General features: G+C 42.9%; 4 protein-coding genes, 3 non-coding genes and 2 pseudogenes across 10 annotated transcripts; 7 read left to right on the plus strand and 2 right to left on the minus strand.

The window, feature by feature from the left end:
* Positions 1–70,610: 70,610 nt before the first annotated feature.
* Positions 70,611–90,640, minus strand: LIPG (lipase G, endothelial type). Of its 2 annotated transcripts, none has more exons than XM_032882541.1 (10): positions 90,255–90,640; positions 87,509–87,690; positions 85,670–85,849; positions 83,997–84,108; positions 78,881–79,102; positions 77,228–77,470; positions 76,365–76,485; positions 75,491–75,709; positions 73,425–73,529; positions 70,611–71,375 (listed from the first exon to the last, which is right to left on the minus strand). In XM_032882541.1, the coding sequence occupies exons 1-10, from the start codon at positions 90,349–90,351 to the stop codon at positions 71,354–71,356; spliced, it is 1,503 nt and encodes a 500-aa protein (XP_032738432.1). In that variant the 5' UTR covers positions 90,352–90,640; the 3' UTR covers positions 70,611–71,353. The 2 variants fall into 2 exon arrangements, with proteins under 2 accessions (XP_032738432.1, XP_032738431.1); XM_032882540.1 differs by having other exon boundaries at positions 70,611–71,387.
* Positions 90,641–120,997: 30,357 nt separating this feature from the next.
* On the plus strand, positions 120,998–121,063 carry LOC116882269. The gene has a single exon (XR_004385605.1). It is a non-coding gene; the product is annotated as a small nucleolar RNA SNORD58 (small nucleolar RNA).
* Positions 121,064–121,135: 72 nt separating this feature from the next.
* Positions 121,136–124,721, plus strand: RPL17 (ribosomal protein L17). Its single transcript, XM_032882542.1, has 6 exons — positions 121,136–121,194; positions 121,280–121,320; positions 122,279–122,413; positions 122,659–122,757; positions 123,673–123,864; positions 124,636–124,721. Exons 1-6 carry the CDS (start codon positions 121,155–121,157, stop codon positions 124,681–124,683), a joined length of 555 nt encoding a protein of 184 aa, XP_032738433.1. The 5' UTR covers positions 121,136–121,154; the 3' UTR covers positions 124,684–124,721.
* Positions 121,407–121,471, plus strand: LOC116882268. The gene has a single exon (XR_004385604.1). It is a non-coding gene; the product is annotated as a small nucleolar RNA SNORD58 (small nucleolar RNA).
* LOC116882267 lies at positions 122,513–122,578 on the plus strand. Its single transcript, XR_004385603.1, has one exon. It is a non-coding gene; the product is annotated as a small nucleolar RNA SNORD58 (small nucleolar RNA).
* An 830-nt stretch (positions 124,722–125,551) lies between the features above and the next one.
* On the plus strand, positions 125,552–131,138 carry CUNH18orf32 (chromosome unknown C18orf32 homolog). Of its 2 annotated transcripts, none has more exons than XM_032882543.1 (3): positions 125,552–125,683; positions 128,950–129,140; positions 130,439–131,138. In XM_032882543.1, the coding sequence occupies exons 2-3, from the start codon at positions 128,976–128,978 to the stop codon at positions 130,502–130,504; spliced, it is 231 nt and encodes a 76-aa protein (XP_032738434.1). In that variant the 5' UTR covers positions 125,552–125,683; positions 128,950–128,975; the 3' UTR covers positions 130,505–131,138. The 2 variants fall into 2 exon arrangements, with proteins under 2 accessions (XP_032738434.1, XP_032738435.1); XM_032882544.1 differs by having other exon boundaries at positions 125,561–125,683; positions 128,953–129,140.
* Positions 131,139–138,704: 7,566 nt separating this feature from the next.
* On the minus strand, positions 138,705–139,269 carry LOC116882259 (annotated as a pseudogene).
* A 9,211-nt stretch (positions 139,270–148,480) lies between these two features.
* Positions 148,481–486,822, plus strand: DYM (dymeclin). 2 transcript variants are annotated; one of them, XM_032882545.1, is made up of 18 exons: positions 148,481–148,751; positions 179,054–179,245; positions 205,243–205,295; positions 215,463–215,556; positions 216,542–216,675; positions 228,679–228,751; positions 248,185–248,310; positions 249,691–249,833; positions 283,070–283,252; positions 286,254–286,432; positions 288,184–288,309; positions 299,559–299,672; positions 300,971–301,065; positions 343,118–343,282; positions 379,604–379,706; positions 421,174–421,356; positions 433,387–433,500; positions 486,456–486,822. In XM_032882545.1, the coding sequence occupies exons 2-18, from the start codon at positions 179,106–179,108 to the stop codon at positions 486,603–486,605; spliced, it is 2,175 nt and encodes a 724-aa protein (XP_032738436.1). In that variant the 5' UTR covers positions 148,481–148,751; positions 179,054–179,105; the 3' UTR covers positions 486,606–486,822. The 2 variants fall into 2 exon arrangements, with proteins under 2 accessions (XP_032738436.1, XP_032738437.1); XM_032882546.1 differs by lacking the exon at positions 343,118–343,282 and having other exon boundaries at positions 148,482–148,751.
* LOC116882174 lies at positions 416,668–418,310 on the plus strand (annotated as a pseudogene).
* Positions 486,823–513,379: the final 26,557 nt, after the last annotated feature.

Genomic DNA, 513,379 nt, shown 5'->3' on the forward strand with positions numbered 1-513,379 from the left:
TGCACATACAAATCCCTGACCCATATTTCTCACAGACTGAATAAATAGTACGTGTCACACCTACATTTTGAATGTATGTTGATATTGCTATGATCAAAAGGCAAGGTCACTTAAAAAAAATAAGTGACTTTTTGGTGACAATAACTAATATGTACATAGCATTTCCCCTTTGTCAGCCTCTGTCTTAAGATACATGGATCTTTACATGGATCAACTCATTTTACTCCCCAATGCCCTAGGAGAAAAGTACAATTAAATTACTGTTCTGATCCCCGTTTTACTTAACGGGAAACTGAGACTCAGAGAGGCTAGGTGGCTTGCCTAGGGCTACACAGCTGGTAGGTGGCAGAGACAGGATTTGACCACAGTATGTAGGCTCGGAGCCTTGCACTGTACCAGCTGTTTGCAGATCTGCATTTGCTCACCCCACAGATGCTACAAACACGACGATCTCATCATCACATGTACGGGGAAAAGCCTGCAAACATAGAGTTCCAAAACCTTAGATCTACGGAAAATGCCCTCTTTTTCTTAATCAACTTTTTATCTTGAAACTGCATTAGATTTATGGAAGAGCTGTAAGCTAGTACAGAGTTCCCACACACTGCTTGCCCCGTGTTGGTTACCCTAATATAATCACCTTCCCCTGAGACATTTGTCAAAACTAAGAAACCAATATGGTGCATCGCGATTAACTAAACTCCACATTTTTGTTTGGGAGCCACTGGTTTTTCCATTAAATGTGCTTTCTTCTGTGTTCCAGGGCCAATCCAGGGTCCCATACTGTGTGAGCTCTTAGGTCTCATTCGGGTCCTCTGGTCTCTGATAATTTCTCAGTCTCTCCTTGTTTGTCATGACCTTGATAGTGCTGAGGAGTTCCAGTCGGGTATTTGGCAGAATACATTCAGTTTGGGATTGTCTGATGCTTTCTCACAATTGGACTGGGGTTACAGGCTTTTTGAAAAGAATACCATAGAAACGAAGTGTCTTTCCCATCACATCCTATCCTATCGGGTGTGATGGTTCATTTTATGTGTCAAGCTGACTGGGCGCAGGGATGCCTGGAAAGCTGGTAAACACATGATTTCTGGGTATGTCTGTGAGGGTGTTTCTGAAAGAGGTTAGCATCTGAAACAGCAGACTAAGTAAAGCAGATGGCACTGTCCCATGTGGGTGTGCCTCATCCAATCCGTTGAGGGCCCACATAGAACAACAAAGCAGAGGAAGGGCACATTGGCTTTTTACTTGAGTTGGGACATCCATCTTCCCCTGCCTCAGACATTGGCACTCCTGGTTCTCAGTCCTTTGGTCTCAGACTGGAACCCACACCACCAGACCCTGATTCTCAGGCCTTTGGACTCAAGACAAATTACACCACTGCTTTCCCCAGCTTACATATGGCAGATCATGGAATTTCTCGGCCTCCATAATTTTGTGAGTCAATAATAAATCTCCTTACTATATTTCATATGGTTCTGTTTCTCTATTTATTTGGAAAGCCTGACTCATACAAAGGGGGGACCCATGACATCAACTTCACCAGGGATGTCACAACCTTGGTCACTTGATCAAGGTGGTGTTTACCAGATTTCCCCTGAGTGAACCTACTATTTTCTCCCTTCTGCGCTCTGTTTTTGGAAGCAAGTCCCTAAGTCTGGTCCACAGGTTGGGTGGGGACAGGAATAGGTTAAGTTCCTCCCTGTCCCACCCCTGTCCCCAAAGTGAGAGTATTGACGTCCATTGTGTGGAATGCTTCTGTAAAGATCTGTCTCTTCTCCTGCATGTATTCAATATCTGACCATTGGGGCACCTGGGTGTCAAGCACTTTTTGTAGCTGTTGACTGTGTCAACAGTGTACCTCTTATAATTCTATCAGCTCCTTAAAGAAACAGAACATATTCTCTTTTCTTTCTTTTTGTCCCTTCCAAATAGCAGGTGTCCAACAATTTAATTCACCAAATGGAACAGAATCAGATCAACTTCAAACAGAACAAATCCAGATAGGCCTGGATCAATTCTTTAAAACATGCGGTATCGCAAGAACAAAAGAGCCATTTTCTTTCACAGCCAATTTAGAATGTTCCTATAACCAAGCACACCAACCTGAAGGCCCTTATCCTCCTCTGGGCCAAATGCTGTGTCTGTTAGGATTCATGATCCAAAGTATCTAATCCTTTTCTATCCTTTCGCAGACTTTGTTAGCCAATTCATCTGACCAACGTTCATAATCAAGGAATTAGCTGACCAGTTGCAAAATGCACTTATATGTATAAGGCGTGCGTGAGTTCTTGGCCCTGGCAGGTTGTGTGTAAGAAGCAGAATTGTTTCCCTGTGCTCCAGATGAACGCACAGCCTTTGGAATGTAACAGTCGGGGACTATAAATTCTCCTCTGAGGCGGAAAACAATGAGAGGTGAGCACGGGGGGTAGGCAGTACACCTTCTGATTCCACACAGTATGTTGCTACAACAATCCCCTGGTCCTCAGGACACCTGTGACTGCAAATATAACCAGAATTGCCCATCAATGCAGGGGTTAGGCCTGCTCCCTACACCAGCCTTGGAGGAGAACTTCCTCGTGGCCTGACCAAGCCTATTTGGAGTGCTTTGGAGGAAGGGTTGGTGGGAAACGGAGCTGTTCCTCTCATTTCCTGGCAACCTTCAGGCTGAGGGACTCAGCTCAAAGCTGAGTCTCTGTGTTCACTGAAATGACCATCTGGAGAAACCATCAGCTGGATGCTCTCCTCCCAGCTACATGACTAGCTCTTGAAGTGATGGGACGCTTGTTACTTCACTGTCTCTCACACACAACTTTTGGCCTTCTTGGGAAACTTTGTGAGTAGCCAAGAACCTGCTCACTATGAAATCGCCTGCCTGGCTCCCCAGGACTCTCAGGCGGCCCTGGGGGAGGTCATCCCAAGCCAGCTACAGGAGCTATAAGGTCATGAGAACCTCCTTCATACGGTGTTGCCTTCTATTGACAACATTTCACCCTCAAGTCTGTGAGCAGAATTGCTAAGAATGTTCCCCTATGTCTGCTCCAAAGAAGGGCTCCTTTTCCCATGCTTGGGAACTGGGCATTGGGCAGTTAAAGCACCAGGGTTTCTATTCATGAATTCATAACACTGACTACACTGTTCACAGTTTAGGCTGGACATAAGCATAAAATTATTGCATAATGGTTGCCAAGTGTTACACTGGCAGAGAAAATCTGTTCCAAATATCTCGATGCCAAATGGCCAAGTTACCTCACTAGGACTGTACCTTTTAAGTTCTGGAAAGAGATGGAAACTTTACAGACATATCACTAAGCAGATTCAAGTTTCTCTTCTCATCTCAAGTCAAGAGGAAAGAACAAGAACTTGGACATGCCAGAAGTAGGAGACTAAACTCTGACCCAGGAAATGTACTCCCACCTCCCACCCCGTGAAAGCATGAACATGAGGTGTTCTGGAAGTTATCAGAGATTACGCTCCTATCTCCAAGCCTTACACTACCAGTTAAGGACCAATAGTTTTAGCCTTACATTTTCAGTTTGTGATGATTAATTTTATGTGCCACCTTGGCTGGGTCATAATACCCAGTTAGTCAAACACTATTCTAGATTTTTCTGTGAATGTGGTTTTTGAATGAGATGAACTTCTAAGTTGGTAGACTTTGTGTACACAGATTACCCTCCATAAGATGATTGGACTTCATCCTATCAATTGAAAGACTTAATAAAACGCGGTCTGATCCCTCCTGAGCAAGAATGAATTCTACCAGCAGAATTGGACTCAGACTCAAACCCTTCACTGGGGTTCCAGCCTGCTGGCCTACCCTGCAGATTTTGGACTCCCCAGGTTCTGCAACTGCATGAGCCAGTTCCTTAAAATAAATCTCCCTCTGTAGAAGATAGATACAGACACAGAGATAGAGACATCCCATTGGTTCTGTTTCTCTGGAAAATCCTAATTCATAGTTAGTTCTTGTTTTCATGGGGGCTCCCAGAGTCTTGTTGTGGTAGATTTGCCAAAATGTCAAATAAGCTAATCCCCCAAAGCCTCTGATTCACCATTTTAATCCAAAAGCTCTGCTCTCATCCCATACAAGTTCTCGCTCACCCCAAATCCTGCTCTCCCATGTACTTTTCAGTTAGTCTTCATGACTCTGCTGGTTACATAAAGTAGGATCTCCTTCATTCTTGGGTGTCAGGTCAAGTCTGGGCTAGTTGTGGACAATACCAGAGGGGAAAGATATCTACTGTACAAATCTCCCCTTAGATCTTCAAGTCCTTGGATTCCCAGACAGTCCGTGTTCTCATCCCACCCAAGGAGGTAGATGGTATCATTCTGATTCCAGATTAGAGGGATACGGCTAATTCATTCAAGGCTATGGCATTAATCTCTGGGTTGGCATGAGAACATAAACCTTGCTTTCTGGTCATAGGCATCAAATGATGCCGCCCCAGCTTCCCTAAGTCTGAGGTCAGAAAATACTCTTTTTATTATAACACTCTTCTGCTTATCCAATTTCTTTACTTCTGAAGAGGGTACAATCGCATTAGCTATATCTGCTCAGTATAGTCTCAAGTGCTGTAGTCTTCAGCCCCGCTGAAAATAATAATTATTCTTTTTTTAAATAACAACTCATTTTTATTGGGTGCTTACTTCATGGCAGACATTGTACTAGAAACTTTGCGTGTATCACCTCATTTTGTCTTCACAAGAACCTTATTATTGGCCCTGTAAATCATTTTGTTCACAAAGAGAGGGGCTAGCCTGATCCTAGGGACTTCCCTGGACATGGAGGTCGTTTGGGCAGAAGAATAAGGGAAGCATAACTTGGGATCCCAGTCTGAACCAAGGAAGCCCCAAGTGTTGACTAATGGACTTTGCCTGAAGACATCATGGTGCCAGGTCCTACAGCCCAGAGTCATCCAGGAGCCAGAAGAGAAGGCAAGAGGGTAAAGTGAGCAGGAGATCGAACCTTCAGGGAGAACCCTTGGCAAAACTCAGAGGCTCATTGTCGGTGGGGTTGGGGGGGCATGTCCCTGACTCTCCCTGCTGTGTCTTTTCTCCAGTGTACTCCTCTCCCTAACCCTGCCACCAAAGCCCTCACTCTTGCGGCAGCCTCTGTGTTCAACCCAGCTTTCAGGGAACTCTCGTTGATGAGTGCACACACTCTCTTATCTTGTTAAATGAAATATGTTCGGCATAAGTTAGCATATCTGTGATGAACCCACACTCTCGTGCTGGCCTGGGACACAGGGACACAGGATTCCCCTGAGGGTTGATGACATGAAGGTGATAGGGCTCTTCCCTAGACTAACCAGCCCCGATCACTCTGCCTTTTTGGTTGTTAGGCCTGTTTTCCTAGACCTGCTGTCCCTGCACCCCCTGTGGGGCTGTCGACCTCCTCTCCTTACCACACAACCTCCCTGCTCTGCACCACCACCTGGTTTGCGGCAGGCGGGAGACCCAGCTACCAACTTGCGAGAACCATGGAAGCAATGTACCGAGGGGATCCAGGCTGCGGTGAGGGGCGTTCTGTGTTCCTGTAACCGTATGCACGTGCATGTGGGCTCTGGAATGCCTGTCTGTAAGCTGGATGCAAGCTTTCGTTTCCTCTCCCATCAGCGGTGGCAGTAATGACTAGGTCACAGACAGGGATTAAGGAAATTATGTCTGTACAGGCCTTGTCATATGTAAATACGTATTTATATATATGTAAAATATGTATAGCACCTCTCACATAAGACACATTCCGTAGCTTTAATATGCTTATTTTGACTGCCCTGTAATGATTGGTTTTTTCCCTTCGTCTCTTCTGTGTCACTGAGCCTTTTGGATAAGTTAACACCATGTACCATCCAATCTGTGTATTATTCTAGCCGCACCTTGAACGCCACCATGGAAAAACTCTCTTTTCATGTCTAGGGTCTCTTTTGATTCTAACAACCGTTCTGAGCATGCTCTGTCACATTGCCCTAATTTCCCAGGCAGGGGGAAAGGGAGCCTGACAAACACCCCATAGCTCCCTCCCTTCTCCTGTGTAAGGTGCCATAGACCTATTATGTGAACCCAGAAAACTCCAGAAGCGCCAGCCTCGGAAATCCCTTGGGCATCCTATAAGTCCTGGTTGAGGGTGGTGATGCTGTTGGAAGCTGAAGTGGCCTGAGTCTTCACACTGTAAAGAATGTTGCTCACTGGGACTATTGGACATCAAACCTTATTAAATGTTCCTGTAAGGGAGTTGCCTTTAAACACCTTTTAATGATAGGGTTCCTGGGTGGCTCTTGGTTGAGCATCTGACTCTTGATCAGATGATCTCAGGATCATGAGTTCAAGCCCCATTGTTGGGCTCCATACTGGACATGGAGCCAACCAACCAACCAACCAACTAAATAAATAAATAAAAACCTTTTAGTAACTACTTTCCTACCAGTGAAGATTAAACTGTGAAGTGAACAATCACACCTCTATTCACCCATTCTGCAAATCCAGATTGCCTCATGCCTACATGACCCAACCGTGTTGTGGATATAAGAGCCCTGGATTGTTAAAGCAACAATGGGTGCAGAGAATCACAGGGCCAGCTGCCTCGGACAGACACCCAAGCCTGCTTCCCAGTCTATATCTGCCTTTTTTCGGTCTCAATGCCTTGTAAATACTTCAGGTTTGGACTCACGCTGGAGGGACCAGTCCTTCTAAGCCATCTCTTAATGCAAAAGTGGGCAGAAAAGGGAGAGCAAGAGCCTTGACAATGGCAGGTGCTTTCCATCCACTCCCTCCCTGTGGGAACAGGAAGCTGGAACATCCCAGCAGCGTGCCTTTGGGGATCCAGCGCCTTAGAAGGTGACCTACACCAGCAGTACCGTATTTGAATGAAGTTGCTCTTCTCATCCTACTCACCATTCATTCATTTAAACTAGGACACAGCCAGAAACATTTTCTTTCTTTCTTTTTTAAGCCAGAAACCTTTTGAGTGCCTGGCCCTTCTTTCCCTTTCCTCCACTACTGATCCCCTCCAAACGGAGGTTCCGATTCTACGGAAAAGGAAAACAGGTTTCCTTGGGTAAGAGCCAAATTCTTAATGGAATACTCAAGAGTATTCAATCTGATGCCACGGCAAGAAGGGGTCCAGGGCTGAGCCTGGCTGAGAACAAAGGACATAATACGTTCATTCCTCACCCCAGCAGCAACATAAATATTCGTCCTCCAGGAGGGCGGTCTCAGACAAGAAGCTGCTGGCATTCCAGGCTTCACCCAGGATGACAAGGACAGGACCACCAGCAAGGAAAGGGCACGAACAAAGCCAGCATAAGACCAAGGACACCCTCCTCCTATGTCTTTTCAGTCCTATTCCTCCTCCTTCCCTCCCACCCACCATTGCCATGAGCATCCAGCTCAGAGGGCCCAGAGGGAGAGCTGGCATGGGGCGGCTAGCTCTTTGGAGAGTACACTCAGACTTTCCAGGAAAAGCCCCTGAAGTCACTGACATGGGAGAGTAAGGAGAAGCTTTGTGGAGGAGAAAGGGGGGTTGGAGGCAAAGGGTTATCAGAAAGCCTCGGAGGGAAAAACCATTGAGCTTCCCACGGGGACCAGAGGAACGTGGTGCTCATCTAAAAATCACCTCCTTTTCTCCTGCCTTGCCCCAGAGCGTAGACTAGCACAACTTCGGAGCTAGAAGGGGCTCAAGACTGGTGGTTTTGGCTTCTTTGGGGTCACAGACTGCCTTGGCAGTAAAAACCGGGGATCTCTCCTGAGAAAAATGCACTCATGAGCTTACTCGTGTGCCTCACACAAGCAGGCATGCGTGCGCACGTGCACACACACACACACACACACACCCCAACACACACGAGTTCATATACGATATTCAGGAGGTTCACAGACTCCTCAAAAGTCATCGTCGGGACCCCTAGCCCGGGCACTCTGCTCCTAGTCCAGTGTTCTCGACCCAGGGCAGCTGGGCCCCTGCATCTAGTGATTGGGCCGTGCGCAGGGCCACCACCCACAGGAAAGAATTATCTGGCCCAAAATACCAATGGTGCCAATGCTGAGAACCCCACTGGACCAGAAGTTCAACACGTCCTCTCCTCACAGGAGTGTGAAATCATCTGCCTAAGATCACACAAGTAGTTAGAACAAGGCCAGGAGGACTGTGTCAGATGATCGTGAGAGAGCCCATTTCCTGAGCACTTATTAAGTACCAGACACTCTTTTAAGTACTTCACATGAATGAATTCACTTACTTCTATGAGATGGGTATCATTAGGCCCATGTCACAGGGAAGGGAGTGGAGGCGGAGAGAGGCTAAGTGGCCCACCCAAGGTCACGTGACTGATGAGTAGTGATGTTAGGGTCTGAAGCAGAGGGTCTGGCTCTGGGGGCTGTCCAGGCCATGACACCTCGAGGCACACTGCCCAGACCCTACTAACCACCCACATCTCAACAAGTCATCAAGAAACACAACTTGCGGTGTGCAATACACCTCTACATCCTCCTAAAGTTCTTTCTTACCCAGACCTTGGCTTTGGTTTCTTACTGTTTCAGGCTTTACTAAGCCTCCCCTGTAAAGACTCTTTAAAGACTAGTCCTAACCAGATCTCAAGTTATTCACAGTTTGCAAGATTCATCATCATCACCCGCTACTCATCCCATCTTTAAAACAACTCTGCCCGGTGCACAGGGCACTTGGCAGGCGAGGAAACAGGAGAGCGAGGTTGCAGGGCAAGAGATCAAAGCTGGAACTGGCAGCCTCTGAGGGCCACACACCGTAGAGCTGTCTTCCTCCTCGGACGGAGGCCACCGGCTCGGTCAGCTCAGACCACGAGTGAGCTGGGAAGCCAGTGGCCTCTGCCTCCAGTCCGCATATGAGCAGACGGACATCGGCAGCCTCTGTGACGTGGGAATCCTTATCCACATGCCTGTTCTGCATGTGGGGGAGGGGGAGAGAGAACACAGGAGGGGAAAGAGGGAGACAGAGAGAGAGAGAGAGGGAGGGAGGGAGGGAGGGAGAGTTGAGCAGGGGAGAGAGGTGGCTGGAGCAGGTCTATGGGGGCTGGTACTATGGAAGTGAGTGGAGGGTGGGGGCGGGGACTTTAAAGACAGGAATATTGGGCTTTAATGTAATCACTGTCTGAAACTGCAATAAAACTCTCCTCATATAAAAATCCCTGAATTGGGGCACCTGGGTGGCTCAGTGGGTTAAAGCCTCTGCCTTCGGCTCAGGTCTGATCTCAGGGTCCTGGGACTGAGCCTCGCATTGGACTCTCTGCTCAGCAGGGAGCCTGCTTCCTCCTCTCTCTCTCTGCCTGCTTCTCTGCCTACTTGTGATCTCTCTCTCTCTCTGTCAAATAAATAAATAAAAATTTAAAAAAAAAATCCCTGAATTGCCAGTTACATTTTCTAGGACAAGACACTCAGAGTCCCTGGGCGGTAGAGTAGGTGGTGAGGGTCAAAGACAAGAGACAGGAAAAAGGGAAGATTTGGAGCCAGAGTGACTCAACGACACATAAGCCCAGAGATTCACAGACATTGTGGGAGGGCATCTGCCATCCCAGGATATGGGGTGAAGGAAGATCTTGTCAATGGGCAGGGAGAACGCTGCTCAGCAAGCACATGGTGTACCCACCCAGCCTCAGCTCCCTTGGCCCCAGCCCCTACCCAGCCCTGGCCACCCCTAGGCCCTACAGGTCATGTGTGATCATGTGTGATCAGGGATGGGAACAGCGGGGCGGGAGAGAGGTGGCATCTGTGGGGCCAGGAATGGGGAGGATAAAGGGGGAGGGGACATGTGTAGGAGGAACAGGAAGGGGAGGACCCCTCTTCCTGGGCACTCTGGACACTGGATCATTCCTGGAAAAGAGTGCAGGTCAGGCAGGAGACCCGCCCCCGGATTGTCTTCCACAAAGAAGAAGAAAGTGATCAGCAAACATGGAAAGAAAAGAAGACCTTTCCCAGATCACTCTTCTCAAAAACTTGCAGTCATTCCCTAGGACCTGAGGTACCAAAGGCCTTTGAAATCAACAGAAGCTTTGACCTAGTACTTCTGTTTCTGGAAATTTATTCTTTTATTTATTTTTATTTTTTATTTTTTTATTAACATATAATGTATTATTAGCCCCAGGGGTACAGGTCTGTGAATTGCCAGATTTATACACTTCACAGCACTCACCATAGCACATACCTTCCCCAATGTCCATAACGAAACCATCCTCTCCCGACCCCCCTTGCCCCGGCAGCCCTCTGTTTGTTTTGTGTGATTAAGAGTCTCATGATTTGGGACGCCTGGGTGGCTCAGTTGGTTGGACGACTGCCTTCGGCTCAGGTCATGATCCCGGGGTCCCGGGATCGAGTCCCACATCGGGCTCCCAGCTCCATGGGGAGTCTGCTTCTCCCTCTGACCTTCTCCTCGCTCATGCTCTCTCTCACTGTCTCTCTCTCAAATAAATAAATAAAATCTTAAAAAAAAAAAGAGTCTCATGATTTGTCTCCCTCCCAATCCCATCTTGTTTCATTTACTCCTTTCCTACCCCCTAACCACCCCCATGCTGCCTCTCAACTTCCTCATATCAGGGAGATCATGTGATAATTGTCTCTGATTGACTTATTTCACTAAGCATAATACCCTCTCGTTCCATCCACGTGGTCGCAGATGGCAAGATTTCATTTCTTTGATGGCTGCATAGTATTCCATTGTATATACATACCACATCTTCTTTATCCATTCATCTGTTGATGGACATCTAGGTTCTTTCCATAGTTTGGCTATTGTAGACATTGCTGCTATAAACCTTCGGGTGCATGTGCCCCTTCGGATCATTACATTTGTATCTTTAGGGTAAATACCCAGTAGTGCAATTGTTGGGTTGTAGGGTAGCTCTATTTTCAACTTTTTGAGGAACTTCCATGCTGTTTTCCAGAGTGGCTGCACCAGCTTGCATTCCCACCAACAGTGTAAGAGGGTTTCCCTTTCTCTGCATCCTGGCCAGCATCTGTCATTTCCTGACTTGTTAATTTTAGCCATTCTGACTGGTGTGAGGTGGTATCTCATTGTGGCATTTTTTTTTTCTCATTGTGGTTTTGATTTGTATCTGGAAATTTATCCTTGAGATAATCAGAGGTGCACATAGATGTGCATATATAAGAATGCCATTGGGCATCATTTATAGTTTGAAAAATTTACAAAAATCAGATACCACTAACAGGACATTGTTTAAATAAATTATAGACAGAATCCTACGCAGCCTTTAAAAATCACGTTTTAAATGATCGTTTGCTTCATAGGAAATGCTCACAATGTATTATTTTTTTAAAAAATAACACATCCATGTCTTTTTTTTAAGTTTTTTTTTTTTAATTCCAGTTAGTTAACATACCATGTTACATTAATTTCAGGTGTATGGTATAGTGACTCACCATTCCCATATATCCCCCAGTGCTTGTCACAAGTGCTCTCCTTAGGGGCGCCGGGGTGGCTCAGTCATTTGGCGTCTGCCTTTGGCTCAGGTCATGATCCCACTGTTCTGGGATCAAGCCCAGCATCGGTCTCCCTGCTCAGCGGGAAGCCTGTTTCTCCCTCTCCCAATCCCCCTACTTGTGTTCCCTCTCTCACTGCGTCTCTCTCTGTCAAATAAATAAATAAAATATTTTTTTAAATGAAACAAAACAAAACAAGTGCTCTCCTTAGTCCCCATCACCTTTTCCCCCATCCCCCAATCCCCCTCCCCGCTAATAACCATCAGTCCATTCTCTGTAGTTAACACACTGTTCTTGGTTTACTTCTCTCTCTCTCCTTTTTATTTGTTTTGTTTCTTAAATTCCACATAGGAGAAAAACCATATGGTATTTGTCTTTCTCTGACTGACTTATTTCACTCAGCGTTATACTCTCTGGCTCCATCCACGCTGTCGCACGTGGCGAGATTTCATTCTTTTTTTATGGCTGAACGATATCCCACTGTACATCGTGCATATCCCACATCTTCCTTTCCATTCACCTATCGATGGACACTTGGACGGTCACCTTCGTTTGGCTATTGTAAATAATGCTGCTATAAACAAAGCGTGTATCCCTTTGAATTAGTGTTTTTGTACTTTTCAGGTAAATACCCAGTAGGACAATTACTGGATGGTAGGGTGGCTCTATTTTTAGCTTTGAGGAAATGCCACACTGTTTGCATGACTTCGCATTCCCACCAACAGCGGGAGACAGTTCCTTTCTCTCCACATCCTCGCCAACTCCTATTGTTTCTTGTGTATGTTGATTACATTCTATTTTTTAAATTTTTTTGTTTTTCTTTTTTAATTATTAATTACATTTTAAAAATAAGTCATAAACCACCATACACATATGACTGCATCTAAAAATTACTGGAGGGAAAAACACCAAATGGTTAATGATTGCTTTTTCTGGGTAATGCGCTGATGTGTGATTTTTTTGTCTTTATTCGTTCCCATAGCATTCGATATTTTTGCAATTAATATTTATTACTTTAAAATAAAAAATAACGGTGTATTTCTTTGTTGATGATCTGTTTTAAAAGAGTTCTCTGGGGAGGAGGTGCCTGAGTATCTCAGTCATTTAGGCTTCTGACTCTTGATTTTGGCTCAGGTCATGATCTCAGGCACTGAAATAAATAAATAAATCTTTAAAAAAAAAAAATAAAAGAATTCTCTAGCAAAAACTTCAGCTCCTCACCTGGCATTCAAGGCCTTTTCCTAAAGGGCCAAAGACCCCACCTTCCTGCCTCCCGCCCCTGTTGGGGCCCTTCTCCACCATCTCCCCCAGCCTCCCTCACGTTCCTCTCCACCTGTTCAGATCCCAGCACTCAAAGTCCCACCTCAATCCTCCTCAAAGTCCCACCCAGTCCTCCCCTATGCCTGGTGAGCTGGAAATAAGCATCTGAGGAGTTGTATGGCCTTTGAAGGCACTGCTTCTAATTAAGCCACAAAGAAAACCTCATTTTCCCAAGAAGCACCCCCCCCCAGGCATGAGCTTAACGCAGGCTTCTCACACGCTGCACTCCACTTTCCCTACTGGTATACCGTGGAGAAAGGGGAGCTGATGCCCACCAGTGCATGAGTGTTCGTGTCCATATATGTGCCCAGTGGACTACTGTGGTGTTCAAAATTCCCTTCAGTCCTGAACAGTGTCCAAAATGTCAGTATCTGGAGGGGCTTTTGGGTGGCTCAGTCGTTATGCATCTGCCTTCAGCTCAGGTCATGATCCCCGGGTCCCGGGATCGAGCCCCAAGTAGGGCTCCCTGCTCAGCGGAAAGCCTGCTTCTCCCTCTCCCACTTCCCCTGCTTGTGTTCCCTTTCTCTCTGTGTGTCTCTGTCAAGTAAATAAATAAAATCTTAAAAAAAAAAAAAATGTCAGTATCTGGAAACCACTCTTGACCCAGAGGGCAAATAAGAAAGAGACAACCAGTTCGTCTATCTGTTCATTTACCCATCCTTACATTTAATCATTTTTTTGTTGTGGTGGTTTAGCTATTCATCCTGCTATTGATTTAAGAAACAAATACTTGACAATCTCCTGTGTTGCAAGGGCGTGCCCAGATGCTGACACCATAAGGATTACAAGTGTCTCCCTTCGTGAGACACAGGTCCAGGGCAGTAAAAGGCAAGACCAGCTCAGCCCCGTGCCCACCGCATGCATGCACACATGCTGCACATACACATGCAGACACACGTGCACACAATCACACACATGCACACACACGTTTCTAGACCATATCACGGAGTTTAGACCACAGCAAACTAGCAGCAGGGCGGTGAACCATTTTTACTTTCAACACTTCTGGAAACAAATATGTGGGAGTTTTCCCCTTATCATCCGATTCTCTCCAGCTCCTGAGACAGCAGCCGGGTGGCCTACAATTCAATTCCAGTTCTTGCACAGACTACCGGAGTTAGCACAGACCCCGCAGGTTAAGGAACGCGGTCCTACAAGACTGCCCCCACCAGAGATACACCACAAATCCCACGTTGTCACCTATGCCTCTGACGGAGCAGCTGTGAATCAGGAGTCCTTATGACCCCCTCCTCGGTTTCCGTAATTTGCTAGAACAGAACACAGAACTCAGGAAATCACTTTACTTACATTGACTGGTTTCCTATAAAGGTTATTACAGCCAAATGGAAGAGATGAGTAGGGCGAGGAATGGGAGCTTCCAGCACCCCCTTTCTGGGCACATTACCCCCAGCACCATGGTGTGTTACCATGTTACCAAACCAGAAGCCCTTCAGATCCCACTGTTTATGGGTTTGGGGTTTTTTTAAGATTTTATTTTTTTAAGTAATCTCTACACCTAATGCGGGGCTCCAACTTGCAAGCCCAGGATCGAGAGTGACACACTCCACTGACTGAACCAGTCAGGCACCCCGTTTGTGGGTTTTTATGGAAGTTTCATTACGTAGCCATGATTGAGTTAATCATTGACCATTAGTTATTCATTCAATCTCCTGGCCCTCTTTCCTCCCTAGAGGTTGCAAGGTGGCACGGCGCTTAAAGTTTCAACCCTCTAATCATGCCTGGGTCTTTCTGGTGACCAGCCCTGATCCTGAAGCTACCTAGGGGCCCACCAAGAGTGGCCTGATTAGAACAAAAGACAATCCTATTACCCAGGAAATTCCAAGGGATTTAGGAGCTGGGTGCCAGGAGCCAGGGGAAAAGACCAAATATTTGCTTTTCATATCATAGGGGCCTTTTATATTTCAATTCCAAACAAAAGAAAAGACAGAGAGATGCTTTAATAGTACCAAACACTTCCTGGGCTAAGGGTTTGTCTCCCAGTCATGGGAAAATCCTGTGGGGAAGAGAGTAAAGACACAGAGATGAAAGCAAGTTCTGGTTGGCCTGGATGCAGCCTCCAGGTTGTGGCGACAGGAAGATACAAGGCCGGGAGGTGGGTAGGAGCCAGGTCAAAAAGGGAGTCTGACACCGTGCAGAGCAGTTCCAACCTCAACCTGAGAGCAATGGCGTCTGATAAATTCTCTACGCACTCAGATGTATGACGTAGAAGGCTGCTGCCTGCTGAGGGAGGAAAGAGAAGGGTGGACAGAGCAAATGTAGAAGCAATACCGTGGGTGGTGGTCAGGGCACCACTAAGGGAGCCGGTGGTCTAGCAAGAACTAGGCCTGAGGAAATGGTAGGAGCCTTCGAAGGACACTCGCACGTCTTCGTTTCTAATAACTATGCTCCAGTAAAAGGAACCAGAGCTCTTTGGAGACATTATGCCTGGGGCAAGAAATAAACAAGAGGAGCCTAGAGCATCTTGCAGTGCCAAAAAATAAGGAAATGTTAAAAAGAAAAATAAATAAAACACAAAAACAAACAAAACAAACCCCTCGCATGTGCATAGGAATATGTCCAAGGAATACAGAAGTCAACGGAAAGAGCTCTCTATGGCCAGAGCTGAAGCAGTTTGAGCAATAAAATCAACTATCATTGGATTATAACCCAAAGTATAAAATATATATCTATGAATCCATGCTGATAAAAAAATTGAATAAGTAAATGAGGAAGAAGAGACAAATCTTGACAGAATTCCAAATAAATTATGCAGACTATCCATCCTCAGGGAGGGGAGCATAACTCCCCCACCCTGAAGTATGAGCAACACACAGTGAGCTCTTTCCGATGGGGGCAGAATGGGAAAGGGGAAAACCTGGGCCCTTTACAGTGGAGAAACCAGACAAACCCACCTCGGCCAGGTGATCAAGGTCAAGATCAATAGTGCTAAACCATGTTGATCGTGTGTACTCTGATGTGAAGTGAGGAAGTATATTTAAAGAGGTAAGATTTCCTTCTTTCAACAAATATTTAATGCATTAGAGGTTATTCATTAATTTGAAGAATATCAAGTACTTTCCATGCACCACACACTGGTGTCCATTCTGGGAGTTCATTCTACTGTCAAGAGACCAACACTAGACCTAACAAAACATTTTGGGTATCATAAGTGCTGTGAAAAGAAGCAAAACAGGATAAGAATGTCAAGGGGAGGGGGTGTAATTTTATAAGGGGTGGTCTGTAAAGACCTCTTTAATAAGGACTATTATGGACAAAGATCTTAAGGGAACACGGAAGTTAGCCCTGGAGTTACTGAAAGAAGAGCACAACAGCTAGAGACACTGGCGTCATGGCAGCCTCCAAGATGCCGCCAGTGATCTCGGCCTCCTGGGCGCCCACCCCTATGCAGCTCTGCGGGACCAGCAGAACAGAGCAGAAGTGATAGTGTGTGACTGTCCGAGGCTGCCACAGGAGGCTCAGTAGCTTCTACCTTGCTCTCTTGGCTATGCCACTCTGAAGGGATCCAACCTTTGTGTCCTCAAGACATCTTACAAACCTGTGGAGAGGTCCACGTGATAAGGAACTGAGAGACCTCTCACCAACAGCCAGCACTAACTGGCCGGCCATGTGGGTGAGGCCCCTGGGAAGTAGATTCCCCCCAACCCACTCAACTTCAGATGACTTGTCCTTGCCAACATCTGACGGTAGCCTCATGAAATAGCATAAGCCAGAACCACCCAGATAAGCTGCTCCTGGTTTCCATCTCAGAATCCCAAGAGATAATGGATGATTGTTACTATTCAAAGCCACTAAGTGTTGGGTGATCTGTTATATTGCTTTACATAATTGAAACCACCAGCAAGTACAAAGATGCTGGGCAGTAATGTGCTTGTTGTGTTCAAAGATCAGTGGGGTGGCCACAGGAAGCAGTATGGCTACCACAGAATGAACAGGGAGGAGAAAGGTGGAGATGAAGGTAGAGAGTAGCCAGGAGCCACGTTAAGGAACTTTGCGATGGAGATTTACTCCATTGGCAAACTCCAGAGGGATTTGAACAGAGGAATATGATCTTGCTTTAATTTAATGAAGTGGCCACTTTTGAGAAAAGACAGCAGCAGGGTAGTGGTGGAATCAGGAAGAACAATGACGAGGCCACTAAGTGGTCCAAGCAGGCTCAGGGTGGTCTGCTGAAGAAGTAGGCAATTCCAGGATTTATTTCTAAGGCAGAGCCAAGGTTTGCTGAGGTGGGATATGAGACAGGCAAGAATGGACTCCATGGTTTGGGCCAGAACAAATATACAAATGAAGTTGCCATTTATTGATGGAGAATGTTAACTGGGAAAGAAAATCAGAAGTTCAGCTTATGACTTTGCCAATTAGATGACAGGGGGAAACTGTGACAACAGCAAGGCAGAAGTCAAGGACAGCTTCTAGATTCCTGGAGGAGAAAGGTGCGCCCGAGGCCTGGGTAGATGTGGCCAGTCCCATATGTGTCCTTGATTGTTTGGAACAACCCCAGGGAGGACAATACTGTTGGAGACACTGATGCTACTTGTAACCACAGACTTCTTGCACTGGAGATACCATCCTTACTGTCCGGTCTTTTTGTTTTGATGCCTCAATGGCCTTGGCATAAGCCTAAAAGTTCCTGGAAGTGAAAGAACTGGAGAGTCAATGCCTCATCCAAAGTGACAGCCATTGTTGAGAACTGAGGGATATCCCATCTTTCATTTGTCAGAACAAACCAGCTTTGTCGAAGATTAGTTGACCATAGAGTTGAGGGTCTATTTCTGCGCTCTTTATTCTGTTCCATTGATCTATGTGTATGTTTTTGTGCCAGTACCATACTGTCTTGATGATGACAGCTTTGTAATAGAGCTTGAAGTCTGGAATTGTGATGTTGGAAAAGAATAAATGAAACAAAATGGGATTGGGAGGGAGACAAACCATAAGAGACTCTTAATCTCACAAAACAAACTGAGGGTTGCCGGGGGGAGGGGGGTAGGGAGAGGGTGGTGTGGTTATGGACATTGGGGAGGATATGTGCTATGGTGAGTGCTGTGAAATGTGTAAACCTGGCGATTCACAGACCTGTACCCCTGGGGCTAATAATACATTTTATGTATGTTTAATAATACAATATATATTTTTTTATAAAAATAAAAATATTTTTTAAAAAATTTTAAAAATTTAAAAACAAACAAACCAGAAATCCAGGTTCTTTTTTTTTAATTACTCTTTTTTTTTAAAGATTTTATTCATTAATTTCAGAGACAGAGATCACAAGTAGGCAGAGAGACAGGCAGAGAGAGAGGGGAGGAAGCAGTCTCCCCGCTGAGCAGAGAGCCTGATGCAGGGCTCGATCCCAGAACTCTGGGACCATGACCCGAGCCCTAGGCAGAGGCTTTAACCCACTGAGCCACCCAGGCAGCCCAGAAATCCAGGTTCTTATGTGAAATCTCCCAGTCTTTAAATGTTGCCCTGGAATTCAAGTATTTAGAAAGTTACGCAGACCATGGAACACAACAGTGCGCTTTGCATGGCCTGAAAAAACTCCACTGTTTAATTGTGGACTTAGATCACAGGCTGTGGCTTTCTGACTCCCCTTTCTTGCCTATAAAATGGGGCTTTGCATGTCTCCTTTGCTTATCTCCCATGCCTGCTTGGAGTCAGAGGAATGAGATCATGTGAGTGAGAAAGTTTAGAAACTAGAGGACCTACTGAAGCAGAGTGGCATTGCTGCTCTTGGTTGCACTGGTGTTTTTCCAGACATCAAGCCTGTGATGCAACATCCCTTATTAATCTTCACTGACATCACCAACAGCACAGGCCCCTATCCCAGTACGTAATTCAGTTATTTGCATTAATTCACTCTTTATGTAATTAGAATCACTTATTCATTTCCCACAGCACTTAACCATGCCTGACTCATAACAAATGCTCTGCAAATCTTTGCTTTAGGTGATGTTAATAATTCATGCACTCATTAATTCCACTAGAATTTTTTTCCTTTGGTATTAATTATGTGTCCATTGGTGCCCTAAGCACTATAGAAATCATCCACCTCGACAGCAGCCAGGTGGGCATTGAAGGCATCCACGTGTGAAGAACACACACTCAGGGCTCAGTGGAGGTCAGGAAGGCCTTCAGAGAAGAGGGAAGATGAGGAGTGGGCTTCAGACTGATAGGGTTTGGATTGGAGGAGAGAAAGGAGAGCAGCCCAGGTGACCCACCATCTGGGTTTGCCTGAGACGGAAGGGCTGCTCAAGATGGGGGGCTTTAAATGCTGAAGCCAGGACTGTCCAGAGCAAACCAGGTGGCTGGTCATGTCATGAGTAGGAGGACGTAATGATCGTGAACATGGACTCCAGGTCCAGACAACCTGTTGTCATTCTCTCCTACTTTCTTGGCTGTGGGATCTTAGACAAGTTACTTAACCAGCCTGAGCCTTGGTTTTCTTATTCATATGTGCCCACCTTGTGAAGTGGTTTTCAGGACTGGGTGATGAAATACAGCAAACTCAGTCAATGGTTCTGTCATTCTCCGCTTCATCGCAAGTAAAGGGGGTGAACGGTGCTTCTCTGAGTCCCCAGCACATTTTGTTATCCTTCTGGGGCCAGAGAAGTCCAAGACCAAGCAGTTGCTATGATGCTAATAGCCATATGGCCTTCTTCTCTTGGGGAGGGCACCTCTGGTGTGTCTTCTGAGGCTGAACACCACAGTAAGGAGGTCTTGGAACAGTGTGAACCAACTCATGAGCTGAGATGAGGAGCCATACGCAGTGTCAGACGGCCACCTGGGTGTTAGCAAAATCTACGCATAACAAGATGTTTTAGCTTCATAAATGGGCAGCCTGTAGCAGTAGCAGAGTGCTACCTTCTGTTCTATAAATTCCAAATAGGTTAGGCAGCATCTTTAAGACATCAGACAATATTTTGGGGCATCTGGGTGACTCAGTCGATTAAGCATCTGACTCTTGGTTTCAGCTTAGGTCTTGATCTAAGCCCTGTGTCTGGCTCTGTGCTCAGCACAGAGTCTGCTTGTCCTTCTCCTTCCCCTATTCTTCTCTTCCCACCAAACTTGTTCTCTCCCTCCCTCCCTTCCACTGGCTTTTGTGCACCTGTGAGCACACACACACTCTCTCTCTCTCAAATAAATAAATAAAATATTTAAAAAAAAAAAAGACATCAGGCAATATTTTGACTCTCCCTAAATTCAACAACAGCCCACCAAGAACAACCAGAAGGCCCTACAAACGACAGTTGTTGTCTCCATAAACTCTCTTCTTGAGATATTTTGGTTCTCTGTTTCTCACAGCTTCTCTGGCACCAAACCTGGTTTGGGTACCGATTCTACCATGTGCTGTCCTGTCCTTAACTACTGTCAAGTCTTTTAAATGACTTTTTCTTTTTATAAAAACAATACATCTTTGGGGCACCTGGGTGGCTCAATGGGTTAAGCCTCTGCCTTCAGCCCAGGTCATGATCTCAGGGTCCTGGGATCGAGCCCCACATTGGGCTCAGTGAGGAGCTGCTTCCCCCTCTCTGCCTGCCTCTCTGCCTACTTGTGATCTCTGTCTCCATCAAATAAACAAATAAAATCCTTAAAAAAAAATAATACATCTTCACTGAAAATAGAATATCAAATATACAAAAATAAAGGAAAAATCACCTTTGAAACTCTACCGACTTGGGACACCTCAGTGGCTCAGTTAAGTGCCTTTCTTTTGCTCAGGTCATGATCTCAGGGTCCTGGGATCAAGTCATGCATCAGGCTTCTTGCTCAGCAGGGAACCCGCTTTCTCCCTCTCCCTACAGCTACCCCAGCTTGTGCAGTCTCTCTCTCTCTCTGACAAATAAGTAAATAAATATCTTAAAAATAAATAAATAAAATTCTACCAACTGGGAATATACTCTGATGAATTTATGTCTATCCTTCCAGGTGCAGACAGATGATAGATAGATGGATAGATAGATAGATGATAGATAGACGGGTGATAGAGTGGTGGACAGATGGATGGATGAATGGATGGACAAATGGACAGATAGATGAACAAATGGACAGATTGAAAAACACTAGAGTGTCCATTCCTCCCTTCTTTCTTATTAAGAATACTTTGATTTTGTACCCAAATAAAAATCCTACCTTTCCCAGTTTCCCTTATAACAAGGGATGGCCAGGAGATGTGGTTGGTCTCTGGAGCCCTAGGCCCTTATCTGCTGGGAATTTCTCAGAAAGTTTTCCTTTCCTGACATAAATGCTTCCCCTTCTTCTTTTTTCTTCCTCTTGCCTGGAATATTTAAACAGTTGATAATTTTTGGAAATGCTACACTGACACAAACATCCTTCAAGCTGAAACTTTATGCATATCCATGATGCTTTCAATAGGGTAAATTCCCAGAGATGAAATTACTGTTGCCAGATTCCCTTGGGAATTGATGTAGCAGCTTCAACTTCCACCAGTAGCATGTGAGTCCTTCCCTCATCCTCGCTTATGCCCTTGTTATCTTGGCCAGGTCGATAGGAAGAAATTGTGCCATAGGAACACACATTTCTGGTTGTGCAGCAGACTTGAAAACTTAGAAAACTTCTAAGGGTTCTGCACCCAATTCCAACATAGGAGGTGGTTCTCCATACCCCGAAGCAATGCTCTGACACCAGCTGGGTGTCTACGATTCAACTCAATTCTAACTCTGTCTACCCAGCATCAGATCCCACAGGTCAAGGATTCAGTCCTACAAAACCACCCTCCACCTCAGAAGCCAATTGCAAGACCAGGTTGTTACCCATGCTCCTTGACTGGCAGGCCATAAATCAGAGGTTTTCATGACCTCCTCCTTGAGTTCAACTGATTTGCTAGAATGGCTCAGAGAACTCAGGAAACCCATTACTCACTAGATGACCGGCTTATTACAAACAATAGAAGAGATTATGTGTCAGCAGCCGGATGAAGAGATACCTGGGGCAAGGTAGCAGACAAAGGAACTTTTGTCCCCCTGGTGTTTGGGGGCTGGCATGGTGGCATGGGGCAGCATTCTGGCTCACCAACCTGAAAGCTCTCCAACCCCCTCCTTTTAAAGATTTTATTTATTTGAGAGAGAGAGAGAGGGAGAGGAAGAGAGAATCTCTAGCAGACTCCACGCTGAGCACAGAGCCCTAAGTGGGGCTTGATTGATTCCCCAACTGTGAGATCTAGACCTGAGCCCAAACCAAGAGTGAGATGTATAACTGACTGAGTCCCCAGGGTGCCCCTCCAACCCCCTCCTTTTAGATTTCATGGAGGTTTCATTACTAGGATTGTTGATTAAATCATTGGCCATTGGTGATTGACTCAACCTCCTGCACCTCCTCCCCTCTGTAGGAATCAGGGGATGGGACTGAAAGTTCCACCCCTCTATTCATGGATGGTTTCCCTGGCAACCAGCACCCCACCTTTAGGATCTTTCTAAAAGTCCTCTCATGAACATTAACCCAGCTGTGGTGGGAAAGAATTTTTTTAAGATTTGTTTATTTATTTGAGAGAGAGAGGATGGGGGGAGAGAGAGAACATAGGCACATGAACTGGGGGATGGGCAGAGAGAGAGGGAAAGAAGCAGGCTCCTCACTGAGCACGGAGTCTGACACAGGGCTTCAGATCTAGACCCTGAGATCACAATCTGAGCCAAAACCAAGAGTCAGACTTAACTGACTGCCTACCCAGGCGCCCCCAGGAAAGGCCTTTTTATGAATAATAAGACAAGCCATGTCACTTTCATGGCTATAAAGTGACTTCAGGAACTGAGGACAAAGAGGGAATATTTGATAAAAGAAGCTCCCATTGCTCTTGTTGTTCAGGAAATTCCAAGGGTTTGGGGAGCTGTGAGCCAGGAACCATGGATAAAGACCAAATGTATATTTATTATAAATGGCATCAGGCCTTCCTGTTGTAAAAACACCTAGAAATGCTAGATAAAAGATAATGAATATCTTTCAATTGTATTAACTGAGCTTTTACTAAAGAAAGGAAAATCCTGCAACCAAAAAGAAAAAGGAGAAAACAGAAACCAAGGGAAGAAGCAGGCCAATACTGCGGCTGCTCTGTTTTGAGTGGAGGTGGGATGGGAGGGTGGCCAGTCTTGGTAGCCAAAGAGCTTCAGGTTAAAGGCTACAGCAGGGACAGACACTGGGTCTGAGGCAAGCCTGTACCAGAGTTGTAATTCCTACACAGAGCCAAGAATTTTTAAGGCTTATATCCTTGATAAAAAGGTGATAGGAAAGGGGTTCTCTGGGTGGCTCAGTCAGTTAAGCATCTGACTCTTGATCTCAGCTCAGGTTTTGATCTCAGAGTTGTGAGTTCAAGCCCCACCTTGAACCCCATGCTGGGTATGGAACCTACTTAAAAAAAAAAAAGAAGAAGAAGAAGAAGAAGAAGAAGAAGAAGAAGAAGAAGAAGAAAAAGAGTGACAGGAAAAGAATTTGCTTTCTTGCAAAGAGAGATAATATGGTAGCTTATCTATCTTGTCCAGGGCTCTGGATAGGAAGCATGTCCCCTGATAATTTATATGAGGGCTCTGTCTTTATCTAGACTCAGCATTTAAGTTTATATTATCTGTATGATCCAGTAAGCCCTACCTTACCTCTGGTAAGAGATTAAAATCTCAGGCTGAAAGCACCATGAGATTCAAATGCAACCCTACTGTCCAGACACTACACAAAAATCTCACAGATGCAACCTTGCAAAACATGCATTTACAATCCAAAATTTAAAATACATGAGGAAATACGGTACCACGAGTGAGAGTCAACAGAAATCATTAGCACAGACTTAAACTCTGTCAGCCACTCCAGATACCAGAATTATTCTCATACATACCATAGGGTTGTTTTAATTTCCAAGATACATTTTATTAAGGTAAAATGCCTCCTTCTGCTGATGACCAATTTTTATTCAATACTTTGTAATCAATGTCTTAGTGAAAGATATACATTGATCACATTTATAGATGTTATGTAACTTGAGGAGATCACTTGCATATGCCAGCATCACATGTTCAAGATTTTGTAAGGATAGAAAAATTGAGCTTTTTTTTTTTTAAGTAAACTTTATGCCCAATGTGGGGCTTGAACTCACGAGCCTGAGATCAGAAGTTATGTGCTCTGTGGACTGAGCCAGCAGGTGCCCCGAGATGAGTTAATTTAACATGAAGACGTAGAACAAGGACAAAATAAATTTCTGCTATATTAAAGATAATCAGCTGCAAATAGATGAATACAAATGAATAGATACACTTGGCTTGAGGTAATGCAGATGAAAAAAGACTAAGGAAAGAGTGGAAAGGTATGGCAGGCAAGGGGAAAGCTCTCACTTGACAGCCACATTTTTTTTGCAGTATAATTCACATAGCATAAAATTCACCCTTCTAAAGTGTACAATTCAGCGATTTTTAGGATATTTGCCAGGTTGTGCAACCAGCCCCACCACCAAATTCCAGATGATTTTCATCAGCCTTAAAAGAAAATGCGTATCCACTAACAGTCACTCCATACTCCCGCCACCCCCCAGCCTCTGCAACCTGCCAATCTACTTTCTGTCTCTTTTGACCTTTTCTGGACATTATAGAGAAATGGAATTGTGTAATATGTGGCCTTTTCTGTCTGGCTTTTTACATTTAGCAGTACTTCATTCCTTTTTTTACAGTTAAATTTTATCCCATTGAAGCACAACAGTGTTTAATTTCGGTAAGGTCCAATTTCTCTATTTTTTCTCGTATCACTTGTGTTTCTGGTGTCACACTGAAGAAACCATTGCCTCCTCCAAAGTCACAAAGATTTACTCCTATGTTTTATTCTAAGAGTTTTATAGTTTTAGCTCATAATTTAGACCGCTGGTCCAATTTAATTCTTGTATATGGTGTGAGGTAGGATCCAATGTCATTCTGTCACACCTGCTATTCAGTTGTCCCAGCACCATTTGTTGACAAGACTGTCCTTTTCCCTCTTAATTGTCTTGGCACTTAATAGTTGCATTCAGTGAAGAGCCAAAAGAAAGCCCAAAGCCAAGAGAAATTTAGGATTTATTCATTACCTGGGGTGCCCATGCCCCTTCTCTGGGACCAGCATGTCTGTTGGTGACCTGCCATTAGGGTCAGCTCTGTCAATTCCCCAGATTTGATGTGTTTGAGTTGTGCCTAGGTGTGAAAGACAGTTATGACTTTGCCTTCACTAAGACTGAACAGAAACTTCAGGGTTTTGCTCAGCACCAGTAGTAGATATCATTTCTCTGAATCACTGGTCATTTGTTCACCATAAACAATTAAAATGCTAGGAAATTCCATTATTTCAACATACAGCTGATTGTTCCCTGAAAGCAGCTGTTTCCAGCTCCATGAGTCTGGAGTGACCCAAAGAGAGCCTGGGTCCAGGACACACTGGGGAGGACACAGCGGGGAACCAAACTTCCCCACCTCTGGACAACATCCGGCTGGCTCAGGCAAAGCCATACAGAATGCTGGGGAACTTGGCTTGGTTGTTCCGGGTTTCTGAGTCTTTTCCTTGGTTGGAGCTACAGAGTTGCACACAGGCTATTCTTTCTGGATTGGCTTGGGTAGCGCTCCTCACTTAGTCCTCCCTAGCATTTTGTTTGTGTTTTTACCATGATGTTGCTCACAGTGTATTATAATAAGATTAATAACTGATAGATAATGAGAATTTATTACATGGCAGGCATTGTTCTAGGAACATTATTCATTCCGTGACTAAGTATTGTGATTATGTTCATTTTATAGATGGTGAAACAGCATACTTAAATAACTCTGGAAAGATCACACAGCTCATAAAGATCCAGACCCCCGGAATCTGGCCCTAAATCCTTGATGTTTTCTGCACTCAGGTTGTGTGCTCTTAGAGGACGCCATCTGCCTCTACTACTTTCTCCACACCCGCCATATATGAGAGTTGAGGGCTGTTTAAGCATCATGGACATTACCAGAATGAGAGGAGGTCAGAGCTAGAAGTAGACTCAGAAATCACGTGGTCCAGCTCTATCCTGTGACACATAAGACAAGTGAGACCCAGAGAGGGGAAATGTCAAATTTGGGACCAGAATCTAAGTTCTTATCTCATAGTAAAGTGCTTTTTCCCTTCACTCATGAACCATTTAAGGCAAGAATGTCTATAACATAAGGAATGTTTACAACGCACAGGGCCTGTCATGGGTCTTTGGAGGACACAAGGATGTGCCTTTTGCCCATTTACAATCCACGTCCTGTGGTACCTTGGCACAGGAGGCCAGCAGGGCCCCTGCCTCACTGCTAGATTGTACCTCACATGGAAGGATACCAAAAGCAATGCACAAGGTCCAGCAAAGGCCTCTCGTGTTGCCCCTGGGGGTGGGAGGCCAGCTGAAAAACACCACTTTGGGAGTCCTTCGAAGTTGGGATATTTCAAAGTTGTATGGGAACGATGGGACAGAATATTTGAAATCAGGTTTTTCAATGAGATCTTGCCTGTACAATCTCGATAAGTTGCTAGACCAATAGCTTGATTTCGTGAAGCTTCTAATAAAGGGAAGGTAACAATATAATGCTGCAAATCCCTTACCACACTGCAAATTTCTCCAAAAACTCCCAGCTCTGGTGGACATTTCATCACCCGTATCTTTGGAGCATGCCTGCAGCCAGCAGCAGCCTCTGCTGTTTTGGGGTACTTTGGTTAGAGATTAGAAACCTCCAGAAGGACAATTCGCCTGCCCTAGGCTGCAGAACCAGGAAGCTGCTCTTATCATGCCACATTCAATACACAGTTTGCTAAACACCATTTGCTAGACCCCATTCAACCTACCGTTTGCTATCTTGAATCAAAACCAGGACACTCGTGTAAACTTTGAAACTTTGACAATGGCATTAAAGGCTTTAAGTATCCACACTGTGCATCAGTCCTACTCATTTGGAGGCCGTTGTGTGCCCCCACGGGATACCTGGCAGTGTCCACAGACATTTTTAGGGATCATCACTCACAACGTGCTACTGGCATCTAGCGGGTAGAGCCAGGGGTGCTGGAAACACCCTACAGTGTACAGAGACCCCCCTCCTCCACAACCAAGAATGTCTCCAACCCGTAATATCAACAGTGTTGAGGCTCTACATTCTGGACAATGTTGGAGGGACGAGGGTAAGAGAGGACACAGGGGGAGTTATTCCAGATTAATCCGAGAAAGGGCAATGTCCAGACTGCTGCCTTGGGTCAAGACCAGGGGGACAATTGGACAATGAGAAGCCCCAGCTTTTGTTTGCTTGAGTGTTTGCATAGAGGGGACTGTTTATTGTTTATATTCTTTAAAAAGTCCCATGGAAGGGACTCTCTGCCTGTCATGCTTAGGGAGGCCTATCAGCCCAGAACAAGCACAGTCTTCAGGAAGGAAGTGAACCTTGGCCACTTTCTCCCCAGCCCCACCTGAGCTCATGAGTCACCCAAGTGAAAGTGTCAGGGCTTTCTCAGCGCCCCTGGGCTCCCAGTGAGGCCGTACACTGAGGGATCCTCTCTCCCCAGGGACAAAGCTGCGTCTCTCAGACTCCACCAGATCCCCGCCCAGCATCTGCCCTCAAGCCCCCTCCGTGGAAGAGGAGTGGCCAGACATCATAAATCCTGGCAGTGATAATCTCCTGCGGAAAACAAACCCTTCTTACACCTCCTGCTTTGTTTCTGACCCAATTCCCAAACCTTTGACCTAATCCCTGAAGCTCTCTGCTCAGCAAGGAGCCTGCTTCCCTTCCTCTCTCTCTGCCTGCCTCTCTGCCTACTTGTGATCTCTGTCTGTCAAATAAATAAATAAAATCTTTAAAAAAGGAAAGAAACAAACAAACAAACAAATGTTAACACTCGGAGCACCTGACTGGCTCAGTCAGTGGAGCATCAGCTTTCGGTTTAGGGTCCTGGGATCAAGCTCTACATTGGGCTTCCTGCTCAGCGGGGGGGAGTCTGGTTCTCCCTCTGCCGCTTCCCCTGCCCATTCTCTCTCTCTCTCTCTCTCTCTCTCTCTCCCCCGAATAAATAAAATCTTAGAAAAAAAAAAAACCAACCAAAGTTCTATGCTGATAAAATTTATAATTAAGAATATGGTTCTTAGACTCTAGAGTCATGGCAGAACTCTGGGATTCCTATCTCCGCACACCTGCCGTTATGCCCAGCTCAGCTGGTCATTCACGCAGCTCTGGGCCAACATCTGTATCAGCCATGTCAAGAACTATAAGACCTATGAACAGCAGCCCTGCCCTCAAGAAGCTATGGGCTAGGGGCACTTGGGTGGCTCAGTCGATTGGCCGTCGGCCTTCGGCTCAGGTCATGATCCCAAGGTCCTGGAATGGAACCTCTCTTTGGGCTCCCTGCTCAACGGGGAGCCTGCTTCTCCCTTTCCCACTGCCTCTACCCCCTGCTCGCTCTCTCTCTCTGTGCCAAATAAATAAAATCTTTAAAAAAATAAAACTATGGTCTATGCACAGATGAGATGATATAATGACGGTGAAAGTGTTTCAGGATCTTCAGTGACCTTATCTGAGGGACTGGCATAGGGAAGGTGCCCTCTCCTGCCACACCCTGTGAGTTTAATGCCCCTGTCCCCACTCCCAACATCTTCCATGACACTTGTCCTCTCCCTTTGGCCCCAGCTGAGCCCATAGAGGACCCTCCCTGAGGGTTCCCCAAACAGGCTCATGCTTTTATCCCTCAATTGGACGCCAAAAATTCAACGTGCATTTCTCCTCCTAGTAGTTGCCGGTGTGAAGGGCTATCTGGTCACCTGCCCTTATGCCTAGGTTACCACTGACCCTTTTGACCTCGAATGGTGAGAGGTCAGAGGCTGAGCCTCATTTGGTGTGCATTTCTGTGCAGCCAAACACCAGACACAAGTTAAATCACCAGATCAAACCACCCTCTTTTCTTCCTTCCTCTTCTCTTGGCACTCCTCCTCCCCATTCAAAGCCACAGTTCTCTCACCTCCCAGCTTCTCTCTGGCCTTGGAGACCTTGTGAGGGGTTGAGCTGGCCACAGAAGGAGCCCCCAGGCATACAGGCACCCCAAACACCAGTCCAGTTGGGCAAGGGAAGGGCAGAAGAGAGGAAGCAAACTGTCAGTTCAACACTCTGGAGGGAGAGGGGACAGGGTCGGGGCTGGAGGATTCCTGGAAGACATTTCTGGATTCTGCCTCTGTCCCTAGCAGCCTCATTCACTGGCTCATTTCTTCCAGCTCTCTCTCAAGCCCAGGATTGGCAGCATTTCCCCCTTTCTCAGCTCCCACCAGGCCCAGCTTCCAGCCAGCGGGTATCCCCCAAAGATGGCTGCTCTCTCAGGAGCAGAATGGCTGGCAGCAGGGAGAGGGGCTGGGATCCCTGGATGGCTTCCCTTCGCACCCCTCAGCTGGGTAGGGGAGCCACGGGAGGTGTGCTGTGGACCCCATTCACCATATGACACAGCCAGGACCTGAGAGGAAAAGATGTTGGGGACACTATTTGGGTGTGGAGGGAGAGCCATCTCTTCTGTTCAGAATAAAATTCAAAGGGAGAAAAAAAGAAAACCCACATGAGATCATTTCTGCACCTCTGACCAAAACCTGGGGAGCCCGTTCAAGGCACTGAAAATAATGTCACTAAATTTCTCAGCTGCCTGCTTTTGGCCCAGGAAGCCAGGCCCCAGCCTAGACATGGCAGCTTGACAACTCCATAGGCTTCCTGTCAGGGCCTGCAGGTGAGGGGAACGCCAGCCCAGCACCAGCTCCTCCAGCCCCATCATCCACCACTCCCACCTCAAGGCCCACGCCCCCTTTCTGGGTTCTGCTGCCTCAGAGTTGACTCCTCTGGCTGGTCTCCCATCAGTATGGTCTCAGGCCAGTCAGAGCAGAAGCACAGGGGGATCCTGTCTCCTCAGCGTCTTTCCAGAAAGTTCCCAACACCAACATTCCCCTGCCTCCCCCTCTCTTTTGCAGCCTTCCCCTCTTCAGCTCCACCCTTCCCTAAAATGACATGCATCCCTATAAAACATGTGCTGTTGATGGCAGCCCCAGCACGGACAGGACCCAAGGGGGAAATGGAAGCAGAGAGCGTGTGCCCGATCCCGCCACCGCCCCATGGCATGAGTGGGATTGCTGCACCTGCAGTGACACAGGACAACATATCAAAACATGACACAGCCCAGGCCCTTTCAAGACGACCGGAGCTGCAGCCAACCATGACAGGCCCTTCCCACGTCCCTTGCAGCTGGGTGCACCAGCCACACGTTCCACGCTTGAGTTTTATCAAAAAGACCCCTGTTCAAATCAAAAGCGACGACCAGACTTGAAAATTCCCTGAGCAGACCAAACCAGTTTAGTCACATGTGCAAAGCTTAATTTAGCTCTTTTTTGCAAGCCAAGAGAAGCTGACTTTATCTGGACCACTTCTTGCTTATGTCTCTGAAAACCGTGTAAGTAAAACTTACGTTGTTCTCTAGAATTGATGTGAGGTAACTACCAACCAGTTCCCCCTTCATTTAGGAAAAAAAAAAAACTTTTTAAAATATTTTATTTATTTAGTGAGAGAGAGTGAGAGAGAAAGAATGAGCGTGTGGGGAGGGGTGGAGCAGAGGGAGACGGAGAAGCAGACGCCCCACTGGGCAGGGAGCCTGATGCGGGGCTCGATCCAGGAACCCCAGAATCGTGACCTGAGCTGAAGGCAGTTTAACCGACTGAGCTGCCCAGGTGCCCCTTAAGAAAATTCTAATTTGGGGGGCACCTGGGTGGCTCCGTGGGTTAAAGCCTCTGCCTTCAGCTCAGGTCATGATCTCAGGGTCCTGGGATCGAGTCCCGCATCGGGCTCTCTGCTCAGCAGGGAGCCTGCTTCCTCCTCTCTCTCTGCCTGTTTCTCTGCCTACTTGTGATCTCTGTCTGTCAAATAAATAAATAAAAAGAAAAGAAAATTCTAATTTTGTAACCCATCATCGTGAAGAATAATCACTTCCGCACCACGTAAGCTGCCTTTTCGCAATTTACCTCCGAGCCTCGTTCCCTCTTTTGGTTTGAGTGCTCCTGGTTTGCAGACTTTCTGGTGAGAGCATAATAAACTTTTACCAATTACTGTTTCAGTGACTCTGGTTTTACTTTAGGTTTTTTGGGTTTTTTTGTTTTTTGGGTTTTTTTTTTTCTTTGAACTCTTGACACCCTGGAGGGAGCCTTTTCGGACTCTGCTTTCCACCCAGGAGGAGAGCCAAAACAGAGACAGTTGTCCCTATGCCTGTCATGTCCACCCAAGGCGCAAGAGAAAGCAGAGGGTCTAAGGCAAGAAGCCCTCAAGGCCCACAGGTGCTCCTCTAAGGCATCGTGAGCCTTGATGACTTACTTGTCTGAATCTTCCTTCTCCCTGCCCGAAGCGAGGAGACTGATGAAAACCCTCAGGCCCACTGTGGGTGCCTGCCTGGCTCCATCAGAAGAACATGTGACTCCTGATTTGGGGGTTAGGGGTTCGAGCCGCATATTAGGTGGAGAGATTACTTAAAAATAAAATCTTTGAAAAAGATTTTTATAAAGTGAAAATAGGGAAGTACTCTCTGAGGTCTTAGTTACAACCATGGCAATGATTATCCAGCTCCTTGGTTAATCGACATGGTTTTATCAGTCACCTACTGCATGCCAAGGACATTCCACACGTTGCCTCACATTATCTTCACAAGAACCCTAAAAGGAAGGTATCTTTCCCATTTTATGGACGAAGAAATGGAGGCCGGACTGTGGGTTAATCATTTGCTCCCAGGTGCATTGCGAGGCAACAAATCACTTTCAGGTGTGGGGCTTCCAAAGCCCATGCCCTTTGCACTATAGGACTCTGCCCCAGCTCTTTAGGGCAGGAGACATGCACGAGAGACACAATGCACGTGCATGGAGCCATGAGGACAGGGGTAATGGTACCAGGTGTAGACTCATGGGGAAGGAGCTCTGCCTCCAGGAGAACAGTGGAGCCGAGGTGCAGGGAAGCTCTGGGCAGGAGGTGAGAGGTGCCCAGACCTCACATGGCAGATGGGAGAGGTAGGGAGCAGACAGCAGAAACCAAGACCCAGTGGCCATCGAGGCCTGGAGCCCACTGGGGCCAAGGTGAGGGCTGGGCACAACTGCATCTGATGGGGAAGAGGTGGGCTTGGTAGGTGGGGTGGTTCACAGAGGCCCAAGGGACTAGTCTCTGAGGATGCTCTGTTCTTCTAGAAACTGATCTCCCCAGTCCCCACCCAGGGCACAGTTACACTTCAGCCAAGTTTGCCTTTATCTTCTGCAGCTTCTCCATCTTTGCCTTTTCTCCCCATGGGGATTCCTCTCCTATCTAAGCTCCCCAGGCTTCCAGGCTCCCCATTCTTCCCTCCGTTTTCAAACCTCCCTGAGCCGCAGAATCTGCACAGGGATTTTTAATAACACGGATGTGGACCCTCCCCTAGAAATGCAATTTCAGCTGGCCCAGAGATGTTGAGGACACAAAGCTGCCTACAGGGATATCCTGGACTATGGTTAAGATTTTCTGATCTTCAAACTCAATTATTCCCTTGTGGCAGTCACGAGCATCACAGTGACAGGGGCCAAGCACTTTCCCACACGTTTCCTATGTCTGGACGTGCAGGTTGGAGCTCTGTACAAGTCAACATCACGATGACCTCCACTGCTTCCCCCGGATGTCATAAGCACGTTCCTCAGTGAAGTCTGACTTTTGGACTTCGAACAGTGAAAACTACAGCTTTGAGAGCCAGGCTGTGGAGAGCCCAAAATAAATTTAGAAACTCCTATTGATGAAAAGGTTTGTAAATAGAATGAACTTTATGTCCCTCAGGTCAGCCCCCAGAGGCCCTTAAGCCTTGGTTTCCGTGTCTTGAATTGGGAAAAATAAAAATGAAAATAAAGACTTACAAGCCTTTTGGAAGGATAACTAGAAATAATACCCACAAAGAATCCTGGTTGACAAAAGAGTGAGTGTTCAGTCATTCCACAAATGCTTACTCAGCACCTGCTGCAGCCAGGTGTTGTCTGGGCATGGGCGGGGGGAGGGGGCATGGATCATGGCTGTGTGTCCAAGATGTCCCTGCCACCACAGGGCTTCCAGTCCAGTGGGGGCTGCAGGCAAGTAAGGAGGCAACTGGTACGCAGAGTGCCACGTGCTCTGAAGACTCAGAGGAGACGCACCTCACCCAGCTGGGAACACACGTAAAGAGGCTTCCAGGAGTCAGGCTGAAGGGGAAGGGAGGCAGGGCGGGGGGAGACCCTGAAAGAAGGTCAAGTATAGAGAAATGCAATTACTCCTTACAGCTGAAACAGAGTGTGTTGATTTCGTAGAGCTCCCGGAAATGACTACCATGGACTTCGTAGAGTAAAGCAACAGAAATGTATTCCCCCACTGTTCTACAGCTAGAAATCCAAAATCAAGGTGTCACCAGGGCCATATTCCCTCTGCGGGCTAAAGGGGAGACTACGCATCCTTGCTTCTTCCTGCTTCCGGTGGCTCCATCAGACCAATCCCTCCCTGCCTCTGTCTTCCCGTGGACAACTTCTTCATGGGCGCCTTTGTGTTTTCCCCTCCAGGAAAAATTGTCCCTGGATTGAGGACCCACCTGATCCAGAATGAACACATCTCAATCTTTAATGACATCTGAAAGGCCCCTATCTCCAAATAGTCACATTCTGAAGTTCAAGGTAGACATGGATGTGGGGGCTCACTCTTCAGCCCACTGCAGAGGACAAGGGCAGAAGTGGAGGGAGACAAGTTCTCAGCCCCGGGCTCAGGACACACACAGACTCTGGACTTCATCCAGGGGTGTAGATGAGAGGTGGACAAAAAGTTACAGGATGGAGTTGAAGCTTTAGAAAGACATGCTGAGTGCAAGTCAGAGAGCAGACTGGGTAGGCGCAAAATGAGATGCAGGAGACCCCATTAGGATGCGATTGCCGTGATATAGTGAGAAATCTCTCTTGACATTCGATAGCTATTTGGGAGACAGAACTGACAAGGTTTGGTGGTGATTTGGAAGTGGGAGGAAGGAAAGGAGTTACCTTTTATTACCATGACTCGGGCAATGGAGGGAGGCCTCACGAGAGGAGGGCATGTGAGGGGAAGCAGGGACGGCAGGTCCAGTGGGGATGTGGGCAAGACTCTGGACTCAGTGCAGTAGACTTTGGCTCAGGGGAGCTCTTAGGGCTGCAGATCGAGCCCATGGACAGATCTGGGGCGATAAGGAGAGAGCCTTGCACAGCATGAGGGGAGACGACGGCTCAGAACAAGACCAGAGGAGCAGAAACATTCAGGGCGTGGGCCGACAAAGAGCTTCCAGCAAAGACTGAGGAAGCCCAGGAGAGTGGATGATGGGGAAGCCGCCCACATTTGACAATGTCCAGCCCTTTCCCTGTCCCCTGTCCTCACCTCCCACCCAGTTCCCTTTCCACTTCGCCATAGCAGTGAAAGCACTTGACCTTTCTCAGGGTGATGGGAGGACAGCCTCGTAGGGCAGAGTGTTCAGCCCCTTATTTATTTACTCAAGCATGTTCTGTGCTTTTGTTACCTGATCACAGCCTGCAATGGACAAACGTGGGTTCCTCTCCATCCCCTTGCTCCTTTAAGCCCCAGCCCCAGGCCCCTGGGTTATCGAGAGCCTTCCATGGTGTCATTCCTGGCACAGAGCCCACACCCTCCAGTACAGCAGCTGTTAGCCCGGGTAGCTATGGGCCAGAGGAGGTCTGAATAGAGCCAGGCCGAGAGGAGGCGTGCCGTAAGTGTAAAATACGCATGACCTCAAAAGACTCGGTATGAAAAAATATAATATCCCAGGAATAATTTTACACTGTATACACACTAAAAGTATATTTTAAATGGACAAAGTTAATTTAAATATATTACTAAAATTAGTGTCACCTGTTTCTTTGCGCTTTTCCTCTTAACATGGCCACTAGAAAACCTAAGAGCACACATTCGGCTTGCGTTGCATATGTCTTGGAGCGTGCTGCCCTAGAGAACTTACCTGATGTCAAAACTTACTTGAAACATAGAACATTTTTCCATTTTCTAGAGTCCTGCTTGCACAGTCATGCGAGGGGAGAAGCCCTTTGTTACATCCATATTTCATGTTTTCATTTTATTTTTTATAGCTCGTAATAGCAGTCATTCTTTCCTTCTCCCCCAAGATTTTTAGATGAGAAAGCAAGAGGCTGAGTTTTACTTGAGTCTGTTCAATTCTCAAGCCTGTAATTTTCCCAGTACACAATGCTGTCAAGTCTAATGGTCGATAACAGTCTTTTAGGGGGCCTCCTGGGATGGTAGTAAGCCCCTGATGTACATAAAGCATCTGATATTATCTACATCATCCCACTGGTTCCAAAAGAAAACCTTAAGTCCTCCAATATAAAATGCTTATTTTTGTATTTTATTTATACAAGGCAGAAAGTTAAAAGGTACAAAGGAATATGAAGAAAAGTTAACCTCCCCTCCACCCCTGACTTTCTCCCTCCTCGCACCCTCCACACCCACCCCTGCCGACAACATGTTCTATATATCCTCCCAGTGGTGCTAAGGCACAGATACAATCAGGCATGTGCGTGGACCTACAGCCATTTCTTTCTTAAACTCAAACAGTAGGAGATTATACCCACATTCCACATTTGTACTTAGCAACTTATCTTGGATACCCTTTCATATCAGTACATAAAGGTCTACCTTTAACTGATGTATTTGATTGATTGATTAAAGATTGTATTTTTAAAGAAATCTGTACACCCAATGTGGGGCTCGAACTCAACCCTGAGATCAAAAGCCACACGCTCCACCAAGTGAGCCAGCCAAGCGCCCCAGATTTGTCATATTTAAATGAAGAGAATTTTATAAACTATAAAATATATTCAAATAAGGAAAGTAAGTTCAGAGAAGGTGTCATTTGTGACAGTGACAAAGCAACAGGGACAGAATGAAGAGAGGACCCAGGCCACCTGACCCCTGACCAGAGCCCGCTGCTTCTCCTTGATGTGCCCCGTGTCTGCATCTATAATATAGTGGGAATGATTCCTGGCCTACCTACTGTGAACCTGACATGGAGACTAAACAGGCTATTGAGATCTGGAAAGTGCAATTCAGACAAGAAATATAGTCATTATTATTATCGCAACTTTTTGATCTGAGTCACCCGTAGGTAGAATTTTGAGCAACACAGGGGATAGTAGATGTGTTTGAACAAGGGAACTTCCCCTTGAATCACACCACGAATTATTTGCTGGGCCCATAGTATTATTGACCTCCCCAACCCAGTGTTGCTCTAGCCCAGGACAGATCCTAGCTGCCTTTCTCAAAATGTCTAGAATGTTCTGAAGGACTCAGGTGTGACTGCCCATCTCCCTGTGGAGAGTAGGTAGCTACCAGTCTTGGCCCCTGAGAACAGGCCTCCCCAGGAAGGAGATTCTACTCACAGGGCCAAGACATAAACACAGACAGACAGAGACCCTGGAAATCTGGAGCCAAGTGAGTGGAAAACTGTCCTTTGCCCAGAAGTGGCTGGTTGTTTATGTATGGGTAGTCACAGCCTGACGTTTTCCAGGCCCAGGCCCAGCACAGGTTGCTGAGTGGCCCCCACAGCTGATGCAGGCAGCAATGTGAGCGGGATAAACCACAGCAAAACTAGGCTAGCCAAGGGGTCTGGTTTATACCATTACATGAGCAACCGACCAGTGAGAGGAACACAGCCTTATTTCTCTTGGTGGTCATGCCCACAACCTTGGTGTCTGGGACCTGGTTCTTGCTTCTTGGGGTATCCCCTGGCTCAGGGTCTTGAGGAAAAATAAAAGGGAGAAACAAATCTCCAGAGAAGAAAAAGCAAACCCAGACTTACCCAAGCTAAATCCAGACCCCTGGCCGCCTAGCCTGGCTATAGTCCACATGTCCTCCTAGCTTCTCCAAGATGGCCCATGGTGCCCAGATGCACAGGGAGCTGTTTCTGTGGTGTGAGCATGAAGATTAAGCTTCCAGGAGCTCCCTAGGGCCTGGCAGAAGCTCCCACGAACCACGGAGCCTCCAGAAAGTGTGGCTTTCTCTACCTTGGCCCCACAGCTTAGCAAAGATCCATTTACCTCCACTCAGGGAGGGAGAAGACGAAGTCACCCATCCTGTTTATAGAGAAGGTGTGAGGAAAACAAGAAGACATCTCCTGACCATCTAAGGAAGGTTCTCACCAGTTTGCCAACATCCGAGAAACTCTGCTCTGCTCTCTACAGACCACTCACTTTTCCTAAAGTCAGTCTTCCCTAAGAAAGAGGGATTGGGGGTGCCTGGGTGGCTCAGTGGGTTAAAGCCTCTGCCTTTGGCTCAGGTCATGATCCCAGGGTCCTGGGATCGAGCCCCACATCAGGCTCTCTGCTCAGCAGGGAACCTGCTTCCTCCTCTCTCTCTGCCTGCCTCTCTGCCTACTTGTGATCTCTATCTGTCAAATAAATAAATAAAATCTTTAAAAAACTTTTTTTAATAAAAATAATTAAAATAAAGAGGGATTAAAAAACTGAATATTCGGGGCGCCTGGGTGGCTCAGTGGGTTAAGCCTCTGCCTTCAGCTCAGGTCATGATCCCAGCGTACTGGGATCGAGCCCCACATCAGGCTCTCTGCTCAGCGGGGAGCCTGCTTCCTCCTCTCTCTCTCTCTCTCTGCCTACTTGTGATCTCTATCTGTCAAATAAATAAAATCTTAAAAAATAAATAAATAAAATTCCATTATGTCAAAAATACCACACACACACACACACACAAAAACAAAAAACTGAATATTCAAACAGACACATTTGCAGACCGTCCTTCACTTAACAATGTAATTAAAGATAGGACTTCATCAAAAAGACAACTCGGCTTGGACATATAAAATACAGTTTTACTTATATAGCATCAATGAAGTCGCAATTTTTTTTTATAAACCTAACAAACGTACACAAGCTTGGATATAATTCTGTATCTGTGACTTTTTTAATTATCAGTATAAAAACTTGTTTTAGGCAGGGCTGGCATCGTTCTTTCGATGCTTCAGATGAGGAAAGCTAGACTCTGAGGCGTTCTAAGCAAAAACAGACATTCCCCCTGCTCCATGCTGCCCGACCGTGGCTGAGAGTCAAATTTCTCAAATTGCCAAAAACTCATTGTTACTTTTCCACCTGCACTGTGTACAGAAAGCAGAGGAGAGGTTACCAGGGGCAGGGGTAAAAGGGAGTTGAGGAATGAAGGGTTATTGTTCAGAGCATGTACAGTTTCTGTTTGGGATAATGACCAAAGTTCCAGAAACAGTAGGGATGGTTGCACGACATTGGAAATGTCCTTGATGCTCCTAGATTGTACACTTAAAAATGGCTAAAAGGGTAAGTTTTATGTTATGTATAAATATGTGGTATATGTTTTACCATAATAAAAAGATTAAATTTCAAAAACATACCAGAAAACCAACCCATGACCCAAAGGTGATCTGATAGATATGGACGAGCAGAACCACAGAGATGGCACCTGTTGGGTGGGGGCAATGTCACTGTGAGCCACATGGACCAGTGACCCACAGCTGCGGTGGCCTGGGGTCCTTACCCAGCCCAGTAGGGGATCACATAGTGACCAAAGAAAGATTTGGATTGAATTTCCTCACAGCCCAGTAGGCCAGGGAGATGAAATCAGCATTAAGCTATGTATTAGTAATGGTTCTCCAGAGAAGCAGAATGGGTAGGATATATATGCATATATACATTACAGAGAGAGAGAGAGAGTGATCAAAGATTTATTGTAGGAATTGGCTCACATAATTATGGAGGTCAGGAAGTCCCAGGATCTGCCATCAATAAGCTGGAAATCCAGCAAAGTTGATGGTGTAATGTAGTTCAAAGCCACAGGCCTGAGAATTAGGAGAAGATGATCTAAGTCCTAGTCTGAGCCCAAAGGACTAAGAAGGCCTGAGAAGTACAAAGGTTTGAATATAATTCTCTATTATATTTTTAAATTATCAGTGTAAAAACTTGATTTAGGCAAGACTGGTATCATTCTTTTTGCCTTTTAGATGAGGAAAATAAGACTCTGAGAGGTTCTAAGCAAAAAGAGACATTCCCCGGCTCTGGTGTCTTAAGGTGCGAGAAGATGGATATCTCAGCTCAGGCAGAGTGAGTTCCCTCCCCGCCTCTTTTGGTTCTATTCAAACCCTTATTAGATGGAGTGACACCCACCCAACATGGATGAACGTCTTTTTCCTGGTCTACCAATTCAGATGCTACCCTCTCCTGAAGGCACCGTCACAGACACACCTAGAAATAATGTCCTACCAGCTCTCTGGGCCTCCTTTAACCCCATGAAGTTGACCCATATAAGTAACCAAAACAAGCCATTTTTTAGAATTGGAGAACTATGCTACTGCTTGCACATTGGAGTTAGTGAATTGGGTCTTCCCAGTTATAAAAGATCTAGAGGTGGGTATTGTCGATGAGGCGGGGTTCAAGCTCACTTTGAAAACAATGGGAAGGGCTTGGGGGAACAAAGAGAGGAACTAGAGAACAGAATGAGCAAACACATGACAGCCCCGGCAAGCAGCGAGTGGGTGACAGGGATGGTGAAGAAATGGCTTTAGCTGGAACATATGTCCCCTCTCAGGGAGCAGAAAGGAACCCACTTTTCATGTCTCTCTTCCTCATTATCAAAACACATCTGTCAGGGCGCCTGGGTGGCTCAGTGGGTTAAGCCTCTGCCTTTGGCTCAGGTCATGATCTCAGGGTCCTGGGATCGAGCCCCACATCGGGCTCTCTGCTCAGCAGGGAGCCTGCTTCCTCCTCTCTCTCTGCCTGCCTCTCTGCCTACTTGTGATCTCCATCTGTCAAATAAATAAATTAAATCTTTAAAAAATATAAAATAAAACACATCTGTCACTGAACATGTCCATGTACAAGCTTCTGGGCTATGTGCTGCAGAGTGTAGAGAGAGAAGGGAAATGCAAGATCTGTGCCTTCTTGAGCTCATAAATTAGATAATGTATGTGCATGGAAATATACACCCAGGGCAGAGTGCCAAATTAGTGACCTGGGTCATCAAGGTGTACTTGTTTATTCAACCCAGTCCCATTCAGCTTCTTCATATCATGCTGTGCTCTGGGGATATGGAGACAAATAATGCAAAGTGCCATCCCTGAGAAATACAGAGACATCACTTCCAGTTGAGGGAGACTTCCCAGAATTGGACCTAGATGGGCCGGTAGGCTTTGATGAGTATCTAAGCAGGAAGCAGGTTATTATTCCACACCTGTGGTGCAACTGGCACATAGACAGTGGCCTGTGGAACCTCCCAGGGGAGCTGGAGGTAAGGTGGGCAGAGTGGGTCGTTCTGAGAATATCTGAAGCGAGAGCAAAGAGGCAGGTAGTTGGAAGGTCAGAAGAACAGGACAGTTTGGAAGCTGACAGGATGGCACCCCAAGACCTCTGGGCTCTAGGCTGTAGGTATCGGGAACTACTGATGATCTTTGTTCTGTGGTGGGGCCCTAAATGTGACCCACAAAAACTCCTGCTTTCCAAGTGAGGGACAAAGGGGCCCAAGGGGGGGGGCTGGGTGTTTTCACGTGAGAAATGTATCCCGGTAAAGATGATGTGTGGTCCGCTCATCTGGTGCCCACCTCTGAGTAACTGCTCTCCCAGAGTTCCTTCCAGCCGTGGACAGTCACCAGAGCCTCAGGGAACCCTTCAACCCTGCCCAGCATGGCCCGGAGCCCTGGAGGGGCCCACATGTCCTTGAATAGCTCATCCCCAGCATTCCTTGTTTCTTCCAGTCAGACTGGAAGAGACAACCAAGGGCTCTTGTCACATCAACTCCGTTCCCCATTGCGAGCTGAAAAGGGATGAGGAATCCCTGAGGCCCACAGCAAACCCTAAGTGTTCTCTCTGAGGCCCAGGAGTGCTCAGACAGAGCAGGGCCAGCCAGCCTGGTTGACCACAGGTTGATGTAGCTGTAGGATATACAGAATATATCTCCAGGCGGCTGAGGCAGATTCGTGTGTGTACAAGTGGGGCTCCTGGGTACAGGGTGTGGGTAACCCACATCTAATGTCCCAGCCCAACAAACAGCCAAGGGATTGTGACAGGCTTTGCCTCTGAGAGTGCTGACAAGCAAATCTCCTTGTGAGGTCATTGTCCCCATGAGACTTGATGTCACGAACACATTGTACCATATGCTCCCTCTTCTCACAGACAGTTCTGGCATCAAACACCAAAACAGTAGATTTTAAGCTGTGTGGTTAACTGTCTACCAATTCCTAGGTTCCCAGTAAACATATGTTTATTTCATGGTAAAGGGGCTCAAAAAAGTCCAACCCAAGGAAGGGTAGCCCATGGAAGTGAGGAGAAATTTGTCCATCTCTTTCCCTCGGGGTGGTGATAATGGTGGTCGAGGTGATAGGACTGACGGGGGATAAGAGAGGGTGTAGATTTGCTACATCAGAATCTCTGGGGCACTTGTAATCAACCATGAGTATTTCCAAAAATGCCCCAGATGAAACCGAAGACTGGCAAACACCTGTCCCAAGGAGGGAGGCATGAAGAGGAGCCTTTCTTCCAACTGAACCACGTGCCAGGAATCAGCCACCCACCACTTCTGTAGAATCCCCCTGCTAGACCTTCTTGGTCACCTGGATCCTTGCCTCATCCCATCAGCCAACATTCCACAGCTTCCCCCATCCCACACCGTAGCGGGGGTCTTTAATATCCCCACTGCCCTGGATCGCCACCATTCCCTTAGGAATTCCTTCCGGCCCCAGTTAAGAAAAACAGACCATCACCACCTTCTAGATCCCACCATCTCCCACTCTGCACATTCTGGGATCCTGCCCACTACTGGATGAAGTACAAAGAGTCTGGGATTTTTGCCCCCCTTCCCCCACAAGCAAGCAGGTGTCCAGATACAGACGAAATAGGAGCATCCTCGGTGCGCGACTCCTGGATGCTGGGATGAGCAGTCGGGCCAGACTGCAGCCCTTGCCAGGGTGCCAGGCACTTGGAGTCTTTAAATGCAAATTTCCCCTGCGGCAGCGCTGGCCTCCTCCTCCAGGGGTGGCAGCCACCCCGGGAGGAAAGACAAGATTTAAATTGGTAATAAAGCACTGTACCAAATTGGACTTTGACTTTGTTCAGAATTCCACTGGCCCATGTTCCCTGACCTGCCACCCCCCTTTCTGTCCAATTGTTCCCTGGAGGGGCTGCCTGCAATCTGAAGCAGTTAAGCAGGCTGTCACCAGCTGCTGCTTCTCTGGCTGCCTTCCACCTGGCGAGCTTGGAAAGCCTTGGAAATCAAACAGCACTGCCTTTCCAGCTTCTCTTGCTACCTCTGCGCCTGGAACGAGGCAAGAGTGGTCTGGCTGAGGCCTCTGGCCCCGGCTGGGCCTGCTTGCAGGCCATGGGAAGAAGCGAGCGCTGCCCCAGCAGGCTACTCTTAGACATTCTTGGTTACCAAAGTGATTCCCAGACAAGGCCTGGAATGGCCAGCGTGGGCCCCTTTGCCTGCTATGTCCATGGAAGCAGCATGGAACCAATGTTCATTTTCTCCCGCTCCCTCCACTGCCCCAGCACACCTCCTGTGTGGTGCAAAACACCAAGTTCCTTCCGCCTTGTACCCTCCACTTGCAAGGTCTCCCATACTCTCTACTCCATGCCTATATTCTGCTTCTGCTTCTGCAGCTTGGGAAAACACTCCCCACCCAGAGCCTACACTCCCCTGCAGCCCTACCACCCCTCTTCTCTGACCCCCTCAATTCATGATTCATATTTAGTCACACGCTGATTTGCCTTGTTGTCTGTTTTAAGCCTCACAGCCCCAATAGGACAGTAAGTTCCCAGAGAACCTGTGTTACCTAGAATTGTCCTGGGTGTTTCTGCTGGGAATGAATAAATGAAAAGACATAAGAATGAGGAAATGGATTGCTTTGGCCAGAGCCATGTTTCCTTCCTACAGCCAGAATTCTTCCCAACAAGAGAGCTCTTCTTTCCATTGACAAAGCTATTGGTGGAAACTGTTCCCAGTGCCTTCCAGAGCAGAGGGAAACCAGGTGTGTTTGAGCAGGAGGAGTCAGTTACCTAGAACAGCTGGACTTCCATCAGCATGCAGGGCACTAGTGAGAACTAGAAGCATATTCCCTGCCTTCCTTGATCTAATTAGGGGGAGAAAATGTGCTCACATGAAGCTTTGGTTTCACAAAGTGGTTGTGCCCATATATGTAAGGCTTAAAGTACAAGAGGGACTCAGGCTAGACTGTCCTCATCAGAGAGCACGTAAAGGATATAGAAAATAGTGCTGTTGAGTGGAGGCAGGAGGGAGACTAGGTCCAAGGGAGGCAGGGAAGAGCAGCCCCTACTCCCCCTTCTCTAAGCAGACCCCATCTGTCCGTGTCTGCTTCCCTACCCCGGTTAGCAAGAGCCAAAGGAGTGGGCCAGGATGAAGGACATGATTGGGGGTGGGGTGGAAGATGGGTGGTGAACTCAGGGTGTTGATCTGAAAGGCAACATCTTGGGACTGGCCCCATCAGGATGCATGTTCACTGTTGATCTGACAGGGAAACAGAGAGAGTCTCAAAAATTCAGCAGGACAGAAGACCAGATAGACAAGAAAAAGAATCTAGAGAGACAAGTGAAGTATGAGTCATCACATCTTTTGAACAGTCATCCCAGGGGCTGGGGTTGAGGGTCACTGACAGCTCTGCCCATGGGACTTCCACCTACCATCTCAGAAGGTAGTCTGGAGCCAAAGGCCAAGTCATGGAGCAGTCTATGGGAGCCCCATACACTCTGAGACTCCCCTGTAGGCCATGGTGCTCCTCTGTCCACTGCTGTGGTAAGGGCATTGAAATCCTTCTTGGAAAAAGTGGCCATGTTCTTGCCTGCCATGTAAGGTCTGTATAAACCTCTTGAAAGGAAGGGATTGAATTAGCTGAGAGCCCATATGGGCCCCTAGTGACATCAAAATGGCTAGTCCACAAGACAGGTGTCCAGGTCAAAGAAAATGCTACTATTAGGGTGTATTTCCTCCTCTGCTCCCCACTACCCCCAGGACTACGGGAGGAAGTGGGGATAATAAAGGAAAAGTCTAAATACCCAGGTGTGTGTGCAGGGGAACTTCCTCTCCCGCTCTAGCTGGAGACATAGAAATCCACAAAGCAAGAAATTGTGGAGTCCAAGATGGCAGAGGGTAGGAGACCTTAGTCCCGTCTGGTCCCAGGAATTCAGTTAGACAGCTGTCATAGCATCCTGAACACCCCGTAAACTCAACCCAAGATCAAAGAAAAGAATAGCTGCAACTCTACAAGCAGGAAAGTGGCCACTTCCTGAAAGGTGAGAGGTGCAAAGAAGTGAATCCGAGGTGACATGTGGAAGATAGACCATGGGGAGAGGGAGCCTCAGGAAGCTGGCACCAGAAAGTGATACAGCAGCGGAGGGCAAAATCAGAACTTTTAGAAGTCTTCTCCGGTGATGGACATCCAAGCCTGAAAGGTGCTCAGGTGGCAAAGGGGGAGGAATCCTAGGTAGGTCTCAGGATCCCTGGGGTCACAGGAAGACCGGGGATGCCTGACTGTGGCAGAGCTCCCAGGCATCGGAGCAGGAAAGCCGGATGCTATCAGCAAGCTCAGGAGTGGGCTGTCAGCTCGGGGTTGCCATAAACTATGATCCGTGGCATAGTCGGGCCACTGCTGTCCAAGCTGGGACCCAGCAAGTGGCAGATCCAGGGAGACTCTCCCCTTTTTCCCCCTGGGAGGAGCTGCATGGGTGTGGTCCTCAGGACTCTGCAGGGTTGGGAGACTCAAAACAGGAATGCATGCCAGAAATAGAACCACTCAGTCACAGGCCGGGTGAGCACGGAGCACAGCCACAGACCAGGGAGACGGGAAGGACTGACTGCTTTTCTCTGAGGGTGCACTGAGGACTAGGGACCCCAGTGATTGGGAGGCTGCCATTTTCATTCTCATCCTCCAAAGCTGTAAGGAAAGCCTTCAGGGAACAAAAGTCACTTAGAGCAATCCAGCAGATTACTGCCTGGCCCCTGGCAAGTTCATTTCCACACCCTCCCCAGGGCAAATAAACTTGAGATTCAATGCAATCTCCCCCAGAAGATCACATTGAAACTCTTCAGGGTGTAGGGATATACCTACAGGGAAATACCTCAATATCATAAAAGCCATCTATGAAAAGCCCACAATGAATATCATTCTCAGTGGGGAAAAACTGAGAGCTTTTCCCCTAACATCAGGAATGGTACGGGGTTGGGGGTGGGGGGTGATGTCCACTATCAGCACTGCTATTCCACATAGTACTAAAAGTTCTAGCCTCAGCAATCAGATAACAAAAATAATAATAATAATAATAATAATAATAATAATAAAAGGCCTCCGAATTGCCAAAGAAGAAGTCAAACTTTCACTCTTTGCAGATGACAGGATACCCTATGTGGAAAACCTAAAAGACTCCACCCTAAAATTTCTAGAATTTATACAACAATTCAGCAAAACGGCTGGATATAACATCAATGCACAGAAATCAGTTGCATTTCTATACACTAACAATGAGACAGAAGAAAGAGAAATTAAAGCGTCAATCCCATTTACAATTGCATCCAAAACCATAAGATACCTAGGAATAAACCTAATCAAAGTGGCAAAGGATCTGTACTCAGAAAACTATAGAACACTCCTGTAAGAAATTGAGGAAGATACAAAGAAATGGAAAAATGTTCCATGTTTATGGTTTGGAAGAACAAATATTGTTTAAACATCTATGCTACCTAGAGCAATCTACACATTTAATGCAATCCCTATCAAAATGCCATTAACCTTTTCACAGAGCTGGAACAAATAATCCTAAAATTTGTATGGAACCAGAAAAGACCCCAAATAGCCAACAGAATGTTGAAAAAGAAAACCAAAACTGGGCATCACAATTCTGGACTTCAAGCTCTATTACAAAGCTGTAATCATCAAGACTGTATGGTACTGGCACAAAAACAGACACATAGATCAGCGGGAAAGAATAGAGAACCCAGAAACAGATCCCCAACTCTAGAATCAACTAATCTTCAAGAAAGCAAGAAAGAATATCCAATGGAAAAAAGACGGTCCCTTCAACAAATAGTGTTGGGAAAATTGGACACCCATATGCAGAAGAATGAAACTGGACCATTTCTTTACACCATACACAAAAATAGACTCAAAATGGTTGAAAAACCTAAATGGGAGACAGGAATCCATCCAAATCCTAGAGGAGAAAACAGGCAACAAGTTCTGTGACCTTGGCCACAACAACTTCTTGCTAGACAAGTCTCCAAAGGCAAGGGAAACCAAGGCAAACCTGAACTAGTTGGACTTCATCAAGATAAAAAGCTTTTGCACAGCAAAGGAAACAGTCAACAAAACCAAAAGACAGCTGACAGAATGGGAGAAGATATTTGCAAATGTCATATCAGGTAAAGGGTTAGTATCCAAAATCTACAAAGAACTTACCAAACTCAATACCCAAAGAAGAAAGAATCCAATCAAGAAATGGGCAGAAGACATGAACAAAAATTTCTTTAAAGAAATCCAAATGGCCAACAGACACAATAAAAAATATTCAACATCACTTGGCATCAGGGAAATATAAATCAAAACCACAGTGAGATACCACCTTACACCAGTCGGAATAGCTGAAATTAACAAGCAGGAAAGGACAGATATTGGCGAGGATGTGGGGAAAGGGGAACCCTCCTACGCTATTGGTGGGAATGCAAGCTGGTACAACCACTGTGAAAAACAGTACGTAGGTTCATCAAAAAGTTGAAAATAGAGCTACCCTACCACCCAGCAATCCCACTACTGGGTATTTACCCTAAAGATACAAACGTAGTGATCCAAAGGGGCATGTGCACCCGATTGTTTATAGCAGCAATGTCCACAATAGCCAAACTATGGAAAGAAAGAACCTAGATGTCCATCAACAGATGAATGCATAAAGAAGAAGTTATGTACAATGGAGTATTTTTCATCCATAAAAAAAAAAAAAGAAATCTTGTCTTGCCATTTGCGACAATGTGGATGGCACTAGAGGGTATTATGATAAGCAAAATATGTCAATCAGAGAAAGACAATGACATATGGTCTCACTGGTAAGTGGAATTTAAGAAACAAAACAGAGGATCATAGGGGAAGAGAGGAAGAAATAAAGAAGATGAAATCACAGAGGGAGACAAACCATAAGAGACTTAATCATAGGAAACAAACTGAGGGTTGCTGGGTGGGGAGTGGGTGCGGAATGGAGTAGCAGGAGGCATGAGGTAACTGGGTGATGGACACTAAGGACGGCATCTGAGATAATGAGCACTGGGTATTATATAAGACTGATGAATCACTGACCTCTACCTCTGAAACTAATAATATATTATATGTTAATTAATTGACTTTAAATTTTAAAAAATAAAAAACAAATAAAAAATTAAAAGACAGAGCAAGCAATGAACTAATCACTACTTAACTATTAAGTAATTAATAGTTAATTATTAAGACTTAGATTATTCACTACTTTTTGATTTTTTATAAATAATTATTTGTTGTTAATCATTAATTAATTCCTCAAAACTGGGGAGGAAGGGGTTATGTGAGAATGTCCTTCATTGTGAGAAGGGGGGACAGAACATCTGAAAATCACACACTCTCCAGAGCACACGTACCCACACAGCATAGTGCTGAGGCCAAGAAGGAGTGGAGAAAGAACCACAGTCAGGGAACAGGAAAGGGGCTGATTTGGAAGTCTGGGCTCCATCTCCAATCACTCTACATGGGATTAAGACTGGGTTCCTATACCTGGTTCTGCGGCAGAAACACCTGGCAAGATCTGCAAACTCACAGGTTCCTGGCCCCAGTGTGGGCCTGCCAAGTCAGAACCACGTGGAGTGGGGAAATGTGCGTGTGTGTGTTTGTTCAACAAGCTCTCCTAGGATTCTAACGCCACATGCCTCAAAGCTGAGTTTGGAATTGTGTCACTGGTGTGCCGTTCCACGCAAATGATCAATGTTCTGGTCCAAGGCCACGGGCAGCCCTCCAAGGATGGACGCTGAGCCCAGAACCTAGAATGGGCAGGCCAGGTCTACTCCCAGGGTGGCGGTGCACAACCCAAGCACGTGGCTAGCAGGCAGCGCTGTAGCAAGTGATTACCATGGATGGGCTGATGTCCATTATTCCTTGGCACGTTTTCTCTAGCATTTTGTGGTTTACTTCACAAAACCAACCATAGTTGAACAACTAGGAACTGTACCAGCCCACATAAATTGGGGGGAGAGGTTCCAGTAAATACAGCACAGTATCATAAGTGTATTTTCTCTTTCTTAAGATTTTCTTAACATCTTCTTTCCTCTGGCTTACTTTATTGTGAGAATACAGTAGATAATACATTGAATATATGTTAATCAACTGTTTATGTTTTCGGTAAGGCTTCTGATCAACAGTGAACTATTAGTATAAGTTTTGGGGGATTCAAAAGTTATACATTAATTTTTGATTGAGCTACGGGGTCAGTGCCCCTAAGCTCTATGTTGGTAAGGGCCAACCACACTGCAAATATTTGATGACGGAAACTTGAATGTTATTGTCCTTCCTATTTAACATATTCGCCAACCAACATTACCTGTTAGAGGTAACATGGAAACTTAACACCCACTGGTTCATTTAAGACAAGTCTGGGGTCATTAAACCATTATCTTATTTACTTTGGAGCTTCTATTTGCCCAGTCTCTTCAACTTTCCAGTGCAAAGTGATTTGCAAAGTCAGGCTGAGACCATGACCCCTGAGCAAAACATCTGGGCAGATGAGACAGTGTCTCCGTCTCTTTTGGTTTTGTTCTTCCTACCTAAGGTAAATAGAAGGTCACAGAAGAAAGAGCATCCCTTCCGTGGTGATGGTGCCAAGTCCTTGTAATCTATCAAGGATGTCTTACTCATTCATGGTTCTCCTGGATATGAGTCACCCATAGCAGGACTGTTAAAAGAAGGGAAAAAAAAATCCTGAAATGAGTGACTTACATTCCGGCCAGCGTGGCCAGACAATAGAAGCACTCACTCTCACCCACATTATTAGGACAATACCTGAGGGAGATTGGTGGAAAAGGTTGTGAAACTGGGGAATATGGAAACAAAGCCTAAGGCTGTCCCAAGAGGTGTAGTCAGAAAAGATGCTTAATGCTGGAGCTCCACACCCGTGTGGAGAGATGGAACTAGAAAAATACCTGCCCCCCAAAGCAAAGAAGATTACTTGTCTCAACCCTTGTCATTGGGTCAAAGGAAAACAATCTCCCCTAAGGAAGAATAGGGAGGGGAAGGGAGAGAAGAAGGAAATAAGAAAACTGACATCTTTTGAGTGACCTTTATGTGGCATCTGTTATAGGATTGGCACTCACAATTTATTATCATATTTAGTCCCACAGATTATCACTTTTTAGTGGAGGAGGACACAAAGGTCAAGTGTATGGTGTGAGTTTACAGATCCTATGGTCAATGGCATTGATGCTTTGCTCCAAGGTCAGTTGCCCCTGACAACCACTGCCCAGGGTTGGGTGCCCCACATGCACTCCCAGAACAACATCTTGTCATTCATTTGGACATGATTTGCATTCAGTCGGAGGATCTGGGCCTATCAGCCTCCAGGGCCAGGAACAAACACCCAGGCCAATGGGAAGGGGCTTCAGAGACAAGCAAGAGAACCCCTCTGTGAGGGTTAATTTCATGTGCTAACGTGGCTGGGCCACAGGACCCAGTTATTCAGCCAAACATGGTATGAGATGTTTCTGTGAAAGTATTTTTTAGATGAGTTTAACATTTCAATCAGTAGACAGCTGAGGGAGTAAAGCAGATTTTCTTCCTAATGTGGGTGGGCCTCATCCAATCAGTTGAAGGCCTTAATAGAAAAAAAAGACCTCTCCCAGGAAGAAGGAATTGTGCCAGCAGATTGCCTTTGGACTTGAACTGCAGCTCCTCCCTGGGCTTCCAGACTACAGACCTACCCTGCTGATGGGCTTCCTAGTCTCCACAATCCCATACACAATTTCCCTAAAATAATCTAAATACGTACATATCCTATTGACTGATATGCAGCCCAAGAGACAAGGACACCCACTCTAAACTCTAGACCCATCCCAGCAGGGAGACCTTTTGTCCCTAAATTAAGGCTGACTGTCCCAGTAACAACATCAACGTGCACCAAGGCGGTAGTTTCTATGTTACCGCTGTTAGGGACACAAAGATGTGTATGGGGCAGAGTCTCTGTGCTCCAGAGGCTTGCTAACTCATCCCAAAGTTCGAGAATGTCAGTGCTAAAGGGACTCCAGTGAAGCTTATCTAGTTCAACCCTTCTGTTAGGAAAACTGAGACTCAGAGAAAGAAGGGGACCCGACCCAGGCGGCACAGCCTGCCAATGGAAAAATCGGGATTAGATCCCAAGGGGAGCATTCCAGACAAGAAGAGTCCTTGTGAGAGTGATGATATGTGCATATAACACATCCACGGAAGGTGGTGAGAAGTAAGTAGCTGAAGGAGGGGACCAGAGGCTGTAGACGAGCCAGAAATGGGGGGAGAAGACTATGGGGAGCATCAGGTACTGGGGACTTTCCAAATGGGTCCACCGGATGTGAAGGAGCTTCCAAACACCTTTGGTCGGGAGAGTAACATGATGACAGAACTCCTACAAGGCCCTGCTGCTATAGGAACACTGTGAAAGAGAAAGAGGGAAGGAGCCTCCTTGAAACCTAACCTTAGGGCAGACGTCTGTCCCTCGAGACAGAAGTGAGGAGGCCCGCTCCACATGGGCTAGGAGATGGTGGAGCGGGTAGGAGGAAGATGAATGTCAAGGCAAAAGTAGGACAGAGAATGAGCTCAGAAAGTAAAGACGGCGAGCCAGCCTTCCAAAGAGCTATGCTGGCTGTTCAAAACTAGAAACAGCAGGGAGATGTTGTTTTTTTTGTTCAAAGCCCGTGTGGAAGTTTGGGAAGCCTTTCCACCAAAAGCAAAGTGGTCCTACCTCACCAAAGAAGTGTGCAGGTGCCATGTTCACCCTCGGCTTCCCGTCTCCCCACCAGGAGTGGGCAGCGCTGGCTGGTATCAACTTCGGAGCTTCATCTCTGCCCCTCCTTCTCATCATGGGCCCTCCATCCCTTCCAGTCCTTCAGGATCTGCTGCCTGAAGCTTGTCTCTGGGGCGTGGTGGGCATCTTCCCTCCCAGGACGCGGGCTCCTTCACCAGTGCTCTGCAAGCCCTCCCTGGTGGCCCCATCTGCACGTCTAGCCTTTCCTCCGGGCGGGAGAGAGGGGACATTTGATGGGATCGGTAGTTTGTGAAAAGCACATGTGCTGGGAGTCAGTTGCCCAAGAGGAGACGGATAATGGACACAAGATCCGTTGTGACCTAAAGAAGGTACATAGGGTACAACAAACAGAGGTGGCTTTGGTGACCAGGAAGGGGAAGGGGCTGCTTCTAATGGCTTCTATTTTTCTTTTTTCTTTTTAAGGAGGAGGATCCTCATGTTTAGAGTACAGGCGAGTCCAAATCAGAGGAGGCAGGCTTGGAGTCCCTTGAGGTAACCGCCAGCCAGGGCAGCTAGTCAGCCGCAGCATGCTCCTGATACAGACCGCACCATAGCTGCTTGTATGAGTCAAAAGAGACTCGCCGGACTGACATAATGATGCTCTCAGGCTGACAGCCCATAATGATAAAAAATGTGGGGCTCTGTACAGACATGTGACCATGGGTGTAGCCCCGCAGCCTTGGGCTGGTGCAGCTCCCCATCACCCATAAGACTTCTGAGACTCTCCTGACAATACCTTAGTCCAACTGGACCGCTGTAACGAAATACCTGAGACTGGGTATCTTATAACAGAAATATATAAACAACAGAAATTTATTTCTCACAATTCTGGAGGCTGGAAATCCTCCAAGATCAGGGTACCAGCATGGTCGAGTCAGGGACCTCTTCTGGGTTGTAGACTTTTCGTTGTATCATCATGGAGGGGAGGGGCTAGGGAGCTCTGTGGGATCTCTTGCATAAGAGTGCGATTCCATTCCTGAGGGCCCCACCCTCATGACCTCATCTCCTCCCAAAGGTCCCGCCTCCTGACACCACCGCATTGGAGATGAAGCCCCAGCATAGTAATCTGGGGTGGGGGAAACACAGACATTCAGACCATAGTGATACACTGAACATTCATGGCACTGTGTCAGTACCTGAGTAACAGTGCTTGTCATAGTCCACCGCGGGTCCTAACTACATGTGGCTCTGTCTACTATCCTTTCTTGCAAGTTTCTGAAGAGCGAGAATTCTATGTTGTTGATTCTTACAACCCTGTTCAAAATGGCTCTCTGTGGGAAACCGATCATTTTTTAAATATAAATTCCACAGTCTTCATGCCATCAGTTGGGTTCTGCCACCGCTCAGAGATAGCACCTGAGAAATCCACCACCCCCTCCCTGGGCACTGGTTTGCTTCCCATAAGAGAGTTGTACAAAATGATGCCCAGGGTCTTCTTAGCCACCCCTGTTCCATTCCCAACAAGAAATCCAGATCTTCAACCCTTCTCAACTCAGCTGCCTCTCAACCACAAGAGAATTCCTAGGAGTGTGTAACATTCCAAGTCCACGGGCTTCATTGTCCTGTGAGTGATTCCTGGTCTTCCCTCGTGTATTAATCCAACACGGGGGAGTGCTTCAGAGAGGTGGGCTGGATTCCAATCATGTCATCACTGGGGGAGCAATAAAATGTCTGACTGGCTTTGAAGGTTATCCCTGTCCTGGAAATGAAGATCAGACCCTCATCCTTTCCAGCAAGACCCTTCTGGGGGAGCTCAGAGGGCAGCCCTGAGGAAGCTTGGTTTGCTCATGGCAGGAACAAGGATAACGTTTCCAGAGTTGAAGCCCCCACTGGCTCTCATGTGGGGCAGAATGGGCAAGAGATACAATATAGCAGAGTGTGGGCCAGTTGGAGGGTCCTGAATGGAGCCAAGAGAACCTTCCACCACACGCACCCCAGACCCCCTGCAGGCCTGCGGGGTCTGATCTAGCAGATATCTGTAGGTGCCCGAGCCAGCTGGCTCGTAATCAGAAGAACCACCCCTTTCCTCAGCACAGCATGTGGCAGCTTCTAAGGTTCCTTCATCTTTTTATTTCCTCAGTTCCTCAAAACTGGCCTGTGAAGGGCAAGGACAAGTATTCTTATCCCCATTTTATAGATGAAAAAACCAAGGCCCAGGTAGTAAAACATCCGTGGATCTTCAGTGGCAGAACCACTCAGGTCTTCTGACTCCAACTTCACAGCTTTTCCTGTGAAAGCTCACTGCTCCCCCTTTCTAGAGGGTCATATTTCCACTGACAGTTCAAAACAGACTCCAAAGATGCTAGAACATCCTCACCTTCTCAAGCCTACTTGATGACACTGCATCAGAAAGGTCTCCTCTACTTCAAGATATAAAAACCACTTCTTAGAACAAACTCTGACCAAGTCATAAAACACACTCCCACGGCATGACTGGAACCAGAAGGGCATCAAGGCTGCCCTGGGGTGTCTGGACTCTGTGGGGTGGCAGACGGGGGTGGCCCGGGTGTACATCCCACTAAAAAAGAGGGACCTGGATCACCTTGAGAGGTTGATTATGGCACAGGGTAGGAGAGGCTGTCCAGGTCAGAGCAGATCCAATGAGCAGGTCCTAGAAAGAATGATCCTGGGGATTCCTGAGACCACCCCATGGACCTTTGGGTTGCTTTCAGGGTGGGTCTGACCTGGTTGGGTCCAGACTTCTGTTTCCCATCAGATACCATGTGTATTGCTCCACATGAACTTGCAATCACCAATAACTTGCTTTGACCATTAGGGTATCTCATGGCTGTGGTCATACTTACTCCTCAAGTGGATGAAGAGGGCTGTGAGGGCAGGGAGGTAGGAGCTGCACTCCCAAAGCCATAACCTCCCATCTCCCAGCCTGCCACCCTTCTTTCCTCTCACAGGCTTAACATCCTTCCACACTCTTCCTATCGAAACCCAATCTCAGGAACGGATCTCAAAATGAAGCAGAATCAGAGGCATCGGGCACTGGAATGACTCAGTGACTTTCCAGGTGAGGACGCTGAGGTGACAGCATCGCCCTCGGTGCCCCGTGCCCCTGCAAGTCACACTCAGTGAGAGCAGGACAACTGCAGACACCAGTGAGAAGTGGAAGATTGCTTGCGGTCAGAGTTTTTTCACACAGCACCGACTTAAGAAATCAACACTATGACTCTGCCTCCTCTCAAGACTTTTTGTGGCCCAGTAGGGACAAGACTTAGCACATCCTTGGCATGACAAGTTCATGAACAAGTGTTCATGAACACCAGTTCCAGGAACAAATGAGTGAGCCACTCTGGTTCTGCGTAGCTGCTGGGGACAAGCCTGAGCTTGCACTGGCCTCTGCATATGATCAGAGCAACCTCAGAGCCTTCCGTTCATCAGTCATTTTTCTCCATCATTCTAGAATCACTAGATGCGGGGGGCCTGGGTGGTTGTGTTGGCTGAGCATCTGCCTTCAGCTCAGGTCATGATCTTGGGGTCCTGGGATGGAGTCCCCCATCGGGCGTCCTGCTCCGTGGGGAGTCTGCTTCTCCCTCTCCCTCTGCCCCTCCTCCTGCTTGTGCTCCCTCTCATTCTCTCTCTCTCTCTCAAATAAATAAATAAGATCTTTAAAAAAATTTTTTTTTTAAATCACTGGATGCCTTGCAGCTCCAACCCCCAGACATGTGCAGGTCTCTCCCCAGGTGTGCAGTGTCTGGAAACAGGAGCCTTCATCCAACATCTTGTTCCCATAGCTGGTTCAAGACACGTGTATTGAGCACCTGTTTTGTGCCAAGCACTGCATAGGTGCTGAGAAACACACAGCATACAAGCATAGCTCCTGTATGTCGTCTTCTTTTTTTTTTTTAAGATTTTATTTAGTTATTTGTCAGAAAGAGAGAGAGAGATCACACAAGCAGGCAGAGTGGCAGGCAGAGGCAGAGAGAGAAGCAGGCTCCCCACCAAGCAGGGAGCCTGATGCGGGGCTCGATCCCAGGACCTTGGAATCATGACCTAAGCCAAAGGCAGTGGCCCAACCAATTGAGCCACCCAGGCGTCCCTCCTTTGTGTCTTCTGATGGAAAGACACATAAGTAACCAAAAGCTCCAGTTCCCCATAGGGTGAGGGGATGCCGAGAGCTGGGTAGGGAGGCAGAGATCTACCTGAAGATAATTTCAGTAAAATGTGGAAAGTGAAAGGAGAGTGATATGTATAAAATCTGTCTTAAAAGGGAAAATTTCCCTGGAATGCCTGGGTGGCTCCCTGGATTAAGCCTCTGACTTCAGCTCATGTCATAATCTCGGGGTCCTCAGATCAAGTCCCACTGGGCTCCACACTCAGCTGGGAGTCTGTTTGAGATTCTCTCCCTCTCCTCCTGCCCCTCCCCCTGCTCGTGGTTGCTCTCTCCCTCTCCTCTCCCAAATAAATAAATAATCTTAAAGAGAGAGAGAGAGAAATCTTCCCTGCACCTGTTCCCCCTTGTGCTTCATTTTTTAAAAAATCTCCCACCCTTTGTAATAAATTCTTGGCAAACATTCTGCACACTCATTTCCCACTCCATGAAATTGCTCTAAAATCACTGGTAACCTCATGACTGATAAGCCAGAGTCTCGCCCTCATTTCATAAGCCCCCGTGATATCTGGCCTCTTGGGCAACTCCTCCTCCCCACCTAGGTCCTGAGTCCACTCACCTAACTGGCTGGCCTCAGGCTCCTTGGGGATTCTGTTCTTGAGTCTTTCCTTTTGCACCTGGCTCATTCTCCCCCAAGGTGCCATTTTACCCACATCCAGTTTCAGCTTCTACCTCGCTGGTGACTTAGAACTACCAAGTGCCTCTATGTCCCCGATGCTGTGCTAAGCACCCTACCATATACCCTTATTCAGTCCTCCCACAATCTTGCAAAGTAGGACTTCGATTCCTTTTTGACAAAAACGGAAAGCAACACACAGACGGCTTGTAGACCACGTCCTCCTCAAGTTCATGCAACTAGTAAGAGGCAAAGCCAGAATTCAGATTCAGCCAGGCTCGTCACCATCTTCTCTGAGCCCCAGGTTACACTACCTCTGACATCAGGATCTCTCCATCTGATCCTTCTCCTTCCCTCCAGGCCCCTTCCCATGAGGCCGGTCGGCCCTCAGCCACCTCAGATGTTCTGTGTCCAGAACGGAACTTGTCCTTGTTCCTGTAGGCCCTGTCCTGATTCCTATGGTACCACCACGTGCCCAGGCTCCTGCCCGACGCTGGGCTGTGTCACCCCAGATGGCCCCCTCTCTCACTGCCTGCTTCCTCTCCCCACTTGCCCTGCCCTGGTCCCATTCCTCAGCACTCTGATGCCTTCCTGGTCTCCCCATTTCTAGTTCACCTTCGAGTCCATCCTCTACACTGTGGCTCTCCCTTCTGAAACACAGCTCTGACCACGTTACCCTCCTATTAAAATCCCTCACTAGTTGCCCTGAGCACTTGAGTATACCTCCACACAATTTAGCTTGGAAGACAAAATCTTTTAGGACCCAGCCACTCACCTCTCCATATTGTCTTCTGTCCCTCTCACAGTGGGCCCACGAGCCAGCCACCTCAGTTGTCTATGGTCCAAGGAAAACCCAAAACTCTTTTTTTCTCAAGATTTTATTTATTTATTTATTTATTTATTTATTTATTTGAGAGAGAGAGCATGGGGGGGAGGGTCAAAGGGAAAAGCAGACTCCCCACTGAGTGGGAACCCCCCCCCCACACACACACCAATGCAAGGCTTGATCCTGGGACTCCAGGATCATGACCTGAGCCGAAGGCAGTCACTTAACCAACTCAGCCACCCAGGTGCCCCCTAAAACTTTTTCTCATCATGAGACCTCATAGATGCTTTTTCCTGTAACACCTGTGTGATAAACCCCTACTCATCCTTAATGATGTTCAAATGGCACCTCTTCCAGGAAGCCTTCCCCCAAGCCTCCCCCACTCTTTCCCAGGCACATTTCCACACCCTTTCCTCAATGTCCCCAGAGCATCTGATGCATTCTTCCATTGACGACTGAAATGTAACTGTTCACTCTGCTCTATACCCCTGGGCACCCCTCAGTCCAGATGGTGCTTTACTGATCTTTGCACAGTGTTAGCCAATGGGTTTCTTTAATAGCCATTGATTGGTTGATTGGTTAGTTAATTAAGTATAAAACAAGGTCCCCTGTGAAGGAACTACAGTCCAAATGGAGAGGAAAGCCGATCGTGGGTGAGGTGATGGAAAGCATTCATGCCAAAAGCAAGCCTGTTTTCCCAACCACAAAAGGCTGTAGAAATTTGGAGAAGGAAGATTTTAGAGAGCTCGAGGGGCGGGAGTAGCAGCAGGTTTCCTGGATGAGAAGGTTAATCAATGCGCAAGCCTGGGCTGTAGTTTTATCTACACCTGGCTTATTTTCCAGCAGCAGCAACATCTGAGCAAGAATGGGTGCCAAGAGGCACCCAGGGTCCCTTCCACATAATTAGCATGTCTCCGGGGGAGGCCCGAATCCCACAGTCTGGAATGTAGACAGAGAGTTTCTGTTCCAGTTATGCTAATTGCTGCCTCTCTCCCACAGAGGATGGGGCTGTGAGAGATTCCAGGAGGCAGCCAAGCAGATGGGGAATTCCTCAGCTCACATCTCTGGGCCAGCACCCAGGGAGGGGGCCCTGCTGGCCTTCCCCAGGGAAAGCATGAGGGAAAGCCCTTTTCAGATGCCCCCTGCACTAGCACTGAGGAAGTGTGATTAGAAGACTGGGCAGCTTCCTGTTCAGGAACCCCAGAGCTTAAAATTCCATATAGAATCAGTGCTTTCTCCTGGAAGCCACTTTTTAAATGCAAATGACCTGGGAGAAGTAAAGCATTTAATTCCCTAACACCTCACTGCAAATGGGTAGGTACGGTATAGATTTCCCAAGGGGTCCCCTGGCCTGTGAAGGCAGGTGCCCTGAGCTGTTGCAGGAATGCAGAGAAGAGGCCCTGGGTCACAAATGCAGCCCCACCCCCTACTGCCCAGAAGCCCTGTTCAGAACCAGCCCTTCTTTCTGCACCTTCCTGAGCTCAAGACCTCGCAGATCCTCAGAAGCACCCACCATCCCTCCCCGACATTCCCAAGTGATACAGATGCCTGCACCCCACTTTGAGAACCAGGGCCCTATAGCCTTGAAACTCAAATGGTCTACAGACTGGTTTCTCTGGCATCATCAGCTGGTTAGAATTGCTGAACCAATGCAAAAGCTGTATTTAATAAGGTCCTAGGTGACTTGTATGCACATGAAATTTTGAGAAGCTTCCTCCAAAGCATTGTTTCTCAAAGTGTGGTCCAGGCCACCTGCGTAGGCCTCACCAGGGAGCTTATTAATAACAAAGACTCCCAGGCCTCCAGAACCAGAATCTCTGCGGGCTGCATTTAACAACTCTCTTGGTGATGCTCTTAACCCTAGTCTAGGAACTTGAGCTTCACAAATAACACAGTCTCCACTTTGGCCGCCCATTAGAATTTCCTGTGGAATCTGTCCACGCCCGTCCCCAGAACAATCAAATCAGAGTCCTTTGCTGGGGCGGGGGAGAGACCCAGGCACTGGCATTTTTTAAAGTTCCCCAGGTCATTCCAAGGTGCATTTGAAGTTGAGACTGTCTGGTCAACAGCATCTTCTTGGTGGCAAATGTTGGAGCACATACCCCCGGTTGCCTGACACAAGAGGGTCTCAAACCTGGCTGCTCAGAATCTCCTGGGAAGCTTTCAGTTTTTTATTTTTTAAGATGAAATTCACAAAACTTAAAATCCATCATTCTGGGGGGCACGTGGCTGGCTCAGTTGGTAGAGCGGGCACCTTTTGTCATGAGTTCGAGCCCCCCCCTTGGGCATAGAACCTACTTTAAAAAAATCCATCATTCTAACCGTTTTACAGGGGACAGTTCAGTGGCTTTTAGTATAGTCACAAGGTCCCACAACTATCACCACTATCTAATTTTAAATTTCTCACCAGGAAAAGAAAGCCCATATCTCTCAAGTCCTCCCTCTCCTGTGGCTAGACCAGGTTCCATTGTACAGTTGTACCACATTTTATGTATCTAGCCATCAGCTGAAGAACATCTGGGTTGTTTCCACTTTTCAGCAACTATGCATAATGCTACTACGAACATTCATGTCCACATTTTTGTGGAAATACATGCGTTCTGTTCTCTTGGGTCTGTACCCAGGAGTGAAATTGCTGTGTCGTATGGCAACTCCATTTCTAGCTGACTGAGCAGTTGACAAACTGTTTTTCCAAAGGAGCTGCCCCATTTCACATTCCCACCAGCAGCGTCTGAGGGTTCTCCTTTCCCCACATCTTCACCAACACCTCTTTTGTTCTTTATTTCTTATTACAGCTATCCTACTAGGATAATGAATCGTTGAAGGAATCGTTCATTGTGGATTTGATTCACCTTTCCCTAATGACTAATGATTTTGCTCTTCTCTTCATATATTCCCTGGCCGTTTGTATATCTTCTTTGGAAAAATATCCGTCCCAATCTTTTGCCCATTGTTTAATCGGGTATTTGTCTTTTTATTGTGGGCTCGTAAGGGCCTGGAACGCTTTTAAAGTCATCCGTATCCAGGTCCCCCAAACACTTCAATGAAATCAAGAACGTGGAGTGCACCTGGGCTTCAGTGCTTTTTAAATGCTCCTAATCCGCAGCAGGGGTGTGAAGCGCTGGATTGCGCCAAGTGGCCAGGCGGAAACGGAAGTGCCACGCCAGAGTTCCACATCTCCTCCGACCACCTCCAGGGCTGTGTCTGCTCCCCATCCAACACCAAGCGCCTCCTCTGTGCCCAGCACAGCGCTAAGGTGGGCAGAAACACTAACCAAGATGAGCTGAATAAAACGCGGTTTCTTCTGTAAAAGAGCAGTGAAGGGCAGCGGAGAAGCCAGTTCCTAAGTGATAGTTACAATACAATGTTGCACGTGCTGTAATAGGGGGATATAGAGTGTAGCAAGGGGGCTCCAAGGAGGAGCAACTCCGCTCCTTCCTGAGTGGTTGGTATTGCTGAATGTAGGTTGGGAGTCACGCAGGCCCTCTGCTCAAAGATGAGTCCCCCATGAGCGGTGTTAACATCCCACAGGGGCTTGTTAGAGATGCAGAATCTCTGGCCCCATGCCAGGGCTACTGAGTTAGAGTCAACCTTAACAAGATCCCCAGGTGGTTCCTAGGTACATTGGAGACACACTGATCTAACTGCGTCAGTTAAGTATCCAGAAAGTCCACCCACCTAAAATATTCTAAAACAAAACAAAAAGATTCTACTGCAATCAGGTGTGGGGTCATTAAATTGTTCCTTAAGATAACTGACTTGCTCCTTTAAAATGCAGTATGTTAAATAACTTAGTCAAGTATATCTCAGCATGAATTTGTTTATCAGAATGATTTAGCCCAAGCCACTGTCTTTCTATGGCCCTCTGCCAGCCGAGTTGCTAAGGCACAGGAGTTGAGACCAGATTGGGACCACACTGGTTCTTGGGCTCAAGCACAGTTGAACCAAAAGACAAAAATGACAGGGAAAATGAAAGATGGCCGCACAATGTCTTTCAAAACCGTCCTTGCTGACACTTCGATTTACAAGGCGAATGGCTTGTCCCAGCATAACACCATCAATTCATCATAACATAATCAACTGATGTAGCAGTAGATCGCATCTGAACTTGATCTTGCAACAAGTGACATTCCAGTCCCCACTGGCTTCGGGCTTTCCAGAAGTCAAACAATCCACGTTCCAGTCCCATAATGGGTTGCATCTAATTCCCAGGTGTCCTCATACATTAAAGTTCCCAATTCCTCAGGGATGACTCAGTGCAGTGCTTTGTGAGCTTCGCTGCTAGAAAAATCTTCACATTTAATTTAAATGCCACCTGCTACAACAGGAGATTACATTTTTTAGGGCCATCTGGTTTCCTTATTCATTCCAGGTTTCCATGCTGAGTACCAGATGAGAGCCTCCCACTCTCAACCCCCCAGTCTACCAGCACCAAGGCCTCAAATGAGACCCCAGAGATGGCGCTCTCTGGGGGATGAGAGATGTGCAAATAATCCCCCGTAGTGTTGGTTCCATTAAAGACTTAATACAAAGTCACGTTGGGCACCCTCAAAAGCCCTTCCTGGCTCCACACCCTAAGACTTAGGCCAAACCATTTTCCATTTCCCTTCACTAACTGGGCATTAAAAAAGAATCAACAACTTCAGTATCAGTTCATTCATTTACTGAATATGCCCACTGGCTCCTGCCCCTGGTGTCCAGTGTAGGTTTCCTTTGTCACCCTTTGTGCTGATACTCAGTTCTGGTCCCAGGACTATACCAAGAGGTGCAAACACAGCTGAGGCCTCCCATCTCCAGCACACCAAACCCTACTAGTGGTCTCGCCTTATTTATTTTCAACCATTTTATTGAGATATAATTAACATGCTATACAATTTACCCATTCGCAGTGTACAAGTCAATGGTTTTTAGTATTTTCCCAGAGTTCTACAACCCTCTCCACAGCCAATCTTAGGACATTTCTATCACCTCTGGAAGAAACCTGTACCAATTAGCAGCCACCCCCTATACCCCCTGCTCCCAGTCCCTCAGCCCAAGGACACCACTAATCACCAATCTCCATAGCCCCCCCCCCTTCTGGATATTTCCATGTAGTTTCTTTTCCACATAGATGAAAGCATACAATATGTGGTCTTTGGGGACTGGCTTCTTTATCTGAGCATAACGTTTTCAAAGTTCATCCACACTGCAGTACATATCAGATCTTTATTCCTTTTTTGTGGCTGAATGATATTTCATTGGATGGACAGACCACATTTTTTTCAATCATTCTTCAGCTGATGGACATTGGAATCATTTCCGCTTTTTGGCTATTATGAATAACATCAGTATGAACATTCATGTACCCAAAAAATACCTTTTGCCTTCTGAAAAGAACAGGAAAAAACAAACCAAGAATCCTGTTGGTCACCAAAATACGTTGGGTGAAAAACCTAGTACAGGAAGGGAGGCAGCAGGATACATCCCCTTAGACCATTTCCTAGTGTAAGAAACCTCAAGTTAGGGGCACCTGAGCTGCAAGGTCTTGGCTAAGTCATTTGCTTTCTCTGGGCTTTTTCTCCCTGATTTAATTAAGTGCTTCCTACCTTTATAAGGGAATCAGAAGACAATTCAATAAATCATTATCAGAGTATCTACTTGTTATGCATGAGAGACATATTCCAGAACAGAGTAAGGGAAAACTGACGTCATGGTGAATAACACAGTATCATTCAGATGTTACATCCATAGCCAAATGTTCCAAACCTTCCTGCCTGTTCCTGGGGTGGTGGGACCCACTATGTCAGCATCTCCCCCTGGCTCTCAGAATGCTCCAGGATAGTGTTAGCCAATATACAATCACGGAATTTGGGCAAACCCACCAGAAATCACCAAGAAGTTATTCACACAGCTACAGGGTGGGATGACCCAAGGCCTGGAACATCCTCCAGAGTCTTCCATTCATGGAATAACCCACGTATCAGTTTGAGTTAATCTTGCAAGTTACCAGGTGATAGCCCTTCCTGGTTTTGCACAGATTAGGACGGGCTCCTCAGCACCCTTAGGCTGGCTCAAGCCCTCAACCCCTATGACGTTCCTCTTTTGTATTTCTTTCTACTTCTTTTTTTTTTAAAGATTATTATTTATTTACTCCTTTGCCAGAGAGAGAATACAAGCAAGAGGGAGCAGCAGGGGCAGAGGGAGAATCAGACTCCCTGCTGAGCAAGGAGCCTGATGTGGAACTCGATCCCAGGACCCTGGAGTTTTGACCTGAGCCTGAGGCAGACACTTAACTGACTGAGCCACCCAGGTGCCCCTCTTTTCTTCTGATAATGATCCCCCGTAGTGTTGGTTCCATTAAAGACTTAATACAAAGTCACACTGGGCACCCTCAAAAGCCCTTCCTGGCTCCACACCCTAAGACTTAGGCCAAACCATTTTCCATTTCCCTTCACTAACTGGGCATTAAAAAAGAATCAATAATGATCAGGATTCTCGGGAGCATGTTGCATGGCAGGTACAGGCTTTCCCTGATTCTTCTTCCTTATCAGCCAGTTCTAATCATCTTTACCCATTTCTGTACCTCTCTTTTATCCCTACTTCCCATACATAATTACTTGTAACAAGCTTTCAGCTTCTCTTTTCCTAAATTTTGAAACTGGATTGGGCACCATAAAGATTTGCCACACTGTGGACTGAATTCTTGGTAGACTACAATCTCTTTGATGGAAATATGTCTAAATTACATAGAATTATAGCTTTTAGAAGCATTCAGCTTGATTCATTTTCAACCAAAACACCATAGACTTCAATCTCGGCAAAGTATGTCAACAATCACAGACAGTAAATAACATGGAGAGAATGGGTTGTTGGTTATTTATCACAATTTGCAAATCCTGGGTCAGGCTTCCTGGGAGATGGTCTTTCTATCATTGTGGCGGTCTCTGGATCGATGTGGATTGATGGAGGATGTCCACTCATTGAAGCAGGGGATGTAGCCTGACAGGAAGCCCCCTAAGCAGGTAACAATCACCCAAAACAATTACCAGGTCCCCTCACCTCCTGTTCTCCCAGCAGAGAGGAAGATACCTGGAGCCCTGCGGCAAAACGGTGTGGTACGGCCCAGGGGAGGAGGGATGGGAGGATGCCATCTGACCGCTGGGGCCAGCATTTCCAGCCAGGCTGCCAAACCTGGGCAGAGCACAGAAGGAAGTTGGACCAAACAGAGCCAGCAGATAGAATATGAGACCTCTTCAGAGAGTCCACAGATGTGGTCTGTGGTCTGGCCACATGGGGCATACTGGCAGCTGTGTCTAAAGAGCCAGCCTTTGGCGTATGCCCTCCCTGGCCACTTCTCCAGGGCTGAGCTGCTTACCCTTGCCAGGGAGGTTCTGATGGGCTTCATAGGGTGGGGAAAAAGATACCATCCGGTGCTAAGCTCAGGTGGGCACAGATTCCCTCGTCTGCTTTCAGAGGTGGGAGGCGGTATTAACGATGATACTCTGTCTGCCCAATGGGGTATTCTGAATGCTGCACGCTCCCCCACAACCCATCAGCCTCCCCACCCCTTTCGGTCTTAATCTTTCCACCAACTATATGTTGAAGAAATATTTTAAATACGGGTCTGCAGATATGCACTACAATTCATTGTCCCACCTCACCCTGTGCACAATGTAACCCAGTGATTAAAAACAACAGATTTGGAGTCAGAGAGACCTGGGCTGGAGTCCCAACCACTACTTACTGCTCTGACATTTGACAAGGCAGTCTCCCCAAACCTCGGCATCCGTGTTTGAAATAAAGGATGGGAGCATTCATGTCACAGCAGTGCAGTGAGGGTTACATGGAATGGAACTGAAAAGGGCCCGGTTCCACACTAGGTGCTCTATTACTTCCAGAACCTTCCGGGACTGCCTTACTGAGTGAGAGCTGGAGCCCTCCTCCTGTTCCTGTAGCTGCTCCTCCCCCTGGGAAGCATCCCCTCCCACCACGCCAGGTGGTTCCACTGGTAAAACATCTCCAGGGCATTCTTCTGGAATGTGCATGATTCCAGTATTCCACAACAGCCAGTTGGGCAAGTTTAGAAATCCTGGTGACTTCGCATCTCCCACTCACCTGGAGCACTGGAGGGACTGTTTCTTCTTTGTCCATCTTCTTATGAGAAAGTCTTAGGAGGGGTGTTCCCTAAGAGAAAGCAGGTGGCCCCACCTCGGAATAGATCAACATCCAGATTTATACAGAGGAACAAACAGACTCACACTACTGAAAGGTAAATTCTTTCAGTGCTTTTAAGGGAAGGAAATAACACAGGCCTGAACGTCTGTGGACCCAAGTTTAGCTCCACTACCTATCCCGAAGATGGCTGTAAGGGTCCAATGAAGGGAACATAGGTGAAAGGACTTTATAAATACAATTAACTTATTAGTTATTATCATGTAATTAAATTTACAAAAACATCTGTCTGGTGTATAAGGGAAACTCACTTATGTAAGCTAGCTGAGGTTGTTTTTTAAAGGCCCTGTTCTAACTCTTTAAAATTGTGGGGTGAGGGGCACCTGGGTGGCTCAGTCGTTAAGCGCGTCTGCCTTCAGCTCAGGTCATGATCCCAGGGTCCTGGGATGGAGCCTTGCATTGGGCTCCCTGCTCAGCAGGAAGCTTGCTTCTCCCTCCTCCCACTCCTCCTCTCCCTCCTCCTCCTGTGTTCCCTCTTTTGCTGTATCTCTTTGCCAAATAAATAAATAAATAAATAAAATCTTTTTAAAAATAAAATAAAATAAAAATGTGGGGTGATTCCAAGAGGCACATATTATGGGGACAGAAGAGGACAAGACTTACATCAAGGTGAGTGTGACTAACATCTGTAGCAAAGAAAACTTAGGAAATCCTTCCATTAGGATCCTGGTTGCCCACCTGTCACTTCTGATCCAATTTTCATTAGCATCCATAGGTGAATAAAAATATGTTTGAGTATCACCCTATATAATTTTATAATAGTTTTCGGTACTATTTCCTCTGACTTCCCATCTCACACTCCCACCCTGTCAAACGGGTGCTGAGAAAAGTTACAAAATGTGTCTTCTCCACCTTCCACAAACACTCTCTGTGCACCCCAGCTCTGTGATAACTTGTTCCCAGGGGGGCGAACTTCTTTCTCCCTTCAGCTTCACTTGGCCTTGATGGAAAGTCTCCCTCTTTCCCTCTCTCTCCCATTGCATCATCCTGGTCCTTGCCAGGTGCTTTCTCCTCCTCCGGACATCAAGACAGTTTCAAGGGGTGCTGTGTGAAAGGGAAAGCTCACCTGGGTGAGGTAAGTGACTTTGACCAGAGGCAGTCGTAACAGGCCAGTGATAATATGCTTCCTGTTTTCTCACGTCTCTTCCCTGAGCCTCAAGGGCTGACCAGAGTTTCTCTGTCTACACCTCTTTAAGCACTTGAATTAATTGCAGGCTGATTAGGAAATAATCTGTCCTCAGTTGGATTCCCAGGAGACAGACCTCTGTGTGAGGTGGAGATTTGTGTGCAAGACTTTTGCTGGGGAGTGCTCTGGAGGGTGAGGGCAGCGAGAGCACAGGGGAGCACTGGGTACAAGAAAGTTCTGGCCAGATCCCACCAGGAGCTCTGCAGCTCATAATGCCCTTCAGAGCTGTTATGGCTTGAGGTGTGGACAGGGGGCCTTATCACCAGTCCATGGCTATGTACTGCCCCTGGGGAGGGGCTGTGCCCTTGAGCTCCAAGTGGTTGGCTGAGGGCAATCCCCGGAGAGAGGCTCACCTGGGAGCCCTCAACCGCCGACACTCCCAGCAACTGGGGAAAAGAGAGCCTCAATTCTGAGCGGGCATCTCGGTGGCCCTCCACACCCATTACGACAACTGAAGTGGTATCCTGACATTGTTTAACGTTTAATCGTAAGTGACTGCAAATTGCTTGGCATGGTTCTATCCGAAAATATTTTTATAGATTCAGAAAGAGTAAGCCAAGCGCCATGAAGAAATAATTTTGTCACTAGACAGCCACACTGTAAAATACTGACTTTAATGTAAAAAGTGTTCCAATTCAAAGAAGGAGCTGATGAAGGTGGGTTGAAGAGAGAGAATCCCAAGCAGACTCCCCGCTGGGCAGAGCCCGAGCCCAATGCAAGACGGGGCTTGATCCCATGATCCTGAGATCACAACCTGAGCTGAAGCCAACAGTCTGACGCTTAACCAAATGCACCACCCAGGCGCCCCCAAATGGGGGAAAGATCGGAGCAGATACCTCACCGAAGAAGATACTGGAACGCAGGAGGAGCGGGAGGGAGAAGAGGGGGCGGGAAGAAGAGAAGAGGTGAGGAGATGAGGGAGGAAGGGGAGTGAGGGGGGTGAAGAGAGAGAGAGAAGCCAGGGAACTGCTGACAGGAAGCTTGCCTTGGAGGGAGAGACAGGAGCAGCCCCATCACCAGGGAAATGAACGGCAGGGTTTAGGAAGCCGCACTTCAGAGTGCCTCTTTTTGAGGTGCCAAAAAGAAGCCTGTATAGAGCTTAGGGTGCCCTAGTCAGAAAGAAGAAAGCTGTACTTATCTTAAAAAGGACACAGGACAGACAGTAGGATGGATATCTCTGACACACACAAGACAGTTGAGGTCATGCTGGAATGCTCTCTCCCTCAACAAAGAGCTGAGGCTTTGACTGCAATCCCTCTGAAGTTGTCTTGAGATACCTACCAGGGCAGCACCTAAGATAGCCTTACTTTCCAAGTGTATTCCCGGCTTCCGCATGCCAGTGAAATCACCCCAGCCTCTGTCCCTGGGCTCCACACTTGCAAGGTTCATATGCGACATCTGACCGTGACCACCAACTTCCTGTGAAAATGTAAGCGGATAGAGTGTGCATTCCTTTGGGCTGTGGTAACTAGCGTGGGGCAGGATACTGTTCCTTTCTGCCCCAGCTGACCTCAGGACCTGAGCCCTTGCCTGCTTAGACCTGTCCTAGCTTCTGGACTCTTCCAGCAGCCCCTTCCTGTTGCAACACACACATGTACTTACGTGGTATAAAGAAAGTCAAGGTTAAATGATGTTACTAACCACAGATGTTTAGGAGAACAAATGACTTGAACCCTAGTTTGCCTTTGTTTTACTCTCTCATTCTTTTCACCTACTTAGAAATCTTTTTTTTTTTTTTTTTTTTTTTTTTTAGGAGAGACCATCCCCAATTTGTAGATTACCCCACAGTTACAAAAGACAGCTTTGACACTTCTCTCCACTTCGCCATGGCAACTATGGCCTCCATGGAAACCAAGGGGAGAAGAGGGAGGGAAAAAACAAACACTGGTGCTCCCAGGATCTACAGGATGGGGAGTGAAGGCATGGGATCCACTGTGAAAACTAGCAGTATTTTAGGGGACTTCACTAGAGGAAAGATTCCCCAGCAGGACCAGCCTATTGGGAAGGTGACCACTCTGACCCAGTATTTTCCTACACTCACGGGAAACCTTTGCTCTCCTGCCACAAGGCAAATCAAAGATTAACTTGGATTAATAAGCATCTTATTCTGACAATGGGAATAACTCTGGACTGACTAAAGACCTACTAGGCATTGCTCCATGAGCATGACTAAGTTGAAAGCTTCCAACCATCCCCTTATGGAAGTCAGCCACACCGAACAAATAAGAGTTTGGGTTGAGGGAGTAGAAACTCAAGTAAATTTGGGAAATGGAACGTTTGAGTAGGATGAGTGGGGAAATGCTTGGAGCAAGGTGAGAATGGGCAATAGGAAAGGAGGCACCAGGGGGAAAAAGTGAGCAGGAAAGGATCGTGGACCTGATGACCAGCCATGGAGGGGCAGCTCAGGAAAGCATCATGGTCCACGCACTGTATGGAAATTTCTGCAGCAATGTTTAAAATGATCACTAACCTCCACTGCAATAAGAAAAATGCTCTGATTTTATGTGACAATAGCAAGAGGCATAAGAAAGAGATGTCAGAATTTGACAAATACGAACTTCATCCAGTTCAGTATTTTTGCTGGAGATGGACTTCTCCTTCTCCTCCTTCTCATGGTCTGGAAGAGGACCTAATGGGGGACACTTTGGACTGTAGGGATGAGGGGAACATCCTATGGGTAGTGCAGCAAAAACTTAGAGCCTGGACCCCTCTCAGCGTTACGGAGCAGAGTAATACCAACCGAGACTTGAGCCCAATAGAGACTTCAGCTTCTACCTGGCCTGAGTCACTGTTAACCCGGCCTCATGCAACTAAACCTATGTCCTCCCCAACGTTCCCCAATGTCCAGCCACCTGCCCTATTTCCTAATATAACACTTCAAGGCACTTCTGCAATTTGAATAACTTTCCATTTTGGGATGCCTGTGTGGCTCAGTCGGTTAGGCATCTGCCTTCAGCTTAGGTCATGATCCCAGAGTCCTGGGATCAGGTCCCATATTGTGTTCTCTGCTCAGCAGGGAGCCTGCTTCTCCCTCTCTTTCTGCCCCTCTCCCTGCTTGTGTGCGCTCTCTAATCTTTAAAGATTTTTATTTATTTACTTCACAGACAAAGATCACAAGTAGGCAGAGAGGCAGGCAGAGAGAGAGGAGGAAGCAGGCTCCCTGGTCAGCAGAGAGTACAATGCGGGGCTTGATCCCAGGACCCTGAGATCATGACCTGAGCTGAAGGCAGAGGATTTAAGCCACTGAGCCACCCAGGCACCCCTCTCTCTAATCTTTAAAAAAATAAATAAATAAATTTCCATCTTGTTCTTCAGTGAAAGGAGTTATTGTCCACTTCCTACCTATAATTAGTATCAAACAGAGAGTAGAGCTTATTTGAAAGTAACTTTTTGTCAAACCCCAGGCTTGGGCAGCCATAATTCTTTCAAATATTAAGAACTGAGATGCCAGACCACAAAGCATTGTATAGATTTTTATTATTTTACTATTAAAAATTTTCAATCTCAAAATTGGTTAATTTTAAAATAAAAACTAACCATATATTTGTTTTTATACATTATATACACTTGAGAAATAAATAGTGTTGTAAGTGTTTAAAAAAAGAAAAAACAGCATCATTATATACAAATAAGGCTTCAAGCCAAATGTATAAATACATGACCCACCGAGGAATTGATTCCTAAGGCTTTCATTACTAAAAAAAGAAGACAGGAGTAATTGGGACACACAGTCAATAACACGGGCTCCACTTTGGCTAGAAACCATTCACAGAAGCAACAGAGGAAGCACACAATTTAAGAAAACAACCTTGAATTCAGACTTGACTGGTTACGTCTTCAGAAGTTTGGCATTGACCAATGATACAACTTTGGCACAACACGGATGATAGATGGCACAACTACGTCCTTTAAAAACTTCAATCTCAATACAAAGAAAATCACTCTTCTCCCCCAACCTGACATCACATCTCCCTCCAAATAAATCTCATCCATAAAAAGCCCAGCCTCTGGGCTTTCAGTTGCTTTCCTAGTTATATATTAATAAAAGGGTTTATGATTTTATGGAGGGCTCTAAAAAACAATTCCTTGCTCGTCACATCTGGGGCACACTGGTGGGAAAAGGCTACGGACCTCTTGACCAAGTGGCAGAAATGAGCACTCTACAGACTTGCCTCCCAGAAGTCTGGGTCGTCCCTGACTCCACCGCCAACTTGGAATATAGTTCCGGGCATGTGGCCAAACCCCGCGAAGCCCCAGTGTTGTCAAGCAGAGACATGAGCTGCCCTGCACCTCCCGTTGTGAGTCTCTAGTTAGGGGATGCACATGCAAATCTTTGGAAAAGTATAAAACACTTTCCCAGATATCACATATATTCATTCATATTAAGAGCAGGACTTGAAGGCTTTTCTGAGCTCAACACATAGAAGGCACGGTTAGTAGAGGAAGGCAGTCCAAGGAGGAGGAAGCGCTCTATTAAATCTCAGTGCCGGCTTTGCTCCACAGGGGCTGGTTTCTGCAGGAACGGACCTGTAGAACAGATCCATAATGCCTTCTATCTTCCTAAGCGGAAGAGATTCTGTTCTGAAGCCGTCACATTTGGGAACTGGCCACCCTTCTGTCCCCAGCACGTACGGCACTCTGCTTGCTCCCATGCAAGTGACCAAAACATGTCACTTTTCCCGAACTGGCTGAGATCCCTCTACGCCTGGGATCCCCAACTCTCACACCCTGTAGCCCCCAGCACCACCCCCCTGCAGTGTCCCTCGTGCCCCTCATCACACGTATACCCCTGGATCACCTACCAGTGGAAGGGAGTCTAAAAATCCCAACCCGCTCAGATTCTAAGTCTGGGGAGGTTTATGAATGTGTCTCCTGCCATGTGCTAATGAGGGTTAAGTGCTTAACAAACATTTGTCCAATCAAAAAATAATCAACAGAAAACCGAGAAAGCCAATGATGTGTGCTTTAGAGAATGAGCCGGAAAGCAGGACGGAATGGCTGAAACGTAACCAGGAGTGATCAGGGCAGCCCACGGAACCCCAACAGTGAGGGCCTCGCCACCACCCCAGATCGTCACCCCCTCTCTCTGGATGAACGAAGTCACAGGTCTGCCATCCCACGAGTCAGCTCCCAGCACAACGACCGCTCCCCACCTCTCAGGTCAGGTCTGGCAGCTGACAGCCTTCCACGTGCTTCCACAAGTGTTCTGTATCAGGGAAAGCACGGACTCATCTAGTCCCTTAGAAACCAGCCCGGTGTGCACAAGAGACCCCGGGCCTTTGACCCTTTGCACATAGGTTTGGAGTTAGAGCTATTCTAGAGCAGCAGGAAACAGCAGAAACAGCAGTGCGTGGTCCCCTCTGGTGAGAAGTCCCAACCGTCATAGGAGGTAAGGTCGTGGGCCCAGCAAAGAGACTCCTCCGGGTGCTCGAGGGTCCAGGCCAAGAGGGGTCCTTCCATCAGGGGCATCCTCAGCCGTAACTTTCCTCCGTGTCCCTGGAAGGTAGGGGTGGGCGGGCCTGGCTGGCCCCTCAGAGAAGATCCGTAGCGAGGCTGTAGGGGACCCTGTAAGAGAGGCGCTCAGTCACTCGCTTGGCAAACACACCAGCCTGCACTGAGTGTGTGCTCTGTTTACCTCAACACCAGGGTTTCTTACACACCTGTCACACTCTTTTACTTGCTTCCTATTCAGAACAAGAGAAAAGGGTCCTGAATGCCTCCTCCTCCCCCTCTCCCAATGAGCCACGGATTCACTTAGAGAAACACAACACTGGGGCAGTCTCTGGCTTCCTAGCTCCTTACACCTCAGCGCTGGCTTGCACAGGCTCAGCACAATACTCATCCGTGCCACACACACACACGCAGGGAGAACTATCCATGAGTCCTCTTTGCCTTGACTTTGAAACACAAGAGAGACTGTAGGATGGCAGGAATGGGACAAGACAGAATCCAGGGATCTTTACTCTAATCTCAGCTATGCAATCATGCAATGGAACCTCCCAGAACCTCAGTCTCTTTATCAGTGAATGGGTGACGAGTATCCGTATTGGGGGAGAGAACACTGAAGGCCTAACCTACGTCTAGGGATGTCAGGACCTCCTGGTGCTAACGTATTACTCAGGCTTCTATTATTGCTTTCTGTTCCTTTGAGGGTAGAGGAATGGATGCCTTGTTGTCTCAAGGAGGCAGTAGGAGGTGAGTTACACCATTCTCAAGTGTCGTAAAGTTCTGGAGCGGAAAAGAAGAATAAAATGTCTTATCATAAGATATGTTATCACAAGAATAACGATAGGAACAGGGATCCTCCCTGGGCGTGTCCAATCCACAGGACTGTTCTGAGAATTGATGAAATCAGTATTGGGGGAAGCGCTTGGAAATGTATACATTTGAACACAAACATAAAGAACTAAAATTACTATTAGAGCCGACTATCCTACGGGCCTGCACTAGATTGAGCCGCTTCATTAGCCGGGCAATTTTCGGAAAGCTGCGCGTCCCATGATCACCAAGCTTGTGGTCAGGTTGGTGACCCTGAACAGGAGACAGAGCAGTGGGGATGCAGACTGGCCCCCCGGGGCTGGCAGACGATTCATCACAGGGGACCCCAGCCTGGGTGCAGCTGCTTGGTAACTGATACCCAGGTCAAGGCGAGCAGGCAAAACCTCCACGCTCAAGAAAGGCCACAACCTTTAGAGTCAAGCAACGTGCTTCAAATGTTCACTCAGCCATCACCAGCTGGGGGATCTAGAAAGAATGACCCAACTTCCCTGAGCCTCGGGGGGTCCACAACAGCATACAGGGTTAACCCCACCAGCATCATGGGGTTGATGACCAAAGTAAGTGAGATAGCACAGGGAAGGCGCTGGGCCCAAGTGGACACATGCCGCGGGATCGGTGTACGGTGACAGCATTATTACCCAGTGCCTCGATTGAGGTAAGCGGTGGGGGCCAGCGGGGGGACCATCTCCAACCTCCCCAGCAGGTGTTTAGGCTCAGAGGCTCTGGAACGAACTTCCCCTTTGGAAGCACCTGCTGCCTCACACCATGAGACCAGCCTTCCTCGATTCTGAAATAATGGGACTCCAGCATGGGGCACCGGGGCACAAGATGGGCCTTCTGTCTGATTCAGTGCCACACACACGAGCATGCCTACTTCTCAAAGACAGGGAGAGCTGCCAGCTAGTATCTGCTTACACCACCCGGGGCTCCAGAAAACCTCAACATGGGGACTGTATCTGGCACTTCTCCTTTCCTTCCCACCTCACTCCCCACTCCAAACTGGTGCCCGGAAGGAAGCCAGGAGCCCTGGAAACTTCCCACGGCCCTGGTCGCCATGGAGAAATTCATTCTAAGATAGCCTGATGCCAACAAGGCCATGGGCTATGAAAGTCTTCCCAGGGAGGCAGAACAAGAGGCAGAAAGACACAACCACACTCTGACATCCTCTACTCCACGGATTGGTCCTTCTCCTTCCAACACATCAGCTTCACAAAAGAAGGGATCAGTTGTACCAGTTTTGTTCGCTGCTGTGTCCCATGTGCCCAGAACCAGGTCCAGCACACGCAGGGGCACCAACACACACTGCACAGCAGTCCCAGTTACCTGGTTTCATTTTTCATTCTCCAGCCATCTCGACACTTGTGGAACCAGAGCTCTCGACCGGGGGAGATGCTGGTGTTCTCAAAGTCTTGCACACAAAAAGTTAATCTAGGAAAAAAAAAAAAAAAGTTAATCTAGGAGGAAAGGGAAACCACCAATGTAGGCAAAACTCACTGGGCCTTAGCCAGATGGTGCTTTCTGGATCCAAAGTGGACCAAGCAAGGAGGAAAGGGTGTTTTCATCCTGCCACTGCCTGACCCAGACCTCCGGACCTCCCCATTGCTGCTGCAAGAGTCCTAAACACGTCTCCTAGGACACCTGTCATGATTGGGTTCATGCGACTTTTCATCAAGCCCCTTCCACTTTCTTCTGTCCATCCACCCAAAAGTGGCCTACCTTTCAAGGCATAGCCTCTCTGAAGCCTCCCTGACAGCCCAAGCTCTTGACCTTAATAGAAAAGCATATTGTTACATAAGTGTTGTTTTTGCTATGGTCAATACCTTGTATGGCATGGAGTTAATTAGGAACGTTTTGTCTTCTTTTAACACATTATACACCGCCCTGAATTGCTCATGGATATCCATACCTCTGGTGGAACTCAGGATACCTCCAACGGGTGCTCAGAAATACCCACTAACAAGTGTAACTGAATTCAGCAGTGAGTCAAAATCAAAGATTCAGAAACTGCTCAACCAAGATCATGGGAAAAATCAGTACTCAAATAACTGTTTGACTGTAACTTAGAGCCAAACCATATGGACCTCGACGGTGTGTCGTTAGCATGACCCTATGACCAAAAGACGTATATGGGGCACCTGACCCTGATGTATGGGACGTGATGACTGAAAGGACAAAAGCCACATTCAGAACAGGTTTAAGAACCTTTACCAGGAAGCCCAAACAGCCCATAAACACACAAGAAGGGGACCTACCTCATGGAGATCAGGAAATTAAAAAACATTAACACAACATTAAGAGACCAATTCACCCCCAACAGAATAGCAAGGGGCCCACCAAATGGAGGTGAGGAGGAGGGAAAGGGGAACTCTTACTCTCAGACTGTCGTCTGAACACTTCGGAAGGAAATTTAATAACATCTCATCACACTGGAGAACATATTTACTGTAACCCAGAGACAGGGGAAGGGCGTGAAAGGCTCTGGCTCCCCCAGTTTCCAGGTTTCTAGGCCAGAATCACTCAGACAAGGGACCCTGGCCTCCGCCCACCCTCGGTCAAACTGTGCCCCCGGCGATGCATAGAAATGGGACACGGGAAGAACTGTAATGGAGACCACAAAACAGACTAGGTAAAGAGATGGTGGAGGCTGCTTCCTATCATCCCAAGGCTGGCAATGACCTCCCAGCCGTCCACACAGAGCTGTGGCCAAGGAAACCCTCTTCTCTTTACCAAGGTCTCGAAGGCTTCCCTGACTTCCGCTTAGAAGTCTGCTCAGAGTCAAGGCACAGTTTCAGAGGCCTGAAACATTCAGGTCTGGAGCGCTCATGCCAGGCTGAAGTTGAAAACCATGGGGGAAATGCCAGCTGGCATAGCACCGAGGATGCTCTGTTACTTAACGTCAGGGCCCCACCCATAACCTTGACTCACAGCCTCCAAAGGAAGGGTACAATGCTCTGAAAATTGGGTGCTGGGGAAACGAGGGCCTCAGGCAGACCTCATCCCTGGGGACTCCCCAGGCTTGCTGCTGGAGTCTTCTCTGGACAGGGGCAAGCAAAGATAGGGGCACGCACCCAATAACACACCAATGAGCAAGGCAATGTTCCTAAGGGATCCTATCCAGGAGAAGCCCTCCTTCCTCTGGGCCAACACAGCGTCCGGCAAACACAACTGAGACTGGACCCCAGCCCCCTCAGCTGAGGGTCTGGAATCAGGACACAAGCCACACAATGGTTGACAGAGGTCTCAATGCAGAATTCCCTTTTCCTTACAAAGGTGTCTACAGTGTTGGCTACATGCTCGGGGCAGGGCAAGGTTGGAAGTGCGTGCTCAGCAAAGGAGAGGACACGGTGGAGGCAGACGCCCTCTGCTAGTTGTTGACACGGGGCCCTTACCTCCGCTGAGTCTCCCCAGACTTGACCCGGATGCGCCGGATATTCAGCTCCCGCTCGGAGCTGCGGGAGTGAGACAGGTAGCTGCGGAGCTCCTTCCACAGGTTGTACCAGGACTGAGCTGTCCCCTCCCAGGTGAGTTTGATCTTCAAGAGGTCTCCCAGGTCCTCCTCGGTGTAGACCAGGAAGGTGTTGGTGGCATTCAGCCCGATCTGCTCCACTCTACAAGGAAACACCGGGGCATGCGTCACCAACCTGCTGTTGGAAAACTGTCCCACTGTGTGGGCGGATACGGTGGCCGCACCTGCCCCCCGGGGACCACAGAGAAATGGGCCCACAGACACTGGTCTTCTGCTAAACTCCCCAGCCCTTCCTGCCTGTCCCTCTCATTTGACACTTGGGGGCCTGTCCCACCCCATTTGTGTGCGAGAGCAAGTGCACACACATCTGATCCCCCAACTAGACCCTGAGCCCTAGGAAGCAAGTACTTTGATGACATCACTTGGTAATCCCAACCTTGCGTGCATTCGACAAAATACACACCGATTGCTATGTGCCCTTCCCACAGACAACTAGAAACGGTGCAGGAATGGCGTTTATGTTCCAAATTTCCTACAGCCTCAGGTGTCAGGCGTTGCCTGAAATGAAACAGCAGTTTCTGTCCAGCCGACCCAGCAGCTTCTCATGCTGCTGATTCATCCGAAGGCCTCCCTCCTAGAAAGGGCCTGAGTCAAGGGCTTGGTGGAGAATGTGGACCACAGATGCTCTGGAGCCACCCAGCCCCTCCCCTGCACACGTTCACACATTCCCACGCTCACCCATTCTTAGAGTAACTTGTTCCTGGACCTGAGCCCATCAAAGGGAGCTCGTGACTTACATTTCCAAAGGCAGAAGCTGGGAGTCTGTGCTTGTGCCATAAAGGGTGACATAAAAGTTGGGTTCGATTTCTCCCATTGTCTTGTAGCTGAAGATGTGGATTTTCATCTGATAATGGTAAACTGCAGAGATAGCAGAACAAAGGCATTCCTGAGTTTTGCTGGCCATCTCTGCACATTCTGACTCAAACTGAGTCACCCAGCACACCGAGTTTTGAGGGGTTGACGTCCCTTTGGTCCAGCCCAGCCTCCAGCCCCCCTCTGCTCTTGTTCCATGCAATGGCATAAGGGATCACTGTAGTATCAAATGAGCCCCAAACTCGGAGTTCAGGGAATGTGGAGAAGGAGGGGGAGTTCCAGCCTAGGAACTCTCAGAGCCGGAGCCATGTGACCTTGAATGAAGCACCAACGTATTAAATCTTTGAACCCCAGCTTCCTCATGTGTAAAATAACACCCACAAACCCCTCTGGTCTTAGAGCATGTTACAGAAATGCAAGCCATGACCGATGCCCTGTTGGTCCCATCTCAGATGTGTCATGACACTCAAATGAGGAAAGTATGACATCGCTTTGCAAAAGGCCAATGCAAAGAAATGAAAAAAATCCTATCTTCACACAAATTTGAGAGATCGACACTGCGATCAGGGAGGGACGCTGCACATCATGAAAGGGGTCCCCACCACTTATTTTTAATGATGAACTTCCCCAGGGCACACACAGCGTCATCTGGTTGGCAATGACCTGAATTTTCACTGTGCCAGCCCCATCTCCCGGGGCTGGGATGTGTCCTGTCTACAGCACGCTACTGAGAAGAAACGGAAAAATGAAGGGCCTCCCTCAGGGTGCCGTGGGGATGGAGGGTTACCTCTGAAGGGCATGCCTGCCCGGGTTTTGAGATACATTTTGCTGTTCCTCTTGCTTCTCGTCTTCTTCGCATTGTAGCCGATGCTGTTACACCGGTTCTTCCGGCAACTGAGACAGATCCCCTTTTTGAAGCGGTTTGAGTCCGTGCACTGGAACGCAAAACTCGGCTTGTCCTGATTCACCAGGGAGTCGACAAAGAGGTGTACGGCCCTCTCGTGCTCGCATTTCACCACCTCCGTGATTGCTGGTGGAGCAAGACACAGGGGACACACAGCATGAGCCTCTCGCCAAATAGAGATGGTGGCCCCGAGGCCCACAGAGGTCAAGTACTTCGCTCAGAGTCACACGATCAGTGTGAGTAGGATTTGGATTTTCTGGCCCATGGCACATCATTATCTCTTCTAACCAGAAGCTAAAGCCGATGGTTCCATAAATCCTAGGACCTTAAGAAAAATTTGACAAAGCCATCCCACCCCTTCCTCAGTAACACCGCTGGCCTTAAGGAATGCCGCCATCTGATGGGGGTCCTGGCATTGACCTCCAAGCCTCGCGGGGGCTGCTTGAATAGTATCATAGTGGGAGAGGGTTACAGTCTTACGACAGAAGGAGACGTAGCAATACTGCCAGGACCTGAGGCAGTGAGCAAGCGGGAACCCGGAAGAGACGGCCACGCATCAGTTTCAGCAGCAAATTCAGTTCAACTCAAGACTGCTGAGAACAGGCTCAGGCATTTAGAAGGTAAATCACAAGTGAATGGAGACATCATCTTGGTTCTCCTTCTTTAAAATGTCACAAAAAATTAAATTGTAGTGCATCCATTCTGTACAAGATTATATACTCTTTAAAAAAGAATAAGGAAGAGGGGCACCTGGGTGGTTCAGTCAGTTAAGTGTCTGCCTTTGGCTCAGGGTCCTGGGATCGAGCCCCACACTAGGTTCCCTGCTCAGTGAGGACCCTGCTTTTCCCTCTCCCTTTGCCACCTCCCTGCTTATGCTCTCTCGTGCGCTCTCTCTCAAATAAGTAAATAAAACCTTTTAAAAAAAAAAAAAGAAGTCAAGTAAATCTATGTGCTCTGATGCTGAAGAATATTCACTGTGTGTATATATATATATATATATATATATATATATACACACACACACATATATATATATGTATATATATTATGATCGAGAAAGGAAAGTTACAGAACAATGTGAGTTCAAAAATATAATTTCTTTCTCTCACGTGCACACGCACACACACACACACACGTTTTCAAAGAAAAGATCGGAAGGATACATACAAAATTGTTCCTATTGGCTACCTCTGAAGAATAAAAGAGGGAGTGGGAGAAAGCGGTTAGTTTTTGCACTATGCAGTTCTGCATTGCTTGATTTTTTTTTCCCCAACAAATACATATTCCTTTCCTTATGAAAAGAATTTAGCCACTAATAACTGGGACCTCAAAGCATGAGAAGACCAAGCAGAGCCCCATAGATGGCTGTTAACAAGCCTATAGAAGGACCAACTGTACAAGGGGTTTGTAGCCCCATGGGGGTGTAGGGGGTATTATGAAATGAACTGTTGGGAGCACTACCAGCTTGGGCTGATTTGGGAGGAGATGTGATAACCAAGTCAAACCTCTCCATGAAGCAGAAAATAAGGAACTCACTTCCATATGCGATTGACCCCAAGACGTCATTGAGCCCACAGCCCGGCTGGAAGTCACCCCCGTTGGGGTAGATGTCAATGTGGCCCACAGGCATCTGAATCCCGATGCTCAAGCCGAAGGAACGTGTGTAGGTGTGGAGGACGTCCACGAAGTCCGCATCATCAGGGGACAGCCTCTTGTGGATGTCCACCCCTTCAAACAAGGGCCCGGCGGGATCCAAACCTACAGCAGAAGGGGGAGCCAATACCAACCATATCAGATGTACCAAATCCATGAGTCCTGAGTTACAGGTAAATTCACGTGAGCACAAGGAAGGCCTTCTCGGAGCCAAGCCCCATAAACCTGGAACCGTGTGATGCCCGCACTTAGGGAACCTGCGCTTTCTTCTGAACCCCTCGCCTGTCCTCCCACCTCAGCAGACTCAGAAAACCGGCTGCCAGGTTCACAATGACCTGCAGCTCCTAGGAGCCCCAGCCTGTCACAAATGGAGCAGTTCTAGAAAGAACTCAGGCTGGCCAAACTAAGCCATTCGTCCCATTTTTTCTGCCACTGAAAACCTTCCAAAGCCTTAATTAAGCAGGCCTTTTACAGAATGACCAAGCTCCCTGCATGTTCTGGAGGGAAGACTCAGTTTATCCAAATAGAGCTATTTGCATGTGGACTGACTCTTCCCCTTCCTTTAATGATGAATCAGGCCCAAGGGTGGAATGGCGAAATCAGGGGTGGGGACCACATCAGACACACTGAGATCCATATCTCAGGCCCCCAGAATTCCTGTATTCTGCAGCAAGAAGGTGAAATCTTTTTGCCTGCAAACTTTCCACACTGAACAGGCAAACAGCAATGTAGCAAGAACTGGTTCTCACATTTGAAACAGCACAAATATCACTGGGAGCTTGTTGAAAATTCAAATTCTACTATGTAGCTATAAAAAAAAAAGTCTGGAAGGAGGGGCATCTGGGTGGTTCAGTTGGTTAAGGGTCTGGTCATGATCCTAGAGTCCTGGGATCCAGTCCCACATGGGGCTCCCTGCTCAGCAGGGAGCCTGCTTCTCCCTCTCACCCTTCCTGCTGCTCCCCCTACCCTGCTCTCGCTCCCTAACATATAAATAAAATATTAAAAAAAAAAACAAAACCCTCTAGAAAGACCACACAAGCCACTGGCAGCCAGTGTATATGTGCCACAGGTGGGGAGGGTGGGGAAGGAAAGCGAGCAGGTAGTAGCAATAAGAAAAGAGACTTATTCTGGAACCACATGAATGGAAACCGTTCAGAAAGAAGAGTTTGCAAAGCATGCGATGCAGATTCCCCAACCCCCTCGAGATTCTGATCATCAAGCCTGGTGTGGAGCCCCGAAATCTGTATTTATGCCCCCAGGTGATTCTAAAACGAGGTAGTCTATGAACTAGATTGGGAAAAACTCCCACCATCAGTAACATCGATAACATTGAAACTGAACATCTTAATCCATACAGTTAATGAGAGATATGAAGAGAATAAGGCCTTGTCAGTGTAAATAGCAGCCACTATTACCAAGCTCAAGTAATTATGGGAGCCAAATTCATGCCAGCCTGGACGGCTCTCTGCCGTACAGACACAGGGAGAGAGCCTGGAGAAAGCTGAGAATACTGAGTACGGTTTAGTCTAGAACAGTGGTTCTCAGCTGGGAGTGATTTTGCTCCCGGAAGGACATTTGGCAATGTCTGGACACATATTTGGTTGTCGTAGTTGTGAGGGAGGGAGAGAAGCCACTGGCAGCTGGAGGGTGGAGGTCAGGAAGGCCGATAAACACGCATCATTGTTCGGGTCAGCTCCCACGACAAAGCATTCGCTGACCCCGAATGGGAACGGTGCTGAGGCCAAGGCACCGCGGACTGGAAACACCACATCAGAGGGGAGTTAAGACTAAGAGCAGAGTCGTCAAAGGAAGACATGGGTGACAGAGCCCATCAGATCCCAGCACAGGAGAACCAGGGAGCACACTGTGAGGCTTGAATCACTACGGTGATTTCAGACTAAACAACAAGCAGAGCTATTGTCTGGAAAGGACAGTAAACTTATGAAACTCGTCACTCAGGAGAACTGTAGAGACTGAAAGTTAGCAAGTTCCGGAAGAAGGTTAGAGAAATGCCCATATGACCAAGGCAGAAAGGAAGCCCCGGACGGCCTGGTGGTTCAGCCGCAGCCCAGGGCCCCAAAGGAAGATGGCACGAAAGCAGTGACCCCCAGCACAGCCCACGAGGACGTGGTTCAGAGGCTTCCGAGGGACAGTACCAACACAAGCAGCCTCCCCCTGCCTCTTGCTATGTTTTCTGGGAGAAAGAAAAAGAGAGAGAGAGAGAGAAGACCATTCTGCTTTGCAACCAATACAAGAGAGGGGCTCTTTGCTTGATAAGAACAAAAGTCTCCACCAGACGGTCAGTGCCATGGAAACCAAGCTGGGCTGGAGGAATGCGGGCGGCTGACAGGGCTTCTGGAGAAGATGGCCTGGGGGGGGCTGCTGTTTGGGGGGGCAGGCTGAGCCTTCGCCTACCCAGACTCACCCAGCCTGACACAGAGCCAGGGCTCACAGACGCTGGGGAAAAGTCGCACAATTTACCTTTATAAACTAGGAATAGAGGGAGAGCTTGTTCCCACCAAAAAAAGAGCAGGTGGAGAACCGCCCCTCCTTCCACTCAGAGCCCTACCAAAGTGCTCTGTCCCGCTAATGGAACGCGCACATACGTGCGCATACGCCCCCGGGAAAACCTCGGCGCTCTGGCCTGGCAGGGCTGGGCCGGCTGCATTTCAATCGCTGTTTTATCTCCACCCACAAAGAAGAGGTGGGATGGCCTAGCTGCTAGGTATGGGTTCTGCAAGCTGACAGCCTGGGCTTGAATTCCTGGCTCTGCTACTTAGGATGTAAGACATTGTACCCATGATTTAAGCACGGAGTCCTAGTTTCCCATCTGTAAAATTAAGCCGAATGGCCCCTTTTGCCCCACTGCAATGTGTCTTAGAGATAGCATGAAGTCCTCCTCACATCTTAGGTACTTGACATTAGGAAGCATCTGGCCCAGTGTCTGTGCAGAGAGGACATTGAATTCATAGTTCTTGAATGAACAAATGAATCTGCTTGCTTACTTGTAACTAACTAGACACAGGTTCAATTAGAAATCTATGACCTCTTCCCTACTAACACCCAGACTTCTCTCAAAAGGTAAAACTCGGGCAAACCCCAGTCCACAACTCTAATTCAAGCAAGACTAGGGTTCAGGTGTCCCCCTGTTGGCCTCCGTACAGCAGCATCATGGGTCTCAGGACCCCACACAAGCTGCAGTCTGGTCCTTCTACTAGTTGGGACCACCCCATTCCCAGGCCCATGGGAAGTCCACCAATGGAGAGGGAGGGCACTCCCCCCTCTGACCTCTGGCCTCCCCCATCGGACATGCACAACAGCACGCATCAGGTGAGCCACATACCCTCTGCGGGGTTGCTTGGCAACGGCCAGAGGGTACTTCTTCCCACTGTGCTCACCCAGCGCCTGCCCACAGGGAAGGCTGGAGAAAAGGGGTGTACCCGGACAGGGAGCCGACCCTCAGAGCACTGATTAGCATTCGGCCAGCAGAGCCTGCATCTCAGCAGCCGCCACCCAAACAGGCAGGGGTAAAGAGCTGGAAAACTCTTCCCTAGCCCCATCTCATTTCAGATTCAGAAAGAGGGAACGGGAGGATCTGCGGCTTGTCCTTGCAGCCAATGACCCTCCTGGGCGGCAGGGGGGGATGGGGACGTGAACAAGGCTGGTCTCGCTCTGAAGCATCGTGCCTCTCACTGGGGGCCAGGGGAGCTGCTCGGACAATGGACCCCAGAGGGGCTTACAGCTGAACAGCTCTGCACCAGCAATGGGTTAATGAGCAGTCACGTGGCCACACAATCACTATCCACCTGGACCCTGGGCCCCACAGGCTTGGTAGACAAAAATGAGGTTCTCAAGCTACGCTAAATCAAATAACTAGATCCAAAGGAGTACGCATGCGCTTGTGTGTGTGTGTGTGTGTGTGTGTGTGTGTGTGTGTATTAGACTGAAACCCAGGGATGATTGGAGGCAGGCCAATAGAATTTCACAAATACATATGTTTTTAAATCTACCCCACCAGCATGGTGCTAAAACCTGAAAGTGTGCCTTTACTAAATCGTTTGTTAGCTAAGGACTCCCTTCTTCTTCTTTTAAAATAAAAACACTGCTTGGAAAGAAATTGATCACATCTCTCCTTCTCAGTGACCAACCAGTTGGGCCCTTGGTATCTTGGAGGTGAGAGAGAAGCTGGGAGTGAAGATGAGTCTGAGAATTCTGGAAGGAAGATAAAAGTTTAGGGCAACAAATTTGCTATTAAGCCTGGGGGAAGCACAAAAATGGGAAAGAAAATCTTTCACACTTTTCCACTCATTAGATGATTTAATCCAAACACACATAAGAAGCTCAAGATGGAAAACACAATTTTTTTCACTGACGACCTGGGTACCAATATCAGAACGGCCTCTTTAACGAAAAAGTTGAAGCATCCATTCTGAACAGAAAATTACCACTAATAAACGCTCCAGCAAAACATTGGGGAAAGGCTGTCGGTGGTGAAACAGAAATAAGGCAGAATTCAGACTAGAATCCGACACTCGTTCATTTCCCTAGAGACCCTGGGCATCACTTGTAGACAACGGAGTGAGACTCCGGGGTTCACCCCTGTTCTGCATGTAAGCTATTAGCTGTTTGCCCCTTGCCTGTCAGACTAGACCAGTGGTTTTCAAACTGTGTTTTCTGGTGCTCTGGGACCCTGAGAGTTCTCTGGGGAAGGCAAAGGCCCCATAGCAAAGCAAACACTACCCACCATCTATCCAGCTTCCACCAGAACATCCCTTCTATCTGTTTCATATATCAGGGTCCCACACAAGTTCAACTTGAAAGAAGGACTCTGTGTCTAAAAAGAACACTGGAAAGCTCCAGATTAGATATCCTCCGGCTCCCTTCCAAAGCTAACTGTCCATGGCTCCCTTGTGCAAGAGCACTCCAGTGCAGAAAGCCAGCTTGGCAGGGGAGCCGAGGGAGCTGGGGGTGAGCCCATAGTGCAGGAAGCAGAACCTACCTGTGATTCTGCCCACCGTGCCTTTCACGAAGTTGCCAGCATACCCAGCCACGTGAGCGCCGAGGCTGTAGCCAATCAAGTGGACATTGCCAAGAGAAAAATCATCCTTCTCCTGTGGGAAGTCACAAAAGTGACCGTGAGTGATGTGTGTGGTCCTGAGCCCACAGGGTCACCAACAGTTCAACAATTCTATGGCGACAAGGAAGAGCCAGGGGAACCGGGGACAGACACTGGCCAGGGCATGGCCCGCATTGCTGGCAGTGAGACAGGGATGGGATGTCGCCAGAGAAGGGGAGGGCAAAAGCACTTTATGGCACTTTAAATGCTGAGTGCTGAGGGCAGGGTGGAGGTTATGACTAGAAGCCACATCCCTGACCCTTGGGCTACATTTCCATTCTCTCGGGCACTATGAGGGGCACCCGACTCACTGGAGACTAAGCGCCAGCCATGGCCTGCAGCAGCCTGCTCTCTCCCCGCCTCTTAGGCCCCAGGAGCTGCTGGTCTGCTCACCACAAGCCCACCCGGGATACCCAGAGAGAGGGCACTTCCCTGGCAGGGTGAGGACGTCGGCCCTGGACCCCACAGCTCAGAAACCCAGCTCTATAAAACCCCCAGGCAGAGAACTTGGGTACTGCTCACCGGCCCTAACCAGGATGATGCCAGGACTCATCAGACTCCATGGGCAAAAGGAAGGTCAGACTAGAATTGCCAGACCATGGGGTCACTTTGCCAGTACACCCCTGCCTCCGGGTAAGTCCACCAATCTCAGGCAAATCATTAACCTCTACAGAGTAAATGTAAGACCTTGAGATCTGTTTTCCACACTTAGTATTTTAAGCGTGGCATTAGACTGCATTTGTTGGAACCAACCCTCTCCTTCCCCTGAGAACAGCCACCCTTCAGAGAAAAAGAGCAGACTTCAGGAATTTTTCAAGATTTCAGGCTGGTCCTGGCTCCTGACTATTCCCAACCTGAGGGCATGAGCCAGTAATGCCCCATCAGTCAAATTTTCTTCCAGCAAATAAAGCAACAGGCAAGATCCAGAAATATGTCGATAACTGAAAGGCTTTCCACAGTTCCAGCTTTCAAGCGTTTCAAGCAATACTTAATTCAGTAAAAATTTGAATCCCAAAGACACTCTTAGGCTCCTGGAGTTCACGGTAACACAGTCTGAGCTGTATTTTCTTAAGAAGGTTCAGGTTTGGGGCACCTGGGTGGCTCAGTCGGTTAAGCGTCTAACTTCGGCTCAGGTCATGATCTTAGAGTCCTGGGATCAAGCCCTGCATCAGGCTCCCTGCTAGGGGTGGGGGGAGCCTCCTTCTCCCTCTCCCACTCCCCCTGCTTGTGTTCCCTCTCTCGCTGTCTCTCTCTTAAAAAAAAGGGCAGGGGGCACCTGGGTGGCTCAGTGGGTTGAGCCTCTGCCTTCGGCTCTGGTCATGGTCTCAGGGTCCTGGGATGGAGCCCCGCATCGGGCTCTCTGCTCGGCGGGGAGCCTGCTTCCCCCTCTCTCTAACTGCCTCTCTGCCTACTTGTGATCTCTCTCTCACAAGTCAAATAAATAAATAAAATAAATAAAATCTTTAATAAATAATAAATAAATAAAATCTTTAACCAAAAAAAAAAAAGAGAGAGAGAAGGTTCAGGTTCAAGATCTTGTTCTTCAGAGTAATTACCTGCAGCCAATCAAGCATCCTTGCAACACTGTGTCCCACCACCCTGGTGTTATTGACTGCATCTGTGTAAAGCTGGTGGGCCAGGGGAAGCCAGTCAACCACGACGACATTGGCTTCTTTCTCTCTAGTCTGCAGGGCTGACACCAGCTTGTATAGCCAGCTTTCAAACATGCCACTCATCTGCAAAGAAAACAAGACATTTTTAAAAAATTCTTCCTATGGGCTTCTTGAGTCCTGATGAATACAGAATTCAGTTCCATGACCCTCTCCCCATCCAGTTCCAGAACTTTCACAATGGCTGCTCAGACAATAAACGTTTGCACATGAGCACGGCTGGCCACAGACAGGATCACTACATGTTTGTCTTCCATTGCTCTTTCTATCTTGCTTTTCCCATCAAATCTTCATAGCCGTTGTCTTAGGCTGCCCCCCACTGTCCAGTAGGGCCACTATGAGGTAAGTGTTGGTGGCCATTCTGGCCTGGGGTTAGCCTGAGTCGCTGTCACAGACAAGCAAGTGGCCCCAAAGGCAGCTGGGAAGGGTTGCCCTGGAGAATTAGCTTCTCTCTCTCGGAGACTCAAGGAGATGCTGCGTCCTAGGCAAATGCAGAGTTAACAGATGACCCCTTCCCACAGCCCATCTCTGCCACCCCTCTCGATTCCAGAGTAGGGAAGATATCTCCCTGGAATCCCAAATTAGAACTCAGAACACATTTTCCCACAGAAACAAAGCTATAAATAGGGCCTAGGTCCAGTTGTAAACCTATCCACATGTACAGAATTCGATAAATAGATTTTCTGTGCCTGGCCTGGGAACCCAAACGCCATTTACCATCTTGCTTCTATGGGAAACTGCTGTTCCAAGCTCCAAACAGATTACAAAAGAACTTTCTGGAATGTAACCCATTTGTAAGTTGTTGGCAGTTTGTATTTGCATTTTGACAGGGGCCTTAAAAAGGTTCAATTGTATGATTCTACTTGCAGGCTGTGGGCTGAGGATGGATAGCCAGGCCCTCGCCATCCCTCCAGGCACATTAGGTAGATGCGGAATTACCCACCCCCCAACCCCACTCCCAGGCCTGACCCCAGCAGTTGGTGATAGACCTAAAGACCCAGAATGCATGTAACGGATATGAATTTCTCATCATTAAAAAGAAGAATGTCCCCTCCCAATTAGCCCAGGCAGAAACCTGCTCACTTAACGGTGTCATTTTCCTGCAGACCATCATTATATGATTGAATAAACCCCCTCGCTGGTCAAAAGCTTCTAAAGCTGAGCGTTAAAGCCCTTTTTTGTTGAAGTTTGTCATGGGCCTTTCAATGTGAATTGCCCAGCTAGGGCACATAAAGAGCCCCAATGCCTTTAACCAGAGCCATCTCTATGCAAACAGGAGGGCACCATGCCAACGGCGGCCAGCGAGCCAGGCCAGCTGGCTCTTCATAGACTCTCGGAGCCAGTCAACTTGCTGCTGTTCAGCTCAGCTCTTAGGGAGGGACGCCCCCCCCCGCCCCCCGCAAGGCAGTGGTTGACCAATGTAATTAAGTGTAATTAGAGGGCCCCTTAAGAGCCAGTGGAGCTGGGCTGCTGCCTTCAGGAGAGCCACTTTCTGAAAGCCCTCTGTGTGCCGGCATTAAATACCACCCTGCTGGAGTCCATATTGCCCCCTCAGCGAAGGGCCCATTACATTCTTCACAGCTGTCTGCAACACAAGCAGCCCACAAGAAAAGGGGGAGAGAGAAAGAGAGCAGAATCGGGAAGCACCAGTCTTCTTTTTAATTGACCAAAACAAAGAAGACCAAATCTGGTGTCAAGCTGCAGAGCTCCCTCCCCCGGGCTCACCGTCCATCCATGAATGATGAAGAAGGTTTTGGCGGTCATGTTGAAGCCACAGTCTTCCAAGGGCTGGTTGTGGCCGAGCAACAGGTAGCATCCTTCATGGTCTGAGTCCCCAGACGTGCGGAGGTTGAATCTTACAGGAGGTTTGGCAGAAACCCCTATATGGCTGGATTTGTGGCCCTCATCTGGGGGAAAAAGAACAGCGTGTCAGTGCATCTAGCGGGCTTGGACAGCGAGAGATCTGGGGTCTAGTTCTAGTTCAATCTTGAACACATTTCTTAATCCTCTGGGTTACAGTTTTTACTCCTGCCGAATGTTTTCTCCTTAATTCCCAGGAGAGTTGCGAGGACAGGATAAAGGGACAGCTCCACCATATTGAAGAATTTTAGTTAGTCACTAGTCCTAATTACAGTGAATTACTGTAACTCTGAAATAAACAGATGTCTCTTGCTTTCCTTTCCTCTTCCCTATCAAATGAGTTCTCCTTCCCTCAAGTGACGAATTACCAAAAAATGTTCTTATTTTAAAGGACTCGGGATATTGGAATTAGAGGTAAGAAGCCATCTACTATCATACAATGGGCTTCCCCTAGCATTGCCAGCTGGATTCCAACGCTTACTCCAAAGACCTCCTACACCCTCAGGACTCCTTGATGCGCCAGACACGAGCCAGACGTTCTTCTAGTTTGTTAAATAAATGACTGAAGCCATGGGGGAAATCCATAAGAGCAGCAAAACTGCTCCTTTCTGTGCCGCTGCTCACACACAGCGCCCAGGTCCCAAAACACAGCGGATGCCCGTGAGGTCTCTATGGCCTCTTAACTCAAAGCGCTTTATCGCCATGCTGTTGCGGGACAGTCATAAAAGAACCTCACCCTGCATCATCCAGACATCCAGGAAACTATCCCTTGATAACAGGCTAGGAAATGAGCAAATCAAACTCTCCTGTCACCTAGAGATCAAAGGAAAAAATACCAAATGACCCCTCCAGGAGTTTTCACTTATCCCAGAGCTAAGAAGCAAATGGAATCATGGAAGGAGAGACCAAAATGGTAGAGAAGGTGGCGGTGGGAAGGAAAAGAATACACCAGATGTAAAAGGATAGGGTTCCAGAAAATGCGACTAAATATACATGAGCAGACCTCAGGTTAACTGTCATTAAAGTCATGAACAAAAGCCCCAAGCAGCAGAAATTTGAACCATGGGCAAAAATAGTCAGCCTCCCCAATTCCCACCCAGGTAGCCATTCACAGAGACCAGATGGGGAAACTGTAGGAGAAAACGACAAAAGTCTTTTGGCATTCCTGGGGCAGATTTGTGGATAAACCCACATATTGACATAAAATGTTCCCCTGAGTATCTGGTCTTCTCAGACCCCAGAGTTCTCCAGCTTCATTCCTACAACTTTCAGCCTGGGTCAGCTCAGCCTCCGGGACTTCACAATTATTCTTGATCCATATGCCTTCACGGCTCATTCTCTTACTTCCTTCAGTTCCTTGCCTCAACCTCACAGTGAGGGAAGCCTGACTACCAATTAAACATGCACCACCTTCCCCACCAGCACCCTGTTCCCCCTCTGCTTTACTTTTCTCCTCCTGAGCATCGTGTATGTATTTTAATGAGTTTACCGTCTGTCTTCCCACTACTGAAATGTAAGCTCCAAGAGGCAGAGATCATCTGTTTTGTTCATTTTTGTATTCTCCCCATCCCCCGCCCCCAGTGAGTGCCTGGCACTAGGCAGGCACACGATAAATACTTTCTCAACTCAAAAGAATGGCCTGCAGATACTCAGAATCACAGAACACAGAAGTTGGAAGGAACGTCAGCGTTTTACAGGAGAGGAGCTAGAGCTGTGACCTACCCGAGGTCACAGTTCCTAGTTAGTACTAGAACCTGCGGAGTGAGGCAGAGCTTTCCCATTCATTCAAATTAACCTGCCCCTGTGTGCATAAACTGACATGGGCCAACAGCATGCCCATGATGGCTCAATGTAGCAGAATAGTAAGCAGAGGAGATAATGGGGTAGAGTTGAGGGGATGTCCCCTCTCCCCTACTTAACTAATTGACTTGGCACCCCCACACCTGACTGGTGACCTCATTCCACCAGGGCAGTCTCCCTCTGATGAAAGAGACTGCCCTATAGAACTCAGAAAGAAGAAAGGCCAGCATCTGGGATGAAGGTGAAGAGAGGTAGGTCGGAAGAGGAACAGTGGTGATTGGAAGGGTCTAAGGGAGGAGGAGGCCAACCCCCTGGGGGGAGAGGCCCAGCAGCTTTCGGTCACAGTCACAGTCACGTTACTCAACCAAATGCTCCCGGCAACCGTGGGTCAAACCACAGCCAGCTACCCTGCTCCCTTAACTTTCCAAACACCCACACCCATATTAGAAGGAGGGCACCAGGCGATTTAGCTCTAACAACCTTCTCACCTCGCAGAGGACAAGGTTGAAGAGCGGCCCGCGGCCGACTCTGCCGGTTGGAGGGCACGGATCCAGGGCACCTTATCATGGGAGGGGGTGGGGCGAAAGGGTGAGCGCGGGCCTCTCCGACGCTGGGCGGGGGACCTCCCCGGCAGAAGCGCCAAGGAGCAAGCGAACTGCAAAGCTGATTAGGAGAGACTGGGCAGTGGGAAAGGCAAGAGGACTTCCCGGGCACCAGGAGGGGCTGGAAAGGGGTCGGCCGGGCAGAGAGGGGACGTGGCACAGAGAAGTTGGGGTGGGGGGGGGTGGTAAGAAGAGTAAGTGCACGTTACCTTGCAGCCGTCCCTCCGGACCAGGGGGTGTGGAGCTTCCCGCGGCAAAGCAACAATAGACGCTCCAGAGGCAGAGCAGGGGAACGGAGCTCCGCATCCTTCCCCGCCACACCCCCTTCCCCAAACAGGACTGAAGCAGACAACACCTCTCGGGGTTTCTAGCAGTCGGCGCGGGTAAGACCCCACGGGGGCAGCCCTCTCTAGGCCAGAGAGCGGTGGCCTTGGCCCGCTGAAGGTAGGTGAAGGTGGGAGTGAGAATTTGGCTACTCTGAGCCGCGGGGAGTGGCGGGGAGAGTGAAGGGGCTTGAACTGGATCTGCCCCCACCGGTGCCGCCCGCCCGGGAAGCCAGGACTTGCTGCTGTCACTCCTCGAACTCCCGGCGAGGTACTTTTTAAAAAGTATGGGAGTCATCTGACCCATCGCCAGATGGTGATTTGCATAATTTATTCCCGTCCCCGGACTCTGATTGGTCACACCTTCGCTGACGCCGGAACCCAGGCTTCCCAAAGTTTGAATGAAAGCGCCGCACACCCACCGCGTGGACCGTCCGCACGCGCGGCCTCGCTTCCAGCCCCGCCCGCTTGGCTGGCAGCCGAGCTCCCGCCACCCCACTTCCTCCCAGGGCGGGCTCTCGGACCCCAGATTCTCCGCTCGCCGCCGCCGCCGCAGCGGGGACACTGCCCCGAAACGCTGCCCCCGCAGGGAATGCGATCCCCGGAGAAGGCGGGTTATCCTTTCCCAAGTGCAAAGCCACCCCTGCGCCCGAAATGAGCTTTCCGCGCAGCCAAGAGCAGGAAGGAGAGTCACCAGTCACCCCTTGGGTCCTCTCTTCTCGAGCTCCCCCCACCCCCATCGAGGCTCGCGCGCGACAGGTGCGTGCAGAGTGATCCGACTGTAATCGGGCAGAGCTGAGAGGCTGTGGGCTGTGGCCTGGGCTTTTCGGGATCGCACAGACCCTTTCCGTGCCACGGCTCCGCCACGAGCAGTAAAACTTCGGGAAAGGCGCCCAGCGTCCCTCCGGTCGTTTCGTGGTCCGCAGTACTCGGGTGGTAGCAGCTCCCGCAGCTTAGGGATGTTGGGGAAATTAAGAAAGATAATGTACACCGCTTAGCGCGGGACCTGCCTAGTGGTAGGATCTCTCGAGCCTTGGGGGTGGAGTGCCAGAGGGATACCAGGCGACACTCCCCGAAGCAACAGTGAGCCAGACTTGGAGGTCTCAGACGCGTGACCAGCGCCAAGTCTCGGCGGACGCGCGCAACTACCTGTTGAGTGGAATTAAACAGCAGCCTTTTCCTTTCCTTGGTCACTTTTTCCCTCCTGTCCTTCCCTTTGTTGATCCGCGTCCCTCCTCCTCCCTCTGGTGCTGGCTCCGGTTCCCTGGCTCCCCGGAGAGGCCCCGGGACTGAGAACGTAGAGCGCTGGAGACCTTGGCGGTGAGTTTGTGGATAACGCCCGAGAGCCAGAGCTGAACCTGGGGCGGCCGCCGGGCGGCGGCAGGGACAACTGGGGGGCGGCTGCGCCCCGACAGCCCTCGGGGACGCAGAGCCGGTAGGAAGGGCAGAAGGCTCCACGACAGGGCTGGGCTCCGCCGTCCCTTCAAGGTCCAGGCAGCCAGAGCTGGCTCTTCAAGGCTGCACCTTTGACCTCGAGTAACCCCACCGTCGCAGGGAACCGGTCCCACTCTTGCCTGGAGAGGAAGTGCCGGGGCAGCCTCGTGCCCCTTTCTTCCCGGTGTCGGGACCCCAGCCGGGGAGATCAGTGTGGGAAACCGGTCCGTAGGAGCGGGTCCTGTTCCGGCCTATCCTTGTTACTTTTGTCACTTGGCTGCCAACGGAGCACACTTTGTCCCTCCTGTATGCTGTAATAAATTAACAAGAGGCAGGCTGGCTTTATTTTGTAGTATAAAACCGGGTGCACTTTATGGGATGGTAAATGGCACCCCAGATACGTTCCTTCGGATCTGCTCCAGCTCTCCTCCTTTGGTAAACAATACAGACAATCACAGGTACTATCTGCGATTTGCAGGTAGGAAAACTTAATTCATGGGGACAGGCTGTGGGTTTGAAGGATGTTTTCACAACCAGGTTTCTCTCCTCTACTCTTAATTTGGCCAGCTGCCTTCTAAATATGAGCTCTAGGGAACCATGTCCCCCATCTTATGCCTCAGCCGCAAAAATCCCCATTTCTGTCCTGAGTGGCTCAAAGCCACAGTCCTGGAAACTTAACTGGATGGTGTGGAGGGATGTGTCTTGGGGGTCTTTGCCACATGTGAGCTCCCCCAGGAGAACTAGGTATTCCTGCAAAGTTGGTTATCCTACCTGGGCGTGGGGGGGCGTGCAGGGACCAGATTCTACAAAGTCAATATCCTTTTTTTTTTTTTTTTAAGATTTTAACCTATCCACTTGACAGACAGAGATCATAAGTAGGCAGATAGGCAGAGAGAGAGGAGGAAGCAGGCTCCCCACCGAGCAGAGAGCCCGATGCAGGGCTCAATCCCAGGACCCTGCGATCATTACCTGAGCCAAAGGCAGAGGCTTTAACCCACTGAGCCACCCAGGCGCCCCAATATCCATTTTTTTTTAATTGCCAAGACTGTGAAATCATTTAAGTTTTATTGCTGCCTGGTTAGAGTGCCCTCCTGTGTCTCTATATTAAAATATAATGTAAGAACTGGCAAAGGACCTAATGAAATTACAATCATGGCATAAGAGTAATGCGTAACAACTGTTTGTTATACTTCATGCTTTCCAGAAGAACCATGAGGAGATCTAGGGGGCCTCCTGTGTGGAGGAAATTCCCCTGTCTGGGGAGTTGCAGCGGAAAATTCTGTTTGAGGGGCATCAGGGTGGCTCAGTCTGTTGAGCATCTGCCTTCGGCTCAGGTCATGATCCCACGGTCCTGGAACCGGGTCCCGCATCGGGCTCCCTGTTCAGCAGGGAGTCCCCTTCTCCCTCTGCCCATCACCCCACTTGTGCTCTCTCTTGCTCCGCTTGCTCTCGCGCTCTCTCTCTCAAATAAATAAATAAAATCTTTTCTAAAAAAAGAAAATTCTGTTTATGTTGCAGTCAAAATTTCAAGGTCTCAGGCTACTCTAGTAAAGGACTCTCTCTGATCATTCGTTTTGCCTGCCAACAGGTGAAGGCACCTTTCTAGTTAAAGAAACGAATTCCCCTCTTGTGGGACCTTTCCATCCTCCCTTGCAGGTAGAGTTTAAATTTAGCCAATTGCTCACTTTTTCGAGTCTACCAGCCAAAGTCTGAACTGGAAGCTAGTGAGGCCAGAGGCATGTGGCCACTCCTCTCTGCCAAGGGGGGCAGCAGCAGGTGCAGCCAGCTCTGGTTCTCAGGGGCAGCAGTGGGATCACCTGCGGACCGGGCTGCAGTGGGATTTGGCCACTGCCACATGCCTGAATGCTCTGCCAAGCCTGGTTCCTGTGCCCTGCAGAGATTCGGGGTTACTAGCCAATATCATGTTAATGAGTCCCTCTTCGGCATAAATGAGCCCAAAACCATACTCCTTGCAACTAGGAAGATGACTGCATCACCAGATGTTAACTGAGCAGCTACTACAGTAAATCAGAGGGCTGAGCACCCCAGAGAATGTTCAGGAGGTCATCCCTGCTCTCATGCACACAAGGTAGAAAGTTAGAAGTGGCAAAAGATTGCTGGGTAGGAGCTACCAGATATCCAGGGCTGTCCAACAGAAATATAAGCCCCATGTGTTGATCAGCTCAGGTTGCAGTAGCAGAATACCATGGAGCCGGTGGCTCAAACAACAGAAATTTATTTTCTCACAGTTCTGGAGGCTAGAAGGCTGAGCTCAGGATGCCAGCGTGGTTGGCTTCTGATGAGAACCCTCTTTTTGGCTTGTGGCTAGCTGTCTTCTCACTGTGTCAGTACACAGCTAGAAGAAAGACAGAAACAGTGAGCAAGCTCTCTGGTCTCTTCTTAGAAGGGCACTAATCCCATCTTCAGGGTCCCAGCCTCCTGCCCTCATCTAAGCCTAATTATCTTTCAAAGGCCCCATCTCTAAATACCATCCTCCTGGAGGTTAGGGCTTCAACATATGAATTTGGGTGGGTGGGGGACACAATTCAGTCCATAAGGCCATACATGTGATTTTACATTTTCTAGTAGCAACACAAAAAAATGAAAAGAAACATGTGAAATTACTTTGCTAAGTTGATTTGAGCACAGAAACGTCATCCCACAAAGAATTTAGTGAAGGTTCAGAATTCTCCAAAAACATCATTTGGAAAGCAGCCAGGTCCATCTCAGCCCTCCTCCTAGCCCATCACGGTCACTCCCTCCCTAGAATACTCATGTGGTTCGTCCCTCCTCCTCAGTCTCTTTGCTGACTGACTTCTCATTGTTGGAGCACCTTAGGGTTCCATCTATGGAGCTCTTATTTTCATTTATTTAAAATCACTCACTTAATAACCTCACCTATTTTCACTCCTTCAAAGCCATCTATATGTGATTCTTAAATATGTACAGATATATGCAGATGTATAGATAGACAGATAGATAGATATAGGAGATATAGGTAGATAGATAATAGAGATAGATAGATAGATAGATAGATATTGATAAATAGATTGATTGATCTTCAGTCTGAAACTCCTCTCTGAACTCCAGATTTTTTCATCACTTAGATGTCTTCAAGACATCTCAAACACACCATGTTCAAAACTGAATCCCTGATCTTTTTCCCCAAATCTACTCCTACTTTGTCTTCTTCCCAATTTCAATAAATGACAAACTGATTCTTTCAGTCACTCAGGCCAAAAACTGGAGTTGGCTTTGACTTCTTCCTTTTCTTCTTGTCTCCCATCCAACATTAAACAGATCCTGGTGGCTTCACCTTCGATATTCATCCAGAATCCGACCACCATGTAACACCTCCATTGTTCCCACCATCGTTTGTCACCTGAAATAACCCACCTGAAATACCCATAGTGGCTCTCCAAGTCATTACCAATAAAGATGACTCCAAATAGTAACAATCCAGGCTCTGCAAGACCTCCCCTCTACCTCTCTGATATTAATTCATCCCACTTTATTTTTTTTTTGAATTTCACCCATTCATTTGAGAGAGAGAGAGAGCGCGCGCACGCACAAGCAGGGGGAGAATCAGAGGGACGGGGAGAGGCAGAGGGAGAGGGAGAAGCAGGCTCCCCACTGAGCTGGGAGCTTGATATGGGGCTTGATTCCAGGACACGGAGATCACGACCTGAGCCAAAGGCAAATGCTTAACCATCTGAGCCACCGAGGTGCCCCATAATTCACCGCACTCTCCACCTGGCTCAACCCCCAGCTCATTCTGGCCTTCTTACTGTTCTCTGAACACACCATCCATGTTCCACCCTCCGGGGCTTTTGCCTTGGCTGTTCCCTCTACTGACTCCCCAGATATTTACAAGGCTCACTCCCTCACTGCCTTCAGATCTGTGCTCGAATGTCTTCATGAGGCTTGCCTGGCCTCCCCATTGAAAGTTGCAACCCCCCCCCCAACACTCCCTATGTCCCTGCCCTGCCTTATTTTTCTCCCTAACACTTAACCACCATCTGGCATGTGATATATCTTAACTCCTTATTTGTTTACAGCCTGCCTTCCCCTGCTAGGATGAAAGGGATTTGGGGGTATTTTGATCATTGCTGTATCTCCAGAACCAGGATTTAGTAAATACTTGTTGAAGAAGCACATGAATAAAATCTGAAACTAAATTTTTTCAGAGCCAGATAAAGAATAAAAGCTTCAAAATTCTTTCTACAAAATCATAATAACACTGATACCAAAATCTGACAAAGATTGAAATGCAAAAAAAAAAAAAGAAAAAAGAAAAGAAGAAGAAAGAAAGGAAAGAGAAGAAAATAGAAAAAACTATAAGCTATCTCCTTTCAAATGTTTTAAGTAAAATATTAAGGTAAGACACTTTAAGCAGGATATAAATACAGAAGATAAAAGAAAAACATTGTAAATTTGACTACACAAAAATTTTTAAAAAGCACTTTAAAAAAAGTCAAAAGGCAATTTCAGACTGAGTTGCATCATATTTCTTATGTATAAGAACCCATTTCAGGGCGCCTGGGTGGCTCAGCCTTTAAGTGGCTGCCTTCGTCTCAGGTCATGATCTCAGGGTCCTGGGATCAAGGCCCACATTGGGCTCCCTGCTCAGCAGGAAGCCTGTTTCTTTCTCTCCTGCTCCCCCTGCTTGTGTACCCTCACTCTCTGTGTCTCTCTCTGTCAAATAAATAAATAAAATCTTTAAAAAAAAAAAAAGACCCCATTTCTCAATTTTCAAAGACGTTTTTAAAAAGTCCAATATGTCCCCTTGCTGTAAATTAGCAAAAGGACTCCCTCCCTTGAGATATTTTACCTCCACTTTTCAGAAAAATGATCACATGATGCTAAATTTGTTAGGACAAGACGTTTTATTGCCATCTGCCAAAAAAACGACATAATAAATATTGAAATCTCTGATTTCTGCGATGTAACATCCCCTAGGCTGGACAGTGTACGACCCACACAACCACTGACACTGTCTATATTCTAGACTTGGGTAACTGTAAATAGTATTTTTCACTTCCATGAACACCCATCAGGATTAAAACATTGTTTTGGATGCCAGTAAATTCTTTTTCTTTTTTTTCTTTCTTTTTTTTTCAGGATGAAAGTATTCTTACCCCCTCCCCAAATTCCAGTAATCAGTAATACCCTGTAATCATTGGAACAATCACAAACATTCTCAGGCTTTTCCAAAACGCCCCCAGGAAACAGCAGCCCCCTTTGAGAACCAGTGGTGTAGATTGGTTGGAAGGGAGGAAGACTTTAACTCTTTTCTTTTTATTTTATTTTATGCTTTATGCTTTTCAATACAGCTTGAATTTTTCACTATATGCATGCATAAGAAAGGAATAAGTAAAATATGAACATATAAATTAACTAAATTAGTACACCGAAGAGGAGCTAAATATTAGGGATTGAGGAACAATTCCAAGGAAGACACATTGTAATGATCCCAGTACACAACAGTAATCAAGGTCTGAAGACTACAGCAGTCTCAGCAGTAACTAGCTCAAAGAGCGTGGTCCAGAAAGCTAAGAACTCGACTCTGCCGCTGGGAAAATCAACAACCGCCCTCACAGTGTCTTGTCTAAGTAGACAGATGGCGTTGAGTGCAATAGCGTTCAAGGTCTTTCAGGTGGCAGAGCACCTAGAGGTCATGAAGCTTTTTCTAGAGTGTTAATTGTTGAAATATTTCATCCTATCACATAAACTATGCTCTTACATAAACCACTTACTTAGCTCCTATGTGTGGCTTTAAAAATGTCAGTTTCGTGAAATTTACACACCAGGAAGCACAATGTGAAAACAAAATTACAAATACAGATGGAAAACCAGCTGTCTCAGCATCACTGGCCAGTGCTGAGTTTTCCACGACTACTCCCTTAATTGTTTGTGTTCTTGTATCTGTTGGAGGCGCCCAGGTAGTAGAAAGCAGAAAAACTTCAATTATGGCTTTGCTGTAAGCCAAAAACCAGTTCAAAATAAAAGATTTTTTTACATGGTAAAATCCAAATAAGGTCTGCAGTTAGGCTGTGAGTACTGTGCCCATGTTGAGCCCCTTGTTTTGACCGTTGTATAGGGATTACGTAGGATGTCAACATTAGGGCACCTGAGGCTCATTCGGTTAAGCGTCTTCCTTCAGCTCAGGTCATGATCCCAGGGTCCTGGGATGGAGCCCCAGGTCAGGCTCCCTGCTCAGCGGGGAGTCTGCTTCTCCTTCTCCTTCTGCTGCTCTGCCTGCTTGTGCTCGCTCTCTGTCAAATAAAAAAATGTTTTTAAATCTTTAAAAAAATTTTTTTAATTTATTTAAAAAAATAGGAATACATTGGGCTGATGTAAAATTACAAAAAATTGTGGGCCTCAGACCAATAGCATCAGCCTCACCTGTGAGCCAGTTAGACATGCAAAGCCTATGAAATAAGTCAAGCCAAGAAAGAAAATTATCTTATGGTTTCACTTATATGTGGAGCATAGGGGATAGCATGCAGGACATTAGGAGAAGGAAGGGAAAACCGAAGTAGGGAAATCGGAGGGGGAGATGGACCATGAGAGACTATGGACTCCGGGAAACAAACCGAAGATTTCAGGGGGGAGGGGCTGGGGGGGGATGGGTGAGCCTTGTGACAGGTATTAAGGAGGGCACAGACTGCATGGAGCCCTGCCTCAAAAACGAATGATGTACTGTATGGTGACTAACATAACATAATTTTAAAAATAATAATTTTTTTAAAAAGAAAAAAGAAATGCAAAACCTGGTCTGACTAAATCAAAAATTCTGGAGGTGGGGCCTGGCAATCTGTGTTTGAATTCTGATGCACCTGAGAACCACTGCCTCATACATTAGACTGCGCGGTCCAGCTGCACTAGGGCTCCTGGGTATGGATTCCTGGCCATGGGTGTCTTGACAACAAAGCCCACCGCTACAGATAACAGAAGCTCTCTAGCAGATGATCTTGTTTCCTACATCGTAAGAACCTAATTAATATAGCCTTACCCACCAGGCAAGTGAACTCCACTTAGTTGAAGCCTCAACACAAGGGCCACCTCCTCCGAGAAGCCTTCCCGGCAGATCTCAGATCTCTCGCTGGCTAAGCTAGGTGTCCCTCCTCTGTGCTGCTGAGACTGCCCCTGAACCTCTAGCCTAACACTGACCACCTTGTCCTATAATCAGGGATTTATTAGTTCATGTCGCACTAGAGTGAGACTCTGTCTTCACTCTATCTCCAGCCCTGGAAACTCAATTAATATTAGTTATTAATAGCTATTATGATTAAGCACTCGATAAATAAATATAATATATATATACTGATTATTATTTTCTGTGAATCACAGCAGTTTCCTTAAACAGTGCCTAATGCCTCTCTTGTGTCATTTCTCAGCAGGACAAGCAAGCCTGCTGAGCCAAGTGATAATTGTTACTAATGCGCTGTGACAGCTCCTGAGCTGAATTAACCCTTTGTTTCTGTGCAAGGAATTCCAAGTAGTTAGTGATAATCATGGACAGGAACCAGGAATGGCAGAAAGTGGCCAGAAGGCATGCCCAGCCAGCTCTGTGTTTGAGGGGCAGGTGAAAGGTTCCTTCTCTCAAGGATTCTGCCCAACAGGAAGGCAGACCCATAGCAGACCCTGAGAACACAAAGGTAAGTTCTACAAGGATGACACAATAACAGGATAATAAAGGGAGGGAACAAGAAAATACTTAGTATGTATACATGACATATAATTAAGTTAGCCAAAGCCAGGAGCCAGTAAGTAAGAGAGAATCGCAGAGCTGCTCCTACCCGCGTTTCTGTAACAAGTCACAAGGCTATCATTGATATTTCTGACTTTCTTCTTGCACGACTCCATTCCCTATTCCATTTGCCCTGGCAACGTGTCCCAAAGCTTCAATTCCTGAAAGATCGGCAACCCCAGTGAGCTTGCCTTTTTTAGTGGCTATACTTTAACACTAACTTCTATTATTGGATGTGGAAGTGACAAGAGGCACCCAGAGAATGCCCAGGGTCCAGGCACAGTCCTCTTTTCCCCCATGGTGTGGTGCCAACCAGAGTTCCCCAGGTCACTGGGATCTATCACTTCAGCCATGGGGTGCTCTCACCTTCCAATTCCATGGAACCATGACGGTGTCCCCCAGTGGAAGCTGTCCTCTCTTGGGCACTAAGACCTCCAAGCCAATGGAACCCAGAGTTGCAGGAACAGCAGGCAAAGATTCTGTGCATGGGTTAAGTGTAATCATTAAAGGAGCCACTCAGTGTCTCTCCCTTGATTCCTAGACCCGTATGCTCCGCCCATGGGAAAACCAGCACCGTATTCTGGTCACCGATTCAAAGCATATACCACATCCTGTAAGCCAAAACCTCAGCATTTCAGCTTGTGAATCCAACTGGCACTGCGTCCACATCTTCTATTCCACAACTCGGTCCAAATGGGGCACATGGTAAGAACAGTGATCTCCACAGGCTGAAGCCCACTGCTACTTTTTTCTCCCCTGAAATGAAATGAAAAGAGCTCCCCGGTCACAAGCAATGTGTGGCATACATTACAATGTGTAAGGCATTGTATAATTCCACAGATGGTGTTGGTGCCATGTGTCACCACTGGAGAAGGCAAATCCATATTCAGAATACTACCTATTCCAGTGAGAGCAAGGCACTGCTTCTTTCCTAATGAAAAAGACCCGATATAATCAACCTGCCCCTGGGTTGCCTCCTAACCCCCCACCCCCAGCTCCTGGGGAAGAGTGCTCCATGGGGGGCTTAGCAATGGTGCCTACTGTTGGATGGGCTATACCGAAATCGAGAACGTACCCATGCTTGTTTTGGTAAAAAGAAGACCTTCTCAGAAGTCCGAGCACCAGCTAAGCAGGGCTTGCCCTCCCATTATGAGGTCCCAAAAAGAGCTAGGAGGCCCCTCCTCCAGTACTCTAATTCTGATGCCCCCAATCTCCTCTTCCTGTTCCCCGCTCCCCTACCATGGGTGGTAGCTGCTTCTTGTGGTTATGTCTGTGTTGCTAGTTTTTTTTCTTCCAGCCAATGGGAAGTGAACGGTGGGTGAAAGGAAGAAGCCCAGATACTTATTCCCCTCCTTCTCTGTCTCTGGAAGCTTCTCCAGGGAGGTTATCTGCCTCTTGGTTCCAGCTGCTGTGGTTTCAGTCTCCCTGGGGAGATCCCAGCCTCTGGCTCTGACAACACCACCTTCTCCCTGTGACCCTCTGACAAAGGGATGGCAGGCGTTTGCTTCCTCCCCTTGCTGTTCCCTGGGGGCCTCATCAGCCTGTCGGGGGCCTCAGCACCCCCGTCACCTGCGTCGCCCATAACCAGTATTCTGCCCCTTCTGGGTCACATACTTCTAGTTGTTTCTCCCATCCTGGTTAGCCCCTGACGTTACAGATATATTGGACTGGTTTGGTTTTTGAAGGCAGTTTCACAAATCCATTATACGCCTCACCTTTGCTTGCTTGCCCGGAAAAGTCATATTTCATACTTCAGGGTTCAGCTTAGAATTTCTTTCCTTTCTTTTATTTTCTTTTATATATATATATATATTTTTTTTTTTAATTTCTTTCCTTTCTAAAGGTTTTCACATCTCCCACTCCCGCCTTGTCTCACTTCGGCTGCATCTCTGAATTCCCAGCTCGGCCTCTGGACTCTCCCAGCACTTGGATTTGTCCACTTGTCCCATATAATCGTGCCTGTGTCTGTTTTGGCTCAGACAGCGGTTTCTTGATGGCGGAAACTAAATTTCATGTACCTACTTATATATTAAAATATGATAGGTGTGCAATAAAAGTTTATGGAACCAATGAAGGCGTAAGGGAGACTTCCTCTACTTAGAACAAGTGGGGCGTATCGGTGTCTCAGTCAGTTAAGCAACTGCCTTTATCTCTGGTCATGATCTCGGTGTCCTGGGATCAAGTCTCATATCAGGCTCCCTGCTCAGAGGGGAGTCTGCTTCTCCCTCTCCCTTCTCCCTTCTCCCTCTCCCTTCTCCCTTCTCCCTCTCCCTGCTCATGCTCTCTCTCTAATGAAAAAATAAAATCATTAAAAAAAAAAGAAAGAAAAACAAGAACAAGGGGTGGTGACAGCATTGAGAGAGGGGCTAGTGTTTAATGGAGACCGAGTTGCAGTTTGGAAGATGAGAAAGTTCTGGAGATGGAAGGTGGTGATGGTGGCACAGATGATGTGAGTGCACATGATGTCCCCAACCTGTCCTCCTAAAAATAGTTAAAATGGTAAATTTTATGTCATGTATATTTTATCACCATAAAGAAAACAAAACTAACAACAATGGAAATACCCTTTATTCTCAATTATAAAATGAAGTTGCATACCCTGTGAACGAACCATCGATTCTACTTTGAGATCTGTACCTCGGGAATGTTCTCACATTTGCACACGGGGAAGGAAGGAAGGAATTTCCCAGCAGCCTTATCTCCAATACCAGGAGCAATGGCGGCAGAGAGACAACCTAAACGTCCAGTCAGGCAAATGGATAAATGAGTTGTATCACCACAAACTACGGCACGCTACATAATATTGAAAATGAAATCCATGAGACCTCATGGATCAACACAGTCCATCTCAAAACCACAGCGTTGAGTGTAAAACGGAGGCTGCGAATTCTACCTACAGGGCAGCACTATTGAGTAAATCTCAAAGAGAGGGAAGAGTATAATGTCGGGTCCACAGCCTCATTCGTGTAAGGAGTAAACATAAAAACATGCAGTTCCAGTTTAGGGGTTAACCTGAAGGGACGGAGCAAGGTGGAATGAGAGTACTGGGCTTTAACGTTGTATTTCCTGCAAAAAGAGAGATTTCTGAAGGAAATAAGACAGCATATTACATATTTGTTGAATCAGTCAGTGGGATATAGGGAGACCAATTAGATGTTTCTGTACTGTTCTTTGTTCTTGAAACACTTCATAATTTAAACTCTTAAAAATTAAAATTGAGGGATAAACTGACCCACACTTAGACCAAATTCTTAGTACGTACCAGTTTGCAAACCCAGGCATTTGCCCACTTGCTGAAGCACGAGTCAGTGTGACAGAATTTGAATAGGAGGAAATTACTGCAGTGGGATGATTTGGGCAAAAAACCTCACACAATATCACACATAAAGTGCATATGCACGTGTGAGTGTGCACGCAGGCACACACACACACACACACACACACACACCAGCTGTGGACTGCTAAATAAAAAATCCAAAGTGCCCACAGTAGGATTACAATAGAATAGAAATAGAATATTCTCTCTTTTGTATCAAGAAAAGAATCAATTAGGTCATTGCTTGAAAGTAAAGCCTCCACGAATGACAGCCTTTGCGAGTAAGGCTGTTTCCCAGGGGCTGTAACAATGCAGGCAGAGGAGTAGTGAAGAATGCTGATTTCCCGTTGTCTGGCCTCAGCCCGCCTCCCAGGACAGCCAGGCTGAGGGATTGCAAAACTGATGAAGGAGGGTGAGACAGGAGGGCCAGGCGCCCGCAGCCACCTGCCCAAGAGTTCCAGCGACCCACAGAGGAAACTGCCAAGGCCTGAAGGGCACTGCATCCTTAAAAGCTTCTGGTCCAACTGCTCACCCACTGCAGAAATCTCTTCTACGGCATCCCCGTCAAATCTCTGCCCAAACACTTTCTGATGCATCAGATTGTATTATTGGACCATTTTGGTTATTGGAAGATTCTTAAATTTTTTAAGAGAAATAATCAGAACTAAAGCAGGAGGCATACACTAGTACAAGTAAACGTGTGTAGGGTGTGCACATGAGCCTGTCTGTTTGGGACATCACACATCAAAATATAAAATATTATTACTCTGAGGATTGGGATTATCAGTGATTTCTTCTTTTTGTCTGTCCCTATGTCCTAAAATGAACAAGTTTTATTCTGGTGAAGTGGGAAGAGGTAATGGATATATTTTAAACTCAGTGGGGAGATAAAGGTCTTTCTCACAAACATGAAATAGGCCCTTTCCTGACTTGTTTCCATTGGTCCCAGTTTTGTCGGATCTACACTCAAGTGGACAGTGGGCGCCAAGTCAGAACTTTCAGTGTGACTGGCTCACGCTGGACATACACCACATGCCCCTGTGAGAAGAATGAAGCTTTTTTGGTAGCCACAGAAAATGTAAGCACGTCCACACTTCACCTCAGTGAGCTGGGAAAACCCAGGTTCCTCTCAGCCCTCACATGCCAACCAGCATCTTCCAGAAATGCAATGATTTTTTTTTTTAAGATTGTATTTATTTCTTTGGCTGGGGGTGGTAGGGAGAGAAAGGACAAGCAGGGAATGGGGGAGGAGCAGAGGCAGAAGGAGGAACAGGCTCCCAGTTAAGCTCCCAGCCCAAGGGGGCTCCATCCCAGGACCCCTGAGCCTGAGGCAGACACTTAGCTGACTGAGCCACACAGGCACCCCGGAAATGCAATGATTTCAAAGCCAACCCAGCTAAAGACAGCGTAGCAGTGGATTGTTTTGGGCTGAGCCCTCCTGGAGAAGAAAATTAGAATGCCTGGCATTTGTATAACTTAGAGAAAAAGTTTCACAGTCATCCCCTTAATTGACCCTTCCCACAGAACACCCTCTTCCCACCATCCCAACCCAAACACACAGGGTGTCCAAAATCTTTTGAGTGTCTGCATAAGCTCGTTTTGCTGGGAAGAAGGGCCCATGCTTTCATCAGATTCTCAAAATTTGGGCTCCCTGAGATGACGGGTGCAGCCCAGAGCTGGTTTTTCTGTGTCCTCGTCTGCTACAAGCAGGGCTGGGCTGTGTGATTCTTGCCACCTCTCTGGGCTCCTGCTGCCCCTCCCTTAGCACACCATCCAGGCCCTTGGGTGCCAGAACTTACTTCGGGAGCCTGGAGGTAGCCCGACCTTCACTGTCTGTCACGGCTTCCTGTGGGACCTGCCTGGGAGCAATGAGGATGTCTGCCAGTCTGGTGACAGGATTTGCCGCCAACATAGCCCTCTGCCAGGCAGGAGGACTGGGCGGCCTGTCTGGCTACAATTATTCTCCCAGGTCACTCTGACTGAAGCCAAGTGTCGGAGAAATTTGAATCTGAATGCTCCTGCCGCTCAAATAAGCTTAGAAAAATATACAGGGGCTCCTCAACAAAGAGCCAGGCTGGCTGCGTCTGAAGAGCCATGTTTGGGGTGAGATAAAGACCCCCAGGCAGACACCATCCAGCTGAGCAGAGGAAACCGGAGGGAGATTAATTTCTTACTGGAGCTTACTGGAGAGAGGGATGGAGCCTGTGGGAGACGCACAAGCTTCACACAGAAAGGTTGAGTGGAGACAAGGTGTGACGGGGAGAGTCAGGGACTCTGCCAGAAATACTTCATTTTTCTCACCTGAATGATGCATCAGGGAAGTCTTAGTAGGGAAAGGGCTGCTTCAAGGACAGGTACGTAAGGACATTTGTTGTGATACAAACTTTTCTTTTCAAGAATTTATTTATTTATTTATTGGAGAGAGAGAGCACAAGCAGGGGGAGTGGCAGGTAGAGGGAGAAGCAGGCTCCCCACCGAGCAGGGAGCCCCATGCGGGGCTCCATCCCAGGACCCTGAGATCACGACCTGAGCCAAAGGCAGATTCTGAACCGACTGAGCCACCCAGACGTCCCACAATACAGTTTTCAATAGCCACAGATTGGAGATAACCTGTCCCACAGCGCTAGGAGAGTACATGAGTGCACTGCAGAATACTACGTCGCCAATGAAAGGATTCAGTCAACCACCACAGGCTGATACAGAAAGACTACAGCTCTTCTTGTTAAGTGAAAAAAGCAAGGGATAGCCTTTGCTGTGTGTCACCTATGTTGCTCTCTCTGGGAATGGGCTTATACATCCATATATCTCTGAGAGAATTCCCGAGAAATAGGAGTAGAAGGCAGGCTCGCTTTCCACCATATACCTTTCTAGACTTTTGAATTGTTTACCACATGCCTACATTCCTGTTTGAAAATACAAATAAACTGGGGAGCCTGGGTGGCTCAGTCAGTTAAGCATCTGACTCTTGATTTCAGTTCAGGGCTTGGTCTCAGGGTCATGAATTCAAGCACTGGGCTCCATGCTGGGCGTGGAGTCTACATAAGATTTTAAAAATTTTTTAGATTTAAAAAAGAAAAGAAAATAGGGACTCCTGAGTGGCTCAGTTGGTCAAGCATCTGCCTTTAGCTCAGGTCATGATCCAAGGGTCCTGAGACCGAGCCCTGCATTGGGCTCCCTGCTCAGTGGGGAGTCTATTTCTCCCTCTTCCTCTGCCCCTCCCTCTTCCTCTGCCCCTTCCTCTGCTTCTGCATCCTCTCTCACTCTAAAAAATAAATTAAAATCTTTAAAAAAAGAAAGAAAATATAAATAAATAAATAGCCATGACAAAGGAAAGGGGTGAGGAGAAGCTACTCCACCACTCCCTTCCTTCTGAGTCAGCTCTGCCTTCCCTTCCCAGGTAGGATGGTTAGTTTTAACATGTCAACTTAGCTGGCCCAAGGTACCCAGGTACCTTGGTCAAACATTATTCCAGATGTTTCTATGTAGGTATTTCTTACATGAGATTAACATTTAGATCAGTAGACTGAGCAAAACCCTCTGTAATTAGGGTGGGCCTCATCTCCTCAGGAGAAGGCTCTGAGAGAAAAAAGGCTGAGACCCCTTGAGGAAGAGCCAATTGTGCCAGCAAATGATCTTTGGACTGAACTGCAGTTCTTCCCTGGCTCTCCAGCCTGCCGTCCTATGCTGCAGATTTTGACTTGCCAAGCCTCCATCATTGTGGGAACCGATTCCTTAAAATAAATAGATCTCTCTCACACACACTATGTATCTAGTCAAGAAATAATCAAGAGTCAAGAAATAATCCTGCTTTAAGTTCTATCAGCTACCATATATATGTGCTCTTGGTTCTGTTTACCTGGAGAACTCTGACTTGAGGGCTTGAGGGAATCTCTGAGGCCAGGCTTGTGCAAAGGCAGATAAGGAGACATTTGCCGCCTGGCAGGGAGAGGGCAGGGGATGACCACCAACATCCCGCTGAGGGGGCAGAGCTGAAAGAAATGCCCATCCTCTGTCAGCATGTGGGTCAAGCCCTCCTGGGGTCCTCCCACAGACACTGGGGATACTCCCTGAGCATTAGCAGATAGGTTTCTTCGAATCTGAATTTCTTCGAATCCTGAATCTTCCTCATGATCTGTCATTTGCTTTTCCTCTCTTGCTCTCCAAGTCTTTTCCCTTCTGTGTCTTCTCTGTGAACAAGGTTACATCAACAGGGCAAAGATGAAGGTGGTGCTGGTTACTGTTTCCTCCCGGGGCGTGAGCCTATTGGCCTCAGTTCAGTTCCCTGTCGTGCCCTCCCTCATCTGCTACTTTCTATCCAAGACCAGCACATTCTGCCCAGCAGAGAGGAGAGCCAATCAGCCGGCTACTTTGTCTCAAAGAACCAAATAAAAAGTTTAACCATTTTCTCCCAGCTGTTATTGTTTGACCAAATAAGACCAAGCAATTCAAGTCAAGATGATTGAAAATGACATGTATAGATACCCTGCTTTTCTCTCCCTTCTCAACTCGGGACACGCTGAATTATTCATCCAGACTGTGTTATTCATTCTTCATTCCACCATCAAAAGGGGCATAAAATGATCTCAAACCTAAGGTCCTTACATCGGGGGGTCCCTTTAAAATAAGTCTCTCTCCACGGGTCCAGGCACTCAATCCACAAAGACCAAACACAGTCTATGATTAAGGCACCACCCTAGGCACTGAAAGAATTCAAAGGAGCAGAAAAAGAGCTTATGTACAAGAGGATTAGATGAAGCACACACATAAATAGATCATAAACTAGTAAAACGGTATAAGGCTAAGTAAGTGACACAGCAGAGGGGGGCATTCACTGTGAGCTGGAGGGGCTCTGAAGGCTTGGGCACCAGTGATGGACAGGAGCCGAGAATAATCCCGCTCTAACGTCTGTTATATCATTTAATCCCTATAGCTACCCAGCAGGGTGGGTTGTTTCGGCAGGTCTCCCACTGTCCAGGCGGGTGAGTCAACAAGCATTTCCTGCCACACACCAGGAATGAAGGTTCCAAGAGGTCAGCTGCTTGGGCCCATGGGGATCCTGCACATCAATGCGAGAATTGGGGCTGGACCGAGATTTCCCAACACCCTTGTTGGCGCTCTGCTCACTACATGAGAGAAACAGACAAGGCTTCCCAGGCAAAGGCATCCACAGATACAAAGGCCCCGAGGCACAAAGAGAGAGTGGACAGACCAGGCCCCCTGGTACAAGGGGAGAAAAAAGAGGGTTCACTCCCCAACTCCATAAGACACGCACACACGCACGGACTCCTTATTTTCCTCAAATTACACTCTGCCTCAGAGACTATGATCAGCAACAAAGAATGAATCAGCTATCAGTTGAATCAGGATCCGAAAGGGCAGCTTTGACCTATAGGCCCTTGGCCCCCCAGAAGAATCCAGCTCCAAGCCCATTCAGCAATTAATATGATGATACAAAAGCTTCCACTTGGGCTAACTTTATGTCAGAAACTCCTAGAGGAAGTAATAGTAATACTATTCAGCAAAATAAATAAATAAATAAAAGGAGCTCTATTATTTATGCAAAGTTATGCACATTGTTCCAGAACTGATAACATTTGGCACAATTACAGCTACACACAAAGAATTATCAGCGAGACAAGGAATGTGTTCTAGGAGCAGTAAATAGTGGGGTGAGGTGTTCACTTCAGCTCATTGGCCTGGGGCTTCCAACTGGACAAGACTCTGCCGTGGGGTGACCAGCTCGGATACAGTGTAACTTGCAACCCCGGCTGATGCAAGAAGGAAAGGACTGAGGGTGACCTGCCAAGAGATACTGGACAGTGGCCTCCACTTTCTCTTCCCTGGTTGGTCAACCTCCTTATCTGCACAGTCAGAATAATAAAGTCTAAAAAAAGTGTCTTTGAAGGCCTCCGAGGGCACAGCCACATGGGAACAACTGCTGTCATCATCTTGACCCTTCTTCCTGGGAAGACATCGGTGGGGACAAGGAGAAGTATTCTGGGGGCCTCTTCAAGGGGTCTACGGACCTGGACAGAACCACACGCAGAGTGAAGTTCAACTTCATCTGGAATCGCTCCTCCACCTGGCTGCTGGGGTCTGCAATGTCCACCTTTAACATCCTTCAGGAGATACAGTTTCCCCGCTGAGATCTCAACTCCCAGCTGGCAGATTCCCATCCAGTGATGGAACTCCCCCCGGTGTCCAGGACACGGTCTATTCTGCCAGGGACACCAGTGAACTCAAGTAATGAAGGGAACAGGCCACTTCCGGAGGCAGCCAGCTGAGTCTATTGAAGTCTCCAGAAGTGGTAGAAATTCTTTATTTGCGGTGAAATCTATTCCTGACAATTTCCAGTATTGATTTCAGTTCTGTCTATACCCTCATCTAAGTGACAACCCAAATTCCAGAAGACTGTTGGTATGAGAACCCCCTCTGATCTGAGTCTTCTCCGATCCAAGTCAAACACCCGCAATTTACCTGTGTAACACAGTGACTATGAGCTTCCAATGGGACGGGATGGGCCATGTTTGGAATCCCTCATCTGCTACTTTCTATCCAAGTGCACCCCGGCAATGTACTTAATATGCTAATCCTCCTTTTCTGCCCCTGTATAATGAGACTAAAAATGCCCACTTCTAAGAGGTTGGGGCAGACAGACTGAGATGTCCCCTATGACACCGACCCCTGGTCTTGTGCCCTTGTGCAATCTCTTATGCGATCTCCCTCCCTTGAGTATGGGGCAGGATGCATGACCCAAAGTGTGCAATACGGCAAAGGTGATAGGATATTACTTCCATAATTATGTTACGTAAGAGTATAACATCCAACTTACTAATGGACGCTACCCTTGTCGGCTTTGATGAAGTAAGCCACCATGTGGGTGAGGCCCACGTGGCAAGGGACTGAGGGTAGCCTCTGCCCAAGAACAAACTGGAAACTGATGATGGCCTCCAGGGCTCATCAGTGAGAAACTGAGGCCCTCCATGACAGTCAGCCAAGACCCAAATCTTGCCAACAACCAGGTGAACTTGGCAGATCCACTCCCGGTCAAGCCAAGCCTTCAGATGAGAATCCAGACCTTGATGGCAGTCTTTTTTTTTTTTAATCTTTTTAAAAGATTTTTATTTATTTATTTGACAGAGAGAGATCACAAGAGGGCAGAGAGGCAGGCAGAGACAGAGAGAGGGGGAAATTGGCTCCCCGCTGAGCAGAGAGCCCAATGCGGGGCTCGATCCCAGGACCCTGGGATCATGACCTGAGCTGAAGGCAGAGGCTTTAACCCACTGAGCCACCCAGGCACCCCTTGATGGCAGTCTTAAAGAGAATCCAACTTTGCCTCGATTCCTGACACACAGAAACTCTAAGATAATACATGTGTTGATCTAAACCATTAAATTTGTGATATTGTTACGCAGCACTAGCAAACGGACATTCTGAGATGCCCTGGGATGATAGAAGCAGAATTCTCAGCCAATGCTTAGCATATGATAAGTAAGTGTTCAGCTATTGGTAGGGTTGGTTGGTTTTTTTTCCCCCCATTTACTTCTCTTCATCTAACATTTTGCAGCACCAACACCTCCATCCATTCCACTGAAATGAAACCACCGTCCTCAGAGTCTTTCTAGTTTATCACTAATCTTCAAAACATACTTGTGACCTAGAATCCTTCATGTTAAAGAAGTGCCTTTCCAGGGGCGCCTGGGTGGCTCAGTGGGTTGGGCCTCTGCCTTCAGCTCAGGTCGTGGTCTCAGGGTGCTGGGATCGAGCCCCACGTCGTCGGGCTCTCTGCTCGGCAGGGGGCCTGCTTCCCCCTCTCTCTCTGCCTGCCCCTCTGCCTACTTATGATCTCTGCCTGTCAAATAAATAAATAAAATCTTTAAAAAAAAAAAAAAAAGAAGAAGAAGAACAGAAGTGACTTTCCAGAGCTCTATCGAAATGCAACTGCATTCCTTAGCTGGGAAGGGCCCTTCAGGGAAAATGTACTGTCTTCACATGAGCCTGCTGCCACCCTGGAAAGGTGCTCTGAGGGAAAGAGCACAGGGGGGTTTTTTGTATGTTTGTTTTGTTTTGTTTGTTATGTTTGGAGCATGTAGCAGCCCCTGGGAAGGTCAGATCCGGAACAGGCCCTGTCTGGGAGGGCTTCCTAGAGGAACAGCATCCAAACATGTGGCCAAGGCAGAGAACTCAAGAAAGGGGAGCACACTGACCCCAGGGGCCCTGTCTGAGGAGGCAGCATCCAGACTTTAGTATCTCATCATCATCAGACCCAGAACTTTTGGCTTCCGGCTCTGCGCTCAGCCTGGCTGGACCACCCGTGTTAGTGCACAGAACCCCGGTACGTCACTAACTTGGGTCTAGGCTTAACAGTCTTAGAGGCAGGGAGCACCTCTTCTGTATCTCTGAATGTTCTTCGTCTAGCACGATACTCACACATCCCAGGGGCTAACTGAATTGTAGCAAACTGAACAAAGGGATGAAGAAGTCTCAGTGGCTAGTCTTTGGAGAACGCTAATGGCAGAAAGGGGAAGAAAGGGCAGTGAAGAGTTGAGGGAAGAGGAAGAGAAGTTGGGTATGTCTAAAGGCAGAGCGGGATGCTGCGGATGCTGAAGCGGGGAGTGGGGCGGGCTTGGGAGAAGCGAGCCTTGGGAAGGTCAAAAGGCTCTGAAGTGAGGAGGCTAGACAGGCACAAGGTCTCTTGCAGGTCATGAAGTAGGGGACAAGCCTTCTTCCAGGAGGGAAAGGGCCCCCCACCCCCAACCCCGGGAACTGGGGAAAGATGAAGAGCTCCGGACTAGCAGCAGAGACAATGGCTTTCACATTTCCCAGGACAGGAGCCCCATCCAGGCACAGTTTTCTGGTACGTATCAGACCTTATGGCTCAACATTTGATTTTGAAATAATGTGGCCACTACAGAAATCACCCTGGGGAAAGAGATGGGCGTGAGACCTTCTATTTGACTTTTTAAATATTGTTTTGATTTGTTGAAACAGATGAATGTATATTCCGTTTTTAACATTGAATTCATAAATTTAAAGAAAAAAACTGAAAAATTTGTCTAGAGAATGTCACATGGGCAAAACGAAAAGAAGTCCCCTTCAAAAACAGAGGGGAGCAAAAGCCACACACTTTATCCAGGTGCCTTACAAAAGGTCCCCACCATCAGGAAGACCATAAAGCAAGAAATGTCAGGACAATATTTTTTATTTGTGCAGTTGGGCAAGTTAGTGATCACTTTCTGTTACACAGACAGCAACAGAAGAATGTTTCTTCCTCTGGGTAATGAGAGGGTTGGGCTCAAAGACCTCATCAGACCCTTCCAGCTCTAATGGTCTCACTGCCTTTGAGTGAATTTTGCTTGGTTAGGTATTATAAGTCAGTACTGTTTCCCTCTAAGCTGCAGGGTTTCCCAGCATGAGTCTTTATCATTCTTTCTCCTTGCTTTCCCACTGCCCCCCACCCTACCCCGAACCCCACTCTCTGCCCACTCAGAGCCTCATCTTCGAAAAACTTTAAAATCAGCGCAGTTTGGAGGAAATACAGAGTTCATTAGATCAAAGTCATATTTACATGACAAGATAAACAGAACTTGCTACCCCACAGTCTTTGCCCACGAAATGATGGAGAAAAGCTTTACCCAATGCTGAGCTGGTGCCATCTAGTGGCCCATGGTGTCATTCAGCCAGCCCACAACAGAACTCACCCTTCAAAAAAAAGTTTTTGTGAACAATATTAAGGTTTTTATCCAAGCTAGCCCTTGGCAAAATTGTGAAATCGAAGACACATTTTCCCATTGTCCCCTTTCTGGAATTCTCCCCCAGGAAAGACAGGCGTAATGGAGAGAACAAACCCTGGAGTCAGGCCAACCCAAGTCAGGTGCATCCCTTGCCACCTATTAGCTATAGGATCCACGGCAACTTGCAAAACGTCCCCGGGTCTCAAGTCTATCTTCTGCAAAATGTGGGCATTACAGTCTTCCTTACAAAGTCATTGTGGGGAGGAAGTGTGATGAAATGTGCCTAGCATTCAGCGCGCTATAGATGCACCCTAAGTATTAGCTCCATTCCCAAGTCCATCATTATTTTTGAAATGGGAGTGAAAAACATAAATACTGAGCTACAGTCATTAGCTCCATTCCCAAGTCCATCATTATTTTTGAAATGGGAGTGAAAAACATAAATACTGAGCTCCAGTCCCTAGCAGTAGCAGGAAACAACCATGTGCAGAGAGCTCACCAGAAGAGGCTTTGAGAAACTCGATAGATGTGGGCAAATTAACAAGGGATGTGGAAACCTCCAGAAACCTCACAACAACAGAGAGAAGTTTCCACACCCAGGACTGAGGGGACAAGGAAAGGAGAAACTATCATGGGCCCCAGGGGAGTGTGAGCCTGGGAGGAGGGGCAGTCTGGCAGGGGCTGTAATCTGAGAGGGAGAGAGCCTCCCCAGAACCTGGTACCAAGATAGCAAAGGAGCTGGGAAGAAATAGCCTGACCCCTTTCCCCCTGACCTCTCAACTTCTGCCCATGCTCATCACTGGCCACAGCCAATGAGAAGCCAGCTGACAGAGAGGCCTGAGTCCCCAGGCTGCTGGTAGGCTCAGCCTTATGGGACTCAGAGCAGGGCACAGACACCAGAGAATGGATCTGAGGGAGACACACAGAGGATAAGCACTACAAAATGTCATAGAGGAAATCCTTGCTTTGGGAAAAGTATCAGATCAGGTGATGTCCAAGGATACACTGTAAGGAGAAAGGAAAAAAGAAGGAGTGAACCAACGTTAACCAAATATGTATTTTATGCTATTCACACAGTCTTCTTTCTCTTATAACTTTCTCAGCAACCCAGTACAATTGGCTTTGTGATCTTTCTTTTTATGGATGAAGGAGCAAAGCTCAGCAAAACTAAACAACTTGCACTGAGACAGCCAGCAGGGAAGTAGTGGAATTCCATCCCCAGTTACTGGATGCCAGAATCCCTGTGGGTGATCTCCTCCGCTCCCCTGGTAGCTCTGGGAGGTACAGAAAAGATGGACCAGGCAGCAAGGAGGAGGGGGCAGCAGCCCACCATCCTGAGAAGCAAAGAAAAGGTCTCTGACCCCCTGAATAAGAGATTACATTTTCCTTATTGTCATGGAAAGAATTCCCCTTTCCTGGCAAATAAAGCCCATTTCTAAGTGAAGTTCAAACAGCACTGGAGGGAGGTTTAGTCTGAAGACAGCAGAGTGAATGTCTGCCAAAGGATTAAGACTCTCCTCCCTTGGCTGTCCAGGGGCCCAAGAGCCAACCCACTGAAAAGTATTATACAAAGGGGCAGGGAGATGGATGACAATGCTAAAAGACAGAACAGTGAATATTCACGAGTAGGAAAATCCCCAAAGACATTGTTTTCTGAGAAGATGGTCAGACTAATCCATACTGGCCAACTGAACAACCAGGCCCACAGATTTTTTTTTCCCAAAAGATTTATAGCGTCAACTAAAACAGTTGTCTGGACAAACTGTCAGACTCCCACAGGGCCCACTTGACGTCTTGACTTGTCAGGTCAGAGAGGAGAATGGCCGCTACTTTGAAACGCTGAGGGTTTGTGGTTTCCTGTTGTTCCCTGGAGATCTACATGTAAGTGAAACCCCAGAGGTCGCCATTACAGAGAAGCCAGTAGAAGGTCTCAGAGGAGTGGTTTTTCAGTCATGTTTGAGGAGCCCAAAGGCCTTTGCTCAGACACGCCCACCTTCTTCACCTTTGCCAAACTCAAGACCTTGTGCCTAAATTTCTGCTAGTTTTTCTGGGGCTCTGCCACAGTTCAGTCTGAGGTTCCTGGCCTCCCCAAATCATCCGGCACCTCAGAGCCTGAATAATTCTCCTCAACCTGCTTTTGTTAGGTCCGTCCTGAAGAAAGCAGGCAACAGTAGATGGAGAATGTGGGAGTGTGGGCCAGGCCCTGAGAGTCTTGCAAAAGCTGGAGTGAAGTTTTAGACCCAGTCATTAAACGGACTGCCCCGAGGCAGGATGGGGAAGGGAGCCAAGGGGCGCCAGGAAATTTGGAGGTCACTGGTAAGCAGTCAGGAAGGCAGGAACGTGCGGAACTGGCAGCCGCGATGGAAAGAAAAAACATAGACATTGAGAGTAGATACAGGTTCAAATCCCCACCCAGCCCCTTTGAACCTTGTTTTTCTAATCTGTAAAATAAAACAATAATGCCTTCTGTGGTGGACACTTGAGATGTGCCTCCCTAGTTTCTCTTCAGGAAGGAAGGACCTTCTCCATCCTGAGGATGAGCTGAAGAAAATGCCTCACCCAAGGTCACATCTCCTTTCTGGGGAAGCCCACAACCAGTGACTAATCCATGGGTGGTACAAAAGTCCAGCCCCCACCCAACTTGGGACAACTATGAAGGAACATCTAGCTCCAGAGTTCCCCTAGGTGGAGCTGGGGTGCTGGCAGAAGCCTTCACTGGAACGCATCACAACCTACTTGGTCCTCTGATCAGTCCTACCTCCTTTCCATAGCATTGAATCCCTGAGCACCACTTAATCTCTGCCTCAGACTCTGCTTCCTGGGAAGAACCATCGGGGACACCCCCCTCATCCATTCAGGAGGTTCCAGAAAGCAGCAAGTGTAAAGCATCTAGGCACAACACCCAGCATAATGAATGTCAACCTCTTTCCCTTCTCCAAATTTTTTTTTCAAAATTTTACTTAAATTCTAGTTCATTAACCTACAGTGCAATATTGGTCTCAGGAGTAGAACCCTTCTCCCGATTTAACCCAGCTTGACCCAGTACGTGGTCGGCCAAACCCTTAAAGGCAACTGTAACATTTATTCAACCAGTATTGACATGGTATCCCTCTGCCACAAATCTTCCATGGTGTCATGGAACACGGTCTGCAACGCAACATAAGATCTGAACACCTTGGGCGCCTGGATGGCTCCGTTGGTTGAGAGATTGTCTTCAGCTCATGTCATGATCCTGGAGTCCCAAGACTGAGTCCTGCATGGGGCTCCCTGCTAAGCAAGGGGTCTGCTTCTCCCTCTGACCTTCCTGCTCTCATGCTCCCTCTCTCTCATTCTTTCTCTCTCTCAAATAAATAAATAAAGTCTTAAAAAAAAAAAAGATCTGCACACCTCTTCGGGGCGTGATTCCTGGTTCATTTTATGACATCACCTACACTGTGTTCACTCCTTTATAGACTGTGTCTGTGTCTTGCTGTCTTCCTCATTAGACAGTGGACTGTCCCTTGGCATTATTATACACAGTGCATGACCCCCCTGTATAGGCAGCACCTTCTTGGCCAAATGGATTCACGATGACAGAAAGAAAGAACTTGTTAAACATCTGTGGTTTGGCCATTCAGTCTGTGGCACCTCCTTAAGGCAGCTCTGTGAGACTAATGCCCACCCTGTTGGGATGCCTGAGTGCCTCATTTGATTAAGCGTCTGCCTTCCGGCTCAGGTCATGATCCCAGGGCCCCCTGCTCAGCAGGGAGCCCGCCGTCCCTCCCGCCACTCATGCTCACTCTCTCGCTTTCAAATTAATAAATAGGTAAAATCTTAAAAAAAAAAAAAAAAACTAATGCCCACAGTCATTTAGAAGTATTGAAACTTCTAAAAAGAAGACTAATACTAAAAAATAATAAATATATAAAGAAAAGAACACCTATTACACATGTATAACTATAAATTTTCATAAACTGTGTTAGTACGCAGGTGAAGAAACTGTGTAACCAGCACCCAGATCAAGAAACAGAACCTCACCAGCACCCGCCATCAGAAGCTACCTTGTACCTTCTTCCAGGCATCTTGCCCCCTCCAGAGGCCACGACGATGCTGATTGCTTACAGAAAAGATTAGATTATCTCTTTTATGTAAACGAAGTCTTATAATATAAATACAATCATACTCTTTGTTAAAGATTTTTATTTACTTATTTGAGAGAGAGAGAGAGTGTGTGTGTGAGTTAGAGGGAGAGGGAGAGAGAATCGGAAGCAGATCCATGCAGAGTGCTGAGCCTGACATGGGGCTCGATCTCACGACCCCAAGATCCATAAGATCCTCATGACCAGAGCTGAAACCAAGAGTTGCCGCTTAACTGACTGAGCTCCCCAGGCGCCCTACAATAATACTCTTCTGTGACTGCTTTCACTCAACACTATGTTTGTTAAGCACATCCCTGATTTTACATCCCATTGTGATATTCCCTGCTGTAATTTAGAAAGTATTTCCTATATCCTAAAACAATGCCCTCCGCAAAGACGGGGTACTAAACTACTGCTGGAAAAGTACCCCAAAATGTCCACAACTTTGCAACAGAATTTAGATAGGATGAAATGCTATGAAAAAGCTTCTTTAAAAAAAAAAAATCCATAACATGTCATGCTGTTAACCTAGGACATCCTTCTCTGAAACAATAGTAATTTTCTGTTTGACAAGTACTAATGTAGCACTTCCCACATCCCAGGCACTGTTCTAAGTGCTCTACCAATAGGAACCCGTTTAATCCTCCTGACAGCCCTGTAAGGGAGGCTCTATTATCATCATTCCTATTTTACAGATAAGGAAAGATAAAGATAGGGAGACTGAGATGCAGGAAACTTATGTAACTTTCTCCAGGTCAGACGGCTAGTGAATGGCAGCCCTTGCCAAGGCGGGAGGAGACGACATTTGAAACTAGAAGTCCATCTCCGGTGTCTATGCCCTTAAACACCACACTATAAAACATTCGAGATAATGCTGACAAAACTGAGCAGAATGCTATGACCCTTGCATATTTAGGTGTATTAGGAGTACGTTCCTTCTTACGTTCCTTGCTGTGGGAAATCAGTCTTGCATTTTGCAATGCCTTCAGAATCATCTGCTGCAAAAACTTCTACTACCTTCTATTGCCAGATACTCTTCCTTCTGACCACCAGTGCCAAATCGTTCCGGATTTTATTATTATCCACTTGCAAGGTTGATCCTAGAACCCTCCAAGTCTCTGACTCTGAAAATCACATTAAGCGGGGACCATGCTCCCTGAAGTATTCAGTAAATGGCCTCTCTCCAAAATCCCTCGGGTGGTTTAAGAGAACAGGATTGCAAGGACATCTGCCTCACAGTTCAAAGCTTGCTCAGCGGGGCGCCTGGGTGGCTCAGTGGTTGAAGCCTCTGCCTTCGGCTCGGGTCATGGTCTCAGGGTCCTGGGATCGAGTCCCGCGTCGGGCTCTCTGCTCAGCGGAGAGCCTGCCTCCTCCTCCTCTCTCTCTCTCTGCCTACTTGTGATCTGTCTGTCAAATTAAAAAAAAAAAAAAAAAAAAAAAAAACTTAAAAAAAAAAAGTTTGCTCAGCGAGAAAACCCATATGAAATGCTTAAAGCTATGCCTGCTCCTGCCAAGTGCTGTCGAACGTCAACCATGTTTCTTCCTGTCACCGTATCTATCAAACTGTCTGCACCCACGCCGTCTCCAGGTCCTCTCCTGCTGCCAGCGATGATGTGCTCCTCCCTTGCCCTTGGGACACTTACGCTCCTGATCCATCTCCACTCTCCTTTGCAAGAACTCAGCTCTTAAAATTATGCCTTCTTTTTCACAGAGTCAGTTTCTCCTCTCAGCTGGAGGACTCGCAGCTGAGCGCCTCCTTCCAGTGTCTCCCATCTTCTCAACTCTTCCCTTAATTAACATATGATCAAGAGAGCATTGCAAATCAATAGGGAAAACAAAGATGATTTGACAAAGAGAAAAAGGTATTTCAAGCTTTACAGCAGATGGAGACAAGATTTGAACATGAAAAATAAAACCGTGTAGTCTCCCCCAAAGGAGAGAATTTCTTAAAATGATCAGAGTAGAGAAGGTTTTTCTAACACAAAACCATAAAAGAAAAAAGAATGAGAAATTTGAAAACATAGAACTAAAGCATTTTGGGCAAAGTGAAAAGCACCATAAACAAAGTCAAAGCACAAATTACAAAGGGGGGGGGGTTGAGGGTGAATGGATATTTGAAACTCTTTTTGTTGTTGTTGTACATCTGGGATTGTATTTCTTCTTTGGGGTTAGGGTTGAAGGGAAACAGGTTTTAGCTGAGAAACTTTTTTGCTAAAATTGTGCCTTGAAAGTTTAAATAAGTAGCAGACCATGCTCAGGAGGGAGTCTCCTTCTCTCCCTCTCCCCCCACCCATTCATGCTAGTTCTGGTGCGCCCACAGGCACTCTCTCTCTCTCTCTCTCTCTCTCAAATAAATAAATAAATCTTTTTAAAAAATAATGTCACAATAGCATAAAAAAACTAGTGTTGCCTGGGTGGCTCAGTGGGTTAAGTCTCTTGCCTTCTGGCTCAGGTCATGATCCCAGGTTCCTGGAATCCAGCCCAGCATCAGGCTCCCTGCTCAGGGGAAAGCCTGCTTCTCCCTCTCTCACTTCCTCTGCTTCCCTCTCTTGCTGTGCCTCTTTGTGACAAATAAATAAATTCTTGAAAGAAAGAAAGAAAGAAAGAAAGAAAGAAAGAAAGAAAGAAAGAAAGAAATCAATCCTCCCCTTTCGGGTCAATTGATTGTCAATAAAAGTGCCACAGCAATTCAATAAAGACAGTGTTTTCAACAAATGGTGCCAGAAAAATTAATATCCATATGCAAAAAAGATTAATTTAGACTCTTTTGTCAAACAAAACTGAGTCACAAAAACTAATTCAACCCAAATGTAAGAACTTAAACCGGGAATAATTTGATGTCTGGGGCTAGCTCAAGCAAGAGACGTGGAGTGGAAATTTAGTTTGGGCGTTCTTAGCCTGCAGTTGAAGCATGTAAGGGATGCTCCATCCTCTACCCGGCAATGGGACTGGAGTCCAGGAGAGCGATCTGGGACTGAGGTCTCTGGAACCCAGGTCAAGGAACAAAGAGTGCTTAGGGCATTGTCCAGAGTTCTTTCACCTAGAGTTTTAATTTGCTTGGAGTGCCTTCTGTTTCAACGGCGCCACTGGTGGTGGTAGGCTAAGTGCTAACAACACCAATGGCTGTGAGGGAATAACCAGATAGATGACTTGGGTGAGAAGAAAGGTAAGATTGTGCCCAAGGGCTTTTCTGCACCATTAGAAGATCTAGAAGTGTCTTCAACCATTGCAGTACAACTGACTAGGTGATATTCCCGCCCCCCTGAGAATTTTCTGATTATTGTAATTACATCCCATCCTTTGCATCTTCTTAATTGTTCATTAACTAACCACTTTTAGGAGTACATGATCACATAATCAAATCTAACAAATGTTGGAAAATAAATGTCTCATCTCTATCTAATAATACGTAATCCTGTCCTAGAACTACAACCCTGTTTTTAATTGACTGATATTTAAAATCCATAACTTGATTTCGGGATACCAGAAAAAGGAGGATTTTGAGACATTCCCTAAAAGGGCAATTCATTTCCAGACCTTCTAAAACATATTCCACACTCCCTTTCTCCTAGCGCTCCGCCTCCTTTCGAATCACGTTTCTCGGATGGAAATCTCGCGAGAGATCGAGTTCTCATGAATTCTCCCAGGAGCCACCGGTCTTCCTCTTCCTCTCAGCGGCCAGGGGTGAGTGAGTGTTTGCCATGTCTCCGGACTGCCGAATCCCCCGGTCATCGCCGCCATCCTGGCTTCGGTGGCACTAATGTCCGTGCCCCCAGGAGGAAGGCGTCTGCGGCTACTGATTCTTCGCTGAGGGCGATGTCCTTTGGTGCAGGGGGACGTGTCGGAGCAGAAGGCCGCGATGGGCGGGAATGGGGGTGACGAGGGGTACGGGCGGCCTGTCGTCAGTGCGGTTTCTGACTCCGGAAGGCCTGTGTCTTGCGATGAGTGCTGGCCGGGTACGCGGCGCGTGTGTGGCTGCAACGAGAGAACGTTTTGGGGGAATTAAAGTCGGGTTGAGCCTTTACCCATTTGAACGGGTGTTTCAAGGTCGCTGGCGCTTATTGTAATGGCCCAGAAGGACCTGGGGAGACGGCGGCACCCCTGGAGAGGGAGCGCCCTGCCACGCCGAGGCGTCCAGTCCTTTTACTCCCGAGGGATCCAGAGCGGGGGTTCAAACTATTTTCCTGCGGAGGGTCAGGGCTGCTGGGTCCGTGTCCTCAGTCTGTGTCAGCATTGCCGCAGCCCCTGGTAGATGCTGGGGGAGAAAAGGATGGCCGCGATGATGGCGTTTCTTAGGACACCTTTGGATTAACCGTGAAAACAAGTACTTTCTGAGCGGCCGTTGGTAGGAGTTCATACGTACTTACACTGCATCGGTTACAGTAAATGCGTGTTGACAGAATTCCTCCCCCTCCCAGGTGACCTCTGAACATGGTTCGCTATTCGCTTGACCCAGAAAACCCTACGAAATGTAAGTGAACAATATATTCTTTATGGGGGTGGGGTAAGAGGAACAATGAGATACCCAAAATTAACCAAAACTTTCCGTTTTTTAGCATGCAAGTCAAGAGGTTCAAATCTCCGTGTTCACTTTAAGGTACGGGAATCAACTTTTATGGTCTAAGAGTTGTGTCACATGTTCCAGGGCATCCCCCCCCCCCCCCCCCAATTCTGAAAAGGTGACTGCAGTGATGCGTTTCTTAGGACACCTTTGGATTTACCATGAAAATGAATCAGTTCTGAGCGGCCACCTTTGAGACATTGGCTCTATAATTGTCAGTCAAATAATGAGCACTTCAAGGATCATGGAATTTGGTAAAACTACAGGAGAACCACTTAAGCTAGTGTAGAGATCAAAATAATGGGACACAAACCGTTACAACATGATGGGGTTAAAACGTACACTTCATAGGGGTTTGGGATTTATTTTCCTGTAACTTCAAGCCAATTCTCCCTGGCTTTTATTTATTTATTTACTTTAAGGATTTTATTTATTTATTTATTTGAGAGGGAGAGAATGAGGGCCAGAGAGACCGTGAGAGGGGGAAGGCCCAGGGAGAAACAGACTCTGCAGAGCAGGGAGCCAGATGCAGGACTCATCCGGGGACTCCAGGATCGTGACCTGAGCAGAAGGCAGTTGCTTAACCCAACTAAGCTACCCAGAAGCCCCTCCCTGGCTTTTAATCACAGATTTTCTTTTCTTTTTTTTTTTTTTTTCTTCTTCCCTCACTGCATTACCTCAACTTTGAAGAATGGGAAGTCTTTGGGGCACCTGGATGGCTCAGTTATTAAGCATCTGCCTTTGGCTCAGGTCACGATCCCAAGGTCCTGGTATCGAGCCCTGGGAAGCCTGCTTCTCCCTCTTCCACTCCCACTCCCACTGCTTGTGTTCCTCTCTCACGGTGTCTCTGTCAAATAAAATCTTTGTAAAAAAAGGATGGGAAGCCTTTAATTCTGATTCAGCATAGACATTTTGAAAAACCTAGAATTGAATGTTTACTTGAAGAATTGTTATCCTTTAACACGGGTAACTCAGTTTTACTGTTTATACTTAGAACACACGTGAAACTGCCCAGGCCATCAAGGGTATGCATATCCGAAAAGCCACCAAGTATCTGAAAGACGTCACTTTGCAGAAGCAGTGTGTGCCATTCCGTCGCTACAATGGTGGAGTTGGTAGGTGTGCCCAGGTGAGACTTCTTAGTTGCTATGGGAAATGACATTGTAACAGAACGTGAATGGGTGGGGCAGGAATATTTAGAATCTGCCTTTAATCAGGTTCTTCCTGGTTGCTGTGATGACCAACTTAGGACACCTTTGGATTAACCATGAAAAAAAAATGTGTTCTGAGCAACCTTGATAAAATAAATTCATCTTGATTGTAACACTGAATTAAATCGGGGGAATGAGTAATCACCTCTTGGTTTTCTTTCAGGCCAAACAGTGGGGCTGGACACAAGGTCGGTGGCCCAAGAAGAGTGCTGAATTTTTACTGCACATGCTTAAAAACGCAGAGAGTAATGCTGAACTTAAGGTACCCAAACCATTAACATCTTTGTATGTATACAACCTGGATGGTTGTTCAGTTACTGATGCTGTTGTCCCAGATTTGTTTCTTTGTCTTGATTTTCTCAGTAACTAAATTTCCCATTAATTTTTTAATTTAATCTCTACCTCATATTTCCAGAAGACCAAAATTTTGTCAGTGAGGATCTTCAAAAGCATGGTCTTCAAGCTTAACTTTTCCCCCTATAAGCCCAGTGCAAGAAAAAGAAACATTTTCTCTCATGTTTACTCAAGGGTTTATAACCTTTCTAGTACCATAGACAGACATTTTTGGTGATGTCATAAGTCATGGTGACTTATGAATTTCACAAAATATTTGTAAATACAAATGTCATTAAGTCATATGGTGACTTACGAATTTCACAAAATGTTTGTAAATACAAACAGTAGAAATCATTTGGAACAAATAGAGGTTCCAAAATGATTGCTTTAGTAATGGTTAATATGGTTTGCTGCCTTTGTTCATAATGGAGAGACATTAAATTTAGTTAATAAAGGGGTCTGTCTCTTCTGTGCATTAGCCATTATCCCTTTGCATTTGGAAATCTAGGCCAAACTGGAGTTATGTAGGTCTGGCTATAACCCTTCTAGCTGCTAAACCGCACGGCTGAAATCCTGTTTTTCATCAAGGCTTAGAAATTGACACTATCAGATCTGCTCCCGTTAATGACTTTCAGGGAGGCCGCTTACAAACTGCCTATAGCATTGGGTTTTGATAAGTTACTTAGATTTAAGGAAAGATGCTTAGAATAAAGGTAAAAACAAGTGTTTGAACAGCTATGCTATGTAATTAAGAATTGCCTTAAAAGGGTAAGGACTTGAGCCAGTGATTGGGTTTGTGGTGTTGAGATAAAGGTGTTGATTTTGTTCTCCCTCTTCCCAGGGTTTAGATGTCGATTCTCTGGTCATTGAGCACATTCAGGTGAACAAAGCCCCCAAGATGCGGCGTAGGACTTACAGGGCTCATGGTCGGATTAACCCATACATGAGCTCTCCCTGTCACATTGAGATGATCCTTACTGAAAAAGAGCAGATTGTTCCTAAACCAGAAGAGGAGGTTGCACAGAAGAAAAAGGTAAACTACTCAGTCTTGGTCAGTTTTGTTTGTTTATGATACTGGCTTTTTTGTATTATGTTATATCAGAACTATGTAATTATCTGCTGATGGCCCCACCTACATGTCCATAGACACTTTAAATGCACTAAGGGGGAAAAATGGGCCCTTCCCCTCTTCCTCCCCTCTCCAAACTAATCTTGTTTTCAGTAAATGATCAGTTTACTGTTCTTTTCTACTGTTTGAGTTCTTTAAGCTGGGAACCTTGGGAGTGATTCTAGACCCCCTCCCTTCATGCCTAATGAATTTAACTTCTGTTGATTTTACTGCTTAAATATATTGTCCTCCATTCTTTTTTTTTCTTTTTCTCCTTTAAAATTTCATTTATTTTCTTTTAGAAAGAGTTGGGGGCGGGTGGGGCAGAGGGAGAGACTCTTCAAGTACAGAGCTCCACTCCAGGTTCGGTCTCATGACCCTGAGATCTAGAGCCAAAACCAGAAGTTGGACACTTGACACTTAAAACGACAGAGCCACCCAAATGCCCCTATTGTCTTCCATTCTTGTTGCCACTTAGACGTGGTCTCGATGCCTACAGTCTTCAGCAGACTTCCTGCTTACTCTCATTTCCTTACATCTCTCCCTCCCCCTGTGCCATTTCTCTATGCCAAAAGACTGGACTCCCTTTACATTAACATTTCCTATTTTTCCTGAGTTAAAACCTACTCCTTTAAGATGTGGTGCAAGTTGCTCCAGGAAACTTGTAACAGACCTTTTGTTTTTATTTCTTTTCAGATATCCCAGAAGAAACTGAAGAAACAAAAACTTATGGCCCGGGAGTAAATTTGCACAGAATAAATGCAAATAAAAATAAAAGAGAATGTTGGTCGTCTTTTATTACTAAATGTATTTCAAGTATCCTCACAAAATGGGTCAAATGAGTTTTCTTCTGATTAGAATTAGAAACATTCTTCTGTTTGTCCTGTGCCATTAATTGTTGTTAACAAACATGCTGTTTTGAATTTCTTGGTGCTTTGCATAATGGAATTTGAGCCTGGGCATATTTCTGAGTTTTATCCCACCTACTTTGAGATTGAACACCCCGTACAGTTAATCCAATTACAACTCAATAGCTTTTATTAGATTCAATTATGCATCCATTGCCAGGTAAACTTTCGGACATTCTTCATTATCCAAAAGAGGAACCGCGGCTGTAGTCCGCCGTCACTCCTCACCAGAACCTGTCCAGTCCTGAGCCACCACTGTGTAGACGTCTGTGTATGTGCCTGCCCTGGCCATTTCGTGTAAACAGCACTTACTTTAACTGCATGACATGTTCTCATTTCTCGTGGGTCCACACCAAGAGCGTAGTGCAGGACAAACGCGAGAAACTGCCAAAGCCTGCCTACTGTGAGGGTTCCAGTTCTCCGGTTGGCTTCCCGCCGTCCGTCTGTAAAGAGGGAGAACCTTACAGCACTTCAAAGAACTTCGACCTAGTGAAGAGCCACGACTGCTCCGGGTAACAGCCCAGCCCTCACGTGCAAGTGCGGGGACTTCCCCGATGGTGAACCACTTCATCTTTTCTCGCGGTCTTGGATTTTGCTCGAGTATCCGGGGCAGGGAAACCCCGCTCTTCCTCGCCTTCCGCAGGGCTGGAGCGGCTGGTGGCTGCGCCGGAAGCCGGTCCGCGCCTCCGCTTGCGCGTCACCGTTACGTCCTGGGCGCCCTGCGGCTGACGCAGGCGCGCCTTTGTCGGCCCCTTTTGCGGCGCCCATTGGCTCCGCGGCAGCACGTCCCTCCCCACGGAAGTGTGGTCATCTCCACTCGGACCCGGTGGTCGCAGGTGAGTGGGGTCGGGTGGGCCCGGGCTGGCGCCTGGGGGTCGGGCCGAGGTGGGTGATGGCCCTGGTGCTGTGGAGCCGATTCGCGGGCTCCAGCCCGGGCGGCGCTGAGCGAGCCCCACCCGCTCGCAGTTGGCCTGCTCTGCGCTCCCCGCGGCCCGCCAGCGCTCACGGGTCTACCCTGCTTGGCCCTCCAGACGCGCGCCCCTGCCTGCGCTTTCCACCACCCTACACCCGCCTGCTGGCCTGCGTCCCGCCTCTGTCTTTCTGGGCGTTTATTCTCTGGGCGTGTATGGTCGGCTTCGCTTCGCTCGACCCTGTCATCGTCACCAGCATTCGCTCTTACTCTTTCCTGTCTATTCAGGCCTTGTCTTGGACTCACCCTGCCCCGTAAAATGATGTGCTAAACTGGGTTACTTGGAGGGAAGTGGCGTTCCCCCACGGTACCTGCCCGATTTCTCATAGAGCCTCACCCTTTTCCTCTGTATTCCATTGTCTTGGACGAAGCCGAATGAAAGAAAATCTCTCTCTTCCAACAGCTTAAGTCCATTTTGCTCGCTTTGTTGTACTATCAGAATTAGCTTGGTGAGAGCAAATAAAATGTTTTATCAATTTATCCTAGCCACCTTCTAAACCTTTGTAAGCTATGTTTTCCACATGTGTGAAGTAAAACCTCACCCTAAGGAGTCATGTAAGGATTAAGGGAGAGAAAATACAGTAGTTTCATCATGAAGAGAGCTAACAATGTTTATAAAAGCCATGATTGTGACATAAGTGATTGGTAGCACTTGTTCTTGAGAATTTAAAACACCGTAAAGTAGGTAAAAATGAATCTGTGATGGACTTCCAGTCATTAACTTAACCTAGTCCTCGGAACACTATTAGTTGTGTGGAAGGGTTTATGTTGGGTTGTGAAGGCTTGATAGGAGGGGAATAACTTAATCACTGTATTTTTGCTAGGGAAAAAGGCAAGAGCATTGAGCTAGGAAACTAGAGTTGGGAATTCTGGTCTCAGCCAACTCCGGTTACTATTTAGCTCTGTGTGAACTTTGAACAGGTTGCAACTTGTGTGTGTGTGTGTGTGTGTGTGTGTGGTAACAACCTTTACATAGCACTTAACACACGCACACACTCTTCTGAGCTTTATATTCATTACTGACATATCTAATCCACATTTACATCCCTGGGAGATAAGGCTGTTGTCTTCATTTTCCACAGGAGGGCATCAAGGCAGACTCATTAAATAAACTGCCCAAGAACACCATCTCGAAAGTGGTGAAAGCAGGCTTCAAATCTGGGCAGCTGCAGCCAGTCCGCTCTGATTATTAGGGTGTTGTGTCTGTAAGAGTGCGAGATCTAAACCAGATCACCTCTATGTCTCTCGAGGTCAAATTCTAAATGTCTATGACAAAAATAATGATTCCTTGAAAAATGCTAAAAAAAGACTCACTGCTCATTTTGACTAATTTCAATTAGAAAATGTGCTCTTTAGAATTTTGAAACAATATTTTGGTAAATTCTTAAATTGTTACTTTAGTTTGACCAGGAGACTGTTTTAAAGAATCCAGCTATGAATCCTTTATAAAACAGCTGATCAATCCTTAATATACATTTATGTTTACTTGTTTATAACTCTTATAATTCGTTTCAAAGTGACATTACTTTGGGTTATCTGTACCACTGCTCACTTGTGTTGTGAATATTTAAATTGCTTTAGTGTAGTCATGGTGCTGACTCCTTTGCCATCAAGCTACTAAATTTATAATATTTTGAAAATTAACATCCTGAATTATTAGCTTTATGCAGTGTTCTCAAGCTTTTTAGTTTTTCAGGCCTACACTAAGGGATTAAAAATTCCTGTAAATTTAAGAGGTCTTTAGTTCAATAGTACATTATGGAAGTAGTATTGGTTCTTTTTCAAGAAATTGCTGATTTGAAGAAATTCCAAGATAATTTCTAATCTTCGAGGAAATTAGAGGTGTTAACTTTTTTAAAAAAGATTTGGTTTGAGGGACGCCTGGGTGGCTCAGTTGGTTAAGCATCTGCCTTTGACTCTGGTCGTGATCCTGGGGTCCTGGGATCGAGTCTCGCCTTGGGCTCCTTGCTCAGCAGGGACCCTGCTTCTCCCTCTGCCTGTTCTGCCTGCAGCTCTCCATGCTTTTGCTCTCTAACAAATAAATAAATGAAATCTTTAATAAAAAAAAAAAAAGATGTATTTGAAAGAGAGCCCCTATGTATGCATGGGGGGAGGGGCAAAGGGAGAGACTCTCAAGCAGACTCCCTGCTGAGCACTGATTTCCCAGCTCAGGAGCTTGATCTCATGACCTGAGCTGAAACCAAGAGTCAGACCCTTAACTGACAGCCCCCCAGGCCCCCCTAGAGGTGTTCATTTTTTGAAATGGACAACGTACTTACAACAATACTAACACCAAATAAAATATTTTTATTACTCAATTTACTTTAATTGTTATTAAAACCAAAAAAGCAAGTATATCAAAGGAGATTTGTTGTCTGGGAAAGTCCTGCTGGTTTGCAGCCTACAGGTCTTCCAAAGTGGTATTTTTTTTTTTTTTTTAATAAGTCAGCAGTAGAACTCCAGTGCTGTTTCTTTCTTTCTTTCCTTCTTTCTTTCTTCCTTCCTTCCTTCCTTCCTTCCTTTCTTTCTAAGATTTTATTGATTTGAGAGAGAGACACAGCAAGAAAGGGAACACAAGCAGAGAGTGGGAGAGGGAGAAGCAGGCTTCCCGCTGAGCATGTGGGGCTCGATCCCAGGACACTGGGATCATGACCTGAACTGGAGGCAGACACTTAACAACTGAGCCACCCAGGCAACCACCAAAGTGATATCTTAATGAATTTCTTATTACAGGATTTGCCCTTAGCCTTGGAGGTTTAGCTAATAAATACTGTCAGTCTCTGAAGATGGTGAGGCTGAGTTTTGAGAATTAGAGGAGTTGATAAAGGCAAAGGGCCTAACTGCCTAGTACCCAGCAGAAGTTCATATCTTAGCTTTATCCTTAAATTTATGGTTGAGCAGCAGTGATTGGAGGGGTTCGGAGGCAGGCACCTCCCTGTTATTTTCATGTCTACCACCTCTTAGTCCTTTATAGAGAGCAGCACTTTTATTTAATAGATTTGTGCATTTAGCTAATAAATAATTTAGATTTTCCCTTTAATGTAGAAATCGTCCTTTCAAGTATCTTCATCTAGGTAAATGCCTTTAGTTGTTGTTCTGTGATGACCTGATTTGCTTTCTCGCGCACGTCAGCAGCTCAGGAGCTCCAGCCTGGGAGGATGGTGTGCATTCCTTGCATCGTCATTCCAGTTCTGCTCTGGATCTACAAAAAATTCCTGGAGCCCTACATATACCCTCTGATTTCCCCCTTTGTGAGTCGTATGTGGCCTAAGAAAGCTCTTCGAGAATCCCACGATAAAAACAAAGGCAAGGTAGACTGTAAGGTAAGAACATTAAAATACCTTGACTAAGAGCAGGTGGGGAGGGTGGTACAGTCAGGGGAAATTACTTGCCTTTGAAAAGGCATGTTTTTGGAACCAGAAACTTCATTAATGTGTTTTAATTTCTTTTTTTCTCTACTTTTTTTTGTTGTTGTTGTTAAAGATTTTATTTATTTAGAGAGAGAGTATGAGCCGGGTATGGGGTCGGGGCAGAGGGAGAGATAGAGAAAGAATTCTAAGCTGTCTCCATGCTCAGCATTGAGCCCTTTGTGGGGCTCTCTCCTATGACCCTGAGACCATGATCTGAGCCTAAATCAAGAGTTAAACCAACTGAGCTACCCAGGCGTTTAAGCTTAATTTTTTTTTAAAGATTTTATTTATATACTTGACAGAGAGAGAGCATAAGCAGGGGGAGCTGCAGGTAGAGGGAGGAGGAGAACCAGGCTTCCCGCCGAGCAGGGAGCCTGATGAGGGACTCATCCCAGGACCCCGGGATCATGACCTGAGCCAAAGGCAGACACTCAACCAACTGAGTCACCCAGGTGCCCCAATTTCTTTTTTAAATAAAGGGTTTAGGGTGTTTTTTAAGTAATTAACATTTGGTTTAAACTAAGGTTTTAAACTAGACTTCTGATTAGTGTGTTTGTTCCTTTTCTTATAGCCAAGATAATTACCAATATTTCTTGGCTGGTAAGAATAATAATAAATAGCTAATGGACGAGAAGAGATAATACTAAAATATGCCAGTTTCACTGATTGATAACTTTGGTAAGAGATTTAGTTGGAAGGATCATAGAGATTTAAAAAAAAAACAAAATGGGTAGCCTGCATGGCTCAGTCAGTTAAGCATCTGCTTTCGGTCAGGTCATGATCCCAGGGTCCTAGGATTGGGTCCCCTGTTGGGCTCCCTGCTCAGCTAGGAGCCTGCTTCTCCCTCTCCCTCTGCCCCTCCCCTTGCTTGTATGCTCTATAAATAAAATATAATATAAAATAATATAATATAAATATATATATTATATATAATATAAATAAATAATATAATATAAATAAAATCTTTTTAAAAATAAAATAAATAAAAAAACAAAATGAAGTTATTTTTTAAAATGAATATTTGGACAACTGTTTTTAGCATTGGTTCTTGTTAAGTTTGACTTCACCTGTATTTTGTACTAATTTAGCCTTCCTGCACATTTCTAGAAGCAGAGTTTTTTCATTCTGAAATTTGTTGTTGGTTTTTAAAGAGACGATTTCTTATAATGAGTTGTAATAATATCTAAAATGTTCTTTTTTTTAAATTTTAGGGCGCAGACATAAATGGATTACCGACAAAAGGTCTGGCGGAAATCTCTGATAAAAAGAAAGACTAAAGTGATCCAAAGGATCTCATTGTTTTAAAAATGGACCTGATAATATGAAGCACCTTGCTTGCAATTGTCTCTGACCTTTTTCTCTCTGAGACCAGAATTTGGAATAGATAGCTTAGATACTCACCTGATACTAATCAGGAAATACATGATATTTATATTTTAAAAGTGTTTAGTTATATTTAATGATCTCATTCCTGAGTTCCTATTTCATTAAAGTAGCTTCCATTTCTATTATCGCAGTTATGAATAAATAGAAGGTTTGTGCCAGTAGACACTGCTACTAAACCAGTACTCAGAAATCCTTTTGTTCAGGCTCTTTGAATTTGAGCAAAGTATAGTGTTACTGTGAAACAGTGCAGTGAGACTGTATGGTGAAAGGAGGGGGTTTGGGGACATGATGAGGACTTCAAACATGGAAATATAATTACTGTCCAGTGGAACGGAGCAGCCTACTTCTGATAGTAATTCCTGCTTATTGCTCTGAGGAAAATAGAAAAGACGGGGAAATTGGGAAAACGCCTTTGAAAAATGGAATACCTTTTACAAAAATATCTAATGTATATTATAAAATTCTAATCCTTGTTGCATTCCTTCTGTTCTTACAAAGTATGTTAAATATTCAGTTTAGTTTGTGGTTCTTTTTTCCTTTGCAGTTTAAATATTTAAAACGGACATCTGTTGCCATATCAAAAAGCAGAAATACACGGTGATAGCATCTGCATAGTCCTACAACAACAATCTTTTCTTTTTTTAGTTTTAAAGATTTTATTTATTTATTTATTTGACAGAGATCACAGGTAGGCAGAGAGGCAGGCAGAGAGAGAGGAGGAAGCAGGCTCCCTGCTGAACAGAGAGCCCGATTTGGGGGGGAGGGGTGAAGGCAGACACCACTTAGGTGTCCCAGTCTTGTCTTTTTTTAAAGAGTACATTGTATCCATTGTTTCACATACAAGACACTCCAGAATTTAGTGTTTTTTAGCGCAGGAATGGGTAGTTCTTTGCTGCTCTGGGTCTCCATATGGTCTTTCATCCCTGTCCTTCTTCACATAAGTGTGGGGATGTATAAATACTCAAAGATGATGAGCCTTATCTTTATATTGTATGTATTTATTCTCTGTGGGGTTAGAAGTCCTCAGTCCTAACTGAGGCTCTGTTAAGCTGTGTGTATGGTTAAGTCATTGATCCATCCTTGATTTCATTGATACAAATGATTTCATTTGGATACAAATGAAATTTGATTTCATTTGGATACAAATCAGTAGCTTCTAGTTTTTCTGCTCCAACCCACCTAAAGGATAAGATAATTCCCCTTTAGCAACTATATTCAGTTGATTAGATTGTGGTGGGGGTTTTTTGCAGAGGGTAGCCCCTGATTAGGTTTTTTTTTTAGGTATTTAAAACTATATTATAAAAAAAGGAAATGTTGGGGCACTTGGCTGGCTCAGTCAGTGGAGCTTGCAACTCTTGATCTTGGTGTTGTGGGTCCAAGCCCCACGTTGGGTGTAGAGATTACTTAAAATCTTGAAAGAAAAAAAAAAAAGTTCATAGTAAAAGAATGCAAGAGCAAGTTAAATGAACAGTTAATGTTCTTTCTATACCCTTATTCTAGCTCCAAAGATGTAACCACTGTTAGTTTTCTGTGTACCTTCTACCAACTTTTTTTTTTTTTTTAAGTAGGCTCCACACTGGGTGTGGTGCCCAGTGCAGGGCTTGAATTCATGACCCTGAGATCAAGACCTGAGCTGAAATCACAAGTCAGATGCTTGACTGAGCCACTCAGGTGCCCCTCTAGCAGCTTTCTTAATTTGTTTTTATTAAATATATAATTTCTTTAAAAATCGTCATATTTCAAGGCTTATTACATCATACTTCCTTAGTCCCCAAAGGCATTACTCATTTAGCTGTTGCTGTGTCTTGTCGTTTAGCTCCATATTTCTAAATAATAGGTAAAAATATACTGCTATTTTTGGAGTTGTCAGCTGTTAACTTTCTGCCATGGTTCAGATACTGTGGTCTTACACTGTAAGTCCCTCTACTTCTACACCTCCTTCTAATACGTTTTTGTAAATTTGGGTTGTCATTAATTAGTATATCATCACGAGTGCACCAGCTGCCTTCTATTTGCCCCTCCAAATCTGCTGCCTTTACCCTACTTTGATGCCCAAGAAACTATATGAGCTACATCAACAGACTCTAGACTCTGTTGAGTTTTCCCAGTGGGGCTCTGTAAGGGAGGAAGGGAAGTAAAGTGGAAGATCAAGTTACTTACTCCCTCTGCTGCCTCTCTCCTGGTTCTCTTCACGGTAATTGTGTTCCTCAGCCAAAAGTCCTGCACCTCAAGTTGGCCAACAGCGTGTGACTTCATTTGCCACTAACCTCTCCCTCACTCTGTCCTTTTGGGCCTGATAGGGGTGATCACATCTCTTAACTGCTGGTTCTGGGTTACTGTGTTTTCTCAAGGGTGCCATCCACTTTCTTGGACGCTGACTTACACGATTAGCATCAGAAACTCCTCACCGTAGAATATGTGCATGGACTAGTCTCCGCTTATCATCAGCTTCTACAGTTTCCGTTACCTGCTGTCAGCCATGATCCGGAAGCAGGTAATCCTCCAGGTGTTTGGTCAGGTCAACAGTAGCCTAACAGCTACAGCACAATGCCAACTCCTTCACCTAATTTCAGCTCATGTAGGCATTTTATCCTCACGTCCTCACAAGAAGGAGGATTGGTACAGTGAAGTAAGATATTTTGAGAATGATCACATTCACAGCTTGTTATGGTAGGTGATAATTGTTCTGTTAATGTTAATCTCTTACTGGAATTTATTTTAAGTTGTCTTAAAAATTTTGTTTGTTAGAGCAAGAGCGGGGGGAGGGGTAGTAGGGGAAGCAGACTCCCCATTGAGCAGGGAACCCGATGCGGGTTTCCATCCCAGGACCCTGGGATCATGACCTGAGCCAAAGGCAGACGCTTAGCAACTGAGCCCCCAGGCGCCCCACTGTGTCTGATTTATAAATTAAACTTTGTCATAGGTATATACGTGTAGGGAAAAACAGTACGTCTAGGGTTCGGTGCTATCCACGGTTTCAGGAATCCACTGTGTGTCTTGGGATGAATCCCCCACACATAAAGGGGGACTACTGTAGTGTGAGTGTGTTTCACATACAAGCATTGCTTTCCGGGAGTTATTAATTACCTCTTTCCCTACACACATCCTCTCCTGACTTGTTGCGGAGGCCTGGCACGCAGGGGCGGTTTGGGGGACTTTCCTTTACCACTCTGTGCTGGATCTCTTGATTCCTGGATCCCACATCCTCTTTCTTTATTTGCACTCTCATTTTTTCTGTAGCACACCAGTTTTCTAGTTCAATATTCTTGGAGGTTGAGTATGAGTAATTTTGAAAATTTCCCTGGATCATGCTGGTTCCTGGAAGCCCACCTTCCTAGGAATTGCTGGTCTTCTGAGGCCTTTGCCCTTCTTAGCAGTCATACCCAAGCACTGGTTCCCAGTCTCGTGTTTTCCAAACTAGTAAAAAAAAAGTTTTTAAAAGGGTTGAGGGGACTGATACTAATACACAGTTGACAACTTTATTTGGCCCGCTAAGAGTATTTTAAGAAGGTATATTATCACCATTATTTCATAAGACATTTTGACACCAAAAGAATGAAAATAGAATAAAGGAAAACAACCCATTAGTTTGAATAAATTTGTGAGAAATTTTTGTGGAAAATTCACTGTTTTGTCCATAATTGTATGTCTTTTTTCTTCTTTTTTTTTTTTTTTTTTTAAGATTTTATTTGTTGGGCTCCTGGGTGGCTCAGTCGTTAAGCATCTGCCTTCAGCTCAGGTCTTCTGAGATCAAGCCCCGCATCGGGCTCCCTGCTCAGTGGGAAGCCTGCTTGCCCTCTCCCACTCCCCCTCCTTGTGTTCCCTCTCTCACTGTCTCTCTCAAATAAATAAATAAAATCTTTAAAAAAAATTTTTTTTGAAGAGATTTTACTTATTTGAGAGAGCATGCTCACGAGCAGGGGGAGGGGCAGAGGGAGAAGGACAAGCAGACTCCCCACTGAGTGCGGAGCCTGATCGGGCTCCATACAGGGCTCCAACCTAGGACCCCAAGATCACAGCCGGAGCCAAAATCAGATGATTAGCTGTCTGAGCCACCCAATTGCCCCTTTATTTTTCTTCTTTTTATAGTTGACTGGTAAAAACATCACCTACCCTTGGACTGGATTTGGTAGCCACTGTTCTATACCATACAAGTGTTCTCTTGTCCCAAAATACCAGTCCCACCATCCGTCAGCCATGTCTCCAGGGTGCGTTTCTAGTAAAAGCTACTGTGTTAAACACGAGCACCTGGCACTGTGCACGAGTATGTCACGTGTACGATCTCATCTGCTTCTTAGAAAACCTTGAAATACAGAGAAATAGGAACATCGAGTTTAAATATGTTACATGGAGCGTCCAGGATTTCAAAACTATCCTCTTAGGTCTTAAAATATTGATCCTTTATGGAGCAATCACAGCTCCTAAGACCTGTAAGATCTCAGCGGGAATAACTGAGCAGAAATGGAGAGGGGAGAGTGCGCTGGGCAGTGTGTGTGGACCTGTTTTCAGGTTTCAATTTTGCTCTCCTTGCACTAGCGTGACTGACTTACCTAGTTTTCAGTGGCTTATTTTTGCCTTAGCTCATTTTAACAGCACTTCCGGTCTCTCTGTGAGACAGGCTCATTTTCCCAGCTAATTCTTTAAGGCTCACCCGAAAGACTCAGTTTTTGTCCCATTTTCTTCATTACTAAGCTGCCTTCCTCGGAAACAGAGGTGAGTCAGCACTTCCTCAAAGCGACTACCACTGACCAGTTGGTCACCTTGACAGACTGACAGGATCGAAAAGTACTTTTTTAACCACTGATCTTAAGCTTTCTGAACTCTCTACAGCTAAATGTCCTGAGTGCATTCATAATCAAAAGGAAAGAAGGTCCCTTGTAGTTTCCTCCCCAGTCCATTCTCAAAGCCTTATTCATTGGCATGGTGACAGCTTCTTAAGACAAAAGACTTTGGGAAAACCTAAATGAAGCAAGAGGTTAAAATTAAGTAGGTAAGAAACTGTAGGGAAATGGAAGGGCCAGTGTGTGGTAGAGTAGACACAAAATACACTAAATACTCCAAATGCTGAGCTGGTAGGGATTTCTGACTACCTCTAGACCAATGCTCTCATTTCTACTATGGTTAAGGGAGGTAGCCAAGATTCTGGAACAGGGCAAGAGTGGGGTCTCCTGTAGGATTGCTATGTACAGTTGTGCTGAACGTGCACTGCCCAACTTCAGAGGGCACCATTCACATGGACAACAATGTAAATGATGCCCTTAGACCTATGCATTGCACACCCACAGCTACAGACAGAAGTCCTGCTCCCCACTTGTAATTCAGCAGGTGATGTTTCATACTTACTTGGTGTGTTGCTTTTCTATTGCTGCATAACAGGTTATCACAAATTTAGTGGTTTAAAACAGCACAAATTCATCACCTCACAGTTTTTGTAGGTCAGAAATTGATGTTGTATGGCTGGATTCTCCGCTCAGGGTTTTACCAGGCTGAAAACAGGATGTTGGCCGGTCTGCAGTTCTCATCTGGGCTCCCGGGCTTGCTGGTTGTCAGCAGAATCCATTTTCTTGCTGTCATAGGACAGGTCGTGGTTTTCCTTCTGGTCAGCTAGGGATCACTTGTAGCTCCCAGAGGCTGCTTGTAGCTCCCAGAGGCTGCTTGTAGCTCTTGGCATGTGGCTCCCATAGACAACCTACAACATGGGTGTTCACTTTCTTCCAGGGCAGCTGAAACATGTCCCTCTGACTTCTAATCTCCCTTGATTAAATCACATGTGCCTAAATAATCTGTTTTAAGGTCAGCTATTTTGGGACCTTAATTACATCTGCAAAATCCCCTCAACATCTGTACCTAGGTTAGTATTTGATCGGTGTTGGGAAGAAAGTGTGTGTCTATCAGGGGCCAGGTATCCAGGGGCACCATCTTAGAAGTCTGCCTACTACACTTGTCCCCTTTCCTGACTAATTATTTTAGTACTTCAATCATTTGGGAATCCATCTGGGCTCCGGATACCATCATCGTCACCGATCAGAACATCCAGACTTCACTGGTTTTGTTTGTTTGTTTGTTTTAAAGATTTTATTTATTTATAAGCAGAGAGGCAGGCAGAGAGAGTGGGGGGATGCAGGCTCCCTGCTGAGCAGAGAGCCCGATGTGGGGCTCGATCCCAAGACCCTGAGATAATGACCTAAGCCGAAGGCAGAGGTTTAACCCACTGAGCCACCCAGGTGCCCCAAACTTCACTGGTTTTAAACTCTGAAGAGTTTACAGTCTTGAAATTTAAGGAGCTACTCAGCCTTTTCTGGCCCCAAACTGGATGGCTAGAAATAATTTCAGGTAGAGGGGAAGAGGAAAGTAATTAAATAGTATATTTCATAGAAGAAGGGCCATAATTATATGGAAACACGTGTTTCAGCTGGGAAATGCAAATTAAAACTACAATGAGAAACCACCAAAATGCTTAAAATTAAAGATCAGGTGTTGGGAGGATGAACAGAAGAGGTTCCTATAAACTGCTGGTGGGAGTGTAAATTGGTACAACCACTTTAGGAAAGAATCTGGCATAATCTGGTAAAGATGAACATGCATATACACTCTTTCCTAGAGTTTATATTCCTACAGTCTAGATTCCAGAGAAAACTGTATACCTGTGTATCAGTAGATATACAAGAATATTCTTAAAAACACTGCTTATGGGGCACCTGGGTGTCTCAGTGGGTTAAAGCCTCTGCCTTTGGCTCAGGTCATGATCTCAGGGTCCTGGGATCAAGCCCCGCATCTGGGTCTCTGCTCAGCAGGGAGCCTGCTTCCTCCTCTCTCCCTCTGCCTCTCTGCCTACTTGTAATCTCTGCCTGTCAAATAAATAAATAAAATCTTAAAAAAAAAAAAAAAAGATCTTGTTTTTAGGGGCGCCTGGGTGGCTCAGTGGGTTAAGCCTCTGCCTTCAGCTCAGGTAATGATCTCAGGGCCCTGGAATTGAGTCCAGCATCGGGCTCTCTGCTTGGCGGGGAGCCTGCTTCCTCCTCTCTCTCTCTGCCTGCCTCTCTGCCTACTTGTGATCTCTGTCTGTCAAATAAATAAAATCTTTAAAAAAAAAAAAAAAGAGAGACCTTGTTTTTAAGTAATCTCTACATCCAATATGGGGCTCAAACATACAAGCCTGAGATCAAGAGCCACATGTTCTCCAAACTGAGCCAGCCAGGTGCTGATTGGAAATTTTCTGTATCTTGATGTGAGTGGTAGTTACACAGTATGTAGGTAGGTAAAGACTTAGATATATCCTTAACATTTGACAGTTTACTAGAGGCAAGTCAATAACAAAAGTAAATTAATTTAGAAACTAAATTCTTAGATGCATGAGTCCACATGGGTAAATCCCAAAAAGGCTTCTGAAAGAAAAAAGCAAGTCACAGAGTAATACATACTGAATGATTCTGTTTCTATATGGTTTAAAAACAGGCAAAACTAAGCAATATGTTATTTAGGGATACAGAGGTAGTAAAAATTTCTGACATACGATCAAGAAACACGTTGGGGGGCGAGCACGTGGGTGGCTCAGTGCGTTAAGTGTCTGCCTTTGTCTCAGGTCATGATTCCAGGATCCTGGGATTGAGCCCCACATAGAGCCCGGGATTGGTCTCTCTTCTCAGCAGGGAGCCTGCTTCCCCCTACTCTCTGCCTGCCTCTTGGCCTACTTGTGGTCTCTGTCAAATAAATAAATAAAATCTTTAAAAAAAAAAAGGAGAAGCACAGAGGGGACTCTTGGGATATTGTCATTCTGCTTCTTAGCTGGGTTGTGGGTTTCACATTATTCTTAGTCTTAAACTGTGTCAGTTATAGATTTCTTTTCATGTATAATGTGTTTCACAATTTAAAAAAGAAACAGCAGCAGCATGGGTCACCTCTCCAAAACTCTTCACTTACTAATGCATCGTTCCTAAATTTTAATGTAATGTTATTCTACAAATAATACACTGATATAATCTTTAACGTTAAAAAGTTTTTTTTAAATGCAGATAGTATAAAAATCCCTCCTAATCACCCTCATCTTGGTTTTTTTTTTTAACTTTTATTTGCATTTATTTTATGCAGAATTTACTCTCTGACCATATATTTTTGCTTCTTCAGTTTCTTCTGGGATAGCTTTTTTTTTTTTTCTGTGTAGCCTCCTCTTCTGGCTTAGGAACAATGTGCTCTTTTTCAGTAAGGATCATCTCAGTGTGGGCAGGGAGATTCGTGTCTGTGTTAATCTGACCATGAGCCCTGTACTCGTGTACAAGATGTACCTGGCATCCTGGGGGCTTTGTTCTCCTGGATGTGTTCCATGACCAAAGAATCGACATCTAAACACTTGAGTTCAGCAGCATTCTCTGCACTCAGAAGCCTGTGCATTTTTCAGCACTCTCTTTGCGTCACCGACCTTGTGTCCAGCCCCACTGTGTGGCCTGGGCTCACCTGCCAACTCTGCCATTGGAGCAAGGGAAGGCACACATTGCCTCTGCAAAGTGCCAACTTTCAGACACTTGGTGGCTTTTCTGATCTGCATACCTTTGATGGCCTGAGCGGTTCCCTCGCGTGTACTTAAAGTGAACGCGAAGATGTGAACCTCTCGATTTGCATGATTTGGTAGGGGCTCTGGGTCAAGTGAATAGCAAACCATTTTCGGAGCACACCGCAGGGCGCTTCTGGGAAAAGCCATCCTAGGTGTTTTTCTGTAGTGACTTTTTTATTGTTGACTTTGAAAATAGACTTTAAGCAATCTCTAGGACAAGAAGTGAAATGAACGCAGGAACAATCTTTCAAAACCTACTCATCTATTATTCTCAATGTTTATGTTTTAATTTTTACTGTGAGACTAGTACATGCTGAACCCCATGCACCTACAACAGTGCCTGGCCCAGAGTAATCAATATTTATGGAATGCATAATGAATGATCTTCCCAAAAAATTGTGATTTCAAGATGTATGTATATTATACAAAGTAAAAACTCTTCCTTACTCTTCTCCTTCCCATGCTTTTTTAATTCTGATGTTTGTGTCCAAGGAAAAAGCTTCTACATTTTATGACTCCCTCACTTAGCTCTTCTTGGGAAATTTTATCTTTTTGGTAGTCTTTTACTAGAGGAGAGTTGTGTGCCATTCGGGGTCCATTGCCACCTGTTGGAGGCAGTGAACCCATGATAGGTTGGCTGTGGTGATATTGTGATTTATAATTAATATATTTGTGGTCTTCACGTTTCTGGCACACAGCTCCTAAAACTGTTGGAATTTCCTTCTGGAACAGAGTAACAAAGGTGTCTTTTGATATGTTAATGATGTAATTTGAATTGCCCCTTGGGATGTGGGCTCCTTGCTGGGAGACCCTACCATAAGATTTACCCCAGTTCCACTCCCCTGATCGCCAGGGAGGAGAGAGGGGCTGAAGGTGGAGTCATTTGCTAAAGACCGATGATTTAATCAATCCTGGCTAGTTAACGAAACCTCCATAGAAACCCCAAAATATGCGTTTGCAGAGCTTCTGGGTTGGTGGTGTGGGAGAGTGGCCCTCATGAAGACAGGGAAGCTCCTCACCCTTTCCCCGAACCCAGTCCTAAGCATCTCTTCTATCTGGCTGTTCCTGTATCCTTTTATAATAAATCAGCAATCCTTTCACTAGTAAGTAAAATGTTTCTGTGAGTTCTCAGAGCCACTCAAACAAATTAAACCCAAGGAGGGGGTCATGGGATCATTCGCTTTATTGCCAGTTGGTTAGAAGCACAACCTGGGTTTGGGATTGGCATCTGAAGGGGGAGTGGGAGGGAGCCTTGTGGGACTGAGCCCTTAATGTGTGAGATCTGATGCTCTCTCCAGGTAGATAGCAACAGAAGGGAGCTGAATTATAGGAGACGCAGCGGTGTCAGAATTGCTTGGTGATGTGGGGAAACCTCTCACCCCTACACTAGAAATCGGTACCAGTTTACTTTTAGTAGCTGCATTTAAATGCCACAACCTCTGGGAAGCCTTCCTTTCTTCCTCTCAGAGGGTCTCTTGTCCTTGTACCCTGCAGTCTCCTTTCAGGGGTTCTCCTTCAGGCTACCTTGTGCACCTGCGGACTATCTCACAGGATGGTGAGCTCCATGCACACAGACACTTCCTAGAGTACCTCTGCCATTGGAGGAATAACTGCAGGAAACACATTTTCTAGATGTTTTGGAACTAAATAGAAAAAAAAATTAAGCACAACTAGAAATCACCAAATGCTAAATGAGAAAATTAACTTGAATATCTCCCCCTGATATTTTAGTAGCACGTGTAAGGGCAGTTTAAGTGACCTTGTCAAACAGCTAAGCCACCACTCTGACACCTGGTGACCAACCCAGTGGAGGCTTTGGAGGTTTGGGTATCTGTTCTCCCGTGGTCTTTCCTGCTCTTTCCTCCAGATATCCCCACCCCCATTCTCCACACAATGGCAGGCTAGCACAGACCAGGCTCGTGCTGCTGGCTTCTGGGAGATTCAATCTGACTGGTGAGGCCAGCGGTCTCATTATTGTATAATTATATCCTTCTACAAAACGTCTTCTAGTGTATGTTAAGACATCGTTTACCTAATTTGGTTCCTTGGCACCAATAAGTCAGGCCCTGTCATCTGAGATCAGTTGCATTTCTTCAAATCTTCTTTGGATTGTTTGTATCCAGTTAGGGGTTAAATTATGTCACTCACCCACCCCCTGACACACACATAATTCTGTGTTGAAGTCCTAGCTAGCCCTCTCTCTCTCTCTCTCTCTCTCTCACACACACACACACACACACACAATTTCTGTGTTGAAGTCTCAATCCAGTACCTCAGAATGTGACCCTGACCCTATTTGCAAGTAGGTCATTGCAGATGGGATTAGTTAGAATGAGGCCATTAGGGTAGACTGGAATCCCATATGACGGGTGTTCTTACAAAAAAGAAATTTGGACACAGAGACATATGCAGGCAGAGAGACCACCATGAGAAGATGAAGGCAGAGATCGGGTGACCTTCTTCTACAAGTCACGGGACTCCAAAGATTGCCAGGAATCCACCAGATGCCAGCTGGGAGGCACAGAACAGATCTCCCCTCATGGTCTCTGGAAGAACCAACCTTGCCAACACCTTGATTTCGGACTTCCAGCCTCCAGAAGACAAGACAATAGATGTCTATTGTTTAAATTCCTCTGTTGGGGCACTTGGGTGGCTCAGTGGGTTAAAGCCTCTGCCTTCGGCTCAGGTCATGGTCCCAGGGTCCTTGGATGGAGCCCTGCATTGGGAATCTCTGCTCAGTGGGGAGCCTGCTAAAACAAACAAACAAACAAACAAAATAAATCCCTCTGTTTGTGGTACTTTGTCAGAGCAGCCCTGACTAACACACCCAGGCCTGCGTTCTGTTGCCATTGGAAAGACAACTCTGAGGACACCGCTGTGGATCTTCAGGTACCAGTGGTGTTGCCCAAAAGATCTCTGAGGTGGCCTTTTCCAGAGGTTTGAATCGCCACTTGCCAGTTTTGTGATGTCGGCAAGTCTATTTGACTCTGGACTGTAAAATGGGGATGATAATGTGCCTATTCTGGAGGGTTTTGATGATCAGGGAGTTAATACACCTGCAACTTTAGACCCATAACTGGCACGGGTAGCTGTTTTCCAGACGAATCCCTTAACTAATATTAGTTTGTGACTCATCCTAATTTGTCCCCAGCAGGAAGGAGCCGATGACAACTGCATGGTGTGCCTTGTTCTCAAGCCTTGTTCCTCCAGCAGTGCAGCAGAGGACAGCTCCTCTCGGGGGACAGCTGTGGGGAGCTGTGTGGTCTGGCTGACTGGAGCCCTCCTCCCCAGGCCCAGCCTCAGAGCGCAGGAGAAGGGAAGATGAACAGAGACTCTGAGGCACAGATGTGTCGCTGAGCTATGGGAGGGGTTGGAGGGACTGGAGAGGTAATTGTGTAGCCTCTCACTCGGCCAAGCGACAGCCCAGAACCGTGGAGTCACTGTGGCCTTTTGAGCCACCCGCACAGCCCGTCGCGGTGTCTGATTGCCTGCTAACAGGTGGCATTATTGGGACTTCAGGAAGGCTTTAGATGATGTTCCATTCCGTCATCAGCTTACCGGCTGTGTGTCCTTGTCCAAATCCTCGCCCGGCCCTGGCACTCAGCTCTTCCTCTCTCCAGGGAAGAGACCTGATTAATTGCCAATGTTCCTTCCCAGTTGTAATCTTTCTTTCCTTCTTTCTCTCTCTTTCTTTCTTTCTTTCTTTCTTCCTTCCTTCCTTCCTTCCTTCCTTCCTTCCTTCCTCTTTCTTTCTTTCTTTCTTTCTTTCTTTCTTTCTTAAGATTTAATTTATTTATTCAAGAGAGAGCTAGGAAAAGCACAAGCAGGTAGGGGGAGGGGAAGAGAGAGGGAAAAACCAATTCCCTGCTGAGCAGGGGCTCAGTTCCAGGACCCTAGGGTCATGACTTGAGCCAAATGCAGACGCTTAACCAACGGAGCCACCCAGGCACCCCCGCCAACCCACCCAGCCCCTTGTAATTCTGACTACCCATTCAACCGGATTCAGCTTGAGCACATGTAGGGATTGGAATCTCATGTTTCTTCCACGTAAACCAGCTGACCTCCACTTAAACTGTTGTGAGGTGCTTTCCGAGTCAGTAAGTAGTTTCTACACCAACCCTTCTCTCGCAGGGTTGTTTGGAGATTTAAATAAAGGAACAGTGCACAACTCGTAACAAGTAGCCCATAGTGTGAATGGCTATTTGTTAGTACCGATATCCTTGTCAGCAAGTTCTTCTGTGGAGCTGAAACCTGTATCCAATGCTTCAAACCTTTGGTCCCAGTTTGGCTCTCGGGGGCAACATGAAAGAAATCTGGTCATGCCTCCCGAGAGCAGTTACTTATCTCAAGTCTTAGTCTAGTTGTTCATGCTCAGTGCCGGTAGCCATTTTGTATCTGCCATGACTTCCAGGCGTCTCACCAACCTGACGGCCCTGCCCAGATGATCTAGTTCTGGTTAATCTCGATCCCTCTTCCGAGGAAAGTCCAGGGACTGGCAATGACAACATGTGGGTTGATTACTATTTGGATTATGCGGATGAAATAACTTTTTTTTTTTAAAGATTTTATTTATTTGAGAGAGAGAGCATGAGGTCAGAGGTCAGTGGGAGAAGCAGACTCCCTGCCAAGCAGGGAGCCTGATGTGGGACTCGATCCGGGGACTCCAGGATCATGACCTGAGCCGAAGGCCGTCTCTTAACCAACTGAGACACCCAGGTGACCAAAATAACATTTATTTTCAGAAGGCATGTGGGGTGCCTGGGTGGCTCAGTTGGTTAAGTGTCCAACCCAATTTCAGCTCAGGGTCCTGAGATCGAGTCCCATGTCAGGCTCTGTGCTCGGCCTAGAATCTGCTCCTGATTCTCTCTCTCCTTCTCCTTCTACCCCTCCCCCCGCTCACTCACTCTCTCTCTTTCTCTCAAATAAATAAATAAATAAATAAAATCTTTTTTTAAAAAAGGCATGCTACGTGCATTACTTAATTCTCATAGCAACTCTAAGATGCGAGTGGGGTACTACTGTCTCCTCTTTTACAGAGCAAAGAAAACTAGGCTCAGAGGAGTCAAGGAGCTGTTATGGACTGAGTGCTTGTGTTCCCCGAAAAGACATATAAACTAAACCCACATGGGGTGACATTAGGAGGTGGGACCTTTTGGAGGTAATTAGGTTTAGATCAGGTCATAAAGGTGGAACCTCTATGATGAGATCAGTGTTTTTATTTTTTTAAAGATTTTTTTTTTTTGAGGTAAGTGTTCCTTTTAGAAGAAACTAGAGCTCTCTTTCTCTACCCTGTGAGGATATAATAAAAAGATGCTATCTGCAAACCCAGGAAAAGGCTGTCACCAGACACTCGATCTGCCTGCACCTTGAGCTTGGACTTCCCACCTCCAGAACTGTAAGAACCATGTCTGTTGTTTAAACCATCCACTCTGCAGTATTCTGTTAGAGCAGCCTGAACTGGCCAGGATGGTTAGCTTTCCGAACCATTCAGCTCATAAATTATGGAACCAGGACTTAAATACAGATCTGACTCCATAGTCTGCTCTCAGGGCATTGAAAATCTGAGCACTGTTCTTGGAATAGGTTTGAAACAATAATCTGTAAGTAGTCTTGATCTTGCTTGTGGGGGGGCCTTCTGTTAGGCATGGGTCCTTTTTGGCCCTTTAGGTTCTAAAAGAGGGAGTCAGTCCCTAGTAAAAGGTTTACTCAGTGTCCATAACCAAAACCATTTGATGATTTGGGGAGCTATTATATTCCTAAAGGGCCATGGTGGCATTTAGCACTTCTGGAATAACTTGTTCATTTATTTATGTATTTTTAAAATTTATCTGAAAGAGGGGGGAGAGTAAACACAAGAGAGAGTGAAAGAGAGAGCACCAGTAGGAGGAGAGGCAGAAGGAAAGGAAGATGCAGACTCCCTGCTCAGCAGGGAGCCCAAAGCAACATGTGAGCTCTATCCCAGGACCCTGCGATCATGACCTGAGCTGAAGACAAACTGAGCTGAAGGCCAACTGACAGCCACCCAATCTTTTTGTTGATTTAGATCCACTCTGCGTTTGTTTGTTGTTTGTTTTAATACCAAAGGAAAGTTCAGTTTTGCAGATGTAAATCTTGTTATTAAGATGTCGATGAAAATTCTGATCCTGGCAGTCCCAGGTGATTTATTTTCACATTTATTTCTCAAAAAGCTGTTCCTTTGGGACTGGATACCAGGCTGTGCTGGATAATCTTGTCCTTCATGGCAATTTAACCCAATTTTTAATTGTATAATGCCCGTCTGGTCTACTAGACTTTAAACTTTTGAGGTCAGGCTCAGGTCTAAAGCATAATGCACAGAGAATTGCTAAGTAAATATGTGCTGAATGATTGAGCCAAAGGATGTCGTCAATCAGAAACATGAGTCTTCCTTTTAAGTATCTCTCTGGAAAGTCTCTGAGTAAGGAGGGCCGTGAAGAGGTTATGTAGGACTGCAATTTCAGACACCATAATTTTTCCAGTAACTCACTGGATATTTCACTGCCTGACTGGCTTTCCTGGGGAACCCAACATATTTCTGGGTATAGTTGATTTTCATAATAGTCTAACCAAAATGTGCTGGCAAGGTATAGGTCTGCTGCTGCAAAATATATATGCCTTCCAAAGCAAAGTATCTTTTCTTTGTACATTTTCTGCTTTATGGTTACTTTCTAAGTAGGATGAATACTGGTACAGTCTGAGATTGAAAATGTGTTGGGAAAAGAAACAGCCATTTGGAAGTTTTGTTTCTTAATTAAACTTCATATTTTTGAATGTATTCATTTTGCATTTGCTGCTATAATAAGTTACCATGGATTTAGTGGCTTAACACCACACACATTTATAATCTCATAGTTCTGGAGGTCAGAAGTCTGACACAATTCTCACTGAGCTAAAATCGAGGTATTGGTAAGACTGGGTTCCCTTCTGGAGGCTCTAGGGGATATAATCCGTTTCCTGGTCTTTTTCAGCTTCTCGAGGCCACTGCATATGTTCCCAGTGTCTTGCCATCTTCAAAGTCAGCAATGTCTCGTCCTCACACTGCATCACTTCATCTTCTTACAGAGCCATATTTATTTATTTTAAAGATGTATTTATTTATTTTAGAGAGAGTGAGAGTTCATGAGCAGGAATAGGGGAGGGACAGAAGGAGAGGGAGAGAGAGAATCTCAAGCAGACTCCTCGTTGAGGGCAGAGACTTGTACAGCTGCAGAGCCATATTTATGACTCTCTTGACTTCCTCTTACTTTTCACTTTTGTGATTACGTTAGGCCCACCCTGATAACGCTGGATAGTCTCCCTATTTGAAAGTCATCTGATTAGCAAACTACTGTTATCTTAACCCTTTGCTATGTAACCAAACAAACTCCTAGGTTTTGGGGATTAAGATGTGGATGTCTTCAGGGAGACCATTATTCTGCCTACCACATGCAATAATTTTAGATTTACAGAAGAGTTGTAAAGCACAGAGTTCCTATATATCCTTCACCCAGTTTCTTTTAATGTTAGTATCTTACATAATAACAGTAACACATTTGTCAAAATTAGGAAATTAACATTGGTACAACACCCTTAACTAAACTCCAGACTTCATTTGGATTTCATAAGTTTTCCCCCTATTGCCTTTTTTTGGTTCTAGGATCCAACCAGGACACCCAGTTGCATTTAGTAGGTTTTCATGACTTTCCTGCTAGTGTTTCTGCACTAACCTGACACTGATGTAATCGAGTTGGTCAAAGTTATCATGACAGTGGTTCTGGCAGTGTTGAGAGATGGTGACAAAAGATAATGCTTAGCACATTACATGTACAATAAAAGGTTTGTGAAAGATTGCTACTCCAACTTATGGTTCATATATTGGGAAAACCGTTGCTAATTTAACACTCTGATTTATGATGATTGCCTAGCAGTATTATAACATTTACTAAGGAACACTGGTAAGACTCTTTTTATTTCAAGTTATCCAAAAAATATTAAAAAGAGGGGACATTAAATTTTAATAACAAGTTTGCCTCAAAGTAGGATGAGCTGCTTCTTGGTCTATAATGCTAGTTCTGAAGAGAGGTTCACATTTATTTCTAGATCACTTTGGGGTAGCTAGAGGGTGTAATTCTTGGTACAGACAAAAATATTAAGTACTTTGAGTTTGGTTTGGGGGCCTCTCTTTTTGCTAAAATTTAAAAATAAAAATTATAAAACTATAGATGTAACATATTCATTGCAGGAAAAATAGGAAACAGGGAAAAATGGAATTTAATTACACAAGATCTCATTCCTCAAAGTTTATAATTGTTAATATTCTTTTAGCCTTTCCCCCCACTGTGTGTGTATATACATATATAATAAACATAAACATAATTCATTTATGAAAATTGGATATTATACATACTGTTTCCGCTGGATATAACATGAGCGTGTATCCCTAGTATCCTTTACAATGGCTGCATAGTAGTGCCCACCTCTTCTTAGCTAGGCTCTCAGGTACTTTGTGTTTTAGTGTGTTTTCCTGAAATAATCTGTAAGCTCGGGGAATATCTTGGCAACATATGCCAGAAAAGTACATAGAAGATATGTATGGTACTTCTCAGAGTGCATTTGACACACTGATTGTAAAACAGAATAGTGTTATCTCAGTGTTATTTGGAGAAACAACAGTGTACTGCACATAGAAAACAACCCATAATGGGACTTGTTAATTATTGTTACTGATTCGGCAATAGTCCTATATGAGAAGAATTATCATCATCTTGCATTTATTTAAGAAGAGGAAACTGATGGGAAAAACTCAAGGACGTATGTCAGTCTGGTAACAGGCTCATTTCACTTCGAATTTCATTTTTTGGGAACTGCACTGTATCGATACTCTTTCCTATGGGATCTGCCCTTTCCGTAAATGGTGCAGTTAGTTACAGACCTACTACCTCCCTTCATTAAAAATTATTTTTTGGAAGTCAGCTCTGGACACAAGGGTTTGCAAAGAATAAAGACAGAGATAAAAAATAATAAAACCCCCAAGATAAATTATTTTCCTCTTTCCAACTCTTCAGAGCCCTACATGGAACTGCTGACTTTGGGATGGTTATCCGAGTTGGAAAAAACGGGCCTTAACAAAGCTAAGTCACACCACTGGTGTGGTGTTTGCGATCCAGCGATCTGTAAGAGGGATTAGCCGCTTCTCGAATTTGCCACGTGGCTTTGCCGTTGCCCTGGATGCGCTAGGAGGGTGGAGGAACGCCCAACGTCTGAAGGACTACATTTCCCAGAAGTCTGCGCGCCGCGCGCCACGTGATCGTCCGCCGGAGAGCGCCCGGCCGTTCGGTCCCCAGCGGCGTTCTCTGCCGCTTCCCTCTTCTCTCCCCGCCTCCCGGCCTCCGCACGGACGCGGCCGGGGCGGGAGCCGAGCCGGAGTCGAGCCGGAGCTGAAGCCGGAGCCGCAGAGACGTGGAATCATGAAGGCCTGAGCCGGCGTGCGCCACCCTGGCTGCGGCGGAGACGGCGGCTTCTTCCGATCCCCCCTTGCCACCAACTCGTGTGTCGGTGGAGCTGGAAGCGGATCTGCCCTGCGGCTGAGACAGGTGGGCTGTGGCGCCGCCCCCAGCGGAGCGGCCCTAGAAGCCTGGCGGGGCCCCCCGCCCCTTGTCCGAGCGGGTTCGCGGACGCATCCCGTCGTCGGGACAGCTCCGCTGGCACGGGGGAGAGGGTCCTTTCCTGCCAGTGGGGGACTGGGCCACCGTGGAGCGGTTGTGCCTGGGCCCCGAGAGCCGCCCGCATCTTCCCCCCACCCCCTTTCAGGGCACAGTGGCACTTAAAGGGTGAGGGAGTGTGTTAGTCAAGAATGAGAGGGACCTCTGTCCGAGTCTAGTGTTAAGAGTTGGGGGGATACTGAAGAGCAGGTAGATAGAGGCTTCAGGAGATGGGGCGATGTGGATCTGACACATGGGCGTGTAATGGGCAGGGTGAGCAATAGTGTTGCTCTTTCTTTCCTTTTCTTTCTTGAGGTATACATTGTTCTGGAGAAGTAGTTCACATACCATAAAACTCACCCTTTAAAAGTACAATTAAAAGTATAACTCCGTGGTTTTTAGCATATTCTCAGGGTTGTGCAACTGTCCAATTCCACAACATTTTTATCGCGCAAAAAGAAACTCGTATTAACAGTCTCTCTTTATTTCCCCCATTCCCACTTCCTGACACCTTGCAGTTGTGTTTTAACCGAAAGGGTGGGAAGTTAGCCCAGGTGTTTGAGAGCTGGTGGCAGTAGTGGGTGATAAAGCTGATAGCAGAAAGTACTGAACTGGGGTAGAGGAATGTTGGGGTGATTGTGATAGGGCCGGCAATGGGGTACACAGAATGGACGGACTAGGGGTGTAGATGGAGTGGGACCCCTGAAGGGGAGACGGGAGGTTGGAGGGAGAGGCGTGTAGGGAGAAGCTGTTGTGAAAACATAGGGGATGGACTCCGTGGAGGGGAGTGTTATCTTAAAGAGGAACCCAGGCCTTTGGTCTGATGGTGGAGGGCGCCAGAAGGAAACTGGAGGTGGAGGGAAGAGATCTGTAGGAGTAGGGGAATGGTTGCTGCTGAGCATGAAATTTGTGAATATAGATTTCTAGAATGATTATTCTTTTTTGTAATTTTTATCTTAGATTATCTCTTGGCATCTCAGAGTGGCCAAGTATAAATATTGCCATTCTGTAGATGAAGAACAGGCTCTTAGAGGTTAAGCGATTTGGTGAAACTCTTAAGGTTAATAGGGTAAAATGAGTTGGGGATTTAAGAATAATTGATTTTAAAAAATAATCGATTGAACTATAACTTGCAGGTGGCTTGAGTGGCAGAGAGTTGAGGGGGGCAATGTCACAAGAAAGAGATTCAACTGTTAAATATATTGAGTCTGTATTATTATGAGAGAGTCCAAGGACTTTGTTTATGTAGCTTTTAAATACAGAAAAGCTTAAACATTGAAATAATTTAATATTGCTCATGTACCCATTACCCAGCTTCAGTGATTAGTAATTCAGGCTCATTTACTTTCATCTTCCTTATCCATTCCGATCCCCACTCCCAGCTATTTTAAAGCAGGTCATAGGCATACCATTTCATTTGTAAATATTTGAGTGTATATCTGTAGAAGGTTGAGTCACTCTCTTCTTAATATGTCCACATTACCATTCTCACATCTAGAAAAATTAATAGTAAGCTCTTAATATCAATATTTAGAAGGACTTATTTTTTATTTATTTTAAAAAATATTTATTTATTTGACAGAGATCACAAGTTGGCAGAGAGGGAAGCAGGGGTTGGGGGGGGGAGCAGGCTCCCTGCTGAGCAGAGAGCCAGAGGCGGGGCTCGATCCCAGGACCCTGAGATCATGACCTGATTGAAGGCAGAGGCTCAACCCACTAGCCACCCACACGTCCCTAGAAGGACTTATTTTTTAAAATGTAACATCCATTTGGTAGAAGGGAATTTCATAGTGCAAACACTTTGATGTTTGACTCTCTAAAAAACATGGTATAATTGTTTCCTGATTTTTTTCCTGTTATTCTCTTATTTTCTTGGTTGATATGGTTCATCCTTCTACAGAAAGTTCAAAGAATTGTCACTTTGGCTGGCATTTTAACTGATGGAGTTTTCATGAGAGCCGGAGCAGCAGGAGAGCAGGAGAAAAATAGAAGTGAAATACCTGTGCAAATTTTAAAAAGTGAAATACACATGTACTAATAACGTATGTCTCATTGCTCTGAATATTTGGGCAATTTGATTACACTTTTTTAGATACTTTCACATATTGTTAGAAGTTTACTATGTATTAGTTTTCTTTCTTTTTTTTTTTTTTATAAAGATTTTATTTATTTTAGAGAGGGCATGAGGTAGGGGGAGGAAGGACAGAGGGGGAGCAGAAGGGACAAATGGACTTGGCGCTGAGCACAGAGCCCTAAGTGGGGCTTGATTCCAGGACCCTGAAGTTATGACACTTGACTGAGCCACCCAGGCCCCATGCATATATTAGTTTTCTATGCTTAATGTAATAGGTTACCACAAATTTAGTGTCTTAAAACAACACACATTATTTTTATTTATTTATTTTTTAAAAGATTTTATTTATTTATTTGACAGACAGAGATCACAAGTAGGCAGAGAGGCAGGCAGAGAAAGAGAGGGAAACAGGCTATCCGCCGAGCAGAGAGCCCAATGCGGGGCTCGATCCCAGGACCCTGGGATCATGACCTGAGCCGAAGGCAGAGGCTTTAACCCACTGAGCCACCCAGGCGCCCCAACACACATTATTTTTAAGTTCTGTATTTTGAAGTCCAAAATGGGTCTTACTCAGCTAAAATCAGTGTGTCTGCAACGCTGTGTTCTTTTCTGGAGGTTTCTAGGGGAGAATCTGTATTCTTGTTTCTTCCAGCTTCTAGAGGCCACTGGTATTCCTTCGCTCGCCTCCCTCGTGCTCCCTCTTCAAAGCCAGCAATATTGCATCTCTGCGTCCATTCTGTAGTAGGTCTCTGATCATAGCTGGGAAAGGTTAAGGACCCGTGTGATTAGATCAGGCCCACCTGGATAATTTAGGAGAATTTCCCCCATCCTAAGGTTCTTAACTTAATTATAGCTGCAAAATCCCCTCTGCCAGGTAAGCCAACAATCACGGGTTCCAGAGATGAGGATATGGACATCTTCAGGGGCTGTTGTTCTGCCTACCATAGCGTGTTTCGGGACATTTTGCTGAGACTTGATTCCTTGAGTTGGCTTCCTTTAGGCTACAAATTCAGTGTGTTGTCTTTCACTTTAGGTAATGGGAATGGTTAGCGATAGAGAGCACCACTCTGTTTTCCTTTTCAGTGACTTTGACCAACATGAGAAGTACCTGTGTGCTTGCAGTGTAGGTTTTGGTAAAATGAGACCTTTAAAAGTGATTAAGCATTAAAGCAATGTGTAAAGTCTTTCTGTATTTAGTTTTGGTCTCCTTGTATTTATGTTTTTTAAGTACTGTATACTTGTAATCAGAGTGTATGTAATGCTCAGCAGCTTCTTGAAGTCATAGGACAGTCTGGGGCAGTGATCGCTCCTGTGCTCCCATTGAGAAGTCTCTGTCCTGGGGGTGATCGAGGCACCCCCAATTCAACAGAAAGACTTTTTTGTTTTTGGAGAGAGGGAGTTGCCAGGAGGGGCAGTGGGACAGGGAGAGAGAGAGAGAGAGAGAGAGAGAATACCTCAAGAAGGCTCCACACTCAGTGCAGAGTTTGACATGTGTCTCAGTCTCACGACTCTTGAGATATGACCTGAGCCGAAATCAAGAGTTGGATGCTTAACTGACTGAATCACCCAAACGCCCCCAGAAAGACTCTTAAAGTGAGAAAATGTGCAGGAAGAATGAGCTCCAGAAAGACGGAGTTGAGGCTCCTTCTCAACTTTTCTTTCTGTGACTTGGTTGAAAAGGGCTGTGAGCCTGAACAGGTAAGGGGCATGATGGCTGTTGCTGCTCCTTCTTTCCCAGGACCGAGAGAAGACTGAGTCTGGGAGATACAGAGGACTTCAGGAAGTCCTCTAGTCTCGTATCCTACTTCCTGAGGGGTTTGTGCATTCCACCCTAGCTCTCAAGGCCTTGACCGTGTCCGGGTGTGAAGGTCCTGGCTGTGATGGTGGTGTGTTTCAGTGTACCACTTCTCAGTTAAGTGTAAGGTGAACTGTTCGCTGTCTGCTGCTGCCTCTCAACTCGTTTCCCCTTAGAAGGTTCTTCGTGGAGCTAGTGCTCTGAACTTCTACTTAAAAACTGCATGTAAACAGTGTGTAAGTTATTCATCTGTTACTTATTACTATTACTAGTCAAAATAACCTAAGCTAGTAGGGTTGAGAAGAGCTTTATAAATAGGTTTTATTAACAGAAAATTTTTTTTATTCATTCCTTTCAGGAAGTTTGGTTGGTACTTTTTGATCTAATCTAATTTTTATCGTATTCTTTAAATATGCAGACACCAGGCCGGGGTTGTGGGGTTGGGGTGGGGCTGGGTGTGTGGACAAAATGGGTAAAGGTGCTCAAAAGGTATAAACGTGTAATTTTAAGTCATGGGTTGGGGGAGTAATGTGCAGCATGGTGACTGTAGTTAATAATTATTATATATTTGAAAGTTGCTAACAGTAGATCTTTTAAGTTTTCATCATCAGAAAAAATTGTAATTATGTATGGTGATGGATATTAATTAGACATAATTGTGATCATTTTGCAATATACACCTAGGGAACATTATGTTGTACACCAGAAACTAATAGAGTGCTACATGTCACTTATATCTCAACTTACAGACAATGCTGGGTGCCTGGGTGGCTCATTTGGTTAGGCATCCGGCTTTTGGTTTCATCTCAGGTCATGATTTCAGGGTTGTGAGATTGAGCCCCACGATGGGCTCCAGGCTCAGTGTGGAGTCTGCTTAGTATTCTTTCCCTCTTCCTCTGTCCCTCCCCCAGCGGGCACACACCACACATGCTCTAAAATAAATAAGAAAATAAAAATGCAGATACTAAAAGTGGCTGTTAATTCAATAAAGACACTGGAAGAACTAAACAGTGTACATTTTGTATGTCATATGGCTGATAATTTCTTTTTTAGATTGGTTCAGTCACTGAATCTTAACAATTCATTCAGAATATCTCTTGTAACCCTTCGCCTTAGAATACTTTTTTTTTTTAAAAGAGATTTATTCATTTATTTTAGAGAGTGAGAGAATAAGCATGCAGGGGAGCAGAGGGAGGGACAGAGGGGGAGAGGGAATCTTAAGCCAGCTCCCTACTTAGTGCGGAGCCTGACTTAGGGACTCGATTTCATGACCCCGAAATCATTACCTATGCTGAAACCAAGAGTCAGATGCTTAACTGACTAAGCCACCCAGGCACCCCACCTTAGAACACTTTTAAAGCCTCCTGCTTCAGTTAAGATTAGGTTTGGCCGGGGGTAACAGACACTTGATTGAATAATAGCTTAAACATGTTTGTTTCTCATGTAAAAGTCCAGATCGACAATCCAGGGCTGGTGTGGTGGCTCCAGTGTCACAGGGGACTGGGTTTCTTACTCTGTCGTCCTTAGGGTGTGGTCCTTGATTTCTGGGTCTGGATGGTGATGCATGGCATGCCATTAGGTAAATGGTCTGGTACCCTCAAGAACATTCTGCACTGGACTTAAATATTTTGAAATCATCAGTGTAGAGTGGAAGAGTTCTCTGATCTACAAGCCTCAGGGTTGGGTGGGCTTACAGTTCCTGTGGGCAAAGTAGAAGCCCATTAGGAAGTCTTCCTGTTGTAAGGCATCAAGCATCAGCTTGCTCTCTGGCCTTTTTTGCTTCCACTCTGATTCCCTCCCTAGTCCAGTCTTGTGGAACTTCTTTCAGTTCCTTGAATGGGCCCTTGCCTGTTTTTGTCTTCACTTGAGGCCTTTATACCTAGTGTTCTCTTTGCTTGGACAATTTTCTGAACCCCACACCCAAGTAGGCCAATCCTTCTTATCCTTCAGGTCTTAGCTTTTGTGGTCTGACCTCTGGGAAGCTTTCACTGAGTCTTGAGTAGTTGCTGTATTATAATTTCATGTTGATTTAGCTGTATCTCCTACTCAACTGTAAATAAATTCCATTCTTCATATTTGCAGTCTTGGCACTTAGCATCGTGCTGGCTACACAGTGGGCACTCAGGCGATAATGACAGACCCCCTGTGCTTACATAAGCTTGAAGGGATAGAGCTTGGGTAATGCTAGTTTGTGTTTTCAACCCTGCACTGCTCTTTGGTATTTGCACATTGAGTTGTTTATGTGAATCAGTGATCATGATAGTGAATAGTAAAGCACTTTCTCTCTAATTTGTTTAAGAGTTAATTTTCTACTTAAAGTAATGCTTGTGTTTTAGAAAAGATAAATAATATCAGAAGGCATTATTATAAAAAATGAGCCATACCCTGTCTTCCCTGTCCTTTGTAGTCTGGTTCCCAGAGTCAACCACCCTTAACCATGTTTATATGTCATCCGGCTTAGTGGCTCTTTTTTGATTTATCCATTGTGGATGACACCTGTTGACTCCTTGTTATGGTAGATGAGGTGCTCTTCCTCTTCCTCCCCTCCCTTCCACCCCTTCTAGTAGAGAGACATGAGAATTCTTGGCTAATTTACTGCTCAGTGTTTACCTTGCTAGGAGTACATAAATATTGCTCACTGCTGAGCCCAGTAATTTACCTGGGTTCCTTGCGCCCCTCCCCTATTTGCGTATTTTTTCATGAACATAGTACTAATTTTTACCAAATACTGTGAAAGGCCTGTGGGGACTGGGGCCCAGGAAACTGATGCAGGATGTTGCTGTGGCTGCTGCTGTTGCCATGAGTGTGGAGTTGTTTGGTCCCTGTCCCAGAGGCTTCCTGGCTTTCTAGTGTGCATGTGAGGTGGGCACTCGTACCCGGCTGGGCAGTGTCTTGACTTACTTAACACTCTTCTGTTTTTGGAGTTGCTTTTTGGAGTTCCTGTTACTAACGTTTTCCATGTTTGTCTCTTGTTCTTTATTATGGAAGTTTCCATCTTCTCTCTGTCCAGTTTTTTTTTTTTTAATATTTTATTTATTTATTTGACAGAGATCACAAGTAGGCAGAGAGACAGGCAGAGAGAGAGGCAGAAGCAGGCTCCCTGCTGAACAGAGAGCCCGATGTAGGGCTTGATCCCAGGAGCCTGGGATCATGACCTGAGCCAAAGGCAGAGGCTTTAACCCACTGAGCTACCCAGGCGCCCCTCTGTCCAGTTTTTTAAAGGGCTTTTCAGGTATCCTTTCTTGTCCTTCAGCTGTTTCCTTTTCTGTGACATCTTGTTCTTGGTTCATGGAAGCAATGTGGCCTAGTGGTTTCTGCACCCAGCCTGCCTAGGTGTGAACCCTGGTATGCCACTTTCTAACTGTAGTCTGGAGCAGGTCACTTAATCTTTCTTTGCCTCCGTTTATTTGTTTAGCTCAAGAGTTGGCAGAGATTTGTGTAAAGGGCCAGATTGTAAATATTTTGGGCTTCGTAGGCCAAAAGGCAAAGTGAAGGCTATTATACAGGTACTTATGTAATGGGAGAGGAAAATTTTTCACAAGTTCTTTACTGATGAAATTCAAAATACAATATGAATAATGGTTGAGGATAATTTATTTTGTAATAAGTTTTGCTACTGAGAATAATAAAATCTCTTTTTGGAGGAGGGGGAATAACATTTTGTCTAACAGGGTATACTAAATTTATTTTTTTTTTTTATTTTTTTTTTTTTTTTTTTAAGATTTTTATTTATTTGACAGAGAGAGATCACAAGTAGGCAGAGAGGCAGGCAGAGAGAGAGAGGAAGGGAAGCAGGCTCCCCGCCGAGCAGGGTATACTAAATTTAAAGATTTTATTTATTTATTTGACAGACAGAGATCACAAGTAGGCAGAGAGGCAGGCAGAGAGAGAGGGGGAAGCAGGCTCCCTGCTGAGCAGAAAACCCAGTGTGGGCTTCATCCCAGGACCCTGAGATCATGACCTGAGCCGAAGGCAGAGGCTTAACCCACTGAGCCAACCAGGCGCCCCAGGGTATACCAACTTTAAACCTCAGTAGTCAATATTGATCACAAATGATCATATTTAATGTTGGTTTGTAATGAGATTTTTTGTATTTCGCTTTTGACAGTATCTTTTTTCATGGTACCTCCAAATACTGATGTCAGTCCATGAACATTGGGTTTTAGCGGAGCATATTATTGCTTGGAAAGTATCTATAGAATTCTGCTAGATTCCTTTCTTGATAATTACCTTTTAGCAAATCATCGCTTTGATCACTAATCCCTTCCAGTTGAGGGTTAGGTAGAAGCTTCTTGTTGCACAGTTAAATGGATTTTGAAATGTGGAACTTGTATTGAGGTCTGAAAAATGCTGGAACTGCAGTTTGATTTTGGAAAATGCATTTATTACATATTTGTGTGGCATTGGAGATCTTGCATCTCATTTTAATTTTTTATAGCATGCCGAGTGTGTAAGGCAGCCCAGCATTACTTGCGACTCAGTGTCAGTTGTCCTGTGAAATGACTACCTCAGTGCAGGTTTTACATGGAAGTATTACTGGCCTTTTAATTTTAGATGGAATTCATTGAGAAATATGAGCAAATCTGCAGCAAAAATGAATTTTCAAAGCCATTTAGTGTTTAGTAACAGTGACTGAGCGAGGTTCTTCAGAAAAATTTTGTTCTCATCTCTGAGCTTGAAAAATTTCCGTAAAAACTGTACCGTGGCTAAGCCAGGACAGATCAGGATATTCCCCTTCTGTTTCTGACGGAATTTTCTTAGAACTGATAGTGGTAAAGTTCATGAAAGTAATGAAGTTAACTGTTGTAACTGGTTCAGTAACGTGGTAGATTCAGCTATTTTTTGCCACCTACCTGCTCATTGATTATACAGTGAATAACAAGTAGGTTTTAGACACCTTGCATTTCCACAATGTTTGTTAATTTATCCGTTTACGTTTCTTCTGTTTCACATGCATTTTTTTAAAAAAGATTTTATTTATTTATTTGACAGAGAGAAATCGCAAGCAGGCAGAGAGGCAGGCAAGGGCGGGGAAGGAAGCAGGCTCCCTGCCAAGCAGAGAGCCCGATGCAGGACTCGATCCCAGGACCCTGAGATCATGACCTGAGCCGAAGGCAGAGGCTTAACCCACTGAGCCACCCAGGCGCCCCAGCTTCACATGCATTTTTACCACCATCAGTTATTACGCGTCTTAGCAGATTCCACTTCAGGTTGTACTGAATTAGTATTTTTCTCCATTCAGGGAGGAATATTCAGAGCTGTAATTGTGGCATACAGCCTGCTCTCTGAACAGCTATTTTCACTGAATGACAGGTCTGAAAGATGTTTCCTTTTTCTGGACACATTTCTTTGCTGTAATCAAACACTTTAGTTTAACTCATGATTGGTCTGTGACTTTTCTTGTTTGGTTAACACGTGAGCCATTTGGAACTTCCCTTACGTTGGTTGCAGCCTCAGTCTTATCCTTTGTTGATGGGAAGACACTCTCCTGTGACGAAATGTCATGTTTTAGGTTTGCTAGCTCTCCTGGTCGTGCTCCCTGGTAGGCCTGTAAGTCTGTTGTGACGAGTGCTTAGCTGGTCATGTCTTCCTGTATGGTATTCTGGTACAAGTACGATGCTGTTACGTAACAGACACGATGCTTTGACATTTCATCAGATTTTAGAAAAATGATCTATGCTCTGCTAAAAGCGTGACATCAAAGTCTACTTCTTTTCTTGTTTCCACATGACAGATATCACTGGTAATAAGTGTTGCAACATGCAAGACTCTTGAAATGCCGACTTCTGTCTGCATCATTGAGATTTGTGGTGTGGTGAGCAGCAGCATAAAGTCATGAGAACATCACATCTGGTCTCTGTAGTAACTACTCAGCCCTGCTGTTGTATCACAAAAGCAGCTACAGGCAATATGTGAATAATTGAACATAGCTGTGTTCCAGTAAAACTTTAATTATGGACACTGGCTTTTTAATTTCATGTGATTTCCGCATGTCACAGCATACTTTTTTTTTCCCCGTCCAGTTGTTTAAAAATGTAAAAATCATTCTTTGGACGGCAGGCTGGATTTGGCCCCTTGGGTTGTGATTTGCTGACCCATGATCTACACAATGAGAAGATGACAGTACTACCTCAGGTATAGATGAGTTAACATGTGTAAAGGATTGAATAGTGCCTGGGGAATAGTAGGTGCTAAATAAATGTTTGCATTTATTATTGTTACTGCTTTACTTCTCTGAGGCTGTCTTATTTTTTAATTTTTTTCTGAGAAGCCTCTTTGGAGTATCTGAGAATTCCTTTCTTTGGTATATTTTGGTTTCTATGATTAGTGTTGTAGGCTTTCCTCACAAGTCCAATGATTTTTGTTTGTTCACTTAAGATTGAAGCATTCAATTTTCACTTAAGATTGGGCATTGCCGGGGCGGCAGGGCAGCTTTTGAAATGAGGGGGATCCCAAATATTGTGAACTTTTCCCCGGGTGCCCCTTCAGCTTCTCTCGAGAAGACGCCTCCAGTCCCCTGTCTTGGAGGCGGGGAAGCCCACCATGTGCCTGCAGCAAGCACACCTGAACCGCAGTCTCCTGTTTTCATCCTCCTCCTCATCACCCTCCCATCCTGGGCTCTGGAGGCCAGAGTGTCTCCAGTCACATTTCTCCAGAGAGCGCACACGAGGTTTCCGTTGTGAGGGGAGAAGGGGGTTGGCGGGGCCCACTTACTTTATTTAGCTCTGCACCTTGCTCCTGTCCGCATGGTGCTTTTCTCCAGCTCTTTGGCTTTCCTGCGGCTCCATGAGGTGGGCTGGCTTGCCTCTTGTCGGATCCCCTTTAGCAGTCACACTGGGGCTTCCTCAGCTCTGCCAGTTCAGTTCCTACCCGTCACTTTTCCGTCTTCCACACCTCCTCTGATCTTCGAGAGCTTAATCTTTTTATTCTCATGACTCCCATTTTTTTTTTTAATTTTATTTATTTATTTGTCCGAGAGAGAGAGGAGTGAGAGCACAAGCAGACAGAGTGGCAGGCAGAGGCAGAAGGAGAAGCAGGTTCCCTGCCGAGCAAGGAGCCGATGTGGGACTCAATCCCAGGATGCTGAGATCATGACCTGAGCCGAAGGCAGCCGCTTAACCAACTGAGCCACCCAGGCGTCCCTCATGACTCCTATTTTGATGGAGTGGAGTACCCCAGGGTACTTAATATAGCATGTGGAACATAGTAACCTTTTAGAGAATGTTCCATTACTTGGTGGACTAATGGCACCTGTGCATTTAACATGTCCTTTGGCTAGTGACCATTACCCACTATTTCTCTAGTCTCCTGTTTCAACTGTGAGCTTTCACCTTAAAGTCTCGAGTACAAATGAGGGGCATGTGTATTTTTTTTTTTTTTCCTTTCTCAGGAAGCAGGCAATTCTGGAATATAGGTTATGATTAATGGATTCTCAGCCTGAGTTGGGACAAAATACAGTAGGGTATCATTTGCATATTTTGAGGGTGTTAGGACAGAGCTTGGTTATGGAATTTGGTTATGGATTTTTCAGTTCCATTAATGTTTACTTTCCATTTAAGGCACATTGAATCCTGAGTCAGCAAGTCAGTACACATAAAAGAGGAGATTTAATTTTACGTGTCTATCAAATATTTCCTAAATTAAATATAAAATATTGAGCATATCATTTCCTGTCAGGGTATTGCTTTTGTCCATGATGGTAAAATTGACTTGGGGAAATAACATGAAAAGTTAAGTAGCAGTGTGGGAGTCAGACAGCAAACCAGGTGTTACTGGAAAGATTGCTAAAGTGAGTGGTGGAGAGAGAGTACTGAGGATTTCAGAGGAAGGAGAGAGCAGAGCTCCTTTTGTGCTTAGTGAGTATGGTGGAAGGTGCCGTGGATCAGATGTGGTACGAATGGCAGGAGCAGAGATGTGGATGCGCGGGCTCGACGTTTGAGAAGACTGCTTGCTTTTACCTTGCTATGATACTTACTTGCAAACTGAGGTTACAGGCTACTTGTATCCAAATCAGTATGAATGTGTTTTAGAAAATGCTGATGCATGGGCCCTACTTTAGCATTCTGAATTTTTGGTACCCAGGCATTTGCTTTTTTTCCCCCCCCCACGATTGACTTATTTGAGAGAGAGTGTGCACACGTGAGCACGCTAGAGCATGAGAGTGTGGGGTGGGGAGGGGGAGAGGGAGAGAGAATCTCAAGCCGACTCCCTGCTGGGCTCAGAGCCTGACATGGGGCTTGATCCAGTGACACTGAGATCATGATCTGAACTGAAATCAAGAGTCAGAGGCTCAACTGATTGAGCCACCCAGGTGCCCCCAGGCATTTGCATTCTTAAAAATAATTTTTTATTTTTTATTTTATTCTTTTAGAAATTTTATTTATTTATTTGACAGAGAGAGACACACACACACACACAGTGAGAGAGGGAACACAAGCGAGGGGGTGGGAGAGAGAGAAGTAAGCTTCCCGCCGATCAGGGAGCCCAATGTGGGGCTCGATCCCAGGACCCTGGGATCATGCCCTGAGCCGAAGGCAGACGCTTAACTGACTGAGCCACCCAGGCATCCCCAGGCATTTGCATTTTTAACCATATGCTCCTCAGGTGTTCTTATGTATGTTTAAGTTTGGGAAGTACTGGTTTGGAACGTCATTGGAAATAAATTGGAAAGTGAGCTTTCAGACTGGAGGGTCTTGAATGTCAATACTGTCCTCTGTTTTTCAGGCAATGAGGAATCATTGAATGTTTTTGAGCTGGTGAGTGAAGTGATGGAAGTGGTGATTTTGCGAAAAATAAAGATCTATGATATTGGACCTTTATTTGTCTGGCCTACTCTGCCAGGTCCTTTCCTGAGTGCTTTGCATGCTGCCTCATCCTTCTTCAGCCTCCGAAAATCTTAGAGTTTTAAGTATTTTTTTCCTCCACTACACAGTGGTGTTTTTAAGTCATGAAAGAGAGATTCATCCTGACTCTACACAGACTTATTAGGGTCTGTCTCACACTAAGAACCTTTGGTCTTAATCGTAGCATTGGACGGAATTTCCTTTTAAGGATTAGTGCGGGCGTGGAGGGTGCAGAGTGAATCCAGAAGAGGCGGAGACAGAGAAATCAGATACTGTTGCACTAGGTCACATGGAATTACAGGAGCCTGGCCTAGCGTAGGGGCGGGGGAATACAGAGGAAGAGGTAGATTTAAAAGATGATATGTAGAATTGTGGTTGCTGTCGAAGAACTCACAGGATTTTTTTAATTTTAATTTTTTACTGAAGTATAGTTAACATACAATGCATGAGTGTCGGGACCATTTGACCATTATATACGTAATGAAATGCTCGCTGTGCTAAGTGTAGTCATCATCCGTTGCCATACAAAGTTCCTAAAATACTGACTGTATTGCTCTACTTTTCACTGCCCTACAGGACTTGAGGTCATTGGAGTCACTCTAGAAAAGGGCAAGGCCAGGGACCGGATTGGAATGGGGGAATTAACCGTATAGGCACATCAGGGAATTAGATCGCCTGGGTAGAAATCCTGGCTTTGTCACTTCTTGTCTCTGGGATGTTGGGCAATGTATTTAACCCGTCTGTGCCTTTGTTTCCTCATTAATAAAATGAGAAAATTGTGTTCACCTTTAAGAGTTGTTAACGAGAACTAAATAAATCAACAGTTGTAAAGAACTGAGACTGGTTCCTGGCATATAGAACACAGAAGTAAATTGGCTAAGAAGAAGCCCCATTGCGCTTATTGTTTCCTCTGCCTCAGATGTGCCTGTGTCTTTCCAGAGCTTCTTGTGTATAGTGAACTCTGGGGTAATGCTTACCCTGTGTTACAAGCATTTATTGGCCTGTTTGGCTTTGAGTTTGTTAATGGCAGGGACCTGCTTATATGCATATTTGCATTTTCAGTACCCACCATAACACCCAGCATTTCCAGTAAGTGTGTGATAGGTGTCTGGGGTACAAGTGTCGGCTTGCGTGAGATCACTCGAGGCAAGAGTGCTGATAACATTGATAGAAATTTTGACTTCTGAAAGGTTGCTGCTTTGGGGGGGCACATGTTAAATTCTATTTTTAAATTTATGATAACAGTAGGCCATCAGATTAAAATATCTTGTAAGTAAAGATCTGTGCTTGGGTTTTGACTGAGAAGTCAAGACGAAGTGTTAGTCCTGGCACTGCTCTCACTTAGAGGTGGAAGCACCAGCCAGAAGCACGTTCAGATCCTTCCTGAGGAAGAGCAGGTACAGAGAACGATGCATTTATTTAACTTTTTTCTTTTTTTTTACTTTAAATTATAATGTTTATAGTTAAAAAAAAAAAGGAATCCGGCAATACTAAAGAACATAGAGTGAAAAGTCCCTTCCTTCCAGATTTCCAGTCCCATTTTTCAGAGGTAACTAGTCTTGGACCATTGGTTATTTCCCCTTTCAGAAGTGGCTTGGGCGCATGTAGGAATGAACATGTTTATTTAAATGAATGGGGTCTTACTGTATGAGGTCTTTCTTGTTTGTTTTTACTGGAGGTATTTAGGATATCTTTACACACCAACACATAAGTTCTGCCTCAGTTCTTTTCCATGGCTACTCAGTGGTCCCTTCTGTGCTTAACCTGTAGTGTATTCATGACTGTCATCTAGGTTATTTTATGTCTTTGCTGTTCCAAACAATGAGATGATTAACATCTGTATACCTAGAACTTGTTAACTGGTATGAGTTTACCTCTGAGGTAAATTTCTAAAAATGAAATCCTTGGCACAAAGAGTATATGCAATTAAAATTTTGATATTGTCAAATATCTACACACTCATGGGTGCCTGTTTCTTTATTGCCCTCACGCTATCACGGTTGTTTTCTTTTAACCTTTGCTAATATGATGAGTAAAAATGATACCTTATTTTTAAAAATATTTTATTTATTTATTTGACAGACAGAGATCACTAGTAGGCAGAGAGGCAGGCAGAGAGAGGGGAAGCAGGCTCCCTGCTGAGCAGAGAGCCCGATGCAGGGCTCGATCTCAGGACCCTGAGATCATGACCCGAGCCAAAGGCAGAGGCTCAACCCACTGAGCCACCCAGATGCCCCAATACCTTATTTTAATTAGCATATTTTATTCCTAATTTATACTGAAGTTGTTTTCATTTGACCTTGGCCATTTCAACAAGTTGCTTTTTGTTTTTGTTCTTTTGTTTTTTTAGCAGTGTGCTGGAAGTTACTTAGGGACAGGGAAGAAGCATTAATGACGCTTGATTTATGTCTCAGAGGAGTAATCTACGTCATGAGACAGGCCATATATACTACAGAAAGTTTCAAGGTAGTTCTTACATAGTGGGAACTTGAGGGGGATGGTGGGAAGTTGAGAGGAGAAAGTGGTTTTGGTAAGGAGGATTGTATGAGTTTTTTTTATGTGTCAAGATCAAGTTGGTCCTTTGAAAAGTTTATTACTGAAAGTGTCAGCGATGGCACACTTCTCATTTCTAGTCTAGACTTACGTAAGGAGCCTTCTTATCCCCCAAATTACTGATTTTTATATAGATATTTAAATTTATATATATGTATATAAAATTATATATTTGTGTCTTCTCCTTGAGTTAAAAACAATCTTAAGTATTTTAGGGATTTAGACAGAACTGGCATTCTGGTGGGAGGTTGGGACTGGGAGAGATTTGAAAGTCCTATCCTGAAAGCCTCTAGTGAACCCAGGAGACAGGCTCATTTACAAATTGAGAGAAAGAAGAGCTGAAGGCCAAGGGAGTCCGATGCATGGCCCAAGGGAAAAGCAACAGGGCTCTTAGGGGGTGAGGTGATTGGATGGTGGGTTTTTTCAAGTTCCATTTTATTCTGGGTTTCATTGATAAGGGTCTTGGGAGTTCCAAGTAAATTGTGTTCAGGTGGAGTGTGTGGGCGAGCTAGTGTGTGTGTGTGTGTGTGTGTGTGTGTGTGTGTGTATTTGTGTTTGGAATCTTTGGCATGAATTGTTGAGGATAGTACCTTCTTGTTGCTGCCTGGGGGAGTGAGGGCTGGGGCAAGGGTGATGGGGCAGGCTGTCCTTGTCATAGCTGTCAGTTGCCCCTGGGCTCTTTTTTTCTAGCCTTCTGCTTCTGGGCTGGAGTTGCGCTTTATACTCTTGCTGCCCTTGATGGAAGGCTCTTGTGCTTGCCTTGGAATGCCATTTCTCTTCTCTGTTTGTCTCCGGCTGTTTTCCAGTTTATAGGGATTCCTCACAACCACTGGTCTCCTGTGAATTTCTGAGCATGGCTGTGGAATTACTGACAATAAAGCAAAATTTTTGCATGATTTCTAGGGTTTGGCAAAGAAAAGCAGCAGGGGACACATTGCACCTTGTGCTCAGTTGGCTGTCATGGTTTTGCTCCTTAATACTCGGTTTAGTCTTTCCTGATAAGCTTATAGGCTTTATTCATATTGTTGTTTTTAGAAAGGTTTCATAGTGGTCCTGGACTGAACTTATTTTAAAACTTTGTGCTCTATTCTAGCTGCTTTGAAAATCAAATTTAATTCCTATAAATTAATAGAAAATAGACAAAGGGTAAGAACAGGCAATGGCCTCTTTCACAGTGAACAAAACACAGGCTAAAACTGTGCTGAAAACTATTATGTCTCATCAGTTGGCGGGGACCGGAAAGTTTGATTGAAGGCTGGTGGTGGCTGTGGTGTGAAGAAACACGCCTGCTGCAAGGAGTGCAGGCTGGCCGCTTCGAAAAAGGGCAGCTAGGTGGTGTGGGGGAGGAAACATAACCCCCTCCGCCCTTCTGAGTTCTTAGCTGAGACCTTTGTAATAGAAGGCTGATTAACAGGAGAAAACACAAGTTTATTAACGTGTGTTTCATGTACACATGGGTGATACCCAGGGAGTGGCATAGAATTCAGACTTAAGTACCATTGTAACGGGGACGGGGAGGGGAGATGTAGGCCTCTTAGGGGTGAGTAAATGGTTTTTAGGAAAGAGGAATAAGCCCTTAGAGGAACAGATTGGGGTGGGTGGCGCCTGGGTGGCTCAGTTGGTTACGCGACTCAGGTAGGTCATGATCCTGGAGTCCTGGGATCGAGTCCTGTATTGGGCTCCCAGCTCCATGGGGAGTCTGCTTCTCCTTCTGACCTTCTCCCCTCTCATGCTCTTTCTCATGTTCTCTCTCAAATAAATAAATCTTAAAAAAAAAAAACAAAAACAGATGCGAAGTGCGATAGTTTGTAACTATGTGTCTGGGTGTGGTGTCCATGTCTAGTCTTTCTTCCTGTGATGAGTCACCTGGTTGGTAAAACTCTCAAGGAGGGGATTTACGAAAATGAAGTTCCTTTTGGAGGAGCTGTCTTTAGGCAGCTAAAGAGAGTTCAGGGAAAATCTCACCCTGCATTTGGTGTTTTTCAAATGCCTATAGCTCAGAATAATCAAAATGCCAAAGTGGTGCATTTTGAGGTGGCATAATCTACCCACGTAATCTTTGACTAGCAGTTCTCTTTCTCTGAATTTATCCTGCGTGTAATGTCATACACCTGTGAAATATCTCACATGCCAGATACCTTTTGGAGAATGATTCATGATTGCAAAAGACCATAAACTACTTAAATGCACATTACTATAGGATTTATTAAATTAAAAACAGGAATGTTATAGAGTCGTAAAAATAAGAAAGTACTTTATATACAGATATGTAGTGATTTCTAATATTTAGTAATTAGAAAAAGGAAAGAGGTATGAACAGTGTATTGTGATCTGTGTAAACAGGGGAAAATATGTGTTTGTATATACCGCAGGATATCTGAGGGATGATACCCAAGAAACTGGTAACATTTTTTCTAAGTTGAGAAACTAGGTTGGTTAGGAGATGAGATGGGAAACTCGTTATTATATACCCTGTGAACTCTGTGTTTTTCACCATGTGCATTACTTATTCAAAAGTTAAATGCAAATAAAAAATAAAGTCTGACTTTATTTTATTAAATTTATTTTACTAAATTTTCATTAGTAGACCATGATAATAATATTTCTCATTTTTGCCTTGCTTATCTAGGAGACGTGGGATGGAATTTTGTTCATTCATGTATCTAATTAAATTCACAAAGTAAATTGTTTTTAACTGATTGCCTTTAAGGAACTACATACACTATATAGAAGACTATAAACAAATTGTGGAGGTCTTTTTTGTTGTTTTTGTAAAACATATTTCATTGAGGCGTTTTCGGGAGTGTCAGGGATTATTCGACAAAAGAACTGGAAAGTTTGGAGCAAAAGGAAATAGCGATGCCTTTATGTAGGTGGCTGAGCATAAAAATCTGTGTATTCTCCGAGTTCTGAAGTTAATGGGGAATCCCTAAAGGACCCAGACACAGGATTTCTCTTGCTTTTATTGAAAAAGTTTGGTTTTGAATAAGACTTGAAGAAACTTATTTGGGGAAAGTAAAAGAGCATCCCAAGACACTAAATAAAGTAAAAGTGAGATCCTAATATCTCATCATGTGATATTACCATGTGATATTATAGGTGGTGAAGTAACTTCATATGTAACAATAAACTTAGTAGTTGTGACAGAAAGTACTGTTAGTATGATTTGTTGGCCCCTTTCTTGCACCTATAGAACATACTTTAGGGTTGGACTTTTTTAGCTGATTTAAAAAACTTTTTACTTTGCAATGATTATAGACACATAAATTGCAAAAATAATACAGAGAAATCCCATGTACCTTTCACCAGTTCTCCCCCAGTGTTAATACATGGGTTGTACAGTATCTACATCAGGAAGTGAATATTGATACAACACAATAGACTGCAGAACATACTTGAATTTTCCCAGTTTTTACATGTATTCTTTTCCCCTTGTGTGAGTATAGCTCTGTGAAATTTTATCAATGTGTACAATTCAAGCAACCACCACCCCCACAGTCAAGACACAGAATTTTCCCATTCCCACAAATGAACGTCTTCAGGCTCCCCTTTATGATCACCTTTTGCCCCCTGGCCCTCCGTGCCCTGCCTGGAAGCACCCATCTGTGTTTCAATATGCGTTTTGTCATCTTGAGTGTTATATATATGGAGTCATAGTGTGTAGCCTTTTTTGTTTGCCAAAACTTTTTTTTTTAGGGATTTTTATTTATTTGACAGAGAGACACAGCGAGAGAGGAAACACAGGCAGGGGGAGTGGGAGAGAAAGAAGCAGACTCCCTGCTGAGCGGGGAGCCTGATGTGGGGCTCCATCCCAGGACCCTGGGATCATGACCTGAGCCAAAGGCAGACATTTAACTGACTGAGCCACCCAGGTGCCCCTACCAAAACTCATTTTTAATAAGTTTCAAACATACAGAAAAGTAGAGAGAATGGTATAATAAACACCTACTTCTTCCATCCATTTTTAAACTATTTGCAATTGTCTAATAGTTTGCTTTGGTTTGCTTTTTCTCTGTTTGCCAGGTTTGCTCTGTCTCTATTTTGTTCTGAACCATTTTTTTTTTAAAGATTTTATTTATTTATTTGACAGAGATCACAAGTAGACAGGCAGGCAGAGAGAGAGAGAGAGAGAGGAGGAAGCAGGCTCCCTGCGGAGCAGAGAGCCAGATGCGGGACTCGATCCCAGAACCCTGAGATCATGACCTGAGCCGAAGGCAGAGGCTTAACCCACTGAGCCACCCAGGCGCCCATTCTGAACCATTTAAAAGGAAGTTGCAGATATGATGATACTTCACCTCTAAATATTTAAGCACATTTCTCCCAAGGATTAGGTCATTTTCCTACTCAATTATGTTATCGTTATCTCACTTATGTCCATGTAATAGCTTCTGTTCAGTCCATATCAGGTTCGGTTTCAAGATTGTCTTTTATAATTTTTTTTTCCTTCTTCCAAACCTGGGTTCATTGAAGATCAGTACACATTTGGTTGTTACAATATCCCTTCAGTCTCCTTCGGTTTAGAAAAGCCCCCCACCCCATGCACACAATTTTAGTTACCATAGTACTGACTTTTTGGCGAACCCAGGGTGATGGTTCTTTACAATGTCCTGTATTCTGGGTTCACCAGACTATTTCCTCGTGCGGTCATCTAAATTGTTCATTCTCTAGCTTCTTGGTTTTGAACACTCAAAGCATTTTATGGTATCTCTTCTTTTAAAGTAGGTAAGATGGGCGCCTGGGTGGCTCAGTGGGTTAAGCCTCTGCCTTCAGCTCAGGTCATGGTCTCAGAGTCCTGGGATCGAGCCCCGCATCCAACTCTCTGCTCAGCAGGGAGCCTGCTTCCTCCCTCCCTCTGCCTGCCTCTCTGCCTACTTGTGATCTCTCTTTCTTTGTGTCAAATAAAGAAATGAAATCTTTTAAAAAATAACCTATATGGCTTGTTTTTAAAGATTTTATTTATTTATCTGACACACGGACATCACAAGTAGGCAGAGAGGCAGGCAGAGGGAGCGAGGAAGGACCTTGGGATCATGACTTGAGCCGAAGGCAGAGGCTTTAACCCACTGAGCCACCCAGATGCCCCTATATGGGTTGTTTAAAAAAAAAAAAAGATAAAGTAGGTAGGATGTGTTTTATGGCCCAGCATGTGGTCTGTTTTGGTGACTATTCAAGGTGAGCAGGAGGAGAATGTGTATTCCGCTGTCATTGGACAAAGTTGTCCGTACATGTCAGATCCAGTTTTGATTGATAATGGTGTTGAGATAAGCTAGGTCCTTACTGACCATTTCTGAGAGGGGTACTCAGGTCTTCCTCTGCAGTATAGGGCATTCCTCTCTCTCTTGTAGTTCTGTTGCTTTTTGCCTCATGCGTTTTGATGCTGCGATGTTAGGCGGTGCACATTAAGGAGCAGGTCTTCTTGGAACCGTTGACTCCTTATCAGCATGCAATGCCATTTTTTTACCCCTGGTAAGTTTCCTTCCTCTGCGGTTGGTTGTGTCTAATATTAATATAACTTCTCCTGCTTTCTTTTGATTAGTGTTAGCATGGCATATCTCTCTCCATCTCTTTTAATCTGTGCGTGTCTTTTATATTTAAAGTGGGTTTCTCGTGGACAGCATATAGTTGAGTCTTTTTTCTTTTTTTTGATCCACTTTGACAATCTCTTTTAATTGGTGAATTTAGACCCTGGATGTTGAAATGATACACAATAAAGTTGTATTAATGTCTACCAACATTTGTTACTGTTTTCTGTTCATTGCCCTTATTTTTGTTCCTATTTTTGTCTTCTACTCTTTCGGCCTTTTGTGGTTCTAATGCAGCACATAAATGAATTCTTTTTCTCTCCTTTCTTAGCATGTCACTTACACTTTTTAAAACTTTTTGGAAGTTGACCTTGTGTTTCCAATATGCACTTATAACCAATATAAGCCCACTTTTTTTTTTTTAAGAGATTTTATTTATTTATTTGAGAGAGAGCTAGAGAGAGAGAGAAAGAGTATATGAGCAGGGAGGAGGTGTGGACACTTAACCCATTGAGCCATTCAGATGCCCCCAAGTCCACTTTCAAATAACACTCTATCACTTCACGGGTAGTAGAAGTCACCTTATAACTACAAAGCACATATTCCTGATTCCTCCCTTTTGTCCCTTTTATCATCCCTGTTGTTTATTCACATATATAAACTATAATCATCAAACACAGGGTTGCTGTTATTTTGAGTATGTGACCTTTTGGCATGGGCTTTTCTCACTCACAATGCCCTCGAGTTCTACTCAAGTTATTGGGCATATCAGATAGTTCCTTGTTTTTATTTCATCATATGGATGTACTTCTGTTTGCTTATTCATTCATGTGTTGAAAGAACATTTGGGTATAGTTTTTCGTGTGAACCTAAGTTTTCATTTCTCTGGGATCATATTCCAGGAATACAGCTGCTGGTATCAATAGTATGTATAGGTTTAATTTTTTTAAAAAAATTTTAAAAGATTTTATTTAGTTATTAGAGATGGTGAGTGAGAGAGAGGGCACAAACAGGGGAGAGAGGGCACAAACAGGGGAGAGAGGGAGAAGCAGGCTGCTTGCGGGCTTGATTCCAGGACCCTGGGATCATGACCTGAGCGGAAGGCACACAACCAGCTGAGCCACCCAGGCACCCCTGTGTTTATAAGAAACTGTTGAACCATTTTCCAGAGAGGCTCTTCCATTTTCCGTTCCCACTAGCAACATATGAGCTACTTTCATTACATCCTTGACAGCATTTGGTACTGTCAGGTTTTTTTTTTTTTTTTAATAGATGTGTAGCAGTACGTCATCATGGTCTTAATTTGTGGTTCCCTGAATGGCTAATAATGATGGACTACCTTTTCATGTGTCTCTCATTTGCATGCTTTCTTTGGTGATGTGTTAAAATCTTTTGCATATTTTCTAATTGGATTGTTTTCTTATTGTTGACTTTAGAGTTCCTTATATGTTCTGGATACAAGTCCTTTGTTGGGTGTGTGACTTATGAATAGTTTCTCTAAGCCTGTGGCTTTTCTTTTCATCCTCTTAGTCGGGTCTTTCACCAACCAAAAGTTTTCAGTTTTGGTAAAGCTTACTTACCAACTTTTTCTTTTATGGGTACTGCTCTTGTGTAATGCCTAAGCACTTCCTGACCCCAGGTCACAAAGATTTTCTCCTGTGTTGTCTTCTGAACAGGGTTTTAGGGGCACCTGGGTGGCTCAGTCAGTTAAGCATATGCCTTTGGCTCAGGTCATGGTCTCAGGGTCTTGGGATCGAGCCCCACATTGGGCTCCCTGCTCGGCAGAGATCCTACTTCTCCCTCTCCCATCCCCTTGCTTGTGTTCCCTCTCTCTCAAATAAATAAATAGCATCTTAAAAAAATAAAAAGAAAGGGTTTTAGAGTCTTATGTTATATGCTTAGATTTATGATTTTTTTGAGTTGGCTTTTAAGATACAGGGTTTGTTTGTTTGTTTTGTTTTTTTGACCTGTGGATGTCCAGTTGTTCCAGCACCATTTGTTCCAACAACAGCCCTTCCTCCATTGAATGGCTTTTGCATTGTTGACAAAAATCAGCTGATTATACTGTAGTGGGTCTGTTTCTGGATTTTCTCTTTTGTTTTACTGATTTCTGTGTTTATCACTACCATAGGTTTTAATTTAATTCCTCTTTTCTGGCCAAGCTATGACTGTTGCTTATCAGTAAACACATAAATGGTGGAAATTTGAAATTTTGATTTTGGACGGTAACTCGAATACTAACGTTGAACTATATCAGACAAATAGATTTTTTAAGTTTGCTGGTTTGCCTCAGTAAAGAATAATTTACATTTTTGTCACTGTGAATTTAGTTATGATGGTAACTTTGTGTTTTCCATATATGTTAAAAATTTTAATTTGAGTAGGTGAAGGAGCTTAAAAACATTTAATTTTTAAAATTGAAGTAATATATAGATTTAGTTTAAAAAAATCAGATAATGTGATTGACATAAAATGAAAAGACTGCATGACCACCTGTCCCTCTCCAGAATCTTTTTCCCCAGAATGGGCCACACTTAGGTCTCTTAGCTGTTGTTTCTCATTATTTGCCTCCTTATTTATAGTTATAATTATGTTATAATATAAGTATAGTATAAGCATATAATAATAATCTTTTACTGTTATTTGCTGATTTAGGAATTTTAGATGTTTCTGTTGAGTTCCTGCCTATTATGGAAGATGAAGATTTCACACTTTTTTTTTTTTTTAGTTATTATTATTTTTTTAAATATTTTTATTTATTTGTTTGTTTGACAGAGAGATCACAAGTAGGCAGAGAGGCAAGTGGGGGGGGGAGCAGACTCCCTGCTGAGCAGGGAGCCTGATGCGGGGCTCCATCCTAGGACCCTGAGATCATGACCTGAGCTGAAGGCAGAGGCTTAACCCACAGAGCCACCCAGGTGCCCCAGGATTTCACACTCTTAAATCCACTCCCACTTCATTTTTTTTTTAGCATCTTCCCAATACAGTTACCTCACAATTTTTGGTTAAGTCTTTATTTACTGTTTCTATTATGATGATTACATAAATATTGATAGCTGTTGAATTGAGTCATATACTATGGTAACATGACCTTTTTCGAACGATTTTTGTTTTTTCCAAAGTATATAGTTACAAAAAAATCATTTATTTTCTAGGTAGCTATCATTTAGAGAATGATATCAGTTCAGAGAATCCTGCCAGATTCTCCTATGATATTGTAATCCTCCACAGAATAAGGTCAGACACATCAGGTGACCTCTTGCTCTCTGATTTGCTTACCATGGAGGTCATGGGGTTGTCTGGACTCCTGTCCCAGCCTGTAGTACATGTCTTCCCTGTCTTGTGTTGTATCTTTTGCATCTTGAACTTGTTGTCTTCATTTTTCTTGTTTTATTCCTTTGCATTGAAAGGATACATCTTCCAGTAGCTTCAGAAAATGGGTCCATGGGAGGTTTTTAAATTTTATTTTATTTATTTATTTTTTTATAAACATATAATGTATTTTTATCCCCAGAGGTACAGGTCTGTGAATCGCCAGGTTTACACACTTCACAGCACTCACCATAGCACATACCCTCTCCAGTGTCCATAACCCCACCCCCCTCTCCCGACCCCCCTCCTCCCAGCAACCCTCAGTTTGTTTTGTGAGATTAAGAGTCACTTATGGTTTGTCTCCCTCCCGATTCCATCTTGTTTCATTTATTCTTCTCCTACCCCCCTAACCCCCCACATTGCATCTCCACTTCCTTATATCAGGGAGATCATATGATAGTTGTCTTTCTCGGGTTGACTTATTTCGCTAAGCATGATACCCTCTAGTTCCATCCACGTCATCACAAATGGCAAGATTTCATTTCTTTTGATGGCTGCATAGTATTCCATTGTATATATATACCACATCTTCTTTATCCATTCATCTGTTGATGGACATCTAGGTTCTTTCCACAGTTTGGCTATTGTAGACATTGCTGCTATAAACATTCGGGTACACATGCCCCTTCGGATCACTACGTTTGTATCTTTAGGGTAAATACCCAGTAGTGCAATTGCTGGGTCATAGGGTAGTTCTATTTTCAACTTTTTGAGGAACCTCCATGCTATTTTCCAGAGTGGTTGCACTGCTTGCATTCCCACCAACAGTGTAGGAGGGTTCCCCTTTCTCCGCATCCTCGCCAACATCTGTCATTTCCTGACTTGTTAATTTTAGCCATTCTGACTGGTGTGAGGTGGTATCTCATTGTGGTTTTGATTTGTATTTCCCTAATGCTGAGTGATGTGGAGCACTTTTTCATGTGTCTGTTGGCCATCTGGATGTCTTCTTTGCAGAAATGTCTGTTCATGTCCTCTGCCCATTTCATGATTGGATTATTTGTTCTTTGGGTGTTGAGTTTGCTAAGTTCTTTATAGATTTTGGACACTAGCCCTTTATCTGATATGTCGTTTGCAAATATTGTCTCCCATTCTGTCAGTTGTCTTTTGGTTTTGTTAACTGTTTCCTTTGCTGTGCAAAAGCTTTTGATCTTGATAAAATCCCAATAGTTCGTTTTTGCCCTTGCTTCCCTTGCCTTTGTTGATGTTCCTAGGAAGACGTTGCTGCGGCTGAGGTCGAAGAAGTTGCTGCCTGTGTTCCCCTCAAGGATTTTTGATGGATTCCTTTCTCACATTGAGGTCCTTCATCCATTTTGAGTCTGTTTTCGTGTGTGGTGTAAGGAAATGGTCCATTTTCATTTTTCTGCATGTGGCTGTCCAATTTTCCCAACACCATTTATTGAAGAGGCTGTCTTTTTTCCATTGGACATTCTTTCCTGCTTTGTCGAAGATTAGTTGACCATAGAGTTGAGGGTCTATTTCTGGGCTCTCTATTCTGTTCCATTGATGTGTGTGTCTGTTTTTGTGCCAGTACCATACTGTCTTCATGATGACAGCTTTGTAATAGAGCTTGAAGTCCAGAATTGTGATGCTACCAACTTTGGCTTTCTTTTTCAATATTCCTTTGGCTATTCGAGGTCTTTTCTGGTTCCCTATAAATTTTAGGATTATTTGTTCCATTTCTTTGAAAAAAATGGGTGGGATTTTGATAGGGATTGCGTTAAATGTGTAGATTGCTTTAGGTAGCATAGACATTTTCACAATATTTGTTCTTCCAATCCAGGAGCATGGAACATTTTTCCATTTCTTTGTGTCTTCCTTAATTTCTTTCATGAGTACTTTATAGTTTGAGTATAGATTCTTAGCCTCTTTGGTTAGGTTTATTCCTAGGTATCTTATGGTTTTGGGTGCAATTGTAAATGGGATTGACTCCCTGATTTCTCTTTCTTCTGTCTTGTTGTTGGTGTAGAGAAATGCAACTGATTTCTGTGCATTGATTTTATATCCGGACACTTTACTAAGTTTCTGTACAAGTTCTAGCAGTTTTGGAGTGGAGTCTTTTGGGTTTTCCACATATAGTATCATATCATCTGCAAAGAGTGATAGTTTGACTTCTTCTTTGCTGATTTGGATGCCTTTAATTTCTTTTTGTTGTCTGATTGCTGAGGCTAGGACTTCTAGTACTATGTTGAATAGCAGTGGTGATAATGGACATCCCTGCCGTGTTCCTGACCTTAGCAGAAAAGCTTTCAGTTTTTCTCCATTGAGAATGATATTTGTGGTGTGTTTTTCATAGATGGCTTTGATAATATTGAAGTATGTGCCCTCTATCCCTACACTTTGAAGAGTTTTGATCAGGAAGGGATGCTGTATTTTGTCAAATATTTTTTCAGCATCTATTGAGAGTATCATATGGTTCTTGTTCTTTCTGTATCATATTGATTGATTTGCGGATGTTGAACCAACCTTGCAGCCCTGGAATAAATCCTATTTGGTCGTGGTGAATAATCCTTTTAATGTACTGTTGAATCCTATTGGCTAGTATTTTGGTGAGAATTTTCACATCTTTGTTCATTAAGGATATTGGTCTGTAATTCTCTTTTTTGATGGGATCCTTGTCTGGTTTGGGGATCAAGGTGATGCTGGCCTCATAAAATGAGTTTGGAAGTTTTCCTTCCATTTCTATTTTTTGGAACAGTTTCAGGAGAATAGGAATTAGTTCTTCTTTAAATGTTTGGTAGAATTCCCCTGGGAAGCTGTCTGGCCCTGGGCTTTTGTTTGTTTGGAGATTTTTGATGACTGTTTCAATCTCCTTACTGGTTATGGGTCTGTTCAGGTTTTCTATTTCTTCCTGGTTCAGTTATGGTAGTTTATATGTCTCTAGGAATGCATCCATTTCTTCCAGATTGTCAAATTTGTTTGCATAGAGTTGCTCACAGTATGTTCTTATAATTGTTTGTATTTCTTTGGTATAGTTGTGATCTCTCCTCTTTAATTCATGATTTTATTTATTTGGGTCCTTTCTCTCTTCTTTTTGATAAGTCTGGCCAGGGGTTTATCAATCTTATTAATTCTTTCAAAGAACCAGCTCCTAGTTTCGTTGATTTGTTCTATTGTTTTTTTGGTTTCTATTTCATTGATTTCTGCTCTGATCTTTATTATTTCTCTTCTCCTGCTGAATTTAGGCTTTCTTTCTTGTTCTTTCTCCAGCTTCTTTAGGTGTAGGGTTACGTTGTGTATTTGAGACCTTTCTTGTTTCTTGAGAAAGGCTTGTACCGCTATATATTTTCCTCTGAGGACTGCCTTTGCTGTGTCCCACAGATTTTGAACCATCGTGTTTTCATTATCATTTGTTTCCATGAATTTTTTCAATTCTTCTTTAATTTCCTGGTTGACCCATTCATTCTTTAGAAGGATGCTGTTTAGTCTCTCCATGGGAGGTTTTTTCAGTCGTGGCAAGTCTAAAATACGCTTTTATTTTACTTTCATACTTAACTGGTAGCTTGGCTAGCTATTGAAATCTAGCTTAAATTGTTTTTATTAATATTTTAAAAGCATTGCTTCCCTGTTATCTAGCTTCCAGTATTGTTACTGAGAGATTAAGAAACCATCCTTTAAAATATATATATATATATATATATATACATATATATATATGAATGATAGGAATAGAGGGGTAATAGGCCAAAACCCATATATATAATGTCCATTTTTGTTTCTTTTATTACTACTGTTTTTTTTCCCCAAGTACTCTCTACACCCAACATGGGGCTCAAACTCAAAACCCTGAGATCAAGAGTCATGTGCTTTCTGACTGAACCAGCCAGGTGTCCCCATACTGTCAGTTGTCAGCAGACCTATATATTTGGTACATGTGCTTCATCCCTTTCCTTCTATTCCTTTCCCCTTTCCTGTTTGAGAAGGTATTTATTGATACTGCTAAAGCTCCTCTGAGCCTTTCCTGATAACATTTTGTAAAAAGCATTCTTCTGAATTTGTGTATTTTTCCTATGTATGTTTTAATACTTGTAGTAGCTATGAATATATCCATAATAATATTGTTCGCATGTTGTAAAAATCCTACAAATGAAATCATACCATGTCTGTTATTCTGTAACACTTTTTAAAAGATATACTTTTGAGAATTGTCCATGTTGGTAATTGTAGCTCTCATTAATTCACTTTCATTAGTGTAATGTACCCCATTGTAAGATTATATTTAAAAATTTAATTTTAAATTGCTTAAGATATATAAAACAGCTCTGGAATAAGTTATAACGAGTAAGGTATTTATATATTGCACAATATTTTTATAGCATTTTCTCATTAGGCTTAATAATTCTTATTTGAGAAGTTAAACCAAAATCAAGACTTTATGGTTGGCTGGCTTGATAAGGAGGATTAGTAGGAGCCAGCTGGTTTTGGGGTCTCTGTCCCCTGAGCAGGGAAGAGGAAAGTAGTAGTGGTCTTGATTTCAGGGGCAGGTGACAAGAAGCCAGATCAGTATTTCTCCCTCATATTCAGAAGATCAGCTGTCCCTGTGCATTGGGGAAGCCTCGTGTCTTTAGATAATTGAGCCTAAGCCAGTCCCAGAGTTCCAAAGAGAACGTGGAAGGCATGCTTCCAAATTCTGATGTTGGCTTCAATGTCTCTGTGGAGTAAGGAGGGACAGACATAAGAAAGTAAGTCACTACTAATATAAGTTCTCATCTGACCCGAGCTTCCTTTGGATATCATTTGCTTTCATTGCAATGGTAATTTTAACATAGTGAATTTATTATTCATCTCACCACCATTTTATCATCAGTGAGAGACTTTTCTTGAACAAATTGAGATAGAACATGATTTGGAACTAGGTTAAGTGTGATTTGATGAAGATAGTGATTGGTATTTTTTTTTTTTTAAAGATTTTATTTATTTATTTGACAGAGATCACAAGTAGGCAGAGAGGCAGGCAGAGAGAGAGAGGAGGAAGCAGGCTCCCTGCTGAGCAGAGAGCCTGATATGGGGCTCCATCCCAGGACCCTGGGATCATGACCTGAACCGAAGGCAGAGGCTTTAACCCACTGAGCCATCCAGGTGCCCCAGTGATTGGTATTTTAACTATTAGTTTTCCCATTAGTGACCCAACTACAACAAATATTGAAGATGCTAATCATTTATTCATCTACTCTTCCCTTCAACATACTACTTAGGGAATGCCTGTTACATGCTATCTAGACATTCGGGGTAGAAAGGTAAGAGCCTGGGTGGCTCAGTGGGTTAAGCGTCCAGCTCTTGATTTGGGCTCAGGTCATGATCTCAGGGTCCTTAGATTGATGTTGGGCTCCCTGCTGGGCGTGGAGCCTGCTTTGCATTGTCTCTCTCCCCTTCCCTCTGTCTCTCCCACCCTCTCCAAAACAAAAACAAAAATTAAAAAAAAAAAAAAAAGAAAAAAGAAAAACAAAAAAACCCCCAAACAACAAAAAACCACCAAAACCAATGGTTTAGGAGAAGAGGCATGCCAACAAATGCTGATGTGCGTGACCACAGAACTAGAAGGACACTACGTGACTGCTTTGGAACAGGGAGCCCATTTCTCATTCAGCATGTGACTCAGTTCAAGCCTCATTTTCCCCTGAGTGTAGGTAGCATGTGGTCATCACTTCAACTACTTGTACCCTTCTGAGGACATTCAAGACATCCAGTCTTTATCTATCACCATCCTTCATTGTAAAGGAGCCTCATTTTCAGACAATTTGTAGTAAGTTGTCATTGTTAGGGATTTGCTCTGAGATATATTCTTAGGCAGAGGTATGCCCATTCAAAGATCTACAAGCGTAGACTTAGATTTTAGTGTATGTGTTGGCTAAGACAGATTTTATCCCTATTCCATCCTTTGTAACTCTGTATCTGATGTCTAATTTATTCAAAAATAGAAGTGTGATTTCTTCAAGTAAGTTTACCTTTGTTTTTTTTTCTTTCTTACGTTTGTGTCAAAGATGGGAAAAATATGGTTAATTGTGAACAAGTTTGAAATTTCTTTTCATTCTTTATAGGTTGTCTTGTGGAAATGAAGGCTTAAGGGCAAGTTATCTACCAGATTAGAAGATGGGATCGAACAGCAGCAGAATCGGTGATCTTCCTAAAAATGAGTACTTAAAAAAGTTATCGGGCACAGAATCTGTCTCTGAGAACGACCCGTTCTGGAATCAGCTTCTCTCATTTTCTTTCCCTGCACCAACCAGCAGGTAAAAGGTTACTTGGAGATTGAAAATCCATGTAGAAGGCCACATGAACTTGTGTGGTATGCTTATTAAAAAAAGAAAGTTTTTAATGTTCTATTTGTCCATCAGTCTATCCTGTCATACATGTGCCAGTAGAAAATAAAGAGATGCAAGTAGAAAATACATTTTTCTCTTTTCTTCCACCCAGCTACCTCCCTTCCCCAGAGATGATTCCTCATAGCAGTTTCTTTTGAATCTCTAGAATAGTACAAGGTTACTTAAGCATTTATCGCATGTAGTTTTAGAAAATTGTTTGAACACAAGTGCTAGCATCCTACACATACCTTGTTTTTTATTTTTTCTGCTGATGTCCCTTGCGTTTTCCCCCCACAGTTAAGTAAAATGTATTTTTTTTTTTTAAGATTTTATATATTTATTTGACAGAGAGAGGGAGAGAGAGCGGGCCAGCTCACAAGCAGAGGGAGTGGCAGAGAGAGGGGAGAGAGAGGGAGAAGCAGACTTCATGCTGAGCAGAGAGCCCGATGCGGGGCTCGATCCCAGGATCCTGAGATCATGACCTGAGCTGAAGGCAGAGGCTTTAACCCACTGAGCCACCCAGGCGCCCCTCTAAAGTATTTTAAAGTAAAATAAGGACATTTTCTTCTGTGACCTAATACCATTATTAGACCTAACAAAATTAACAATAAGTCCTCCTACCCAGTCCATATTGACATTTCCCCCGTTGTTTTATAAAGGTTGCTAACATTAGGAACCAAATAAGATGGGTACGGTGCAGTTGGTATATTTCCTAAACGTCTGTAGAATAGAGGTATTCACTCTCCAGCCCCTGCCACAGGTTTTTTCCTGTGCTATTAAGAACAAATTGGGTCTGTTTTTCTGTAGAATGTTTTACCTTCTTGATTTACTTGATTGCTTCTCATACCATAACTTTTTAAAAAAATTTTTTTTTGTTTTCTGTAAACTGGAAGACAGATTTAAAGGCTTGATAAAATTTAAACAGTTTTGGTAAGAGTATTATATGAGTGATTTTATATACTTCGTACTGTATTACATCAGGACACAGAAAATGTGTGGTTTTAGTTAATGCTAAATTTGCTCAGAGATTTGAGAATGTTGATGATTTTGGTCTGAATCACCTGTTTCATAAGAAATTGCAAAATGGTGATATTTCTAATTTGGTCATTTCTTGTACATTTATTAAGTGGAACTTTTCTGTAAAGAAGAGCTTTCCTTCGTCATTTAGGTTATATAAAATACAGTTTTTACTCTATTATTAAATAAGTGTAAACACTTAATTCTGTTCCTTTACCAGTTTAATGAAAATAGTATAATGGTGACAAGTACTTTCCCTCTCCCTTAATCCCAGGCTTGGAAAGTCTGTCTCTTTCTCTTTTTGATGGTGAATTAAAAGAAAAGAAAAATCTATGTATGTATGTCTATTGTAGTCCTTATGATTTCAATTTGCCTCTTTTTAGTGATCAAGGTTATGTTTGTTTTTATGTGTTTAAGGATTAAGGATTATTGGCATTTCCTTTTTGTGCTATTTATATATTTTGGCAATAAAGTTTAATTTCTAACTCCTGGAAACAGCTGGATTGGGCCTTAGGAGTTTCCCTTAGTTTGCAGTTCATGGGATAGCATGGATTAGTTGCACATTATATAAAGCAACTACTTACTACTGCTTCTGAGATCCTTGGAAAATTAAAGATGCCGTGGAGGGGCAGGAGAGGTCAAGCTGAAGCCAGCTGTAGTGTCAGCAAATTTTGAGGGGTTGTTACTGAGTACTGCTGCTCCTATTGAAATAACACTAAGAGAAAACAGGTCAGAGAGAGACCGCATCATTTGTTGACAAAACAAATTCTCTTCTTACTTATGTAAACTGCAGTGCAGTGTCTTCTGAAAGACAATACAGAAGACTTAACTAAATGAAGAGTGATACCACATTTAAAGATTTCTAAGACTGTCATTAAAACGTCAGTTCTTCCGCGGTTGACCTGTAGAGAAGGCAATTCCAGTTAAAATCCCAACAGCTTTTATTGGGGGTTGGGGGGAGTGAGGTGGAGAGATCTTGGTAAGCTGATTCTAAAACTTAAATGGCAAAGGAAAGAAAATAATAGCCAAGTACTTTTGTTTGTTTGTTTTTAAAGATTTTATTTATCCATTTGACAGAGATCACAAGTAGGCAGAGAGGCAAGCAGAGAGAGAGAGAGAGAGAGAGAGGGAAGCAGGCTCCCCGCTGAGTAGAGAGCCCGAAACGAAGCTCAATCCCAGGACCTTGGGATCATGACCCAAGCCGAAGGCAGAGGCTTAACCCACTGAGCCACCCAGGGCCCCTCCCCCACCCCCCAGCCAAGTACTTTTGGAGAAGAAGAGTGTGTTGTGTGTCCATGTACTTATGCCGAACTGACACTTTGGAGTACTAGGGGCAGGATGGATTGCTTAAGAAACAGTGATATGAATAAGGTGTTAGCCGTTTTTGTCTATTTCTTAAACCTCTGGAGTTTGCCTCACAGTTTGAATTACCATGGCTCTCTAGTTTGCTTTGTTAATTCCTGCTTTTTCTCGAAAATCTGCTGCCGCTCTCATGTGTTTATTCTTTTGGACGTCGTTCCTTTTTCTTAATTCACCCTAGTTTACGCAGAAAAGTATTGCAGGCATCTCAGAAAGTGTGAAAAGCCGAAAGTGAACACATTGTATTTGGCAGGTGTGGGGGGAAGAGTCCCAGGGGCTTCACTTGTGGTGGCGCCCCTCTGTCGCTTGGTTTGAGACTCCTGCCCCCCTCAGTGCTGGTGTTGTACGTGTGATCTGTAGGACCTTGACTCTGAGCTGGCAGGTGCCACCTTGACAGAGGCAGGGATGGAAACACCAAGTTTGTGAATGACTCAGGATGGAGGTGAATCTCTGAACCTAGATGTTTTTGAGATTGCTCACTTCTGGGACTCCTTGGACCCATATGTGCGGTTTTCAAGTGCAGCCCATTTTTGCAGCCAAAAACTGGTGTCTGCCAATATTTTGGAAACTATAAGGCCTTTAGGACGAATCTAATTCTTCCTTACTATAAATTACTGTTGGCGCTAGAGTAATCAGATTTTGTTAGCGTTTCCAGGCATGGTTGCAAAATCCTGTTTAGGCTCTTCAGTAGTTTTTTAACTTTGCACCTTATTAAAATTACTTGTGAGGGCTTCTGGGTGGCTCAGTGGGTTAAAGCGTCTGCCTTCGGCTCAGGTCACGGTCCCAGGATCCTGGGATCGAGCCCCGCATAGGGCTCTCTGCTCAGTGGGGAGTCTGCTTCCTCCTCTCTCTCTCTGCCTGCCTCTCTGCCTCCTTGTGATCTCTGTCTGTCAAATAAATAAATAAAATCTTTAAAAAAATTACTTGTGAAGCAAAAGTCTGAAATGAAATCAAGGTTAATTTAAGAGTTAAGTTTAATATGCTGTTTATTTTTCTTATAAAATATTTTTAAATTACTTGCATGGTTGATTTTGTACATTTATAGATTACTAAATAATAGCAGCAAAAACAAGAAACAGAACAATGCTTATTATTGTTTGGTTCGTGGGCATCCGAATATCCCTACGTGAGTGTATGGTGTGTGCTTATCGCATTTGTAATATGTGTCATGCTTGTTGCTGAGAACAACTGGGCCAGATGACCTTTCACTGTTTATAAGCTATTATTTATTCACTTGCTTCTCAGTATATAGTGAAGAACTAGGTCGAGTCTCTTGCCCTCCAAGGACTTATAATCTACCTGTAAACCCATAGATGAGTGCAGTGAACTATGGTAAAAGCTGTTACAGAAGTAGTACAGGGAAGCATGAGCACAGCAGTAGCAGGAGCTCAGTGTCTGAGTTAGAATCGGACAGGGTGAGTCACAGATTTTCAGGAGGAAGTGGCATAGGTTTGTTTCACTTCTGGCTCAAACCCCAGAAGGTACCAAAGGATGTTTAATGAAAGCCTCCTTCCCACCCCTGTGTCCCTCAGCCAGTACTCCTTTCAGGAGGCAGCCAAAGCAGGAGTGATGCTCAGAGTCCTGAGCCAGAGGGAAGGGGGCGGGAGTAGGGGAGGACTGGCGCAGTAGGGGAGCCACAGAGTCTCCCAGTGGTGAGGAAGAACGTGGCAGGTGTGCAAAACTGAAGAAGTGAGGGGTGGGGGTTTGGCTGATTTGAGGGGCCTTGTAGAAAATATTAAGCAGTTTCAATTTTGTCCTAGTATCAGTGGGAACCACTGAAAGATTTCAGTAGAAAGGCTAAGATCATGCTTTCATTTTATTAGATACCCTAACTGCATCACCTGTGGTCATTACTCCTTCAGCAGAAATTACAGTTGACCCTTGAACAACACAGACTTGAACTCTGCAGGTGCACTTAAATGTGGATCTTTTACCAATAAATGCGGTACGGTACTGTACTACAATTAGAGTACTGTAAATATATTTTCCTTATGATTTTCTTAATGGCATAATCTTTTCTCTAGCTAAATTTACTATAAGAATACAGTATATATACATATACATAATATGTGGTAGTCTACTGAATGTTACTGGTAAGGCTTCCGGTAAACATTAGGCTATTAGAGGTTAAGTTCTGGGTCAGAAGTTAAATGTGGATTTTCTACTTTGCGGGAGTTGGTGCTCCCAACCCCTGCATTGTTCAGAGTCCATGGTATTAATTCTTCAGTGTTTTTTTTTTTTAATAATTCAGTTACAGGATCAGTTATCATGTTCCAGACAGTGTTAGAAGGTACATGGATAACCATGTAGGATAGTCACGATTATGGGGTCCTGGAAAGTGTTCTGGAGGTTTTGGAATGTGAACAGAGCCCCAATTGAGGTGAATGATTTAGAAAGGGAGAGAAAAGGAAAGAGAGAACTCAAATGCCTCTGAAAAGAGCATGGACAGAGGCAGTGAGGCAGGACACAGTTCTGTGTGTGGGTGTGGACCAGTGGGACACGAGCCTGCCTGAGGAAAATGTTGACCACAGGGGCCTGTCTTGTGATTAGAGCCTCCTCTGGCATTGGCAGGTGGTGTGAAAAAATGGAAGAACCATGGTGTCTGTAGATGGAATTTTAAAAATTATAATTTATTTTTGTCTGAAAAGATAATACATTCTTTATTTTTTATTTTTTTATTTTTTAAAAGATTTTATTTATTTGTGTGTGAGAGAGTGAGCGAGAGAGAACAAGCATGGGGAGAAGGAGAAGCAGGCTCCCCACTGAGCAGGGAGCTCAGTGTGGGACATGATCCCCAGACCCTGGGATCATGATCTGAGCCGAAGGCAGACGCCTAACCAACTGAGCCACCCAGGTGCCCCACATTCTTTATTTTTTAGAGATTTATTTGAGAGAGAGAGCAAGAGAGTGCTTATGAGTGCAGGGGTGGGTCTGAGGGAGGGGGAGAGAATCTCAAGCAAACTCTCCACTGCGCATGGAACTCCACACGGGGCTTGATCTCACAACCCCAAGATAATGACCTGAGCCGAAATCAAGAGTCGGATACTTAACCAACTGAGCCATCCAGGCACCCGATAACACATTCTTGTCCAAAATTCAAAAGACTTAGAGGTTAAAAAGTGCGAAGTCTCTCTTCCTCTGTCCTCCAGTATGTCTAGTTCTCTTCCTGGAGGCAACCAATGTTACCAGACATCTTAGCTGTACTTTCAAGGGACATTTCCTGTTTTTTTAGTCTGTTGAGGCCGCTATAATAAAATACCACTGACTGGGTAGCTTAAAAACAAATGGAGTTTATTGTTCACAGTCCTGGAGACCAGAAGTCTGAGGTTGTAGTACCAGCATGAGTAGGTAAGGGTCCTCCTCCTGGTGTACAGCCAGTACCTTCTCTGTTCTTCACTTGGTGGGACGGGTGAGCAAGCTCTCTGGGGGCCTTTCTAGTAATGGTACTGATCCCATGTGTGAGGGTTTCATCTTCATGACTTAATCACCCCAAAGGCCCACCTACTAATAGCATCACTTTGGGGGGTTAGTATTTCAACGTATATATTATGGTGGGGGACACAAACATTCAGACCATAGCACGTGTATTTACAAACACATGCACATACATTCCCCTTGTTGTAGATGATAATATGTATTACATATGCTTTTGCACTTTGTGCTTTTTCCTTTGATTGTATTTTGGAGAACCTTCTATGTATTAGCTTCCTCATTCTTTTTGATGAAGGCATAGCATATCATCCCTGAATATACCAAAATTACTACAGCCATATAGTTTAACCATTTGGATTGCTTCCAGCATTTTGTTACTACATTGCAAACAAATGCCACAGTGAATAGCTGCGTACACATGATTCTTGTGAGGGCACCTGGGGGGCTTAGTCGATTAAGCATCCAACTCTTGATCTCAGCTCAGGTTTTGATCTCGGGGTTGTGAGTTCAAGCCCCCAGCTGGGCTCCATGCTGGGTGTGGAGCCTACTTAAAAAAAAAGAAAAAAGTGATTCTTGTGCTGTGAGTAAAGTATGACCAAATGACTTCCATTAATTCTTCTAGTTTGTGTTGGCAAGGTATGAGAAACAAGTGTAATAGGTTGGGAACGGATTTTACGGATCACTGAAAGCACTTCCCAACATGATTCATGGTGTTGCAGGGTGAAGTGATGGGGCTGCCCAGGTCTGGTGACCCGGAGAAGGGTGCTTATTTTTTTGGCCACACCTATTAGAAAGCTGAGGATTAGAACTGTAGGTTCTTGTTTAGTGGATTTAGCGAAAGTATTGTTTTAGGGACATTACTTTTTGGGTGGGCTGGATGTTAGATTGGAAGGAGCAGGAAAGGAGAAAGTAGGGCAGGCAGCTGTCCTCATGGAACTGAGTGGCCAACAGAAGAGTAGATAGCCAACAGAAGAGTAGATAGCACAGTGTGTTTTAAATGTTCTTTTGCTTTAAATTGATACTTGATTTGAACCTAAATGCTTAATGAGCTTACAGTTCTAGATTTGAGAGCAACACTCCAGAATATAGTGATAGCTTGTATATTTAATTTTTATTGAAATGTAGTTGACATACAACATTATACTAGTTTTAGATGTATAACATAGTGATTCAGTATTCTATGCATTGAGCAGTGCTCGCCTCAACTTGTAGTCACCATCTGTCACCATATGTCATTATAATATTCTCGATTATGTTTTCTGCTATACTTTTCATCCCATAATTTATTTATTTTATAACTGAAAGTTTAAAACTCTTAATCTCCTTCATGTATTTCATCTATCCCTCCACCTCCCTCCCTTCTGGCAACCACCAGTTCTCTGTATTTATGATTGTGTTTCTGCTTTTGGTCTGTGTGTTGGTCTTGTTTTTTTAGAGGCCCACATGCATGTATGCTAATTGAGAATGAGAATAATTTTCCTAAAAGATGCATTGATTTTTTTTGGTGACTTGTAAAGAATGGAGACAGCGAAGCGTGTTGGGGGAGCATGGATTTTGGAGCAGCCCAACTTCATCTTACATTTCAGCTCCGCTACTCACCAGCTTTGTGAATCTAGGCAAGCTGCTTCATCTCACTGGGCCTTTTGATGCTTCTGTAAAATGGAAATAATGCCTACCGTCTAGATTAAACACCATAATGCATGTACAGTGTCTGAGTTTCCACTTCTTCAAGGAGTTAGTCTGTCTTCAGAGTTAGCCTAAAATATTTGAGGGATGAAAAAAAGAAACGTGACCAATTTTTCTGATAACTACTTTATCCTAAAGATCAGAAATCCTCTGACTCTTTTGAGTCAGTTGTTCAGTTGTAGAAATCAGGCCAGACACAGAGCATAGTGATATTTGTTTCTGTGCTTACATAATGCCCTGTTTGTAAAGAGTACCTGTAGAAACCTCAACTGCATTGTGAAAATGGTATTACGTGTCCTGAGCACTAGATGGCGCTCAAACAAGGCAAGAAGGCGATTTTTGGCACTGTCAACGTGGTCACTTAAGCTCATGTTTTTGAATACTAAAGTAATGTGTGTTTGCTTTTGGTACCTTTGCATACAGCAAAGCACAAAGGCAAAAAAGGTAAAAATAATAGCGATAAGAAGTAACCATTATTGAGGTGCTTGGGTGGCTCAGTTGGTTAAACATCTGACTCTTGATGTCAGCTCAGGTCTTGATTTCAGGGTCCTGAGTTCAAGCCCCGTGTTGGGCTCACGCTGGGCCTGGAGCCTACTTAAAAAAAGAAAAAGAAAAGAAATAAGAAGTAACCATTATTAACATTTTGGTGTCTATGCCATCAGTTCTCTCATATAAAATGTTTGCATCAGAGGGCGCCTGAGTGGTTCAGTTGGTTAAGTGTCTGCCTTCTACTCCAGTGGTGATCCTGGAGTCTTGGGGATGGAGTCCCGGGGTTCGGCTCCTTGCTCAGTGGGGAGTCTGCTTCTCCTTCTCCCTCTGTTCCTCCCCCTGCTTGTGCTCTCGCTCCTGCTTTCTTGCCCACTAACTCTCAAATAAATAACATCTTAAAAAAAAAAATGCATCGTATTCTACGTGTTCTTTAACTTACATTTTCCTCATGTCATTGTTTTCCTACAATACAGATTTTAAACAGCTGTATTCTGTCTTACAGAGGACAGTAATTTATTTAACTAATGTTTGGACTTTTTGGTCGTTTCTTTTTTTGTGATTAAATGTAAAAGCCTGATGAACTTAATAGTAGCCAAGTCATTATGCATATCTCTAACTGTTTAAGGGGAGTGAGTTTATAGTAGTTGCTTTGCTGGTAAAAATCATCTTTTTTTTTTTTTTTTTAAATCACACAAATCTTTCATTGTAGGAAAGTTAGAAAATAAAACAAAAGGGAAAATGGTCATGTGTTCTCATCACATAGAGAATGTCACTGTTGATATTTAGAATATATTCTCCCATACTTTTTACAATGCACATACCTACAGATAGTCATGTTTATTTATTTCTGCCTTTTTTCTCCTACAAATATGGGATCAAACTCTATTATTATTATGCAACTTAAAAATAATGTATTTTGGGGGCTCCTGGGTGGCTCAGTGGGTTGAACCTCTGCCTTCGGCTCAGGTCATGATCTCAGGGTCCTGGGACTGAGCCCCGCATCGGGCTCTCTGCTCAACAGGGAGCCTGCTTCCCTTCTCTGCCTGCCTCTCTGCCTGCTTGTGATCTCTCTCTCTCTGTCCAATAAATAAATAAAGTCTTTTTAAAAAGTATTCTGTATGACATATTTCTTTTCCAGTAAATGGGAATTTAAAAATTTATTTACCAAAAAAAATAGTTATCAAAAGCCCCCTATTTCCCAGGCACTATTTTTAGGAGCTGGAAATCTTTCAGTGAACTTGAGGAATGAAGCTGCCCTCTTGCAGCTTGCATTTTAGTGGAGGAGATGGGCAATAAGAAAGGAAATAAATCTGTAAAATCATTTCTGAAAGTGCCAAGTGCAGTGAAGAAAAATAAGGCAGAGCAAGGTCATGCGGAGTGACAGAATAGGAGCAGAAAGAAGCAGGAGGTTTCCTTAGATATCTTTAGATAGAGGGTCTGCAGGGAAGCAGCAGAGACATGAGCAAAATCAGGGACTGAGCCAGGGAAAGAGCTATTCCTCCAGGAAGAGGAATAGCAAGTATGAATATGGACCCGCAGCAGAAGTAAGTCCTGCTTGTTAGAGGAGTGGTAAAAGGCAAACAGTGAGCAAGGAAACTTTTTGGCCGTGTTAGAGATTTTTTTTTGTTGCATGATAGTCCAGAGATGAGCATGTTTTCATGTTGATATTTGAGAACTGAGATGCGTCTGTTATAATTTACTTACTCTCCTATAATGTATGGAAAGATTTTACTCACATAGTTTGTTTTATTACGGGAAAATTTACATAACATGAAATTTACTGTTGTAGCCGTTTTAAAATGTGTGATTCAGTGGCATTAAGTACATTGCCAGTTATGGTCATCATCAGTGTCCATTTCCAGAACTTTTTCATCATTTCAGACAGAAACTCTGTACCATTAAATAATAACTCCTGACTCCTCTTTTCTCCAGCCCCTGGGGCCCTCTGGTCTACTTTCTGTCTCTATGAAGTTGTCTATTCTAGGCACCTTGTATAAATGGAACCATGTAGTATCTGTCATGTTGCGTCTGGCTTCTTTCACGTAGTATAATTCTAAGGTTCGTCCATGCAGTAGCACGTGTCTATACCCCCCACCTTTTTTTTTTTTTTTAAGATTTTATGTTTTAGAGAGAGTGAGCGAGAGAGAGCACACAAGTATGGGGGAGGAGTGGTGTAGAGGGAGAAGCAGAATCCCCGCTGAGCAGGGAGCCAGATGCCGGGCTCGATCCCAGGACGCTGGAATCATGACCTGAACCGAAGGCAAATACTTCACCCACTGAGCCACCCAGGCGCCCCTCAATTTCCTTTTAAAGCTGAATGGTATCCATAGTATGTACATACCACATCACATCATGTTTAAAACTTCAGTTTGTTGTACTTACACATTTCTTTAAACTCTATTTTTTAACAAAAAAATTTTTAAACAAGTTATTTTAGAGGGAAAGTGCACATGGGGGAGGACAGAGAGAGAGAGAATGTCTCCAGCAGACTCCTCACTGAGCACGGAGCCCGAGATGGGGCTCGATCTCACGACCCTGAGATCACAACTTAGCTGAAATCAAGAGTCAGGTGCTTAATCGACTGTGCCACTCAGGAGCTCCGGTTCGCCATTTCTGTGCAGTTGTTAGGTTCCAGTTACCAGTCTGATTTTTTTTTTTTGGGGGGGATCCCTCTTACATTATAAAAAAATGCATATATTCAGCCAAAAGACTTTCTAACACAAACAGGATGGTTAATTCAGCGGTTCTTAACTGAGCGCTCACTGTGTGGCCCAGTGCTCGCTCTTTGCCCTCAGTGCCTGTCCCTGTGTACATCTCTCATCAGGTCTGTGATGTAGGGACTGCAGGCGAGGACGCAGAGACCTGGGGGTTGTCCAGGATCACACAGTTCACAGCTGGTGCCGACCAGATTTAAATCCAGATTCTGTAGCTGTGGACATGGAATCTGTTGACCGTCCCGCTACACAGTCTCCACTTGGAAGCATCATACAGACTGAGCTTCAAATAACAGTTAAAGACCTGCCGTACCTAACTACAGTCTTTGAGTAGAGAATCATCCGATTATCTGTTCACATTTTCAAGCACTTTCAAAGCCCAGTATGTCCCAAGCGCTGGTACTTTAATGTTCGAGTGCCCTTATTCACAACGTAAAGGTAATGATTACATTATTTACACGTAAGTCACACAAGTGGCTGGATTGTCTGTCTGTCTGGTGTTTTAACCTTGCCTTGCGTGGAGTGGGGCTTCTCTCTGTTCCCAGGGAGCTGCCTGAATGATCTTTTCTCAGAGGTCCTTGATCTGTTTCCTCAGCTGAGAAACAGGAAAAAAGACTTTATTGAATTCGGTCACAAGTTTTTAACTGACAGAAACTATTCAGTCATTGTAAAACTATTTTTTTCTTTGAATTTTTGAGGCCTGTCTCCGCGGCTGTGTTTTTATTCTCTTTGGCGTACGTGCTGTGCGGTCTTATGAGCACCTCTCAAGGTGAAGCCGTCTGCTGTGCTGTTGAGGTGGGCCTGGGGGGCCGCTGACCGCCTCCTCAACTCCGTTTCTTCCATCAGACGTTTGCACGTCCTCACTGTTTGACTAAGGGAAGAAATAATTCGAGATTTCTTTTTTTGGCATCTTATTTTCTCCAGTTGAGGGCCCCAAAGAAGTTCAGTTTTTACATCTTGAGTTAAAAACCTTTATTTCCTGTTCTTTCATTGATACCTTTCTGTGCAAGATCCCTTTCGAAGATTCGTTGAGTTTGGCCCGGGTTGATGGCTCCTTCAAACTACCAGTTTAAATGGGGGCAATATAACTAACCTTGTTTAAAACATTAAAGTAAGGGGCAAGTGCGTTTTATTGCAGATGCTCCCTTCTTTGCTTTTCTCGGTGTGTTGGTTGGAATCTGGATTTTGAAGTCCTTTTTTTTCTGTTCCTTTCTTGAGAAAATAAAGACAATATTATCTTGCATGGTGGCTCCTGAAACTTTGACGTTTTAATAGTTATAGTTCCTTTCGTTTTGGCAGTTGAATGACAACATTTAGGATTGTCTGTGAATCACATGAATATAAACACCTTTTTGGTTCTGCTTGGTGCATTAAAAACTGCTATAATAAATTTATATGCAGTTTTTATCCTTTGACTTTTTCCCATGAATAGGCCCTTTTAAAACATTAACATTCCCACAGTTTAACCACTGAATGGGCTGATTCTAGTTAGTTTTGTGAATGATTTCTGTAATTTTCTCTTTGCTAAGGGGAAGAAAAGGCTTCAGAAATGCCTCCGTACTTGGCTGAATGGTTACTTGTTTATTTACTCAGGTCGTGCTTGCTTTATTTATTTATTTATTTATTTATAAAAAGTTGTATTTATTAACTTGTCAGAGAGAGAGAGCGCACAAGCAGGAGAGTAGCCGGCAAAGGCAGAGGGAGAAGCAGGCTTCCCCCAATGGGGGACTCGATCCCAGGACGCTGGGATCATCGAAAGCAGACGCTTAACCAGCTGAGCCACCCAGGCGTCCCTCAGGTTGTGTTTTAAACTGACAAAACATTATATCTTGTCAGAGTATGTGTGTTGTGGGCTGAAAATAACATTATTAATGTCGATTTTGAAATCGTGACAAAATTTTCAGTGCTTTTTTGAACCTCATAATTGTAGTTTGATCACTCAGCAGATCTGTGTTCAGAAAATCTACATATAATTTTACCCCCAACAGCTTTCTGTCCATCAGCTTTTCCATTAAGTAATTTTTGAACTGTGAGTTTATCATCTGTTATTATTGAGATTCACATATAAGGTGGGTGTGCTTGAAGTAAGTACAGTAAAACCTGTCTAAATTGCTGAAAGCTGTGACTTAGGAAATATGTAATTTAAAAGTTTAGCTTCCTGACGAAACTATAGTTTATGATTCCGTAACAGTTAGAAAAAAGTCCCTCTGTCATCCTGCCACTTTCCTTAGTAGGCTTAAAATTTTCTGTTTCCTTTAGTTCTTTATCATTCCCAAAGGCTTTACATGATTTTAATCATAACATAGATAGAATCTTTATAGTAGCTGGGGCATGTATGGCATAACTTCTTTTAGGTATGTACAGAAATTCCAAATAGTTAGTAGTAATATTTTAGTTTGATGTTATGTGTGTTTGCTTTAATAAAAAAGGAGCTAAGGGGTGCCTGGGTGGGTGGCTCAGTTAGTTAAGCATTTGACTCTTGGTTTTGGCTCAGGTCATGATCCTCATGGTTGTGAGCCCTGAGTTGGGCTCACTGGGGAGTCTGCTGCTCTCCTTCCTCTCTCTCTGTGCCCCCCCCCAACTTGTGCACATTCTCTCTCTCTCAAATAAGTCTTCAAAAAAATTTAAAGAAAGGAGTTAAATACTATTCATATGGAAAGAGTATTAGACATTAGATGTGTTTATTCTCACATTGTGACCTTGGGCAAGTTGCTTGGCTTCTCTGTTCCTGCCATGTGTAAAGTGAGAATGCTCCAGTTTCCTCAGTCAGCTTCTCAGGGTTTTGGAAAGCAATCGGGTGCAATAACCACTGTGATAGCACTCTTGAATTGTTTACAGGTCTGTAAAGATAGCAAATTAGAGCTAATCAGCAAATTTATTTCCATATCAACAATTAATATGCCAGAGTCCTTAAACATATTTCTTTTCCTTCCTTTTTTTTTTCTCAAGTAGACTACACACTGAGTGTGGAGGCCAACATGGGCCTTGAACTGAAGACTCTTGAGATTAAGACCAGAACTGAGACCAAGAGTCGGACACTCATCTGACTGAGCCATCCACCCAGACACCCCTTTTTTCACTTAAAAAAAAAAATAGAAAGACTTTTTTCTTTTTTTTTTTTTTTTTCTTTTAAGTAAGGTTTATGTTCATTGTGGGGCTTGAACTCACAACCCTCTGAGATGAGTAGCTTGCTCTGCTGACTGAACCTGCCAGGCGCCCCTGTAAACACATTTCTATTGTTAGAAGTTAAAAAACACTTTTCCTAAACCTTCTCTTCTCTTGTTGAAATACTATCTTTAAAATAGAATGTGAAAGTCAGTTTAAACTTCATTTTAGACAAGCAATTGAAATTCTCAATTAGTGGAGTTCAAATTAATGAAATCCTGCTAAATGTATACTTAGTCACATTTTTAGTTTTTAAAAATACATTTATCTGTAGTGTAAAAACTTAAAAAAAAAAAAAAAATCTGCCGGGACGCCTGGGTGGCTCAGTTAAGCTGCTGCCTTCGGCTCAGGTCATGATCCCAGCGTCCTGGGATCGAGTCCTGCATTGGGCTCCTTGCTCAGCAGCGAGCCTGCTTTTCCCTCTGCCTCTGCCTGCCACTCTGTCTGCCTGTGCTCACTCTCTCTGACAAAAAAAAAAAATAAATAAATAAATAAAATAAAATAAATAAATCTGCCTTTGGGGCACTGACTGGGTGGCTCAGTCGGTAAGGCATCTGCCTTTGGCTCAGCTCATGATCCCGGGGTCCTGGGATGGAGCCCCGCGTCGGGCTCCCTGCTCAAGCAGGGAACCTACTTCCTCTCTCTCCTCCTCCCCCTGCTTGTGAGTTCTCTCTCTCTCTCTCTGTCAAATAAATAAATAAAATCTTTAAACAAATAAAATTTAAAAATTTGCTTTTATGCGGGAACCGACATACCTTGCATATCTGAGAGTATGGTAAGACTCTTACTTGGGTTGCAGTGTTGGTTTACAACCAGTTGGTAAGACTGTTTTCTAAGATTATGTGTTATTCAATCTCTTCTTTCTTTCCTTAATCCCCGAGGGCCAGCCCCATGGCCTGGCAGCATCCCTTAGTACCTCTTGTGTTACTCAAAAACCCAAAGTGTGGACAGATGAAGAATGAGACAGATGGGTTGGTAGAAGAGAAATGGAAGAGTCCAGGCATGGGCAGGGAACCAACGGTGGATTGTGGGACCCGTTGAAGGGTCACAAACAATTCCTCTTGGTGGGTCGTATTGGCTCCATGATATGGTCACGGGGAAGTTCCGTTAGCAGCTCCCGCTCACAGCAGTGGGGACTGTTTGGGTTGGCAGCTGAAGCCTGGCTGACCTCTTACACCAGCTGACTAAGATATTGTAAATAACTCTTCCATAGTTTCACGGGTGACAATTAACAGGAATAGGTATTTAGTTTATTAGATGACTCTTTTTATATATTTATTTTGGTTGCTGAAACTAGAATTCTTGAACTACAGGCTTCGTATGAAATTAGCTTTTTTTTCCCTACCAACAAATGTTCTTTCTTGTTTATTGGTCAGTTTTGGAAACTGCTTGCCATCTCACAGGGGTGCTGTGTTGGTGAATGGAGGGATGTGTGCTCTTAACACTGAGCTCCGTCTATTTTGTTGTTCCGTGTACGAAGGGATGTCGGGGTTTCGGCAAGGTAGTGGTGGACAGCAGACCTAACCAGCCGGGACAAGGTGGTTTCTCTTCTCTCCTTTCACCTCGTGAATTGTGGCTGGAGACACTGGAGACATTTTCTGCATAAGTGGCTGATACAGTTGATCATCTATTTCTGTAATGAAAAAATAGACACAATTTTTTTTACTTAATATTTGCTATTTTTTTTTCTTTTTCCATCAAAACTGAACATTTCTGTGTCCCCTCCACTGTGCCATTTTTGAAGTTAAGGCCAGAGTTCTTTGTTGGAGGATCATGACATGGAGTTTAAGTTCAAAGCAGTTGCAAACTCTCTGTACAGTAGTTCTTGGTGGGCCCCCATGTTATTTAATACAAAAATGGTCTGCCTGGTGTGATAAAAGAGTGCTGGTGGTGTTCGATAGACTCTGACTTTATAGTGGTGTGATGATAATTTGCCAGTTAGACATCACATCCTTTATGAATTCCTTTGAATAGGCTGTTTTAGAGGGAAAAGAAATTCTGTGGTTGTCATATAGGTGCTTATTCTTGCTTTCTGTCAGTGTATGTTTTTCTGAGTATTAAGATCACAGGATTTCGTGTCGAAAGATCTGGGCATATGATTTTGCAAATTTAGGAATATGTGTGGGATTATAAGCCATAGTTACGCACTTCTGTGGGGAGTGGTAATTCGTTAAATCATCCTGCAATGTAATTTGCAGTACTCATTGGAACAGAAGTGTTCATTGACCTAGCAGTTGCACTTCTGGAGTTTATGTTGAGATAATTGGACAGGTTCAGAAATATATGCAGAAAGATACATGTGTGAAGGCAATGTTTATGAAAGGAAATTGCTAACAACCTAATGTTCGTGAGTAAGGAGATTGGTAAAAAATGAAAATGATGCATCTGCACACTGTTAACGTTACACAGTCATTAAAAATGATCATATGTTTATACAAAAGGGAAAAGATCCACAGCGTTTTAAGTGGTTAAAGCCAATTATAAAACCATTCATATAGTGTAATTTATTCAAGCAAAATTGTGTAGAAGTCTGGATTTTAAAAATGTGTTTATTCATATAACACTTGTGTAGCTTTATTTTTATGATTTGCTTTTTAAAATTTGTTATTTTAATATAATTACAGATTCACAGCAGGTTGCCAGAAATGTACAGAGAGGTCCCTGGCATACTGCACTCATCTCCCGCAGTGGTAACAACTCCCATAACTATAGTTCAGTATCAAAGCCAGGAAACTGACATTGGTACTATCCATGAAGGTTATTGGAATTTCAGCAGTTATACATGCACACATTTGTTGTGTGTTTACATAGCTCTGTACAATTTTATCACATGTATAGACTTGTATAACCACTACCACAATCAAGATGCTTACCTGTTTCATCCCAACAAGGCTCCCTTGTGCTTTCTCTTTATAGCTGCATGAACCCCACCTCCTCATCTCTAATTCTTGGCAGCCACTGATCAGTTTTCAATCTCTGTCATTTTGTTGTTTCAAGAAAGTTATGTAGATTTTGAGATTTTGAGATTGGCTCTTTTCACTCAGCGTAATGCCCTTGTGATCCATTCAAGTTGTTGTGTATATCAGTAGTTCATTCTTTTTTATTGCTGAGTAGTAGTCTGTGTTGTGTATGTATCATAGTTTTTTTTTTTTTAAAGATTTTATTTATTCATTTGACAGAGAAAGATCACAAGTAGGCAGAGAGGCAGGCAGAGAGAGAGGAGGAAGCAGGCTCCCCGCTGAGCAGAGAGCCCGACGGCGGGGCTCGATCCCAGGACCCTGAGATCATGACCTGAGCTGAAGGCAGAGGCTTTAACCCACTGAGCCACCCAGGCACCCCTCATAGTTTTTTTAAATGATGACCCACTGAAGGACGTTTGCATTGTTTCTAGTTTGGGTCTGTTATGAGTAAACCTGCCGTGAACAGTTGTGTACAGGTTTTCAGGTGAATATAAATTTTTATTTCTTTGAGATAAATGGTCAACAGTGCAGTCACTGGGTTGTATGTTAAGTGCAGGTTGAAGTTTCTTTTTTTTTTTAAATTATTTTTTAATATTTATTTTTAACTGACATATAGTTGGCATATTATGTTAGTTCCAGCTGTATAGCCAGCCTAGTGAGATGATAATTGTATACATAACAAAATTCTCACTATGATAAGTGTAGTTACCAAGTGCACGTTTGATGTTACACAAACTATCAAACTGTTTCCTGGTGGCTATATCATTTTATATTCCCACCAGTAATGTATGTGAGATCCAATTTCTCTGTGTCCTTGCCAGTATTTGCTGTTGTCACTCCTTTTTTTTTTTCTTTGTCTAGCAGTTCTGATAGCTGTATAGTGTTACCTCTGTCTTTATGTATGGCTCATTTTTACAAAAATAAAACCTTTTTTTAAAAACGATTTTTTTAATTTGAGAGAGTGCACAAACAGGGAGAGGAACAGAGGAAGAGGGAGAAGCAGATTCCCTGCTGATCAGGGAGCCTGATGTGGGGCTCGATCCCAGGACCCTGAGATCATGACCTGAGCCAAAGGCAGACACTTAACCGACTGAGCCACCGAGGTGCCCCCCAAAACATTTTCTTTTAAAAAAGAAAAATTAGGGGCACCTGGGTGGCTCAGTGGGTCAAGCATCTGCCTTCGGCTCAGGGCATGATCTCAGGATCCTGGGATCAAACCCCGTTTCGGCTTCCTGCTCAGCAGGGGGCCCGCTCCTCCCCGGCCCCCCGCCGCCTCTCTGCCTGCTTGTGATCTCTCTCTTTATGTCTAATAAATAAATAAAATCTTAAAAAAAATTACCTAGATATAAGCCTCTGTTCTGCCATTTATTAAAAGTTATGTAAAATTGAGAAGTTTTGTTAGGTGACAAAGGACTTTTGATTTCCTTGGTAATCCACTAGGGTTGTTCATCTGTAGTAAAACATGAATGTAAGTAAGGTTAAAGCAGATCACCTACAGTTGTTTGACACAAAAAGTATAAAGTTGCTTAAAGAGTTACTGAATTTTGTTTTATCCTTCCTTCTGTGTCATGGGGGAAAGACGGGAAGATCGACAAATTACTCGTCAGGTGTATTTAAGAATAAATCTATGCAGATTTGATAGTTTACTACATACAGTTTCGTTTTATTTTTGTGTGGTGGGTTAGGAACTCATATTCATTGAGCCGTGTGCTGCATGCTCTATACCCTGCCGTATACTCCTTACATCCTATGAGTTGGTGGTATCCTTAGCTCCATTTCGCAGATGAGAAACTGAGTCTCTCAAATGAAGTAACTTGGCTAGGTTATACCAATGATAATTATCATTATCATTAATCATTAACATGGTCGGAAAGTCATTTGCTAGTGTGCAGAAGTGATGGGAACCGTTGAGAGGCTGTATGCTTGGTCAGGTACTGGAAGTGACTGGCACATGAATGTAGGGGATGCAGAGACATTCTCTAGCCTTCCTGTTGGTATTCCTGCCCAGTATTCCAATTTGGTACATAATTTTAGTGGAATTCAACTAGATTTTTTTAAACAGTAAACATTTAAACTTGACTGTGTTCTGCCTTAGTAACAGTTAAGATAGTAGTTTATCTAAGTTTGCAGGCCCAACACTTGGCCGTAGTCTTAATTCTAGCATTGTAAGTACATGTTCAGGCTTTCTTTATCATATGCGTCCCCGGGAGTATTAGTTTGAGTCATTTTTGTTGTTCTAAAAGTCTCAAGATGGTTGGAATCAGGGTCAGACATTTAACTGTTGTGTACCTGGGGCACCTTGCTGCTGCTCTAAGAGTCGTGTTCTGTGTGTTTTTGATTCTGTGCTCCGTGGCTTCCCCCTTAATGCAGGGTGAAATCCAAACTCAGTGTGACATTGAGGTTCTCCACTCTTCGGCTATATTTTATCCTACCACTGTTCTCTGCCTACGCTTCCTGCTTATTTAAGTTGGTTTTGCTGTATGTTAGCACGTTCAACCGAGGGGGTATCGTTATTTGAGACATAACTCAGAAATCACTGAACTGTATTATTGGTATTCACTGGGGAATTTTGTCTTGGAAGCTGAGGTGGAGGTTGGTTCTCCTAGGGAGATTATCTTCAGGAAATCACAGGAACAGAAACAGCAGTGGTAACGTTTAAAAACTTGTCTGTAGTTGTGAAAATTTTAATAACCACTTCATTGCTGAATTACCTTTAGGGAAGTTCAGTGAAGGTTCTCAATACTAGAAAAATCCCTAGACCAGTTTCACAGTTTCTTGAGATACGTGCTTATGATTCTGGGGAACATCTCTCCAGTCCCATGGGTCTTACTGTTATCCCAGTGTCCGCAGCAAAACTGACACTCCTGTGAGACTCCCTTTGTTTGTGTTGCTGTGGAAGAGTGGCCAGACCCTGGGTGGGAGGAGCCTACTACGTTACCACAGAGAAGGATTGCTTCAGACTGAGCTGCGCCTGATAATCTTCAGTGTGGCTGTTTTTATCTAGAGTTTAGTTCCTGTACAAGTTTGATTAAGAGAGGACTAGTTTTGGGCTCCTGGCTGGCTCAGTCATTAAGCGTCTGCCTTCAGCTCAGGTCATGGTCCCAAGGGTCCTGGCATTGAGCCCCGCATCGGGCTCCCTGCTCAGCGGGAAGCCTGCTTCTCCCTCTCCCACTCCTCCTGCTTGTGTTCCCTCTCTCGCTGTCTATCAAATAAATAATCTTAAAAAAAAAAAAGAGAGATGACTAGTTTTATCGTTTCTCGGCCTTTTGGCTAAGATGAAGTGAAGAGATAACTAGTTTTGAGTATTTATTTTCCCTAACATCCCATTATCGACATTTAAAGAATTGACCTTGAGTTGTAGTGTTTTGTGTACAATGAGTTTGGAGTTCCCTGTGTGGTACTCATTTATTAAATCTGTATTGGTATAAATATTTGCTGCCCTTTTGCCCCCTTTTTGCATTCTCCCAGTGCCCCAAATCTGCCTTCAGAAACAACATTCGGTTTCTAATTGTAATTGTCTTGGAAACATTGGCTGATTTTGCGGCACCATTTTACTTTTATTTACTGCAAATGATGATTTGTTAGTCGCCTGCTGCCAGAGCATCTGAGCTCATTTGTTTAACTAAAACAGCCCTGCGCGTAGATGCCTAAATACGGGGCAACAGTTACCAACCACCCCGGTTGCTTACCACCTCATTTTAGTTCTAAATCAAGCAAATGAAAACGAAGATTATTCCTAAAATGTTCCAAGAAGTTTCGAAAATTGGAGGATAGAGGGATGAGAGGAAGGGGAATTCTATTATAACGATCAGCGTGTTGCTTTTGGCCGGGGCTGTGTGCCTGGCTGATTTCCTTTGTAGAAGTAAGTGACGCTTCAGGGTGCGGGACCTGTGCTCCTCCTGCTACAAACACGGCTCTGTGAACTTGTGATTTACTGGGTCATGACCAAGTGTTATTCTTCTGGGAGGCATGGGTGATTGAGACATTTTCCCTGGCCTCCTTCACTTACAGTTTGGGCACTGGAGATGCTTCTGACCCAAAGTGGTGATTGTTGAGGGGGCGGCAATGGTGCTCTTGAGCTCACAGCCCTGTGGAGGGGACCCAGGCCCGCCCGGTCTGATTGCGCGGCCTGATTGCACGCCCTGATTGCACGCCACCCGCAGGTGCTGGCTGGCTTACCGCAAGAGGGAGCTTTCCAAGAGAGGGGTGCTGATTCCCCACCTTTCCCCTCTCTTCATCCTTGAATGACAAAGAAATCAGACTGCTTCAGAAAGAAATACTATTTCATACTTGGAATTAAATAGATGTATTTTAAAAATATTTTAATAAAAATTTAAGCTCTGGGGCAGACCTTGCCTCGAGGGTTGGAGAGTGTGAAGTGCTTCTGGAAGACTAGGGGGAAATAATTAGTTTTGTCTTCTAACAAAGTGTCTGACAATGGCATTCCCTTGGTCAGGACATTTTTATTATGTGCCTGCTTTGTACCAGGTTGGGAATGCTAGGATGAATGAGGACCTGACAGTCTTGGAGCAGAGGGAGACACAGACAAGAAGTTGGGCAAAGTTGCTACTAAGTACTTAGTTTTATAATTGGGTGCTTTTGGGGCAGAGACCAGAGACCTGTTCTTATGTGATCAAAGAAGATTTTCTGGAGGAAGTGATGTCCAAGCTAGCCTTACTAATAGATGTTGGAATTAATCATTTTTTCAGGCTAGTATTGTATGAAAAATAAATCAGAACCCTGTTTTGGGACCATTGAGTACCTTTCTGTTGATAACAAGTTGAGGAACTGAACTCCAGACTTCATCTGTTTAGGGTACTTTTCTAGTATTCTGGTTTTCCATTCTCCAATGTAGATTAGCCTCTGCTTTCCAGAATGTGCCCGGTTGTGTGATGGCCATGCTTTTTGCATGCGTTGTTACTCATGTCTAGAAAACCCTCCCCTTTTCCCTCCCCTTTGTCTGCCAGACTGACTTCTTTTGCAGTTACTTCCTCGGGGATGTCTTCCTTGACTGCTCCTGGGGTAGGTTGGAGGCACCTCCTATGAGTTCAACGGCTAGCCTTGATCTTGGAATTTCCCCTCCACCAAATAATCTGTCTACTTCTTTATTTCTAAATGTAACTTGAAGGCAGAGGCAGCATCTTTCAGAGAACCCGGGATGTCCCAAGTGTGCAGGCAGTGTTTGCTGAATGAATAGGCATAGAAGCTTGTGAAGATTGTAGCCTCATGTATATAATTGAAGCTCTTGGTTCCAGCCAGTTTTAAGAGAGTGTTATTGACTGAAGAAGATAGAAGCACCACTGAGACAGATTTTATGCATGTGGTTGAGTTATTAACCTCATAAAGCTATTTACAGTCTTTTGCATTTATACCTCTTTTATTTTTTGCCCGAGTAACCAATAAATTGAGTAACTCATAGTTTCTACTTCCTGCCAACTGCTAATGTATATTATTAAATCTGACCACAGTGATTTATTAATTAGAAGTCTTTTGGTTATTAACAAAAATCAATTGATTTAGCATATGCCAGAATGAGGGGCATATGTGATGAAGAGACAGGGATGTCTCATTGAATCTAAGATCGAGAACATAGCTGGGCTCTAGGAAGAACCGACCCCAAGAATCAGAAGGCCAGCAGGAATTCCAAGAGTCCTTTCTGTTGCCTCTGCTTTCTCCTCAAAGTTCCTTCATTTGTTTTTCTTACTAACCGGCTTTCTCTCCTTCTCAGTGGATAGAGGATGGTTTCCCCTAACCCTCAGCTTTGCAGCCAAATTCCAGGTGTATGGAAAATCCGTCTTTCCATCTCAGATCCAAATTCCCCAAGACTGGAGTGGCCTACAGTAGATTTCTATCCCTGATTGAGTCAGCAGTGACCAGGGAGTGGGGTTATGCTAAACAACCCTGTTAGGTGGGAAGATAAGAGAAAAGGATGGGGAGATCAGCAGACTGACACGGTGAGGCAGGCAGACACTAAAAATATTTTTGTAAATAAAAATACAGTGACAAAGACTAGAGACCCATACACGCTTTGTTGTAGGATCATTTTGGGGTTATTTTGCCTAAAAAATTTTTTTTCGACCTTGGGAGAAACTTGCAGATTTAACTTTGAAAAGATACTTACCTTTTTTTTTTTTTTTTAAGGATTTTATTTATTTATTTGACAGAGATCACAAGTAGGCAGAGAGGGATGCAGAAAGAGAGAGAAGCAGGCTCCCCACTGAGCAGAGATCCTGATGCGGGGCTTGGTCCCAGGATCCTGAGATCATGACCTGAGGCGAAGGCAGAGGATTTAACCCACTGAGCCACCCAGGCACCCCAGATATTTACCTTTTTGAGTGTGAGATTCCTAAGGTAATGGCATGTTCACTGAAGTAACGAGTAGGTTTTAGCTTTATGTGTGTGTATAATACTTAAACATGATACTGTCTTCACTTGTTGGGAGACAGGTTCTAGAGTGGCTCTCATGCAAATACAAAGGGAGACCCACGTAATTTAAAGTCTTCCAACAACCACATTAGAAAAGTGAAGCAGGTGAAATCAATTTTAATAATACATCCATATGTATTTATGTATACATAAAAAGAGGGTTTGTAACTCTTCTGCTTATTAGAAGAGGTCATCATGGGATTTAAATATGCTAATAAATTTGAAAGTGCTGGGAGAAACATTTAAAGGGTTATATAAGCATAAAGCATTATTTTAATTAACTGGGGGAAAACCCACTACATTTTAGAATCAATAGCTATCATTTCCTGAGGTTTTACTCTGTGCTGGACACTGTTCTAAGCACTTCATATGTGTTAGATGATTTAATGATGACGATGCTTGTGGAGCAGGCGTGCTCATTATCATCTCTGTTGTGTAAATGAGGAAATGAACACATAAAGAGTTAAGAAACTAGCCCAAGTCACGTAGGTTGTAACTAGTTGAGCTGGAATTGGAAGTGGAATGTGCTTTTTTTTTTTTATTGTGGCAAAATAAACACAACATAAAATTGATCATTTTAACCATTTTTAAAAAGAAAGATTTATTTATTTATTTTAGAGAGTTGGGGTGGGGGAGAGAACGCAGGTTGGGGAGGGGGAGAGGGAGAAGGAGAGAGAGTCTCAAGCAGACTCCACACTGAGCGCAGAGCCCAACATCCATCTCAGTCTGACGACCCTGAGATCATGACCTGAGCCAAAACCAAGAGTTGGACACTTAGTGGACTGAGCCACCCAGGTGCTCCTCATTTTAACCATTTTTAAGTGGACACTTCTGTGGCATTAAATATGTTCACTTTGTTGTTTAACCCACCATCCATCTCCAGAACTTTTTCATCTTCCCAAACTGAAACTCTACCCATTAAACACTGACTTCCCATCTCCTCTGCCTCCAACTTCACCATTGGGAACCACCATTCTACTTTCCTCCCTATGAATTTGACTGCTCTAGGAGCCTTATATAAGTGGAATCATACAGTATTTGTCTTTTTGTGGCTGGTTTGTTTCACTTAGCATAATGTCTTCAAGGTTCATCTATGTTGTAACGTGTCAGAATTTCTTTCCTTTTTAAGGCTGAATAATATTTCAATGTATGGATGTACCATATTTTGTATCATGATTCATCCATTGATGGACACGTTGGTTGCTTCTGCTTTTGCCTTTTGTGAATGATGGTGAACATGGTGTACATATATCAGTATGAATCCCTGCTTTCAGTCCTTTTTGGGTGTATGTATATCCAGAAATGGAATTGCTTGGTCACATAGTAATTATATATTTAATTTTTTGAGAAATTGCCATACTCTTTTTCATAGCCCCTGCACCATTTTACATACTCACCAGCTATGCATGAGGGTCCCCATTTCTCTACATCCCTTCCAATATTTACTTTTTTCTTTCCTTTTTTTTTAAATAGCCATTTTAATAGGTCTGAAAGCGGCATCTCATTGTGGTTTTGATTTACATTTCCCTAATGACTAGTGTTGTACATCCTTTCATATATACCTGTTAGCCTTTTGTGTGTCTTCTTTGGAGAAATATCTGTTTAAATCCTTTGTCCATTTTTAAATTGGATTGTTTTTGTGGGGTTTTTGTTGCTGTTTTTGAGTCAGAGATTTTTGTTTGTTTGTTTGTATATTGCAGATATCAGTCTTAATAGATACATTATTTGCAAATATTTTCTCCCATTTTGTTGGGTTGACTTTTCACTCTGTGATAGTATCCTTTGATGTGCAAAAGCTCTTAATTTTGGTAAAGCCCAACTTACGTATTTTTTCTTTTAATGTCTTTGTTTTTGGTGTCATAAAGCTTTCCCCTGTGTTTTTTATTTCTGAGTTTTATGTCTTGTCTGTACCTCTTGTCTCTGTCTCTGTTTCTACTTTTCTGTGTTGTTTTTTTCTATATGTTTATAAATTATTGAAGCTTATGTATATGTTCTCTCTCTTTTCTTCCCTTGTTCCTTTCTTTGTTGTTGATCTGTTTGAAGGTATTGCAGATATCATGAGATTCCATGTATCTCCTAAAAATAATGGCATTTTCCCCAAATAACTAAAACCCCATGATTGGTACTGCTCTTGGAACTGGGCAGCTGGGGCCGCTGCTCTGTGCTTGGTACTTTGGAGTGACTTTCTTGCATTTTTTCTAAGTCTCTCCATTCCTCCCTTTCCCCTGCTCCAGTGCCTGAAAGGTGGGGCTCCTCGAGTGCTTCTCTTTTAGGAATCTCATTGAGGGGTGCCTGGAGGGCTCAGTCGTTAAGCATCTGCCTTTGGCTCAGGTCTTGATCCTGGGGTCCTGGGATTGAGCCCTGCATTGGCCTTCCCGCTGAAAGGGAAGTCTGCCTCTCCCTCTCCTCCCCTGGCTTGTGTTCTCTCTCTCTGTCAAATAAATAAATAAAATCTTTTTAGAAAAATGGAATCTTTTATTGGGAATTATAGTACATTTTCTAATTATGTTGAAAACAGAAGCTTAACTTTATTTTGTTGATTTTATTGTTTACCGCTATATATACCATATTTTCCTCCTAAATTGTTTTTCTCTTTATTTTTGTATATTCCTTTAACTGGTTAGCATGTACATATTTAGTGTTGTAATTATTAATTACCTTTTTTCTCTCTCTCCAGCAATGAGCTGAAGCTTTTGGAGGAAGCAACCATTTCAGTCTGCAGGTCTTTAGGTAAGGGGCAAATGAGCCTGGGTATATATGTATGTGTGTGGCATTTGTTTCAAAATTTCTGTTAAAGGTTTTGGTAGTGTAAGATGAATTGAATTAATGAAGTGACATATTCTTGATGATAATATTTAATAATAATTACTTCAATTTATGGTGCTCAATGATGCCACTAGAATGGAACATTTAGTCAATAGGAAAAGAGACACATGCTTAGCTTACTTGCAGGAGTGGTAATGGACTCTGCTAAGCCATGCTCTTTCAGCTTGTTCTATTCTTTTTTTTTTTTTTTTTTAATTATTTATTTGACTGACAGAGATCACAAGTAGGAAGAGAGGCAGGCAGAGAGAGAGGAAGGGAAACAGGCTCCCCGCTGAGCAGAGAGCCCGATGTGGGGCTCGATCCCAGGACCCTAGGATCATGACCTGAGCAGAAGGCAGAGGCTTTAACCCACTGAGCCACCCAGGCACCCCTATTCTTTTTTTAATTGAAGAATAGTTGACATACAATGTTACCTTAGCTTCAGGTGTGCAACATAGAGTGATTGATTTTGAATTGACATTTATATACGTTAGGAAATGCTCATCATGATAGGTCTTGTTATCATTTGTCCACATACACTACAATATTATTGACTCTATTTCCTTTGCTTTACTTTATGGTCCCTGTGACTTACTTATTTTATAACTGGAAGTTTGTACCTCTTAATCCCCTTCACCCATTTCACGCATTCTTCCCTCTCCCCCCCCAATTGCCCCCAGCAACTACCACTTTGTTTTCTATATTTATAATTCTGTTTTGTTTGATTTTTTTTGTTTGATTCCACATATAAGTGAAATCATATAGTATTAATCTCTCTCAGACTTCTTTCACTTAGCACCCTCCCTGTCCCTCCAGGTTATTACACATGGCAAGACTTCATTCTTGTTTATGGCAGAGTAATATTCCATTGTATGTATATACCACATCGCCTTTATCCATCCATCTATCATTGGACACTGTTGGCTGTTGTAGATGCTGCAATGAACCTAGGAGTGCAGGTAGCTATAGAAGTTAGTGTTTTTGTCTTCTTCAGATAAATACCTTGAAGTGGAATTGCTGGGTCATTTGGTAGTTCTATTTTTAATTTTTCTGAGGAACCTTCGTACCGTTTTCCACAATAGCTGCCCCAGTTTACATTTCCTGCAAGTGGGGCACGAGGGTTCTCTTTTCTCCACATCCTGGCTAACACTTCCCAGTTCTAGTCTTTTTTATTTTACCCATGCTGACAGATGTGAGGCGAAATGTCATTGTGCCTTTGATTTACATTTCCCTGATGACTAATGATGTTGAGCATCTTTTCTTATGTTTGTTGGCCATGTGTATGTCTTCTTTGGAAAAATGTTTGGGTCTTCGGCTTCGTTTTAATCATGTGGGGGTTTTTTGGTATTGACTTGTATGAATTCTTTACACATTTTGAATATTAACTTTTTTTTTTTAATGACTTTATTTTTAAGTAATCTCTGTACCCCACGTGGGGCTTGAGCTTGTAAGGGTGAGCACACGAGTTGCATGTTCCACTGACGGAGCCAGCGAGGCACCCCTTGAATAGTAACTTCTTATTGGATATATGATTTGCAAATATCTTCTGCCATTCATTAGGTTGCCTTTTCATTTTGTTCACGGTCTCCTTTGCTGTGCAGAAGCTTTTTAGTTTTATTTGGTCCCACTTGTTTATTTTTTGCATTGTTGCCCTTGCCTAAGGTGATAGATCCAAAAAAATATTGCCACGACTGAACTCCAAATTTACTGCCTGTGTGTTCTTCTAGGAGTTTTCTGGTTTCACGTCACACTTGTAGGTCATTAATCCATTTCAAATTTATTTTTGTATATGATGTAAGAAGGTGGTTACCTGAGAGGACCCTTATTTTTTTCTTCTTCTTTGTTCATTAGACTTTTTCTTTTAACTGTTACAATTAAGTGTTCCTCATTATACTTTTTTCTTTATTATTTTGCTTGTAATTTGATGAAGTTTTTTTTATTGGTTTATTAAGATCTTTTTTAGTTCTGAAGTTCTCTATAGTTATGGCTTTGATTTTACTTGTGTTTGAGTTTCTTCTCCTCCAATGTAGGATCACCTGTTAACATTCAGGTTCGATGTCCGTTCTTTGCTTTCCATATCTTCTTTTTTCTTTGTCATCTTTTGCTTCTTGAATTTACTCTTTTATGTCTTTGAGTCAATCCATGCTTTATACATAACAGTTCTGTCAAGATTCTAGTACATCTTTTAGTTACTTCAGTTTTTGGTTTTTAATCATTCTTTGTTTTAATCATTATTTGTTTTAGACTGCTCTCTTTTCATTATACTCATTTTTCCCAGTGGCTTTCTGTTTTTGTTGTTGTTGTTGTTGTTGTTGTTTCAAATAGATGACTTTCTCATCTTCCACTGATGATGCTTGTTACTAAATTCATTTGACAGTTAAAAAAATATTTTTATTTATGTATTTATCTACCTATTTATCTGTCTAGCTATTTGAGAGAGTGAGAAAGAGCAAGAAAGAGCATGCACAGGGTGTGGGGCAGAGGGAAAATTAGGCTCTCCGCTGAGCAGGGAGCCCAGTGCTGGTCTAGATCCCAGGACTCCGGGATCATGACTTGAGCCGAAGGCAGACACTTAACCAACTGAGCCACCCAGGTGCCCCAGTCCTTTATTTTTTTAAAGTAGCTCCATTCCAGTGTGGGGCTTGAATTCAGGACCCCAGGGGTCATATGCTCTACTGACTGAGCCAGCCAGGAGCCACACTGTTTGATAGTTTTGATTCAGCTCTTTGGATGAAATTCTAGTATAACTTATTCCTTACCTGAGTGTTACTGTTACTATTTTTTCTTATTCCTTAAACCAGCAAATATTTATTGAGTTCCTGCTATATTTTAGGCTCTTTCCTATACCCTGTGCTTTGTATTCCATAATGTAGTCTATATTCTGGCAAAGAAGACCGACTTGGATTCCTAACCTCATGGGTCTGTCTGAGTAGGGGAGTCAGATCATAAATAAATACACCTACTCTCATGTAATACGTCTCCTCAGAAAAATAAAGCAGGGTGAAGGCCAGGGAGCACCCATGTCGGCACGTTGTTTGCTGTCGGAGAGAGTGTGCTCCTAACCTTGTCCCTCATGTGGATCCTGTAGGCGCCTGTTGAATCTGCTGTTAATTTTAGCCTGAAGGTGGGCTGATTCTGTTTTCTAACCTAATTTCTAGAAGCCAAGAAGGTTTTATTTTGTGTAGATTTTGCTTGCTTTAAACGGGACTGTCCTGTACCCTTACTCCTTGGCTTTGGAGTGTGAGGGAATTACAAAATTCCTGGATTGAACATCTGGATCAACAGTCTTTCTCCTTGTGCCTTCCAGCATATGTTGTTCTGTGTCCGGGGTGTTTATTTCTTCTCAGTTGTTTTCTGGGGGTTGTAGCCTCAGAGCTGGTGTCGAAAGTGACTTGGTGGGAGTTTTCTGGTTGGAGAAGACAGTCGGGGGAGATTTTGTCTTCGGGGGTACTTTGAAGCTGTTAGCCTTGCGAACCGTCCATTGATTACCAAGTAAATACTTAGATCATTTCTATAAACTCTGTCATTAGTGAAAGTATTCTCTGTTTTGGTGGGGAGAAGGACTATTTGGATTTAGCATTTCTGTGAATTTGTATCTGTTTGTATGTTTTCATGGGTGTTTGATTTTTTAAAAGTTTCACACTTCTAGAAATGAGGGCCAAATAACCCAGTAAACGGCCATAAAGCTCATCTTTCAGCTTCACTCATTTTGACCTCATGGGCAGGCCTCATCTGTATCTCTCACCGTTACATTCTACCCATACTTGAAAATATGAAATATGTACAGAAAAGCTGACAACTGAAAAGGATATACAAAACAACAGAAAGTGGTGTGTTCTCACATATTAGATAGAAACCTCAGGAGTCACATCATTTCATTTGTAAATGTCTCATAAGAATTTTTTTTAAAGGAGACCAATGCTATTATCTTACTAGGAAACCGTTTTTAGCGTTGTCAAATAGCCACTGAGTGTTCAAATTTCTAGTTGTCTTAGTTTTTGTGAATCAGAAACCATATAGAATCTGTATGTTATTAATGGTTATTATTGGTGTGTCTTTACAGTTCTTTCCATAACTAGTTTCCTCTGGCAATTGTCTTTGTCTTCTTTTTCTCCTATTTATGGAAGAAAGTAGGTAGTAGAGTTTCCTCAGTGTAAATTTCGTTGATTGCATCCCCATGGATTGTTAACTTTTCTCTGTTCTCTCTATTTTCTGTATCTTTGGTATTGGATTTGGGGACACAGGGGTATTATAGTGAAAAATTGGGAAAGGTTCTTTCAGGGGCTGGGAGCAAGTCCAATCTCTCACCCAAATGGAAATTCTCTTTATAATACCCTTATCTTAGTGTTATTCAGACTTTGCTTGAATTCCTATAGAGATAGGGAAGTCCCTTCTTTACACAAAAGCTGCTTAAGTTAACAGATTGCTACAACTTCTAGTGTCAAATGAGTTAGTTTTTTTTTTAATTAAAAAAATCTTTGGGGCACCTGGGTGGCTCAGTGGGTTACCTCTGCCTTCGGCTCAGGTCATGATCCCAGGGTCCTGGGATCGACCCCCACATCGGGCTCTCTGCTCAGCAGGGAGCCTGCTTCCTCCTCTCTCTCTGACTGCCTCTCTGCCTACTTGGCTGTCTGTCAAATAAATAAATAAAATCTTAAAAAAAAAATCTTTTATTGAAGTGAAACTCAACATAAAATTAACCATTTTATTTATTTATTTGTTTATTTATTTATTACTAACATATAATGTATTATTTGCTTCAGGGGTACAAGTCTGTGAATCATCAGTCTTACACAATTCACAGCACTCACTATAGCACATAACCTCCCCAATGTCCATAACCCAATCACCCTCTCCCTATCCCCCCACCCATCCCCAGCAACTCTCAGTTTGTTTCCTGAGATTAAGATTCTCTTAGGTTTGTCTCCCTCCCTGGTCTCATCTTGTTTCATTTTTTCCCTCCTTGCCCCCCACAACCCCCTGCCCTGCCTCTCAAATTCCTCATATCCAAGAGATCATATGATAAATGTCTTTCTCTGATTGACCAATTTCACTTAGCATAATACCCTCTAGTCCCATCCACATCATTGCGAATGGCAAGATTTTGGTTTTTTTTTGATGGCTGCATAGTATTCCTTTGTGTGTGTGTGTGTGTGTGTGTGTGTGTGTGTGTGTGTGTGTGTATACCAAATCTTCTTTATCCATTCATCTGTCATGGACACCTAGGCTCTTTCCATTGGCTGTTGTGGACCAAATAAGTTAGTTTTTAATTTAAGTACCATTGTTATCTTCATTTTACAGTTGAGGACACAGTTGAGGTGTAAGGAGGTGAAGTAAGTTGCTAGGTGTCATAGTGAGTCAGTGATGGAGTTGGGATTCGAACCTAGTGAGACTCTGTAGTCTAGTTCCATTATGCTTTTCTGTCTTCATATTAGCTATCTCGTTCCTGCTGTGGCTTCTGAAGCTTATTCAACCTCAACATAACATTTGATTTTTTCTTTTTTTTAAGATTTATTTGTTTATTTTAGAGAGAGAGAAAGAGAGAATGTGCCAGGGTAGGAGAGGCAGAGGGTGAGGGGAGAGAATCCCAAGCAGACACCCTGTTGAAGCCAGAGCCTGCGTGGGATCATGATCTGAGCTGAAATCAAGATTTGTGTGCTCAGCCAACTGAGCCACGGGGTGCCCCGTAACATTTGATTTTTGCCAATTAACTTTGATTCTGTTAAATTCCGTGAAGGTGTTTTAGAGTAGCGAGTCTGCCATTGGGTGGTGGTGTTTAAACATCAGGGAGCATACTTTGTCTTATTAGTTGACTTTCCCTTTTACATCTTGTCTAAGAGTACTGTGAAAACTTAGTTGTGTTAGAGTGTCAGCTCCATCAAGACCTGGTGTTCTAAGTATCTTCTTAGTCCCTAAACAGTGCTGGGTCCACATAAGTAGTTCAGTAAACACGTGCTGAGTGAAGAAATGCAGAAGGTGTATAAAGCTTCAGTTACATAGGTCCAATAGCTGGTTGCTCTTTCCAACAACACGGGTTATTTTGCTTTGTTTTGTTTTGCTTTTAAATAGATAACCACTTATAAATTCAAACAATTACTTAGAGAGTCATTCAGTAATAAAGGAGCTATTGAGTGAACACAAGATTGTGAAGTTGGGGGTCTGAACTATGCTTGTAGTCCTAGCATCCCCAGCTCTTTGTTTCAGTATTTTTATTTACAATAGCTCAATAATATTGATTCACACAGAGACGCACTGGTGAACATGAACTATCTTAAACAGTTTATCTTGATATCTCAGGGTATTCTCTCATTAAACCCCAAAGCTTGAAAGAGAAGTAGGAAATTTTTGTCTCAAAGTGAAACGGACTAGATTTAATATCTAATTACATATCTATTCTTGATGGTAAAAGTTGAACAGAGCCTGCCCGACTGCCGGCACATGCTGCACTTGCTGCTCCCAGCGGGGTTCTCCATCCCGCAATAAGGGGCATCACCTGGGAGAGACTGGAGCAGAATCTCCGGTCCCATTTGACGCACGCAAGACCAGAATTTAAACTTTAATGACTACCTTGTGATTTAAAGGCGCATTAGACTTTGGGAAGCACTGTTAACTTCAGTAGGTGCAGGGAGATGGACCTGGGCTTCTGCACGGCAAGTGGGGTCCCAGATAATGCTCTTGCCACTGCTCTGTGAACCACATATCCAATAGCAAGGTGCTCCTGTTTCATGACAATGAGTAACTTGCATTGACTCAAGCTGTGACAAGAACACTTACCCAGTAGGCCGACCCGAGTCAACTTGACAGTTACTGAGCACAAAGCAGGTATGCTGTCATGGTGTACTTATTCCCATGCACGATTTTTTAAAGTATACATACCTGGATTTTAAAATATTTAAAATGTATTTGAAGCTTGGTACATCTTTCCAAATCTTTGACACATTTTCAAGAAGTTCAAATATATGCATAGAGATGGCAGCAAAAGCATAGACCTCAGGTCTACGTGAAAATGAATTTTTCTGGCAGCATAGGCCAGTGTGTTTGAGTGTTTGCATTTCCATTCTTTGAAGCAGTTAAAAATATATTTCAGAAGAAAAACAAATATTCAGAAGTCTGGAATCTTCGTTGTTTGAATACCATTCGTAAAGCAAGAGGACTGGGCATTTGTCACTAACATTGTTGACTTTGGGCCCAATACTTAAACTTTCTGGGTCTCTTTTTTTTTCCTTTTAAAGATTTTATTTATTTATTAGAGAAAGAGTGTGCTGGAGAGAGCACACACAAGCCGGGGGCGGGGGTTAGAGGGAGAGGGAGAAGCTGACTTTCTGCTGATCAGGGAGCCCTGTATAGGACTTGATCCCATGACCTGAGCTGAAGGCAGACACTTAAACAACTGAGCCACCCAGGCGCCCTCTTTTTCTTCAGTAAAATTAAAAGTCCTGACTAAACAGTCTCTCCCTTCCAAAGAGATTTTTCTTTAAGTTTTTATTTAGGTTCCGGTGAGTTAACAGACAGTGTAATATTAGTTTCGCGTGTGCAAGACAGTGATCAACACTGCCATCCAGCACCTGGTGCTCATCACAACAAAGGCCCTCCCTAACCTCCCCATCACCTGCTTCAGCCATCTTCCCACCCCCTCCCCTCTGGCAACCATCAGTTTGTTCTCTAGAGTTAAGTTTCTTGGTTTGCCTCTCTCTCTCTTTTTTTCCTTTCCTTGTTTGTTTTGTTACTCAAATTCCACATATGAGCGAAATCATAGGGTACTTGTCTTTCTCTGGCTGATTTCGCTTAGCATAATACCATCTAACTCTGATGGGTTCTTAACCTTTGTCCTTCTGTGATGGCTAATGGTGTAAATTCCAGTTCAAATCCAAAGACCTGAGAACCCTAAGGGCCAGTGTTTAAGTCCCTGTGCAAGGGCAGAAGATGAATGTATTAGTTCCACAGTGAGGCAGAGAGAGAGAATTGAGCCTTCCTCTGACTTTTGTTCTGTTCAGGCCTTTAATGTGCTGGAGGATGCCTGCCCACTTTGGAGAGGCCAGTTTGCTTTGCTCAGTTGAAAATTAAAGTGCAGGAACACCTTCACATACACATCCAGAAATAATGTTTAACCAGATATGTTGGGTGTGCTGTGGTCCAGTCCCATTGATACATAAAACACTGTGCAGACTGATAGAACTTTATATTTTCATTAAATCTAATTTTTTGATGATCGGGATTGGTATAGCACAGCATTTTAGAGCCAAGGATTGGAACCAATAGATAAGGATGTATCCTTGAGCAGTAACAACAGAGACACGAGGATCTGTGAAATGGAGGTGATATTGGTGCTTTTCTCCCATAGTTGTTTTTTTTTTCCTTTGTTTTCAATTTTTTTAAAATTTTTAAAATTTATTTAACAGCATAACAGTATTCATTGTTTTTGCACCACACCCAGTGCTCCATGCAATCCGTGCCCTCTCCAATACCCACCACCTGGTTCCCCCAACCTGCCACCCCCCGCCCCTTCAAAACCCTCAGATTGTTTTTCAGAGTCCATAGTCTCTCATGGTTCACCTCCCCTTCCAATTTCCCTCAACTCCCTTCTCCTCTCTAACTCCCCTTGTCCTCCATGCTATTTGTTATGCTCCACAAATAAGTGAAACCATATGATAATTGACTCTCTCTGCTTGACTTATCTCACTCAGCATAATCTCTTCCAGTCCTGTCCATGTTGCTACAAAAGTTGGGTATTCATCCTTTCTGATGGAGGCATAATACACCATTGTATATATGGACCATATCTTCCTTATCCATTCGTCCGTTGAAGGGCATCTTGGTTCTTTCAACGTACAAATGGCTATCAGACACATGAAAAAATGTTCATCATCACTAGCCATCAGGGAGATTCAAATTAAAACCACATTGAGATACCATCTTACCCAATTAGAATGGCCAAAATTAGCAAGACAGGAAACAACATGTGTTGGAGAGGATGTGGAGAAAGGGGAATCCTCTTACACTGTTGGTGGGAATGCAAGTTGGTGCAGCCACTTTGGAGAACAGTGTGGAGATTCCTCAAGAAATTAAAAATAGGGCTTCTTCCCTATGACCCTGCAATTGCACTACTGGGTATTTACCCCGAAGATACAGATGTAGTGAAAAGAAGGGCCATCTGTATCCCATAGTTGGTTTTAAGGATTAAATGAGTTGATGTGTGTAAAGCGCTTAGTGTATATTAGTCAGTGTCTGTTTGTTACCTGTTGTTTCTTTTGATGAGAAAAGTGAGGTTGGAGAAGAAAAGTAACTTGAGTTTTAATATTCCATTAATTATAGACTTGGATCTAGAGATCAGATCTTCTGATTCTCATGACAGTATCTGCTTGATTCTTTGGCTGTATTTGCCGAAATGCTCACCTTTAAACTTAAAAGTTTTTTAAAACAAATTCTTCAAAATTTTTTCTGATCAAATAACTTCTTCCTGGCCATATTGCTTTATGTTTCTGTTTATTTTTTGTTAGAATGATTTATGATTATCTGAAAAGAGTTTTACCATTCTAGTTTATTGTATTCTATATACTGGGGATCATTTTTTGTTTTTTGTTTTTTTAACATTTGCTTGCTTTCTTTCTTTTACTTTCCTTTCCTCTCCTTTCTTTTCTTTTTCTTTTTCTTTTTCTTTTCCTCCCCCCACGCCCTTGGAGCCCAGCATGGGGCTTGAACTCATGACCCTTTGAATAAGACACGAGTTGAGATCAAGAGTCAAATGCTTAATGACTGAGCCACCCAGAGGTCCCTAACATTTGCATTTCTAAAGAGAAAAATGTGTATATGTATAAATTGACTATATATCAACTATTATTTTGAATTCTGAGATGAATTGGCTATTTTCTCATACTGTGTCTGTCATTTTCAGTTTACAGATCATTTTTGGTTCAGAATTAAGACCAAGTAGCAATTTCTCTCATTGTTTATTTTTCCTAATTAGATTGAAAGTACAGTAAGGTTTGTCTGTGGAGCAACTTCAGTTTGACAACTTGGTTTTATAAATGCTGTAATATGTTCACTTTGATTTCAGTTAATTTTAACTTTCTAAAACCTTATCTTCTCTTGCAGTTGTAAACAACCCTCGAACAGGAAACCTTGGTGCGCTAATTAAGGTCTTCCTTTCTAGAACCAAAGAACTAAAACTTTCAGCAGAATGTCAGAAGTAAGCTGACTGATTAAATCATGTTCTCTTTATATTTAGAAATATGAGGGTTTTTTTTTTTTTGGTAGAAATAGATTATAGTCTTTTGAAAGCTGTAAAGGAATTCTCATTATTAAAAAGTAAAAGAGAGGTTATAATTTACTGTCCAAATCATTGTGGTGGGATTGTGAATTCTGGAATCTGTTTGATTTCAGTATTTTAGACAGTCTTCAGAAATACATTGCTTAAGGTTAATAGTGATGTAATTATTACTTAAAAAGGTAGTTCCTCTCCATTATCATCACTGCTCATATTTAGTTTAAATAATGACTAAGTTTGAGGATTATTTCATTCCACATTATTTCCTTTCTGTCTTTTCTAGTAGATGAAAAAAGGCTCAGATTAGACATTATAATATTATTTTAATTCCACTATAGCTAACATAGGTATTATAATTTTATATTTGATACATTGGAAGGTTAATCTATGCACTCAACCATTTTTTAAAACCATTTTGGATGGCAGACTCTTAAGAAATGGTTCATTGCCCTGCTTCCAAGCAAATTAAATTTATAAAAAATTAAAAATTAAAATTTCTCTCGAGTTCATGGTTACTAATACAAGTAGCAAGTATTGTATGGGCTGCTAACAGTGCCCTACTTAAAATTTTGGTTGGGTGCTTGCATATATTCTCTTCCTGTTATTATACTTAAAATTTTTTTTTCACTTTTCCTTGAACTGCCTGTGTGTGGGACAAGTATGAAGTTCAGAACAATGGGCAGTCATGCCTAAGGAAAATATTTTTATTAGGTTGACTCACTAAAATACAGAGAATGAAACATGAAGGAGACTGGAACAGTGTAATAAATCATGAACCATGAAGAGATAGAGTTACTGTCTTTATATTACAAGCAGAAGGGGCAAAATGCGTGAGAAATGAACTAGGTAGCGCTCATGCTCTTGATTCAGTATGGATTCCTGTGTGATTTTCATTTTTCCTTTGCAGCCACCTCTTCATTTGGCAGACACACAATGCTTTGTTTATTATTTGCTGTTTGCTGAAAGTGTTCATCTGTGAGATGTCAGAGGAGGAACTGCAACTTCATTTTACTTACGAAGAAAAATCTCCCGGCAGTTACAGTAAGTATTGCCTTTGAAGATGTTCTAGGGATAGCGTGTGTGACAGGGAAGGATAGAATTTGAGGAATAAAAGTAGAATTTTGAAAATTCTATTTTTCTTTTTATAATTTTCATTTCTAAATGACCTGGCCCTCTCACTCTTTTTTCCTCCTATATTTATTATAGTAAGCCAAGACTCAGAAATTCTTTCTTTTTTTTCCCTTTTTTTTATATAAGAAAGCAAGTAGGATTGAAACTTTTATTTGCTTTGGACTTCCATGAATATGGAAAATAAAGTTAAAAACCACAAGTATACCTTTCAGAAAACAAAGATGTCAACTTTGGTTTTATTACCAGGGTGATGCATTAAGGAAGACAGCCAATCAGAATCGCAGATTTTGTAAATGTTAAAGATGACTTTCATAGGACAGAATAGTGTCTGGGTCTTTGGGACTACTTGATCAGATATAACGTTTAAGGACAATTTTACGATGCTGAAATGTGTGGTCTTTTTCTGAAGACATGGGGAGAGGCTACCATTCTCTCATGATATTGCTGGGATTGTGTTATGGGGTTTTTTTTGCCAGTAGTTAGGAAGGTCTGTAGTTTTCCAGATGGTGTTTCATTTCTTAGCATTAAAACTTATAACCAAGGAGTAGAAGGGCAGAATGGGATTCTTACATGAAATATGGGGAATATCGTATTTTGCATCCCACCTTCACGCTAACTTGTCTCTGAGGGTAAAGGCAGTGTTGCTCCTGAGATCCCTGGGTTCATTTTTCAAAACACATCTCTGCTCTCTTTAGGCTTTTTGCCTACCTACAGCTTTATATGTTGATTTTTGAGTTTTAAGAAATAAATGTGTTCCATTTACTATTGTGAGAATCTGTATTTGTTAAGCATATACTGATGTTTAAACAGAGCTTTTAATCAGAATTGTGTCTTGCATGTGTTAATTTTTGTAAGGCTAGGCTTTGTTTTTGTGGTGCTGAAAGTGCCAAGAGCGGTCCGGCTTGGGGAGTTGCAGACCTTTCCACAGAAGGTCTAACAGCAAGAACGGAGTCCATGTTTACCTCATGGCGCCTGAGAGCTGAGCCAACCAAGAACCTGCAAACCCAGCACTTTGTTCTGCTTTATGTCAAAACAGTTATACTTCCTTTGTACTTTAAAATAAATACAATAACATTGTGTTAATATAAAATTATTTGTCATACATACCATTAAGTTGAAGCACTTCAGAGATATATTGTATTTATTTTGAAGCCCAGAAGGACCCTCTTTGAACCCATGCTTTCCACTCATATCCCAGTTTGAGAAGCATGGTGTGTGTTTGTTTTTTATGATTTTATTTATTAGAGAGCACACACGCATGCGCACGCACACACACACATACACACACACACACTAATGGGGGAGTGGCAGAGGGAGAAGCAGACTCCCCGCTAAGCAGGGAGCTGGATGTAGGGCTTGATCCTCAGACTCTAGGATCATGACCTGAACTGAAGGCAGATGCTTGAGCCACCCAGGCATCCCGGGAAACATGGTTTTGTTGTACATCCTACATAACCTCAAGTGAGGGCAGTGTAAAAATGACACTTTTCAGCCATGGGGCACATTATCAAGTTGTTTATCTCACCAAAAGAGCCATCTGTGAGGTCTGATACTGGTAATTTTGTCTGTGCACTGACAGATTGTCCTCTTTTTTTATATGGAGTTAGCACTTCAGGATTTTATATACATTGTTTTGTTTTATTCTTTTCCTTTACAGTTGAGACTGCTGTTGATCCACCAGTTTTAAGTCCAGTGAATATCTTTTTGAGGTTAAAGACTTCCCATCTTTGGCATGTGTAATTATTTTCGTTTTAGTCATACATGTTGTTAGTTTGAGATATCTACTTATCACTGGTGTTAAGTCCTTTTTACATTTTCTTTTAACGTCTTTTTATAATTTACAGAAGCAATAAAATCAAATGACTACACAGATACTGTTAAATGGTTAAAAAAAAAAAACAGCTCACTATGCAGTACCTAAAAACAGCCGTTTATCATGTAGAATGTGAATCTTGAAATCAGATGTGCAGGAGACCGCGTGGGAGACTGCGCAAGGGTTGAGAGACTAGACAGTAGTACGGGTTGCTCAGAAGTTGAATTGACAGAAGCGGAGGACCACCTACAAACAGCTGAGCAAAGTCAGTTGAGGAATTTGAGGCCTTTTTTTGGTTCCATTCACTGTAATTCTGCTGTGATGAAGTGGATGTTGCCGGCACATGAGGGTCATGTGACTCTTTGTAAGCTCCCCATTTGTAATAGAAATTTGTGAGACTGTCCTGTGTGAACGTTTCCCCACAGGCTCTGTATGCGTGGTGGCAGAGTGTTTGCTAGAGGGAATTTGTATCAGTTTGTAAATATAACTCTGTCCACTGGTGCATGCCTTTGAGCATAGTCAAAGAGGACAAAACTAGCTCTGGGCAAAACTATGAAGTACTATAAAATTTTGTCTGTTTTCCTTTTGCCTTCAATGTGAGTATGGCCTTCTGTCTTGGGATCATCCCCCATTACCCCAGGGTAGTAACTGATAGGTTTTGTATCTCATAAATCCAATATTTTAAGTCCTTAGGGATATGATTTTTTTTTGGGGGGGGATATGAATTTGTAATTTGTTTCCACACACACTATGGTGGTTTGTTTCTTTATGTGTTTGATGATGTTGATTATGAGCTTTTGTTTGTTCATCTTAATCTGAGGCCCCAAATAAAGGAGGGATTTGCATTTGCTTCTAGAGGGATCTAGACTGCATCCCCTGAGGCCACTTAACCTCCTTCAGAGGTTCTTGGCTTAATGCGACCACTTGGGGTTCAGCTCCCCAGTAGCAAGCTGGCAGCACGCCTTTGTATTGGCAGCTTGGGATTGGCCTTCATCGTCTGGGTCACCCTACCCTCCAGGTTGTTTACTGCTCAGCATTTTACTGTGGATTCAAGCCACAGTCTGCTCGCCTGTGGTTGTTCTTTTTGGTTATGGTGCAAGGGTCCCTGGAGATTTCCTCTACTTTCTGGAAGCCCATCAGTGCACTAAAAAGTGTATTTTAGCCAAGAACTAGTTGTTTTGTACAGGAGGCCTCTTTGGAGTAACTGCTCTACTAATATTGTCGCCAGTGGAAGGCAATTACAGTTTCTTTACAAATATTTTTACATCTTTTTTAGATGAGGGATAGAAGTCTTTGGAGATTGAGACTGAAGATAGAAGCGTGCGCACACACACACACACACACACACACAGAGGGGGAGAGAGCTGGCTGGAAAGCCCAGGGATGTAGGGGGCACTAGGATCAAGAGCACAGAGCGGGAGTGCGGGTTTGTGCTGCTGGAGCATGCCACCTGTGCCAGCAGCGCTGCGGGTGGGCAGTGGGGGGATGGAGGACCCGGTCACCTGCCAGGAACTGACGCACATGGCAGCTAGTTAGCGCGGCTCTGTGGAGAGTAGAGAAGGGACTGGAGACTTGTTGAGTCCAGGTAAAATGCTTGCTTAACCACATTTCCTCGGCATAAAATAGTTTAATATAGATGTATTTTTAAAAATTTTATTTTGTAGGAATTGCTCTCAAGCATAGTGGATTGAACCCACATGCTTATCTTTGCTTTATTCTGAAACCCCGATAAGATATCAGTGAAGGGACTTTTAAAAAGTCATGAATTTATTATTAGTTTAAAGAGCAGGAAAGGGGAACACAATGTTAGTAACATTTTTCAAGTTGGAAAGTTGAGTAATGATGAACTCTACTGATCAGTGAAAGCTGAAGGTTAAATGCCTTTAGGGTCGGAGAACTCCAAGAAACAGCCAGTTCTTGTCATAAAACCCTGGAAAGGCTTAGGAGTTGGAAGTACCAGGTGTCTCTGAAGGCAGACACCTTGGAGGAGTGATTGAAGGAGCAGCTGGACGCTCACCTCTTCTCCAGCACCACATGCAGTCAGGAGACCACCACCTCCCTGGTTAATACTAGAATGTCTTCTCCGAGGGGCTGAACCAAGAGGACCTTCCTGTGGGAGCTCTGGGGTGCCGTGGAGGGATGGTCTACTGAGAACAGGGCTAAGAGCAAAGGCTACAAATGGAGGAGTGAGGCATCTTGACATGGCTTCTAAATGCAGGCACTGGGGTTGTACCCACTACATCCCCTTCCCTCCAGAAGGCTAATGCATACACTTCTGGAGAAAATGAACCAAACCCAGGAAAAAGATGTAGAGATGCTGATGTTTGGGTGTCCCTCCGTGATACAGCTCCAAACCCTCCAGTGTGAGCCACCACTTGGCAGGCGGTGCCTGTGCACACGGAGCTTCCATCAGCATTGGCCTCCTTCTGGCAAATAAATGGAGAATCAAGGATCCTGAACAATTGGAAACAACTTCCAACTTCTGAGAGATCAAAATGAGAAAAAGTGGTAGAAGATAGAATATTTATGGAAATTTAAAAAAATCCATAATCATACTTCTCTAATATAACTACTTTCTTTTCCTTCCTTCCTTTCTTTTTTTTTAAGATTTTGTTTATTTGCCAGGGAGGGGGAGAGAGAGAGAGAACTAGCACAAGCAGGGGGAGTGCCAGGCAGAGAAAGAAGCAGATTTCCTGTTGAGCAAGGAGCCTGACGTGGGACTCAATCCCAGAATCCTGGGATCATGACCTGAGCTGAAGACAGGTGCTTAACCGACTGAGCCACCCAAGCGTCCCAACTACTTTCCTTTTCATTCTCCTCTGGCCGAAGACATTTTTACGTTTTTATTTTATTAATTTTCTTTGAAAGATTTTTATTGTCAGAGAGAGAGGGAAAGAGAGAACACAAGGGAGCAGCAGGCAGAGGGAGAAGCAGGCTCCCTGCTGAGCAAGGGGCTTGTTATGGGACTCAGTCCCAGGACCCTGGGATCATGATCTCAGCCAGAGGCAGACACTTAACCGACTGAGCCACCCAGGTGTCGTCCCTGACTGCAAACCTTTTTGAGACTTTCTGGAAGTATATTCAAAACCCATGATGTATTCATTTAACTAAATGTGCTAGAGGTGAAACTTTTGAAACTAGTTTTGAATTCTTTCAGATGGCCAAAGTGCTTGGCTCTCAAGGCAGCTGCGTTTTACTCTTCTCTTATTTTTGCTTGGACCAATCCTTAGGGCCTGGGGCAAGCTGTAGCTCAAGAGGTAAACCTGAACTTGGTAGATGAGTTGTTTCTGTTTTATTTTTGTCTTAGTATAAAACTCAAAGATTTTAATTTCATTAGTTGAGTAATGAAAAAAAAAAGAAAGAAACCATTTGCTAGAAAGGACTCACGAAAGCATGGATTTATTCTTTTGAAATATTTTGCATATAAGATTTGTCATCTGTCTTTGCAGAAAACTTAAAGTGCTTCTAGGACCTCCTGAATTGTTTTTCACCTTAAAATAAGTGATAGTGTTTTTGATATTCCTCTCTTTTCTCTCCCTTTCTTTTCTGTTATCAGTGGAACAAAATCGTTAAACTTTATCAATAGGCTTGCTTTCCGATTTCAGACTATATCACAAAGCTGTAGTAATTGAAACAGTGTGGTATTGGCATTAAAGCAATACAGATCAATGGACCAGAACAAGGAGCCCAAAAGTAAACCCATGCATATGTGGCCAATTAGTCTATAACAAAGGTGCCAAGTATGTATACAGTGGAGAAGGGCAGTCTCTTCAGTAATAGCGATGGGAAAATCGGAGAGCCACATGCAAAAGAAGGAAACTGGAGCCCTGTCTTGCACTATACACAAAAATTCATACAAAGTGGACTGAAGACTTGAATGTAGGACCTGAAACCTTAGAACTAATAGAAGAAAACCTAGGTGTAAGCCCCCTGCTATAGGTCTTGGAGAAGATTTTTCGAATCTGACAGCAAAAGCAAAAATAAACAAATGGGACTACATCAAACTAAAAAGCTTCTGCCAGCAAAGGAAACCATCAAGAAAATGAAAAAACAGCCTGTTGAATGGGAGATGTTACTTCCAAATCATGTATCTGATAAGGGGCTAATATCTAAAATAGGGAACTCAGCCGGTGGCTCGCTCAATCGATGGAGCGTGCAACTCTTGATGTCAGAGTCATGAGTTCAAGCCCCACATTGCATGTAAAGTTTACTTAACAACAGCAGAAAAATCCTAAGGGTTCAAAAATCCTGGACCTCTTTTTCAGTTATCGTGGTGCATGGCCCCGTGAGCAGCAAAGCTTCCATCACTCTGCATGGATTGGTGCCGGAAGTCCTGCACAGGTCCAGTGCGAGTGCCAGAAGTTTTGGGAGATGGTGGAGCTGCAGATCCCCTTGAAGAACAGTGACCCTAAGGAGGACAGATGCCTCTCAGCACTGTCAGGCTTAAGTCCACTCCCAGTTCCAAGTTCTCTGTGTATGTGTTTTGGGGGATCAACAGCACTTGATGAGGCCGGGACTGTGGATATTTCCCACGTGGACATTGGGATGCTGAAGAAACTCAACAAGAAATAAAAATCAGTCAAGAAGCTGGCCAAGAAGCAGATCCTTTGAATCCTAGGCCCAGGCCTGAATAAGACTGGCAGGATCCCTTCCTTGCCGACCCACAGTGAGAGCATGTTGGCCAGAGTGGATGAAAAATAATAAAACTGGGATTTAAGAGGATAATACTTTAAATTGGCCTAGAATCTAAGTATGTGTAATGCACTACAGTACCCTGTCATGTATATATTCTGTATAGTTTGTAGTTGCTTACTAAAATCTATTTCCATACTTTCTCCGATGTACCATGAAACTGTTTTCTACCCTCTTCTGTTACCAACAGTTTTTATACTATGCTCAACATAGAAATAAAGAAGGCATATTTTATAATAGAACCTGGAAGACTGTATTATCCTTGAGTATAATTAGAAACATTTCCATTTGGCTACAATAATAGCAGACAGCCAGAATTATTACAGATTTTATTGGAATATGTGGGACACAGTCATATAAACATTGTAATGCATTAAAATGTAGATCAATTTGAATTTTAGAAAAGAGTGAGTCCATCTGCTTTTCCTTCGTTTACAATTATTTTATAGACACATACTCAGTTTTTCTCATTAGATGTTTAAATATGATTTTGTAATACTTTAGAATAATTCCAATATTAGTTTCACAATTGAAACTGCCAATTACAGACTCTACCATAGTTTTCTGAGTATAAGTTTATAGTAAATACACTCTAGCTTATGTGTCTTTCATCTTAAGGAAGTCAGTTTTGCTCTGAACTTTTTAGGCACTCGGGAAACCTGTTTTTGGAATATAGCTCTGGTATTTCTTGATTATGTTTTTAATACTTGTTTTTGGCACAGTTGAGCAGCATTTAGAAACCAACAGCTTGACTTTCTGCATGCAAAGTAAGCAACAATGAGCTCTCTGTATTTTAACATTTCCATGTTACCTGATTTAAATGACCCATATGTTTTCGTTTTTCTGGCTGCTTCTTCGTTTTCCATTAGTGCTATTTTTTCCCTCTTCCTCGAGTGAGTGCTTTTTTCATTATTCTTTTCTCCCTCTCTTCCCTTCCCTTCCTACTCTGGTGGAAGGTATTTGATTATAACATCATCCTGGTCTTCTCTGGTTCCCTCCCTAGGGAGAGTGTGGTATGTATGACCCGGTGCTGAACGATTCAGTTTCACGTGTAGATGACGGGAGTTGTAAGGGACCATGGATATCATCTGCTCTTTCACTTGCTCCTTCCCCTGGTGTCACTCACAGGGACGAGAGAAGTAAGCTTAGGGCTTTAAAGCAGGGGAAGCCCAGATAGAGGAGATTTCAGTGACCTTGTTCTACACAATACATATGATAACAGTTTGTATTTATTCATTGTTAGAGGCTATTTCTAAATTGGGTATTTAAATCAAAGACTTCCAGTATGCGTTGATGAATGTGTAACAGATCACCTTGATGTGTAAACGAATACGGGCGATTTCGTATCTCTCCCTCAGATTTACTGGGGGTTTGTATTTGGGGTCTTCAGTGAGAAATGGTTGACCGACTGGATTTTTTCCAACTTTAAAAATAGTTTGTAAGGGTTTTTGTTTTTTTCAGTTTTTTTTTCCTTTTTTTGGAGTCTGTATTTGGGTTCAAATCCAGTCTCTGCCACTTATTTTAAGTTAACTGACCATTCTGAGCCTTGATCTCTTTATCCGTAACATGATGGTGATGATCATACCTTCTCCTTAAGAGTTATTGTCAGGATTAATGTGACATGAAGAATGAAATGCTTGGCACAGTGCCTCTCCAAGAGGAGGGTACTCAGTAAATGTTAGCTATGAATATGATCTCCGAGAAGCTGACATTGAAAATATGAGCGTATTTGACTGGAGCTATAAGAGGCAATTTAAAACTATTTAAGAGAGAAAAACTGTGAGTTTAAAACTTCACACTAAACATACTGAATCTCTTCAGAGTCCTTTGCTCAAAGATCTTCAGTTTACTTTGTCACTGACCTGAAGATTTCAAGGACTTTTCAGATTCTCTTTCCTGTGAGAAATGCATGAGTGTTACTATGATTTTTGGCAGGTGAGTTTATATTTACTTGTTTTTATTGGCGCTAAGGAAGATACTTGGCTTCAAATGAAAGCTGAATGATACAAATGTTGCTTGGAAAAGAACACCCTATGAGTGACTTGCTTAATGTCAGACCTGGTAAGCAGTCAAATCTTGTCACTCTTCACTTGATACACAATTATTTGCTTCTAGCTTAGTCCCAGAAATAAGAATATGGTATTCTTTTTTTTTTTTTAAGATTTTATTTATTTATTTGACAGACAGAGATTACAAGTAGGCAGAGAGGCAGGCGGGGGAGGGGGAGGGGGAAGCAGGATTCCCACTAAGCAGAGAGCCCGTTGTGGGGCTCGATCCCAGAACCCTGAGATCATGACCTGAGCCGAAGGCAGAGGCTTTAACCCACTGAGCTACCCAGGCGCCCCAAGAATATGGTATTCTGTAGCAATGTTTTTGTTTTAGTAATAGAAGTTGATAGAGATTTCAACTGGAGATTGCCTGTTCTTGTCTTTTGTTGTTAGAGTTTTGGCCTTAAAATGGTACATTTCACTTGTATGAAATGTATTTATCATAATTTCATTACTAAGTTGATAATGATGCTGTGAATATATTCTTTAATTGACCTAAGCTGTAATCTTGGCAGAAGTCTTGGTTTAGATGGCACATGGAATACAATACAGAATCCTCTTCACTGTGTTAAGATTTGAGGGTGAGATACGCTTGCACCCTTGAAAGGACAACATCCAACCCTCTCTGGTCCTTAGCATTTGTTCCCTCACCTTCCGTAATTGAAAAACTTCTGACCACTTGGCTGAACAAGGATACGCTGTTAACATGGCCTCTGATTTGGCCCAGGATATCCTTTAGGGAATGGAGGAGTGATTTTAAGTGTCCTTACTTGGGTCTGGGTCACTGCACTCTGTAGGATGAGCCAAGGGGTGACACTGCAGCAGGTTGTATTCGGGATGTATCGTACGCCAGGAGATGAACTCGGAGCAGGTTATTGACTCACTTGGTTGTGTCGGACCACTTTGGCAGTGAGAAGGATTTTAGTTATGTCTACTTTTTATTGTGTAGCCTCCGAGACCAGTGTTACTTACTTCCAAATTCTCTTTTCTCGCTGGTTGAGCTAAGCCTGGCACTTCTAGAGTGCAATTTAATGTAGTTACTGAATTTGGTTCTTGCCATGTTTTCTTTGTAGCATTGATTGGTGCTTTTATGGTTCAGTATTCTCTTCCAGCTCTGTACTCACCTCTCAGAGGGTTACTGTGCCAGTTCCATTTATGGAAAGTCAGGAAGGAATTTCTTCATAATTTCTGAATGCCAGGTGATAGTGTGGTCTAGAAAAAAGAATTGCTAAACTTTGAAATTCCCAGTCCTTTGATGCTTTGGAAATAACCACTAGATTGGTACTAGGCCCTGGGTGTGGTTTGGCGAACACGTTTTGAGTATATGTTATGTGTTAAGCTCTTTGTCAGTCATCATTCTCAAGAAGTGCAGAGTCCAGAGGTTCCTGGGTTAAGCGTCTGACTCTTGATCTCAACTCAGGTCTTGATCTCAGGGTCGTGAGTTCAAGCCCCGCACTGGGCTCCACGCTGGGCATGAAGCCTACTCTTAAAAAAAAAAAAAAAAAAAAAAAAAAGGTTAGAGTCCAATGGCTGCCTGCCCACGTCTAGACAGAAATTATAGTATAATGTAACCTATGTATACAATGAAAGACATGAACAAGGCAAAATATTTTGTAGGTGATTATTTTTTTTCAGGGTGAGGCAGGAGATTTGGGTTTTATGGAGGAGAGGAAGATTGAGGATGATGCAGGTGAATAAAGATTGGCTTTTTAAAAAGTCAGGTTTTTATTGTTGGAGGGCATTCTTGGCAGAGGGAATGTTATTGAGGAGGCTTGAAATGGCATGCAGCAGGCCACTGGGTGTTGTTGGAATATAAATTGTGAATAAGGGGGGCAGATCATGGTAGAACGAGGTACAGGGTCTGTGTCTTGAAGCATCTGGTGACCTGTACTTACGCACTTGAGTTGTTTTTTTTTTTTTTTTGATACCTAGTGTTCAGCTAAAACAGTTGAAAAGATGTAAGCCAGGAGAGGGAAGGAGGGGGTTTAGTCAGCTGCGTTTGACAGCAGTCTAGAGTTTGGATTGGAGAGAAGTAAGATTGGATGTAGAAATACTAGTTAGGAAGGTTGAAAGAAGTTCAAGAGTGAGTTTTAATTTAGTAAGCTGGTTTAACTGAACCGAGATGATGAAATAATGACCAAAAGCATGACAAGGAGTATAGAAAAGAGGAAACATCAGAGAGGTAGGCTGTGCAATCGAGTGGACCCAGAGATTGGTTAAAAAAAGCATACACGTGAGTATCCTGGGCTTTGGCCCTGGGTTCTTGATGTGGTCCCCAAAAGGAAGTAGAAAGAAGCAGTAAGTGGGTTTCAAGTACTGGGAAAGATGGGTTCAGTTTTGAACACGTGGAGTTTGAGGTACCAGTGAGGCATCTAATTGGAGATGGCCAGGAGGCAATTGGATATAAAGATAAGAAGGAGTTCACTGGAGAGACCAAGAGGAGAACTGTCGCTGTAGCAGTCACCAGCATGTTAGTAATGATTGGTGAAGGAGGACACAGGGAGTGGGAAGAGGAGGAAGTCAATGGTGGAACTCTGGGGAACGCGCCCATAGTTGAAAGATATATTCTGAGGAGGCAGATTGTGGGAATGAGTAGAAAAAGATATAGACTGGAAACAAGGTGTTGTAGGAACCGAGGGGAATAAGAATTTCGTGAAGGAATAGGTGTCAGTAGTGTCCAAAGCCAGAAGTCACATGAGCTGTTGGTTGGCTTTGGAAATTAGACCGTCATTTAGAGCGGTTTGGGACAGAGAAACATTTCTACGGGAATGATAATTTGCCTCTTATCCTTGCCACTTACTCTGTGACCTGGGAAAGCCATTTTACCTCTGGCTCTTAATTTGTAAAGGGATGGAAACCCTCTCACTGTGTTTCAGTCTGTGATCTGTGGAGCCCCACAGGTTCAGAAAAGGTGCTTTGAGGGCCATCAAGGAGATCTGGTGTTTGATCAGATATTTACTGGGGGGAAGAGGTACAGGCATTCTATTGACTCAAACAGAGCAGCTAGGGCAGCTTGATTTTTTTTTTTTTGTCTGTTTTATGTATTTTACTTCAGTGTAAGATTTCATTTGGAAAAAACACAGTATAAAATAAGATTTAAAAACTACTAGTCTACAGGGACCATAAGAGACGGACACATTAAAAGTTATATAATTAATAGCTAATGTTCAAAATTCCTATACTAAATGAAGATCATAGTATGTACTGACTTATGGTTTGGATTTTATTAGAGGTCACCGTTAGAGTCCGAGTTTATGTGATAATAACAGTTGTTATTCTCATTAGGAATGAAGACTGAACTTGTACAAAACTCTATTCTATTTCATATTTTGTTAAAAAAAAATTTGTGTGTCTTATCAGGTTCTGACTCTGAAGATCTTTTGGAAGAATTGCTCTGTTGTTTGATGCAGTTGATCACTGATATTCCACTCCTGTAAGTTCTGGCCAAGCCAGGATTTGCTTTGTCTTCTTTGTATATTGAAGATGGTGACTGATCATGTTGAAGAGTTTGTGAACGCAATTCCTGTATGCTGTAAAGTGTTCTTTTTAAAGCAGTTACTCTCAATTTTTTAAAAAAATTGTCTCTCTGGAGCCTTTTCAGACATTTTTATAATGGCCTCTCCCCACTAGTGAAATTTGAATACCCCGGATACACTGAATGTCTCTTTATGTACTGTGGCCCTTTGGAGGGCCACAGATCATTATAATATCTGTGAAGTTTTTCACCCCTGAAGAATCAGTTTTCACTGTCTTAGGAGTGATATCACCCCATGGAGAATGCATATTTTAAAGGAATTATTATTATTTTTTAAAATATTGTATTTTTAAGTAATCTCTTAATTAAGAGCCAACATTGGGCTCACATTTAATAATCCTGAGATCAAGAGTCACATGCTCTACTGACCAAGCCAGTCAGGCACCCCTAAAGGAATTATTTTTTGAATAAAGAAGAAGAGTGTAAGATTGATCATGATGGAATTGCTGTGAACATGGGGATATCATTGCATGTGTGCTGCTTGCCTGTGGCCCACAAAGGAAGGACCAGGTATTCGTGAGAAGACGGCCTCCCGGCCTCTGTTGTGCATAAGTACAGCATCCAGAATTGTAATCTAGATTTAGAAACGAGAACCACCAAGCCCTGTGGTAGGTCAGTCTGCTGATGTGCACCTGGAAGGCAGGGCTGAAGCCACTGAGGAATCACCCGGTGGCGAAGGGCACAGGGGAGAGGGTCCTATGCAGGTGGAGCTCGTGTGGCAGACACAGGTAACTAGAATTTCTGATGTCCTTCCTTGCCTTCTTTCCGACACATCTCCAGTATTATTTGCGGGCCATTGTGTGCCCCGCTTAGTTCTCAGGCCCCACGGGAACTAAATGTGGCCCTGTGACGTGGTTTGGGCCAGTGCTGTGTGAGCAGAAGTTGTGAGCTTGCAGGGTGTGTATCTCCAGCTTTTTGGCCTGCTGCCCTTCTCTTCCTTCCTGGGATGCAGAGGCAGTGCTGGGGCCATCTTGAAACGATGATGATGAGTGCCACATGCAAAGAACAGGGTCCCAGGAGTATGGGATTTGAATGATGCTGTGGAACTATTATACGAGCCCTACATGGCTTATCTTTGGATTTCTTCTTAAGTGCAAAAAAAATAGACACTTATTTTGGTTCAGCCACTGTGGTTAGGTTTCTGTTACATGTGGTCAGATGTGGGAAGGGAAACACATAGATTGTCTACTATTTACTTGTCATTGTATGTGTGATGCTTCATGTGTTCTTGACTTAATTTTTAAAATAGTTCCATCTCTATTGTGTTTATGTCATTACTAAATGCCTGGGGTTTAGTATATATCCTCAGTGAGGATATTCTTCTCCCCTCCTTTGTTAATAAAATGTCTTGGTGAAGTTAAGGGGAACGGAAGTAGTAAATCTCTTGAGCTGGTAAGTAAGACTTGAATACGGTGAATGGACCAGTCGCTTAAACACTCTTGAGGAGCAAGCAGACGGTGTTGTAATATATCAACATTTCAGTGTTTTAATGTGTTTATACTTTTTAAATGAACTGAAAATGCACAGGCAACCAGATGTCTTGTATTATGTACACTCAGCTTTAACCAGCTGCTGAAACAATTTCTTATGATTTAATGTTCTTGGAACTCCATCCTACAAGAAGGTTTGTCTTGGTAACAGTTTCCATGTGAAACCGAGTTACTATTTAAATATTTCATTTACTATAACCATCGTGCAGTGTTGTGGATCAGCTTCTGACTGAAGGGGGATTATGAACTTGAAAAGTGGGGACGCTCCCATTCCTGACTGTCCTCAGTCTCAGGGTAGACTTGGCACGTTGGCACGTTTAACGTCGGCGTGCCCCCGCACCCTCAGCAGGTGTGCAGCAAGAGGAGTGCGACGTTTGTGTCCACCCAGGGCAGTTCAGAACTCACTTAAACATTTCTTGTGAGGCTGTGAAATCATCCCGTTAATATTGGAAGCCAGTGATTACCAAGAGCATAGACAGATACTTAGAGATCTATACACTAAGTTTGAAATGATTCTTTATTATTAAGAGAACAATCAACTGCAGTGGTTTAGGTAAACTCCCAGAATTTGTAGGAATTCACTTGTAATAAAGCTTGACTTTCAAGTAGTTAGTGGATACGCTTCTCAGAAAGATTGGGTGTGTTGATAAGATACTCATTCTCTGAGATTCTAATCTTCAAAGTCTCATTGAAATACACATCTTCTAGGAATCCTTTCTAAATTCCATACCTCTCAGGATTTATATATTTAAAATAAAGATTAAGTAATTCACAGGCTCATCACTTGATACTTTTCAGCGTATATTGTGTTGATCCCACTGAAACTGAAATGAATCTGCCAGAAGTAAAAGCCTGTTTGTGTTATACCTTGCCCATGATCTTAGGGAAGTGCAAGGGAAGAGATAAAGTAAGATGAAGGTATTTTCCTGAAGAGGCTAATAGAAAGCGTAACAGAAAGAACGTGGTTTGGCATGCCAGGGTCGAAAGCACAACACTTAGAAAATTTGTGACGTGGATCGGTTCTCATGGTGTTACTGTTGAGACGCTGAATGAGACCCCGGTGACTCAGCTCAGTGACGGGGCTTCGGATGGTCCCGGCAGCCGAGCCATATTGCTGGGTGGGCCCAGTACTTAGGTTTGCTCATGATGCTTAATATGAAGTGGAAGTTATTTTGAGAACTTTTAACCTGTCTTTTTATCTGTTTTCGGTGGTGTTTTTGTGAAAGCCGTCACTGTTATCTGTATATGGTGATATTTTTGTCAACTATTTCTTGTCCTGCCCCTTTCTCTAGTGCCACCATTCCAAACAGGTCCCTGCGAAGTCTGCTCGGAGTGGGCCATTCTGCTGGCCCCGGGCCAGACATACAGCCTCTTCCTCTGACATCCATTTCTGTGTTCTTCTTAGCAACCTTTCAACTCAACCGTTTAGTTCTTAGCCTGGCCCTCATTTGCAGATTTTCAGTTATAATTTTATAAGAATGTTTTTCTTTTTTTTTTTTAAGATGTATGTATGTATTTATTTATTTATTTGTGGGGTGGGGGAGAGGGAGAGAGAGTGAACACGAGAGGGAGAGAGAATCTCAAACAGATTCTGCACTGAGCCGGATGTGGGGCCCGATCCCGCACGAACCTGAGATCGTGACCTGAGCTGAAACCAAAAGTCAGATCCCAACTTACTGAGCCACCCAGGTGCCCCAGAACATTTATCTTTTTTTTTTTTTTTTTAAATAGTTCTATATTGATAAAGCTGAGACATTCCTAGTCGATTGCCTTCACTGCCTTTTTCTGGGTGTGTCTAATTGTGTAATGTGACTTTGTCTACCGCTAGTACGGGGGTACTGTTGTTATCTGCTGACCTTGTCCATCTCCCTCCTGCTGCTTTAGCCACATCGGTGTCCATGCTAATATGGGACAGACCAACCCACCCCTGTCCCCAGGGCCTTTGCCCCTGCTGCTGCTGCTGCTGCTGCTGCTGCTACTACTGTTTCCTCCTTGACTATCTCCTCTCAGATATCTGCCTGGCTCCTTCCTGACTTTCAAGATTCCTTCTGCTCAGGGGAGGTCTGCTTCTGAGGAATAACTGCTCAGACCACCCTAACATAGGAGCACGCTTCTCATTCTCTGTTCTGTCATCTGCTTTGTTCGTTGTCTTTATCCTGAACACGGCTTTGCCCGTTGTCTGTTATCTCTCTTGCTTGTATTTCTCAAATAACATTAGAAGGATGACTGTGAAAACAAGGACTAATCTCGTGCCTGCATTGGTTTTGCTCACTGCCGTTACCCTTAGTATTCAGGCTGGCGTGGCATGTGGTAAACTCAACAAATATTTGTTGACTGAGTAAGATGGTAGGGGCACAACCTGTTCAGTGCGCTTAAAGCATTTTGTTTGTTCGTCGTCATCTAGTCTGTACAGAAACACAGCATGGTGCTAAGGCGCGTTCCATTGCAAATGCAATGGCTCAGAGCCCTTTCCAGTTGGTATATTGTATTATACAAACTAGGTGTCTCATAGACGGGAAAAATAGAAAGGGGCTATAGAAGCAGAAACACTGAGAACTAAAATCCTCAGATATTTGCAAATAGCAATATTTGAGGAAGTGGTAGATGAGTTATATAAATGTTGAGTGTTCCAGGACTATGTAGTGAGGGACAATCAGCTTTATAGCTCAGCAGTCCTTACATTTTCCCTTAACAGTATAATAATCTCTCTTTTGTTAAGTTCATTCTGAAAAACGTATATTGGGACTATGGCATTTGTCTGTAAGGTACTAGGCCCTAGACAAAGAAAGGTGTGGCTTCTGGAGCTTAGAGATGGACAGATAATATAGAAAGATAGTCCATGAGGCACCTGAGTGTCTCAGTCAGTTAAGCGTCTGCCTTTGGCTCAGGCCATGATCCCGCAGTCCTGGGATCTAGCCCGCATCGGGCTCCCTGCTCAGTGGGGAGGGAGCCTGCTTCTCCCTCTGCCTGCCGCTTGTGCTCTCTCTCCCTGCTTGTGCACATTCTCTCTCTCACCAATGAGTAAAATCCTTAAAGATAGCCCAGGAGGAGGAACTGTTCCTAAGTTCGAGAGTCATTTGGAACTGTAGTGATTAGTAGTGACTGTGTCAGCAAAGAGCCAGAGAGGGGCCTGCTCAGGACCTCTTGGGTGTAAATAATGTATCTGAAGAATCACAAGTGCATTTAGTTTGAGTAGAGCAGACAGGTTGTGGGAAATTAGGGATGGACAAACTGTGTTGTTCGACGGGGCAGAGACTTTATTTTTTTTTTAAGGTTTTATTTATTTATTTGACAGAGAGACAGTGAGAGAGGGAACACAAGCAGGAGGAGTAGGAGAGGGAGAAGTAGACTTCCTGCCAAGAAGAGAGCCCTGCTCGGGGCTCGATCCCAGGACCCTGGGGATCACGACCTGAACTGAAGGCAGAGGGTTAACAACTGAGCCACCCAGGTGCCTGAGCCTTGAATTTTAGAAGGACTAACTGTTTGATTACATTTAGAGTTCTCTGTTTATTAAGATGTAAAAGAATATGTTCTTTCATATTTATATTTATATATATACTCTTTATATAATACTTTTTAATATTTTATATATATTATATATATATATACTCTTTAAAATCCATTCTGGAAGTATTTGGGGTGGAATGGAACTGATAAAGAATCTTATTTATGAGATTTGCTTTCTTCGTAGGGTTTCTGAAATGTAATAAAATGATAGGAAATGCATATTTATGATTCAACCCGTAAACTTATGACATTGGCTTCACTGTTAAACTGTGGAAAATTTGAACATTGAAAACTCTTGTTGCTAACCGTGAGAAGGTGGTTCAAGAATGTGAAAAGCCGTGAGCGGTTAATGGAGGAGAATGAAGGAACTGGAGGGACCTGGGTTGGCCTTGAAGGGCTTAACTGTTGGAAAAATGCCTTTCTATAGCCCTGCCTGTTGATACTTGAGCACCCTCCAGATGCAGCCTCTGCAGAGCGGATGCCTAAAGCAAGTCAGCGTTTAAGTTTTAGGTGCTGGAAGGGAAATATCTAGTATAGCTTTCTAGTTCAATCAGTGAAGTATTTAAGTCCTTACAAGCACTGAATTAAAGGTGATAGCATTTCCATACTCCAAGACAGTATTATATATTAAGTTCACAATAGCATTTTAGGTGGAAAATTGATGTCTGGTGTGGTGAGGAGGGGAGGAGCTCAGTTAAATTTTTGAAAATATGCAGACCTTTACATGTTTATTGAAGTCTGACTTAAATATAGCTAGTACTACAAATAATGTTGATTTTAGGGGTGCCTGGGTGGCTCAGTCATTAGGCGTCTGCCTTCAGTTCAGGTCATGATCCCCGGATCCTGGGATGAAGCCTGGCATCGGGCTCCCTGCTCATCGGGAAGCCTGCTGCTCCCTCTCCCACTCCCCCTGCTTGTGTTCCCTGTCTCGCTGTGTCTCTCTCTGTGAAATAATAAAATCTTTAAAAAAAGTTGATTTTGTAAGTTACATGCTCAGATTGTTCATAACTCGTGAATTATTGTTCATGATTATCATTAAGAAGTGTAGAAGTATTCTGTAATAGGAGAAAAACCTCTCTGGTTCTGAATGCAGAAGATGAGGCTCGAATCTGGCTCTCCTCCTAACTGGCAATGTCACTCCACACCTCCGGTTTCTCATTTTGAAAGTAGGGGTAACAGACCGGAACTCATTTCTTGGAAAAGACATTTTGAAGACATCTAGTTCAGCTGTTCAGTATTTTAGAGAAGGAAATTGAAGTGCCTCAGTTTGGAGACCAACTTCTGTAGCTGTTGGAGGAAGAGCCAGGCTGTACGTACCTCGTGTCCTTCAGTGCCGTGGAGGGGACAGTGGCCGAGAGGGAGCGTCTCCTCCTCTGTCTGGTGTCCTCACTGCCTACTGTGTTGCTTCAGACTGTGTTGGGGACCAAAGCAGTGCACTTGAAGATGCTTTTGTAAATTGTAAAATGCTTTAGGATTATAAAAGTGTGTTGTCTTACCCATACTAAGTACTCAGAAACATTGAATATATTTGCTTTCTGAGTTAATTTTCCTATTTTAAATTTCTCAGTATAAAAGAGTAGCAGTAGCTCACTAACAAGTCCATTAGGCATAGGACTCGGGATGTGAGAGATTCAAAAGAACAAGGCTGACTCATCTGGAAGCTGAAGGAAGTTTCTGTAGTGCCTGGCTTCTTAGGAGGGCTGGTGCTCTCCCAGCATTAGGTGTGACAGAAAGACTAGCAGCCGCAAGAGCCGGGTCCTGGATCCTGGCTGTCATTCTGCCTGTGTTTGCCTATTGTAGGTTATGGGCTATTTAGAGCCAGATGAGCATTGGGTTTTTAGGACCAGAATTCAGCTTTTCTTTATTCTAGCCCTTTCATTTTATATATGATATCACTCAAGTGCAGAGAAGGGAAGTGATTTTCCTAAGGTCAGTTTGCAGGATTCGTAGGTGGCCCTGAAAACACTTGACTCTGCCTTGAAAGAGTTTTTACTCTTACAAAGCCAAGACTGGTACAGAATACATTTGTTACTTTCTTTTGCTGTTATTAATACATGAATGGCAAAGTATGAATGTGGCAGAGTACACTAATAATTGCAAACTTTCAATTCTACCACAAAGAGTTAATTTTCTTCTTTTTAATTTTTTGTGTGATTTATATATATTAATTTTTTTTTAAAGATTTTATTTACTTATTTGACAGAGAGACAGCAAGAGAGGGAACACAAGCAGCAGGAGTGGAAGAGAGAGAAGCAGGCTTCCCACTGAGCAGGGAGCCCCATGCAGGGCTTAATCCCAGGACCCTGGGATCGTGACCTGAGCTGAAGGCAGATGCTTAACTGACCGAGCCACCCAGGTGTCCCCATAGTATGATACTTACATATATATTTCCTCATTACAAGTGAAATTGAACATCTCTTCATATATTCAGAAGCCATTTCTAACTTTTAATGAAGGTTTAGTAATCATTTTTAATTCCTGAGAGCTCTTTTCCACTGATTGTTTCCTCTGTTTTACGAATGCAGCATTTTCAGTTAGTATGACAGCACTATGGACACTCATATGACCATTTTGGTATATTTGCTTTATTATTATGTATCTATCTTTTTTTAATATTATATATGGATCTTATCAATCCAGTCTAATTTTTCATTTTTAAGTTTATCTTTAAAAACTCAATTTGTTGAACTTTATTTCAGGAATATATGTGGCTATATTTTTATTGATACATTTGATGCAGTGTTAGATGTAGAACACTAGTTCTTTGAGAAATCTTGAAAATGTGGAGTGGATATTGAGTTTATTTGATCCACCCCCTTGATTTTTACATATGATGAAGTTGACAGGGAAGGTGGCTAATGGAGCTAGTGAGTGACCATTCTGAGAGCAGAATCCAGATTTTTGATTCCTAACCTCCAGGTGCTTTCTGTTCCACTGTTAAGACTTTTATAAACAAGAAGCATTCCCATGTCTTTGATTTTGTTACCTTTGAAAACTAGCCACCACCACCACTGACGGTATCTTTAACACGTTCTACCACTTTTTAGTCTTCCCTCGTGTTTCACTTTCACACTCTCTCTGGTGGCATGACACTGATATTTCTAAATTTTGGTTTTAATCCTTTGAACTTGTCTGTTGTTTTTGTTAAACTTATGTTCCATTTACATACTGTCCGGTTTCTTACCCAGTAGTAAGTCAGAAGAGGATGTTTTTTTCCTCCATATTCGTTGACTTTGTCCTTAGCCAACACTAACACCCATTTCATGAAGGCTTTTGTCTTTATCCAAGTGTTCCACTCTGCCTTAGCAGAGCAGCACAAGGTCAAGGCGCCTGTCTTTTTTTTTTTTTCTTCACATGAAATTAATAACTTGCTCCAACAGTAGTTTGTTTTAGGACATTTCCAGCCCAGATGGTGGAAAGTTCTTGGGATAATATGGCAGCCAGAGCAACACTTTGGCTTTTTAAAGTTGACTTTGTTTTGGCGATTGTGTGAGAAAATCTTCTGAAGATCATACAAGGACATTAAAACAAGAAAGATCTGTTGGCTTAAAACATTTTTCATCTTCTAAAAACCACCACACTCAGCATGGTAGCATTTTGGTTTCTTTCAAGTATTGGCTTGTCTGGCTCTTTTCCCTGATTATTTGGCATTTAGGATAGGCCAATTAATACATTTTAGATTTTGTTTTCACAGAAGTCTAACATTGCCTTGAATTCCCTTTTTTGAGCATTATAGAAAGTTACAGCAAGAAATGACAGTAGAGATCATCTTGCCTGATGTACTTATTTAAAAATAGGAAAACTGAGACCCAAAGGGATTATTTGTTGAAATTGAAAGAATGAGTTTAATAGGGAGCTGAGAAGCAGAGCCTGGGTCTCCTGATTTTGGCTCAGTAACTTTTATAGCATACCACAATCTGATTTAATTTTGTTTGCTCTTATTTCAATATGTCCTTAGAGTTGAATCAAGAAAAGTTTAATTTTAACGTTTATGACAGTCTTCTATTTTTAGTTTTTGATTAATTTAATTTTAGAGCATATTGCTTAAATATCCAAACGCATGAAAATATATGTGAACAGTTTCCTGCCTACGCTGGTCCTCCATCTGTCCAGCTGTCCCATTTGCTTCCATAAGGAACCACTGTGCTTAGTGTCTTACATGTCCTTCCTGAGGATGTTTCATGCGACGTAGATGTGGTTATGAACACAGAATCTTATTTCTCCCTGCGGTCACACAAAAGGTGGGAAATTGTACATACTGTTTTGAACTTTCCTCTTTTTCCAGTTGAAAGTCTATCCTGGCAGCTTCTGTACACATGCATTTAAAGAGCTTTCTCATTTTTGTTATGAGCATATTCAACTACCCCAAAGTTTACCCTTTCAGAGTATATCATTAGGTGGTTTTTAGTATATTCACAAAAGTTGTGAAATTGTCATCACCATCAGATTTTGGATCTTCACCACCACGCAGAGAAACCCTGTACCCATGAGCAGCCACTCCTCATTTCTCCCTCTGCCCGGCCCTAGGAACAGCTAATCTGCTATCTCTGTGGATTTGCCTTTTTGGGACATTTCCTACTAATGGACTTAGACCTAGGCTCTGTGGTCTTTTATGTCTGGCTTCTTTCACTTAGCACAATGAGTTTAAGGTTCACCCCTGTTGTAGCAAGTCCCAGTACTTCATTCCCTTTTATTACTGAGCCGTATCCCATTGTATGCGTACACCGCATTTTGTTTATCCATTTGTAAGATGGTAAACATTTGGGTTGTTTCTGTTTTTCGGCCATAATGAATAATGCTGCTCTGAGCACTCCTGTACAAGGTTTTGGGTGGACTGGGCATGTATCTACAAGTAAAATGGCTATTCATCTGGTAATTGTTTGTTTAACTTTCCTCAGAGGCTTCATCATTTTACATTCCCATTAGCCTTGCGTGTGAGCTCTATCTAATTTCCTACATTCTTCTCATTCTTCTTAAAAAAAAAAACAAAACCAACAACAGTATGATCTGTGGTAGGCAATATCAAATTATATGTAATCATTCCCCTCTTTTTGGACATTAGAGTTATTAACATTGGTTTTTTTTTGCTCCTATCCATTGCTCATTTTCATATTGGGGCCTCTTGTATCTGTTTCTAGGATCCATTTTATATTAGGAAGATTAGTTCTTTGTGACATGAATTGAAAATATATGTTTTTCTAAATTTGCCTTTTGACTTATTGGCTTATAGTGTGCTTTTGTTTTGCCATAATAAAGTTTTAAACACGGTTTTTAAGAATTTGAATTTATCTGTCTTTTACAGTTTTTAGGCCTTCTGGATGGGCTTTTTGGCTCAGTGCTAGCCTTTTTTGGCCCTTTTTTCCACTGGTTGCCTTCGTGCACTTTTCATTCTAGCCCCATTTGGCTTCCTTAAATATGCTAAATATCCTTAAATAAAAATGTTTCTAGCTCAGAGCCTTTGCATGTGCTGTTCCCTCTCTCTGGCAGACCCTTCTCTTGCCTCCTTACTTCTTTCAAGTCTTTGCTCAAATGTCAACTTCATGTGGAGTCTTTTTTTTTTTTTAATTGTAACACATCTTTGATTGATTGTCAGTGGCCCCCCAGATTCATTCTCCTCCTCTTTATTAGACTTTGGCTGGGCAGAAGCTGTCCAGGTAAAGGTGTTGCTGGTCAGCCTCGCTAGCCAGCTAGATCGAGATACACGTGTACCCCAGGAAGTGATATATACAACATTTCTATTACCTAAAAAGAATTGACGTGCCTTGGAGTGATTTTTCTCTCTTCTCTCTGTTGGGAAATGATAGCAGAAACAAACTTGGAAGTACGTGCAGAGGGTGACAGAACTTCCTTTCCAGCATGGCCTTTGTATTTTATTAAGTAGATCCTGCTTTATTGGATTGTTAAGTGGCAGAGAAATGAACTTTGATCTGGTTTAAAAGATGATTTTGGACTTCTTTTATAGTGGTTTAGCATAACTATTCCTTACCCTTCCTCCCTAACCAGGTACTCCTGTCCAGCCTGCATGCACTGATTGTTTCCTTCAGAGCACTTATAACCTTTTAGTTTATTATATATATTTATTTGCCTGCCCCTCTAGAATATAAGCTCCAGGAGGCCTGGCATATAATAAGTGCTCAGTGAATATTTGGAATGAATGGTTGGAAAGGCCTTCTATAAAGCATGTTATAAGAGAACCTTCCATCTTGTCCTGTAGGGTTTTTTTTTTTTTTCCCTTTAAGATTTAAACTTCTGATATATTTGGGATTTCTTTTAGTTTAGGGTCTGAGGTATAGATTCAAGCTTTTGTTTTTTTCCCCCCCTTTTAGAAGGCTATATAGTTGTTCCAACAGTGTGTATGTATCTCACTATCTTTTTAGTATCATACTGATGAAGTCCATTTATAACTTGTATAACAATGATTTACAAATAAGAAATGCCTGCTTGTCTCCTCAGTAGATGTTTTCTAGGAAGATCATTGTATTCTCAGTCATTATCAAATCTGAGTGACTGTAATATATTTAAACTGCTTTTTATTCTGTGCACACATAAAAAGATGCTAGATGCTCTTCTTTCTAGGTAATTTTTTTGTTTCTCTAAATCTTATATTTTTATTCATATTAAATGGTATGTTGACATGTGGAATAGCTTGGTTTTTGGCTCATAGTTGTAGGCTATTTTGTGAATAGGAATCGCAAATGCTGTGTGTGCTCTGCCACCAAGCTTTACATTGAGTGAAAAGTTTTTTACCGAAGTATGTATTTGCTTTTTATGGTTATTACAAATTAGAGGTGCCTGTGAGTGTTGGAATGATGTTTGTTTCTTCTGTAGGAACAATATTTCTAGGTGTAAAATCTTTCAAATAGTGTTTAAATGCTTTTAATGACTAAATGCTTTTAAACGATCTGTGACCATGCACTCTGCCAGTATTTAAACGTTTAACTTACATCTTTGATGCGCAAATGTGATAGTTAATTTTGTGTGACAGCTTGACTGAGCTGAGGGGTGCCCAGAGGTCAAACATGATTTCATTTTTTCTGGGTGTGTCCATGAGTATGTTTCTGGAAGCAATTAGCATCTGAATTGGTAGACTTCATCAAAAGATCAGACTCACCAGTGCTGGGATCATCCAGTCTGTTGAGGGCATGAGTAGAACACAGAGATGGAGGAAGGGTGAATTTGCTATCCTGCTTGAGCTAAGACATCCGTATTCTACTATCCTTGGACACTGGTGTTCCTGATTCTCGGGCCTTCATACTTAGACCAGGGTTTTTCTGGTTCTCAGGCCTTTGGGTCTTGATGCGTACTGTACCACTGGCTTTCCTGGGCCTCCGCCTTGCAGATGCCTTGTAATGGAACTTCTCAACTTCTGTAATTGTATGAGCCAATCCCTTATAGTAAATCTCTTTTTGTATATGTCTCTTCATATATTGTGGATTGTTTCTCTGCAGAGCCCTAACTAATACAGTAAGTGTGGCTAACTTACTGCTATGATCTGAATGTTTATGTCTTCCCCGAATTCATAACCTCCAAAGTGATGGTATTTGGGGAGGTGGGGGATGGTTAGGTCATGAAAGCAAAGCCTTAATGGACGGGATTAGTGTCCTTGTAAAAGATACCCAGGAAAGGTCCCTTGCCCCTCTTCCACCGTGTGATAACAGCAAAAAGATGCTCGCTGTCTGTGAACCAGAAGTGTAGCTCTCATCAGACTCTAAATCTGCAGGTGCCTTGGTCTTGGACTTTCCAGTCTTCAGAACTGTGAGAAGAGAGTCTTTTGTTTCTAAGCTGCCCAATCTCTGTTAGTTTTATTGCAGTCCGCAAGCACTAAGATACTCATGTTGGATTGTTTTTCCCTAGTGGCAGTCTCTGTTACTTTGACTTTTTGCAGTAAAGTGAGAGAGAGAGGAATCATTAAGATGACCTATGGTCAAAACGAGGTTAGATATTATCCTCAGACTATTACTTATGAAATTTTTTCCCCAGGAAATTTCACAGTAGAGATAATCAGTTTGGAGCAAATGTGTCTCCCACTCATTTTCTTCATGCCCTTCCCATTTAAAAAGTTTAAAGTAATAAAAATGGTCCTATAATCTCATCTCTCAGGGTGGCTTTTTAAATTTTTTGCCTGTTAGCATCTGCATGCATATATTCATTCATACGGTACATAATCTTCTGCTGTCTTTGCTCAGTGTTGTGTCATGAAGCAAATAGTTCCATAAAGTATGTTTCAAAAGTAGAAGGGATAATGTTTTGTGAGGCTAGCCTAACCCCGATATTAAAACCCAACAAACATTACATAAAAAGAAAGTTACAGACATCTATCTTTTATCAGTATAGGAGAAAAATCTCTTAAAAATAAACAGTAAGTTGGGGCGCCTGGATGGTTCAGTTGATTAAGCGTCCAACTCCTGGTTTTAGCTCAGGTCATGGTCTCAGGGTCATGAGATCAAGCCCCACGTCAGGCTCCACGCTCAGTGCAGAGTCTGCTTGAGATTCTCTGCCTCTCCTCCTCCCTCAGTCCCTCCTCTGGCTCATGCTAGCACTCACTCTCTCAAATAAATAAGTAAAATCTTTATTTTTGTTATTTTTTAAAAATGTATTTATTTGAGAGAGAGCATGCACGTGTGCATGAGAAGGGGGGCAAGGGAGAAGCAGACACCCTGCTGAGCAGGGACTCTGATGTGGGGCTCGATCCCAGGACTCTGAGATCACGACCTGAGATGAAGGCAGAGGCTTTAACCCACTGAGCCACCCAGGCGCTCTAAATAAAATCTTTAAAAAAAGTAATTAGTAAGTTGTATCCAGCAATATATGGAAAGGGCAGTACATCATCATCAGTGCGGTTTACCTGAAGAATGTGATATGGTTAATACTGGAAATTCAATCAACGCAAATTGCTACATTGACAGAATAAATTAGAAAAGCCATATGAGGTGTCTCAGTAAGTGTGGAAAAAGCATTTGACCAAATTCAACATCCATTCATGGAAAAAGAAAAGTGTTCTTGATTTAGGTTGCTATCACTGTGTCCGAGTTCTAAATCTAGAAGCCTGTCTTTCTTGATTAGTCTTCGTCTTTCTTGCCCGCTTTGAGCATCCGGTCTGTCACCGGGTGCTGCTAGTTTCATTTGTTTCGTGTCATTCAAGTCTGGTTGCTTTGCCGTTCCTTCAGTCACTGTTTTCCTTGGGTCTTCACAGGGCTCCAGTGGGACAGTTTATTGCACACGCTTTGTTTCTTGAATTAATTAAAGCATTTCCCCACTTCTGTACGTCCGACTTCTGATGCCCCCTTCATTCCACTGTCCCTGATGTTGGACACGTCAGGCAGAGGATTGAGTCGATCACATTCTTTGCTTCAAGGGTCGTTATCATCACTGGTTCCTGTGAGGCCCATCACTCCCAGCATTTGGTGTTAATCCATTCGCTTATTCCCCTTTATTCCCATTCCTTGATCTCCTTTCCTGTAAACAGCCATTTTAAATGTGTTTAGTGCATTGTTTATTTATATATATGTGCAACTAAATGTTATATGTACGTGGGTTTTGTTTGTTTGTTTGTTTTTAAGTAGGGTTCATGCCCAGTGTTAGGAGTGCAGGTGCAGCCGGCATGGTGCCTGTGACTCCGAGGTCTCTCGACGTTGTGCTTAAGCTCATTGCTGGGGCTGTGGTCTCATCTGAAGCCTCATGTAGGAGGGGGAGAGCCTGCTTTCTAGATTCCCACTTGCTGTTGTCAGGATTCAGTTACTCAAGGGAAATCGGACTTCAATTTTTTAGATGTGGACTGGAGGCCTCCTTTATTAGTTCTTTGTTGGGTGGACTTCTCCATATGTCAGCTCACAACAAGGTAGCTGGCTTACCGCAGATAAAAAAAAAAAGAAGAGGAAAAGAAAGGCAAGAGAGGGTGCCCAATGCAAACCATGGTCATTTTGTAAATTTACCTCCACATGGTAGTGGCATCCTTTCACTTTTATGTTTATTAGAAGTGAGTTACTAGATTCAGGCTGCACTCAAGGGGAGGCCATACACAAGGGCGTATCAATGGCAGGAAGCAGGATTTATTGGGGTCCTTTTAGAGTTTGCCTACCACAGTCCTCAAACAGTTTCTGCGAGTTTCTCTTTGGCGTATATATGTATGTTGGGTCATAGGTTGCTGTCTGAGGATGACTGCTCTGGTTAGTATTCCCATCAGCACTACTTGAGGGTTTATATATCACCATATGCCTACCAATACTTCATATTTTCCAGGGCAGAAAAGGGTATCACAGTGTTTTAAGCTGTTAATATACTTTGCCCTTTTTTCCTAGTGGAAATTCCCTTTATGTTCCCTTTATGTTTGCAATCTTTTTCTTGGTCGTTTGCAGGAGTTGTTTGTAACATTCTAGATAGGAGTTGTTTGTAACATTCTAGATAGGAGTTTCTTATTCTTCTAATCTATCATCTGCTTGTTACCTTTGTCCAAGGTTTCATTTGTTAAGCAATAATCCTCAATTTTAATGTGATTAAGTGCATTTTTGGGCTTTATGGTTTTGTGCTCTCAGGCTTTTAAGAAGTCCTTCCATGTGGCTTATGTTCCAAACTTAACCATCATATGTTTTCCTGTGTTAACTTTAGCTTTACCATTCACATCCAGGTCTTTAACCCATCTGTAATGGAGCTTTAAGTGTGTTGTTAGATAGGGACCCATCACTGTTATCTTTGTAAAGGAGCCAGTTGTTCTTAGCACCATCCTCCGTGTAGTCTCTTCTGTCCTCATTGATTCGTGGATCCATCTTTGTTGTGTGTTGTCTACACCTGCCCCACAGGTGTGAGCCATATGTTTGGTTCTTAGGTGGGTTTCATTCATTTGCCTGTTTTGTGTGTGTGTGTGTGCAAATAACCATGCTGTTTTTATTGTTACAGCTGTGTGGCATGGCTCGATACCTGGTGGTGAAAGTCCCTCTCTTCACTCTTTATTTTCAAGGTTGCCTTGGCCTTGTTTACTCTTCCATAAAAAGTTTAGAGCCACTTGAGGACATTCCTAAAAAAGTTCCTGACTTAACTTTAGGATTAATTTGTGTAGAATTATTATTTTCATGGCATTAAGTCATTCTATTCATATCATCCGATGTGTCTTTTGTTTTACTGCTGATAAATGATGCTGGTCAGAAAAATGAATAAAAGATACCCTCTCAGTCAATCAGCAGCATCGTGGTCCTTCACGAAATTCCCTTTATGTTTGCAATCATTCTTCTTTTGTATTATGATCAGGTATTACATGGCCTCACACATTTTTTCCTTTTTGCTATTCCAAATTATGTATGTTTTGTCCACTATGCTCATGAGTCTATTCAGGAAGACCTAGTCAGTCAGTTCCAATAAAAATCAGACTATTAAAGATCCTTTGGTCTTGGGACACCTGGGCAGCTCAGTCAGTTAAGTGTCCCACTCTTGATTTCAGCTCAGGTTATGATCTCAAGGTTGTGAGATTGAGCCCTGTGTGAGGCTCCATGCTGGGCATAGAGACTGCTTAAGATTCTTTCTTTCTCCCTCTCTCTCTCTCTCAAAAATTCACAAAAAAGAAAAGATCTCTCTGTCTCTCTGTCCATTTATCTATTGAGTGTCTATTATGTACTAGAGTTGGGAATACAAATAACTAAAAAATGGAAGGATCCTAGCTAGAATCTCGTGTGTTCTAGTGAAAAAGAGAGTCGTCTTGGGATGACCTTGAGCCACCTTGATGGCTCAGTTGGTAAAGCATCCCACTCTTGATTTTGGCTCAGGTCATGATTTTGGCTCGGATCAGGATCTCATGGGTTATAAGAAGGAGCCCCACTTGCACGTGTGCACATGTTCTCTCTCAAACAAATAAATCTTAAAAAAAAAAAAAAAAAGGAAAGAAACTCATGTGCATGTAACTGCTTGCCAGTCATGCTTTAGGGCTTAACTTAATGTCACTTTTTTAGAAGAGCTCTACAACCAGAATCCCCTATAATCCTTTCATGGTGTGACTTGCTCTCTTTCTTTACTACCCTTTTTGGTGTAATTATTTCTTGAGTTCTGTTTTCTCCGTTAAATTGTAAGCTCCAAAAAGGCAGGAGCCTTATCTATTTGTTGATGGATGTGTCTCTAATATGGGACATAATGCCTGTCTAGACATAGTAAGAATAAGGTCTTTGTAAATATTTGTTGAAAGACCTACAAAGTGGAGTACGATGTAATAAACAATTTAATAGAACTTTTATCCGTAGACCTACAGAAGCACATAAGGGGGACCACTTAGTTCTGTTTAGGAATTTTTGGGAATGGGTTTATAGCTTGATATGAAACTACAAATGTCCTGTTGAGTCAATATTCTTAATGTGCTGTCTGCTTTCCCTGCCTCCCAGCATGAAACCCTCTACTCTTCACTCCTATAGCTATACAGAATTTGGATTTGGGACATAGAAAAAGATGTTAAATTATAAATTAGAAACCACTGCAGGTGATTCTTTATTATTGATGCAGTAACTGAATATATTATCAAATGTCCTGGAGGTGGTCACCTATCTAGGTAGGCTCTACCCTGTAGCAAGATATTTTGTTCTTCAGGATTTGGCTTTAAGCCCTGACCTAGCTAAAAGCCTAGCCAGTTCACATTGAGAGTGGATTTCTGACAGGCATGGGCTATATGAATAAATGATAACTGTGATGCAAATCTTTCGGGTTCTAAGCAGTCAGATCAGCATTATGAAGAATTAATGAATCATAGCATGACATGTCAGGCTTGTCTTTCATTCAGTTCAAGGAGTAAGAACGAATATAAGAGTTGTGTTTTTTGTGGCTAATATTTCCAGCACTACTTATGAAACTGTTAGGAGAGGGAATTGTTCTATAATACTTTTGAATGAGATTTCTGAGTAGAACTGAGATTTATTCATTACATAATATCAATTGCCTGGACCTCTTCTGTTTCAAATACTTTATTTTTTTTAAGATTTTATTTATTTATTTGACAGACAGAGATCACAAGTAGGCAGAAAGGCAGGCAGAGAGATAGAGAGAGCGAGAGAGAGAGAGGGAAGCAGGATCCCTACTGAGCAGAGAGCCCGATAGGGGGCTGGATCCCAGGACCCTTGGATCATAACCTGAGCTGAAGGCAGAGGCTTTAACCCACTGAGCCACTCAGGTGCCCTCATATACTTGATTTTAAAAGAGATTTCTATCAGCAATAATTCCTTAAAATATATGCAGAATTTAAACTTGCCCAGTTCTAGAATCAAGTCATGTTTAATTTGCTTAATGAGCCTCATTTAAATAGGTGTTAAGTGTTTTTTGGTGGGGGGTCTTTCCATGAGTATTTCAGTTGTGTCACAATATTTTGATATTCCTTTGGAGCTGTTACTCTTTTTGCTGTGTTGGTTGAGATTTCCACTTTCCTGATCTGTTACTCATCCCCCTGAAAATCATGTTATACTTTTGAAATAACTAAAGATTTCTCGAGGCATTTATTCCTGTTTGTGCTTCCTGCTCAGCCAAAACTTTGCTTCCTTTTTATTTGATCTAAGATTTATTTCTGAAGGGGGGCTGATGATCTTGGGAGAAACATGCTTAATAAAACAGGTATAATGTGTTCCCTGTACACATTTTGCCGACCATGCAGAGCTGGCCTTGAGGCAGCAGACAGTAGAGGTAGAGGTTGTTAGGATATACCGTTGTTTTCATTGTAAAGTGATTATCGCCGCGAAAAGGCATCGTTTTCTTTCCTGCACTGGGGGACTTCTCTTCAGTTTGACACTCTGCATATTCCAGAATATGTTCTGCATTATAACTAAACAAGGGTGAACGCAGAGCTTTAGGGTGAATCTTCCAAGCTGAATGCTGCTGGTCACGCTTTCCGTTATACACCAAGAGACTTGCTATTCAGCGGAGGATGGGAACTGGAAAGTAGGAAAGTCATGGGATGCCAGACCCCAGTGCAAGAGCTAATGGCTGGGAAAGGGCTACATATATTTGCTTGACTTAATTTGTGTGTGTGTGTGTGTGTGTGTGTGTGTGTGTGTGTTTTAAGATTTTATTTATTTGACAGAGAGATAGCACAAATGGGCAGAGTGGCAGGCAGAGGGAGAGGGAGAAGCAGATTCCCTGCCGATGTGGGACTCAATCCCAAGACCCTGGGATTGTGACCTGAGCCAAAGGCAGCTGCTTAACTGTCTGATCCACCCAGGCACCCCTTAATTTTTATGTTAAATGTATTAGTATTTCTTTATAATCTAGAAACACGTTGAATATTTAGGTTGTGTTTTTAAATGTATAGCTTCTTTAGAAAAGAGCAATCCTGATTTCCAATGGTATCATTATTCTATTTGTTTCCTATTTCTCCAGAGATATTACGTATGAAATCTCAGTTGAAGCTGTATCAACAATGGTGGTTTTCCTTTCTTGTCAACTCTTCCACAAGGAAGTTTTGCGACAGAGCATCAGCCACAAGTATTTGATGCAAGGTCGATGGTACGTTTCTCTTTTACATTTTTCTACTTCTTAGGGTCTAAATCTTTATTTCTGGTCTTGTCCTCTAACCTTGCTGTTGTCCCAGCTGTCCAGCCAGACATTTCCTTCTGTGATTCTGTCCACACTCCAAACCCAAGGCACAAGGAACCAAATTCTGCTTTCCTGTTTCAGCTATCCATCCTCCCTGCCCCTTTCATCTCCACGGCTTTTCACGTCTCTGGTGTTTTCTTTCTAGAAGTGAAACTTTGAAGCCCCTTTTCTCCTTTTTCTGCATCATTCTCTATGTCTACGCGCTCAGCCAGTCCTGCTTGTCCACTGAAATTATTTCAAATCTTCCCCTTTTCACCAGTCTTGTCAAAACTGCCATGTCTCCATGTGGTCACCCTGTGTCTGAACTAGTCCAGCAGCCTCTTAGCTGACTGCTCCTACTTGTATGCAGTCACGGTACTTACTGTGCGCTAACTACGTGCCAGCACACGTGGCGGGGGAGCTCTGCTCTTGAGTGGCAGCTTACAGTCTCCTAATGGGACTGGGGTAGATAAAATACACACGCTTGCACACGCGCGCACACACGTGTCTTCTGTGGACACATTCTTCACAGAACTGGCGAATGCAAAACAATTACAAGTAAAGTAGCTTCGATTAAAGTTCTCAGGGAGTGGGAGGAGCTTCGTCTTTTTCACATCTTGCTGCCTGGGTTATCTGTGTGGCACCTTCTGGCTCCCTTGATTGTACCTGTGATACGGTCACAGAATCCTGTAAAGCTGTTTGCAACATATTTGCAAATGACTGGTAATAGAGAAGGAGCCTGCACTTTGGCTCAGGAGTCTATTACAGAGTTTTCTCTAGGTTGCTGGAATTGATTTATCACTTTACTTTGTGGACACGTACCTTTTTCACCTGCGTTCTCTCCCTTCTCTCATTCCATTACTTGAAAGAGTAGAAATATATATTTATTTCATATGCAAGCATAAATTGAATAATTTCATGCTTAAAATATGTAGTCTTTTATATTGTTGCTTTTTAATTCTTGCTTTTCCCTACTGATTCTGTGTTACTACCTCCCTTCAAGTACCAGGTACTATATAATACACTGAATTTATAATATTGTCACCAGTTACACAGATTACCAGTAAGGTAACCGGCGCTCAAGAGTTGAAGTGATTTGACCAACAGCTATGGCATAGAAACAGGAAAGCCAAAATTAAGCCTCAAGTTTGTTCTCAGAGCTCACAGCCTTCCCTCTTATGTGACAGTGCTACATTTCTTTGAATTGTGCTAATCCCTTTGCTATTAATAGATTCTATAGATGATATTATACAAAATCAGGGAACTTCCATAACCACGAGTTTGATTTTCTTCTTTTTTGTTTTTGTGTAGTCTTCCATATACCAGCAAACTTGTGAAAACCTTATTGTATAACTTTATCAGACAAGAAAAGCCACCCCCTCCAGGAGCACATGTGCTCCCACAGCAGTCAGATGGGGGAGGACTGCTCTATGGGCTCGCGTCAGGAGTAGCAAGTAAGTCTAATCAGATTCTGTCCGTTCTTTGATGTAGACAGAGTTTGTCTAATTTGTCATAAATTCTGTCCACTTGGCCACCACTGCTGGCTCTGTGGAGCTGGCTAAATGTGAAATACTGGAAGTAATTTAAAATGTTTTTTCCATTTAGTGCCATGATTGATGCAGTGAAATGTATGCAAATAATTGTTTACCTGTAAGACACCGTTTTTCAAGAATAATGTTTGTAAATCTGCACATCGTATGAATTTTAGCTGCACATGATAAATGCCATTAAGCTCTTAGGAAGTTTTTACTGCTTGTGCTTTGAGGAAATCATGCTATTTTAGAGGCTTTATTGCTTAAGATCTTACATGGCTAATTAGGTGTAGTTTTCTTGTTATACTCAAGGTTTCATTTGCTCAGCAACAAATTAGCACATTTTGAAGAGTTTTTTATTAAATTCTGAAGTGGCACAAATGTGGGTTTTATCAGATTGGAAGCAGATTTCATTAACTGCAGAAAATCCTTTCCCACCCAACAGTAAAGCCTCATTTCTGCTTCACGATGTTGAACATGAAGACACGAGGGGTGGCGAGTCTAGCTCCGGCTCTCCCTGGTGTTAGTGGGGTGGGTCTGTGACACGTGAAGTCTCAGAAACTGAACTTTTGCTTTTTTCTAAAGGAGAAACAAAAAGCAGACTGGTACTTTGGTAAAGGCACTCTTCCTAAACTAGAAGTGTGCGCGTACCACATCGTGCACATTTTGGCTGTTTGAAGGAATGCTACCCAGGGCTGAAATCCACAGCAAAATTATGGCTGTGATGTGCTTGCCGCACTCCGGAAGGAATATCAGTACGATAGGAAAATGTAGTCCTGTTTGATAATGGACTTGGTAGTGGTCTTGGGAACATCTTTGGGTTAAGAGACCTCTGTTGACTTTTGTAATTGATCTGTGGGCCAGGCTTTCTAGGTTTGCCTTCCCTTGATTTCTTTTAATATTATGGTTTGAATTACACTTGTGCTCCCTCATTGCTTTGTGTTTGGTGATGAGCAGGCTCCCTAGAAAGCCGGGCCTGCCAAGGTTCGTGCTCTGACTTGCCCTCGTTTCAGATGACGAGGCTGTACCAGACTGGCATACTCATGGTCTCTGAAGGCAGCACAGCAATGGCTGCTTTCATCCCGTGGAAAGGCTTCATAATCCACTAGTAATTTCTTTTTTTCCATCGTTAAACTGGTGTAAGTATATAAAAGCTAATATTTTCCAATATTTCAGGATGGTTGAAGATTTTTTTTTAAGATTTTAAAATTTCATTTAAGATTTTTATTTATTTGAGAGAGAGAGAGACAGCATGAGCAGGGGAGTGGGGCAGAGGCAGAGGGAGAACCAGACTCCCCACTGAGCAGGGAGCCCGATGTGGGGCTCTATCCCCGGACCTTGGGATCATGACCTGAGTTGAAGGCAGACGCTTAACCGACTGAGCCACCCAGATGCCCCTGGTTGAAAATTTTGGGGGAAGAGATGGTAGTATAAGTTCATTAACTTTGTTTCTTCAAAACAAAGGCAATACTTTGCACTCTTTTTTTTTTTTATAAGGACAAACATAGATTCGTGTGTTATGTTTAGTTTTTCTTGGAGTTATGTGTTACCAGAATAATGTCCAGTATGGTAATGTGGTGTCATTAGTACTAGGTACCAAAGAGCTTTTACACTTTACCTCTGCCCCCTAGTTAGCAGGGTACCAGAAGGAAGTCCCTTAATTTTCCCAGCTTCCAGTTTCTTTGTCTACTGAATGAGAAGGTCAGGATGGATAATTGCTAAGATTATTTTCCATATAACTTTTGATGATTCTATGGCCTTTCCCCTTACCATTAAAAGACGTAATACTCAGAGTCTGGGGGAGGTGGTGGTGGTGAAAAAAAAATTAATATTAGTTAAGGACATGAAAATGGACTTATGGGGGCACCTGGGTGGCTCAGTCATTTAAGCATCTGGCTTTCGCTTAAGTGATGGTCCCAGGATCCTGGGATCCAGCCCTCTGTGTTTTGCTCTGTGCTCTCCCGCTTGTGCTCTTTTTCTCTCAAATAAATAAATAAAAATCTTAAAGAAAAAAAAAAGTAAAGAAAATGGATCTAGAGTTTTAGTGTATAATAGTCACAAGACATTTTATATAGCTTTTTACATCTTCATAAATCTATTCATATAAAGATATAAGTAATGATAAGAGTGATTATTCATTGTTTCACAATATGCGACTCAAAATTTTATAAAAAACACAGCAAAAGGGTGTTCTCTTCCAAAGCACAGCTATGTATTATGGGGGAAAGAAAAAGAAAATATGGTCATGTAATTTCAGATTAAGTCACATTCCATGAAAGTTAATCAAGTTGACAAGGAAATTTAACTTCAGTTGTGCGATCACTTTTGAAGATCTTTTGGTTGGTAGTTAAGGAGTTTTCTTACTTTAATTTGGCTTGAGAAAAATATGATTTGGAAGCTCCTCACTGAAAAAAAAACAACAACTCCAAAGCCAAATGTAAATTATAAACTCTTTTGGGTTAAATTTATTGCACTGGGATTGAGTTTTTTTCTGGAAACTCAGTAGAAAGCGTTTCTTTACATAGCAGTATATGCCTGGTATCTGCTGCTTGAGTAATTCCCTTTGAAACAGAGCGCCTTATTTTGGAGACTTTCTAGTTTTGGATGGTAAAGTCTTGTTGGCACTGGGAGAGGAAGAGGAGCTTCCTTGTGCTAGCTGAGTAGTGAACCACACGTCTGGACCCTCCCAGCAGTTAGGCAAGGCTTTCTCCAGTTTAGTCTCACTTATTCAGATATATTTCTGGTTATTCTGCTATTTGTTTCCCAGACTCTAGCAAGAACTCTGTTACTCATTACATGCCTGGCGCTCTCCCCCTTTCAAGTCTTTCCTTGGATTATCTCTTTAACTTAGAATCCTGTTTCCTCTTCTGACTTTATTCTGCCCATCCATCCATTAAGGGCCATCTCAAGTACCACCTTCCCCACGAAGACTTCCTCTTCTCTCCTAGCCAGGTGTGCTCTTCCCCTGTGGCATGCTTTTTTTTTTTTTTTAAAGATTTAATTAATTTATTTGACAGAGAGATCACAAGTAGGCAGAGAGGCAGGCAGAGAGAGGAGGAAGCAGGCTCCCCGCTGAGCAGAGAGCCCGATGTGGGGCTCGATCCCAGGACCGTGGGATCATGACCTGAGCTGAAGGCAGAGGCTTTAACCCACTGAGCCACCCAGGCGCCCCTGCTGTGGCATGCTTAACTCTTCTTTGTGCCATGGACTACTGTGTACAGACCTCATTCTCCATACCTGGCCTCTATATACGATACAACGAAAACCAAGATGTGAGTAACCCTTGAGAGTTTATAGAGCACTTTTCATGTATCTCACTTTATTCTCATAACAACCTTTTCAAATACATGGTTTTGCCTATTTATAGTATGGTTGATGAAGAGATGTTCCTAGTTAAGATTTTTCTGAGATCACCTAGGAAAGAGGTGTTGTTGATTTGGAATTGAGCTCAGTTCCATTGACTCTTAACCTTTGTTTTCCTGTCCTTTCTCGTCATAACCTGAGTCCTGAGTGTGTCAGCTGGTGTTTGACTTAATGTGAGTGCATTCACTGCTGTCTCCAGCAGAACACCTTACATCTGTGGCCTGTCGTTAAATACCTGCTGCACATACAGAAATACTAAACACTAGTAACTCATCTACACTCCAGATAGAGTGAATTCAGTTTATAATAACACATCTGTCATTTTTAAATGCCTTCTGTTTTCCAGTCACTTTATTTTATTTTTTTTTAAAGATTTTATTATTTATTTGACAGACAGAGATCACAAGTAGGCGAAGAGAAAGGCAGAGAGAGAGGAGGAAGCAGGCTCCCCGCCGAGCAGAGAGCCCGATGTGGGGCTCGATCCCAGGACCCTGGGATCATGACCTGAGCCGAAGGCAGAGGCTTTAACCCACTGAGCCACCCAGGTGCCCCTTCCAGTCACTTTAGTAGCTAACTTACATACATAATTTCACATGCTCTTTATTTTTATTTTTTAACATTTTATTGTAGAAAATTTCAAAGATGGATAGAAGTAGAGAGGTTGGGAGAATGACCATCTATCCATAGTCCATCTTTAAGAATGATCAACATTTTGCTGTTTTTTTTTTTTTCCTCATTTATCTGTCTCATGATCTTTAAAAAAAAATTATTTGGAAATAAGTTCATGCATGTATAAAGGTTCCAAAAACAAAAGTATTACAAAAAATTGTGCCTTTATCTAGGTTGATTTAGTATTACCATTTCATCCTGTTAGTTCTGTGTTTGTATCCCTTCCCTCCTCCTCCTTCATTCTACATACACACACACACACACCCTTTTTTTTTTTTTTAACCATTTGAGGGTAAATTACATGCATCATGGCTCTTTATCTCTAAATACTTGGATGTGTTATTTCCTAAAAGGGAGCATCTCTTACACAATTATAGCACACTTATCAACTTGAGTAGATTAAATATTGAACTACCCTTAAAAGCAGATGCTAATTTCTTTGTCAGCAAAAAGAAAGACATGGAGAGTTCCTCTGCATTTTAAAATCTACTTCCTTAATACAGTATCACTTGTGTTGCACCAAAGTTGAATTTTGATAATTAGGTGTTCTTGTAACTAGGCTGCTCTCAGTTTGTGTATCCCGGACTAGCTGTTCCAACATGCAGCACATCCCTGCTCCTTTCTGTTTGTTATGGGTCCTGCAGTATTTGGTGAGAGCTTCCAGGATATTTGAATAGAAGCCAGTAAATGAATGGAGGAGTTATTAATATATTTTAATGACCACGAGTTAGTTTTTTTTTTTCCAGTTAATGAGAGTAATGAAAATTACTTGTGTGGATTTTGTTCTTTTAAAAAAAAAAATGTTTTCAGATGTGTTAAGTGTGATTTATGTCATTCACTGAAAGTGGCGGTTAGAATCAATTATGCATTAATATATTACTTTACCTGGGAGTACCTGTAATAGTAATACATGTCAACAAGCTTTTTCATAATTTTGCAGTACAAGAAAAAAATGATTTTCTTCCTCTTTATAGCTTTTTGGTTTAGATATATCTCTAAAATGCTGGCAAAATGGAAGAGGCACCAATTGATTCGTCGCTTTACTGTTTAGGAAAGAGTTGCTACGGTTTTAATTAATGTGTCTTTGGTTTTTTTTGAAGATTTTATTTATTTGACAGAGAGAGAGACACGGCGAAAGAGGAAACACAAGCAGGGGGGAGTGGGAGAGGGAACAGCAGGCTTCCCGCTGAGCAGGTGCTCCATCCCAGAACCCTCGGACCACGACCTGAGCAAAAGGCAGACACTTAACAGCTAAGCCACTCAGGCGCCCCAAGTGTGGTGTTTTTAATGAATTGTAGAATTCAAAGATTAGGAGAAACGAGGATAAAGGGCTTGTAGTGCCTTCCAAACGTCAGCAATCAACCAGGCATGCTTCCTAAAAAATGCGCATGCTTGTACTCACACCTTGGAATTTCTGAATCATTACACCTGTGCTTTGGCTGGATCATATCCATTTTCAGAAAGCTTTCTGGATGATTCTGACGTAGCCCGTCCATTTTAGCACCACTCACGTGGTCCAGGTCCCTTTCCCGTGCTTGGATCCGTTTTGCTGTGGGCCCAGCATTGCAGACCGTTGAGCCAGTGCTGTTACCTGCTGGGCAACATGTTGTGAGCAGCTCCAGTGGTTTCAGCTGAGCTCCTTCTCTTGTATTATCTTGGTTTTTCTTTGTATTGCTCTTGTCATTGTTTTCTGTTGCTCTATCAGTTTACCCAGGTTTTCCTGAAGTCTGACCATCACTGCAGTACGCCAGGGCAGACTGGAGTGGCTTCTGGACACTGCATTTTTAAAAAATTAATTTACACCAAAATCTCACTTAACTCTTTTGGCAGATAATATTCAGTTTTTAATGAATTTTTGTTAGCCTCATCATGTTTCTCTTTGCTATGCCTATAGTTTTATGTCCTGTCTAACCCCCTTAAGGTTTTATGTACACAACATTCAGTGTATCTCAAATATCATTTTGTTAGGTGTGTTATGGTCCATAATTTCAGCCGTAGATAAGATTTGCACTTGTTTTCAGCTCTGGATCATCATTAAACACAGTTTTCGGGCTTCTTCTTTCAATCAGGGTTGTGTCCTTGTGACCATATTGAGGCCGCATGGACGCATTTTGATTCCTTTCTGGAACGCAGGCCATTTCTGTAGGTGGCAAGTGTAAAATAACCAAGGAGATTAAGGTATCTAGGGATTTTGTGACTTTTCTGCACAGACTGGATTTCATTTCCCGGAATCCCAGGGAGGATTAGTGGTGAGGGCAATAGCCGGTTTTTCCCAGGCAGCAGGCGCAGAACCTGACTTGTAGGACTTACCCACAAGGATCTTCACAAGGCTAGAGCTCGTAGCCCCCCAGTGGCAGGAGGTGCTGGCCCCGCCTCTTGTGAGTTTACACCAGGGCCCTTGGATTACAGCACAGGCATCTCTCAGCGGACTTCTCTGGCATTCCTGGAACTCCTTGTGGGTAAGGGGAGATTTTCAGAGCTTGATATTGAGACTCCGATGATTTGGGATGGAGTCCCAGCTTAGCATGGATCCTAGACAAATTTTTTAACTCTTTGAATCTCACTATCCTACTTTCTAAAGCTGATAAATAAGACTTTTTTTTTCCTACCAGGTTATTTTAAAGAATAAATGAGGTGTTGTATATGAAATCACTTCTAAAATGATACACCATTTTTCCTCATGTAAATAACTTTTTCTTTAACCTGCATTGGAGCTCTGTTGCTCCTTGTTAAAATCAAAATAATTTAGATGAAATGAGTGGTCAGAAAAATCTCTGAAAAACTTATGTAAGACAGTTTAAAAATTTAAGAGAATATCTTTTTGGTCTGTTCATACTTTAAAATTTATGTAAAAAACGTTTTGAAACACCAGCCATATTTTTGCTCTTTCTCCAACTGGCTTGTCATTTTATGTGGTGCAGAATTTGGCCAGTGACAGTCAGAAAGGAAAATTTGATTGTTAAATAGATACTGCCCACAGGGGATTTCTCCTTGCTTCCTAAATGAACTTGCCTTGACAACCATTGCTATGGGATCATTTCTTATTCACTAATTTAACTGAAAGGATTATATTTTCTTTTTGATAGTTTGTATATAAAATTAGCCAAAGATTTTAATACAGAAAGACTTGATGCTGACCTAACCTGAATTCTAATAAATATTTCAAATGTTCACTTAATCAAAGATACCAGTACTATTGGTAGTCTTAGTTATAGTTTGTAAAGCAGTTGATACTTAATTCTTTACTCTTTAAGAGTATCCCCCCCACCCCGACATCATTAAAGGTCTTCTGCAAAGCAAACGACTGAAGACCCTTACCCCTCTGATTTGCGATGTGATGGAGCCAGCTGTGTGGTGGTGACAAATAGATCACCTTACTTTAACAAAATACCATAGCCTGGATGGGCTTGAACAACAGGTATTTATTTCTTTCAGTACCAGAGGCTGGAAAGATCAAGGTGCTGGCGGATTTAATTTTTGGTGAGGGCCTTCAACCTGGCTTGCAGATGGTCAAGCTATATTTTCACAGGGTGGAGAAAGAAAGCTCTAGTGTCTCTTCCTTTTGTTGTAAGACCATTAATCCCAACATGGGGGCTCTTCCCTCATGACCTCCTATAGACCTAATCACCTCCCAAAGGCCTCATCTTCTGTTACCATCATATTGGGGGTTAGGGCTTTGATACATGAATTTTACAGGGACACACTCAGTTCATAATAGTTCTAAGTAGGTCATGCTGGAATTCCCCTTGCTGAAATTCTGTGTGGGAGGCCACCGGTCTCTTGTAGGTTGATAGCTAAGACATCTTTCAGTGCCAGTCATTCTTTGTTTTAAACCACAATCCTGCTTATGGTGTGGCCAAAGCAGGTCACTTACAGCCTATCCCAACCTCGCAAATGTGTTAGGGGTGTTTGTAAAGGGCATTTCAGGATGTTTAAGGAGCCCCCCCAAAAGTAATTCTGTGATTGAAACAGATTCTTTTTGGGTGCTTGGCTGGCTCAGTAGAGCATGTGGGTTGATCTTGGGGTTGTAAATCTTGGTGTTGTAAATTCAAGCTCCATGTTGGGTGTACAGATTACTTAAAAATAAAATCTTAACAACAACAAGAAGCAGATTATTTTCTTTTCTGATTTTGGAGGCTACCATTTACATTGACCTTTGGAGAGACTGGCTCTAGATTTTAGAATTATGGAAGAGGAGCAAGTGTGAGACTGGCTGTTGGTATCAGGCAGACCTAGAACTGAATGTCAGCCCTGCAGTCTTTCAGCTAGGTGTTTTTGGGCTACTTAACTTCTTAGTGATTCGTATTAGTCATGGTAAATGAGGATAATGCCTTCCTTTGTAGGGATACTGAGGTGATCAAATGAGCAAGTGTAGACAGAGCCAGGCACCTGGGAGGAACACAAAAATGGTCACTACTAGATAACAAATATTACATAGTAATATTTAAAAGATAACTTTTGTTTAAAAAATTGTTTCAGAAAAAGCCAATGATTTTATAGTGATTTAGAAGTTTACTCAGATTTCTAATTTAAATAAATTATGAAAATCTGCTATTTGGGTTTTAATAGAGTCTTCAGATAGTCACTAAAAGAATTACTGATAATGTTGAATACTTAATATTGTGAGTTAGAAAAATGTAACATTTATTTAGTTTTTCTTTTGATGCTATCCTTCTTTGACCTTGTCTTTTCTTATATTTTCAAGCTTTTTAATTGCCCCTGGTGCCTAAAAAAAGAGTAAAAGCAAGAAAGGGTTGACCTTGAAATTTCTTGTGTTTTTTTCTTTATAAGACAAAGCTGTAATGTGATTGTAACTGAGTATTTAGTGTTTTAAAGAGCCAACCCTAATTAAATGTGTTCTGCCAGACTGCGCTTTCCATCACAAGTACTGAGGTTTTACACAATAACTTCTGATATATGGCTTTTCCATTTGAATGAGCCATCAAAAATGTTTTTTTTTTTTTCCCTTTGCTTGCAGTGCTGGGTGTCCCAGCCAAATTATAAGGCCAAAGTCCTGATTATTTGTTTAGGCAAATGCTGTAGTAGAGAAATCAATAAAGTAGAATTTGAAGATTAAAACTATATCTCTCCCTGTTACTTTTATTGAGAAAGTTATTGAATTCATTACGAAAGGTATGCTGTGTGGTAGTTGTAACTTACTTTATGTGATGGTTATTTTTCTGTTCAGTTTTGGCTTTTTCTGGGCTGACTCACTGAGAGAAAGAAAAACTACAGTAAGAGAAAAAGTATGTGGCACTCAGAAAGAGGCATAGTTGTGAAAACATTTCTAATTAAAGCACTTTGAACTTTGAGAAAAAGAAAGTGCTTTATAAACAGTAATTATATTCTCAGTTCATTTTTACTTGGAATGGTTTGGTAGATTTTATATACCAAGTGAAAGAATGGCTTTTTCCCCCTCCTTTATTTTCAGGACTGAACTAATTTTGTGACGTATGAAATAGAGTTAATTTCATTGTGGTGGTTCCTTGGAGAGATTCCTTGCAAGGATACATGGATCATTTAGATTAGTATCTGCAACCCAAAACGTCTGGATTTAATTGGAGAGTAGTAACATAAGCTATTTTACTTTTAATTATTCTCTGAAAAAAATATTATTTCAGATTTTAGACTTTAAAAAAGCTGTTTACTAAATGATATCCATTGGAAGTAATACAGTGTCAAAACAACAGTTTTGACTTCTTTTATCCTCATAATTTGCTGACAACCACTCCTCACGCAGTTTCCAGAAATGGCTTTGAAAGTCAATATGCCAGCCCTCTATGCTCATTTCCTTCTCAACAGATTGGAAGGGAAGATTGAGGCCTCTTTCATGCTCCACATGGTTGGGAAATAAATTCAGTCATATTCACCAGGAAAATTATAGAATAAAGCAGTTAATTTCAGATGAAATCCTAGGAATAAATTTCTAAGGCTTGCTAGATATGTTGTTTATTAGGCACTGATTTAATCTGTTTTTAAGACTTCTGTGACATAATTTATTATATTGTGGAATTTTAAAATAGTAAAGAATTAAAAATAAGAACATTAAAATTGGGGAATTCCAATTTTTTGAGAAGGTAAATCTTATTTGAAAAATGAAGCAATTAAAATGGATTTGCTTTAAAACTGCTTAATTTTATCAACAGTCAAGTAAGTGAGCTTTTATTAAACAGCCCCTTTAATTTGTATTAATTTCAACATGGATGTTGGAGCAAATGCAAAGGCTGATCTAGGGGTGCCTGGGCGGCTCAGTTGTTAAGCAGATGCCTTTGGCTCAGGTCATGATCCCAGGATCCTGGGATCTGCTTGGCAGGGAGCCTGCTTCTCCTTCTGCTTCTCCTTCTGCTGCTCCCCACTTGTGTTCTCTCATTCTGTCAAATAAATAAATAAAATCTTACCAAAAAAAAAAAAAAAAAGGCTGATCTATTTAAGATTACATGCTGACAGGATTTGTGAATGGTAGTAAAAGACTCATAAATTATAGCTGATATAGTTTTGAGACCACCTTTTACATGAACAAATAATATTTTAAAGTTCAGTGTTAGGAGTTATTCAGAGACTCCCTTTTAAAATGTTTCTGCAGGGGTCCTGGGTGGCTCATTGGGTTAAGCCTCTGCCTTCAGCTCATGTCATGATCTCAGGGTCCTGGGTTCGAACTTGCATTGGGGTGTCTGCTCAGCAGAGAGCCTGCTTCCCCCTCTTTCTCTGCCTGCCTCTCTGCCTACTTGTGATCTCTGTCTGTCAAATAAATAAGTAAAATCTTTTAAAAAATAAATAAATAAAAAAAATGTTTCTGCAGCTTACTTTGAAATCCATTAATAAGAGACACTTGACTGGCTCAGTCTATTGGATGTCTGCCTTCAACTCGGTGTTGATCCTGGGGTCCTGGGATCAAGCTATGTGTCAAGCTCTCTGCTCGGCGGGGAGTCTGCTTCTCCCTCTCCCTCTGCCTGTTGCTCCCTCTGCTTATGCTGTCAAGTAAACAAATGGAATCTTAAAAAAAAAAAGAAAGAAAAATGCATTAATAAAATAAGCTACATTGATGGATGAATGTAGGGATGCCTAGGTGGTTAGGGATATTATTACAAGTGTAACAAAATGTTCATGTAAAATCTAGGTGGTGAGTCTATGGGTATTCACTGTGTAATTTTTCCAGTTTTCCATGTGTCTAACAGTTTTCATAATAAAATGTTGGGGAAAGAATAGAATCACTAGGAGGAAGAATTAGTGTTGTACATTTCAGCTTTATCTTCACTCTTGAGCCTTCCAGAATTGCTAGGTAAGATTCTGAATAATCTGGACGAGACCACCAGTCCTGGATTCAAACCCTTACTATGAATAAGCTAATTATCTCTAATCTCGTGAAAGTTATGTATCTCTCTAAGCCTTTCCCTATTTGTAAAAATGAAATGACGATTCCTTGCAGAATTCTAGTAAGCATCTCCTCATTTTTCTCCTCCTGTACTTGTTTATAGTCTTTGTAAGCCAGATCCTGGTCCTAGAAGGCTCACTGAATCCAGTTGAATGAATGGTGGGGAGCGAGAGGGAGGTGCCTTTCGCTGTGGTGCCTAGGAGTCTCTAGACTCACTTTTGTGAGCAGTAGGGGTCCTGTATACTTGGCAGAGACCAGGCAAAAGAAAGGGAGGGAGAGAAGCAGCTAGCCATCCTTCCCAGTGGGATAGCAGTGGAGAGAGAAAGATGTGAGCTGGAAACCAGACCCTGCCTCGTACCAGCTGTGTCACTTTGATTAAGTTACTTAACTTCACTGAAACCTAATTTTTCCTCGTTTTCAGAACGGAACTTAGACTATCTTTACCTTCTGTGGGCTTTTGTTACATTTAAATAACGTATATATGACAAGTAGTAAGTGCCTAGAACATACTAAATGCTAAACATACCATTTACCTTTATCTTCCTCATCTTTTCTCCCCTCTCACCTGTGTCCATTTCTCTAGTTTTCTAAACACCTTATGTACTTTTGTCTTACTTTTGTTTTCTAAACACCTTATGTACTGTTCCCTCAGCCTTTCTGCTTAAAAATTAAGGTAATTTCCCCCCCTTGCCTTGAAGATTAAAAAGGATGATGAACACACTTAGTAGGCATCCTCTTTAATATCCTTAACCATAACTTTGTCCAGTTGGAAGTCTTGCTGGCTCTCAGTACCATTTGGGGGGCCATTTGGTACAGAAGCAAGCCAAGTTGAGATAATTTTGCAATCGAATATTTCACAAGTTGCTGAATTACATTATTTTCATAGTCTGATGTATTATACTTTCATAGTCCTGATGATATGGATTGAGGGTAAATGTGGGAACATTTTAAACTTGTCTTTTTAGAACTCTTTCTAATAATACTTCCTCTGCCTTTCTAATGTTAATCAATTCTTAACCCCCAGTTTATCTTAGAAAGTATAGAGAGACTGACAGATACCAGCTTTAAGAGATAGTAATTATTCTAAAGTACATAACTTTCCAGGAATATTTCTAAAAGCAAAAATAATTTTGCCTATGTACATATTTATACTGCTCACGAGATGGTGCTGTTTGAGTAAATAAGAATTTGTGGGTTTATCTATTGTTTACTTTTCAAGATAATTTCTATACTATCCCACTTTGCTTCGCTACCTCTGGAGCCTTTCTTCCCGAGCGGGAAGGCAGTGGAACCATGGTTGTATCTGCTATCCATCCCACCAGAAGCAGAAAGAAAATGGCTTCCCTATTCTTTTCCCCTTCCCATCTCGTGCCGGTGTCTCCCATTGTCTGCTCAAACTGAAGACAGCAGGCAAAGGAGTTTGGAAAATAGGAGCTTGCAGGTTTTGGTCCCCTACACTATGCATCAGTGGGGGAAATGAGAGCCCAATAGCCAGTAAGTGGCTACGAGTGTGATCCTTATTTTACAAAGATCATTTAATTTTCCCAAAGTCACACAGCCAGTAGGTGGTAAGACTGGGCTTTAAAATTATGTGTGGCTTCAAAGCCAATGATGTTTTCATGATACCATCTATCTTTGTCCATACCGTATGCTGTTTGTTTGTAAGCTAGCTATATATGACCGTGAGTGTGTGTTTATAAAAAATCTTGAAAACATTACTGCACAAAGAGCATTAGAATAATGAATTTTTAAAGAGCTAGGCTATAATTCTATCACTGTGTAACAAATCAGCGGTTTCCATTTTTTCTCATTCTTTTTCAGTCCTTATTCCTCTGTATATGTATATATTTGCATATAATAAATTAAATGTTAAAGTAGGAGACACCAAAGATGTGCAAATAATACCAAGTTTTATTTCATCATTAGGGTACATTATGAAAATAAAAGAGCATTACTATATACTTGAGAAGTTTGATTCCTAATGAGGAAAAGGTACAATTTAAATCCAAGCGGTAACTTCTGTTAGTTTCGTTCCTGGCTTGGTCAAATCAGGAAGCAGTCAGATTCTTGTCACATTATAGCCAAAGTTAAACCTCCTCCTCTTGCTGTATGATTAGTAGCACAAACCTTGAGGCATCCTGTTGCTTGTGTCATTGTTTGTTTTTTAAGGACGTCTAGGGGCTCCTGGGTGGTTTAGTCACTTAAGCACCGGCTTTTGATTTCTGCTCAGGTAGTGGTCTCAAGTTCCTGGGACCGAGTCCCTCATTTGGCTCCATGCTCAGTGGGGAGTCTGCTTGAGAGTCTCTCTCCCCATCTCCCACTGCAGTGCCACCCCACATGCATGCGCGCGCGCTCTCTCAAATAAATAAATCTTTTTTTTTTTTTTTAAGGTGTCTTTATCTGGACACACTTTCCCCTGAGCTAAGTTATGGGAAGGGCTCAAAAAGGCAGGGTATGTCTGACAAACTAGCTGTTCCCTCATCTCAAGTAGAAGGGGCATGTTTAGGGGACATGGCAAAGGATTTATTCAAATATGATTTGAAACTGACTGCTAGTCTGTCTCCTCCTTCATTTTAGCTGACTACATGTAGCTGACTACATGAATGCCAAGAATAGGTCGCATTTCTTAGAACCTTTTGCAGCCATGTATGGTCTGCATTGTGACTAAGGGAATATAAGCAGAGGTGATACAGGCAAACTTGCAGGTAGAGTTCTTAAGGAGAACGTACGTACTTATCTCTGTCCTGCTGACTTAAATGAAAATGTGATGGCTGGAGCTGGTTTAGCCATGTTGGACCATGAGTAAACTTAGGAATGCAGGCCATACATAGTGGAACAACAAGAGAATATCATGGCTTTTGACCATCATGGTGCAAAACGCAAGCTCTGCTGCACCTTTTTCTTTTTTTTTAATTTTTAAAATTTATTTTCAGTTTAACAGTATTCATTGTTTTTGTATCACACCCAGTGCTCCATGCAATCCGTGCCCTCTCCAATACCCACCACCTGGTTTCCCCAACCTCCCACCCCCTACCCCTTCAAAACCCTCAGATTGTTTTTCAGAGTCCATAGTCTCTCATGGTTCACCTCCCCTTCCAATTTCCCTCAACTCCCTTCTCCTCTCTTAACTCCCCTTGTCCTCCATGCTATTTGTTATGCTCCACAAGTAAGTGAAACCATATGATAATTGACTCTCTCTGCTTGACTTATTTCACTCAGCATAATCTCTTCCAGTCCCGTCCATGTTGCTATAAAAGTTGGGTATTCATCCTTTCTGATGGAGGCATAATACTCCATAGTGTATATGGACCACATCTTCCTTATCCATTCGTCCGTTGAAGGGCATCTTGGTTCTTTCCACAGTTTGGCGACCGTGGCCATTGCTGCTATAAACATTGAGGTACAGATGGCCCTTCTTTTCACTACATCTGTATCTTTGGGGTGCTACACCTACTTTTATTATTTTTATTATATTTATTTTATTTTTATTAGTTTTATTGAAGCCATTGTTACACAGGTCTGTTACTTGTGACTTAGCCTACTCCTAATTTACACTTGGGTGATAATATATAGTGGATGAAGACAAGGCAGTAGCATAATAAACTAGCTTTCTAGGATGGGTTATTTGTAGGTGTTATCATCAGAACATAGTGACCAGAAAACAGTGGGATGAGCTAGAACCTTGCATCTTTCCTTCTCTGCAAACCACTTTTGGTGCCCATTCCCTCAGCATTTTTGCTATACCCTTCACAATCTATAATGTTTTCTTTTAATATTTTTTGAGGTGGGGGAGGGGCAGAGATAGAGGGAGAGAAGGGGAGAGAGAGAAAATCCTAAGCAGACTCCATACCCAGCATGGAGCCCGACATGGAGCCTGAGATCATGACCTGAGCCGAAACCAAGAGTCATAGGCTTAACCGACTGAGCCACTTAGGCACCCCACAAATGACAGCATTTATGTTAAGAGTAAGAAAGAACAGGGGCCCCTGGGTGGCTCAGTGGGTTAAGCCTATGACTCTTGGTTTCGGCTCAGGTCATGATCTCAGGGTCCTGGGATCGAGCCCCGAGTCGGGCTTTCTGCTCAGCGGGGAGCTGCTTTCCCGCCCCCCCCGCCCCCACCTGCCTCTCTGCCTAATTGTGATCTCTGTCTGTCAAATAAATAAAGAAATCTTTAAAAAAAAAAAAGTTAAGAAAGAAAACAAAAACAGTTACACGAAGAATGTTTTTTGTTGTTAAACAGATTTGAATTCTGCCAATCATAGTAATTCATGCATTGTTGAGAAAACCATAAGAGCTATTAGCAGTGCTTTTTTAACCTAGTTGTAATAGCTGAGGCAAAGGAGTGTGCAACCTTAAGGACATAGGAGTTTGTCAGAAGCCACTTGGCACACACTCAGGTTTTATATTTTATCTTATGAGTGAATGCACGTTAAGTTATGCTTCAGTGACCACATCCATGTTTGTTTCACTTCTATTAAGATGCAATTCTATGCCAGTTCATTGACTTAATTAACTTCCTTGAAATCTTTATGTAAAGTCAATAGTTCAGGAGAAAATACCATGTCTGTTTTCTGGCCTCACTTATTCTTAGCACATCGTGGTCCATCTCCAAGGGTTCATGCAGCCCAGTTGGAGAAGTAGCAGATATGTGATTAGAATGTCATGGCATTTTCTTCCCACACTGGGTTTTTCTTTCTGCCCTGAGCAGTGTGGGCAGAGCTTAGGGTTCACTGGAAATCTGTGGTGATGAACTTAGAGCCACTGGAACGGTTGTATGTTGCTCTTCAGCTACGTAGATCTGCTCTGGGACACGGTGTTCGTGGAAAGTTGGGTTTCATCAAGGTTGGTATTTGGCTAGGTGAATATGATGAGGAAGAGAGGAGTGGGGGAGTTGGGAAGGAGAATACGGGGGGCAGAGGAGTGATCCTGGAGCCATCTGTAGAATCTTAGCTGGGTGAGGAGGGAAGCAAGGACGTGGGGGTGGTGATAGACATGATAAGGTTGAAAGTCGTGTGAGTCTGACTGGAAAGTTGGGAGGTGGTGGCCAGGGAGTGGAATGCATGGGTTGAGAGTTGTAGTAGTGGCACCATTATTAGTAAAGAGAACGCGTGGCAGGGTGCAGCCATGGGAATGGCTAGTTGAGGTAGCACAGAGGAAGTGAATAAGCAGATCAGGACCTAAGAGGCATATTATTGGGTGACTTAAAATGAGGACCAGAGTAGTGTTGAGGGAGAGATAGGAAGTCAGGTGCTCAAGTTACTAGAAAATGAGCAGAAGGGACAGTGATGTCTGTAGATGATGGTAGCAAGGCTTGATGGGGTGTTGGAAGGTCACTGGATTGTCTGGAGAGAGGTGGTTGAGAACAGTAATGGAGATGCATCTCTGTGGCACGTGGGCCGTATAGAGAGAAAAAGCAAGTCACCACTTGCTAAGTCCTCTGAGAAAGAGCTGTCCTAGCTGTGTGAGGAAGCTGCAGAGCTCTTTGCGGATGGAGGTTAACAAGGATGTAGGACATAATACGGTTAGTCCTGATGCTCTCTTAGAGGAAGGTAAGTAATCAGCTCTACGTACAGCTTTGGACAGTTGTCCTTGAGAGGCTTTTGGCCTCATGGCCCAGGAGAGAGGCGTCTCATCTGAGGGACTCCAAGCACTGTGAGCCTCCCTTTACAGCCTGCTGGCTGGTGGCATCCCAGCAGGGGACGAATGTCTGGTTGGTAGAGTGTGGTCTTGCCAGTCATGCATCGCTGTGTTCCGGAGGGCTCACCAGAGAATCCACAACCTCTTAATTGACCATTTTGAAGCTGATTTAACAAATGTATAATTTAAAAAGCTTGAAGTGCATCATTTAAGACCGTGACCAATTCAAAACAAAAGGGGTAGTGCCGGAATCCCAAACACCTGTTGTGCGTGGGTCTGTGTGTGCAGGCGTGTGCATGAGGAGCGTGGGTGTGTGCGTGCAGGCGTGAGCGTGAGGAGCATGGATGTGTGTGTGCAGGCGTGCACTTGAGGAGCTTTATAGCACGGACAAGCGTTGCATAGCAGGCAGGCTGTGACAGGAGGCTGACTTAGGATTTCCTCAAGCTCTAGTCATTCTTTTTTCCAGTTTATGAAAACCAAATACAGTGTCCCATGACTGATTTAGTGGTTAATAATAGGTCAGTATCCATCATAGGTAAACCTGAAAATGAATCTTGTATAATGGTCATTCTTCTGCGTGAACATCAGAAAGGACTTGAATCCTTGGCATGCTTGGGGCCCTTCGGAGTTGGGCAGCAGAGCGAGCATTCCCGGAGAAGCACTGTCCTCCAGGCTCCTCGCAGCCCGTCCTCTTTCCAGCCTTACCTCGCTCCACGCCTCCAGCCGAAGCTCTGGGTACGCAGAAGGGTCGTGCTTGACCAGCTTTGTGTGATACCGTCTGTGTGCTGAAAATGCCTTCGTCCCCTCCGCCTGCAGCTCTGTCACTCACCTGCGCACACCAGCTCACAGGCAAGAAAGCAGCTCACAGGCTGCTTTGGGATGCTTTCCTGGGAATGCCCCGGGAGAGCAAGATCTTTTTTCCCCATGTGACTTCGTAACACTCCTTAAGTACATCATCTTACAAGGACACCCCTGCCTGTCTCCTGTCTTAGGGTGGTGGGCACCCTGAATGTAGTGCTGCGACAGTGTATTCGTTGAAGAATCTGAGCGTGCTTGCCAAAGAGAAAATTTAGGAGATGTTTACTCACCATAAGAAAGGGGCAAGGTGCCCAGGAGAGATGGTTCCTTAGGGGGAAGTCAAAAAAATGCAGATGCATTACCAACATGGACAGAAGGTAGGAGAACCAAAAAGACATTCCATGCAAAACCAACAAAAATACACAGCGTTCCGTGGATGGGGTTGAAAAGTTGAGAAGTCTGGCTAGATAATTTGGGGCTGGGCTCATTTGTGAACCACAGAATGATGTTCCTCGTAGCAAATCCATTGAACGTCGGCCTATTCTATCCCAGGTGCTTAAGAACTGATCTCTGGTGAGGTTTCAACTAGTAATTCACAACTAAGGCCAGAGGCTGCCTTTAGTGTTTTGGAGCCAGAAAGGCAGTGAGGGTACTGGGTGAGACTATCTGCCTTAGACTCAGAGCAACAGGGTGCAGATCTGCTTAGCTCTGTGACTCGAGTAAAGAACTTAGTGTTGAGTTTAATTCGTCTGTAAAATTGGGCGAATTAGTTGTAATGCTTGGTGAGGTTTTAACTTAATTAGTATAGGTCATCATTGACTGGCAGAAGCTGCTCTCTTTCTTCCTCCTTCGTTTCCTTCTCTTAGCTCATGCCCCTTCCCCTCAGCAGTCCCAGGAGCATGGTGGTCTTTACACGTTATCCATCATCCCATCCGCATAACCTCCTATAGCAGCCCCCGATGTAAGCGAGTTGTTATACTAATGTTATCATGTATAAGACAGCTACAGAATTAATGTTTTCCGAAAAACATGATTAAGTACAAACTTTAAGGATATAAAATTACGTTTAGCAATATAGAAAACCTTTTTTGATATTATTATTATTATTATTAACAGTCATCTGGATGAGTATTTAAAAGTCTTGCTAATCATGATGGCTTCATAGTTTCATCATTTAATATCCCAAAGAACATACATATTTACAGCCATGTTCACTGTTAATAATGGTGGGTATAACTGTATTTCAGAGTCATTTTTCTTCAGAGATCTGATGAGTATTGTCTTTGTTTTTATTTTCGAAAATGCGTCTCACAGGGCCCACACAGGTAGCAGAAGGTTACCTCTGTTGTCTTTTGTGGTGGTGTTTGCTTACGACTTGAATGTTTGCTATATATTCTATGTGTGATTTCTTTGCCAGAAAGTTTAAAACGGTTTTATGGCTCCATTATTTTAAAAATAGATGTTTATGAGAGTCAGTTTAGTTAAGCCTAGTTAATTAAGCCTAACCCACGGAACGTGTCTTTATGCTGCAAGAGAAGGAAGGAGTGAGTTGCCTCTGTTACCCCTGTTGCAAGGAGGACCCCCATTTCGTTCACAGTTCCTGGGTTACTGGCATGCTAGACATGTGACTTCCTGACAGATGGGTTGAGTGTGTGGGTACCGGTGTCAGTCTGGATAATGTGTGCCGCTAAAGCTTAGTGTCTTCATATTTCTTAGGGGAAACACAGGGTTCTACTATTTTTTCCCCCCTCACTCACTCTGCAGACTGCTACTGTCAGTGTGTGTATTAATGGTATGTTGAATTATATTGAATGCCTTGGGGGTGTTGTTTCAATTTCATGAGAACTTTGGGACCGTTTGATCTACAGTGCTCACTCTGGAGGTTACATATCCCAGATTTACCATCTGTAACTCCCATTTTGCCGAACACTTATATCATGGGAACTTTCTGGATTCATGAATTTGGAATCCTCTTTTTTCAAATAGTTGTGGATGGATGTCCTCTCATTTTATTTTTAAAAGATTGTATTTATTTGACAGAGATCACAAGTAGGCAGAGAGGCAGGCAGAGAGAGAGAGGGGGAAGCAGGCTCCCCGCTGCGTAGAGAACCCGACGCGGGACCCGATCCCAGGACTCCGGGATCATGACCCGAGCCCAGGAGTCCGGGATCATGACCCGAGCCGAAGGCAGAGGCCCTAACCCACTGAGCCACCCAGGCGCCCCTGTCCTCTCATTTTAAAGATTCTAGTTTCCCAGTGTCTCCTAAGTTCCCATCCTGCTCTTTAATGGTAGATATCTTTAAAGCATTTAAAAATTCTTTTTAAGTTGAAATGATCAGAGTTTTGAGAAGAAATTCTTTTCATCTTTTCTGGAATGTCGTTTTTTTAACCAGGAAGTAGCAGTTACAGATTCTTGGTTTATAATCCCCAGAAAAGTAACACCTGGAGACCTACATGGAAAAAAATGTCAGCTCCTGAAGTTAGGACTAAGTCTGTGCTGTATACGGTACACCTGTACTGCATCATTCATGGGTAGTCATTTGATTCATATTAATGCCTTCGCCAGTGGATGTTGAATGCTTACATAGGCAGTCAGTCTAAGATTTTACTGGGTAGAAACTTATTTGTAGATTCCAAATCGATTCTCTTTGGTGACTAATACTGTGTTTAAATTTATTCTCTGTGTTTTTGAGTATTAATCGTAGTGTTACTCTAGATAGTTTCTGACAAAATCTTATACATGATTCACACTTCAATCTTTGTTTGGAGAAGATGAAGAATTTCGTATTACTTTTAAATAAAAAGTAAATTTTCTTGCAGAAGTGAAAAATTGAAAATTACTCATTGTTTTCTTATTTAATATAAAAAATGGTACTGGGCCCTGGGAGGTACAAAGGAATTGAACCACAGCGAAGAATGGAAACCACTCATCTCAGGGAACCCACAGTCTAGCAACAAAAACAGTCATATAAGCCAGGAGTATGCAGTAATATGGCCATGCGCAGGAGACCAAAGAGGTTTATAGTAACAGTGAAAATTCTAGACATAGTAAGGCCCTGGGATTTTCATAGGGGTGACCTATTACTTGATTGAATTTCCTCAGTGGAAGGAGGAGTGAATGGGTATGTTTGGTTAAAGCTTGTTGAAAGGTACTGCCGTTACTCTTCTGTCATTAACAGACACCTACATTTTACGTTTGTTGGAAATGCCTCATCACCAGCATGTGGAAGGGTGGCCAGGGTGCCAAGGAGTTACACATGAAGCATCACAGGCAGGTGTTGTGGGGATGGGGCATTTTCAGTGTGAAGAGGGGGACTCCTATGGACATGTACCTGCCAAATGCTTAGCGATATGATATGCATTTCCCCAGCTCAACCACATCTGTGCAACCACTATGATTTTGTGTTATGTGAGTACAACTTGAATTTTCATTTACTTATTTCACTTTGAAATGATTCATTTTTTCAAAATCTTTTTTTAAAAGTCTTGTGAGTAAATACCCTATTTTTTATTTTTAAAGGTTTTATTCATTTACTTGAGAGAGAGAGAGAAAGAGAGCATGACAGGGGAGAGGGTCAGAGGGAGAAGCAGACTCCCTGCTGAGCAAGGAGCCCGAGGCAGGACTCAATTCCGGGACTCCAGGATCATGACCTGAGCCGAAGGCAGTTGCTTAGCCAACTGAACCACCCAGGCTCCCCATTTTTTCAACATCTTAGCGTATTTTTACTCTATCCTTATACCAAATGGTAACGTCTTTGAAAATTGAGATTGATGTGCTAATTATTTATATTTCTAATATGCATAACTACTGAAGATTTCTTTTTAAATGCCAGACTTAACCATCCCTCTGGTCATCAGTGCATTGTTTTGGGAAACACTGCTTTAGGGGCGAGCATTGGAACCCGATTGAATGAGATTACTGGGAACTAGATAGGGGCCTGTTCTGGAAGGAAGGGCTCTTGGTCCTCCGAACTCACAGGACCCCTTTCTTATTTCATGGATCACGGTTAATTTACCTAATATCTTTGCATGAGATAGGATTTATCTCTGAGGACACTAGATTTCATTTTGTTTTTCTTAATGCTTTACACTTTATTTTTATTTTATTTATTTATTTATTTTTTAAAGATTTTATTTATTTATTTGACAGAGAGAGAGAGAGAGATCACAAGTGGGCAGAGAGCCAGACAGAGAGAGGGAAGCAGGCTCCCTGCTGAGCAGAGACCCCCCCCCCCCGACATGGGGCTCAGTCCCAGGACCCCGAGATCATAACCCGAGCCGAAGGCAGAGGCTCAACCCACTGAGCCACCCAGGCGCCCCTGCTTTACACTTTAATATAGTGTCTAATGCATCTTAGGATCTTGTAAATGTATATTTTAGGGATGTGTGATTGTGGAGTTTCACTGAGATAGACGAATTCTATTACCTTTCATTGTTTTTCCTTTTCAAAAACAGGTATCATCTTTGTAAATACTGAATTATTTCAGTGGATTTTTTTTTCAGTTTTTCTTTAACAGTTCTATTTCCTTAAAGGAATAAAACTTTAGAGATTTTATTTATTTATTTGAGAAAGATGGGGGAGTGGCAGAGGGAGAGAGACTCTCAGCAGACTCTGTGCTGAGCACAGAGCCCAATGCAGGGCATGATATGATCCTAAGATTGTGACATGAGCCGAAATCAAGAGTCAGATGCTCAACTGACTGAGTCATCCAAGAGCCCTGGGAATAAAACTTTTTTTTAAAAAGTTCCACATGGCTTATATTGTGCATCAGAGATTTTGAAAGATTTAAGACTACTCAGGTAGATAAAATGTTTTACTGTCCTATCAGTTTTTAAAATATTTTCCTCTGTTCCTTTACAGTATATTTATTTTTTTTTCTCTTTTTTGAAATAGTTGAAGAATTCCTTTTGGGAGACAGGTTGGGGGGTAGTAATATCATGTTGTTTTGTATTAGGAAAATTGAATTTGGTTCAAAATTGTTTTAGGAACTAGCAGTCATCAGATATTTTAAGAGGGCTTTGAATGTAAACACATGTAAAAAGTGACTTTCTCTCTCCCCCAGTACTGTAGTATGACCAGCTGTAGTTCAAGATTGTGTATATTGTTGTTTTATGTTCATTTTAAAATGAAAAAAAAAATTGTCGCAGGGATCATTTTTTTTTTAATTGACTTATAGTTTTATTTTTTTCAACATGTAGTACATCATTAGTTTTAGACATAGCGTTCAATAATTTATCTGTTGCATATAACACCCAGTGCTCATCATGATCATGTTTTCTTAACTTAAAGTTGGTTGGTTACATAGAAAAAGGAGTCACTTGAGGACTATCCCGGCCCCCTCCTCTTTTTTTTTTTTTTTTAAAGAGAAGCAGGGAGGGGCGCCTGGGTGGCTCAGTGGGTTAAAGCCTCTGCCTTCGGCTCAGGTCATGATCCCAGCTCAGGCCCAGATCCCTCGAGCCCGCATCGGGCTCTGCACAGTGGGGAGCCTGCTTCCTCCTCTCTCTGCCTGCCCCTCTACCTACTTGTGATTTCTCTCTCTCTCTCAAATAAAGTATTTAAAAAAAAACAAAAACAAAAACAAAGAGAAGCAGGGTGAGGGAAGGTGCAGAGGGAGAGGAGAGAGAATCTTAAGTAGGCTCTATGCCCAGTGTGGAACCTGATGCAGGGCTCAGTCTCAACCTTGAGATCATGACCTGAGCCGAAATCAAGAGTCAAACACTCAACCAACTGAACCACCCAGGCACCTTGATCTGTAGAGTTTTGATGCTTGTCCCATGCATTGCTTTATATGCTCTATAAAGATTGTACCCATTTATAGTCCCACCACTAGTGTCTAAAAGTACCTGTCCCATAGTACTCTCATCAGCATTGAAGGCACTGTAATTTAAAATACAGGATTAAAGCCAATTTTGACAGTATTTAGAACTTTAAAAATAGCAAGCTTTTCCTTTAAATAGCAAATATAAAATCTGTATTTATGTACTTTTAAAAGTATCAAATATAAAAATCTGTGTTATTTATACACTTTTAAAATATTCTTTGGTAAGTAACCAAAGAAAGTGAAAACAAGTAAGTGAAGTCAGTAATTAAAGGAACAAAAGAAGGCCGACCCCTGTAAGGATATGAAGCATGAAAAAGATGTAGCTCTTTTCCATCAGGGAGTGCACAGGAGGTCTCTGTCATGTATACTGTGCACGAGTGTAATGGAGGTCCGTAGGTGCAATGAGTGATGGGGAAAGACGTAACCAAAGTGCCGGGAGAGCAGAGAGGAGGCAAGAGTTATTTTTTGCTTTATGTATTAGAGCAGACAGATTATTGTGGACCTTTAACGATTTTCCAAGCTAGAAAGGATGTAGAAGAAGAAATGAAAGAAAATTTAAAAATGGGAGGAAGTGAAATAGCATCTTTGGTTGAGACTCATAAAAAGTGTGTAAATCTATTTATTGATAGATTTCTGGACTGGTTTTTTTTCTTCAAGGATCATCCGAACATTTAGGTAACATTCTTTTTGTCCCCCACAAATGCAATGCAGTTTATTTGCTTGTCTGTTTTGTATCCATTTCTCCTTTGGACTGTGAGCTCCATGCCTAGGGCCTCAGTGTCCTTGGGTTCATCAGGGTCCACTCCAGTGTCTTGCACTTTGCCCAGTCTGTAGCAGGCCCTTACTACACAGTGAACTGACTGCATAGAAGTGCATGGGCAGTCAGGACAGAGCGGGGGATGGTGAGTTTCCTGCGTGGTTGGTATGCGACCCTTAAAAGAAATCATCTTCAAAGTTAGTGATCATCAGACAAGTACTTTTTTTCCCTGCACATACTCCTAACTGGTGATGGAACTGTTCTGTGTTTTGACTATATCGATGTCCTACCCTGGGGGTGATACTGTACTATAGTTTCATAAGATGTTACCATTAGAGAACAATGGGTGATGGCTACACAGGGGCCCTTGTATTGTTTTTTTTTTTTTTTTTTTTTATAAGAACATGTGAATCTACACTCACCTGTAAAAGTTTTTAAAAATTTTGTGCAAGGAATTTTTTTTTTTAAATTATGATTGTTTGTTAAAAACAAAAGTGTCTCTAAACCAAGCAATAATATTCTGGAATGTTACAATACATAATTATGTTAGGATATTGGTTTGGCTTTTCATTAGAGGTCAAATACCAGTGGCTTGAACAAGATAGAAGGTTTACATTTCTGTCACAAAACTCTAAGCTGGTCCAGGGGTGTAGGCAGGTTTACGTCCTGCGGTCATGCAGGGAGCAGAGTTCCTTCTGTCTTGTTTTGCCATCCCCTTGGGCGGTGTCCTCATGGACAAAGTTGAATCTGTCTGCCTCCCATAAGCCTTGGTTCCAGCCCAGGGGAAGAGTGAGGATGTGAAGAGAAAACAATTTCTTTTTGAGGATATGACCGAAAAACTGCATATGCTACTCCTAGTCATATCCCGTTGGTTGAAATTTAGTCAAATGGCTGTAGTGTGCTGCAGGAAAGACCAGAAAATGTAGTCCTGCCCAGCTCAGTCCCAGGGTGTTTTATTAATAAAAAGGAAAAAAGGGGAGTGTGGTATTAGGATCAAGTAGCTGGCTTCCCCCCACCCCGGGTTTGCCCTGGAATGTATGTTCCATTTCTTTATGGGTAGCATTGTCTTTTCCTACTGTTTTACTATTTTACACATAGCCCAGGTAATGCACAGGTGTTTAAGAGTTAGATGTATTTGTTAGATCATTAAGAGTTTTTTTTTTTTTAAACATTTTATTTATTTGAAAGGGAGAGAAGGAGAGAGAGCAAGCACGAGTCAGGGGAGAGGCAGAGTGGGAAATGGACTCCCCACTGAGCAGGGAGCCTGTCTCGGGGCTCGATCCCAGGACCATGACCTGAGCTGAAGGCAGGCACTTAACTGACTGAGCCATCCAGGTGCCCCTGTTAGACCATTACGGAAATTAAAAATTAAAATTGGATGGTGGTGGTTTGCTCATCTTCCCTTTTTGCTGTTAACTTCTTTAGAGGCCAGGTGTGACTTTTTTTTTTTTTTTTATTCTTTATACTTTTGGTAACTGCCATAGCGCCTCACCCTCATAGGTACTTACTATGTACTTATTGATTGATTATAGTCTTTTACTTGTGTTGATTGAAATGTCTCTAGCAAAACTTTCATACATATTTCTAACAGTTGACCTACTTTCTCCTTATTTTTTTCCTTTTACCTGGTTCGTTATAATATTATAGGTCCAAATGTATGAATATGTCCCTTCTAGCATTGGTTTTATAACCAAAGATGGTATAGTATCACTATTTTTTGTATAGTTCCAATTGAATAATTAATATTATACATTTGTTAGATGTAAGAGACCAATTTTAGTTTGGCAAGTAGCATGTTTAGTAACATAAAAAAATAGCAGTTTACTTTAATTTCATTGGCTTAATAAAATAATGTTTAAGCTTGAGTTCAACACTTTTTTTCCTTGATTATTTTATTGATGTTTCCGTTTGTCATACTTTGTATTTTCCTCACATTTTTATTGTTAAGAATAAATAATTTTGAGTCAGTGTTTTTTAAAAAAAATTGAATCAACAACACCAGATTTGTTCTTTTGGTTGATTTCAATACTTTCTGGTTTTAGTTAGATCAATTTTATTTCAAGAGTTTATTTGGAAGACCTGAGGGATACAATTAAAAAATTTGGGAGACCATCCTTAATTTGCTTTTTTAGAACAGAAGGAAATATACTGTAACTTTCCCTTATTTTTCTGGTGGAGAGAAATTTTGTTTGCCAACAGGAAAATGCAATTCCACTAAGATTCTTGGGTCATAGATCAGAGGCTTGGATCAACAAAAAGAAACGAACTTTTGGAAGAATTCTGGTCCAACATTATGGGCCAGTTTAAACTACAATGTAGGCAATGGCAGGCTGCCTCCTTTCTCCCTATAAGGAGAGGCAGCTTCGCAGTAATATTTACCAGGGAAAGGGAGGAGGCTGTGTGTGGTGGGGACCGGCTGGCCTGTGCTAGCTTCTCAAATAAAGAATTTGACATTATATGCGGCTTCTCCGCCAGCCTGGGGAAACCTGAAGCGGGCGGGGGGGCGGGGGAGGTGAAGTTGTGCCCTCAGAATTTTGTGGAATTCTTCCAGTGGCAGTCAGCTCTTATTTCTTCTCCTAGTCATGAAGATGTGCAGCTCTGAAGAGAATCCAAAAAACAAGCAAAAAGCCACTTATCTTTTACCTCGGAGAGCACTTCATGATCATTTTTCTTGCAGATTGAACTTCCTAATTGTGTTTTTCTTTGCTTGCAATCCTGGAACACACAGGTGGTGGACGTAGGGGTACACAGTCATGGAGCATACTCTGAGTGGAAGGAAGTGACTGGAAAGTTTTTATAATGTTAAGATAAACAACAAATCCGTCCCAAAGCAAATAATACTTGGAGGCTGGTTGGACTTTCTTAAATGATTTTGAGATTCTTATGAAGTGCTTCAAGTTTTTCAGCTGTCTCACGAAGACTGTTTTGAACAAATTTAAATTTGTGATGGATAATAATCAGTTGTCGGTTGATAATTTTTATTCAAATACCTGGATTTTCCTAATGAAAAGCAGGGAGAACATTGCTTAACAGAAATTTTTCTTCTGTCTCAATCATCTTAAAGTCTTTCCTACATTAAAAAAAAATCCTTCCCCTCACTTCTCCTGCTGGGCCTCAAGTTTGCTTGTGCCTACACTGAAGGTTTATACTGAATATGCTGCGCACTTTGAGCTTCTCAGTATACACCTGTAGGACCTCCAAAACTTGGTCAGGAAGACTCTACATCGTCTCTACCCACCCCCTCCCAATAACCGCCTCTTCAGAGTAAATCGTAGTCATTCCACTGGCTCACAGAAAAGTTTGGGATTTGCAGGACCACAATCATATAAGAAAAGATAAGTTGTCAGGTATCCATGTGGTCGTTTTGTACGGTGTGTTCAATTGAAGATGTAAAATACTGGAAACGAATGAATAAATGTTCACTCTGAACTGACGGCATAAAGAAGAAATTAAAAGTATCTGCTTATGTTAGTTGAAGCAAAATAGCATTTTTCAGTTTTGCTTATTTTGCCATCCATTTAAAATTTCTTTACAAAAACATTTAATTTCCCTAACAAAGGTGTTCTTTACAAATGCCATCTGCCTGTTATAATAAGTAATAAAAAAAAAAAAAAAAAAACCTGGGCGCCTGGGTGGCTCAGTGGGTTAAAGCCTCTGCCTTCGGCTCAGGTCGTGATCCCAGGGTCCTGGGATCGAGCCCCACATCGGGCTCTCTGCTCAGCAGGGAGCCTGCTTCCCTCTCTCTCTCTCTCTCTGCCTGCCTCTCTGCCTACTTGTGATCTCTGTCTGTCAAATAAATAAAAACAAAATCTTTAAAAAATAATAATAACAATAATAAAAAAACTAACCGAGTACAAAGACTAAAATATCACACCCCCTGCCACCCCCTCAGGTCTGCTCAGTGTTCATGTGTTGGTGTTTATCCCTCCAAAATTGTCAGAAGGTGCTTTTTCAGTTTTTCAAAATTACAGTCCCATCCCCAGTGTGCATTGCGTCACATTTTCTGGGGCTGGTGACCAGGGAATAATGTTTTTCCCTCGCTTGTTTCTTTCACGTTCCTAACTGAGAGTTGTGCTTGAATCCACCCATGTTGTAGAAGAGCAGTCCACTGAAGAAACACGGAAAGAAGTAAGAGACTCCTCGGGTGCCTTTCATCCTTGCCCGTGGCCAGAGCTAACTGCAGTTAGCAGTGTACCCTGCCAGCCACCTGTAGCTGCCTTCACGTGCAGAGGGATGTAGCTACAGTTTTTAAAAAACAAGGGGGCATATTATTTGTGTGCGTATATAGCTGTCCTGTGATTTGCATTTTCACTTAATGAGATACTAATGAAGTTTTTCCATGTCCTACATAATCATATATCCCTGGGGTCTGTGTTGTTCTGTTTAATTTTATTGTTTTACATTTATTTTTAAATAATTAAATGGTTATATTCTTCTTACAAAAAATGTATACAAATAAAGCAAAAGTCTTTCTTGAATTCCATGCCAGAGGTAATTACTGTTACCAATATGGTGTACACTTTGTCCTTCCTGGGGTTTTTAAATATTTATTTATTTATTTTTTAAATTTTTTAAATTTAAAAAAATTTTTTTCCTTCCTGGTTTTTTTTTTTAAGTTTTAATTTTAATTCCCATAAGGTTAACAGTGTTCTGCTAGTTTTAGGTGCGCTGTGGTATAGTGGTCCAGCAGTTCTGTACTTGGCTCAGTGCTCATGACAAGTGCACTCCTGAATCCCCTTCACCTCTTGCACTCATCCCCCACCCATCTCATCTCTGGTGACCATCAGTTCGTTCTCTGTAGTTAAGAGTCTACTTTTTGGAGTCCTTCCTCTTTCTTTGTTTGTTTTTTAAGATTTTATTTATTTATTTATTTGACAGAGAGATCACAAGTAGGCAGAGAGGCAGGCAGAGAGAGAGGTGGAAGTGGTTCCCCGCTGAATAGAGAGCCCATCTTGGGGCTCAATCCCAGGATACCGAGATCATGACCTGAGCTGAAGGCAGAGGATTAACCCACTGAGCCACCCAGGCATGCCCCCCCCTTTTTTAAGATTTTATTTTGTTTTTGTCTTTAATATTTACACACACACATGGCTTTGGTGGGTAATTTTTAAATTATTGCCTCAGTTTTCCTGCAGCTTGTCTTTTTTTTTTTTTAACTTAGTATATCTTAGAGATCTTTCCTTGTTAATACGTAGATATCTTAACTCATACTGTATTCCATAATATAGATAAACCAAAGCTTATTTTAACCATTTACTGTTGGTTAACATTTACATTGTCTCTGTTATCTGACATTTATAAACATTATTAAATATTCTTATACATGCTTCTTTGTGTGCCTGTTCAAGTGTTCTCTAGTATAAGAAAAAAAAAAAATGCTGGGTTGATAGGGGAGTGCATTTTTAGTTTCCAGGAGAGCTGCCAAATATCCTTCAAAAATCTGGTACCACTTTGATTTCTCACTGTTGGTTATTTTCTTATATACTGTTACCGATCTATGTTACAATCTTTAAAAAAAAAATTGTTTTCTTGGATGACCTTATTATCACATTAATTTCTCTCTTATTGCTTTGAATTTTTAGTTCCCACTTTATTTTGGGTTGTTGGCTTTCTTTACTGATTTACAGGAGGTCTCTTTTTAAAAATAAATATCTTTTTCTGTTTTGTATGTTTCTGTCTTACTTGTTTAGGATATATTTAATCACATCTAAGTATTTCATATCTTAAGTAGTCAACTTAGCATTACTTTTGTCTTCTTGAATTTTGTTTTCTGTATGAGAAAAAGCCTTTCTCAATTCAAGTTTTACACACATACTTTTATAATTAAATATTGTGGAAATGACTAAATTCTACTGTCCCAGAGACATTTCTAGAATTTGGGGGGTTTTTTCTCACTGATTTGGAATATTCCTGTATCATAAGGTTAATTCCCAAATATATGTGGTTCTGTTTCTGAACTTGAACACATTTCTGGTCCATCAGACTAATTTGTCTCCTGCCAGTATCATGCTTTTAAGTGACTTTAGCTTTATAAAAGTCTTGCTGTTTAACCCAGAACATTCCTCCCTAGGTTAGTCCTTCTTAGAAACCATTTCCTATGTATTTTTACATCCAGCAATATTTTATTTGCTCTGTATTACCAAATACTGCATAAATTCCTCTTGGCATTTTGATAGTAATTGTACTGAATCTTAAATTAACTGAGGGGCAGTTTTGCAGTATTGCCTTTTTTAAAAAAAATACTTATTTTGGAGAGCGCATGAGCGGGAGAGGCGGAGGGAGAGGGAGAGAGAATCTCAATCTGACTCCACACTGAGCATGGAGCCCAACATGGGACTCAGTCTCATGACCCTGAGATCATGACCTGAGCTGAAACCAAGAGTCAGTCGCTCAACTGACTGCCACCTAGGTGCCCCTTGCGGTATTGCCTTCTTGTCCAGAAATATGTTGGGCCTATATATTAATTCAGTCTCAAAGTCTGTGGTTATCTCTCTGATGGTCTTACACATTTCTTTTGTGTTGATTCTTGAAGATTTTATTGGCTTTGTTGCTATAGTGATGGGGCTTTATCGTTATTTATTGCTTGTATGTAGGTAGGTTTTTGATTTTTTTATATGCTGATCTTTTTAGTTGTAGAACAAAATCTGTTAGTTCTAATAGTGTGTCAGTTGATTCTCTTGATGTCCTAGAGAAGCTCTATCCGAAAGAAATGTGAGCCTAAATGCAAACCACATACGTAATTTAAAATTTTCTAGTAGTTTTATTCAGACAGTAAAAAAAAAAAAAGTTGAAGTTTATGTTAACAATACTCTTTAATATAATATGTCCAAAATATTATAATATCAACATGGAATCAATATTCAAAAATTAGTGTGAAATTTTTACTTTTGTATTAAATCTTCAGAATTCAGTATTTTATACTGACAGCATAATGCATTTGGGTCTAAACATACTTCAGGTGCCCAGTTCCCACAGTGGCTTGTGGCCAGTGGCTACTCTATTGGACAGTGCATAGTCAGGTTGCTTGCAAATAATGAAATATTTTTCCTTTTTGGGGGGTGAGGAGGAGGTCTCTTTTTTTCCCCTTGCCTTAATGCTTTTGCTTGGAGCACCAGTGGTGCGGTGGTGATATGGGTGATAATGATGGGAGTTTTTCCAGTGTGTGGTCACTGGGGATTTCTGATTAGATAGACTTTAGAATCAAAAGAGGTTACTTTACTTTTCTGGCTTGTAAGAATTCTTAATAAGTTTTAGGTTTAATTTTAAAAATTGGCCAGATTATCTTTCTCTCAGTCTTTTCAAACTGACTAGAAATACACACATACCTCATTTTACTGTGTTTTGGCTTGTTGTGATTTGTAGGTACTGCCTTTTGTTTGTTTGTTAAGGTTTTTGACAGTCTTGAGTCGAGCAAGCCTATCAGCCCCATGTTTTTAACCACATTTGCTCACTTTGTATCTCTGTATCACATTTTGGTTATTCCCACAATATTTCAAATTTCTTCATTAATGATATATTTGTCATGGTGATCTGTAATCAGTTATTACAGCCAACAGAAAGCTCAGATGATGGTTAGTTAGCATTTTTTTTAACATTGAAGTATTTTTTAATTAAGATATGTACATTGGTTTTTTAGACATAATGCTATTTTGTGCACTTAATACACTACAATATAGTGTAAACATAACTCTTAGATGCAGTGGGAAACCAAAAAATTGATTTGATTCACTTTATCACAATACTGTTCACTTTATTGCTGTGGTCTGGAACCAAACCTGCAATATCTCTGAGGTACACCTGTAAATTAATATATTTCTAGAATGATGAACAGTTCTTTCGTTTCAGAGACAAAACTTTCCTGATTATCATGCATTTGTTCTTTTAACAAATTTTTCCCTAAGGTTTCATCTACTTTGAATTTCTCCCTCTTGTTTTATTTTTTATTTTTTTAATCTTTTTTTTTTATTATGTTAGTCACCATACAGTACATCATTAGTTTTTGATGTAGTGTTCCATGATTCATTGTTTACATATAACACCCGGTGCTCCATGCAGTCCGTGCCCTCTTGTTTTAAATGCAGTCATTACTCAGTTTCTGTATCAGGAGCCTTTTTCAGGCTTTGGCAAATGAGTTGTGTGAATATGCCTCTTGTTGTGTACTTTGGAGCTATTTAGATAATACGGGAATTGTCTGTACTGGGAGAGCTTGGTAGACTTACTTGTAAAACATCTGGACTTGATTTGTTTTTTAGGGCTAGCTCTTTGACCCCATTTCCCACTCTTCTAAGGTTATTTGTCCATTCACATTTTTGTCTTTGGCCAATTTTGGTATTTTGTATCTTCCTAGATATTTTAATATTTTGCTTAAGTTTTCGAAGATATTGGTATAAAATTGTACATGAAATTTTATTATAATTATGTAGATGTTTTGCTATATTAAGAAAATCTAGGAAGATATAGGAGTCTTATTAGTGGTTATCTACGGGAAGTAGAAGTGGAATTATGGGAGTAGGAAGCAGTAGTCTTAAAAAATTTTACCTCCTTTGGCAATATGAGAATTTTCAAGTAATGAACTTGTTTCAGTTTAATAATTGAAAAGTGTTATTTCAAACTTTTAAATATTAAAAAATATAGAATTAAAAAATTATAGAATTTTTAAAAAGTATAGAATATCATACAGAAATATGTATATCCATCTTACTAGTCCCAGCACATCTTAACTCTGTGTTTTCTTCTCAAGCTGGCCTCTGGACTGTCTTCACACTGGGTGGTGTGGGCAGCAAAGCAGCTGCCTCTCCAGAACTGTCTTCCCCTCTGGCCAACCAGAGTCTCTTGCTTCTGCTGGTGCTGGCCAACCTGACAGATGCTGCAGATGCGCCAAACCCCTACAGACAAGCCATTATGTCCTTTAAGAATACGCAAGGTTTGTGCTACTTTGTTCATTCCCTCCCTCCCTCCCTTCTTTACGCTCATCGTGGAGCCCAACACGGGGCTCAAACTCACAACCTTGAGATCAAGACGTGAGCTAAAATGGAGTCAGATGCTCAACCAGTTGAGTCACCCAGGCGCCCCTGAATATTCTTTCTTATGAGGAAAGAGGGTATTGCTTACACATATTGTTTATTTTTTTATAGTTGTGAAGATGATTCTCAATTTGTATATTTTCATGTTGCTTAAAGATGAGAAAAACAGACTCATATGTCTGAATTCACAGGAAGGTCAAATAAATTTAGATGAGAGCTGTGGTTCTCTATATCCATTTAAATTTACATTTTTATCTAGAGATAACCAAGCCAGAGTTTGCTTAATTTAGATCTGCCTGTCCTACCTATTAGAGATAGGAACTAACCGGAAAACTCCAAATGATAGGTTGTTTGAAGTTTCTCATTTAAAGTCTGTATTCCAGTTAGAGTTTTATAAAACTAAAAATTAGAACTCTGCAAACTTTTCTGCAAAGGAGCAGATGGCTTTGTGGGGTCATACGTTGTCTGTCACTACCTCTTACCTCTGCTGTCGAAGCACAAAAGCAGGCACAGATAATAACGATGTGAGCATCGCTGGTTTCCACTAAAACTTATTTCTAAAACAGGTGATGGGCTTGCCTGTGGGCTCTAGCTTGCCCTGAAGTAGAGCTTGAGTAGTTAGTTCCATGTTGAAAGAATAATCTCTAATCAAAAGATTACACCCCATTAAAAAAAAGGGGGGGGATTATACTCCATAGGCCAAATTAATACAGTAGCTAGATTTTCAAGATTTATGGAACACTAGTATAATTAAGATGGGTTAAGAAGTGAAGTTATTGGGTAGGAACATTCTTAAACTTCTGATACGTGTTACCATGTTCTTTTCCAGAGTTCTCATGCATGTTTCTTACTAGTATATGAGTGTGCCAGCTGGGGGTACATTTGCCAACTAGTATTATTATTTGTAGAGGAAAACAATAATAGGGAGTCTCCAACAATTTGATAGAGAAAAAAAAGAAAACTCGTGTATCTGAGAATGCTTTCCTATTTCCATTACCATTCCATCGTGGCTTACTGGTTAAGAGAGCAAGTTTTGGAGTCAAGCAGATCTAAGTTTATGCCACAATTCTGTCACTTCAGAGCTGTGAGGCCTCCTACAGTTTGCTTAACATCAGGTCTCACTGGCTTTGTCTGTAAAATGGGGATGACATCACCTAATAGGATTTGTATAAGTACCATGCAAGGTAATGTTTGAAAGCAATAAGCTCACATTTAACAACATAACCAGATGTTCAGTATATGGTATTTATTGTTACTTTTGATGCTCAGGCCAGATGTTACTTTTTAAGGTTGAACCTTTTGGGGGATAGCCATCTTTCTGGTGGATCGTTTCGTGCAATGATTCTGAACATTGACTTTAAGGTTAGACTGCCTTGGGTTCATATCCCATTTTTTATTCTTTAAAGACCAATATCTTTATCTGTAAAGCAGGAGTTATAATCTCTACCTCACAGGGTTCTTGTAAAAATTAAGCGCGTTTTTCTTATAGTACAAAGTCATTATATTATTGCCATAATTTTAAGAAGCAGTGTAATGGAGTAGTGAAGACTTACCTGGGACTGATCTTGGAAAAGTTAATCTCTACAAGCCTTTCTATTTCGTCCTTTGTGAAACTGATCAAAATAATGGCATGATCATTGTATGCATTAAATAAGGGATAATACACTGAAAGCTGTCAGTATAATGACTTAGTTCATAGCACTTCTTAGCTAGTAATATTTAAATGTTATGGAGACACACAACACACATATTCCATTTGCAGCCAGGTGTATACAGCTGGCGAACACATTACTTCGTAATGAGGCATAGCGTTTCTAGAATCTTCCTCCACTGAGAGTTCTATAGATGCTCTAGTCATTTGCATACTCAGAGATTACGTGCAGTGCTTCCTTGCACTATCCTTTGCAAAAATAAGTTAGTCATATAAAACAACTGTCAAAAATACAGTGTTAGTGAAAAAATAACCTGTATTTTAAATGTAGGAGGAAAAGTGAGGGCATTTTGTAGTAAAATTGAAGACATATTTAAGATAATTCTCACAAATGTATAGTTTAGAAGAATCTGAGAGGTATGTGACTGTGCTATCAAAGACGGTGTTGGCACACATTTCTTTCCCTTAAGAGTAAAGCTTTTGGAGATGCTAACGCAGAGGTTTTAAAATTTTATTTTTATTTATTTTTTGCTAGTGGTTCTGACTCTTTTTTAAAAAAGTCTTGGTTCTTTTTAAGATATTAAAATATCAACTTGTTGTGCTATCACGTTCTGGTGTTTTATCTGATAAGATTATACTTTTCTCCAACTCCATGGACCTGTCTTTCCTTCCTTTTTGGAAGGAAATTTAAAATTTAAGCTGCCATGTTTAAATTAGATCTCTTAGAGCACCTTTGGTCTGGGTCTGTAGTTCTGCTTATTTAAGCTCCTATGTTCTTACACCCAGTTTCATTCAGCTATATCAATGCACAAATCCTAATAAAGTCAAAGTATGTGAGTTAGTTTACTTGCTTTTTTTTTTTTTTTAAGATAAAAAGTTGCCCTCAAGTAGTATTTGCACATATATTTAGTCATTGGAAAGGCTCAGTTTAGATAGTACAGAGAAATAAACTGTCCCAGCTTTTTTTTTTTTTTTTTTTAACTTTGGTGAGGGCATTTCAGTTCTACTCTCTCAGCAACTTTCAGTTATACATTAGTATGATCAACTCTAGGCACCATGCTTTACATTAGTTTGGTTCCTCAAGTAAAACTTAAAATATAAATTGGAATTTTGAATCTGAAATGTAGTGACGTACCAAGTTGATGGGAAATGAATGGTACATGTGAACAGTGTTTTTCTAATTTACATGAGGCATGGTCCAGAAAATCCTGACATAATATTTTAAAAATTCTGTGGTTTCTCTGTTCCAGACAGCAGTCCTTTCCCCTCATCAATTCCACACACTTTCCAGATTAACTTCAACAGTTTGTACACAGCCCTGTGTGAACAGCAGACGTCTGACCAGGCAACTCTCCTCTTGTACACGTTGCTGCATCAGAATAGTAACGTTAGAACATACATGTTGGCTCGCACAGATATGGAAAATCTTGTAAGTATCACACTACACATTTCAAACTTTCTGTATTGTTTAATCTTTTGAAGAGCAGTTTCTTTTCCCGGGAGGGTAAGGTATGTTTGCCTGGTTGCAAAGGTGATGGTTGAGAGATTGACAGGGACCTGCCACCAGGCACAGATGGGGTATGAAGTTTATAGTGTGGGAGACACAGCACATGGCTTCCCTGTCCTCCAGGTCTCTCCCTGCCCAGGATCCAGCCTGATGGAGTCCTTCAGGAAGCACCGCCACCATTCTCAAGTTTTTATACCCTGGTGTTTCTTTTCAGATGCTAAATGTCCACCCACCAAGTGCCTATAGTTAGTCCCAGTCACAGCAAGTTCCTGGTAAACATGGCTAAGCTTGGTTTCCCATGTGTCCCATCCCTTTGGGAGGCTTAGGCTTGAGGTCTGCCTGATCTCAATTCTGGTAGTGTTGTTAGAGTTTCTTTAGGGCACCTATACCAGATAGCAATTTACATGTACACTGTTCCTTTATTATGTGAGTGAAAAACTCCGGTAGGGAATCACAGATTTCTGTTTGTAACTAATGTGTAACCAAAAATGTTTCCGTGAGTGGGAAGTAACCTTACCTCACCAAGGTGTTAATATTATAATTGAAATAACATTCTATAGAGATACCTGTGGGTTATTTATACGTTAACAGAATTTTGAACATCCCTAAATAGCCAGCAGCTTGCTGGTGACAATAGGAATGTTCCCTCTGTACCAGGTTTTATAGGTTGACAGCAGGATTTACCAGGACTTGGTGGCCATTTTTTCAGTGTTAAAGATAGAATACTGAGTTAACATGGAATGTTAGAATTCATTTGAAGAGTATGTTCCATGTCAAAGTGACACTAAGGACAAAATACGTGATGAGCCAACCTATCTGCACACCAGCTATCTGTGGGAAACACTGGTTATTTTAAGTAGCAAAATTAGATGTAACAGTGTACTGCTCATGTGAGTAAAAACTTGGGAGATGGCTTGTTTACTGAGGGGTGAGTGAGAATAAGCAGAGACAATTCTGAGTGTGATGTATCCTAAGAGAAATGATGGCAGTAAGCAGAAAGCCCAGGACACCACCTGTTCCAGAAAGTTCCATGGTAAGTATGTTGGTACCTAAGAATTTGCAGGGAACAGACATCTCTATGTGATGACATACACCAGTAAACATTTAACAGGTTTTGTTTTGGGGGGTTTTTTTGGAGTGGGGGTAGAGGGTTATATGTTCATTTTTGTTTTTAACTTATATAGATTATTTTGATAATGTCTCAATTTATGTCCTTATCTGTCTTTTTACCTTTATTCTATAATATTGGGACTATGATTAGAAAATGTTACTGGGCTGATCTGATTTTGTTAATAATTTCATTCTACAATCTTTCCTATTAAGGTAATGTTTGACACATTAGTATTTGTAAGGATACATTATTGTGTATAAGTTCCTGCTAGACTAGAGGCAGACCTGCTTCTACTCGGTGTCACATATCATCCTGAGTGGTCTCTGCAGTCCCACTCTTTACGTAGTGGCACAGTGTCATCCAGGGTGATTGTCTTCTCTATTGGTGTTGGAGCTATACGTGGGGAAAGTACTTTCAGGCATATGCTGGTTTGTGTGGTTTTCTTTTTCCTTTAAAGAAACCTATAACTATTAAATTAAAATGGTGTATAATAAAAGCATAAAGGTTGAAAACATTTGTCTTAAAGTAATTGAAATAGTAAATTAAAATTTCTGTTTGATAGGTTTTACCAATTCTTGAGATTCTGTATCATGTCGAAGAAAGAAATTCACACCATGTGTATATGGCCCTTATAATATTATTGATCCTCACAGAAGACGATGGCTTTAATAGATCAATTCACGAAGTGGTAAGTTACTGTTACTTTGCTTAGAGTTTCAGAGTTATAGAATAGGCAGGTCCCTCCACAAGATTTACTGCAGCCTTAGCGTTTCTTCCTTCTCTTCTTTCTGGTAGATGTTTCCACAAGAATCTGACTTAGAAATGGTGTGCCTGTCTTCAGATTTATGAAGTGCTTTTTTTCTGAATGACTATTAGCCACTATTAAAAACTGTCAAAATGGTTTCCTCAGTAACTGAGGCAAATGTTTTTGGTGCCACTGAGTTCATTTTTCCTCTCTGTTTCGTTTCCCCTTCTTAGTTGTGGCAGAAATTGTCAAACAGGTTGCATCTTGTATACAGAATAAGTGAAAGAATAGGAAATAAAGAGAAGAAGCCTGAGAAATTGTTTTATGTGTTTGAAAACAATATAACATAATTTAACTCTTTCAGTTTTAGTCTTATGGGTGAGTTCCAACCCCAAACTGATTTTTATCTTCCTCTTCGTATTTTCTCTCTATCAAAGTAACACATGTATATAGTGTTTTTTAAGATTTTATTTTTAAGTAATCTCTGCACCCAATGTAGGGCTCAAACTTACAACCACTGACTGACCCAGCCAGGCACCCCAACACATGTACACATTGTTTTAAAACTTATATAGAAGGTTTAAAACTTATATACCAGGTTTTAATGCAACATAATACATCCCATGTCTACCCTACTACGCCTGATTCCCACTCCCCAAAGACCAGTGCTTTGCCCATGTTTCTAAATAACGTTCTTATTTTGTTATTTCTTGATTTTCCAGATTTAGATATTAACTATCCTCTTCCTAAAATGGAAAATAAGTCATAATTAGCTCTCCTTCCTGCACATCATGCCTGGTCCCTCTGGCTTCCCAGCCCCCTTTCCACTTATATACTTTTACCCCTCCTTCCATTTTATTACCATTTTCAGCTTGAGAACTCAGCTTTTTCATGCTTGTGATTAACTAGTATTCTTAGCTCAGCTATGTTATGTATGATCATTGCATTTCCTTTCTTGTTCATGTTTTGGTTTTTCTGTAGCACGCGATTGCCCAGTTTTTTATTCATGTATCCATCACTCATTCAGCTCCCATACCTCAACAAAACGGAGAATTCCCTCTAAGTACATTAAAATACATTGCATATCTTCTTAGTTTCGTTTTTTTCTTTGACTTCTGTCTTTGGCCATGTTGGAGGCTTAAGTCAAATGTTTGGTGATCAGTGTTTGTTTTATTTAGAAGTAAGGCACTAAAAAGTTGATTGTAAGTTCTGTGTGTGGGCAGGACTTTTACTTGCTTTTAACTCTCTCTGCATGGTCTGTTTCTCTGGGCACTCTGTTCTCTGTAGGCCTTTTCTTTGGGCTGATCAGTTTCTCAGAGGGGCTCTTCCAGTCTTCCTGCTGTGGGGGTCTAGTGGGAGAGGGGGTTAGGGCTTTCACGCCTCATAGGATACAAACACTCTTTTCTTCTTGTCTTCAGTAGGGTTTTTGTGGCATGTTTACTCTTCTCTGAAGATGTTCCATTAAAACTTTTTTTTGTCTCTTATATGGTGTGACCATCATTTCAACTAAGATTTAAGGAATCTTGACACTGTAGAAAGAGGATAAAACATACAAACTTCTTGATTCTTATGGTTTAGTAAAGTACCACAGAGAAAATATTTGTATTGATTTTCTCATGTTTTATAGCATTTGTCTTTTTTTTTTTTTTAAGATTTTATTTATTTGACACAGAGAGACACAGCGAGAGAGGGAACACAAGCTAGAGGAGTGGGAGAGGGAGAAGCACGCTTCCAGCTGAGCAGGGAGCCTGATGTGGGGCTTGATCCTAGGACCCTCGGATCGTGACCTGAGCCAAAGGCAGATGCTTAGTGATGAGCCACCCAGGCACCCCTATACTGTTTATTTTTAATAAGAAACAAAAACTGATATAATTTTTAAAAACATTGAAATTGGGGCGCCTAGGTGTCTCAGTCAGTTAAGCGTCTGCCTTTGGCTCAGGTCATGAGCCCAGCATCCTGGGATCAAGCCCCACATCAGACTCCCCGCTCAGTGGGGAATCTGCTTCTCCCTCTCTTCCCCACTCATGTTCTCTCTAGCTATCTCTGTCTCTCTCTCAAATACATAAAATCTTAAAAAAAAATGTAAAAACATTTATATTGAAGTATAAAATGTGCACAAATTTTGAAGGTACAACTTAGGAGTTTTTGCATATGTGTATACCTGTTATTACCACACAGATCAAGTTACTGAACACTTCTAACATAACAGAAATGCCTTTTCCTGGCCAGTACCCCACAACAATAGTGAACCACTATTCTGACTTTCTTCCCAACAGATTAGTTTTTATCTCTCCTTGGAGTACAGTGTGCTATCTTTTGTATTGGCTTCTTTCAGTCCAGAGTACTGCTGAATTGACCTGTGTTACTGCATCACCGGTTGGTTCTTTTGTATTTCTAGGTGTTATTCCATTGTATGAATATGCTGCAGTATATTTATCCATTCTCTTCGTGGTAAATAATTGCTTTCCCCCCCCCAGTTTGGGACTATTTTTGATAAGACTGCTGTCCCATTTTTGCACCTGTACATCAGCAGACATGTGCCCTCATTCTCTTGGGTGTATACCTAGGGTAGCATTGCTGGGTCAAGGGCAGGTGTATGTTTAGCTTGAAGAGACAGTAATAAAACTGAAGCAGCGTCTAACCCTAAGTTCGCAGTTATACTCCAAGGTTGTATGTGCACTTTTCCATAGAGCGCACCTGCTGATTAACGGTCATCCGACAGCACTGTTGATAATATTGAAAATGTTGAGAGCACCCTGCAGAGTCCAGCAGGGTGCTGGCTACATCTGGAGAGTACAAAAGGGGAATGAAAATGGAGAAGGGTACACAGCGGGGTTTCACCTATGTCTGTAATGTTGTATTTGCTTCAACAGTATGGAAAACAAAATAAAAAAAGAAGTTACCAAAAAGAACTTTGAAGCAAATATGACAAAAAAATGTTAAGATTTGACAAAATTCAAGTATGGATACACTTTTTATTATATTGTTTTCTATGCTTTTTTGATATGCTTATTTTATTTAGTAATTAAAGTTAGAATAGGAGTTTGCATTAAAATTAAACTTAACTGACTGCCGAAATAGGAGATGATAAGACAGGGTTCCGTTTAAGACAAAGATAAAAACCCCCCAGAAAGATGATCAAGAAAAGAAAGAGTTTAAAATGTCTATGTTCCGATAAAATATTAGATTCTGTTCATATTCATACTTGGTTACGTAAGGATTTCTGGATATTCCAGATGACATTTCAAATTCAGGTATTTAAACAAATTTCCTTCCCCTCTAGAATTTGACTTTCATATTGACCTTTGTTTATTTTTCTTTTCCTTTCCATATGTAGTAGTGAAAATGAGTAAGTAAATGTTTCTACCAAAGTTCTTTACATGGAATTATTAGTTGTGGATCTAATTGTCCATGAAATAGATTCTGGTATCTCATTTTGGCTTGAAGTTGCATTTCCTCAGACCTCGTGTACTTTTCATGTGCTTATATATCCTCTTTTGTGAAGTATCTTTCCAAATTTTCCCCTTTTATAAAAATTATACTTAAAACAAATTTTTTTAAAAGATTTTATTTATTTGAGAGAGAGTCATGTGCATGCACAATCAGTGGGGAGGGGCAAAGGGAGAAGCAGGCTCCCTGATGAGCAGGAATGGGCAGGTGGGAGGAATGTGTCTATGTTATCTATGTCAATAACGATATTCCAGGAATGTGAGGGTGGTTTAATATTGGAAAATCTCTTAATGTAACTTACACATTTAAGAGAGAAAACCCATACATTCGTTTCAATAGACATAGAAAAAGATTTGATAAAATTCAACACCTATTCATGATAAACAAAACAAAATTTTCAACAAAATAAGGGTAGAAAAGAAATTCTTTGTCTTAACTGAGTGTATCTATAAAAATCTACAGTTAAAAGCATTGTACTCAATTGGAGAATTTTAGAAATATTTTCTTGGAAGTCAGAACAAAGAGGATGTTCTGTATTACCACTCCTCTTCAGTGTTGTATCAAAACTCTAAGCAGGTTAGTTAAACTTGAAAAGAGAGGAATTCTAAATGTCCGTATTTACAGATGTTAGAATTGACCATATAGAGAATTTAAAATACTATAATAATATTTGAACTGTTAGGAAAGTTGAGCAAATCTTCTGAATCTGAGATCCATATATAAACAAATACAATTTCTACACACCAGTAACAAAGCTCTTCAAAAATGTGTTCGAGAGAGGTGCCTGGGTAGCTCAGTGGGTTAAATGTCCAGCTCTTGATTTAAGCTCAGTTTGTGATCTCAGCTTCAGAGCCCTCCATCTGACTCCATGCTCAGCAGGGAGTCTGCTTGATATTCTCTTCCTCTCTGTCCCCCTCTCTTTCTCAAAAAATAAGTCTTCAAAAATGTGGTCTAGAGGTGCTACTTATAATACCAATAAAACTATAGTGAACTTGAGAATCATGTAACAGAGGAAGTGCAACATTTTTTATGACAAACATTACCTAAATGAAGGATATTAAATATGACTTAATAAATAGAGATACCATGTTCATGGATAGGAGGACTCAGTGACAGAGTTGTTAATTTTGCTTTCAAATTAATCATTGTGTTGAATGCAATCCTGATCAAAATCTCGAGATTTTTGTGAGAATCAACTGCAATTGACCTTTGAGTAAAATAGATTTGAACTGTGTGAGTGTACTTATACATGGATGTTTTCAATAAATATAGTACTGTAAATATATCTTCTCTTCCTTAGTAAGCTTATCATTAAGTAAATTTTTCAGAAGTCAAAAGTTTGACTTTTGGATGGATTTTTGACTGTGCATGCAGGGGGTTGGGCACCCCTAACCTCTGCATTGCTCAAGTGTCAACTGCAGTCCCTGAAATCATATGGAAGAACATTTTGCATAGAAATTTTTTGAAGAAAAACAATGTGGAGTTATCCTACCAGATAAGACTAGTTATAAAACATTAGTAATTAAATGTGTTTCATTAACAGTAGAATTAAAAAAAAAAGATAAATGCAAAAGAATTTAGAGTCCAGAAATTACACACTCACATACAGCAACACAAATGTATGACAGAAGTAGTAGGTAAATTGTGCTGAGATTGAGATCTTGGCTTATCTCACAGGAAAAGTAAAATTAGATGATTTTGCCCCCATATAAGGACATATTGCACTTGTGTTAGTAAGGCCTAGATATGAAAAGCTGAACTTTAAAATCTTCAAAAGAAGCTAAAGGATAATGTTTTTATGAACTCAAGATAGCATAAATGTATAAACCATGAATAAACAATATTAATAAATTTGCATTGCAATGAAAAACTTTCATGGTTAATAAAAGGGAAAACAGGACGTAGACAGGACGATGGATTAGCATGATCCTTCAGTAAAACCAAAGTCTTCAATAGAAAAATAGGCAAAGTAATAAAAAAACAGAATATAAAACCTGAATGACCAGCAAACATTTTTAAAGGATATTCAAACTCCTGATTTGTCAGGATCATGCTAATTAAAACAACAAATATTTTGTACTCATCAGTTTGGCAGAAATTATAAGCTTTGTTAAGAATTGGTAAGGTTGGGGCACCTGGGTGGCTCAGTGGGTTAAAGCCTCTGCCTTCGGCTCAGGTCATGATCCCAGGGTCCTGGGATCGAGCCCCGCGTCGGGCTTTCTGCTCAGTGGGAAGCCTCCTTCCTCCTCTCTCTCTCTGCCTGCCTCTCTGCCTACTTGTGATCTGTCTGTCAAATAAATAAAAATCTTTAAAAAAGAAAAAAAAAAAAAGAAAGTTTAAAAAAAAAAAAGAACTGGTAAGGTTGTAGAGAAGGAGGATGCTCTTATACTATATAAATGAGCAGAATAGCTTTTGAAGGGAATCTGGCCTTTTATGTTCCTCAAATAACCTGCAGAAGTAGATACTCAACCTCCCAGCAATTCCATTTCCTGATTGTGTCCTAAGAAAAACTTTTTCAGAGAGTCACAATAGCTCATTTGAAGGAATGTGCATTGTAGTATTGTTTGTAGTGTTCAAAAATTGCTAATAAATGCTAACATAAATGAAATGCTGTAGAACAGCTAGAGTGAATCAAATAGTGCTGCATGTATTGGTAATAATAAATCTCAAAAATCTGCATGGTAATGAAGTATCAAATTCAGACTGCCAGAGGTTAGAAGACAGGATCAGTGAGGAGTGGCTAGGGATTTTGGGATGTCAGAAGCAAAATATTAGCATTTAAGAAAACAGTGCTGGATACAGTGGTGTTCTTTATACCAGGCTATTTAACTTCTATGAAATTTCTGTGCTGTCTGAGATGGTAGTACTTTTAATGTGGCTAGTGTGACCGAGGAATTGAATTTTAAATTTTAATAAAATTTAAGTTAGGAGCACCTGGGTGGCTCAGTTGTTCAGCATCTGCCTTCGGCTCAGGTCATGATCCCAGGGTCCTGGGATCGAGCCCCAGATCAGGGCATGTGGGAAACCTGCTTCTCTCTCTCCCACTCCCCCTGCTGTGTTCCCTCTCTCACTGTCTCTCTCTGTCAAATAAATAAATAAAATGTAAAAGAAAAATTTGAAGCCAAATACCTGCTTGTGATTCATGCTGTTGTGATGAACACTGCTGCTCTATGCTTTTTAGTTAATAGTGACCCAAGCCTACGTTTATTTAAAAAAAAAAAAAAAAGAGCTATTCAGTGAGTTTGCAATTTTGCCTCCTCGCAAACTCGTGGAGATTCGCTTTTGAAGTCATTAAGTACTGAAAAATGAGTGGCTTAAAATGGGTGTTTTACAGATTATTTTTCTTTTTAAAATTTATATGTTTCCTGACTGACTTAACTGATAATGTTCAGAGTATGAAAATATGGAGAGTAAGAGGTCCCTGGTATCTGAGTATCCTATAGTGAGATTTTGGGTAGTAAGGGTAAGAATCTACCTTGTAACATTGTTTTTACTAGGGGAAAAACTGGAAATAACCCCAATTTCCATTAATAGAAGAGTGGACCCAAGAACATGTGGCCTATTGGTATAGTACTATTCAGTACTTAGGTGGGATGCAGTAAGGGTGATATTCAGACATTTAACTAGTATGGAACCAGAGTCAGCCAGTCAGAAGGATATCAACCATGGTCCCATCATTGTCTTCTGTACGTTAATTGTGGAACCCCCAGGTGGTCCTGGGAGAGTGGCTTGGGGCAACAGCTGCTTATTAATGACCATAGTTGTATTCATTTTAAGAAATGATTAGTACTACCAGAATTTGGCATATGTGGTAAATATTAATTTCCTTATATGCATCAACATGGGGGGGGTGTTACGAGAACATATTGAGTAAAAAAAAAAATAAGATGCAAACAAATACCTATGTGTACTAGTTTCCTAGGGCCGCCATAACTAATTATTGCAAACGGGGTAGCTAAAAACAACAGAAATTGATTGTCAGAGTTCTGGCAATTAGAAGTTCAAAAGCAGGGTGTCAGCAGGACCATGGTATCTCTGAAAGACCTAGGAGACAGGTCTTGCCTCTTCTTGGTCTCTGGTGGCCAGTCTTTGTTGTCCTTGGCTTGCAGCTTCTATTGTCTGTTGTGTCGTGTCCTCCTCTCATGTGGGTGCCTGTTTCTGTGTGTCTCCTCCTCTTCTTCTAGGGACACCAGTCATACTGGATTTAGGGTCCATCCCAACCCAGTAGGACCTCATCTTGGTTATGTATTTATGAAGACCCCGTTTTCAAGTAAGATCACATTCACAGGTTTTGGATGACATGAATTTTGGGGGACACTATTCAACTTAAGACACCATGATATTGTTTTTATAAACTAGCAAATACACAAAGGAATCTCCTAGGCTTTGGAGGGAGTGTGTGTACATAGAAAGCATTTGAAGGGGACTGGAAAGGTACATACTAAGTTCAAGGTAGTGGTTGATTTGCGGTTGATAGTGTATCCCTACTTTGGGGGAATAAAATGGGATTTATATCTTAAAAAAAGTGAAATGTTAACAGTTAATGTCAGTTGTGGAATATGGAAGTTAATTATTCTTTGCCTTTCTAAACATACTTGATATTCTAAACAGTTGATATTACACAGTATGTTACTCTAGCATATAAACATTTGGAAGAGATATTCAATAAAATCAAATCTATATGGGGGAAAGCTCAGGAAAAGACCTACAACTAGCAATTCTCATATCCTTTTTAAGAAAGAAGACATTTTCAGATCCTTGAGAGGTTTCCTTTTGCATATTATTTGAGTTAGTTGACCATGAAATTGTATAATCAAGATGCCAGTCTATGACTATTAAACTGTATGTCTGAATATTGGATACAAGAAATGGGGAATTGCTTTTATAAGTTAAATAGTTTAAATAGGTTCTAAATAGGTCAATGGCTACAGCTAAGTTACCAAAAAGAATTTTCTGTATGTTACCCATTATGCATTGATGTCCCATGGGAAGCTTTGTGAGCTTTATAACTAGTTCTTTATAATTTTTCTTAAACATAACCAGAATTTCTAAGCAATAATATATTTTTCACAGGAAGGAAAAGTTTTATGTAAAGACTAAATTGGATTTCTAATTTTTATAGTGACATTATAAGTTTACTATGTGGATACTATTTAAATATTTGTTGAATGTTAAATAAATAAGACTACTTTTATTCGAAACATTTCTTCCATCCAGGTTTATAATTGACACACACAAGCAGATGTTAGGAACTAATGACCTCTGTTTCAAATAAGGATGGGTTATGACAATTTATTTCTAAATAAAGGAGCTGAGAGAGGAGAAACTGAACTATGTTCAAATGTGTGGCCTTTAAAAAGACAGAGACTTCTCTCACTAGTAAAGTTGCCTAATGAGTATCCTGTGTTAGTATTTATTTGGAGACTTAAGAGCATTGGTTCTAAAATTTTTTGGTCTTTACACTTAAAAATAATTGAGGACACCAAATAGTTTTTTTCTGTGGGTTTTAGCTCTGTACATTTACCATACTAGAAATTAAAACTGAGATATTTTAAAAATATTTAATCAGGTCATTTGGAAATAATAGTTATTATAATAAACCCCAATATATGTTAGATACATCAATAATATATTTTTATGAAAAATAACTGTTTTTGCCAAACAAAAATTTAGCAAGAAGAATGGCATTTACGTTTTTACATATCTCTTGAACAAATTGCCTTAACAGAAGACTGATAGATTCTCATGTCTGCTTCTGTACTAAAATTGTTACATTATCAGCCATGCTATGTACCACCTGAAAAATTCAACTGTATGCTCATGAGAGAATGAGAGTGGAAAGTAATATTTTGGTATTATCATGAAAATTATTTTGGCCTTGAGAATTGTCCACACATGTCTGTGGGACCCCTACAGGGTCCCAGGACCAAGTTTTGAGAACTGGTGCCTTAGAGAGTAAGTCAGAGGGACTCGGCACTTCACTGTTCTTTGTAAAGGTTCAACTGGCAAAACTCATTGTTTTGAATTTTTTCAACTGTTATTTGTTTTACACATTAGGTTATCTCTTCCACTTACATCCTTAGTCATGAAGACACGGGGATGAGTACACATTTACATTTTTTACCTCACAAACAATACTCAGCTATCATTTAGTGGGTGTTTGCCGTGTGCCAGCCTCTGAGTGGAGACTGCAGAACAGGTCAGGGTTGGTTATTTGTAATGGCGGGTACTAGGTGATTTGGGACTCTTGCCAGATAGTTGAACTGAGTGAAAATCTTTTGTGGAGGCACTCGTGTGCACTTACATGAAGTTGAACGCAGTATCTCTACTTTTTTTTATTCTTCTGGTCTGTTTCCATACCCCCTTTCTCATTCCTCCTGTTATTTGGACTTTTTGGGGGGGGGCAGATTTACCAGAGAAATGTCAATTTTAATGATTTTTTAGAAGAACTGAGGTACAACCATATAACTTAGATTTAATTTTATTTCTCTGACTTCATGGATTATGATTGTGGTTGGTTGTTGCTTTTGGGGTTTGTTTGGTAGTCCTTATTCTCCTCTTGAATTTCTTGATCTGTCATTTTTTGTTGTTGTCACAGTGGGAAGGATGGACAGCTAAATACTTACATGTGTGGTGGTTTGTTTTTTTTCCCCAGAAATGCTGCATGAGCAGTTCATGTTGACTCTTTGCATGCTTCCAAGACTTTATTTGTTTGTATACTTGTGTGGTAGTTTCTCTAGGTATAGAATTCTAGAATCATAATCCATTCCTCAGAAATGTATGGACATTGTTATCTTGTTATGCAGATGTATAGTGTTTAGGACAAGAAATCTAATGTTAGTTTGCTTGTCTCTCTTTTGGTGATAACCTGCTTCTTCTATCTGGGAGCCAATAAGATTTTATTATATACTATAAATTCAGAAGTTTTACCAAACTATTTTTACTTTTTCTCATTATTTCTCCTCATAATGTTGGAAGTTTTTCCTCTCCTCAGCAAAACTTTATCCTATTACTAATTTTTCTGTTTTCCTTCTAGTCTGTACTTTCTGGAACTTTTACTAAGTAGACATTAGGTCTCTGCTTTTCTCTCATACTTTATCTTTTTGCCTATTTATTGCTGTTGTCTGAGAGAACTTTTGAATTAGTCTTTCAAATCACAGATCTGCAATGTCCAGTTTTTGTCTCTCTCTGATGTCCATCCTTCATATCCACTGTGGAGCTGCACCAGCCTAAGCTAGAAAACAGTTCTTGCTTATGGTGCCTGGAGGTGAGCACCAGAGCTACGAGCTCTCAGCAGCCAGAGCAGAACATGGCATGGATCTTCTGGATCTTGGCTTATTTGTGTTCTTGGCTTTTCCTGAACACAAGTATGAAGGTTTTCTGTGGTTGTTGAGAGAATTCTACTTTTCAAGAGACTCCTCAGTTTTCCTATTTCCACTTTTTCCAATTTTTCTGTCTTGTCTTTGTGCTGCCCATCTTTCAAATATATTTCCTTTTTGTGTACTAATGATATCCTCCTGTTTTCCAGGTCTCTTTTCTTTTCTATTTAAGAAGGAAGAAGGAAAGAGAAGTGAACACCTCAGCACTGTTTTGCTATCTTGAACTGAAAGTCTCACAATTCACTTTTATATTGTTTAACTCACCTTCAGAGCAAAGCCATGGCTTATCTGAGTTGTAGACATGGATAATCCTTTATTCCCTGAAGCAGTCATATTTACTTAAACTTTTCTTCCCCATTACAGATATTAAAAAATATTAGTTGGTATTCAGAACGGGTTTTAACTGAAATTTCACTGGGGAGTCTTCTGATACTGGTTGTAATAAGAACCATTCAGTACAACATGACGAGGACAAGAGTAAGTATTCCATAGCAATTATTTTTATCTTTGTATGTATAGTACAGTTGGGCCTGTAGTTTAAAGCAATCTCAATATTTAGAATACTAACATTTTCAGGAAATATGGTAAAAAAAAATAACAGATGTACGTATAGTCACTGAAATACATGGTCCTAAAGTAATGTGTATAGTGTCTGTTTCTTTTTTTATTAATTAAAAGTAATTCATGTTTTATAATGTAATATATACTTTAACATAAAATAATACTAAAATATTAATAAGTGTTAATGACACATTATAAGAAGATCATCATTTTTTGCTTTGATGTTTCCTTCTACCTTATATAGTGCTTGTTTCTTAATATTTAATAGGTTGTGTGGATTAGAGGTATTTTACATAAAATGGGCAGTGGGGCATATTTAGATAAAAGATGTCTGTCTTTGCTAGACCACTAAAACTGATTTGCTCTTTAAAAGCAGCAACAACAAAGTGTATGAAGATACAAGCACAAGAAATATGAATTTAAATGGAAAGGAAAAGTAGAATGAATACTTTAAAGAGTGAAAGGAAAATTTTAGCTGGATTGTATTTGCAGCATCTGGGAGCAAATTTCAGTTCTGCTCAATAGAGAAGCAATGCACAGAATTTGTAGCTCAGAGAAATGGTCAAGTTTACTGTAATGAGGCTAACGTGAATACATGTCCACAGTCTTTTATCTGAAACTCTAGGAGTCAGACATGTTTAAAAATGGAGAATGTTTTGACTCCAGGAAGATGATTGTGGGGGTTCCTGGGCGGCTCAGTCGTTAAGTGTCTGCCTTTGGCTTTGGTCGTGATCCCAGGGCCCTGGGTTTGAGCCCCGTGTCGGGCTCCCTGCTTGGCGGGAGGCCTGCTACACCCTCTCCGACTCCCCCTGCTTGTGTTCCCTCTCTTGCTGTGTCTCTGTCAAATAAATAAAATCTTCAAAACAAAAAAAGATGATTATGGTGTATATGCTACAGTCTGTGTAACTGTGAGGTTCTGCAGCAGCTCTCTGTAGTTAAGCATTAATGTTTCTGCAGTGAAATAGTTCTGATATGCACCAGGACAGGGATAAAGGTGACGACAAATAGCATCATAATCTCTTGCACCAGATGTAGCTTCCAGATGTGTAGTGAATAAAATAGAGTTTTTAGGATTTTATAATGAGAGGAAAGGGATTGTGGGCCTGAATGCTGTAAAAATCAGTGACAATCGAGTTTACGTTTGCTTCCAGTTAATCTTGCTTCAGATGTAGCGAAGACTCGATGTCTGTTTTCACCCTTCTGTTTCCTTACAGGACAAGTACCTTCACACCAACTGTCTGGCCGCTTTAGCGAACATGTCGGCACAGTTCCGTTCTCTCCATCAGTATGCTGCCCAGAGGATCATTAGGTAAATAGGAGCTTGAAGAGAAATACCGCACTTTGCCTTTTGGCTGACTCAGTGGAATGGGTACTGTGTTGCTCCCTTTTTAATGTTATGCACAAGGAGTATCAAATTTTCCTGCTTAATATTTATCACCTTCTTGTTTAGTTGAACATACCTCGTTCTGCTTTATTTTGTAGCCCACTTTCTTGATCAAAGTTAATTGGATTTACTTCTCTGTCTTTTCATAAAATCTAATTTTAGGCTTTGTGTGTTAGCATTTTACAGAGGAGCGGGTATATTTCTTAGGAATGCAAACTAAATCTTCACATATTTGCAGAGCATCACATTACACAGGGTAGCTGTGTTTGTTTTAGAGAATTCTCTTAATAGCAGTTTACTGTTGGATCACTTTCCTATTACTGTTGTAACAAATTACTACAAATTAGTGTCTTAAAACAACCCAAATTTATTATGCAGTCTGTAGATTAAAAGTTCAACACAGGCTGCAGTCCACATGCTATAGGGCTGGACTCCTTTCTGGAGGTTGTAGAGAAGAACCTTTTCCTTGCCTTTTCTTGCCGCTAGAAGCTGCAGTCTCCCTTGCCTCCTGGCCCCTTCCTCCACCGTCAGAGCCAGCAGCAGTAAGCTGTTGACTCCTCCTCACATCTCGTCACTCTGATCTCCTCGTCTGGTTCCCTCTTCTACTTTGAGGATCCTTGTGATTGCCTTGGCTCTCTCCAGGTAACCCAGGCTCATCTACCCATCTCATGGTCCGTGGCTGAATCACAACCACAGAGTCCCTTTTGCCACATAAGGCAACTCATCCACAGGTTTGAGGGGTTGGGAGGTGGATATTTCAGGGGTAATCACTGTTCTGCCTCTCACAACATCACCAGAAGCTCCTTCCTGTCCCTTCTCCACCCTTGGCCAAAAATATGCTCCTTAAGGTAGGAAAACCTAATTAACAGATGATGAGTAAATATAATTTGTAGGGTTTCTTTTCTTTTTTTTTTTTTTTTCAAACATGTGTGGATACTTTTTGGTCTTTAAGGTAGATTGTTGTAGTGGCTCTCAAATAGAACATTTGTTTCATAAGTCAGTGAAGTCAGATTGTTTCTCTGGGTCTTGCTTTTGGCACAGTGCGGTTCTGATGATGAGGTCTTGTGTTGCAGTCATTGGCGGTGATCGCAAGTCCACATCACTTTTAAACTCTGATCTCACCTGGCATCCATTGGTGAGAGATGCTTATTGACCTGACCTCTTCTTTAGCAGTTGCTCTGCATTAACTTATGTTCTTGGTCTCTATATTTATCCTCAGAATTTAGCAGAGGATATTTCCAGTGACTCACTGTTTAATTTAGGTTGGTCTTAATACTATATTGGATTACTTTTTGGGTTTGTACTTTTGTGATTGTCTATTGACTAACTTCGTACTAACACTAACGTGAGGACTTAAAGCACAAATAGCATCTCCTCATGCCTCAGATTCTTCCAGGTCTTCTGAAGAGTCTTTAGTTTCTAAATATTAATTTTTGTTACTATGCTGTAGTTCAGAGATTTAACGAGAGAGATTCAGTGATACTGTGCTGTTTTGCGGGTCTTCTTTTTTGTGTGTATGTGGAGCTCCATAATGGTTTGGGGAAGGTTTCAGTACAGGATTCATTTTCCTCAGCGGATACACCAACATTTGGCCTGTTCAGTATGAAATTGGCAAATTAACTGGTTTACAATTTATGTTCTGATAACATGTGTCAAGCAAGATTAAATAAAAGTTTTCTAGGTATTAAGAGTTGAGAAGCGAATAAAATACCGTGCCCAATTTTCTGTCTGTGATGAGTAAAGCAGAAAACCAGTTGTACTTGGAGAAATAAGCAAACAGAATTTGGATTTGTGACCTAGGAATATTTAGATCAAGTTTATCATCAATAAGGAATACTGCTTTACTTGATGTTAATGGGGTTTTATTTAACATTGTATTAGTGAGGAACTGTGTTACACCTTGCAAAGTATATCCAAATTAGTTTTAAAAATTCCTGCCCCCAGGTAGCTCCTACTTCAGTAGCCGAGATCAGACAAGTATATACACGTGTACAGCAGAATGCAGTAAGTATTAGGATGAGAGGAAAACTGCTCAGATGAGGGTGAGTAGTTGGCTCAGAGAATGGTGAGATCACATCTCCCTGAGAAATCTGGCAAAGTGAGTAGAGAGAGATGACTCTCGAGATTGGCCTGATGGGGAAAAGCACCAACCACAACAACACAGGACAGGAGGGAGTGTGATAACGGACATTCTGTTTAGAAAATAACCAGTTCCATTCAGCTGGCATGTTGTGGACCTGTGTAGGGATTAGAAGAGAAAAGCCTGGAAGAACCAGCTGGGGCTGCCTTGTGGAAGGTGCTTAACTATTAGATATACAGTTTAGGATAATGGAAGGAATGGAGAGAAAAGAAGGTCCGATCTTCAGTAACAAAAAAGAAAACTGTGAAGGAATGAGTTGTAAATAAATGGATTTTAAAAGAAATAATTGAATGTAAGTTTCTGGCGTCATCAGTTTCAGCCGCTGATGTCAGTATGTCAGTGTTTGTCCCATGGAGGGCTGGAAGTTCGACAAATTTCCAAGTGCTGCCGGTGCTCCTGGCTCGAGGGGTCACACGTGAGTAGCCCGTGTAGATGGACATCTTCATCCAGGAGGGGAGAGAGCCCTGTTAGAAATGCAAGTGTCAGCCCAGCTTTAGACCTGCTGAATCAGAGCCTTCATTGTAGCAGGATCCCCAGATGATTTCTATACATGGTAAAGGTTGGAAAACACTCTGAGTTTGGACCTGGAAATCAAGATTTATCCCTGTGGGAAGTACTTGCTTTGAATTGGAAATGGGGGCCAACTTTTTTTTCATCTTGAGGAAACTCATTTCCTACTAAATGTTTGTGTTTAGCGTATAGGATTGTAAAGTATGATGAGGAATGCCTAATGAGCGCTGTTTAGATACACAGACTCATTATAGCAGTACAGCTCAGGATTCACCAGATGCTCCAGTAACTCCTTCAAGTGAGAAGTAATCAGTTTCATATACACATTTTCTAAATGCTGCTTTAGGAAGAGACCACACAGTTCTGTATTTGTCAGTTGCAAAACCTAGAAGAGCCAATATTTCCTGTGATCTTCAACAAAATGCAAAATAGAGTAACATGTTACATTGCTGGGAAGTAGGGTGTGAATAAAGCTTCTCAGAGCTGCTTTAGCTGGACATAAATGTAAGGAATGATTTCATATGGTTTCTGTGCTATTGTTTTATATTCACTGACAGTGTATCTTCTATAAACTTTTGGTATTTTAGAAAAATCTCAAGCATGTATGATTTGAGTTTTGTTCAACTCCAAAGTCTTTTGACTGTTCTGTAAATATGAGTATTTGATATCATTATTTGGGATTATACTTAATTAAAAACATTTATAAAGAGTAGATTATATGCAAGGGTTTATCAGGGATTACAAAGACGTCATTACTTATTTCCTGCTCTTAAGACTTTGTCTACTGACCCTGCCATCTCCCTGACTGGTTCCTTCCTCTGGCTTCGCATTCGCCTTTGACTTAAAGCATAACTTTCCTTCAGTATTTCATGCTGCGTTGGTTTTTTTCTTCTCTCTTTACTCATTTTCCCTAGGAGTTCACATGCATGCCTGTGACTTCACCTACCAGGCCTTATGTACAGAAAACCATCCAGATCTACATTCACAGTCCTTTTTCCTGAGGCAGGCATCACAGTTTGGTGGCTGAGCTCAGACTCTGAGTTAGGGATCCCGGCTCCAAAACTTACCAGCTGTGGAACCTTGGAGAAGTTACTTAACTTCTTAGTGCAGCAGCTTCCATGTGGTAAGACGGGGTGACAGTAGTTGTTCTCTCAGTGGATGTGGTGGGGGTTAAGTGAAGTTAATATTTGTAGAGGCCCCGGCATGTACCATGTAGTCTATGTAAGTGTCGACTGAGTGAACATGAACTCTACTAACAGCACTACCCGGATATCCCACACTTAACTCAAACTGTTATTAAGTTGAAAACAACTCATTTTCAAACCTGCTCTTCCTTTTAAATTCCCCGTCCTAGGTACTAGTGTGATAGCCCTCATCCCAGCCACCTAAATAACCACACTAGAACCCTACAAGCAATTCTCCTTCATTTCTCCCTTTCCTTTAAATGCTCTATCCACTTGTGTCCTGGAGAAGTTCCATCTGACCGTGCCGTTGAAACTCGCATTCATCTGTGCCCCGTGTCCTTCTCCACCATGCCTGCCTTGGTCTGCATGTCCACCATCCTCAGCTGTGCTGTGTCACTAGCCTGCCTGGTCCTTTGCCTCCTTACCCGTCCTGCCACGGTCGGCCTCTGCGCTGCCACTTCCATTTGAAAAGCGCATCTGACAAAATGACTCCCTATGCTTAAAATCAGTCCATGGCTTCCCTTTGCCAGAGGTTACAATTCAACCTCTTTAGAGCAGTAGCTCTAAGCCGTGGGGGGTTTTGTCCCTAGGGGACATTGGCAATGTGTGGAATAAGGTTTTGTTTTTTCATTGTTTTGTGGGGTTTTTTGGTTGGTTTGATTGGTGTTTTTTGGGGGGGTTGCTGCAACTAGGGAGGAGATGGCTACTGACATCTAGCAGGTAGAGGCAAGGGATATCCTATAATACACAGGACACCAAAGAATGTAGTAGTGCCGAGGCTGAGGAAGCCTGCCTTATAGTAAATCATTGGGGTCCTTCCTTTCGCACGCAGTCTTCCATTACTCCTTGTAGCGTATTGGCAGGTGTCTGCTGCTCTGACCTCACCCAGTCATGGCAGTTCCCTGTCCTTTCACAGCCACACTTCTGTGTCAGAATAAAATGTAGTCTGGACCTGGAAAAAAAGTTGAGGCAGTTCCTGGTATCACCTCTTCCTTCTGTAGAGTGTTTTCCACCAGCTTCTTGCCCCTGTTACGTTTTATCTTAAACCTGTATTGGCCAACCTCCTACCATGACACACCCTGCCCTGCCTGCCCACTCCCTCCCATGGCTCCTGTTTCCCTATTCAGATTACAAAGAGGAACGACCCAACCAGCCCTATTTATCGCTTCATAGAAGTTCTGGGTCACAGTCGGTTTCTGGGCAAAGAGTAGGGACAAGGGGCCAGGAAAGGAGAAAGTTATCTGTTGGAAAATGCGGCTCCTTCCCGAGGTGGGTGTTGGAGAGAGAGAACTTGAACGTCTTGACCTGACCAGTGTAGGTACTTGTGACACACAGGCCTAGCCTGAAGTTGCGAATCTTGTTGCCTAAGCAGAGTAGCAATTACTGGAAAGCAAAGATTTGTGCTATACTTCTTTGTATTCCTTTATGGAGATCAACTCTCAATTAAGCACACTGTACACTTTTAATAAGTACTTAATGACTGATTCTTAGAGGGTGGGCTGGTATCTGAGATTTTAGACTTAGTTCTGGCAGCCATCACTCTGAGACTTTATTAAGTCGATTGGTCTTGGGCTGCATTTTGTACCTACCTCCTGCTGCTTGGAGCTAGGGAAGTTGGTGACTGTACAGAGCCTCGAAAATGTTCTGGTCTTTCAAACCTCTTGACAATAAAATAATATAACGCATAGTTAGATTTCTAATTACGACTTTTAATAGTAGTACAGAGGGAGTTTTTGGCGGTGGAGGGGAGTAAATTCTAATCATGTAATTTGAGAATTTAAAAATTCTTCAATCCTTGATTTATGCTTTTACTTTTTCTTACCATTTACAGCCACCAGTAATGAACATAGACTCTTGCAAATTCTCCTTCTTCTGTCTGTCTAACCAACCCCAAGCTGTCAGTTTATGTGAGCGTCCTTGTTCTTCTCTGCATATGTAACAATAGACATTGTAGTCACGCAGCATTCTTCTGAAGACTGCAAAAACCAGGCTGACTATTTAACTCTGAGTGGTTAGCTCTAGTGTTTTGGACAGATAAAGATCTTTCAGGATGGCTCATGGAATCAAAGGAAGATAGACAGTTTGCTTTTAATAATACTTCCTGTTATTACCTTACCACGTCAGGCTTCCTCACTGCTTTCCCCACTGAATTACGTTTTCATGGGTTGATATTTTTTTCTGCACCAAACAATACATTGAACTAAAAACATACAAGAGAATATTAAGAAGCAAATGGTCTGTTTGTTGTTGGGATGAATTTATATTACACAACATAAAATACTCAAATATATAATATAGTAGCCTATAGGTTATTTCTTTGGGTTCTGATATTTCAGGAGGACTGTCTTTTAAAATAAGGTCCGTTTAATGGTAAGTTCATAACTGTCACCATTAGTATCTCGCCACTTATTTCTTTTTTGTTATATTTAAGACTAGTAGAAGACTGAAGGCTTAAATAGTTTAGGGTGTTGGTGCAACACAACTGGAGAATGTTCCAGATTAAAAGCCTGTGTTCCTTGCATGGCACTGGCAGAGTGAGACCCACGAAGCATTGTCTCTGAGAGTAATTCACCCGCCGTGGGATCATGTATCCAAGCTGCTGGGGGTTTTCTTAAACGGATGGCTCTCTGCCATAAGGAGACCAAGCCCTTGTTGATCATTCCCTTTGCCACTTTCACCCCTCATTTCAACTCCCTTCCAATAGTATAGCTAAATACATAGAGTTATAGTTGCAAAGACTGTGGAAAATCTTTTTTTCTTTCTTTCTTTCCTTCTTAAACCTGCTAGTTGAGGAAGGTACGGATGTGTTGAGGTCCTGCAGATACTATCCTGGGAGGTGAATGTGGAAAAGAGGACAAGAACTGTGTATCTTTCCGCCCTGACTCTAATATTTTTCTTCCACCTAATCCTTGACATTAGAATTTATTTTTAATTCACTTAAGTAATTACCAAGTTTTGCTGTGTGCCTACCGCTGCCGAAGTTCTCCTTGAGATATTTTACATTTTAATTTCAGCCTCGTGCCCTTCATTGTATCTAGAAATTGTTACTTTATACTCATACTGGTTTTAATTTTCAAATCTTTAATTCAGTTTGTATGCTTATCATTATCTGATATCATTGTAGTCAGGAAATTATTTCTTTAGGGGAGGAATTTTATGATATTAAGGGTTATAAGAAATAGTTCAGTTCTCTTCCAAAATCCTGGTGAGTTCTGTTTTCCATCTCTAAAGTAGCATATGTGCACTTCATGGGAGTGCTGCAAGAGTTATCAGAGGCTTGCAAAGTCTTTAACAGCTCTCTTTTTTCTATTACAGTATTATGACATTTTTAAAATAATTTTAACCTAAAAATAAATCTGGATGACATCTCTACAAAAAAATTTCTTGCACTCTGTTAATATTCCTGGATTCTGAATCCTTGCCCAAAGAATCATCACATCGCCTGTATTTCCCAAATATTTCTCTAAATGAAAACTTCGCTGAATATAGAGAGTTCTCAAGAATATGCTTTACGTTGGTAGGAGATCTGAGCAATAGTTTTGCAGTGGAAGTACTTCTATTAAACTTACATGATTTATTTTAAAAGACAACATTAAGTGGTTTTTGCCTAACGCCCAGGCAATAAAGAACTTTCACCTTCTCCGTGGCTTTGGACTTTGCCGATCCTTATTTGATGTTGGCATAACAGTAGCCAAGAAAGGAAGGAAAACTGTTTTGCCTTGAAAATCTGTCTTCCTGCACTTCCTGCAGTTAGTGCTACTGTGAAGGTAACTAAACTAAAATCTGACATAGTTTGCTTTTTAGTTTAGCCTTTTCTTAAGAAGTTACACTGAGAGCACGTAGCTCCCAGTTGAAAATCTGTGTTTCCAATAGAAAATTTCTAACTATCAGAGATGGCTAGTATTTTACGATAAGAGTGTCTCAGTAGACTTGATGGGACATGTGATAACTTCATAATTGGTTTAATTTCAATTGGTTTAGACTGCTGGCCCATTCAAAATGCCAACTTTTAAAGTAGCATGGCCTACATTTATCTGAATTTCTCTTGGAAGTACAGACTTTTATGAACAGAATTGTCACATGGGGTATTAAACATTGAAATAACTTGCACAGAGCTTTATAGAATGTTGTAGTCATACTGTAGAGGTAATAGGGAGAGTTCATACTTTGTCCTTTAGCCATGAATTATTAAGCCCCTATTCCTATCTTCTATAAAGGATCTGAGATTTTTACCCAGCTTATAAGCTAACAGATTAGATCCCACAGCCTCATGGGTCCTGGTAGAGACTCAGTATTCTTGGGTCAGAGACAGCCTATTAACCACAGCAGTGGGAGGAGCCAGAGTATCATTTTCTTGTGTGGTTCCCCATGCTCACAGAGCAGTGTGACAAAGGTCAGGTGACATCAGTACATGCAAGTGGGTTGCATTACAGAAGAGGGATCCTGAGCTTCGGAAACTCCGATCTTTTATTATAGGCTCCACGTAAACCTGCCCATCCTTTGCATGGAGACATCTTTAATGTATTTGATAGCAAACAAACCTCCCTCTACTCTAGAGGGAGACACTGTCTCCACCTTTGACATCTGTTTGCTCTGCAGACATCCATGGAAATATGGTCCAGAGCACAAGGCCAGCAATGCCTCTGCGTTCAAGATTTGTAAAAACTCAAGAGGCCCATGGGAAATTATGTCCCTACAGTCTTTGCCTAGTTATGCCTTCCTGTTGCCAGTTGGAAAAACCTGTCACCGTGTTATTCAGGTAGCTAGTGGATACTATTTTAGATTTCGTATGTCACTTGCCGAAGGATTGGATTTATGTATCTCAGAAGAAGTAGTAAAGGATTGAATGGCCTCACCACCACAGCTTTGTCATGTGTCATAATGAATCTCCTGCTCAGGTGTCTTTATCATTAGCACGGCCCTGAAAGCCTTGTTTTTGAGTGGCTTTGACGTAAACAGAATATCTTGGTTTTAAACACAAGTCACAAAATTTTCGATTTAGAAGGACGTTTATAGAGCATCCAAGATAAGTTTGCATGTTTTACACACAGAAATAATGAAACCAAGATAAGTTTGCATGTTTTACACACAGAAATAATGAAACCTAGATGTATTATGTGACCAGTCCAAGGGAACGCTGTGGCCGAGGCAGACGTAGAAAGCACGTCTCCCAGCTCCTTGCCTAGTGTTCTTCCCGGAACAAAAGAGAGAAAAAAGGCATGCCATTTATGCTCCTGTATTCTCTCTCTCTTTCTCTCCCCCTCCCTTTTCTCACATAAGTGTGACACCTGATATGTTAGAAAATGGTAAGGCCAGATAAGAGAAATAAAGTGACTTAGGAAACATTTTCCTTTTGGTGAACTGCACATGCTTCACGGACATTTTGTAAAAAGCACCTTTTCCATGACAAAGAAATAAGGGTTGTGTGAATAGGAGAAATAGGAGTGAACAGAAGTTTCGGAGATTGAGTTTGACTCGTGTGTCTAGTGGAAGGGCGTGCAGAATCCGATGGAGCAGGGACAGGACCGCGCAAGGGAGGAGAGACTGCCTCCTGGAAGGGAGGAAGAGAGAGGTGAGGAAAGGTAGCTGCTGGGAGGGTAGGGAAGTACTCTCTGTCACAGACATTAATGAATGCTTCAAGCAGTCACAGTGGTGCATTTGTTTAAAATGCCTCAGTTTCCTCTTTTATAACTGGGCGTATCCTCCCAGAGCTGTCAGGGGGAATAAATGAGTTATTATATGTGAATCACTTTACGAATAGCAATCACCAGGTGCTTAATCTTCCTGGTTAAAGGACAGACAGCAGCAGGCCTTGTTCCTGGTGGCTCAGGAGGTATTTGAATGATGACATTCTGACACTTTAATTGGATTGAAACAGTTAAAATCTCCTGGCGACTGGTGAGGTAGAAACAGCATGCCATATGGACGACCACTTCAGGGTTTTTGTACAGTTGGTCTCTGCCATGCGCTACGTACTGGGCCCTGTACAGTGTTGTTTGTGTTATCTGATGTACGGGTGTTGCTGTTTCCATTTTATAGAGAAGAAGTTAAATCTCAGAGAAATAATTTATCTAAGATCACCTTGCTGGACAGTGACAATATTGGGATTGCTGTCAACCTTTCTAAGCCTGTGATCCCCTTGTTTTTAAGAAACCATTGCCGATCTTCTAGTAGCAGCTGAGAAGATTGGAGTGTGAATTGTGGGGTCTCAGACAGCTCCTATCATCTCGCAAGCTTTGTCACTTGGGGTTCAATGAGAGAATCTCCCTGTGGAGAACAAGATGAGTGACAGTTTTACCCAAGGATGGCACATAGCCAAAACCTTTCTAACCACGTAGGAGAGGAGTTAATTGATGGCAAAATTACACTTACTTAGGAATCCTGTTTAAAAAAGATCTGAGGGGCTTTCCGGGTTTGAGGACCATAAATTAAGATGAACATCTGTAGGAACCCGATATGACATGGCCATTAGTGTTGTTTTTCCATCTAAAACGTGCCTCTTTTCTTACCTTTATTAGTCAGACAAGATCACATTGAAGCATAAGAACATTGTACATTACTTACTTAACATAATAATGGTACCTTAATACATCGTTCTAAATTTCTCACTTAGAACCACTCAGTCACTGAGATTCAAAACATATCCTGATTCTTCACAGAATATTTTATAACGTGATATGTGATTGTTTTAAAATAAGGATAGAGGGACACCTGGGTGGCTCAGTTGGTTAAGTGGCTGCCCTGGGCTCAGGTTGTGATTCCAGGGTCCTGGGATTGAGTCCCACATCGGGCTCCTCACTCAGTGGGGAGCCTGCTTCTCTCTCTGCCTCTACCTGCTTGTGCTCTCTCTCTCTCTGACAAATAAGTAAATAAAATCTTGAAAATAAAAATAAAATAAAACAAGGGTAGGTATTTGGGGATCATTTAATCATGTATCAAATATTTTCTATATGTCTGCCACGTATCAGATGCTGCCAGTCATTGGCGATTCATGTGAGTCACCACACTCCTCCGCCTGCTGCGATGGAGCTGAAATTGGAATCCAGGTGTGACCCGAGCCCAAAAGTGTTCGTGCTTCTCTTTATGGCCTATCTGGCATTGACAACTATAGGAGAGGAGGAACAGGTGTCAAGCACATTAAACTCAGATTTTCTGGTAGCAAAGAGTCGAATGTCCACTCTGTAGAGTTTCCATGGTCTTCTTTCTTGGCTCACACCAATGCAGAGGTTCTCAAGGTATGGTCCACAGACCACACAGGTTCCCTGGGGTCTAAGCTATTTCTATAATAAGGTGTCATTTGGCATTTCCACTGTGCTGACATTTTGAACCAGTAATCATAGAAGCAAAGTTGGGGTACAACAAGTCAGGGCAAATGGCCATGAATTGTACCAGTACTCCCTGTATTTTTTACAACCACATACTTGCAGTGAAAGGGGTGAAAACCACTCTTATTTTATGTCCTTGGTGACATAGTAAAACTGATTAGTTGTGATAAATCTTGACCTTTGGATACATGTCTTTGAGATATTTTGTGTGGTAAAACTGATAGACATAAAGCACTTCTACCACTAAGATTGAGATGTTGTGGTTGTCTTACGGAATGTGAGTGTCTGTGTTGTGAACTAAACTAGCCACTTTTGGGACAAGATACCATTTTTATGTTAAAGAATGAGTGACAGTCTGTGGTTATTTAGACTTGGCAGACATTTTTGTAAAAGTGAATAAAAGGAGCCTGTCGCTTCAGAGAAAACAACCACTAGTGTTGGTTGCCAGTGATAAAATTGGAACTTACAAGCAAAAATTAGAATTTTAAAAAACTCATATTGGGGTCACAGGTTTGACAGCTTCCCAATAATTAAAGACATTTGTGATGAGATCCAAGATGATGGTAAGTGTGGCAATTTGGGCTATTGTGTGATGAAATGTATCAATATTTGTGAGCTCTGTATAACTCAGCAAACCAGTATTTTTCAGATGGCCAAAGCATGAAGTTACAAAATTAAGCATGGGTGAAAAGATTCATTGAATGTACAAAGAGACCAATGAGTCTTAATGCAAAAGACTCAAAAAAATCTTCTGTTACTGTTTCTGATTCCATATTTTAACTAATCTTTAAGAAACTACCACTTGAATTTTATTATAGTATCTAAGCAGAATATGTACAATTTTCTGGAAAGGACATTAAAATAGTCCTCCAGCACTAGGTGGCTGGGTGGCTTAGTTGGTTAAGCGTCTGCCTTTGGCTCAGGTCATGATTCAGGGTCCGTGGACCCTGCTCAGCATGGAGTCTGTCTCTCTCTCTCCCATGCCCCTCTCCCTGCTTGTGCTCATGTGTGCTCGCTCTTTCTCTCTCTCTCTCTCTCAAATAAATAAAATCTAAAAAAAAAAAGTCCTGCCTTTTCCAAGTATGTATAGTCTAAGACTGCATTTTCTTAGTATGCTTTAACTAAAACAAGATTGACTTAAGAAGCAGGAATGAGGATCTGTTTTCTGTTAAGCCAGACAGTAAAAAGATTTTCAGAAATAGAAAGTGGTGTTACTCTTCAGACATTTTGTTTTGTTTTCAAAAGGAGTTATTTTTTATTAAATGTTATTTATATTAACATGTAATGTGTTAACTATTAGATTTAAATGAATTAAATATTTCTTATATTTCTCATTTTTTATTTTTATTCTAGTTAATTCTTATAGGTATAATCTTGACATGGAAAGCTTTTGGGTCCTCAATAATTTTTTTAGGAGTCTAAAGGGGCTCTGAGATTAAGAACCATTGCTCCTACCCTTTCAGAGGATGGGGTATAGGAGTGAATATGAACGTTTCTGTATTACAGAGTTCATCGTATATACTTTTAAATATCTGCTATTTCCGAATTAATTATACTCTTACTTCCTTCCATAGATATAATCAATAGTTAGCTATTTTGTATTATTCATGCTTCCATTTAATAAATATTTATTGAGAACATAGTTATCAAGGGGTTGGAAGGGAAAGGGGATATACAGAATACATAAATCATGTTTATTCCCCATTAAGAGGGCCTGGTCTCTTCCTTTAAAAGTCAGAAGCTGGGAATGTTACTGTACTAAATTGATAAATTCATTGCTCATCTTGCTTGGGCGTGGCTATAAAATATGTTTTGGTTGTTTATGGCTGTGTAACAAACCACCCCAAAAGTTAGCTGCTTAAAACAATGATTTAGAATTCCGTCTCACAGTGCTGTGGAGCAATTGCTTAGCTGAGTGATGCTCGCTTAAAGTGTCTTACATTACACACTTGTAGCTAGACAGCTGCTGGGCTGGATGTCCAGTGCAGCCCCGGCTCATGACTGATAGTGGATGCCAGCTGTTAGCTGGGGGGTGGGGGGTTGGGAGAGGGGTTCCTGTCGAGATGTTGACTAGAGCCGCTCATTCTTTTCCATGCCAGCTTGGTCTTCTCACAAGAGGAAACATCCCCTAAATACCAAATCATTGTGTTGTATACCTGAAAGTAATATATTTATGTCGACTATAATTAAATTTAAAAAAAGGAGAAACATCCCAAGAGTGACAGAAACTGACCTACCTCATCTATCCCAGAAAATCACTTTTACCACATTTTATCTATCAAAAGCAGGTCTCGGGACCAGCCCGGATTCAAAAGAAGGTGACCACAAAAGGACATAAACACAGAGAGGCTCGGTTCCTTTGTAGCCATCTTTGGGTTCTACCTGTCACAGGGCCATCATAAATTATTCCCCAGTGTGGCTGGGAAAAATGAATGACTACTTTCAGTCTTAAATTCTAGGCTTAAGATCAATGTTTTTATTTCTCTTCAAAATAGAAAATTCAGCTGAATTCATTCAAATGCTATCTTTGCATTTTTTTTTTTTTACTTGCTTAATCTGCGTCTGACGTAGACGTCCTCTCCCTTGATTTTTGCCTGTGTTCAGTTTCTTTTGTTCCGAAGGAAATGCCCACTTTCCAGTCATGGTGCCTTTACTTGGAGTAAGCGGGCAGAGCTCCTGGCCTGTGAATGCTCACGTCGCTGCCCTTGCTGGTCACCTGACTGGTTGATATTGGCCTGATCTTGCCTTTGGGCTGAGAAAACATAGAGCAGGGTTATCCTGTGGCAGTGTGACTGGCCGCACGTTCGCTCTGACAGCGGCAGCCCCAGATGTTCTGTACAGGGAGGTGAAGGGCACCATTAAATCTGGAGGGCGGAACCCAGAGATGGTTTGCAAGGAGCGTTTATACAGCAGTCTTACTGTCTGCAATTTGATGATGTGTTTGCTGTGGCTTAGGATCTGGCTGCAGGAAATTCGATGGGGGGAATGCTTGAGCTGAAGCTCCCCTTGGTGGTGCTGTTGTGCTATAAACTTCCAAAGAAAATATTTTCTTGGTGCCTTCTTTACTTCGCAGATGTTTGATTGGACACCTAGGGAGCACCAGGCCTTTTGGCTAGACATAGAGGAACTAGTAAGACACAGTTACTGTCCACATAGTCTAATCCTGGCTATTCACTTTCCTGACATTTTCTCAAAAGAGGAAAAATAATACCTACTTGAATTGAAGCCAGGCCCATAGCTGCATCTAGACACCCTGAAGGTACCAATTTGCCTCAAGATCACCTATTCACAAAAATTAGGATTTTTTAAAGTTATATGAAAGGGAATCAGGTAACCCTTAAATATATTTAAAGTGCTCAGTTTTACTCTAATGAGAAAAGTACAATTTAAAACTTCCCCGAGATTACATTTTTATGTATTGGATTAGAAAAATCTTTGTGCAGTTATATCCAGACTATGGGACTATAAATTGGTACAACTCCTTTGAAGACCCATGTGGTACTGTCTATCCAAATTCCAAATACATTATTCCTTGACCCTACTGTCATACCTGTATTTGTGCAAAATGACAGTATACAAGTTTATTTGAGCAGTATTTTTTAATAACAGCAGAAGGGTAGAAGCAACTCAAGTATCTCATTAGTAGAGATTTATTTATTTATTTATTTATTTATTTATAAAAAGATTTTATTTATTTATTTGACACAGAGAAGGAGAGAGACAGTGAGAGAGGGAGCACAAGGAAGGGGAGTGGGAGAGGGAGAAGCAGGCTTCCCGCTGAATAGGGAGCCCAATGTGGGGCTCAATCCCAGAACCTGGGAATCATGACCTAAGCTGAAGGCAGACGCTTAATGACTGAGCCACCCTGGCGCCCCAGTAGAGATTTACTTGAATAAATGTGCTGCACTGACCCAGTAGACAGTGTTCAGCTAAATAACAAAGTACGGGTACTAATAGGCTCTGAGACACACGAAGAAAGGAAGGCAGGGAAGAGTATGTGTAGTTCATGATTGTTAAGTTGGGAGGAATAATATTGTTTGTATTTGTCCTTATTCACATGGAAAAAATCTGGAAGGATACACAAGAAACTGACTAAAATGGTTATGGGGTGAGAGCAAAGCAAGACTTTTCACTGCCTGTGTTTCTCTTTTCTAACCACATAAGCACCAGAGGGATAGGAATCTTTGTCCTCATGAATGTATCCCGAGTACCTATAACAGTGCCTGGCACCTAAGTAATAATTGTAGAATAAATGATTATGCAAAAATAATAGTTTGGTTAAAAAAAGCAACATGGATCTGGGGCACCTGGGTGGTTCAGTCCGTTAAGCATCTGCCTCTTGATCTCAGCTCAGGTCTTGATCTCAGGGTTGTGAGTTCAAGCCCCACGTTGGGCATGGAGCCTGCCTTTAAAAAAAAAAGGGGGGGGGGCAGCACAGACTCATTACAAAAATACAGCCAAGCTTGAAGACAACCATAGTTCCCACTTCTGAGTAATCCTTAGACTAATGCGTTAGTATGTAACAGTCCAGATGATTTTCTATTCATATGTATGTATATGTTAAAAAAAAAAAAAGCAGGCTATAGCGTATATAATTTTGTAAGCATTTTTGTTTGTGTATCACCTGTGGTGGGAGAGAGAGTTTCATAGCATGGCTTTGAAATATCATTGATTTATCCAATAAATAACGTCATGTATTTGGACGTTTTTTGCACATATGTATACATACAGCTCTGGAAAGAAAATTCTTGTGTGTGTAGGAGAGTCAGTGTATGAAAGTTGTTATAGGCAGAGCGAGACCTGCCTCTGCTTCTTGCTAGCTGTTCAAATTAAATAAAATGTGGGAAATAATAGTTTCTATTTTGTAGCATTGTTGTGAGGATTCAGTAACAGTATGGAAACCATTTAGAACAATGTTTAACAAATTGAAGCATTAGCCAACCCTCCATTTCTCTAAATACAGAGCTTGGGAAAAATGGTAGACATGATTCTGAGTGACCATTACGTCATGTTCCTTATTCACGAGCCTCAAAACCCCTCCCAGGCATTTGTTTGTAACTTGTCCTTTTGGTGCTGTCCCTTCAAGTGATCCCTGGATTCACAATAGAAGACTCTTATGGATAACTTGCTTGATATTGTTTAGCGTGAGGATATCCCAAGTGAGCCGCTGCAGGAGAATTCTCTGCAAGGACACGAATCTAGCGTCACTGCCCCTAAATCTCAGGTGTGTCTTGTATTTCATTAGGCAGCAAGGAGAATTGTTTCCGGGTCAGGGGAGAGCAAGGTCAAATGGTTGACCGCTGCTTCCTCGGTTCCCCTTGCTAAGTGATATTAACTAAGAGAAGACCTGATTGGACTGATCTGACCCCACTGGGTGTATGTGGGGTTGCAGCTGTGTCCATCCACCACCTCAGGGGCCCAGCCCTTGGTAGTTGCCTTTTGGGGTGCACACTTCACCTTCTCCCACCTACTTACATGATTATTTTTAAAAGGCTTTGTTTTTGCTGCTTATTCATTGTTATAATTCACAGAATTCATTTCTCTTTTCCTTCCTGAGTCTCACCATTTGTAAATCAATTTCTTCTTTCCACATACTGGTTCTTAAAATTGGGTATACTTGATCAAACCAAAGTAGTTCTAAAATACAAATAACATGACTGAAAATGGCTGTTTATTTATTTTTTTTCATTTATGTATTAATGGATATTTCACAGACCACCTTCACATGAAGGGAGAACTGAAATCCTTTCTGATAGGCATTAAAAGTTTTAATTTTTTAGATTATCCAAAAGCGACACCTGAAGTGTGAATAAAAGATTCTAGAACAAAACCAAAAATGTTTAACTAAATTATTAAATATTTGACACAAGTGTTGCATTCCTTACATATCTAGAAATCAAATGTTTCATGTTAAAATGAAGATTGAATTAGCTTGAAATGTTGTTTGCAGAAGTCTTTGATTCCTTATGAAGAAGAAAGGTGGTGTGAGGGTTTTCTAGTATGTTTTTATATTGCAGTCATGAAATGGAATATTTTGTAATGATTGAAAGATTTTAGGCATTTTTTAAGCCCTGTTTTTTTTCTTTCACAGTGACATGTAGTGCTTGCTTGAAATTATGCTTTTTCGTTCCTTCCAAACCATTTACATCTCTTTTGCGGATGTAAACTGACCTTATTGTATCCAGTGAGTAATTACTAATCCTGACTGGTCTAGACACTGGTAGTGATGCAAACTGACACCATTTTCTAAAGACTTTCTTAAAATTGGGTCACATGCTAAGTGTTATATAACACGCAATCTCTCTGTTGCAACTGAGAAAGTAAAAATAGTCTTTTTAAAAGCGAACTATTGTCATTACATATATATGTCTATAAAGTGTCCACAGCTTGAAATAGTATTTCACTTTTGCTTCTGTTATTCTTTAGATATTGGTGATGATGATACTGTGCTATGTTCAAAGGATTTCATCAAGTGTATCAGTCAAATTTAGGTTCAACTGTGAGTAATTGAAAAAAACTGACAATTCTAGTAGTTTAAAAAAGAAAGAATTTTATTTTTCTCCCAGTAGAAGTCCAGAGCATGCCTTCAAGGGCTGATGGAGGTTCTGCTCCAGTAAGTGCTAGTTTCCTTTAGCTGCTAAAACAAATCATCACCAACTAAACGGCCTAAAGCAACCTAAATGTATTATTACATAGTTCTGTGGCTCAGCTGGTGTCTGCTGCACGTTTCACAAAGCTGAAACCAAGTTGTTGGCCCTGCTGGGCTATTATCAGAAGGCTCTGGGAAGAATCTCCTTCTAGATTCCAGGTTGTTGACAGAATTCGGTTCCTTGTGATTGTGGAAATGAGGTCACCTTTACCTTTCTGGCACTCAGCTGGGGAACTTCCCTTAGCTTCTAGAAGCCTCTCTCTGGTTCTTGTACATGGATTCCTACATCTTAAAGCCCAGTGGCACATCCAGTGATTCTCATGCTTGGAAGCACTCTGACTTATCCTTTTGCCACATCTGACTCTAGCCAGAGGGAGTTGTGTGCTTGAAAGGGCTCATATGATTAGTCTGTACACATCTGGATAGTTCAGGATTAGCTATTTTAAGATCTGTAGTCTTAATTCCATCTGCGAGTTCCCTTTTGACTTGTATCATTCATTGATTCCAGGGATTGGGGCATGGACACCTTTGGGGAAATTCCTTTTGGTATGCCTCCACCATCCTTGGAGTCTGATTTTTGTTGTTATGGCCCTAGTCAGCATCTAAGTTCAAGCCATAAGATAGGAGGGGACAAAGAGTAAAAAGCAAGACAAAGCACCAGGTGACTCTTAAGGAATATGCCCAGAAGCTGCGATGAAACACTTAAGTCTGGTAGGCCAGAACTTCATCATGTGACCACATTTAGCAGCAGTGAAGCTGAGAAATGTAGTTTTTATTTGCTGCCACATGTGCTCACTAAAAGTCTGTTAGTAGAGAAATGGATCACTGGAAGACAGATAGCCCCTCCCCTACCAAGTACATTTTGCTAATCACTGGAAAACAAGAAACTAGAGGGGATTGCAATAGTACAACCATGGACTGTGGGAGTGGGGTCGCATGGCTTTCTGGGAAGGTCAAGGCCCTTAGGGGCGGACTGCAGAGAAATCCTTCAGTATATTATGTTGCTCAACTTAGTCTGGCCTGGGTTTATTTTTCTACTCTTGTGTACCTGGCACAGTGTTTTTACAGAGTAAGTTTTAGTAAATATTTTTGGAATGAATAAAAATGTTTCTACCCGTATGATATTTGGAGTAAGAGAAGCAATTTTATAAAGCTACAGTGGACTTTTTTTTTTTTTAATCCAACTGTTAAAAGTTTCTTGTTGGGGTATTATATCGAATTCCAGCTAGAAACAGTGTATAACCAGTCCATCCATTTTTGTATTATCTGGGTCTTTAATGCCTACAACATCAAAGTTTCTTCTCTGCCTAAGGAAAAGATGAAAATACAGTTTAGGAATAAATTATGTTTGAATCCAGTAGAATTTCTATGTGGCCAGCTGTAATACAAGGCAGAAAATGAGAAGTTGTACAGAATGCCATAGGTACATAGAATGAAGGGGTGATTCTAACCTAGGATAAATTTAATCAAGACCCTAAAAGGTGAATAACATTTCAGCAGGTAAAGGTAGGGGAAAGCGAAATCACATTTGTAACTAAAAACATCATTGGGCTGGCAAAGAAGAAGGATTCGGGGAAGTAGATAGAACTACCTGTCACTGTAAGAAGAATTTTTTTATTTTTTATCAACGAGTGTTTGCTTCTGGAATTTTCTGGTCTGCCACGTCTTACTTTTCCTGTTAGCAGAATTAAAATCAGATCAGGCACTATCAATTTTTTTTTTAAGATTTTATCTATTTACTTGACAGATACAAGACAAGGAACACAAGCAGGGGGAGCAGTGGGAGAGGGAGAAGGAGGCCTCCTGCCAAGCAGGGAGCCTGATGCAGGCCTCCATCCCAGGACCCTGGGACTGTGACCTGAGCTAAAGGCAGACGCTTAATGACTGAGCCACCCAGGCGCCGTGGGCACTATCAGTTTTTGTTCAAAGTGGGCCTCTTCAGGGCAGACTCATTAGTTTTGCAGTCCGAAGACTTTGAGTGAGGTTCTTCTGGTAATCTTTCAGCTCTAGTGCTAGTACAGCATGAGGCATTTGAGTGGCTGTGTCATTTGAGCTGGACCTAGAGGGGTCACTGATTTAGAGGAACCAGACGCAGATAGATCTGCCCCACTCTGTTTGGTTGTGCCAAGTGAGCATGTGGTTGTCAATAACCAGAAGGGGAGCAGTAGCTGGTTTGTACATTTCAGTGTCTCACATAGAACAGTGCGGCTCTGGCCTGTGTATCGGCTTCACTGGGGAAAGGACTAATAGGACACTGGCGACTCAGCTTCAGAGGCGCCGTAGAAGAGACTGATGAAAAGTTAAGTACATTCCCTCCCACGTTCAGGATTGGGTGATTATGGCTTTGCAGTTTGTGTTTTGTTCTCCTCTAGATTTCATATCATCCTTGGTGGTGGCAACGTGAGCAACCAGGGCTCCCAGGACCCTCAATGCTCCTGGAGCAGCTTTCCTCTGCTATGATCCCCTAAATATTCCACTTTCATGTCAGATTGCATGTGGAAAAAGGGCACCACTGCTTTATGTACATGTTTCTATCTTTAGCAATATGCATAAGTAACTCGGGAAAATTAGACGATACTTCTCTAAATAATGGAATTATGAGGTTGATCTTAAGGTCTTCAAACTTCTCAAAATGTGATGTCTTATTCAAGGTATTATATCCATCTAAAAGATGGACATCACACAGTAGAATAATAGTATTTTAGTGTCACGAGTGAAGTCATTTTTTAAAAAAAATAATAAATAATGGGTCCATTTGATTAAATGCTATGCATTTTCTTATATATTTGTAATGTAGAAGCATTCTCTGTTTCATTTATTTCTACATATAGATTGAGTTTTTGTAATTGGTTCTATTATTTATTCTCTCCCATTCTCTGCCTTCTGTAGAGTTTTATCTGTTAACAGATAGAATGTAGATTCTTAGGGAGAAAGTCTGTTTTATTAATTATAAGGCATATATCAGGCTACCAACCAAGTATACTGAGTGTTTTGAATTAAATATTTAGTGTTTCATTGACTATTTCCTCTGGCTTCCATTAAGACCTCTAGAAATAATTCTTCTCTAATAAGCCTTTTGTTTGTTTTGGGCCAATACACAGATTGATGTGGAAAGAGCCATCGCTGTAGTACTTTGGGTGTGGTAAGCTTTTCTCAGTAACCTATCTAACTTGACTAGGTAGTTCATTTTTGGTGAGATGTTCAGTTTCTGTCATTGCACAAAACACTTGGTTTTGTTCCCAGATGTCTAATAGTAGTCCTGTTTTGAGAATAAAAAGGAACTTTTGATGAGGGCACAAAAGAAGAAACTTCAGGAGTGTACGGAGGTTACAAAGGGCTGAGTATGAAAGGTTTTTGCTGAGACACGTGGTCGACTCAAACAGGGTATATGGAGCCGAGCTCAGGATCTGTAGCCAGATTTTCTTCCTCCCTTGAAAGCAGTTGGTCTATCTGACTAGCACAGTCTCTTCTTTCACCATAGGTGTTGGTTGTTACTGTTTCTTTAGAACAGTAAATAATCTGTTCTATTGTACACAGAAAGTTTTCCTTTGTTAGCGCACAGTCCTTTGAATTGCCGCACACATAGAATCGGGTATTTGCCACCACAGTCGAGATGAAGAAAAGGGTCCTCTCCCCAAAATTCCCTTGGCGCTTCTGTAGCCACACTCTGTCAGCCCCTGAACCCCATTCTCTTCCTGTAATTCTTTCTTTTCCAGATTGTCATGTAAATGACATCATACAGAATGTCGTCTTTGGAGTCTGTGTCATTCCTTTTGTTTCATTACTGAGTAATATTCCCCGGAGGGGGAAACAGTTGATTTATCAGTCGAAAGACATTTGGGCTGTTTTCCTTTTGAGGCAGTTATGATGAAGCTGCTACAGATATTTGGGTAGAGAATTTGGGATTAATGTAAGTTTTGATTTCTGCTGGGTAAATGCCTAGGAATGGCGTTTTGGGGTTCATGGTGCATGTATGGTCAACTTTATAAGAAACTGCCGAACTCTTTTCCAGAGTGACCATACTATTTTTTTTTAAAGATTTTATTTATTTATTTGACAGACAGAGATCACAAGTAGGCAGAGAGGCAGGCAGAGAGAGAGAGAGGAGGAAGCAGGCTCCCCGTGGAGCAGAGAGCCCGACATGGGGCTCGATCCCAGGACCCTGGGATCATGACCTGAGCCGAAGGCAGAGGCTTTAACCCACTGAGCCACCCAGGCGCCCCGTGACTATACTATTTTGCATTCCTCCTAGCAGTGTAAGAAAGTTTCAGTCACTCCACATCCTCACCAACAATTAGTATTGTCTTTTTATAAAAGTCATTCTAAGAGATGTGTAATCGTATATCATGCTTTTAATTTGCATTTCCCTAATGACCAATAAATAGTGTGGAGCATCTTGTGCTCTTTTACCATCCATGAAATGTCTGTTCATACTTTTTGTCCTTTTTATGTTGGATTGTTTGGGGTTTTTATGTTTGGCTTTTGAGAGTTCTTTTTGTATATTGTTTTTTGTTTGTTTGGTTGGTTGGTTTTTGGTGTTGTTTGTTTTTAATTTAAATTCTGGTACAGTTAACATACATTGTAATATTAGTTTCAGGTGTACAGTATAGTAGTTCAGCACTTCCATAAATCACCCTGTGCGCATCCTGATGAGTGCCCTCCTTGATCCCCATCACCTGTTCTGCCCATCTCCCCCCCCACTCGAGAATTCTTTATTTATTTTGAATACAAGTCCTTTTTACAGGTGTGTGTTTTGTGAAGCTATATCTACCAGTCACGGCTTGTCTTTTCTTTTAACGACATCCTTCAAAGAACAGGTATTTTTTATTTTGATGACATCCGAATGTCCAGTTTTTTCTTTTACAAATCATGCTTCTGGTATTTAAAATCTCTTCTGCCTCACCCAGGCCCACAAAATTTTTCTCCTTTGTTTTCTAGACGTTTTATAGTTATAACTCTTAGCATTAAGTCTGTAATTCATTTTGAGTTAATTTTTGTCTGTGTTACAAAGTATGAATTAACGTTCACATTTTTGCACTTGGGTATATAATTAGCCCAGCAACATTTGTCAAAAAGATCATCCTTTCTCCACTGAATCTGCACACACTAGCAGTTGATTTTTTTTTTAATGGAATTTATGGAGATGAGTCTGTCACCAATAATGTCCTTCCTATTTACCACTTATAAGAATTAATGATGGGTAAAAGAGAAATTTAATTAAAAAAAAATCACAGAATGGTCAAGTGTTTGAACTCTGTGCCCCCTTTCTTGAGAGGTTGACCTAATCGTTACATGTCCAGGGACACTGAGAAACATTACCCTCTCCAGCTGCACCTCGGAGCCTCAGCATTATTACTTGAAGGAGACTTGAGCATCCTGTCCCTTCCCCCTGCCATTCTCCTCCAGATTTCTGCTCTGGTGGTGGTCTGTCTTGAGTTGATTACCATCTAAAACACAGAAGCCACAACTGCAAATTATTAAAGCCACATTTTTACCTTTATAAATCAATTTAATGTTGAAATGATAGATTATAAGCATCAAAGCATTTTTTAAGTGAAAAATTATGCTGAAAGCAGCCAGCATCACTCGGATTTAAAATAAGTCAGCACCTATACACAGTTGAAGTGTGAAGGGAGAATTGCTCTCCTTTCTGGAGAATAATGTTTGTGCAGCAGATTTTGATATATCTTGTGTGTAATTCTGGCCATTTTAGAAAAGATAGGACCCTTTGTTCCTTTATTTATGTTGTTCTAAGTTATATTACATGTTCTTGGAAAATACTGAAGGACTTTAAGAAGACCTCCAGAAGACTTAAAATCTGTGGCCTGAATCTGAGAGTTTGGGAGCCTTTTTGAAAAACCTGCTTCTGCTTCTACTCTAATACTATTCTTCATAAATGTCACTAGGTCAGAGACGATATTTTTGTCTTTATCCTGTTCATCTCTCAGCTCCTAGCCTAGGTGTCATGTCCTCTGAAATCCTTTTTTCCTGTCTCCTCCTCCCCACTGCCATTCACCCCGCCCCCTGCGATATCTTTAACGTGATGCTGTGCTGTAATCAGTTGACTCTCCTCCTCCCTTCCTGCCCCGTAGGAAGATGTTTGGGGGTTGCTGAGTAGGAACACAGATAATAGGCAAGTGAATGAACACGCTAGGGACTTTGAGAACAGTGAAAATGAAGACTGGATGAGGGAAGGCACAGCAGAGCCTCGTGAATTGGTGGGTCAGGAGAAGTCGTCTTTAAGGTCTGAGGTAACTTGAAGGTAATTTGTGTCTAATTATGAGGTCATTGTTCCTTTTATAGAATAAATGAGAGTGGATCCAAAGTTAGCCCTGAAATGTCCCTTCAATGTTCTTGCTTGCACGTGTGCTTTCTAGAGTGGAGAGAAAGGGCCGGTAGAGCCTAAACTGAAAGGGGAGGGCAGCTGTTGGTATTCTGGCCGCAGGAAGTGCTTGAGAACTGCTGGGTGACCTTTCCGTCTTCTTCCGGTTTGGAGTCCTCCATTTTAAATGATGATAAAATTGAAGCAGGCGGAAAGGCCTCCCCGTCACTGCTATTCCCACCTCTGCGGTTAAGTCCTCCTCTCCATTTCTTTATCTTCTAGTCCACTCCCCTCTCTCCACGGGGAAGGGGTTGTGATGGCTGCACCTCGTCATGGCCATGTCATTGCCAACAGAATGGACACATCTTTTCCACTGTATTCGTTTCCTGGGGCTGCTGTAACAAATGATCCCAGACCAGGAGCTTAAAACAACAGAAATTTATTGTCTCACAGTTCTGGAGGGTAGATGTCCCAAATTGGGCCACGCTTCCCCTGAAACCTATAGCAGAAGCCTTCCTTTCCTCATCTAGCTTATGGTGTTTGCTGGCAGTCCTCAGCGTCCTTGGCTTGTGGATGTCTTGCTCCAGTCTCTGCTTCCTTTGTCCCATGGTCATCTTCTCTGTGTGTTTCTGCTACTTCTCCTAAGGATGCCAGTCATATTGGATCAAGTGCCCACCCTGCTCCAGAATAACCTCATCTTAATTAAGTAGGTGTGACAAGCCCATCTCTCAAGAAGGTGAGGGCCTGCAGTGCTGGCTTCCACATATCTTTTGCATGATACATTTCAACCCATGCTACCTACTTATTTTTCTTCTCATACTTAATTCTTTATACTCTTCTTCTTTTATCTCTTAGTGCCCTAGATTTATTTGGCCACTTAGTAAGTATATGCAGTTGTAACGTGCAATGAAAATAAGAACTGTTTGTTTGGTTGGAGGGTAGAGGTGATTAAGACAATTGGTTCTTTTCCACTTCTGAAAAGTGGACAAATCCTAGACTTCTTTGAAGATTTATTTATGTATTTGTTTGTTTGTTTTAAAAGATTTTTATTTATTTATTTATTTGATAGAGATCACAAGTAGGCAGAGAGGCAGGCAGAAGAGAGAGGGGGGAAGCAGGCTCCCTGCTGAGCAGAGAGCCCGATGCGGGGCTTGATCCCAGGACCCTGGGATCATGTCCTGAGCCGAAGGCAGAGGACTTAACCCACTGAGCCACCCAGGCGCCCCTTCTTTGAAGATTTAAAAAAAAAAAAAAAATTAGCAGTTTAGAGAAACTTAGGCCTTAGGAACTTGTGTGAGTTCCTATTCCCAATGATTTATAGGCCTTTGCTCACTCCTAAGGAAGGATGTAATTTTATGTTTACGACTCTCCCAGCCCAGCCTGAGGTGGGATTGTCAGTGTAGCATAAATGCATGAAAACTTCCCAAAACAAGGTAACTCGTGGATCATTGGATGTGGAACATTAATTTTTGTCAGCTTTTCTCTAGTGAATTAATATCGTGCTTTCTTAAAGCCAGCCTTTGTGCTGGGTGCTAGGAAAAGCAGAGTAAAAATTCAGGATCTTCCCTCAAAGAGATTATGGTTGAAAAGGGAGACAGATATAAAGACGCTTGTAAGAGCATTTTGTTAAGTTGTATATTGGCAGTAAGTGTAAGGCACAATGGAAATCTAGAAGGGACAGCTCTAGATGTGTCTGAAGCAGTCAGGGAAAGCCTCAGAAGAGTCGCACTTGGAGAATGGAGATGGACAGGGTTGCCAGAAGGAAGGAGATGGAATGAACATCTCCAGATAGTTGTCAGCAGGTGCAAAGACTTGGGGGCAAAAGAAGGTGTGGCCTGTCCTTTCCCCACCCAGAGAGGTGTCCTGGTGAGTCCGTCAGTTACTGTGGTAGGCAGGCTTGTACTGTAGTTAAGCTGATGAGAGCTTGAGCTACTGGGACCAACGTCAGGCTTTTCATCTCCACCCGCCTACGCCAGTGAGCTTCAGTTTCATGATGACCGCATTCCTGTAACAGCACCCAGAATCTTTGCCGCTAGCTCGCCGATGTGGGTTCAGTGTGTGTGTCACCACACCCATGTGGGTGAGAGAGTGTGGCTGTTACAGCGTACATCCATGACCACAGCCGAAAAACAACTCTGAGATGGTCTCCTGATGATGAGTTATTAGCATAACTTCGATATAAGAAGACTTGTCCAGATTTTTAATGACCTTAATAGATTTTCAACTCTTCTGATTGGAGAGCACTCTATCTGGGGTGTATGTTTTCCTGCTCTACTATAGAAAGGATGTGACATAAATATTTTATCAGTCTCAGCAGAATTGGGCTTTTTTCATGGCTCCAGATTATCTAACCCCCCTGATCTAATACTTGCGGCATGTGTATTGAAAAATCAAGACTCAGAACTCAGATTGTTCAGGAGAATTTTACAATGGTTGTAAATCCTTTCATGCCTTTTTGTCAAGAGGGAGTTTGTAAAAATATAAATACTTTAGAAGCGAGCGAGCTTTTTGATGGTCATAAAATGTGCTAAATATGCTATTTTATAGCTATTTATTTGTGAACCCAGTTTTTCCATTACATTCTTAGTGTTTACACCCCAAATTACTCCGTGTAGACAGATGTGTGTGGACTGAGGAACACTTCTGAATCTAGTGTATAGTCATCATTAATGTCCCCCAAAGTCCAGATTTTTAAAAACATGTCTTTTAATTTTTGAACATGTCTCCAGATGATGTATAAAGATAATTTTAACTTTCAGGCTGAGTTCTTTGATAGCTAATTCTGTAATGAACATGTGCTTTTTTTTTTCCCCCCTTCAATCAACTCCACCCCCACTGGAACCAATTTGGCATCTGTGGGAGTCGTAATCTTAATGGGTGCTCTGTCAGTCCACCACTTCCCTTGGCACAAGGAGGAGCATAATAACATATTGAAATGCTCCTTTTAATATATAATTTTAAACAAATCCAATCAAGAAATTCTTACCAAGTAAATTTTCCTTCCTTATGAAATGCCCATCAGTGTTCCCCTCCTCCTCACTCTCAGGTCATGAAAATGTTAGCAGGGAACTTGGAATGAATGTCTGTGTTTGTAGATTTTTAGACCATCTTATGAGACCACAAGTAGAGCAGACAGCAACATGCTATTAACACATGGAAGTACAACTTCAAGCCATATAGCATAACTGTGCACTGCTGGGAACCCAGCCAGCTGTACGTTGCTACATGGCCTTATTGGGCATTTGCAGAGCAAATGTCTGTAATGGGAAGCCACAACAACGTTCTTTTCAAATAGTTGCTTTGTCCAAAGTCAAAGACATTTTTGGTATACATATGCCACTTAGGAGGGAATGCAGATCTTGCTTATCCAAACCTATAAATACAGATTGTCACATCATCTTTAAGACAAGGGACAGTGGTATACTTAATGAGTACCATGTAAGTGTCCATCTGCTTAGTCTAACTAATATTTAGATATCTGGTACGTATGACCTGTTACTGCTTTCAGAACTTTAAATTATTTTCAAGTGCTGTGTCTCCTTTACTTTGGTAGTGTATGAAGATCAGTGCTTTTAACTACTTTGATTTCTGTAAAAAGAGGAGAATGAGATTTTATTAAGTGAACTGTGATCAAGTCATCAGAGACAAGTTGGAAGTTTTCAAAACATTCTTGGAAATAAAGTATGTTCCTAAAGGAACATATGACTAGTTCTATAGATACTACCAAATTTATATGTGATTATAACAAATGTTTTAGAGACAGGAAGCAAGTAATTTGACAAAAACATTGTGAAATTTCTACCTAAAATAATTGGCTATCTTTTAAGCTCCTCCACGAGTTTACATTTTAGGTCTTTATTGATGCATATATACCCCAAAATAAGTAGCTAGTTTAGGATGAAAGATCTTATGGGAAGATTTTTTATATCAGCAGAGAATTTGATTAAATTTCAAGTGTCAGTGATAGTGTACATCCTAGTTGATTAAAATGTTTGTTACACAAACCTGGGGATTTTTCTTATTTTGATTTCTTTAGCAACTGACAAATAAATTGTAGAAATGTTTACATTGTAATGTTTATTGTTAAAGAGATCCTTTTTTTATTGTTACAATCTTTATTACTTTCTAGATCTGGCAGTGGGATATGAGGTCATTTCATCCCTTCTGAGCTAGCACTAGATTGTTCCTTTCAGTATATTTTCCGGCGCTTGGGCCAGTCTGTTCATCCTTCATACTAGAGATTCCCAGGACCTTCATTGCTGGCAGTAGATTTACCTCCAGGAAAAGTGATTTCTGCTGCCAAGGAGTTAAATGACTCAAGGGCTGTGCTCGCACCACTGTTGTGTGCTTTCCTGACATTCGTCTCAGATTTTCCTCTGCTTGTTTTCTTGGATGTCATGACATGTCCACATTGTATTAGAAGTTTTATACTGTGTAAAATTGTGTGAGTTATTTTATAAATTTTGAGGAGTCTCCCCTAGAAACTTAATGAAATTTAATGCATGTGGATGACCTGATCAGTGGGATTGAAGCTAAGAAGTCTTATACCTGGGGTTGGGTTTTAATGAATGGTATTTTTGGACGTTACTAACCTCAGTCCTTGTTGTTCCTCAGTGACTTTATATTGCTGAATCCAGTAGGCATTTCTGTTTTATTTGCCCTCTCAGTTGTGTTTGACACTGTTAACTACTCTTCGTTAAGACAGTTTCTTCTTGGTTTCTTCTTTTTCTTTTCATTGTGTTTTTGTTTTTGTTGCGTTGTGTTCTGTTTTTTTATTTTGTTTTGTTTTGTTTTTTTTTGGCCACTTCTCAAAATTCTGTGAAGGGTCGTCTTCCTCAATCTAGATTTAAAGTGATTTTATGAGGTGCGCCTGGGTGGCTCACTTGCTTAAGCGACTGCCTTCAGTTCAGGTTATGATCCCAGGGTCCCAGGATCGAGCCCTGCATTGGGCTCCCTGCTCCTCGGGGAGCCTGCTTCTCCCTCTCCCTTTGCCTGCTGCTCCTCCTGCTTGTGCTCTCCCTCTCTCTCTCTCTCTCTCTCTCTGTCAAATAAATAAATAAAATATTTTTTAAAAAATGAAGTGATCTTATGATACTGTTAAATGTTGGCATTTCTCAAGGTCACTCCTAGACCCCCCTTCTATTGTGTCTACTCCTCATGTCTGTGATCTTAGCCACTCTGGCCTGTATGGCTCCCAGACATGTCTCCAGGCTAAACCCTATCTTTGAACCTCTGAGATTCAAATACCTAATACCATACTTCCAAGTTTCTCAGAGTTCTCACAAATCTCAGTGTGTTTAGAATGGAAATCTTGCCCATTTCTTGCCCTTCCTGATCCTCTTTGCTGTTTCTTTTCTCAGTGAATGACATCACCTTTTATGTAAGTGAGAAGCCTGGGAGTTAATTTTTTTTTTTTTTAAAGATCTCATTTATTTGAGAGAGAGCAGAAGCGGGGGTGTGGGGGGCAGGGGGCACAGGGAGGAGAGGGAGAAGCAGACTCCTTGCTGACCAGGGAGCCCCATGCAGGGCTGGGTCTCAGATCCCAGGACTTCTGGATCATGACCCAAGCTGAAGGCTTGTGCTTAACTGACTGAGCCACCCAGGTGCCCCGCCCGGGAGTCATTTTTGACCCTCCCTTCCTTTCACTACCATAGCACATTCTTTACTGAGTCATGTGAATAACTTTGTCATATCAACCCCTTCTCTCTACCTCATTGCTTTGATTCCCGATCCCACTGCAGTAACTTCCGTGAGGTCTGTTACCAACTCTTGGCTCATCAGTCTGCAGCCAGACTGATCCTTTCAAAATGCAAATCTCACCCTGAAACGGGTTAATAACCTTCTTGTGCTTCTCACTGTTCTTAGGGTGAAAACCAAACTCATCTGTAATCTGGCCGCTTTTACTACTCCTTCCCTCCAGGTCAACACAGAGATCTTTAGTCTTTGTTGTTCCTTCTGCTTGTATTCTTTTCCTGCTTGTCTTTATTCATCCCGTAAATCTTGTCTGGATCATTACTTTCGTAGGGAAATCTTTCTTTACCTATATGATCCGTTGAAGTCTCCCTATGTTTAGTTCTCATTTGTAGCACCTGTTACCTATTTGCATTGGTGTGATTCGTTTGTCCACACAAGAAAATTAACAGCTCCTTAATCTGATACCAAATCAATATTCACATTGTGCTTGATTTAAAAATACCTCGTTTTTTGGGTTAATTCAAATCAGGGTTTGGATGAGGTCTTCACAGCACATTAAATAGTTGTATCTCTTAGGATTATTTCAATGTAGAGCAGGGTCAGAATTTTTAAAAATAAAATTTTATTAGAACACAGCAATGACTGTTAATTTGCATCTTGTCTATTGCTGTTTTCTTGCACTAGTTTCAGAGTTCAGTAGTTGTAAGAGAGACGGTATGGCCACAAACCTAAAGTATGTACTGTCTGGCTCTTTAGGAAAAGGTTGCTGATCCCTGATCTAGACCTGTATCCCCACCTTTCTTTTTCTTTTTCTTTTCTTTTAACTCACACCTCTGACAAGTTGATCAACAATCAATTGTTTTATAGAATATCCCACATTCTGGGTTTATCTGTTTGCATTTTCCTATGCCCTTTAATTTGTTTTTACTTGCATTGATTTGGCGAAAGTTCTTCATAAGCATTCCTGTATATTTCATATTGCAGTGTGTCAAAAGATATATAATGTCTAATTATCCCAGAGATACCAAGATTAATTGGTAGGTTCAGTTGGTGATAGCCTAATCCCTTCCTTCTAAATTGCCCCACTGTTCTTTCATGTGATGGTTTCATCCATTGATGATCTTTTATTGAATTAGTTGTTTCATTACAGGCTGCCAAAAGGGAAAAAAAAAATTAAGATTTTATTTTTAAGTAATCTCTACACGTGGCATGGGGCTCGAACTCATGACCCTGAGATCAAGAGTCTCATGCTCTACTGGCGAACCAGCTAGATGCCCCAGGTAATTTTTAAATTATAATATCACGCACATATTTTTTAGATAGAATTCTTTCTTCCCAAGTAGGTTTGCTTGGAAAGATAGCATTAATTCTTATTTCTTTTCCTTTAATATTTAATTTTCAGAAAGAGTGATTAATGTCCTTGTTACCTTCAGTAGTAAACAAAACATTTTGGTTTCTGGTTTTTCAGTTGTTTTATTATGAACTCTTCATTTTTTATATAAATACTATATATTTCAATCACTTGCAGAGTAATCTTTTTGGTTTCTGACTGTGCCATCTTTGGCCAATGAGAGACTCTTATGTTGTCTTTTGATAGGACACATTCCTTCTTTGATATTTACCCTGTTTTCCTGCTCTGAGGCCAATAGAATGCGTCAGGCTCGTCTTGCACATTTCCTGCCTCAGACCTAGAAACCAGCGTTCTTTCTTTTTTTTTTTAAGATTTTATTTATTTATTTATTTATTTATTTATTTATTTATTTGAGAGAGAAATAGTGAGAGAGAGCACAAGAGGGGAGAGTGTCAGAAGGAGAAGCAGACTCCCCGTGGAGCTGGGAGCTCAATGTGGGACTCAATTCCAAGACTCTGGGATCATGATCTGAGCCGAAGGCAGTTGCTTAACCAACTGAGCCACCCAGGCCCCTGAAACCACCATTCTTTCAAGAAGCTCTGGTTTCTTTCTATCTAAATGATAATTTAGAGACCACAAGTTGGTGGTGGGTGATAGGGGTGCTAATTGCTATGGCGTCTGTCATTTCTTTCAGATCTTTTCAGCGGACAAAACTAGTAAAATACAAATTCTTGAAAAGGGTAAAAGATAGTTCATACTGTTTTGATTCAGATTTAAGGCTATTTAACATAAATTCTAATTTGATTTTTTGAACTGCATTAATATATTCTCTTTATTCTTCTCTCCATATATGTATGTCTGTCTATATACAACTAATTGTTTCAAGGTAATAACACTACTAAGTCTTAGTGAATGAAGTTTACAACTTTATTGTCTCTGTCCTTAGAACATATGCCACTGAATATATATGTTCAGTTCTATATCTTAAATAATTTGTTATTTTTAAATCTTTGTGTACTTTTATCACTCAATGTACAGTTAAATCATTTGTTTCGGTTTTCAGTTTGAGGAAATTTTTTCCTTTTGATTTTTAGTTGTTTTTTTTTTTAAGATTTTATTTGTTTGAGGGGTGCCTGGTTGGTGGCTCAGTAGGTTAAGCCTCTGCCTTCGGCTCAGGTCATGATCTCAAGGTCCTGGGATCTAGCCCCGCATCGGGCTCTCTGCTCAGCAGGGAGCCTGCTTCCCCTCTCTCTCTGCCTGTCTCTCTGCCTACTTGTGATCTCTCTCTGTCAAATAAATAAATAAAATCTTTTTTAAAAAAAGATTTTATTTATTTGAGAGAGGTGGGGGGACGAGGGAGGAGGAGAAGCAGACTCCCCACTGAACAGAGACCCCCCCCAATCTGGGGCTCTGTCTCAGGACCCTGAGATCATGACCTGAGCCCAAGGTAGATGTTTAACCAACTGAGCCACCCAGGTGCTGCCCCCTTTTGATTTTAGTTTTTTTTTGTTTCTTTTTTTAGAGATTTTATTTATTTTATTTGACAGAGATCACAAGTAGGCATAAAGGCAGGCAGAGAGAGAGGAGGAAGCAGGCTCCCTGCCGAGCAGAGATCCCGATGTGGGGCTTGATCCCAGGACCCTGGGATCATGACCTGAGCTGAAGGCAGAGGCTTTAACCCATGAGCCACCCAGGCGCCCCTGATTTTAGTTTTTGAACATATACAATTTAAAGGTACACTAATAGAATATAAATTACTCATCATTGCCCAAAACACATCTAGAATAATGTGTTCACTTATGTTGCCATATTTTAAGAACAAAGGGTGGGATGATACCCGTGATTCTGGCAATGCTCCGTCTTGTATCTGTAAAGAATTTTAAAACTCTAATAAAACTGACTAAAAGTTTGCTTCTTTATCATCATCATACGCCAGCAATTCTAAATACTGTCAGTAAGAAAATATTCCTCTCTGCCCTTGTTACACTGCTGAAAAGTTAATCAGCGCGGCTCTCCAGAGGAGAGTAGTAAGACTGAAGAATCCAGAAGCCATAGCCCATGAAAGATGAAAGAAAAGATGCTTAATATCAATCAGAGAAAAAAGATTAAGAGGTTTACAGTTTCTTCATATATTTAAAGGCTCTCATGTAGAGACAAAGTTGGACTTTGTTTCTATTTCCAGGTGTCATAACTGGGTAGAAATTCAACTTAATGTTCCTAGTGGGATTTCAAGTCTATAAAGGATCATGGTGTCCTTTATAATAGTTTGTCTTCCCATTCAGAACCATGCTGGTGTCTCTTCATTTAATCAAGGCTTCTTTTATGCCCAATGGTAGATTTTTGTAATTTTCTTCATAGAGGTTCTCAACATTCATTATTAATATAATTTCTTGGTATTTTATACCTACTAATGAATTTATCAACAAGCTTTTTCTAAAAAAAAAAATATTTTTTTAAATAGACATTGGAAAGGGATGCGCATAATATTCTAGATAGCCCAAAAAGTTTAATCTCCTTGGCGACCTCAATTTTTTTTGAAAGTTTGTTAAACATATAAATCATTAAAAGAAATTAATAAAAAGTTGCTATGAGAATATAATTTTATTGCCAAGGTGCTGTAAAATACGTTATTAGAAAGCCTGACTCAAGGATCTTTTTAAAGCATCACTCTTTTACTGGTGATTTTAGACATCTTTTACAGATTTAAGTGTTGTTCTAGAAGAGAACATTTTCATACTTTACTTTGGTGAAGCATAACCATATCAAATAACATTTCACGACTATACATTGCATAATCTTGGACATTTTCATATAAGAAGGCACTAAAGAGATTTTATTTTTTATGAAAATGCAATTCTTAAGTAACAGTGACTGTTTTTTATGGGATAGATCCAGACCGCATTTGCTTACTTCCCACGCTCTAGTTTTTCTGATGTCCTAAGCTTTAAGTATAGAGAGGTCAGAGTGACATTTTAGTGCTCTGGATTTGAATGTCGTAATCTTAAAATGGATATTATTCAGTATATCAAAAAGATTTAGTTCTGTTTTCTTTCTTATATTAAAAAAATGACTTTCATGTTTTAATACTGTATTCATTTTTAAAAACCTTTTATCTTGAAATTGCAGATTTGCAAACAAGTATGAAGTTTTCTCCTTCGCCTTTCACTTAGAGTCCTGAAATGGTAAAATTTTACATTTGCATTGTGTCTGTTTTTTTTTTTTAAACATTTGAGAATTTATAACATGATATACCTTTACTTTTACCACCAAGTACTTCAGTGTCTATTTCTTGAAAACAAAAACATTTATCAAAACCAGGAAATTAACATTGTCTAATCTATAGACACTCAAATTTTGCCATTTACACTGCTAATTTCCTTTCTAGAGAAAAAAGAAATGCCTTGTAACCCTCCCTGGTCTGGGATCTAATCCCAGAATCATGTTACATTTAGTTGCCCTCTCTTATCTCTTTTAGTGTGGAACAGCTCCTCCACCTTTCTTTGTCTTTTAAAATTTGAAGAATATGGAACATTTTTTGTTTTTGTTTTTTGTGTAATACTCTTCTGAGGAATTCTTTTGATTCCTCAGCATGAGATTTAAGCTCTGCTGTGATCCTATTAGGAGACACGTGGTGTCTCTTTACTGTTAATATTAACTGTGATCACCTGCTTCAAAATGTGAATCTCTACTACGTTAACACAGTTTTTATGTTTTCTAAAGTTTTGTTTTCCTTAAGTGGGTTAAGTCCTAGAGTCTTTTCCAGGACTCAGTAAAAATAGCTAATTATAAACCTGTTTTTAAAAACCTTTTTAACCCTACCTTGTCTTAGACATTATCAGCCTCTTAAGACTTTGGTTTGGGAGAAGTGGGCGGGGACAGGACTTGCGGGGATTCCAGAGAACAGGGGTCCCGAGCTTGGATGTTGGTTCCTGGAGTCAGGAGCCGCTGGCCCTGAGCATGACTGAATTGTCGGTGGATCCCACTGGATTCCACTGGGTGGAATTCTTCCATGACTAAGTGACGCGACAGTCCGTGTGTCGTCATTTCTTTTCTTTATTCTGCAGTTTTGTCATTTGTTAAGTGGGGATTGTGATACCTCTTTAATTATCACAGTGGAATATGAGGTCAGAAAAAGAAGTAAATGTGAAAATGTTTTTGTTTTTTTGTTTGTTTGTTTTTCGGATTCTTCAGATTTTAATGGCTGAAAGATACCGCAAACAGCTGTTGCTTAGTAAGTTTGTACATGGCCCAGTGGCTGACCCAGATTTCCATTGCGTTTTTCTAGATCTGTCCTTGACCTGTTCCTATTCAGTACTTCTATTAATAACTTTCTTAGAAGAAATCATGAAGGTATTCTCAGTTTTGAGGATGAGAGCGAATCTGTATTCAAAATGAGCTTTACATTTTAGAATGAAGTCAAGCTCAGGAAGATGACATTTACTTACTTAAATTCCAAAGATCAGTTACAAAGTAAAGGACTGGTAAGATTGTTCTGTAATGAATTGTGTTTGGTCACCAGCTTGATATGAGCAATTGCTAAAAACTTAGTGTGATCCTATCCTCATCAAAAAGGATTATACTCTTCAGTTCATAGAAGGTAATAGTAATATTACCACTATGTTTTAAGAATATTTAAAAATGAGAGTGTATTTAGAAAAAGATAACTGAAATGTTGATCTTTTTGTCAGAGCAAGATTTCAATCAGATGCCATATAACTATTTAAGAATGATTGGAAGAGCTTCTGTTGTTGGGTATAGCTGTGAAATGCTGAAGTGCAACATACGATTTTTAAATCCATTTTCTTACCTGTGCCTTTCTTTTGAAAGATTTTATGTAGACTACATGCTTTTAAAATAATTTCATAATTAAAATCTTGCTCAGCAAGCAATAAATACTATTTATCCAGTGGCTGCTCATAGCTAATAATGACAGCATAATGTAATTAAAAGCCCGTTTTTTGGTGTGCCTTGATATATATTTAAGGAATACAGGTTAATTGAGCTGAATTCAAAGGAACAGTGTCAAAGTCTAGGACTGACTACCTTTTTTTTTTTTTTAAAGATTTTATTTATTTATTTGAGAGAGAGACAGTGAGAGAGACCATGAGCGAGGAGAAGGTCAGAGGGAGAAGCAGACTCCCATGGAGCTGGGAGCCCGATGTGGGACTCGATCCCGGGACTCCGGGATCATGACCTGAGCCGAAGGCAGTTGTCCAACCAACTGAGCCACCCAGGCGTCCCCTGACTACATTTTTGAATTCCTGTTTTATCATTATTACAGTTGCTGTGAAAATATTAAGGCAGACTTCATGATAGAGTTGTGATTAAAAGATAATCATTAAGAACTAGTTGTATTTCATTTGGTCATTTCTTGGGTTTTTGTTTTCTTTTCCTTTTTTTTTTTTCCCTATAAGCTAAAAGTGGTGGGACCAAAGAATTTTTCTCATAATGAGACTACATCTCTCATGCGTCTGCTAATCCCTAGGCCTATTTCCATTTAATCTCTATTAAATAATAATCAAGAATATTTCAAGATTATTAAATTAAGAGGAAGGAACCTCTCCTTTTCCAAGAATGTGTTAACTGTTTCAGTCACACAGCTTGAAAGTTGAAGATTTACATGCTTAGCATTGATGGACATCATCATTTTAAAGGTATAGCCTTACCAGGGCCCTCTTGAAACATCTTCTCACAACATTCTTAGATTTTCTTCTGACTTCTCGAGCTACCAGCGAGTATTCTCCACCAGCAGCTCTCTCTCTAGCTTGTAAATTCTGGAATTTCTTAGCCCGGGTCCTGTCTTATCCCTCTGACCTTACGTAATCTCATATACGTTCTCCAAACTTTGACCTCCATCAATGTGTCTGTCTATGTCCACCTCTATCTCTGGGTTAGTCCACACCTCTCTTAGCTTCAAGCTTACATGTGTAGCAGCATTTGCTGACATCTCACAGCGGCAGTATCTGAAACCGAGCATATCCAAAACTAAACTCATCATCTCCGTAAAACCTATCCCTCCTCTGGTTTCTCTTATCTCAGAAAATATACTTTCATTCATCCCCTAATACCAGAAATCAGGGAATTATTCTTGGCACCTTCCTCCACTGACACCATCTCCCATTCCAATCAATTAGCAAGGCCCACTGATTTTACCTCCAAAAGTTCTGAGTCTGCTGTCCCCTGCTCTAAGCCATCGTCAGCAATACTTGTGTCATCTGTCGGGCGGGCTGCTCCGTGGTCTTTGCTTTGCCACTCCTGGTGCTTCTGGTTGTATCTTTTAACTTTTGCCCCTTGCCAGTTTTATCTTTGTATTGCAGAAACACATCTTAAAAGAAGTAAGCCGGGGCGCCTGGGTGGCTCAGTGGGTTAAAGCCTCTGCTTTCGGCTCAGGTCATGATCCCAGGGTCCTGGAATGGAGCCCCGCATCAGGGAGTCTGCTTTCCTTCCTCTCTCTCTGCCTGCCTCTCTGCCTACTTGTGATCTCTGTCTGTCAAATAAATTAAAAAAAAAAAATTTTTTTTTTTTTAAAAGAAGTAAGCCATATCTGGTTGCTCCCCGCTCAGACCCTTTTAGTTTTCCATGTTGGATAAGTCTTAAAACTCGCAAGGCACTGCACGAACCTACCTTACCTTTACCATTTTTCCAATATACACCAGCCATACCGAACTCCTTTCGGATTCTTGAACTTGACCAAGTCTCCCTGCGTTTAGCATATTGCCTCTGAAATAATTGTTCCTGTGCCCCTTTCCATTTTTAAATCTATTCAGTCATTAATTTATGTCTATGATACATGAAAACAGCAGAAAGTTCATACTGTACAAAAGATGTACAGTGAAAAAATGTCACTTCTGTATTTTCCATTTTTATGTGGTCAGGTTTATGACTCATTTTTTAATGGTGCTCAAGTATATGGCTTACTTTTGAACTTTTGTTGTTTTATTTTTACCTTACAATCTTTGATCAGCCTGGAATTTCTTTTGATTTAGGAGGCGAGGCTAAGAGTCATCTCTGTTTTTTCCTTGTTACCTACTCAATTATCCCAATACCATTTATTGAATAATTCATCTGATCTTCTGTTTTAAAGTGCCACCTTGGGGCGCCTGGGTGGCTCAGTTGGTTAAGCATCTGCCTTTAGTTCAGGTCATGATCCCAGCATTCTGGGATCAGGCTCCAGGTTGGGCTCCTTGGTCAGTGGGGGAACCTGCTTCTCCTTCTTCCTCTGTCGCTCTCCTTGCTCATTCTCTCACTCTCGCTCTCTCAAATAAATAAAATCTTAAAAAATAAAAATAAACTGCCACCTTTAGAGCTCCTGGATGGCTCAGTTGGTTAAGCAACTGTTTTCGGCTCAGGTCATGATTCCAGGGTCCTGGGATCGAGTCCTGCATTGGGCTCCCAGCTCCATGGGGAGTCTGCTTCTCCCTCTGGCCTTCTCCCCCTCATTCATTCTCTCTCTCCCTTTCTCTCTCTCAAATAAATAAATAAAATCTTTTTTTTTTAATTAAAAAAGAAAAAGAAACCAGTTAAAAAAAAAATACTACCTTTATCTTGTACTCTGTTCTCATCTTATTTTAGTCTCTTCTAGTGTTCTTGTACTCATGCACTGTACCAAACTGTTTCTGGTAATGTCACTTTGCAGTATTTTTTAAGTAAATGGTAGAACTACTGCTATTATTATTATTATTAAATATTTTTTTAATAAATGGTAGAACTAGTCTCATCTTAGAACTATAGTTTTTCAGTATTTTATGGCTTTTCTTAAATGTTTAATTTTCTATATGGACTTCAGAATTAACGTGTTTTGTTTCTTTGTTTAAAACTCTTGATATTTTTGAGAATATGAATTTTTAGACACCTGAACATTTGGTGACTTTATAATCCTAGAGTTTCCTATCTAAAATTTTCTTTCCATTTTATTACTTCTTTTAAATTTTTTTATTACCATTTTAAAGATTTCTTCATAGATATTTGTACATTATTCTTGGATATTTCACCTTATTTTGTTGTCATTGGACTAGAATCACTATAATTTTAAAAACATTGTTTTTTCGGGATGCCCGGGTGACTCGGTCGGTTAAGTGTCCCAACTCTTGATTTCATCTCAGGTCATGATCTCAGGGTCATGGAACCGAGCCCCGTGTCAGGCTCTGCACTGGGCATGGAACCTGCTTAGGATTCTTTCTCCCCCTCCCCCTCCCTCGCACTTCACTGTCTCTTAATAACAACAACAACAACAACAACAACTGATTGTTTTGCCAAACAAATAGAAACAGACCCAAAAGAGAACAAACTAATGATTGCCAGGGGGAAGGGACGTAAGGGGATGAGTGCAGGGGGTGAAGGGAGTGGAAATACAGGCTTCCAATTATGGAATGAGTAAGTCACGGGGTTGAAAGGTATAGCATAGGGAATGTAGTCAGTGGTAATGTAATAGTGTTGGATGGTGAAAGTGCTAGCTACACTTATGACCATAGCATAGGGTGTAGACTTGTTGAATTGCTATGTTGTGCACCTGAAACTAGTGTGACATTCTGTATCAACTATACTTCAGTTTTTTAAAAAATTGATTTGTTTTTTGAACTGAGAAAGGCTGTTAATTTCACAGTTTCGGTGTGACTTTTGTTACTGTCTAATATGTGTCTTGATTCTATCTTGTAATCTCCCCGGGAAAGAATTGTGTGTAATTTCTCCCTCATGCCATGTTCAGGGCTGTGCATAGTTCCTACGTGCCACGTATAGTAGATGCTGCTTGCCAGTGAGTGGATGGGCTGGTTAATAGGTTGAGTGGGTGATTGAAGTGTCCCAAGTTTTGGAAATGTGCCTATTTCTAATCTTTTAATCTATTAATTTTATTTTTATTTTATTAGTTTATTCCCAAAATAAAAGTTGGGAACTTGGTGTACTTTTGGCATGCATTTTTAGACAAGGTTCTCAGCGACTAGGAGTTTAAGCATATCCGTTGATGTTAATGTGTTCACGGTTTTGTTGATTCACCTTGTCAGACTGACTTGGCATTTCCCTCTTTCAAACTTGTTCTTTTCAAGTGGTCTGAAATGTGGCATGAGTGAAATTGCTCTGATGATAATAATTCTTTTATATTTTTAAATATCACTTCAAAATTTTGGAATAATTTAATATTTTTACTTCTGTGTTACAATTTGTGGGGTTGAGGCTTGGAGAGATCAAATCCTCACTGTCACAAAACTTCCAGTGGCTGGGGTGGATCCAAATTTTAAAGTTTTCCAACTCCTGATTCCATGTTCCTTCTACTGTGGTATCTTCCAAATGGCAGGACTATTATTGCCTGTCTTCCAGGATCGTATTTGTAGTATTGTGAGGAGAGGATCTTTCATACCACTTTGCTCTAGCAAGGCAGATTTCATATGGTTAACTAATTACACCATCGTATTTTTGTAACTTTTCCCCTATCAGTGTATCTCCCTCACTTTTTAATAGCCTTTTAAGAGCAGCTCTAAATTCATAGCAAATTGGAGCAGAAAGTACAGAGAATTGCCATATGTACCCCGTCACTCTACACACACAGCCTTCCCTGCTATCATCTGTCTACACCGGAAGTGATACGTTTGTTACAATTGATGAACCTCCCTTGACATACCAGTATCACTCAGAGGCCATAGTTTATGTTAGGGTTCATTCTTGGTGTTATGCATTGTATGGGTTTGACAAATGTATAGTGGCATGTATTCACCGTTACAGTATCTTAAAAAATATTGGGCGCCTGGGCGGCTCGGATGGTTAAGCATCTACCTTCGGCTCGGGTCATGATCCTGGAGTCCCGGGATTGAGCCCCACATCGAGCTCCCTGCTCTTCGGGGAGCCTGCTTCTCCCCCTGCCTGTGCCTCTCTGTCTGTCTCTCATGAATAAATAAAATCTTAAAAAAAAAAAAAAAGAATATTGCACTGCCCTTAAAATCCTCTGTGCTCTGCCTGTTCATCTCTCTCTCCCCACTAACCTCTGGCAGCCACGATCTTTTTACCTTCTTCAGGGTTTTGCCTTTTCTAGAACGTCATAGAGTTGGAATCATACAGTAGGTAGCCTTTTTAGATTGTCTTCCTTCCTAAGTAATAACACATTTAAGATTCCTCCATGTCTTTTCATGGTTTGATAGCTCATTTCTTTTTAGCTCTGAATATAATCTTCATCTTCTGGATGTACCACAGTTGAACAGTTTACCTACTAAATGACCTCTTGATTGCTTCCAAGTTTTGGCGATCACGAATGCTGATACGAACACCCATGTGCAGGTGTTTAGGTGGACAGAAATTTCCAGCTCATTTGGGTAAATGCCAAGGTGCGTGATTGCTAGATCGTATGGTAAGAGTATGTTTGATTTTGTAAGAAAGCTGAAACTGTCTTCCAAAATGGCCATATGATTTTTACGTTCCCACCAGCAGTAACGGAGAGTTCCTGGCGCTCCGCATCCTTCCCTGCATTGGTATTGTCAGTGTTCTGGATTTTGGCCATTCGAATGGATTTGTAGCAGTATTTCATTGTTTTAATTTGCATTTCCTTAATGATATGTGATGTAGAGCATCTTTTCATATGCTTATTTGCCATCGGTATGTCTTCTTCGATGAGGTGTCTGTTTAGGTCTTTTGCCCATTTTTAAATCCGGTTGCTTGTATTCTTTTTTATCTTTTTAATACTCTCTTTTAACAGTTGTTTTTTCTTGGGTACCATCTAGTGGAAAAACACAGAGGGCTTTGAGGACATTGAGAATGGTTTATTTTTTCGAAGGAAAACTCCTCTCTTTCTCCTTTTCTCCTTTTCCTTTGTCTTTCAGTTATACCTGCCGCCACTTGCGGAGATATGTTTATGTGTTGGACAAACTGTGTTTCCCCCACTCTCACTGTTCTACGCTTCAGCATTGCTTCTCGACCCTCAGTGACAATGGAGAGGAACTCTTGTCTTTAACTTGCTCTCACATTCTCAGATCCTATGCTTCCAGGTTATTAACTCTGCTGTCCATTTACTGCATGCTGCATGCTCTAGTGACTGCTGATTGCATGTTCGAATGGGACGCGTTATCAGTGAAATGATGACAGATGATAATTTATATTTGAAATGATGCTAAATAATTCTTTAAAATAATGGCTGGGATTTGCTTCCTTGCAAATGTCTTCTTAAGTACTTTATGTTTCAGGGGAGAGAGAAAAGCTCTCAACCACACAGTTGTGCAAACTTGACAGAACTTTTCTAGACTTTGCTCCATTTGGGAATCTTTTGATTTAATATATACTAGTCAGGAGCACTCTGTTTTGTGTATAAATGGACTCTACAGTTGCCATTAATTACACATGAATTTTGAGTTCTCTCCTGAGAGCTGGCTCTGGCACTTCCCCCCCATGTTTTGATAGAAGCACATTCAGCTAAGCAGGTTTGATTTTATAAGAAGGTAGAAATTATCCATTGTGTTTTGTATTTCTTCCTCCTTTTATTTATGCACAGAGTGGTTATAAAGTCAGCAAGTGCAGTGTGTCACGGATGAGTGTAGATCAAACAGAACAACGTGGGAGTAGTAAGAAAGAAACAAGGCATTGATGTCAACTATCAGAGAAAATCAGCACCTGCTGTTTGGTGTCTGTCATGCACCAAAATGGAGGGATAGTTTGACATTACTGCCTTGTACTTGCAGTTGGCATTTTAAACACACATTTCTGTAAGTCAGAGAAGATTTGTACACCAGCCCTGTATTGTTAGCTAGGTAGGATGCTTGAGGCAGTGTCTCCTCTGTGGAATGACTTAGAGGAAGAAGGAAAGAGCCCCACAATCACCTTCTGAAAGTAGCAGATGTTTTGAATTAAAATATATCTTTTCAGGTGAAGAAACATACAAAAGCTTACTCTACACAGGCTATCTAAGTGAAAACACTTCGATGTTTAGGAGTAGAAGATAGGGTGCCTGGGTGGGGTGGCTCAGTCAGTTAAGCGTCTTGCCTTCCAGAATCCTGAGACTGAGCCCCTCGTCGGGCTCTCTACTCAGCCTGGAGTCGGCTGCCCCTCTCCCTCCTCCCCTCCCCCCAGCTTGTGCACTTTTGCTCTCACTTGCTTTCTCTCACTCTCAAATAAATAAGATCTTTTAAAGAAAAAAAAAAAAAGAGGAGAAGATAGTGTGATATCTAAGTTGACAGCATGTTCTTGGTGGCAGAAACATTTGCAGACTCATAATGATATTGGTCAGATTCTTATTGAGTCAGTAGAGACATTTTTAAGAAATCAAAAGTCACAGGTGCCTGAGTGGCTCAATCGGTTAATCGTCTGCCTTTGTCTCAGGTCATGATCCCAGGGATCCTGCCCTGCATCAGGCTCCCTGGTCAGCAGGAGCCTGCTTCTCCCTCTCCCTGCCACTTCCTCTGCTTATGTGCGCATGCGCTCTCTCTCGCTTGCTCTCTGTCAAATAAATAAATCTTAAAAAAAAAAAAAAATCAGAGGTAGAAAAGTAAGTGAAAATAATAAACTCTTTTGCATATAATATGGAAGAATTTACCAAAGCAAAGCCATTTACTTTCATTTGACTTAGGTAAAGTGAGGGAGTACTGGGTAAGTGATAGTTTTATGAATCAGGGACAGAACTTGTCTGTTTATAAGGAACAGAGAGAGCTGCCCCTACTCACTGAACCTCTTGAACAGGCAACATTAATTATTCTTGCCCTTATTTACCAGCGTACCTACCTGACTAAGGTTTTTCCAGAAAAAGAGAACCAGTAGGATGTACACACGTGCGGTCATGTGTACAGAGAGAATGAGAGATTGGGAATTACTTTTGGGAACTGGCTTTCGGACTGTAATGTCTGGCAAGTCTCAAATCTGTTGGGACAGGCTGGAAATTTAGGTAAGCATTGATGTTGCAGTCTTAAATATTAGATCCACAGTGCAGGGCAGGAGGCTGGAAACCCAGGCGGGACTTTTGTGTTAGAATTTGAGAAAGAATTTCTTCTTCCTCGGGAAACCTCGGTCTCTGCTCTTAGGGTCTTCAGCTGATTGGAGGAGACCCACCTACATTATAGAGAATAATTTGCTTGTCTTAAAGTTGGCTGATTATAAATGTTAATCTCATTTATTACAAATGTTGATCCCACCCACAGATACCTTCACAGCAGTGTCTCAGTGGGTGTTCAGCCACACCACTGGTACCATAGCCTGGCCAAGTTGGCACGTAAGGCTGCCATCAACTGTACTTCTCCTATCTTTTCTCTGTGTATGTCGTCATGTACACGTCTGTCCTGCCGGACGCTAAGCCTCATTGATAGAGCCTCCGTCATACCCCTCCTCATGTGTCTGACCTCACCTCACAGCTGTGCAGTTCACCTGCATTAACACCAGGAGCAGCAGTTTGGGCCTTATGCCATTGGTGATGGAGGCCATTATCCACTTGCCTTTGGGGTCACAGACCTCCCGTCACAGGAGCAGACAGGGGAGGGGGCATACGGGGACACCTGGACAGCTACAAGGCAGTGGAGGGAAAGGGACCAGGAAGACAAAGTCAGGAGGCGCGAGGAAAGTAGGGAGGGGAAAGGTAAAGGCAGCACACGGCCCAAGCCGCCTGTGATTCCTGAGCCCCTTTCACCCAGTTCCTGGCAGAGCTGAAGTGCACTTTGTTTCCAAGTTGGAACAGCGTTTCTTTCACATTTTCTGTTTCCTCTTGTAGCACCTTTCCTGCAACGCCTCGGCCCCTGCCCACTCGGGTCCCTTTCTCATCCTGGGCGAGTGTTCAGTACTCCCAGCCACGATGGGGGTCCGTACCTCCAAAGGGTCTGTTTTCAGTGCAGGGCGGGCCCTCCTCAGGACTGAAAAGCCCTTGGGAAATGTCAGGCTGTGGTAGATCAGGTAGATCCCCTGAGGAAATAGTCTGAGAGAACTTCATGGCATTTTCGAAATGCTGTCCCTTTGCAAGCCTGCCCCCTCTCTGGCTGTCAGCCGTCTTCCCTCACCTTATTCCAGGCCTGTTACACCAGATGTGCTTTGTCTCAGCCCCCAAGTTCTGCCAGGCCCGGACCAGTTTTTCTGAATGGCCGAGAGGAAATACAGTAGTTGTCGACACGGGCCCTGGAGTTAAGGCAATGACCCCCCAACACCGGCTTTTCCGCGCCAGCATGTGCCAGCTCATGCAGTCTGGGACAGGGGGCCAGGAACCTCCACCGTGGGATTTTCGCAAAAGGAGAGATCTGGTCGCCTTTGTGCCGTGTTCCCTTTGTAGATGACTGACATTCTGCATCCACACGGACATGTGGTCAAATGTATGCTAGTCTGCAGGTGACAGATTTTTCTTTCAGCAGAACTGTGTTACACAGAAGAGCAGAGCAAGCCAGACGCCTGAATGGAGTCATCTCAGACTCACTGCACAGTCTCAAATAGCTTTGGTTTAAAGTGTTTCACCAAAAGTGCACAGTGTTTAAAATGTAACTGAGTCCCTGGATAGAGGTATCAACTTATCCCTAAAGAACTTTGCCTTCGTCTAACAGGAATTACTGCTATAGATAGAAACCTCAGTCATTGTACTGCAGACTTCTTTCCAGTATAAAAATTGTTTTTATAGCATCTCTGAGAGAATGCTTCTGGGTGCTTCCAATCTCAGGAGGCGGTGGAGTTCTTACTGTTTCAATGTTAGATTGTCCTGTTAAGTCCACCTGCCGATAACTTTTCAACCATTTAAAAATTTGTTTTAATAGGGGCACCTGGGTGTCTCAGTGGGTTAAAGCCTCTGCCTTCGGCTCAGGTCATGATCCTGGGGTCCTGGGATCGAGCCCCGCATAGGGCTCTCTCTGCTCTGCAGGAAGCCTGCTTCCTCCTTTCTCTCTGCATGCCTCTCTGCCTACTTGTGATCTCTGTCAAATAAATAAATAAAATCTTTTAAAAAAATTGTTTTAGTATACTAGAGATACGATATAATCCTGGATTATTTTGTAATTGCATAAATTGCATATGTAAGGTAAAAAATGGTAGAAAATAGTGGATTTATATAAAGAAATATCTGCCAAAAATTATTGAAATGCTAATGTCTTGGGATTTATCCTAGGGAAATAATTTAACTCTAGAAAGAGTTATATTTAGGAACCAAATAAGGGATTGGTCAAGTAAACTACATTCTCTCAACTCAAGGGAATATGATATAGCCTTGAAAAATATTATGAAGAAAAATAGAAATACAGAAAACTTTTAATATAATGTTAAGTGAGGAAAGAATGTAAAATTATATACTGCTATAAACAACTATATATTATATGCATCTTGACAAAAACTAGATGATATATACAAATAGTTGTGGAAATTAGTGAAGTATACATGACATTTTAAGAATTTTAAATTTTTTAAGCATTTAAAAATTATGTAAATTTAAATTATAAGTTTCTCCTTTGTTTTTTCTCTGCCCTCCTTCCACTGCCGCAATTTAAGTGTATATCTCTGGTTTTTCTTTTTTTTTCTTCACCAGCATCATGTAAAATCATTTTATTAGTTGGCAAAGACATACAGTGGTTTATGGAAAGAGACATAGTTCCTTGATCTGTGATCACAGAAAATTTCTCTCAGCATATTTTAGAATTTTTATAGTGTTTTTTTTTTTAGGGGAAGGGACTTTTTCTAACTGAATTGGTTTATTATTCTAAGTAAGCACAATGTTAAATCATGTCTAAACTGTAGTACTTTCAAATTTCGGAGTGTTTTCGCCATTTGGTATGTCTTTTATACTGTGGTTTAGAAAAATGACATCTGGTGCCATTTGATTGCTTTGAAAAAGGATTACATCTTAAGCGTAAATCTAGGACAGTCTTCTAATGAGTTTCCTCAAAAGAGTTTTTTTTTTTTAATTACTAGAACAGTCTTGTCATAGAGTATACCACTCACTAAATCTGTCATGAATAAATATTTGAAGCCATAGTAATAATTTTTCATGCACATGATACTGTCTTAATAATTCTGTTGTGGCTCTGTGCTTTATTGATTTCTGTGCCACTTCTGTGGCATGAAATGAAATGCATTATTCCACTTAAACCATTATGGTTTCCTTTTGAATTACATATTCACTACTTGATCCTGTCATCAAGCTTATTTTGTGTTCTGTAATGTGGTGTCGGTCTTCAGACTTACTTCTTTAGTACTTTAGTACTCAGTGCCTGTAAGGCAAAACAGAACAGGTAAATTCAGATCAGAAAAGTTGGGAAAAATAAACAATATGTAGTTAAATTTTTTTAGAATCACTCTTTTAATGCATGTTTTCTGGTTTGGGGACTTGGGATTTTCTTTTCTCAAGAATTAAAAGAATGAATTGTTGGCTGTGCATTCTGGACAAACCGGCCACCATCTTTGCTTGGTCTCAGAGCTGAGGTGGATGGCTTTGCCCACTACCTTCTCTTCGCTTCTGTGACAGCGTACTCCTGGCTTTCTTCCCACAGGTTTGCCATTTCTTTTGAGGCCTTTGTTGTAAATATTAGAATTCCTTAAGGCCTGCTCCTAAGGCCCTCCCCTCTTTTCACTTAAGCTCTTACTTCAGGCATTTCCATCTCCTTTTATGACTTTACAGGTCATCCATGTGGCAGTATGTCCCAAATGACCAACTCCAGCTGCATTTCTGAGTTCCAACCCCACACTGTCAGCTGCCACAGTGTTAACATCACCACTCGCCCCTCTCAAACCCCATCTCCCAGGCGAACTCTTAAACCTTTCTCCACAAACTTTTTCTGTTTGTCTCCTCGGTCTTGGCAAGTGGTGTCTCCCGCCATCAAGACACTTATGCCCATCCCTTGAGAGTCATCAGGATTTTCTTTCCCTCACCTCCTACATCCATCCTCTGTCCATTTCTGTTCTGTTTCTAAAATGTAAATGGAATGTGTCCTCTTTCCTCTGTGCCTGCTGCCAGCCACTCCAGCTCAGACCATCCCAATCTCACGTGTAGTGGTGGTTTCCTCTGCTCTCAGTACAGACCACCCACCCCCAGTCCCTTACCAAGTAACCATCTGAAGAGAATTGAAATCAGATTCCGTCTCTTCCTTGCTCAGATGGCCTCAGTGGCCACCCTCTGTCTTTGGGTTGACACACTTTCTAGCCACACCAACGGTCTTTCTCTTCCAGGATTTGCTGATCCCTTTCCTGTCTTAGGCCTTTGTACATGTTCAGAATATTTCTTTCTCTACTCTACTCCGTATTTTCTACACTTCATACTTCCTTACATGGGGCTTTTCCCTATCCCTAAATCCATTGTTATGCTTGATACCATGTTTCTGCTCACACACACATTCTCTCTCTCTCTCTCGCTCTCTTTCTCTCTTTTAGAGTACACTGTAAGCTCCAGGAGGACAAAAAATGTGTGGTTTTTAGTCCGCTCATCATTAGCACCTAATGTGATACTTAGGTCCACAAAATGGCCGCTCTTCAGAGATTTCTTGGCTAGAAGCAATAAGGTGGCAATCCTATTAAAATACTATTGCAGGGGCTCCTGGGTGGCTTAGTCGGTTGAGTGTCTGACTCTTGGTTTCCGCTTGAGTCATAATCTTGGGGTCATGGGATCAGGCCCCACATTGGGCTCTGCATTGGGCATGGGGCATGCTTGAGGTGCTCCTCTGCCTCTGCCCCCCACCCTCTCCCTCAACAAATAAATAAATAAAGCTACTACATCTTTAAAAAAGCATTCAAGATAGCATCATTAGATAATGAAGTATCCTGGTGATAGTTTCTATAGTTATGTAGTAAAACTGCCTGGCATATGCCATTCATTACTCGTTCCTTAAATATTTTATAAACTTTCTACTTTTTGGATTTACATGGTAAACCATGACCATCAAAGCAGTATCAGTATGCTTTGAAAGGTGCCTCGTAAAAATGCAAAAATAATATTTTCTCGGGTGGCTGTAGTCAAGCAGAAGAAACTCAAAGGGAAAAGTAAAATTATTTTACTTTAAATTTTGCCTCTTGAAATTTAAGCACAATACTAGAAAATAACCTGAAAATAGTTTTAACAAGCTTTATCACCACCTTCCACCCCTGCAGTTTTCCTTTGGCAGAAATAAATTATGGAGGCTACTGGCTATAATAGTGGTAACAGAATGAAGGTTCAGAAATATGGATAAGAAATAAGAAAGTATATCACAGTATGTATTAAAAATTCTATTTAACTTCCTTTTTAATTCAAAATTCTTTAGTAGAGAAGCAAACAGATTTGTTACACTATCCCTACTTGGAAATGTTTTTTAAAAATGTTTTCATTGTGTTACGTCTACAAATATTGGTAAGATTTATTGAAGACCAACAGTGGCGTTAAAACCCCACTTGAAACAAATGCTTCTCTAACCTGCCATGGTCGTCTGCCCTGAACTATCACCTGGTTGTACAGTGTATTGTCCAGAGGGAAGAAATTTAGATTAAATCAATAATTAAAACATAACAGAAGATACTTATTCTGGGAGAAGGATGTTATGAGAATTTGGGCATATGGAAACAAACTTAGAAAGAAGTGACAGAATCTTAGGGAAAAACAATATGAAATTCATATGTGATCCAAAAAAAGTGGTGATTTCCCCCCTTGCAAATGTTCTCAGGTATAGAGTGTTGGTAGAGGAGGCACTCACATCTCAGCGTTTTACCTGTGGGTGTATAGGTATAACCGGAGTTCCTGAAGGTGAACAGGGCAGATAGAAATTAAATTAAAATTAAATTAAAATTAAAATTTCTCGTGCAGGTTAGACTGTGTATGGAGGACTTGGAGAGGGTACAGAATTACCCCCTCCCCCGCCATTGAATGCTCTTCCCCTGGGGCTGCCATTTGCAGGGAATTCCATGTGCATATTCCGACATGCAGAGTTGCATAACTGCTTATTAGAGAAATATTCTTGGTCACTAAATGTCCGAGAGACTGAAACTTACAGGGTTTCCCATATATGGAAGAAAAGTGATTCCGCCTACTCTCCATGCATTGGCACGTCATGATGCCAGCCCTTACATTTATTTGACTTCCAGAATTTGAATAGGTAGTGACATAAATCAGAAGTTAACGTTTGTTGAAGTAATACACTGGCACTCAGTAACTCTGTTGTCATGCTTGTGATGAGGAACGTAAATTCTTTTCAGTGTGGCCCTGAGTAGGAGTGGCATTTGTTCTAAAACCGTCCCTCTAAGTTAGATGGACAACAAAATTACTAATTTCTATCTTACAAAAGATGAGGAAGCAGAGGAGACTGTAGAGAAATTAAATGGTTTGGCAGAGACCGCACAACAAAGCAGAAGTAGAACCCAGGTCTCTCAGAGTCTCTACTCTGATCAGAGTTTCATCTTCACTGAATGTCACCGCATGAGAGAGAGAGAGAAACGCATCTCACCATACGTGTGCAGAATGAATTACTCTCAATAGATAGCTGCTTCTATTTTTTAAAAATCTCAGTTCACTCTTGTTACATTTTTAGTCTCCACCCTGCAGATCTGAGCTGGAATGGGAACTGAAGAGTTCCTCATTTTCGTAGGCATTTGTCCCCTGTGCATTCTTATATTGATCTAAACTAGAGTCAGATGTGTTCCAATAGGCCGCTCGTTTTCTATAACAATTCTATGAACTAGTTGTCTATAATAGGTAGTTCATTAAAAATTAATTTTTAAATGAACTTGAGATGTACCGTATAGATTTTCTAAAGGCTGTATCGTGGAGCAGGCATACAAAATATTTTCCTTGCCCAGTAATGCTAATAGTAGCCACTATTTATTGGGCTCTTGCTCTGTAACAGACATGGTTCTAATTATTAACTATTTTTATTTTAATCCTCGAGGCAGCTCTCTGAGATAGTTAATTATCCCCATTTCATACGCGAGGGAAGTGATGCATGGGCTGTCTTAATACTTCGCTTGAAGATGGTAAAGCCAATATGGAAATGCAAATATTCTGGCCCTAAAAGTCCCATTTTTAACATTTTACTGCCTCCCATCAAGCTTTTTAATAACAGTATGATTTTATGAAGTAACTTTGCCTTTCAGATTATTTTGACACATCTTAAAAAGCCCACTACAAATCTGATATTGTTTGATGATTATATATTTTAAACTAATTGTTTTTAAGGTCTTGAACTTCTGTTCTCTGCACACTCACAATTTCACTTGGAGGTAGTTCATAAAACTGATGAAAATTTAAAATTAAAGTATAGGTTATAGATCCAGAAATTCAAAACTGTATTTCTCTTCCTCTAAATTCTGTGTATGGACCATTTAGTGTGGTTGTTACTGTGTAAACATGTTGTCTCTCCTGTTTCAAAGCTACTAATCCTTACAAAAATCCTTACTTTGACATATCAGATGTCCAAGTTTGGTGTTAATTTTTGACATAGATTTGATTTTTTTTTTCTCAAAGTAATAGTAGATACAAGCTGTTCTCAAAAATTTTTAACCAGATTTCATAAAGCAAGCATCTGTAGGCAGGTTTTCAAGGCACCCCAGAGAATAAATTGTACATTTTACTTGCCACTAGGAAAAGAAACAAGCAGTTTGCAACTGGATATAATTTCTAATAGTGACTTAAAGTCTTAGAGCTCCCTTGTTACTCCTCCATTCAATGTCTACCAATTGTGCTACTCTTCTGTCATTAGACAAACAAACCAAATAACTTTTCCTGGGGATTTAGAAGTATAGTTAACTGTCATATATGCATGTGTATGTTAGTCCAGATAACATTTATATAGAATTTTTAAATGTTTGTTATATTTGCTGTACCTCAGGCTGACGCTAGGAATTTCTTAGTGCATTCATTTCAAGTAGCACAAAGTATAAGCCAGTAGGAAATTCAAGTCCTGTTACTCCTGACAGTAGAAGATTGAAGGATTTAATATATGGTCTGTCCATCCTAGCACACAGGGCTTGTGGCAGCAGTGGGAATCTGGAAGAGAGAGCAATTTGTGTCTTGTTAAGGTAGGCCCACCTTTTAGGATTCATGACATATCCTTCAGTCCTGAACTTAAAAATCACATTTAAAGGTAGCAGTTAGTATCTTTTCTGTAGAAAGTAAAGGAAGTCTGAACAAATCAATCTAGAACCAGTGAGTACATGGCTGCCGGTGTATTTATTTCAACGTGTTCAATAAGAAAAGCGTATCTGGGGAATACTTTTCATAGGTTAGCTGATTGTACGATAGTCTCTACTAGCCTTGAATGGTCAGGTTGGAGAGCCTCACTGTGGATTAAATACTGGTCTGTGAAGTGCAATGGGCAATCATCTGTGGGTTTTTTTTTTTTTTCCCCTTCTTGCTGTTTCCTTGTCTTGTCTAACAACATTACTACAGCAAGCAAGATATTGAAGCAATGGGTTGTGGTAGTCTAGTTTAATGGAAAGAAAAGAGCCTTAATTTTCACCAAATTTTTTTTTTTAATATGCCTTCTGAAGAATCACTCAGTGTCTTTGGATTTCTGTGCCCAGGCACTAAACTGCAACAGGAGGTGTCCAGGCTACAAAATTGTGTATGACACTTGGTGTGACTGTTGCAAGAGTCTGTGGCATTTCCTGTTACCATGGTTTAGAGACATTTTATTTTACCCTCACTGTCTGGTTTTCTAGTCCCTCCCTTCCTCTTGTGGATATAATGATGACAATAGCAACCTGTGTCTGCACCGAATGGGTGTACATTAATAACTTGTGGTTCCACTGAAAGAGGGTCCACATGAGCTGGAATCATGATAGAAACTAAGAGGCATTGATTCCAGACTTGTAAATGCAATTCATTTATGCCCATGAGTGACTCTTGGGTCATTTGTTCTTATTCTCCTTTTGCTCTGTTTGCCTGCATTCTTGTTTTGTGGTCATTTCTGGGCTTAACTTATTGTTCGGCAGACAGTACATGCAGACTGCTTGCTTTTTAAAACTGCACTGGGGGCAAAATACTGTTACAGTAGATCCCCTGTTGCTTCCTGGGTACTCATGTGCTACTTAGAAGTTTGACCAGAGCTATAAATCCAAAGTTGTTGTTGTTGTTGTTTTGCCCTGAAGAAGGCGTAGCAACTATACCCATACTCTTTTCTTTTTTTACGTTTTTATTCATTTAAGTAATCGTTACGCCCCAAATGGGGCTCAAACACATGACCCCAAGATCAAGAATCACACGCTCTTCCGACTGAGCCATTCAGGTACCCCTATTCCCATATTCTTGAGGGGAATTTCTCACTTATGAACAGCCACATCTTACAGACTCACTTATCTCTTTCATTGTCTTTGTACCACAACGTACCCACTGAGGACATACTAAGAATACTCATCTCCTGTGTACTCCTATCTGGGTTTTGTTGAAGAATGTGAGGCAGACTTACTGAGGGGGACTGCTTCAGTGGGGTTTTGGAATAGGGGAGAGAGATTAGGCTCTCAACTCCGACTACAACAAAGGAAAGTGGGCTTCTAGTCAAACAGCAAACTGCAGGGAGGTGGGTGTCAGCAGAAGGAAAATTATTAAGAAAGTAGGGTAACTTTTTTTTTTTTTAAGATTTTATTTATTTATTTGACAGAGATCACAAGTAGGCAGAGAAGCAGGCAGAGAGAGGGTGGGGGAGCAGGCTCCCAGCTGAGCAGAGAGCCCGATGCAGGACTCCATCCCAGGACCCTGAGATCATGACCTTAACCCACTGAGCCACCCAGGCACCCGGAAGTAGGGTGATTTTTTACTAAACCGATGTAACGGGATTCTTACTGAAGGCAGGTGAGGGCTATCAGCTATGACCTGGGTGGATTTTGGAGGATGAATATTTAACCAGATATTTAGGGTGGGGGGACTCTGCCCAAATCAGCTTGACAGGATTCTTAACACTGGGCTCCTAGAGGACATGTCCAGGGATGGAAGGTGTTCATACTCAGGAACCTGACTAAAGTCGGGTCCAGGAAAGAGTCTTTTTTTAGATCGTGTACTACCAATGAGGATGGTCTTCCTTTCAGCTTCCAAATAACCACATCTGACTGGCCCTCGAGCCTCTGAAAGCAAGAGTTGGATTTATCATTTTTATTAAGATCCTTCTGGTTTATGTATTTTCCTTGTTGTTGTTGTTGTTGTTGTTTATAGCTATAGTATAGGTCTAAAAGCCCTACTTGGATATAGTAAAGTTTGTCAGGAGTTGCATTGTTTTTGATGTGAGTGAATATGGTGAAAACCTCAATATAATAACAAAAACATTTCACATTTGAGCCTCCGAGAGGTTAGTCTGACAGATTTGATCCATAAATAGGACAGGTGGGCGGATAGGCGCTCCCAGGTGGGCTTCACTGACGGAAATGACTTTTAAAAAGTGATTTGAGGATAGAAATTTGGTAGATCAGTAGGTTCTTCCCAGCGTGGGGGGGCGGCATGAAAGAAAATAGAGGCAAGAGTAGGCGAGGGAGACAAAGGGTTCACTTAGGAGGAAGGAGTGGGGACGGGACTGGGTGTGGGAGGAGAGGAGACCGAAAATTCAAGTGGAAGTGCCGTGGGGCCATCTGGAGACAGCTGTGCTGTGCACATGGAGAGCCCCGGCGATGAGGAAAGCTGTGGGCACCCCCAGAGGAAAGAATGGTGGCAGATCAGCGTGTTTCTTCACGCAGTGAGAAAGACAGTGAATGGGCAAAGGAAAAAAGGAAGTGGTCATCAAGTGGGTGACCATATAACTTACCCGTCAAACCAGGACCCTTTAGGAGAAGAAAAAGGGACTCTATTTATTGTTCCATGAGGACAGAATGCATGAACTGGGACTATCCTAGGCAAATTGGCACAGACCTTATCCCGTTATTATTAAATACTCTGTTTGGAGCTCATTAATAGATCGCCAAAACGGGAAATTAAAATTCCAAATTTTGAAAGTGGTACATCATACCCTCCCTTAAAAAAAGAAACTGTAAATCGTTAAAGTAGCAGATTCTGGCCAGGATTAGCAGACCCATTGCTGAGTCTGATTTGCAGGTGCTGGCGTTTTTGTGGGGGGTGGAGTCTAGGTTTAAATGAGGGGATGTGTGTGGGACCCTTCGCTGGTGCTGGTGCCTCACCCGAGGGGCCCACGCTCTGCTGTCACAGTGACCCCAGCGACCAGTTATCCGTGCTCAGTCTGGTTTCCGTTTGGGTTAACTTAAAGTAGTAAGTACTTGAAGCTTTCTGATGTTGCTGGCAGCTTTGTGCCTTTTGTTCGTGATGATAATTCAGGAATTAAAGAGAAGTTAGTTTAGAAAACTATTTTTCATTCCGGCTTCAACATAATACAGCTCACATCTCACTGTCTGTGCCAGTTCTCACTTTTCAGAAGCAAACAGACTTTTCACTATCCTGTTATTGAATTACTGAATATAGCAATTCTCATTTTGCATTAAGGTAAACCTTAAAGATGTTTTTAGCAGCAGCATGCTTTTCCAGTTCCCGTTCTGCAGGGGATTGATGGCTAAAGAATAATACTTTAATTTCCAGCTTTAAGTAAGAAAGATGAAACTTACTTTTGCTAAGAGTGAGATGGAGTGATCTTGGCAAATAATAGTGATGTGTTTTAGGTTTTTTAAGCTTCAGAAAACCAGTTAAAGAGATTCATGAAATGTTTACTACTAATCTGACTTGAACGTGGCCTTCTTCAGTTCACTTGCATTTATTATTCCTTTTTCCTAGAATGTTCTTTCCTCAGATAGCTGTACACCTTACATCCTCACTTTCTTTAGGTCCTTGATTAAATATCACCTCCTCAGTAGAGCCCTCTCTGGTTACCCCATTCTGAAACCAGAGCCCTGTCCAGACTCCGTTCTTTCTTCCGCTTTACTGTTACAAATGACATTCTAGAAGCAATGTGATTGTTCTTCATACCTCTGAGATACAACTAGAGTAACTAGAACTCTTTGATGGAATAAAAATGTGAGCTTGTCTGATACCTCAGTAACCCAGTCCTTAGAGAACTGAGCTTTCTTTTAGTGTTAATTTGCATGTAAACAGGGTTACAGCCAATCTGATCTTGGTTTGTAGGGAGTCATGCTGGTAATGACTAAGGATGAAACAGCAGAGCAGCACTGTTTCAAGTATAGCCCTCTGGAGAAAAGGCAGAAATAATTTTTTTTTTCAACTGAGGAGTTTGTACTACTGGCCCTGGAGACCCAAGAACCCTACCTGCCTTCTAGTTGGGAGAGAGGAACAGCCTCATCTTAACCACCTCCCTGTATCTGTGAACTCAACGTGCTGTAAAAGAAAAATATCAGACTGAAAGGCTTAAGCATCATGCATTCATTTCCTTATAGTTCTGGAGGCTGTAGTCCAAGGTCAAGGTACTAGTAGGGTTGGTGTCAGTGAGGGCTCTCCCCTTGGGTTGCAGATGGCTGCCTTCTGTGGCTGTGTGCTCAGATGATTTGTTCTTTGTGCAGGTCCTGGGCAGAGGGGCAAGGGAGGTCATTCTTTAGTGTCTGTCCTCAGGAGAACAGTAATCCTGTTTAATCAGGGCCCCACCCTTATGACCTTGATTTAGCCTTAATTACTTCCTTACTCCAAATATAGCAACACTGGGGAGTTAGGGCTTCAACATATGGATTTTGGAGGAACACATACATTCAGTCCGTAACATGCTGCATCCCAAATTATTTCTGAGTTTCCTTCAGTTAAACTGAAGGATTTTTTTTTTTTTTTTTTTTTTTTTTTTTTTGTAAGTTAGAGATTAGAGCAAGCCAGATGAAGGGCTTGATCCCAGGACCCGGGGATCATGACCTGAGCCAAAGGCAGGTACTTAGCTGACTGAGCCACCCAGGCACCCACAATTAAAGATTTTTTGAGAAACTTTTAAATATATAGGTACTGTACTGGGCACCAAGAAGGCCAAAGTGAATTATTTCATGCTCAAGAACTTTATATTTTAGTAAAGGAGATAAACTGGATACAGCTAACTAGAAAATGTGATGAGTGTTTTTTTTTCCCTAAGTTTGGAAATTTGCTGGGCAGACTGAGGTAGGAAAGGGAAGTATAGGCCAGGAGGTCAGTGTGAGCAAAGGCGTGACCTGTTCACCAATGAGCAGATCAACATGGATAGTGTTTGAAGTGAAGTAGGGCATGGTGGGCTTGAACCAGGAATGCAAAACGGCTTTATGGTCTTCCCTCATGGTGCCACAGTGTTATCTGAAAAAGTAGAGAATACCTAGTATGTTGGTTTCTACAGTGAAGAAAAATGAGTTTTAAAAGACTAGAATGATTGGCATGTATAATCTACAACATGAGACTGTGCAAATAAAAGATGGTGCTACAAAGCACATAATTAGTGGGATTATTTTAAGGGAATAAATTTTCTACACAAAGTGAGGTAAACATTTACTTAGTGTCATATTTGAGAAATCAGGGTGAAATTTAAAATAGTGTGACTATGAGAGGTTGGGAAAAATTGTACAGTACAACTTCAAGTAAAGAAAAAAATAAAAAATCTTTGGTTTTCTTTAGCATTCCTTAATAAGCTTCTATACAAAATTTCTAAAACTGTATTTTTTTATATAAGTATTTAAAAATTGCTTTTCACTTACCCTTCATCCCAAAACAATAACAAAAACAGATAAAATGTAAGAAACCACGGTTTTCAGAGTACTGGGCATCAAACAGCAAAAGAAACTAATCCCTAATGGATGGGAAAAGAAGGGGGTGTATCACAGCTCACTGTTCTAATAGAATTTCCAGACCACTGTTCAGTGGTTAATAAACCAACAGATCAGATCATAAAAATAATCTAAAAGAAGGTAGAAAAAAAGGAAATGGGAAGGAAGAATGGGTGGGACCGAGAGAAAACTAATGGCAAAGTGCTAAACATAACCTTATCAATAGCAGTGGTCAAAAGAAACTGAGAGTGACTTGAGAGCACAGGGTATTTCCAGGAATAAAGAAATAAAGAAGGCCATTTCATAATGACAAAAGGAGTCACTTCGACAGGAGAACTATTAGAATCCTAAATGTATGCACCAAATAAAGAACAGAGCTTCAAAATTAAAAAGGAAAAAAAAATTCCAAGTAGAAATAGAGACACTTCCACAATTAGAGATTTAAATACTTCTTTCTGAATAATTGGTAGAACAAGTAGAAGATGAGTGTGAATATCGGAAACTCAGATAACGTTATCAACCAATTTGACCTAAATGACGTTTATAGGACACTCCAACCAATAACAGCCAAATACACTTTCTTCTCATTTGCACGTGGGAGCATTTATCAAGAAAGATCACATTCTGTGCCATCAAACAAGACTTGGTAAGTACAAAAAAGATTCTAGTCATGGAAAGCATGTCCTCTGATCACGAAGGAATTGTAACAGCAGTCAATAACAAAAGGCTCCCTGGAAAATCCTCCAAATTTGGAAATCAAATAGCATACTTCTAAATAACCCATAGATCAAAGAAGAAATGAATGGAATTTAAAAAGGTAATTTTGGCTAAAGAAAATACAGCAGATCAAAATGCCACTAAAGCAGTATTTAGAGGGAAATTTATAGCCTGAAATGCCTATAGCATGTTGGAAAAGAAGAAAAGTCTCAAGTCAGTGACCCCAGCTTCCACCTTAAGAAACTAGAAAAAGGGGGCACCTGGGTGGCTCAGTGGGTTAAGCCTCTGCCTTCGGCTCAGGTCATGATCTCAGAGTCCTGGGATCGAGCCCCGCATCGGGCTCTCTGCTCAGCATGGAGCCTGCTTCCTCGAACTCTCTCTCTCTGCCTACTTGTAATCTCTGTCTGTCAAATAAATAAATAAAATCTTAAAAAAAAAAAAAAGAAAGAAAGAAACTAGAAAAAGAAGAGCAAATTAAATCCCAAAAAGGAGACTAAAGACAGAGAGCAGAACTCAGTGATATAGAAAACAGAAAAGCCATAAGAGAAAATCAATAAAACCAGAAGTTCATTTCTTGAAAAGGTCAAAAAAGAAATACATCTCTGGTCAACATTCGTATGTTGAGTTAATTTGGGTTTATTTCGTTGAGGTTCAGAGGACAAGGAACAACATTCTCTTTACTAGGTGGGGAATCAGGATTAAATTAAAATACATTTATATAAAAAAGATTTTAAATTGGAATGTAAATATAGTTCTCAGCTATATCAAAACCATGTTGTGCCAGGGAGACACACTTTTGCTTTGAGTTTCTCTCATAAAATCATCTTAAGCTCCGCTCTTGACTTTTCCTGCTAGAGCACATCTCTTTACTTTAGAATATCTGTGTAACCCCAGAACAACCTTGAGTCCAGATGCTTTCTCCTCTGGGTGGCATGGAGCCCTTCCCATAATTCTGCACAAGGGAAGCTAATATCAGCAGCTGGTGGTCCAGACCCAGCCCTGATAGCTGGTGTATTTGGTTTGCACAGTATTTATAAAAAGTCAGAATTCGTTGCTAACCTACAGCAGTTAAGAGCTGACATAGCTAGGGAACGCCTGGGTGGCATAGTCAGTTAAGCATCCGACTCTTGGTTTCCGCTCAGATGGTAATCTCAGGGTCGTGAGATTTAGCCCCACGTCAGGTTCCATGCTGCGTGGAGAGGCTGCTTCAGATTCTCTTTGCTTCTGCCTCTCCTGCTCAGCTCTCCCTCCCCGCCCCCTCAAATAAATAAAGAAATCTTAAAAAAAGAAAAGAAAGTTGACATAGCTGGTAACCCAGCGCCCTCATTTCTCCATGCTGATAATCACTTGGCACAGACTGGTGGCCTTTTCCTCACACTCCCAGTTAGGGTGTTTCTCTTCCTCTCAGTCAGCAGTCCCAGCAAGTCTCGGTGGCAGTCGCTGTCCTCATGGAAGGAAACTGAGTCGCAGGAAAGTCAAGCGCCCAAGTTCACACAGCTAGTAAGTGAAGAACTGGTGTTTGAACACAAGTGTGTCTGAATTATTTTAAATTCCTTTCTTCAGATCATCAAACACAGGGCTTTTTTTATCTGTCATTTCAGTTGAAAAATCAATATCCATAAATATTATATGATGCTTCCTATAGAGCCTCGGGCAACAAGTTTATCACATTACTTATATTATGCAAGATTTACGTTCATTTGTCATTTCCACTAAATTCCTTAAGTCTACATTTAACGTAGGCTACTTTCTCATTTCTTGTTCTTTCTTTAAATCTTTTTAAAAAAGCGATTTTTTAAGATATTTTAATTTATTTTATTTTTTTAAAGTAATCTCTATGCCCACCGTGGGGCTTGAACTCATGACCCCGAGATCAAGAGTCATATATACTCTACTGTCTGAACCAGGCAGGTATCCCGACATTCTCATATCTAAAATGTTGACATCCCTTGTATTGTCCAAATAGGTTACCAGTCAGTTCTTGAGAATTGTATTCATTTTAACACCGCTTTCCTGTTTGAATATTTTAACATGATTCCCTTCTGTGAAAATAAGTAACATTCCCAGAGAACAAGGATAGGCACTGATGTCTTTCATTTTCTGTTTTCAGGAGGAACACAGAATTTAAACTTCACTTTGAATAAAATTGCCAGTGATTTAGATAACAATTTATATCTTTCATCAAGAAACAAATGTCTCTTCCCTACAAAGATAGACTTGTATATTTTAGCTTAATAAATATTTACTTTTTGTCTGAACAGATTAAATTCTTTAATCCCAGACTGTTTGTGTCTGTGTAAATAGTATTGTTATCAGACCAGAGCTAGTGTTTTCAGTTTTCCACACACTGACTACATGACAAATAATTAAATGCATCCATTACACAAAAGTCAATTGGAATTAAATCTAACGTAGGCTACGAGTTAATGAATATTTGCGGTATGTACCATGTACTTTACTCTTTTAAAAATGAAGTATTAACCCTTGCCTTTTAAAAGAAATCTCACAGCTTCATGTTTTTAATAAAATCTCTTTTGCTCAAAGCTTGCTTTTCTGCAGGAGGTGGTGGTGATGGTACCGGTGGTAAGGGAGCATCATTTACTGTAACTATCTCTGTTGCTTGAAGAATGAACAAAATACCAGAAGAGTTAGGTACAAAGGAAGTGGTAGAGACTTGGCTATCAAACAGATCTTGGGCAAGTTACTTTCCCTCAGCTTCCTTCTCTGTAAAACAAGGACTGTAATGCCCTCTTCACAGATTGCCTAGGGCAAAAATTTCTATAAAGACCCAGACCTATCCTTGGTTTGTAATAGGCACTGGATAGATGGTGCTGTCCCTTCCCATCATCAACAAAATGACTTTTATGGTTTTTACTAACATGAAGACATATTATATGGTGACCATGTATTCTGAGACAAATATGGTGGCATATGACTTCCTGTAAGCAAATGGTAGGAGCACACTGGAGAAATTTAAGTATTCAGTGTGTCAGGAACCTTTACAATAGGTGACTTTAATTGGGGCCTGTCCAAGAAAATTAGAATCGTGGAACTCTTTGAGCCTGGTATGTCTGCACTGAATTTTGGTGAAATGCCTTTATCAGTTGTAATTATGGGGCAATGGAAAGCCTGTGTGGCTCAAAGATAAACCACGTTTTAGGTAGCTCGCAGCAAAGTATAGTTCAGTAATAGTCTTGTACATGAAGACAGACTGAGATCGTGATGGAGTAGAAGAACCACTGGATCAGGAGTCCAAAGTGTGTTTCTCAGCACCCCGAGTGACCTTTGGTGAAGTTGTTTTTTCTTCTTTTGTTTTTCCTCAGTGCTTAAGGGAGGGAGCTGACTTACATCTTTGAGATCCCAAATATGATATACCAGTGCCATTCAGTGTTGTAATGGGATTGCCTTGTACAAAAAAACCTCTTGAGAATGGGATTAACTATAGCTTTAGAGCCAGCAGAGGGAGCACAAAGCATGAATTTATGTCGGGGTCTTAGGAAAATTGGGGGGTTTTATGTGGTTCAATACTAACCACAGTTCTTAAAATAGATTATTTCTTATCAGGTTATGCCCAACTTCATTTGCGCTCTAACCTCTTATCAGGTTATGCCCAACTTCATTTGCCCAACTTCATTTGCGCTCTAAATGGTGATATTTTTACAACTCCATATAGAATTCTACCTCTATAATTACTGGCAGTTATAAGAAAGAGCTATGTTCTAAAAGCACATCTAATAGTGATTATTTGTGAGGATCACTTGATTTATGTCCTGTATTGTGAAATATGTTTTAATTAAAACACATTATAACTTTATATCAGAAATATTCTGACTGATACTCTAGTAACTCTGCTCTTTGAACTTAACCCAGAGCTGATAGGGACTCTGCCTTCAAACATTACAGGGTTTTAAAGTGCTATTGAAGTGATATTAAGTGATACCCCATTTATCTAGCATCCCTGGGAATTAGGAGTTATACATACTCCAGATAACAAAAGTATGTTTCATGAAAACACTACCTTAAAATGATTTAAAAGTATTTTAGATAGGAGAGCTTGCAGTTGCCGTCTTCCTGGAGTTTTTTAATTGCAAGACCTTGTGTACATTTGAGACTTGATACTGCAGAGTAGTCTCTAGAAACACGGACCATCATGCTAATCCGTAGTGGAATTCTAAGTTTGCTCTAACTTTACCATCAGAACTCTTCTCCATGTTTTTGGTTACACTTAAGTTTTTCCTTTTTTATTATTATTATTAATTTTTTACTTAGAAGTTTTAACTAAGGAAAGCTAATAATTTAGCTTTGTTGAGAATTGTGTTAAATCAGATTAATACGACTTTGACTTAAAGTTCATAGCTTTCCATTGGGCACTGATTCATACATGGAAATCTTTCTCTCTCTATTTGTGGTTTGGGCTTATGTCTTTAGGGGAGGGGCGGGGACTGCTCCTGTATTTGAGAGTGAGTCATGGTGTAGAGGTGGGTTTCCAATGAAGTTACTATAAATATATATTTGGTTTCTTGGTTTTTCTAAAAGGTCTTTCTAAACTTGAACTTAAAAGTATATTTTTCCACCAATCATCAGCCATATTTTTTAAGAATTTGGCTGATCAGGATAGATTTGTTTAAAAAGAATGTGGGGGAAGGGGAGTAACTAACTTACTGTGTGTACACAATAGGCCTTGCAAAAGAGTTGAAAAGAACAGGAATGGACATCTGTGCCCTTAAAATTATGTTCAGAGAAGAAATGGGATAAATATGCAAGCAAAAGATAAAGGAAGATATATATTAAAAGCATATAGAGCAAGTATAAATTAGTAATTAAGCACACAAAGGTTGAAAGGAAGTTGAAGTAAAAAGTTTTCATAAATCTGAAGATTTTTTAATAGTAATGAGTCTAGCAGAAGTTGAAAAAAGGCATTTACTAGTAAAGACCTATAATTCCAATTAAGACTTCCTGTTCCTATAGCCCTCCCAAAGACTAATTATATTTGCTAAATTAAGATTAAAAGCTAAGCAAAAGAAATCCCAAAGTTCTATTTGGGATCCCCACTATTAAGGATTCAACACCTGGAAAATATCTTCCTGATAAATGGTGTTATAAGAGAAAAGTAGGTATTCTGCAGCGTTTTCTAAATACAGTGATTAGTGTCATGTTTCCTGTGACTATCTTTGTAAAATCTGACATATAGTAAACATACTTGATTTGGTAGGCTTCCCCTGAGAGGAAATTTTTTTCTACTTAGGAAGTGCCTTCCAACTTGTGATAGTAACTTCTGAATTGTCCTGACTCCTCTTGTGTTCACTGGGGGATAATCCCACTTTCCAGATGAATTTTGTCATTAGATATTATTTCAGTCCTAACTGTTGCTATAAGTTAGTGACATTGTGCTACAGAATTTGTTTTTTTTGTTTTAAGTGGATGGGTTTGCTGTCTGCTCGGCGTGCAGTTTTCTCAAGGGACGAAGAAAGTAACTGAGAAAGACAACCTAAGCTCTTTCCAGTCAGGAAATCAGTTTGTTTGTTACATAATACACTTGAAAATACCATAAAATACCATAAAACTTCTAATAAGTTTGTTATCTTTAGAATGTGTACTAATTAAAACATATTTTGGGTCTTTCATTATACTTAAGTTTATATAAGAATATCATTTTTAAGTATAGTATCCAGTTAAGTATCCATTTTTAAGTATAATATCCAGTTAAAATTAGGGATAAAGTTTTTCCTTTGAGATAAATCAAATTACAAAATTTTTAATTAGGTCATTCTTACTAAATAGCATTTCTAACCAAGTTTAATCAAAATTGGAAAAATCTACTTTAGAAAACAAACCTTTTGCATTATGACATTTTTCCACTGAATGACTTTAAAGCTAAAAACACACATGAACACATTTGTAAAAAAATAAAATCGACTTTAACCTAAAGATGGAATCTCTTATTTCACCCACTCACATTTTTCTTAATGTCGGTACCAGATTGTGTATTGACAGATCATGTATTTTATCCATTACTTTCAAAATATTTATACCTATAATAATTCATGTAGCATGATTTTTAAAGTTGTTAATTACCTTTCAGTTTTCCCTTAATGACTTCCTCATTTTGTTACCTTAACCAGTAGAAATTCAATTCCTGAATTTTAATTTTTAAAAATTCTTATTATTTATTTATTTATTTTTAAAGATTTTACTTATTTATTTGACAGAGAGAGAGACATAGCAAGAGAGAGGGAACACAAGCAGGGCGAGTGGGCGAGGGAGAAGCAGGCTTTCCGCTGAGCAGAGAGTCCAGTGCCGGGCTCGATCCCAGGATCCTGGGATCATGACCTGAGCCGGAGGCAGATGCTTAACAACCGAGCCGCCCAGGTGCCCGTCAGCATTTTTTTAATAAGACCCATCGTTTAGTCAGTTCCCTTGCTCTGTTGCATGACTAGCTATTTTTGGTTCTACATATAATTTTTGGTTACACAGTTGTACAGTGTGTGCCCTTTTGGTGGGAACTTTCCTTACTAGGTTTTATAAATGCATATCTTTGTATCTTTTGCTTTTACCTTCAGGGTTTTTCTAGAGGATGAATTACTGAATTTTTCTTAGAGTGTTGAAATATGGAGCAATATAGATTCGAGCTGATCAAGTATGAGGATGGACCCAGGTTTCTGTCCATTGCTGTCCGTACTGGTAGTCTACTAAACATTTGCATTTTCACGATACTTCCTTCACAGTCAGGTAGCTATTTATTGGTACCGAGGTTTCCTATTTTGTCCTCTGCCTTACATGCCATAAAATCAATGTCATTTTAGCACTTGTCCTGGATAGAAATGAGTTTTAAGCTATTTATTATATATGTAAAGTAATGTTTATGGTTATTAAGTCAATTAAATGTGAATGGGCAGTTTATTCTCCTCTGACCTTGCTTCTTTTATAAATGCCAGTGTTCTTAGTGAAGATAATTATATAGTTAACCATCTCCTTCATTTTAATTTTAGATCTTTAAAAATAAGATTTTTTTTTTTAACTAAAAATAAAGTTCTCATGTTTCCAGTTTTGTAAGGTAGAAATACTGATGTCTTCGCAGTTTCTTTTATTGGAGTAAGAAAGGCAGAAGAGAAAGAAGAAAGACAAATCTTAGTAGCAAGCATATTTTAGACCCTGTTATATGCAGAACACTGTAAAAAATATCTGTAATCAAGGCCTATAAATGAACTTAGCATTTCAGGAGAAAACCCCATGTTTACAACACACATAATGTATTATATGTATCATAAAACATACATATAAGTATAGCAGTTGGGCATGAAGCAGCATATTAAAACAAATAATATATTGTTTGAGAGGAAAAGCCTGGGAAGTTTCTAATTATATCATATTCTCTAAGTACAAGGGGACATATTTCATAAGATGAGTAATAATCTTTATAGACTTTGATGAGTTTTTATTTTGCCAAAGGTGTTTAGCTCCTCCGGTTTTTCCCACGTTTATTAGAGCCATCCAACACTTGTTCCCGTCTCCCTCACCTCTGACTTGGTCTGTCTTCGACAGGCTCCCTGGCTCTTGTTGGCAATCATTGGCCTGCTCAACTTTCTCTGAATAAATAGGAGGATTCTTCACGAGAAGCAGAGAACTGGAAAAACATTTTATGTGAACAGACTAATATTGCAAAAGTAGTAGTCATCTCCTTAGACTCCCCTGCAGCTGAGCACGCACGCACGCACGCACGCTGGGGGCATGTTCTCCCATTCTCCCACTACAAGTGCACATGCTTTCAGGTTAGATCAGTGACTGGTGCTTTATATTGTTGTACGAGATACTATTCACCGATGGTCCATATAGTATATGCTATTTACTTTCTTAGAAAATGTGTCTGAAAATATCTTTATTTTAACCTTTAGAATAAAAATGTATCAGGGTTCGAAATTCTCCCTTTGAGTCATTTTCATTCTGCGTTTGAAAGGCGCTGCTCACTATTCTGTAGCCGTCAAGATGTCTAATGCCGTAGTAATTCTTGACAGCTTGTGTATGGCCCTCCCTCTTCTTTCTCTCTCTTGGTTTCTAGGACCTTCTTTTGTCTTCAATGTTTTAAAATTCCAGTCATATACTGTGTGTGGGGAGGGGGATTTCTTTTTCTTTTTTTTTTTTTAACCTATTTTCTGGATTCTTGGTGGGCTCTTTTGGGAAAGGCATATATTCCAACTTTGATAAGTTTCCTTGAAATAATTCTTTAATAATGTCCACTTTTTCCTTCTTCCATAGTCTTTGTTGTCTTAAAATATCCTCTGCTAAATTTTGTGGACCATTTCTTGGCCATTTTTCTGGTGCTTGCCATCTCTTTGTCTTTTCTGCCCCACTTTCTGGGAAAGTTCTGATTTATTTTCTAGCTCTTTCGTTGAAGTTTTCATTTCTGCTATCATACTTACACTTTCCAAGAGTTCTTTTGTGTTGTCTGATACTCCTTTTGATACCACCTCCTCCTTGTTTCACAGCTGACATGTTTACTTAGCTCCTTTAGTTTAGTAATGGTAACATTTGGGGAGTTCTCAGCTTCTCCCTGCATTATCTCGGTTTCATCTGGGTTCCTTTTTTCTTTCTTCCTTGTTGTTTTAGTGGCTGTCTCTGGTGATCTTCGGCGAGGTCATATCTAAAAGTGAGGCACTAAAGAAGTGACTGGAAGTTCTGTGTGCTCGGTTTGGACTTTGTTGACTGGTGGCTTCCTTAACACTGTTCCAGCTGGGCTGGGTTTCTTGAGGACCACCCCCTTCCCCCATGTCTCTATCTGTGGAGTATTTTTATTATACTTCTCAGTTTCTCCTGAGAGTAGTCCTTGGTATTTCCCCTGAATGTACAAACGTAGCCGGGGGCAAGGGTGGTTGTTGCTGAAGGCAGAGGTTTCAGTGTTCGATCTCTAGACTCTTACGTAGTCACCCTCTTTTGGGACAGCACACTCATCCTTAGTTGTGCCTTATATGTCAGAACCCACTTTCTGCTTCATCCTTTCAAGGGTGAACACTTCTCTTTTTCTGGCAGCAAAAAGGAAGGCATTCATTGGTCTGAGCAGGGGAGGAGAGGGGAACTGAAAGTCTGACTTTTTAAATACAGATTTTCAGTCTCTCTTCCTGTCTCTGGCCTCATCTGTACCCCACTTTTTAATAACTGGTACTTCTATTTACCTGAACCTTGCCTGAGTTCCAGAGTATAAATACGTAGCATCTAGTCTTCCTTCACTTCTAGCTTGGTTTTGAGCCTTTCTTGGTCTCTCTTTTTTCTCTCTCTATTCAATACTGAGTTTTCTCATCCATTGCAATGGGTTTAAATTCCAGTTTCATGTTTCAGTTCCCAAATGCATATCTTTAACTAGAATCTCTTTCCTGAGCCAGAATGTCTACCTGAAGCTCCCACCTGGGTAACAAATAGGCATCTCACACTTACCACATCCAAGAGGGAACCTTTGATGATCTCCTTAGAAACCTATTCCCTATAAAGTTTTTCCTTTTTCAGTAAATGATGTGCTCATCATTCCATTTGCTTAGGGTAAAAACTTTGATGATATCCTTGACTCTTCTCCTCTTATACCCCAAATCCGGTCTGGCAGCAACCCCTCTCAGCTTTGCTGTCAACTAGTTTTGAACACACATGAAAAATACTGGAGGATTACTCCCAGAAAAACTGGATGTGTAAGTCGATTGTATTTCTAGCTCAGTGAGAGAAAATATTTGTTTTTCTAATGTAGTAAAATATGGGGCGGGGGGAGAGATAATGTCCTGGCCATAAAAAATTAGGTATTTGTCTAAAGAGTCAGAAACCAGATGAGATGACATTTGAACAGATACGTTCAGATGAAGGAATAAGCCACACCAGACCCTAGCATGTGTGAAGATGGAGGTTTGTCTTAAGAGATGCTCAGTGGAGAATAGCTCACAAAAGAAATGCAGATGTTGGGGGTCCAGAGGTGAGTTTCCAGAGACCTGAACTGAGGAGTGAGCACCCCCAGAGTAGTTCCTCTGCCTCCTTCTCTGTGTCTTTCTCTTTCACTGTTTCAGCATAAGTTCATTCTCTCTCCTTGCGTGTGGGTTTTCTCCATGAAGCTAAATCATGGCCATAGGCACGTCCAGATTCACATCTCTGCAGTCTTCTCACCCAGGGGAAAGCAGTCTTTGTCACCGTTTCTAGGTAGAAAAAATCTTAGGGAAAGTTTCCATCTGGCACGGCTTAGAGCATATGTCCAGTGACCTATCTTTGTGATCCAGGGACGGGGTACTGTAACTGACTCAGCCTTGTGTCATGAAGTCACTTTTTTTCAGGAGAGTGGTTAGTTCTGTTCTTAAAAGAGGGGAGTAGGAGTGAATCATGAAGGTTAGAAAAAGAATCATCACCATAATCAGTAAAACAAATCTCCTGATGAGAGATAATAAGGCGGTTATGAGTGCAGAACTGAAAGTCAGATTACCAAGGTATAAATTCTAGCTCTTACACTCATGAGAAGTATAATCCTTGGCAAGTTAATTTACCTCTCTAATGCCTTAGTTTCCTTTGTGTAATGTCATGAAAGTATTAGTACCCCCCTTAAGCCTGTTGTATATAAATTTAGTTAATAATTATGAAAGGTAAGTAAGGTGCTTTGCATAGAGTCAGAGTATGTTCTCAGTAAGTGACAGCTACCATTGTTCTTGTTATTTCTCCTCAGCATAGAAAAGGATAACCAGTGGGATCCATCCTAGGAAGGTGAGGTTGCCTCAACATTCCATGATCAATCAGCCAATACACTATATTTAAAAGACTTAAGAAGAAAACCATATGACCATCTTAGTAGGTACAGAAAGAGCTTTAAAATAATAATAATAATAATAATAATAATAATATATAAAATAATAATAATAGATAATAATAAAGAAAAAACTTTAATAATATCAGCATCTATTCCTGATTTTTTTAAAAAAATCAGTTAACAAGGAATAGAGGGGATTTCCTCAACATGATAAAGGGCATCTATGGACAATTTATAGCTAAAGTCCTGAATATATTCTTTCCTAGGGTCAAGAAAATGGCAAGGATATCCACTCTCACATTTATTTAACATTATACTAAAAGTCTTAGGCAGTACAGTGACAGAAAAAGAAATTTTGGAAATTCAGATCAGAAAAGAACACTTAAAGCTGGCTTTATTCACGTAAAACATGGTCATATGTTTAAAAAAAAAATCCTAATCTGCAAAAAAATTGAAAGAGATAAGTTTAGCAAGGTCAAAGGTTACAGAGGTCATATAACAGTAATTGTATTCTGATATTCATGTGGCAATCAGAAATCAAAATTTAAAAGCAATACTGTTTATGGTAGCATAAAACTATGAAAGAACTTACGAAAAACCATAACTAAAATACATGCAAAATGGGTATACTGAAAATTAAAACATTGCTGAAAGAAATTTTAAAAGACCAGTCAAATCACTATGTTGCGCACCTGAAATTAATATATCACTGTATGTCACCTGTATTTCAATAATAAAATTTTTTTAATTAAACATTTTTTTTAAAACATTAAAGACTTCAGGGGCACCTGAGTAGCTCAGTCATTAAGCGTCTGCCTTGGGCTCAGGTCATGATCCCAGGGTCCTGGGACCCAGCCCCCATCAGGCTTCCTGCTTAGCCTCTCCAACTCCCCCTGCTTGTATTCCCTCTCTCGCTGTGTCTGTCTCTGTCAAATAAGTAAATAAAATCTTTTTTAAAAAAATTAAAGACTTAAATAAACAAGGTGATCCCATGTTCATGGGTCAGAGACAGTATTGTTAAGATCCTAGAATTTATCTGTACATTTAACACAGTCCTAATCAAAATCTCACCAGGTTCTTTGGTAGAAATTGACAAGTTGATTCCAAAATTTATGTGTCTATGCAAAAATCCTAGAATACCCAAAAGCAATTTTGACAAAGAAAACTTAACGGAGAACTCACACTACCTGATTTCAAGATGTACTATAAATTACAGCTAATGCAATCAGGGCAGTGTGGTATTATTGGTAGGCAATAGATTTATAGACCAGTGGAATGAAATAGAGTCCAGAAATAGACCCATGCGTATATGGTCAATGAAGTTTTGACAAGCTCATCAAGGTAATTTAAGGGGGAAGGAATAGTCTTATCAACTAATGGCACCAGAACAGTAAAATATTCATATGCAAAAAACCAGCGGGAGAACATAAACCTTGACTTTTACATCCAAATGGAGCACAGACCTTAAATAGGAGACTTAAAACTATAAACTGTATATATCAAATAAAAAAACACAGGTCTTTCTTTAAAAGTTGATGAATTGGACTCCCTCAGATTCTAAAATTTTGCTCTTCAAAGGGCACTGTCAAGAAAATGAAAAGAAAGACCTCTCCGCCACTGCCGGTCTGGGGGAGATTATTTACAAAACAATACCTGATAAAGGACTTATATCTAGAATATTATAAAGAATTCTTACAAACTCAGGAAGAAGAAGGAAACCGCCCATTGAAGAAGACTGGCTTAGCAAGTGCCAGCAAATATATAGGACAGGTGGGCCGCTTCTTACGGGGTTAAACAAATATCGTGATATTTATTCAAGAGAAATGAAGATGTTTGTTCACAAAGAAACTTGCAAGAATGTTTATAGCAGCTTTATTTTTAATGGCTCAGAAAGAGAGACAACCCAAGTGTCCATCAACTAATAAATAAATAAACTAATTGAAGTTTGTTCATGCAACGGAAAACTACTTGGCAATGAAAAGGAATGAATTCCAGATACACCAAACAACGTGGGTGGAACACTAAAGTGATAGAAACCAGACCCAAAAGAGTACACATGGTATGATCCCATTTACCTGAAACCTAGAAATGGTAGAACCACAGTGACAGGAAACAGCTCTGTGGTTGGCGGTTGCCCAGGGTGGAGCAGGGGATGGACTGCAGAGGGCTACAGGGAGCGTCCCATGGGAATGGAAACATTCTACATCACAGTTACGGTGATGAGGCCCATGAATGTTTCAGTTTTTCAAACCTCATCAAATTGTATACTTAAAATTGGATAATTGGGAGTCTATGTTGATGATTCCTCAATAAAGCTGATTAAAAACAAGGTAAGCACAGTGTGAGACTATATGGAAGTGTTGGTTGAGGCGTGAAGTTAGTGTAGTTCAGATGGAGGGTGAGCACAGGTTAGACAGATCCTTCACAGATGGGATGGAATGGGCAGCATGCACTTGGGCCCTGAGGGATGAGTAGCATTCAGATGCACAGAGAGGGGAAAGGAGGGCTTCCTGCATGAAGAAGGAGTTTCTGCCTGCAGAGGAGAAAGTCTCAGGCTTGGCATAAAAGGAGATTTGGTTCCTGTCTGCAGCTTTGCTCTTATTAACTTTAATAATATTTTGTATATCTTGACATTTTATATATATTTTTTTAAAGATTTTATTTATTTGAGAGAGAGGCAGTGAGAGAGAGCATGAGCGAGAAGAAGGTCAGAGGGAGAAGCAGACTCCCCATGGAGCTGGGAGCCCGATGCGGGACTCGATCCCGGGACTCCGGGATCGTGACCTGAGCCGAAAGCAGTCATCCAACCAACTGAGCCACCCAGGAGTCCCGTATCTTGACATTTTAAAATAGCTCTTTAGGCTTTGCCAAGAACTTTGAGTTCACTACCCTGTGTAACTTTAATCTCAGAGGCACTGTCAACTCTGTACCTCAGTTTCCTAACTTCCCATTCTTCTGGGGAGTTGAGGTGCTCCTTGTCTCTCTGGTGACCGCCATGATGAGGGAAGGTGACTACAAGTTGTGAGGGGGGCAAGGCTGTCGTGGGGAAGGTCTGCAGTTCTCTGGGAGGGAGCCCCCCTCTCACCTCCTAGGAAGTGACCCTTCTGTGTTGCTTCCCCTTCAGGGTCTTACTCTAGCTCTTTGCCCCCCCCCCCACTGCCACTTCCCCACATCAGGCTTCTCTCTCAACCACGGGGGTTCCCTTCAGCCGCCTCCTCCACTCCAAGAAAGGTTTTGGTAAGGTCACCATTGTTTTCTTTCCTTGAGCCAAATCGCGTGATTTTGTTTCTTTCTTTCTTTCTTTTTTTTTTTTTTCTTTAATGCTTCTTTACCTGTTGGCAGTGATGACCACTCTCCCCTTGAGACTATTCTCTTGGCTTCCAAAATGTCTTTCACTTTTTGTTCTTCCACTTCTATTTCTCTAAGGCCACTTTGCTGTTTCCCTTTTTTAGTCTTGGTGTTTCCCGGAATCCTGACCTTGTTCTTCTTTTCTCACTTGACACATTATCCTTGGGTGGTCACGTGTACTTGTGTGATGGCCGCTGATGCCGATCACCCTCCAAAGTTCTCTGCTCTCTCCCGGAGCACCAGCTTCATGTTTCTGAACTGCCCACTGGGTATTTCTTACCATCTCCATCTGGATATTCCTGCGCATCTCTGGCTTTCGTGGCAGAATCATTAAGAGCACAGATTCTGGAACTTGGCCTGCCCCTGAACTTGACTCCTGACCCCACCACTTAGTAGCCCTGTGCCTTAAGCAAAGTACTTAACTCCTCTCTGCTTTGATTATCCTCCCTAAAAACCAAACACAGGATGGATAATGATAGCACTGGCCTCACCTGATGGTTTGATGAACAGCGAGCCGTGCGTGTATGTCCTAGTCGCTCCTGCTGCTGGGGCACAGCCGTGGGCTTCCTGGGCCCTCTGCCTTCTCTGACGCTCTTCTCTTCCCAGCACATTCGGTCACATTCTCAGCCAGCTGCTGTTTCCCATTTGGGAACTTTGGAGTCACCCGGGACTCCCTTTTGTCACTGTCTCTGTTGTCTCTCTGCCTTCCTAGTGGCTCGTACTGCCTTAGCTTGGTTACCTCCTGCTCTTTTATTTTGAGCCATGAGGTTAGTTACCTAAAGGATCTTTCTGCTTCGGCACTTGTTTGCCTGTCCTCTTCCCCTTGAGGCGGGGAGGGATCTTTCTGAAACAAACACAGCAGTGATGTGCTTGTGCCTCACTGCTTGGGCCTGTATTTTTCAGACGTGGCTTCCTAGAGCCCTGAGGTTCTGTGGCAGGAACTGGATCACCTCCATGGGATGAGAGCACACTGGGGAGAGACCGAGGACACATATGAAAAAGGACTGATCGCTTCCTGTCTATCTCTTGCCCTACACTCCCCGCCTGAACACCAGACACAGCAGCTTTGCTTTCGTGTCTCCTGCTGTCACAAAACACCTCTGGCTTTCAAGGGGCACCTGGGTGGCTCAGTCAAGCATCTGGTTCTCAGTTTCAGCTCAGATCATGATCTCATGGGCTCTGCACTCAGCGGGGTCTGCTGGATATTGTCTCCCTCTGCCCATCCTGCTCTCTCTCTCAAAGAAATAAATAAATCTTAAAAAACAAAACAAAAAAACAACAACCACCACAACAAAAACCTCTGCTTTCATGATAAAGTCCAAGATCTAAGCGAGACATGAGAGACACTTCATAAACTGGCCCCATTGCTGGCCCAGCATTGATGGTGTGCTCCGCCACAAATGTAACATTTGGTGAACACGCGTGCCATCCTGTTGCCTATGCCAACAGTGCTCAGATGTCTCTGTCCTCCCTTGTGCTCCTTTCTCTGTGCAGACGACCTCTACCTTTGCCTCACTTGCTTGGCTCACTCCTGACAGTTCCCTCAGATCCAGCTCGGGCGTCCCCTCCAGCCATGCCTTCCTGTTCCTGTCTCCAGGGGCAGCTGGGCAGCCTCATCTGTGTCCCACCGGCCCTCACTGTTCCGACGGTAGAACCTTCTGTGTAGGTTTGTCCTCCCCTACCAGCCACCCCTCCCAGGAGGGCAGGACAAAGACCGCGCTGCCCTTGCTTGTCACTGTCTCCCGGGCATTTTGCACATTGCCCCGCACATCGTAGGTTCTTGGTAAATGTTTGACTTACTGCCTGCCTCAGTGACATGAGTGGAGATGCAAACCTCGTAGCATGGTTTTTGTAACAGGCGCGTCGCTGTCTTGCTGTGCTTCCTCTCTGGCCGCCCTCACCCCGTGGTCTCGCGTCATTCGGCCATGGCACTCCTTCGCTTGAGCCTCTCTGAGCCTCTGGGCACACCATTTCCCCTTCTGAGTTCCGTACTCTCCCTCCCCCGTACGTCTCCCCACCAGCAAGCCCCTGACCTCCGAGGCCACAGGGAAGATTTCCTGTGACAGGTACCTAGCCTTCCTCTGTGTTCCCTCAGCACACTCTGGAGACCCACGGTGTCCTCCGATTTCGGAATTACAGGCTTTTTCTTTTTCTTAGCACCTTAGATTTCAGCTCCTTGGGAGCAAGGAACGTGTCTCTTTTGTCATTTTGTAAGACTAATGTTCCTTTAGCTGCTTCTCCATGTTGAGTCAAGTCCAGGGCTTGCAATGTGCCCTAAGTGGTCCTTCACAGTCCGTCCTAAACCACCTCTGTTCTGGCCTGGTCTCCCGCCGCTGCCTGTGAGCCCTGAACGGCAGCCCTTTCCAAAAGCAGCTGGTGGTTTTCTGAGCGTATCTCATGGAGGACTAACCATGCAGAGTCTATCCACATGCTCCTTTCTGTTCTGAAAGGTTGGCTGTTCGCAGGGGCTCTCTTTTCTTTAGGATAGTGTATTCTTTTTATTCCATTTTTTTAAAATGTATATAATATTTCAGGCATATATCAAAGAGAGTAATACAGCGATCCCCTATGTATATATATCCAGCATAACAAAAACAACATTTTAAAGAGAGAACGAGAGAAAGATTCAGAGAGAGCTAAATCCCTTATTTTTTTCCCTCTCTGATCCCATTTCCTTCCCTTTCTCAGTGAAGAATGGCTGTCTTAAATATAGTATTTATCATTTCCATATGGTTTATTATTTCATGTTTTATCTGTAGAAGATCGGTAATACCATTTTTGCATTTTTAATACACTATGTAAATAATACTACTTTGGCCGCATTCCTCCACTAGAATCCTTGCATGTAAAATACCCTTGTTTTGGAGCTTTATCCGTATTGTTGCACGGACCCTCAGATAACTTTCCATTGCTCTGTAGGTTTCCTTACAGGACTCTCCTGCAGTATTAACCCACACTGTTCGTCAGCGTTCTGATTTTCAGTTTTTCATTGTTAAACCAATTTGTAGTGAACATACTTGTATAAAAGAAAAATCTAGTCTTTTTCTAAGATTAAAAACAAGGACTCTGTGGGCGCCTGGGTGGTTTAGTGGGTTAAGCCGCTGCCTTCCGCTCAGGTCATGATCTCAGGGTCCTGGGATCGAGTCCCGCATCGGGCTCTCTGCTCAGCAGGGAGCCTGCTTCTCTCTCTCTCTCTCTCTCTCTCTCTCTCTGCCTGCCTCTCTGTCTACTTGTGATCTCTCTCTGTCAAATCAATAAATAAAATCTTAAAAACAAACAAACAAACAAACAAAAAAAACAAGGACTCTGGCAGCAATATCCTAAGTGAATAGTACACCTGAAAGCCAGTTTTGCTCAGAATTACCCCTTTACACGCAAACACCATACATCTCTACCATTAGCTCTAACTGGCAGTAAGCTAGGGGGCTCATAGTTTGATTGCAAAGTTTTCACCAGAATTTACTTTTCTCAGCAATTTACAAGCCACATCTCATATACATTTAGGTCCTTTTGCCTTAAAAAGTTAAATGTGGGGACGCCTGGGTGGCTCAGTGGGTCAAGCCGCTGCCTTCGGCTCAGGTCATGATCTCAGGTTCCTGGATCGAGTCCCACATAGGGCTCCTTGCTCAGTCAGGAGCCTGCTTCTCTCTCTGCCTCTGCCTGCCGCTCTGCCTGCTTGTGCTCTCTCTCTGACAAATAAATAAATAAAATCTTTAAAAAAAAAAAATTAAATGCGAGCCAGAATTAGAATGTTAAAAAAAAAAAAAATTGAAAGCTCTTTAAGATCTGAGGGAAAAGCCTATTAAGTTGTAGGAGAATAACAGCTTGAAGTCAAGTGTGAATGCTGTTTCTCATTTGTGATAGTAAACTTGAAGTGGCCTCAAATCAGCTGGTCCCACACCAGCTTTCTTAGGAACAGCTGGGAGCAGTAGCCACAGCTCCTTGAGGTGGACCAGTCAACATTTTCGGCCCTCACCAGTCAGATTTTCTGTTATACCCAAATGAAAGAGCTTACGTTAGAACTGAGTCTTACTTCCTTGTTTTGTCTTCTTCTAACAAGGAAAGCGGATTGTTAGTATTCTCTTTGAAAATAAACAAAACTAGCCTTTCTTCTCCTAAGGAAACAATTTCAGATCCTTTTTGCTTTGATTCCTACAACTTGTTTAAGAATTCTCTTCAATTTTGATGGAAGGTACCATGGATTACCTCTGCTATCCTCTGAAGGGACGCTGGGAGGACGCAGACAGAACCCCAGGTTGCTGGTATTTTGTAAACTCAACAAAGGCCGCTGTCTGCCTTCACTTGCCCCTCTTCTTCTGACTAATACCAAGAAGTGTACTTCTTTCAAGCATTTTTAATGCTTTCCCTTTTTGTTTGGGCATCAGTTCATGCCTCTGAGACTTGCCATGCCCTGGGTAAGAACTGACCGTCAAAGTTCCTTTGGTCTCAGAAAAAACTCCTGAAATTCCCTTTATTCCTCAAAGGTGCTGCTAACAAATTAAAAGAACCTTAGTAATTTTTTTCTTTATGCATTTCCATGTGAATACACTTTGTACACAACCCCAACAAATTTTTGCCTTTTATTTTCATAATTTACAAAATAATTTGCATATTTGAAATGTATATGGCTAATGCAGTTCACTATCCTATTCCGTTATTCTTTTACTTGGCAATTTTACTTCAAGGAATTTATCCTGTACATAATCTCACTTCAATATGCTAAAAAATCATATACAAAGGTGTTCATCACAGTGCTGTTTAAAAAAAAAAAAACTGGAAATGTTGCAATGATTGATTAATAATGGGCTAAAGATAAATAAATTATAGTATATCCATAAGCTTAGATGTCCATTCCTGGCCCTCAACATTTATTGAATGGATCAAGGACTATATTGTTCAATGAAAAAAGTGTGAAGTACGGAACAGTACACATTGGGTGAAATAAAAAAGATGCGTGTATATGTATAGCCTTGCCACCTTTAACATTTCTGGGACCACAGGCAATAAAGTGCTGGTACATAGTAGCTACCTGTGCGTCATGGCAGTGGGTGTGAGCAGAAAGTGTAAGGTTTACTTTTAACCTTGGAAGGTAAAACAAAACTGAACCTCAAGTGGAGAAGACTTGAGCAGGTTTCTGGACCTACCTCTTGGAGTTCTCCCCAGTCGAATAATCTGCATGCAAATTCCACCTGCCACACAGCCCCAAGCCCTGACCCCTCTGGCTTTTCAGCTCACCATGATGCTGCCGTGCACTCCCTGGGTCCCAGTCTGGAACGTTCTTTAGGCAGTTACTCTCTTCTAGGGATCCTAGTCCTGCACTGCAGATGTACACCAGCTGAAAAGTCATTTCATATCTTTTGCCCATTTTTTAAGGTATTAATAGCAAGAAGGTTATTTGGGTTTGGTTAGTCCGTCATGACCAGAAGTGGAAATCTTATAATACATATATTTAAAGTCATTGTTTTAAGAAATAAGAAGATAAAGCTGTGATAGAAAGTGATTGACTCTCTTATCCTAGAGAAATAATTTAATCCAACACGCTTCTTTGAAGGATGAGGAAATTGAGGTACAAGTCCAAGGGGCTAGTCATAGCTTGCCCTCAGAGTGACTCAGGAAGCCCAGTGCCCCTCAGTCTGTCTGAATCTCTATCCACTATTTTTTCCTCGATACTGGAAAATTCTCCTATGTTTGCAGTAGAATTTTAAGCTGCCAAACTTTTTTTATTCTTTTGAATCCCTGTAATTTAAACATTCTCCTCACTTTATTTTTTTGTTATATCGATAGTATCATTGATCCTGCTGTTAACAGAGGCATGAAGAAAAAAAATCATGCATGTGTATTTTAGAATATGACATTCTGCAGAACTATAATACCGAATAAAACCCAGAAAAGGAGACACTTATTTCTCTCTTTTTTTGTTTTTTGTTTCTTTCAGTTTGTTTTCCTTGCTGTCTAAAAAACACAACAAAGTTCTGGAACAAGCCACACAGTCCTTGAGAGGGTCACTGAGTGCCAACGATGTTCCTCTACCAGATTACGTAAGTAGTTAACCTTACATTGTCAGTAACACGTTTCCCTTTCATTGTTAGGTTCATAAGTAATGATCTCTGTTCTCAAGGTCTGACTATGATCTTGGTGCCTCTAATATGCAGACAAAGGAATGGTGTCTCACATCAAGGGGAAAACTTTTAAGTGATTATTAACAAGTGGTTAAAGAAAGTCAGCCCTAAGCCAGTTACTGTTAATAATTAGGACCCTTGTTACCTCAGGCAAGAAACCCACTCAAACTAGTTACATGGAAGCAAAAGAAGCGGTTTCACAGAAAACACGCAGTGGTTTGTCACTGAACTCGAGGGGCAGAGATACAGGGGCTGGATTTCACAGAGAACCAGAACCTGAACTTGAGAAGCCTTTGGATTCAAGAACATCCTGTCTTTTTGAGGCTCTTCAGTTTCTAGGCTCTGGTTCCTTTGCTTCCGCTTTACTCTTGAGCTATTATTCTCGATTGGCCAGATTTCCCTATGTGTTGACTTGGACCTAAAATAGCCACTCCAGCCTTCCTCTCGCTCTGGGAGTGTCGTATCAATAGCCGCCTGACCAGTCTTGAAGCCCCAGTTCTCCGTTCCAGGGAGAGACACTCTTCAATGGCTCCACTCAGCTCAGTGCGCTGCGCTGGTCCTGTGAGCCACGGTCAGTGGTGGACAGCACTCACGTGTTGCCATGGTTTCATCCACTTTAGAGATAAAGAGCTTATTCCCACCTCACCTCAGATAATGACAGCAGAGTGGAATGGGAGCGGCACAGGCATGAACATTCTAGAATAACAGGAAGGAGAATATTAGGAGTGCCTTCAGGGCAGTGCCACTGTCCGTGACCTTCCTTACATTTTGGAACATGGCTTGGATGAGGATGCTAAAAATTATCTTGTCATAGACCACAGAAGTAGTCCATCGAGTTCTAACAAGGACAACAATTCTCAGTGGGTTGATACTTAAGAACTTCATGAGAGAATTTTTAAGTTCGGAGTTTGAAGTGGTGATGCATACCAGACAGCCGGCGAACTTGTTTTGTTTCCTGTGGTTTGTTTCATTTCTAAATGGCTGTGCTGATACGAGACTGTGGGAACGGCCCCCAGTCCCGATAGCGGTCGCTGATAAACAGAGATGGCTGGGTGCAGCCGCAGCCCGACTCGTGCTGTTTTTCTTCCCTTTTATTTATTTTGTGTATGCGTGTGATGTGATGATCTGTCATTCCCATTAAGGTATTAAGTTTGTAATTCCAAAGGACTTCTCTTTTACCCAAAAAAAAAAAAAAGTATCTTTGATTATTTTCCTGCTAACTGAATATTCTCAACTTTTTCCAAAAATTAGCATAATAGCTCACTTCTATCCGAGTCAGGACTTGTTATAAGAAAAATATTTCTTCCTAATCATTCCTTGAAAACCTCAGTTGGGGCCTCTGAGTGGCCGTGGGGATTGCGTTTATTAAGAACTTGAATTCAGGGACTCCAGGGCAGCTCAGTCCGTTAAGCATCCAACTCTTGATTTCAGGTCAGGTCATGATCTCAGTGTTGTGAGATAGAGCCGTGCATCAGGCTCCGTGCTGTGGCTGGATCCTGCTTAAAATTCTCTCTCCCTCTACCCTTCCCTCTCCAAAAAAAGAGAAAAAAACCCTTCAATTCCTCTATAAGTTTTTTTTTTAAAGATTTTATTCATTCACTCAACAGACAGAGATCACAAGTAGGCAGAGAAGCAGGCAGAGAGAGGAAGGGAAGCAGGCTCCCCGCTGAGCAGAGAGCCCGACGCGGGGCTCGATCCCAGGACCCTGAGATCATGACCTGAGCCAAAGGCAGAGGCTTTAACCCACTGAGCCACCCAAGCGCCCCCTCTATAAATGTTTTGTTATTTTTATATAATTACCATTTGCTTACATAGCACTCCTATGTCATTTCTTCCACAAAAATGTGTTGAATGTATTTAGTGTTGAGGGTGTGCTAGTAGCATTCTCCTGTAATCAGAGACCAGAAAATCACTATGTCTTTGAGAAAATGGATCATATTTAATGGTATCCGCCAGTCATGAAAGTGATTATGCAATGAAAGGATAGGTTAAGCTCCTAACAGACACACCAGTTCTACTATTGAAACTGATAGTTTTTAAGTTGCTGACTTGTTCTTGCATTAAATTTTCTCTAGGTAAAAATGAATTTTTTTAAGTATCTGGTTCATAGAAATACACGGAAAATTCCACGTAGAATCTGTCATTGACAGTCCTTATTTTAACATTTGTGTGTGAGAGACTTTACGAATCACAACAGATGGGCTAATGAACTCAAATTTTGCCATCTTTCCTCAGAGTTCATTGCAGAGGGTGGGTCACCCTGATTCAGTAGTGGTGATGGCATCGGGGTCCATCGTGATGGCAGCCACTTAGCCATGTGGTGACGAGAGAAGTCACTGCTGTGTGTTTTCTTTAATCATAACTGAGCGTGTTCCCTTGTCATTCCCACAGTGCAAAACACTATAAGTGATCTGTGTATTTGAAACCATGTTCCCACTGTCATTCTCTTTGAAATTGGTCATTAACTGGGAAAACAAAATGTTTCTCCCTTTTTTCCCCTCCCTAGAAATCTTAATTAAACGTCTCTGCCAACAGCCACATAAAACTCTGTGTTCTGGACTCATGCTGTAGACCACATATTTGTAAAGATGGAGAAGGAAAGGGTCAAAATGCAGCAGTGGGTCCCTGACAGCATAAGAGGTCACTTCTATCCGAGCCGTGACTGTCCTTTCCCACCGGGATCAGATGGGTTTGAATAAGCGCTCAAAAATAATCATGTGTTCTTCTCACTGTAATACACAGAGTACTCTCAGTCTGCCTGGAGCTTTCTGAGTTTATTAAGAAAACACTTACTCTCATTGTACTGTGTAATTCACAAGTCCGTTGAGTAACAACATAGAAAACAAATAGCAAGTTAAAAAAGCATGAGTGTTCACCCTTCAGTACGGCCTTGTTTGGTGGGACAGCTCAGGGGAGACCTGAAGCCTTCCACCGGGTTCTAGATAATGAGGGGACTGGCTGCTGAAGGGGAAATAAAACAAAAACTGCACTCAGGTCCTCTTTGGGAGAGAGAATGCTGAGCACAGAGAGGGAGAGCTGTTTCTGCAGCCTCTCTCCAGGGGCGGTAAAGACGTCTGGGAAAGCACGTGCAGTCCAGCCGGCCATGTGGCTGCACTTTGCTGTCTTTTTAGGGTTTCCTAAAAGTGAAATCAGTGACTAGAGCAGGGGAGAATTCTAAAGGAGAATCTTTCCGCATCTTTTTTTTTTTTTTAAAGCCACTTGAGTCCTGTACGACAGACCTGAATACATAAAGTGAAACAAAAATAATAAATGAGCTGTAATTGTGGTTTAAACCTATACCTGTGGTTTTTAAATTACGAATATTGTTACAGTGTCCTCTAAGCTTTTTTCCCCTAATTTCCGGCAACCATCTTGGCAAGTATTTAGGATAAGAGGAATCTGAGTCTTATTCTAGGTGGAACCATAAGGAACCAAATTATAATGTCCTTTTTAAAAAAAAAAAAAAAAGATTTTACTTATTTATTTGACAGAGAGAGAGAGGGAGAGATCACAAGTAGGCAGAGAGGCAGGCAGAGAGAGAGGAGCAAGCAGGCTCCCTGATGAGCAGAGAGCCCGATGCGGGGCTCGATCCCAGGATGCTGAGTGCTGAGATCATGACCTGAACCGAAGGCAGAGGCTTTAACCCACTGAGCCACCCAGGTGCCCCTTATATTGTCCTTTGATCTTCAACCAACCTGGGAACCTTTCTAAAGGACTGACTCTGCCATCTAACTTTAAACAGTAATTGCAAGGACAGAAGCTAAAAAGACGCAGCCAAAAAGATGAAGGAGACAGAATCAGAAAAATCAGCTAGAGTGTAAATAGCAGCTAAGAGTTTATCATTGAATGCTAAGCAAGTGTAATGTTACCAACTTGTGTATATGTGTCTGTGTGGATGTGTCCACACACACATTCCAAAGGTTCTCCAAGTTCTCATTTTTACTTTCCTTTACCCATGACTGAACAGTAGAGTTGTCCAGAGGCTTTATGATGAGGGATCGTTTCACTGGCAGCTCACAGAACGTGTACTTGTGTATTCTCGTGCTTTAAATTGTTCTTAGTTTTAATTCATAATATGATAAATACCAATGCATATTATGACATAAAAATGGGTTTTTTGAGAGCATCAGAGATTTCCAAGAATATTAAAGGGTCTTGAGATCAAAATACTTCAGAACCAATGGAATATATGATCTGTCACACACACAGACACACAAGCACACTCACACAGACGTGCACAAACATCCATGCACACACACACAGAAAGAACAAGTAAATATATGCTGTTTCATATCCAATGATTTTTTTTGTCTGTGATATTCTTCTCTCCTGGTAGGATTGAATGTACTTTGAAGGCATGAGTCTTCTGTCTTGGGCTGAAAAAAGTAGGCTAAATATTAACCAATTAATTGATGAGAATGAAGCTCCATGTCCACACCTCCGCTGCTCTTGCAGGCGTCCGAAACTGCAGAGTTTCAGATCTAAATTATATCTGTAAGACATTAAATTTGAGTGGTTTGGTTGTTTCCCTAGTCACAAAAGATAGTTTCCCACATGTAGGGGACATGTGTAATTTTTAAGCTGAATTATATATTTTCTCATTAATTTATGCATGATCTTTATGTCAGAATTGCTTCTTTTCTGGGGCACCTGGCCCGCTCAGTTGGTGGAGCATGTGACTTGATCTCAAGGTCATGAGTTTGAGCCCCACAGTGGGTATAGCGATGGCTTTAAAAAAATGTTTAAATTGCTTCTTTCTTGTTCAAAGGGTAGTTGTAGTATTCTTTCTTTTAGTTCAGTACACGTAAAACAGGTTGTTCGACCTCTACTTGATCTAGTAATTCGCTATCTTAAATTCTAACTTCCTAAAGAGCAAGCACCATGTATTTGAAATTTGTTTTGATCAAGTCTTGATGGCTTATCATTATCACTCGGCATGGAATCCTAAAATATTGCTAACGCTGGAGTATGCCATTTGACCTAACCTTTTGAACCAATAACTCTTAAGATTTATTTATTTATTTATTTGTTTTGGAGAAAGAGGGAGCTCATGCACAGGCCTCAAGCAAATGGTGGGGGAGAGACGGAGGAAGAGAGAGAATCCCAAGCAGACCCCGCTGACTGCAGAGCCCAGCGCAGGGCTTGATCCCATAACCCTGAGATCATGGCGTGAGCTGAAATCAAGAGTCAGACGCTTAACTGACTGAGCCACCCTGAACCAATAACTCTTATTCAGAGTCTTTTATTTCATTTATATTTGCTTTTAGACATTTCTTCAGAAATATATTACAAGATATTCTGAACTGATTCCGCATAACAAGAAAACTTGAATTCAGGGATTTTTCAGTTTTCCTCCCTTGTATTTTAGGCAGTTATATTTTTAAGATTCCTTGTTAGTGTGTACTTTTTAACTCAAATCTTAAATTCATTTGACTGAAACAGTTGATGGATAGGTAATCTTGAAAAATATCTTCAGCTGTTTGTTTTACACGTGTGTGCCTTTACTGAGCTAGTGTTAAAACACTTCCTTTTACATACACAGTCATAAATACGCATACATACTACATAATACTTCTTGTATTTCAGTGTTGGTTCTGGGTGAGACTGTCACTTGGAGATGTTCCTGTGGGGTATAGAGGCTGGGATAGAGAGTTTAACATTGCTAGAACATGGGAATGGCTATGTCATATCCAAGGAGTTGGAAACGATGAAATTTGCCTTTGTTAAAACCGTTCCTTTTAGATGTTATTACTTTTGAAGGAATCACTTTTGGACATTTATTCCAGTGATGAGGGCATTAATCAGGATGTTGCTAAAACTTCTGTTTGGGGATTATTTTAGCATGGTGTGAGAGGTAAAAACGAAGAGGGCCTAGTACCCATACACAGGGATTCTCAGTGGCTACATACAATTCTGTATGACAAATTTTGTAAGAGGTCTGTAACCAAACTTGGGGGTTTTCGGAAAAGGGAGAGAACAGTTTGGGGGAAGTAGGGAAGGAATTGTGCCAGTTTTCATGGCAAGGAGTTGCAATTTGAGCCAGGTAGCATTTTGAAAGGAGAGATTGAAATGGGAAAACAGTCTGGGGTTATGCTTCTTGAATAAGGGTATAGAGGTGAAAACAGCACATCATCGCCTTTGGGTTTCTCGTGTCCAGGACAATGTCTGGCATGTGATAGGTGCTCACACCATACACAAAAATTAACTCAGGATGGACCATAGCCATTAAATGTAAGAGCAGAGACTGTACAATCCTTAGAAGAAAATATGGGAGTAAATCTTTGGTAACAAAATAAAAACAGACAACTCTTAGACTTCATCAAAATTTAAAACTCTTGAGCTTCAAAGGCCACCATCAAGAAAGTAAAAGGACAACCCACAGGATGGGAGAAAATGTTTGCAAATCTTATATCCAATAAAGGACTAGTTAGTATTCATAATACGTAAAGAATTCTTAATAGCTCAGTCACAAAAAGGACAAATAGTCCAATTTTTTAAAAATGGTGACTGTTTTGTAACCTGGTTCTGTAGTTTATGTATCTTACATAGCTGTCCGGTCTGGGCAGGTCATTTTGCCTCTCCCGGCCTCAATTGCCCCATCTGTAAAATGGGAGTGACAGTAGAACCTACTACCCAGGGTTGTTGTCAGGATTAAATGAATGAACAAGTCCAGGGAGGATCCTTGGTGCATCGCAAGTGTTGAGTAAGCATTAGCTACTGCAGTTACGCTGTGCAGTTCATGTTTGGGAGAGGGATTCTGGGACAACAGAAGCCAGCTCAGGAGACGAAGATGTGTGTGTGCCCTCTGGTGAGGGGAAGACTTCCTTCAGGAGAGCTATGACATAGGTAGAGGGGAAGACAACAGAAGCCACCATAAACTCATAGTTGATCGGCAACATGAGGAAGCATCTTTGATCTGTCTGGGGACACCTCAGTTGTTATTTGGCACCAAAGGGTGAATCTCAGCCCCAAAGGGGGACCCTCACTTTTCAGCATGCTCCCTGATCTTAGAAATATACCAGGGCCGAGTCTGTCCCAGAGCCCCTAAGGTGAACCACACCAGAGTGGCCACCAAGATCAAAGCAGTGGCTCGCGCTGGCATTTTTCTAGTCGGTCAACCAGTCCTCCTGAATGCCAGATGTCCCACGAGGCCTTGGGCGAGCCAGTGCTTGGGATGCTCACCAGTCCTTGGGATGCTCACCAGTCCCATCTCTGCCTAATTACACAGCTAAGCACTACTTTCCATCATGCTTGTGTCTGGTGGTTGCAGGAGCATCAGACCAGCTATAGTCAGTGGGATGTAGGCAAATTTCAGCCACAGTGACCTTTATACCACCAAGATGACTGTCATCAAAAAACAGAAAATCACAAGTGTTGGTGATTTTGTGTTTTTTTTTTTCTCCTTTGAGACTTTCAAGATGTTTTAACTCATCAGGTATTTCCCCTGCTCCAGCTCTAGGATCAACCAGATCTTCAAGAAAGATCATGAAATTTGAATCAAGATCTTTGTAGTTATTTTCATAATGTAGAAACTGCTGTTTAAAAAAAAAAAAAAAAAAAAAAGCCAAATCTTCTGAATAAGGTTGGTGAACATCTCTAAAAGAAACAAGTGCTTTGGGGCCCCGGGGTGGCTCAGTCAGTTAAGCACCTGCCTTCAGCTCAGGTCATGATCCCAGAGTCCTGGGATCGATCCCCGTATCAGGCTCCCAGCTCAGCAGAAAGCCTGCTTCTCCCTCTCCCTCTGCTGCTCCCCCTGCTTGTGCTCTCTCTCTGTCAGATAAATAAATAAAATCTTAAAAAGAAAGAAAGAAACAACTGTTTTGATCTCATATAGGTCTCAAGTCCCACATTGATTAGGTCCCAGGAAGTTTCTTCCTTACTACAATTGATTTTAAAATTCAAATAAATAAAGCTTCTAGCAAGTGAACAACCCCCCTCTGCCACCACCACTTTAATTATAAACTGGACCTGACTTTAACATAATCAGACTGGTTTTCTAGGTTGTATTATAACTTGGCTTTAAATACACTTCTAAATAAAAAAAAAAAATCTTTAAGTACACTTCTGAATTACGAGTTTCAGAAATGTTCTTAGGATTCTAAGGACAATATTTAGTCGGAGGATTCCCTTCTTGTTTAGAAAAAATTCTTTGTTTTTAGAAAACACACCTCTGTTGAGGGAAAGATAATTCCCATTTTTTTATTCCTCAAGAGGAAATTTGTCCTGTATCTGTTCTTAAGGAGTATGGCAGAATATTCTTTTTAAGGATTTTTTTTAAGAAAAATTATCATCAGAAATACTCAAATAACTCTTATTTTCTTTCCTCTGGCTTATAAAAGGAAATGGGATGCATTTGCATTGAAATCTGGCAATGATTAATTAACTTTCTAAGCAAAGTTTAAAGAGTACAGAAAACCCATGCATATTAAATTCAGTAGCTCTGTGTGATAGATTTGTAAAAACCAGTGATCACAGTGTTTTCCCCTTCCTGTTGTACTGAAAAAATTCTTACCTGCTGCTGTGCAGAGCTTATATGAAAATACCTTTTCCTGACAGTCTCCAAATTTTCTTTTATTTATTTAAGAAATCCTAATTTTAATTTTCCATTTGCTCAAATTTTTATTGATTTCTCTATCTCTCCCTTTCTGCCTGAGTTGGTAGTTCCGAATAGGAAGAAAAGAAGTCTACTATTTGGAATTTTCTTTGATATATCCTTGATTTACATGGCAAATAGAAAGCAGCTGTCTATTTAAGCATCTAATTCTTGAAACCATAGTCCCCTCAAGCGTCATCTGGAAATAATGTAGCTTGTAAAACAAAGCTAAGAAGAAAAGGCAATGTTTGTTTTATGTGGGATGAATGATTTCTGTTGGGGTCCTTTAATTCGGCTATTATGAGGGTTATTAAAAAGCAGTATTACAAAAGGGGTTTAAATGAAAAGAATTTTTTTGAGCTGGTATCTTATTATTACAGTTGATTATAGTCAAAGCTGCAAATGTTTTATAAATGGCACTTTATTTTTGTTTCTCTAAATAAGACCCCGAAAAACCAGTAATCTTACTCATTGTATGAGTAGAAATTCAGCTCTTTCCATAGTTGATTAAATTTATGAAAACAAATTATATTTGAGAATTCAACTTTGCCTGTTTTTCTGGAAATTTCGTGGATTTCTGGAAAATTCTTAATCTTCACAAGAACATTTGAGGATCACCTTACAAATGCAAGGACAGACAAGAAAGCATCAGATCTATCTAAACTTCAACTATTAGAAGATTCCATTAACAACAGAGAGAGTCGAGCCTAAATTATTTATTAATTTATTCATGGATTACCTGAGTTTCTGAGATGTGAATTTGGAGATTTCAGTCATGAGAAATGGTACATGTAGGAAAGTAGAAAGGCAGTTTAATTTGTGCTTTGACCATTGTTAGAGGCTTTTTCATGATTGGAATGTATTTTCTTCCTTTTTTAATAACAGCAAAGCAGTTATTTTTGGAAAGTTGACCTATGAGAACTAAATTCGGTCCTTAGATGCATTTGGTGCCAGGGAAATGAAATTACTTAGCATGTTTGTTCAATAATCATTGGGGCATGGTTAATTATTTTCACGCATGTGAGGTCCCTGTAATCTTTCACCTGGTATCTTCTATGACCTCAGGTTTGCATTTTGATTGAGGTCATGAGGAGACTATTGTGTTGCTCTCAAACCTGTCTTTTTTTTCTGGAATATGCAAAGCCAGCTGACCATTTTTGTGATTGAATTAATGGCATCCTTTTTAGGGTCATATTCTAAGGCTAAAAGGTACTGAGCCTTTAATAATTAAGGACTGTCTCTCTTATGAAGTTGTTTTATACTGCTCATTAATTCAGATAAGAGTAACTTTTGTTTCATTATGAGTAGTGCTTCTGCTCATTAACCAATTCCAAGTACTGAATTTCCCATACCCATTGTGAATGCTCCATCATATCATTACTAGCACTCTCCAGGTTAACAGTTGGTAGTAACAGCTACAAGAGAATAATGCATGTATAAACACACTCCATATGGTTTCTAAAATTCCTTATTCTTTCATCCCACATGTTAGCTACTACTATTTTTTTAGGTACTTCCCTCTGTCCTGTGAAGATACCAGTAAAGATAAAAATCTCCTCCTTCATGAAGCCCATGTTCTAAAGAAGAACAATATCTAATGACTGTCAGCACGGGTGAATGAATGAATGAAATGTTAGAAGGTCCCATGGAAAAATGAAGCAGGATGAAGGGATGGAGAGTGCTGACAATGGGAAGTTAGCAGTGTAACTGCGTGGACAGTGAGGTGCTTGCCTCATTGAGAAGGTAACATTTGAGCAAAGACAAGTCGGGTGGCTACTCAGAAGACGTGTTCTAGCAAGATGGAACAGGGAGGCCAGAGGGCTTGAGGAAGGAGCCTCCTGGAGCTTGACAGGGTGGTGTTCACATCTCAAAAATTCAGGGTATTGTGGCCGGCAAGGAGATGATCTGGATCACATTGATAATTGTCTTGAACCACTGCTGATTGAGGAGTAAACCAGAAAAATTTTAGGTACAGCAACAGCCTGGGAATTAGAAGACCTGTGCTCTGTGTTTTTTACCTTTAATTTGCTGTGAGCTTGGGCAACTTATTTCACCATCCTGACCCTTGATTTCTTTGCCTTTGAAGTGTATCTTGAAGTAGGAAAGCCTGGGTGGCTCAGTTGGTTGAGCGTCCAACTCTTGGTTTTGGCTCAGATGGTGATCTCAGAGTCCTGAGATCAAGCCCTGTGTTGGGCTCTGTGCTCAGCCCAGAGTCTACTTGAGATTGTCTCCCCCCCCACCCCACCCCGCCCCGTGCTCTTACGTGCATGCTGTCTCTCACTCTCTAAAATACATAGACAAATCTTAAAAAAATAAAAATAAAATCTAGCTTGAGGTAGATTTTTGAGTGTGATTTCCTTAACATTAGCGTTCTCTGGTTCCATCATTTCTGTGAGGATACACTGGGCAGATAGAAACGGATTTGTATAGGATTGTGGGAATGCACAATCAGAGGGGACTCCACCCACATCATATTCTGTGTGAACAATGTCCCCTAAAACACAGCCTGGAATATATGTGTGAATAGTGTGCGCCCTAGGGTTACAGAACCAGCGGGCCAGCGCAGGAAGAGCTCAGTAAGAAATACAGAATCGAGGGGCGCCTGGGTGGCTCAATGGGTTAAAGCGTCTGCCTTCAGCTCAGGTCATGGTCCCAGGGTCCTGGGATCGAGCCCCACGTCGGGCTCTCTGCTCAGCGGGGAGCCTGCTTCCTCCTCTCTCTCTGCCTACTTGTGACCTCTGTCTGTCAAATAAATAAATAAAATCTTAAAAAAAAAAAGAGAAAAGAAATACAGAATCGTGGTGCCGTTCCTTTCTTTAAGGGTTTGAGACAGACATTTGTAGATATCACTGAGTGATGGACATATTTGTACATAAGATAAATCAGCTTATGGTTTATAGAATGCTGCAAATAAAAGGCTTCTCTGAGAAGGCATCGTAAAAATTTTGGGAGGTTTTCATTTGAATCTCACGTAGTGAAAGGGCCTTTAACTTAGAGTCAGTATGGAGAGTGGTTGAGAGTATCAGCTTTGTAAGGAGAATTCTTGGAAGACAGACCCAGCTGTACGGTTTTTTAGTTTCCTGAAATTTCCCTACGGAAGCAGCAGATAGAATGCATCAGCACTCACTCACTCACACTAACATCTGCAGCAATCTAGAACGCATGGTGCCCACGTCAAACCCAGACCACTGAGAGCTACAAGATCCCTGTAGTGTGTGTGGGAGGAGCTAGAAGGACCCAAAGAGACATCTGAGAGATCGGAGGACAGGAGGACCCCCAAGTAGCCAGAATGGGCTCTCTGGAAAGACCAGTTTGAGGAAAGCAATGTGAAACCACTAGGGATTTTGCATTCTCTAATTCATGGTTGAATGTAAGCTGTCCGCCGTAAGAGCTGAAGGAGTTCTAGACTGTGGGCCCTATGAACCTTTAAAACTAAACAGCTCAAGTTTTCCTCGAGGGCCAACCCCCACACTAAGGTGAAGCTACTAGAAATAAGCCCACAGAGGAGGTCAGGGACACTAAGCAAAAAAAAAGAAAATTCAGATAAATGTAGGGTTAGTGAAGAGAGCCATGAGATCCCAAAAAGGGCATGACTATATTTAGGAACACTTCATACTATAGCCCTAGAGTCCTGAGACTAGAAAAGTGCTACCTTGACCCACCTCTCCCTCCTAACGTGTTAGGAAAACTAACTTCAAGGGAACCTGGGTGGCTCAGTCAGTTGATGTCTGCTCTTGGTTCAGGTCCTGCATGATCCTGGGGTGCTGGGATCAAGCCTCACATGGGGCTCCCTGCTCAGCAGGGAGTCAGCTTCTTCCTCTGCCGCTCCCCCCGCATGTTCTCTCTCACTCTCTAACTCATATGCTGTCTCTCTCTCAGATAAATAAACTCTTTAGGAAAAAATAAACTAACTTCATTAGAAATGAGCAAAAGAGAATGTCAGTCAAATGCAGTGCAAAGGTAGAAGATAAAAGAGAATAAGAGAATAAGAATATCTGTACTGATAATGAAAGCATGCGATGTACCCATAAAATAGATGAAAACTATTTAATAACTTTTCCGAATAACTAAAAGAAACTAAGAAAATCATACAAGATAAAACATGTGCCCAGCTGGCTCAGTCAGTAGAATGGGTGGCTCTTGACCTCAGGGTCGTGAATTCGAGCCCCATGTTGGATGTAGAGCTTACTTTAAAAAAAAAAAAAAAGAACAGAAAAACATAAATCAGAATTATTAAAAAATTGATATTTTTCCTAAATAAAAGAATCATTTTAGAAATGTCAGCTGTACACAAGTATTTACTAAGTAAATAAATATAATGCCTTAAGAGTAACAGAACATGAAAAGGTGAAAAACTTGAAAGCAAAAAGGAATGAAAGAAAAAGGCTTTGAGAGACAGTGACTAAAGAATAAAGGCAAAGATCCAACAACTATAAAATAGGAATCCCTTAAAAAGGAGGAAAACTACTAAAAGTTATACTTCAAGAAAAATTTCCTAAAATTAAGAAGAGAAAAAGAGTCAAAACTGCATGTGGAAAGCACATATTCTGTGCTTTGGGCCACCAGTACCGACACAGAGATAAGGAGAAGGTAGTTCAGGGATAGCTGGCAGAGAGACCAGGCACTTTAAACGGAAGAAAATGAAGCTGTCAACACACTTTCTGACAACAGTGCCAGAAGAAGATGGAATCACATTTTGAAGATACTCAAAGAAAGCACAGGGGTTTTATATCCCACCAGGCCGACTTCCAAGTATAACAGACATAGACAATCTTACTAAATCTAGGAACTCAAATATTGTTTCCTTCCTAAGGTCCGTCTCCCACTACTCTCTCTGAGTGGTGGTCAGCAAAGGGTTTTGATAAAGAGCCAGAGAGTAAATATTTTAGACTTTGTAGGACACATGCTAGTCTCTGTTGCCTATCTTTGTATGGCGTATCTAGTTTTTGTTTTGATTGGTTTATGTATAACCCTTTAAAAATGTAAAAACCATTCTTAGCTCAAAAGGTCATATTAAAATAGGCCACAAACACAATCTGGCCCGTAGTTCATGGTTTGCCAGCCTCTGTATCGAGAAAGAGCTTTAGACAACCACGCTGATGGGACAGTCACAAAGGCTAGTGGTGAGCATTATCTACATTTTTTACTAGTGGAACACTAAATGATATACCTGAAGGAGCAAGTATAGTAAGTAAAGGCTGTTTTTCTGACAATAGGGATATAACTCTTAAACTGTGGAGAGGGAAATGGGGAGAGCATGTGAAAAGTAGAATAAGCTTGCTGATTATAGTTAACTGGGAGTTAAAGGATATTATTTCAGTTCGGATCCTGGAAGAGAAGTGGGCAGTAAAAGAAATTAGCTAATTTCAGTATTGCTTATGATAGGGAACCAATAGAAAATGATAAAAAAAAAAGGGGGGGGGATGAGAGAAATTTAATACAAAGTTATTAATATAAAGATTACCATTAGAATAAAAATAGAAACTTCCTAAATACCAGAAAATATACCTAAAAAACAAAATATGAAAAGAAAGCAACAAAATAGACACATATCAAAAGTCTACTTATTAAAAAGACTTAGTTACATATAAATATAATATAAAATTATATGGGAGCACTGAAACCAGCCAAACTGATCTTTAAAACTCAGTCCATAAGAACTGGTTGAATAACTTTTGGTGCACTTAAACAGTAAGGTACTATGCAGCTGTAAAAATGAATGAGAGGTATTTCTGTAGAAAGTCTATGTGCCACCACATAATCATCCTCAGGATAGGTTGGTGATATCCATTTGTTATCTATTTGTATTTAAAAAAAAAAAAAAACAGTGGGAATGCCTGGCTGGTTCAGTTAGTAGAACATGTGACTCTCAATCTTGGGGCCATGTGTTTGAGCCCCACGTTGGGGTAGAGTTTACTTTAAAAAAAAAAAAAAAAGGAAGGGAAGGTAGAAATTTTTTTGAACACCTACCTGTAAGAGTGAAGGAAAGTGATAGGAATAAAATGAGCCTCCGAATAGTCCTTATTCTTTAGATTTAATTGAAGAACTACATAGATAGTTCTTAAAGGAACAAAACTTCCGCCTATAGAATTGAGTTGAATATTAGTGATTGCACATATAGTATGATTATAAAAGGAAATTTAAAAGAGCAGCCTCTAACATTGAAATACATTGAAATTAATAAACCTAAATATATATCCAGTTGGTGGCATAACCAACCAACCAAGTAACTCTAGGCTATACCTTGAATACACAGTTGGAAAAAAAAAAATTAAACTGTTTTTACTAGTCATATTTATGTAGAAGCCTTGGTGTTGTTATTTCAAGAAACACGTGTGTAATGTGAGATAAAACAAACGAATGGTTGTGCAGTATTCTAATTTTGCTTCCTCCATTGCCTTGGGAACCTGGATTCTTGGCACAGGAACAGTATATGCAGATGTAAAATAGAAGAGATTGAGTAAAACCCCTTTGATCTTAGCTTGAATAGAAACTATTTCTATGGACTCATATTTTTGTTTGTTTAATATCTCTAGCTATGTCTAGTCATTCTACTTCTGTCCTTTGAACTTATGGAAACAGTGACCAACCCAGTCGCATAGCACTGAGCATCCTTAGCAACCAGATTTCCACTAAAAGGAACAAAGAATTTATCCTGCCTTTTATTATAAGATGGAAGAAAACAATAGAAAAGGAAAAGTTCCTCTTTGGAGAAGTTTTACAGCGAGAAACTGAAAAAAGGATAGAATTAGAATATGACCATTTTGCAAACCTTAACAAATGAATGCATCCAAGCATGGAGCACGACTAGCTGCTAAACTTGCAAAAACAGACAATGAGACATCATGTGCCTTCTGTTGCAGAACACGCCACCGTTTATGAAATAGTTTTGCTTTAAAAGAAAAAAAGAATCAAACCTAATATGATCAAGCCTTTAGATTAAGCTGCTAATTTATAGGAAAGTTCCAGAACAGAAAAACCTTAACTGCCACCACCAAAAACCAGATTACAGGAAACTATATGGGACAAATAACCTGGTTTATTCAACTAATAAATTGCAATGAAAATGAGAGAAACACACTTTAATAAAAACTACTTGCACTATAAAAATTTTATTTGGATCCTCATTCTGTTTTTTAAAAAAAGAACAAGAAAGGCCTTTTTTTCTTAACCTAATTAGATAAGATTGGGCATTTGATAATTTTCAGAGATGACTATTAACTCTTTTATGTGTGAGAATGGCATAGTGAGAATGGCATAGTATTTTTTTTTTAAGATTTTATTTATTTATCTGAGAGAGAGGCAGTGAGAGAGAGCATGAGCGAGGAGAACGTCAGAGGGAGAAGCGGACTCCCCGTGGAGCTGGGAGCCCGATGCGGGACTCGATCCCGGGACTCCGGGATCATGACCTGAGCCGAAGGCAGTCGTCCAACCAACTGAGCCACCCAGGCGTCCCTGGCATAGTATTTTTAAAAGAATATTTTGTGAAAAATTTATTTATTAGAGAGCGCTCACATGCAGGGGATGAGAGGGTAGAAGGAGAGGGAGAAAGAGAATGTCAGGTAGACTCCCTGCTGAGCACGGAGCCCAACACAGGGCTTGATCTCGGGATTTTGAGATCATGACCTGAGCTGAAATCAAGAGTCAGATGCTTAACTGACTGAGCCCTGCAGGTGCCCCTTGAAGAAAAATTTTTATCTTTTGGAGATACTAACTAATATGTTAATGACTGAAAGATGTGTCTGGAGTTTGCTTCAAAATAACACTTGAGGGGAGGAAATAGAGTATAAAGAAACAAGACTGGTACTCAAATAAATAATTTTTTTAAAAGACACTAGTGGAAAAAAAGAAAAGGAACAAGATTTGTCCAGACTCCGGCCTCAGACATACCTGGATTTGAATTCTACTTCTGTCTCCTATTAGCTGTGTGATAGTAAGGAAATTACTTAATTTTTTTGAGTTTCAGTTTCCATATCTGAAAATAAGGATGACAGTCCTGTTATCCATGACTTAATCTTAGTTTTTAAATAGGATTAAAAACAGTAAATACAAAAGCGAGACACAGTATATATTCAAGGAGGGCATCATCCATCCAAAATACATGATTTTATTTATGCCATGTTTTGCTCCAGATATTGAGTATACAGTGATAAATGAACAGAAATGGACCTTGCCCTGCCTCAGGATCTGGTGGAGGGGAAAAAACCACAATCATTTAGCAAGCAAATAAATACAACATTATAAATAGGGTTAGGGAAAATAAGTGCAACATAATGCAAGAGAATTTTGAGAATCTTAATTTAAATTTGGGGTGTTGGGGAGATGGATTATTTGCTCTGTGAAAATTTAACTGAGACCTGGTAGAGCCAGAGGAAGAGTGGGGGTAGAGTGTTTTAAACAGCATGTTCAAAGGCCCTGCAGGTAGACAGAGTTCTGTTTATTCAGGAAAATGTACGCAAGCCAGAAAGTCTTGGAGAGTAGCATTAAATAAGACGGGAGGCAGAGGTTATTGTCCGGCTATGCCAGGCCTGGCAGGCTGTTCATTGAAAGGAGTTGGGTATTATCCATAGTTCAGCATAAGGTCCTTGAAGGGTTTTGAGCAATGGAGCAACTGGTCAGATGTACCTTTGAAAAAAAGCGTTTTAGACAAGTGATTCTAAAGAGGTCAGAGTTGAGACCAAGGCCAGTTAAATCAACTTGGTGAGAGATCACAGTACAGTAGCTTGGAACTCAAGAGAAGTCTCTCCTGGAGGTGGAAATATAGGTGTTGTCCGCCTGAACAAGATATTCAAAGTCATAACAATTGACGAGAGCACAGTGCGAGACAAAGTGGCATGAGAAGGAAAGAGGGATCAGTACAGAGCTCTGAGGGGCCTCCAACCTTCAGAAGTTGTATAGAAGAGGAAGTGCTTGTAGCAGGGAGTCAGGGAAACACCACGTGCGTGGTACCAGGTAGGTGTGTCTTAGAGAGGAAGAAATGGTGAGCCAACTATGGGTTGAAGACCGAGGACGACATGAAGGTTGAAACACATCCACTGGATTTGACGAAACAGAGATGGTATCTGCACATGTAAACATGGGAATTATTTTTAATAGGTAGCTAGATGAATCATGAGAAAAATCTTTTGGAGATTAGATTTTTAAATTGAAGTCTAGGATGGAAAGAAAATACAAAGATAATTACTCTCAATCTCCTATTCAGCCTTTTCTACCTTAGAATATGTCTGTACCCCTGTTTCTATTAACATACCTAGCTTATGAACTTCTTATGTGGACGGATGGTAAGAAGAGTGAAGCTTATTGAAAATGCAAGTTTTATGTTAGTACTTTAATAATTTATAATAATACTAAGCCTCACAGCAGCTAAATATCCTGATTAATTTAAATCTGTATGACAGATTTTAACTAGGTTATGCTTAGTAAACTTAGTAAATCAAGTGGAAAGAACTAAAATCAAAAGTGTGTTTATACAACTCCTGTTATAGGAAGGTCCAGAGAGTCCCATGGTAGCCCTGGGGTGACTTCCATGAGATTGTTGAACCTATTTAAGCAACTCTTACATAAGATAGGAAGCTTCGCAGTCACCATCACATCCATGGTTCAAAGGAAATACTCCTTAAAGCATTTTTGCTTTACAAATGTTTGTTATTTTCATCTATAAAGATACAGAGGAAGAGATTTTAAGAACTGAGTACAAATGAGGAAAATGCATGCTGTGTAACAAAGGATGTTGGAGGGAGAAGGGTGTGTGTGTGTTCGGCTTCCAAAAAAGCTTTAGGTTGTTTTTTTCTTTTCAGTCTTACATTCTTCTGTCCTTACTATTATATTACTTATGTAGAGCCTTCTGTCCATTGAGTTCAAAGCACTTACAATCATCAAGTCATTTATTTCTTAGATTCATTGAATGGGTGCCCATTGTTCAAAAGCCCGTGGGCGTAAGTACAAAGTTATAAAAGCACACAAATTAAATCTAATAGCACAGGAGCTAGAGAGAAAGCCAGCAGGATCACTTTTGTGCCTTTCGGGAATGCCAGACTCTTAAGAAAGAAAAGAGGAGAAAACAAAAGAGAAAAAAGAAAAGGAATAAAACAACCACCTAGGATTCGTCAGATTCTGAGAGTTGCAAAAGAAATCTGTCCGTCAAAAGGAGTGACCAGGGGGTACAGTTAGGAGAGGCCTAACTGAATTTAGAAGGTGCTCTGGAAAATACGCCAAGTGTCACAGTCTCAGATTCAACTCTAATACCGAGAGCATGAGAAATGATTCTTCCCATCCCTTGTTTTGCAGATAACACAGTCAGTTACAAGGCCCCTTGGTCTACTGCCGTTTTCTAAAAGCAGGGTCGTAACATTTGAGGCAGAATCTTTTTCTCAAATTCCCAGTTAAATCTTGCTTTCAATTCTTTCCGCACTTTAGAAAGACGTCTATTTCTTCTTAGTTTTCATTTTCCTGTGGTGGCTTAAAAAATGGGTATTTTTTCAATAGTATAGTAAACTAGAAAAATTTAAGCTGATTTTAAAATTAATTTAGAAGAGGAAAAACCTCTTTTTAAGGGTGAGAAGTCAAATAGATGATTTTAAGTTAAAAATTGAGAGACCAGCACACACACTTTCAGAATTAAGAATACAGATGTCAGAGGAAACTGATACAATGTTTCAAAAATCCTTGCCTCTATGCAGGGGGCAGGGAGATTAGAGGGAGGCAGAAGGTGGCTTCGGACTGCTTTTTTTTTTTCATTCAAATCTAGTAGTAGTCTTGACTTTTAAACTAGTAATGAATGAGCCTAGTTTAAAAGTCAAGACAACTACTAGGCTCATTCGTTACTTTGATAAAATTAAAACTAAAGTTTAGGGTAAAGAAAAATAAGAACAGGAAACCAAACCCTCATGTGCAGTAAATATTTGGGATCATTTTCAAAATTGAGTTTAATGCATTATTCTCCGTCTAATTAGACAGAGTCTGATGAGTAACAGACTCATCAGCACCCTCATGCCGTAAACCTTCGTCTGATTGTTGGTAATTCAAGAGAGATTAGCTAAAACTGCTTAAAAAAAATTTTTTTTTACACATTCCACAATTAGGCGTTTTCTCCTACTTCTGGTTTTCTTATTTAATCGGAGATCTCTAAGGACACTGACTGGAACTCCCAAAAGCATTCTGATGGGAAGTCTTAAATGGGGGACCCTTCCCTGTGCTGTTTTAGACGAAGTCTCTGTCTTAATTGCATTAGTTTATACTCTTGTTTCTTCCTTCTCTTTGCCTTCATTGCATTTCCCACAATTCACAGCTCTCACTGGACTCAAAACTCTGTACAGGCAGGGGTCACGTCGTTGATCCCTGCTTCCATACTGCTCCTAGTCGGGCACCTTTTCATAACAGCTCTCAATTGGTATTCGTTAAATGAATGACAGATTTCACCTGGGAATATATTGTGTGGGCTAATGGGTAGCTACTGGGAGGATTGATTAAATTGCATCAATTAGCCTGGTAACCTGAAGGAGTTAATAAAACTTCCCAGCTGCCTGGAGTACATTGAACCAGACCTACCATGGCCAGTAAATTACAGAGGAGCACAGAATCCTGGGCAGGTGTTCAGTGTCCTTGCTGTTACCAAAGCTCTTAGAAGGGTACAGAACAGACAGCAACTGTTTTGAGAGCTTTTATAAAAGGCAGTTTGTAACTGGCATTTGGTGTACGCAGTTAATTCATTGTTAGTATCTCCCTCCATGTCTTTGTCTGTCTTAAAAATCTTTGTACTCTTTTTGTTCAACGTGTTTGATTCCCCATCCAGTTTCTTCAAATTTTAATTGACGTAAAGTTGAGGTCTTTAAGAATGTTATCATCATTTGTCTGTTTGGCTTGTTGGCACATCAGAGAGAGTTAACAGTGACTGTTGAATAAATAGGAACCAGTGAATTAGTTCAAATAATGTCATAACATGTTCCCTCAGTATAAATCAGACACCTATAGGGAGAAAAACTGCTTCTGAAAAATTTTGCTTGGAGAGGCACTTTTAATAGAAAAGTGTAACTAAATTGCTAAAATTGATTTTACACCGCCATTTTCCAGTTCTTTGGATATTTGAGAGTTCTTGTTCACCTAGCTTCTGGTGTGATCTCTTGGTAAAACCAAACGATATTCAGGAAAATTTTAAGTGAACATTGGCTTTTTTTATGAAATGAGGTAGAGATTGTTCTGGAATTGCTGCTATGAACATTCGGGTCCTTGCCGAAGTGAAGTGAATGGCGTCCACTACAAAAAGCTTTGTGTTGCCGCCCCAGCCTTGATGGATGCCCATATAGTGAGGCAGCACCCACAGTGTGTCCCACTTGTGCTGGGGCGGGTCTGACAACATCTCTGACTTTGGACTGAAACTGCCAGTCTCCTACTTAAAAACAGCCGGCCGAAGAGGCTTTTCACTAAATTGACACTTAATGGTCTATAAACTGTAGGAAGGCTACATCTTGGTATTACTTCCTGGTTCTGTCACTGTGCTTTTAAGAGAAATGCCACTGAGTGAATTTGAGTGTTGTTACCATTGATGCTAAGACTTGTGCTTGAAAGTTTTCTTGTTAACACTGCTATCATTATCTTAAAATGTCTTTTGCTTGCATTTCATACCTTCCTGATAACAAAATATTTTCCTTATTCCCAATTGATACAAGTAGACTAAAGAAGTAGAACAGGAGATAAGGGGGAATCACTTTCCTTCTTGCCAAATAGATTTTGACTGAAGAGACTCCTTTTAATAGTCTTTTTCTCTGTTTCTTTATGAGTATCAACTTTCTCTTTGCCTCTAAAAAGGGATTTCCTTTATGCCACATTAGGGTTTTTCCCATCCTATTTTGATTTTATCTTTTACATATTTGTAGTTGTTTCCACAAACTGTTTTCCAGGAAAACTATCCAGAGAGTAAAATAAGGCATCTTTCTCTTACAAAGAAGTCGGCACTCTCTAGCAAAATGGAGGGCAGCCCCAGTGCATGGCGTCTTTGATTGCTAAGCCTGATCCTGAGGTGAGCTGTTAGATCCATGTCAGTGTCATAGGTTAAGTTCCAGTCCCCAAAAGTAATTAAAATGAAGGAACAATTTGTATTTTATTACCCTATATCACAGACAATAGTAAGATAAAAAACTGAGTTTATATATACTTTTGGGTGCCTTGGAGGCTTTTGAAAATGGAAGTCCAATGACAAACTAAAGACATCTTATTTTAGTAACTCTTCTTGTAGTAAGCATTCTTCATTACTCTAAGGACTGTCAAATTGTTCTTTAAAATTTGTTTCTGCCACAAGAAATAAATTGCAAATTTAATACAGAATTGCCTCCCGAAGTTTCTGAATGAGTGTAGGCAGTTTCCATGGCAACTTTTTCAGTGATCCGTTGCTCTGATTGTAGCAGAAGACCGAGACACCCTCATTGCTGCTGACCTTGACTGAGTTGTAAGTATTGGCAGTTGTTTGGGCAAAATGTAGGCATTGATCCCAGTCATTAGACAACCATAAATATAACCTCAGACATTATGTGGAATACAGTTATAATGCAGTGGGATTCAAATCAAACTGTCTTCCATCAGGGGTCACCTGTGTTTTAGCATTAGACTTGGAGTATTTTTGAACACAGCATTTCCTAAAGGATTGGGCCATTTAACATAACAGTAGCATTTAGGTTCTTAAAGATCTCAGATTCACGGTAGCTCGGTGCACTTGGCTGCAATGCGCGCAGATGTTCTAGAATTCAAATTTCAGCATCATGGAGGCACTTCTCTTTGAATAGACATGAAAGTGTAAGTCAGAAACATCACAGTTGTTTGTCTTAGTCCCAACAGAGTTCCTGTACCTCGGAAGCACATCGGCATGTAACAGGAAACTTTCATTCACTATTACTGTTGCTTTCACTAGTAAGAGCACAGCTAGCAACTGCTACTGCGTGTTAGACGTTGGGGTAGGTGTTTTATATTCGTTATCTTGTTGCCACTCTACTGTAACAGTTTTGCTGATAAAGAAGCCCAGGTTTAGCATCTTTCCCAACGTCACATGAGCAGTAAATGGTAGAACAGGGATTCCAAGGCCAGTGAGGTTGACCTCAGAGCCTAGGCTGTTCACTCTTGAGGCAGTACCCCTCTTCTGTAGCTCTGGCCAAGTTTCCATAAAACTGGAAAGTCTTTAAGATACAGAGTAATTACTCCTGATTTGAGGCCATGAAAATAGTTTTTGGTGTCTACATTGAGGTTCAGCATTCCTCAGTTACATCCACAATGTGATTTCCCAGTGAAAATACTAAGTTAGGTTTTTATGTAAAATTCCTTACGTATCTTGAGAGACAGGTTTTTGAGAAATTTCTGCCTTATAAAATTAGACAGAATTTTCTAACTCCCAAGGTGAAATAAAGGTCAAGGACGTCACTTATTTTATATCCTCATTACCTGTTCTCAGTGCTTCAGACAATGCTGCAGGTCACCATGTGGGCCCTCAGTCACTGTTTGCGAAATCATTGTCTTCTGTGGTTATTCGATATTTTGTTTGTCACGACTGAGAATCTGTTTGATCAAATTTTGTTGAACTGTGGGGTAGGTTTGTTGTTTCCCATTGAGAAATAATTAAATCGAGACAGCTTTTGTCTTCTGTGTTAATTATTTTAAAGAGAACTTCCTTTTTGAAAATAAAAACGCCTCAAGCATAAGATAGAAGTTGGTTTTTAAACTAACAATTTAAAAAATGCATCCTGTATTATTGTTTTCCTATTTTAATTTGGCTAATTATCTGAAAAATAAAGTGGAGGGATATTTAATGCTATTTGAAACTTAGTCTCCTTGTAACCTTATGCAAAAGTTTATTTGCTCGTGCTTTGCTAGAACTCTTATAGACACCTAGATTTTCACCCAATTCCATTTGAAGACCATTGATGGGAGAGGGGAGATAGGGCTTGAAAGATTGGCCTAATTATTTTTTCCCCAACATCTTACTATGAAAATTTTCAAATATACAAAAAAAGTTGAGAAGTTTTTACAGGGAATACCCGTGTACCTACCACCTAGACTCCACAGTTAACATGTTACTGAACTTGCTTTATTACCTACTTCTTTTTTTTTCTTTTTCTTTTCTTTTATTTTATTTATTTGTTTGACAGACAGATCACAAGTAGGCAGAGAGGCAGGCAGAAAGAGGAGGAAGCAGGCTCCCCGCTGAGCAGAGAGCCCGAAGCGGGGCTCGATCCCAGGACCCTGGGACCATGACCTGAGCTGAAGGCAGAGGCTTTAACCCACTGAGCCACCCAGGCGCCCCTATTACCTACTTCTTCACTTCTGCCCTTCTCTCAGTCCATTCTAAGTTGTCTGACATCCATCATTTGATTAACTACATGGTATTCCATTGTCCAGATGTACTTCAGTTTATTTAACCAATCATCTGCTGTTGGACATTTGGGATTGTGGTAGGAGTAATGACACTTGAGTAATTGTGGTAGAGTAATGACCTCTGAAAAGTGTCCAGGTCCTAATCCCCAGAACTTGTGGATACGGTAAGTTGCACAGCCAAAGGGACTTAGCAAATATAAGTAAGGTTATGGACCTTAAGATCAGGAGATTAGTTGGGCTTTTTTAGGTGGACCCAATCAAAACACATGAGCCCCTAAAAGTAGAGCACTTTCTCCAGCTCAAGTAGAAGAGATCTGCCCAAAGGGGAAGTTGGAGAGATTCAAAGCTGAGAAGGATTTGACACGCCATTGCTAGTTTGAAGATGGAAGGGGCGACGTGATGCGGGCAGCCTGAAGCTGCTAACAGAGACTTCCAGCTGACAGCCAGCAAGAAAATAGGAAACTCAGCTCTGCAGCCAGGAGTAGCTGAATTCTGCCAACAACCTGAATGAACTTGGAAATAGATTCTCCCCCAGAGCCTCCAGATAAGAGCCTCGCCCAGCTGACGCCTTCAGTTTGGCCTCATGAGACCCAGGGCAGAGGAACCAGCCAAACCTACCCAAATGTCTTCCGAACTGTGAGATAATAAGTTTGCATTGTCATAAGCGGCTAAACTTGTGGTGGTTTGGTATGGCTGCAACAGAAAACGAATTCGGGGTAATGAGAATTTTTCGTTATTACACAGTAAACATCCACAAGGCTAAGTCCTTGAGCACAGTCTTATGTCCTTAGGATAAATATCTGATACTAGAATTGCAGGCACAGAAGCCTGTGCACTTTTAAAGGCTTTTTTAGTATATATCGATACATTGAAACCTAGACAAGTTGTGTTAGGATTATTCTTCCATCAGGACTCTGTTGAGAATCCCATTTCCTTTCTTCTTGACAACTCTGGGAATTAGATTTATTATTTGTGTTCAGTGTGAAATGTCAGGGAAAAAGAGAGGGATAGCGTTATCATTTTAATGGGTATTTTTAATCTAACAAAAGTGAATATATCTTAATGTTTTTATCTTTTGTGAATTACGTGTTTGTGTCCACTCTGCATTTTTCAAATGAAGGCCCTTTCTCTTACTTTACCAAACAACTTTTTTTTTTTTTAAAGATTTTATTTATTTATTTGACAGATAGATCACAAGTAGGCAGAGAGGCAGGCAGAGAGAGAGGAAGGGAAGCAGCCTCCCCGCTGAGCAGAGAGCCCGATGCGGGGCTCAGATCCCAGGATCGTGACCTGAGCCGAAGGCAGAGGCTTTAACCCCCTGAGCCACCCAAGCGCCCCTAGCAAACAACTTTTTAATTTAACTTTTCTCAGATTACTTTTAAAAATCCACCAGGACAACCATAACTTTTTTCTCCTTTAAATATTTACTCTGATTACAGCAATAGATTTCCTAGTATTGTACAGTTCTACTAGAATTCCTAAAACTGCTTGGGTTATAGAATTTTTTTAGCAGTGTTGACTTTGATGTGTATGTATATATTTTGAGTATTTTAGTGACATTGGCTTTTGTTTTCATTTTTGAGCTAACTTTACCATACTTTGAAATCAGTTATGCTACCCTCCTGTAAGGAAAAAATGAGAAAATTTTTTTCTGATTTAAAAGCTTAAAGGGTGGGGCGCCTGGATGGCTCAGACAGTGGAGACTGTGACTATTGGACTCAGAGTTGTGAATCCAAGACCCATGTTGGATGTAGAGATTACTTAAAAATCTTTAGGGGCACCTGGGCGGCTCAGTCAGTTAAACATCCAGCTCTTGATTTCGGCTCAAGTCACGATCTCAGGGTCATGAGATCGAGCCCGGAGTTGGAGTCTGCACTGGGCATGCAGCCTGCTTAAGATTCTCTCTCTTCCTCTCCCCTTACCCCCATTACCTGCTCACGCACTTGCTCACTCTCTCTTAAAGAGAAAGAAAAGAAAAGAAAAACTTTAAAAAATAAAATAAATAAAAGCTTAAAGGGCATAGTAATTACATATTCCCTAAAGACATAAAGGCATTACTCATAAAACTAGATGAGCATAGTCCCCATTTTCAAGAGTTTATCCCCAACAAGTCTTTGACTTTTTGTGTGTGTTACTCTTTTCATTATTGTCTCTTTTTAATTTGATTATAGGTCAAGTCGAATGACTCGTGTTTACCTAGACAAGTTTCCCTTTCATTCAGTTAACAAATTTGTCGACTTAACAAAATATTTGTTGTGGAAAAAAAATTCAGATGAAATGCAGAAGGTATTTAATGAAACCCGATATGCCAACCGTCTAGATTCAACCATTAGATTTCATCATATATCTTTCATCTGACCCTTCTTCTTTGCTTCAGTATTTCAGAGGAAATATTGGAATTTTAATCTCTCATATTTTGATATATATCTCTAAAAATAACATCTTCTTTCATAATCATGTATGATGATCACACCTAACGAAAGTAGCAATGTTTCCTAGGTGTGATCTAATACACAGCATGGTCAGATCGCTCCAGCAGTCTCATAAGGCTGTGGGCAGTGCTGACCTCAGAATTCTAAATAAAAATTCATACATTTGGCTGTTCTGTCTACGAAGTCTCTTTTAATCTAGAGTGACCCCCACTTTGTTTCCCTCATACCATCATTATGTTGCATAAATAGCCGTTTGTCCAGTAGAATGTTCCCCATCCCAAGCATGTCTTCTGGCTTCCTCTGGTAGTGTTTCCCTCGCTCTCTCCCTCATATTTGCTGTAAATGGAAGTTAGCTTTACAGGCCTGAGTAGATTCACATTCTTTCTTGGCCAGATTGCTTCACACGTGATACTGTTTGCGCCACACATTAGGAGGCGCAGTTGTCTTACTTACTCCTGATGAGGCTAAGAGTGATCGGTGGTTACAGGTGGGGACAGCCTGATTTCTGCTCTGTGGAGTTCTGCTTCACCTCAAAGCACAGTTCTAACCACTGATGAGTATTGCCCAAATGAGTCGATTAGTTAAGAATTGCAACATTTTTTTTCAACATTAGTTTTTCTTCTACATTCATTAACTATACTTTTCCTAGAAGAACATTTCTTCATCAGATGGGGTGGTTGAAATACAGTTCATAAAGGAAAGCCAAAGGCTTATTATTCCCTTTTAATCTCCAGTTTTTAGAGTAAGAAGCTGGTGCCCCGTTTATTTATAATGCCTTCCAATGGATTGGTGAGTTTGGGAGGTGAGAGATTCCTCTTTCTCTCATTTTTCAAAGGATTACATTACTAAACTCATGGAGTTTTATATATTAAATGTGTTTGAACTCATTACATTCTTTAAAAAAAAAACTTTCTCATGAAATGTTGCATAAATACAGAAAAATGTGCAAATCTTAAGTACATAGAGGATTATCACAGATTGTCCTTTGACTGTTAGTAAAATTACTCTTTGATTTTCGGTAGTTTTACTGTTATGTCCTTAGAGTGATTTTTGTCAGATTTATCCTGCTTAGAGTTCATAATTCTGGAATTTGTTGCCCAATGTATTTCTCAGCTAGTGTTGATCTCTAAAATATTGTTTCTCCTCCTTTCTCTTTATTCTGGATGTTTTCTTACCAACTGTTTTCGACTTTACTGATTTTCTCTGGTTATGTCTCAGATGCTATTTAAGCCATCCATTAAATTCTTCATTAGTTATTGTATTTTTTAACTACTAGATTTTTTCATGTAGTTCTTTTTGTAGTTTATAGTTCTCTGCAAAAATTCTCGGTCTCATCCTCAAACTTGTTAATAAGCACAATTATTTTAAAGCATATGTTTGATGTTTCTCTGTGGGCCTGTTTCTATTGTCTCTTGTTTCTCTTGTCTGTCAGTTATGTGGTCTTATCTTTTAACGTACCTGGTTGTTTTTATTGAGTGCCAAACATTTTATATGAAGAATGATGGAGATAATTTGAGGACTTGGATGATGTTATCTTTCTCCAGAGAGAGATTTTTTGCTTGTGGTAGCTGCCAAGGCTAGGAATGATACTACACCCAGATTGACTTAGTCCAATCTGATAGAGATGCTTCAAAGCTGTACATGAATCTCTCTGAGGGGTGGTCTATTTCTTTTTCATTTGTAGAACTCAGGTGTGCCCCTTGGAATTCTACATAAAATTCGGAAGGAATTACCTGGGTCCCTCTTTTTTGACAGATCCTGAATCCCAGTATTTGCCTTTCCATCTCTAATTCCAATGAGCCCATCAAACCTTTTACTAAGCTTCTCTACCTACTCAGTTTCTGAGGCTCTCAACTGTACTTCAGCAAATATCTTTAAGGGAAACGTGGCTTAAATGCCAGGCTCACCTCTCTCGACTTTACTGTTTTCCCAAATCTTGGGTCTACAATTTTTTACTAACTTGATAGCTTTCTGAGGCCATTAAACAGTGTATGCATATGCATTTGTGTATATACAAATGTTTAACTTTTTTTTTTTCAAGGTTGATTCATTTATTTGAGAGAGAGAGAAAATATGAGCACAAGCAGGGTGAAGGGCTAGGGGAGAAGGAGAGATGTCCTCAAGCAGAATCCCTGCTGAGCTTGGAGCCCAAGGCAGGGCCCAATCCCAGGACACTAAGATAATGACCAAAGCCAAAATTAAGAGTCGGCCCCTCAGCTGAATGAGCCACAGAGGTGCCCCACACATGTCAAGCTTTTATAGCCGTTCTCAGGTGGGACACTTGGCCTAAAACATCCAATCCACCTGCCAGAAATCCCATCGCTCTTTGAAGTTTCATCTTTGGTCACTGGATAACACATCATATTGACTTCTGTGTCCCTTTAACACAATCCACTAGTCATTGCAAGCTCTCTTGATTTCTAGTGTGACAAGTCCCAGCTAATATTGTGTACATTCTGCCACAGACCTGGTCAAGTCATCCTTTCAAAGAGACTTGGGTTTTCTTTCTTTGTATGTTTGCTTGTTTTTTGGTCATGAATGGTGTTTAGAGAATATAATCTGACCACTGATACTCTTTGTTGCTGTTTGGCTATCATTACTAGACCTTTTCAGTGGACTATATTAGAAAATACATTTTTTATTTTAAAACAAAAATCATGTTTACAATTTCAAATTCGTATTTAACATTACAAGTTTTTAGCTTTCCTTTTTTATTTGGTTTTATGTTTCTCATTCCTCTCTTACACTGAAAACCTTGATTCTTAAAAAAGCTTAACGCTGTTTACTTTCATTAGGTAATCAGTAGCTTGAAAATACTGTCATCTGTATGTCTCCTAAAGATTAGACCATTTATTAAGTTTGAGATTTCCTATCTGTTTGTCCTTAGAATGCATTCTACTTAGTATTCTACGAAGATTCTATTTATGTACAGTAGAAATAATACTGTGTTTCAAAGACACAGGAAGTACTTTGGTCTGTATCATTATGTCACAATTCTGATAAGTCATTTCAGTTTATTGTCAAGTTTTAGAGAATTCTTTTTAAGTCTCAATTTTGGAATATGTAAAATGTTTGTTTCCAAAGTTAAAACTGTGTAACAGGATCTACTCAGAAAGTTCTTGCTTCCATCCATATTTCTTCTTCCTTGTTTCCTCCCTTCCTCTGTAGGTAACTATTATTTTCTTTATTATTTTTCTTTTTTAAAAATTTGTTCCTCTGTTTATAGATAGAGACAGAGAGAGGGGGGTAGGAACAGAGGGGAAGAATCTCTCAAGCAGAATCCCCGCTAAGCAAGGAGCCCCACTCAGGGCTTGATTCCACAACCCATGAGATCACGACCTGGATCAAAACCAGGAGTCAAATGCTCAACCAACTGAGCCACCCAGGCACCCTTTTGTAATTTTTAGTTTATCCTTTCAGTTTCTTTTTGCATGCACACACACATATACACACTCTTCTAGTCTTCCCCCAATCCCTTCTTACCCCAAAGATGACACAATGTGTATTGTTTTCTGTATTCTTGGTATCTCCCAGAGGTCACTCCATATTAGTATAGAGACGTCTTCATTGCTTTTCCTGCCTGCATAGTATTATGGTATTTGGAGATACCATAGTTTACTGATGGACACTTTGTTTTCTTTCATTATTTACAAATGCTATTATGACTAACCTTGTGGGTATGCTCTCTCATAATTGTGCGAGTCTGCCTGTGTATTCACCTTCTAAAGGTAGGATTCCTGAGTCAGAGCGCGTATGCACGTTTTCCATATCCATAGTTCTATTCCTTTCCCTTCCCTAATGTTTTATATGTGTGTTTTTTCCCTTTTTTCCTGATTCGCATGTTACCTGCTTTTAAAAGAGACAAATGCATTTATTTACCTATCTCTTATGGTATTACTCCATTTTCCAACTGATTGATGGATTGATTTTTTGGTCTTTTCTTCTGTCCTGCTTTCTTTGGATTGATTTTTTTTTGCTTTCTTTTTTTTTTTTTTTTTTAAGATTTCATTTATTCACTTGACAGAGATCACAAGTAGGCAGAGAGGCAGGCAGAGAGAGAGAGGGGGAAGCAGGCTCCCTGCTGAGTAGAGAGCCCCATGTGGGGCTCGATCTCAGGACCCTGGGATCATGACCCAAGCCTAAGGCAGAGGCTTAACCCACTGAGCCACCCAGGTGCCCTTGTTTGCTTTCTTGATATTACTTGTGCACTTCTGAATGACTCAGGCCTTGCTTTCTTCTGTTAAGAACAACTCTGATTGGGGGCACCTGGGTGGCTCAGTGGGTTAAAAGCCTCTGCTCAGCAGGGAGCCTGCTTCCTCCTCCCTCTCTGCCTGCCTCTCTGACTACTTGTGATCTCTCTGTCTCTGTCAAATAAATAAATAAAATCTTAAAAAAAAAAAAAAAAAAAAAGAACAACTCTGATTGCATCTGTGTCCCTGATTAGCACCAAGCCATTGGCTGTTTATATTTTTCTTACTGATTTGTAGAATTTCTTTATGTACTTTTGCTCCTCCTAAATATGTTGTTAATATTTTTTCTTAGCTGCTATTAGTGTCCTCTACATTTATGAGACTCCTTTTTTCACTTCAAAAGACTTATAATTTTCATGTATTCCAAACTGTGTTTTTTTCCTTTCGAGACTCTATTTCTAAAACACTGAGAAACGTCTCTGTCTCTCACCCCATCCCTAGATCAAGAAGATGAAAATATTTACCTGTATTTTTTCTAACCCCTTAAAGCTTATTTCTTAACCTTTTAATCTTCTGGAATTCTTTTTGTTGAAGGAATTAATTAGAGATCTAGCCTTTACATTTTTTCTATTTAATTATTACTTAGTCCAGTAGCAATAATTCAATGATTTGTCTCCTCTGGTATGAAATTCAATCCGTATAATTTACTGTATTCCCACACATCCTTGGATGCATTTCTGGGTTCTGTCTCTCACTGTTTTTATCTTTCTGTATATGGTGCCATTTCTAATATATTACGTAGTATAGCTTTGTACTATGTGTTGTTCTCTTAGAAAATGTCAGCCTATTGTTCTTTTTCAAAATTTTGGATGGTAGTTCCAGAGTTCACCCTGGAGTTTCAGTTTCTGCTCGCTCTTTCCCATTTCTTTTGCCCTTTGCACTGTGGGTAGCAAATCATGTGTCCAAATGTCTACCCCTGTAGGTTTTCAAAATGCACTCCCTCAGGGCGTCTGGGTGGCTCAGTTAAACATCTGCCTTTGGCTCAGGTCATGATCCCAGAGTCCTGGAATTGAGCCCCGCATCAGGCTCTCTGCTTAGCAGAGAGCCTGCTTCTCCCTCTCCCACTCCCCCTGCTTGTGTTCCCTCTCTCGCTGTGTCTTTCTCTGTCAAATAAATAAACAAAATCTTAGAACAAAACAAAACAAAACACCTCTCCCTGGACTTTTCCGGAATGGTTTCATCTTCTCCAGTGCTGCATTTTTGCCGGAAGTAGTTTTTTTCTTCTCTTTTTGGGTATTTCGGAAGCAGAAGGAGCCCCGAAGGTCCTCTTTGTGCTCAGAGAAGTCTGGCACTCATCTGACTTGACCTGTGAGACCTGTTTGATCTGGTTCCACCTCTTGTCACCTCCCCCCAACATTTGACATTCTAGCCAAACTGGATTTCCTCCCCGTAGTGTGGTCCTCTTCATTGTTAGGCTTTCTGTGCGTGCACTTCCTTCTGCCTTTTACCTGCCTACGAACTCAGACAGGTCGCTGCCTGTTGATAATAAGTAATCACAGTAACTACCATGTAATGAGCACTTTATATCTGCTAAGCAGGACAGCAGATTTTTTAAATATATTATTATTTAATCATATCCTATAAAATAGGTAATATTCTAATTTTTCAGATGAGAAAGCTGAGGCCCAAAGGACACATAGCTAGTAAATGCTAAAGCTGGGGCACAAATCCAGGCCTGACTCCAGAACTCGTGTCCCTAACCACTCTGCTATACTTTTCCCCTTTCTCCCCAAGTCCCCCAAGTAGCACCTGTACCCCCCAGGGTGAATCTCCTCTAAATGATAACCCATGTGAAGGTATGGACCTGTGTGGATCACTGCTCTGTCCCCAGCACTTACCACATCATACTCTCTATGTTACTTAGGAACATATGATTTATTTTATGTGTCTCGATTTTCTATTAAATACCAGACATTATGTCTAAGACAGTAGAGTCTGGAGTGAAAAGTATGCCTATAAATGAGCACACCTCTGCTGATGTGGAGTTGGCTCATTCTGGTTAGGACTGGGGGTGAGTTTGGGTTTTGTCTTTGGAACTCTATTGGCTTGACATGCCCCCATGGTTGTTGCCTGTGCCTGAAAGTGGGGCCTGGGTTCTGTTCAGTGTTGCTCTACCAACCTCTGCTTTCAGCAGTCCCTGCAGTGGAGTCGAGAAGGGGTATTTCTGTTGTCCTGGTCCTGCCTCTTTCTTGAGGAGTCCATGTGTGTGCCTCGGTCGTAGAAGTGGGACTTCCCCAGCATTTCTGTCCCTCCTCGTCTTGGCAGTTCTGTGTCTGTGGTTGGCCTTGAGCGAGAGATTCCTGTCCCTTCCCCAGTGGCAGCATAGGATCGAGGGGTAGGATTCTGCACCCAACACGGTTTCTTGCCCTAACCCCATGTTAGAGGGTTTTGCTCAGTCCCTCCACCTGCAGGAACAGATATCTCTGCCTGTGTCCTGGAGGTGAGTTTCCTGCTTCTCATTCAGAGGCACATGGGTTATGTTTCTACTTCTCCCCTGGAAGCAATGGAAATTTCCTGGTGCTCTTGGCCAATAGAGTTTGCTGCCCCAGGAGCTAAATGCTTTTGCTTAGCGTGAAAGGAGGGTCTGGGAAGCAGGGTTAGATAGAGGGCTCTTTCCCATCTCCTCCACACTTCATCTTTCTCGTGAGCACCTGGTGAAGGCAGGTGGAAAAAGAGTTTTCCAGTGAGTGCAAACCCCACTGTACCTGGGGCTCCAGCTTTCCAGACTGACACATTAGACCACACGTAGCCTTTAAGAACTTACTGAAATCTTATCTGATTTCTTTCTGTCAACTTCCCTGAGGATGTGTCTTCTTCCTGTGCTCTGCCAAAAGCAAGAGAGTATCTGTACTCCTTCTCTCTTTAGAGGGGCTGGTCCCTCTAGAGAATTCATTTCACTTGATTGCCTTCCAGAATCGTTCTCTGATGGTCCTGGGAAGACTTATGATTTATTAAATTATCTGGCTTTTTCTCACTGGTAGAGTAAGAGAGGCAGTGTTTGCATATCCGAAGCAGAAGCCTGTCTGGGTCACTTAGAATGCTTCCCTGCATCACCCGAGAGAGCCCATTTATCTTGCATTGGAAGGGGCTGGGGCCCAGATGGTGACTTGTCCAGTCTAGGGCAAAACCCAACCTAGAGCTTCTCTCCACTGACATGTAGCTACCTCTGTTTTGCCTTTTTCCTTTTTTTTTTTTTTTTTAAACTGGGCTGTAGCTCTCCTGTACGTGATTCAGAGCACTCTCTTCTTCCAGAGAGGGAATGAAAAAAGGGCACCAAAGTGTAGAGATTATTTCCCTTTTGTGCATTAACAATATCAAAGATAATAAGCCTTGAAATTTAATGCATTCCAGAAGAACCAGTAGGTTCCTGGGTTTAGAGGATGATTATTTTCAAACTTCACCTTCCACAGTTTTACTCTCAAAGGTGGTTGAGTGTTTTTCCCTTCTAAACTAACAGCGACTCAGTTCAAGGTGCTAGGGTGATCTAAAGTAAATTCTGGATTTTACTGAAGTTTGAGGTCATCTGAAAGCTTTTTCTACATTGCTTACGTGTTCAATTCCTCTAATAAAATTTGCTTTCTAAATTCAGTATTTTCTACAGTCCTTATGGAAGCTGAGACTTAAAAATAACTTCCACTCGGGCAAAGTGACCGAGCAAAGGTCACACAGCTCGTTATTGGCAGAGCTGAGACTGTAATGGGGGGGCTCTTCTCTCTCTGATGGGGTGAAGGAGAATGTCAAAGCCATTATAAAAGGAGATACATCTTCCTAGAGAGTTACTTTACTCAGATTTTACTTTTCATAGGATGTGAAAGAGTAGTTCTTTTTATAGTAAAACACCAATATATTTTGAAGAAGAGTGGAAATGAACACTAATTCTTAAGGCAAAACATTAAATATTAAAAATCAAAACAAAAAGGCTCGAGACTCAGATATATGCTCATTCTCTATGAGAGGTGGGCTTGGGGAAGTAGGAGAGGCGCTGCCCGTACCCCACTTTGTGCCCAGTGTGGGTAGCCTGCTAAAGTAATGGGATCGTTGGGAGTTGCAACTGAGTTGGATTCCATCAAAACATTCCTTTTTTGTGAGTTCTGTGGCTGTTTTCCAAGTATGGAAAAACATGGAAAGTTAGCCAGTGTCCCCTAGCAGCCACCATTCTCTTGCCTTCCTGCTACCAGTAAGCATGTTTTCAGTAACAGACTCCCCAGGCTTCCAGTTCAGGCTTGTGGGCCATGTTCAAACCCTGTCCAAGGAATGAAAAAGACCACATTGTTTTTATATCCCCACACAAGAACCGTGGTACCATAACTCTGCCTTCCCCCTCCCCTGCCCCCCTTCTCTGGCCCCCACATTATTAAGGTTACACATTGTCTCCTCTGGTCACAGGATTTTGTCTTCAGCAGTGGTTTTGCATGTAACATAAAGCTAGTTCTTGCTATCAAAAGCTGGAGATGTGGGGACAAATCCAGTTCTGGCTGGTCACAAAGCTTTTTAGTATGTGTGCCAGTAAATTAACAACATAACGATAACAAGAGTCTATCACCAAATGATTGGCTTTGAAGGCCATTTGCACAGTAACTTTAAAAAGAGGCTTGCCTGTGCATTTCCTCCCCCCTCTTCCCCACTTTGGCAAAGTCCCATTAATTTTGTTGAAGGTTTTATTTTCTGCTGAAAATGCAGGAAATTAGACAACTCTCTTGGAACCCCCCCAAAACTAATACAAACAAGATACATATGCTTCTCTTAAGGAAACTAAAAATAAATGATTTGAAACTATTTAACTGTATAAATTCCCTCTTAAAAGGAAAAGGAAGTTTATATAATGAGGCAAATCTGAGTACTGTTGACAGGGTAAGATACTCCGGTAACTACCAGCTTGTCTGTTAGACACGAAATCGAAGCTTAGCACAGAACGTGTGTAGTGGTCATTACCAGAATGGGCAAAACCCAGCAGCAGCAGCTGAAAATGGGACCTTTTTTTTTTTTTTTTCTAAAGGATATTTGTTTTAACATTTGAGGTGCTCTATAACAAAATATGCTTTTCTTTTTCTTCTTCTTCTTCTTTTTTTTTTTTTTCCCCCCGAGAAGAAAGTCTGATCTGGGCTCTGGAATGGAAGCTGTATATGCTTTTAAAAAAAAAAAAAAAAAAAAGAATGAAAAAGACGTGATATTCTGCACATATTTTGCTGCTCCACAAGTGAGCCATCAGATTTTATCTCTGACAAAGCTAATTTTGACACAATACAGAGGAAACGCGGTTGGTTTTTAAAACACGTCTTTTTATAAAACCTTAAATTATTCCAGAAATGAAAGTCAGCTTTTCTATACGTCTCCTCAAAGGGGCCAGTTTTGCAAATTAATGGAAGTGGTATCTGGGGCTTATTTAACACTAAGAAATGTGATTTCTAAATTCTGCGTAGTTACAGTGATTGAATTAACTTACCAGCTTTGGAAAGGCATTTATCTTTTTGTTCTTATTATAATAATGTCTAAGATTAAAATGAGTTTTCTTCTTTCAGATACATTGTTTTAAAAAACACTCACATGGTACTTATTGTGTGTTACACATTATTTTAAGAGCTTTACAAATGGTACCTCATTTAATCTTCCTGGGAAAAAAATCAAATAGCAAACTTCTCTAAATACCATTTGGAATTCTGACACCCAAATGGTGATGTGATTAGATAACATTTAGGTCTGTTTAAATACTGAGATTTGGACGATTTTGTAGTTGTAAAGAAATGCTTATCAAATTCATGCTGATTTTTCATCTTTTTATGAGTAGTGATTACTACCCAACAATGCTTTTTAAGGATGAAGCATATAGGGTTTCACTTAATCCAATGCAGTCATAGTAGCAACTTGAAGATTCAAATAAATTGTAATTTATGATTACTGGGATAGTTTTCCTTGGGAATTAAAATTAAGCAAAAGTTTGATAATAGATAATTAGATCTCTTGGAACCTTCATGCTGTGAAGAAGCTCTTGCTGCCTAGCCCCAGCCCAGCTGTGCCCTCCACCCTTTTCCTCACAAGCCAGCACCAGCCTGCCAGCCCTGCAAGCTGTCCTATCAGGAGATCCTCCCACCTCCCTCTGAGCATCCCAGTGACCTCGTGGAGCAGAGACCTGCTAGCCCATCAAGCCTAGCCCAGATGATTAGCAAGACAAATGGTTATTGCTATTCTAAGCCGGGAAGCTTTGGAGTAGTTCCTTACACAGCAATAGCTAACTGATTTAGAAGTCACGAAACATGATGGTAGGAATAAATGGAAAGGTACCAGCAATGACAAATGTAAGTGAATCAGACTCACTTAGAATTCAGAAACTATCAGGTTAGAGCTACAGATTCTAAAACCTAGCCATATAGTTGCTTCGAACTATATAAGTTTTCAGTAATACAGAAAGTTTGAAAATTAAAGGCTTGAAAGTTATACATATACCTGTCAAATGTTTAAAAAAAAAAAGGAAGATGGTATAGCAATATCAGTAAAATGTATACTTCAATAAACAACATGGATTAAGAGACACAGTACATAGTGATAAAAATGTTTTTTAAAAGATGATACTTATGAACCTAGAATCACTCTGAATATATGAATCACTTGGAGGAACTGATAAATCTTTTCCCGTTTTGGGAAATTTTGACATAACCATGAAGTGATGAGTCTTTCGGATCATGAGTGTTAAACAGAGTAAGTGTACGTGTGGGTGAGAGTGAGGGCAAGAGCCTTCCTTCCTTGTTAGCACACATGTGTTGCCATTGCTCTTTAAGAAGTGATCTAGCAACATTTATTAATAATACAAATCCACTATTTTTACCAGTCCCTCTCCTGGAATCTGTCCCAGAGAAAGAGAAGGACAGATCTACCAACATGCTTATTGCCTCCTTGCTCACAGAAATGAGGAAACAGAAATAAATTAGATGCCCGTTAGTAGGATGCCATAAACCAATAATACGTTGCTACTCTTTTGCTTTTGAAATCAGTGTCTTTCAGAATGAATAAAAATTAAATGTGGGAGAGGCAGCTGCAGTGCCAAGCAGAGGAGGGAGGCAGGCAAGCGTGAGCCGTGGCTGGGTAGGCACCATGGCCGGGTGGGCACCGTGGCCGGGTGGGCACCGTGGCCAGGACCACCACCATGGCGGCGGTGAAGCACAAGGTCCAGGGTCTTCAGCAGCAAGATGACGCAGAGGAGAGGGCCGAGCACCTGCGGCTGGGAGTGGAGGGGGAAAGGGAGCAGGCTGAGGCCAAGTTGGCCTCCTTGAACCCTACGATCCAGCTGGTTGAAGAGGAGCTGGCCCACACCCAGGAGCCCCGGCCACAGCCCTGCAAAAGCTGGAGGAAGCAGAGAAAGCCGCTGATGAGAGTGAGAGGTGTGGAGGTTCTCAAGAGCTGAGCCATAAAAGATGAAGAAAAGATGGAACGCCAGGAAATCCAACTCAGAGAGGCCAAGCATATTGCAGAAGAGGCCGATCGAAGTCTGAAGAGGGGGCTCAGAAGTCGGTGATTGTAGAGGGGGACCCGGAACGCCCAGAGGAACGAGCTGAGCTGGCAGAGTCCCGCTGCCGGGAGGTGGATGAGTGGATCCCAGTGACGGACCAGAACCCAAGGGGTGTGTGTGCTGCTGAGGAACAGCACTCTGAGAAGGAAGACAGCGATGGGGAAGAGGCAAAGATTCTCATGGTTAAACTCAAGGCGGCAGAGACCGGTGCTGAGTTTGCTGAGAGATTGATCGGTAGCCAAGCGGGAGAAGACGATCCATGATTTGGAAGATAAGCTGAAATGCACCGAAGATGAGCACCTCTGCACACAAAGGACGCTGCACCAGGCTCTGCTTGGTCTGAATGAGACCACGAGCACCCTAGGCCCGCCCTGCTGCTGCTCCTCCCTCTGACTCCCACCCCCCTCCAGGCCCCCAGCCTGCCTGAAGCTGGCCTTGAAACCAAGAGCTAATCTTTAACAGGAAGGCTGCTTTCTCCTTTTGCTGCTTCTGCTATCCCAACCCATGTCTTTTTTTGCCAGACTGTCTGCCTCTCCCTAGGGTTTCCGGCTGGGCTTAAGGCTGAGCACCCTTGGGAACAATGTCTTAAGGGAATGCCAGCACCATGCTAAGTGTCTTTAAAAGCATGTTGTAATGTATACATTTTGTAATTAGCTTTTTTGTTGTTGATGTAGCGACCATTTGTAAAACATTCCAGATAATTCCCAAGTTCTGAACCAGCAGTCTGACCTCTTACTCATATTTGGAAAGTAACTTTTCAGCTTAATGCATATTGCCCTCACCACAGAGGAGGAAAAGCTTCAGGGGCCCGCCTTACTGAGAGCCAGAGCCTGAAAGAGACCCAGGCTGGGAGGCGTCGTTGCTCTAGAGGTCCAAAGTACCAGGCAAATTAGAAGAGTGATTCCAAGAGGAGTTGGCCCAAAAAGTGTGACTCAGGGTTTCAGCTTCAGGGTGTCTTTGAGCAACTTTATTTTCAATTTCTTTTTTCCATCAGAAATGACCAAGGGTGGCTAGACTCCTGTTCAACAGTGTAATGGCGGCGCTCACTTTAGATCGGCTTGCCTAGTTTCTCATGAGCTGTCTACCGTAATTCTGATCTTTGTGTCTCCATATTTCGGGTGTTTTTACTCCTCTGGCTGCCTTCAAGATTTTCTCTTTGTCTTTGGTTTTCAGAGTTTAAGATGATGTGTCTGTGTGTGTGTTTTTGTTTTGTTTTGTTTTGGGTGGATTTGGGAGATATTCTCTGAGTTTCTTGGGCCAGTGTTTGATTCTTTCATTATTTTAATGCTTAGCCATTACCTCTTCAAGACTTTGTTAAGGGGTGCCTGGGTGGCTCAGTGGGTTAAGCCTCTCCCTTCAGCTCAGGTCATGATCTCAGAGTCCTGGGATCGAGCCCCACATCGGGCTCTCTGCTAAGTGGGGATCCTGCTTCCTTCCCCCTCTCTCTCTCTGCCTGCTGCTCTGCCTACTTGTGATTTTCTCTCTCTCTCTCTCTGTCAAATAAATAAATAAATAAATAAAATCTTAAAAAAAAAAAAAGACTTTGTTAAGTCCACTGTTGAACCATCTAGGTGTTCTTTACTGCTAATACCATGTATCTTTTAAATTCTAGCGTTTACATTTGTCAATTTCTTACAGTTTTCAACTCCACTGAAATTCCCCTTCGATCCAAACATATGTAGATTCATGTGTAGATTTTGTAAATCATAGTTTATTTCAATTTCTTGTTTGATATTTTTATTATCTTTGTAGCTCTGTCTGATACTGCCCATTTGTCTCTTGGATGTGGGTTGTTTTTATCTATTTGTCTCATACATTTTGGTGGAATGCTGGACATTATACTCTGTATACGCTGTATGGGCTGAGATAAATTGTGTGGGAATAAGCATAGCTTTTTATTTACTGGACCAGATAGTAAATATTTTTTACTTTGCTGGCCACAGTCTTTGAGTTGTACTTCATCTGTCACTACCAGATTAATTTTTCAACTAATATTTACATGGTGTATATCATTTTCCATCCTTTTGTTTTCGACCTAACTATATTTGAAGTGAGTTTTATTTGAAATTTCATATAGGTAGCATATAGTTGGGTCTTGTGTTTTTTATCTACTGACTGTTTTCTGTTTGTTCCCTCTTTTTCATATGTCTGTCTTGTTTTTCTGCCTTCCTGAAAAACTTGAACAGTTTTTTAGAATTCCATTTTGATGTACGTATAGTATTTTTGTGTGGACTTCTGTAGATTTGCTCTAAACAGTATGCATGCATGACTTGTCACAATCTAGTATTGTTGACGTTTAACAATTCAAGAGTAGAAACCTTTTCTGTGTTTACATCCCTTTGCCCTCCCTGTTTTATAATATAATTGTCTTATATATTCCCTTATACATGTTGAGAACCCCATCAATGTTATAATTTTTTGCTACAACTTTGAAACATAATTTAGAAAACTCAAGAGGAAAAGGAAAGTCCATTGTATATACCTGTATTTTTGCTCTTTCCGTTGTTCTTTCTTCCAAAAGATTTGTTGATTGTTTTTGCCGTCTTGTAACTATTTCTTGTTTAGATTCCCAAAGACTGTTGACTGAGGAAAAAGAGACAAAACAATAGGCTATTTATCTGTAAATAGAAAGATTGAAATGACAGTGTAGAGAAGTGAGGTCATGTTCTGAATTAGGCACTTTTCTTGGACTTGGTAAGACCCAACCACCACTTTGCAGTGTGGAAGTCTCATGATTTAGGGTGATTCTACGATGAGAAGGCCAGTAAGGATCTAGTAAGGGAGTGGCTGAGGAAGCCCCAAATTTCCTTCCAGATTGGCAAGTCTATATTTTATTATGTTCAGTTCCTAATTGTGACCATCTGAATTCAAGGGATTTTTACTCAAATACTTTATTAAGTGGTAAACCTAATTCTGAAGATTCTTGACATAAGTCACCTGGACAGGTTCTTTTGCATTATCTTTTCAATATTATAATTTTATTTTTTTTAAACATTTTTATTTATTTGTCAGAGAGCACTAACTAGTGGAGCGGCAGGCAGAGGGAGAAGCAGGCCCCCCTCCTGAGCAGGGAGCCCCCATGCGGGACTCGGTTGCAGGGTCCTGGGATCATGACCTGAGCCTGAAGGCAGACAGTTAACCAGCTGAGCCACCCAAGTGCCCCTAAAGTTATAATTTTAAAGCAGTTACTCTCGTTTTGATTAATTCTGTGTTAAGGAGAAAAACACCGTGCGTGTGGCTTTTCTTTCTTTATTAGGCACAAGACTTGAATGTCATCGAAGAAGTGATTCGAATGATGTTAGAGATCATCAATTCCTGCCTGACAAATTCTCTTCACCACAATCCGAACTTGGTGTATGCTCTGCTTTACAAACGAGATCTCTTCGAACAGTTCCGAACTCATCCTTCATTTCAGGATATAATGCAGAATATCGATCTGGTAAGTGTAAATGGAGACATTATGATTCTTTTTTAAGTATCAAAGCAGCAAAAGTTGAAGAAACCTTGCCAAAAAACTACAAAAGTTAAAATCCCTTCTTTGAACATAAAGTGTATTTGTGGTTTTTTTCTGCCATAGTAATTATTGTATTCTGTCTGTGTGTATTATATATACACACACACACATATATATTGATAGAATGGAGATCATTCTTATACAGTTCTGTATTCTGCCATTTTTACTTAGCCTTTAGATCATCACCATTTTTCTGTGGTATCATCAATTCTTTGAAAATCTCCCATTTTAATATCTGTATAACCTATATTATGGATGTCCCAAAAGATTATTTATTTATTTTTAAAGATTTCATTTATTTATTTGACAGAGATCACAAGTAGGCAGAGAGGCAGGCAGAGAGAGAGGGAGAAGCAGGCTCCCTGCCGAGCAGAGAGCCTGATGTGTAGGGTTCAATCCCAGGACCCTGAGACCATGACCTGAGCCGAAGGCAGAGGCTTAGCCCACTGAGCCACCCAGGTACCCCTCAAAAGAGTATTTAACCATTATCCCACTATTACTCATTTTGGGTGTTTCACTTATTTTATGTTACTTCATAATTTATGAACAGTTTGTAAATAAATCTTACCTCAACTTATTTTTCAGTTACATTTTTGGCATAGTCTTAGGACTAGAATTACACTAATTTTTACTGTAAGGGTGTCTGTATTTTTAAGACTGAACACATCCTGCCAGATTGCTTTCCAGAAACACTGCGCAGTTTATGCACCTGTAAAACATCTTATATTTCCACACCTGATTTATGAGAGGGTCTGTCCCACTACATACACTCTTGCAGCTTTGAGTATTATACTTATTTTAATATTTGTCTTTTTATATCAAAACTGGCATTTCATTATCATTTTGGTTAAATTTTTTTCTAGTATGACAGAATATTTTTCACAGGTCTATAAACTTTTACTTTCTGTCTTTTCTAAAGGTGTTTTTGCCAAATTTTCTATTGTTGTGTTAGTGTTTTCTAATTCAGTTTGATTCCACAACTATTTTTTTCCTCACATATTAATCTCTTTCATTAGGATACTAGAGAAAAACTTAAAGAAAATGGCAAAAAATATATTCAGCAATTTATCAAGCAAACCATTTCTTATTGGTAATTTATTTATTGTAGTAGAGCAAATGAGTAGGAAAAAAAATCATCCATATATAATAGGATCATCTTACTAACTGCTAAAGATAGGGGCGCCTGTGTGGCTCAGTGGGTTAAAGCCTCTGCCTTCGGTTCAGGTCATGATCCCCGAGTCTTGGGATCGAGCCCCACATAGGGCTCTCTGCTCAGCAGGGAGCCTGCTTCTCTGCCTACATGTGATCTCTGCCTGTCAAATAAATAAATAAAATCTTAAATGCTAAAGATATTGTATGAAAACAGTTCTGAGGAAAACTATATGTAGGATATTTCTATTTTTTCCTTTTTTTTTTAATTTGAATTCCAGTATAACTGATGTATTGCGTTATATTAGTTTGAGCTGTACAATACGGTGACTCAGCAATTCTGTACATTACTCAGTGCTCATCAGGATAAGTGTACTCTTAATCTCCTTCACCTTTTCACCCATCCTCCCACCCATCTCTCCTCTGGTAACCGTCTGTTCTCTATAGTTAAAAGTCTTTTTTGGTTTGTCTCTTTTTTCTTCGTTTGTTTTGTTTCTTAAATTCCACAGATGAGTGAAATCATATGGTTTTTCTTTCTCTGATGTATTTCATTAGCATTATACCCTCTAGATCCATCCATGTGGTTGCAAATGGCAAGATTTCTTTCTTTTTATGGCTGAATAATATTCCATTGTGTGTCTGTACCACATCTTCTTTATCCACTCATCAATCAGTGGACACTTAGATTGCTTCCATAATTTGGCTTTTGTAAATAATGCTGCTTTAAACATGGGGGTGCATATGTCTTTTTGAATTCATGTTTTCATGATTCCACAATCATTCCTTGAGTAACTAATAATGATTCACAGTACCAGGCACAAGAGTAAACCCAAGAGCCAACATCCTTGTCCTTGTGTTACTCACATTCAGGAAGACATTCAATCATTGTATTCTCACACAGGTAGAAATATGCAAGTTGGGTCATAAGTAAGCATATGTGCATACCTCTTTCTTGGATGGACACCCAGAAGTGGAATTGCTGGGCAGTGTGTGTTATGCCAACTGTTAAACATGGGGTCCTACCATTTGACTGTCCGACCAGTGGTGTGTGAGAGGTTCTGTTACTTCCCATGAACACTTAGTTTTGTCAGTTTTGTGATGGCATCTCATTATAGTTTTCATCTATAATTTATTAATTCCCATTGAGGATGAATATTCCCCCACCCCCCAAGTTGGATTTCCTCTTGTGAGTTTCCATTCAAGTCCTTTTCCAGTTTTTCTGTTGTTTATTTTCTTGCAGATACTTGATGTGCTCTAGATTCTAGGCAAATTTCTCGATTATGTGTTACAGACATCTAGTCTCTAATACAGCCTCAGACTTTCAGGCATAACTCTAAAACTCCTCTCAAAATGGTCAGGCAGACCCAATAAAATTTTCATTTCTATCCTTTTCTTGGAGACCTGCTTCCTGCTTTTCGCCCCAGCTATGTTGTGCTCTGGTTCTTGTGCCCAGCTGTGGCATCTTCTTAGGAATTTCCTTCACTTGGCTCTTCTGATTGACATCGGCTCCTCTGTCTTCCTCTTTCTTGTCTTGGTGGGAGCATAGACTACGTAGTAGCTTTCTGGGAAAAGGGTGTGAATGAGGTATATTTCATTTTAATTTTCAATTTATAGATAAACCAGCTTAGAAAGATTTTTACTTGCTCACAGTCACACATTCAGAAAGTCATAGAGCCAGGACTCAGACCAGGCAGTTTGATGACAAAGCCCATGCCCGTGTTTATAATCATCAGGCCTAACTACGGTACCCCTTCGCTCAATGGTCCCACAGTTTCTCACTCACTCACGAGCCATATCCACAAACCTGGAGACTTCACAGTTCTCTTTCTCTCTCAAAATCACTTCTGATGTCAAATCAGTCTTTATTCCCCAATGATAGAACTGAGGATCCTTCTTAGTAACAAGGTGATTAACAGTTGACATCCTTAAAAACATCTTGAAAAGACTATATTAGTTTTTGAAAAGACACACGAGAACCATGGAAAGGGTTTACACTACCCCCATTCAAAACTTAGTCTCTTTTGAAAGAAGTGAAGATCAGGGTTAAGGTGAGGAAAAGAAGGGACCTCACTGCGTATCACACGGTGTATGACCATGTGGAAATGGAAGCTGGGTGTTAATGGGACTTACATCCAAGGCTCACTCTCCTGTGGCTGACAGAAGAATGGGCCACTTACATTTCCGTATATTCAGCAGAAAGGGCTTCTTATGGTAAACATTTGGCCATATGCTGTTATGCGCTTCTTTAAACTAGGCAAATAAATGCCTGAATGTTGTTGAGCACCTGCTAAGTGCTAGGAATGAGGCTAAGTACTTTCATATACATTATCTCTTTTTTTCTTCTCCTTTTTTTTTTTTAATTCTTCTTAAACCAGTAAATAGTAAACTAGGTTTGATTATCCCACTTAGTGGATAAGAAAACCAGGATGTTGAGCGACAGTTTCTCAGGTGATTTTCACACAAATCCCAGCCTAAGAATCATTGTCTTAAATGATGATTAAATATTCAAGTAGGTCCTGATTGTGGATAATTTGCATATACAGTATCTCATGTGACCCCTAAACCAGGGAGGCCCAGCAGGGCTTGAGAGGAAAAATTGTTGGCCCAAGGTCACTTAGCCTGTAAGTCACTCAGCCAGGCCTTGAAGCCAGATTAGAAACTCCATGCTTTCAATGTGCACTTAGATAAACCTAAAGTAAAATTCTAAATGGTCAGGTTGTCCAACAGTTTTTTGTTGAATACTGCCATCCAAAATAGTGCAGGCACAATGGAAGTTCATTCAAAAAGTTGTTTTTAAACTCTTTTGCATATTTTAAAAAGAATGCCATGACAGAGCTGTAAATAACATCTCTACTTTTTGCTTCTTTCAGCACTTTGCCTTCCCCTTCCCTGCCCTAAATGCCCCTGAAATCTGGCTCCAGCAAGCCTTTGCTATATCTTTTTTCATGGAGTTAACCTTGAAAAGTATTGGTAAAAGGGACTATGAATTACTGTTATTTTTAGCTGACAGGGAGTTCAGAGTTGATATTTTTCATTAAGACAGTCAGCAGTGTTGAATATCTGAGACGAGAGGCACTAACCTTGGAGCACCTTTAACTTCCGCAGATCCTTCCAACGTGTTTTCCAAATGACCAGATATCTATGAGCCACTGCTGTATATCCCTCCCATCTAACCCATAGGTGATATGATCTGGGTGAATTAAGTAAGAGGACAATAGAATTGTGACACCAAATGAGAGAAGATGTGAAAGGAATTTCATGGCTGAATATAAGTAAAGAGCAAAGGCAATTAATAGTAACATGTCCAGTGTGTTAAAGGCAAGAACTGTTCTTATCTCTGGACAGTGTAAAAGTCATGTTAGATTTTGTGTATTTCCGAACCCGACCGTCCTTGCTGAGCTCCAGACAAGTGCGTCCAGTTGCCTACCTGACAATCCCACAAATGTTGAAGAAGGTTCAATCAGAATTCCTTGTTTTCTTCAAAAAGTCAAACACAAAATGAATCAGCTCTTCCTTGTGCGGTCTTCCTTGTCTCAGTAAATGACATCAACATCGACCAAGTTTCTTAAGCAAAAAAAAAAAAAAAAAAAAAAAGAGGAATGAGTGCTGGTCAGAGTAGGGGTGGGAAATTGCAAGTCCAAAGAGTCAGAGAAGGCCTCTCCGAGAAGGTACATCTGAGCTAAGACGTGAAGGAGGTAGAGAGTGAGCCACACAGATAATCTAGGGTCAGAGTGTGCGAGGCAAAGAGAACCATAGGGGTGGTGTGGGGGCATGTCTGTGTCTCCCTCAGGAGCAAAAGGTAAACCTGCTTACTGACCATTGTAAAAGATTTGGGTTCCCTAAGCTCAGAGTTCTCTTCCTTATAAGGATCTATAAGGATCTATAAGGATATATAAGGATATATATATCCTATAAGGATATATCCTTATATATCCTTATAGATCCTTATAGGATATATAAGCCACTATATGTGAGGGAGTCACCCATCCCTCATCAAACCACTTTTATGCAAATTGGGGCTTGGAGAACCCATTAAAAAAAATGCTAATGTCCTGGTCGCTGCTGTTGTTTGACTAGCAGCTGTCCTTCATCACTGACCAGAAATCTCCATATCCTTCCAGGATCCACAAAACTGACTTGTTCACTTGCAAGTAGGGCAAAATTCTTGATTTCTTGACAACGTGAAATGCTGTGGTATTATTTGAAGGTAGACTGATAAATGCAAGATGGCTGTTATAAGCTCTAGGCCAACCACCCAAAAAAAAAAAAAAATGAGAGAGAGAGAACTGGTATGCCCAAGATGGAGATAAAATAGAATTATAAATTATATTTAATCTAAAGGCAGGTGGGAAAAGCAGACTAAATAATAGTGGAACAAAGAGAAATGACAAGCAGTGTGGGAGATTTAAATCCAGTCATGTCAACAATCCCATTAATGCCTCAATTAAAAGAGATTTTCAGATTGGATAAAAGATAAAAACTATGTTCTCTCTCTCTAAGAAACTCACTGTGAATAGAGCGAGGTTGGTTAAAAGTCAAAGGCTGAAAGAAGTTTTATCATGTAAGCACTAATTAAAAGAGATCAGCTAAGGAGACCTCATTAAAAGAAGCATTGCCAGAGATAGAGAGGGACACCGTGTGATGATAAAGGGGTCAGTTTAGCAAGGAGACATAACAGTCTTAGCTATGGATGCACCTAACAACAGAGCTTTCAAAATATGCAAAGCAAAAACTGATATATTTGCAAGAAGGAATTGGCAAATCCGTAATTTTTTTTAAAAGATTTTATTTATTTATTTGACAGAGAGAGATCACAAGTAGGCAGAGAGGCAGGCAGAGAGAGAGAGAGAGGGAAGCAGGCTCCCTGCTGAGCAGAGAGCCCAATGCGGGACTCGATCCCAGGACCCTGAGATCATGACCTGAGCCGAAGGCAGCAGCTTAACCCACTGAGCCACCCAGGCACCCGGCAAATCCATAATTTTAATTGGAGAAGTCAACACTTCTTCCTCAGTAACTGATACAATAAATAGAAAATTAGTAACAATATAGAAGACCCAAACAATACTACCAACTTGATTTAATTGACATTTACAAAACATTGTACCCATCATCATCAGTGTACATGGAACAGTCCCTGAGATAGACCACATACAGGACCATAAAACAAACCTTAACAAATTTTAAAGATTTAAAATCATAATAGAGTATGTTCTTTGACCACAATGAAATTAAACTAGAAATCAGTAAGAGACATATCTGGAAAATACCCCCAGATATTTGGAAAGTAAACCGTACACCTGTACATCAAAGAGAGGAGGCCAAAGGTAAAGAGAACATATTTTATTTTTTTAAAAGATTTTATTTATTTATTTGAGAGAGAAAGAGAATGAGAGAGAGAACATGAGAGGGGAGAGGTCAGAGGGAGAAGCAGATTCCCTGCTGAGCAGGGAGCCTGATGTGGGACTAGATCCTGGGACTCCAGGATCATGGCCTGAGCCATAGGTAATTGCTTTACCAACTGAGCCACCCAGGCGCCCTAAAGAAAATATATTTTAAACTTAGCAATACGGTGGGGCTAACTGAACGTGGGGAAAAAAAAGAACATGAACATGAAAAAAAAAAAAGTTCAAAAAATGCAAAACTAAAAAATAAAGATAGAAGGAAAAAGCAAAAATAATAAAGTTAGTAAAAGGGTGCCTGGGTGGCTCAGAGGGTTAAGCCTCTCCCTTCGGCTCAGGTCATGGTCCCAGGGTCCTGGGATCGAGTCCCACATCGGGCTCTCTGCTCAACGGAAGCCTGCTTCTTTCTCTCCCTCTGCCTGTCATTTCCTCTGTTTGTGCTCTCTCTCTCTGGCAAATAAATAAATAAAATCTTAAAAAAAAATACAGTTAGTAAAAAAGAAAATGCAAAATATCAAAATCTGTGGAATACAGTTAAAGGGAAATTTATAGTATTAAGTGCTTCTATTAGAAAAGAAGAAAGGTCTTAAATAAATAAGATCCCACATTAAGAAACTACCAAGAGTAAATTAAATCCAAAGCAAGAAAAAGGAAAAAATAAAAGAACAAAATATCAGTGAAATTGAAAAAGAAAAGACAATCAGTGATAGCAAAAGCTGGTTATTTGGGAGGGAAAAAACCTTAACACTATAAAACTGATAAATTTGTAGCAAAGTTAATCCCAGAAGAAGAAAGAAAACACAGATTACCAATGTCAGGAATGATAGCAGGAACCCTGAAAGGATAATAAGTTAATATTATGAATAAGTTTCTGGCAATAAATTTCGTGACTTAGATCAAATGGACAGATTCCTTGAAAGGCACAAACTTTCAGAGCTTACTCATGAAGAAATAGATAATCTGAATAGTTCTATATCTTTAACAATACTGAATTATTAGTATTTAAAATTTTTCCAACGAAGAAAACTCCCAGCCTGGATGTCTTCACCCTTGGATTCTACCAAATTTTTAAGAAAGAAATATTATTATTTCAATACAAACTCCTCCAGATAATACAAAAAGAGGACATACTTCCCAACTCATTTTATGGGGACATTATTACCCTAATGCTACTTGTAGATAAAGACCTTACAAGTAAAGAAAATTACAAGTCAGTATCACTCATAGATAGAAACACAAAAAATCCTCAGCAAAATAGCAAATCAAATCTTGCAGTGTTATCAGAAGAATAATGCAACATGCTCAGTTATCATGCATCCCAGGAATTCAAAGGCTGATGTAATTCACAAAATTAAACGACTAAAGGATAAAAACCAGACAATCATCCCAATACATGCAGAAAAAACATTTGTCAAAATTCAGCATTCTTTCATGAGAAAAGAAAACTTCGCAAACTATGAATACTTCCCCAACACTGTACTGTTTAAATTTTCTGGAAATAATAAAATACAAATTGTTTTTGAAAGAGGAAGGGAATACATAAACTCACCAAGTAAAAATAGAAGAGTTTTGGGACGCCTGAGTGGCTCAGTCGATTAAGTGCCTGCCTTTGGCTCAGGTCATGATCCCAGGGTTCTGGGATGGAGCCCCACATTGGGCTCCTTGCTCAGCGGGGAGCCTGCTTCTCCCTCTCCCTCTGCTCATGTTAGTGCTCTCTCTCTCTCTTTCTCTCTCTCCCTCTCTCTCTGTCAAATAAATAAAATCTTAAAAAAAAAATAGAAGAGTTTTAAATTGACCCTCAGTAATGCATTAAGCTGATAATGATCATGTTGGTTTTAACCAGCAGACTTTCCTGGAATTTACTTTCAATAGATCACACTTGCTACTCCTGTCTGGTTTGATTTATCCTTAAGTTTCACGTGTATTATAAGTGTTTCCTATGTGGTATGTAGGGCAACTTTTTCATTTTATAAGTGAGGATACTGAGATATACACCTAATGATAATGACATTTTATAAACCCTTACCATATGCCAGGCATTGTTCTTTGCACTTCGAAGGTATTAACTTATTTAATTCTAACAGTATCCATGCATGAGGCAGGCACTCTATCTTTCCTCACTTATAGATCAGGAAACTGAGGCATAAAAAAGTTAAATAACCTGTCTACATTCATAAGCAGAGCTGGGAATTAAACCTAAGCCTCTGACACCTCGTAGGTGCTCTAGACCTTGAGTTCTACAAGTCAGGTAGCTTGTCAATATCAGAGACAGGACCCCAATTACGCCTTCTGACTTTGAGCACTTCACAGTCATGTGAAGTGGTACACAGTACCATGATGTCTAATCTGTTTAATTATGCCTATTTAATCTGCTTCATGTCCTCCCAGTTACATTGCATCTTTCTTGAAAATGTCTATTTTCTTCGTAAATCTTCTGGAGATCTCTCCCACTGAATAGGTTGTTAACACAGGTATTGATTAAGACACAAAAACTTGAGGAAAAGCCAGGATCAATGAGAAAACATATGGATTTCACTTTTAAAAACATGTTTATTATCTTTTATAGAAGAGAAGAAAATGGCTTAGCTCTCTACTTTTACCTCTTGGAAGAGTAACCATTTAAGCAAGCAAGAACGCCTAATACATGCCCTCATCTACCCTACAAAAGCTTCTCATTTTTTTTTAACTTCTCATTTCTATAAATCTGTGTTCTAGTGATCACTCGCTGGTTTCATAGTAAGTGGTTGTTAAATGTGATTTTGACATTACTCAAAGGGTACAGCTGATTAATCAGACCATGACTTTGGATAATTACTGTGCACAACTAATAGCGTAATTGAAGGTAATGTGCTCTACTTAGATTTCAGGAATTGTGGCCAAATATGGTGGGTGGAGGGAAGCTGTGTAACACCCACGGAGAAGAAACTTCCTCTGAAAAGGTTGCCTTTGAATTGCACTAACATATCATGCATTCCCATTTCATTAAATGTTTCACTCTCAATTTTTTCTATTATTAACTGTATCTTCTGCAAACATTTTCAGAGGGGAAAAAGTTCATCAATCCTAACAATTTTCATGGTTCCTATGAAAGTAGATAAAAGCCACCTAACTATTAAAATAATCATCACTAAATACACTGTTGTCTGCAAAAATTCTAACTGGGTGATAGGAATTACAAGTTGTATCTTTGAATGAATTCGTTTCACATTCTTTGCTAATGGTGCAGCCTGACTCCAAATGAAATTTGGGGCTACACAGCTTAAACCTTTCATCTCAAATATTTTCCATGAAGAAAACGAAGCCTTTTGTTACTCAAGAATTGCTGGAGACAACATGGTAAAGTGAGGAGGAACATCTAAGTACCAGTCCCACTTCGGACACTTACCAGGTTGACTTGGGTCAAGCAACTCGCTCTCTCATCCCGTAGAGTCTGTAGGACAGAGCTTTCATCAACTTGTTGGATTGTGACGAGAATTAATTAATAGAGGAGCTCTCGGGCCATGGTAAACATGCAGTAGCTGTCCGTTCCTTTTGCTTTTGATGCATAAATTTACTTTTCTCCTGGAGGTTGGTAGTTTTATCATTTTTTAAAGTAGTGTGCATCCAAATGCAAGAACTGAATATCCACGTAAGACATACAAATGAGAGCCAGTTTGAAAACAGGAACTTCTTTAGAGAAGGAGTCTCTTGCCTACTCCACAGCTCTCCCAGTGGGAACATGAGTTCCTTGAGGCTTAGAGGCAAGTCTGTGTAGACCACAGAGTGAACCAAAGTAGATTCCATTGCATTACTTGCTGCTTTGATGATGCGACATGTCCGCACTCTCTCACGGCGGTCTGAAGTAGCCGTGCTTGAACGCCGTGCCGCCTGCCTAGCTTTGATTGTACACATTTTGTTATCTCCATCCAGAATCTCCAAAGTGGATGGGTACACACACCCCAGAGGTCGCACCCACTGTCCACAGAAGCATGGGAAGATAGTATCAGAGCTTTCCTTTCTTCATCCAAAAATAAACACATGGAGCTTTCCTCATTCTTAGTATTGGCACGGATAACCTGCCAGGCTTCAGCCGTGTCAGCTGCCGACAGTATCCCCAGGAGGAGAGGGGGGTTCTCAGCTTGGAAGGCTTGGCTGGTGCTCTCACCTGTCACTCACTTACAGGTCCTTGTAATGTATGTTATTGATGGTTAAAATACCTAGATTTAACTAAGTAAACCCTCTAAATGGAGGATGGGTATTGTTCCTGCAAAAAAACCACAAATCAAAGGCAGTACAATATAAGTACATGTGTCAAGAAGGAAATGGCTGAGCTGATGTCCCCATCATCCTAGCACAGGCGCTACGTTACAGGGTAGAAGCAGCAATGAACCAGTCTCATCTCACCAGAGCTGGATGCACAGAAATTACCAGGCAGCGTGTTTGCGTTATGGATTTGGACTTACTGTGATAAACAGTGTCCTTACTGTGACCAGTACCATGTTTGCTGCTGATAATGTGAAGACTTCAGGATTAGTAAGGCGTAGGATAGCTAATCGTCCAGATTAGTTTTAATGATCATACTTTAATGAGTATTAAAAAACTATTTTGTTTTTACGTTAGGTAATCTCTTTACACTAGTGTTTGTCTTTTACATATAAAACAGAAAACCTATACATGAAAATGTATAATTTTTAACAAAACATTTTTATATTTTTGCATGTCTGACTATAAATACTTAAGTGTTACTCTGTTGAATAAAAAGAAAAAGACGTATAGTCTTCTTGATTTATTAACATCATGATCTTAAAATGATTTCCTCAAAAAATAATGACATTCTTTTCACTTTGAGGGACAGATGTTAAAGGACAGTGTTACGTTGAGAATGCACCTGTGTTACCAGCATCCGGCTGCGCTGGGGCACAAAACGAGAAGTCCTAGCTTGCTGTTCATTATCCCTGTTGCTCAGGGAGAAGAGTGCAGTGAATAAATTAAATTTATAAACAATCCCCTGAACATCATTTTCACCATTAGCTTCAATTCCTTTCTCATTTAAGCCTTTTTTTTTTTTTTTTTTTTGAGAGTTACTAGTAAGCCTCAAAATTGACGGGTTTTAAGCTGTAGCATTCTCTTCCCACCTTCTGAGGGGGGCTGCCGTCTCACTGAAGTCTGACTAAGGAAGGGCGAGGCCGCAGGCAGAAAGAGCCGGGCTCGGGAGCTTGCCGCAGCCACGGTGGGGGGCATGAGCCCGGAGCGCTCCGAGGCCGGCTCTGACGCAGTCCTCAACCCCTTCAGACGGGATGGTGCGGAGGAGAGCTCGTGAAGTCAAGCCGGGTCACCCTGGGAAGTGGGACTGCCATGGGAGCAGGGCGCCTCCTAAAAACGCAGCTGGTACAACTAGTTGTTCAGAAACGAACACTTTACGTTCCAGGTGATCACCTTCTTCAGCTCACGACTGCTGCAGGCTGGGGCTGAGCTGTCGGTGGAGCGGGTCCTGGAAATCATCAAGCAGGGGGCTGTTGCGCTGCCCAAAGACCGGCTGAAGGTAAGACCGGAGGAGGAACCGCACCCTGGGGTATCGCTTGGGCTGAGCATTTGTGTCGGAGCAGGCGCTGGGCAGAGGCGTCCCACTTTCTAGTTCTGGCGCTAGGAAAGGCTCTTTAAGCACTTCGTCCTCTCCTCCGTGCTGGCACACAGAACAGCAATACAGAGGAGTCTGACAGTCTTGCCAGAGAAGGACTAACACCTTCGCATACTGTAAGTCATATACTGGGAATAAAGAAGCACCGTATGTTTTTTGACCCAGTGAAATAATTCAGTCTTGTAAGTATCAAGCATTGATGGGAAGGCCCCGCTGGTGGTGGGGATGCTGAATGCCGCTGCTGGCCCACACGTGGTGTGTCCTCAGGGCTCCGTGGAGCTGCAGGCGGCTCAGTTACGAACTCCTTCCATCCACACGAGCCTTACAGGTAGGCAGTGTTTGGCCCTAACTTTTCAGATGCACAGAGAGGATAATGACTTCCCGAAAACCACACAGCTAGAAAAGTGTGGAACTGGGAGATTCGTGCTCAGGCAGTCTGGCTCCAAAGTCCACACTCCGAGTCCCCCATGCCGTTCACTGCCTGCCTGCATGTAGCTCTGGAAAGAGCAGCATTTCTTGCACAGATCGGGGAACGATTGTATCTTAAGAAGGCACTTCTGGGGCACCTGGGTGGCTCAGTCGGTTAAGCATCTGCCTTGGGCTCAGGTCATGATTCCAGGGTCCTGAGATCGAATTCCACATCAGTCTCCCTGCTCAGTGGGAAGCCTGCCTCTTCCCTCTCCCTCTCTGCCTGCTGCTCCCCCTGCTTGTGCATGCTCTCTCTCGAGTGCTTTCGGCCAAATTAAAAAAAAACAAAAAACAAAAAACCCTTATTTAAAAAAAAAAAAAAAGAACACACTTCCTTTTGCATGTCAGTGTGTTTCCAAAGTGATCTCGTGATATAAAACTCATACTCCAAGACTAATCTTCTCATAAGAAAAGACGTGAAGGGGACATTGGGTGGCATCTCAAGACTGTGCAGCACGGTAGTCTGTCTTTGCTTTAATGCTTCTTATTAGTGTTTGCCTTCATCACCTCTCAGTTTTTTGGAGTGCTCGTTCCCAAATTAAAAACACAGGGTGTCCTAGCAGACATGTGGCCTTCTTCATTATAGTGTTTTATCTCAGCTAACTTCTGGTCCAGAGTGACTGTTTTGGGGGCCGTGTTTTCAGCACTATCACAGAACACCACTGCTTATGAAGGCTTGAGAGAGAGATTGTTGTAGGAGATAAAAATATTTTTAGTTATAACAACAGAATTTGTAAAACAATAGCACGTGAGTCATTGTAATCACTTAGAGAAGTTCCCGGGAAAGGAAAGAGCAGTGGGGTTCGTGTTTATCAGCTGGAATGGCACCACCGTGTGGCAATAACGTGAACACTGGTGACAGCTCACCAGACCCTCCCGCTGGGATTTGCCTCCCTTCCTGACAATTCTGTGAATGTAAGAAATTCATATGGTTTCCACTCTTATGTGAAGTAAGCTTCGGAGGGCTTTTTGTTCTGAGGGTGTGTGTGTGTGTGTGTGTGTGTGTGTGTGTGTGTGTGTGTTTGCATGTGCATATGCAGGTTTTCCAATTTACTTGAACCTGCTCCGTGGAATCCAATACAGAAGTCCATAAAGATGGGAGTGGCTGCTCGCAGGAAGTGGTGGATCTTGGTCTAAGCTAAGTCAAGAGAGAAGTGGAGCTATCAGGAGGCTGGAAGGAGAGGGTCACAGAGGCTTCGGGAAGGGGATTTGAGTGTAAGCGAAGAGTGGGTATGGTGGAAGTCATGGCGATGGGCCTAAAGAACAGTATATTTAGACTGAAGACATCAGAAGTGGAGCATAGCTCAGTGATGACATGGTCTGGCCTTGGCCATGAGTGAGGAATGGAAGTGCTGTGCCTGTGAACGGAAGTCATTGTGGTTGAGCAGCTCATGAACGGGAAGCCGAGGATGGCCTACTCCTATAGGCTTCATAGTCCCTCAGGACAATAAGCCATGGGGTAGAGAGAAAGACTGTGAGTCAGATGCTAGAGCCAAGGGGACCATAGCCTAGAAGGCAGTAGGTGCCAGCTGCGTGGGCCAGAGGAAGCTGGTACCAGCCTCATAGGGGCAGAGCTTTCTGTTTAGAGGTAGAGGAATAATAGCCAGGAAACAATCATGAAACGATAATGAAAGCAAAGCACCAGCCCCACCTCCAGACCCTGACGTCCGGAATGTGAAAGGATGAGCAGCGTCTAACTTCCGAAGGCTCTGGGGGAGTCAGAGTCCTAAGGGGAGAGCTGGGTTTCACTTAAGAAAGAAGTAAAGTCAGAAGACTGCCTGCACAGACCGAGAATATAGGGATGTTTAACGAGCCTGAGACAGGCGTCCGGAAGAGCACTGTTGGATACGGGAGCAATGTGGCGAGCATCACGTCAGTAAACCAAGCTGTGTGCAGAAGCGGGTGACGTTACTGGAAAGAACTTGTAATTCAAGGACGGTGAGGAAGAGAGGACGTATAGCCTGAGAAGAGAGGGCTTCAGGAAAATAGAGAAACTGTGTTCAGCTACTGTAAGGATGATTCTGTAAAGGAGGAACTAAGCAGTGCGTTGTAGGCCAGAGGACAGTGGGTAGAAGTTGAACCAGGACAGGTGTTAGTTCAGTACCTGATGGTAAGTGTGAGAAGAGCACCTGATGGCAGAGGGACTCATCCATAATGTCAGAAAAGAGGTTGAAAGGATCCCTATTGTAGAAAGTCCTAGAGGATGACCCCAAAGATCTCTTGTAATTCTTGAGTCTTGACTTCCATCTTCTAAAATGCCATGAAGAATTTTTGTAGAGCAGAACTCTAAGAACATCCTCCTCCTCTTCCAGAATGCCTAGAGGGCAGTGCCCTGTCGCCACGAGACAGAGCCTGGAGTCCTTGGATTGGAACGCTAGACCATGCACAGCCTACCCCTATGTGCTGTTCCAGTCTTTTCCTTTTTTTTTTTTTTTTTTTTTTCTTTTTTCCTTTTCCCCAGCCAGTGTGCCAGCCAACCAGCATGATCTCTGTGCCTTTTGCTGCTTCTTTCCTGCATGGTTGGAGTTCAGATTTGCTTACCTGGTTCTCTCTTCCCAGTATATCAGTCCCTCACCCCTTTGCTTTTTGCTTATCCAAATCCTAAGTATTCAGAGGCCTTGCTGAGTTTGAGAACTTGTATGAAACTTTTTCTTTTACTTCTCACCTGGCATAGGCTTCCCTCCTCTAAATGCCCACAGCTTTTCATACTTAATTTGGTGGGACTCCTGTCCTCTTCCAGCCTGTATGTACTTGTTCAAATGTTATCTGTCTCCCTCTCGAGTGTAACTTCCTTGAGAAGGGTGGGGGGGATCATGTCTTGCTTATCTGCATCCCCTTGATGCCTCGTTCAATGTCTTGTACTTAGTAGTTACTCAGTAAATGTGATGAGATGAATGAAATGCTCTAGAGAGGAAATGGGAACTTGTTAGAAGTAGCACATTAGGTAGTAGATACAATGATGGGCAAAATAGGTAAAAATGCCTGTCTTCATAGGGCTTATTTTTTTGGTGGGGGAGATAATCAGATAAATAAGTAAATACAACCAGATAAATAAGTAAATAAGTTATCAGATAATAAGTAATCAGATAATCAGAGAAATAAGCAAATCAAATAAGACAAGCAGATAAATAAGTAAAATGCTTGCTACTTTAGGCAGCAGTAAACGGGAGGAAAAATACAGAGGAGAAAGACAAGGACGGTGTTGGGGAAGAAACAGTTTTGGTTGGGGTGGGCAGAAGATATTTGAATCTGTGCCACTTTGCTATTTTTTGTTGTACATTTTCTTTTAAAATAATTTTAGACTTACCAGGAAAGTTGGAGAAACGGTAGAAATAGTTTATGTAAACCCTTCATCCAGGTTCCTCTAATGTTAACAACACATGTAACTATATTACAACTACCAAAACTAGAAAATTAATGTGAGTGAATACTGTCCCCTAAATTACAGATCTTATGTAATTTTTACCGGTTTTTTTCTCCTGGTGTTCTTTATTCTGCTCCCTAGTCCTGTCCAGGATTCCACTTTGCATTTAACCGTTATGTCTCCTTATTCTCCTCCAGCCTGTGACTTTCACTCCGTCTTCTCTTACCTTTCGTGACCTTGATGGTGTGGATAGTTCTGCTCAGTCACTTTGCATAGTGTCCCTCAGTTTGTTTTTTTCTGATGTTTTCTCATGATTACACTGAAGGTATGCATATTTGACAAAAGTACCCACAGAGGTGATGTTGTATCCTTCTCAGTTCCTAGAATCAGGAGGTACGTGATGTCAGTATGTCTCATTACTGGTGATGAGTATCCTTGATTATTTGGTTAACATGGTGTCTACCAGATTTCTTCTGTGAAGAGTCGCTGTTCTGGCCTTTGTAATTAATTACGGTCTTAGGAGCGAGACTTTGCTAATATCCTATTTCTCCTCAAACTTTTGCCCATTTTGTCATCCATCAGTGGATTTTACCTGCACAGTTCTTACTGTGGTGTTTACCTAATGATAATTCTGTATTTTGTTATAGATTATAATTCAGTCCTGTCACTTCCTTTGTTGCTCGAACTGTTCTAGCATTGGCCCATGGGCGCTCCTCCGGGTTGGATCCGGTGTCCTCTGACTTGCCCCCTTCTTCTTTTGAGCACACACCTTCCGTTTTCTGCGGCACAAGGTATTTCAGACTCATCTTGTGTTTTTCCTGCCCTAGTCCTAGAATCAACTACTTCTCCAGTGAGCTCTGCTTCCCCCTTCTTTTTCTTTTTCTTTTTAAAATAAATGGTATTTTGGAAATAAGGCCTGGGCATTAGGCCACCTTCTTAGAATTTTATGTACCCTTCCACTTGCTCATCCTTTCCCCATCTCCTTTCTGTTCTGTGGACAACCAGTGCTTCCTTACTGTGCTGTCAGACCAGGTACTCTTCTTCTTTTATATCTATCCCTACCCTGTAGTAAACCTTATTAGCGCCTCTCTTTTGGCTTGTTGCTCACTACTCATGTCTTTAGTCCATTTTTTCCTACTGTTTCCAATCCCAGATATATTTCTAATTCCTTTGGTGAATGCTACTGGCCCAAAGACCGCTCCCTAGGCCATAACAGATAGCGAACGTTCGTGAGTTCACTACAATACTTAAAGTGAAATGAATTATAGTATACAGACTATATGGTTGAATGTTGATATGGTGTTCCTTCATCATACTATATTCAGGAGAAAAAGTCTTCTCTATATTGGAGACAGTAACATATAAATGAAAATATAACTTCATTTTTTCAGGAGTATGGCTAAAGAGAGATTAATTGATCTGTGGGAGGTCCCAGGCCAGTTAACTCTTATTTAGACTAATATCCTATGGAAACCAAGGTCATGGATAAATCCCGTAAGTGGGCCAGTTCATTTTTTTCTGAAACATAGCGAGAAACTGTACTTACTTCAGCTCACCTTCTCACTCTGTGGTTGCAAGAGGGACAGATGGTGGAGGAGGGATGATTTAGTTAAAAAAAAAAGAAAGAAAGAAAGAAAAGAAAAGAAAACCATCCCCAGTACTAGAAAAGAAACTTAAGTTATATTTATTCACAGATGGTGACTCATCTTTAGTTGGTTTAAATGATAGCACATTATTACCACAGATGTTACCAGGAAAAAAAAAAAAGCTGTTTATCTTTATAATCAAGTCTTATCTCAATTATTTTAATCATCTTTTTGGATTGAGTGTTTATAACAAAATGAATCACTTAAAACCTCTAGAGTTTAATTCATGGAATACTGCTGTATCTAGAGTTGATTGAAAATTCAAGCTGTGTGTTGAATAATATTTGTATTATACAACATGACAGCACATTATTTTGCCTTTTGGGTGGTTTACTAATATATACTGATAAAATAATTGTTGGGTATATAATAATAGCTTTGTATGCAAGACATATAAAAGAGGTGGTTTGAAATTGGAAATGCTGCTTTAATAAGGCCTTTATGAAAGTGTGGAATAGTGTGCAGTTATTGGTTTGTTCCTTCTTAAAATATAAATTAAACATTAAGAAAATTCAGAATTCTTTCCAACTACCCTTTGGGTTGTTAAGAGAAGTACAGTGCTCCTTACTCATGAGAAATAGTTAGCTAATGTCAACTGAAGATGAGCCAAAAGTTTTTGAAGTTTCCCTTGCATTATAGAACTCAAGCCAAATTTGTAGAAGAATTATTCTTCCAATTTTGGGCAAGTAAACATGAAGATCTAGAAGCCCATGGCATAGTAATTGACTTTCAACCAAATAAAATATTTTTCAATCAAATGTTATTTGACATAGCCTTCTAAAATATTTGTGTAATATCCTGTGTGGGAACATATACTCTTTGGATAAATCTATCTATATTGTTAAACAACTTGGCTGTTCAGAGTAAATAGTATTAATGTCATTCTAAACATCCTCTTCTTACTGGTATTCCGTGAAGTCTGGGAAAGGCGATACCAGGTAATTAGTTTTTTGAGACTCTCCTGCATAAACAGAGACATAGAGTACAGGCTCTGAAATCCTAAGTTGCTTATTTCTCCTTTAGGTTTGGAAGGAAATAAATAAAGTTAGTGTGTCCTCCGGGAGCTGAGATAGAAGCCACCGCTCAGAGTTCTCACTGTCTGCCTGCACAGCAGGGCATGTTCCCGGCTCCCATTTCGCTTGCTAGCGAGCAGCCTGAGTGTCCTGACGACGGGGCTGCGTACATCCCAGTCTGTGCAGGCTCTCGTTCCACTTCCCCTCCAACCTATTCTCAGTTACACGAAGTCTCCAGGTTCCCTCTTTTCTTTGGTTTCATGAATTATCTGTCATTTGAGAATTAAGAGTTTTACCATATATCTTGAGTTTGAAAAATAGGTCATGTCTTTCAGGGAGAATTAACCAGAAGATGGTTTCCCTTTTAGTATAAACAGGAAGCTATGGAATAATGTAAGTTACTGACATTAACTGAACTTCTCATTTCATTCTCCTGATAAACCATAGGAATTAAGTGTGGATAGCCAGTGTCACACTAAATTATTTTTAAAGCCTTTATTTTATATTCACTTTTTAGAATACTTTCACTGTTGCTTGTTATATAAAGAGAAATACAGTTAACTGAAATTTCAAGAATTTTTTCATAGCTTCTTAATACTGACTTGCTTAAAAACTGCCCCCATTCTCCTGCTGGAGTCTCTCCCCATCCCCATCCCAAGTGTCTGTTATTTCTCTGTCCATTCTCAATCCCCAGAGCTGCTTTCTGAGAGCCACCCTGGTGTGCCCACCTGCTGTTGGGTGTCCCTTCTCCAGGTCCCCCAGGAACTACCATCAGCAGGTTGACAGCCACACTATTTTGTGTCTCCATGGATTTTTACCCTTGGAATGCAACCAGTCAGCATCCTCTCTCACGCAGAGGTGCCACTAGACCCTGAGTTCTGTGAATTCTGATGATTTCCCAAATCTCTCTTTTCCCTCCATGTTCCCACTGCCCCATTTCGCTTCCCCACATCTCACGCAGTGTGTTACCGTAGCCTCCTAACTCGAGTCCCCACTTCCCCAGTCTTCCTCCCAAGGCTCCTTTAGCTAGAAGTATCTCCTTGGCCCACACTGCTTTGATCCCACACGCAGGGCCCCTCGGAGCCTCACTCTTGACTTTGGTTCTTTTTGTCCCCGTGGCTCCTGTGCCCCAGACTGCTGACTTGCCTCCACATGGATGGTATTGTTGCACATCTGTGCCTTCCTTGTGCTGCTCCTGCCTCCTCCCTCCTGTCCTCCCACAGTCTCACAGCTTCATGGCTTTTTGTCACATGAACTACTGAAACTTCAAGTTCCAGCGCAGCCCACCCTGATTCACCCAGGCAGCACAGACACTGAACAAATTAACATTGCCACCCCCTCTCTTGATTCCTTATATCTCTTTCCTCTTGGCCAAAATATTGATTTCTTCTTTGGTCCTTTGGCTCTTCTAATCCATTTCACAGTATTAGAGCAAAGCATCAAGAGGACTTAGTCCTACCCCAGTGAGAAGTGAGGATTTTCTCTGTGGCATACTGTACCAAGGAGCCGTTGGCCCAGGCTCTGGAGCGGAGAGGGGGAGAGTTGGGGCTGTGCCTGCCCTTAGCACTAAGCTCCCCCAGCCGATTGTTTACCATGCACTCTGCCCTATTTCTACCACCCCTGTACCTCTGTCCCCAAACTTATATCTCAGACTGTGTTCATTCCCTTGTTCCTTTACTAAATCTTCATCACCATCATTGGTAGCACATATACAAATAACACATTATAATTTTATTTATTTTTTTTAAAGATTTTATTTATTTATTTGACAGAGATAGACACAGCAAGAGAGATCACAAACAGGGAGAGAGGGAGAGGGAGAAGAAGGCTTCCTTCTGAGTAGGGAGACCAATGGGGGCTCGATCCCAGGATTCTGAGATCATTAACTGAGCCAAAGGCAGACACTTGACCGACTGAGCCACCCAGGCGCTCCGCTAGTCTGCTTTAAACAGGACATTACCAGAGCATTGTTGGGGAAATGCAGGTGTCTAAGACACCAACCTGCCCTCAAACAAGGTGTCACATTTCAAGAGAGAAAAGGCACCACTTGCAAAGGTCACTTACAAAGCAGGACCATCAGGGCACCTGGGTGGCTCAGTGGGTTAAAGCCTCTGCCTTCGGCTCAGGTTGTGATCCCAGGGTCCTGGGATCAAGCCCCACATCGGGCTCTCTGCTCAGCAGGGAGCCTGCTTCCCCCCTCTCTCTCTGCCTGCCTCTCTGCCCACTTATGATCTCTGTCTGTCAAATAAATAAATAAAATCTTTATAAATAAATAAAGCAGGACCATCTATGCTGCATGTCCAATGAGCGGTATAGAAGTTAAGCTCTGGAGGAGGTCAGAGCAGGGAAGGAGACATCACTGGGAGGGTCTGAAGGAGAAACCTGGACTTGATCTTCTCCGTCTTGAAAGGATGGTGAGGTTTCCATAGACTGAGATGAAAAAGGAGAAATCCAAACGGAGGGAAATTTATGGGTGAGTGAAAGAGAAGACCCAAGGCAAGTTCAGCTTCATGTCCCACTGAAAGAGTAGGAATCTCAGATTCCCGCCAGCGGATTCATGTGGTTGGTGTTATTTAGTGACACACTAATGTCATTAGACTAGTGGCTTTCAAACTTTTTTGACCGCCACCCACAACAAAAAATGCATCATACACATTTTTATACAACTGAAACAAAAGTTTCATAGAAGATAAAAGTTTCACTTGCCCTTAGTAAATGTGATGAGCTCTGATATTTCCTATTTTTTTTACTTTTTTAAATTGCCAGGCAGACCTATTAAATCAATTTAATGGTCCACTATTATTTAGTGACTCAGTGCTTCAAATAAGTATTAGAACATTGGTTTCCAAAGCAGGAAACCTTGAACCGCTCTTGAACCAGCAGCATTAGCATCCCATAGGAACGTGTTAGAAATGCACATTCTCGGGCCCCACCCCAGAATTCCTGCAGCCAAAACTCTGGGGGCTGGTACCCAGCTGTGCTTGAACAAGCCCCAAAGGAGATTTCTGACAGTCAGCTCCAGTTTGAAAAGCACAGCAGTAGATCATTCCCTCCAGGGCACCAGCACTCTCCACTCTTGGCCCTCTGCACTGGGTTTCTCTTCTGCATCTCCACTGTTCTCCCTGATGTCTACACACTCCCCCACTCGCCATCTTCTTGAGAGCTGCCCTGACCTCTGGTTTCAGTGTTTGCACTTCCAGTCCTCTTAATTCCCCTGTATTTCTTTCTCCACGTTATTTATTACCTACCATACTGTGTTCCTGTTGTTCCGCAAATAATGGAAGCTCCAGGAGGGCAGGGACCTTCGTGGTTTCTTAACCTGATGTGTCTGAAACTACACTGGCCCATGTGGGCGCTTTCCTATTTACTAGCTGGAAAGGAAGCAGGCGGAGAAGGGGGTCCATTGACCGCTGGATGGGGGTCCAGGATGCTGCTTCAAGTAAACATTCTTTAGAGAACAACTCTCCGTAGACTTTTTGCAAGGTCAGCTTTCATGCCAAAATACCATAACAGAGCAAAGTTCAAAGCAGAAGTCCCAGTCACTTTATAGGAATAGTTACATTTCTTTCAAGCCTATAGTATCAGTCCATACTAATGCATTCTGAGAGCTACAAAATTCTGATCTGACCTCCACTTCGGAGCCCCCGTCAACAGGATACTGCCTGTGCAGATGGGCCTCACTGAATTTTTAATAGTATCTCTTCTTGGCTGTTGCTGGCACTGATTCCATTATAGTTCAAGCAGAGGAAACTATTCAGATAGTGACCTCATTCTATTTCTGAATCTTTCTTGGAAAGGGAAGAGCATGGTGGAGTTACCAGGCTGACCGTTCTGACTGACTGCCCTCTGCTTTCCTCGGGATATGTAGAGCATGCGTGTTTTCAGGTCCAGACAAACACTGGTAATAAGCCGGTCACATTCCAACAGGGAAATTAGAGCTCCAGTGCCCCGCACCATCCCACCAGCCAATAGCCTCTTCCTCAAATTCAGTCTGCTACTAGTTTGTGACTACTTTACTGGTTCCAATGGCCTTGTTTGGCTTTTTCTTCTGTATTTTTTTATGAATTTAGACTTAATTTTTTCTTAACTGTTTTCTTTCTTCTTTTTGGAATGTTATCAATTCTTTTTTACTTTCGGCTGGACTCTAGGAAGCGCTAAGTGTGAAGAGTACAGGTCTGTCCTGGGCTTGCATCCTAAGAAAAGGGACACTGGTGACATTCCTGTTGAGGTTTTCCCAGATTCAAAATGATCTCTGCAGAAGTTTAAAAGTCAGAGTGGCTCTCCCTTCTGTTCTCAGCTTCTTGAGTTTCTTGTCCAGGAAAGACAAAGACCCAAGTCTTACTCATAAGTTACTTCTTTGTCTTCCGGAACAATAAACACTAGCTCATTAGTGGTTCAGGAGACCGCTGTGGTAATGCTGGCAGCTGATTTTTAGGACCATTGGATCCCCCTGTGAGAACTATCTTCGGAAGTACATGATCTCAAATGCACATGCACGCATGCGCACACATCCCCAACACACACGCGTGCGCGATGTTTGAGCTTTCCAAGTCACCAGTCTACATATCGGTGGGGAAGCAAACAGGAAATCTTATCCAGGAAGAGTCAGTCCCTCAGTGTAAAATCCCTCCGAGCAATTTTTTGAGGACAAGGACTGTAGAAAGTGTGATAGAACTTTGATAATGTGAATCTTAGAATCCTTTCTGTATGGGTCTTATGTAAGAACAAATCTGCTCACACCGTTTCTCCTTCCGTCAAGATGAGGGTTTCTTCTAGTGCACTGTTTTCAGATGCACATTTCTGACTCTTCACCTCAGATTCTCAGTGGTTTGGTGATGAACTTGGGACTCTTTTATTTTTATATTTCTCAGTAGGCTTCACACCCAGCGTGGAGCCCAACATGGGGCATGAACGGAGATCAAGAATGCTGAGCTGAGTCACCAAGGCACCCCATTTTTTTCTGGGAGTCTGTCTTTTTAAGTGGTTCTCTGAGTGATCCAGATGACTTACCAGATTAGGTAATCACTATTGGATGGCCTGGTTTTTAACAAATCCCTGCCCTCATGAAAGCTAAGGAGGTGATGGCTAGGGTTACTGGTTAGCTTTGATAGACTCAGAGTGGTTCTATTTTCCCTTCCTACAAAAGACAGAAAACTTTTGCATGATGAAAGTAGATTTCTTTTACATGTAACTTCAATACAAGATAATGCAGTTACTTAATAAATTAAACAAATAGTAGGAAAAAGTTAGAATCTGTGTCTTTTAAAATGTTATATCTGCTCTTCATTCTGACATAAATATTCCCCTTTTGGCTCTTCTTTTCTTCGTTGTTTTATCAACTAATTACATTTATTGAGTGTTTGCTCTGTGCCAGGTCATCTGCTAGATCTTGTTTTTTTTTGTTTGTTTGTTTGTTTTTGTTTTTGTTTTTTAGATCTTGTTTTATTTTAAGATTTTGTTTATTTATTTATTAGAGAATGTGCAAGGTGGAGGGAGAGGGAGAGAGAATCTCAAGCAGACTCCACGGTGAGTGCGGAACTTGATGCAGGGCTCGATATCATGACCCTGAGACCATGACCTGAGCCAAAACCAAGAGTCAGACACCTAGTAGACTGAGCCACCCAGGCACCCCTGTGCGTGGGTATTTTTATGTGGATTTTCTTATTTAGTTTTCCCAACAATTGTAAGAAATATAAAGATAATTTATATATTTTTTAAGTGAGGGAGCAGGCTAAAGAAAATCTAATGGCTTATCCAAGATTATTTCAGTTCCGTCTTATCTTTGGGCCGTAAATTTCAACTGTTCTTTCTTTTAAATCTTACATTTTTGTTTCCTCCTAAATCATAAATCTATTTGCTGTCAGATCAACTTGTTTAACCTGAAGCATTCATAGTACACCTAGTTCTTGGTTTCAGCAGTATCTTAGTGTTGTAGAGTAACCCTAAAATGTTTGAAGTGAGACCCATTGCCACTTTATCGAAAGCTCGTACATAGAGCATTTTGTCACACCTAGTATTAAAATGGCACTACACCTGCAGCAGCCTCATGTCATACTTATTTTTAGAATAGCCATTCCTAGTAAACAGTCTGACACATGGTATTTGCTATAATATTTTAAACTATTTTTGTTTAATTAAACCTTTGGTAGATTTAATAAGCAGCTGATGGGATTTTTTTCTTCTTTGCAATGAATGTGAAGTAGATTAAACCTAGTTTTTACTTCATTATCCCAAAGTATAAAACTCAGTCTTTGTTATCATTACATCTCAAATATAGTCATAAAAACCAAAACACATAATTGAAAAGTGATAAAAATCTGACTGTTCTATAGTCAAAGAATTCTTTGCCCAGTTTTCCAGCCATGGTTTCCAGTGACCGAGGGACACATGTTTGCCCTGCAAGGGCAGCTTTGGAAAATGTTGATACTCTTCTGTGGAAAAGGAAACCCAAAACTGTGTGGTTTTATCTTTAAATCTCTGCTATTGGTTTTGATAGAATTATTTGCTTTGGTATGGGTAGAACTTTGTAATTCACAAACAGAAATTTCCTAAGGAGAGAGTCTACTGTGGTGGTTAGAAAAAAATCGACCCAGATCCCATTGTTCGTCTGTCTCCATCTTGACTTTTCCATTAGGTTGACCATAGGCTAATGACTGAGATTGTTCTAGTGCCTTTACAGCTACTGTTCAAGTCATTTGCTGTAATTCTTACAAAGTGTTGTGTAATGACCAAAGCTCCCTGTTAGTTACAAAATTACTTCTTTTTAATGGGTAGTAAGTGAAAATGAACTATTTCTGAAAAAAGGATGACTAATGAATTACAATAATTTGTTCTGTGGGTTCTGCTTATTAGTACTCAAGTCAGAGGGAAAAATATAATTTTCGTAAGTGAAGGAATAAGAAAATGAAATAATTGTGTTTGGTTCTAGTGCGTTTTAAAGAAATGTTCTTAGTTGAGCATACACATCCCAAAAGCTTCTGAAAATTTTAAGGTGATAAAAGACTTTTTTTTTTTTTTAATTTTATTTTTTATAAACATATATTTTTTTCCCCCCAGGGGTACAGGTCTGTGAATCTCCAGGTTTACACACTTCACAGCACTCACCATAGCACATACCCTACCCAATGTCCATAACCCCACCCCCCCTCTCCCAACCCCCCTCCCCCCAGCAACCCTCAGTTTGTTTTGTGAGATTAAGAGTCACTTATGGTTTGTCTCCCTCCCAATCCCAACTTGTTTCATTTACTCTTCTCCTACCCCATTAACCCCCCATGTTGCATCTCCTCTCCCTCATATCAGGGAGATCATATGATAGTTGTCTTTCTCTGACTGACTTATTTTGGTAAGCATGATACCCTCTAGTTCCATCCACGTTGTCGCAAATGGCAAGATTTCATTTCTTTTGATAGTATTCCATTGTATATATATACCACATCTTCTTTATCCATTCATCTGTTGATGGACATCTAGGTGGGTCATAGGGTAGTTCTATTTTCAACATTTTGAGGAACCTCCATGCTGTTTTCCAGAGTGGTTGCACCAGCTTGCATTCCCACCAACAGTGTAGGAGGGTTCCCCTTTCTCCGCATCCTCGCCAGCATCTGTCATTTCCTGACTTGTTAATTTTAGCCATTCTGACTGGTGTGAGGTGGTATCTCATTGTGGTTTTGATTTGTATTTCCCTGATGCTGAGTGATATGGAGCACTTTTTCATGTGTCTGTTGGCCATCTGAATGTCTTCTTTGCAGAAATGTCTGTTCATATCTTCTGCCCATTTCTTGATTGGATTATTTGTTCTTTGGGTGTTGAATTTGCTAAGTTCTTTATAGATTCTGGACACTAGCCCTTTATCTGATATGTCGTTTGCAAATATCTTCTCCCATTCTGTCAGTTGTCTTTTGGTTTTGTGAACTGTTTCCTTTGCTGTGCAAAAGCTTTTGATCTTGATAAAATCCCAATAGTTCATTTTTGCCCTTGCTTCCCTTGCCTTTGGCGATGTTCCTAGGAAGATGTTGCTGCGGCTGAGGTCAAAGAGGTTGCTGCCTGTGTTCTCTTCAAGGATGTTGATGGATTCCTTTCTCACATTGAGGTCCTTCATCCATTTTGCGTCTATTTTCGTGTGTGGTGTAAGGAAATGATCCAATTTCATTTTTCTGCATGTGGCTGTCCGATTTTCCCAACACCATTTATTGAAGAGGCTGTTTTTTTTCCATTGGACATTCTTTCCTGCTTTGTCGAAGATTAGTTGACCATAGAGTTGAGGGTCTATTTCTGGGCTCTCTATTCTGTTCCATTGATCTATGTGTCTGTTTTTGTGCCAGTACCATGCTGTCTTGATGATGACAGGTTTGTAATAGAGCTTGAAGTCCGGAATTGTGATGCCACCAACTTTGGCTTTCTTTTTCAATATTCCTTTGGCTATTCGCGGTCTTTTCTGGTTCCATATAAATTTTAGGATTATTTGTTCCATTTCTTTGAAAAAAATGGATGGTACTTTGATAGGAATTGCATTAAATGTGTAAATGCTTTAGGTAGCATAGACATTTTCACAATATTTATTCTTCCAATCCAGGAGCATGGAACATTTTTCCATTTCTTTGTGTCTTCCTCAATTTCTTTCATGAGTACTTTATAGTTTTCTGTGTATAGATTCTTAGTCTCTTTGGTTAGGTTTATTCCTAGGTATCTTATAGTTTGGGGTGCAATTGTAAATGGGATGGACTCCTTAATTTCTCTTTCTTCTGTCTTGTTGTTGGTGTAGAGAAATGCGACTGATTTCTGTGCATTGATTTTATATCCTGACACTTTACTGAATTCCTGTACATGTTCTAGCAGTTTTGGAGTGGAGTCTTTTGGGTTTTCCACATATAGTATCATATCATCTGCGAAGAGTGATAGTTTGGATAAAAGACTTTTTAAAGAAACCAAAGTCCGCTACTCTAATTCCTTACATGTAGCAAAACTGGTTCGTTTGGAGGAACAAAACTACTTCCGTTATGGTGGCTTTAATTTCTGGGGCAAGTTGGAAAGAGCAGTGATCGGCACGTAATAGTCACACTGAGGGTTGGTGAGCATCTGGCCATACTCGTTAAAGTTTCTTTGTACTGCACCTGTTGCTGTTCAAGGACTCAAGACCTTGAAAGCCTGGTTCTGTGAAGAACATAATACTGTTCATGCCTATCAGTGAATTGGGGATAATTAACGAATGTAACAATTTTTGTTTTCCTGGCAATTCACATCCAGCTTTCTTTCAGGATACCTGCCTGAGAGCTCTGAGGGTAGCAGGGAGTACCTCAGGCATTGCATGATAATTAGAAGCAGCCTAATCCATTTTGAAAACTTCTACGTAAAGTCTTCAGCCCAATCACAGCAAAATACATGAATGTGGACAACTATTCCAGAGGATTTCCTAATCTCTGACCAATATAGTGCCGATTACTAGACTATGGAGATCACTACCAGTGTGCCCCTCTTTAAAAAATCGAAGATACAAAAACCCCAAGATTAAACAATGATAAATTAGAGGCTAATTATTTGTGTCCAGAAAGGGTCTGTGCTGATCAAAAAGATTCCTTCTGTACTCTTTCAAATAGAAATGATCTTTTTACATTTAAAATAAAGAAACAGTTTTTAAAAAGCAATTAAAGTCAGTTTTCCTTTGGCATTGGAGAAGTTAAACCTGACCTGTGTTTGTTATCAAACTATATTATTGCTCACTAGTCTTACAGTGAGATTGGAAGAAACATGTTTAATACCCATTTCCAGAAGTCTTTTGAGTCATAAGAATAATAATAACCAGTTCCTGGTCATGCATTGTATGTAGAATGTAATCAAGTTTTCATTTATTAATAAAGCCACCCCCCTTCTTGCTCTCTTAACTGTGAGCAACATCATATATAGATGACTACATAGTTATAAAGTGAATATCCATGAAGTCACTATTCCGATCAAAGAAATGGAATATTGCCAACCACCCAAAAGTCCTAGAAATAAAAACACTGTCCTGACTTTGGAGGTGACTGTCTTATTCTTCATAATTTTACCATCTGTGTGTATATTCCCCAACAATATGGTTTTCCATTTTTGAACTTTTCGTAAATGGAATCCTGCAGTTTATTTTTCTTTGCACCTTTATTTTTTTCATTTAGCATTATTTATGAGATTTTTTTGCTTACCTGGAGTTTGTTCCTTTCCACCCATGTATTAGTATTAGGTTGTATGTATAGTCCCAGTTTATTCATTCTACTATTGGTAGACATTCGGATTATTTTCAATTTTAAGCTACTAAAAAAAAGTTCCCATGCTATCTCATATACAAATATGTGAATATATTTTAATCTCTCCATTTCATTATTAGTTCTTCGCTCTGTTTTTTTGTTTACATCCCCCCATAGCGTCTAGCACAATATACTGCCTTGCACAGTATAGCTACTCATCAAATATTATTGAATGAAGACAGTGTGGTTGAAAATCAGCTTGAGAACACCTGCTTCTGGGTATCATGAACTAAGATCCCACCACATGACACCCCCTACAGAAACCGCTATAAAGCCTTGACAAATAATACAAAATACGGCTGTACTGAAGGCACTGGGGAGTGAGTAGAAGCAAACAAAATCCCACAGGGTGTTCTTGCTCATTTAGAGGAGGGAGCTTGGAGCTATATACATAAGTTTCCATGTCATTGGCTTTTAGCCTGGGGCTAAGCACTGTCCCTGGAGTTTACTCTATGGTGGTGAGGGGTTACATGGAAAAACTTGGCTTTTCTGGCCTGAGGAACCACAGAAGTGAAGCTGGGAAAGCATGAGTGCTGAGGAGAGTAGAGGAATCCCAGAAGGGAGAGAGCATGAGAAGGGATCCCCAAACAGCATCTGGTGTCTGTCCCCAACTCCGAGTGATCCCTGAACCATGTATCGGAAACAGAGCAGCTCAGCCAAAAACCAAAAGTCTGAAAGAAGACCATTGCCACTCTGAAGAAAGAGAAGGGTGAACAGATGTAGGAAGACTCTAGTGGCGACTGTACTTTGACTTGCAGGATGGGAAATAACAGACTTACCTCCTGTCTCTGAGGCATTTAGCCTGGGGCTAACTGTAGTCCGTGGCCCACACTGCAGAAAAGGGGTGTGTGGGGAAAGTTGTAACCTTTCCGTCCTGTAGAACCAGAAAGGAGAAGCAGAGAATCTATGAAATCTGAAAATAGTGGAGGAATCCCAGGAGAAGAGAAATAAGAGAAGGGGATCCTAAACGGCATCTACCCATACCTCTGACTAAACTTTGAACTGCATGTCTATAGACCAGACTTTGAGCAGCTGAGCTAAAGAAAAGGTTCTGAACAAGAGGCCAGAGCTGCTACATAAAATACAGAGTTTGCAGCTCAAACCCAGACAAGAATCTCCACAACTTAATATTATTCAGGATGCAGTCCAAAATTTCCCGACATCCAAGGAACCAAGAAAATGGAACACGTTCTCTACATAAAAGAAAATCAATTGAATTCAACCCCAAGATGAACCAGATGTTGGAACTAACAGACAAGGATTTTAAAGCAGTTACTAGAACTCTCCTCAGTGTTTTCATTGCATAAAACATGTTTTCAATGCATGAAAGTCTCAGCAGAGAAATGAGAAGTCTCAGCCGAGAAATAGAAACGATAAAAAAGAACCAAGTGGAAAAAAGACAAATTTGCAAATATAAGATGCTAACACAAAGCAGAATAAACACAGAGAATCCCACATCAACACGCACCATCATGAGAAGTACTGAAAGCAGTGATAAGGACCAAGAGGAAAATAGCATAGTACATAGGGAAGGACAACAGTCAATTAACAGATTACTTCTGGTTAGGAACTGTAGAGTGTTGAAGAGAATGGGGCAAAATCTTTCAAGTATGAAAGAAAAACAATTGTCAACTCAGAATTCTATATCCAGTGACAAGATCATTCAAGAATGCAAATAAGACACCATCAAGTGTAAGAAAACCAAGAGAACTTGTTGCCAGCACACTTGCATTTTAAAAAATGCTAAGGAAGTTCTTTAGGCTGAATGGAAATTATCCCAGATGGAAACTCAGATTTTTGGAAAAGAATGAGTATTTACCAGAGTGGTAGCTGTCTGAGTAAATGCTGATTATAGCATAAAGGATAGGCGAGGATGGATGTGGTCCCATAGGATGTTCTGTATTTTACATGAAGAAGTAAACTATTATCTGTAAGTTGGCTGTGAAAAGTTAAAGTATATATTGCAATCCCTAGAGCAACCACTATAAAAATAATACAAAAATGATAGCTAAAAAGCCAACAGAGTAGAAGTCTAAAAAATAGTTAGATGATTCTCCCCTCCCCCACAAGGCAGGAAAGGAGCACCAAAGGAACAAAACAAAAGATTCAGATAGAAAACAGGAAATGAGGTGGTGGACCCAGACCCAGTCGTAGCAATAATTATATAAAATGTTCATGCACTAAACACTCATTAAAGGGCAGGGAATGTTAGAATGGATAAAATAAGACCCCGCTATATGATGTCTGCAAAGGAGATGCTTTAACTTTAAAGGTATAGATAGGTTGAAAGCAAATGGTGGGGGGAAAAACAAGGTGTCATGCAAACAGGAAACGTAAAAAGGTTTAAAGTGTCTGTTAATATCAGATAATAACAGATTTCACACCAAAACCTAGGATGAAAGAGGGGATATTTCATAATGGTCAAAGGGACAGTTCAACAGGAGGACATAAATAATTGTAGGTGTATTGGGACCAGTAACAGAACATCAAAATCAGGCAGCAGAAAACTGGCAGGATTAAAGGGAGAAAGAGACATTTCTACTATCGTTGTCAGAGATTTTAACATTCCTCTCTCAGCACTTGGTAGAACAACTAGACAAAAAAGAATGAATGAAGACATGGGAGATCTGGAAAATACTCTCTGACTTGATTGGTATTCATAGAACATCTCACCTAACAGTGGGAGAATTCACATTCTTTTTGAATGCTCATGGCACATTTAGACTAAGACCAGATTCTGAGCCATGGAGCAAATCTCAGTAATTGTAAAAACACTAGCATCATCAAAGTTAAATCCAATGATTAGAAATTAATAAAATACGGGGCATCTGGGTGGCTCAGTGAGTTAAGCATCTCACTCTTGGTTTCGGCTCAGGTCATCATCTCAGGGTCATGAAATCCAGCTTTGGGCTCCACGCTTAGTACGGAGTCTACTTAGGACTCTCTCTTCCTCTCCCTCTGCCCACCCCTCCCACCGTGTGCTCACACATGGGCGCTCGCTCTCTCTCTCTCTCTCTGTCAAATCTTTAAAAATAATAATTTTTTTAAAATGCTAGAAAAGGCAAAACTGTGACTTAAAGCAGGTCGTGGCTGCGTTGGGCCAAGGGTAGGTGCAAAGAGGCAAGACAGGAAGGGCTTCTTAGCGTGAGGGAACTGGACTATATCGTCATTGTCCTGACAGTTACAGAAATGCATCCAAATAGCAAAATTGATCACATTGAACACTGAAATTAGCAAATGTCATGATATGATAATCTCAATAAACAAACAAAAAGGAAACAATTAGTTTGGTCATTCTCACCTAACAGATGCCAAAGTTCAATTTAGAAATTTAACCGGAGGGGCACCTGCCTGGCTCAGTCAGTAAAGCATGCAATTCCTTGATCTCCGGGTTGTAAGTTCGAGCCCTGCGTTGGGGGTAAGGATTACTTAAAATCTTTAAGAAACAAAACAAAACAAAAAACCAAAAATGTAACCGGAGACCAGAAAAACATTGCCAAGAGGAAAAAGTACTTTCGTGAGGCTGCCTGGCCGTACAGGGTATTGTGTGTTTCACCACTTGTGCAAAGAGCTAATGGGCGGTTGGATCCTTTAAAGAGTTCAGATTTGGGAAAAAGGAGCTTTATAGGCTGCAGTCCTACAGAGAACTCAAGAGCATTCTTCCTCTGTGTCCCTTCTCGCAGAGCCCAGAGCTCGTCCTTATGCCAGAATAAAAGCAATTTAACCCCTGCCCTCAAAGACCGAGCTGCTTTAGGTGGAACAAGAAAAAGATTTTCCATCTAAGCATCTCCTCTGCCAAAAAGTTCTCGGGCCTGGCAACAGTGGTGTGCTATGTGGCATCCGGATCCTGTCTGTGGCGCCCCCGGAGAGAACTCTGGGAGTCACTGAAACCACACTGATTCGGCACCTCCACAGATTGTTTGAAAGCAGAATGTACAACTCACTTCTTCCCAGTTGTCAGGATGGGAACATGCTACACTTTATGTTGTTCCTGCCTTTTTATATGATAAACGTTCATATAAAAAGTATGAAGCTCATTTTGTGTGGCCTGTAGTCTCAAACCCTAGACAACACAATGCTTCTTATTACACTGGAGGGGTAAATTACTTGAACAATTACAATATGATGTTTTACCAGAACATACATTCAGTAGTTTACTTCTGGCATAATCTCTGTAGCATGGAGAGTAAACCAAAAGTAGGAAAATAATTTATAGTGTCATCTAAAACTAGAAAGCCATGGCAGTTTTTCTTAATGTGTCTTCCAGACTCAAAAACATCATAACACTTTTCATATGATGGCAACGATGTTCGTGTCTATATTTATACATACATGCTTGTGTGTATGTGTTTGTGCGTTCACTCCTCCAAATGTGGACACACAGACGCACAGACGGGAAGATCCTTCCCCAAAAGGAAAACATTTACTTACTTTGAATAGTGGGATTAAGTGTGGGTCGGGTTTATTTGTTTGCCTGCTTGCTGAGAATTCATGTGGATGCCTTTCTACTTCTGAGGTGACAGGGTGCTCCTGCTAACACATTTCTGACATTGCTCTATCAAAATGAAGGGTAAACATTACCCTAGTCTCAACAGAGGAAAATGTGTGCTAGCAAGCTTTTAAATGTGTGGGGTTTAAACTCTTCCCATGTTATATCAGATCCTTACTGTAAACTAGCCAGAATGTTTCCCAGCAGAAAATAATAATTATGTCGTCCACTGGAAAGAGCACTTCATAAAACTTTTTTTTTTCTATAAAACAGAGTAAACATTCTTTTGATCCCTCTGCTTCCCCACCTCAAAACTTAAACTGCCATTCCTCCTTTCCAAGACTCACAGTAGTAAATGTTTTGGATTCTCAGTGTTGGAAAAATCCTGACATTTTATAGCATCACCCACTCCCGCCATCATCAAAACGTGGATGGAATTTCACCTCTATAGTTTAGCTCATCGTACCCATTGCCAGGTTCCCAAGGAAGGATCCAGAAATGTGTTTTCTCTTTGACTCTGTCGTCGGCTCCCTGTTCATCCTTCACTGAGTCTGTCTGTGCGTACATGTCCTTGGCTATAGAGTGCTTATACTTGTTTGCTGAAGCTATACTCACGTTTCCGAGTGACTCTGATCCTTGGGTGGAAGTCTGAGGACGGGCATACAGAATAGTGGGAGTGGGAGAGGACCCCACATTTCAGGCTTGGTGTGCCCTCAGCATGCTTAGCTCTCAGAGGGGTGAGGACTGTGACTCACGTATACTAAGAACCTTGAAGGAAGGAAAAACACACTGAAAGAGGGGGTTTCCCCGGCTCCTCCTCCTGAGTACCCAGGAGGGTATGTGTACCCTGAGTACACATTCCCAACTGTCCAGACCCTCGGATCTTGAGTCCTCATTCATCTCCTAGCTGACAAAAAGCCTGCTGGCCGCCCTTCACCAGCAAGAAGGCAAAAGTTGAAGCGACAGTTTTAGTAGTCCATGAGCCTCTGAGGGAAATCCTGTCCTGTCTGCCTGACTCCCCCCACCCATCCCTCGCCCCCAGATCCCCACCCCCAGTGTTCAGGCCTTTCCCACAGCGGTCTCAGCATCCTCCCCCCTACTCCGTAAGCCTTCCCCCCCACCCCAGCGCATCCCATCAAGCGTCTGAACAAGGTTCCAAAAGCAGCCACATTCAGAAGAAAACAGAAAAACATGTTCATTCTTCAGGAACTTACTGCATAAGAAACCCATGTGCTTTGCAGAATACTTACAAGAAACAGTTCTTGAGATTAATTAAAGGCCTCAGATGTGCTTTTGGCTATTAAATACAGTAGTCATTTGTAGCTCTGTTCTACAAAGCACTGACAATTAACCTTTAAGTAACTCTTTTCAAGTTAAGAACCAGACTAATGTCCCTACCACAGGTAATGAGCCCTATTTTTAAACATTTCAGTTTCTCCAGTTTTGCTTATTTTCGGAATTTAGAAGTACCATGCACAGTTATTTTACACATGGATAATTAAAATTTGAAGTGGTTCATAAACCCAATATTTAGAAATGGGTTTTTTTGCTCTTGATTTATAAACTATAGAGACCCAAAAGAGACCTGGTGCGAAAGTGGCCATCTTTTTCAATTCGTATGGCCGATCAGGGTCACGACTTAGATCTAGGAAACTCCCGTTCCCTTCATTCTCTCCTTTCTGTCATCAGATTATTTGTCCTAAATCAAGCCAACTTAGTACTGATTCCCTCGAGAGAATGCAGAGACTTCTCTCCGTAGCCTGGGCCTGAAGACAGCCCAGCCCACTGTCACCAAGAATCTACAATTGAACTCTAAGAAAGAATGTATCTTGTGGTCCCAAAACCATGGAAAAAGAGAAAAAAACTATGGATTAAATGGTGAAAGTAGAAGCTGAAGGGCCCATTGGCTTTCCCTCTTCCCTTATTTTATGCCTTATTCTTGGGGGATGGAATTAGCTTTCTCCCTCCCTGTAAACCCCCAGCATTTCCTCCTCCAGGCTGGGAAGAGAATTTGCAAGGGAGGGGCTAATCAGCTCCAGGTTTCCTCCCCGCCAGGCCAAGCCTCCAAGTCTCTCGAAAGCTCACTAGTTTCAGATTTTGTTTGCTTTATTTTTTATAATTAAGGGCCTCAAGCTATTATTTAGAGTTTTTTTTTTTTCCCTTCTTCTGCCTTCGAGTGTTCATTTGACTATTTTATATAGGGTAATTTTGTGTGTTTTCTAAGTAAGGCCAAATTAGATATTTTAAACGTCAGGTTAACCTTTGACGGAAATTTACTTGAATTCAGTGAGTGTATCTTAAAGTATATGCTTTGACCAATTCTGAATTAATGTGAAGAAGTATTCTTTAAGATTTTTAAAAACTTGAAGTATAAATACAGCATATATGGTTATATTTATGAGAATTGCCTTTGGGTTTACTGAAACCTACAAGTATTTATTTCATTTCAAGCTTAGAAGGTAAATGGCCTTGTGATTCATTAGGCTACTTACATTTCAGGTAAACTGGTGTGGGTACTTTGAAGTACTTTCTGGCTTCCAGAACTGCCCTCCGATTGACTTTCTGCATGTGACTGCTGTTTGTCTGACCCTTTGTCTGTTTTTAGACACTACGTTCCCCCAAATCGGAATCTGAACTGGATGCTGAGGGTGTTTTGGTTTGAGATGGGGGTGGAATTAAGTGTAAATGATGAAGACCATTAAACCTGCTGTTCTAGAATAATTTTAATAGGCATGTGTTTCCAGACATACAGGTTAAAAAGGCCAGTATAATGGGGTGGGGGGTGGGCAGTGGTGATACGCTCACAGTGTCATTTCTTAAAGGGATCGCACATGTTTGTGCCCGCCTCTCCCGGGTGCTTCCGTCAGCTGGGAACCGAGTCTGGCGGCTGCCCTGTTTGCATGGGGCCGGCTGGCTCAGCTGTGATAAGCAACAGACAGGCTGGCTCCTTCCAGGAGTCTTTCAGTAAAGGCTGAGCTCTCAACAGTTCCGAAACTCACTGGCCGACTTTCCCCCGTGGACCATTCATTTATCAGGAAATGAAATTGGTTACAGGGTTTCTCACATTGCCAAACCTCACTGACGAAATGCGATTTCTTCCAGAGTTCAGGAGGAGCATTAACTCTTTCTTAGTGTCCAGCACTTCATGGCTTGGGCCACGGGGACTCCATCAGTACCAGGGTCTGAGGAACCCCATTGGGAAGGTGCTGCTGGAGGGAGAGGGCTTACATCTATGGAAGTAGCCCCCAGATCGCGTATCGGGTCAGGGGCTACTTCCATAGATTAAAAAAAAAAAAAAAAAAAAAGTGACTTTGGGGAACAGGATTGTTATATTTTTTGCACGTGACCTTCGTCTTTCAACCGAAAGTGTCAGTTTCACCGGACTGACTTCTTTTGTTTTCAAAACTGAAGGCCTTTACACATGACACGAGTCACCTTATTGGCAGCATAACCTTGTAACATAGACCAGAGATCGGTGTTTAAATTTTGTGGAACTGTGAGGAACCCAAAAAAGGAGAAGCATGTAGCTCTATGGCAGAGATATTTGGGTAAGTGAAGGTTAAACTATTACAAAGTATATAATCTAGTTCATATGTTTAAGGAGCGGAACTAGGCTAAATTACCTCAAATATTCTGACGTCCTGAATCATTTCATTTTGTACAACAAAATCTGACTAGCAGGGCGTGCGGTCGTAGGCCCGTCTGTTCGGTGCCGCGTTTGCCTGCAAACTCCTGTGTTTGGGATTAGCAGGCCCAGAGGTAATGCACAGAGTTCATGTGGCAGTTATTATGGTGGGGGAAGTGGCTGCCAGCTAATTGATAGCGGGAGCCGCTAGAAACAGCCTTGTTTAATTTTCAGGAGTTCCTATGACAAGATGCTCTAAATGAGACCTTTCGCAGTCTTGCCATTATTATCTCCCTCTCCCTGTCACAAAACAGGAGGTATTTAATGGATACACTTGATAATAGGTAGGAGTGAAGTCCTTCGACTCTTTTTTGCCCCTCTGCAGATGCTCTCCATTTAACTTTTATTTTAGGCCCCCAAGTTAGCAAAAATTTAATACCAAGGAGGACTTTTCCCCTTGAAAGGCATAGCTCTTATTTGCTAAAAATGCATCTACAGTCACAAAGCCAACCTTTAGCTTCTGCTGGCTGGTTGCCGTGTTCATAGCCTGAACCCCGAAGAGAGAAGCGGGTTCCATAAAGGATTTTAATGAATAAATGGTTTTCTCTCTTCATCACTCAGAGATAAGCTTTGGTGAATTTGAGTTGCATTCAGAGCATTGTGGCCATGGTTTCAGTTGTATCCCAGAATGATACACAGACTAGTGTGGGTGGTAACTTTTAGTCAGGAGTGATCTCCATTCAGTTTTAATGTGTTTATAGCAAAAGACCATATTTGGGGGGAATGAAAGCACAGTTTGTATTTTATTTTATTTTTTTTAAAGATTTTATTTATTTATTTGAAAGAGAGGCAGTGAGAGAGAGCATGAGCGAGGAGAAGGTCAGAGGGAGAAGCAGACTCCCCGTAGAGCTGGGAGCCTGATGCGGGACTCGATCCTGGGACTCCGAGATCATGACCTGAGCTGAAAGCAGTCGTCCAACCAACTGAGCCACCCAGGCGTCCCCACAGTTTGTATTTTAAAATGTGCATTAGAGGAGGGGCCCCTGGGTGGCTCAGGTGGTTAAGTGACTGCCCCCAGCTCAGGTCATGATCCCAGAACCCCGGGATTGAGTCCCGCATCAGGCTCCCAGCTCCACGAGGAGTCTGCTTCTCCCTCTCTCTCACTCTCTCGCTCTCAAATAAATAAATAAAATCTTTTTTTTTTTTTTAATGTGCATTAGAGGAATTTCACCAAAGAGGGTATTCAAATAGTTTGTCTAGTTCTTTCATCGTTTCTAATGATTCCTGCCATTAAATACCAGTCTTACCAAATTTGTACATTCGGCATTTTTCCTCTTGACACAGAGATGAGAAATAATGCTGGGTAGGCGCTTAAAAGATTTGCCTTCATCTCTAACCATCCAGCCCTAAGCTATGGGATCTGAAAATGAAAAACCAGTGAGTGTTTTGTTCCTCTGTACATGTTCTTTCCATTCCCTCCATAGCCTCTCACTGATAAGAGTCCCTCCTGAAGAAAAACGCCAAATCCAATGTTGAGGGTTTTTCAGACCAGGGTAGAGTGGGGTGCAAGGAACCATGTGATCATTGTATTTATTTATGGCCCCCACAGTCCTTGGACCTCTGAGTCCTTGAATAAGTATCTCCAACATCCAGTGGCTAGCACATTTCTTTTTACAAAGCTACTATTTGCAGTAGGGATTTTCTTGCCTTTCGTGTACGTGTTCAGGTAGTATTGACTGAGCACTGCTCCTCACTCTGCTGGTGGTTGTCCCTTAAAGAGGCTTCCTGCGTAGGGCGGGCACAGTTTCTAAAGTAGCATTCAAAGAAACAACTTCCTCTGTTCTGTTCCTTTTTAAAGAAGGAATCATGGGACGTCTGGTTGGCTTGGTTGGTTAAGCATCTGGCAACTTCGGCTCAGGTCATGATCCCAGGGTCATGGGATCAAGTCCCAAGTCCGGCTCCCTGCTCAGCAGGGAGCCTGCTTCTCCCTCTCTTTTGCTATCTCTGTCTCTCTTTCTCAGATAATAAATAAAATCTTTTAAAAATAATGATTAAGGAGTGGTAAGCGAATGACTAAGGAAAGAAACGGCTCGAACCCCTCAGGGTTTTGAGATACCTTGATTTCCCAGAATGTGGAAATGATAAATGGCTGTGGACCAAATACAGACCCCAAAACCAGTGCCCTGAAGCACAGAAATGGGGAGGCAGGTAGGATGCTGTAGGCCTTCAGAGCGAGTCTCACACCTGTGCGTGTTGAGCAGGTTACTTAACCCTTTCTGTGCAGTGTCTCACCTCGGGGGTGGGTCTGTCTTTTGTAACCTTGACCTGCCTCCTGAGGTCACTGGGGAACTTCAAGAGACAGTAAGTACAGAGCTCCTAGCACTAAGTAAGCTCTCAGTAATCATTAGCCAATGTTATTTTCCCGCTTATCCATCAACTGCAGTTCTCTAGAACAAAACCAAGAACTAGGACAGTAAGTTCTAAACAACCAAAATAGGAGGCTCAAGGTCCTTGTCATACACTCCGTCACTAGTTGACGGCTGTGAGCCCCTTAATTCACAGCCTGAGATGCCTTGTTTGATACACCTTCACCAAGCTTAGCTCTCTGCTCCCCACGTTAGGTCACGGATCGGGAGCCACAGCTCATGAGACCTGCAGCCCATAAGTACGGTAGCGGGAGTGAAGACTGAGGGCCCCTGGTCCTGGCACAATGAAGGAAGGAAAAGAAAACAACACATGTGAATCTTACTTTCTGGTGTCTTATAAGAACTTTTATGTACTATTCATGAAAAGATAGCAGAAATTGCACATCTGTGGAGGTCATGACCCTGAAGAAAAGCCGGGGTCATTCAAGGACAGCGATCTGATGCCATCTCTGTCCTTAAGGATCTCAAGGCCTCGTTTTTTTGAATAGCAAGTGAGTGACCTCAGCCCAAGGCTCAGTCACTAGTTTGAACTCTCACAACAGATCAGTTCCTGAGTGATTGTAGTTAACTCATTGGTTGGTTTGACATTTTAGTTTGAAGGGAATTATAGGAAGATACTTTCTAAATAGTACTTAGAAATATGCCTTGATTTATAATAATTTACAGTTTATTCACTGTTTTTTGTGCTCACATCAGTAGCTCTGGCAGATCTAAGTTATTTCATTCACCCATCACTCCATCTAGAAAGTTCTGTGTTGTAAAGTAAGGCTGAGCTGCATTTGCCAGCTGTGAAGGTCTGGTCTTTCCATAACCAACTTCTTATACTACCTGTTTTGTTGTGCCCGTATCTCCTCAGGATACATGCTATTCTCAGGACACAGAAGCTGAAAACTCGCTATTAATGGATTTTTCCCTTATTTGGGGATTTTCAAAAGACACTTTAGTGTATACTTATGAATAGACCTATCAATTCCATGCAGATATATCCATCCTCCGCATAAGAGTTGACCTGACTCCATTCACAAGTGTGCCACTTTCCAGTCCAATAAAACAGATGGTTTGGAATGCAGTCACTCCTCGAGGGGAAATAGGAGAAGCCACTTCCTTGTTTTAAATTTTCCACTCTTATCCTCAGCAGAGGAGCGTACACGTGTTATTGAAGGTCCGAAAAGGGCAGCCAAGTTCAGGGCTTCAAGTTCATTTCTTCGGTGGTTTTGATCTGTCCTCCACATCTCCTCTCCAGGAGCCCAGGCTAACCAAATCTGTGTTAAACAATGTTTTCTGGAGTTCATTCATTTCTCAGGAGCAGCATCAAGCACTGAAGTCTCAGGGTTTGTGGGAAATTTTGTTGTTTAAAGAAAGCTACAGAGAAGTGAGGCATGAGCTTCCCTCATCTGTCAGGAAGTGGGCCAAAAAAATGTTCCTTCACTTGGCATCTGTTGCAAGAACAGAGTGATAAGAGATATTCTAGAAAACCCTGTTTTAGCCCTTTATTTTACAAATAGAGAAAGTTAAGGGAATCAACTCACTGCCCCTGGTCACAGGACTGGTAGGGGCACATGCAGGCCCAGATCCAGGTCTCCTGCCTCCATGTGCACCACTGTTCACTTCTGCATTCAAGGGGTGCCATAACCCCCAGGATCAGGCTACATCATCCAGCAGAGAAGCCTTAAAAAAGTTTGCAAGTCCTTTGCTATTGTTTACATGGAAAGATGGTGCTGTGAGTTTTTGCTAGCTGCTGATGGTGTATTTGTGGTCAAATAGTCTTTCCCTACCTGCCCCTTTATGACCAACAGAATGTGAGGGCCACTTTTGGAGTCTTGTGTGGCCTGTGACAGTAACAGCGCAAATCTTTCTAGGCCTTGGAAGGGAATGTGACCCTTCCAAGTGGTCCCTTCTCAGTGGCCTAGTACCATACGTATTTTTAGAACTATATTTTGGAGTTCTGTTTGAATGCACATTTGTGACTAAGTGCAATGTTTTTAATGGGCAGACTTTAATTTTTTTATTATGTTATATATCTTATTTGGCTGCAAGTTTCCTCTTCAACTGGCCATTCAGGAGAGAGATTCTGCCCCCGTGCAGCCATAGGTGGCTCAGATCATTGTTAGAAGGTAACACTCATCCTTCCCTGTTCTCTAAACATAGCATGCCCCAGCCGTGGCCTCTGCTCATCTACTCAGCCTGTGTTTCCCTCGAGGACCAGCCAAGATCAACTCTCCTCCCCAAGGCATTCACGTAACACCCTACCCCTACCTCCCCCCGCCTTCCATAACATTCCTCATCTACCCCAGTTCCTAGCCGCTTAGTGCTGCCTCCAGTGAGACTCACCTTCTTTCCTGTGTGCCCATCTTCCCAGCTCCGTCATAACACATGATGTCAAAGACCTGCCATCTTCCTTTTTATTATCCCTGACACTCAGCCTGAGACCCTGCATACAATAGGTACACACTGCACAGTTGTTTCTTCATGGTGTTGTGTTGGGAAGGTACAAGTCTAACCAGAGTACAGAAGGCCACACTGGCCAGGATGCAAGTGTGACAGCCACCAAGTAGGCTTTAACAGTTTCCAGTGAGGGTTTGATAGAGGGGCAGGATCAGGGATAAGAAAAGCAACAGACTAGGGCTGGTGCGGTTGTTGGAAGTCTTTTTTTTTTTTCTTTTTTTTTTTTTTAAGATTTTATTTATTTATTTGACAGAGATCACAAGTAGGCAGAGAGGCAGGCAGAGAGAGAGGGGGAAACAGGCTCCCTGCTGAGTAGAGAGCCTGATGCGGGGCTTGATCCCATGACCATGAGATCATGACCTGAGCCGAAGGCAGAGGCTTTAACCCACTGAGCCACCCAGGCGCCCTGTTGGAAGTCTTTAAAACAAAACAAAACAAAAAAATGACATTGTACAAACAGTAAGAAAGGGGTTGGCCTGGGCACTAAAGTTGAACACATGCACACTCTGCTCTGCCTCTCAGCGTACCTCTGACCTGAGCACACACCCTCGTGTGCCAGGAAGGACGTACAGGCATGTCCATCACATCATTGTTCATGATAGTGAAACCCTGGACATAACCTGGACATTAGCAGCGGAATTAATGAATAAATTGCGGTATATTCAAACAATAGAGTTCTGTGTAGGAATGCAAATGAGTGAACCACTACAAACCCCATATATATGCAATTCATGAGTACAATGCAAATGAAAGAATCCAGGTACAATATAATAACTAAAAGTCCATTAATATGAAGTTCAAGGAAAGGCAAAACTCAACTGTAGTGTTAAGGAATTCAAATGTAGGTGGTATGATTATAAGAACAAAGGAAGTGATTACCATCACTTAGTGGTAACCAGGGAGGCCATGGACGTTCTTGGGCAGACCCGGCTGAGGGTGATGTGAATGCTTGCCTTACGCTGATCTCGTCATCATATGTTTGTGCTCACGAACTTTTCTGTATGTGTGTTGTACTTCACAGTAGAAAAGGCCAGGGGAATCTGGGTAGCTCAGTTGGTTAAGCATCTGCCTTCGGCTCAGGTCATGATTCCAGGGTCCTGAGATGGAGCCCCACGTCTGGTTCCCTGCTCCAGCGGGAGCCTGCATTTCCGTCTGCCACTGCCTGCTGCTTCCCCTGCTTGTGCTCTCTCACTCTCTAAAATAAACAAATAAGAAGTCTTAAAAGGCCAAAAAGTGAGGGAGTACATGAAGACCCCTTTATTTAAAAAATGAATGATGTATGTATGGTAAGTGATGAAGCATTAGAGAGATTTCAGTGATGGTAAAAATATTTTTATCAATATGTAAGATTCTTCTCTGATTCTATTTGTGCATGAAAATCAAATTATTCTACCTCTTTCCCTCTCCTAAAATATGATCTCTGCGCCCCTCAAAAAAAGGCTAGAGGAATATATTATCAAAATGTTTAACAATTGTTATATTGGGATCGTGGAACTAATACTTTTTTAATCCCTATTTTAAAATTTTTCTTCAGTGAATAGTATATTTTAACTATGAGGCACATAATAGAAGTTTTTTTTTTTTTTTAATTTAGGAGAAAAAAAAAAAAAAACACCTTGGATGCCTGGGTGGCCCAGTCAGTTGGACATCCAACTCTTGATTACAACTTAGGTCTTGATCTCAGGGTCATGAGTTCAGGCCCCACACTGGGCTCCACACTGGGCATGGAGTCTATTTAAAAAAAAAAAAAAATCACAAAAACAAAACAACATACCCATTATAGTAAAAATTTTTGGTGAGATGCGGAGAAACTGGAACCCTTGTGCACTGTTGGTAGGATGGTAAAATGGTCCAACCGCTATGGAAAGTAGTTTGGAGGGTCCTCAAAAAACTTAAAATATAACTGTCATTTAATCCAGCAATCCCACTTGTGTGTATATATATACAAGAGAATTGAAAGCAGGGTCTTTTTTTTTTTTTTAATGATTTTTTTTAAAGATTTTATTTATTTTTTGACAGAGAGATCACAAGCAGGCAGAGAGGCAGGCAGAGAGAGGAGGAAGCAGGCTCCCCGCTGAGCAGAGAGCCCCATGCGGGGCTCGATCCCAGGACCCTGAGATCATGACCTGAGCCGAAGGCAGCGGCTTAACCCACTGAGCCGCCCCAGCGCCCCTGAAAGCAGGGTCTTAAAGAGATATTTGCATACCCCCATTCCTAGCAGCAGTATTCACAGCAGCCAGAAGGTGGTTGAATGGATAAACAAGATGTGGTACATACACACAGTGGAATATTACTCACCCTTAAAGAGGAACGAGATCCTGTCATGTGATACAGTAAGAGATGGATTTTGAGGTCATCATGCAAATTGTTTCATGTGAGGCATGAAAAGACAGATGATTTCATTATGCAAGAAACCTAAGTAGTCAGATTCACAGAAACACAGAATGTTAGTTGCCAGGTCGGGGGGGAAGGGGAGGCATTAAGTGGGTACCGAGTTCCAGTTTTACAACGTGAAGGAGTTGTTGAGATTTTTCACAACAATGTGAATGTACGTAACACTGCCAAATTGTAAAAATTGGGTAAGATGGTAAATGTTATGGTGTATTTTTTAGGACTGATAAAAAAGAGAAAGAGATGACCAAGGCAGTACCAGTTAGAAGAGGGTCTGCTGATGAGTGTATGGACCTCAGGGTTAACAGAGGTAATGGTTTTAATGCAAATGAGAATGGGACAAATCAAGGATACCCCTGCCTTCTCTCAAATAAAGACCCAAACCCTGTGTGGGTGTTTTAGTGATAATGCTGCACAAAGAACCCGAGCCAGGGGTTTGAGATTTAAGTGAACATTTTCAGACAGTTTGTGTTCTTGAGTTCTTCTCTCAGCTCTAGCAATGGGTTAGCTAAACAGTAGGGGCTTTTTTTAAGATTTTATTTATTTTACTGCAAGAGAGAAGTGGCAGTGGGAGTGGGAGAGGGAGAAGCAGGCTTCCCGCTGAGCAGAGAGCCCGACGCGGGTCTTGATCCCAGGACTCCGGGATCATGACCTGAGCCAAAAGCAGACGCTTAATGACGGAGCCACCCAGGTGCCCCTAAACAAGTAGCTTTAAGTACACCTTAAATAGTTCAGTACTTTCAGAAATAAGACTAGCTAACTTAAATTCTTCAAGTAAAAAATTTGAGAAAATAATGTGTTGAGAGCTTAAAAACCCATAGGGATGGGGCATCTGTGTTAAGAGTCAATATTTAATTATGACTGTAGATTAATACTAGATATATAATAAGCAACCAAGGAGTTGAATTGCAAAACAGCATTTGAAAGTAAAGAAACTACAATTTTGAACATGGGAAAAATTAAAACTAGATTTATTTCAATTATAGATTTAGAAGCCTAAAAAGGAAAAATGTATATTTTTGGAACACAGTGTCCCAGAAGATTTATTAATAGAACTTAATACACTCTTGCTGGTGATCTCAAATACATGTTAGCCTCTCTGTGCATAAGCACAAAGGCCAAAAATTCCCTTGTTATCAGTCTGGTATTCAGAGTGGCCCTTCGAAAGTGAATGTAAAGGGCGCCTGGGTGGCTCAATGGGTTAAGCCTCAGTGGGTTGAGCCTTCGGCTCAGGTCATGATCTCAGGGTTTTGGGATCGAGTCCCACATTGGGCTCTCTCCTCAGCGGGGAGCCTGCTTCCTCCTCTCTCTCTGCCTGCCTGTCTGCCTACTCGTGATCTCTCTCTGTCAAATAAATAAATAAAATCTTTTAAAAAAAAAAGTGAATGTAAAATTTCTTACTGTTAACAATTTCTTTAAGGAATATGAAATCATAGAGTTTGCTATTGAGGGCCTCCCAAAGTTCATCTATTTTTGGAATTATGTATTTTATATAAATTTTTGCATGTTTATTTTCAAAGGCACTTTCTTTATAAGCAGCAAGTGACTTTGGGAAGAATGAAATAAAAAAAATAGTAGTTTAAAATAATTGAAATCTCAGAAGTTCATTTTTTTGGCCAGTGAATAGCTTTATGAAACCCCTCATTTTGAAATCCGAGAATTTGTATTTCCAAGCTGGAACCTGCCTAAAAATCCTGCTTTTCTAGGCATTGTGGTCATTCTACTAAAAATTTTTATGATGTATATGGTTTTATGTTAAGATTCTGTATCAGCTTGTAAATTATAAGTTGTCGGTTTATAAGAAGTAAAATATAAAAACATCTCATCCCTTGGGGAATGACTGGGTTTACTATCTCCCTCCGAAAGATAAAGTCACTGCCGTTGCTTTTGTGTACAAGCCTCTATTCATGCTTCTCCCCGAAGTCTCAAGTGCTTCCTCCCTACCAAAACTACCCGTTTTCTCTCAGGATTTGGAAGTTATCACCATTTCAGCAAAGTCTTCCCCTCCCACTTTGTTAGCCCAGCTCTGAGAGCGCTGCGTGCTTTGAATCAAGCCCTACGGTCAGGGCTGTTCTCTAGCCGGGAAGCTCTTCCGGGTCAGGGACTGTACAAAACCACATTCAGCTTCTTGGCTCGGGGATACAGTGTCTTTCGTTTACATATTTCCTTAGTTCTGTCCATATACTCATTTACTTACAAACTACAACTTCAACATAACTTACTCCCTGGGCTTTGCGTGGTAAGAGAAAGAAATTCTTCAGGCATAGATGAGGAACATGTTGCTTTTTATCTTTTGTGAAGAATTCACAGTTTTGCTCTGTGTCCATCGTCCTTCTCACTTGAGTTCGAGTACAGGCCCCTGTGAGGTATGGCAAATCATGCAGATACACAAATCTCCAGGGGAGGGTTCTGTGGAAGTTTGTTGTGTTTTTCTGCACTTACTGCATATGTTTTTGTACTCTTTGTCCCCTTCTTTAGTGAAAGTCCCAATCATTAGGGTTCTAGTTAAATCAAGACTTTGCCACACTGGAGAAAGGGAAGTTGAGAAATGAATAAGAAAGAGTGATGACAGAATATTCCAGGTGCAGAAAGCTCCCACCTAGGTATAGTGTTACCCTCTACCCTTAGATGAATCAAGGTACCTAAGTGGCTTTCCAAGGTTATTAATATCTCCTCCTTCCCATTACCCACTCCATCCCCATCCCTGATTTACAGAAATGAGAGGGAATACGATGGGGAACAATCCCAGGAATAAAGTTTATAAGCATGTTTCTGAAGAAGAGTCCATTTTTCTAAGCTGGAACCCTGACCCTAATGTGTCCCAAAGGCTCCTGTTTACTTTCCCGCTACGTCAGGAGTGGAGCTGGGGGAAAGCCACAGGGCAAACAGCACTACCAACCACGTGTGTTCTGTGCATGAGAGATGGGCCAGGAGCTGTGAGGCACCTTGAGTCCAATCCATTTTAACTTTTATCCCTGGAACCTTAAGGGCTTGCCGGTTTTCCCCCAACTGGGAGGCAGTTTCCTGGCTTCGCACTTAGGCAGGAGGACTGTGCATCAGTGTCTGTGTATTTGCAGGCCGTGGAGATCCCAGAGTCAAGGCCTGGGGACTGACCAGGGCACTTGCCAGCAGAACCTGAGCTTGAGCAGGAGAAGGTTGTACTTCCTAGACTCTGATCAAAAAGCCCATCAGCGGCGATCAGCCTGTCCTTGCCCCTTGCCATCGTTACTGCCCTTCAATACTTACAGGCTGCTGAACAAGGGGGACCTGACAAAATTAAGCAGGACGTCTCCCTTCAGAAATAGGTATAGAGACTTTCTCCCAGGCGCTCGTTCCCGTTTTTAGAACTTTGAAAGACAGAGGCTGACAGGGCAGAATTTTGACGGCTTAACCTGGGCTGTGAGGCTGTGGGCGGTGGGGGGGCCTGTGGAGTGGCGGGGGGGGGGGGGGGGGGGGGGGGGCCTGGGGGGGGGGGGGGGGGGGGGCTTGTGTCGGCACTCACTGCTGAGCTAAACACAAGGCATGCTGAAGTGCGCCTCAGAGGGCCCTTTCCCAGAGGCGAGTGAGCACCAAGAAACCCTATCACAAGATAGAAACTCATTAGTAAGGAGCCAGACAGAGGACGGAGACTGGGTTTTAGTTGTCTGCTCCTTTGTTTCTAGTGAAGAACAAAAGTAACAAAGCTCATAGACTCCAAACATATGACCGTCAACTGAGGAGACTCTTGGAATTATTTCTGGACCTGTCACTTGCAAGCCCTCATTTCCCTTTCTTTTCTTTTTTTTTTTAAGATTTTATTTATTTGAGAAAGAGAGTGTGCATGCACATGTGTACACAAGTTGGGGAGTGGAGCAGCAGGGGTGGGGGGAAGCAGACTCCCCGCGGAGCAGGGAATCCTGATTCAAGGCTCCATCCCAGGACCCAGGGCCGTGACCTGAGCTGAAGGCAGACACTTAATCCACCGAGACACCCAGGCGTTCCCTGCCCCTGATCTCCCCTTCAGGCTGCCAAGGCTCCCTCCCTCTCCCTCAGTGGCCTGGCCGCTGCTGCTCTGTTCCCACTGCCATGGCCTGGATTCAGGCTGTCGCCCCTGTCGCCTGGACCCCTGCCCTCCCATCCCAGCGCCTCTGCTCCGGGGGCCGACTTCGCCACCCCTACTTTAGGTGGAGCCCATTGCTTCCCAAGTAATCCTCCAAAACCACGTGCGGCCCCTGCTTACAAAGACTCGGTGGCTATCTGCATAGACTGAAGTCAACTCGGGCTTGGCAAGTCTCCTTGAACCTGCCCCTCACGTCACTCCTCCTTATAGTCCCCTTACCCATATCCAAGCATCCTGGAAGCCGGGTGGTCCTTGGTCAGCCTTGTCCTTTTCTGCCTCCATGCCCAAGTGTTCTTCCTCCCACCCTCACATGCCAGATCATACCCATTGTTTACACACCACCCAACTGCCACCTCCTCCCTGAAGCCTTTCTTGATGCCCTCACTTAATGTCATTTCTCTCTTCTCTGGACTTCCATAAGTTGCACTTACTTGCACACTTCACGTGATACCTAACACTCCCACGTTGTCTTACAGTTGTTTTTGTAGAAGGTTTATTTCCGCACCTAAGTTATAAACGCCCTGGTCCAGAGTTTCTGCCTATCCTTTTCGGTATTTTCTCTGCCTTGAGTTTTCATGGGAACCATGAGGATTATTTAAGCCACAGAGTAGTACCACGGTGAGATTTCATCACTGCTCATGTGGAGCTCCTCAGACAGGTCAGTAGATACGAGGGTTCAAACCTTTTTCTTGCTTGGGATACACTCCCACCCCACTGTCCCTCCTTCAGGACCACCCACATCCGCTGTCTCATCAGCCTCTTCTAACTGCTCTTGCCCACGGGGTCTGTCTCTGTTCTCTGTCCTGAGCCACATAGCTCTTGGCAGGGGGGTACCGTTCCTCCCTCAACAAAGCTGCCCCTTAACTGGGATGGCATGCTACCAGAAGCTGCCTTTTCTCCAGGCCAAGGCCCTTGTGGGAAATGGACAGACAGAGCCCGTGGCGGGTGGGCAGGCACCAAGCACCGGACAGGACCACGAAGGACTTTGTAGAGGAGGGCAAGCGTCTGAGCCAGCTCTGCAGGAAACGATAATGGGGTGGGAAGGACGTGGTGGCCGTGAAGAACAGTCTCAGAAAAGGCGCAGAGGTGGGAATTACCTGGAACATTCAGTGGACCTAGAAGAGTTCACTTTGATGGCTCTTGTGAAGGAGAGGCAACAGAGGCTAGGAGGTCACGTGGATCTGTTTGTGCACATCCCACCCTCCGTCAGAGTCAGAACTGGCAGTTAGTCTGTCGTGTCTTCTGACAGTATGTAATGTTAAGAGTCGTTTGTTTTTTTTACGTGATTTTTTTAAAATTTATTTTAGAGAGAGGGAATGAGAGAAAGACAGAGTGTGGTGGGAGAGGCAGAGGGAGAGAGAGAATCTCTAGCAGACTGCATGCCGAGCACGAGCCCGACACTGGGCTGGATCTCCCCACCTGAGATCATGACCTGAGCTGAAATCAAGAATCAGATGCTTAACCAACTGAGCCCCTAGTGAGTCTTTTTTTCCATTTGCGTTCATGCTAGGCAGCAGGGACCATATTTCTTTTTTTTTTTTTAACATGTTGATACAAAAGATTACTCTAGGGGCGCCTGGGTGGCTCAGTGGGTTAATCCTCTGCCTTCGGCTCAGGTCATGATCTCAGGGTCCTGGGATCGAGCCCCACATCAGGCTCTCTGCTCCGTGTGGAGCCTGCTTCCTCTCCACCTCCCCCCCCCCAACCCGCTGCCTGCCTCTTTGCCTACTTGTGATCTCTCTCTCAAAAAAAAAAAAAATCACTCTATAACTTAATTAAGTCTCATATTGGGTATCTCAAAAGCAGAGCGAAAAGTTCTTAACCTATTTGATAATATATAGGTTAATATTTAGGGGTAAAAGTGTGTGTCTGGGATTAGCACCAAAATAATTCAGAGGAGGGAAGTTTGAGATAAATGAAACAAAAGTGACCTTGAGTCGATAACTTGTAGCTGGCTGACGGAGGCACTGTTCTCCACTTTTGTGTATGCGGGCACTTGTCCCTACTGACGCATGGGGGAAATAGGACTTCCCGTGGTCCTGAGCAAGCCTTCAGCTTGGGCTGCCAGTCCGCTGCCCAGAGCTGTGGCCCCCGCCTGTGCCTCCCGTGGCACTCCGCAGCCCTGAGTTCCAGAACAGCCAGGAAAACAGCCCCAAGTCAGCCACTTGGTCAGGGTCTTGGTATAGTCACAACAAATCATGGGACCCTTCAGCCAAATGGCAAAGAAGACCATTATTTTATAGCCAATATTGTGTTAAAATGCCGTAACTGTTAAAGCATCAATGGCTGTAATTAAAAAGTAAATATTAATACAGAGGAGGGGAGGGTGCAGACATGAGCAGGTCACCTTGCAGGAGGGGTTGAATCAGAAGCTTTGTCTCAGCACATCTTTCTTCATCAGAAAGTGTTTGTGCCCATCAGGATGGGGAGACCACGGAAAGATGACCAACAATGTTAGTTACTCTTTGTAACAAGCCCAGAGTTCTCCCTTAGTCTGTCTCTTTTAAAAGTAAAGCTCTATTTTAAAAGCCCCAGAATTTAGATGTCATCATCCCTTTCGTGCTGAGCACACAGTATTTCTCCTTAGGGGAAGTTTATAATTTTTACTTTGTTTTCTTATTTATCCCAAATTGTGATTAAAAAAAAAAAAAAAGACATACATCTATATTCTCTTTTCTAAATAAACTCCAAGTATAAAAGAACATTTTATTATTTGCTTCCTATATCCAAATCCTAAAATACAGTATGTTGATTATTTAAATTTAGGATTTCCCTTAGAAATATCCTTTAGAATGTTCTGTAAATATTTTCCAGGTAAATTCCAGTCTTATTTAATTTTCATGCTTGCAGCATATAACAAATTGAGTTATCCATGGTTAGTTCCTGGAAGTGAACAGAAAGATAAGCATTATATCTTTCTTTATTCAAATATGTAAATGTGGCATAATTAGAGCCCATGTTAGAAGACTCCTTCCTGCTAAGCCACTGTCCTACTGTGGAAATGACTGTAGATCTTTGAAGGGTTCACCTGCATTGGTTTTGCTTCCCTTCTGGAGGACCCATTTGAAAAAAAAGATAATGGTGGAGACCAAAATGGAGAAGGAAGGAGTCCCTCTATTTCCCAGTTTGCTGGTGGTCATGACCTTTGTCACAGGGTAGGAGACGGGCTCTTTCCAAGCCCTTCTGTGGCGTGGCTTGAACGAAGCAGAGCGAGGTGCTGGTCCAGCGTGCCCTCGCCCCCCTCTGTTGGCTGGGCCCCCAGCCCCACATGAGCCTCGTCAGCAGTAATGCTTCACAGATGAGGCACTAAGTGTGAGAGAGGTGACGTGATTTGTCCGAGTTTATTAGTGTTGGAGCCAGGTCTGAATTCAGACGTCCCGAATTTCCCCTCCATTGTACCATTCATTGCTTCTATGGCAGAGATACGTTATTAATCTTAAAAGTTTATGCTTCCTTATCCCGGTGTTATTTCCATTTCAAGTAACCGGTAAGTGTGACCATTGCCATGAGGAGCATTAAGTACCAACTGCCTGCCTGTTACAACTTCTAGTCCGTGTCAGTTAGGAAATCAGAAAGGGACAGGGGGCAAAGCGTTCATCTGGCCCAGCTGCAGCTCTCCGACCCGGGCCCCCGCGGCCCTGACCAGCACCCTTCGTTGATGTTTCCAGTTCTACCTCCTCCTCCCGTTTTTGTAGCACACAGAGCCATTGCCGCAGAGGAAAGAGACAGATAGGACTCCCAGTTTCCTTGTCTTGCCTTTCCTGACCACCGTGGCCCAGGTTTGTGGCCCCACGTGACCCCGTACGTGAGTGGCATCCATGAGACCTGCAGCTCCAGGAACAGCCCTCTTCCCTCCTCGCCCCCTTGCACGCTCACCCTCCTGGTCTGGCCTGGCCTGGCCTTGCCGCTCGGTACCACTGCTTTGCCCCCCTCTAGACAGCCTTCTCACCTGCCCGTGGTTTGTGGCTCATTCGTAAAGTTGTGAAATGCTCCCTTCTTAAGAAAATTATGGAAAAACATTGAAATCGTGTGGGGATCTGTCTGTGAAATTCCATTTCTAACCTGCCTGGAGGCCAGTGTTTTAGATGTGAGCCAATTTTTAAATTCACACAGTAAGGAATGATGCAAAACCTGTGCCTTTTTGCACAGGACTGGAGACATGGGGGATACACAGATCGCAAAGAACAGGCTTTCATAAAACGGAAGCTTCGATGTTCGTTTCAGGCCACAGGTAGTAACGTCTTTACCTGTGTTAGCTTTCCGGGCGGCTCCTCGGTGGCAGCCTGTGGCCCGAGACCCAGGTTGTACATGACCTGTGATCACATCACCGGGCTCTCCTGTAGTACCTCTCTCTGTGTGGGTTTTGGAAAGCCGAGCATCTGAAGTGGTGTTCCTTCCTTCCATAATACTGACAAGAAAAAAATACTCTCTCTGGTGAGCTGTTGAGCTGCTCTGCTTAGTTTCAGTGCCAGAATAAAGAAGGACCCTGAGACTCCGTGGCTCTCCAGTCTCGGAATTGTCTTTAAGATCCTGCCTCGGCCTCAGGAAAGCAGGAGAAGGTGATGGTAGAGGACATGGGCCCGTGACCAGTAGGACTTGAAAGACACTGAAGTCTGCTGCGGCCTTCCCCCTCCCTCCCTCCTCATCCCTCACGCCCTGGCCAGGCTGGGGGCCGTGCACACCCATGGCAGGGCCAGCACCGGCACGACCCCCGGCTGACACCAGGGCCACTGTTCCCGGGGCCGGTTCGCTCATCTTGCATGCGCCCTCTCGGAGTGTTTCTTAGAAGCCTAGAAGGGACCATTTCCTCATCCGTCCTTCAGCTCCTCATACTCTTTGCCTTCCTATTCTCGCTGCAGGGAGACCTTTGTCAGAGAAGGGGATTTTGCTGCGGGCAGGCCGGAGCTCCGCATGCTTTGTGACCCGGTCTATCCCCCAGTAGCGCCAATGTCCTTGCACGTAGACAGCCAGAGCGTAAAAGCAGTTCGTTATCCGTGAAATGGCTACATGCGAGGGAAGCTAGAAAGTTCCTTGCGGGGTTTGGGCCCACGGGGTCGTCTCTGAAGCACCCTTCTCCACTGATCTTCCCCCATTGATTATTGCCGGAAGCTCTCACTTTATTCTCAGGTCCGTGCCGATGGTTCTGGGCCTCTGTGTCCGGGGGCCAGCCTTGCCCGTGGCCCCAATACTGATCTCTTGTTAGATCTCCATCACATTTTAGCCTTGAGGCCTGAAATAAATCACTGTTACTGTAGGCCTCGCTTTCCCCACGTTCTAAATGAGGGAGCTGTGTCGGTGGTGTCTAAAGCGTTCCACGTCCAGTTGTCAGGTATGCCTTAACCATCTGTGGTCTCAGCCCCCACCCCAGATCCCAAACCTTCACTCCCACCAACGGCACCTTCTCCAAAACTGAAATTCTTCTTAGCCCTGGTCATTCTTTTCCTTCTGCCTTCCTGAATCACGGACTATGTGAGGCCCGAGAATTCATGTTTTAGTAAGTGCCTGCCCAGCTGATACTGATGCCACTGCTCTGTGGATCTTGTTTCTGGAACATGACTTTTGGCAGGGGCAAGGGAATGGGAGGAGTTTGCCTGGAGAAATGTCCCGTGCACACATGCATCCTGGTATCCAGGCCCGCTTCGGGCTCCCTGCTCGGTGGGGAGTCTGCCTCTCTCCCCCTGCCCATGTTGTCTCTTGCTCTCTCTCAAATAAATACATAATCTTAAAAAAAAATTTTCCAAATAAAAAAATAATATGTAGCCTATATTCCCTGGATATTTTGTACAGGCCTTTTTATTCTCCTGTGTTTCTGACATAGCGGGTATAAATTCTAAATTATATACATCTGTGATAGTCCAGTTGGAGAGGGATTATACCATTCCATTCTCTTAGCTATGTAGTTGAATATAGAGCAGGGTAGGTTTCCCCTTTGTTGTTGTTCTTTTTCCAGTCCTAGTTCCCAGTTACAGCTCTGCTGTACTAGTGTTTTCTCTCATGTCCCCTTCTTCAGTGACCTGCCTGACCTCCCACTTTGCTCTGTGTTTGCTTCTACCTGTTGGTGTTTTCCCGGAGAAAAATCAGACAAAGTGTTTTGATTCATTCTCTCTGATGCACTCATTGCTCGGCTCTTGTCTTGAGGTTTTCAACCAATTAGACATCTCACCACTGCTAGCTAACTCTTTCACAAATCAAGAGCGCATCCTCTGATACATGACACCAAATCAAGCTTTTGGATCACTTAACTATGGTCAGTGTGTTTACTGACCTCAAGAGACCAAAAACACAACTAATTTATCAATGGCATTTTTTTAATCTTGGAGAAGTGTCCGTGGCTTTCTCAAAAAAGAGCCTGAGTTTAAAGGCGTGTAGGGCGGAGGGAATGAATATGTTCACTATATTAGAACAGTTTCTTTAAAAAGTTAAGGTATAGGGGCGCCTGGGTGGCTCAGTGGGTTAAAGCCTCTGCCTTCGGCTCAGGTCATGATCTCAGGGTCCTGGGATGGAGCCCTGCATTGGGCTCTCTGCTCAGCAGGGAGCCTGCTTCCTTCTCTCTCTCTCTCTGCCTGCATCTCTGCCTACTTGTAATCTCTGTCAAATAAATAAATAAAATCTTTAAAAAAAAAAAGTTAAGGTATAAAAAAAGTAAACATGTCTAGTAGTCCTTTAATGTAAATTTCAGTTAACTTCATATACCTTAGGACTATTAAAGATTTTTGTTGTTTTATTTGTACCTTCTTTTTAAAAGGTAGGAGTAAATAAGTATGTGGGAGTGGGGGTGTTCAGTCCCTTGAGTGCTGACATTCTGTCATTCCCTGAGTTCTTAGAATTAAGGCTCAGAAGAAGGAAAAAAATTAAGGCTCAGGAATGTAATATGGGTTTTTCTAACTGACCTCAACCTGTCTTTTTTAAAGCTAGGGGATCACATCTTCTAGATTGAATTACCTCGCATTTATGATTTTGGAACTTCCCAGACACAACCATCCTTGAATGGAATCTAAGACGCATTTCATACCAAATTCTGCTTTTTGGCACAAAGTAGTATTCGACTCATTTTAGAGCTTTCTGCTTCTGTTTCCTTTCCTCTAGATTTCCTGATGCTCTTTGTTAGTCCTAACGACTGTGCAGAAATAAACAAATCTCATTTTGTGTTTTTAGTTCATTGACAACACATGTTGTAATAACCATGGGGCCAAGACTGTGGCATTTGACAGGAAGTCACAGATCTGGGTCACCCCCTCATGGATCATGCTTGGGTCACTGGGAAGTACGGCCATAGGAGGTACTGAACCCGAATTTTAGGTGATAAACACTTGTCGTTAGGATCGTGGCTTTTAAGTAGGATTTTCTCCAGCTAGAGTGAGGAAAACATTGGGTTAGCAACCACAAGACTTCTCACATAACACTTGGAATAGCTTGTTCTTTCCATAAGCAGAGAGGAAAAAATCCTCCTATCTATAATTGGTGCCTGGGAACGCTGATTATCAGAGGCTAGTTTTAACTTCTTGCCAAGGAAGGAATAATGAAGGCGTGACTTCTCTAAGAATGGATGATCCCCTTGTAGTCTTGAAAAACTATCACATTTGCTTATAACTTAAATCCTAATAAGAATGTTCAAAGAAGTTAACTCATTAAGTTAACGCTAAGAAATTAGAGGCAGCTTTTCCCAGTTTGTCTCAGTTGGAATCGTCTTTCCACATATCTCTCTGACATACTGTGGCAAAGGCTGTGTTCTAATCACCTGAACTCACCCCAGCCTGAGCTGGGGTGTGCCAGTGAAGCCTCCTGCCTGCCCTTGTCCCCACATCCCCATGTCCTCTGCATGTCATTCTCATGTAACTCCTCATGCATGGACATTTCAAACTTAGCAAGGATCCTTGTTTTGCTAGAATTTATCTAAACATGATTTAGAATCTTTCTCCAAATCTCTCACTCCCCTAGTTCACATATTGTTCTGAAAAAAGCATGGTGTAGAGAAAGATTATCACTGAAACAGCACTTAGGACTTAAGTGTTCATTTGAGGGCATCTGGCCACATTGCGACCTTGACAAGAGTAAACCGTAAAAGGCTGATTAAGACTGGAACTTGTCTCTATTAACATATTATGCATCTCTCTACTCCGTGACTGTAATTTACATCCAAACAGTTCATCATTTTCCATAATTAGATGTATTTTGAAATATAAAACATGGCATTGACCATATTTGAACATAGTTTAATGAACATTGAACATATTTAATGTTTAATGAACATTGAACATATTTTAATTTTAACGTTGATTTAATGTATATCAATATTATCCATTTTCCATGGGCTGGATTTTTCTACCAGCAGGAATCCAACATGGCAGAATGGTGGTAGGCTAGGAGCATGGCAGTTTGAGAAGTAAATGAATCTATTAGATTTGAAGTATTGCCCCCCAAATCCCAGTAAGTCAGCTCATTTGCTTCTCAAAGTGACATGGGCTTAATTTGGCTCACTCTGTTCCAAATAAATTTAGGCAGTTACTCCATTAACTCACTCTGTGCGGGACTCCCATTTCCCAAACTCCTCCCCCTGCCCCACCCCCAAACAGCTCTAGGTTTTTCTACAAACAACCGTTTGTACACATTTGTTCATTTGCCCCTTCATTCATTTACTCAGCAACCTGTTCTGAAGCCCTTGGCAATATTCTAAGCATGGGGGTTCAGTGGGGACACATCAGTGGAAAAATTAAAATTCCTGCCCTCCAGGAGCATATATTCTACTGGGAATTTTATCTAATAGTAGGTTTATTTTCTGGGATCGCACTCAGCGAGTGGGTCCTACTGATGAGCTCCTACAGAAGAACAGGCACTTCCTGCTGCCAGCCCAGCCATGGGCCTGCTTTCAGCAGAGTCCTGCCAGTAAACACTCCACTTTGGCCTTTCATCTCCCACCCTGGAACCTCCGTCCCCCTCCTCCTCCCAGCCTCCTGAATTGGAATTGAATTGATTCACCTCCAGAACAAGAGCTTTGACTCAATAATGCAGGTCAATCTTGAGGAGTTTACACATTTAGCAAACTGGACCGTAGCCTCGGAGCTAATGACTTTTAAATTACAAATATCCGTCCCCAACCTGTTCTCTCACCAAATGAACTGGACTTGCCATCCCAGCCCTGGAGACCCACCTCCCTGGCGCCACCCTGCGTCTTTCCTGGGCACTAGCTCCACACTACTTGCCAGGCCCCGAGGTGGAGGTGTGCTCGGGGCTCATGAGGGTCTCCACAGCCAGTGTCAGCTCCCTCCCTGTCCCCAGCCCTGTCCCTACAGGCTAGAACCCACCTGTCAGGGCTTTTCTCCAACTTCCCCTGCAGCCGGAGAGCCTACCTATCCTTCCTTCCTTCTTCATACCATCCCACCAGCCCTCAGAAAAGAGAGAGAAATTTAAAACTGATGACATCCTCCTTTCTGTGATCCCCTTAACCTGGGTTCTGTAAGGGAGGGGTCTAGCCAGGGATATTTGCTCAGGTTTCACGCTCAACTGGGTTTCAGATTCTGGTTGATGGCATGATGGTAAAGTTAGGGAGAGCTCGTCACAAGCGTGGGTTCATCCTTCTAGTCTCTCCATCTATTTTTTCCCAGAAGTTTTTTGACCGCTGGTCACAGAAGCTGTTAGTGTCACTTGCAGATACAGGTGACCAGCTATTGTCCTGAGCAAGAAGTGGGTGGTTGCCTGGCACGAGCTTCCAGGACAGGTGCCTGCCCACCTGTAACCCTCCTTTTAGGGGGTAGCTTGCTTCCCAGATGGCCCCCCGCACTCCTGGCCTGCTGCAGTGCTCTCAGATCTGCAGTGTTTCGTGACTCTCTGCTGAGCCACCCTCATCATGGGCTTCGTAATTTTAGCATCGTATTTCCTAATCCCTAACTTTTCAAAAGTAGCCCTTTCTAATTTTCTGTATTTTGGATTGAGCTTTTCATTACTTTTGAAATTGACATAAACTAGAAGTCCCCCTTCCGCGTCTCCATTATTCATAGACCAGAGCCTGTCTTCTTTCTGTCAGTTCAGTAATGACGTTTGATCCATGTGTAACTCATTCCATTACACGTAGAAGAGACTGCAGCCCAGGCTTGTGTGGACGGTAATGCAGCTGAATATAGATGCTTCCCGATTTGTCCGTTCCTTATTCCCCTGGAGTTTGTTGCCCAAGCCCACCTCACATCTTCTGATCCTGGGATATTAGCCAGAGGGACCGGGGAAGGTGCCCTCCCGGGGCACTGTCCTTCCTTCATGTGCCACGCTCCTGTCTGTTCTTATTCCTACCAGATTATGCCCCCTGGCAGAAAAACACCAGTTCTTCCTCCTTTCCCTCTTCCCGAGCCCCAAGCACGGCGCCTCAGATGCAGCTGGTACTTACTGGGGTTTACTTTAAGGGCCCATCACTGAGGGGCTCGGTGTCACACAGTCATAGCAGATGAGGGAGAGGAGGGCAGGGGAGCTGGATATCCTCCCCAAACGCACCCCCAGATAAAACCACTGTATGTAGTAAATGCTTTCATCTTGCCGTCTTACAACAGATCTTGAAACTAGTTGGCTTTCTATCGACACAGAACCTGCCCACCGCCAGCACTGCGTGTGCCGCCAACAGGAACTCCCTCTGCCCTCCGCCTCGCCCCCAACCATCGCCCCTCACACCTCCCTTCAGAGACTAAATGCGGGCTTTTAAAGAATTCTTTCTAACATGCTATGTAGCGGTTTGATTTTACACGGCACTGCATTTCTGGAGCCAGGCCAAGAGCTTGCTAGAGTTTCTGGTGCTATCTCTGTCATCTTTAGGTGAAACGGGGAAAGCTCCATTGAACTTTCGTGGTCATAAAAATTATTGCAGTGGAGCCCTACATCTGCTCACTGAACTTCCTGTGGGTTTTCACCAAATCACATGACTGACAGCAGAAAGACTTGCTCTTCAAAGCTTTTGGTCTGCTTGTTATACCCAAGTCTCAATCACCAAGTCAGACCTTTGCTTTGTCTCTGGGCCGGGCGTCCGGATGTCCCACTGTGGTGGGTTGATTCACTGAAGCTGATAAAAACATTCCAGCCAAACTTGAGAGTCTAGCATTACCTCTGGCTCCAAAAATCAAAACAATCGGATTGTTTGTAAGTAGCTTTGGATTGAGACCAAGCTCTGAGCTTGAGAGATGGGTTTTCTCTCCTTATGGAGCTAAGTCACAGGACAACTCTCTCAGAAAGAAAGGGACAAAAGCCTGGGCCCAAGGTGACCAGTACCCTGCCCTCTACTAGCCCATTCCAGAGAGTTCTTGCCATAACTATCAAGTCGAAGCCCCCGTGTACCCAGGGGCCCTCCTGTGCTTTCCCAGAGCTTTTGTGGTCCGCAGGCACATCCATCCGACAGCCCCTGGCTAAAGCCCAAAGTGGGTCTGGGGACTCCAGAGAGGAATTGTGCATAGAGGACATGTGGACGGATGTTGGAGCTGGGAAGGCCTGGGAGGGCCCAGGCGGCCCAGTCAGAATGAAGACACTCAAGTGAGGAAGTTGGACTTCCTCAGCCATCACAGGGTGGCATTATTGTTCTCCACAGGCTTGAAAAGGAACATAAAGAGAAGAGTGACTTTTTCTAGGTTGTTGATCTGACTTTCAGACTATGATATTTCTTGGACTGAATCCTGACAAAATGTGTCCCCAGTGTCATTAGTGCTAAATAAAACCTTTTGTCTTTGTTTTCCTTAGCTTTCAAGACTTGTAAGACATATTAGAGGAGCACATATTTTTAAGAATGTCTATTTAAATCTCTAACCACGTTGGCTCTCTCCAGCGAGACAGGTAAATTTGAGGGGGGCACAAATTCACTGCAGCTTGAGCCTGGCTTGTTCTACGGAGGCCACATTCACATTCAGTCAGGTTGACTGAAGAGTGTTTCCAAAACACTCATAATTTCTATTATTTCACCCTTTTAAAATGTTCCCAGTACACTGTCTTAAAAACAACTCATTGCAGGAAAAAGGAAGCTCTTTACCTTGTGCTTTGAAAATGTGTGTAGCCAGATTTCGAGAATGTGCTCTTCTTTTTCCTGCTATTTATGATTTATCCTCTGTTCTTAACCTTGTAAGTGTTGCTGAAAAGATCTGCACAAAGAACCCAAGAAATACTACCTCTGCGCTCACGTGTTCCTTTGAGGAGAGGGGAGCTGGTCCTGCAAATTCAGGGGCGTGTGCGTGTGCATGTGCGTGTGCGCCACAGTATCCAGGTTTTGCAGTAATAGAAGTACATTTGTGCCGCTTTGTCTGGACTTGCTCTTTTGCTTCCGCTGTGTCCGGTGGTCCCCGCTCCAGCAACATGACGCAGGCATCCAGTGTGTGGCAGGGGTTGGCCCTTCACAAGCCAGCACGGGCAGGGTCATGGCTGGACCGCCACGCAGTTAGCCACAAGCTTTCGGGCCACAGAGCAGCTAAGCCACAGCCTCGTGTTTGTCTGTTTTAAGCAGTTGTGGGGTTTAGACTTTAAAACCATCTCTCATCAACCCACAGGACAGCTCAGGACCTTTCGACGTTTACCCTCTCCCCCAGACTGCCACCAGCTCATTCAATTTGTCACAACCCTGTGAAGGAGACAGGATGGTTAAATTCAAAATCTCAGAGTAAACTTTATGTTTTAAGATACCGAGTGACGGTATGAGCCTTGTCCCCGGTCACTCAGCTCCCAAGGCCTGGACTTCCAGCTCTTAAATGCTAGGATTGTATGTGTGTCATTCAGCTCCATTTTTAGTCCTGAACTCATGACACGACAGGCCTTGGAAACTACTTGCTGAATGAATGAATTAGTGGGGAAAGATGGGGCTAAAACTCAAATTATCTGCTTGCCTTTCAAGTGCTTTTCCTAGTTCAAGGATTAGATGAGTGACTAAATATAGTGTTTGAACTTGCCCGCCGCATAATAGGTGATCAGTTCTGTTAGCTACAGATGTGAGCCATAAAGTTTATACCATTTTATATGCTGTCTTTCATCTGCTGTTACATACCGAAGACCGGATGTTCTTGCCAACCTGGGTGCCATCCTCTTTTCAGAGTCTGTGAGCTACGTTTACTACCACAGTGAGAGAGGGGTGCTGTTTTGACATAAACTTGAGCCACAGTGAGAACAAGGTGTTTTCAGCTCTGTTGGCTGAGGTGGTAGGAAGGATAGTAGTGGGGATGCCAGGTGCTTTTCCTAGTGGCCTTTTCCTCTATCTGCCCATGCACGATTGAAGGGCAGGCTCGGACTCATTACTCTCTCGCACTGAACAGTCATCAGAATTTCCCCAAAATCATGAGGGCAAGAAAACTTTGTGCCAGCCACTGAGTGACTCTAGCCTAAGCATCTTTAATTAAGTTGGAGGGAGTTCTTAACAAAAGCCATTGGTTTTCTGGTTCCCTTTTCCATTCCACCCTCAGAGAGGCAGGGAACAGCCTGGTGCGGATTGTCTGACACCCTTTCCTAAGGCCTTGTTAGGAAAACCTCCAGATACGTCACTGGATGGAGAAAAGGCTGTACGTCTTTTAGTCATTTCTGCCTCTAACAAAAAGTGCATCATGTTGGCAACATTACCACTTAGAAATGTAGGGTGTTGTTAGTCTAGTTTAAAAAGAGCAGTACTGGGACTCTGACCTTTTCAGGCCACCACCTCTGTCCTCCCCCACCAGCCCCTTACTTCTCTCTGGGTCGGTGTGAGAGGTTTTCTCAAGTTTGGGGCCATTCTAAGAACTAGCATGTTCATCTTTGTTATTAGAGGGTAAATTTCTTCTTCAAACACAGTTCCTCATTCTTGACGATGATGACGTCCCTGTGGCTTGGTTGTTCTTTAAGGTCCAGCAGAGAGCTGGGGTCTGTGCCATGCCGATGAGCACAGCGCTATCCCTGAGGGGCCCCATGCGGCCTAGGAGAGTTGAACTGAAGGTCAGAGCTTGGCCACTGCATGGCCACAGCTCTCGGTCACTTTTCAAGCTGACTTTCCCACCCAGTCAGACCTACACTTTAATCCCAATTCCACCCCATGTGCTACGCAACCTAGAACCTGCTTGGCCTCTCCAGGCTCTGCTTCACCTTCTATCAGCGGCGTTGGCCGTGTCGGCCTTGGCAGGACCTTGGGGTGACTGCCCGCAGCATGGTGCTCGAGTGCGCTCAGCTGCTGGTTGCCACCAGCCGCGCCCTGTTGCTGCAAACACGGGTTTCTCACGGGAAGGAGTATCGTTGTTGCGACCTATAAGACAACACAACTGACTCCATGACAGAGCTACATTTTCGCCTCTGAGAACTCTGTTCCCTCATCCCTGAGGATGCTGGGCCAGGCCGGAAGCAGCACAGAGCGTGGGGAGGGCCCCCCTGAAGCCCAGTCACATCCGTAAGTGTCGGCAGCCGTCGTCTGCCTGAGCTGACCAAACCGTGTCAGCCAGAAGGCCGGGAAGAGCCCGCTGGGAGGAGCTGTCCCCTCCTCAGTGGCAGTCACTGCCACTGCTGTCATCTCAGCCCATGACTGATGAAAACAAAGGACTGAAAAGGCTGGGGTTTTCATTACACCAGAGGCCTTCTGCACAGGCCTCCGTACGGGACGGGACGGAGAGTGCGAGGGAGGGTGTGGGAGTAGGTAATGCGGGAGTTCAGGCCACTTACTGTGTTTACCAAATGCCTTCGGAGCCACGGGTTAGAGTTGGTTTGCATTAAAGCTGTGACGGGACTGCGCGCTGTGTGGTATGTGGAAGTAACATCCATGACCAGAGTAACCCCCTTTCAGGAATTCCTATACACAGATTGAGGATTTAACTCAAAACTCACCTTGCCAGAAGCATCTCCTCCTCACTCTGCCCTTCTCTCATCTTTCTGGAACTGTGAAGATCCAGCACGTAGGGGTCGAGTCTCCGTTATCATAAAATGCTCTTTTAAAATTCCTATAAAGAGCGCCTGGGTGGTCAGTTAAGCGGTCAACTCTTGCTTCTGTCTCAGGTCATGATCTCGGGGTCCTGGGATTGAGCCCGTGTTGGGCTCTGCGCTCAGTGGGGAGTCTGCTTGAGATTCTCTCTCTCCCTCTGCCCTTCCCCCCCCATTCACACATAAAATAAATAAATCTTTAAAAATAAATAAAAATTAAATCCCTATGATTCTGTATGGGTGAGTGGGTGGCTTTCCTGCCCACCCTGCTCCTTCATCTTAATTTAGGAGTGTTTGCCTCTCCCCTGGACCGGGCCTGTCCCCACTCCCTACCTCCTGGGTTCTGGACTATGCTTGCTGGCGCTTCCTCCTCCCTGTCTTCCACCTCCACCACCTCCTCCGCCTCCACGTCCTCCTCCTCCCCACTCCAGCCCGCTGTGCCCCTGCCTCACACAGGCGATGCCTCCATCTGGCCCTGCAGGAGGAACACCCTTCCCTCTTCACCTGGCTGCCCCACGGCCTCCCTCGGGCCTCTGGAGCCTCCTGTCTTTCCACGTCTGACTAACCTGTTCTCATTGTTTGGTCATTGCTGCCGCGGTCTGTCTCCCCCTCAGGAAAGCGCACCCTCCCTGAGGAGAGGACAGCGCATGGCCGCTGCCCCCGCTGCCCGCCGCAGCCCTGGGCCGGCGCGGAGCCGCAGACCCTGGCCAGCCTAGCGAATGAAAGACGGAATGAGACAATATTCATAAAGCATTACTATTGCCTGGCACGTGCTTGGTCCCCGGGAGGTGGTTGGTTGTCGCAGTCAGTCACACCTTCATCAGGTTATTAAGTGCCTGGCCCCGTGTGTGGGCGAACAGCGGCAAGCCGGGCGGAGAAAACCGTCCCCATCATGCGCTCCCCGTACGTCCGTTTCCCCTTCGTCTCTTCCACTGCCCCCGCCTGCCCTCCGCCACTCCCCTCCTCTCGAGACACTGTCGCCTGCCCTTCTCCCGGCCCCGACTGTCACAGGTCCTGCCCAGGTCACCTTGGCAAGGGAAGGTGCCCAGAGGGGCCTTGAGGAGACCGGTGGCTCCTCAGGCCGCTGGAGTGAGAATCCCTTCCTCCGCCCTGGTGGGAGAAAGATTAGAAACTGAAAAACCCAAATCCTGGGGAGGCGCTCCAGGCACAGTGCTCGCTCACCGGCTGGCCGGCAGAGCGCGGGTCGCCTGGCTGTGCTCACAGAGCCAGACTGAAGCTTTCACTGAGCCCCGGCGAGGGACCACCCAGCCTCCCTCCACGAGGCCACAGCCCCGAGGAGGAGGCCCCGGCACAGCCGCGCACGGCAGGCCGCCCCAGCACCCGTCTGCGAGGGACGCGGGCCTGTCCCTGCCGGTCAAGGCTGAGGAACTGTGAAGGAGAGCTCTCGCCCTCATGGTGACTCAGCCCTGAAGGCAAAGTCTCTCAGGAGGAGCCAGGCGTCTGTCACCCATGCAGGGCCCCTTTTCCCCTCGGACATCTGTCCTCCTGCCTCCCCGTCTTCGGGTCCCTGCTCCCCACTCAGCAGACAGGCACTGACGGGCTTATTCGTCTTTCCTCCGTGTCCTTCATGTTTTCTCAGGAGTCGTTTGCGAACGACCGGGGAAGCCCCAGAGCTCTCAGGCCCTGTGGCCAGTGAGGGAGGCGGGCTTCCCCGCACACCTCAACAGGGCTTTTGCACAGAACTGTGAGATCACAAAATCGTCTTGTTTTTGTTGCAGAAATTTCCAGAATTGAAATTCAAATATGTGGAAGAAGAGCAGCCCGAGGAGTTTTTTATCCCTTATGTGTGGTCTCTGGTCTACAACTCAGCAGTAGGCCTCTACTGGAACCCCCAGGACATCCAGCTCTTCACGATGGATTCCGACTGAGGGCCGACACCATCTCCCACCCTCACCTCCCTGCAGCCGAGCAGCCCTTCTAGTTACTTTCTTCCTGGGGGAACAGAAGTAGACAGATTGCCCAATGTACCCTCCAACGGAGAGGATCACACAGGCGTGCTTCCCTTACACACTTGGATGTGGAGAATTGGTGACGGTTGGCAGGAGATCACTCAGCTTAGATTATAGTGCAAAAAAGGGGGGGGTATGCGACAATAATAAATGTAAAAACCTGCTATTCCACATGCAATTTTATTTCTAAACCAAAAATCTAGAGCTTTTCCAGGAACCCGATGCCTTAGGCATGTAACACTTCACCAGTACATACTGTTTTTTTTCTTTGCATGTTCAAGACTTTTGTTTTGGTCCAGTGTGTGCACACATGCACACGTGTGTGTGTGTGTGTACACATGTGTGTGTGTGAGTGTGTTTTTTCAACATAGAGAAATATCTGAAAAGATGACGAGACAGGAATTAGTAAGGAAATGAAGTCATATGTATGCGGGGTTGCCTTCTAGAGGGCCCGTGATTTAACAGACACTATGCCTGGATCGTGGGATGTGAGCCTTTAGATCAGATCCTCTGCATCTTTCAAAGAAAGAAGTGGCTCCTTCTTATAAAGCCCAGATTAGCTTTACTGTGGCTTTGGCCTCTGAGCTGTAGCTGAATTAAATTGGAGTCTAGCGCAAATTAAGTTAATCTACTCTGTATTAATCATTGGGAAAAGAAAAGCTTCATTTTGAAAGCAATCTTTTTTCTTCAACCAGGCTATTAGGAGAAAAGGAGACCAATTTGATTAATACAGTATTCCACATGAGATTAAAAACATGTTTTTCTCTTCATTTCTGACTTTGTTTAAACTCTTTTGGGCCCTGAACCAGAGGAAGAAGCTTCTCTGAGGGAAACCGTGCCAGGGCTGCCCTGAGCAGAGCGTGCCTGCCAGAGCCACGGGCGCTGAGGGCAGAGTGGGATGGGCCTGTGGAGTCAGGGTCTGAGTCCACGACCACCCTCTCACAGCCCGAATGAGGAGCCTCGTCTCATTCTCAAAGACACGAAAAGTATTTGCTTTTCTGCATACAAAGCGTGTAATCCCAAGTGAGACTGAGCACCCCACAGGTGGCTGTTGCTGATCTCTGTCGAGAACTAGCTTCTCTCCTCTCCCTGTGTCCCTGGGCTGGACGCCGGGGTCCTTTCAGTCCATCACAATCTCAGAGTGCCTAGGAAGAACTATCTTCAGTCACAGCAAGCTCTGGAAAGGTGAAGAACACACCAGCACGTCCTGCCCATCTGTGTGGCTTCTACCCATGAAAAGCCTGGGCTGCTCCATCTCTTTGGTGGGCTTTTGGGGGCCAACCAGGTGGTTTCATCTTCGTCATCAGGACAGGCACTGGAGCTGAAGCTCCCTGAGGCTGACTGACGGACAGACGGATGGACGAAGGGGCATCACTGGTGGCTGGACGCAGGAGGCAAGTGCAGATGGTCCACGGCCTCCTAGGGTCTTGCTCTGTGCAGTCCTCTTCTGTCACGCGAGGCTGGGTGGCTCCTGTAAGATCACAGGGACAGGGCCGCAGACAGACGAGGCGTGGCAACAGCTGTTCAGTGGAGCCCCGGGGGCGAGGCTGTCTGAAGGTGGAAATGTCTGTCCTCCCAGTCTGAATGGCGATCATTTCAGGTTGTTTCGTGTTCCCCACATGGGGAGAGAAGAGACAGCTTGAATTTGTTTCCAGCGCATTTTGATTTGCTTCCTTTCCTTTAAACCAAAACACACAATGTTAAAAGGGTCGCGTGCAGCACCTGAACTTCTGTCAGGACCTGGACCTGTCCTTGAAGGCTGGGGCTGGGCAGTGCCATGGGATAATCACTAGGCTGCAGGCCTGTCGGTTCTTGGGAGGGAGGAAATGGGGTCCCCCAAAAGCCAGAGAGGCCCAACAACCACGGGGCCCTTGACTGAGGGGACCTCACCGGTCCCTCCCCAGGCCACCTGGCTCACCAAGGTGCCTCCAAAGCCCCATTCTCCAGCAGGCTCCTCTCCCCCGCGCCCCCTTAATGAACCAAGCCGCGGAAGTGCTCACTGGCCTGAAAGCTCCTCCTTGGCCACAGCCTCAGGCAGCACGTGGGCACACGCTTCCAGACTCCACTGCGTCACTGCCTCAGCTCGGGAGACCCACCGGGAGTCTCCTCTTGGTTTTTGTGAAAGATTTATTACGTGACAATAAATTTAACTGACAAACTTGAATTGTGCTCTCATTAATTTGCTTAGAAATGTGTCTTCCACAAAGTAAAAATGTGTAGAATGAGGCAGTACAGGCCCATCTTGTGTTTGGATGGAAGTTAACGTCTGATCTTCCCCAAGATACGAAACTGTTACTGCGCTGTGTCATCAGCAAATGGTTCTGCCACGATACTTGTTTTTGAAAGCATGGGCCCCTTTCGGTATCACGGTTCCTATCAGAAGTTCAAGGCACTGTGCAAAAAAGCTGCAAAACGGTAACTCTGGTGCCCACAGTCCCTCGCTGAGGCCAGTGTGGGATCTGTGAGCAGCAGCCTTGGCATCCCACGGTGCTCCTCGTTCGGCAGTGAAGGCAGAAGCAGGGCTATGGCAGAGCTCAGGGACAGAGTCGGGGAAGGTCCCTGGGGTGAAGTCCCAGTGAAAGTCCACTGCTCCCGAAGGAAGTCGCAGGAGCTGGAAAGGTGCAAGGTGGGGAGAGGGAAGAACATAGGAACAGACCCGATCAGAACCCTTAGCAACTTCCTCAAGCTTGCTAAGGTGAAGAGAAATGTTCAGTGGAGGGGGGATGCTTCTAGGGCAAGGATCTCTTAAAATTCTTTAGACAACACACTGTCCTTTAGGTTCTGGGGAGCCAGTGTTTTGCCTCAGGCATTAAATCTTTCTGCATAACTGAGTCATTCTGCGCTCCTTTCCAGAGCCATAAATTAGAGTTGTGGTACTTGCTGATACTTTATAGGCTTGAGTTTGCAAGGTCAACCCTTTGGGTCTCTTAATTCCCTCCTAGGCACTATGCCTGCAGTTTCAGGAGCTGCCATTTGATATTCGGGACTGATCCTTGGGCTTTCTGACGCCAAATTTGGGGTTATTCCAGTGTCCTATGTTGCCTCCAAGAGTCAAGGAGGTCAGGGTTTCTGTTCTCTGACAAAGAGCCAAGCTTCCTATGAGCATGAAGAGCTGAGGAGTGGATTCTAGCACACAGTTCACAGCACCTAATAGATTTGTACTTTTTTAAGAACTTTACTAAGGCATAAAGTTTAATCTCAGGGTATATCCATTTGGGGTTCACACAAAGCAAGGGAGATTCATCAGGAACTTCCCGCCTTGCCCCGCCCCTCCCCATCAGTCAGGTCATACATGGCAGCCACTACCCACTCTCCTGACTTTAAGGCAGTTGAAGGGCCAGCTACTCAGACAACGGGAATAGCACAGACCCCCAGAAAAAAAGCAGTTTCTCACAACCGACCGGGTACTACCTCACCATCCTGTTGACTCTGGCAGGACTTCAAGCAAAGTTTTAAAATGTTTTGGCCAGGTTTCTGTGTTCTTTGCTGGCGGGTTGGTTTGGAGTACCTAACTCTCCATTCTGATCAGTAGACTCTCCGTGGATGCTGTGGCCCGGCTTCGAAATCACATTCCCTGAATGTGAATTGAGGTGAAACCAAATTACTAATGCGTCCCAGTGCTAGCAAATGTATATTCTCTCCGGAGGGTTATGGACTGTATGTATCCCCCCAAAATTAATATAATGAGCCCTGACTCCCCATGTGAGGGTATTAGGAGGAGGGGGCCTTTGGGCCTAACTCATTTGGGTTAGGGGGTTGTGATGATGGAGCCACCGTGATGGGATTAGTACACTTACAAAAAGAGACATGAGAGTGACCTCTCTCCCTCTCCACCATGTGAAGACCTAACAAAAAGACCACCATCTATGAGCCAGGAAGGAAACTTCTAGTATTAAAATCAGAAATATCCATGGGGCGCCTGGAAGGCTCAGTCGGTTAAGCATCTGCCTTCAGCTCAGGTCATGATCCCAGGGTACTGGGATGGGGCCCTGGGTCAGGCTCCCTGCTCCGTGGGGTGTCTACTCCTCCCTCTCCCTCTGCCCTTCCCCCACTCACTCATACTCTCTCAAATAAATGAAATCTTTAAAAAAAATCCAGGTATGTGAGAAGATCAGATAATATGAATTAAAACCATCACAGAAAAATAACAAGAATAAAGAAACTCCCACTGTCGCCAGCTGTATCAGTTACAGAATTTGAAGCAACTATGCTTTCTTTGCTTAAAAACGAAAAGAAAAAAGTGTGGCCAAGAATTTCAGAGAATTGGAAACTATAAAAAAGGACCAAATGGAAATTCTAGAATGGGAAAAATATATAACAAGAATTAATAATTCAGTGGATGAACTTAAGAGCAGATTCACAACTGAGAGAATGGGTAACGTGAAAACCCAGAGGAAAACAGACGGAACAGCCTTGGCTGTAGACGTGCTTCAGGGGTGCACACGTATGTCGGAGCTAATCAAATTGTGCACTTGCCTATGTGCAGTTTTCATATGTCAATTTCGCCTCAATAAAGCTGTTTTTAAACTTTGGATAAAATGAACAAATTTCTTTTTTTTTTTTAGGTGGTTTTTCAAACCTGACATTAGAAAATCTTGAAAATTGGGATTATCCTACATTTATTGCCTAAATTGAATCCCTGATTTAAAATCTCACAAAACAATCCATAGGCCCAGATAACATCGCTGGTGAATTCAACCAACATCTTAGAGAAAAATAATGCCAATCTTACCCAGACTCTTCTAGATCATGGAAAACTGCCAAATTCACTTTAAGAGACCAGTATATCCTTATATATAAAAAAATCTGACAAGAACAGTATAGGAAATGAAAATTGCATGCCAGTTTCTCTCATCATAATAGATGTAAAAGATCTAAAAAAAAAAAAAAAAAGCAAACAAGCCAGCAAGGTATAAAAAGCAATATGTAAAAATACATCATGATTAAATTGGATTATCATTCAAAACTCACAGTCCTTAAAAAAAAAAAAACAGTCCTTCACATTTAACAGAATGAAGGTGGAGAAGTAAATAATAATAGATGTGAACAAAACTTTTTATAAAATTCAAGTCATTGGATAATACAAATTTTTAGCAAACTAGAAAAACAAGGAAGTGTCATCTGATAAAGATAGCCACAAAAAACCTAGAGTGAGCCCATCCTACTTAAATTATCAAAAACTTCCCTCCTAAGATTGGGAGCAAGAAAAAGATGTCCAAGAACACAGCTATTCAAAACAGTACTAGGTAGGGGCACCTGGATAGCTCAGTCAGTTGAGCGTCCGACTCTTGGTTTCAGCTTAGGTCATGATCTCAGGGTCGTGAGATCCAGCCCTGTGTCATGCTCAGCAAGGTGTCTGCTTGAGATTCGCTCTCTCCCTCCCCCTCCACCCCTCTATCCACTCGAGCTCATGTGCTCTCTTTCTCTAAAATAAAGAAATAAATCTAAAAAAAAAAAAAAAAACAGGTAATGATATGCACTCTATAGCATTTAGGGGAGAAGTACCGATGCCTGCAACTACTTTGAAATGCATCACAAAAAGGGGAAAAAAAGGATGGATTGATGGATGGATTGATGGATGGATTGATGGATGGATAGATGTATGGTATAATACATCTACGGTAGACTGGGTAAAGTCTAGGTTGTGGATATACAGGCACCCACTGTAAAAATTCTTTCAACCTCATTGCATGTTGGGGGAAAATAGTGTCTGAGGTCTTAGCCCAGTGCAATATGTTTAAAAAAAAAAAAAGATTAGATGGAAAGAAAATAAACTGTTATTATTTGCAGATGACATGATTATGTAGATAATCTAAAAGAATCTACCAATAAACCAGTAGACTTGGCAAGGTTTCCAGATACCAGATCATAAACAAAAATTACTAGCATCTCTATATGCCAACAACGAACAGAAAATGAGGGGCACCTGAGTAGCTCAGTTGGTTAAGCGTCTGCCTTTGGCTCAGGCCCGTAGTCATGGGGTCCTAGGATAGAGCCCCACGTCAGGCTCCCAGCTTGGTGGGGAGCCCGCTTCTCCCTCTCTCTCTGCCGCTCCCCCAACTTGTTCTTTCTTTCTCTCTCTCTCTCAAATAAATAAATAAAAATTTTTAAAAACAAAATGAAATGTTAAAAATGTACCATCTACAATAGAATTTTTTAAATCTCCTAGAAAAAAAAACCTGAAAAACAAAAATCCAGGGGCTAGTGGGTGGCTCAGTCAGTTAAGCGTCTGACTCTTGCTTTCAGCCCAGGTCTTGGTCTCAGGGGCGTGGGTAGGGGGGGTTCACTGCTCCCTCTGCTCTCAGTGGAGAGTCTACTCCAGATTCCTGCTCCCTCTCCCCCTCCTCCCTGCATGTGCGCGCTCTCTCTCTCTCTCTCTCTCTCACTCTCACTCTTGCTCTCTCTCTCTCTCAAATATTTAAAACACACATACACAGAAATTCATTAGGTACACAGGGATCCACCTAAAAAGAAAATAGTGACAGAAATGAAAAACCTAAGTCGGTGGAGGGTGTTAGATTCATGGGTTAGAAGCTAACATTGCTCCTGCGTCTGGGAGGCAGGACGATTCTACCTAATTCCCCCCCTTGCCCATCCCTCATCCACACAGTCTTGCCCTGCACCAAGAGCACCATGCACCCTCCTCAAAGAAGATAATCCCAAAGCCCCATCCCACTCCTGCACTCAGCCTGACACCTGATCATGGTCTTGTTCCGAAGCACGGGAGGAACCCATCTGGCCTGATACTCTCCCAGTGGGTAATGAGGGGCTCCGGTTTTTCACCTACCGTTGGTGGGTTCTCACCATCTACCGGCCACCTCCTCTAAAGTCAACGGCACATTTAACGTGATGCTATTTACAGCAATCACATAATTTACTCGAGCTAATTTAGGCAAAAAAGGACTTATTTCTGGGCATTAGGTAGCTCCCAAATTCTGGGGTAGACCGGAAACTAACTTTGGATACTGCTCAGGCGGGAGAAACCCCCAACCGCTCCCCACGACTGAGACAGCTTAGCTGCTGCCCCACCCAGCATCAGCACCCACCCACGCAGCTGGAGGCCAGTCACTAACTGCCCGCAGCTGCCCCGGAGGACACCAGCACCACCACATTGCCCTAGTGCCCGTGCACCTGCTACCCCCATGCTCCCTCCCCACGAAGTATCAGCCAACTGATCGGCTCTGCCTGGGGAAAGCTGGCCACATGCAGAGCCCCAGCTGCAGGGAAACCTAGACAGTGAAGCCTTTAGCTTCCCTTGGGGTCAGGAGTGTGTCCCATGAGCCCAACTGTTGCCGCTGTCATTTTACCCCATGCTACTGAGTCTTAAGTGAGGCAATACTTAAAGCACGGACAATATAAATTCGAGGACAGGGATTTATGTCTGATTTCTGCATGCCTGCATCCCACACCTAACACAGTACCTGACCTCAAGAAATATTTGTTGAAGAGGGGTGCCTGGGAGGCTCAGTTGGTTAAATGTCCAACTCTTGATCTCGGCTCAGGTCATGATGTCAGGGCTGTGAGATCAAGCCCCACATTGGGCTCTGTACTTGGCAAGGATTCTGCTTGAGATTCTCTCCCTCTCCCTCTGTCCCTCCCCACACCCAACACCATTAGCTTTCTCTCTCCCACCACTAAAATAAAATTTTAAAAGAGATATTTTTTGAGGGGCGCCTGGGTGGCTCAGTCAGTTAAGCATCTGCCTTTGGCTCAGGTCATGATCTCGGGGTCCTGGGATCAAGTCCCAACACGGGGTTCCCTGCTCAGTGGGGAGTCTGTTTGTCCCTCTCCCTCTGCCCCTCCCCATTATCATTCTCGCTCTCCTCTCTCTCAAATAAATAAATAAAATCTTTAATTAAAAAAAAGGAAATATTTGTTGAATGATACCAGCATTTAGCACAGTTTCTAAAACATGATAAGCAGTAATAAGGAGTAGCTAGTATTATTTCACATGATAGGAAGTCCCGGAGAAAGCTAATACAGCAACCCAACACCATCTTGAGGACACCAACTCTGCCTGTCTGTAGCTTTTGACACCCTCTGGCTGGCTCCCCTCATAGTCACAAGGGGGTTGCCCAGTTCCTGGTGTTGCATCAAGGCATGATCTCATTGAGGGCACAGCCTGGGAGTGGGGCTCCTTTCCCAGAAGTCCCCTCACATTTTCATGCCCGAGCCTGCTTCCCACCCCCATCCCTAAACCATCAGTGCCAGGAGAGGAATCCACCATCACAGCAAACTAATCGGGATCTGGAGCCAGGCTGCATCAGCTGTGTGGACGAGAATGAATACCAGAATATACATCAGGCTCCTACAGGAAGAAGGGAGTGGGAAGCGGAGTAGACAGGTAACCAACACATCAGCTATGATCAGGGCAGAGGGAAAGGCCGGAGCCAGGCTGCCCCCAACAACCCCCATCCAGGGCTCCTGACCCAGCAGTTGGGTGAAACGGGTCAGAACCCCAGGGACAGTTCCCAGGCCAAAGGCCCATGGAAGCACAGGAGGTATGGAGCGGGGGTCCCTCACACATCCGCAGCCCTGTCCTCGTCCAGGATCCCACACACAGGCTGCGTGAACGAATGGCAGCTTCCCCATCTCCCAGAGTCCGCTTAATAGGAAACAGGATTTGGTGGGGAACAAACAGTTTATGACAACCCCAGCCCTCAAACTGGAAACATCTGTCCTCACCATAGCACAATTTCCCTAGCCCAGCCCAGCCTGGCTCCTGAGGGGGCCCACCCGGCCTGGCTGGGGAACCCGAGAACTTTCCTGGGGATAACGTGAAGGAGCCCCTAGCCTGGGAGGGTCTCCAAGCTCCCAGCTTGGCCCCCAGAGCCTCATGAACTCCTAGCCTTAATCATGTTGGCCTCAGCACTGCCCCACCCCAGGCCATGGGGGCTTTAGGACTGATGGTCCCGCAGGAGCCCGGGGTTACCATTGATTTTATGTACACTGGGGGCCAGGGCTGGAAAGGGAGACCCCTGTGGACAGCTCTAGCTTCAACTCATCCAGTTGTCTCTGCTCCCACTCTCTGCCTGGGCTAGCCTTGCCCACCTTGTGTCCCCCCCCAGTTCCTGTCCCCCTTCCAGACCAGTCTCAGAAATCATTTTCGGCCAGGCAGCCCAGCCCCTGCTGCTTAGACGACAGTGTTGCCCCCAGAGTCGCTGTCAGGGCACCTACTTCAATAGACACAGATGCTCTTCCAGGCAGCTCCAGGGGCCCGTCCATGGCCGTGCCGGCATCTGCAAGCCCTCAGGGACAGCAGGGCAGGAGAAGTGAGGCCGTGCACCTGGGACCAAAGGTGTCTGGCAGGGGCTGAGGCCTGGGGGTCCCACCGGCAAAAGCTGATACCCACCCATGCAGCTCCCACGAGGGCCGCTGCTGCCGCAGCAGAGACCACTGTGGTCCCCTGGCTGCCCTGAAGAGAATCTGGTTGCCTAGCTTACGTCTCTGCAGCACGGGCCTGTCGCAAGATCACCCTGGGCCTTGGTCCGGGGTCTGGAAGGGGAGGATCAGCCTGTGGGGACCAGGGCTGGGGAGACATTGGAGATGAAAGACAAGAAGTGCCCAGGGCATGGGGGCTTCATGGATGGTAGGGGTCTTAGTGGAGGCAGGTGCCCCCAGCAGGCTGCCGGCAATGTTGGTTCTGACCTGAATTCACGTAGATGGTAGATGACGGCGGCGTGGAAGGAATTTCCCCAGAGTGTTGAAGAGATGGGGGAGGGGCAGGGGAGCCCCTAAGCCCCGGAAAGCTCTGCCCAGAGCCTGGCATGGCAGGACCTTGTCAGGGGCTGTCTGTCTCATGGGTGGGGGGCAGAGGGAGTGGAAGGAGCTCGGCACGTGGCCAAGGCTGAGCATGGGTCCCGGCTGCCTCTGATGAGGCCTCGCCCAGTTGACCCAGTTTAAATCCAGCGTCCTTCAGGAAGCCGTTCCAGACCAGCCCCGTGTTCTCCCTTCCTGGGCTTCCATGGCCCAACCACAGCCCTGCCATCCCGGAGGTCCTCCAGGGAGTTGGCGGGGGGAAGCGGGGGGCAGTGCCCCTGCCAAATGGCATCTTCCTCCCGGCCTGCGGGTGGGCCAGACTGCCAGCTCTCATTCTGGACTCTGCGTCCGTGCCAGCTCGCTGCGCCTCTGCTGCCCACAGAGTGTGGGGAGAGCTGGCCTCAGAAGGCACGTGCTGGGGAGGGAGTGGCTAGTGGGGGACTGGGGGCAAAGGGATGTCGGGGGGATGGGGGCTGGGAAAGGTGTTTCTTTACCAAGGCCAGGCAACGAGCAGTGCTCCCCAGTGTGTAGGGGTGGAGGACAGCCTGGAAGGAGAGTCCCACACGAGGGCTCCAGCCCCTGGCTGCCCCTGGCCTGGCCCCTCCAGGCCCTTCCAGGCCTAAGTCCAGGTGCCATCTGCCCCCCTCCAGCCCCACGTCAGCATGAGCCCTGGCTGGAGTAGGTGCTGGCAGAGCGAGGGGCAGTGGGTGGGTGCAGACACCTTTACACCAGCCCCCCCCCACCCCACCCCCGCCAGAGAGCAAGAAGCCCAGACCCAGCCTTCCCCCTCAGTCCAGGGACCGGGAAACCAGATGTCAGCTGAGGCGGCCATTCCAAAATGCACACATCTTCAAAGCACGGCTATTTTCCATGTCCTTTGGGCAATTTTAAAACAAGTTCGTAAAACTGGAATTTTAATAGATGACATATTGGCGTGCGTGTGCGTGTGTGTGTGTGTGTGTGTGTGTGTGTGTATTCACGTGCACACACATGTCTGGGCATCTTGGGTGGGGGCCATTGCTGCCCCAGTATCCTGGGATGAGTGTGGGCCGGGGGTGTTTCTGAAAGAGCCACCAGGCTCGCTCCCCGGTTCACAGTGCGTTGCAAAGGAGCTGAGCCTTCCTTCAGGAATTGGTGGGGGAAGAGGGCTGAGCCTCAGCGCTAAGGCCTGATGGGGGCAGCGCAGGAGGCCTCCCGGCCTAGGATGGGGGTTTGGAAGCGCAGCCAGATGGGAAATCAGGGCCATGCACCCCACCCCCCAACACTTACGTGCCCCTTCTCCTGCCCCAACTTTGAACCCAGATGTGTTGGTGTGCTCTGGCTGCCGTAATAAATACCACAGACTAGGGGGTTTAAGCCACAGACATTTAATTTCTCACAGTCTGGGGGCTGGAATTCCAAGGTCAAGGTGTCCACAGGACTGGTTTCTCCAGAGCCCTCTTTCCTTGGCTTGTGGATGGTGGTCTTCTCCCCGTGTCCTCCCTCACATGGTCTCCACTCTGTGTGTGCTCCCGTCTGTGCCCTAATCCCTTCTTCTAAGGACTCCTTATATTGGCTTCGGGCCCTCCCTAATCTTACCTTAATTACTTCTTCAAAACCCTATCTCCAAATACAGTTTGAACAACACAGATTTGACCCTCCCGGGTCTACCTAAACACGGATTCTCTACAGAGCGGTACTGTAAGTGTTTTCTCTTCCTTAGAATTTTCTTAACATTTCTTTTCTCCAGCTTATTTCATGGTGAGAATACAGTGTGTAATACAGAGAACCACAAACCATGTGCGAGTGGACTGCTTCTGTTCTCGGTAAGGCTTCCAGCCACAGGACGCTGTGAAGTAGTTAGGTCTCTAGGTGGGGAGGTGTCAAAAGCCACAGACAGGTTTTCAGGGCACTTGGGTGGCACAGTCAGTTAGGCGTGCAACTCGCGGTTCCAGCTCCAGCCGTGAGATCGCGCCCTGCGTCGGCTTCCGCTCTGCCCACCCCCACCTGCTCGCGCTCTCGCTCTCTCTAAAATCAATCAGTCGATCAGATTTTCAGCTCATGGGGGTCAGAGCCCCCGACCCTGCACTGCCCAAGGGTCAATGCAGTCCTGTTCTGGGGTTTCAGACCTCCACCTATGAAGGAGTTGGTTCCCACTGTGGTCCCACTGCAACCCCTTCACCTTTAACTCCCTTTACTTGCTTCCTTCTCCTGTTGGGCACCCCAGGCAGTGTCCCTGCTCCCACACACACATCCACACATGCTCACACTCACCAACACTCACCACTCAGGACAGAGCCCCACTATCCTCCAGCTCCGACCTGGGGAGCTGGACCCCTCTTTCCCTGGAACTACCGTCAGACGCAGAGCGGGCACCAGCGCCTCCCCGCGGGCCCCGCAGGGCCGCTCTCCATCCCGGTCCTCTGACGGCCGCCTCCTCCCTGGCCCACCCTGCCTGAAGAGGCTCCTCCCACTTGACCCTCCAGCCAGTTGCTCTGCTGCCTTGTTTCTCTGACACGCTTGTTCCTTCCCTTGTGTATCTTTCTCATGAATTTGTTGACTGGGGACGGTCTACCCGTCCAGTTGGGGTTCTCGGTGGGGGCAGCACCAGATCCCAGGGACACGCTGGAGGACATTTCCATCCTCCGCTGCAGAACGGCTACCAGCTGCTGTCTCCACACGCAGAATCAGAGCCGGTGCAGGGGTGGGGAGACAGTCCTGGGGTACAAGGGCTCTGTGTCCCCAGTTTAGGGGAAGGAGCTGGGGGAAGAGAGAGACTGAAGTTTCAGGTGGGGTAGAGGGGATGGCTGGCATCAGACCTTTCAAGGCGCAGGGTAGCTGCCCCATGCGAGGTCACATTTCGGCTGTGCCTCTAAGTCTGGACAGGTGACACCATGAGGAAGGGCCCTGCTGGTGCAAAGGCAAGAGACAAGTCCTGGGGTTGGAAAGTGGCTCTGCTCAGCCAAGGTCTGGGCCAAAGGAGGCCAGGGGCCCCAAGCCTGGCCCCAGTAGGTCCTAGTGAAGATTGTGATGGTAATTTTGACTGTGGGAACATGGAGCAGGCCTGGAAAAGGGGTTTCAGAGGCAAGGCAATTCATTCTTCCTTTCTAAACCTGTTGCTCTCATTAATGGAGTCCATTCCACAGTCATACCTTTACTTCACCACTGCCATCTTGAAACAGGGCAGAAGAAATTTGTGCACATAGGACACTGATGGGAAATCACTCTCCAGGTGCCATGTGAATGGTGTGTGTGTGTGTGTGTGTGTGTGTGTGTGTGTATGCACATGCATGAGTGTGCGTGTGGAAAAGAGAGAATGGAGCCATCATCACATCAAAGTCTGTGTGTGGGGTGCCCCCTGGAGTTAAGCAGTGCACAACCCATGCAAATGTACTTGACTGCCCTAAGCCTTGCCTCCCATCTGCTAAGGAAGCCCTTGAGGCCCAGGGGCCTACTCCCCACCCCCTGCCTTCCTGAGCTACTCCCTAGGCTCCCCATCCCGCAGGCTGAATCAGGTAGGAGCTTGTGCCTTCCGACTCCCCAGGGCCCCAAACTGCCCAAAATCCCCTCTGGGTCCCTCCTGGCTTCCCTTCTTTGTCCTCCTGACAAGGCTGCTCCCTCAGCCAAGTGGTCCTATTACGTTCCTCCTATAGACGCAGCAGGGACGATAGAGGGCAGGGCGGTGTGACCTTGGCTCTGAAACTTTGGCAAGGCCCCACCCCTCTTACCTGAGTCATGGAATTCTCCAGAGTGGGCAGGGCTGCACCCCGGAGCCAGAAGAGGTGAGGTCATGGGTCGTGTCCACCACAGTCCCCGCCCCTCCCAGTGCTATGGCAGCTGAGCTCATGTTTCCGGGAACTTACTCGCCTTGACCTGGACACTGGAGCAGGCGGGAGGGGGCTTGCCTCTTCTTCTGGCCTTCAGGTCCCCTCCATCTTCCTGTCCCCTCCACTTGAAAGAGACGTCAGGAGCCTGGTGGGCCTCCACGGGGCGGGAGGGGGGCACTCGGTGCACAATGACAGAGAGGGGGGAAGGGCAAGGGCTGTCTTCCCCTCGGGGGGGGGGGTGTCTTGGGGACAGTCTGGTGAGGAGGGGAAGGAAGTCAGAGTCTGGTGCTAGACCGGTACAGGTGACAAATCTACCCCAGGGTTCTGAGCAGGGGTGTGGCTTGGCACAGGTGAGGGCGTGCAGCCCTACCGTGGAACTGTCCCCAGGCTCAAAGGGGCCCTCATGAAGGCAGGTGCCGCTGGACACTGAAGGCCACCAGAGCCCACGGGGAATGGAGAGCAGGGAAGGGTCAGGACCCGTGTAGGTTGAGCCCCTGGCTGCTTGGCACAGAGCAGCTCACTGTTGCCGTAAAGTCATCCGTCTTCCCCCAACCCTGTCCCAGACAGGCCAGCCACAGCTTCCAGAAGGGAAACCGAGGCTATGAGAAGGTCACCAGGGGGCCACAGGGCTCAGTCCAGAGCTGTGCCCCATCTTTCCACAGTGGTGGGACTCGGCCCCACGCAGCCGGCCCAGAGGAGGAGCAGCTGTCAGTGAGGGAGGCGGGCGTTTGGGGGGGCAGCGGAGAAGAGGAGAAGGCCGCTTCCACACCTGGGACTTTGTGATGGGGATAAAGCATCCACGCACACGTGGGAAAACGACTGGAACAGGGACAAGCCAGGACTCGGGCTTCTGAAGCCATCTCCCCAGAAGCCAGAAGGATGACTCCAGACCAGCGGGGCCCTCAGAAACTCAGGGGGTTTGGAGAGCAGAGTCGCCCAGGACCAGGGGATGGGGGCGAGGTGTCATCCTGAGGGCCTGCGGGTCATCGAACTTCAGGCCAGACCACAGCAAGGCGCCCCCCGAGACCTTATATTTGGAGCTGGGATGAGCAGCGGAGAGGGGGGTAGCTTTCTGTGCTCTTCTCCAGGCCCCGACCCCTTCCCCTGGGGAAGCTTTTCGAGGGGCTGGGGGTGACGATTTAGAGCCACAGCGGTCGGGTGGGCTCTGCCCGCCCTCCTGTCTGACACGCCCCCCATGTCCACGGCACATGGCACTGGTCACTCCTGGGTACTGACTGGGGGGCGGTCTTTCACCCTCAGCAACTCCAGGAAGGGGGAAGCTGGCTGGGCTTGGTTTCGAGGCTTTTGGAGACAGCTGTGTTCACTCCCAAGCTCCCAGACATCCTCAGCACACGCACACACGCACACACGCACACACGCACACTCACACACACACACGCTCACACACTCTCACACACACATGCACACCTGCAGCCAAGATGGAGGCTCAGGTCAGGGACATCCCAGGAGGCGGAGTGGGGGGGACCCAGGCTGGGTGTACTCAAGGGAAGGTCGTGCTTTGCAGCTGTGGCTGCAACCCTGAGAGGGAAGGGCTGGTCCAAGGCCTGTCAGGGCCCACGAGGGCTCAAGGGCTCAGAAGCAGATGCTCCCAGCAACCCCCACTCCGCCCCGGACTCCTGGCTCACTTCCCCTGCTGTCCCCTGGGTCTCGGCTCCCCTCCAGGCCAGGCTGGGCCCTCTGCAGGCTGGGGCCTGGTGGCAGGTGGGGGTAGGGGGTTCCCCTGCTGCAGTCCCTTCCCAAGGACCCCACCCCAGGGGCTGGCGCCAACGTGCACGCGGAGCACCAGCTCCTGGGCAGGTGGGGTTTCCCTCCCGCGTAGCCCCTCACCACCACCACCACGGCTGGACCTGTGCCCCACCCCACGACCTGAGGAGTAAGGAGAAGAATTTGATGGTGGGGCCACGTGGGATGTCAGCTCCCACAGCAGAGGACCCCAGCCTCAAAGCTCCTGGCCAGCTGCAACCACGCCAGCTCCCCCTCCACTGGGCCAGGAAGTGAGGGGGTGAAGGAGGGTGCTGGAGGGGGTGGTCGCGGGACATAGCAAACATGCCGAGGGAGCAGCTTCCTGCTCTGTCACTTACCAGGTCTGTGACCTTGAGCAGGCATGTGCCCTCCCTAGACCTCTCTTTCCCATCTGTGACAGGCTCTGATGAGGGCGTCTACCTCAGAAGACTTCTGTGGTGTTGACTGAGATGATGCTCGGAGAGCATGGCGGGGGGCAGGGGCCTCGGTGGATGAAACCCTTCTTCCGGGGCCGGGAGCCCCCGAAGCCTGAGCTCAGGTGCGGAGTGGGGATGAACCAGGTCAGGGCCCCAGGGAGCAAGAGGCCTCGCTGCCCAAGAGCCGGCCCAGCTGGCAGGGACCCGGGGCCCCTGAGCTGTGGATCTGCACAGGGTTTGAAGGGTGGGCTTAGCCCCTGGCTTGAAGGCCGGCCGAGCACTGCTAAAGAGATACAGGACCTTCCCAGGGCCTACCAGCCCCCAATGCCAAAGCCGCCCTGAGCTGGTGGAGGGTGGCCTTGGATATGAAGAGGGGACTGTCTAGGCCTCTCCCCTAACCCTGAACAGGGCCATTGGCATGGGCTGGGGAGCAGCAGCCCTGGACAAAGACCACTTTGCCCATTCTCGACTGCTGATTGGCACCAGGACCCGCCCTTCAAATCCCCAGATCGAGGGCCCTAAGGGCTTCAATTCAGCTGCTCCAGCGAGCTCTGGGCACAACCCCCCACCCTCCACCTCTGTCCCCAGTCTGGCCTTGCTGGTTCGCTCTGCCCCTCGGACTCCCTGAGGGATGAGGGCAAAGCCTTGGCCTTGGCTTCCTCCATGATGCCCAGACAGGCGGGTGCCGGCCTGCAGGTCCCATGAATGTACCTGAAGACAGGGAGGGGCATGCGGGCAGGGGGGGTGGAAACCAGATGCTCCACCTCCCCTAACCCTAACCAGATGCACCCAGATTCACACTAGGAGTAAATGGGCCTAAATACATCTTCGTTCTGACTCCCATGGGTTCCGTGGAGGAGGAGCAGGAAGGCTTCTCTTTCCCCAGAACCCTCAGGGCAGCATCTTTGGGTGAATCCTCTCCCTCCTGGGCCTCAGTTTCCTCCTCCTTCGAGTCAGCACCTGCCTGGTGCCCCCGAGGCTGTTCCCGTGAGCACTGAGGTCATGGCTGGGAAGCCATGAGGTTCCTCCAGGAAGACGCGCCATAAATACCTCCTTGGTCTCATTATCTTCATTAGGCCCCAGGAGCCCAGGCGTGACAGCAGAGCGGGTGGGGCGCATGAGTTGCCCCAGAAGAATGGGGCCTCTCCTGGGGACCAGGGAAGCGGGAGAACGGGGTTTCGGCTTGTGTCCAATCACAAGGCAGGAAGAAGAAAACCCTGTCTGAGCCCAGAGAGCCTCAGCGCTGTGATGTTTTCTGTCTTGGCAGGGGGTACATTCATGCAGACAGAGCCCTCCTATCCTGAGACTTGAGTAGAATCTGAGGACCCAGACAGCTTCCCTCCTGGGTGGGGGTCAGGGGAGGCAAAGGGTGGGGCAGGTGGCCCTGAGTTCCCCAGGTAGTGAGCAAGTCAGCCCTGGTGGGAGCTGGTCCTCTTGTCATTTCTGAGCCATTCTTATGATACTGTATCTTTTTTTTTTTTTTTTTTAGATTTTGTTTATTTATTTGACAGACAGAGATCACAAGTAGGCAGAGAGACAGGCAGACAGGAGGGGAGGGAGCAGGCTCCCCGCTGAGCAGAGAGCCCGATGGGGGGCTCAATCCCAGGACCCTGTGATCATGACCTGAGCCGAGGCTTTAACCCACTGAGCCACCCAGGCGGCCCTGTGATACTGTATCTCAAAACTTCCTGTCATACACACACTCAACAAACAAGGAATGGATGGGAACTTCCTCAACCTGATTAAAGATTTCTATGAGAAGCCCACCGTGGACATGGTGCTTCACAGTGCAATGTCGAAGGCTTTCTCCCTAAGATCAGGATCAAGACAGGGACCGCTGCCACCATGCCTTCTGTTCAACCTTGTGCTGGACGTTGCAGCCAGAGTGATTAGGCAAGAAAAGACATGGAAGGAAGAAATACAACTCCCTCTGTCTGCAGAAGACATGATCTTGCACATAGAAAATCCTACAGAATCCATCAAAAAGCTATCTGAACTGGTAGACAATTCAGCGAGTTTGCAGGATACAAAATCAATATGCAAAAATCCGCTTAATTTCTGTGCGCTAGCCACAAACAATCCGAAATGAAATTAAGAAAGCAATTCCATTTACAGTAACATCGAAGAGAGTAAAACACTTAGGAATAAATTTGATGGAACAAATGTAGGCCTTGTAATTTGAGAACTACAAAATATTGTTGAAAGAAAGTTTAAGGATTGGAATAAATGGAAAGACATCCCATGCTCATGGATTGACAGGCTTGGGGGCTGGCTGGCTTGGTTGACAGTGTGTGTGACTCTTGATCTTAGGGTTGTGAGTTCGAGCCCCACATAGGGCGTACTCAAAAATAAAAAATCTTAAAAAAAAAACCAAAACAGAAAAAGGCTTACTATTGTTAAGATGACAGTACTCCCCAAATTGATCTAGGGTATCAACACAATTCCCATCTCTTAAGTCCCCAAAATGTCCATTTCTGGGGTGCCTGGGTAGCTCAGTGGGTTAAGCCTCTGCCTTCAGCTCAGGTCATGATCTCAGGGTCCTGGGATTGAGCCCAACATCGGGCTCTCTGCTCAGCAGGGAGCCTGCTTCCCTCCCTCCCCCTCACCTGCCTCCCTGCCTACTTGTGGTCTCTGTCTGTCAAATAAATAAACAACAACAACAAAAAATGTCCATTTCCATGAGTCAGGGATGGCGCCTTCTATTTACAAGAGTATGGGTCTTAACTTAGTCATTCGCTCAGGACCACCCACAGCTGACCCCAGAAGTCTGCCCACCTTAGGGTGATAAGTTAGTTGTCCAAGGAAAGCCCAGACTCAAATGCACTTGGAATGAACCCCAGTGCTGTGTAACCTTAGGCATGTTGCTTAACCTCCCTGAGCCTCTTTTATGCAAGATGGGATAGCTATCACCTATCTCAGAGTTGTGAAAAACAAGTAAAACAGATGTTTGCAAGACACCTCCCATAGGGTCCAGCATACACACGAGGAGCTCAGCCAAGGTTAGCTGCCTGCCTGCCCTCTCTCCTCTGCTCAAGCACCTGGGTCAGATGGGTGCACCTGCCTTGGGGTAGGCCCAGGCCTAGAGAGGGCTGCGGACCCAGGATGATGTGCACTCTGGATGTTGTCTAGTGCCTGACGTCCTGGAAGGTCTAGGATGGACAAGGGCCTTCTGGAGCCCTTAGGACCCGTGGTCAGCAGTTTGCTGCCGCATGGGCTTGCAGCAGTGCTGGATGAATCCTCCCTCTTTGATTTGACTCCCAGCTCTGTCCCTCCCAACTCCATGACCTTGACCAAAATCCCTTCACCTCTGGGAGCCTCGGTTTGCTCATCTGTAAAACAGAGCTGCAGCCTACTTCTGTTTGACGTAAGATAACGCGTAGAAGAGCCTGTGTGGAGTAGTTGGCCGATACGTAGCGGAGATCTGTTTGCCTTTCAGAAAGTAGAAGAGAGCGTGAGCAGAGAACCTCGGAGGAGAAAGTCACCGGACAGAGGGAGTCATAAAAGCCCAGGCCTTCGTACCGGCCCGTGCCAGGGAAGGAAAAAAGACGGCCGGCAAGGGCTCGGGGTAGGAGTAGCCGAGTCAGGGAGGTGGGAAGTTTCAAGAATAAAAGCCCACGTTTGTGTCCTGCTTACTAAATGCCAGAAACTGGGCCAAATGCTTGCCGACCTCTAACACCTTCGGTCCTCCTGAGAACTCACCGTATAGGGAAGACGCGGCCGCCAAGGTGGTACTGCTCGGGGAAGAGCAGAGAAGGAGTTCCCTCCCCTGGGTGACGGGCCTGGAGGCCGGGGAGCTCTCTCCGTGGGGTGAAGGGTGAGCCCCGCTGAGCGCTTGGGAGGGTGGGGCAGGGGTTTAGGGTTAGGGTTAGGATTAGGTTTAGGCATAAGAGACACAAGGCCTTGCCTTTGCCCAGCGAGCCTGACCCGGGGAGTCAAACAAAGAGACAAACAGGCAAAACCGAACCATGGTGGGACAAATGTCAAGAAAAGCAAAGAAGCCATCGCTTTTGAAGTCAGGATGGCAGTCACCTCTGGAGGGGGCGGCCAGGAGAAAGTTGGGACTAGAAGGGGCCCGGGATGGGGGACGGGGGAGGGGTGGAAACATCCCCACGCTCTGTGTGCTGGTTGTGGGCATTTCCTTGATAATCCTCTATTCAGTGGTACATTTGTCTTTAACACACTTTTATCTCTGCCTATTTCATGATAAGGAAGGTTTTTTTTTTTTAAAGAGGTGAGGGGAAACCCAGAACAATAGGACCTGGGAACGGGAGCCCGATCACAGAGAAGTGTGAGGCTCGCAGGTTGTTGGGAACTCTTGTACATAGTGCAACGGCGTGACACCGGAAAATCAAGCTGGTGTGGATGCTTGCTCAGAACTGCGGAGGACAGACCCGCAAGAGGAGACAGAAACTCTGCGCAGCTCTCTAGAGACGCCAGGCCTGGGGGAAGCTCCATGTGGCTGGCACTTTCCGTGCGGTTCACTTATGTGGTGCTTGTGATTTTTAGCATACAGTATTTTTAGTATACAGTACCTGTAACGGCTTAGGTATAATGGGTCTCTAACAGAAAGAACCCCAAACATTTAACAGAAAAAGGGCTGTGGTCATTTCTCCTGAGTAGGACTGGCCTCGAGATGGGAAGGCTGTGCTCCAGAGGCCAAGGCTGCTGACCCATTTCCCGGAGGTGCCCTCCAGAGGCCCGGGGGATAACACTGGCATCTCCAGCAGACTTGTGCTGTGGTCCGTGGGTCTGTCCACTGGAGCCAGAGCCCTACCCCTTCCAGAAAAAATCCATTAACATACCTCCCTTATCTGGGTGCCTTGGAGCCATTGCTGCCCTGCTCTCCTTTCCCAGCAGGATGGTGATGGGGCCGTGATGGGCCATGGAGTCCGGAGTCCATCCACAGCCTGGCAGTGGGGGAGGGGAAGGAGGGGACTCCTGCAGGTAGGGGGAGCTGTTCCAGGGGCAGCCAGAGGCCTGGGGTCCCCCTGCTCCTGCTTGACAAAATGCCTCTGTCACAATAAGCTCCTTCAGCCCAGGTTCTTAGGCCAATAAGGGCTGAGTCCTCATCATTTTTACCCCAAGGGGTATGACTAGAGAGGTGTGGGACCCCCAGAGAGCAGAAAGGAATCCTTTGGATAATTAAACACTGAGAGACAGGTAAAGGACATCATAAACAAAGTTCAAAGACAAATGACACAGCAGAAGAAAATCTATATTGACACCATAAGTTAAAATATAGAGAATTTGCATCCTGAATCTATAGATGAGAAAAAAAGAGAACCCAATAGAAATATAAGCAAAAGATGGGGAGAAGAAATCCTCCCCCACTCCAAATAAAATGGTCCATAAATGCACGAAAAGAAGAAACACAAAACGGCCCCAATGAGATGGTATTTTACCCTTATCGGTTTGGGAGAAGAAAAGACCACTACCACCCAGCGCTGTGCGGGATGGGAGAAGACAGCCAGCGTTCGCAGCTCGAAAGGAAACAGTTGCTGCCTTTTGCCAGGTTAATTGAGCAACAGCTCTCCAAAGCTTAAACTCACCCCACTTTCAACCCAGTGATTCCACGTCTGGGAAAACAGCGCCCCAAAGCACTGGCACAAGTTTGGCAGGAGGGTTTGGAAAGATGTCCGTGCAGCTTTGTCTGAGTTAGCAAGACATGAGCAACAACCCAAACGCCCATCGATGCAATTAACCAGACCACCACACGCTGCGAATGTCAGGCATGACCCTGGCTTCCAGCAATTTCCACGATGTTGTGCTTTGAGTGAAAAAGCAAGTCATGGAGACATATGTGTGAGGTGAGTCCAAATGTGTGGAAATGAGACGAATCAAAGCTGAAAAACTGAACAATAATAAAGAATAAAACACTGTGATTGTTGGGGGGCTGGGAGGGGGGATGTGAGGAGAGAGAACTCTTAGCTCCTGGGGAGTGGAATTTAAGAAGCAGGTCTCTGGGGTCGGGGTAGACATGCATCTCTTATTTACATACTTTTGTGTTGCTTCAGTATTTTCCAGCAAACATGTATTATTTGATATTCTAAAAATTCACAAAGAAAAACTAAAATTAAAAAGATCCAACCTTGAGAAAGCCGGCCAAGCTGTCAGCCATAGGTACTTGTGTAGGTGTCTGGAAGAAAGAGCCGGAAGCTGAAGTAAGGCGGTGGGTCATGGGCAGGGATGAGGCAGGGCCTCAATCTTTCTGTTCCCTCTGAGCCATTCATGGCCGCTCGCACTGGGCAGCGACGCAGCTGTTGTCCTGGGGTGTGGTCCTCGCAGGGACACAACTCCCTGCTGGGTTCTATCTTCCAGAAATGCAGAATCCACAGGGCCCCTGCCTCCCGCCCCAGAGCCGGCAGGATAAAGCCCCTGAGTGGGGTCCTGGCTCTTCAGCCCTGAGCCCCTCCACCCCACCTTTCCCACTCAGCCCGAGTTTCTTGCCGACCCCACAGCTGGGGCAGGCCTCTGCCTCACTCTCTGAGCTCCCCTTCCCAGCACGGTGGCCAGTCCCCTCTCTCTGCCAAGCAAACCCCACTCACCCTAGATGTGCCCGGATGCTTCTGCCCTTGGCCCCAGCTCAGACAACAACTACTACCGGGTGTCTGCTATAGGTGGGCAGTGAGAGGACAGACAACCACACAGACGACTGCCATCCCAGGGAGGCTGAACGGTAATGATGGAGAGGCCGAGTAAGTGAAGAAGATGCCCCTGGATGTGGCTGTTTCTTTCACCCTCCAGCCTGATGCACCCTGGCTGGCTCCCTGCCTGGGCCTCTGACTTTACAAATCATCCTCATCCTATAAGCCGGCTGTCCGCGATTATCCCAGCCCATCCCCATCTGTCTCCTCTTCCAAATTTCTTCGCTATCAAGCCATGCTCTGTGTGTGATCGTTCCCTGTGAAGCCACATTCGTCCCATGAGGGAGTCAAGCACCTCCAGGAAGCCCCTACCACGTGCCCGGTTCTGTCACACCAGAGTAAGACCGGTCGGTTCAATGGCAGAGAATGATCAAAACCCTGCAGAGATGTTATGGCCATTTTATGGAGGTGGGAACTGGGACACAGAGAGGTCAAATGACTGGCTCAAGGTCATGCCGGGATTGGAGCGTGGGTCTGCCTGACCCTGCCACAGAGGACTGTGTATCAGGTCCCACAGCTACATCTGCCTGGGTTTCCCAGGGCAGCCCCGATTTCAACCCTTCTGGAAACTTGATGCCCATCCTCTGAGCCCAGTGACAGCTAAGTAGTGTGGTTTATAAAAGAAATAGGGTGTGATATGGCCCGGGGACGCCCGGCTGGCTCAGTCGGTAGAGCACGTGACTCTTGATCTTGGGGTTGTGAATTTGACCCCCACATTGGGTGTAGAGATAACTTAAATAAATACATAAATCAACTTTATCAAAGAGAGACGGGATGTGGATTTTTCTGGTGCTCCCCCACCCTCCCATTCCCCGCCCCCGCCCCCCGCCCAGCTCTGCCAAGGTAGGAGGAGGGAGGTCTGTGCGCCAGGCAGAAAAGAGCGAGTGGGAGGGAGGCGGCTGAGGGACGGGGCTGGCCTTTGGGCTCTGCCTGAACTGAGGATCCTCCAAGCGTGTTTTGACACGTCGTGCTCCGAGGAGGGTGTAATTATTTTCAGTAAGGGTTTCCTAACGTATCCTGAACGGATCGGTTCCCACCCACTGCAGAAGACGGTTGCTTAGCGACTGGGTGAAGGGGCACATTCTCTGAAAGGCTGCGGGAGAATCTAGAGAAAGCAGGAAGGCCGCCGGCTGCCACTCCTGCCCACCCCACTCTCCAGGTCCCTCCTCACCACTGGCAGACCTGGGAGGGCCAGATGCTCCCTCCTTCAGGCTCTGATGCACAGATCACATGGCGGGGGGGGGGGGTGCTGTGTCATTTTTTCCGTATGCAGTGTCATGAGGCTGGGGGCTGCAGTGACCTTTTAGGGGGATGGGCAGAGGGCATTTGGGAGTAGCTGCCTGGTATCAGGGAAAGAGCAGAAGCTTCAGAATCAGAGAGACACCCAGCACCAACCCCTCAAGCTGGGCAACTTTTTGCAAAACACTTCACCTCTCTGACGTAGGCATCACGTTGCCTGCCTACAGGGGGCTTGAGAGAAGTAGAGCTAATGTTTGGAAAGAGGTCAGAACAAAGTACAACGTCCATAAGTGATAGTTTTTGCTGTTTGGGGTTGTGTGGACTTTCATTCATTCTTGCTTTCATTCAGGCGTTACTCAACAAACACATGCTGAGCCCAGCACCTTGACTCCTATGCAGGATGATCAGTGAACACACGAGGCGAGTCTCTCTCCAGTGGAGCTGGGAAAGTTCTGGAGGGAGAAGTCAGCCACCAGCAAGCAGCCTCGTCAGTAAGTGAACCATATGAAGCATCAGGAGGTAACCCGTGCTCTAATGAGGACGAGAGTGGACGTCATCAGTAGGGTGGGAAGGGAAGGCCCAGCTGAGAAGATGACATTGAGCCTAGACTTAAGGGGGGGAGGGGGGAGGGAGTGAGCAGAGGAGACAGCCAGGACAAAGGCCCTAGGGCAGGGGTGTGTCTGCAGGGGTTGGGGGTCAACTAGGAAGCCTGTTGGGCCAGAAGGGAGTCCTTGATCCGGGAGGGGAGATGATGAAGTCAGGGAGGCCAGAAGAAGTAGGTCACTGGTAGACCAGTAGGTCTCAAACTTGCGTGCACATCCGAGTCACCTGGACAGCTTTACTAATAGGCTGCTGCTCCCCAACCCCCCGGAGCCCAGGATTCAGTGGGTCTGGGGCAGGGCCTGAGAACGTGCATTTCTAGCAGGTTCCCAGGTGTGGATACAGCTGGTGTGAGAACCCTGCCTGTTGGGTCTTCAGGTTTTGCTCTGGGTGTGATGAGGAGCCATTGGAGGGTTTCGGGTTTGGAGCAGAGGCTGAGATGGCTTTTGCATTTTAAAAGGATTCTCCTGGCTGCTCTGTTGAGATTAGACTGCGGGGGCAGGGGCGGGTGGTGGTGGGTATAACGATGGGCACGGGACACCAGTGAGTAATGGAAACTTTCAGATGTGATTACCACGGGAGTGGAGGTGGTGAGAAGTGGTTGGATCCTGACTATACTTTGGAGGCAGAGGCAGTGGGATTTCCTGGCCGACTGGACGTGAGGTACGAGAGAATTGAGGTCAAGGATGGCAGCCAGAGTCTTAGCCTGAGTCCCAGAAGGACGGACTTGCCACTGACCAAGCTGTGGGGAGCCCTCCCTGGGAGCAGCCTCGGGGGAGGTCAGGAGTTGAGGTTCCTCCTGCTGCATTTGAGAAGGTCGTTGGATGTCTGGGGAGGTGGATGTGTGAGCCCCGAGGTCAGGAGAGAAAGAGGGGAGGCGGGGTGGGGGTGTGTATGCACGTGGGGGGGTGCATGCACGTGGGAGTCCTCCACACACAGCCGGGATCGAGAAGACCACCAGGGGCTCCTTCCCGTAGCTGGAGGCTGGGAAAGACCCTGGACAGGGCCAGAGAAGAGAGGGATGAAGCTGGGAGGGAAGAGGAGGAGGATGAGGAGAGGGGGGGGGCAGCGGGAGGGGAGAGCCTGAGTGCTGTGCCTGGTGAGGCAAGGAGGAGGGGCTGACCTCCCGAAAGCCAGTAAGAGAACCTGGCTCCTGGCAGGGCCCTGGAGAAGTGACAGCCCTCCTCCTCCCTTGAGGCAGGTTTAGGGCACCCCTCCTCACAGAAAGCTCTCTGGTCACGACAGGCTATTTCTGCAGAAATTCTTCATCCTCATTCTTGACAAACACACGTTGGAGGAAGAGGACATTCGTTAGCCCCATTCTGTAGGCCAGGGCCCCGGCATTCCCAAGTCTCTAATGTAACTTAATGACTAATCCACTATGATAGAACAGTTTCCCGTGCTTCATACTTGCTAAGTTTGAGGAGGATGAGGCCAGGAATGCACTGGGTAGGGGCACGTGGGTCCTTCCCCCAACATCCTCACATGCTCCCTGATGACCCCCTGCCCCTCCTCCTTCCCTGCCTCTCTCTCTCTCAGGCCCGGCTCCAAAACCCCCACCCCGCCAGGGAGCACCTGCTCCAGAAGCCAGGGTTGGGGGGCCGGCCCCAGGTCCCAGTTAGGGCAGGCTCAGATTCAAGTAAAACACACAGATCATCTCCAATCTGGGGCCTAAGTCTTGAGAAAGCTTTGCCTACGAAGGGTGGAGTGTTCAGGTGTGACGAAAGCCTCGGGTCATGCCAAAGGGCATGGTGACCCTGGGCTCCTTACAGGGGTCAAAACCTGCATCTGCAAGGGAGAAGAACTCCAGGCTCGACCCAGGATCCGGGGCTCTGAAGGCTATGGTGGGCCTCAGCTAAACGCATCCCCTCCCCACCGCCCCGCAACCAGCCCCATTCACTGGGCCTACTCAGGACATGGAGATCTAATTATTTGTGACAACAGCCCTTAGATGAAACAGAATTACATGAAGGAAACACATACCTCCCTTCTCCCCGCCACGTCCACCTTCCCTTCCCTTCACCCCGTCCCCAGATCCCTTATGTTTCCTAAGCTTTGTCTTTTCAGGATATTTTCCATCCAACAAAGACTGGTAGAGTCGGTTGTATTCCTTGCAGATTCTGGAATAACACCTCACCATTGAAAAGCACAAGGAGACCCCTGTGAACTGACCCCAGAAAGCCCTCCAAGATACTATATTAAGCTAGGAATGAAGGGCACCTGGGGGAGCTCTGTCGGTTAAGCGTCTGACTTCAGCTCTGGTCACAATCCCAGAGTCTTGGGATCGAGTCCCACATGGGTTCCCTGCTCAGTGGAGAGTCTGCTTCTCCTTCTCCCTCTGTCCCTCTCCACTACTCTCTCTCTCTCAAATAAATAAATAAATCTTAAAAAAAAAAAAAAAGATTCTCTCTCTCCCCCGCCACCCCCCATACCCTCCCCTACCACTCACTCACTCTCAAAAAAAA

The sequence above is a fragment of the Lontra canadensis genome, unplaced genomic scaffold (genome assembly GCF_010015895.1).
Source record: "Lontra canadensis isolate GAN:19392208 unplaced genomic scaffold, GSC_riverotter_1.0 scaffold82, whole genome shotgun sequence".
Classification (NCBI taxonomy): Eukaryota; Metazoa; Chordata; class Mammalia; order Carnivora; family Mustelidae; genus Lontra; species Lontra canadensis.

Coding starts and splice junctions, on each gene's coding strand:
- LIPG (XM_032882540.1), bottom strand. CDS start 90,351: ATGCGGAGCTCCGTTCCCCTGCTCTGCCTCTGGAGCGTCTATTGTTGC. Junction 79,103..83,996: donor CACGGTGGGCAGAATCACAG/GTAGGTTCTGCT, acceptor CTTCTGCTGTAG/GTTTGGATCCCGCCGGGCCC. Junction 71,388..73,424: donor AGAATGAAAAATGAAACCAG/GTAACTGGGACT, acceptor CCTCTCTTACAG/GGTCCCCTACAGCCTCGCTA.
- RPL17 (XM_032882542.1), top strand. CDS start 121,155: ATGGTTCGCTATTCGCTTGACCCAGAAAACCCTACGAAAT. Junction 121,195..121,279: donor CCCAGAAAACCCTACGAAAT/GTAAGTGAACAA, acceptor TCCGTTTTTTAG/CATGCAAGTCAAGAGGTTCA. Junction 122,414..122,658: donor GAGTTGGTAGGTGTGCCCAG/GTGAGACTTCTT, acceptor GTTTTCTTTCAG/GCCAAACAGTGGGGCTGGAC.
- DYM (XM_032882545.1), top strand. CDS start 179,106: ATGGGATCGAACAGCAGCAGAATCGGTGATCTTCCTAAAAATGAGTAC. Junction 299,673..300,970: donor ACAACATGACGAGGACAAGA/GTAAGTATTCCA, acceptor GTTTCCTTACAG/GACAAGTACCTTCACACCAA. Junction 343,283..379,603: donor CTCAGATCCTATGCTTCCAG/GTTATTAACTCT, acceptor TGTTTCTTTCAG/TTTGTTTTCCTTGCTGTCTA.
- CUNH18orf32 (XM_032882543.1), top strand. CDS start 128,976: ATGGTGTGCATTCCTTGCATCGTCATTCCAGTTCTGCTCTGGATCTAC. Junction 129,141..130,438: donor AAGGCAAGGTAGACTGTAAG/GTAAGAACATTA, acceptor TTTAAATTTTAG/GGCGCAGACATAAATGGATT.